The sequence below is a fragment of the Stenella coeruleoalba genome, assembly GCF_951394435.1.
Source record: "Stenella coeruleoalba genome assembly, chromosome: 6".
Lineage (NCBI taxonomy): Eukaryota > Metazoa > Chordata > Mammalia > Artiodactyla > Delphinidae > Stenella > Stenella coeruleoalba.
In genome coordinates this window covers 127,297,747-127,788,746 of record NC_137151.1, presented here as the reverse complement: position 1 = coordinate 127,788,746, position 491,000 = coordinate 127,297,747, and the positions used below count along the sequence as shown (strand labels likewise).

General features: G+C 54.3%; 11 protein-coding genes across 30 annotated transcripts; 4 read left to right on the top strand and 7 right to left on the bottom strand.

Moving 5' to 3' along the window:
- The first annotated feature begins 8,577 nt into the window (after positions 1–8,577).
- On the top strand, positions 8,578–19,524 carry STK25 (serine/threonine kinase 25). Of its 3 annotated transcripts, none has more exons than XM_079923734.1 (12): positions 8,578–8,819; positions 9,335–9,457; positions 13,500–13,730; positions 14,371–14,427; positions 14,931–15,039; positions 15,676–15,833; positions 15,923–16,108; positions 16,567–16,712; positions 16,877–16,991; positions 17,174–17,245; positions 18,703–18,839; positions 19,009–19,524. In XM_079923734.1, exons 2-12 carry the CDS (start codon positions 9,428–9,430, stop codon positions 19,046–19,048), a joined length of 1,281 nt encoding a protein of 426 aa, XP_079779860.1. In that variant the 5' UTR covers positions 8,578–8,819; positions 9,335–9,427; the 3' UTR covers positions 19,049–19,524. The 3 variants fall into 3 exon arrangements, with proteins under 3 accessions (XP_079779860.1, XP_079779859.1, XP_079779858.1); XM_079923733.1 differs by having other exon boundaries at positions 8,578–8,881; XM_079923732.1 differs by lacking the exon at positions 8,578–8,819 and adding an exon at positions 9,125–9,243.
- Positions 19,525–19,684: 160 nt separating this feature from the next.
- On the bottom strand, positions 19,685–112,650 carry FARP2 (FERM, ARH/RhoGEF and pleckstrin domain protein 2). Of its 7 annotated transcripts, none has more exons than XM_079923725.1 (27): positions 112,569–112,650; positions 101,640–101,856; positions 73,294–73,398; positions 72,406–72,448; positions 70,975–71,053; positions 68,826–68,923; positions 67,084–67,198; positions 61,599–61,746; positions 53,859–54,014; positions 51,455–51,618; positions 51,044–51,112; positions 50,458–50,515; positions 48,042–48,273; positions 37,649–37,809; positions 33,708–33,797; positions 33,218–33,351; positions 32,776–32,857; positions 31,777–32,026; positions 30,806–30,936; positions 27,342–27,410; positions 26,682–26,771; positions 23,229–23,311; positions 22,292–22,410; positions 21,906–22,066; positions 20,814–20,921; positions 20,475–20,626; positions 19,685–20,185 (listed from the first exon to the last, which is right to left on the bottom strand). In XM_079923725.1, exons 2-27 carry the CDS (start codon positions 101,826–101,828, stop codon positions 20,116–20,118), a joined length of 3,156 nt encoding a protein of 1,051 aa, XP_079779851.1. In that variant the 5' UTR covers positions 101,829–101,856; positions 112,569–112,650; the 3' UTR covers positions 19,685–20,115. The 7 variants fall into 7 exon arrangements, with proteins under 7 accessions (XP_079779851.1, XP_079779853.1, XP_079779854.1 ...); XM_079923727.1 differs by having other exon boundaries at positions 31,777–32,005; XM_079923728.1 differs by having other exon boundaries at positions 53,859–53,954.
- A 1,977-nt stretch (positions 112,651–114,627) lies between these two features.
- SEPTIN2 (septin 2) lies at positions 114,628–148,006 on the bottom strand. Of its 2 annotated transcripts, none has more exons than XM_079923927.1 (13): positions 147,677–148,006; positions 140,366–140,399; positions 138,175–138,295; positions 130,686–130,772; positions 129,816–129,939; positions 128,761–128,895; positions 128,472–128,589; positions 126,329–126,430; positions 125,780–125,925; positions 124,326–124,409; positions 123,405–123,462; positions 119,091–119,193; positions 114,628–116,633 (listed from the first exon to the last, which is right to left on the bottom strand). In XM_079923927.1, the coding sequence occupies exons 1-12, from the start codon at positions 147,898–147,900 to the stop codon at positions 119,092–119,094; spliced, it is 1,335 nt and encodes a 444-aa protein (XP_079780053.1). In that variant the 5' UTR covers positions 147,901–148,006; the 3' UTR covers positions 114,628–116,633; position 119,091. The 2 variants fall into 2 exon arrangements, with proteins under 2 accessions (XP_079780053.1, XP_079780054.1); XM_079923928.1 differs by having other exon boundaries at positions 140,366–140,395; positions 147,677–147,742.
- On the top strand, positions 147,897–215,449 carry HDLBP (high density lipoprotein binding protein). Of its 3 annotated transcripts, XM_079923925.1 has the most exons (29): positions 147,898–148,030; positions 162,892–162,964; positions 182,540–182,604; positions 183,837–183,949; positions 185,702–185,859; positions 187,089–187,304; positions 192,085–192,291; positions 192,389–192,604; positions 193,120–193,326; positions 193,486–193,593; positions 194,465–194,569; positions 194,928–195,006; positions 196,638–196,777; positions 197,705–197,809; positions 197,901–198,014; positions 199,209–199,295; positions 199,442–199,573; positions 202,598–202,816; positions 204,952–205,173; positions 205,271–205,489; positions 206,006–206,144; positions 207,842–207,996; positions 208,766–208,870; positions 209,116–209,250; positions 210,357–210,500; positions 212,091–212,276; positions 212,748–212,864; positions 212,962–213,090; positions 213,208–215,449. In XM_079923925.1, the coding sequence occupies exons 4-29, from the start codon at positions 183,874–183,876 to the stop codon at positions 213,292–213,294; spliced, it is 3,807 nt and encodes a 1,268-aa protein (XP_079780051.1). In that variant the 5' UTR covers positions 147,898–148,030; positions 162,892–162,964; positions 182,540–182,604; positions 183,837–183,873; the 3' UTR covers positions 213,295–215,449. The 3 variants fall into 3 exon arrangements, with proteins under 3 accessions (XP_079780050.1, XP_079780051.1, XP_079780052.1); XM_079923924.1 differs by lacking the exon at positions 162,892–162,964 and having other exon boundaries at positions 147,897–148,030; XM_079923926.1 differs by lacking the exons at positions 147,898–148,030; positions 162,892–162,964 and adding an exon at positions 177,775–177,902.
- Positions 215,450–217,863: 2,414 nt separating this feature from the next.
- ANO7 (anoctamin 7) lies at positions 217,864–235,663 on the bottom strand (the record flags this gene model as incomplete). Its single annotated transcript, XM_079924385.1, is given in 26 exon segments — positions 217,864–217,909; positions 217,911–217,936; positions 218,006–218,125; positions 218,474–218,556; positions 218,559–218,563; positions 220,689–220,831; positions 220,921–221,126; positions 222,428–222,560; positions 223,548–223,649; positions 225,294–225,348; positions 225,659–225,765; positions 226,509–226,682; positions 226,763–226,861; positions 227,474–227,504; positions 227,506–227,609; positions 230,610–230,723; positions 231,066–231,118; positions 231,235–231,400; positions 231,510–231,566; positions 232,281–232,391; positions 233,189–233,246; positions 234,134–234,270; positions 234,815–234,876; positions 234,879–234,937; positions 235,112–235,203; positions 235,562–235,663. Coding segments are annotated over 26 exon segments (2,445 nt in total).
- A 6,284-nt stretch (positions 235,664–241,947) lies between these two features.
- On the bottom strand, positions 241,948–242,298 carry LOC307188159 (NADH dehydrogenase [ubiquinone] 1 alpha subcomplex subunit 5-like; the record flags this gene model as incomplete). The annotated part of the gene is made up of 1 exon (XM_079924919.1): positions 241,948–242,298. One exon carries the CDS (start codon positions 242,296–242,298, stop codon positions 241,948–241,950), a length of 351 nt encoding a protein of 116 aa, XP_079781045.1.
- An 8,044-nt stretch (positions 242,299–250,342) lies between these two features.
- Positions 250,343–271,719, bottom strand: PPP1R7 (protein phosphatase 1 regulatory subunit 7). Of its 3 annotated transcripts, none has more exons than XM_079925235.1 (10): positions 271,635–271,719; positions 268,667–268,795; positions 265,376–265,431; positions 264,622–264,687; positions 263,900–264,030; positions 263,305–263,467; positions 261,735–261,851; positions 260,781–260,885; positions 257,388–257,474; positions 250,343–251,386 (listed from the first exon to the last, which is right to left on the bottom strand). In XM_079925235.1, the coding sequence occupies exons 1-10, from the start codon at positions 271,684–271,686 to the stop codon at positions 251,210–251,212; spliced, it is 1,083 nt and encodes a 360-aa protein (XP_079781361.1). In that variant the 5' UTR covers positions 271,687–271,719; the 3' UTR covers positions 250,343–251,209. The 3 variants fall into 3 exon arrangements, with proteins under 3 accessions (XP_079781361.1, XP_079781359.1, XP_079781360.1); XM_079925233.1 differs by having other exon boundaries at positions 268,655–268,795; positions 271,635–271,695; XM_079925234.1 differs by lacking the exon at positions 268,667–268,795 and having other exon boundaries at positions 271,635–271,687.
- PASK (PAS domain containing serine/threonine kinase) lies at positions 270,730–311,554 on the top strand. Of its 5 annotated transcripts, none has more exons than XM_079925230.1 (18): positions 270,730–270,990; positions 282,360–282,616; positions 284,373–284,605; positions 285,272–285,442; positions 286,159–286,299; positions 286,816–286,950; positions 288,784–289,044; positions 290,263–290,413; positions 292,467–292,590; positions 294,976–296,321; positions 297,327–297,499; positions 297,966–298,133; positions 301,931–302,056; positions 302,142–302,276; positions 305,501–305,700; positions 308,363–308,496; positions 310,085–310,231; positions 310,825–311,554. In XM_079925230.1, the coding sequence occupies exons 2-18, from the start codon at positions 282,394–282,396 to the stop codon at positions 310,932–310,934; spliced, it is 3,978 nt and encodes a 1,325-aa protein (XP_079781356.1). In that variant the 5' UTR covers positions 270,730–270,990; positions 282,360–282,393; the 3' UTR covers positions 310,935–311,554. The 5 variants fall into 5 exon arrangements, with proteins under 5 accessions (XP_079781356.1, XP_079781355.1, XP_079781357.1 ...); XM_079925229.1 differs by lacking the exon at positions 270,730–270,990 and adding an exon at positions 271,873–271,883; XM_079925231.1 differs by lacking the exon at positions 270,730–270,990 and adding an exon at positions 272,305–272,507.
- A 2,385-nt stretch (positions 311,555–313,939) lies between these two features.
- Positions 313,940–323,381, top strand: MTERF4 (mitochondrial transcription termination factor 4; the record flags this gene model as incomplete). 3 transcript variants are annotated; one of them, XR_013828664.1, is made up of 5 exons in its annotated part: positions 313,940–313,960; positions 315,115–315,598; positions 317,531–317,715; positions 318,385–320,210; positions 320,292–323,381. XR_013828664.1 is itself a non-coding variant. In XM_079923921.1 (4 exons), 4 exons carry the CDS (start codon positions 313,940–313,942, stop codon positions 318,706–318,708), a joined length of 1,014 nt encoding a protein of 337 aa, XP_079780047.1. In that variant the 3' UTR covers positions 318,709–323,381. The 3 variants fall into 3 exon arrangements, 2 of the variants coding, with proteins under 2 accessions (XP_079780047.1, XP_079780048.1); XM_079923921.1 differs by having other exon boundaries at positions 318,385–323,381; XM_079923922.1 differs by having other exon boundaries at positions 313,948–313,960; positions 315,165–315,598; positions 318,385–323,381.
- Positions 322,787–412,093, bottom strand: SNED1 (sushi, nidogen and EGF like domains 1). Its single transcript, XM_079923923.1, has 31 exons — positions 410,877–412,093; positions 377,812–378,099; positions 374,409–374,549; positions 373,602–373,764; positions 371,490–371,615; positions 371,127–371,240; positions 368,945–369,058; positions 361,536–361,661; positions 361,265–361,369; positions 360,908–361,021; positions 360,301–360,417; positions 358,911–359,027; positions 358,585–358,701; positions 358,286–358,399; positions 357,858–358,031; positions 351,782–351,895; positions 351,079–351,192; positions 350,585–350,698; positions 349,509–349,622; positions 348,842–349,138; positions 347,184–347,367; positions 345,221–345,333; positions 344,080–344,361; positions 342,789–342,933; positions 342,631–342,713; positions 342,305–342,406; positions 333,952–334,068; positions 333,180–333,270; positions 325,840–325,920; positions 324,922–324,959; positions 322,787–322,879 (listed from the first exon to the last, which is right to left on the bottom strand). The coding sequence occupies exons 1-30, from the start codon at positions 411,087–411,089 to the stop codon at positions 324,923–324,925; spliced, it is 4,131 nt and encodes a 1,376-aa protein (XP_079780049.1). The 5' UTR covers positions 411,090–412,093; the 3' UTR covers positions 322,787–322,879; position 324,922.
- Positions 412,094–415,440: 3,347 nt separating this feature from the next.
- On the bottom strand, positions 415,441–485,326 carry CROCC2 (ciliary rootlet coiled-coil, rootletin family member 2; the record flags this gene model as incomplete). Its single annotated transcript, XM_079924383.1, is given in 34 exon segments — positions 415,441–415,612; positions 415,911–415,993; positions 416,932–417,075; positions 417,121–417,211; positions 417,749–417,918; positions 421,714–421,956; positions 431,272–431,340; positions 431,559–432,227; positions 433,002–433,126; positions 433,415–433,841; positions 433,985–434,422; positions 435,300–435,459; positions 436,060–436,277; positions 439,324–439,467; positions 442,485–442,598; positions 445,307–445,483; positions 446,090–446,259; positions 446,756–446,883; positions 450,416–450,609; positions 456,750–456,767; positions 456,973–457,209; positions 457,246–457,669; positions 459,802–460,032; positions 460,034–460,050; positions 460,092–460,385; positions 460,539–460,628; positions 460,706–460,802; positions 461,958–462,155; positions 462,713–462,816; positions 466,716–466,881; positions 470,454–470,560; positions 472,644–472,771; positions 473,679–473,829; positions 485,249–485,326. Coding segments are annotated over 34 exon segments (6,276 nt in total).
- Positions 485,327–491,000: the final 5,674 nt, after the last annotated feature.

Below are 491,000 nucleotides of genomic sequence, written 5' to 3'. Positions count from 1 at the left end.
TCTGAAACCTGGTCTTGCATTTAATGCTCTATCCTGTGTGCCCCGGCGTCCCTTCACATTCCTGGTGGCCGTGGGGCATCCCGTCCATAACCAGAGGCTCCTACCCGCCCCTCCAGCAGCCTGTCCTCACCCACAAGGCATGCCTGCCTGGGAGACCCCTACCCTTCACAGACACTCCCCCCGGCTTTGGGAGTGGGGGGCTGCATTGCACGTGGCAAGTCCGAGGTCTGCCTGGGGTTTGGACTTGAACCTGACGGAGGGACGGGGTACTTCAGCTCAGAAGAGAAAGCCGGTGCCCTCTGACCTTCCCAGTCCCAGGGACCCCCAGGGTGCATGTGGTTTAGGGACCATTCGCACTCAGCTGGGGGTCCACTCACGGTCCCCATTGGACAGAGGGGAAGCTGAGGCTCAGAGAGGGTGCGTGTGGACAGCAGGGGTCAAAGTCTGCGGGTCAGGCAGAGAGACCCCAGGGGCCCGAGGCGCCAGCAGGGTGCTGGCTGGCGGGGGGGGACCCGGCAGGTCCTCTGCCCTGAAGTGCTCACCACCTGGGTTCCGCGCCGCACCCGAGCCCAGGGGCCGCTTGACCCCGTCCTCCCTGTTCCCCAGGACACCCTGAGATGGGACAGCCCTGGGAGCCCCGTGACACCTGCCATGTCTTTGGAAGAGGGGCCGTTACGCCCAAGGAGAGGCGGCCAGGCAGGCCCCACCTACCACCCACCCAGCACGGCCTCAGCACCCTTGCCACCCACTCTCCACGAGGGCACCGCTGCCAGCTTCAGCCCACGGGGCCTGGCGGTTTCCCTCAGCGACCCACTCCCAGGGGCAGGCAGCTCCAGCCCCACCTACGCCTGCCACCCACCGTACCTGCGCGGAATGTGCTCCTCCGACACCCCGGACGTGAGTCAGTTCGACACCAGTGTGGCTGCAAGAGGGCGCACCGTGGAGCAGAGGCCTGGGTGCCTCACCCCAGCGCCAGGCCCCGGACCCGGGGTCCCGGCACAGTCTGACACCAGCACCAGGGCCACCTTGCGACTGGGATCCTCAGGCCGTGGGGAGCTCGGTCAGGCCAGGAAAGGGTGGCAGGGACAGAAAGCACTGTTCCTCACTGGGACCCTGGGCCCGGCATCGCAAAGGAGAACCCAAGCTCTGGTGGCAGAAAAGCCCCCTCCAAGCGTCCGCCCCCCGCGGGAGCCCCGGCCTGATGAGCATGGCCTCGAGTGGAAGCCTGGGTGGTATCCTTCTGTGCAGTTCAGGAAGGCCCACCGGCAACCTGCCCCGCCCGCCCGTGCACCTGCCCCCGCACTGAGCCGGCCCCGTCCTGTGCAGCCACCCTGAGCCCTGCCTGGCCTGCCGCCCGTGTCCTCCGACCCCAGCACCTGGGCCAGGCGAGGGCCAGCCGCCAACACTGCAGCTGCCCGTGTCCTTCTGTTGCAGGAAGGGGGGCCCCTTCCAGGGCCGGGGATGGCTCTTGTCTAACGCTCGGAAATGAAATGTCCGAGGAGACAGACGTGCTGACACAGCAAGAGACGTTATTGGGAAGGGGCGCCCGGGGGGAGAGCAGCAGGGTGAGGGGACCCAGGAGGACTGCTCTCCACGTGGCTCGTGGTCTCGGGTTTTACGGTGATGGGGTTAGTTTCCGGGTTGCCTCTGGTCGGTCATCTTGCTTGGCCCACAGTCTGACTCAGGGTCCTTCCTGGTGGCGCGCGCATCTCTCACTCAGGATGGACTCCAGTGAGAAGGACTCTGGGAGGTCGGGTGTCTCCCTCTTCCAGCCCCTCCCGAATCCTCCCGGGGAGTTTTGGCGGCAGCGGCAGCACCGTGTCCCTTATGGGGACCTCCTGTTGTGAGAGAACTCAGGCAAGCGGCCTGGTCAGCGGTTCCCTACCGCTGCCTCATCGGGCGTGCAGCCTCTAGGTGGCAGCCCTGCCGAGCCCTTGGAAGGCAGAGGGGAGACTTCCTGGCTCACAGCATCTTCCCTGCGGAGGGGTTTCCCTCAGGCTCAGCCCCTCCCTGCAGGAGGCTCAGCTGCGCCTCCCCCCTCCAAACCTGCTGCCCACCGTTCGCTGGATCTACTTTCCTTTTCCTTTGCTTTGTGTTTCTAGCATATTCCTCTAGAACATTACGGACCGAGTGGTGTCCCCGCAGATTCATATGTTGAGCCCCAATGTGGCGGTGTTAGGAGATGGGCCTTTGGAGGGTAATTCGGGTTAGATGAGGCCCCACGATGGCATCATCACCCTTGCAAGAGACACCGGAGGGCTCCAGCTCTCTGTCTGTCTGTCCGTCACGCGAGGACATGGCAAAAAGGTAGCCGCCCGCCTGTAAGCCGAGAAGAGGGTTCTCCCAGGAAACAACCCTGCTGGCTTTGGCCTTGACTCGGACCCCCAGCCTCCAGATGTGAGAAATAGATGTCTGTCCTCTAAGCCTCCGGGGCTGTGGGTCTCTCCTGGCAGTCGGAGCGGACTGGTGTGAGTCTGGTGCCCAGATGTCGTCTTGACTCCTTGTTTCTGCCTCTGCCACGCGCTTCCGTCACCCAAGCGAGCTGTGCGCCCCCTTCCAGGCGGCTGAACTCCTACCGCCCAGGAGGGGCCAGCTGGGCTCTGAGCTGTAGGTCTGCCCCCTCCCGTGGTGCAATCACCACCACCACCACCACCACCACCCCCCCCCCCCCCGCGCCCGTGCCCGGGGTGACATCGCTGACGTGCAGCACAGCCCTGGAGGGCTGCCCTGTGCTGATGCGCTCAGGCACAGACGGAAAAGTGGAGCAAAATGGTTAGGAAGAGCTGCGTTTCTAACATAACTCATTCTAAGTATTTATAATTACTTTTTTGCTAATGACGGTAACATCCCGCTCACAAAATTCCTGAAAATTTAAGGGCAGGCTCTTGGGAGCCGCTTGGTGTTTCTGTTTCCGGCGGATGCTGAATCCCCAGCCCCCCTCCGTCACCATCGCCCAAGCTTTAGCCCTGGGAGTCTTCCAGCACCTTCCCAGCCTCCCTTGGCGCGGTGGCTCCCAGTGTCGCGGGGTGGGGGTAGGGGGTCCCAGCTGGGGGCACAGGTATCCGCAGGGCCCTCTGGCCCCAGCGGCCTCGCCCTGTTGTGCCCCGGCAGCTTTCCTGGGTGAAAACAAGCACAGGCTGCTCTCCTGCTCTTCCGGGGTCCCGGGGGCGGCCTGGCTCTGGGCTCTCCCGCAGCTGTTCCTGGGCCAGGCTTCTCCGAGCCAGTTTCCCAGCACTGATGACTCGGCTTCGGGATCAGTGTTCCCACCGTGGCCACCTCCCGAGCAGAGGGAGGGAGGTGGGGAAGCTCGGCCTTTCCTGCCCCGAGGTGGTGGCCCTCCAGGGGGGGAAGAGCACAGGGCTGGGATACGGAAAGTCCAGGCTGACACAGTTGACCGGCCAAAGGTGACTTGAGACCACTCTCTGGGGGGAGGGCATGGTGACCCAGGGTCCAGCCAGGGCTGCACCCAGGCCACAGCAGCACCTGGTGGTGGGAGAGCTGCCGGCTCTCCCGGGTCCCTGCCTGGGGTCCCCTGTCCAGGAGACACCGACTCAGGCCCCTCGGGCTCCCGATGCCTCCCCCTGGGCCCTGCATCTCAGCTTCTCCTGCAGACCCCAGCAGGGAGTGCCCACCGGTTCCTCCCAGCCCCACCCAGGCAGCAAACCCAAGGGTGCAGGAGCCCCGACCTCATACCCCTGTGCACTGTTGGGGGTTTCAGCCTTGTCTCTGCGGCGTGGCTCTCCTTCCCTGGGACCCTGCCCCACCCTGCCCAGGCTGGGCTGCTGGGGCACTGCCTGCTTCCAGGCCCAACACAGACATCCCAGGACTGAGACCCAGGCCACCGCTTTCAGATTCCAATCCATTTCTGGACTACAGAAATTCCTATCATATCTTCGAGTCCAGCCGTTTCTCCTCCCTCTGTATCTGTCTCTCTCTGTCTTGCCGCCTCTGTCTCTCTCCCCCAGGTGTTCAGAAATACTCCAGCGGGGGCCGCATCCTGGACCAACTGCCTGAGGACTGAAGATGCTCCAGGAGGCCCTGCCATGAACACGGGGGCTGCTGTCAGGGGAGCAGCATCAGGACAGTGAGGTGTGGGGTGGCTGCAAGGAGGGCGCGAGGGCCCTGGACTGACTGAGGGGGCAGCCCCCAGTGGGCCGGCCCCTCCCCAGTTCCCAGGCCTGCATCGCTGTGTGGATCTGCTTCCTGGGCAGAAGAGGAGGCTGGACAAAGGGGAGGAGCGCGGCCCCAGGATCAGGCCTGGCCTTCCCAGGCCGTGGGGCCCTGATCCCTGAGTCCCAGCTGGGGTTCCCTCGAGGGACAGAACCCTGTGAGCACCCCCTTCCCAGAGCATGGGGTGGTCACACCCCTGAGGTCTGGCACTGGACAAGGGCCCGTCGTGAGGCTGGTTATCCCACAGCCAAGTGCACAGGCCCAGGGAGGCCGCTGGTCCGTCCCTGAAGGTGTGGTTTTTCCCACCTGAGGTCCGCACTCGGGAGGGGCAGGGGCTGGTTCTGTTGGCCGGGTCATCTCAGGTCCTGGGCCCCCGGCCTCCCTGGCTTTGAGGCAGCCTCGCTCCCTCTGTCTCCAAACCTTCCCCTTCTCTCAGTTTCTCAGGGCCCCTCATGAGGAGGTTCCTGGGGGGCTGCACCCTCCCCCAGCCCCACTTCTGCACAGCCTCAGGGCAGTGCCACTCAGCTGTGGGCGGGGCTCGCCTGGGTGGTGAGAATGGGCTGGGCACCCGCTGGGGTGTCCTCAGCCCCCCGGGCCCCAGGACTTTCCAAGGGGACATGCTCTGTCCTCCCCCTTTGGGGTGTGTGTGGTGTCTGATAAAGGTGACCTGCACCTCCTCACAAGAAGCCATGGGGCCTGGAGTCCACCTGTGAAGTCCCAGGAGGAGACAGGAGCAGGTGAGATGGGGGGGCGATCAGCAAAGTGCAGCCTGGGCCCCTCCACAGAACAAGTGGCCAGATTTCTTCAGCACCTAAATGGCGAAGGGAAAAAGAGACAAGACGGATCATAACGTGTGGGCCTTACTGGATCTTGATTTGAACAAACTGTGTGTAGTCACACATCTGAAACCACATATATACACATGCACATATATATGAAATTTGAACACTGGCTCTACATTTGATATTAAGGAATTATTGTCAATGTAAAAAAATTATTTGTAAAAAAAAATACAGTAACATGGCTTTTTTTTTTTTTTTTTTTTTTTTTGTGGTACGCGGGCCTCTCACTGTTGTGGCCTCTCCTGTTGCGGAGCACAGGCTCCGGACGCACAGGCTCAGCGGCCATGGCTCACGGGCCTAGCCGCTCCGTGGCATGTGGGATCTTCCCGGACCTGGGCACGAACCCGTGTCCCCTGCATTGGCAGGCAGACTCTCAACCACTGCGCCACCAGGGAAGCCCAACATGGCCTTTTTTAGTGTATAGTTCTATGAGTTTTACTGCCTGTATGGATTTGCGTAATCTCCAACACAGTCCCATGGCCCGGAAGCCCCCTCCCGCTGCTCCACTGTAGGCGAGGCTGCACCCCAGGCCCTGGAAGCCACCGCTCGGTTCTCCTTCCCTGGTGTTGCGTCCTTGTGCCCATGTCACTTAAACGGAGCCCTGTACCACGTACGCAGCCTTTGGCGACTGGCTTCCTTCTCTCACATGATACATTTATGGCCCCTCAAGTTGCAGAAGTATCAGTGCTTTGTTCCTTTTTATTGCTCAGTGGTGCTCCGTGGTGGGGATGGACCACGGTCTATGCACTCACCCCGTTGAAAGCCATCTGGGTTGTTTCCAGTTTGGGGCGATTATGAATAGACACGCTGTAGACATTTATGTACGGGTTTTTTGGGTTTTTTTTAATTTAATTTTTAACATCTTTATTGGGGTATAACTGCTTTACAATGGTGTGTTAGTTTCTGCTTTATAACAAAGTGAATCAGTTATACATATACATATGTTCCCATATCTCTTCCCTCTTGCGTCTCCCTCCCTCCCACCCTCCCTATCCCACCCCTCCAGGCGGTCACAAAGCACCGAGCTGATCTCCCTTTGCTATGCGGCTGCTTCCCACTAGCCATCTATTTTACGTTTGGTAGTGTATATATGTCCATGCCACTCTCTCACTTTGTCACAGCTTACCCTTCCCCCTCCCCATATCCTCAGGTCCATTCTCTAGTAGGTCTGTGTCTTTATTCCCATCCTGCTCCTAGGTTCTTCATAACCTTTTTTTTTTTTTTGCCTTTGATTCCATATATATGTGTTAGCATATGGTATTTGGTTTTCTCTTTCTGACTTACTTCACTCTGTATGACAGACTCTAGGTCCATCCACCTCACTATGTACAGGTTTTTGTGTAACGGTAGGTTTTCATTTCCCCAGGGTAAGTACCCAGGAACGGCAATGCTGGGTCATTATGTAAAGTGTCTGGTCGACTTTTTTTTTTTTTAAGTAATAAACTTTTTTATTTTTGGCTGCATTTGGTCTTTGTTGCTGGGCGTGGGCTTTTCTCTAGTTGCGGTGAGCGGGGGCTACTCTTCGTTGCGGTGTGCAGGCTTCTCATTGCGGTGGCTTCTCTTGTTGCGGAGCACGGGCTCTAGGTGCATGGGCTTCAGTAGTGGTGGCGCGTGGGTTCAGTAGTTGTGGCTCCCGGGCTCCAGAGCTCAGGCTCAGTAGTTGTGGCGCACGGGCTTAGTTGCTGTGCGGCATGTGGGATCTTCCCAGACCAGGGCTGGAACCCGCGTCCCCTGCACTGGCAGGCGGATTCTTAACCACTGTGCCACCAGGGAAGCCCCAGGTTGACTTTCTAAGAAGCTGCCAAGCTGTTGTCAGAGTGGCTGCACCATTCTGCCTTCTCAGCAGCGACGGCCTATGTCCCAGCTTGCATCTTCACCCTGAGTGACCGACCATCCTGCTTTGCCAGGACCTAGGGGTTTCCTGGGACAGGGGACTTTCAGTGCTGGAACCAGGAAACCCCTAGGAAACCAGGATAGTTCATCACCCTATCTTTGTCAGCACTTGGTATTGTCAGTGTTTTTTATTTTAGCCATTGTAATATGTGAGTAGTTAGTATCTCATTATGGGCTTAATTTGTATTTCCCTGAGAGCTAATGATGTTGAGCATCTGTTCACGTGCTATTTGCCATCCATGTGTCCTCTGTGGGGAAGTGTCTGTTGAAGTCTATTCTCGATTTTTTCTTATTGGGTTGTTTGTTTTTTAACTGTTGATTTTTGAGAGCTCTTTGTATATTCTCAGTACATACAGTTGGATATGTGATTTGCAAGTTTTTCTTCCAGTCTATGGCTTGTCTTTTCATTCTCTTAATAATGTCTTTCTGAAAGCAAAATTCAAAAATTTTGATGAAATCCAATTTATCATTGCTCTTTTAAAATTTGTACTAAAATATGAAGAACATAAAATGTATCATTTTAACCTTTTTTTTCATTTTAACCATTTTTAACTGTACAATTCACTGACATTCGTAAATTCACCATGTTGTGTAACTATGATCACTGTCTATTTCCGGAACTTTGTCATCACTCCAAACAGAAACTCTGTACCCATTAGGTAATATCTCCCTGTTTTTCCCCTCCCCCAGCCCCTGGAAATCTCTATTCTACTTTCTGTCTCTTGAATTGGCCCATTCTTTTTTGTTGTTATTGTTGCGGTACGCGGGCCTCTCAGTGCTGCGGCTTCTCCCGTTGCGGAGCACAGGCTCCGGACGCGCAGGCTCAGCGGCCATGGCTCATGGGCCCAGCCGCTCCGCCGCATGTGGGATCTTCCCGGACCGGGGCACGAACCCGTGTCCCCTGCATCGGCAGGCGGACTCTCAACCACTGCGCCCCCAGGGAAGCCTGAAGTGGCCTATTCTTGACCCCTCATCTAAGTGAAGTCATACAGTGTTTGTCCCTTTGTGATAGGTCTATTTCATTTTATTTTATTTATTTTTAATTGTGGTAAAATACAGGTCGCATAAAACGTACCATCTTAACTGTACAGTTCAGCAGCGTTAAATACATTCACACAGGTGTGCAGCCAACCTCCAGCCCTCTCTTCATCTTCCCAAACTGAAACTCTGCCCGCATTGAACAATACGCCCACCCTGGCAGTTACCCTTCACCTTTCTGTCTCTACGAATCTGGCTACTCTCGGGACCTCACATACGTGGAATCAAACAGTATTTGTCCTTCCGTGACTGGCTTATGTCACTTAGCGCCACGTCGTCAAGGTTCATCCAGGCAGTGGCTTGTGTCAGAACCGCCTCCCTTTTTCAGGCTGAATAGTGTTCCCGGGCACGTCCAGACCCAGTCATCCCTCCCCGACCGGAGATGCTGGAAGGGGCGGGGCCTGCAGGACAGGATGGGAGCCTAGGGCCAGGTGCTCCCAGGTGCGGGAAGGAGTAGGGGCAGCGCGAGGGCGGAGGGCGGAGGGCGGGGCGGGGGGGAGGGCGGGGCGGAGGGGCGGCCCCACCCCACGGCCGCCCCGGCCCGGCCCCGGCCCGCGGCCTGCCGGGAGACGTAGGCCCGAGCCTCTCAGGAAGCAGGACTCGGAGTCCCAGAGAGCTCCGCGGCGCGCCTGCGGGCCGCGACACTGCTCGCCGCGTGGCCTGCCGGGACTTGTAGTCCAGCGCCTGCGGGCGCCCCGGCGCAGGGCGAGAGAGGGACTCGGTGTCCCAGAGAGCCCCGCGCTGGGCCACGACGCCGCGCGCCCTCGCCGTCGCCGCCGTCGCCGCCGCCGCCGGGCTTTCTCCGGCCGCCGCCGACACTGTCGCTGCTTCGCGGACTGGAGGGCCCAGGCATCTCCGGGCGAGCGGAGGCTGCGGGTGGGAGCCTTCGTGGGCACTGCGGAGCGGGCCGGGGGAGGCCGGGATGGAGCCCCCCGGAGGTGGGCGCGCTGCCGGGCGGGCCCGCGCCTGGGGCGGTTGGGGAGGGGGCCGGGCGGCGGGGGGAGTGGGGCGGGGGGAGGGCTCCGGGGGCGGGGTCGGCGGTGGGGGTGGGGCGCGGAGAGGGCACTGGGGGAGGGGTTAGGGGCGGGGGTCCAGGCGGGGGTCCGGGGTCTGAAGGAAGGGCGGGGGCCGGGGGCGGAGGTGTGAGGGGCTTCGAGGAGTGCCCGGTGTTGGGTGGCTCCTCCGGGGAGGCATTGGGCTGGACCGGGCGAAGAGGAGAACGCGGCACTGGGGATCCTTCGGAGGAATGGCCCTTCCTTCTGACTCCAGCCCGCCCTCAACCCCAGCTGGTCCCCAGATGGTTGGAGGAGGGGGCGGCCGCCGGGTCCCAGGGGAGCGGGGAGCCCCGTGTACCCGGAACAGGGCACCGAGCAGGCCTGCTCTCCCTGCAGTTGACTGAAGCGGGTGAGCCGAGTTCCAGAGCCTCCAGGCAGGATTTCGGGGCCTCCCGGCGGTGCAGCGGATGGTCTGAGAGCCGCGCAGACATGGCTCACCTCAGGGGATTTGCCAACCAGGTAAGGGGGGCGTCTGGACCGCGGGCGTGTGTGTCGGTGCACGTGCGCCTGACACGGACCGCTGGCTGCAGGGTCTGAGAAAGGGCGCTTCACCAAGGACTGTCTGTTGAAAGTCGTCCTGGCGTTTCCGAAGAGCAGCCCCTGCTAAGGCGTGTGTGGGTTGAAGGGAGGAGCTCGTGGGGAGCCCTGTGATGCACAGCCGTGCGCAAAGCGGGGAGCAGTCTTGCGGTGCTCAGGCTTGGTGGGTGCAGGGCCGACTCCGGTTGGCTGGTTTGCAGCGTTCTGTGGGGCAGGAGTCTCCAAGTCTGTCAGCGTAGAGCCACAGTGCAGGGTCAGCGGAGGGCGTGCAGAGACGTATCTTGGGAACCGGGCCGGCCCGCAGGAACCTGGGTCTGCGCATCTGGAGGCATGTGGAAGGTCGGGGTCCACATGGAGCTTCGGCCTGGGCAGGGACGCTGGCCGTGTCCGGCTGGGGCAGGGGCTGGGGGGGGACGAGAGGGGCTGAGAATGGGATTTAGCAGCTGTTGGGAGAGTCGGTGTGCAGGGAAAGCCGAGGACATGTGTGTGCCTGTTTTTCTCAAGGGGGCTGGAAAGGGCTGCCCCTGGGCTGGAGGTGCCTGCCTGGAAAGCGCCCACTGCCTTTCTTTTTTGGTTGATTGGTTCTCATAATTCCCGACAGCCACTTTGAGGCGTCTGGCTTTGCACTGGGGACCCTCCACAGTGTGCCCTGAGGCTGGGTGGCTCTGGATAAGAGCGTCGGGGCAGCCAGCTCTGGGCTTCTGGGCCATACGTTTCCCCCTCTTTTGTTAGTTCAAATCGAGTGTGACCCGAAGCTGATGTGAGGTGAGCCACCTGGCAGTTGGGTGTCCCTGCGTCCTAGCTGTTGGGTCTTGTTCTCCTCATCTTGTCGGCTCCAGCGTGGTTTAGGCTGAGCGCTGTGAGGTGTTGGGAGCTGCTCTTAAAGAGAACTTCCGTGGGCTGAGTCTGAGGATGGGTGCTCGGGAGGAACAGGAAGCGTGTGTCTGTGTGTGGGCGGCGGGGCTGGGGTCAGGGTCAGCTCCAGGCCCAGCTGGGCTCCTTGGAGAAACCTGGAGCGCCTCACACAGTTGCTGGGCAGGGCATCCTGGACCGGCTGTGGCTGCAGACGGGCCCCAGGGCCTGCTCGCTGACGCGGACGTGAGCTGGTGGGTTTTCGTTCATCAGTGACATCTTGTGTCTTAAATTACATGACTCAGATGCTGGGAGGGAAGCCTGGCTCGAGTTTATTTTTATAAAGAGCTATGGGAGTGGCTCCCGTGGGTCCCAGAATGAGAAATGGGAGCTATGAGCCCCCCCATACCTGTGTGCTGATGGTGCTTGGAGTGTGGTCTGGGCCTCCGGATCACATGCCCGGGGAAGGGAGCGCAGGCCCAGAGGAGCTGAGGAAGAGACCCCAAAGGAAGGAAGCCCCTTTTGTCCTTTTAGGGGTGGAGAGACTTGGTCTTTGTCGGTGGCAGGAAGCCTGACAGGACGTTGTTTTCTCTTGAGACGGTTGTCACTGTGGCCCTTCGAGGCGGCCCCTGCATGGGGCCGTGGGTGTGCTCCTCCACAGGCATGGGGGAGCCCTGCATGGCAGGCCCCTGCCTAGCTGGTTCCTGCCCTGCCTACAGGCTCTGGATGGCTGCGGGCAGCGCCGCGTGCACATTGGCTGCCGCCCTTCGTGGGGTGGTGGGGGCCGTTGGGCACCCCTCATCTTGGAGGGTGACGCTCACGGCAGACGTATCGCTGAGCGGACATACATACAGACACGCCGCTGAGTGGCAGCTGCAGACCTGGCAGCCCCAGGGCTGATTCAGAGAACCAGGGTCTGGGCCCAGCGAGCAGCCTGAGCGATTGTCCAGACCACGCGTGTTGTCAGGAAGGGCGGCCTGAGACCCAGGCCCCGGAGCACTTGTCTCTCCTTCCGCTGGCAGGGCTGTGAGCAGGTTGTGTCTGTGATGTGCCTGTAGGGTTGGGGTCACGGCCAGGAGCCTTCCTGTCACGCTGTCTGCTCAGGGGACTGGCCTGTAGCGGTGGGGACCCAAAGAGTGTGAGAGTTGGGGCCGGGGCTCCCTGCTTCCCTGCCGAGCCTGGAATCTGGTTAGGGGTCTGCCCTGTCTCCCACTTTGGGGCCGTGGAGGGCTGGGCACCCTGCCTGGGGTATCCCTGGTCAGGCCGCTGCGGGGGACCAGCCCCAGCCCTGCCCCGCGTGGAGAAGGCGGGGAGCGTGTGTCGCTGGCAGAGGCCCGAGAGCTGGAGGGACAGCGGTGCCCATCAGTGCTGCCGGGCCTCGGTCCACCTCCCCTGGGTCTTCTCTGAGACCACCGCAGAAGGAGCGCTGGTGGGACCGGAGGCGTCCCCGGGGCCGTGCCAGCCCTGGCTCGGGCTGGGGCTGGGGCTGGCGTGCGGGTGAGTGGTTTGCTGGACCGGCCCCCAGAGGTGCGAGAGGCCCTCCTGGGCTGGCTGAGCCGAGGGGCACGGGCGGAGGGGCAGGCGGAAGGGGGCTGTGTCCCAGGCTCGCTGGCCCAGCCCTCCCCGAGGCCCCATCACCTGCCGCCCTCTCCCGGGAAGGCAGTTCGCTGGCCACTTGGGGTTGACACGTCATCTCAGTCTGAAGCCAGCTGGGCCGCAAACGGAGCTCTGCCTGGGCGTGAACCCCAGGGGTGCACGTGGGCTCTGTGCTCCCCAGGGCTGTCTCCTCCGGACCTGGTGAGCGCGGCTGCCCTGGGATGGGCCCGCCCTCAGCACCATCACGGACAGCGCTTAGCAGCCGAGCAAGTGGTGACGCCGCCGCTTTGGGTGGGCGCCCCCTGAGACGCCCTCTGGGTGATGGTGCTTGGGGTTTGGAGGGACGTGAGTCCTGGTGGATTTGAGGCCCGGCAGGGCTTGGAAAACCCTTTTCACCTCTGTCTGGACTAAATGCTATGCTCCCTGCCAGCCTTTCCACGGGTCCCACCCAGAGCTGCTGAACCTCACGTGGGTCCTGGGGCTGCAGCGCCTGTGCGGCCGCTCCAGGCTCTAAGAACGTGGTCGGTGGCGGGAGTGAGGTGATCTCAGAAGCCCAGGGGACCGCGGGGCGGGGGTGGGGGCGATGCCAGGGGTGCCCCACCCGCTCTCTGGTGCTGCTGCCTGCACGCAGCCCCACGTGGAGCTGTCTCGCCTTGGATGCGCTGAGGGTCAGGGACAAAAGCAGGGTTGTCACCGCGGATGCCCCTCTGCCACAGCGTCCAGGTGCTGGGACAAGGAGGTGCCGAGCGCCTCCTGCCCCAGCGGCTCAGCGCCTGTTAGGGTGGTTTTGTGCTTCTGCCTTGAGCACTGGGTGGGACGGCGTTCCGTATATTTGAACCTCCAAGATCAAGCACCCAAGAAAGTGTCAGTTTTCAGCTCTGCGCTGGTGTGAGGACTGATCTGGGGGCTCGAATGGGACTCTCTCTAAGGGGTGTGGCTTCCGGGTGTGGCTTCCAGGTGCGCAGGGAGAACTCGGTTAACGTGTGCTGGGTTTGTTTTTTGTTTTAATTAACAGGCTTTATTTTTTAGAGCAGTTTTAGGTTTACAGGAAGATCGGTGAGAGTTCCGTACATCCCTCGTCCCTTCCCCTGGGGAGTCTGTTACAGTCACTGATCCAGTGTGGACAGGCTGTTTCTCACGAAGCCGGCAGGGCGCGTGAGGCTGGCTCCTGGGTGGTTACAGCGTCGCCCAGGGTCGTCTCACGGTCCCCGCCTCCCTGTGCTCCACCGACTCGTCCCTCCTAACCCGTTACTGTGCCTTGCTGGGCCCTCCCCAGGCGTGGGGTGTGGGCAGGTCGGGGTGACCTGCGTGGCCCCTCTGCCTGCCCACGGCCCTGGTTTCTTGGCGAGAGCCGAGGTCTCGCCGCGCTTTCTGGGGGCGTTTTCCCTTGTGTGGAGGGTAACTTTATCTTCTGAACGAAAAGTGATAAAGGAAGCGAGGAAAGCATCTGGGGGCACTCCCTGGCTCTTCGCGGCTCTTGGGGTCACTGGCTGCCCGGCCCGCCCTCTGTCCCCAGCACTCTCGCGTGGACCCCGAGGAGCTCTTCACCAAGCTCGACCGCATCGGCAAGGGCTCGTTTGGGGAGGTGTACAAGGGCATCGACAACCGCACCAAGGAGGTGGTTGCCATCAAGATCATCGACCTGGAGGAGGCTGAGGACGAGATCGAGGACATCCAGCAGGAGATCACGGTGCTCAGCCAGTGCGACAGCCCCTACATCACGCGCTACTTCGGCTCCTACCTGAAGGTGCCTGCGGGCTGGGGGCTTGCTCTGCGCCAGCCACGCCCGTGCCCGCCCCTCCGGGGAGCCGTCCAGGTTCTCTGTGGCCAGCACGGGGACGGCCCCGGCAGTCCCCGTGTCTGCTTGGGAGGCCGAGGCTGGGTCTGCTCCCACGTGGGCCTGGTCTGAAGGGCAGGGGTCCCGACAGGTGAACACGGACCCAGCCGCACAGTGGAGGGGGCCCCCAAGAAGCGACAGCCCCCAGGGCCAAGCGTGCATGCAGAGAGGGGCCTGGCCTCGTCCTGAGGGGGAGCCCTTGGGAGGGCAGGGCGTGAGCAGAGTCTCTGGGGTTGGCCGGCTCTGGAGTGGCCTGGCTGCGCCCGCTGCCCGGGCAAGGGTGCATCTGCTGGGAGAGCTCTGGGACCCCCGCAGCCGGAGCCTGGAGCCCTTCCCAGGAGGGCTTTGAGGGAGGGGGCTCGGCTGCTGACCGGGCACTTGGTCTGTCTGCAGAGCGTCTGCAGCGGGGGCGTGGTGGGAGGGGAGCCAGGCTGGGCTGCCGCAGCCCGTCCCCGGTGGGCGTCCTGGCTGAGTCACCCCAGTGGGGGCATGTGTCGGGGTCCCATGCTTGTCGGCTGCCCCGTGCTGACGCGCGCTTCTCTGGTACCAGAGCACGAAGCTGTGGATCATCATGGAGTACCTGGGCGGCGGCTCCGCCTTGGACCTGGTGAGGTGTGGGCCACGCAGTGGGTGGCCCGCAGGGCGGGGGCCAGACTGAAGTTGTCTGGGGGTTGTCCTTGGGCCCTGGGTTCCCGTGACCTCCCTCCCTTTGCCGTCTTGGCACATCGGATGTTCCTTGGGACCCAGCCGGTGCTGAGGGGTCCCGGGCCTCTGCAGGCCTCTGGGGGGTAGGGTGGTTAGCTCCCCCAGGCAGACAGCTCAGGGGTGTGGCTGGGACTCCGTTCTCAGCTGTTACGTTTACAGCGAAGGTGGAGGTAGCGTGTGTCTGTCCTCAGAAAAGGGCCTCCCCCACACCCACGTGACGTGGCATCTGGAACTTCTCTCTCGAGAGTGGGTAAAGAAGTAGGAAGCCCCCGCCATCCAGAGGGTCACCCTGCGCCCGGTAGAGAGGAGGTCGAGCTCAGGCCTTGGCGCTGGCTCTGGGTGGCAGGGAAGGGAGGGTGGGCCGGCGTTGCAGGGGAGGCCCGAGTGTCTCCTCTGTGTCTGCAGCTTAAGCCGGGTCCCCTGGAGGAGACCTACATCGCCACCATCCTGCGAGAGATCCTGAAGGGCCTGGAGTACCTGCACTCGGAGCGCAAGATACACCGAGACATCAAAGGTCCCTCGGGGCTGTGAGGTGGCAGGCGGCTCTGGGGCACGGGGCTGGCGGTGCTCAGTGCGCCCAGCCTGCGCTCCCCGTGGCCTCGGAAACCCAGCGGTTCCATCTTGCTCTGTCTTCCAGAAGACACTGCCAGTGATGGACAGAGCTTTCTGAGTACCGTGTCCCTGTGCGCTGGCAGAGCAGCTCTGCACGTAGCGTAGGAGGGACCCTATTTAGGCCAAAAACATGGACTCTCGCTCAGGTCTTCGATCTGAGAGTGAGGTGTAGTTAGGGCAACCGTGCTGGTGTACACGAGTGGCCAGGCCACCAGGGAGGGACCTGGCTGAGGGGCTGACGGGAGGTGACTGGCAGAGTGAGGGGACGGTCAGGGTCACCTCCGCCTGTTGTGTGACTTGGGAGGAAGGGCCGTCGCTCTGTTTGTGGGATTTTTCGTAAGAGGCGACCACCACGAGGGCCCTGGAGCCTGGCCTGGGGGGAGCACGTGGCTGTGCCCCTCACCTGCTGGCAGTGCCCTGGGGCCCTGGTCAGGTCGTCGGGCGGACGCCGGGAGGGAGGCGCTTCCTCGGGCAGCTGCGTGCGGGCGGGAGCCCTCGTGGCGCGGAGGGTGACGCCCCGCTGTCCTGTGTCGGGCAGCTGCCAACGTGCTGCTCTCAGAGCAGGGTGACGTGAAGCTGGCAGACTTCGGGGTGGCAGGGCAGCTCACGGACACGCAGATCAAGAGGAACACGTTTGTGGGCACCCCCTTCTGGATGGCGCCCGAGGTCATCAAGCAGTCGGCCTATGACTTCAAGGTGGGCGCGGCGGGGGGGGTGGGCAGGGTCGCGGGCGGGGGCGCTCAAGGTGCCCCGGCTGCAGTGGCCCCGTGTGGCTTTCCGTCCAGGCTGACATCTGGTCGCTGGGGATCACGGCCATCGAGCTGGCCAAGGGCGAGCCCCCCAACTCCGACCTCCACCCCATGCGCGTCTTGTTCCTGATCCCCAAGAACAGCCCACCCACGCTGGAGGGCCGCCACAGCAAGCCCTTCAGGGAGTTCGTGGAGGCGTGCCTCAACAAGGACCCCCGATTCGTAAGCACCTCCAGGCCCCCCGCTCCAGCAGGTGCCAGCTTGCATGGCTGGGCGGGTTCTGGCCGCGCTGGAACCAGGCCCCAGGGTGTGTGTGTGTGTGTGTGTGTTGCGGGGGGGGGGGGGTCTGTGTTGGGAGCTGGGAAGCGATGGGGCCTGAGGCCCCTCCCCTGTGCCAGGTGCCCCCTCGCCCCAGCCTCTCTTGGTCCAGGGTGGGCTCCGCTGCAACCCCCGGCAGGTCTGGGGAAGCTCCAGAGGGCTCCCCCCTGGCAAGGACGGCGTGCAGCACCCCCCAGCCTCCCTGTTGCCCCTTCCCACCCGGAGGCCCCTCACCGAGCCCCCGGGAGCAGCAAGGCTGAGGCCCAGGGCTCGGCCCAGGCTGTTTTGCGCCTGAGCCCCCGGAGCTCGAAGGGCGGAGCTTGGCTGCCCGGCGCCAGGTAACCCGTGCCCGTGCCCGGCAGCGGCCCGCCGCCAAGGAGCTCCTGAAGCACAAGTTCATCACGCGCTACACCAAGAAGACCTCCTTCCTCACTGAGCTCATCGACCGCTACAAGCGCTGGAAGTCAGAGGGCCACGGCGAGGAGTCAAGCTCCGAGGACTCCGACATGTAGGGGCCCCGCTCGTCCTGTGGGGCTTCGGTGGGCACAGGGGCGGGGTCCCTGCTCGGGGGTAGGAATTGGGTGCTTGTTCCTGGTGTCGCGGGCCCAGCGTTCAGGGCTGTGAGGCCAGGTGCGCTTCGCGGCCCTTGTCACTCTTCCTCCTCCCCTTCAGCGACGGAGACCCTGAGGACGGAGAGCAGGGCCCCGTCTGGACGTTCCCCCCCACCATCCGGCCGAGCCCGCACGGCAAGCTGCACAAGGGGACGGCCCTGCATGGCCCCCAGAAGGTCTGGCTGTCCCCGCGCCCACGCCAGGAGGGTGGAGGCCTGTTCAGGGCTGACTGAGGGGAGGGCTGTGGGGGGGCACGTCTCCTGGGCACGTGTGCTCCCCAGGGCGGGTTTCCAGGAGACCGGAAACGGGGCGCCTGAGTTCGCTGCCCTGCTCACCCCTCCGCGCTTTGTGTTTGCAGTCAGCGGAGCCTGTCAAGAGGCAGCCGAGGTCCCAGTGCCTGTCCACGCTGGTCCGACCCGTCTTTGGAGAGGTGAGGGCCGGGCCGGGGGGCCTGGGGGGCAGGGGCTGTATTGCTGTTCTTCAGAGATGCTGCCCCCGCAGGGCCACAGCAAGGTACGCTGGCCAGCCTGCCGGTGCGCAGGCTTTCTGGGTCCCGTAAAGCCCACGAGGGTGGACCTGTGGACCCGGCCTTCTGAGTGGAAGGGCCAGGGATGGCTGGGGCAAGCTGGCCTAAGGTGACCCTTAAGTTCCCAAGCCTGCCAGGGTTCTCTGGGGTCTCAGGGCAGCTTTGATCGTGAATTACTGTCTTAGGACTTTTTGTCTTGAACCAGAAACACGGGGTGACTCTCTTGTCTAGAGAGAGGCCGGGAGATTTAGATCTTGGTGTTGGGTGTCAGGCCCTGGGCAGGGAGCCCTTAAGGACAACTCCCCAGTGGTCACGTGACCTGGTGTCTGTGTCACCTGCTCATGGGCAGTCGGTAGCATCCCCAGGAGCATAAGTCAGCCGGCAGTGGGTTGTGGTGAGGTCAGGTTCACACCCAGGGTGTCGCTGGCACCTGGAGCTCGGGGGAGGAGGAGGGGATGTTGAGCGTGGCGGCAGCAGAGCCTTTCCACGGAGGGTGGGGTGCGGGCACGGGGCAGGGGCGTCAGGATGCAGGCAGGCACGCTGCCACCTCCAGGGGCCTGGAATGCCTGGAGTGGGGGGAACGGGATTGGGGGGACGGCCCCTGGTTGTGCGGGCACCTGGGGCTGTGCGGCAGGAGCTCTTGGGGCTCAGCGTGGACAGCGGGATCAGAAGCCTGAGCAAGGCTGCCACGGGGCGGGGCCGGCAGCTCTGGGGCTGCGTGGTGTGTGCGCGTGTGTGTGTTCATTCGCGTCCCAGCTGCGAGGGGTGGGCCGTGGGCTGGGCCGTGGGCTGGTGTGTCTGGGTAGGGAGGTGGGTGGGGAGGTGGAGCCCCACCTAGGCTGGCTGGGGCCCCCTTAGGGTCCTGACGCTGTGGGCTGGGCCTGCCTGAAGTCGGCTGCTGGGGGGGTGTCCTGGAAGGTGTGCACCCCTGTTTCTGTAGTGTCGGGCGTGGTGGGGACGGGCTGACCAGTCTCCAGCCCCTCCCTGCCAGGCCAGTTGCAGGGAGGGCATCTCTCTCCTTTGGGTCCTCACAGCCCCGCGGTGCTGGTGGCGCCTGGTCCCGAAGGTCGGGCCGGCGGGTCTGGCTGTGTCCTCTCACTTGGCGGACCTGAGCTGTGGGCTTCTAGGACCCTGGTCAGGGGGAAGCCACGTGATTGGAGAGCCAAGGCCTGAGGACGCGGGTGCTGCAGGGGCAGGCGGGGGGTGGGGCGGCCACTGCCTCTCTTGGGAGCCCCGCCCGCAGGTGTTCCGGGGACCTGCTGTCCCAGCTCTGTGTGGAGGGACCACGCTGCGAGTCACAGGCGAGGGGAGCAGGCCACCAGCCTGAGCCTCTGACCAGGCGCACGGGGGTCTCTCTGCAGCTCAAAGAGAAGCACAAGCAGAGCGGCGGGGGCCTGGGGGCGCTGGAGGAGCTGGAGAACGCCTTCAGCCTGGCTGAGGAGTCCTGCCCCGGCATCTCGGACAAGCTGATGGCTCAGCTGGTGGAGCGCGTGCAGAGGTGAGGGTGCTGGGGCAGGGGGGGAGGCCCAGGACGCGCTTTGGGTGCTCGCCCTTGGGACAGGAGGCGGCAGGACGGGGCCGCACCGGCTTCGCTCGGTGTCCCGGAGACCCCACCCCGGCCGGCACTGCCGGGCGGCGGCAGCAGTGACGGGGCCTCGGGTCCGCAGGTTTTCACACAGCAGAAACCACCTGACGTCAGCCCGCTGAAGCCGCTGCGGTTCGCACACAGGGGAGAGAGGGGTCTTCGTCTTGAGCTGCCTTGTCGAGGACCGCGCTGACTGGAAACCCCGTGTGCTGTCGGGGCCGCCGGCCTCCCTGCCGGGCCACGCCCCCAGCCCCGAGCAGAGGGCCGCCCCGTTGCCACGCCCCCCTCGTGGCCAGGCCACGGCCACACTCGGCAGCAGAGCGGCGCCTGGCCGTCCCCTCTGTGGGCTCCCGGGCAGTGCGGCCACCCAGACTGAGGGGCAGATATGCCTCCTCCCCACCCGGCCCGATGGCCCTTGGAGGTTGTAGATTTGCCTTGTGGTGTTGGATCAGGTACCGTGTCTTCTCATAAGTACTTGTCAGCCAGAATGTTGTTTTTTAAGAAAAATCGAACTTCCTTGCTTTCCTAAATAGCCTGAGGGTAAGGAGTTGGTTTTCATAGAACGTTGAGAAGTTCCTGCCACTTTCAATAAAGACCTGACTTGGAGACATGGTGGTGGTGGCCGGGCGGGGTCCACAGCCTGCGCTCCAGGCCTCTGAGCTCGTCACAGCTCGCAGGGACCACGTGTGCCCACTGGAAGGAGAGGGGCAGCACGCAGGCATACAGGAGATGCCCTTTATTTTTAACCACACGCAGGTTAGCACAGCACACCTCCTGGGGGCTGATAAATTACGGGGACTTTGCTTTCCACTTTGCAGAGGTCTGTGGGGTGGGCGGCAGAGTGGTTTCTGCTGGACTTCCATGTGGCTGTGACCCAGGGGCCCTGTCCCACCCCCCGTTTCACCCAGCCTGAAGGGCAGGGTCCTGCTCTGGAGGCACAGAGAGGGCAGGTGGGCACCAGCCTCGGCAGTGCATGGAGCCGGGCCCATTTCCACGCACATGTGTGTTCGTCCCACTGCCCCACGGGGCCAAGGGAGTGACTGGGTCTTGAGGGGACTGTGCCCCTCCCAGGTGTCCCTGTGAGTGAGGCCCATCCACTGCCAGTCTGGAGGGGGCACACGGGACGTGCAGTCACGGGCACGTGCTGCTCTGCTTGCTCGGGTCTGTCCTCAGCCGGGCAGGGTGGGCTTCACGCCTCCTCCTCGGAGGTCCCGGCCCTCCCTGGTGAGGTGCTGGCGCTCTTGATCACCTCCATCCACCTGAGAAGAGGTTTCGGGACCGTCAGGACCGGGACCCGTCCCCCGCCCACAGCAGATTGGGAAGCGGGCGTGCTCTGACCATCAGACCAGTGGGCTTGCGCTCAACTGTCTTCCCAAGAGTGACCCCCAAATAAGGAGGGCATGGGACTCAGCATGGGCCAGTTAAAAGCCTGGAAGCAGTGCTCAGTCCTTCCTTTCTAGGACCCAGAAAACCCGCCTCTGGTGTCCTCAGTGGAAGAGGGAGAGCCGAGGAGATACGGGGGGCCCTGGCAGCCCCCCGCGAAATTACCTCCCTAGCGTGTATTTGCTCTCAGCCCGGAAGAAGTAGACGTGGGACTTGAACTGGAGCTTGAAGACGTGCTCCTTGTGGATGCCGTCGGCCTCCCCAGGGAGGCTCACGCTGTAGCCCAGCAGCGGGAGGCTGGCCAGGGGGCAGTCATCCTGGAAGGCAGCAGGGCACGCGCTCGCCAGGCGCCCAGCCCCCCCCCCGCCTCTCCCCACATGGCAGCAGCGGCGGGGCCAGGCTCGTTCAGAACCGAGGGGGTTCTGTGAGGGCGCAGTGGGCGGGCCTGGCGGTCCTGCAGTGCCAAGGGCAGAGCCCCCCTCGGGCTCGGTTAAGCACCCCTACCTGGTGAGTTTTGTAGAAGAACAAACAGAAATTGGTGAAGACCACCCACAGCTTCTGCCAGCCGCTGCTGTTCTTGAACTTCCTCAGCAGGTATCCCGAGAGCTGGTTCTGGAAGGAAAAGAAAAGCCTGTGGGCACGGGTGTCCAAGAACCGCCAGCCCCAAGACAGCCACTCTTGCGGGCTCTGTCCTCCCAGGGGCCTCCTGGGAGCAGGTGTCTCCCCAGGGTCACCCCCCACAGGCTTCGCTGGCTCCGCACTGACACGAACGCAGTGCCCTTCCCCGTGCTCTGACGCTCTGCTCGTTGGCAGCTAACAAAGGAGGGTGGTAAAAAGTCTGGACAACGAAGTAGAATGGCGCTCAGTTTCTTTCCCGTCATCACCAATCCCCTGTGACACGGAGCCCAGACAGGAAGGTTCTCAGGCGGTGGGGGGCAGGGGTGCCCCGTAAACAGAGGCCCACGCAGCCAGCGGCCCGGCCTGCAGCGTGGCGCTGTTAGGGAGAGGAGGGGCCGCCCCTCTCAGCCCCGAGGCCTGCGCCGCTCTGCGCTGGCCCTCCTGCCCTCCGGCCGGCGCCACCGCTTCCATCCTCGCACCTCGCGCTGGGGCGAGGCACACGGGCCCGAGTGCATCCACAGACGGTAGGGCCCTCCCCATGACGCAGGCCTCTGCCCCCGTCGGGGCTGATGCTCACGAGGGCCCCGCGCCTCTGACACGTGAGGGGGTGGCACAGACGGTGGACGCGGTGTCCAGGGCCACTCCGCCGTCTTGCAGGCCCCAGCGAGCTGGCCACAATCCCCGCTCTTCCCCGCCCCCCGCCGTGTCAGGACCCACCCACGCTCCTCACCTGCTCTGCTGGTCCCTCCCCCAGCTTCCGCGGAAGCTCAGGACAAGTGGAGGCAGAGGTGGCCCAGGCGCAAAGAGGCTGCTCCCGGTGAGGGAGGCAGCCATCCCAGGATCCCGGGGCGACAGGCCCTTCGGAGAGAGCTCCTGACGGCGCCCTCCCGGCCCCGCCCACCCGGGCTGCTCTCCCCTGCCACCGTGGACCCCGGGTGTCCCATCAGCCCACACAAGCAGGGTCTCCAGTGGCCGCACCTCGACGGCCGCGCTGCGGTCGGCTCTGGAGATGCTGGTGGTGCGGTCCCAGCACACGTGCATGGCGGTGCTGGCCCGGTGCTGGCCCGGCCCCCCTGAGGAGCAGCGGGCCCTGCGAGCGTCGTCTTCCGACTCCTCCAGAGAGACCTCGTCGGAGGGCCCTGGGGGAGAAGTCAGCCCCTGCTCAGAGGAGACGGGACCCGCCCGCGCCCCCGGCCAGCAGCAGGCAGGGTGCGAGACCACGTGCTGCTCCTGCCAGAAGAGCTCCCGCCCGCCCGAAACGTCCCTCGTGGACGGAGAGCACGTGGGCCCAGCGGGCTGCCCGTGACCTGGGTGACACCCACAGGAAAGCTTCCTTGTCTCCTGGGGGCCCGGCCAGCACTCACTGCGGGGAAGGGGGCACAGCACTCTGCCCAGCGGTGCCAGGGCCGTGTCGGCGCTGCTCTTGGCTGCATTGATGGCAGCGTTCAGGTCCCTCATCCACTTTTCCTTCTCCAGCTGGGTGCTGCGGGGCAGGGCCGAAGCTCAGCCACTGGGCAGGGCCCCCTCCCACTGGAGGGCAGAAGGCCAGGGTGCCTGCTTCCCCCTCGTGCGCCCTATCCTTCGGGTCCAGAGGGCTTGTCAGGACGCTGCTGGAGGCCCAGCCTGCACCTGTCACGCTGGAACGGGGGTGCTCTACAGGGTACTTGGTTCCTGGAACGGGTGTTTAGGTCTCTGGGGCTGTGAAGCTGAAATATGAGACTGGGTCCTGGATCATAAATTAAGCTGCCAGGGTTTCCCGGTGGGAGTCCAGTGCCCTGTGCTCTGACATCAGCCAGGACCCCGCAGGATGGGAGCTGAGAGCCAGGCGCCGCCCGCCCGGACACAGGACGACACCTTTGGAAGAAGCTGGGGACGCGGGTTCCCACAGGGGAGGGACCAGGCACAGCGTCCAGGCCGCCAGGAGCTCGGGTCGCCTTGCTGTCCACAGGGTGTGGGGAGTGGGGAAAGCGTCTGTTTGCTCCTGTGCTACGGCCCAGTCAGCCTCCTGCTGCCCAGCTCCGGGGCAGGAGGCACGTGACGCTAGGCCTCGGTGTGGCCGCCCCGCCGGGCTCCCCCCACTAGCCCGCCGGCCCCCTCCCTTGAGCAGCCAGCAGTGTCACAGCCAGTCTCTGCGGATGGTCTCAATGGTCACAAGCTCCCACGGACAGTGAAGCTGCTCCTGCGGTCGCGTAGCTTTGATGCAGTGCTCGAGGGGCTGCGTGTCCCCGCGACCGCGACACTCTCACAACTCAGAGGGGACCAGGGCCGCTGGGATGTGGAACGCGGGCGGAAGGCCCTTACCTGGCTGCCACCACGACTGTCTTCTGAGCGGCGTAGATGGTGAAACAGTGCGGGACAGACCACTCATTCTCACGTTCTTCCACCTGCGGGCGGGAGAGGAGGGAAGTGTGACCCGGAGCGGGGCTGGCGGAACCCGAGCTTGCGGCAGGACACAGGTGCCGACCAAGCCCACGCCGACTCTACGAGGGGTTACAGGAGACACAAGGGATCCCCGCGCCATGGCGCCTGCTGCCCAGGTGGGCAAGCTGAGGGCCATGGGCACCCAACTACTCACCGGTGGGTCCAGCACTATTAGCTGAAAATCAAGCACGGGAAAAAAGGTTGAGCATTTTAGTTGAAAAGGGAGTTGGACAATTCATGTTTATAAAGTGGTACCAAACGCTAACAGAGTTAGATTCAGGCTAATCTCAGTTATAAGAGATTAAGAGAAGTAACTCCAGAACAAAGTATTCCTTAATCAGACCTAACAGCCTAGAGGAGAAACTGTCCTCTGACCAAGTGAGCTTGTTCTAGGAATGAGGAAGGTGACTGATGGAACCCACCCTGTCACAAAGTCAAAGGGAGAAGAGTGACCATCCCCCTCCACATGCTGAAACACCTTTGCCAAAATCCCACACGTTATTTCTGATAGTATCTCTTATATACAAACAGAAGGAAACGGTGTCTTTCACAAGCCAGGAGTCACCATCCTTCCCTCCACAGTCAGGAGCGAGGGCTGGCTGTCTGTCCCCAGGACCAGCCAGTTACAGGTGACCCACCCCAGAACATGGGATGCCAACCACCGAGCCTCCCGCTGGACTTAAAAGGGTCTGAAACTAACAGGAGCGCAGCCAGGAGGAGAAGGTTATCAAGATGTCGGCCGCCCCCTCCAAGTCAATATGTAAATTTAATGCAATTTCCACAGAAACGCCAATGTTGTTTCTTGAAGGAATCTGTCCAAATGACTCCAAAGTTTATTTAGAAGAATTAAATAAATACTTGAGCAAAGAACTGTTTAAAAAGAAGGACAAATAAGGGAAGGAACTTACCCACACAGTGACTAACCCTTACACCACCACTAATTAGAAGAGTGTAGACTGATGTTGGGACAGACAGAAATGGAACAGAACCTTCAGAAAGAATCCAAGTGTAAGGACAAGAATTTTTTATATAATAAAGGCAGACTTTGGGATCAGTAAGAAAATGGAGGATGTAACAAATAATGGGAAAACTGACTATACGAGGAGAAAATGTTACATCCCAACCTAAAAACATCAAAACCAACAAATTTTAGGCGGATTAGGTAAAAGAGAAGAAACCGTAAGCACAGGCAGCAAAGAAAGTCCCACAGCAACGTAGTCTTGGTGTGGGAAAGACTTTCTGAGCCCGTGCCAAGGACAGAAACCCTAAATTAGGAAAAGACGGACAGACCGACCACAGAAAAACATCTAAGTTCACCCCTTCAACACATATTCGTCGGGCCTCTGTGCCCGTGGCCATTCTAGGGACAAGACAAACGCGATCCCCGTCTGGAGGGACTTTATAAACTCTGAGGTGACACTGAAGTGCAGGCAAAGTGACGGGAATTACGTACCTGGAAGGCACCTGAGACCTGGAAGGGTTTAGGAACGCTTCACAAACACTAACAGGCCAGAGCGACAGACGCACCCGGTGCCTCCTGGGGGAGAGCAGAGGGCGCAGGAAGCGGCCTTGCTGGCCATCCCTGGGGCGCGGAGGACGGGGTGGATGGCCGGCGCTGCCCAAGGCTGGGGCGGCGCAGGCGCAGACGGGCCTGGAGGGAAGGCCACCCAGTCAGCCGCTCCTACAGCCACTCAGTGGGAACAGGGAGCCCCAGGCTCACATACACGCGTGGCGGTTTATCTCAAGGCCGTAACTACGGACGCGTAGAAAGATCCAATGGTGCTGTTTCTAATTCTGAGAAACTAGACGTAGCCAAAACGTCCGGTGCAGGGAGCTGGTTAACTAAAGTGTGCTTCGGCGCCCCAATCCACTACTCATGGCTCCTGAGCCGGTGGCAGAAGCAGAGGACACAGGAGGTGTTCGAGGTGAACTGCCGAGCAAAGCCAGTGCGGATTACAATGCAGCTTGTGGAGGGTGTTCCGCAGATGATGGCGAAATGCTGGCAGCACTTACTACTGGCCAGTAGTACAACGATGAGTGCTTTTCACTGTACATCTTCAGGTTTTCTCTATGCTGAAGGTATACTTTTTAAAAGTATACTTTAAAACGGATGGGGTCTGCTTCCAGGGATGGCAGGTGAGGTCATTCAAACTGACCCCTTTTTGCTGAGAGTTGGAAAAGCTGAACAAATGTTACAGAGACACCTGCGGAGGCTCTGATGCTCTCCGGAAGGTGGTGCAGTGCCCAGGGTGCGGATGGCGGGGAGAAGGGCCAGACGCCACGAAGGAGAAAGGGGCGGAGGACGGCGCTGACGCTTTGGGAATTGGGAACTGGACAGGGGTCGGACCCCACCCATCCTACACCTGGACGGGGCCTGGCAGGGCTGCAGGGAGAGGTGCTCACTGCGTAAGATGTTCTGGACAAACAGCACATCTTTATAGCAAAAACCTGAACTTGGCCTCCTATCTCTGCTGTTCCCAAAGATGGGTTCCAGGCCGAGTCTAGGTTTACACTCAAGAGGGAGTCTCTCCATGACCTTTAAGGCCACAGAAGGCACTGACCACGGAGGAGAAGACAGACCGCATCCCATTAAGACGAAGAATTCCCGCTCATCAGAGACAATATTAACACGCCACGCGGCACTGAGACGGTGGGGATGCGGACACGCCCTGGCGGCATGTGGTGTGGACAGAGCATGAGGTGCGGGCCAGCCCCTCAAGAGCTCTGAAGACAGAGCTTGCGCCTCTTCACGGGGTGGAGGTCAAAGGACAAACGAGAGGACACAGCACGACTCAGCGGAGGTCACCGGGAGCTTCCCTGGGGCCAGTCCTGCCCTGCAGCCCACCCTCTCTTTAGCGGTGGTGGTCTCTGTTTTACCATTATAAAGCTGTGTGTGTGTGTGAAATGACTAATTATGATGCCCAAAGAAACCCAAATCGTCAGTATAAAAGAGAGAAGTATAAAATCGAGGAAGTGAACACTCTACAGTCTTAAGAATTCGGGGTCCAGCTTTCTCTTCTCAAAGCTGTGTCAGCACCCAACCCCTCCAGCAGCGCGGTGGCCCCAGCGCCCGACCCGGGCTTTTCACGGAGTCTCCCGCCAAAGGACAGGGCTCCCTGGGAGGAGTAGGTGGGTTCCTGGCGGAGCTGGGCCTTGTCCTGCAGGGGCTGGTGGCCTTGGTCAAGAGGCCCTGGAGGGGCTGCAGGTGGGGCTGTTTGAGCACCGAGAACAGAAGCCATAACAGGGTGAAAAGGCGTGAACAGCCCGGCAGGTGCTGCCACGCGGCGCGGGCCCCGACCCCCGGTCCGGACCCGCCCGGCGCCGGGCGCTCACCAGCATGCCACGCAGCGGAAGGAGTCCCCGGATCCGGAAGCGGCTGGTCCCTGAGGCACCTCTGCCTGTGTACAGCAGCATGTCTGAGAACTGAGGGACCAGAAGCTTTAGAAAAATGAATTCTAAAAACAAGTAACAAGGATTCAACATCTTAACAATCAGACCAACTTCAACTCCAAGGGCCCCGTGTGCTTACGCAGTTTGCTGGAGGTTTTTGGCAGAAAAAGGATTTTTGTTCCATTCGTACAGTCATTTTGCCCAGGGGTGACCAGCAACCACATGGGCCAGCAGACCTCTTGGCCGGCGGGAGGCGCTGGGGGGCTGGTCCTGAAAGTCACCCCCACCCAGGAAGGCTGGGGTTTGAATCCACTAGCTGGGCGCGAGGAAGGGAGCTGACAAAAGGGGACCTGCTGGCGGCAGGGACTTGCTGGGAGGACCTCTGGGCTCATGAGTAAGGCCCTGCGAACTGACGCTGGCACGAGCAGAGCGGTCCTGCAGCCGCAGGTGTGTGGATTTTTCTACCTTCGGGCTTTTGCTCATCCTGCAGACAGGTGCCCAGAACCCAGCATAAGGAAGGTGGCAGGCCCGGGAGTGTTTCTGCGACCCTCTCCGGCTCCTGACAATGAGGCCGCCCGCCTGGACCGCGCCCATCGCACCTACCAGAAAGAACATCCTCTGCTGCAGGCCCTTCCTGGTGAGCTTGTGGAGGCAGCCCTCGCGGATAAACTCCTGCAAGACACCATCGGGGTCCCTGTGTGCTGGCCGAGGGCACCTCGGGCCCTTCCGCGGCGCCCTCCTGCCCGGATGGATGCCTGAGGACCCGCCGTGCCCCTCCAGCCTCCCTCCCGTCCGCTCCCCTCGGTCACCCGCATCCCGTTTGGTGTCGGTTAACTCGGTGCCTGGTCTCTGAGCTCCCACAGGCCGGCTGTGCTGAGAGCCGGCACACAAGGCAAAGGGCATTGTTGAGGGGCAGCTTCTGGAAGGTTCCACCATGGAGATGACGTGAGTTCAGCTCTGAGAAAAGCTGGGCGGGGCAGCTTGAGAATGGGAGGGAGGAGGACAGGACACCTGGTTCCCACCAAACGTCACAGGGGACTTGTTAGCTGCCACCCTGGTGCTTGAGCAGAGGATTCCTAAGGCCACGAAGGTGCTACGGCCCAGAGTGAGACCCTCCCGTGGGCTGAGGCTCAGCGGAAGCCCCCCGTGTCCCGGGCAGCCCTCTCCCCCCGGGACTCGGGGGGCTCCCCTCACCGCCAGGCCAGGCCCCGCACCTGCCTCCGGGGCACAGATGTCTGACATCCCTAACTGCCTGCGCCCTGGCTGAAGCACTGTCCCGGGGACCCCAACAGTCCGCTTTGGACGATTTCTGGGGACTCTTCTACCGTCCGCTGTTCTATCAGACAAACAGCACGGGCTGGTGCCCCGAGAACACCCCGGCCTTAACAGCCCTCAGATGACCTGAGCAAGGGCACAGGGAGGAGAGCTCACCCAGTAATCCTCACGGACACAGCGAGATGAGAAACCAGCCCCAACCCAAGGGACAGCCCTGCAGGAGGAGGAGGGCGGCCCCCAGCCCTCTCTGGGCCGCAGCTGGCAGGCCTTCCTGCCGTCGTTGCAGGGCCAGCTCCGCCGCTCCCCAGAGACCCCAGCCCTTGGGGGTGCGCTCCCCGAGGTCCCGCCTCCTCAATGCCTGGCAGTGCTCACCCTCGGGGCCTCGTCACCCACCTTCAGTTCACAGCCCTGCTCTTCGACCCTGCGCTCAGACAGCTGGGGTGGGCTCGTCTCTGACTGATGCACGCATTTCACTTGGGGAGGCCAGGAACCCCGGGGGTTAAGGCAGGACTCGGAGACCCTGACTAATAGCAGCGGTGACGGCAGCAAGGCCGCCCCGGGGAGCCCGCCCCAGCCTCTGCTCTATGTGGCTGCTCTTGTTTATTTGCCCCTCTGGTGACAGTTTCCTGGGGCCACCATCTATAAGTCACTGCGTGGGGCACTCAGAGAAACAACAGTGTAACAAGAGCCCTCCCAGCTCCCAGCCAAGGCCCTGCTCCAGGAGGGCAAAACCTTCCTGTCTTAGTCTTGTTTCTTTGAGCTCATGGTCCCACACTCGCAGTACCTTTCTTCTAACAAGGGCTAATGCAAAACAGGATTTATACACCCACGCTCCAATACTCTTACGTTTGTGCTGAGACAGGAACATCCCACATCCCTGTGCAACCCTTTGTTTTCGGGATCTTAGTTCCCTGACCAGGGATCGAACCTGCGCCCCCTGCATTGGAAGCATGGATTCTCTTTTTTTTTTTTTTTTTTTTTTTTGCGGTACGCGGGCCTCTCACTGTTGTGGCCTCTCCCGTTGCGGAGCACGGGCTTTGGACGCGCAGGCTCAGCGGCCATGGCTCACGGGCCCAGCCGCTCCACGGCATGTGGGATCTTCCCGGACCGGGGCACGAACCCGAGTCCCCTGCATCGGCAGGCGGACTCTCAACCACTGCGCCACCAGGGAAGCCCGGAAGCATGGATTCTTAACCACTGGACTTGTGCAACCCTTAAAACAATTTTCTTTTGCTGACAGTACTGAGTCCAAAGCAAAAGGAATTAGTGACAGAAAGTAAGCAGCCTGGGAGACATACAGACCCATGGATACAACTGAAGGTTCAAAAACGAACTCACACTCCATGGCCCACTGATTTTTGACAAAGGAGTGAAGACAGTTCAGCAAAGGTGTTGGGACAACTATACATCCACTTGGAAAAGAGCAAAGTTGGACCCATATCTCACACCATACACAAAACTCAAAATGATCGGCTCTAAATGTAAGAGCTAAAACATAAACAACCTTTAGATGAAAACACAGAGGTAAACCTTCATACCTTGGATCAGGCAACAGTTTCTTAGCTATGACACCTAAAGCACAAGCAACCAAGGAAAAAACAGACAAATTAGACATCAGCTAAATTAAAACCTTTAGTGTTGTAAATGATACCATCAAGAAAGTGAAAAGATAACCCACAAAATGGGAGAACATATTGCAAGTCATGTTCTGGCAACGGTCTGGTATCCAGAGTAGATAAGGAATCTCGCAACAGTAAAAACACAACCCAATTAAAAGGTGGGCAAAAGACTTGAACAGGCATTTCTCCAAAGAAGGCACAGAAATGACCAATAAACATATGAAAAGATGCTTGATGTTAGTCACTAGGGAAATGCAAATCACAACCACAAAGGGATGCCACTATGTACCACCAGGACGGCTAGAATCAAAGACAAGATATGGAGAAGGGCTTCCCTGGTGGCGAAGTGGTTGAGAGTCCGCCTGCCGATGCGGGGGACGCGGGTTCGTGCCCCGGTCCGGGAAGATCCCACATGCCGCGGAGCGGCTGGGCCCGGGAGCCATGGCCGCTGAGCCTGCGCATCCGGAGCCTGTGCTCCACAACGGTGAGAGGCCCGCCTACCGTGCAAAAAAAAAAAGATATGGAGAAGTCGGAACCATTCTATACCCTTGGCGGGAACGTAAAGTGGTGCAGCCACTGTGGACAACTCTGGCGGTTCCTCAAAACGTTAAACACAGGCCCGGCAATTCCACTCCTAGGTATGTACGTTTGTGCCCAGGAGAAATGAAAACACATGTTCACACAAGGACTTGTACATGACATTCACAGAAGCACTATTCACAATGGCCGAAAAGTGGAAACAACCCAAGTGTCTATCAGCAGATGAACAGGTAACCAAAATACGGTGTCTCCAGAGAATGAACACTATTCAGGCACAAGAAGCAATGAAGCCCCAACACAACACACAACACGAATGAAGCTTGAAGACACTGCGCTGAGTGAAAGAAGTGAGACGCAGAAGGCCACACACCGTGAGAGTCCACGTGTATGAAATGTCCGGAGAGAAGCCCAGAGACAGAAAGCCGATGAGAAGCTGCCAGGGACCGGGGAGCGGGGCGGGGGCGGCTGCTGACAGCGATGGGGCTTCTTTTCGGGGAATGAAAATGTTCTGGAATTAGTGGTGACGGTTGCACAACCTCACGAATATACTGAGAGCCACCAAGTCACACATTTTGAATTATATCTCAATTAAAAACAGTAACCAGTTCACAGAACTTTCTCAAAGTCACTCACCCTGCCGGGAGCAATAAGGTTCTCTATGCCGACCAAGTCCCGCTGCAGCTCCATCAGCTTCTGGAGGTTCTCCAGCCGGACGAGGCTGTGCTGGAGTGTGGAGGTCACCTCCGTGATGGCCTTGAGGGCTTCTGCGTGGGGAGGTCCCTCAGTACAGGTGCCCGGGCAGGTGAGCTGGGGGTGGCATGGTCGAAACCCTCCACCCACCAGTTTGTGACAGGAACTGACAATTTAAAGGTGGTTTTAATTCCAGGAACATTGTACTCAAACTCCTCACAGGACTGCTAGGGACAGCAAGTGTGGGTCCCTGCAGATGACCTGAAACGTGGACTCGTTCAGCCCAAACTGCTGACTAGCCAACGCTCACGCTCGGTAAAGAGAAAGGGCAGAGTCTTTATAAACAACTATTTAACGTTACGGGCAAAGCAGCGTCGCCCACCCTCATTTTACCTGTGCTGCTCTTCTTTCACATTTCCCCTAAAATGCATGGAAACATTCTGGGCAATTTTGTCCCCTCCTTTTTGGCAAACACAAAACACTTGCTTTTAGGATGCAGAGGAAGGGCGCTGTCCACATCATACGGTCTGTTTTGCTCCCTGTACGTCAGAAAGTTATCTGATCTATTCTCAGGACACCGGGAGACCCGCTGGAAGGAAGGGCTACCTAGCTCTTCGTATTGTACTTTCAGAGACAGACAGCGGTGACCGGACCTGAGAGGCAGTGACTTCCTGCTCTACGTTTGTGCTGCAGCTGGAAGTCAGTCCTATCTGAGGTCACAAGGGTCAGGGTTTATTCCTTCGTCCCTCTCACCAAAGTCAGGAATGACAAAGCCCACCGACATCAGAAGCTTCCCCCAGGCCACGTGGCCCCCCAGGTGTGCGGCTCAGAAGCAGACCACCGACCCCCTGCCCTGGGCGCCGCGGGCGGAGAACGGGGTGCCCGCGGGGGCTGGGTGTTGGGCGCGCACTCACCGCGGCGGTCGGCGCGGTCCTGGTCGCCGCGCTCGGGGTCCTGGCGGTCGGAGGCGCACAGGCGGCGCAGCAGCAGCCGGTAGTGGCGCAGGCGCTGCAGCGGCTTCAGCAGGAAGGCGTTCAGCGGCAGGTAGCAGACTTTCTGCAGCTCGAAGTCCCGGCGCAGCGCCTCCAGCCTCCGCAGGCGCCTGCTTGCCGCTTCCAGCTCCGTCAGGACCTCGTGGAGCCTCTGGAAGTGGCGGGTGAGCGTCTGCGGGGCGGGGGGCAGCTGAGCGGCGGCCCCCGGGCCCCGCCCTCCCCTGTCCGGTCTCCCCCTACACCGGTCTGCCTCGGTGGGCATCACAGGGGACGCGCCGGGCTGGAGGAGCGCCGCCCGGCGGCCGCGCGTGCGTGTGGGCCCTAAGTTCACGCCGCGCGCCTCCGCCTCCGGGACGCGCTCACCACCCGCCCCCAAAACCGGGGGCCTGGAGGCACGGCGGGGCTTCGGGGGCAGGGCCTCGGGGCGGGGCCTCGGCGACGCGCTGGCGGCGCCCACCCCATCGGTCCCGGTCCCGCGAGAGCGCCGAGCGCTGGAAGCACGACCCGCGCCGCCGCCCGGAGCGCTGAGGCCGCGGGAAAGGCGGGAACGGGCGCGAGCTCAGCAGGAGCAGCTGCACCGGCCCGCGGCTCTGAGGGGAGCCCGGCCCGGCGGGACGCGGCCCTGGGGGAGCGCGCTTTATCCTGAGGAGAGCGTGTCGGGACGAGAGTGCCGGCCAGCGCTGCGCTGCGCGGAAGGCGGCTCTCAGAGGACCTGCCCTGAGGGGGCGTGTCCCGAGCGGCGATAGCGCTCGGAGCGGAGCGCGCGCTGACCCGGACGCCGTCCTCTCGGGACGCCGCGCTGCCTGAGGGGAAAGCTGCCCTGACTCGTGCACCACTCTCAGGGGAACACTGTCCTGGCGGGGAGGCGGGCGCCCACACGGCCAGCTGCTAGGCCGAGAGCCGCGCGCACGCCCGCGCTACCTTTAGCTGAAGCATGTTGCTGAGCAGGACGTCCCCGATGCGTCGGTGGTCGCCTGTGGCCTGGGCACTGGAAGACCCCTCCCTGGAGTGGAGACGGACAGACAGACACGGTCAAAACCTCGCGACGGCGTGTGAGATACGCTTAGCTTGCTGCCAGTGCCACGGGGGGTCCCAGGCTCAGCAAGCACCTCTGAGGGCGCGGCCGTACTTGACAGAGGCAGTTGTCACATCTCAGCCATCCTCCAAATGGTGGTGACCGGGCCAAAAGGGGTCTCCTTGTAACCTGCCTCTGCCCCCTCCTCTGGAACAGGGGGAATGCAAGTGACGTTCCCTATGGACTAACGCCGTCTCGTGCAACAGCGGCCCTGGTGAACTAGCTAGGACGCTGGGACGCTCCCGCGCACGGCGTGGGGACGCGGGCGGGGCAGCCCGCGGCCGTTACCAGAGCGCCAGCCTCTGCTCCACCTCGCGCAGGAAGCCGCTGTGGAACTCATAGATGGGGTCGATGTTGGAGAAGAGCAGGGTCATCAGGTCCGCAGGCATGGCGTCCGCCTTGACCACAGCGCTCCGGAACCACTGCCGGGAGAGCTCAGGGTGACCCAGGGACCTGGCCCCCGACGACACACAGCACCGGCCCCGGAGCCCCCACGAGGCCAGCTCAAATCAGCGCCGCGGCCGACCAGCCAGTTTGCACAACAGAAGAGAGCAATTCTGGGTGAAAAGCTTCGAAGGGATATATTCCCAGGTTCACAGAAAATCGGACCCACTATTCTGACCTGACGTAGACATGTTTTAAGGCAGGCGTATTTAACAGAACATGTACACACACACACACACACACGCAGGTCTCGGGGGGGGGGGATCCTGTGTCTCTGGCCCAGATTTAAGAAGTATTAAGAAAATCAAAGCAACAAGGGACTTAGGTTTCATACCACGGTAATAACTTCTAAATCCTTCAGGTATGTTCGCTCTGTAGCAAGAATCTCCTTTGCTATGAAGTAGGCCTCGTCCGCGGGCGCACACTGCAAGAAGTGCAGACAGCGTGAGCGTGTCAGCCGGCCGCGTCGCCGACGGTCCTAGCGCGCCAGCTCTTCTGCTCAAGTTAACGCTGTCGCGTGATCTTCACGCGCACTTCCTGAGAGCGTCACTTCTAAGTAAAGATATAAGCCCCGCTGTATCGCCCCCAGATGTTCTTCTCAGTTTATATTATTCTTTTTTGAGAAAAGAATTGCCGTTTAAACAGCAACATATAGTGAAGCTAATTACTCATTTTGTGATGAAATTGCTGTTCAGATGCCACTCACAGGACTGTAGCTGCTTAACACACAGATACAGGCACACCTCGGAGAGAGAGCGGCTTGGGTTCCAGACCACCGCAGTAAAGCAAACATTGCAACGAAGTGAGTCACATGAATTTTTCTGGTTTCCCAGTGCATATAAAATTACATTTCCCCCATACTGCAGTCTATTAAGGGTACAACAGCCTTGTGTCTTTCCCTTTTTTTTTGGCCATGCTGCACAGCTTGAGGGATTCTAGTTCCCTGACCAGGGACTGAACCTGGGGCCCTGGCAGTGAAAGCACCAAGTCCTAACCACTGGACCGCCAGGGAATTCCCACATTATGTCTAAAAAAACAATGTACATACCTGAATTAAAAATTACTTAATTGGGACTTCCCTGGTGGCAGAGTGGTTAAGAATCTGCCTGCCAATGCAGGAGACACGGGTTCGAGCCCTGGTCCAGGAAGATCCCACATGCCGCAGAGCAACAAAGCCCGTGCGTCACAACTACTGAGCCTGCGCTCTAGAGCCCACGAGCCACAACTACTGAAGCCTGCGTGCCTAGAATCCATGCTCCGCAACAAGAGAAGCCACCGCGATGAGAAGCCCACGCACCCAAACAAAGAGGAGCCCCTCCTCCCCACAACTAGAGAAAGCCCATGGGCAGCAACGAAGACTCAATGCAGCCAAAAAAAAGCAAAACAAACAAAAAAAACTACTTAACTGCTAAAAATACTAACCATCATCTGGGCCCTCAGTGAGTGGCAGTAGTAACATCAAAGCTCACTGACCACAGATACCACAACAATCACAATAATAATGGAAAAGTTTGAGGTATTGTGAGAATTATCAAAATGTGACACAGAGACACAAAGTGAGCAAATACTATTGGAAAAATGGTGCTGGCAGACTTGACACAGGGTCACCACAAACCTTCCATTTGTAGGAAAAAAAAAAAGCAGTACCTGCGGAGCGCAATAATACGAGGTCTGCCCATGCACGAATGTATGTGATTAGCAACAGTTAAGCCTAACTCACACAAAAGTCATTAAAATTGCCAAGCGATGTACGTTTTATCTGTGCCGGCGGTTAGAGCCGGAGGCTGGCTGACGTGGCCCAGCCCCGGGGCTCTTAAACCTGCGACAGGGCCGCTGACCATCTGCAGGGGCCACAGGCAAGTCAGCGGTGACAGGACCCTCAGGAGCGGGAAGGGCAGCACAGCGCTCCCAGCGAAGCACAGGCCTCGTGCCCACCTGGGCTGGGGGCTGTGTCTTATCCCTGCAGGGCCCCACCCAACTCTGAGCACACCTCAGAGAGCTGCCTCCGCCTCGGTCAAGGTCGGTGCATGGCCTCTCCTCCACCCTCTCCTACCTGGCGGACACCTGGTCCTGCTCCGCCCCCGCACGCTCGCCCCGCTGCTCTTCCCCCAGATGGAGGATTTAGGGCCGACCCTCCCACGTCTGCAGCCATGCCAACAGGCACCTGGGACGTGCCCAGGAACAGAGGTCCCTGCCCTCGAGCTGACAGCTTCCCAGGCAGGAAGCAACTCCAGCTACCGGGGAAGTGACCCAGCTGGGCAGCAAAGCGCACAGAAGGACCAAGGGAGCAGGTGGGGTGGAGGCTGGCAGGACAGACGGCTGCCTCCTAGAGAGGGCGGGGCCGGGAGGCTGGGCGGTGGGGGGCCAGCCCAGAGGTCAAGGATGGGGGGCTACAAGGTGAGCCAAGTGGTCACCAGCGGGGTGGGAAGGCAGGGTGTTTGGGGCCTATCTGAGCACATCGGGGTGCGCGGGGCTCAGGATGTGTCTGGGGGCCGGGGCTGGTCAGGAGGCGCAGGGAAGGGAGAGCCAGGCTGAGGGGTGGTAACCCTGATGGTCAGGGTCTGGGTGGGGGGAGGTGGCGAGTCGGCCGAGGGAAGGAGTGCGGCAGGGCGAGGGTCCGAGTCTGCAGGTGACCCGTTCGGGGAGGAAGGTGGGGCGGGGTTTGCACCGTGGGGTCTGAGACTTCTCCCCGGGGCCCTGGGGAGTTTAGGGAGGTCGCGGCAGCAGAGGCCGCTCCTCCTGTGTGTCCCGGAGGCCACTGCTACGGCAGCCGCCCCCTCAGCCGCGGGGACACCAGGAGGTTCCACCTGACCCTTCACAGCCTGTCCTGCTGTCCTCCCTCTGGGACTTGTGTGTGGCGCGTCCGTGGGCTGCTTCTCACGCCAGCTTTTCCCACAACACTGGCAGCCACACGGTACCATGGCATCTCCTGGTGTCCTGCCCCGGACACCTGCAGGCCGCCTTTCTAAACTTCATGCTCGTCAATTCTTTCTTTCTGGGCTTTGTGCTATTAAAAAATGACTGCTTCAAATCCACTGAAAAATCACTGAGCTTGTGTGCTCAGTGAGCTCTCTGGGGCCAGAGCTGCCCCAGGAGGCCCACGGTCCTGGTCTGGGAGGCTTCGGCCCTCCCTGCCTGGATCTCCCTGTGGCCAAGCGTCCTGGCTCTGCTCTGGATCGCGGACACGTCGCACGCACGCTGCCGGTGAGCATTTCCTGCCTGGGTCCCCACTGAGGCCCGAGACCAGCTCCTCTTCCCGTGGCGGGTGAAGGTGCCCAGACAGACGCTCAGAAACAACCACGGCAGTATCACTGCTGAGGTCACAGTAATACTGCAGGTGCCAAGGGGATGCCAGCAGTAGAGAGGTCAGCAGCAGCTCGTGGGTGGCCAGCCTGGGTAGCCAGGGCCAACCCCTGATTTCCAGAGCAAAGAGCACCTCTCAGGAAACTCAGTGGAGAGACAGCAAAACAGCTGCTGCTCTGCCAGCCATACCAGCAAGCAGACCTGCCCGCAGGCCCCAGGTCAGGGCAGAGCGAGAGGTCCTGCTTTGTCCCCACAGAGCCCCGAGCCTGGTGCCCACACACAGGCAGGGGAGCAACCCCACCTTCCCTTTCAGGCCTTCCCAATACTGTGCGTCCCCACCAATTTCTATTAAAAAGGAAAAACAGCACAGTAAGTGGGAGACACAGGAAGGAGGAGGGATCCCAGGAAGCTGGCACACGGGCTCCGAGGGAGGGTTGGGCAGCCCCCCCGCACCCCCCCCCCCACCAGCCGGGCAGTCAGATGCCGACGCGGGAGCCCAAGGCTTCCAGGACCTGCCAGGGGAGTCATCAGGAAACCTGGGGGTCTCCCAGCGTGCATCTGGGGGCCAGGGCCTCGCTGGCGATGCTTCAGGCTGTGGCCTCACCAGCGAGCAGGCACGTTTCTCTGCCTGGTCCGTGGCGCTCTGCCTACCGACCTCACTCTTCCCCCGCAAGTCCACACGCCCAGCCCCTGGGACGCACCTCCAGAACGCCTCAGCCCTCAGCCCCACGGCCTCGCCTGACCCCCAGGCCTCCTCCCAGCAAAGCGGGGAGGCTGAGACCCCAGGTCCCCGGGATCCACAGCCCCGCACTTGGAACCTACGGGCGCCAGGAACGTGAAAGGAATGAGGAGGCCCGTCTTGGCGCAGAGGGACCCCGAGCGCCCCAGAGGTGGTGGGAGGGTCTCAGGACTGGGGAACCCCCAGCCCCTGCTGCCCAGGCCCCCAGCAGCAAGCCCCCCGGGGGCGCCCACCTTGTGTCTCAGCTCCTCCTGGTCGTCCGTCCCGGCTCCGCCAGCGTCGCTGAGGACGGGGCTCAGCAGGGGAGAGGAGCCCTGCTCGGCTGGGCCCAGTGGGCTCAGGCTCGGTGGGGTCTTCCAGGTGGAGGGAAGCTGAGGACTCTCCACGGAAAGGCCTGGAAGTGAACGGGCGATGGAGCGAGAGATGAAGAAGGGCAGACCCGAGGGACAGCACCTGCCACCAGGCCCTTCCGGAGACACGCAGGCCTCAGTGTGACATAAAGCAACGGTGAGAACCGGTGACAAGTGAGAGCCCGCTTCCCCAGAGAACCTCCAGGGCTCTGGTTCCCGGGGAAGACGCAGGCACAATAGAGCCAACGGGGAGGAGGGAGCGCACGTAAGAGGCCAAACTGATGCTGACTTATCTGGAAAAGAACGTGTATTCTAAGGCCAAACTCATTAACCATTCTCTTAAAACACTGGATCACACTCGTCATACTGTTTTCTACTTCCCTGAATTGTTCGTTAGCAAGGATTTTATTCTGATTTCTAGAATCATACCACAAAAGTAACTAATACTTAATTTTTTCCCCTTCTGAAAATGATGTTTGCTTTTGACCAGACTGAAGCCAAAATTCTGGCCTCGTTCTATTTCATCCAACATTTTGTGATCAAGAAATTCTCTTTTCTATTTAAAAAAATCCTCAAAGGTTTATTTCTAATGTATTTCTATGAGAGATTAGTAACTATTAAATGCCACGTTTGAAAGTCACCTTAAAGCAGAGTTTCAGAGGAGACGTTTAACTGTTCAAAAGCAATTTAAGACAGACATTTACCTCGAGCTTCTAAATGTACGGCGTTTTAACACCCAAACTACCATCATCTCTAAGTATGATTATTAAGTCGGTTTACAAAACGCTAGAAGTAACACAACGGGTTTCAAAACGAGATCCTTTCACACTGTGATTGGGGACCAAATGCAGTTACCCACGGTGACCAGTTTATAGACCCAAAACTTAGTTTATTCAGCCTAAAGCATGAAGTGTGTAGGAGGCAGGCTGGTGCAGAGAGCTTCCTGCTGGCCGGGCTGCCACGCAGAAGCTCCTGCAGCCCTCCACCGTGGCCTGACGGCGGGAGGGAGCCCTTATTTTCACATTGACAAGTTCAGAGCTCTGGGAAGCCGGGACCCCAACTCAGGGCTTCTGGGGATGGGCTACCAATGCCGGATAGCAGAGCTCTCCTCTGGGATTCTCACAACCACACAGATTTAAGACACAGAGAAACGTTCACTGACATTAGAAAACCTGGACAACGTAAGGACGTGAAATTATCGGAACCAGTTTTATTAAAATCTGCTTTTATTACACATTTAAAATAAGCTAAGCCACCTTAAAAGAGCGTGCCTTGCCTACGTCCCCTCCCCCGACAGGCCTGCACTGTCACTTCTCCGGGGACCAAACCGAGCAAGGGCTCTGGGCTGTGCCCGAGGCATGGCTCCTTTGACTGCAGAAGAGGCTCGTTTCCGGCTGAGCTGTTCAGGATCACACTCCAAGGCCCGTTGTGTCCCTAAGTAGCCCGGAATTGCATAATGAGACACCTTCACACAGTGAAAATTCAGAAAAGATGTAGAAGCTACTAATAAGCTACTTATTCTTCCAGGCGTGTTGCTCAAGGTGTGAGAACCAAGACGCTCACCCTCGTTGGTTCTGAGAACAAGTCCATGGGGTGACCCTTGCGTCTTCCCGCCCCGCACAGCCCTCCCGCCCGACAGAAAGCTACTAGTGCACAGTTTACCACAGAGTTCTTGCAAAACCTGACTTTATTTTTACATAGCAGAAGGTGACAGGTGAGGAGGTGGTGTTAGCTCTGAAGCCTCCTGTGAGAAGGCCAGGGTGGGCTCGGGGGCCGACAAATGGGCCGACGAACGGGAGACCAAAGCCCAGCAAGTGACCGTCTCGGGACAAACAGCTCGTCTGGAATAAACTGCTTTGATTCTAGGAAGGTTAAAAGCCATCATTTGATATTATCATTGTAGACAAGGCTGCCCTCACATCTGCAGGTTCCACATTTGAAGACTCAATGAGGACGGAATATATCGGGGGGGGGGGAACGTTCCAGAAAGGTCCCAAAAGCAAGACTTGAATTTGCCGCTCTGGCAACTGTTTACACAGCATCTTACGTTGCATTTCCAACTAGCCACAGAGCATTTGCACTGGATTAGGTGTTGTGCCTAATGGAGAGATGATTTACAGTATCCGGGAGCACGTGGGTGGGTCGTACGCAAATACGACGCCATCTCACATAGAGACTTTGCTGTCAGGGGTTCTGCTATTTGTGGGGTCCTGGAACCAATCCCCCGTGAATACTAAGGGACAACTGTACTTACTATTTCACAAAAATTGTCAACTCACAATTTAGTGACTCGATTAAGAAGCACCACAAACAGACATTAAGCATTTGTTTTTATTAAATCTGTCAGCCGCAGCAAAACGTAATACATCGTACCTACGTCAAACTCTGTCAACACAGACGCTACGAGACGAAGCGAATAAATCTGCAAGGAGCTGTTTTCGAGCAAGTGGCAGTAAACGAGGCTGCTGGAGCGTGCGGGCCACTGCCTCTCTGTCGTGACGCCAGTGACGCGAGGGCCCCACGCCCAGAGCACGCCCGTGGGGCCGTGGTTCTGCTGGCCAGTCCCAGGAGCGGCCGGGGCGCGTGAAGGCTGCTCTGGACCGTGTGGTGGCGTGACAGGCTCTGACCTTAGAAAGCCCTGTCCACGTGGACGACCTGTATTAGAATGCACACCAACAGGCAGATTGCGTAAGCATTTTTAAGATGCTAAACGTCAAGTTTTAGGTGCCACAGAGTATGTGTAGCCTTAACTGACATGGTGAAGAATCTTAAATGTTTGTAAACCCAGACCTCTGCGTCCAAGGTCCTCTACTGTCAAACAGCCAGGAGGAGTCAATGTCGCTCTGAGTCACAGGACCCGCTCACACGTAGGTGGTGCGCTACTGCCCCACCGTGGCACGGAGAACCACCAAATCCTTGCAGACGAGACAGGTTTGGAAATGCTTCCAAAAGGAAATGCTTTGGGATGGGTGGACAGCTCTCCGTTTCTGCTGTCCACCCAGAGTTCACAGGCAGCCTCTGCTCTCAAAGGTGCAAGGTTTGACCGTCTTCAAAAAAAACACTGCAGGGCTTCCCTGGTGGCGCAGTGGTTGAGAGTCCGCCTGCCGATGCAGGGGACGCGGGTTCGTGCCCCGGTCCAGGAAGATCCCACATGCCGCGGAGCGGCTGGGCCCGTGAGCCATGGCTGCTGAGCCTGCGCTCCGCAACGGGAAAGGCCACAATGGTGAGAGGCCCGCGTACTGAAAAAAAACAACACTGCAAAGGTAAAACTTTCGTTTCAGTCAGTCAGCAGTGAGCCACCCTGGCAGATGATTTTCTTTGTGGCATTCTTTATTTCCAAACATTTCTAAATATCCATCTGATAATTTTTGACATCGTTTTGAGAAGCGCAGTACTGTGCTTTGTGTAACCTCCTTATCGTCTGACCAGGTGATGAAAGAGAAACATCACATTTAGACAGGAAGCTCAGCTACTTTTATTTCATACCTTTAAATTCTCTTCTTCAAAACTCTGTAATAAAATAAACAATTTTGAAACTTTTTGCCTTATAGCGGAGCAAGAGTCAGCTCCAGTTTGGAAAGTTCAAGGTCAAGTTTGAAGGTTAACATGATGGAGGGAGTGTAAGATCTAGAAGCTCCCTCTGTGGCTGGAACAGTGATCACTAATCGCATAAGAAAAGGGAAAAGCTGGTTTTTCCAAAGCACCCAGGTAAGCGTGACCCTGCTGAGCCGCAGGAAACCACGTCTGGCTCCACTTCTGAACTAGGACGTCACGAGTCTCTTATGGGAAACATGGTTCATAAAATAAAGTAGGAGGTAAAGAAGCGGCTACTCCGAGGGGCCCGAGGCCCAGCTCACCCCTTCCTCCTGCTGTGTGTTCGCCTGCCTCCCAGGGCTGTGACGGCTCAGTCTGCAAGTGGCTGTGGTCACCTGAGACTCAGGGGGTGACGTCTACACGCATGGCGCACCCAGGGGCATTTTCCCGAGTCTTCTCTTCTGTTTCCTTTTAAGCAAACAAGACTCTTTCCTTGTTAAGAGAAACGGGGGTGCCAACCTACAACTCACTCACACTCTGGGCCACTTGTCTGGATGACGCCCGCCAGGTGTGGGGTCTCCTCTGCTGACACGTGTAGGTAGTCCAGGGTGCACGTCCTTGTTCTAATAAATGACACATTTTGTCTAAAGTTTGAGAAGCTGTGACTTATGGATCTTCTGAACTATTGGAGCGACGGAGGCAAGGGCCCCGAAACAAACTATTCAAGTAAACTAGGAAGTGTGGAGGTGACGTGCGTTAGGAAGGAGGTGCAGCCTGTGAACGTTCTTGGAAGTAAAGGCCACACAACTTTTACCCTCCTAACTGGTCGCCCTGTGCATCCACTGGGTTCATCACGGAGGTGTTGCCACCTCATCCCCGCGGGGGTGACGGCAGTGGGGGCGTCAGTGAGGGACGGGCCGGTGTGATGGGGGAAGAAATGGAGACCCTAGTGATCCACTGTCCTCTGCTCTAAGGGGGGGTCCCCCAGGGAGTTCATGCCAACAGGAGCCTTTCTAGACGCTGCCAGCCACCTCCCGCCCCCATCACACTGGGCGCCAGGTGCCTCGAGACCCCAGAGGGAGCCCGGCCCCCGCCCCGAGGGGCCTGCGCTGCCCCGAGCACCCCGTCCTCAGCCGGCTTGCTGCAGCCGCTGCGCAGGGGTGGGGCAGCCCCGAGGCCTGAGAGGGGCTGAAGAGGCAGACAGCTCCGTGGACGCAGCAGAAGCTCGTGGCAGCCGAGAGAGGGTCCAGGAGGAAAGGCCAGTTCAGAATCTGAGCAGCTGCCACACTTCGGGCCAGGGATTTTATCAGGTGGGGTCTAGCTGACTGCGGGGAAAAGGCAATAAAACGGTCTCATTTTCAGAGTTAAGAAGCCAACAGCACGTGTTCTGTGCACTATAAGCCCAAGGACCGTGCAGTTCAACCCCAAAGCTGCCAACAGTGTTGCTCTCAGCCGGCACCTTGGAGGCTCATGCGGGCCCAGAGCCAGCAGACCACTGGCTCTCCTACATCCCCCTCTGCACACTGACCACAGGGGCCACGAGCCTGAGCGGGGCCGCTGAGAAAAGCAAGGCACTTCCCCGACTGGCCTTCCATAGGGGCGTTGCCACCCACAGCCGGCATGAGACAGCCTGTGGGCTCCATGGGGCCAACTGCCTATGAAGACAGATGTCGGTGGTGATGTGAAAAGATACAGGGCTGTTTCCGGGGTTCACCTGACACATGAGATAACCTTCCATGGGTGTAAATCAAAACTGCACGCAAGTAGAGGGAAAGGAAGCTTAAAAAGCCATCAAAATCCATAGCAAATATTCCCTTATTTTATTGAGTAAACGAAGAGTTCTGAATTAGTACATATCTGCAAATTTATAAACGGCAATTTCAACAGGAAACAAACTTTCAAGAACCACAAACCAGGCAACGTCAATGTGTCTTTAAAGGATGAACGAGTTCAGGTTTACAGGGAAATGCCACCCCCTTTTCTCCTCATTCCTGGGGACATAGATACGTTCATGCAAAAGACAGCATCCAGGGTCACGGCGGGCAGGGCGCTGCGTGGAGAGACAGTCCCACAGCGGCCCCCGCGCCCCGGCCAGCTGCGACAAGCTCTGTCACTTCAGGACAGGGGCCGGGGCGCAATCCCACGAGTGAACCCGTGGCCTTGAGAACAGACACTGAAATGCCCAACTTTAAGTGCCTGAGAGAACGTTAACATTTTCACCTACAAAGTACTGTGCCAAGAATGGATTTCTTTCTGGTGCTCCCTGAACCGGGAGGGAACAGCACACCCTGAAGACGCACAACTGGCATCCCTTGTCACACACACATAGGGGCGTGGCCCGTGTGCGCCACAGGACCGGAAGCACAGCACGCCTGGTGCTCAGCCACCCCTCCAGGGCAGCAGGTGAGAAGATGCCTGCGGTGAGAACCACACCCACAGCACCGGAGCAATTAAAGGACTTTGCAAAGTGGCGACCTTGGGGATGATCAAAGTTCTCCACGTTAAACTTCTTTGTGCGGTTTTCATTGCCCATCCCTCCATCATTACTACCATTCTAAAAACGCGTGTTAACTGGAAAAAGGAGTCCTGCTCTGACCCCGCACTGAGAGAGCCCCTGTGTGATGTGAAAAGGCACACGGGACACGCCGCTTCCTGCTTTAGTGCCGTCAACCTGCCTAACGTGAGGCTGTCGTTAGACCCTGGAAACGGAAAGACAATCATAGACTTGACAGCTAGTAAACATAAACAGTCCACGTAAGTGGAGTGCGTCACTCCAGGGGACTTGGCGGGGACGGCGGGCACCGCCTCTGGGCTGCGGTGACAGTGCCGGGCTCCCCCGTGGGCCGGCGTGAGGAGGGCTGCTCCCAAGCCTGTGGGTCCCACGCCAATCTGCACATTCATCCTGTAATCCGGGTCTGCGGGGCCACCCTTCCAAGGTGATGCCACTGCATAACGTGTTTTTCAAATAAAAGGCGATCACCACGAACGGCCTTCAGCAAACCCCGCAAAGGCCGGCTGCTGGCCTCACTCAGAACCATGCTGGATATTTTAATGTTTCCTGTAAGCCAGCTCTTACTAGACAGAACACGACAGTGCCACTGCCTGGGCTACAAGCAGAAAGACAGGACCTGTAGGAGCTATCTTTCAGGCTCATTTTCCCGGTTGCCGAAGGGTCCCCTCCGGGAGGGGGCTCCTCCCACTCGAGTGAAGGGGAAGAAGGGCTGTGGGCAGAGTCCAAAGAAGCCACAACTGATATTAAAGAAATGGTTTCAATATAAAAGGAAAGCTGTAAAGTTAAACATATCGTGAACACTCTGGAAAAGGAAAGTTGTTCAAAATTTCTCCAAATCTGACCAAAAAGCTAACCCTGAATCTGAAAATCACACCTTCACCAGCAGTGTCCACAGAGCGTCTGGGATGCTGGGCTCGTTCTAGAGCCACGCTGCCCATGCGTGGAACAGGGAGGGGGTCACGGGTCGGGGTCAGCAGTCAATGCAGCTGCAGGTCCAGCCTCCAGGGCTGCAGGGCCTGAGGGGCAGACCGACGACAGCCCAGGCCGCTCGGCTTCCCTGCAAGTCACCGGCACAAATGGGAAAGAGGAAGAGGAGACAGACGGGCTATCTCGACCTTGAGCAGCACGCGGACCGGGTCTGGATCCCAATTTGAGCAAACCAGACGTCGGCCAGCACTTCGTCCACCTTGTGGGGTGACATCTGTGTGGGGTCAGTGAGGAGGCGCCTTACGTTTCAGAGACACATGAGCGCTGAGGAAGGTCGTCAGCGCGTCAGGCCCGCTTTATAGGAGGGGGGCAACACCCGGGGGGACGTGGTGGGGGGGACACAGGACAGCCCTGCCCAACAGGCTTGGGCTTCACTCCTGATACGCCTCTTTCCGCTTCTGCATATCCTGAAAACTGTCTAAACAAAAGCTAGAAAATTATCCCCAGAAAAAGAAGTTTCTTTGAAAAAACAAGACAAAACCTTTAACAGGAAGGTCCAGTAAAAGACATCTGAGAACACGACTTATTCAGATTCTTCGACATGTGATGACGACCACACAACCCCCCCCCCCCACACCCCCCGCCCCGCATCCTGCAGCCCCGGCTGCTCTGCTGGCTCAGACTTTCTGCCCAGACACCAGGACGGGCTGCTTTAAAGACAAAAGGACACTCTTGTTAGTTCGGAGCGTCGGGGGGCACAGTCAGGAGACAACAACCGACCACGGACAGAGGCAGCCGTCGTGTCAACTAAGATTCAGGAAAAGCGTTGGATGGACAGCGTCTGTATCAGCTCCTTGCCACACACACCCACGGTGTGTCTTTTCAGTGACACAAAGTGTCCCAGACGTGCCATCCTCACCAGTGACGTCAGTCACGGTCACACAGTCTCTCCACAGACGCCGGCCAGTCAGCACCAATGCAGACGGACCCATGGCCTGGGAGGTGCGGGGGCGACGGGTGAGAACGTCCCGGGACCAGAGCCACAAGGGACCCAGAGCGGCGGTAAGGCAGCTGCGAGGATGGAAAGTACCGACCCATTAGGCTGAAGCCCCTGCTGGTACCCGACTGACACCATCGACACCATCGACGGACGGCGACCGAGCCTGCAGGGAAGCCCCGGCATCTCCACGCGGCCGCCGAGAACGGGGTCCACACACACGGCGAGGATGGGACTTTCAGGAAGAAAACTAACCTTTAAACACGGTGCTGCTCCACCAGGTGAGACCGGGAAGGAAGCACAAGACCCAGTCCATGGACTCGGTGACAAATCCAGCCCTCGAGGGGCCCGGCCACGCAGCCTGTGCTGAGCGCTGGCCCCACGTCCGCGGGGTGTGGAGCGCAGTGCCCCCAGGGCCACAGCCACCTTGGCCTGTCCACACACATGACCTTGCCCAAGGCCTCTGGACGGATGCGTGCGGATGGGGTCTATCAGAATCAGCCCGCAGCTGTGTCGGGTGCACACCTGACCGGAGGAGACACCACTGCTACAAAAGGCCAAGCCCCCTGCAGCTTGGGGAGGCCCCGGGTGCCCAGTCCCCACGGGGAACAAGCCCCCGTCGGCCCCAAGGAAACGGCTGGCCAGCTCGAGCCAACGCCATGCCCCTTGGGCCGGTTGGTGTGTCTGGTTCTGCCTTCCCTGCAACCGAGTGCGTGGCGTCCCCCAAGGAAGGTGGAAAGGACACAGTCCCGCTTACACCGCAGGTTGAACCAACGCCTCTCCAAGCACGGTCCCTGGATCCTAAGTCACGGACGCAGCCAAGCCTCGGGCGCTGAGCCGCCCTGGGCAGTCCCAGACCACAGCACACGGAGGCCGCAGCCCCTGCTGCCCTCCCCAGGAACTGGGTCCTGTGGGGCCTATTCAAGATTTCGTGCAGTCAAATCAGACAAAACCTCCATCATAATTAATCATGGGCCGCACACCTCACCTTAAGAAGCAGCAACAGGCATAAGGCACACATTCCATTAGAGGTCAACACGAATCAGAACCGTGTCACACTCAAAACACATAGCACCACTTTTGCTGTATCGAAGCCAACGGCAGAAGAATAAAGCTGCACAGGCGAGACGACCAGCCCCGAAGGGTGAGCTGGAGACACTCCCCCACTCTAAACCCGCGGCACAGCTTTTAACACCGCCCCAAGCGCAAGTTTTCACTTTTGGCATTCCAAATGGAACAATCAATCAGAGAATTAGGGTGAAAAAGGAATATCTAGCCGTGACCACAAATCACCTTCTGTATCGAAAGCCGACAGTCGGAGCCCTCACCCCCCGAGCAGGTGAGGGTCCCCAGGAGGGAAGCCGGGAACGGTCAGGACAGGTTTTCATCGACCTGCTCTCCAGGAGTCAAATTCTTTATGCTACTCTGCAGATCGAAAAGGACTCTCTCTCCCCTTGTCAGAGCAAAGGGGTTACCGAAGAAGAGGCTCACGTCTAGGGGGGCCTCGGCCTCGGAGCCCCACGAGTCTGTGTCGGAGCCACTCGGGTCCTCAGCCGTCGTGGGCGGGCAGCTGAGCTGCTCTAACTGGTCGACGATGTCCGAGAAATGGAAGGCTGAGCTGGCCTCGGAGCGGACCGAGCAGGCGGGGAAGTTGGCCATGGAGCTGGCCTCGGACTGGGCGGCAGAGCCGGGCGTGTGCGCGGACAGGCTGCCGGGCAGCGGCGCGTTGCTGAGGGAGCTGGTCTCGGACCGGTGGAGCCGGAGCGAGCTGGCGGCGGACGGGCCGAGCAGGCGCTGCATCAGGCTGGCCTGCGCCTTCACCTCCAGCAGCTCCGAGGTGTCGGCGGGGTGCGCGGCGCCGAGGCTGCCCTCCTGCTCGGACTCAAAGCCGCGCGCCCCACTCCCACGGGCCGGCTCCGGGGAGGACCCCTCCGGGCTGGACGGGGCAGACCCCAGGCGGCCACACAGCAGGGCCTGCGGGCGCAGACTGCTGAAGGGGCAAGGAAAGGCCTCAGAGCCTCCGGCAAAGAAGGAGATGTCTGCCAGGCCGCCATCTCTGAACTCCTCGAACGCCGGCAGCTGGGCGCTTGTCAATGTGAAAACAGGGCCCCCCCGGAGGCTCTGCCGGCCACACATGGGCGCCCCCCTGGAAGGGGAGGGGCCCACGGTCAAGGCACCCTCACCATGGCCACTGTGACCCGCACGCTCCCTGCCGGCCCCCCCTGCCTCTAGGCCTAGGGCGGCGCGACTCAGCCCCTCAGTACTGCTGGGGCCACAGCTCCACACGCCCCGCCCCGACCCGACACCTTGGCAAGGCTGGAATGCAGGCGGCCCGGGGGGCGGGGCCGCGGCCACGCCGCTCCTCTCTGCAGCTGGCCACCTGGCGCTGGGAGCCGGGGGCCCCGTCGAGGAGCCGCTGCCGTCCTTGGAACCGAGCAGGCCCACGGGGGCTGGAGGGGAGGCGGGGCCCGAACAGAAGGAGGCACTTGTTGAAGACGGGGACGCGGGAGTCCTCGTGCCCTCGGTGAACAAGACGCTCTGGGGATCAAATCAGGAGAAGAGAAAAAGGAACACGTGAAATGAGCAATTACTGCTGGGAAGTCGCAGAGCTAACTGGGCCCAGGTGAGTACAGCCGCACCCACACATTTCTGTCACAGCTTCTACAAAGGAGGGCAGCAGGTCAGACCTTTCCTTTTAGAACTGAAGATCTGTAAATGCAGACATGATTTCAAACGGACCCAGGATCTATTTAGGTCCCTTGTAAGTCCACTTTTTTCTCTGCATTAGGCGTGACCTGTCTACAAGAAAGGCCATTTCCACCACTAAAGGCCCTGAGTCTCCCTGGCACCCGGGTCACCCTGAAGTTGCCTGGGGCTGTCTTTGGGCATCATTGTTCCCCTGGGGCTGGGCAGCTGGAGGAGGGGTGAGCTGCCCCACTCGGCTACCCAGGCGCCCTCCCCCGCCCTGCCAGGGGTCACCGGGGGACAAAAGGCATTGGTGCATCCACACACCGCCCAGGCAGCAAGGGCCAGGTCCGCACACGGAGCTCCTCGCCCACGCCGTGCACAGGAGCCCCGGGCATCTTGGAGGCGCAGGAGCGGCCCCGCGTATGAGCAGGAAGAGGCTCATGAGGGGGGCGCAGGGTGCTGGGAGGGGCTGCTCGCCACGCCGGGCGCCTGCGCTGCGTCCTGGCTCACGGTCCCACACGCAGGGACACGGAGCAGCCCTTCCCACTCACGTGTCACCGAGACACAGCCGTGTCACACCGGCACTCACAACATCACAAGGGGGCGGTCAGACCAAAGCAGAAGCAGCAGCAGCACAGCGACCACCCCTTTAGACAAAGCGGCAGCTCGCGACCCGTAAGATTAATCCCTTTTCGTGTGTCTACCACGTGGCTTTTTCCTAATCATCGACCATATTCCATATTCTCTGTGATTTTTAAAAGACAGCATCAGAGAACTGAAAGCTTAAGTGTAACTTTTAGACTACTCACAAATTTGAACTTTGTTAAAGAAACAAAAGTAAGTTCTTTTAATTTCAGTTGATTTAACAAGGAATTCCAAAATAGAAAACATACCTAGAAGAGTTAAAGAATGTTGATATTTAAAAGACCCGATTAAAAAAAAATTTAGGACACACGAGCTTTAATATATGAGGTACAAGTGTAGCTTCTGGAAATACTATAACAGTATAAATGACAAAACTGTCAACGAAAATCAACTTTGTGCAGCAATAAAAATGTATAAATATGAAACTATACAGCCACACATAGAAAGCTACGAAATAACAGTACATGAAAAGAGCAAGATTCTCTGTAAAAATATACTTGCATGTGGCAGTCAACACGCAAATGTGAACACAGGGAGCGACAGCAGAGAAGCAGACCTGAAACACAGAGTCACCGACGTCCCGGCCTCGCAACACAGAACTGTCACGTCTGGGACACTGTGGCCAAACGTCTCCTGTGAGTGTTTGTGTGCACCTGTGTGTACCTGTTTTCATATAGCTGTGATCATGTCAAACACACAGGCATACACATTTGTTTCCTGCTTTTCACCCTTAAGATAATAGCAAAAGATGCACTCAGTGAACACGGCTTCACTAAGCAAATCATCTCCCTAAGCTGGCATTTAACCGCACTTTGCACTTTTACAGAAGGAGTATTTCTCAGTTGTTTTCCTGACAACAAAAAGCACCGTGTCCACAGCACAAAGAGAAGAAAAAAATACATAGAGAGAAGCACAAAGAGAAGATAAAAACTGCCTGGATCCAATCGCTCAGAGATCATGTTTGATGCTGTGCACACACTTCTCTTTTTAAATCAGAATGAGGACGTGACCCAGGCTGCTTTGCACCCTGCTACTTTCACGTACTGATATTCTCTGGGCGCGTCCTGCTCGCGCACTATTCTCCCGAAACGAGATTTTTAAAGGCTCTTGAGTAGCGCCTCACGTGGACACGCCCAGAACTGCCAGTGACTCACCCGGCACAGACGGTGGTCGCTAGGATTTCTCGAATGATAAACAACACTGTCACACATCTCACTGCACAGAGCTTTCTCTTCACTCAGGACTCCTTTCTGCAAACAGGGTCCCAGGATTGGAATTTCCTCACAAATGACAAAGCTAATCTTAGGACTCTTGTTACAACATTGCCAGATTATTTCCCCGAAGAGGACAGGTGATCATATCGTGTACGTTTTACGCAGAAGGACTGACCTGCCTCGGCAAGTTGGCATTTAGGGCGCGGAGAGACATCTGGGTCTTGCTGTGTTTTCTGCAAACAGAGAACAGGCTGTGAGCCCCCAGCCCTCCTCGCCTGACCCGTTTCTAAAGCAGCACATGCTGTGCCGCGCAAGGACTTGCATAAACATGTGGCCAAGCCTCTGTTAACGTGAGGCACGTAACCAGGAGTGGCGGGATGACAGAAAACAAGCACTCAAACAAAAACTACACGTCCAGAAGAGGTGAAATTGCGCCCTTCACACTGAAGGAAAAGCTCCACATGCAAAGCAACAACATGAATTTTCAGATTCAAAGTTTACCACGCTACGTAAAAACATTACATCTAAGCTAAGCGATACAGACTAGAACCAAAAAGCATTATCTGTATCTGTACACAGTAACTGTAAATAACTGTAAAATACAAATCTATTACCATTAAAATAAATAAAAGAAACAGAACTCAAGTGCCAAAATACACGTTTACATATGTGAAGTGATTTTTACTCAAATACAGGTTAAAGTATTTAAAACGTTAATTTTCAAAGCCCACACTTTTCATCATGAAGATGAGAAAATTTACCTTTCATACGGAATCCTCTTCATCCCACCGTCTTTGACATAATCCACTAGTTGCTTCTGAGTTCTTCCACTGTGAAAAAAAATCAGGTTTTAAAGAAAAGAATAAACAGTGATTCACAGCATTAATTTTTCACAAAAGCAAAGGAAAAGTAAGACTTGCCCATCCTCTCTCACAAGTTTACATATACATTTAAAAATTATACTTTGCAACAAGCATAACCAGTTTTCTAAACAGTTTTTACGAAGCCTATTTTTCCCACTATTTTATTTGATATGCTTTCTCCAGTTTTACAATAGCTGCAGTCTGCGTGTAGTTCTCTGGAACATTCACACCACCTTCTTCTTGACTGAGGCTGTTCGGGTTCTCAGTCCCACAGACAAGGCCAAGACCCGCCCGGCACTGCTGCCCCACCTGTATCTGAAGGAGGAACCTCTGCTGAAGAGGATGGCTCTAGCTCTGGGCTTCGGCTGATCAGCAAGTCTGAAAAAGGTGTGATACTCTACACACGTCTTCCAGAAGTTCTTACACGCGTCCCTACTCCCCAGCACGAATTCCAGGGTGTCCTGGTAAGGCCCCTGGGAACAAAAGACAAAGGTTCGAGTCACTATATGAAGAATAAAATTTAGGAAGGCTCCAGGGGGCTTCCCTGGTGGCACAGTGGTTGAGAGTCCGCCTGCCAATGCAGGGGACACGGGTTCGTGCCCCGGTCCGAGAAGATCCCACATACCGCGGAGCGGCTGGGCCCGTGAGCCATGGCCGCTGAGCCTGCGCGTCCGGAGCCTGTGCTCCGCAACGGGAGAGGCCACAACAGGGAGAGGCCTGCGTACCGCAAAAAAAAAAAAAAAGGCTGCTCCAAAGTTAAAGATTAGCACGTTTTCTTCCTCAAGGTTGTATACAAAGACTTCTGGTTCCATTTACATTTAAGAGAAGAAAAACACAAGGTATATATTCATTGTAGAAACATCAGGAAAATGTGGCCATCTACAATTACACAACTGCTAACATTCTGAAGTTTATCTTTGTAACCTTTTCCCACCTAGGAAACTAAGGCATCTTTCCAGGCCGGCTGACGCATTTATCTGTTATCACCCTATCATTCTCCTGGGGGTTCTTCTGGGATGTTTCAGATGCCCAGGACACACAGGGTTTTCAGGCTCACAAACATCACCATGAAGAAACTACTGCACTGTCTCTCATGGCTATTCCTTAGGATAAATTCCCAGAAATGGTATATTGAGCTCAGAAACAATGCACATTTTTGAACCTTATGATATATTATTACCAAATTACTTGCCAGAAAGAACATAATACTTTGACTCCTATGTTTAATCTTAAAAATGTAAGTGCTTAGGGATACAAAACGTAACCTTGCCAGGTGCAGAGACAGACACAGTCCGGAACTTTGAAACATCACGCTGTTCCAAAGAAGAGCTGCTTTGGGATATAAAGCCGCAATTCTCTTCTCTCCCTGTCCTTTCAGAATAACTGCCAGAAACTTCTTTTTTTTTTTTTACAGAGAAAAAAAAACGCAGCCTTTTACTTGTATTTTGTACATGTTTTTGGCATTCCTTATACTTCTCTCATCCGCAGAAGAAATATTTGAGTAAAAAACAATTAAGCTATCTGTTCATACTTGCTACCAAACACACTTACACGCCGCACATGACCCTGGGGTTTGACAAAAGCTAATCAAGTTGAGCCTTTGAAAAGCTTAGGTGAAGCCTCTCCTCCAGACTGGCCCGGAGCTCTGATCTCCCAGAGTGTGTCTAAGCTGACAGCCTCCTAAGCTTCAACGCCACAGCGGCTCAGCTAATCTACTTTTTATTTCCTAACTTCCTTTGTACAATAGACATGTAACAATGTGAACATCTCTGAATAGTCTGACGTACTGGATTTTTCCAACTATCAGACTGTACAGACATTTACTTTTCCCCCTTTTTACTAATTTCAGTAAATTTATATTTAATTATTACCTTACTGACTCACAATCTCAAAAGAAAGGAACATTTATTTTCTAAAAATCAAGTCTACTTCAATTAGAGCTATTAAAGGGTCAATTTCTGAATCAAAGACACATGAGAATATTGGAAACGCCCCTCTCTGCATTCTGGACAGAAGCTCCAACACTGATTTGCTGTGCAGCTTCTTCTGATCACAGCTAAACACTCCGTATTTCAGCTTTATTACCCAAAGAAGGACTGGCTGTAACAGACCAACAGTTCTCAGCAGCCCTGGGAGTCTGTCCCACGTGCACTCTCTCAGGCCAACCCCACAGCTGAGTCTTGGGCGGGGCCACCCCCGGGGATGCTGATATGCCCTCTAGGTGAGAAGTGCTGGGCAGGTCACCCCGAAGCCTGTCCCCAGTCCCGAATCCTGTCCTTAAATTCTTATGTGAGTTATGCTGAAACGATATATAAAGTAATTAAAGGGACTTCCCTAGTGGTGCAGTGGTTAAGAAGCCTCCTGCCAGTGCAGGGGACACGGGTTCGAGCCCTGGTCTGGGAAGATCCCACATGCCGCAGAGCAACGAAGCCCGTGCGCCACAACTACTGAGCCTGTGTGCCACAACTACTGCAGCCCACGTGCCCTAGAGCCCGTGCTCTGCAACAAGAGAAGCCACCGCAATGAGAAGCCCGTGCACCGCAACTTAGAGTAGCCCCTGCTCGCCGCAACTAGAGAAGGCCCACGTGCAGCAACAAAGACCCAACTCAGCCAAAATTAAACAAATAAATTTTAAAAAGAAGTAATTAAAAACTCAGTATTCTAGCAGAGTAAATTCTCTTACAACTTAAAAAGTTCTCAAAATAATACTTACATGGACCTCTGGGTGGAGTTTGATAAGAAACCTCTTCCTCTTAAAGCTGAGCTTCCGGAGCCTGGACCAGTTGAAAGTGTTGATCTTGGTGCTGCTCTGGAATTCAGGACACAGACGTTCGTTGAGGAACATCTGTAACCTGACGCGTGCACACGACTTCTCATGAAACAGAGAAGGTTAAGTCACATCCTTGCCAGAAAGCACAGCAAGCCCCTGCCACTTTATGTTCGGAAAGACTCTGAATTAAAATGTCAATACTAACCACACTAATCTCTCTGTTTTAGGAAGAAAACTTTATTTCTTTGATAAAGCTTTATTACAACCTCCTTTTTTCAATGTTAACAGTGAACATTTTTGAAGCCCCCCTACTGCGAGGACGGCGGCTGGGAGGGGCCTGGTGGTGGCAGGGCGGGGCTGGGTTTCCCACTGAAGGGAAGGACGGAGGGATCCCAGGGGTGCCGGATGGGACCTGGATCCAAGGCTGAACCCCCGACTCTCCAGGGTGGGCACACCGGGCAAGGACCTCAGCTTCTAAACAATTTTGTCCACTAAGGAGACCAGGGCCCTTTGCTCTTCCAGGGTGGGGCAGGCAAAGAACAAAGGAACCTGGACCATCTTATTGTGTAAGAAAGTAAACAAGTGCTCAAAAAATGACGGGGAAATGTCGAAAGGACACAGGAGGGATTTCCTTCCCTGGTGGTCCAGTGGTTAGGACTGCACCTTCCAATGCAGGGGGCGCGGGTTCGATCTCTGGTTGGGGAGCTAAGATCCCACATGCCTTGCAGCCAAAAGACCAAAGCATAAAACAGAAGCAATATTGTAACAAATTCAATAAAGACTTTAAAAATGGTCCACATCAAAAAAATCTAAAAAAAAAGAAAAGGGCACAGGAGCCACCTGAAGGGACTCCCTGATGTGGGTCAATTTAAAGATCAAAACAAATAATGACAACAGATCAAGTATCAGATTATAACCCGAATTATAACTTGAGTGATAGTACGATTATAATACAAACCCATGATCCACAGGGACGTAAAGACAATAAACAAACGAGGAGAAAACCCTTCTAGGATCATGAAGAATGGAATTTAAAAAGCTGCCTTTTGGCAACCATCCGGGAAATTTACAGTCTTAAGTATCTCTCCACAAAATGCTTACTAATTACAAAGGATAAAAAGTCACTTCGCAGCGAAGAAGCCTGTCAAACGCCTTCCAACCATGTGATGGATACTGGCGCTACCGGCAATGGGACAGACAGGCACCGTGGGCCACCTCGCGGGCTGCACCAGGCACACTCGCTTCTGTCATTCACCCGCCCAAGAAGCTTAACTAGGGTCTGATCGTCAGCAGGTGCTGGGAGGCCCATGTCACAAAATGACTGGCCTTGAACCTTCCAAAGCATCAAGGTCAGGAGAATCAAGGAGAGAAGGAAGAGAGTTCCAGACTGAAGAGGCCAGAGCGGGATCCTGACTGGGCAGAGCGCTTGGCCTCAGAAGGGATCTTCTGAAACCAACGAGACTGGGGCACCTGGTGGAAGCTGGATGCGGTCTCTGGGGAAGGAGCATGGTCTACTGTTCTCATATCCTTTCCATAACCTTGAAACATTTCCAGAATTAAAATGTTAAATGGACTGAAACACTTTTCTGGCATTTTCTTTTCTATTCTCGACTATCATGACCATTTACTCTTTTCTACAAATTCAAGATGGGGGGTGGCAAGGTGAAGAATGTTTTCCCTTCAGAGATACTAAAACAAACAAACAAACAAAACAAAACAAAAAACCCACAACAACTTAAGCAATTAAAGAGGAAGGAGGCACTGAAACATGCACGACAGGGACAAACTCTGAGACAGGGGAAAGCTGTCAGGCACAAAGGCCATTTACAGGAACGTCCAGACAAGGAAATCAGCAGAGACAGAAAGCAGCTTAGTGGCTGTCAGGGGCGGGCAGTGACTGCTACAGTGCGTGGGGTGAGGCTGCGATTTAAACGTTCTGGGGTTAGTGGTGATGGTGACACAATTCTGTGAATATACTAAAAACAACTGAATTATACTTTTGAATGGCGAACTTTACGTTACGTGTGAATTATATACAGTTTTTAAAATTCCTGAGTTAAGAAGTGTCCTTGAGGCCAAGATACAAATGACAGGGTCTAGATGAGACCCAAGTATCCCAGCTCCCAACACTGTCCAGACACGAAGTCACTTCAACTGCTACTCAAAGTAAAATATTTGAGGGTTTTCAACTGGGTTCTCAAAAAAGCAAACAAAACAACCAAACAATAAAACATCAACAAAAGAAAAGAAAAGAAAACGCCCACCGCCAGCTCTCACCTCTAGATGGTAGGTGCCTAGGGCAAAGGCTTAAGAAAGCAGGTGGCCACAGGAGGGCCAGGGAAGGGCCTGTCCTCCCCAGGAAGACACAGAAAAGAGCGAGAGACACACTGTTCCCAGCTGCAAGCTTGCCTTCCCATTTTCCCTTTGGGTCAAAATAAAAAATCACCACATCCCAGGGCTTTAACCGAGTCATAAATCGAAACAAAGAATCCACGGATGACTGCCCTCACTCTGCCCTGGGCAACCCTGACACTCACCGAGCAGCGCCACTCAGAGCCACTGCTTTCATTTTGGATTTTATCAAAAAAATCCACGGCTCAGCTGTAAATGCCAAGTAAGACCTGAAACAGAACCCGGAGACTCAGGGCTCTCTGGGCCACCCTCAGGCCTGCTCCCCCGGACAGAACCGCCTTCCGGACCTGCATCCGCATGTCCACACAGCTTGTCCAAGGCTGCTACTGTACCCTGCTCTGAGATCTCGTCTCCTGGACCTCCACACCCACCACGACCTCACGTCCACCCCTCCCCACACTCCCTCCATTTTTGGTAAATTTAAAATTCAGTATTTATATTACTGATCACGTAAGTACTGCTTGCAAGTTGAGCCAACCTGAATTATAACTATACTTCGCTCCTTTGCTTTTTAAAATTAATTAATTAATTAATTTTGGCTGCTTTGGGTCTTCGTTGCTGCACGCGGGCTTTCTCCAGATGCGGCAAGCAGGGGCTACCCTTCATTGTGGTGCGTGGGCTTCTCGTTGCGGTGGCTTCTCTTGTTGTGGAGCACGGGCTCTAGGTGCACGGGCTTCAGCAGTTGTGGCACATGGGCTCAGCAGTTGTGGCTCGCGGGCTCTAGAGCGCAGGCTCAGTAGTTGCGGTGCACGGGCTTAGCTGCTCCACGGCATGTGGGATCTTCCCGGACCAGGGCTCGAACCCATGTCCCCTGCATTGGCAGGCGGATTCTTAACCGCTGCGCCACCAGGGAAGCCCACTCCTTCGCTTTTAATTTTCCTCGAGTCACTAACTGCCTCTTTTCGTTTGCCTAATCTCTAGGTACCCGTCGCTAATTCTAATTTTGGAAGCCCAAAACTTCCCCCCAGACCTTTAGAACTCTTCGATACGGTCTAACCCATGAAGCCATCGCTCATTCTTCCCCCTGCCCCCTCAAAGGCCGCACCTCCCGGCTTGCGGGATCTCAGTTCCCCAACCAGGGACTGGACCCGGACCCTGGCAGCAAAAGCACCGAGTCCTAACCACTGGACGCCAGGGAGCTCCCCCCTCAGCCCTTTCTTGGAGGCCGCCTCTGTGCTTATGCTGACGAACGTTCTCCCCATCTGAGCACAGCCTGCACCTCTGCCTTCTCCAATCTGAGTCACCCTGTTTCCTCAGCTCCCATCCGAGTTTCTCCCTCCTCCAGTGTTGGCCTTCAAAAGGCTGTGCAGGAACTGAATTTCTGAAAACCTGCATATCTGAAAATGCTTTCATGTTCTCTGTACAGGAGTCGCGTTGCACAGGGCACAGAATCCCGGGCTGGAAATGCTCTTCTTTCACGTGTAGAACCTCCGGTCTCCAGCTGCCAGTCCTGCCGCTACTAGCCCGGCAGCTCTCCAACTGCCCCCACCTCTGGCAGCTCGCGCTGACGAGCCCCGCTGCCGTCACACTGGAACCTGCAGGCACCTTCAACCTGGAACTTTGTGCCTTGAGTTCTGGAAACTTTTTCTCGTGTAATTTCTTTAACAATTCCTCCACTGCTTTTTGGTTCCTGCCTCTAGAATTCTGGGGTGCTGGACCTCCTGGATGGCGCTGGAATTTTCTTTACTTTTCTCTCCCATCTTTCACCCTTTATTTATTTATTTATTTATTTATTAGTGGTACGCGGGCCTCTCACTGTTGTGGCCTCTCCTGTTGTGGAGCACAGGCTCCGGACGTGCAGGCTCAGCGGCCATGGCTCACGGGCCCAGCCGCTCTGTGGCATGTGGGATCTTCCCAGACCGGGGCATGAACCCGTGTCCCCTGCATCGGCAGGCGGACTCTCAACCACTGCGCCACCAGGGAAGCCCACCCTTTATCTTTTATTCTGTTCTGTGGAGATTTCCTCAACTGCATCTTCCAAACATTCTCGTTCCGCCAATGTGCATCACTCTTTTTCTCCATAACTGCCCTGCTCTTGTTTCAGAGATGCAAGCTTTTCCCTTATTTCTGTGAGGCTTTTTAGAAAACGTAAAACACACAAATTGAAGGTCTGTGGCAACCCTGCACTGAGCAAGTCTATGGGCGCTGATTTTCCCAATAGCATTTGCTCACTTCGTGTCTCTGTGTCACATTTTGGTAACTCTCACAATATTTCCAACTTTCATTATTATATTTGTTATGATATCTGTGATCAATGATCTTTGATGTTACTCTTGGGAAAAGATTATGACTCTCTGAAGGCTCAGATGATAGTTAACACTGTTAGCAATAAAGTATTTTTAAATTAAAAAAAAGAAGGAAAATGTAATACAGTGACATACTAACAAGGTTCAAATCCTTAAGGTACCAAAATTGAGTCCAGAATGAACAGGCCCCTCTCCCCACTTCCAAAAGCCTGCAGGCTATAGTAACCATCCTAGGGGCAGTCAACACCAGTTTATTTTGTAGGGAATAAATAGAGTGTGTGTGTGTGTAAGTTCCCCTCTTTTCCCCATAAGCGGTAGCAAATTCCACACACAGTTTTGAACATCTTCTCCATTTAACAATGCATCTCAAAGAATGTTTCACGTATCAGGACACAGAGAGCACATGCAACCTTTGGACAGTTGTCCAATTATCCCATAATATGGATGCCCCACCATTTATTTAACCGGCCTCCTAATAATTAATCACCAGTATTTTACTATTACAAACAAGGCCAGAATAAAAAATCACAAGAGAAACGTTTACACTCATGCTAAAGCTGTGTTCCTGTTTCCCATGAACGCGATGTGGGTAAAGCGATTTTTCTGTTTTGCCAATCTGATAGATGAAAAGCAGTAACCTCTCTGAGGAAGCGTGCTTTCCATTTCTTCCACCCCCAGCACAGTTTCTGTTTCTTCTGAGTCTCTTCTTCGCACAAATTTGGGACCTGTCCCTCAAATACCATCTTCCCTTGAAGAAAGGCTCTCCTCAAATTTCTGGCGACCCTTGGTCACTGTCTCTATTTAACAGCAAGGCTCTGGGTGTGCCTGAGTTAGTGACCATCCTGGTAAACACTGGCCAGGGAGCATCACGAGGGGATGCTAGTCTAAGGGACATCTGACAAGGGACAGAACAGCTGTGTCTTAAAGCGCCTTTCCATGGACCACTTATTAGTTAAAAGAGGAAAACCAGTAACTAGGCAGTAGAGGAACCAGAAAACACAGCGATCAAGGTTCGCATCGCCAGGGAGGCCAGGTGGCATCTCAGGTGTGACCCCCGAGGGGGACACATGTCACCTGGGCAGTGGTCCAGCTGGGAACACGTCACCTGAATCTAATCACAGGAAAACAGCCGACAAACACAGACGAGGAACTTTCTATTACAAAGGGGCTGTGTTCTTCAACACCGTCTTCATAAAAGAAAAAAGAATGTTCCAGATTAAAGGCGACTGCAGCGTGACGGCCTGGTTCTAGATGGGATCCTGTCCTGCAGGGAGACCACTGGCCAGCTGACAGGACTGAGGACGGACCCGTGTGCCAGGTGTTAAGAGCCTGCGGCCTCAGTGGTGACTGACTGTGGTCACGACAGAGCATATACTCTGCTCTTGGGAAACACACACTGAAGTTCTCGGGGTAAAGGCCCCGACGTGTGCAGCTTACTCCCCAAGGCTTCAGAAAAAACTGTGTGCGTCTGGGCGTGTGTCTGTGCGGCAGGGATGAGAACACATGTCAGCGGGAGGTGCAAATGGTGACAGCTGAACCTGGGGGACAGGTGCATGGGGTCTCTGTGTGCTATCTTCATTCTCACAGCTTTTTGCGACATTTGAATTGAAAGTGTTTCCAGATGGAAGTCTTTACAAGAGGAGGCTCTGAAGTGCTGGTTGGCAGCTCCCAGGGCTGCAGCAGGGCCCCCGATGTCAGAACCCGCTCGTGAGGCACCTCGTCCTGGAGCGGCGGGTCGTGCTGTAGCTGCCGGCCCCGCCCCATCCGGCCTCCCTGCCCCCCTGGGGATCCCAGGCTCCTCGCTGGGCCGTCAGGGCCTGCTTCCCTACTCCCCACACTCTGGCGATAGTCCTTGTTTTCTGTGGTTTCCTTTTCCATTCTTTGTTCTTACTGATGTAAGGTTAAAAAAAAATTCCTTAACGGTCATGCCGGTGGGGATTTTGAGGGAGTGGAAATGAATTCAATCTGCCGCCTTTCATTTCAAGTCTCTAACCTCATGCTTTTGCAGTTTCTTCTGGTCATAAATTATTTGTCCTTTTCTGGAGAAATGACAACAACTTGATCCTGAGGGACGTGATTTCCCCTCTGTGCCAGGTAGGAACCGCCATCAAAGGGAGCGGGTGTGGGAGGCCCTGGACACCACTCAAAGGGCCTGGATTTCAGGTGGAATGTAACAGAACTGACATTCTAAACGCAAAATTAAATTCTTTTCCTACGGGAAATTGAAATTTGCTGGCTAAGTTGAGAAAGAGAAAGGAAAAGCAGAAGAAGCAAAGTGTCCTTGATCAGGGAGGCCTGGATCAGACCAGCCGTTTCAGGCGCCGGCAGCGAAGACGGGCCACAGAGGGAAGAGCCGCAAAGCCAGCTGGGCGCCAAGAGCGCCACCGCCAACCCTGGGCACCACGTTCCACCGGAGGTGCCCGACTCCACGGGCCGGGAGCAGGCAGCTCCTGGAGGGGAGGCGGGAGCACCTGGCGAGGCGCGGGCTCCGGAGCTGCAGGCCGGCGCCCTGGCAGCTGTTTCCAGGCGCGTCACACCCCACGGCCCGGCACAAGGACATTCACCACAAACACGACTCAGTGGCCCTTTATGTAACGCTCACCCATCCGAACGCCGCTACCGCACACATCCCCGGGAACCCTAGCACTGCCCTCGGAGGGTCCCCAGGTTGTTCTGTCTTGTGCTTTGAACGGTGACTGGGACCCGTGGCGGAGACCCCACAGGGCAGCAGCCTCCCCGCGGGGGTGGACGCCGCCCTACAGGGCAGCCAGAGCCGGGCTTGAGGTTCCACGGGGGCGACCTTCTGTCAACGTTAGAAGGACAGTGGGACATGACTGTGCGCCCTGCGGGCCATGGGCCCCGTGACAGTGAGTCCAAGACAAGAAGACAACTTCTCTAACGGGTGAGAGGTTGGATCGGAGGGTCCGCAAAGCTCTTCCTCCAAGTCTAAGACGGATTCAGCAACAAAGACTTCCCAGCAAACGTAAAACAACCCCAAGAAGCCACAGCACAGCCGCCCTCCTACCTGGAAGACGAGGACGCCCATGTGGGAAACGGCCAGGTTGATCTTGGCCCCCTCCCTGTCAGAGGCCGTGTGAAACCTGATGCCGTACATTTCCAGCTTCCGGGCAATTTCCAGCACCTGGAAATCCGACTCGGCAGGCGTCTGGCCCCTGTAATAAAAGACAGCATGATCACAGCACTCCTGAAAGAGCCGAAACACAGGACAGAAGCGACCAGGAAAACAGACCACAGAAACAAACCAACAAAGGAGGCTCTGTTCTTCAGAGGGTCGGTCACCCACTGTATGTTTACGTACACATCAAACAGAACACCGCACACGGGCCACGGAAACGTCCGCTTGCTTCTATTCTGTAATCCATTTCCTAGTGGGTCAAATGTTTTCTTTGCACTCATTATATGTTCAGCCTTATAATTTTATCTTAATACAAAGTAATGTGCAAACATTACGTGCAGAGACAAATAGTAAATAAAGGAAATACCACAGATAACTCTAGTATCTCATTAAACCCATTTCAAAACTTTAAAAAACTATTTTCAAAAAGTACAATTCTAACCATTAGAATACACTTTTATAAAAATGAAATTATCGGGCTTCCCTGGTGGCGCAGTGGTTGAGAGTCCGCCTGCCGATGCAGGGGACACGGGTTCGTGCCCTGGTCCGGGAAGATCCCACATGCCACAGAGCGGCTAGGCCCGTGAGCCATGGTCGCTGAGCCTGTGCGTCCGGAGCCTGTGCTCCGCAACAGGAGAGGCCACAACAGTGAGAGGCCCGTGTACCGCAAAAAAAATAAAAATAAAAAACTAAAATTTATATAAAAATATTTTGCTAAAAAAGTGACTACTTACTCAGTTACAGCTAAATATTCTCATAAACATTAAGAATATTACATATAGGGGCTTCCCTGGTGGCGCAATGGTTGAGAGTCCGCCTGCCGATGCAGCGGACACGGGTTCGTGCCCCGGTCCGGGAGGATCCCACATGCCGTGGAGCGGCTGGGCCCATGAACCATGGCCGTTGAGCCTGCACGTCCGGAGCCTGTGCTCCACGACGGGAGAGGCCACAACAGTGAGAGGCCCGTGTACCGCAAAAAAAGAAAGAAATTATCAAAATGAATAAAAATATAATCACCACAACAATTGGTTTTATTGACGCCTCGCACGCGGCCCGCATGGCGCCGAGCAGCTCCAAGGCGTGACGCTCAGGTAAGTCCCAAACACTCCATGTGGGATGTTCTATTAACAACTCTTTTTTTCTTCTTACTTCCGAATGCCTGAGTTTTTGGATCTTTAAGGAATAACACAACTGTTTGCGTTATGCCATTCTTGTGATTTCCATTCTTTGACTAAAATGTCTGTTCTCTGAAGCTGATATAGACATCTATTAACTTGCATTTGAATAAATCATCTTCAACTAGATGATGATTCCATTGTATATCCACCACATCTTATTTGCCCATTCATCTATTGATGGGCACTGCTTCTGTATCTAGGCTATTGTAAATTATGCTGCTATGAACACTGGGGTGCATATATCTTTTTGAGTTAGTGTTTCTCTTTTCTTTGGGTAAATACCCAGGAGTGGAATTGCTGGATCATATGGTAGCTCTATTTTTAATTTTTATTTATTTATTTTAATTTTTTTAAAAAATTGGAGTAGAGCTGATTTACAATGTTGTGTTAGTTTCAGGTGTACAGCAAAGTGAATCTAATATATCTACTCTTTTTTGCGATTCTTTTCCCATGTAGGCCATTAGAGAGTATTGAGTCTATTTTTAATTTTGGGGGGAAGCTCCATACTATTTTCCATAGTGGCTGCAGCAATTTTCATTCCCACCAACAGTGCACAAGGGTTCCCTTTTCTCCACATCCTTGCCAACACTTATTTCTTGTCTTTTTTTAAAAAACATTTATTTATTTTGGCTGCTCTGGGTCTTCGTTGTGGCAACGCAGGATCTTTGCTGCGGCATGTGGGCTCTTAGTTGTGGCATGTGGATCTAGTTCCCCAACCAGGGATTGAACCTGGGCCCCCTGCATTGGGAGCACGGACCTCTGGACCCCTAGGGAAGTCCTCTCTTGTCCTTTTTTTCTATCGAAGTACAGCTGATGTACAATGTTATATAAGCTATAGGTGTGCAATATAATGACTCACAATTTTTAAGGGTTAAACTCCATTTATAGTTATTATAAAACATTGGCTATATTCCCTGTGTGTATAGTACATCCTTGTAGCTTATCTATTTTATACTTAGTAGTCTGTACCTCTTAATCCCCTACCCCTATCTCACCCCTCCCCGCTTCCCTCTCCCCATGAGTAACCAGTAGTTTGTTCTCTACATCTGAGTTTGTTTCTTTTTTGTTGTATTTACTAGTTTGCTGTGTTTTTAGATTCCACACATAAGTGAAATCGTACAGTATTTCTCATTCTCTGTCTGACTTATTTCACCTAGCACAATGCCCTCCAGGTCCATAGAGGCTGCTGCAAGTGGCAAAGTTTCTGCCTTTTTCACGGCTGAGTAGTGTTCCACTGCACAATACATACACGTCTTCTTTGCCCATTCGTCTGCTGACGCATTGCTTGTCTTTCTGGTGACAGCCGTTCTGACAGGTGTGCGGTGGTGTCCCATGGGGGTTTGGATGTGCACTCCCCTGATGGTTAGTGAGGGTGAGTGTATTCTCATGTGTCTGTTGGCCATCTGTCTGTCTTCTTTAGAAACATGTCTCTTCAGGTCCTCTGCCCAGCTTTTAATCAAGTTGTTTGCCTTTTTCATGTTGAGCTTTATGAGTTCTTTGTATATTTTTGCAGACATATAATTTGCAAATATCTTCTATTCAGTAGGTGGCCATTTGTCTTGTTGATCGTTTCCTTTGCTGTGCAGAAGTTTTTGGTTTTATTAGGTCCCATCTGTTTATTTTTGCTTTTGTTTCCCTTGCCTAAGGAGACAGATCCAAACAAAAACATAGTTGACCCTGAACAACTCGGGGGTCAGGGGCACCGAGCCTCTGCACGTAAGTTACAGCCAGCCCTCTGTATCCGAGGTTCCACATCTGAGAATTCAACCCGCCTGAGACCACGTAGTATGTAGCATCTACTACGGAAAACGGTCCGTGTATAAGGGGACTCACCCAGTTCACGCATATGTTGTTCAACGGTCAACTGTATTGCTAAGACCCACGTCAAAAAATATACTGCCTGTTTTCTTCTAGGAGTTTTATGGCTTCAGGCGTTACATGTAAGTCATCTTTTAAAAACATTTATTTATTATATTAGTTATTTGGTTGCACCGGGTCTTAGTTGTGGCAGCCAGGCCCCTTAGTTGCGGCTCGTGAACTCTTAGTGGTGTGGGATCTAGTTCCCTGACCAGGGATGGAAACTGGGCCCCCTGCATTGGGAGCGTGGAGTCTTACCCACTGTGCCACAAGGGAAGTCCCCTTACATGTAAGTTTTTAATCCATTTTATTTTTTGTATATGGTGTGAAAAAGGGGTCCAGTTTGATTCTTTCGTGTGTGGTTGTCCAGTTTCCCAATGCTGTTTATTCAAGAGGTTGTCTTCTCCCCATTGTCTAGTCTTGTCTCTTTTCACTCACCCACAAGTGTGTGGGCTCATTTCTGGGCTCTCTGTCCTGTTCCACTGATCTGTGTTGTCTGTTTTTATGCCACTTCCTTCCCGTTCTGATGGCTGTAGCTGTGTAGTTGTTTGAAATCAGGGAGTGATTCCTCCAGCTTTGTTCTTCTTTCTCAAGATTATTTTGGCTATTTGGGGTCGTTTGTGTTTCCATACAAACTTTAGAGATATCTGCAACACTTACAAACACATGCACATGTGCATACGGACACACGACGTGCAGGCGCGGAGCCACCTCTCAGGTCTGGTGCTTTACTCCCCTCAAGGCGGGTTCTCAGTGTGACTGAGCATAGACTGGTCACCGTCCCACCGGCCTCCCCATGCATGGGGGGGGTCACGTCATGAACCCCCACCCACCGGGCCTGGCAGTGAGCCTCTCCCACGGGGCTCTGGTCCCCATCCTGAAGCACTCTTCCCTGGGGTCCACGGCCCCAGGCTGTCTTCCTTCTTCTGGCTGCTCGTGGCCCTGTCCTGGGGGCCTCCTTCTCACGGCCTGTGGGGCCTCTCCCCACCCCCATCCTCCAGGGGGCGTCCTGGCCCCGCCCCGCCTCACCCCTGGCCCCGCCCGCCTCACCCCTGGCCCCGCCCCGCCTGCCTCACCCTGCACAGTGCGCTTTGGCTCCACCCCTGCCCCGTCGCCGCTGCCCAGGTGGGACGCTTCACACCGCGGCCACCCCACCCTCCACGGGCGCCCGGCTCCGGCCCTGTGTGTCCTGGAAGGAAGGGGACCCTGCCCCCAACGCTAGGAGCAAATCCCACACAGGTGACCGTCCCCTTTGGGGCAGACCGGGGACCCACTCAGGCTGGCACGGGGAGGGGGCCCTCTGCTCGTCTGGTCCTCGGGGTTTGGGTGTGACACGGGGTGCGGCGCATTCCCCCGCCACCAGCGAGAACCAAGGCAGCCTCGAAAGAGGCCACACCCCTCGGCGTGGAAGCGGGGCCAGAGCCCTAAGGGCCAGGTGCGCGCTGAGGCCGCGTCTGGGAAAGGGTGGCCCCGTGTGCACAGCTCGGACGCCCAGCGGTGCCCCAAACCACCACACCCAAGACGGAGCTCAGGCCTTGGCTCCGTGACGAAGGGGGGCCCAGGGCACGCGTGGCACCGCGGGGTCACGTGCAGCCTCCCGCCAGCAGCTGGGGCTATTACTGGCTCCTAGAACCTTGGGGGCCGTGCCCCCCACCCCCAGGCTGCTGCCTCTGCCGGCACCCTCACGGTCCTTCTGCACCCCATCCTCCCCGCAGAGTGGGCTCTGCCTGGCACTGCAGCCCACATGCCACAAGTGACACATCTGTACAGACAGTGCCACCCCGAGCCAGGCACACAAAGGTCCGCTGGTGGCTCTGAGCGGTGAAGGCATGGAAAAGCGCACGGCCCCACAGGGAAGGGCATCCTCGAGGGTTGGAGCCTGGGTCTGCGTTGCCCAACGCCCGCCCTGCACGTGACGTCAGTGCACTCACCTCTCAGCAGGCTCCCCCACGAGGGGGGCCCAGTCCTCCAGGACCCCTCCCCATCGAGCTCTCCCTCTGGTGAACTCAAGCTCACAACCCCCGGGCCCGGGGCCGCCAGCCCTTCTCACGGCCTCCCCATCTCTCTTCCCCTCTTCCTCCGGGTCGCCCTCACCTCGTCCCAGCGTCAAGCCTTAGGGAAGCCAGGCAGCAGGGCTGCAGCAGGAACCATCCCGCCCCCACCCGACACCTGAGGACTGGGCGCGGCCAGTGCGGGACCCCGTCCACTGCCCCCCACTTACGGAGGGATGCCAGCACTGCCCGGGGCCCGGGCACCCTCCCAGCCTGTCCCGAAGCGGCCTGTGGACGGAGTCCCGCCCGGCCAGCCGACTGCCCCGACGTCCGGCGGCGCCGACTCACGCGTGCCCCCGATGGAGCTCCAGGATCCGCTCCAGGGCCCGCTCCTGGCCCGGCAGGTACTCGTGGGCCCGCAGGTGCTCCCGGACCAGCGCCTCTTCGTAATCTCCTATTTCCGCTAAGACGAGAAAGTAACAGGCGGTCTTTCTCATGTTTACATGAAGAAAAATACAAGCGTCTGTGCGTGCAAGTGCGTAAATTAGAAGCAGAAGAAAATTATCCTAAATCTGTAGCAAAAAACACATCCCTTAAATAAACAAAATGTTGTATTTTATTTTTCCACATATTTTATGCCGTTCAAGGCAAACATAAAGGCAGGCGAAGAGAATTCTTTCTGAGTCGTGAAGAGGAAAGACGCTGGTGAGCGGCTCCAGGGAGGGAAACTCTGAGCTTTATACCCTGTTTGCTATGTTTTAAACGTTTTCTCTGTAAGTTGTCTCAAGACTACTGTGACCAGGATAAGGTCCTTTACTTTGTTTCAAGATAATGTATTTTAAATGGTTTCTTCCTTCAGGCCCTCTCAAATTCTTGAGCAACAGTGAATGTTTCTTTCTAATTTCATGTATTTTAAGGCCACACATATTTTCAAAATAGTAGTTAAAGCCCAATAATTTTAAGCAACATACTTTGTTCTGAGACAGTCTCAAATCACAGAAAAGCCGCATGCACAGGATCACAGCTTGGGGTGTGTTTTCTACAAAACGGGACATTCTCATGCATAACCCCGGCAGCACCACCCAGGTAAGGACAAGGCCACCAGCTGCTGCTCCATCCGAGCCTCAGACCCGTTCACGTTTCAGCAGCCGCCTAACTTTAAGGCAAAGGACCCGGTCAGAATCCCACACGGCATCTGGCTGTCGTGGCTCTTTACCGCCCTTCAATCTGAGCAGCACACGTCCAAGGTGGAACTTCCAGGCGGACGAGTTATTCTAAGATAACTCAGCTCGCACAGAGCCCTCAGCAAGAGGCACTACCGAAGGCCGTCCGCACTGCAAAGCCACCTGCTGCCTGAGAGGACCTCAGGACAAATCACAGATAACTAAGCCACTTCGACACCTGTGCTTATGGGTGTGAACGGGTCCCACTGTGCAGGACGGCAAACCTCTGGTAAAATCTGCTATTTGGAGAAGGTGAGTCAGGGGAAGGACCAAGTAAACTGCACACTAACCCATTAACTTAGAAGTTCCTAAAATCCTGGAACCTCTCTATATCATACTTCCTGAGTTCAAATTTCAGAAGTATACGTTCTATGCCAGGAAGATGCGGTCCAGCCTCTAGTCCAGAAGCCAGGCGGGGATTCCCTTCTGTCTGTCCTGCGGTGGGGGGCAGGGGGGCCGCTGGAGAGCCCGGGCGAAGCGCGCACCTGCTCTCCAGACCCTCCTCTCTTATGCTTCTCCCAGGTCATGCCTGAAGTCACCATGGCGCTCAAACCACCTCCCGCTCTGAGATACTGAAGGGCTTCCTTTGTCCTTCGGTGACTGACACCTGACTTGTCACAGGGGCTGTGACGCTCTCCCCAGAGTCGGGGTGCTGCCTGGCCCCCCCACTGGAGGTCTGAGGGCCACGTGAGACCACGGGGAGGACGCGTGGCCTGTCTCCCCTCCCAGGTGGGAAGTTAACCCTCAGCCCTTCAGAAAAACCTGCAAACTGAACCGCCCGTCCTTTGCTGGTGCCCAGCCTGGGGCAGGTGAGTCAGCCACAGGCGCAGCCATCCCGTGTGAGCGCAGGGCCAGCGGGACACTCACCCTGCAGGAGGTGGGACGCCAGGAGGGCAGCCGTGGTGTCCGTGCAGGTCAGACGCTCCTCCAGAAGGTCTCTCTTAAGTTGCAGGGCAAACAAGTATCTAGGAGGGAGTTCCAAGCACAGAGATCAGCTCCAAAGCTTCTGAACACACTTCCCACGTCTGTCTCAGGAGGACACACAGCCCCAGGTCACACCAGAGCAGAAGGCGAGCAAGGGCAGTCACAGGAGCTTAGTGCGTCCACACGGCGGGCGGTCCACACGCCGGGCACACCATAGCCCAGGGCGCCAGATCACCTGGAGCCACACCTTCAAGGGGGAAGCTCACAAATTCGTGCCACTTCTGTGAACACGCACAAAACTGCACTCGCGGTTTGTGTGAAGCAGCAGAAACAGCCAATGAGGGCGAAGCTTCAAGTGTGGCTATGGAGCTGTAAGGCAGATGGATAATGTTCGGTCTTGGCTAGAATCTGAGAAACAGGTAGTCTTGAATTAACTGGTGAGAATGTAACAGAGAGGGTGACCGAAACTATTTATATATTCATTTATTCCATGAGCAAATAATCCCCAAGCACATATATGCTCCAGGTGCTGTTCTGGGAGCTGGAAATACCATGGGGCGCAGGGCAGACGCCCCGCCCTTGTTGGGGGTCCACTCCAGCGTGAGCCGTCAGCGCTTACTGTGCTCTCTTAAACTTGGAATGTACACACCCTTGGCCTTAAGCAATCCCACCACTATGAACTTTTCTACAGAAACACTTCCAGAGTTCACAAAGATATGTGGACAAGCATGTTTATTTGCAGCATTACAGCAGAGAAAAGCTAGAAACAATCCAAATTTGCACTAACATGAGACTGGCTAAATAAATTAGGTTACAGCCATACATACTAATACGGAAAGACATCCATGGCATGCCATGGATATGTGGGGGAAAAAGAAACTCAAACTGCAGTTCTCTGTGTAGAGTTTGATACTGTTTTGTAAAATAATGACTTTAAAGCCCCACGTCTACTGGCATACCGCTGTGAATTCATCTGGAAGACTCATGTCCAAGCGTTAACACTTCTGGGAAGGGTGGGTGGGCAGGGAGTGAAGAGGAACGCTGACTTTTTACTCTACATAACTTTAAAGTTTTTCTTCTTTTACCACAAACATGCAGTTTTTTTATAAATAAAAAGATGACCTTTTGCATAAACCCGGCTTGGACCCAGGACACGGAATTAGGTTAACACTTCCTGTTACTCACCAATGTCTAGGAATAAAAAGTGATTCTCTCAAAAGGGACTTCCTGGTAAATGTGAGGTGTTTAATACACTATTAAGACAAGCTCTGTGCTCACTCGTAAGGCGCTTTCTGCCGTCCTGGGGTTCAGCTCCTAACCCGTAAAGATGAGACTAGAGCCTTGCGGTCTCTACGTGTCCTCGCAGCTGAGTCTATGACTTTGTGATTCAGAAGCGGTTGGCAAAGACCTTCTAAGCAGAGGTTCTAAGACTCTGAGGACCCAGGTATAGATCCACATTTGGTCAGGAAGCTACTCTGTTACTACTGCATCATCATCATAGCTCTCTCTTATCTAACTTCTGACTCCGGGTTTTGAGTTGATTTTTAGGTTTTTGCTTTATTCCTCATGATAAAATCAGTACATAAAATACAAGGAAAAAAACCACTTCCATAATCTTATTGCCCAGATGAAACAACTGCCAACATTTTCTTTCAAAGAATCAATCGTGAATTGAAAAGCGTAGCAGAAAAGAAATCACCTAAAGTATTTCTGCTCCATATATTCATGAGGACACTCCCAAGTAAGTGTATTTTGTTGGTTAAAAAAGTAAAGGAATGGGCGAAATTCCTACCGACTTCATGCACAGGCACAGATCTATGGAGAATATCTGTTCAGCAGTGCCCTCAAACACCATTTTTAATTCTCAAATTTGTGCCATAACCATTCTTCCAAACCCTGTTTGCATTTGTGTCTGTGCAAGAGTGAAAATGCAAAACTATGACACCTTGGTTACAGCTTTGACACAGACACTAGGCTCGTTCTTTGAATAAACAACCCTGACCAGGTGCTTAGGTAAAGCACAGGTGCTGTCGGGGACACAGGTGAAGGAGGACCCTGCCCACGGCAGCTCTGGGTCAGTCAAGCTCTTTACCGTGTATATTCTTCTTGCAACTGACCCGGATCAGGTGGGAAAAATTTCACTGCTAGGCGAAGCACTGTATTCTTTGGCCCTATAAAAAGAAAAATTTTAAAGTCCACAAATAAGGTCACACTCTGTATTTGCTATCTTTCTGCATATTCTGGTGTGACTGAGCTAGTGCTTTCAAATGGACTGTTAAAGCAAATCTTTCCAAGTAAGAGGATGTTAAGAAATTTCCTCTGCGTGAAATTGTTAGTCCTAAGTACCAGTCACATATAGCAAAGAAAAAATTGAAAACTTTTGCTTTAAGTAGAGATTACTAAAAGAACCCTAAAAACAAGCAGGAAACTGCACATTAAAATCTTAAAATGTATTCTTCTTTATATTTTAGAAGTAAAAAAGTGATTAAAAAAATAAAGGTGTTTATACTATTAGTCATAGTAATAATTTTAAAAGCCTGAGAGTTCCGTGGTGGCCTAGTAGTTAGGACTCCGGGCTTTCACTGCCAGGGTCTGGGTATGATCCCTGGTTGGGGAAATGAAATCTTGTAAGCCATGCGGCAAGGCCAAAAAAAAATTAATAATAAGGGCTTCCCTGGTGGCGCAGTGGTTGAGAGTCAGCCTGCCGATGCAGGGGACGCGGGTTTGTGCCCTGGTCCAGGAAGATCCCACATGCCGTGGAGCGGCTGCCCCTGTGAGCCATGGCCGCTGAGCCTGTGCGTCCGGAGCCTGTGCTCCACAACGGGAGAGGCCACAACAGTGAGAGGCCCGCGTACCGCAAAAAAAAAAAAAAAAAAAATTAATAAAAAGGCCATTATTTTTGAAATCCTTATATACTTTAGTGAAAGAAAAATGTTATCATTCACTATACTGAACTAGAACAACCTGATTACTGTAAAGAAAAAGTGTAGGATATTAGCTTATCTGAGTATTTTAGCTTTATTGAAATTTTATAATAACACAGCCACATGATTTCCACCACAAGAAAAGAGGAACTGTTTTGCTAAACTGCTATGGCAACCGAAATGGCCTTTGCTTATCAGTGAACAAAAGTCCCTTCCATACAACCTCTTCTCAATTTAGTCCTAGAAAACTTACAGGTGAATTCAGGACTAGAGATTTCACCCCATATGTCTTTTCATAACTTAGAAACTGCACACTTATTTTTGGCCAAAAATGAAGGCAATATCGAGCAGCATATCCTATTTCTTCCAAATTTGAGGCAAGTAACTGAGAACTGAGTTAAACGACGCCCCACCCTCCACGTCTTACAGTTTAAAGCTAAACGGCAAAGTGACCTCCAAGTTCTCCTGCTGCTGGCGTCACCATGCTGCTGCCCAGAGTGGTGACGACCATGATCGTCTGAACGTGCCTTGAATTTGGACAGTCAAGGACAAAGCATCTTAAGTGAGCAGAGCTTTAAAGAGTTAAGAAAAGGACTTACTTCGTACTTGTCTAACGATGGGTTTCATAGGTTCAAGCCAGATCTAAAGAGGATTTAAGAAAAGATATCAAATCCATTAAATTATTTCTCTATTTAGCAAGAATGTTACAAAACACAAATGTTTATAATTAAGGGAGATATTTAAGGCAGAAGTATTTTGGCCCTGCTGCTCTTGGACACACGTCGAATCCTGATATAACAGAGTACAGCAGGGCACGCTTTGGGAGGCGTGGAACAGGATGCTGCCAACCACCCCACGTTACAGAGGCTGCTGTCGCCGTGCACAGGACCGGCACCCAGAGCTCTGTGTGTGCGTGCTGGGGCTGCTATCTGTCAAGACCAAACAAGTATCGGCCACCTGCTGCCTTTGTAAACAGCGAGCTGATGAGAGGGTTACTGTGTGACAGGGGTAGAAAGGGGCTCTACAGTGCTGACATGCTTTTTGAACTAATGGGTTCATTTGGTTTCTTTAAAAAACAGTTCCACCTGTAAATATTAAAGCTCCACACTTTTATGGTTCACCTATTAAGTAAAATGAGGCATAACCAGTTTAGTAAAGCAGTTTGCTCAAAATCCACTCTTGAAATGATCATCACACACGATATACTCTAGCTGCTTTTATAACTTATGAAGAAAGGATTTCCTTGGCACATGCGCTAGTAGATTGAAAAAAATTAGGGGGGATGCCAATTCAGGCTTAGGTAGAAGGCAAATATATTCCCTACAGCTGCAAATAAAATACTTCAATAGCACAGCTTTGATAACAACACCGTGCCCTGCTTGTTATCATTCCAGGAGGTCCTCAAAGGTCTCTGGCCCGGATGCATCATCACGAGCACCTGCAGCCCACCTACCGCCTATCTCCAAAAGCAGATGAGAAGCACATACCCAGCAGGACTGGACGTTTTGAAACTCCAAGCCGAAGTAGTCACATTCTATCAGATTCAGGCGCTTCCACACCTGGGTCAGTAACACCTGGCCATAGCATTTAGGCTGTGGTGAGACAGACGAGAAGAAACACGAGGAGGGTTACACGACTTTAGACAACAAAGATTTACGAACACTGTGGCATAAAGTCCCTTCCCACACGCAGAACTTCATTATATTTAACTTCTTGCTTCACTTTCCTTTCTGACGAGGCGCACAAACTGTCACAAAGCGAACAGATGAACCTGAGGCTCTGTGCGCAGGAACTGAGGCATCAGTAAAGCTAAAAGCGCCTCCACTCTACTTTCTCAGAGCGTGTGGAGTCACATTTCTTTGTAACTTTAAGGTGGTAGGAACCATTCTTAGCCTCAGTAAACACTTTATCCAACAATTCTGATATTTACTAAAACGGTGAGTCTCATAGTTCATGTTTGCCTGAGATCCCGTGGATAACTTAGCGTCTGGCAGCCTTTCCCACAGGGAGAAGAGCATGAACTAGGCAACAAACCAGGTGGGGAGCCGGCCCTCCACTCTGCTCACAAAGATCAATTCCAGTGGACTAAAGGCAGAGGAGAATGTTTCCATAATCTCGGGCTGAGTACAGTCTCCTAAGCGGAGCACAAAGGAAAGATTGATAGATCCAGTTAAGTAGAAATGAAACATTTCTGAATAGAAAGACACTGAACAAAGTTACAAACTAGAATCATGCTGAAAAAATTATAACTTACGTCTCATGCTGCTCTTATGAAGCAATACAAATGGCCTTAGGCATACAAAAAGGTACTCAAGGGACTTCCCTGGTGGTCCAGTGGGTAAGACTCCATGCTCCCAATGCAGAGGGCCCCGGGTTTGATTCCTGGTCAGGGAACTAGATCCCGCATGCATGCCGCAAGTAAGAGCACACAGGCCACAATTAAGAGTCCGCATACTGCAACTAAGAGTCTGTAATGCCACAACTAAGACCCAGCGCAACCTAAATAAATATTTAAAAAACCAAAACCAAACAAACAAAAAACCCAAAAAGGTACTCAAGCCCTCTAGCAATAAAATAGATTAAAACAGTGAGGTGTCACTTTTCACCCATCAAAGAGGTTATGATGATGCCAAGAGTGAGTGGCGTGGCCATGGGAAGACAGCCACACACCTGCTGGGATAATGTGAAAACACTTTCCAATCTGAAGTGTGTACATGTACCTTTGCCACAGCAACTCCGCTTCTACTTCCTCCTACAGATAGCCCAAAACAACTGCACAGAGCTAAACACCAAGGACAAACTAGCAAAGAACTGGCAAAATGAGTAATGGCGTATCCCTAATTAAAAATTACGCATCCCTGGGCTTCCCTGGTGGCGCAGTGGTTGAGAGTCCGCCTGCCGATGCAGGGGACACAGGTTAGTGTCCCGGTCCGGGAAGATGCCACATGCCGCGGAGCGGCTGGGCCCGTGAGCCATGGCCGCTGAGCCTGCGCGTCCAGAGCCTGTGCTCCACAACGGGAGAGGCCGCAGCAGTGAGAGGCCCGCGTACCGCAAAAAAAAAATAATAATAAAAAAATAAAAAAGAAAAAAAAATTACGCATCCCTTAAAAGGAACACAGAAATTCTGTATGGACCATCACAGAATAAAGTCAAGACTACAGTTCAGTCAGGAAGAAAGGTTTCCATTTCTACACAGTATGATTCCCTTTCATAGAACACACCCTCTGTTAACACACAGCAGAAACAGGTCTGGAAGGCTGTGCTCTGTGTCTCTCAGGGACTGAACAGAGTGTGGGATGCAGACAAGGACTTCCACTTTCACCTCAATCATTAACTTGTCTTAGTCATTAACGTCTCAAGTTTTCATCAGTAGACATGTTATTTTCACAATTAAAATATAATACACACAAGTGGGTGGGGAGGGAAACGTCCACTATTTAACCATTAGATTTTCTCTCCGTGTGCTCAGGAAGTGCTAAGGCTCCTGAAATGAGAATTGTTATTTGAAGGGATAAAAACCCGCCCTTCTGGGCTTCCCTGGTGGCGCAGTGGTTGAGAGTCTGCCTGCCAACGCAGGGGATACAGGTTCGTGCCCTGGTCTGGGAAGATCCCACATGCCGCGGAGCGACTGGGCCCGTGAGCCACAATTACTGAGCCTGCGCGTCTGGAGCCTGTGCTCCGCAACAAGAGAGGCCGCGATAGTGAGAGGCCCGCGCATTGCGATGAAGAGTGGCCTCCGCTTGCCACAACTAGAGAAAGCCCTCGCAAAGAAACGAAGACCCAACACAGTCATAAATAAATAAATTAAAAAAAAAACAAAAAAACCCGCCCTTTGTCCTAACAGAAGCTCACAGAGAATCACAGAGCAGAACGAGCACCTCATCAGGACAGGAAGGTGAGCTACAGTGTGACCTCACGCTGAAAGTACAATTAGTAGGGAACACACACGCAGGTCTCGCTGGGTTCCGTTCCTATGACGTCCCTCAGAGCATCACAGTAGAGCTCCCTGTGACAGAGCAGGTGCTAGGGAGGCCATGCAGTGCCCTGCAGGCCCCGTGTCACCGCAGGGACCACCCACACTGGGGCCCCTACATGGTTAACCGGTCAGAAATCACAGATTCTGCTGCAACCCACCCCTGACCCCACGACCCCTGGGTGTCTGACCCCACAGAAGTCCTCTCAAAGCCACGTCACCCCTCCCCCAGGATGGGCCAGGGCACCCCAGTCCCACCCCCAGCCCCCGCCCGGGGCTGGGTGCACACCTCCCTGTCGGGTCGGCCTAAGGGGGGGGGCGTGTCCTCTGAGAACCCGCTAAGGTGCCCTTGACCTCCGCTAGCTCCCCCAACAGTCACATCACGCGGCCCCCGGACAAGGTGCTGGTGGCACTGAGACTGGTTCTCACCCGCCCTGGGCTCCCCACCCCGTCTGCGGTCGGACGGGAGGCGGCACAGCCGTACCCGAGCCGCCCACCCCACTACCCGCCGGCCAGCCCTCCACCTGCAGTGAGCGCGGCCTGAGCTCTGCTCTGGGGCCGTCCCAGTGGGACTACGGGCACCGACCACGGCACGTGTGTGACACGAGGTTGCTCACGACACAATGCTGCCTGGCACCGCCCAACACCCAGGGCAGGGGCTGTGTATCGGGGCGCAAAGCACATGAGTTACACATGTATTTGTATGCATATGCACACATGTACACACATTTATGGACACACGAAAACACATACATGTATGATGCACACAAGAATGGACACACATACACACGTGCATGGGTATACATACGGACACACATAAACACATGTGGGGATATGCGTGTATAAATGCTCATGTATGATACACACATATACACAGACCTGAATGGACAACTATATATATTTAACTTCCTGAATTGGAATAATTTTCTTTTTTTTTTTGCGGTACGCGGGCCTCTCACTGTTGTGGCCTCTCACGTTGCGGAGCACGAGCTCCGGACGCGCAGGCTCAGCGGCCATAGCTCACGGGCCCAGCTGCTCCGCGGCATGTGGGATCTTCCTGGACCGGGACACGAACCCGTGTCCCCTGCATCGGCAGGCGGACTCTCAACCACTGCGCCACCAGGGAAGCCCTGGAATAAATTTTACTAAACTAAAAAAGTTTTCCAAGTCAATTACTAGCCGATGTTCAGGTAACAAAAAGAATTTTGTATTCTCCGTGTGTCCTGAAATACATAATCAATTCCCACAAAAACCATCAGAAACAGGTGTCTTCACAAACCATGAAGGCACAGACATCTCCAAAGATATTTAAATTAATCCAAGGTGACACAGATGGCGGGGCGGGGTGGGGGGGGAGGGAATCCCTTAAATTTGCTTTATGGAAAAGAACCCCCAAACTCCAAACAAATCCACATATACACACACATTCCCCAAGAGAAAGATTCCTCCTTATGGATGTCAATGGAAACATCCCAAGTAAAGTATCAGCAAACATAACCTGGCAAAAACAGAAAGAGTGACACATCATAGCCAAGTAAACTTATTCAAGAGAGAGAGGATAATTCAACACACCATTAGGAGATCTAACATTAACCTGCAGAAAACTATCCTACGGTTATTCCCAGAACCTGAGACTCTGAGAAGGCATCTGATAAAATTCAATTCTTAATAAAATAGGAAGAGAGGCATGATTCCCTAACATCTAACAAGACGGGGTGGCCGCCCCCAACCGCACATTCCATCACTAACTCTAAATGCCAGCACCGAAACAGGAAGAAACGGGAGGCAAAAAAACTGGAAAAGAGGAAGCAAGGTGTCATTCCTTGCAGGTATGATACTTTACTTTGAAAATCCAAGAACATCAACTAGAAAACCATTATAAAAAAGATGAAATTCAGTTAGGTGATGGGGGAAAATTATTATACGGATATCACCAGGCTTTTCAGGATAGAGAGGAAGAAACAACCACATTTGTAACAGCAATGAAAAAACTGAAGTATCTTGGAATAAACTTACAATAAAAGAAAGCCTTACGGCGAAAATTTTAAAAACACTGTCAGGAGACTGAACAAGGGGCGGAAGTGGACGGCGCCACCTTCTTGGAGAGAAACACCCGCGGAGACGTCAAGCTTCCTTCCATTAATCCACAGACTCCATGCGACCCTAATAAAAGTACCAAGAGGATTCTTTAAGGAACCTGAGAGGCTGATTCTACAGTTGATGTATTTTTTAAAATGCAAGAATGGTCAGGAAAATTCTGAAAAAGAAAATTAAGAGAGGATGAGCCTTAGCAGATAGTCAAACTGTTGAAAAACTATAGTAATTAAAACATTTGGTACTGGTGCATATGTTCACACAGACAAATCAATGGAATAGAGTAGGAGGTGAAGAAATATACCCAAACACAAAACAGTGGAGTGCCTGGTAACAGTGACATTTCAAATCCATCAGTGAGAGGAAAACAGATTATTCAATAAATATTATTAGGTATCCATCTGGAAAAAACTAGGCTGTACCCTTATCTGGCATAATAATTTCAAGATGAATAAAATATCTAAACACAAAAATATCTACCCATCAAAGTACTGCAGTGAGATAAATCTGTTTTGTACTCCACATGGGGAGAGGCTGTTTTCATTTCACTCCAGAAGCTAAAAGCCATCACAGGAGGCTTGAGAGACTGAACACAAAAATAAAAACCTCTGCACAGAAAGAAGCACTGTAAAGTCAAGACTTCTTCAAAGATAAACAGGGGAAAAACTTTGATAGCTCGTATCACAAAGGGTTAATTTCTTTAAAACATGCCAAACTGCAACGGAATAGAAAAATGGGCAAAAGGACAGGCTGTTCACAAAAACAGAAACCTAAATGACGTTTAAACACATAATTAGAGATATGCAAATCAAACCTACACTGAGATCCCATTTTTCGTGTATCAGCTGGGCAGAACTCAAGAGTGTCTGAAAGCACCATGTCAGGGAGCAGAGCAAACAGGCACCCCCCGTGGGACCATGCGAGCAAACTGGGACCACCTCTGTGGAATCACGATGGAGCTACCTACCAAAATTTAAATGTCCACACCATGCTTTTAAAAACCCCACTTCTAAACAGTATTTCAGGGGATTCCTTGGCAGTCCAGTGGTTAGAACTCTGCACTCTCACTGCCGAGGGCCCAGGTTCAACCCCTGGTGGGGGAACTAAGATCCTGGAAGCCACGTGGCACGGCCAAAGGAAAAAAAAAGTATTTCACAGGTGCAAAGCTATGCATATAGAACAACATTTGTCACAATAATGCTTCTAATAGCAGACAATTAACCATACCCTAAATCTGCAGCAAACCCGGTGACCCTTGCGGCGGGTGGACGAAGCCGCTCTCCCTGCACTGAAGTGAGCAGACCGCCAAGGTAAACTGTTAGCATAAAAAACCTGGGTGCTGAACAACGCACACACCACCACTGCATGGGGGGATATAAATATAGATATAAATCTATACATACGCATGTACATACTGTAGGTAAACGCACAGACTCTCTGTGAAGGGGCAGTTAACTAGGAACAGTTGTTGGTTCCAGAGAACTGAACCACGTGATGCAGAAAGGACTTAACCACAAAAGAATGTCTGATAAATGGACCACCTGAAAATCAGAAACTTCTGTACATCAGAAGACACTGTTAAGACAGGAAAATGGCAAGTCACAAACTAGAAAATATGTGCAATACGAAAGTCCAACAAAGGTCACGAAGCCAACACATATTTAAAGATCTACAAATCGTAAGGAAAAGGTAGACAGTCCAGTTAAACAGAAGTGGGCAGAAACAGCTGAACAGGCACTTTCAAAACAGCATTATCTAAATGGCCAATAAACAGTAAGAAAAGCCGCACAGCATGATGTCAGGGAACACAGGCTCAACCAGACGCCCTCCAGGATGCTAAAGAGGAGAGGACTGGCAATACTGACACTGGCAAGAACGTGGGGAACCGCATGCAGGTCGCGTCCAGGCTGATGTGGGTGCAGGTCTGCAGGTCTCCCGGGGAAAGCGGCGGCCAGACCTGCCCTACGGCTGCGCAGTCCCAGTCCCGGGGTACGCTGAACGGAAGTGTCTGCTTACGTACAGCGAAACACACGTTTGAGAACGTTCACAGCAGCTTCACTTATAGGCAAACCCTGACAAGAGCTGAAATGTCAAACTGGATGGATAAACGATATATGGTTTGTTGACACGATGGAATATGACCCAGTGATGGAAAAAAGAGACCACTGCTTCATGCTTCATGCAGCAATACTGGTTACTGATAAATGTCAGCGCACACACCATATGACTGTCTCTGTACCAAACTGAGTATCTGGCAAAACCATTTTATAGTCCTAAAGATCAAAACAGCAGCTATTTGGGGGCTGTAAGTGGCTGGCAGGGGCACAAGGGAGCCTGGGGTCCATCTCCACCAGGGGTGGGGAGCAAGTGCACACACGTCAGCTCACCAAGCTGCACACGAAGGGCTGCACACCTCACTGTGCAAGTGACACCCTGGTACGAAAGTCACCACAAGGAAAATAAGAGGTCAAACATCCTTGGGAGTTCCTGAAAGCTGACCTTTCACCTTTTACATGAATCCTTCTAGAGTTGCTCTGAGGCGTCAGGACGCACAGGGCACAAGGCACCTGGTTCCACCGCTGGACGGCCCTGCCTGGAAAGAGTTCCCAGCCTTTGGCCAAAATGCCTTTGCCTAAATCCTCCCCTGATCCATCTCCTGCAGACATGGTCCAGTTTGTCAAGGGCCCTTTCAGAAAGGTCACCCAGAACAGAACACACCGGAAAAGCCCAAGTCCAGCGTGGCGCTCCACGCGGAATAGACTCACTGGAGCCCATGACCTGTGCAAACGCAGGGACCTGGGGTCAGAACGTGGGTCTCCGTGAGAGCCTGACGCTCATGCACACACCAGCCCGTTCCAGTTTATAAACAATCGTTTCTCAAAGTGCTCAACATGAGAGACAGAGAGACTTTTTTAGACCACAGGTTTTGGGAGAGCAGAAACCATATCTTGAATTTTGTTCAATAATTAACAATTCACCGCACGTGTAGAGACTTTCAATAGAATGAGTTCTCCTTGGGGAAAAAATACGAGGTGGTTCTTGATACTTAAATTATAAAAGAGCGTCAGGAGGTTCTTGGCGCACAAAGTAATTTACAGGACAGGCACTGAGATGTCTGTTAATGAATCAATCCCATAATAACTGGGACAACCCCTTCCATTATGACCATAGGTACTGAAGTCCAACCCAACGTCATTTGTTAAAAGACAGGGCAATCCATCCTGAGCAAAAGGATCAGGTGTGGGTGAGGTGCTCCGTGGGCTGCACGCAACTCGGGAAAGCGAAGCGGGAGGGCAGAGCTGCGAGTCTCCGGCCGCTCCCAGCTGCCCTTGGGCCCTCTGTCCCTGCAGCGACACAAGACGCACAGTTCCCGGGCATGTGAAGAATTTTAGGAAGATGCTGAACGGTTATTTTCCAAACCTAAAGAGGACAAAACTAGAAGAAACAGTTTAATCGACAATTTAGACATCAGCTAAAAATATAGAGAGGCATCGATGGTCAAGATGATGAAAGGTGAAAGAACTGGCGTGCTGCCCGATCAGCGCCAAAACGGCAGAGACAGTGACCTGACCAAGCTTGGTCACCCTCTGCCTGACGTGGATGAGGAACCAGGGATTTTCTTGAGATACCTTCCGGCGCCTTGGTTTCATCCCAAGGAACAAGTTGCATCATGCGGCCGTAGGAGCACAGACCTGGAGTTGGAATCCTGGCTTTCCGCTTGGTGGCTATGCTGGGCCTGGGTTTTCCTCATTTGAAAAATAAATAATTCTTACCCTGAAAGGGTTTTCTGGGGCTGTCACGAAACCACGTATGAACACTGCCCCACGGGACGCCTGGCACAAGCCGGGTGTGTTGTCTGCACACGCGCAACGGTGTCAGCACTGCACAAAATATCTTCTAACTGTGCACAGAGAGAGCTCCCACCCCCGAGGACCGTCCGTCCAGGTCTTGTGCTTGTTCATCAAGTGTGCACAGTCTCCTCCTGACACGTGTCTGGAAAGAGGCACTCGTTTCATCTGCCTGGAGCAGAAGAGGAAGCAGACGGGGCAGGGAGCCCCTGGACTCTGCACGGGGAGCATGCTTCTCGCAGGCAGCCAGTGGTTTCTCTCTCCTGTCAACACCTATGCAAACACATAGATGCGGACTATGTTTTGTACAGTGTAGTTTAAGAGTATTTCAACATTACTTGCCAGGATAATTTTCTACAGGTTCATTCCTCTCAATTTTTACAGGAGCGTCACAACCACGACTTGGCTGGTGCAATATGGCAGCTCTGTTCTGTGTCCCTTGTATCTGTCACACGCCCATCTCTGCCTTCTCATGTCTTCCATACTCAGAGCTTACCTTCTGTTCCTAAAAATACAGACACTGACCATCAGTCGGACTGCAGTCTGCACGGTCTGTGCCTACAGGGGCGGATGGTCAGAGGGAATGAGGCTGCCTGACCAGCATGGAGGGCGTCTGAGCACCGGCATCCCCGACAGACAACAATGGAGAGACCGACTTCACAGCCCAAACCAGGGCGGGGCTTCAAACACCAAGCCAGAGGAGACACAGCATTAATAACACAACCAAAGTACAATACAGGTTACAGACATTTTGTTCAGTGTTTCCATTTTTCCAGTTGGTCACAACGGCAGAGCTCTTCTCCAAGCTTAGACATAAAGCATATTGTTAAATATCTACATAGACAGAAGTACCATTAAAGATTTTGTCTGGATGGAAATGGGTTACAGCAGCTTCGCTAACAGTACTTCTTTCTTCTCTGTCTTAGCAGCGTGGGAAGATCCTTCTTGAAAAGCCTGACTTTGTCCTGCAGCTCGTTGCTCCATGTGCCCGTCTACAGCTCATTTGTCAAACCACAGCTCCTCCGTCTCTGCTGCTGGACTGAAACTCACATCTCCACTGCTAGCTTCAGGACTTGAGATTTTTCTTGTCTAATGATTAGATCAACCCCGAACTTCCTTTTATAATATTAGACTGTGCAATGAAGATAATCTTGCGAGCTCAGAGGAAACTGTAGCCACATTCATTCGGGACGCTCTGAAAGGTCACCGCGCTTCTGACGGGCATTTCCCTCTCACTCTGGCTCATACTCAAGTCTGAGATTCTCACATATTCCTCAAATGCTGTATCACCAGAGACCCACTCCCTCCTGCGCTGAAGGCCACAGGAGCTGTGTGAAGCTGGAGGACATGAAGACATCACTGCTACGTGTGCTTATCAGGGAGGGGACACAGTGTCCTTGGACAGAGGCACCAAATGAGCTCACACATCCGTGGATCCGCTGGTGCCCCAGCTCCTCCTACAATAGCTTCCCCGAAACTACTCGAGGAAACAGGACAGCTTAAATCCCCAAATAAGACCCTGTTAGTACGGGTGAGCTAGTTATCTCTTTATTGCCCCTCTGCTCCAAGCCCGCCCTTCTTTGTGGCTTTGTGACCCTGGGACAGGACCTGCAGACATCTCTCTCTGACCAGCTGGAGACAGCACAGGAAGAGAGGGCCTCTCTCCCTGTTTCTGGGCTCTGGGCTCACAGCTGCTGGCCTGTGCAGGAGGCCCAGAAGCGACTCTCTCTCAAGCTCCGGTCCCACCGCTGGGCAGCTCCTGCCCGCAGCCTGTTCCTCGGGCCCTTGGTCTGAGCCTTGGGCTTGGGGGCGGCGGCAGCTGACTGCACTCCCTGCTCCGCATCCTGCGGGCTCCCCTCCCCGCTTCATAGTTACTGTCTGTTACCAGTTAACAATTGTTGCATTTCCCAGTTCACAGGGCAGGTGTATTCTGTCTCCTGACCCAGACCCTGAATAACTCGGCACACAGACCCTGGACGACGCCCACGGCGTGCACAGCCTAGGCAGGAGAGAGTTCCAGAACTGGGGGGAAAGCCAAATCCACAGCAAGCCTCCTGCAGCTCGTCCAAACGCGCACAGTTAGCACAACAGCCGCGACGTGACGGCGGCAGAAGCTCGTGACCAGATGAGGCTTAAACGCCGAACAGTGCGCATTAAACAGAGGGGCACGTAGACGTCTGTCCTGCGGGGTGCTCTCACGAGCAGGGGGAGAGGGCGACAGCAGAGAAGCAGAATCCGTGATGAGCATCCTAACAAGACCCTGTGGAGGGGGGAGGGGCTGAGGTGTGAGCACAGAAGGAGAGAGACGGGAACCCCCCTCCCAGCTCCGGGAAGGACCATCTCGTCTCCTCCCACCTGAGCGAGGGCGCTGGTGACCTGGGTAAAAGAGGCCGCATGTCCCCACCACATCCTTACGTAGTTTATGTCCCATGGCGGCAGCCAAGGAAGCAACCTGATACTTCTGATGAGTTTTAGTAGCTGGGCGATCAACCCACTATTTTTTTATCCCTTGTCTTTAACTTACCATCAGGGAAAAATAAAACGGAGGGTGTATCTTAGCGGTGAATCTCCTAGAGCAGCCAGTGTCTCGGGTGATTCCTTTCTTTCCTCCTCGTCAACAGAAGGGTCTGGTTGGCTTGCCTGCCCTGACGTGTATGCCCCTGTGCAGACTGCCTGCTCCCCAGCCAGGGCCCTACAGAGGGGACCTGCCTACAGAATCAAACTGTGCCTTTAAAAAGGTCACTGGAACCAACACCAAGCAGTCTGAACCTTCATTTGCAAAAATACACGGACAACCAGGAATGAGCAGATGCTTAACACCAAACTCCTGAAACAGAGGTGTCGACCTGGAAAGCAGACAGATGAATTCCCGATGAACGGAGCGGATGTGGTAACCAAAACCAAAACAACGTCATTAAAAAGAATAACGAAGATCCTCAGAAAGGCCAATGGAACAGGTCAATGTATTCGTAAAATGAGAAGATTTCGAAGAAGAAAAACAGCAACTAAAGAATAAAAGGAGGAAATAAAAAGATAACTCCAGAAATTAAAGGTCACCAGGAGGCCTGAACTGAACGGGTAAGACGTGCACCTGCATGGGTGTGGACAATAAATGGAGGCATTTCCCTCGAGATGGAGTAATGAAGAAGCGTTCAGACTCAGGAACGTGGGAACCACAAACGTGTCTAAGAGGAATCCCAGGAGGGGGCGACACAGGAGGGGAGGGGTTGGGGGAAGGGGTGCTCAGTGACTCCTCTGAGAAGGCAGTGTAGCCTGTCACTTCCTCAATCTCTTGCTGGAATCACTGAAGATCAAGAAAGAAGATAAGAAACAAAAATGTAAAGTCCATTTTCAGCAAAACTAGGAAACTGCTAAAGCCTGAATCACAGCTTGGTGGGAGGAGTGCCAGCAGCAGAGCCAGCCCGAGGGCGTGGGAGGGCGTGGGACGCCGCCCGCCCCGACAAGACGCCAGGGCACAGGTTTCAGCAGAAAGCCTCACAGAGCACTGAGTCACGCGACCCGCACAGCTTGGGGGTGAAACCTACACCCCTTGTTTGCAAAAAGGAGGGGAAGAGGCGGCGGCGGCAGAACTCAAACCCGGCCCTTCTGGCTTGGAGAGGCACAGGAGGCGGAGCCACATGAGGCACCCGCAGGCCAGGATGAAAGACCGCGTGCAAAGACCCAGGCCAGCTGCTGCTTTCGGCTGACTGAAAATGAGGGGTGAACTGAGTTCCCCCCAAGCCTTAGGTCTTACATAAATGCCAAAGGTCCACAACTCTACAACCAGGCACTCATACAAGACCCCCTTAAAACAGCTAATCCATGAACAGCTGAACTGCTTCAAAGATGGGTGACCAAAATAGAACAATCCTGCAAATATCCAAAGACATTCAAGATAAAAGGAGGGAAAAAACAGAAAAGAAAGTCAGATGAACACTTAGCAGAAGAGCGCTGCCTCTCAGCAGATGAGACTGCGGCCAAAATTTCATCATGCAGTTAGAGAACAGCTAATAAAGCAACTGCCTCTGTACTATAGGAGCACAACGCAGAGAAACGGGCTCTGGAAAGAGAAGAGAAGAGAACAGCTGTTCAAGGAAAAGGGACCACCTGGGAGTGAGTTCCCGGGTGCCAGCTTTCTGGCCATGTGACCCTGGGCAACAGTGTAAACTGGGTTACTTGTCTTTTATTATTGAGTTGTGAGAGTTGTTTTAAAAAATATATTCTAGGGACTTCCCTGGTGGCACGGTGGTTAAGAATCCACCTGCCAATGCAGGGGACATGGGTTCGAGCCCTGGTCCGGGAAGATCCCACATGCCGCAGAGCAAGGAAGCCCATGCGCCACAGCTACTGAGCCTGCGCTCTAGGGCCCGTGAGCCACAACTACTGAGCCTGCGAGCCACAACTACTGAAGCCCGCACACCTAGAGCCCGTGTTCCGCAACAAAAGAAGCCACCGCAATGAGAAGCCCGCACACCGCAACGAAGAGTAGCCCCTGCTCGCTGCAACTAGAGAAAGCCCGCACGCAGCAACAAAGATCCAACGCAGCCAAATAAATTTGTATATAAAATATATATATATTTCTAGATGAAGTCCTTATTGATGTGTAATTGTAATTTTTTCTCTCATTCCTTTAACTTTCTCGACAGGATTATTTCTAGCACAACTTTTTTAAATGAAATCCAATTTATTTTTTTTTGTCACGTGTGATTCTGGCGTCATATCTAAGAAGCTACTGTCTAACCTGAGGGCATGAAAATGTACTCCTAGGTTTTCTCCCCAGAGTTTTATAGTTTTAACTCTGACATTTAGGTCACTGATCCATTTTGAGTTACTTTCTGTGCACGGTTTGAGGGGTCCGACTTCACGTAAGGATTTATTTCTGGACTCTCAATTCTATCCCACTGACCTATACCGTCGCCTCTCGGTATCCAGGGGCACTGCCACAGAGAGCCGGATCTGCAGATGCTCAAGTCCCCAGTGGTGCTCCATGTCTGCGGGTCACGTGTGCGTGGATGCATCCGCGCTCGGCTGAATGTGTGATGTGGGGCCTGCAGGCACGGAGGGTGGTCTGTACCTCTGTCCTGCTGGCACCACACCACGTGGATCACTGTTGCGTTCTAGTCATCCTCGGAACGGGAAAGTGTGACTCTTCCAACTTTCTTCTTTTTCATGATTGTTTTTGGCTATTCTAGGTCCCTTGAATTCCCATATACATTTTCAGATCACCTTGTCAGTTTCTGTAAAAAAGCCAGCTGGGACTTGACAGGGATCACAACAGATCTGTAGGTCAGCCGCGGAGCACCGCCATCTTAATAACAGCAAGGCTGCTGATCCATGAAGATGGGGTATCTTTCCACTGATTTATTTAGATCTTCCTTCACTTCTCTCAGTAGTTTTACAGTTTTCAGTGCACAGGGTGTTTTTTTGTTTGTTTGTTTTAAAGTTACAGTTTCACTGCTCATAATTTCACAGTTTCACTGCTCATAATATGTGTTTGGAATTGAGTTGAGCTGTCTCTGGTGATGGTTAGGTCTGGGCCATCCCAAGCAGGGGTGGGAAGTGGAGGGATGAAATGCAAAGCAAAACTCCTGGGCTTCCACAGCTGAGCTCGATGTTTCCTTTCACCGCCCTTTGCTAGAAGCACGAGGAACAGTTGCAAATAAGCAGTTATGACATTTTGGTAAACACCATCCTAAAATGCCAGTGAAAAATATATGTTCTCTAAACCAAATCTTTTCTTTTAATCTTTAGCTATTCATTGAAGGCAAAAAAAAGAAAAGTCTGTTTCTCCTGACATTTGATTCTGGCATTTAAAATTCATCTTTAAAGATCATGTTTTTCAGAAACAGAGTGGGATTTATTGAATTTGTTTTTAGTAGCATGTAGGCATTTCCCCCCCTAATTAATGGAGCTTTTCAGAGAACATGAAATCTGGTTCTATCACAAATCAGTACTTCTAGTAGACAAATGTAAAAGATTCAATTATTTTAGGACTTTACATATATTATTGTGTTTAGTTTTTAGGAAAAAATGCAATGTAAAAAATAGTTAATATTTTTGTAGCTGGATTCAACATAAACACTCTACAGTTGTGGTTTAAGTTTTAAAACAGGAAAATGGATGGACAATACAAAAGGGAGGATAATTTGACCATATAAACAAAAAAAATCAGTGAATTGTAATTTAATTAGAATTTTATTGTGCTTGAGAATTTGCAATTATTTTTATAATTATACTGCAAAGGAGAAAAGAAAAGACCTTTCTAGGCTATTCCCTTTGGAATTTTTTTTCCCATAAATAAAAAGTTTCATTCAAAATCTACAGGTGACTAACTGGCTTTTCAAAACTCTTTTTATGGGTTAAAACTACAGATTTCCCCTTCAAGAAATTAGTAGTTGACTACCAGGCAGCATATAAATTTTGAGGTTCTTTTGTTAAATTTGTTCCTAAGTATTTTATTCTTTTTCGATGCCACTGTAAATGGAATTGTTTTCTTAATTTTATTTTGGGATTGTACATTGCTAGTGTATTGAAATACAAATTGATATTTGTATATTAATGTTGTATCCTGTGGCTTTGTTGAATTTAATAGTTCCAATAGTTCTTTTTTTTTTTTTTGTAGATTCCTTAGGATTTTCCATATACATCATAATGTCATCTGTAAATAAGAGATAGTTTCACTTCTTCCTTTCCAATACGGATTCCTTTTATTTCATTTTTTCTTACTCTCTTCCTTTTTTTCCTAATTGTCCTGGCTGGAACTTCCAGTACTGGGTAAGTTTTAAAAATTCCCTGTATCTCAGTTTTCTCAATTATAAAACAAAACTAATAATAATGCTGCTAATGGTTAAGGAGGAAATTAAATAGTACAGGCAAAGTGCTTCTGAACAGCACTCAGAATGTGGTAAACACTCAGTGTTGGCCATTAGGTTGTATACAAGAAACACAGCTGAAGCAAATGATACAGAAAGGTTGAAAATAAAAGAATGACATGGTTGAATCACGAATATGGCAAACAACAACAACAAAAAGTAAGGGAACACGAACTTTATAGAATACATGGTTGAATTTAGGCCAAAAAGGCAACTGAGACCAAAAAAAAGTACATATTTTATAAGAGGAAAACAGTGCTATGCCCATCAGCATATTACAACGATTATCTTGGTACCAATTCACATGGTGTCAAGATTCATAGCACAGAAACTACAGGAGGTAAAAAGAGAAACAGGTAAACGCGCAAACGTTGGGAAGTGCTTACATGATCAAGTGGACGGGTGTGACGTGGACTGTGGGCCTGCACCCCACGTGCACACACACGGCTGACCGTCTGGAAGATTAAACGGGTAACATGACCACAGTGTCACAGGCATTATTTCTGGGTGTAGGAGAATAATACATTTAACTGTTTTCCTCTGTACTGACTGACTGAATTTTTTACTGTGAGCATGTATTAATCTTATCATTTGAAAAAAATACATAAAAAGTTTTCTACAGTGAAAAAGAAAAAAAAAATCAACACGAAATACTATAACTTTACAAAGTCAGTTGACTTGAATAATTAAAAATAACAGCATCAGTTTCTAAACTGTAGAAAATCTGCAGCAATAAAAACTTTGGGGGACTTCCCTGGTGGCGCAGTGGTTGGGAATCCACCTGCCAATGCAGGGGACACTGGTTCGAGCCCTGGTCCGGGAAGATCCCACATGCTGTGGAGCAACTAAGCCCGTGCACCACAGCTGCTGGGCCTGCACTCTAGAGCCCGCGTGCCACAACTACTGAAGCCTGCGTGCCTGGAGCCCGTGCTCCGCAACAAGAGAAGCCACCGCAATGAGAAGCCCATGCACCGCAACGAAGAGTAGCCCCCGCTCGCCGCAACTAGAGAAGGCCCGCGCGCAGCAACGAAGATCCAGTACAGCCAAAAATAAAAATAAAATAAATAAAAATTTAAAAAAACAAAAACAAACAAACTTTAGTTTTCCAGAACTTAGAGTAACAATTTTCCGAAACAAGTTTGCCCTCCTCTGGTGCTCTTAGGTGTCTCCTAATCTGATTCCCCTAAATAAGGAAAAATTGAAGACCCTTCGTAGAAGCCTGTGCTCTCAGCAAGAGTGTATCAAAGTCTCTCAAGATGTCTTTTTTTATTCTTTATGTTAATATGCTAACAAGTTAAATTTTATCTCAGTACTTATGTAAAATTTATGGTTTCATTTCATAATACAATTTGGATTCCTCGCTACATTTAGGATATGTTTCTACTATTTTATACGGTTTTAAAAGACATAGAATTGATATAAATCAGAGCCAGAAGCAAACAGCTATAAAACTGACTATCCTTGACTTAGTGTCTGATTTAAAAGAGTCCATGTTCCAACATAATTTCCAGAAGGAAAGCAACGTCTAGAGCCTTAAAGTCATTCTGAGTTGTCTTAACTGAAAATTACTTTAATAGGGGAAAAAAAGGCTTTTCTTCGGCTATAAAAATCTAACTTTATCAGATTCAAATATCAAAACATGCAAAAAAGCATAAGGCCACATATTAGTGGATAAAACAAATGCAAAAAATATAATTATGAGGAAACATAAATATCTAAAAATAGAACAGTAAGAAAGAATGTATCTTTCATAATCAGTAATGTTAAATTTATTTTAGAAAAAGATATTTTAGGCTTAACAGTGAAGTTATGGCAGAAGTCTACACGGGAACTTCTGAAGAAGGCTCAGTCCCAGGCAGGGGTTTGAGACCAGGAGCCAAGCAGGAAAACATTTCTTCCTGATTTTCACTGTCACCAGAAAAAGCCCTCAAGTAAGGGCTGGGCTCCTCTCTGCCACGGTGGCAAGTTACATAAACTACAAAATTACACACACAAAAGCGTAACACATGTGCAAAGGACATTCCAAAGCATTCCAGTAACAACAGCTGGGAAGCACCTACAGATGTTCTTCATGTTTCTTTTAAAGACTAGTCAAAATCTCGCTGAAAATAAAAGCCCATAATTACTGTGACCCAGGAGTCGAGGACAGGAGAGTTTAAAGCGGCCTCCTTGGTCAACGGCTGACATGGCTGGCACGTGTGTCTCGCTGCGAGGGGCCTGAGCGCAGGAGGGCCAGGGCCTCCCCGGGGACCCACCCCCTGCGTCCCCTCTCCTCCCACCCACACGCCCGGCTCTGGGTCCTCAGCCTCCAGGCCCCTGCACCCCCTGCACGTGCCGGTCCATCTCCACCCCTTCCTGTCTAAGGGTGCACCCACGCTCCGCCCCTGCCTGCTTTGTTTCTCTCCTGGGCACTAAGGGCTCTGCTTTCCCTAGTTTATCCTCGAGCTTCTACTGCAGCATAAGCAGCAAGAAGGCTGGGCTCACCTGGCATCCTGGCCCTGCTTCCATAGTGGTGCCCGGAGCATCCCAGGTGCTGGGACACACCTGCCCCCGAGAGCCATGGGGTCGCGGAAAGTGGCACAAACGCACACCGACGGCCTGTCCAGGTGTCCAATCCCTGACTGTGCTTGCCATAAACTTTCTGTCCTTTTCTTCACTGTAAGTTGTCACTTTCTGTGATGTCTCCAGCATCTCCTGGCTTTTTCTTTTCACTTCAAATACCATATACTTACTCTCAACTTCCCATTTTTTTTAACTTCTAATATGATGTAGAAAAATTTGCAAATTGCATATTTGATAAGCGACTAAGATCCAGGATATGTAGAGAACTTTTAAAACTTAACAAAAAAACCAAACAACTCAATTCAAAAATGGGCAAAGGACCTGGATAGATATTTCTCCAAAGAAGACATACATATACAAATAAGCCCATGAAAAGATGCTCAACATCACTGACCATCAGGAAAATGCAAATCAAAACCGCAGTGAGGTACCACCCACACCCATCAGGATAGCTGCTATCAAAAAAAAAAAGAAAGAAAAAGAAAAGAAAACAACCAGTGTTGGCTAGGATGTGGAGAAATTAGAAACCTCATGCACCGTTGGTGAGAATGCAAAATGGTACAGTCACTGTGGAAAACAGTATGGAGCTTCCTCAAAAAGTTAAAATAGAATGACCACGTGATTAAGCAATCCCACTACTGGGTATACACCCAAACGAAAAGAAAGCAGAGTCTTGAGGAGACGTCTGTACGCCCATGTTCATAGCAGCACCACTCACAAGAGCTGAACTGTGGAAGCAACCCATCTGCCCCTCAGCATTTGAAGGGCTAAGCAAAGTGTGGGCCATCCATGCAGTGGAACATCATTCACCTTGAAAAGGAAGTTGTGACACGTGCTGCAACACGAGAGAACCTCGACACCACGGGGCTGAGTGAAATAAGCCACTCGCTCAAGAACAAATACTGTGTGATTCCACTTATTTGAGGTACTCAGAGGAGAAGAATCACAGAGACAGAAGGATGGTGGGTGCCAGGGGCTGGGGGTGGGTCAGCGTTTCAGGGGGACAGAGCTTCAATTTTACAAGATGAAGAGTGACACGGATGGACGGTGGTGATGGCTGCACAACGACGAGACTGGACTTAGTGCCACTGAGCTGCGCACTGAAAAGTGTTTAACGTGGTAAATCTCTCCTGCATCTATTTTACCAAAAAAAAAAAAAAAAAAATAGAGCAAACGCACACACAAAAAACCCCTCAAAACAAAACCAAAATAGTTAAGTCTGATAAAACTGTGTCTAAAAAGCGTAACTTTTGCCTATCAAACTGGAGATTTCATTAGAAACCATAATAGGTGCTGTGGGGGGTGTAAAGCGCTTCTGCCCTCTGTGGGGCTCCCCGAGGGCCGTACAGCACCCGCTGACGCAGAACCTCCAGCTCCAGATATCCACCTACAGGGAAAAATCCAGAATGTGTACAAAGATTTATCACAAAGAAACTGAAAACTAGAAAACTACGTAGTCATTAAAAATTTAAGGAGAAAGTATACAGAAACATGTTCAACAGTATGCTAAGTTTAAAAACAGACTACAAATGTATGTGGTTTGATTCTAGGTGTGTTTAGTGAATATATGTGAACAGATAAAAGGGTGGAAGGATATTCAGAACACTGTGCTTGGCTGTTTCCTGGGTGGTGATTCTTGGCTATAGGCCTTCCCCATCTTCCATTTTCTTATAAGGGACACGTGTGATTTGTAACAATCAGCTGAACTCCCTCCCAAACAGGTGGCATCAGGAACCCTGTGTGCCATCCTGGCTGGTCTCTGAGGTACCGGCTGCGCGAGAGCCTCGCCAGCGGCACAGCGTTGCCAGGGAGCGGACCGATGAGCCCCGGTGCAAGTGCTAATCCCGGTGGACACGCTCTTCGTGAAACAGTAAGATAAACTTCGGAAAAAGCGTGTATTAAACACGGTACAAGTGAAAACACAGAACGCTCTCCTTGAAAGAAGAGAGAATTGCAATCTTCCAGCCAGCTTTCTGGAGAATCTTGGTTACTTTCTTTAACTGAAAGTGATCAGTAACACAGAATTAGGTTCTTAGGACAGAAAATGAATTGTGCGGCTGCTACGACCTAGCAAAGCTCCACTGAGAAGTGGAGCTTGGAGGAAGTCTTGTGGGACACCATACCTTCTGGGGGGGGAGAGGAGGGGAAGAAAGGGGGGAGGGGAGGGAGAGGCGGAGGGTAGGGGAGGGGGAGGGGAGGGTAGGGGGAGGCGGGAGGGGGAGGGGAGGGGGAGGTGGGAGGGGGAGGGGAGGGGGAGGCGGAGGGTAGGGGAGGGGGAGGGGAGAGGGGGAGGGGAGGGGGAGGCGGGAGGGGGAGGGGAGGGGGAGGCGGGAGGGGAGGGGAGGGGGAGGCGGGAGGGGGAGGGGAGGGGGAGGGGAGGGGAGGGGGAGGGGAGGGGAGGGGGAGGCGGAGGGGAGGGGGAGGGGAGGGGAGGGGGAGGCGGAGGGGAGGGGAGGGGGAGGCGGGAGGGGGAGGGGAGGCGGGAGGGGGAGGGGAGGGGGAGGCGGGAGGGGGAGGGGAGGGGGAGGGTGTGTTTGTTTTGTTCAGGGATTGAATGAATGGACGGAGGGAAGAAATGAGGGTCAGGAGAAATGGGTCAGCAGAGGGTGCCCGGGGTGGGGGAGGGCACACATTCCAGAACCCGTCAGCTCTTCTCGAAACCCCGGCCGCGCATCCTGCCCAGAATCACCTGAGGATTCCTCAGCAGCACGGCATGTTTTAAAGGTGGCCCTGGCGACCCGAATGTGCAGTAGGTGTGAAAGGCTCACTGGAGGCTGCAGGGGGTGGGGTGGGGGGACCAGGAGGACGGCAGCGCTCTCAGATGACCTGGCTGGGGACAGGAATCAGGACGGGATGCAGACAGCCCCGGGGCCAGGCCCACCAGCGGCCCACACTGGGCAGCAGCCCCCGTGGATGGAAGCAGCAGGAGAAAGGCCACAGGATCAGAGAATGGCTGGCAGTGGTCCTGTGTGGACGAAGGGCCCGTGAGACGGTCTAACGGGTTTCCAGAGCAATCCACGTACCTGGGCAGGGCAAAAATGGACACATCCTACAACCACAAAGTGCACGCTGGGGACACACCCTAGAGAAACCAGCGCACGCAGCAACACACACAAAAGCATCCGCAGCAGCACTGCTCCTAACATCCAGACACTGTTCACCACCGAACAGAGCGGATTCTATAAGTGCAGAAAGCCCTGGGGTGTGCCAGGCTACACAGCTCAACATGGGGGGCAGGACATGCGGTGTGTGTCGGGCAGCCGAGTGAAGGCCTACAGAGGACGACTCTGGGCCTTTCTAGCCTCCCCGCCCACGTGGCCCCCGCAGGAGCAGACAGGCGCGGACGTCACCGCCCCCCCCCCCACTCTGGCTACACGTCCGGACGGGGCCCCTGAGCAAAGCCGTTCCCAGACTTGGAGCAAGGCCCTTCCTCACGCCATCGGGTGGTGAGGCGCTGAGATTTAAAACCTGGTCCTAACGTGCCCCACGCGGCTGTAGGGAGAGGGATGAGCGTGCGAGCCCAGGAGGCCTCGGTGGTCAGGCAGCACCACTCTCAGGCGGGCCACCTCCTTGTGGGGAGTTGCGCCAAGAGTGCAGGCATCGGGAATTTCTGGGAAGGGGTGGAAGCTGAACGGGAACAGCGATTCAAGGGCCCAATCAGTGAAACAAGTACAAGGTCAGCTCTTCTAGCCTCCTATGAACACAGGACAACAGAACCAAATTCTTTCTGATCAGTAAATGAGAGCATCACGTGGATAAGAGCAAGGGTTCTGGAGACAGCCAGGGGGTGGGGTGGGGTCACAGGCCAGCTGCCTCACCCGGCAGCTCACTCTGCCTCTGCCTCCTGCTGGGGTTGCCAACGACATAAACCCGTCACGTGTCTTAAGGGCTCAGGAAACAGCTTGCAAGTCAAGACAACCCAATGGGCAAGTTTCCTTTCTATGACCCTCTGCTGGGACCCTGAGACAAGTCTGCTGTCTTCCATTACACAACGGTGGGGATGGGTCTGCCCTCGGCGACATTTCCCGATTCTTTTCCATTTGTCATCGGTCATCATCGCGGGGTCATCCAACATAGACTGTGCGTGCCAACCCTCAGGCATGTCCGTGTGCAGGCGTGTGCGTGCATGTGTGTTGGAGCTTCGATACCACAACTGGGTAAATGTCCACACCTCTGCCTCGTCCCACCCTGCCACATTCCTGGGCTTCAGGGTCAAAACGCAGATCAATTTTCCAAAACAAAATAATAGGTTTCAAAACCTAGGGCAGAATCACATAATTGCTGCATATACTAGGGACACACAGAGCTCTTATATAAAGCCTATATTATCGCCAAACTTCAGATGCTGAATTACTAACGTCTTCTTCTGAGATCAGACCAAAATAAGCTCTCAGGCGGTTTCTTTGCCATATTTAGGGCGCTCGTGTAGGAGCAGCGACAGACATCTGGCTACGGTACTCTCCGGAATTCTGGCTATTTCTTCCTGGCCAGAAAGAAAACATTAAGTTTTTACTGGAATAGCAACTTCCAAGTCCTCCAGCATGGGACTTCATGGCTGAGAATCTGTCCTCCTACTTGCCACATATTTAAGCTAAAGCTTTCGCAATTCTAAAAAAAAGAAAGAAAGCAAGCCCACTCTGAACCTTTTGAGGATGTTAAGAAAAGGGGAAACGTGAGCAACCTTCACGTTCATTAGCACTCCACCACACCTGCCAGCGAAGGCATGACATTCACTCCCGTGGGTGAGGTCTCCCTCACCCAAACCACATCCCAGACTGTTCTCTCAATCACTAAATATCACTCTTTCCGCAATACTGACTCCAGATAACAGAAAAGCTATAGGTGACGTCCATTCCTAAACCCGCCATGAATGGTCAGCGACGCAGGAACGTGCCCTGTCCCCAATGCCGCGCCCTCTGCAGTCGAGGGGAGGCCTCTCCAGGGAGGACAGGACCGCCAGCTCGGCCCCTCTGCTTCTCCCAGGGCAGCATGGACACCGCTCACACGTACAGGGCAAGGAGCTGGACACTTTCTACTCCCTGACTTGCATGCAGGACAATCGAGCCGACACACGGCCTCCAGATGGTTTCTCTTACAGCTGAGAAAAAAACTTTCCAGACCTGAGGTCAGATTTCTAATTTCAAAACCACAGAATTCATTTAATTAACTGAAAACAAATCATGATTTTACTAGATCAAAAAATTGGTCACTGACTGACCTTCAGGGAGTTAAAAATCCCATCAGTAAATGTCAAACATCACTTAAAATTAGACAGAGTTGAAGTTCCACCCTGAATCCATCAGACAGATTTCTCCCCCTTTCTTTGCGCCCTTCCGGACACAAACTAGTAATCAATATAAAGAACCACGAAGTACACCTTGCTTCATTATCATACGTAATCGCGATAAACGTAAGTTTGTTAAAGCAGATGATCCAAATGGATGAGACTAAATCGTAGACATTGGCAGCTAGTACTTACAGATGAGATAAATATTGATTTAAAAATACAATTGCAGGGGACTTCCCTGGTGGTCCAGTGGGTAAGACTCCACGCTCCCAATGCAGGGGGCCCGGGTTCGATCCCTGGTCGGGGAACTAGATCCTGCGTGCCGCAACTAAGAGTCCGCATGCCGCAACTAAGACCCGGCACAGCCCAAATAAATAAATAAATAAACAAACAAATACATCTTTTAAAAATAAATAAAAATAAATACAGTGTCAGTAAAAGTCTAAATGAAACTTTAAAATGTTTTAAAATTTTTGACACGGCAGCTCCCGCTCCTCTACCAGCTTCAGTTCCCAGGGCCTCCAGGGCCTGCCCTCAGCCTGCTTTCTCTGTGGTCCTCACAACTCTGGGATGTAGAAATGTTCACTCCACGTGTGGTAACTGGGCCACAGCTAGACGGTTAACTCCACAATTACTCATAATCTATCCAAGGAACCACCCCAAAGATAATTTTTTTTTTTTTTTTTTTTTGCGGTACGCGGGCCTCTCACTGTTGTGGCCTCTCCCGTTGCGGAGCACAGGCTCCGGACGCGCAGGCTCGGCAGCCATGGCTCACGGGCCCAGCCGCTCCGCGGCATGTGGGATCCTCCCGGACCGGGGCACGAGCCCGTGTCCCCTGCATCGGCAGGCGGACTCGCAACCACTGCGCCACCAGGGAAGCCCCAAAGATAAATTTTTAATGGTACAATTCTCATATTTTTGGGCTGAAAACCTTCCTTTCTTTAGCCATTAAAAATTTTAAAAATTTCACCTCAAACCACAACGAGATACCACTTGAAACCCACTAGGACGTTTAGAATCAAAAAGTCAAAGAATAGTAAGTGTAGTTGAGAACGTGGGGAAATTGGAAGCCTCATAAAGTGGCTGGTGGATATAAATGGTGCGGCTGCTTTGGAAAGCAGTCTGCCAGTTCCCCAAACGATCACACACAGTCGCTGTACGACTCAGCAGTCCCACCCCCAGGGGTCTGTCCGAGACAAGTGGAAACGCATGTCCCCACAAAACCTGTACCCAAATGTTTACAGCAGCGACGTTCGCAACAGCCCAAAGGTGGGACGTCCACCAGCTGACGAGTGGGGAACAAAAAGGAAAATAGTGCTGAGACGTCCAACAACGTGGATGAACCCCTAAAACACCACGCTAAGTGACAAGCCAGTCACAAAAAGCCACGTACGACTCTGCTCAGATGAAAGGGGTCTGTGGAAACAGGACCCAGGTCACGATTTGCTTAGAGCTGGGGGGGGGGCACTGAGGATGCTGGGGCTGCAAGGGCGACAGCTAAAGGGCGTGGGGTTTCCAACTGGGAGGGATGAAAACGTTCTAAAACTGACCGGCGTGATGGCTCTGCGTTTCTGTGAATACGTTAAAAACCACTGAATTGCACGCTTTACGTGGGTGACTGTACGGTTATATCTCAATAAAGTTGCTAGAAAGTTTCAGCTTATCCAGTGCTGCTCAGGAAAAAGCAGACAGACCCCAGCTTCCAGCTTCCAGCCACCCTGACTTTGGGGCAGCAGGACTGCAGACCGAGAGAGAAAGCCAGAGGAAGAAAAGGCTCCCGTGTGGCCAGCGGTTTTGGCTCTCAGAGCGCTGGCCGGTATCGTGGGGCCTGAGCTGGCAGAAGCAAAGCTCACATCACCGCCCTAGTGGGTGGGAGACAGACGGAGCCAGGGGCTCGCGGATGCGCTCACCCCTCTGAAGGAAGGGAATGAGGGCTGGGGGAGGGCAGCCTCAGCTGCTGAAGCAGCAGGAGACGATGAGCCACAGACTCTGCCTGTGAAGAGCCACAGGCACCAGCAGAAGACGCCGTTTCAAAAATAACTAAACGTCAACTTCTTCCCCTAAGAATAAACCTTCAGTATCAACCAGGGGAGTCCACACAGGCCACACCAGGCCAGGTGCCACCGGCTGCACATCAACCCTGCGAGTCTGCAGACAATACTGCAGAATACTTAGTAAAAAATAAACCAAATCAGCACACCGTAAGATAGGTGTGGACGGCCCCAAAACCCCAGACACAAAACACAACACCTGAATCCCTAGCATCAGAAGACGTTGCCATAGAGGGAAAAACTAAAAACTCCTAACGAAAGCACGTTACCCAAGCTCACCCTCGCTTCCGTTCGGTCGACCGCACTTACCGGCACTGGTCCAAACACGGAAGCAGCCTCGCCGCCCAGGAACTGCGTTCCAGGAGGAGAGCCCGGCCAGCTCCAGGGTGGGGGCGTCTTCCCCAAGACCTGCCTTTTGTGCCACCAACAGAGGCCATCCGCCCCGGGACCTCACTGCCCGGCACCTCAAGTCTATACCACCCACAGACCCACAGCGAAAGTCACCCAACCACAGTGTGTCTCTCAGTCCAACTGTACAGGGCGGGCGGGGGAACGACAGACAAGATCGGTGACCAGGGATGGTGGGGCAGGGGCGGCAGGCCCAGGGAGACCCAGCCTGGGCTCTGCATCTCGGATCTTGGCAACGGCGGCCCACGGGAGACACTGGGGAGGAGGGAGCAGGGCAGATGCACCTTCTCCAGCAGCCCCTCCCGGAGGAGGCCCCACAAAGTGCTTCATCTGGCAAACCCGCCCAGCCCGCTGACACCAGATACCAGACCTTCAGAGACTTTCCAGGGACTGTGCACCTGATCCCTGGCAGCAGCCGTGTGAGAGCCTCTGCAGAAAATGGCCACAGACTCCGGGTACTTCTTCAACCTGGGCTTGCCTGGCAGCCTGCTTGATCAGCCAAACCCGGCAGAAGGTACACGTGTGAATTACAAGCCTAGGCCTCAGGGACCTCACAGCTGCCACCCCCGAGCGCATTCCCATCACCATGCGCACAAGGTCACGCCAGCTCGCTGGAGAGTGAGGTCCCACACGGAGAGAGGTTCCAGCTGGGGCCCCAGACATGTGAGCGAGGCCATCCTAGACCACTCAGCACTCAGACCAGAAGAACCTCCAAGCCAACACTCAGACATGCAGAAAATATTAAATATTTGCTCTTTTAAGTTATCAGGTTTGGGGGTGACGTGTTACTCAGCAAAGCTAACTGATACAGTTGTAGACGACTAGGGTACTTAGAAATAGAACACAACTAACTTACAAAAAAATACATTGAGTTTTAACTTCTCCTGAAAGGTATGCATCAGTGAGTAGCACAATTTAAAAAGGACCCCATCCAACTCGGAATATACAACAGCAATCTGATTCTTTACTTTCTGGTAACTCTGCCAGGTCTATCAAAATACCAAACATGATGGTTCTATTTGGTTAAAAGAAACAACAATCTCAATTTATTAAAACTTCGACATGCTCTCTATATTCTGAACCTTTATAAAATGCTATCTCTGATTTAAAAGCAAATTTCTCAGAGAAGGATTACATCTTATTTATGACTCAACGATAAATGTGTGCTTTTTTTCCTTTTCTGGTCCTAGGTTTAGTTGATAAAGACCATTAAGCAGGCCAGAAAAAGATGCTCTAAAGGTAAACCCTAACTAATGCAATTCTTTTCTTTTCTCTTCTTCCTTCCTTTCTTTCAAAAAATCTGAACCTCTTTTAAGCCTAGACCATAGCAAATGTGTTTATCATAGGACGGCTACACGGTGGGAATTCTTCCAAACATTTGTCCGGAAAAGACGTGGGAGCCCAGCTAATTCCCAGATCTTTAACCTGTTTCTCCAGGTGACTCATCCGAGTACGGTAAGACAGGGACCGAGAGCCAGTCCCCCCCTTCAGGGCTCAAAGGTGGCCTGTTCCCAACTCCCTGCCCTGCAAAGGCTGCTTCTTGCAACACAGGAGTGACCTGGGAAGGTGGACAGACAGGCCCTACCAGTTCCAGTTACCACTGCCCTGACGAAATGACATCTGGTTTCTTCCTCAAATAAGACCTAAAAGAAGCATTCAGGGTTCCCTGAGTTCAGACACTAGGAATCTAGGCACGAGATACCTGCCATCGAACACTCAAGGTGCACCCTGGGCTCCACGCAGGAGGGCACCTCTACTCCTCAAGCCCCCCAGCTGGCCTCTCCCCTCCACTCCCCGCCCCCGACCGTGCTCACCTCCTTCCTCACCTCTGCCTTCTCACACAAGGCATCCTGCCACCAGGCTCTGCGGGAGCCTCAAGGCTTCCTCTAGGCCTCTTCACACCGGGCCCACAGCTCCTCAATCATCTTTCTATTTTCTGTGTAGCATCTGGACCTCTCCCCAAGCATAAATAAACCTCCTGCTAAAGTTTAAGTTCATTCTCTCGTCTTTACTTTGTGACATTAAGAGCAGGGGATGCTTCCAAAGGTATTACTTTAAACCAATATAAAAATATTAGAAAAAAGAATGTATTCCTGCATTACTTATGAAAATAAGTAATTTTTTAAAAGAACGTTCATTCTATTGCCATTTAGAAAATCAGAAAAGATGTTTTCAAACATTTGCTATATTCAACTGTCTTTGCCAACATTATCAGTGCAATGTATTATTAGAGAATTTTCACGATAAAAATGTTCCTACTGCTGACCTAGAAAGACAAGCCCTGTGCGAGCGCTGTGCCAGGCTCTTCGTGTGCTGAGTGCTCTGCCCTCACCCCAGCCACCCTGGGAAGCGGGGACCTGAGTGACCCTCACATTCAGACGAGGACACACTGTGAGGCTAAGGGGCGTCCCTCACCCAGCGGCTCGGCCACCAGGACCTGGGTGGAGACAAGCTGGTTCCAGTCTGCACTGCGTGGCTCTCAGCCAGCCTCTCAAAAGAGAAGAATGTCAAGACCACATTACGTCAGAATTTTAAGTCAGGAGAACACCACTCCCCAGACTACAAGGGGAAACGCAGACGGAGCTCCCAAGGATTTTATTACCAGCCCAGCCACTCATGGGCGACTTGACAAACAGGCAAAGTCTAACCAGCAAAATGGAGTTTGGTACATAATACCAAATATTACCCGACTTCTAGAAAACGCGAGGAACTAGGCCTCCAGGAATCTCGCTTCTTACCTCAACGTCAAACACCTCGACGGAGCTGTCCAGCAGCTGCACTCGGATGGGCGTCCTGGCCGCTGGCCACGCCGCTGCTGCCGAGGGGCCCTGCCCAGGCTCGAGGGTGCTGACGCCCGCGGGGGTCTGGGCGCCTAGGCGTGTCCCTGGGGTCTGCAGGACGCGGTAGGTTCCTTCCAGCTCCCCCATTCTTCACCAGCTAAGAGTGAGGAATGCACTAAAACACACAAAAACCCCCCAAATTATCCCCAGTTATTTCAATATTAAAACAACGTAAGAAAATTGTCAGGTACACAAGAATTCTCTGTACTGTTTTTGCACTTCTACGAGTCTTAACGTACATCAAAATTAAGAGTTTAGAAAGATTATCTTCTCCTCATACCTCGACTGGTGAGCATACACAGCAACACGCCCCAACACCACTATCGCTGGGGTGCACGCAAGCTGGCAGTGCGTGAACTCATTTAACCCCCAGACCCTCTGAAGGAGCCGCAGCATCTCTGCCCACCGGCAGGGGAGGGGAGGCCCACAGCCGCCTGCCTCTCTTTCCCCAGACCACCCGGAGGCCCTGCACCTCCTCCCTCCACCAGCCCAGACATTCACGTGCTGACCACACGCTCTGTGTGCCGGACAGCGCTTTTCAGCAAAGGGAAAGGGGTACACACAGCACGGTGCCAGCATGGGTCCTGGGTCCCACCTCCGCTGACACGGTGGGGAAAATGCCAAGGAAGGTGGATGAAGACAGCCAGGCTGTCTGCCCGCTTTGCACACCCTGGTTTTTCTAAGCTGTGTCACCAGGCTGCAGTGGGGGCCACCAGCGGTTCAGGAGGTAACTTCAGACTTGGCGCTGAGTGACAGCCTGGCACACGTCACGGGGAGCACACGCGTGCCACCCTTCCCAGCACCCGCCCTGTCCCGTCCTCATAATACCCTTGTGGTCACCACCACCCACGCCCTCCTCACCTATGACGACACCGAGGGTCTGCAAGGGTCAGAGAGCTGCCCCGGGAGGCGCTCGTGCCCTTTCAACCCTCCTCAACGTGCCGGGGGAAGGGTCTCCGGTTCTTAGCTGTTAAGTGGAACAGAGCCAATCACGCCATTGTTTTTTAACAACCAAAGGACAGGCTCAGTGCCTGCTAGAATCTGGTCATACTGCCTTGCTTTTAGTCGTCCTTATTAATATAATTACCTTCTATTTATGGCTAATTCCCTTCTTAAATACGTGTATTTATGTATGAAAGTCAACTTAAAGAAACATACCTAATGGTTAAACACAGTATGGCAAACACAAATGTCAGATGTTTAATCAAGAAAGAATGCAGGGGCTTCCCTGGTGGCGCAGTGGTTGAGAGTCCGCCTGCCGATGCAGGGGACACGGGTTCGTGCCCCGGTCCGGGAGGATCCCACATGCCGCGGAGCGGCTGGGCCCGTGAGCCATGGCCGCCGAGCCTGCGCGTCCGGAGCCTGTGCTCCGCAACGGGAGAGGCCACAGCAGTGAGAGGCCCGTGTACCGCAAAAAAAAAAAAAAAAAAAAAAAAGAATGCAGATGCGGTGAAAACCATTTTATTTTGCTTAATCATCTTCAAAAAGTCTTCTACTAATTTGCAGTAAATATTTTAGAGAATTAATCTCACTAAACTCCTAGTCCGTGCCCTTTCATGCCAACTTAATTGCTGAGTCCTGTGGCCTTTTCCTCTTTTTCGAGCTTATTTTGTTATCAAGATAAACCAACTCATGAACTTATTGTCTCTTCAATTAAGATGGAAAAGCTTCTCAGTGACCCACTGCCAAGCAACTCCTACTTAAACCCTACTCAGCGAAGACCTTCCCAACAATCTGCGTGAGAATTTCCATGCATGTCTGGTTTATCAAACAAGCAAACAGAAAATGAGAAAGCTAAAACCCCCGGGAAAGGTGAGATGTGCGTAGCATGAGCAAAGTGATGAGGCGACGTGTCCTTCTGCGAAATACAGCTCCCGACCCACCCCATGCACAAACGGGCTGACCCCCGGCTCGGACTGGCACGTAGATTCCCTGCACCACACGTGTGGTTCAGGTCGGCAGTTACCCACCGTCTTCAGAATTCTCTCTCCAGGCTGCATGCCCCCCGGGAGCGGTCACTAATTCTGTAAATATTTGCTAAGTATTTACTTAATTAACGTAAATATTTGCTAAGTATTTACTTAATTAACGTCGCAGGCATCAAAGAACAGGCACCGTGTATGCCGCAGTCAGGAACCACACTTCAGAAAAGCCCTGTTTTCCTGCCACTGACTGATACTCAGCGTGAGGTATTATGAAGCTCTGAGAGCCATAAACGTGAGCGTTTTCATGCCAGTCTCACAAACTTGAGTAGTTACTGCGGAAGAGAGGGGTGTTAAGGAAGTCAAGCCCACCTCTCAGGTGTCCCAGGTGCGCACGCAGGTGAGAGTAAAGCGTGGTCAGCTCACAGCACTCGCCCAACACCCGCCACCAAGAGGAGCTTCTCCTGAAACAAGCTACGGGATGGTTTACTTTGGGCACCAAAGTGATCCTTTCCCTTTTAAGTAAAGCTACAATTCTGAAAACATGTATACAACCAAGATGTACTTTTAGCAGTCACTTCTGTTGTGTATTCCACTGTAAAATTCTCATTTATATTTCTTCATGATAATTTTAGATGGAAAAAAATTTCTTCAGGTTCTTTCTCTTTTACTTATTATAAGAAAGTCATGTCTGAACGCCTACTTTAAACAAAACAAAACAAACCAAACCAAGCAAGACTAACCTGTCTTGAGGGGCACATCCGGGTGAGAAAACTGCAAGAACAGGCAAGGAGGTTATTCCTAGAACAGTCAGGGCAGTGGTCCCCTTGGTGGGAGGGGCCTGTCCCGGGGGCAGGGCACAGGGGAGGGGTCCTGGGTGTGGCCGGCACAGTTCCATTGCTTCACTGGACAGTGTCCACTTTATTCCTTAATCTGTACATTTGATTAATGCAGTTTTTCTGTATCTGTGTTTATTTTATAATAAAAAATATATTTAAACCAGCATACTTTTAATTTACCATTGTTTCATCTCTCATAAGAACAAAAGATATGTTAGATGAAAAAAACCATTTTCTTGGCTCAAGGAATTCTAAAACATGGCTCTTGAGAGGAAGCCTTTGCAGGTTCGTACACCTTGTGAGCAGCATGCTTACATCCTAGTTATTTGCACCTGGTCAGAGTAAGACACCCACACAGCTTAGGCTGAGACTCCGGACCACGAGACGGCCTGATCCCAGAGGTTCATCCCAGGGAGACAAGTTCTCTTAAGAGGAAGTGACCCCATGGGGCACCCTCCTGCTGATATTCCAAAGAAAGCTCTGTTTGCTATTACACAACGGCAATGTGGCATTAAATCACCCATTTGATAATTACTCAGCTTTAAGTTTAAGAAAGTTTAGAAAGGAAGACACTTAATGGAAAACTGAATGTAACTGCTGTGCTGTGAATGTTAGTTAATAATCATGGTGTCATTTTAGAACGAGCAGCAGAAGGACCCCTCCCTGCAGGAGCGTGAAGCTGCTCATTCAACAGTCTTGCTACATACAGCCTGATTGCTTCCTGTAGTCTGACAATGGGAAAAAAATCAAAGGGAAAAATGTATGCACTGAATGTGCTTTACATAAATTAATAAACTAACAGAAATTACTTTATTTTGCTCTGTGTGCTTATAAATAAACATTAAAAAGGCAAGAATATGCAAACTGGACTAGACACACAGAGCGCGTCCCGCAGTCCTGCAGGCTCTAAACGTCAGGCATTAGCCCCTGCTCGCTCCCCTGCTGCTGCCAGAGACCCTCTCCAGAAATCTGGAGGGAATCAGCGGTGTCAAGAGTCAGGTGCCTACGAGGGACTCCAGTTCCCTTCTCCCTCCCAGGTGAACAAAATGATTTGCAGTCTTCATTCCTAAAAATATTTCTGGTGGCTACATGCAAACTCCCACCGCTGCTATTTAGTGTTACCTACTACACACTCGGCTCCTATATATTCTCATTTAATAAAAAACTTAAAAACCGACTCGTGGAATAAAATTTCCATCTTGAAGTTGGAAAAATTCGGCTCAGAAGTCTGCCAAGGGGCTTCCCTGGTGGCGCAGTGGTTGAGAGTCCGCCTGCCGATGCAGGAGACACGGGTTCGTGCCCCGGGCTGGGAGGATCCCACATGCCGCGGGGCGGCTGGGCCCGTGAGCCATGGCCGCTGAGCCTGCGCGTCCGGAGCCTGTGCTCCGCAACGGGAGAGGCCACAACAGTGAGAGGCCCGCGTACCGCAAAAAAAAAAAAAAAAAAAGTCTGCCAAGGCTTTGGGTGATGATGTGTCAATGCAGGTTTGTAACAAAGGTACCACTCAGGGGGTTGGGGGGGACGGGGGGGAGACTGTGCACGTCTGGGGGCGGGGGGCATATGAGAAATCTGTGAAACTTCCACTCAACTTTGCTGTGAACTTAAAATTGCTCTAAAAATCAGGTCTATTAAAAAGAAAAAGAAGCCCTGCCACATAACACATAATTCAGAAGTGACAACGCCAGGACATGAGCCCAGCCCCGACGTGGCCCTCAAGTCGTCTCCCCCTCGGCTGGGACGTCAGCCTGTGGCTCCCCAGACAAGCGCAGTCCACTGTCCACAGCAGTGGAAGTTGCTAAAATTTCGGTCACGCATGGAAACGATCTCTACGTGCTTCTTTGATGAAAAGGTGAATAAAAGCAAGGTACAAAGAAGGCGCGTGGCGCACTAACTGGTTAAAAGAGGAAGACGGTAAACACATGCATTTTTCAAACAACCACCCTGGAGGGTAAACCAAAACCTAAAGGAAAGACCTTCCTCTGGGGGCAGGGGGAGGGGGAGGCGCTGGGAGGGCAGCGCTGGGCTCTGCTTCCTGAGTCTACAGTGTTCAGTCATGTCGCATAGGGAACCTTGTCGATGTGCTTTTGCCACGTAACATAACCTGTTCCCAGAAGTAACACCAGGGGGTGACGGCCATGGGGGCCAAAATTCTGCCCACCGCAAGGTCTTTGTCGGGTAATTCCGATGTCTGCATCATCTCAGCTGTAGCCTGTCTTTTCTTGTGTGAGCTGGTATTTCCCTGGTTCTGTGTAGGCCAGGTAATTTTGGATTATATCCTGGACATTTTAAACACTGTGTTATGAGCCTCTGGCCTTGTTCAAATCCCACAGGGAATGTGGCACTTCTCTTTCAGCAGCAGGGCCTTGCCGGGTTCAGGCCGCAGCCGTGGTCTCAGCATCAGCTCCACCTTCAGAGGCTCCATCCTCCCTGTGCACCATCACCCAGCTGACAGCCTGGCTCCCGGGCTGTGGTCGACCCCTTAGCTGAGTTCCCACAGCATCTGGCAAGTGGCACACGGTCGGCCCCACGCGTGTACAGCTCGGTGTCGAGCCCACAAGTTCACTGGCAACTGTGAGGGGTCACCTCCTGAGCACCGCCCTCCACGGGGGTCACCTCCTGAGCTGCCCCCCCCCATAGCTCCCTGGCTTACTTCTCAGTCTTCCAGCCAGAGGACTGTGGCTTGTTCCCCTGCTCTGCCGTGCACGTCCTGGGACTGCACCCTTGCTGGGACCAGGCTGCAGGAAAGAGAGTAAAAAGCCCTTGGAGTTTTAGGTGTCTCAGGCCTGACTGGAGAACAGGGAGAGAGAGAAGAAATGGTGGCTTTCTCCCACTCCCTCTAGAGTCCAAACTGGGTGGCTCCCCCTGCAGCCCTCCCTATCTGCCCCTGGAGCCCAGCTCCGGGTTTCGGACACCCGAAGACGCTGGGGACCGGGGGTGCTGGAGGGAGAACAGGAAGCTCAGTGCTCCTGCGGCAGGCACTTCAGGCCCTGGCCTTTGTCTGCCCGCCACCACTTCTTTGCCAGGGTCCTCAGGGCTGCTCCCGCAGCTGTCTAGCTTTGTGGCCACAGTCAGCGGGAGAGACAGGGTGGAGGAGGCTCATTCCTTCTTCCCACAAACGGAACTTGGCATCCATGCATTTAAAGCATGTTTGCAGAGGTCATCTTTGAGAGAGGGAAGAGGGCTGATTTTTATTTCCTTCATTCCTGGCGCCTGTATCTCTTGAATTGCCTGCCGTGATGAACGTGCGCTACTTCTGAAATCAGATGGCTTCCGGGCAGACGACGGCAGGGGTCACCTACAGCCGAGCCCTCTCGCCTTCAAAGAGAGAGCCGGGGTAAGCACCCACGTCTCCTCTAGGTGTTGCGCTTGTTCTTGCTTCTCAAATAGTGCAGTTAAAATAAAAACTAACATTTTAAAACACTCTCTTTAGATCAATTTAAAAAATTGATTTCTTGTTCCGACACTGAGACTTGTTCCCCCCACACTCAGCTTGTGTTAACTATTACCAAGGCAACTGGGATCTGAACGACGCAGGAGGTAAAGTGAATCACGCCCAGTCATTTAAATGGCTGTGAAACAGCCAGCGCGGCTTCCTGCTTCCAGACACATCCCGCCAGTCGCAGGAGGAGGCGCCGTGCACCCTCACGCACGTGCCTCCACGGTGTTGTGTGGCACCAGGCAACGGACCACAGGCTGCCCCTGTGCCGGCAGTGTGACTCTAAAGCCATCTGCCTCGTTTCTGGGCCCCTACCTGGCACCGGCCTGCCAAGGTCCTAAGAAAGGCCCTCAGTGAAGTGCGGCCATGATCACAGCCTTCTGGGAAATTCGAAAACATATTCAAATTGCAATCGACTAACACTGCTGCCCCTTCCACCCCAAGTCTGTTTCTGTCCCTCCTTCCCTCCACGTCAGGCAGCTCAGGAGAGGACCCAGCTACCAGCACAAGGAGCCAGGGACACCCTTAGTTTGGGCTGAAGTGGAGACGTTTCAGGTGTTCACACTGAGGTGACCACCCGCCTCACAATGCAGCTATGGCTCCCGGAACACCACTGCCAGTCCCGTGCTTGCGTGCTGGAGGGTTACGGAACAAAGGTGCAGGGCCCAGGCCCTGCAGCAACATGAACAGACCCGATGGCACCTGGTGCTGGAAGCATGTGGGCCCTGGGAAAGGAGCAAGGTTTGAAACTCGGGGAGCCAGACGCACATTTGTGGGAAAATCATCACCAGACTTGTCAAAATGCAAGCAGAGTTCAGTACTCAGTAGTCAAAACTACACTTCTCGCCTGTCAGAAAAAAAAATTTATAATGTAGCAGTATGACTATAAATACACCATTGATTTTTTAACGTTTTTGAATGGAATTGTGCAAAACAGAATTTATCAGAACTCCTGCTTCTCCGAGACATAGCCGTGCTAGAAACAGCAAGTGTGAAACCATGTTTTATGCATCCTAACAATCACTAATAAGATTTCTGATCAGCCATGCTAGAGGAATCACCAAATTCTTTCTATTCTCTGTCATACGAAGAGACAACTAAAAAGTACATAGCCAAATGAAAAGTATTACAGAAGTGTGTCAGATAATTAACAAATATGCTATCTTTCTGGATTTAGTGATGTCTGTATCAATGGTCAGCTTTTTCAAATCTGTATCTTATTTACGTTTTCTCATTCTAAATAAATATCTGCAAATTAATTTTCAAATTGATTTTTATTTGTAACACTGTATTTTCTTAAAGAGGTCTCCTCCCCCAAACTGGATAAGTCTCAGGCCCCATAAAAATTGGCATCTGCCCTTGCCCCAGATAAAATTTGATTAGTTCAAACACTGATTGAGCACCTTGCCTCGGTATCAAGCAAGTCTAAGTCCTTAAAGATACGGGAGCCTGTAAGAGGGAGGAAATCCCTCCCGTGACAGTGGGAGAAGACAAAGAAGACAGTCTGTTAAAGGGCGGTAAGAGCCATGTGGAAGTGAAGTGAGGGAGCCTCCAGGAATCTGGTAGGTGGAGAGGGAGGGAGGAGACCTCAGCAAAAAGCGGGTGTCTGCACATCTGGTCCTCACAACCCCCATCGCACACATGCTGTCCCGTCTCCGGTTTAAGGGACCCCACGTGGCAAGTACACAATGATCTAGAAGGGGAGACCACTGTGGACGTGGCCCTGACCACTGCCTGCCGCAGCAGTGGAAGGCAGGAGGCACGAGGTAACACCGAGGAAGGCAGCGCGGCTAGCCTGGCCAGGACGGCCCTCCGGGATGAAGCAGGAGCTGGGCCCTGCGGGGCGACAGGAGACCAGCTGGACAAGAGCAGCCTGTGCGCAGGCAGGGGCTGCTGGGCAAGGCTGAGAGTGGCGGGGGCCCTGAGGATGCCCACGGTGGGTCGGGCTGTGGGGGTCTCGAGGGCCCACCTAAGAGGTCTGGGTGGAATCTCATACCTCCTTCTGTGCTGCAGCTGGGAGAGAGGGGATGAAGAAAGATTCGTCACTGCACCCGACAACGTCAGAGGGCCTTTCTGCTTTTGAATTTTAAAATGACTATAAACCAGAACACCAGCTTAGCGAGAAAACAGTCCTGTGACCCTAAAATAAAACTACTTACATCACTCCACCTTCCCTTCTGATCCTTGCCCATGTCCTCGCACATTTTTACATCCGTATAATTGCTGTGTACAAACTACCTCGCCTTTTTGGTTAAGACGTGTTTTTGAACATATTTCCATGGATCAAAATGGTTCAAATTTTGCTGGGAAGGAAGGATAGGAAGGAGATTGCCAGAGCATGTCTGCTGGCTGAGGAGTACTCTACCCCTCTGACATGCAGAGTTTATGTATCAAAGTTTGTTTTCAAAAACAAACTGGGATTCCAAAATCAAAATCTTTATCACATACGGCTAGCTGCTCTCCAAAAAGATTAGACGAAATTTACAGAATCACCAGAAACCCACCAAACACCGGCCTCTATCATATTAGGCTTTGTGGAACCCCCTCACATTTCTGGCACCCTGTTGCCAAGGTAAAATCTGGAATTGACACATATGCTACCGTGCAATCATGCTCTACACACGGGATCTCAGAGAGCACCACCAGAGTGACCTCGGCGCAACATCCAGCTTTACAGGGGGGTTTCCCTGCGCCTAACGCCAAGCCGTGTGCAGGAAGCTCACGACCCCTGAGCAAATGAGGAGGTGGCAGGCTTATACGAAAGCAGGTGAAGAAAAAACAGGAACAAACCTGAAAGGGCAAAAGCAGCAGCAACAAACACCTGTTACCGTCTCAGGATAGAGGAGGTGCTGGTGTGACTAGAGGCAGGAGTGTTTGGAAAGGAGTGGAACAGAATTCCTTGGGGCCCAGGGGATTTAAAAGAGCTTGCATGGAATTACCCATGCATCCACCTTTGCTTTCTCAATCCAGTGCATATCCTTCCCTCCAAGCAGGATAATTCTGCTTAAATACTGCGTACTTCTCTCTCTACTGTCTACTCAGATCATTCTTCCACCTGGTAATACAATGGCTAACACTTGTCAAGCACTTACTGTGTCCCAGGCATCTAGCTAACAGCGTTTCCACTGATGTTTAATCCTCACAACAAGTCTATGAGGCAGGTAAACTGTAACCTCATTTGCTGATAGGGAACCTGAGGCAGAGACAGATGAATGTATCATACAAACTTCCCTTTTGGGAAAGGATGCCCATGCATGTAAATGAGCCAGTAAACTTCTGCAGCTCCTGTCAGCGTCTGGTCCAAACAGCTCAGTGTGAACTGCTCACGGAGAATCTGCAACAAAGCAGGAGCACGGGGTAAGTAGGGCCAGGGTGTGACCCTAAACCGGTCACCCCGCTCCTCTGCTTCCAGACGGGGCCTGGGCACGTCTCCTCTGCAGATTGTGAGAGAACCAAATAAAATAACGGGCGTGAAGCGCTTCACAACCCTTCCCAAAGAGCTACGTCTGTAGTGTACAGGAACTCATAAAAAACTTTCAAAAAACAGCCGATACAGACAATGAACATTAGATGTGGCCTACCAGCAAAGGTCACTCCATGCCTGCTGACCTCAAATGTCCTCTCCCATCTCTGTGGCAGGAGAAAACTGCACACTGTCCACACACACAAGCAGCCCGCTGGTCCAACGCTCCTGACACCCATCAAGCACCTCCGCAGTCCTCCGCCGGAAGCGCCCTCACAGACGTGAGCAAAGGTACAGAGAAGAGCCACCCTGAGATGTAAATCTTCCCATCCTTTCACTGTGGACTGACATTATTTCCTTCAACGCACCTTGTGTCAATTTGTTTTTCACGGCAATTACTGACCAGCACACGAAAGGCCACCAGAGGCTGCAGCCATCATAGTAAACGGAAACGGGGGCATATTCCAGCCCCAGCTTTCACCGTCTGCCTTTAGAAGTCTCCCCACTGTCTGAGGAGCCGTTCTACACTTCATGGAGTAAAAACATTAACACCTGAGCTTCCCTGGTGGCGCAGTGGTTGAGAGTCCGCCTGCCGATGCAGGAGCCAGGGCTTCGTGCCCCGGTCCGGGAAGATCCCACATGCCGCGGAGCGGCTGGGCCCGTGAGCCATGGCCGCTGAGCCTGCGCGTCCGGAGCCTGTGCTCCGCAACGGGAGAGGCCACAACAGTGAGAGGCCCGCGTACCGCAAAAAAAAACAAAAACCAAAAAACAAAACAAAAACATTAACACCTAATACCGATTCCCGGCGTTAAGATACAATCTAAGGAAAGGCCAAAAAGGGCGTGGTCTCAGGCGGCGCGAGCTTTCACCTGTGGCTCTGCCGGGGCCTCCGCGCGGGACCCTCCCCGCCCACCCCCGGCGCCTCCACGCGGGACCCTCCCGCCCACCCCGGGCCTCCAGCGGGCAGGCTCCCCACACACGGCCCTCCCCGCACGGGGCCTGCCGCCCTAAGTAAGGCCTTCTGAGCCCGGGCGTGGACTCCTCTGGCCTCCCGCCGTCCGGAGGCGCCCGCCCTGCCCTGGGCTTCGGCCCACGGCCTCCGCCGCCCACCCCTGAGGCGCCGCCCGGCCCCTGCCTGACCGGGGCCCCGCTGCCCCGCACGCTCACCAGCCGCCAAGCCCGCGCTGTCGCCTGCAGCGCCCTTCAAATCCCTCGTCTGCTCCGCCCGCTCGCGACCGCCCGTAGGCCGCCCCCGCGCCGCGCGCCCAGTCCCTACCCCCCGCCCAGGGCTCCGCCCCCGCCCCCGCGGACGCGCCGCCGATTGGCCTGCGGACTCTGGGGCGGGGCCTCCGCGGCCGCGGCCTAGAAGCGCGGCACAGAATTCTGATTGGTGAATGGACCGGAGGAGGCAGGGCGAGAGGGCAAGCGCGGAGTCCAATGCAATTCAGCAGATATTCGGCTGGCAGGGCGGCGCGGGGTCCTGGGCGGGGCGCGGTTCCGGCTCGGGGAGGGGCGGGGCGCCGGCTCAGGGGGGGCGGGGCGTCGGCTCTGAGAGCAGGGTCCGGCTCGGAGGGCGGGGCGCGGTGCCGGCACGGCCATCTGCTGGCTCCCTCCACCCCCGCCCCTGGCTGCCAGCCTTCCCGTTACCTGCTCCACCCACCAATTGCGATCCTTCTGGGGCTACTGGTGTGGCCTACGGGCACCGATAGCCCCGTGAGGATGTGCTGAGGAGGAAACGGGCCGTGCTGGCGAGGTCCGAGGCCCTTCCAGGCTTCACAGTCCTCCTCTAGCCTTGTGGCCCCCACCCGGAAATGGAAACGTGACACCACGTCCGGAGCCCCCAGGCCCGCGACTAGCAGCAGCACACGCACCTTATTCGAAGAGGTTCAGTGAACTTCTACGCATCCTTCAAGACCCGGTTCAATTTGCCCTGGTCCTGGCCCCCGCCGCAGTCCCCGCGCCTCCCGGGGCAGGCCAGGAGCGCGCCCGCGAGCCCCCGCGCGTCTGTCTAGGGAGTAAACCGAGGATGGACCCGGACCCATCTAGGAGGGACTCCTAGGTTTCTGGCCACCGGATCAAAACCCCGACCCCTTACGTTTCCCAAAGGAAGCAGGAACAGCCGCTCCCCGCGGGGCAGCTTCGGATTCGAGACTCAGAAGGGCACTCCTGTCCCCAGTCGCTCCCTCCGAGCTTTTCCTCTAACTGGCCCCCAGCGACACCACCGGCAGCCCCGATGTCAGAACCCAGGCGCTGTTCTCGCTGCTCCCAGGGTGGCACACACACCCCTCGGCACGGAACCCCGACAGGTGAGCAGCGCCAGTGGGGACCCCGCAGGGAGAAAGCCTGGTCAGAGGCTGCGGGGTGTATGCTGGAGGGCCTGAGGCAGAGGTGCAGGACCTGGGGGAGGGAGGGACCTGGAAAGAAGGAACCAGAGACAGGGTTCTAGGCAGACACTGAGAAAGAAGTAAAGGGGCCCTGGGGTGGTCAGTGGAGTGGGCAGAGGGCCGGCCAGCCACCCACATCAGGCTTACAGTCCAGGTTTTCAATATTTCTTCTAGTAAGTTAGTAGTTGTTGCTACAGTGAATGAGATCCTTCCCCACATTTTCTATTTAGTGGGCAGACATCACTGAGCTCTCACTAGTGGTCATTTTTATCATTCACTTTAAGTAGATGATCAGATTCCCCTGTAACTATTTCCTTTCCAATCTTTATGGCTTGCTCTTTTGGGCTGGGATCACCGATACAGAGTTGTTGGGTACAGATGTTGGTGCAAATAATTCCTCCTGATTTTTAAAAAAGTTTATTTACTTATTTTTGGCTGCATTGGGTCTTCGTTTGCTGTGCGCGGGCTTTCTCTAGTTGCGGCGAGTGGGGGCTACTCTTCGTTGCGGTGCCGCGGGCTTCTCATTGCGGTGGCTTCTCGTTGCGGAGCACGGGCTCTAGGACACGTGGGCTTCAGTAGTTGTGGCTTGTGGGCTCTAGAGTACAGGCTCAGGAGTTGTGGCGCACGGGATTAGTTGCTCTGTGGCATGTGGGATCTTCCTGGACCAGGGTTCGAACCTGTGTCCCCCGCACTGGCAGGCGGATTCTTAACTACTGTGCCACCAGGGAAGCCCCCTCCGGATTTTTATACACAGAAAACGCAGGGCTTTCTCTGAATCTTTCCCAGAAAACCTTACACCTTTACCTCGTTAAGAGCCAATAACGAGAACTACTCACTTAATATCTAAACAATAGTGCTTTATTGGTAAAAGGTTAGTTTCAATGGATACAAAATTGCTGTGTAAAATAAGTTTTCAAAATACATTTTTATAGGTAAAGCTTATATCTTAGTAAAAGGGCAATTATCTATTAGGAAAAGTATTTAGATTCGGGCAGCAAAACAAACGGGAATTTAAAAGTCTTACAGTGTAGGTCCACCCACACCCCCATAACCATTAGGTGGCAGCTAGCACTAAGTAGTAGTTTTACTATATAGAGCTTACACCTACTACTTTTCAAGTGCTGCCACACCCCACCCCTTTTTAAAAACAGCTTTTACTAGCATAGTTAATAAATGACATAATAACCCAAATAACTAGCCTTGCATGGAGGGGCCCTAAGGTCATGGAACACTTTTTCTTGGTAAAAACTTTGCACAATGTGCCTAAACCTATAGCTCTTGACCATTTGCAATTACCCAACAGTGAAAGGGCAAAGTCAGGAGAACACCCAGTGATTTTCTGTAGTACACCTTGGTAACTAATATATTTCAACCATCTCATTTTCTTTTCTGTCTGTTGAATACAAAACCCCTCCTCGTCCTTGGAGTAATAAGCATTTTCTCCATTTTAACCTCTCTTGTTCTAGCAAAATGAGAAAACTGAACCAGCACCTGCTCCCTCCAGATCTTCTTTCATCTGTCACTTTTTGGAGACCAATTTCCCCACGTCAGCAGCAATGCTGGAAAAAAGCCAACCCCCAAGTGCATCAGCGCCCCTTTGAGTGCACGACAGGGAGACCAGCTACAAGGACAGGAAAGGGCCAAGGCCACAGGGCACAGGAAACCAACCAGATGCGGCTTCAACTGGCGGCACCCGTCAGCCAGCCCACGGTGCAGACCTGAAATAGCCTTCATTCTCTCACGATACATGGAAGGAAATGACAGTGGCTGAAAAAGGACTAGACAGCCTGCACACACAAAAACATTACTGCTATTTGCCTGAAAACCAGTCAGGAAAGCATCAGTTAAAGGGACGCCAAATCAGGAAAACCTGGCAGGCATTTTGGGCCCCACGGGGCTGAGGCCTCGGGGCCACCCACCCGAGGACCCTTATTTTCACTGCTGAGGCACGTCTCCTATACCTGCAGTTAGAGAAAACACATTAAAGTGCAGTATAAAAATACAAAAAGGCTGGTTTCTGCACAGATCAACTGTTAATTTTCCTTAAAAAGTTATTTTTTAATTTAGTTGAATAAAAATAGTTTGACTCTCATTGTGTAGGTAAGAATCTTAGTTGCAACATGAAAACTGCAGCTCACGTATACTTTGATTTTTCACGGCAAACTCTACAGAAAGTGGCTTGTGGCGAGGTCTCTGCATAGACCCAAGAATCCAAAGACTTGTTAAAAAATTCACCCCTAAAAGCCTGTTTTTAAAAAAGCTATTTAAGTATAAACATGTATCTCACTGGGTAATTCTGTTTCGTTTGGTGAACAGATAAATGTGCAGATGGACCAACAGTATTGAGTTATAGCAGCAGAACTGGTTTCAGGTGTTGTGCTCAGACAAAGCAAGACAGCTAACCAGGTGCCATGACTTGGTGAGAAATGGCCTTGTACCAGGGCAGCTCTCATCTTTCTGTGTCACTAGGTCCATGTCTCTGCTACTCAGGAACATTCTGGGAACTCTGAATGTTCTAGAAATAAATCATGATTAGTCGGTTAGGCCAGCCAAATCAAATTCAACTATTAACTATACATGCTGACTGGTCCCTGGGAATCAATTCTAACATTAGTGGTCAGTTAAGGTGGACAAAAAATGGAAATGGAAAGTTAACCTCACAAAATGTAAAGTATAACATAATGAAATATAAATGTTAAGGTACTTCATACAAAATAACACATCAAAAGTTTTTAAAAAATTAAATTCTCAGGCACAGGTACTGTAAAATGTGGACAGGCACCCCTCCAACAGTCTTGAAAACACGCAGCTGTGTTACTTGTCAGAATGTTATCTTGCAAAGTGTTTTCTGGAAAAACAAAACACAACACATTTAAATGGGAGTGATGCAATGCCTGCTGCTTGGACCACTGGTAGCATTATTTTCCTGTGTAACAACAAACGGCACAAACTGAGCAGAAGGTGGGTTCTGAGGACCACAGAGTTGACTAAAATCAAAACGTCACTTATGAAGCTCTTGGAAATCAGGAGTACTGCAAAACTGAAAAGTATACAGAAATGCAGATTAATTTTATGTACCAAAAGTAGAATTCTCGTAATTCCATAAAGTTTTAAGAAAAGCAGCAGCAAGATCAGAGAGTGAGCTAACATCTATTGCTCCCTCCTGCCTCAAATGAGCCCCACCCCTCAGGAGTCCGTTTCTCTGCCATCATTTCCCATCAGGCAGCAAACCTGCCCAGGCAGGACTGCCCTGTGCGGCCAGGAGGTCCATCAGTTGACATGTGACGTGACCACAGGCAGGTAATTTTAAACCCTTGCACAGCGTCCATGTCCTCACTGGGCAAGTGCGAACTCAGCACGTGCCCTCAGGACCTTCCTAAGGTTTCAACGTGATGACGAAAGAAAAGCAACCAACTCTGACCCAGGTGGGCTTCTCTGGATGCTCCCTTTAAAAGCAACTGGTTACACTGTACATGTGTATCTGTGTCTTTCTGTGCATGTATTTCACAACTAAAACCTTTCCCAATAAGCCGCAAAGGGGCAGGGGCTTTGTTTTGGTGACCAATGCCCCCAGCCTGCCCGCCCCGCCCCACGTCCTTCATCACCTGTCCCTGTTGTGGAAGACTTCTGACAGGTGCCTGACCTCCGGGCCCCTTACCTCCCATCTCATTGGTCCTGCAATGTGTCAGCTCAGCCTGCAGTCACTCGGGCCATCCCATCGCCTCCTGAGGGACTGCATCGACGCTCACATGCCCTACAATCAGGTCCATATCCCAGCTCTGTGCCAGCTTGAACTCCGACTGGCCCCACTCCACTCTTCCACGGAGCAGGCTTGCCTCCGCCCCCACCCATGTAACTCTTCATTCTCTGGTCCTCATGTGACTTCACCTCTCCCTCCTTCCTCTTGGAGGTATGGAAGCAGCCACTGGACAGCTCTGAGTGTCCCCCTGTCCACAGGGTACAGGGGAGCGGACATTTGCCTTTTCCTAGTCTCCCTTCAAGCAGGGAGGCCAACATACACCCCGCCACACAGCCACACGCGCCACTGATCCCCAGCGGCTGGAGCAGAGCTGTGGTGAGGAGCAGCAAGGTCACCCTGGCCTGCCTGGCATACTTCTCCCTCCCTTGACCCCACCTCTACTTTTAGTTGGCCTAAGCTGTTCCGGTAACACTTTGAAGAGATGTTTTCAGCTTTAATAAATTTCAAACTGTACGACCAATAAAAGCTACTTTATTTCTTCTACTGCTGTGAGACAATAAAAACAGATCCTGGTCTCTGCCCCCAGCCCTGGCACACAGCCCCTAAAACCCTTTCATTTGCTAAGTGGTCAGAGCACCAGGTGCACCTCTTGTCCTGATACTTGGTCCTTGACCTCTGTTCCTGACACAGGGCTCCTGAAACCCATGTACCTTCCCTGATTTTGTGCTAATAAGGGAACTCTGTGGGTTGGTCACCAGAAAGACCAAGCCATGATGAGAAGCTTGTCATTTCCAGCCCTGTCCCCCACCCTCCAGAAAGGAGAGAGAAGCAGGAAATGGAGTTAATGACTGATCATACCTATTCGAGGAAGCCTCCTTTAAAATCCCCAAGGCAGGGGTCTGGAGAGCTTCTGGGTTGGTGAATCCATCCAAACCGGGCAGGTGATACACCCAAACTCCTCAGGGACAGAGGCTCCTGCACTAGGGACTCTCTTGGACCTCACTCGCCCTGTGGGTTTCTGCATCTGGCTATTCACCTCTGTTCTTTATTATATCCTTTAATAAATGTGACCTAGTAAGCAAAACGTTTCTCTGAGTTCTGTGAGCCGCTCTAGCAAATTACTGAACCCACGGTGGGGTGGGCACCTCTGATCTCTAGGCGGTCAGTCAGAAGCAGTGGTGACAACCTGGATTTTGGACTGGCATCTAAAGTGGGGGGCAGACTTGTGGGACTGAGCCCTCGACCTGTGGGGTCTGACAGCATCTCCAGGTAGATGGTGTCAGAACTGAGACTGCAGGACCCCCAGCTGGTGTTGTGGAGCACTGCTCGGCGCAGGGGAACCTCCACACATTTGGTCACCAGGAGTGAGGGCACTCTGCGTGGAAGGGGACATACAGGAAAGGAGCACACAGCAGGGAAGAACAGTGTTTTTCCCTACGTAGGAAGGGGAAATAGTTTTTCCATTACAATTGTTACTCACACTTATAAGCTTAGAAAACACGAAAACCCTTTACGAAACAGGAAGCGTGGAGCAGCTTCCGTTTTGAGGGGCAACCTCTATCCTTTCGGGTGGACACGCGCCTGCTCTACAGGCCTGGTCGTTACCTCACACGTGGTGCCCGTGGACCGCGCTGTCGCCATCCCCACCCTGCATCTGCATCTGCATCTGCGCCTGCATCCGGGCAATCATCTCCTGCATACGGCGGAGCTGCGGACACGAGATGAACACACCGTTGGTTCTCGGGCTCTGCTGTCCCCAAGCAGGCTTTACGGGGGTCCTGTGATTGCTAGTACTTAAACGTCTGTGCTCTCCCAAAACATGACCATGAGTTAACATACAAAAAACTCTTACAAACCAGTAAAAGGACCAATGGCTCAACAGAAAACTGAGCAAACGATATGAATAGGCAATTCAAATAAAAAATAAAAATTATCAAGAAACAGAAGAAATAAGAAAGACAACATGAGACAGTTTTTGACCTAAAAAGATAGGAAGGAGTTGCCACTACCCAGTGGGGAATGTGCACTAAAGGGGAGTGACGGGCCCAGCTACTTTGGGTGATTCAAATGGTGACTCTTCACCCTCCTGCATCCCCATCACTTTTTTTTTACATTTGTTTCATTTATTCTATTTTATTTTTTCTTGCTATTTCTTTTTTAAACATCTTTATTGGAGTGTAATTGCTTTACAATGGTATGTTAGTTTCTGCTTTACAACAAAGTGAATCAGCTATGCATATACATATATCCCCATATCCCCTCCGTCTTGCATCTCCCTCCCACCCTCCCTATCCCACCCCTCTAGGTGTTACAACAAAGCACCAAGCTGCTCTCTCTGCGCTATGCGTCTGCTTCCCACTAGCTATCGGTTTTACATTTGTTAAGGCATATATGTCCATGCCACTCCTACACTTTGTCCCAGCTTACCTTTCCCCCTCCCCATGTTCTCAAGTCCATTCTCTAGTAGGTCTGTGTCTTTATTCCTGTCCTGCCCCTAGGTTCTTCATAACCATTTTTTTTTTATAGATTCCATATATATGTGTTGGCACATGGTATTTGTTTTTCTCTTTCTGACTTCACTCTGTATGACAGACTCTAGGTCCATCCACCTCACTACAGATAACTCCATTTCGTTTTTTTTTATGGCTGAGTAATATTCCATTTTATGTATGTGCCACATCTTCTTTATCCATTCATCTGTCGATGGACACTTAGGTTGCTTCCATGTCCTGGCTATTGTAAATAGATGAGAATTGCTACTCCAGATTTCTTTTGATTTCCATTTGCGTGGAATATCTTTTTCCATCCCTTCACTTTCAGTCTGTATGTGTCCCTAGGTCTGAAGTGGGTCTCTTGTAGACAGCATATATACGGATCTTGTTTTTGTATCCATTCAGCCAGTCTATGTCTTCTGGTGGGAGCATTTCATCCATTGACATTTAAGGTAATTACCGATATGTCTGTTCCTATTACCATTTTCTTAATTGTTTTGGGTTTGTTATTGTACGTCTTTTCCTTCTCTTGTGTTTCCTGCCTAGAGAAGTTCCTTTAGCATTTGTTTTTGTTTGTTTGTTTGTTTGTTTTTAGCATTTGTTGTAAAGCTGGTTTGGTGGTGAACTCTCTTAGCTTTTGCTTGTCAGTAAAGGGTTTAATTTCTCTGTCAAATCTGAATGAGATCCTTGCTGGGTAATCTTGGTTGTAGGTTTTTCCCTTTCATCACTTTCAACACGTCTTGTCACTCCCTTCTGGCTTGCAGAGTTTCTGCTGAATGATCCGCTGTTGACCTTATGGGGATTCCCTTGTATGTTATTTGTTGTTTTTCCCTTGCTGCTTTTAATATTTTTTCTTTGTATTTAATTTTTGATAGTTTGACTAATATGTGTCTTAGCATGTTTCTCCTTGGATTTATCTTGTATGGGACTCTCTGTGCTTCCTGGACTTGACTATTTCCTTTCCCATATTTGGGAAGTTTTTCAATATCTCTTCAAATATTTTCTCAGTCCCTTTCTTTTTCTCCTCTTCTTCTGGGACCTGTATAATTCGAATGTTGGTGCGTTTAATGTCCCAGAGGTCTCTGAGACTGTCCTCAATTCTTCTCATTTTTTTTTCTTTACTCTGCAGTAGTTATTTTCACTATTTTCTCTTCCAAGTCATTTATCCATTCTTCTGCCTCAGTTATTCTGCTACTGATTCCTTGTAGAGAATTTTTAATTTCATTTCTTGTGTTGTTCATCATTGTTTGTTTGCTGTTTAGTTCTTCTAGGCCCTCATTAAACGTTTCTTGTATTTTCTCCATTCTACTTCCAAGATTTTGGATCATCTTTACCATCATTATTCTGAATTCTTTTTCAGACAGACTGCCTATTTCCTTTTCATTTGTTAGGTCGGGTGGGTTTTTACCTTGCTCCTTCATATGCTGTGTTTCTCTGTCTTCTCATTTTGCTTATCTTACTGTGTTTGGGGTCTCCGTTTGGCAGGCTGCAGGTTCGCAGTTCCCGTTGTTTTTGGTGTCTGCCCCCAGCGGGTAAGGCTGGTTCAGTGGGTTGTGTAGGCTTCCTGGTGGAGGGGACTGGTGCCTGTGTTCTGGTGGATGAGGCTGGATCTTGGCTTTCTGGTGGGCAGGACCGCGTCCGGTGGTGTGTTTTGGGGTGTCTGTGGACTTATTGTGATTTCAGGCAGCTTCTCTGCCTAATGGGTGGGGCTGTGTTCCTGTCTTGCTAGTTGTTTTGCATGGGGCGTCCCAGCACTGCAGCTTGCTGGTCGTTGAGTGGAGCTGGGTCTTAGTGTTGAGATGGAGATCTCTGGGAGAGCTTTCGCTGTCTGATATCACGTGGGGCCGGGAGGTTTCTGGTGGACCAACGTCCTGAACTCGACTCTCCCACCTCAGAGGCACAGGCCTGACACCCGGTCAGAGCACCAAGACCCTGTCAGCCTCACGGCTTTTGGGAAGTCTGAGGTCTTCTGACAGCGTTCAGTAGGTGTTCTGTAGGAGTTGTTCTTCCACATGTAGATGTATTTCTGATGTATTTGTGGGGAGGAAGGTGATCTCCACGTCTTACTCCTCTGCCATCTTGAAGGTCTCACCCCATCACTTTTTATCACTATGGTTTCTCTCCGTTTAGAAAGGCCTCTAGGCAAGTGTTGTAGAAGATTTACCTCAATTTTCTTCAGGTAACTTTTGTGATTATGTTTTTAACATTTAAATATTTGATCCACAGTGAATTAATTTGGCCAAAGAAGTGTTTTATTTTTGTTTCCAAAAGGCTGGCCTGTTTTCTTATTATTTACTCAACATGCCTCAATTCCACCACTTTAACAGGTCTCAGCACCACCTTTACCTCAGAGCACATTTCCACACTTCTGATCTATTCCCAGACCTGCATTTACTTATTATTAATTTTTAAAAATATATTTATTTTCTTTATATTTGGCTGCACAGGGGGGTCTTCGTTGTGGTGCTCGGGCTTCTCACTGTGGTGGCTTCTCTTGTTGCAGAGCACGGGCTCTAGGCGCATGGGCTTCAGTAGTTGTGGCACGCGGGCTCAGTAGTTGTGGCTCGCGAGCTCTGGAGCACAGGCTCAGCAGTTGTGGTGCATGGGCTTAGTTGCTCCGCGGCATGTGGGATCTTCCCAGACCAGGGCTCAAACCCATGTCCCCTGCACTGGCAGGCAGATTCTCAACCACTGCGCCACCAGGGAAGCCCCGACCTGCATTTAATCAGCCTAACCCGCCTGTACCAAACTCTGGACGACCACCGTTTGATGTTTCCGTAACCAGTAAAGCAAGCCTCTTTTCGTTAGTCTGCTATTTATAGAGCTTCCTGTGTTTCCCAATGCTTAGCCTTCAAGACAAATGGAATTGCTTCAAGTTCTCGCTAAAACGAAGAACTCAGCAAACACACAACTCTGTGGGAATTGAGTTAGAGAGAGCTGTGATCCTCACCCTGAGCATCCTACCTACAAAGCTTTGTGTCTATTCAAATTTTGAAAGCAGTTTTCAGTAGAGCCTTTTCTAGTTTCTTCCCCTATATAAGCCCTACTACGTATTTCTTTCGTTTTCATTAATGATGCTGAATGAGCTTCTTTCATTATATTTTCATTGTCTATATATGGGAAAACTGCTGATTTTTAAACATCTTACAAAAACCAGTCACGTTACTGAATTCTCACTATTTCCAACTTTTCCCACTAAATTGCTGTTGGGTATTAAATGAGATAATATATGTAAACCAATATATACACTTATGTATATATATACATATTATCATGTGCAGATATATATATATAACAGATTAGTTATATATAGTATGTTCCTTTTCAAAAAAAAACAAGGAAAAAAAACTATATGAACTACAAATAATATTTTTAGGTATACACTAAACAGTAGACTCAAAAACAGGAAAAGTACTTTTCTACTTACCTCAGCTTCCTTTTCCAGCAAGATCTGGTCTTTATTCATGTCCTCATTTTCCACTTTTCTAAGAGGTGAAAGAAATTACAATTATAATATTACGACAAATATAGTTGGTCATTTCTGACAACAGATGCTCAAAGTAATATTTCACTTTATATTTCTGAGAAACATATCTATTGAAAATTGCATAAATTTATCATTTTTCTGATTAACGACATGAATAAGAAAAGAAAACGATGAAAAATGGAATACGAAATGGAAAATTCAAGATCTCTTTCTTACTCTAAGCTGGGGGGTGGCACTTTCGACTTTACCCCAAAAACAGTACGTATTATCTGAAGAATACTCTTCTAAGATAAGTTATGAACAAACACTACAACAGTCGTACTTAAAAAAGGAACAGGATGTGAGTGTCCAAGTGGAGAAGCCGGCGCAGGAGGCCCTCTGAGCCCTCGAAGACGCGGCTCCACATGGGCCCACTCCCTTGGTACCACAACCTGGCTGTATTCCTCAGACTGGGATGTTCTCGCTGCCTCTAAATCCCTTCTTCACATCTGGTCCCCAAATCAGTAACACCATAAAGCAGACTCTAAAGTGTACCTCATACGTATGTACGAAGGACCTTGTGTTGAAACAGGATCCAACACAAGTCTTTGGCCTTTCCATCTAGAGCTGTTCTTGATATGCAACGGTTAAAGATACCTTTTAACAGGCACAACAAAAAAACCCCACCCCAAACAAAAACAAACCCCAACCCCACGATTTGATTAAATTAGCAACAAGTATCTCCCAATCGCTTCTGAGTAGGAAACCAAATGGTGATGCTTAGTGGTCAAGGCTGAGCTGGACACACAGAGGAGAGGGGGACAGCATGACTCAAGGTGACCAAATATGGACCGAGGGGACAGCATGACTTGGGGCAACAACCTGCCGCCTCTTTTGAGCCTCTCGGATCGGAAGTTTTCGTAGTGAAGGTCCTGGGTCACCTCTTGGAGATCCTGCATGTGAGTGCTGAAAGAGAAAAGCATGCACCAGGGCTATGCCATTCGCGTGGAAAAAACACCCAGTGAAGGACACAGAACACACACCAGGAACTAAGACCCCAGATTACTTGGTAAACAGTACACAAAGTTGCTGGAATTTCGGGATAAGGGAATGAGGCTGTGGAAACATCTACAGAGGCGCATCTCTTTGCTACCACGATAAACAACGCACAGACACACCCAGCTGGGCCACAGGGTCTCCGCCACAAGCACCACCCCTTGCGTGAGATCACCACAGTGGACAGAAGGAGAGGCACAGAGGCTTTAGGAGATTGTTTAGGTAAACAGTGTCTGAAACAGAGCACACTTTTCTGAAAGAACTTACGAAAAACAAGCAATTCAAACATTTGTGACTCCTTAAGCTTAACGTGTATGTCACAAAGAGCCTATTAGTGTCACCTGTGGAGAAAACCATAAATCAAAGTACTTATCTTCTGGATAAGACAGAAACAGCACTTTGCATCTTCTAATCATCTTGGAAAACACTCCTAGCTTCGGCCCAGCTTTTTCAGATACTTAAGCACTCAGCTCTGAGACAGGATCATGACAGCCAAGGGCCTGTCCCTGGAGGGCCTGGGTGCACTTTCACACCTGACATGGTGACTGAATTACATCTGACATAACTTGAATGCCAACTTTAATGGTATTTTTAGTGATTTTAATTCACCAAAAATTCCTAAACCAAGTGAGACCTACGTGGCCTGTAGAGCAATTTTCAGTTCTTCAAAATTTATCTGGACCAGCCGTTCTTTGATCTCAGAATTCTGATGAAAGAGGGGTTAGATTTTAGCAACACTCTTTCTGTTAGCCTCTTTATTCAAGGGCAACAGCAATGCATGTTTGTTACTAAATGTACAATTTATTTTTAGAGGAAAAAAGTCTGTTTTTGTGGTCAGGTCTGTTCTAGCTGCTAAAAACCGACTGGGGAACCCCAAGGCTAACCGGGGCCACCTCGTGTGAGAGCCCGAGGCTGATGGGCACGCTGCACTTCAGCAGTGGCTGGAGAAGGCTCCCAGGGTCCCAGGCAGCGACGCTGTCCGTTTCCTCGCCAGAGCCGAGGTGTCCCGTGCATGGTGCAGCCACACCACAGGCGAGCTCTAGTCTACTTTTAGCATCAAAAAGGTCTTTGAGATTAGGAAGGAGAGTGTATTAAGCTACAGGCCCCAGGTGGAAGAGGCTAGTCTGCTACAGTCCCAGAGAGCGGAGGGCCTTCTGCATCAAGCCGGGATAGCCCTGCTGCAGGAGCACAACGGAGCCGGTGTGGCTCGCAGGCCCCACGCACACCCCCCACTCGAAAGCTCTGCTCTCCAAGCCGGTGGGAATGCACGCGCGTCTTACATGAGCATCGTCCTCAGTTTCAGGAAGTCGTTGTGCTCTGGGTTCTCCACCTCCACGACGCCCCACGGGTAGAGGCGGCCTCTGACTTTCTTGCCTTTGGCTTCAATCAGCTGATTGGATCCAACCACAGAGAATGGGATACTGGCCTAGAAAGAGACACACGGGGTAGACTGGCTCCACACAGGGAACCCCAACTTTCACTGCGGACACAGGAACGTCAGCACAGAATGAGCACGCCGCTGCCAACTACGAGGCTCACTCGGAAAACCAACGGTACACATATTTTACTTGCAAGTGGCAGTTCTTTTCCACATGGGACAAACTGTAGGAAATCAAACTAAACCTGCAGTGAGGTTTCTAAGCCTCAGGTAACAGCTATGCCAGAATATCTTTAGAGCAGAACTACCACTGTGACCAAATCTACCTGGCAACCTCAGAGGCCAAGCCTTCTAAGACTGTGCTTTGCCAGCTCTTTCCATTTTAAATGCACTGACTACAGGAAAAAGGAGTGCGTTAGTTACACTGTGTACTTGGAGACAAAGCTCCTACCTTGAGAAGTCTAGTCTGCTCTTTAAAATCTTCATCTTCATCTGACTCTGCATCAGGTAAGTGATAGATTTTGATGTTATGTTCTTCAATCTCATCCAGAATCTGAAAGAAACACCAAACCAGGAGCAACTGTAGCAAACTGCATACTATTTCAGTCAAGTCTAACGCATCATATTAGAAGTATGTCAGAATTATCCAAATGTCAATAATCATATTGATTAAAATCATTTTCAAATGATTTTACAAACTGCTAAAAAGGTATTCATGCTTGCACCGAGGGACCCTCTGTCCAGAGTAACAACAACAACGTATCACCACCTTCACTGCCCAAAGCAGCAGACTAACGACAGTCCCAGTACAGCAGGTAAAGCAGACCACACCACAACCAGCCTCCGGAAGGAGTCCTGCAGGTAGAGAAGGGAGATGCGCCCAGAGGGAACATCTCCTCAAAGGCATGGAGGGGAGGACGCAAGGGTTGTGTCTTGGGAATTACAAGAAATCCAGAATGGCTGGAAGGTTAAGACATCCAGCTGGACAGGACAAAGAAACAACTGAGGTGGACAGTTCCCTGAATGCCACCAGGTGAGGGATCTAGGGGTCTGGATTTTATTCAACAGGAAAAAAGTGGTCAGCAGTGTAACCTCACAGTCTGAACTATCAACCAAGTAGTAGAGTAGCCTAGAGGGAAAGGGCAACTGGGCTGGAGTTGAAGTAAGCAGGCACTCACCACCAGCCAGTCCACTAAGCAGCAGCCCCAAGCCCCCAGGGTCGGTGCTCCGTCAGACGCGAGGCTGGGGCTCTGCTTCTACTCTCACGCCAGAGTCTGGACCACCCAGGGAAGGGAGAGCACAAGCAAGTAAGCAGGAAGCACCCCTACTTCAAACCTGCTCCCCAGTTTTCTCCTCCTTAATGTGACCTGAAGGGCCCTGCGTGGTCAAAGATCTTGGACGAACCCCCTGTCCGCACTAAGTTGGGGTTTAAGAGAAGGCCCTCCTCCCCGCACCCTCTCCCCCTCACAAGCTGGCCCTAGTCTGTTCCTAACTGCTTGTTCCCCAACGAGATGGAGAAGCTGAGAGGTGAGCGTGACCCCCTGCCTGCTCCCCACTCCGCAGCAAGAAAGTGATGGATCAAAAATAATCACACCTCCTCACTGTGGGCGACTGCAGAGCTACGGGGCCATTCTGAGAGACAGGGAGGTGGGCAGATGTTCTTAGACTGTGAAGGAGGAGCACACCCACAGGTACAAGGAAGAAACCGGATAAGGAGAGGGACTGCCAAGGCCCACGATTTCAATTCCTTTCAGCCTTTGAAATCGAGCCCGAAGAATTTTGGACACAGGATCAGAGATGGGTATAAAGCCTCCTAACCCCAACAGCTGCCCCTCCTACCTGTCCGGAATTTAATGTAACATCCTATGAAAGGTGAAGTTCCCTTAAGCGTGAATTGCCAAGACACTTACTGTCAAGCATAGAAATGCGTAAGCTTTCAGGGACTCTTCCAAGGGCCTGAATACTTCCTAAAACACTGGCAGACACGTGAGACAATAAAGGAAAGGGCTGACAAACACAAGTCCGTATTAGTTTAAAGCTCCGCTTACAGCAGAAGACATCAAGAGAGACATGAGGTAACACGAAAGTCCAACTAGGTGAAGTAATGTGCAGCGCGACAGTCAATGCCTAAAAATACACGAGTACCTGTGAGTCAATAGAAACGCAGGGAAGAGCGGCAAGCTCTGAAACCCCAGAGGACACGGCAACGGGCTTCAAGCACCGTGACAGAAACTCGCACCAGCAACCAGGCGGACGCAAACTGCAACGAGGTGCCGTTTCCCATCTCTCAGGAGGGACCCTACACACGCCGGGAGCACATCCAGAGCTGCTCCAGGGCCGCAGAGGAGCAAAAGCTCACACTCTGCTTTGGGGGCTGCAAACGGCTACAAACCTGTTTTGAGGGAAATGCAGCCCTCCTTCAAAAACATAAACGCACCTCAGTCCCTTTCTAAGAATTCGTCTGACTTACACAGTTGTGAGACGACAGAGGCGCACCGACGCTGACAGCACGGACATCAGCAAGGCCTGCTCTGTACCAGACAGGCAGGGACTGTCCGAACCCCCCGCCCCGGCCCGGGGAGCCCAGCACGCACCCTCTTCTTCAGGCGCTCCCGCTCCTTCAGCGTGAGCGTGTCGGCTTTCGCGATGACAGGCACAATGTTCACCTTGTTGTGTATCGCCTTCATAAACGCAACATCCAATGGCTTAAGTCTAAAAGTCATGTTTAAGGGAAGAATAAGGAGATCACACTGAACTTTTTTCTCTCAAAATTACCCCAATTCTTATAATAAAATATGCAGTTTGGAGGAAAGCTGGAAACCCACATAGTAAACACGAAATCTTAATCTACACACCAGGTTTCCATGGTAAACGCTTACTTACCCGTGTCCGAAGGGGGAAATAAAGTAAAAGCAACAGTGCACCCTGTTATCAATGATGTGCCGTCTGTTCAGACCACTCTCATCATGCAGGTACCGTTCAAACTGCTCATCGATGTAGGAGATGATTGTCTTAAAGCTGAGAGAAACACAAACACAGGTAATCACGGGATGCAAGAGGCAGCTGTCCCAAACTTCAAAGGCAAAACGAGCTGTTCTATTCCCTGCCTCTCCAGCAGGTGTGATTTAATAATTCAACTGTAAGATGGGGACAGAAAACCGACTCCTAGGTTTGGCAAGATGGAGGCTTTCGGAAACTGTGCTAAGAATCATTTCCGTAAGTGTTGAAGGTCAAAAGCCTGGATGGATAGGTTACAAAGAGGCTGAGCTGACTGACTGAAGACAGTCGGGGCAGAGTGGGAGCGGAACACGGGAGCTAAGGGCTGCCTGCGGAAGGAAGGGAGAAACCCCTGGTGAAGGAGAAAGACGCAAGACAGCCCTCTCCTTCCTTCCCTCTTCTCATCAGTGCTGGAAAGTTGGTGCTTTATGCTTATGGGGATTAGAACCAGGGGAGTGTGTACAACGAAGGCGGATTCTCTGCAAGGTACAGGGGACAGACTGCGCTTACATTCTACTTCTGGATTTCTTTACTTGTGCAAATGGTGCAACAAGCAGCCAGTTACAGACACTAGCTCTGGAGCAAGTCTCTTAAGAGGTTTCATCTTCTTGAATATGGAAAAGAGAAAGGCTGTACTACCATATCTTGTCCACTGGCCATGGTCCAAATCAAGGTGCTTTATTTATTCTAGCATTTGCTGTATGGTTGGCTTTGTGATATCAGATCTCACTAGAACGCTCTTACAGAAAAAAATACTCATTCCCTGTGAAATTCCTCATTTAAAATGCCGTAATTAAAATGATTTAAATTGTCTCATTGTTTTATTATACACAGCTACTCCAAACCCAGCAATCAGTCATCAACATTACAGACTGAAATACACAGAAACAAACGTAGGCAGGCACACAGCCTCGTCACTGGCGGGGCTCTGGGGCACGTACCAATCCCTGCAGTTGATGGCGTCCCCGTAGCCTGGTGTGTCCACCACAGTCAGCCGCAGCTTGACCCCTCGCTCTTCAATCTCAACAGTTGATGCCTCAATTTGGACAGTTCTTTCAATTTTCTCTAAGAAAAAGAAGAAGCAAACTTAATAAAGGAACGTACCTTAAAATAGAGCCAGTTTGCAAAAATGAGAAATTACCTGTTACTTTCTTTTTATTAAACAAATGACTCAGAAGTTCACTATTTCTCTTTAAGGACAGTTCTCAGAAGGTAACATGAGGACTGTGTAAAAACGACCCAGGGTCAGCGAAGGACACATCGCAGCTAAGATTAAAGGGCTGCTTGGGAGTTGAAAATTATAATTTCTGATTCCCGGGACAAAAAGAACAATTAATGAATTCATTTTAAAACCGTCCAAGGGCTGCAGTCGTGTTGTGGTGGCCCAAGTCCCAGACTGATGTATGCACGGTTCATTCACTCAACAGCCTCAAGAAGCCCAGTGTCCAGTGCTGGACGCTAACACCTAGGGGAAGAGGTCCGATGACACCTATGCCCACAGAAATCTTCTGTGTATGCCGGTTTTTTCATGAGAACACTGATCCTCCCATCAAACATACAACATAGGCAGGAACTATTACACTTTGTAGACAAAGAAAACAAGCTTGGAGAAGACGGACCATGGTACATGGTCTGAGTGTGTATAATCGAGATCCAAGGACGTCAGGTGCAGCACACCTTTCCCTACCGACTGACGCTCTCCTTGTGTCTAGAGCCAAACAAAAACAAACAAAACACAAAGCTACGGCACAAAATACTAATTATGCACTCCGCCGCAGCTCTCACGTAGTGCAGCGCGGAAACTTCCGTACCTGCGGCTCCAGGTATGACTCTTTCTGGGTAGAGGTCAGTCAGGAAGAGGCTGTTTATGAGAGTTGATTTTCCGAGACCCGATTCACCTTGAAACAAAAAGGAAAGTGATGTCATGACGTTGTGCGTGTGACACAGTCAACTCTGTTGAGCGTTTGCGTGAGGCCCGGCCCTGGACTGAGCGCCTCACGAACATCCGTCTCTGCATCCCATGTGGCGACTGTGAACACGGCACAGCCCTCCCGGCCCCACTGAGGGGGGACAGGGGCTCCAAGGTCAGTAGCCTTGTGCTCAGAGTGCTGTCCAGAGCAAGGCCTCAATTGGAATCCAGGTCTGTGAGGCTCCAGGATCCGTTAAGCTCATAAACACAATGTGACCTCTTCCCAAATACGTGGAATGGACTTGAGGTGGGTTTTTTTTTTGAGAAAAGGAATGCACAGTAGATTTTCAGGTATGGGCTCCGCTAACCCTTAAACTCATCACGTTTCAGAGAACTGAACACACACACACGTCAACAACGCCCAGCTTCCCAAGCTGTGGCAGGGCACGGAGGACGGATGGACAGCTAACCCTTGCGCACAACCAGTCTGCCATCTCCCCTGTGACACCAAGGCAAGAGCAGGCCCCTTGCCCTCTTCCTGCTTCGCTCACAGCCCCACATCCCACCGCTGGCAACCACCGCACATCAGGCAACTTCCTGCTCACTTTGCTGAGTGTAACGCGACCAATTCGGGCAGCGCATAGCCACTCAAGCATTTAACGAGTTAAAAACTCCACTTAAACCACTGTGTATCACGTATTCCGAATATTTGAAGTTTGACTTCAAAGAAGATGCAAAATACCAAAAATTAAAATTCCCATTCCAAGGAAGCATGAACAGATTCCAACACTTTACTGGAGGTCATCATCTAAGGCTTAATTTGCATGTATTGGTCCGACTGTCCCCTGGGCACCTCGGTGCGACCCCCCCTCTGCTAAGTGCCTGCTCAGCCTGTGGAAGGAGCATACATCTGATTTAAAAATTACCTCTGGGAAAATCAAGAACAGAAGACTGAATCTGAAATTTGCAGACATACACGATTAGGACCGCACTTTAACTAGACTGCCATTTTCATAGATGAAAAGGAACATTAAAAGGACAAAAACAGAATTACATTTTGAACATGTCCAAATATAAGAGAGCAAGGATATGACCTAATACACACTATCCCAGCAAGTTGTCCTTTTAATAAAGTGTCCAGCAACGCCCTTTTACACGTTCACTACACTTGCAGGGGACTTTGCCAGGACGTGCCAAGTCCTCTCCCCGAGCGCCAGGCACAGGTGTAGGTGCGGGGACACAGCAGACAACAGGATGGGTGAGTCCCTGCTCCCATGGAGTCTGGCAGTCCAGCAGGGGAAGATGCCAGGCAGAGCCACTCTGTCACCGACTGAATGGTGAGAGCTGTGACTAATACAGCTGAAAAGGGACCAAGGCCAGAAGACAGCTGAGCAAAGGTGTCTGAGTGGACATGGCTGATTCTAAATCATGAATCTTAATTTTAAAGGCATAAGTGATTTATTTCACTTGGAATAGCTTTGGGGTAACATCTACAAATAATCTGCTTATTAACTCAGAACATGATGCCACCCTTGGGCTGAATCTCTGAGCACACCTAGCTTTGCTCTGTCCTAATACTTTCACTAGTATCTCTATCCCAGCTGGGAGTGTCCCAAATAGGAGCCTTCAGATGGGGGAAACGACGCGAATGAAGGTGTGGACCAGTGCAAATCCATCACCACCCAAAAATTTAACACGAAACAGCAGCAGCCCCTCTCCGCTGCGTCCGGCAGCTTTGGCGCAGCAAACAATCGCTTAGCCTCTGAGGTTGGTCGGTGCTGCCGCCCCTACCGGTAGCCTGCTTCTCTGCACTGCCAAGCAATGTTCTGTCGTGTGGATACAACACAACCTGCTGCTGGACAGACACCCGAGCTGTGTCCAGAAAACTGGCTTTGAGAATTCACACACAGTCTGCGACGTGCTATCACTTCTCTCGGGTGCGCCTAGGAGGGGACCGCTGAGTCACAGGGTGCCCATGTAACTGTGAAGAAAGGGCACACTTTGCCTTCTCACCAGCTGCTCCACTGCTAACACTTGCACTGCCTGCCTATAGCACTTCAGCCAGTCTGGCGGGTATGCGGGGCTACCCCATCGTGGTTTTCATGTGTGTTTCCCTGATGACTGAAGAGGACGTCATCGTGTGTTTACCACCCATCTGTTTACCTCCCATGAAATGTCTCTTCAAATCTTTTGACCCTTTTTGTAATTGGGTCATTTGTCTTCTTACTAAGCCTGTGAAAACTTTTATATTCTAGATGTAAGTCCTGTGTTGCATATACTACGATATGAACACTTTCTCAGTTTATGGCCTATCTTCTTACTGGTGCCTTCTGAAGAAGGCAAATCTTGAGTGAAGCACAACGTATTATTTTATTTTGTGACTAGTGCTCTTCATGTCCTAAGCAATCTGCGTGCTCCAAGGTCATAAACATTTTTAAAGCAATTTTCTCCTAGACTTTTTATAGCTTTCCAACTAGGTCAACAATCCATCCTGAGTTTATTGTTGATGTTCAGTGTAAAGGAGGGGCTAGAGTTCACTTTTTTCTCCAACAATCAAGCAATTACTACAGCACTATTTGTAAAAAGACTAACCTTTTCCCATGCTGAATTACCTTGGCACTTTAGTCAAAAATCAGCTGACCATATACATGCGGTCTGGGCTGTTACTTTATGCAGCTGATCTCTACGCCTACCTTACGCACTGCTGTGGATTTTGTTGGAAATCAGATTGTTCTGTCATATTCTAGGCCCTCTGCATTTACATTTGCACTTTAGAATCAGATCACTAATTCCTGTTTTCAAAAGTCTGCTGTGATTTTGACAGGGATTTAATTGACTCTATGGGTCAATCTGGGGAGGCAGGACATCTGAAGAGCCCCACTCCACGAGCAGGCGAGGTCTCGCAACCCAGTCAGCTTTCCTTTGGTTTTTTCAGCTGTGTTTTGAAGTTTTCAGTGTTGGTCTTGCACACATTTTGTTAAAAAATTTTTTTTAAGTTTAATACTTTAAAAAATATATTTATATTTATTTTTATTTTTGGCTGCTCCGGGTCTTAGTTGTGGTATGTGGAATCTTTTTGTTGCGGTCCGAGTGCTCAGTAGTTGCAGCGCGCGGGCTTAGCTGCCCCGCAGCATGTGGGATCTTAGTTCCCCGACCAGGGATTGAACCCGCGTCCCCTGCATTGCAAAGCAGATTCTTAACCACTGGACTGCCAGGGAAGTCCCCACATTTTGTTTTATTATCCCTAAGCAGTATGTACCTTTTATATTACTATAAATGGTACTACTTTTAAAAAAGATTTTATCATTGTAATTATTTTTGATATTGTATTTCTAAGTTCATTTTTAAATTACTTGCTGGTAATTATAGAAATAAAGTTGATTTTTGTATACTGACCGGAACCTGCAATCTTGCTAAACTTTACCTATTCGATCTAGCAGCTTTGTATTTTCTTACGATTTTAACATACACAAATCATGTCATTTGCCACTAAGGAGATTTTACTTCTTTCTCTCAGTTTTTCATGAGTGAAAGTAATGCTAACTATAGGTATTTCCCCTTTAGGACCAAAGTGATTGATTTCCAGTGTTAAACCACACATTCCTGTGACCAACTCCATTCATTTAGGGTGCACAGTCAGTCCTGCCATGACACTTGCTTTGAAAGTGACAATTTGTTCCAACACAACTGATATATTATGTAACAATTTCAGCATAATACAAACGCTGCATTTACTTATGTGTGACTTCACTGGTGAGAAACTAGGTCTACCCAGCAGAATCAAGCCACAAAGGAACACTCCTCCCAAGGCATACACCACAGCTACCAGCTGACGTATTACAAGCCACAGCCACTTACCTCCAGTGTCCCAACTGTCCACCCATCCTCAGATAGCCCTCCTTCCACAACCTCACAATAACACACAGGCTGCAACCATCCTGATGCCCCCTTTCACAAACTTCAGTTCAGTGGCTTATTTGGTGTAGTAATTTTGATTTCTTAACCATTTAACATGTGAAACTGAGATCATTTTTACTATGTTCCTAACACGTCACTGAGGAAGGTTTTGAGTGTCGTGTCCCTATTTTCCCTGCATGATGATTTTTTAGGAACACACAAATATTGTGTTACAGTAGAACTGACTGTATTAAGGACTTGCTGCAATTTTAGTAAGGTGTCTGTCTAGGCTCATGAGGAATTAAGTCTACTTTTCTCATCATTTGCAGTAGGGCAGTGCTTGGCCTAATACTCTCATAATGCAGAGCATGTCTGGTGAATGTTCCACGTGCCTTACAAGAACAGGTGTCCTGCAGCTGTTCAGCACAGTGCTCTGCATGTCAGTTGGGCTGTACTGTTTGACAGCATAACTTAAACGTTCTACAACGTTACTGACTTTCTATCTGCTTCATACACTACTGTGAGGAGTGTTAAAAACTCCTGTCCTCACAGATTTATCTTTCTCCCATCAGACTCTGCGTCATGCATATTTTAGATAATGTTGTTTTGAACAGATCCCTTTCTCGTTATGATATAAAGTTCTTCCTCTCTGGGAATATTCAGGTAGTAGACCTAAAGTCTGCTTTGTCTGATAGTAATTCAGCCACTTCAGCTTTATGACTGGGGCTTGCATCACAATGTCCCATTCTTTTATTTTTAATGAAAAGGGTTTTTCCTGTAGACAACAGGAGGTCATTTAGTCTGATAACCCCTACCTTTCCCTTATACTTTACCTTGTCCATTTACACATAATTATCGACAAGGTTATGCTCAAGGCTGCCATCTTGCTGCCATCTTCCTTTTTTCTTTTCCTGCTTTCTTTTGGACTGAATACTTTTTTTTTTTTTTTATTTTGCGGTACGCGGGCCTCTCACTGCTGTGGCCTCTCCCGTTGCGGAGCACAGGCTCCGGACGCGCAGGCTCGGCGGCCATGGCTCACGGGCCCAGCCGCTCCGCGGCATGTGGGATCTTCCGGGACCAGGGCACGAACCCGTGTCCCCTGCATCGGCAGGCGGACTCTCAACCGCTGTGCCACCAGGGAAGCCCCTGCATACTTTTTTATACTCTATTTTATCAAAGCTATTGGCTTTTAGCCAAGTCTTTATTTCTCTAGTGGATGCTCTTACGTTCACAACGTGCACCATTAGCCCAGCATCTTCCTTTCAGTAATGTCCTACCGCCTCACACGTAACGTAAGAAGTTCACAGCCGCACGCTTCTACTCATCCTGTCCTCTGCGCTACCCTTATTCATTTTATTCCTACACGTTACACACTATCAATTATCTTTGAAAGAAATTGAAAAGCAAGAAGTCTTATTTTTACCAATACATTTGCCATTTCCAGTGCTCTCCTTTCTGTGCCAACTTGAAAACCTCATTTAATCTTCCTTACGGTATACGTCTGATACTGATAAATTCTTTCCACTTATTTATCTGAAAATGTCTTTACCTTCTTTTTAACCTTCATTTTTAAAGGTTATTTTTGACAAACACAGAATTCTAGGCTGATAGTTTTATACTTTCAGTACTTTAAACTGTCATTCCACATGGCTTACATTATTCCTGATGAGCAGTCAGTGGTCCTTCTTACCTCCGACCCTATGTAATGTTTTTCTTTTTCTTTGGCTGCTTGTAGGGTTTTCCCATTCATCAGTGGTTTTCGCCATCTGGTTACATGCCCTGGTGTGCTTGTACGATTTTCCCATTTATCAGTGGTTTTCGCCATCTGGTTACATGCCCTGGTGTGCTTGTAAGATGTTCCCATTTACCAGTGGTTTTCACCATCCGGTTGCGTGCTTTTCTTTATATGTATTCTGCTTGGTGCTTTAGTTTGGATGCTTTCTATTGCCCCCGTTCTTCTGCAGTGTACAATTTGCTGTTAGGCCCATCAGAAAATTTTTCAGGGTTTGGCAAGCTGCAGCTCTCCTGCGAATCTAGCCCTCTACCACATGAACAAAACAGAGCTTCACTGGGACAGCTGTGCCTGTTTGTTCATGTGTCGTCTATGGCTGTTTCCCACGACGACAGTGGAGTTAACAGCTGCACCAAAAGTTGTAAGGCTCACAAAGCCTTAAATATTTACTATTTGACCCTCTACAGAAAGAGCTTGTCAACCCCTGAGTTATTCTATCAGGGCCAGAAGTAACTGTCTGGTTTTAAAGCTCTAAATTAAATAACTGTGTGACAGACTGCACTGCATTTCTCTTTTCTACCAGGAACTGGAATTTGCATTATTAACATCATCATGTAATTGTGCTCCTAAAACATGTCACCATTCACTTCTCTGGGCCTAGGGTCCCACAGTTTTTTTCATCTCAGATTTGTGAACTGTTTATCCCAGGAAACAATCGTTTGTCCCACTCATGCATGAGCACCCATCAAGCTTTCCCAGCGGCTACCTCAGCATTTGGGGAGAATCTTGCGATTATCAGAAATGAAATAAAATGTGGTATGGTAAGCAGAATTAATAGTTCATCAAGTTAAGTTTGTTATGGACACGCTGAAACAGAATATATATGCTATAATCCATGATAAAATATATCTGATATAATAGACATTTCAGGTAACCACTCAATTTCAAACGACTTTAAGTACTTATTTTAAAACACGTGTGTGTAGTAAGGGTTGTTCCTTGTTTAAAATATACCCACCAGAAAAAGTTGAACAGTTCTTTTTATGAGTATTAAATAAACATGCTTCTGGTTAATTATAAGTGTTTGTTATCTTTCAAGTGTAACAAATTACTGTAAAATTCAGAGGCCTAAACCAACAACAAACATTTACCACCTCATGGACTCTGGGTCAGGAGTTCGGGAGTGTCTAAGGTGGGCGGTTATGGCTTGAGGGTCCCTCTGTGGTGACAGGGATGTTGGCCAGGATGGCGGTCACCAGCAGGCTTAACTGGGGCTGGAGGACATTTCTGAACGGTCACTTACATGGTCACTGGCAGGCCTCAGCGCCGTGCCCTGCAGGACTTCACTATGAAGTGTCCCGACAGTGATGATTCAAGAGCAGGCAAGGCACAGGCCACACCTTCATCTCCACAACGTCCTACTGGCTACACGAGTGAGCCCTGCTCGGTGGGGAAGGGGCTAGAAAGCGTCATGGACACCAGGCCGCAAGGATTTGGGGGGCGGCGGGAGGGCTTCAGAGGCCCGCTGTCACAATGAGCAAACACTTTCACTACATACAAGCAAAAAATGACATAAAAATTATAATTCTGCACTTCAGCAAAATTTTCTAAAGAAGTTTTTTTTTCAAATTCCCAAGTTATTTGACTCCGTCAACAAAGGAATCTTCCCTGTGACTTTTAGGTTACATTATTATACTCCACAGGTTGGGAAAAGGAGACACCCACATATTTAATAACTTGAGAGTACAAGTTAATTTCTTACCAACCACCATTAGCGTGAATTCAAAACCTTTTTTCACTGATTTTCGATGAACTTGATTGGGAAGATTTGCAAATCCAACATAGCCAGGAGTTTCTGGATTTATAAACTGAGTTGGTTGTTGCTAAAAAAAGAACAAATAAACACCTTATTAGTTGCTTTTAAGACATTATTAAACCTGTGACAAACACAGATATCCTTAGTTCTCACAAATCAAAGAAGTATACACATAAATCAATACTCCCAAAAAGTCACTGCTATCAGAAAACTGACGGTATTCATTTGAAGATATTTAAAAAAGAAAAACCAATCCAGTATCACTTCATGCCTACATGCTGACCTAAAATAACGTTTCTGTTAAGCAATTAAGCAATACATAAAAGATACATGCTTAGTTCATCTTAGTACAATTTCAAATCTCAACTTAAAAACTTGTCTATAGAGTTGAAGGAAAATCTGTCAGACGTACGAAGTAAGACCCCACTTACAGTGGTCTCATGCAACAAACTTCGCTAAAGAACAGCTTCCAGGGCTTCCCTGGTGACGTAGTGGCTGAGAGTCCGCCTGCCGATGCAGGGGACACGCGTTCGTGCCCCGGTCCGGGAAGATCCCACATGCCACGGAGCGGCTAGGCGTGTGAGCCATGGCCGCTGGGCCTGTGCGTCCGGAGCCTGTGCTCCGCAACAGGAGAGGCCACAGCAGTGAGAGGCCCGCATACCGCAAAAAAAAAAGAACAGCTTCCAAAGTAAAGACTTCGTGTATCAGGAGCGGTGCATTTGTGAAAAGTAGCCAGGAAACAGTCATGTCTCTTGCTGCATTCCTAGCTCAATGGAACCGAGCCCCACCGAGGGTGAGGCAGCCCACTTAGGGGTGGGATGCTGAGAATCTAGCTTCACAGACCAAGAGAAAGAAGACTGAGAGTGAGAAAGGGGTCACGGCGGAAGCCGCTGAAGCGTCAATGTTCCTTGATAGATGGATACCTGACACGAGGAGATTCAAAAAAGCAAGTATAGTAAAACAGTGAAATCTAGGCTGTGATATACTAAAAATGGGAAGAAATAAAAAAAGATACAGCAATTGATGTATTAAATGTACAAGGCAAGATTTAGAATAGTACTTCCTTTAAGGTTACCTTTTATAAATATATAGTCACACATGCAAAAAGAATATTCACAAAACGTCACAAGCAGTTATTCTGAATAATGGAATTATGGCTAATTTTTATTTTCCTTTTTGCTTATCGAAGTTCCACACTGACACTTGTATAAAAAATGAAAATCGGGGCTTCCCTGGTGGCGCAGTGGTTGAGAGTCTGCCTGCCGATGCAGGGGACACGGGTTCGTGCCCTGGTCCGGGAAGATTCCACATGCCACGGAGCGGCTGGGCCCGTGAGCCGTGGCCTCTGGGCCTGTGCGTCCGGAGCCTGTGCTCCACAACGGGAGAGGCCACAACAGTGAAAGGCCCGCGTACCGCAAAAAAAAAAAAGAAAATCACTATGACTGCGCATCACTGTAAGAAACACCCGAAGACTTAAAAATAAAAAGTAAAGAGAAATAATAATCTTGCAATTTTAACTACAAGTTCTGTGTTTCTCAGCATGTCTTTTAGAACCAATTCCTTTCCAGGCTCTGGGCTAATTTTCAAGAGCTGACGTAAGCCAATTTATCAAGTCTGAGAACCCCATAAATTTCATCATGATGAATTATCACAATTTTAAAATTATTATTTGAATGGTCTGCTGGGAATGATCTAGGGAGGCTAAATGGATTGCCATTAATGTTTTTAGAAACAAATTGAAAATCTGAAAAGAGAAAGCTCACAGCTTTTAGGATGACTGTTAAATTAGAACTCTGTCTTAATGAATCAAATAACAGTTATATTAAAAATAATGAATCAGGGCTTCCCTGGTGGCGCAGTGGTTGAGAGTCCGCCTGCCGATGCAGGGGACACGGGTTCGTGCCCCGGTCCGGGAAGATCCCACATGCCACGGAGCGGCTGGGCCCGTGAGCCATGGCTGCTGAGCCTGCGCTCCGCAGCGGCAGAGGCCACAACAGTGAGAGGCCCGCATACCGCAAAAAAACCCAAAAACAAAACAAAACAAAATAATGAATCATAAAAATCTTGACTACAAAAGGTTTCAAAACATAAAGCAGTTTCTCCTTATATTGTAGATACACAAAGTGTGATCTCTTACCTTAGACATCTTTAGTGAAGTTTTGTCAATCTGTCTAAAAAAAAGAAAAGTACATGTACATCCATACACATATACATACACATTCAATTTAACATGAATTGATATGTAAAAAGGCTCACATGAGGCATCAATAGCTTGTCTCACTCAGCTTCTCATTATGTCAAATACTTCCCCAGAAATGATGAAGTTATCACCTCATTATATAAATTAGATATAAAAAGTTAAGCTAATGAAAGCGACCATCTATACACATGTATAGACATATACATTCCATGTCTCCAACAATACCTTTCCTAGTACTGATTACACGTTAGGCACTAAGGAGCAACTGGAGAAAAAGACAAATTCCCATAACCTCTGGAATTACGTAATTTCCTTTCTCTCTTTGAAAGCTTTGTACAAGGAAGGGGTGCCTGTCGGAGCCCATCTGTCTGCTGTCTGCTGGAGACTTCCTGAGCTCCTGAGAACTGGACCTTGACACTGGGGCACACACAGCAACACAACTACACTTACAAGTAAAAGAAAAAGGACTGAAGGCACTTGAGTGCTCGAGAACTGTGACGATAGTTCGGAAACTTCGGGAGATGTGGGGTCTGCTGGCTAACCTTTGGTGACAAAGTCAAGAGATGTGAATACAGTCAAATTTGATTCCTTCTGGTGCTTAGAAACTTATGAGAAAACTTCTTTCACTTTCTTGCCTCCCTATTTCCCCCAGACTGAAACATTCCTGAATGCTGCACACACCCAAGTTTCCTTTTTGAATGGAAATGTTCCCAAACCTCTGAAAAAATGGTTAACCAAGGTCAAGATAGCAGTAGCATTCTTAACTTAACTCGAACTCTGTGGTACGATGTCATAGAAGATAAGGATACAGTCTTGGTTCTCCCTCTCATCCGTCTGGCAGGAACGAGAGGGGAAAAAGGAGAGGAGTCTGTAAACTGCTTCTTACTATGACAGATCATCACTAAAGGTGGGGAAGGAGTACTGGGTGCAGCCTAGTGTGCAAAGGAAGGAGCAATTCTGACTAAGGAGACAGGTAAAGCTCCGTCTAGGTTGTCCAAAATGCTTCAACCTAGGCAGCAGGATCAAGGCAAGCTTCCAGGACAGCAGAAACGCTAGGCAGCAGGAGAAGCAGAAGATGAAAGCTTCCTCGGAAGGAAGAACCAGAAAGGAACGAGAAGAATACAGTGAACCCTGGAAGAGCTTGGGAACAGAGACCTTGGGTGTGAGGACTCGAGGGGTAAGGTGACAGGCCCATGTGAGTGTGCCCTCGTCCCCCTGCCTCCAAGATGAGCTCAACAGCCAAGCTGCAGGAGGAGGAAGACAACACCTGAAACCAAGAAACAGTATCGCTGTGATGAAGATGAAAGCACAGTAATTCACACACAGCCTTCTGGACCTAAAATCCACGATTTTCAAACCCAAACTGCTGTAGCTGAACTAAATGAAAGGTCACAGTAGAGACTCGGAATGTGACATGGAAGACCAAATGTAAGAAATCTTGGTGCACAAGGCAAACATCAGGGAGGGAAATCATGGGTAAAAGACAGCCTCAGAGACAAAATCTAGGAAACCTACCTGTTACAGTAAGAGTCCCCATAAGTAAAAGGGGAAGATGGAGGAAAAGAAAACAGTAATAACAAAAGAAAAATGTCCCAGGAAGAGCAATCCCAGAGTTTAACTGGGGCTGTGTACTATACGACTGACTTAAGATCTCTTGAATACAAGGAACATCGTAGGGGAACACTATTCATAGTCCAGAATTTAAAATATTAAACTTCCTCAGCAAAACCTAAGAGTTGGGGGCAGGAGTGACAGCAGAGAGGTAAAACTTTCAAGAGGGAGAAGGGAGCAGTCAGCTGGAAAACAGATAGATGGTCCTGGCAGAAGAAGCAGCAGACACGTTGTTTTAAATAATAAAGAGGTAAGTGTCTGATAACGAAAAATAAAAAAGGAAGGTAGCCATTAAAAAAAACTTACTTCCAAATTAAGAGAAAAATATGGAACAGCAACTTGATCAAACCAGTAAAAATAATGGAAAAGAAACAGAAAAATTCAAGAGCATCAGTCACCAGTCTAAATGTGAAAGAAGCAAATTTTCTCCTTAAAAGAGGAGACAGGTTGGGGGCAGGGGCAGGGGCGGGGCGGAGGGAGAACCACAGAAAACCAAGGTATGTTACATGGAAGAAACATGCTTAAAACAAAGTAGCTAAAAAAAATGTTGAAAACAAAGGAACAGGCTAAGAGATACCAAGCTAGTGCAAACAGAAAAGAACAGGGAGAGACACTGTTAATACCAACCCTGTTGGGATTTAAGGAAAGTGTGGTCATGATAAAAGAAACAATTTATAAAGATAAACCATTCATAAACCCGGATCTATGAATACTTACAGCAGATAAATACATAGAGCAAAGACTAGAAAAAATACTATGTGAACTTGACAAAAATACAATTCAAGTGGGAGGCTTTAATAGCTTCTCTGGGAATTGGACAGACTCCCTACACACAGTATGAGCAAGGGCAGAGGTCTGAGACCACCGACACATCTGAATTAACTGGTATGGAGAACCTTGAGTCAATAGACAAAGAAAGGCGACTAAAGAAAAACACTTTGTCATGTAACTGCTGTGAAGAAAATTTATGCAAAGTTATTTTTACAGTCCGTGTTCTCAGATCATGATCTGTTAAAACAAAGATAAAAAGGAACTCCTAGTTATTCAGAACATTCCTTGATAACCCTTGGATCAAGGGGGGATAAAAGCAAAGCCATAAGTTATCTAGAAAGCGATGGAAAGAAGACAAAAGCAGAATCAGTGGGGCACAGTAAAGTTTCATAGACTCAAATGAGAATTTGGGTTTTACATATTTTCACTATTAAAGAACACGGAAAATAACTCAATAGAAGGATAAATAAAACCAAAAGCTGGTTCTCTAAAACAAATTCCTCACCAGTTCCTTCGAGGAAAAACAAGAAGATATAATCACAGACATAGGAGACCACATGTGTAAAGATGGCCACAAACTAGAAAATCTGGAAGAAATGGATGATTTCCTAGACACTGTAAATTAACAAAATTGAAGCAAGAACTGAAAACCTGACTATAACAAATCCCACTGAACAGGTGAACAAAGAGTTACCAATGAGGACTTCCCTGGCGGTCCGTCCAGTGGTTAAGACTCTGCGCTGCCAATGCAGGGGGCGCGGGTTCGAACCCTGCTCAGGGAACTAAGATCCCACATGCTGCATATCGTGGGCAAAAAAAAAAAAAAACAAAAAAATAATTGGAGGAAAAAAAGAAAGGGACCAGGACCAGACAGAACTAGACCTGAATTCCATCCAAAACTGAACAGATAACTCCAGCGTCACTTAAGCCACTACAGAAAAAGGGAAAGCACTCCAAGTTATTTTATGAAGACAGCACAACTCCAACAACAAACCCAGACGGAGAAGAAAGAGCGAGCAAGCTGGCTGGCTGCAGGTCAATCTCACTTATGAATAGAAATGCAAAATTTCTCAATGAAATACTTGCTAGCAATTATATCCCGGAAATGTACCAAAAGCATCTATCAATACAAGCTGTTACAACAAATTAAAGGAGAAAACCATATGTGAATAGATGCTGAACACGCATGTGATAAAATCCAACAACCAACTCTAATAAAAACACTAAGTGAGGAAACGGCTTAAATATATTTCCGGAAACCAACGGCAAACGTTATCCTCTAAACAACAGATGCTAAATTATTTAAAGTACCATCACTAATTAGGAAAGGATGCCCATTACCACCACAGTTATCTTAAAACACTTATGAAAAACTCCAAACATATTCAAAAGTAAAACAAAAGCCACAAGGACCACCCCATCCTCCAGATTCAGCAGTTATTAACTCAGATATCCCCTCAACCACTGTCCCGGATCCCTGATTATGAGTACTAGATATTTCTAAAAATAAGGACTGAAAAGCGACAAGCCATTATTATAAGGAAGATTAGCAATACTCCTTTAATATAACAAAATACCCAGGGTTCATATTTTTCTAATTGTCTCTTCTTTTTGTCGTTGTTCGTTTGAAGCAGGATCCAAATAAGACCCTGATGTTGCAGTCTAACCGTGATTATTTACTGCTACTCTGGCAGGTTTAGTGAAAATGATTTTTCTGATATGACTGAATACACACCCAAAACCCCACAAACACTTCGGTTAAAAAAGATTGCAGAATATGGTAATTTACTTAAGGTGGCTGCATACAAGACAGGTGTAACTCAAAAGTTCTATTTTGCATTAGCAATGAATACCAAGAAATGGAAATGCAGGGAAAATGCCATTTATAATAGAGCAAAATCAAAACAAATATAGGAACAAATTTAGAAAGAAAACAGGCCTAGCATGAACCAAATCATTTTTATTTCTTAAATTAGTAGATGAGTGTGGTCCAATCTCAGCTGGACTCCCTAATGGTGAGGTTTTTTTTTCTTAAAGGACTGGATAAAATGACTTTCAAGTTCACCTGGAGAATAAATGCCTGAGGATAGAAAGGGAGAGCAGGCTCTCACCTTACTAGCTCTCACACGCCTTACTAGCTACCACACGCATCTGATTTCACACCAACCTGGTGGGGCAGAGGACTGTCATCAAAGTGGCTCTGGAGCTTCCACCCACCCGCTCCTCACTCAACTCTGGGCCCCTGCCTGTACTCCCAACCAACTTCACGTGAGCACCCTGACAGTACTGCACCTTAAGCCCACGCATGCGCAGGCCCTTATTCTGCTCAGCAGGTGAGAAGGGGACCATCACTCCTATCGGTTTCCTCCTACTTAAAACCTATCTTGAGGCACACATACGGGGAAGTGGAGAATACTATTGTAATATTATTGGAACAGGATGTTAATTCTCAAAAAAACACTTATTTCAACTTTGTTTTAATTTTACCAAGTTTCTCTTACCACAACCTATTTCTTTCATACTCAGGTTTTTTTTTTTTTCTGAAACATAATTTGGATCCACTACAGTTTTCCAACAGTTTAAGTTATTAACTGACTAATGTAAAATGAAAGTTGAAAGAGAAATGTTGAACTTCTGAAGCGCCTGGTTTTCAGTGAGAAAGCCTTGATCCAGCAACACAAAATGCAAAGCACTGTGATTAGTTTAAACCTTGGATGCAGATCAATCAGATTCCCCAAACCTCAGAAATTAGGTCAAATGAAAAATTTATGCACTCATTCTAGATACTAGAAACTATTTAAAACTTTTTTTCTCTTTGACCCACGGCTTCCCTCTTCCACAGAGCAATACTTCCACCCCAGTCCACACAGAAGAAATCAACTTTTCTAAAACAAAAGGGGACAAAGAACAGATGGCTAAAACTGGATTCTCGGCAACAGAAACTTGCTTTGCTACTGGCATTTATGTGTATCAGTGGACTACTCAAAACCACCATTCACCGACATGTCATCCTTGTATTTACATTCATTATCCCCATCCACAAACGACCCTGCAAAGTAGGACCCAAAGGTCCACAGTCCCTCATCCAGAACCCTTGGAACATCTGGCATTCAGAGCCTTTGGATCGGAGGTCCATGTACAGTATACCACACTCTTAACAGCATGAGGGCAGCACCCCACAATCAAATGAGTTTTCTCTAGTGACAAGTATGACGATGAGCACAAAATGAGATAAGTAAGACTATACAAGTGGCTTCACCCCAATTCTGCAGCCAAATGAGCTTTGGTGTCCCCTTCTCTCTGGAGAAAAAACAAAGCCAACTTTTCCTTTTCCAGCAGTTTCTGTCTTTCCAGTTGAGTATAAAAAGGACCTGAATCACATTTATTAAAGTCCACAGAGGGAGGTTGCCGCCCATCCCATCCCCATTTCCCTAGGTCACCCTGCTAGTTCAAGAGCAGTCAGAATGCAAATCTGATTTGACTGAAAAGCCCTTGTTCTTTACCCTGGGCTGCAGTGCTCGCTGAGAGACCAAGACGAAAAACGGGGGGGAAAAAAAAATCAGGGTAACTTTATGGCCGAAGAGACCACTGCCATAATTCATTGCGAGTTAGGAGGCTGGGCGGTGAAAAGAAAGCCTAAGTGGGAGCTACCAAAACCAAAAATAACGAACCTTAAATTACAAACACCAGGAAAGCAGCCTGCACGACCCGTACACCATCATACATCTCTCCTTATGATGGCAAGGCTGCTTCGGCCATTAAGCTTGCCTTGAGGTATTATAATCATCTGAGTCGTTCAAGAGATACCTGAAAACCTGTTTCGTGCTGATGACCGTCCTAGGCAACAACAAGCAACAAGTAAAGCTGGGCAGGTCCACATACCGCTGCCCCTCACAGGACAACCACCGCACGGAACAGCAGAGGCTGACAGCAGACAGACACCTATTTCAGGGGGAAGAAGTCTAACCCGGCCGCAGTCCTGAATAACAGAGCAGAAACGAGGCAAGCAAACGGCGGAGGTAAGCGGGCTCCAGGCAAAGGGCAGGCTCTGAACCAAGGCCAAAGGTGAGGAAGACCACAGCAGTCGGAACTGTAAGTCAGCGCTGTTGGGTCACGCGTCCGCGTGTTGGGGACACAGACAAGGCAGCGAGGCACCGACGAAAACTGAGGCCGTAAGGGTAACAGGCGGTCCTGCGGGCCTTACTGAGCCACGGCGGCCACAGGTCGGCCCCATCTCGGGCCTTCAGGGGAACGGGCCCTCCGCCCGTCCCTCCGGATTCGGCCCTGCGCGGGGCCTCCCCTCCCCTCCCCTCCTCCTTCTCCTCCCGCTCTGTGTGAGTCCAGGCGGGGCCTGCTGAGTGGAGGGGGCGGCCAGCGCCCCGCGAGCTTCCTCTCGGCCGGGAGCCGGCGAAGCGGAAGCGCCCGTTAGCGCGACCCGCACCGTCCCTCCCGGACCACGACCGCCAGCGCACGCTCCACGTCCCAGGTCCATTATTGACCACGCCCCACGTAACTCCCACCTGGTGAGAAGGGCCACTCGGGTTCGCCCGGGACACACCCCGCCGCCTCCGCCAGCGCCAGGGCACGGGGGGACGGGGGCCGGGACCCGGTAGGGCCCAGAAGGGCGGGGGAGGGGCCGGGAGAGCGGGAAGAGCGCCGGGGGGATGGGGGAGATCTGGGGAGGGCCCAGGACGCCGGGCCGGCCGCCCCTCCCCCACACCGTGTGAGCGGCCCCGCCCGCGTCCCCCCCGGAGCGGACAGACCACCATCCCGAGCCGACCACCGCCTCGAGCCGGCCACCGCCCCTCTGCGTCGGCCCACAGCTTGCGCCCCAAAGGCGGCCGAGACCCACCGCGAGATACTCACCGCGGACGCACCGAAGAACAAGCCGACCGACCGCGCCGCGGATCCGCCCGCAGACTCGCGCCCCGCCCCGCGTGTGGGCGGATTGCGTCAACGCGTCGATCCGCCCCCTTGCCAACGCTTTCCTCCCCGCCCCCATTCGCCAGCTTCCGAGTGCGCAGGCGCAGGCTCGGCCGCGGTTTCCGCCTCTGCGCAGGCGCCGTGCCCCTCCCACGGCGGTTGGCCATATAGAGGCCGGGGGTGGGGGGGAGGTCAAGCGTAACCTCTTCTCCTTTACCAAGATGGCGGCTCGTCCCTGTTTCGCCACAGTTCCTATCTTATGAGCTTCGTTTCCTTACGCTGATAAGAGTGGAACAGGTAATGTAATTCATTGCTTTGTGAATAACTAGAATGGGGGGAAGAGCGTTTCTTTAGATGGAGCTAAATGACCGGTGAGAAGAGAGAGGGACCGGGGCAGGGCAGGTGGCGGTAAGAGTTCGGAACGACCACGGGGAGGGGACCTTTCGCCTCTGGTCCTCTCTTCCAGGAAGATGGCGGCAGCACCGAGCAGGGAGCACCGGAGCGGGACCGGGGAGGGACGGCGAGCGGCCGGCGGGGCTGCTCTAGCCCCGAGCCGCCGTCGTCTCGGTGGTCCGGGCCTCGCCTCGATTGGCTGCCGTGGGTCACGTGGGGGTCGGCGACTGGTGCGCGGACCATAGAGTTGGGCGCCCGTCCCCGGGGACGTGGTCTTCGTGCGCCAGAGCCTGGAGCCCGCGCCCGACGGGAAGGGGGGAGGGCGGGCTGCCCCTCGCTTTCGCTAGGTGAGGCCTGGGGGCGCCTCCAAGTCCACTGCGGCGGCGCGGCTCGGGGGCGGGAGGGCGACGTGCCCGGCGGGGGCGTGACCGGCCCAGGGCGTCCTTCCCCCCCTCCCGCGGCCTGCAGGCCCAGCAGCTGGCCGATGCTTGCTGGCAGGCTGGGCGCAAACGCTCTCGTACAGGAAGCCTTTCTGGGTTACCCACGACTGACAGTAAACACGGCTCTGGAGTCTCTCCTGGGCGGCCGCGTAGCGCGGGGCGCCTGAAGCTCTTTGTGACCGTAGGGCGTCCTGACAGGGTGTCTTTGGAAAGTGGCGAAGTGCTCAGGGCCAGGCGTCCTCTCCCCGCCGACTCAGGAGGTGGGGAAGTCGGCCTGTGCGTGGTGTCCGGGCACCACGTAAGACCAAAGGAAAACTGACCTCTGTGTTTTATTAAGCAACGCTATGGTCACGTCCATATGGTCAACGCTATGGAAACGTCCGAAGGAGTGTAGATGAGTCTTAGAGGAATCTTCAGGAGCAGGATGGTTTACCCTTGAGCTGCGGGGTTTCTTTGTCCTCAGCTGCAGAGCTGCCGAAAACCCTCAGGCGTTGCGTTGCCTTCACCTGCGTTTGGGTGTCTGCCGCAGAACTAAGGACGGACAGGCACTCTCTTGGCAGGTAGCTTTCTTGAGGCCCTGTTAACACGGAGTGAGTCACAATTAGGATTTTGTCTGAGGTAACTGGTAGTGCTGTTCTACAAAATGATCTCAGTGTTCTTTTATGGGAGCGAACCCGGGCTAATGAGACATTGGCTGAAGCCTAGTGCTCAGGTTGATATTCGGTCACTTTGAACACTAAGCAACCCCAGCTACCCTTATGAAGTACACTTAATATTAGGATGTTTGGAAGCAGTGTTAAAGGTTGAGAAGGTATTTGGTTCAGAGTGGCTCCCATCATTTGAACTCCCAGTTGTCTGGATCTGAGACATCAACCACCCACCTGTCATGAGAGCTTTAGGTTTGGAGAAAACTGAACATACCCCCTCAAGTCTTGAAGGACAAAATATGAAAGCCATTGAAAACAGTGAAGATTAAACTTCCCTGTAACTACTATTAATTCTGCTGTGTGTCACGTCCCGATTGGGGCTTACCTCCTCTTCTCTAATCAGGCTGAGGTCACCTGAGTAAAGGAGCAGTGCGTGTAAGGAGAGCACTCCTAAGATGCCGTTGGCCCACATTCCTCGGCACTCGAGGACCCGCTGGAACCCGGTCACAGTGCCCCCTCCAGGGGGCCAGGCTGACTTCTCAGCGTCCTGATGGGAGAATTTCTTCTTGAATCATCAAGTATTTTTTTTCCTTTGGATTTGTTGTTTGGGGTTTCTGGCGGTCTGACTTTGACTTCATGGCTTTACTTCTTCCACAGTAGAAAATATTTCAAAAATATATATATTGGAAATGGCTGTGTGCCAGACATTGTTAAGGGTTCTGGGGATGCAGCAGAGGTAAAGAGGACACAGACTTTTTTTCTTTTCCTCAAGCAGTTTATGGTCTGGTAGGGGAGATTCACTTGTAAAGGAGAGATTACGGTGTTCTGAGTGCAGTAATGGACGTATGTACAAGGGGTGGAGGTAGGACAGGGGGCAGTGATTACCTGTTGGAAAGTCTTCACAAAGAATGTGGTTCTGAAACTGGAGTTTAGAAGATGAATAAGAGTTTTTCCAGGAGGAGTTGGCAGGATGGGCTGTTCTAGACAAGAAGACTAGCTTATGCAAAGGAAACAAGTGACAGCTATCCACTTAGGGGGTGGCATATATGGGCAAGAGGTTGAGAATTTGGTACACTGCTGACATCTCAAATGGTGAAGGACTTAATGCCCTAAGACACTGACTTGGACAGCATTTCAAATGATTACACTGTCCACCAAGATGACTTGTGATCTTTAGTCACAAGTGGATCAGATAGACTCGCCATTAATGCTTGGCAGCTGAAACTTATTTACCTAAAGGGCTTGAGCAGAGAACACTTTTAAAGTACAGAGTGATACTTGTATTTGGTATGGCCCATTCAGCACACATGCATCTCACAGGGCTAGTGATCATAGGAAGGCATTTCCCTTTTCTATTAAGAAATAACCAAGCTCCTGGAAGAAACATAGCACACAGCTGAACTCTCAGTTGCTGACTTTTGGTGGCAAAAAGTCCAAGGAGCATGTTGTCAAACGTTTTGACCAAGTATAGAAAGACAGCCAAAGAACCTTAATGTGTCAGAATGCCTTTTCTCTTGACTTATGAAGGCACCACAACATTGAACATTTGAAAGCCAAGAAAAGAACTAAACTTTCTTCAGTGTGTAACATTTAAAAACTTGATTACACAAGTTACTTTGTGGTAAAGCAGGGTTTTCATTTATTTTTTTCCTTTTTGTATTTCTAACATCAGAGACATTTTAGAGGTGATATTCCTAGTCGGCTGCTGTTTACCCGGTGAGGTAAGGTTCCTCAGCTATCATTTAAGACAAGCCGGACTTGTCTGGGTGTCTGTCATGTTAGTCGTCTTGTTGATGCTTGCTGTTAATTTGATAACAATGCATTGGCCACGCATACTCTCCCTTAATACTGTTTATTGGCACTCATTTGGATTTTAACATTAAAATTTAATTTTACTTCAAATCAAGGTTATATCTTCATATACTTTTGAAAAGATCAAGTAAATCTGGAAAAGCTTGTGAGGAAGAAAAAGTGTCAGTTTCCTTCCTCCCATCATGTCTCCTCCCTTGCAGGACACCCACGTTGGTCTCCTAGCTGTTGGCTTTGGTCTTTGCCTCCATCTCTCACATCCACGCCTGACTCGCATCCACGCCTGACTCGCTCACTTCCTGCGCTTCCGTCCCCTGTCCCACACATTGTCTCTCCACTCTGACGTCTCTCACTTTCTTTCACCCCTCTGCCTTCGCCCTGCAGACAAATGCATGGCTGCCCAAAGCAGGTGCACCTTTAATTTGCTGTCAGGTATTTAGTGTTTATATTCTGGCTACTGGTACCATTCACAGTTGGGCCAAATGGTGTGATGGGATTACTTTTCCTTTCCTGGAGAAGTTTTTGTTTTTCCTGAAGTTCTTACTGGTGGTTTTTGTTGTTTTCTTAGTTTTATATGCATTTGCCGCTAAAGGTCAACCCCAAATTCACTAGTTGTCTAAACCTCCTTTCAAGCAATTCAGTTCTTTTTATCTGATCAAGTTCAGTAGGCGCAGACCTCCAACCTGCTGGAATCTCACTTCAGATCTCACTGCCCTCAGTTTCTTGGAACCCATGTCTTTCTCTTTCTTGATTTTCTTTTCTTTTCTTTTTTTTTTTTACTCTCATTTTGATGGAGCTCTTCCTCAAGGAGTTGCCTGGGAGATAAAATTTTGAGAGCCTGGATGTCTGGAGTGCGTTATTCTGCCCATATACCTGTGTTTAGAGGTTGGACATCAGTTTGCCCCTCTGTCTTCCATCCCCCAGTGTTAGCCTTGAAGTGTTAGAGCTTTCTGATTCTTGAGCCTTTATATGTGACCGTGTTTTCTTTTTTGAAGCTTGAGGGATTTTCTGTGAAATTCAGAGCACCCGGTGCAGTGATGTCCCTTGGAGTCTGTTTTGATCTAGTGTCTTGCCTGCCCTTTGGGCCCCTTTATTTTGGAAACTTCTGTTCTTCAGTGCTGGGCGTTTTTCTTGATTTATTACCTTCATAGCTTTCCATTCACTTTCTTTCTCTTTCTAGAATTCAACTATTGGACCTTCTGGATTGACAGTCTGATTTTCTTAGGTTTCCCATTTCTTTCTGGAAGACATTCTCAACTTCATCTTTGAGCGCTTCTATTGAGTTTTTCTCTGTTTCTAGGAGATTTCTCTTATTCTTTCTGTTCCTATGTTATAACCTCCTGTTTTTGTTCCATGGATATAGACTCTCCTCTTATCTCTCTGAGGACATTGGTGAGTTTCAAAGTTGACTTTTACCAAAAGTCACTGCTTGCTTCTGGCTGCTTTTTGTGTTGCGACTTTGGCTTTCGTATCCGCCTTTTCTGGGCTATCCGGTGATGTTTGCTTGCCTGCTTACATGTCAGAGGGACTGGGGCTTGCCAACTGTGACATTCGCTGTAGAGGCATCTGGCTGGGCCATTTCCTTACAGCACCCTGTCAGCTTCTTCAAGTCTCTTTGGGTTCTCCAAAGAAATACCTCCCAGCCTCTTGCCTGGGGGCCAAGTGAGGGGAGAAGGCCACAATCTTAGCAATAACTGTGGAAGAAGTTACTTCCCCTGTCTTCAGAATGGTTTGCCATCACTCCACTGTAACTGGTGTCCCCAGTCCAAAGATTCTAGTTCCCTTTCCAAAGGGGAAAAAAACCACACCCTTTGGCTAAGAGGCATGAGAGGCAAAAAAAAAAAAAGAACAGAACACAGAAAACTGTCCTTTTTGACAGTATTTTCTTACTCCTTTTGCCTGGCTGCCTTTAGCAATGTTATTTTTAGCTTACAACTTGCGTTGCACTTAAATTCATTGTTCTTCTGTTATTTACGACACCTTTTATAGCCCAGCTGTGGGTTTTACATTGTCTTAAATGTGTGCTGAAGGCCCTGGTAGGAAAGTGGACGGAGGTTGGGAAAAGGCCGGTCTTCACAGTCAAGAAGCTCACAGGGCCGGTATGCAGAGCAAGATTTTTAGTTTTCACCGATGATCAAAGACTTGACATTAAAATCATATTTCCCCTACAGACTGGGGAAAATAAACGTGACCACTTTAGTTACCAAAGGTGAGGGGGACAGGTACACCCCAATGTCGTGTAGTGTAAATAGTTTAATTCATTGGGAGGGTAAATTTTGCCTGTGCAGTGCCTATCCACGCATCTCCCATAATCATGTAATTGTATTTCTAGGAATTTAACCTGTCGAGGTACAGGCTTGAGTGAGTAGATGGTACTCTTTTCTGCAGTGCTTGTAATCGGAAAAAAACAAAACAACATCAGCAGGGGGTTTATTTTATGGTTATTCCATGCAACGTGCAGTTGTTAACATAGGTAAACTTGTGTGTAAAACTTGGAAACCGACAGCCATATGCATTTTTAAATGGAAGTAAGTGTGGCATTACATGCATGTAATGTGATCTTAGTTTTTATTTAGACCATGTATTAATATATCCAAGAAAAAATATTAGGTAAAACAATAGTTTTGGAGATATTTCTTGAGGAAGAATCAAGAAGATTGCCAATTTTTACTTCTGTTGTTGTGTTTTACAATATTTTTATGCTAAAGATCATTCTTTGGTTGACGGTATTATCATATTCATACTATCAGTTAATAAAACTGGTATGAATGTAGTCCCCATGGCCCCTGCCCATTCCATCCCAGGCTCTGCCATGGGTGCAGTATCCTCTCAGGAGGCTTATCTGTGCCCTGAGACCCCACAGCTGGAACAGCAGCCCTCATCTAGGTCAAGGAGAGGCAGGAAGTTGCTGATGCAGAAACCAGTAGTTAGGTAGCAAGTGCCGTTGAGCAATTAGGATGGATTTTTTTCTGAAAGCGCTCTCAGGTTTGCCTTTTATTTGTGTGAATTGCTATTCTTAGACGTTCCTGGCTGTGGACTTTGTCAGACATGCAGCGGTGCTTGGGTCTTAGGCATTGGTTCTTTCTACCAGACAGGGCAGAGGGTGGAGATGTTTGTTCAGGTGGGGAAGGTAGTCCTCCACTGGAGCGGGAGTCAGGAGACCTGTATGTACTTCAGTTTAAACTTGTTCTTAATCAGCCTTGTGATTTTGGGTGTTTCTTTTTTTCTTTTTTTTTTCTTTGCCATATGCGGGCTTCTCACTGTTGTGGCCTCTCCCGTTGCGGAGCACAGGCTCCGGACGCGCAGGCTCAGTGGCCATGGCTCACGGGCCCAGTCGCTCCACGGCACGTGGGATCTTCCCCGACCGGGGCACGAATCTGTGTCCCCTGCATCGGCAGGCGGACTCTCAACCACTGCGCCACCAGGGAAGCCCTTGAGTGTTTCTTGATCTGTAGGACTTCAGCTTCTTCCTCTCAAAGATAGGAAAGGAGTCTCTGAGGTGGTTTGTTTCCTTTCTTCCTTCCTTTCCTTCAGTCATTTCCTCCCTCCCTTTACCCCTCCCCTCCCAGCGTTCCCCCCCGCCCCCGCCCTTGTTCAATTCAGTTTATCAGAAACTTAGTTTTTCAACTTGGAAGGGTGACACCTGGAGCTAATAGTCACTCACACAGCATCCCGTTTTGTGATCTGTTTCAAGGATGCACGAGTGATACAGAAAGCCTGGCCTATTAAAGCTTTTTTTGTTGCTTCCTACACACCAGGCATCATGACCTTTACTTCCAGCAATGGTTCAACCAGGTGATCTTACACCCCCACCCCCACCCCAGAATATCTGGAAACATTTTTGGTTGTCATGAGTTGGGAGTGCTGCTGGCATGTCATGGTTAGAGGCCAGAGGTGCTCACCATTCTGCAGTACCCAGGACAGCCCCCACAAGGAAGAATTGTGTGGTCATAAGGAAGAACTGCCTGGTCACAAGGTCAGCAGCAGTGAGGTTGAGAAGTCCTGCTTTACCGGCTCTGTCCTTGGAGGGCTCTAGGATGTAGCACTCACAGGCCCCATTTTTCAGTCAAGGAGAGTGGAGCCCGGTAGGGTGAGGCCACTGGCAATTGCGGCTGAGGTACGGCTGTACTGCCTGCACTGCCAGAGTTCTCGTGGCTGTCACGGATACCGAGGAGGGCCATGGTCACAGAAAGTTGTCCCCAGGCTTACTCTGCCAGGCCTGGGCTAAGCGCTGCATGTAAACTCTCATAATCCTCTCAGTGACCCGATACTAACGTCAGCTCCCTTTTGCAGGACAGGAGACAGAGGCACAGAGAAGTCAGGATTTTCTTTTTTCCTTGCCTTGGTCCTCATTTTCAGTTCACACATTTAAACATTCAGCCTTGACAATTTACCTAGTGTTTCCTCTCAGCATCTCTAGAGTTTCTCTAAAATTTGGGATCCAGAGGTGATGTAATGTCCAGGAGCAGGGCCACCCAGGCCTTTGTAGCAAGGTAGATAGATATTCTACCCTGAAGGAAACACACTAAAATTGGTCTGTGTCTCTTAGAATTTTGAATATCATTGATTCCTCATCAGGCATTTATTTTTCACCAAGTACATATCTGTCAGTAGGTTTCCCGGAAGGAAGTGAACAAATCAGAGTTCCAGACCTAAAGCCATTGAGCACTCAGGGCCCATCTCTGCAGTAACCTGTAAACGGCTGCTGTCGGTCAGTCTTCAGCCACCGTCAGGGGGTCAGCTTTCACTCTTGCTGGACTGGTGTTTCCATCTTCCTATCGCAGCAACCCAGTTCCACCGCCTCTGGCTGCCTCCGTGACGTCATCATATGACTACACAGGTCTGGTGGGGTAAGTCCCTGCTTAGCTTTACCTGCCCCACCCTGCATCTGGGTTACAGGATAAGCCACTGGTAGACTTGTTCTTGTTTTGGACCCCCTGGCGCAGCAGGGTGTCCTGGCTATGGCAGGTGCCCTGTGTGTTTGGAGGGGATGAACAGACAGGACAGTGTTGATTCTGGACTCTTGTCTTTCCTGCCTCTTGGTGAATTACCATGGGCTGCTGCAAGCCAGAGCAGCTTTCTAGGCTCTGAGGGGTGTGCTGGACACAGAAATAAGGCAGTCTGCAGGCCACATCTCAACCTGTTGCTCTTGTGTTCTTCAACCACCGTTGACTCTGGCCTTCACAGATGGTTTTGTAGTGCAGCTTTCTCCAGAGGCTTGGATGTGCTTGGCCGGCACGTTGCTGAGATCCGGAAGCATGCTGAGCACGGGCCTTCTTTGTGGCAGTGCAGCTTGGTACCGTGGGGCTGACCGATGCTTGGGAAGCCAAGTGTCCTCCTGCCTGTTTTCTATGCTGTCTCACCTTTATCGGCATGATTCCTTTCTCTAAGCTTCTAGCATCTTGTTTTGGGGCGTGGGTTGAGCTGGCCTCGCTCTGCTGGCTGAGGGAGAACTCTGCGTAGCAGTCCCAGCTCTGTCCACGGGCAGGATACACTGTCTTCCCAGCTGTAAGGTCATTAACGGCACTTAAGCTTCTAGACACAGTGCAGGCTGGACCAGTGCTACTGCTGTTGGTTTCTTTCTGGAGGAAGGAAATACCTTTGGCCAGAGGCAGTTCAGTGTGCAGCGTTATCTCTGTTGCATAACCTGTTGTGCCCTTCCAGGGAAGTTCTGTGCACCACCCGTTAGGCCTGTGCATCGCTTGGCCTGGGTGACTGGAGTTAAGTGAAAGGGGACTGGGAGGGCGGGCGCTGTGAGTCAGGAATCTCTTGGACTAACGAGGGTCAGGCGCCAGGGGGCGTAGTGCCGAGCTCCCTGCCCCTGGTCATCCTACAGACCTCTGGGTGGATGGTTCCTGGGGGAGGGAAAGCAGTCTTCATGCTGGTGTCTTGGTAGCAACGGCCTGCATGGCAACTGCTCTGGCCTCTTAGGAGGTTTCCATCAGGAGGCTCTGGAGAGAGCTGCGCTCCTGAGGAGGTTACCACAGCAGACAGCCTTGGGGGAAATGGAAGCTGGCGAACACGCCCTGACCGCCGGGCCCCTCAGGACCAGCAGAGGCCAGAGGGAAAGAGAAAGCCGTGCAACTGTAGAGTTAGAAGAAATAATTTTTGAAAGGATGTCGTGTATTTGGCATGTTTTGCTGTTTTTGAAATTCTGGTTGAGGTGAGTGACTTGTTGAGAAGTGGCTCTGCCTCTCAGGGCTCCCTTCTCAGTATACAGGGTGTGGTTTCTCATTCCTTGATATACAGAGTTGAAAGTTTTCGTCCTTGTTTTAACTTTTTCTTTAGAAATTAAAAAAGAGTAATAAAAGAGGAAAGGATGGCTCTGTGTGATCATTCCTGTCTTTCTGATGTACCATTCTGACAGTTATGAACCGTGTTAACTCTAACTTGGTGGTGTCCTGTAACTTATAAATAGAAGGCTTCGAGGTGTCTGGGTGGGACTTTAAATTCACTTCTCCCTCACTTGAGATGGTGCACTGACTCCTGGACATAGGGTGTTAAGTGATGACAGGTCAGGCGCGAACAAAATCAAGGATGATGCGTTATCCTAATCGGTTTTATTTTGTATGTTACTGTTCATTTCACTTTTATGTGACATGCTTTCTAATTTTATTAATACTTAGCTCATTTATAAATACCTTTCAGATGGAATTACTGAATTATATTGACTGTTTTGACTTTTTCTCATAAGTGTAAGATTAGTTAGGTGTTCTTATAGCACTGGCTTAAATCTGTGTGTGTGAGATCCATTGGAAGAATACAGTTTTTTTCTGTAGAAACAAGGCTTCCGTTTTGATACATTTGCTTTTGCTTGGAGCTGACTCTCCTGCCCCTGAGACCAAAGTGCTGTATTGCCTTTGTCGCCAGAGCAGTGAGCTCAGCAGTGCTGTCAGGCGGCCTGTGCCCAGGGCCCCTTGGCTCCTAAGCTCAGCCTGGCGGCCTCTGGGGCGTCCAGACCAGGTGACCCATCAGGCTTGCTGCCGTTTGGAGCGATCCCTTAATTTCACAGGTGCTGGAGATGATCACTGTGTGCCCTTGAGATTGGGCTAAGTGTAGCTCTTTTCTGAAAGACTGGGCAGGGAGGAAGCGATGGTGCTACTGGGAAAGGCAACACTCTCTTTTTGATCTTTGAAAACACGGGTTGGCTTTCCTTTGACCTGTGAGACATGCCTTTGCTTTTGGAGCAGCGTCGCGTGACATCCTCATCTTCTCGTCCTTGGTTGCTTGGGGCTTCAGGTATGCCTACCTGCCAGAGATGCCGCTGAGTTGGAGGTTTACACACACCTCCAGCCCTTGATTTCTTCTGGATGGTTCCACACTGTGTGGGTAGTGTTAGGACCAAATCTTCAAGGAAGAAATGGCATGTGAAGGATTCAGTGGTGATCTGTGGGAATTTCCATAAAATCTCACAGGATTGTATAGTAATTAGGGTTTTGGTGTCAGTTGGTATATGGCTTTATTGAAGGTGTATGATTTTGGTTTTAGGCTATTTAGAACTTACTGGATATGCATTAGAAGGCTTCTTATAGGACTGTTTTAATTCACAAAGGTAGCTTTGCTTGTCTTGTTATCTCCTCACCCCAGTCCTGAAGTGGTAGGGGTATGTGAGGGTTTTTCTCTCTTTTAAGCCGTTGTGCTTTTTTTGGGTTTTTTTTGCGGTACGCGGGCCTCCCACCGCTGTGGCCTCTCCCGCCGCGGAGCAACAGGCTCCGGACGCGCAGGCCCAGCGGCCGTGGCCCACGGGTGCAGCCGCCCCGCGGCATGTGGGATCCTCCTGGACCGGGGCACGAACCCATGTCCCCTGCATCGGCAGGCGGACTCTCAACCACTGCGCCACCAGGGAAGCCCTAAGTCGTTGTTGATTGAGTGGTCAGTCTCTTTGCCCAGCCTAAATATCGCTCCCCTCTCTTTGGGCCACGGTCCCTTACGTGGCATGGCTGGCTCCAGCTGCTGGTGTCTCTGAGTTTTGCTTCTTGCCCAGAGAACAGTCTGTGATTGGTGGCTAGCTCAGATGGGCACGTCCCTTGTGCTCCTTCTGCTTGTGGTGTCTGAAAAGCTCTCGGAGCACCTCTGCTCTCCCGCAGGCCTCCTTCCTCCTCTGCAGGAGCCGGCGGGGAGTCCCGCTGTGGACCCTGACGTCATTTGGGGTGTGCTGCTCAGCATGTTGACGTGGTGCTGTCGGCAGCTTTCTTGACACTGTCTGATGGTTTAAAATTCTGCTTTTGGACTTCCCTGATGGTCCAGTGGTTAAGACTCCATGCTTCCACTGCAGGGGGCACGGGTTTGATCCTTGGTTGGGGAAGTTCCACATGCAGATAGATAGATAAGTAAACAGATAAATAGGTAAGTAAATAGATAAGTAAGTTAATAGATAAATAGACATTAATAGATAGTTAAATAGGTAGTTAAATAGATAAATCACAAATAAGAAAATTTTAAAAAATTTAAAAAAATAAAATAAAAATCTGCTTTCATGAACTTTGAAAAAATGATGTGTAACAGGCTTTAGTGTCATCACAATATTATAAAATTTAGGTAAAACTTTGTTATGCTCCATAAAATGTGAGTGAGAAGTGCCCTGATGTGAATAGGTGAACTCATAGTCAGATATACACTATTAAACTTGGGTTTGACTTGGAGTTGGATGGTCACTGTCATTTGCCACCCCCTCCTACCTCAATGTGTTTATTTCCAAGTTAAGGCATTTATTTTTTCTAATTACAAAACTAGTACTCTCCTCTATTTTAAAAAAAATGTTTTTTAACTCTCATACTTTAAGAGCAGTTTCAAGTATGGTACAAAACACTTTTTTCTGAACCACCTGCAAGTAACTTGGGGACATGAAACCTCATCACCCTTGGCTATTTCAGTGTGTTTCCTGCAAACAAGATGCTTAGTACAACCGCTCACACACATGAATACTTTGCTACCTTCAGACCAGTTCACGCCTCACCAGAAAGACCCAGTTCACAGCCCTGTGTTGACACTCCTTGTCAGGTCTCTAGTCTCTCCTACACTGGAGCATTTGCCCCATCTTACCTTGACTCTCCTCACCTTGACACTTGTTGACCACAAGCAGTTAGTTTGCAGAGTGTCCCTCAGAGTGGGTTTGTCTGTTTCCTTTTGATTCGATTCAGGTTTTGCATCTTCAGCTGGAATAGCACAGAAGGAGTGCTGGGTTCTTCTCTTGGCATTGTATCAGATGGTGCGCGATTTCGATTTGTCCTGTTACCAGTGGTGCCCGCTTGGCTCACTTGATAAAGGTGGTGTCTGCCAGGCTTCTCCACTGAAGTCTTTGTGATTAATAAGTATACTGTGGGGGGAGGTGCTTTTGAAACTAAGTATCTGTTCCTATCAGACTTTCGATTTGCTCATTTATATCAGTGCAGGCTAAGAGCTTCCCATTTTATTCAGTTGGCTGTCATCTTTTATTATCGTTATTTATTTTGATGTTCGTATTTTCCCATGTTTGGCCAGTGGGAGCCCCTAAAAGCCAGCTGCTGTGTCCTGGCTTGGATAAGTCCCCATTATTCATTTAATACTTCTTGCTTTCTGGTACAGCAAGGTACTCTGGGCTCTTCATGTACAATGCTTTCCTGCCCCAGACCTGAAATCAGCCTTTTCTTTGAGGAGGCCCGGTTCCATTTTACGACCGTTGGTACTCAGAGAAGCAGAATGTGGGCACCAGTTGGGCTGTTGTTGGGGTGTTAATGCACTCAGGCCCTCTTAGTGGACAGAGATGGAGTGTGTGTGTGTGGGTGTGTGTGCACATACATGTACACATGCACACACACAGATATACAGATGCCTGTGTATTTACAACACGTTTCTTTTTACATCTCTGTATGTTGAAAGGCACGAGTTCATTTCAGAACCTCGGTTTCTATCTAATACCACAGGGTTCATTCCAGTCTTTCCCTTTCTGAATTGGTAGCTCCCTTTTCCAACAGTGACAATCCTAGGTGCCAGTGTCCCTTATATATTTACTTATTTGATTAGTCACTGTGTGTGTTCCCAGTCTCCTGTTGCTGCCCCCTCTTCTGCACAGGTGCCCTCTGCTCTCTTCATCTCACTCAGCCTCTGATACCCTAGGTATGTGGACACCCCGTTTTGTGGAACTCATATCCCAGTTTCTAGAAATAAAGTTCTGTGCACTGTCTTTTTGCCCTTTCGAGGCTGTTACCTGAGCCATCGCTTCATTGTTGGTGATGCCTGCTGTATGGTATCGATGCGTCACTGTGTAGTTAGTTACCACTATCTCACTGGTGCACAGTTGTGTTTTTCCAGTTCTTTGCATGTCACTATGCTTCTATGAGCCTTCTTATACCTATTATGCCTATGCCTTCTGTGTTCTTGTGCAGGTACTTCTGGAGAGTAGGTTCTTTGGAGTGTTATCACTGAATTGGATTATGGGTATGTCGATTATTTGTGGGTTTTTAAAAAATTAGTTAATTTTATTTATTTTTGGCTGTGTTGGGTCTTCGTTGCTGTGCGCCGGCTTTCTCTAGTTGCAGCGAGCAGGGGCTACTCTTCGTTGCGGTGTGCAGGCTTCTCATGGCAGTGGCTTCTCTTGTTGCAGAGCACAGGCTCTAGGTGGGCGGGCTTCAGTGGTTGTGGCTCGTGGGCTCAGTAGTTGTGGCTCATGGGCTGTAGAGCACAGGCTCAGTAGTTGTGGCACACGGGCTTAGTTGCTCCACGGCATGTGGGATCTTCCCGAACCAGGGCTCAAACCTGTGTCCCTTGCGTTGGCAGGCAAATTCTTAACCACTGCACCACCAGGGAAGCCCGATTATTTGTGTTCTTAAATTGCATTCTAATGTTACCCATTCTCAACGATAGAGAAGCCAATTTTCCTCACCATTTCAAAATCTGCATCACTTCTGTTCATCTTTGTAGATCTCATAGTATAAGGGCAGAATGAAGATGAACACACCTGTTCATGGGTTTATGTGCCATATGTCTTAGTTTTCCATGAACTGTGTGTTGATAGGTCCTAGTCTATTCAGATGTTTCCCAACCAGAGAAAAACTCTGTTTGTGTCCTAACTTCTATATGGTAGCCTTTACTGTACAAAATTCTTAAGCTCTAATAGGGTCAAATGAGTCAGTATCTTCCTTGGTGATGTCTACAGTCTGTGTTATCAGTAGGCCTTTGCACCCTCAAATCATAGGTTTTTCTCCCCAGTCTTCGAGTTCCTCAAGGCTTGATTTTTTATGGCCAGATCTCTAATCCAGCTGAAATTTTATTTTGGTGTATGGTGTGAGGTAGGGATCAACCTTTATATTTTTCCCAAAATGGATTGCAAATGGGCCCAGCGCTGTTTACTGCCTAGTCTATCCTTCCTTGCTGATTTGAAATGGCACTTGTTTCAAATGCTAAACTCATAGATACACATGAGTTTTTCTTTTTCCTTAGCAAAAACCACCAAGTACTAATTACTGTTGCTTTATGGTGTGCTTTACTTAACCTCAGGTTGAATGTTTTTTCTTTTTCCCCCTTTTTTTCTTTTTTCCAAATAACCTAGAACAATTTTATTTTTAGGTGAATTTGCGAATCTTTTTTACAGTGTATATATTGAAAAACAAAACCTACGGGGACGTTGTGTTAAGTTTCCTAGGGCTGTGAAAAATTGCCACAAATTTAGTAGCTTAAAACAACACCAATTTATTCTCTCACAGTTCTGGAGCTAGAAATCTAAAATCTGGCAGGGCCACGCGCCTTCTGGGGGCTTTAGGGGAGAAACTGTCCTTTGCCCCTTCCAGCTTCTGGTGGCTGCTCCCATTTTCTTTGGCTTGTGTGTTCCAGTGTCTGCCTCCACCTTCATATAAGCTTTCTCCTCTGTGTTGTCTCTTTGCCTCTCTTTCAGAATGACACTTGTAATGGACCCATCCAGATAATCCAGGGTAATCTTTAAGCACTTCTGGAAAGACTTTTTCCAGGTAAGGTAACATTTAAATTCCAAATATCAGGACCTGATGTCTTGAGTGGCCATTGTTTAGCCTACCGCAGATGTTATTTGGCATTTCCTTGAGGGTGTAGATGAACTTGCGGGGGCGGGGGCACGGAAACAGACATCTCTGTGATGAGTGTCCTGGATGATGAAACTGCTCCATGACTGAGGCATCTAGTGTGTGTGTTGTTTTGCTAACACTGAATTTCCCTTCAGTTTTCCTAGCTTTTCATTATAGTAGAGGGGTTTTCTAGACAGATGGTCATCTGCAAATAGTGGCATTTGTGTGTTAGCTTAATTATTTCTCCTTAGATTGTGTGTTTGACAGTCTGTGACCGCAGTAGACATCTTTGCTGTTTCGTTACTTACTTTAATAGGATAATTTTGGCCTTTCACTAATTGAGATACATTTTACTTCTGGGAAATACTCTTCGTATTGCCATTTCCTTCTATTCCTGAAGTTACATTCCATGGGAAGCAAGGAATAGATGCTTGAATTTCATCAGTCAGACGGATGTGTTTAAATGGCCATCTGTCAGTTATGTATATATGTTTTTTGTCCTCCTTGGAGCTATAAATGTGAGATGTACACGTTACCTAATATTGAATCCTTACTGCATCCCTAGAACAGACCTACTTAGTCACAGTGCCTTATTCTCTAAATTTAGAGTGGATTTACTGTGCTGGTGTTTTGTTTAAAATTTTATATGTTTGTAAACTCTTTTGTAGTTGATAATCTCTTTTCTCTGCAGCACCCACTCATTGTTTTGGGGAGGCAAAGCAGTGCCCTAATTTTCCTCTGGGGAGCTCCCCTTTTTACCATGTACAAGCCATGTGTTTTGGTTGAAATGGCCCAGCTGCATGGGTGGACCCTGATTGGCTGTAGCTAATAGACATATTCTATCCCCTTGGCCCCTTGACTATAGTTATTGGTCCTCTGATGGGCTCAGAACCCAATTGATGCCGGTGAGATACAAAAATAATTCATGGGGCAAAGAAGCTCCTACTTCCTTGGGAACTACCAGAAGATATAATTACTGCCATTTATAACACTTCTTATTTCAGTACCAGGCAAGGATAATATTATATCATTGTGCACTTGTATTCTTTGTGTGCTCTTTCCTTGTCTTTATCAGACTTGAAAGAGTTAATTGCTCTTTAATTTATTTTTTCAGAGAAACTGATTCTGGTTTTGATTGACCACACCAGCCGTATTTTGTTAGTTTTTGTTTTCTATTTCACCGGTTCTTCGTTTATTTATTCCATGTACTTTCTTTGATTTTCTCTTTCCATCTTGATTTGAATGCTGATTAGCTCATTTATGTTCATTTCTTCTTATAATAAAATTTACAAGTTTGATTCATCCTCAGAGTATAGCTTTGGTAGCATCCTGTATGCCCTGATAAGTAGTGATCTTTGATCTTTTTCTTTTTTTACACCTTTTTGTTAGGAAAACCTTCAAACATATCCCAAAATAGGAGAGAATATTGATATTTCATATACCTGTCACCCAACTTTAAGAGTTGTCAGCATTTTGCCATTTTTATCTTTCCTTGCTTGTTCCGCACTTGTCATACTTTTAATTTTGAGTTTGAGTATTTTAAAGCAAATATCACATTTCATGTCACTTGTAATACTTTAGCATGTATCTTCAGTAGATGAGGACTTTAAAGAAATTTTACCTAGCAAAATTAACTATATTTTGTTAGTATCATCCAGTATCTATTCTGTGTTCACTTTTCTCCAAATGTCATAAAATACGTCTTTACACTTGGTTTGTTTGAGTCAAAGAAAACCCAAAGAAAGTGTCCACACTGCATTAAAAATCTAAACAATTTTAAAATCTGTAACAATCCCTTTTCTTGTTTATGAAAGCAGCGGGGCCATTTGTGCTGGGGGTTTTCCCACATTCTGCATTTGGTTGCTTGTATTGTTGTGGTGGCATGTGGTATATTCCTCTGATCCTCATACTTTCTGTAAACTGGTAGCTAGGTTTAGATGCTTAATTGGTTTGGGGGGTGGTTATTTGTTTTGGGTTTGGGGTTTTTTGTTTGTTTGTTTTGGCAAAGCTGGTGTAGGGAGGGTGTCAAGAACACATCATAGATTGTGCTGTGTACTTCATTTTGCATTATACCAGGAGGCGTAATGTCTGGCTGTCTTTCTCTTCGTTATGTTACAAGTGATCAATGAATGAAGTGTCTGAAGGCTGATTCTGTCCCTCATTATAAAGTTTTTTATCAACCAGTTATCTAAGGGGCTTAATAGCCATTTTGCTTATATTCACTGTTTCATTGGTGTGTTAGTTTCCTATTGCTGGTGTAACAAATTACCACACACTTGGCTGAAACCAGTCTCACTGGGGTTAAGTCAAGGTGTCAGCAGGGCTTCCTTCTGGAAGCTTTAGGGGAGAATCCATTTCTTGCCTTTCCCAGCTTCTTGAAGCCGCCTGCATTCCTTGCGGCCCTTTCCTCCATCTTTAAAGCACATGATTTTAAGGATACTTACTACATTTAGGTCCCACCTGTATAATCCAAGATAATCTTCCCATCACAATATTCTTAACTTTAACTCTTATTCATTTGTAATATTCACAGGTTCCAGGACTGAGTACCTGGCTATCTGTTTCTACATTTATTTGTTGGCATTTTTACATGAAGAAGGTTTCCCTGATCAATTCTGGTTACTCTAAAATACAATTCCTCCTGAAGAGAAAGGAGAAATGATTTCTTTGCTTTATTCATATTTAGAATATGTTTGGACTAGCAACTTCCAAAGCAACAATGCATTTTTGTTGCTTTCCCCCCCTAGTATTATAAACTTGTAGATGTGCATGTAATTGTGTTTCAACCCATTGAAGCCAATTTTTGATGCTTATATTGTTCCCCCGGTTGGCTTCTGTGTTCTTTGGACGTGACCCCGTTAGTCTGTGACTCCTTCCTTGCTCTTTGCCACAGCGAGATGTCCCATCTTGTGACCTGGACTCAGCTATTTTTCCAAGGAGCCTGGTTCCTTTTAGTGGGGAATGGTGTTGATTGCCACAGTCTGTGTGCTCAGGGTGCCCAGTGCCACTGCATTGCTTCTTGTAGCAGACAGGCCTAGGAACCGATCATGAGTATAGATATTTCCAATTCAAATAAAAATCTACATGGTTTTTGCTAATGCTGAAAATTGTTTTTTAAGGATATTAACCTTATCCTACAACATAAAATATTTTTAGCATAATAGTAACTGATGTTATTAGATTATATCCCACTTGGAATATACTGTCAAGTTACTGTGTTTTAAAGTTATGTTTTTCTCTGATGCTTGCGCCACTGTTGTGACATTGTTATTTAGGTTCATTTCAATCTTTTTTACTAAAAGTATTAAAGAAGTATAATAAACATACAGAGAACTATGCAAATCCTTAGTGAAAATTCGTTGAGCCATAAATGTTAACTGAACCCAACCATGTAAACACCATTAAGACAGAGAAGCAGGACATATTTGTTTTTAGAGTTTGTTCTTCTCTGATATATGTGGTTCTAAAGGCAGAGGGACTCAGTGGTATATTCAGATGAGTTGCGTCCATCCCTGTCCCTCCTCCCTTTTCTTCTCCCAGTGTTGCCTCCCATTGTTTCTTCTTGCAAATACGAGCAGACATAGGTAACACTGGTGTTTCCGACACTTTCTTGGAGTTAGGTAGCTTACTCTGCACCTCCTGCCTCCTTCCCCGTTTCTCACTAACCTTGTCCCTAGAGACCATGCGTAACAGTGCATGGAGATCTTGCCATGCATGCCTCTTAGGCCGCCTGTTATTTTGTTGCATGGACATAGCATGGTTTATCCAGTCAGTCTCCTCCTTAGGGAATTTGTGGTTACTTCCAGACTTCATCAGCTTTTTATTTCTCAGTTTTTCTGCTCTTGCATTTCCACAATTCTTTCTTCACACAGTAGCTAGAGTTCATCCCAAGAGGGTGCTTCGTGTCTGCTTGGAGTTGGCCTCTGTGCGTTCACCTTAGTCTGGCACCACCATGCTGATGAGGGCCCTGCTGCCCACCTGCTTCCCATCCTTGGCTCCCTGTGGAGCCAGAGCTAGGTTGTCTTTCTCTTCCTCCCCTCTTTGGTTGTTACCGGTTTTCTAGTAGGAGGGTTAACAGTTTTTTCGTGCCCTGTCCAGCGTTCTCTGTTGACAGATGAAACCTCTAAGGTCCTGCACCCCAGATGCTCTTACAGCATGGTGGTCTACCCTGAGTCCTGGATCTCAGGTGTTTGACTCAGGACAGAGATTAAATATCTCTGCTTTGGTCCGTACCTTGTATTTTGTTTCGTTTTTGTTTAATGCTTAAATTTTTAAATTTATTTATTTATTTATTTGGCTGTGCCGGGTCTTAGTTGTGGCACTCGGGGGATCTTCCTTGTCACGTGCGGAATCTTCATTGTGGTGTGTGGGATCTTCAGTTGTGGCGTGTGAACTCTTAGTTGAGGCATGCATGTAGGATCAAGTTCCCTGACCAGGGATCAAACGCGGCCCCCCTGCATTGGGGGCATGGAGACTTAACCACTGGACCACCAGGGAAGTCCCTGTACATTGTACTTTGTATTACTGTGCCTTTATGTTGAATTAGTTCTTTGAGGGGTTGGGGACAGCTGTATCATTAAGGGTTTCTAGGAAGTCTTTAAATCCCAAAGTGAGGGATTTAAAGGGATTTAAATTGGGAGACTCAGAAAGGTAATACTGGAAGAGATGATGGAATCCCATCTCCTCGTCTGACAAATGAGGAAACAGGTCAGTTGAAGATGTGTGATGTGCCCGGTGTCACCAGGCAGACGGCACTTGAGTGCCCACGGAGGCTTAACACCCTGCAGAGGAGAAAGTCCGAAGACTTGATGTTTCTGATGTTTGTTTCTTCCTTTGTAGAAAAGCATTTCATTTCTATTTGGACAGGACTTGTTCTAATTCTTAAGTATCCACCCATAGCTTTAGCTAGCTTTGTATCCATTGCAAAGTTTTTTATAAACACGAGCTAAAAGCTCATTCTAGCTCATGGAACTTTTCTGTGTAAATTGTAGGAAGAAAAAACACCTTCAAGTATATTGCCCTAGGTCAAACTTGGAATTATTTTGTTTCTTGTAGTTTAATTGTAGGACTGAGGGGGAGAGCCAGCCAGAGCCCTCCTCCGTGGCCGTTCCATCCCGTCCTTCTCTTCCCAGAAACGCCCTCCAGGTTGAGGCAGGAGGGTGGGCCTCCAAGCCTGTGTGTGGAGGCGCTGCTCTGAAGCATGGTGTTCAGAGACCTCACGATGCACTTCCCTAGAAGCAGTGGTTGGTTTCTTTAAGGACACAAAGACGTGTCGAGGCGGAGACCTAAGGAGTCATCTAATCCAGAGGGTCACCTAGTGGGGAGCACGTCACCGGGTGGGAAGTGCTCTGCCTAGGTTTCCAGGGCGCAGATCCAGCGAGGTGTGCTCCCTCGGGGACCTTTGTCTTTGTGCTGAGGTGAAAGGTGTCTGTACTCGTTCCTAGTTGTGCTGTTAGCTGCTGGCAGAGATTGGCCTTCTGTGCTGCCCTCCAGACACTTAGAGACAGCTCGAAGGTGCCTTCCGATTCCCAAGGGCTTTAATGGGTTAACGGAAAGTCTCATCCTCCACAAAGAAATTCACCACAAAAAAGCTCACTTCAGACTTCTTGCTGGTAACATGGTCTAATAAAACAGAAAAGAAAATCCTTGTGACTCAGGCTTCCACTCATTTATAGTAGCTAGTGCCACGTAATAGCACCTTTGTTTCCCTCCAAGTGGAAGTATCTTTCTTGAAAAAGTGAGGCGCGTCATACAATACAGCTTCTCCCCCCCTCACTCCCCATATACACTCTTGTGAACACTTAGCATATGTCCATCCATAATTTCTGTACCTGTTAAAACACACTTTTTTTGGTAAGTGGTATATGAAATATATGCTTTGATGTGTGCTCACCTACCAACTTAACAGTAAAATTGCTGACTTTTCGAGTCAGTAAGTGCAACCCCCGTCCTTCACCCTGTGGCCCTGACACTTCTCAGTACCCGACTCTGTGCTCCTGTTCTTTCTCCTCTTTACAGAACTCTGTGTCCTCAGTGGCCTGAGTGTCCTTCCAGAGTTATTTTTGCATAGACAAACGTGTTTCTCTAACACCACGGGTTACGTATTGGTATAACATAGAGCTGCCCCTTTATTGACACGGATACTGGGTATGTGGTGTAGTTGGGGACGTTTGCTCATTCACCAATCATTTGATGCAGGGCTGTGTGTACTTGAGTGTCTGCTGACTGTATCCTACGTAATCTCTTCTTGCATAAACCAAGCTCATATAATACGTCATCTAGGACATTCACCATCAGATCAAGAATTTAAGACACTTAATAAAGCAGTTAGAACACAGGATTCCTTGAGGGTTTTAAGATTTTTTTTCACCTGACATTTTTTTTTAAAGCAAACTGGCTTTGTTGAGAATTTCAATGTGGTAAACTTAGTGTTCACAGAAACATTTCTCTTCACTTTTATTTCCTTATTTTTAATTAATTAATTTATTTTTGGCTGTGTTGGGTCTTAGTTGCTGCGCGGGCTTTCTCTCCTTGGCATTGAGCTGGGGCTACTCTTCATTGGGGTGCGTGGGCTTCTCATTGCGGTGGCCTCTCGTTGCAGAGCACGGGCTCTAGGCGAGCGGGCTTCAGTAGCTGTGGCTCGCGGGCTTCAGTAGCTGTGGCTCGCGGGCTTCAGTAGCTGTGGCTCGCGGGCTTCAGTAGTTGTGGCTCGCGAGCTGTAGGGCACAGGCTCAGTAGTTGTGGTGCACAGGCTTAGTTGCTCCGCGGTATGTGGGATCTTCCCGGACCAGGGATCGAACCTGTGTCCCCTGCACTGGCAGGCAGATTCTTAACCACTGCGCCACCAGGGAAGCCCAAAATTTGTATTTTAAATTACAGTGTGTAATCAGATTGCTCCTCAGAAAGGTCACTCAGTTATTCTTCTTCCAGCCACACCAGTATGCTCACACCGTTTCTGTCCTCATACTTTATTTTTGCCAATTTGAGAGGTGAAAGAGTCTCATCCTACCTTCAAATCTATTTTTTTTGTACAAATTAAATGTTTCCTGCATTTGCATGGAAGATTTTTGTATCTTTTGCCGTTTTTTTTTTAATGGGTTGTTAGAGTGCTTGGAAATACTGTAAACTACACTTGGCCACTTCTTTCTCAGATCTTTGAGTCTATACCCTCTACCATGTGCCCCTGGGTGTCTGTGGTAGAGGAGATACTTTCGTGACTAAGACAAGTACCCATTTTGTATTTTTTCCCCTACTCTAAATTTATTCATTATAAACAGGAGATTTGTAAAAAATGACTTGAGGGCTTCCCTGGTGGCGCAGTGGTTGAGAGTCCGCCTGCCGATGCAGGGGACACGGGTTCATGCCCCGGTCCGGGAAGATCCCACATGCCGCGGAGCGGCTGGGCCCGTGAGCCATGGCCGCTGAGCCTGCGCGTCCGGAGCCTGTGCTCTGCAACGGGAGAGGTCACAACGGTGAGAGGCCCGCGTACCGCAAAAAAAAAAAAGGATGAAGGCATACTCTTTGCCCAAACCTGAGCACCACACAGTGTGGGAGAGCAAACTGTGCTCCACACCCCCGCCCTTAGCACCAGTCTCCCACAGGGTGGCAGGACTGCCGAGGGAGTATCAGACCTGAGCACTCCCACAGCCCCAGCGATGCCCCCTGACCCCCATCAACGTGACCCTGCTTGGAGGGGTTCCTGTCAGGTAGGTAGGTAAAGCACAGAGGGTAAGTAGCCTAGGTTACACACCTCAGTTTGTCTGTCCATGTTCATTGACAGATTGTTTACAGTTGTTGGCTGTGATGTGGTTCTTGTATATGCTCCTGTAGCATATATCTAGAAGTGAGGGGGTTCGCTCACAGTATTTGCATCTCAAGCCTTAACTGGCCTTGTGAGTGGTGTGAGGTAAGGACTTAGGTTTTTCTTATGTAAATAATCAGTTTTCCCGGAGGCATTGATTGTGTAGTCCATGCAGGAGGTCACCTCTAATGAGTCTGTCTGATATGTCCACATCTGGGCTTTCTCACCTGCTCCTGCACAAGCACACACTGCCTGAATTACTGCAGCTGAAAATCTTGGATTGGGGAGGGCACATCCTCCCCACCTTGTTTTCCTCAGCGTTGTCTGTGGCCCTTGATCTTCTGTATAAAAGTTGTTGTATACATATAAATTAAATATTTTGTATAGATGTATATAGAAATATTGTATAAATGAAAATTGTATAAAATCTGGTTATAAAATTATACACACATGTGCATGCCTCTCTTGGGATTTAAGTTGCATTTGCATTGAATTTCTAGTCTAAGAGAATTGCAGTCTGTATGATTAAGTCTTCCTATATAGGTGAACGTGGCATTTCTCCACTTATTTTGGTCTTTCCTGTATTTTGACAAAGGTTTTTACAATACTCTCCATAAATTCTACTTTCCCATTAATTTATTTCTAATAGTTGCTGGTGTTCTGGAACATAATTGATTTTGCGTTCTGGTCTTGTTTCCAAAAAACCTACGAACTCTTTAGTTAGTTCTAATAGTGCATTTATAGGTTCTCCTGGATCTTGTACTTGGACAGTTATATTGTCTGTGAACGCTGGCAGTTTGTTTGTTTGTTTGTTTGCAGTACGCGGGCCTCTCACTGCTGTGGCCTCACCCGTTGCGGAGCACACGCGCAGGCTCAGCGGCCATGGCTCACGGGCCCAGCCGCTTCGCGGCATGTGGGATCCTCCCGAACCGGGGCACGAACCCGTGTCCCCTGCATCGGCAGGCGGACTCTCAACCACTGCGCCACCAGGGAAGCCCACGCTGGCAGTTTTGTTTCCAATCCTCATACGTTCCATTTTCCTGCCTTACTGCCCTGGTTAGAATCTCTAGTGTAGGTTTGAATAGAAAATGCTCAGTGCAACCAGCCTTCCTCATGATCCCAATATGAATGCTTCTAATGAGGACTCTTGGTAGGTGCCCATCATGGAGTTAGGGAATGTGTCCTTGTATTCCTGTTTTATCAGGAATGGGTAATCTATATCATGTTCTTCATTTGAATGTTTTTGAGATGATCAGATCTTCTTGTTCCAGCGCTAATAATGTGGTGAATTACTTTATTTTTCTGATATTGTACCACCTTGCATAACTGGATTAAACTTGACTTTATCATTATATATTACGTATTTGTTTTTACATCTCTGGATCAGTTTGCTAGATTATTTTAGGCTTTTGCTTTTAAGTACCTAGATGAAATTCACATATTCTTTTCCCCTGCTACCCTTGTCTGGGAGGTATTAAATTTCCCTGGCTTTAAGTGAGTTGGGAAGACAGTCTCTTGGGGCTTCCTTACAAAACCATCTGGGCCTGCCTTTTTGTTGTGATTTTTATATTTGTTTCTTCAAATATTGGAGAGTGTTGGTTATTTAAACTTTCCATTTCTAACAGACTCAGTTTGGGTAACTTACTTTTCTAGAAATTGCCTATTTCATCTAAGTTTTTGATAATACTTTTCTCAGTAGAATTCTTGTATGATGTTTCAAAGTCTCTATTTTAGTTATAGTTTTTGACCCACTTTGAATTCTTAGTATTGCCTATTTTTACCTATTCTCTTTTTTTATTGATCATTTCTGCCAGAGATATAACTAGTCTTTTTAGATTTAGCTCAGTTTATTTTCTGTGGTATATGTCTTTTACTTCATTGATTTCTTATCTTTATTTCTATTTTCTTTAGTTTTATTCTGTGGCTTTTCTAATTTTAGAAGAGGGTGACTAGCTAATTTTTACATTTTCCTCTTCACTAATATGATGACTAAGATTATAGATTTGTCTCAAGTAACACTCTGGCTTCATTCTACAAGTTTGGATATATAACTGCTTTATTCTAAATATTTTCAGATTTCTTCTTTGACCCATGAGTTATTTAGGAGCAAGTTTTAAACTTTCCAGGATTTTTTAAATTTTAACTTGACTTCTAATTAATTGTGTTATGATCACAGAATGTTTATTAATTTTTTGTCATTTGTTGGAAAAAAATTGGAGGGGGGGCCTTAGCTCCTGACCAGTTTTTGTAAAAGTTCAATGTACACTTGAAAAGAATGTGCTTTCTAATCACTGGGCAAAGGATTATATAAGTCCAGTAAAGTAGGTTTTAATTGCTTTGCTTTAATATTCTGTGCATTTTTCATCTCCGTCATCTATGTTACCGAGAGTTGAGTCAGTCTTGCCCTGTAATCTTGGCTATAGCAATTTCTAGTAACCTTCAGTTTTTATTGATACATTTTGTAGCTACATTATTAGATACTGTACATACATGATCAGAGTTGACTGAATTTTTTATTCTTGACCTTCTTTGTTCTTAGCAATGCTTCTTATCCTGCAGTCTATTTTATCGGAAAATAATATAGATAGCCCAGCTTTAATTTGGTTAGTAGTTGTCTGGAGTACTTTTTCTATCCCTTTACTTTCAATGTCTATGTCCTCATGGTTTGGGATTCTTAAATAGCTTATAGCTGGATTTTGTAACTGGCTAGTTAGTGTATTAACATTAGATTATTGCCACATTGGGATTCATTTCTTCCATTGTATTTTGTGCTTTATTTGCCTTTTAAATTGCTTCTCTTTTACTTCTCTTGCTTCCTATTTTCTTTTTTTCTCTTTTATTTAATAATTAATAATACAGGGCTTCCCTGGTGGCGCAGTGGTTGAGAGTCCGCCTGCCGATGCAGGGGACACGGGTTCGTGCTCCGGTCCGGGAAGATCCCACATGCTGCGGAGCGGCTAGGCCTGTGAGCCATGGCTGCTGAGCCTGTGCGTCCGGAGCCTGTGCTCCACAACGGGAGAGGCCACAACAGTGAGAGGCCCACGTACCGCAAAAAAAAAAAAAAAAAAAAGTAATACAAAATAACATAATGAATAAGTAATAATGTATATTATATTAAATAAGATAAAGAATTCTAGGGCTTACCAGGTGGTGCATTGGTTAAGAATCCGCCTGCCAATGCAGGGGACATGTGTTCCAGCCCAAGTCTGGGAAGATCCCACATGCCGCGGAGCAACTAAGCCCGCGTGCCACAACTACTGAAGCCTGTGTGCCTAGAGCCTGTGCTCTGCAACAAGAGAAGCCACTGCAATGAGGAGCCTGTGCACTGTAACGAAGAGTAGCCCCTGCTCGCCGCAACTGAAGAAAGCCCGCGCACATCAACAAAGACCCGATGCAGCCAAAAATAAATAAATAAATGTATTTTTTTTTAAGATAAAGAATTCTAAGTTGACAGTTAACTTTCTTCAGTGTAATTTATAGGTGTTATTTCATTGTCCTCTGGTAGGCATTGTGCTGTGACATGGTCTGCCCTCAGTCTCGTGGTATTCCTTTATAGGTAACCTGTCTTTTCTCTCTAGTTGCTTTTAAGGTCTGCTCTTGTCTTGGTCGTTTTTGAGGTTTCACTGTTCTACACCAAAACGGAGATTAAATTATCCACCTGGCCACCTGTTCTGTCTCTTTTTAGGAGGGGAGGGAAATGTAATATCTTTACATTCTAAAATTTTCTCCATTATTTTTCCAATATTTCTTCTCTGTTCTTTTTTTTTCTTTTTAATATTTATTTGTTTGGCTGTGCTGGGTCTTAGTTGCAGTACGCGGGATCTTTTAGTTGCGGCATGCGAACTCTTAGTTGTGGCATGCGTGCGGGATCTAGTTCCCTAACCAGGGATCAAACCCAGGCCCACTGCATTGGGAGCATGGAGTCTTAGCCACTGGACCACCAGGGAAGTCCCTCTTCTCTATTCTTTGTATTTGCCTCCTGTGGACTGCCTATTAGACATGTGTTGGACTTCCTCATCCTTGTATCTGAGGTTCTTAACCTCTCTAATTTGTTCCATCTCTTGATTTTTTTTTTAATTGTAAACTTTATGTCTTATGTTTCTAGTCGCTTTAAATTTTTTTTTAATAGCCTCTGATAGTTCTGTAACCTGGAGTTCTTAAGTCTAATCATCTTTCAGTCTTAGTTTTTGAACTTTGGACTTTAAGCTTCTCTACAGTGTTGGGAGATCTGTGGGTGTCCTTTGCAGCCTGGTGTGAGGTTCATTCCCTCCCAGGTGGGGTTGCTTTCTGTTTTGTTAATTTCTAGGTTTGGGCTAGGCCTTGGACAAATGGGGCTGTAGGAATTTGAGCCCTAAACCTTTATTGAACCTTAATTAAACTAGTGCATGGTTGCTAGTACTCGAGAGGGGTTTCCATCTCCCAGCACTGGCCAGTGGGGAAACGTCCTGTAGTCTCTCTATGCTAGTGGGCCAGAACCTACCTTCTGTTGAGGGTTAGTTTTTGGGGGGATCGTGGCTTTAAGTGTGTGTGAGGGGATATATCTATTCTAACCTTTTACCTTGAGGAGCCCCAAAGCTTCTCCCCTGTCCGCTTGAACACTGAAAACCCAAATGTTACATACTGATGTTCTCCTTTTGAGGCAGCCATAAAGGGTTTGCATATTATTTTGTGTGAATATTGCTGGACCCAGATATCTCAAAATTTGCCTCTGCAGACTGTTAGTTTCAATGTAGTAAAGCTTGCTGGGAAGGAAAGCCGGTTGTAACTATCAGCACAAAAGCATCCTGAGATGGTTTGTAGCACAAATTTAACATTTGATTTTATCATATCTTTTGTTAATTATATGTTGTTGTTGTTTTACAGTTTTTTAAAAAATTTATTTTTGGCTGTGTTGGGTCTTTGTTGTGGTGCGCTGGCTTCTCATTGTGGTGGCTTCTCTTGTTGCGGAGCACAGGCTCTAGGCGCGCGGGCTTCACTAGTTGCAGTGCGTGGGCTCAGTAGTTGTGGCGCACGGGCTTAGTTGCTCCGCGGCATGTGGGATCTTCCCGGACCAGGGCTCGAACCTGTGTCCGCTGCATTGGCAGGCGGATTCTTAACCACTGTGTCACCAGGGAAGCCCTAATTATATGTTTTTAACCATCTCTTTCAAGGCATCCTGTGCACCAGGTACTCTGTGAGCTTCTCCTGTGGTGACTTCCTAGCTTCCTTGGAAGTTCCTTGACAGTGGACCTGCCTACTTTTTCTGAATCCCTCCCTTCTTCCTCCCTTCTCAGACCTCTCTGTAGTGCTGAGCCCTCAAAAACAAAAAATAACAAAACGCACTTGTCGGAGTTGCTGGTTGGTTAATCCGCATGGAAAGACTACCTCCAAACTTCAGTGATAACATAGGAAGGGATGCTTACAGAGATTCTTCCAAGTCTAAGGAGGTGCCACCTTGCCCAGGTACCATCCTGGTGATTTAAGGTACAGCTTTGATGACAGTGTCCTCAGCTCCATGGTTTCTTCCCCCAGTGATGTCATGAAGTGCTGTCATATTCTGTCAGCTGTGATGGGCTTCTCCCCAGCCTTCACCTTGTACATGCAGTTGCCTACTTGACATCCCCACTTGGCCATCCAGTGGGCATGTCAGATGGCATATCCGAGTTTTTGCATCACACTTCCCCTTACCAATCTAGGCTTCCTTCAGTCTCTCCATCTCAGTGAGGGCAGCCAGGAACCTCCCTGCCGTTCTTTTTTTTTAATGTTTATTTTTTAATTTTTTCTCATTAGTCTCCCTGCTGTTCTTGACTTCTGTCATTCCCCGTGTCCAGTTAATAAGAAACTTCTGGTGCTACTGTTGGAATCTGTCCACTTGGTGCATCTGCCATTGCCAACCACAATGGAAAGCCATTGTCACCTTTAGACTGAACAACTGCTGTGGCCCTGCCCCGCCCCCCTCTCCATGTGTACATACTTTGACAGTGTTCCACTGAAAGGAATACCCAGGTCCTGCCTTCTCCCCCTCAACTACCTCCCCACCCCCCGCCCAGCTTCCCATCATCCTGAGCAACACGTGTATCATGGCCGCAGGCGAGCTGACCTGTCCCTGGGGGTCCTCTCTACCCTGACCTCGCCTTCCCAGTCCTGCCAGCGCCCCGGCTCATGCCTTGTCCCCAGTGTGTGGTGCACTTCTGTATGTCATGTAGGATTCTACTCATGGGCTGCTTCATCAGAGGTGCAAATCCCTCCACTAGGCCTGTACCCTTATAAAAAAAAAAAAAAAGAAGGAAACCGAGGCCCTTGTCACATATTACACAAGGAATGCAGACCTGGCTTGTCTGCAAGCCATTCTCACCCTCCAGGGTGGACGCCCCTTGAGGGCAGGGGCTCTGTTCTGCTCCTCTTGTTTGTTTAGGCTGTGAGGCTGGAGGCACAGCTGTAGGAGTGGAGTCCTTAAAAAAGGGGTCTACAATTTTTAAGGGAATTAAACTGGTAGCCAAGGAGTAGAGTAGGGATATTTTATAGACGGGAAGGACACAAGGTGCAGAACCGCAGGCGAGTGCGCCAGTGGAAATCTGTGCTCCGAACTTTGGGGGCATGGGGTATGTTTCCACGCGAGTTTATTAGGCCAGCTTGTCCAGCTATTGGAAGTTGTAGATGGTTGGGGCCAGCAGTTAATTTCCTTTGTGTTGTACCTCGAGGTGTCTTGTTTCTTTTTGGGGTGGGGAGGCGGTATTGGGGACCTCAATGCTAGAGCTGCAGTCCCTCCCACCTTCGCTTTATGAAGGTGGAGACTGATTTCCCAACTCCCCGACACCCCCCACCCCCCAGTAAAAGGCTCCCGAGCCCCCGGGGAGTTAGGTGCTGTAGGAGCAGCGGGCGGGCGGGGGCGCGGCGTTGGCCGGCGGGCGGGGCGGCCGTGGTCTGACGTGTCCGGGCGGGATTGGAGCCGCCGCCCTATATAGCCGCGGGGGCCCGGGCGCCGGCCTGGAGGGAGCCAGCCTAGAGGGAGCGAGCGAGCGAAGGTCCCGGCTTCTTCCGCGGCGAGCGGACGGACGACGGACGGACGGACGGGTGCACCGCGGGGTGAGCAGGCCGGGGCGGGCGGCGCGGGCCGGGGTGCCGGGCGGGGGGCGGCGCGGGGAAGTTGGGGCGCCGGGCTGCCGACGTGGAGCCCCGGGCGGGGGGAGGGGGCCGGGGCCGCCTTTTGCCCCAGCGCCCCCAAGCCGATACTCCCCCAGCCAGCACAGCCACCCTCCCCCCGCGGGCGCCCCCCTGACCGGTCGGGGGTGGGGGGGCGGCTACGTGTCACCACTGCGCATGGGCCGCGGCGCTGGCACGGGAGGAGTGAGAAACTTTCCCGAGTGCCGCGGCGCCGGCTCTGCGCTGCCCACCGCCCCGCCGAGCAGCCCCCAAACCCCAGTCCGGGTCCCGCTCCCTCCGCGCGCCCGCCGCTGAGGTGGGGGGGGCCGACCTGGGCCCAGGTCGGTGACGTTGGCGGCCGGGCCCTGCCCCCTCCCCCTCCTGCTCCGGCAGGGGCGCCCCTCCCCCCAGCTTGGCCGGCCGGAGGGGGCAGGGGCGGGGGCCTGTCCCGCAGGGCATCCTTGGCGGTGGGGCTGGACGGGACGGCGGCACGGGGCCCAGGCAGGCCGGGCCTCACCTCCACTTGCTGCCGCCTGCGTGGTCGGCCGGGCCCTGCTGCCCTCCTCGGGGCTGGAGCGCAACTTGGATGTGCCCCAGGGTCCACGGACGAAAAATGCATTACGGAAAAGTACCGAATTTGGATGAAAGGCGGGGAGGCCCAGCGCGTTGCTGCCCCTTTAAGCCTTTCCCCGCCCGCGGGCTCGCGTGGCCTGTGGGAGGGCCTTGCTGAGGTGGCATCTGCGAAAGTTCCTCCTGCAGGATGGGTGCCGACTTCCAGAACTTGGTGAAACGCACAAATGCCCAGCCGTGTAGACTTTGTGCGGGTGGCCTTATATTTATGCTTTGTGATCTGGCAGCCATCGGGATTTTATGTTCGTGTTCTCAGTTGGTTTGTGGGTCTTGAGAAGGACTTTGAAATTTTTTTTTTCCTTACAAGCTTGCTGTGGGGATAAAAGTAAATAATTTCAACTTTGGAAGAAGAGGACAGAGGTCCTGGGTTTCCTGGTGGTTTTTTGATACCCTGCATACTCAGTCCTGTCTAGTAGGTAAACAAAGCACTGAGATCTCATTAGTTGACTGAGATAAAATTCTTCCTGGACTACTACTCATGAGTTCTCTTTGCAAAAGACTTGCTCTTTTGAATATGTAATTGGCAAAACATTACAAGGGAATCAACTTATATTTCCTTGTTTATAGGCAAAAAAGTAAAATTCTTCATTTAATCTGTTGTACATTTGTTAGGACCGAGCTTCAGATGTAAGCCACGTATGCTGTGACTTCACCTGGGCACCCTGGTGCATAACCGTCCATCCTTGTGGGAGTGCCCCCCAGCCGCTGCATCCCACCCTGGGGAGGGGGCGAGTAGGAGAGAAGAGTCTTTGCTTCTGTCTAGCCTTCTTCCTTTGGTTCTAGTTCTTTCTTACATAGTTGTATTTTAAAGTGTGTTTTTTTTACTGTGGGTATTTATACTCTGAGAAACAAGACTTAAAGTCCAGGTTGAGAAGAGTTTGAGATTTGCATTGGGTGGATCTGAATGCTTGCATGGAAAGTAGTTGAGAGCAACCAAAATGATGAAGGGACTAGGGCATCTTGGGAATCACTGAAGGGGGCTGGAGAATGGGCTGAAGGAGTACCTGAAGTACTCCTTCACATACCTGAAGGAGTCTTGTAGGAAAGATGGACATGTTCTCTGTGGCAAGAAGGGGGAAGAAGGAGCAGATCTGGGCCCGACCTCAAGCCACCTGTCCTGACAGCTACACAGTGATGGAGAAGCAGCAGAGCCTGGGCCCCCAGGGAAGGCTGTGTGGCTCCTGTTCCCCGGCTTATTCAGAGAGTGGGAGAGAGTCATCGCTGAGGTCCCTTTTGGTCCTGATTTGAGCAGCTGTATTCAACTAAGGGAGGAGCTGTGATAGCAAATGTTTGGTCTCTGCTCCTCAGGAGGAGGCCTGGGTAAGGTCTCCTGGGACTGATGGCCAGTAGGGAAGCCGGGGTAGGGAGCACACACGCCTGGACGGGCGTGAGGTTGTTGAAAGATCTCCGGGGAGTGGGCGTAGCGCTGTGGGGGACGGTTTCTTAGGTGCTGCTTTGTTGAACTGGCGGCAGGTTGACAGTAGGGCTGGGGGCACGGGAGGAGGACTGGTGCTGGCCTTTTATAAGATCTACCCCAGCGCCTCAGGTAGGTCTCAGGTCTGCACTTACACATGGATCAGCAGATCGGTTTTAAAATGGATTCTTTAGAGACAGGAGTTTGAGAAGTTTATGAGAAAAGCAACACCCTAATTTGATCATATCACACCCTCGATGTTCACCTGTGGCTCGCTGTGATCCATTCATTCCAGCTGGGACAAACTGCCGTTTGAAATCTGGAAACTAGAGACTAGTGTGTCCTGTCCAACCAGCCTGGAGTTTTCTGTAGGTCCACCCTCCGTCCTTAGCTGCCTGAGGGCCTGTGCACACATGGGGGCGTTAGAGGCTCTGCCGGTTGGGCTGTGTTGAAGCCCCTTTCTTGAGCCAGTGAGGAATGCGGGGCTCAGTAGAAAGGCTCACCGGAACTGACTCGTGCTGCATGTGGGAGCTGGCTCAGAAGGGAGCCTCCGGAGCTCCTCCCCTCTTGTGTGTGACGCCAGGTGCAGGGTGGGGGCTTCTCGTCAGAAATCTGTGGCTGGAGCGGACGTGGACAGTGGCTGCACTGCGCGGGCTTACCTCGTAGCTGTCACTGGGCACTGAAGACTTGCCTGTCCAAGAAAGCAAGAGGACTGGTCAGTTAGGAGCACAGAGAAGATGGTGTGGGCGTCATGGTGGTCACGTGGGTGAATGCAGCTTCTTAGAGAGTGGGTGTCAGTGGGTTTTGATAAGGGATGTCGGCACCTGGCGTGGGAGGCTGTTCAGGTCGCAGGTCAGCAGTCAAGAGTTGCCAGGAGAGCGGGGCAGATGCCTGGGTCCTGGCTTCCCGTTGGCGCTTTGACCTGGAGCACCGCCATCCTGTTCCTAGACGGGCTAAGTGTGGGCCCCCTGGGCACTGGGAACCCCGAGGCGGGCTCACCTTTTCCACCCCGTCAGGACCCACGCGTGGATGTGCTACTCTGACAGTCTGGTTGAATGGAAAGGGTTTCTTTCTTCCTTGCCTTAGTCACTGAGACTTGCGATTAGAATGCGTTGGAGGCAAACTCTTAAATAAAATAGTCTCGGTCAGTTTGTCTCCACCTTCTCCACTTGGGTCTCAGGTGCCTTTGTGTGTTTGGTGGGACTGGGGCCCCAGAGCGGGTCTGGCCTCTGGCTCATAGTACTTCCCCCATGTGACTCAAGCCCCTACATTGAGAGATTTTTTTTTTTTTATACCACTGGTTCATGTCCCCAGCTGGGACATTTGAGACCCCACTGAGGCACCCCTGACTGCCATGAACCGTCTTCCTAGCTCCTGAACCACGCTTGTATTATGGGCAAGAACTTGGGGGTTACTCTCCAGTGAGGTAGAGTATTCTTGTTACTGATGGGAATTCTCCCATTTTAGCCCATGCCTCACCACTGTCATAATGTCTCCCTCATCAAGCGCACGTGGTGCGGCTGGTAACCTGCCTGGCAGCCTCACTGTCCTGAAGTCCCCCAAGGCAAGGTGACCCACCCCTTTTCCTTGGTCCTTCCAAGCTGGCCTTTGAAGGTCCTTTCCAGCCCTGCTATTTTATGGCCTGGTCTCTAGATCCCCAGTAGATTAGAAGGGACCGAAGAACTTTTATAGGCTAACAGCAAGAAGAACAAAGTAACTACAAAATACACAGGGAACTCTTAAAGACAGTAGCCCTCAGTCACCCTAAAAAGCTCTGGAGCCCCCAAGGTCCACAGTCTGTTCTAGATCATGACACAGTGTTGCAGACCTTTTTTCTTCTGGCTCAGCATAGATTAATAAGAGGAATACAGGAAAAATTACTCGCCACATAGCAGAACAAACATCAGTTTTGTGATAATTTTACTTCAAAATGGTTACATGTAAAAGGGATACACTTACGGGATTCCCTTGGGTCCCTGGAAAAGTTGCAAGTTGCCCTCTAGGAGTTCCAGATGGTTCAGGTTTTACCGTAATATGTTTGTTTGAAGCTAATGGCCTAGGGGCTTCCTTGGTGGCGCAGTGGTTAAGAGTCCGCCTGCCAATGCAGGGGACACGGGTTTGAGCTCTGGTCCGGGAAGATCCCACATGCTGTGGAGGAACCGAGCCCGTGCGCCACAACCAGTGAGCCTGCACTCTAGAGCCCGCGAGCCACAACTACCAAGCTCGTGCGCCTAGAGCCCGTGCTCCACAAGAGAAGCCACTGCGATGAGAAGCCCGCGCACAGCAACAGAGACCCAAAGCAACCAAAAATAAATAATAAATTAATTTTAAAAAAAAGAAGCTAATGGCCTAGTAAAAGGGTTCCTTCCATTTTTTCCCCCCAAGCAATTTGCCTAATATTGGTATTAGTAGCCAAAGTGTAAGTAATACTTTGACCTTTTCTGGTTGAGAGGTGAACAGATCTGGGTTGTAGGATGCAGATAAGTAACTTTTCTCTGGTTTTCTCCTTGCTCCCTCTCCCCTTGTCCCACACCAGAAAAAGCTGGCAGGCTGACAGAGGCGGCCTCAGGACGGACCTTCTGGCTACTGACCGTTTCGCTGGTAAGTGTGTCTTGTCTCAAGGCTTCCTGGCCCTGGGCTGTGTGCGTGCCTTCTTCCATTATGTTTTATCCTTAAGTTCCTAATGGTTCTTCAGAGAGAATCACTGTAGCTAACCTCCCAGCACGGAGCAGTGTGTATACTTCAGGTAGATGTGTCATCTGGTTTCCATCTATTTTTAATCTTTTTTCCTTAAATGTGAATTACGTTTGCTCGGGGTATCTGAATTTGTATCTTGCTTTTCTTTAGAAATACAGAGTTTAATTTTCTTGAACTTGGGGAGGGGTCTTACTGTGTTGTAAAAATGATGAAGAAACTCACTCTTAATAAATTACTTGACCCTCTTATACTTTTTTGCCACGGTGGCACAAGAAGACACTTGGTGCAGAATTGTGTGAAGAGAGTGGGTTCTTCCTCTTTGCAGTAGCATGGGGCTCACCTGGAGCTGGAGAGAGGCAGCCAGTGCTGAGTGAGCCCCTTTTCCAAATAAGGGAGCTGTGGCTTTGAGAGCCAGAGTCTCGCTGAGCACTGCGGCCATTCAGGAGTGGGGTCCGGAGGCAGACTGCGGGGTTCCTACCCTGAACTGAGGAACTGTGTGCCCTTGGGCCTGGTCCCACCTGCTGCAAGTCCCCTCCCACACCTGGGAGACCGGACGTGGGAGAACAACCAGTCACCGCACGCCAGAGGCACTTAGACTGCTACCCCTCCTACCTCTTGCTGTTACACTGTCGCCACAGAGCAAGGGAGGCTGCTCTTCAGTGGCTCTTTGCAGCTACTGTCAAATGATACATTTTATAAGCATTAGGAGGCATGAGGATAACAGAGTAACCAAATAACTGAGATAGTTGTTAGTAGAACCATCCAGATGTTGATCTGTGTCTGGGGCTGGGTCAGACATGTATTGGGTTCCATTGGGGCCCCGTGGGTGGAGAGAGGGGTGGCCCCTGGGCGTCCTGGTCCTGAACCTCTCAGCTGGAGCCTACATCTGCTCTGTTATGGGCAACGGGGGGGAGGTTTTCCAGGGTGCCCCCCCCCCCCCGCTTGAGTTTCTCCTTTTCATCACTTGGTGAGAGTTTGGGAATCACCTTATGTCAGCAGTTGTAAGTGAGGAAGATAAGGTGTTGCTTGCTGGTGAAGCAGAGTGAACCCTGGGCTTAAACTCTCAGCTGAACGGATCAGGTAGCTGCGAGCTGTCTGTGCCGGACTTGCCTCTCTGACTCACCCCCCTGCTTCAGTGGCTCACCCGGATCGTGTGGACTCCCGAGATCAACCATGAGCTCCGTCGCCGTTCTGACCCAAGAGAGCTTTGCTGAACACCGAAGTGGACTGGTTCCGCAACAAATCAAAGGTGACGGCCCCTTCCCCACTGTTCTTGTTGACCGTAAGACACGGCTCTTTCCAATCCTCATGAGAGCCTGTGGCCTCTCCAGAGGTGCCTTTCAGCCCTGTGCTTGTGCGGTGGGCCAGGACCCACCAGTGCTGTGTGCTCCGTTTTGCACTACCCTCGTGTGAGGGGTGAAATTGGCCAGGAGTGGTGGATGGATCGCCTACAGTAAGATTTAAAATGTGGACAACTTTCTGGAAAGCCAGTGAATTTGGCCTTTGTGATTATTAGGATTCTTCTCCAAAATGGCTATTGCCCAGTTGTGTTGAACTGGACTCTGGGATGGGAAGCATCCCAGAGCTCTGTCGGGAGATAGCTGTGAGGATGAAGGTGGGACTCGGGCGCTGCACTGGCCCAGGCAGCCAGCCCCAGTGGGGACCAGTGCTGCCCAGGAGGGACAGTACACGAGCTGCGGCATCTGCAGGACGGTCGCTTCGGCGTCTCTAGCTCATACTTCACAGTCTTGTCTTTCCCTTCAGAGTCTGATGTGTGTGTATGACTGCAGGACAACTTGACTTGAATGCTGTTTCCATCCAAAGCCCTTCATCTGTAGTTAGATTTTATAAAATTTGTAGCTGAAAGAGTAGCTTGTTCTACCCTTTGTCGTTCCAAACATTCTTTAAAGTTTTCCGATAACTAAATTGAATATCAGTTCTTAAGTTTAAATTAATTAAAATTACAAGTGCGTTTCATCCGTCACACTCGCCACGTTTCAGTGGCTTGTCTCTCAGCAGTGGAGACCTAGACACTGCCGTTCGCTTGGGTTCTCAGTGCCTGCTACCTGGGGCTTCCACACGACCCTACAGCCCTGTGGGGTCTGCGCCCCCGTGTTTAGGTGAGGGGAGCGGGCACTGGCAGACTGGAACAGCTCGTCACACGGAGTCTGTCTTGGCATCCAGGATAGCACGGCTGCATGGCTAGAGTCGCGACCCTGGAGTCGGAATTCCAAGGGTCATCCCTCTGCTCTGCGTGCACCTCTGTTCACAGTAGTTTTTATTGGGCCCTGCCATTGCCGAATACTGTTTTCAGCCCCGGACCCTAGGGTGACCCAAACAGTCACGCTCCTGCTTCCATGGAGCTGTGGTGAACGGTCGGGGCACTGTGGAGGGTGGAGCAGGGGGTCACCGGGACCTGATTTCCTCCTGTGCTCCCTGCGTTGGGAGTGCGGGGGGCAGAGATGGCAGGTCCTGCGATGCTTTCAACATGGTACATTACAGTGGGAAATCAGCTGCAATTTACCTCGGGGGGGTTCTCGCTGGCAGTGCTGGGCAGCAGCAGCATTTTGTTCTGCAAATTTAAGAGCTGGCTATGTGCCAGGCATTGTCGTGGTCGTGATTGTTTTTGAATACAGGATTGGAAGACTCTTCAGGGCCGAGAAGTCTGTGTCAAGGCCTTCCATCAAGGAGCTCACCCCATTAGGGGAGCAGTGGGGCATCCAGCGTCTGAGCTGAGGCTCACAGGGGAGGCTGTGCGTAGGGCAGGGGCGCCATCCGGATCAGAGTCTGGCCCTTCCAGTTGACAGGCTGAACTTGAGGGCGCTGGGCCTGCGGAGCGGCGGGGGCCCTTGCCTGTGACCGAGGGAAGAGGTGGGGGGTTGTCAGTGTCAACTGTCAGCAGTCAGTGCTCTCTCTTTTTGACGTTGAAACCCTCCTCGTGGTTTTTCCATCTAACACTGAAAGTGGTGTGCTTCCTCTTAATCTATGTTGGCCGGTCCAGTTGCCACTTTAAATTCAGAGGAGGAGAGCGACCCTCCAACCTACAAGGATGCCTTCCCCCCACTCCCTGAGAAAGCAGCTTGCTTGGAAAATGCCCAGGAACCTGCTGGCGTCTGGAATAACAAGATCCGGCCCATCAAGGCTTCCGTCATCACTCAGGTAGAGAGTCTATTCTTTTTTCACCTGTTCCTCCACGTAGGAAGCAGTGGTGTCTGATGGGAGGTTTTTGTTTTTGTTTTCTTTCGGCTGTGCCGCGCTGCTTTCTGGATCCTAGTTGCCTGACCGGGGATCAAACCCCGGGCTTCGGTGGTGAAGGTGTGGGACCCTAACCACTGGACTGCCAGGGAATTCCCGGGAGGGTTTTTGAACATGCAGATGTGAGAGTGCTTTGGACATGAGAGGAGGCCTTTGGATTAAGTCGGTCTCCCCACCCCCAGAGCTCTAGGGAAGCACAGCTGCCCTGTACCCCAGCACCCAGAATGGATGGTCCCATATGTTTTCAGTCCACTGCAGTCCAGTCTGTGCTCCAGCTGCTGGAACTGCCCTTGGCTTCCGTGTCACCAGCGTCAGCAGCTGTCCCGCTGTCTTGAATCAGTTTTCTCCCCTTGATTTTTTGGGACTCCGCTAGCCTGTCTCTGCTCCCTGGAGCTGGGGTGTTGGCGGGCTCAGTGCTCTCTCTGTGTGTCGATGTTGGGTCATGGTTGTCGACTACCACCCACGCACTGAGAAGTCCCCCTAAGCCCAGGACTCATCGCCGGCTGTAGTCTGGTTCCCCCAGCCTCCTGATGTTGTAAATGCACCAGGTTCCACATAGTGGCTCAGGCCCTGAACCACAGTCCTGTTGGTTCCCTGCTTCCACCCTTGCCTCTGCTCAGCCCGAGTCCTCAGTCAGAATGTGTCCTCCTTCACACTCTCCGTTGTCTTCTCATCTCACCACAGGGTGGGCTGAGGGACCAGCACTCCCCCTCCTACCTCGTGGGCCCCCGCTGTGCTAGATGCTCCCCGCCCGCTTTGTGAAGCTCTCCTCCCTTCCCGCTCCTCTGCTCTGGCCCCTCCCAGCATAGCCAGCCAGGTCCTTCTCCCCTCCCAGTTTGTTTCCTTCACTGACCTTGCTCATTACGGTTATGCGATGCCCCTTGCCTTCATTTGTACTTGGTTGGTGGCGGGGCAGGGGGTGTCTTCTTCACTAGGACTTCTTCACAGTCTCCTGCCCTTAGGCGCTTTCCACTTGTCTCTTAACTGCCCTCTGGGGCCTTAGAGCAGTAGGCAGGGGTGATACTTAGTGAATGGACAAACTCACGTTCTTTACTGTGTATGTTCGGTTTCTGGACACTCCTGTCTTCTCTTCTTGGTCTCTTAACCTTACCTTTTTGACCTTTTCTGAGCAGGTGTTCCATGTACCCCTGGAGGAGAGGAAATACAAGGACATGAACCAGTTTGGAGAAGGTGAACAAGCAAAAATCTGCCTTGAGATCATGCAGAGGACTGGCGCTCACCTGGAGCTGTCTCTTGCCAAAGACCAGGGCCTGTCCATCATGGTTTCAGGGAAGCTGGATGCTGTCATGAAAGCCCGGAAGGACATTGTTGCTAGACTGCAGACGCAGGTGGGTGTTCCCCGGCCGGTCCTCCCCAGAAGGGGCACTCCAGGCACTGCGGACACGGCTCAGACCCGATCCGACTCTTGCCACCAGTGGGCAGGGCCATAGAGTTTGCAGGCAGGCCAGCAATATTCAGAGCCTCCTGGCACTTTTAGTGTGAAACCACTAACTCAGTGATAGAACTAGGGCACCTCCCATTTCTGCTCTTGCGGTGAATGAACTGAAAGTTAGAGGGGCGTCCCAGAGCTTCAGACACGCAACTGAGCTTGCCCAGTTGGTGGAGTGAGGACATGCATGTGTAGATCAGCAGTTCCCACTTCAGGCTCTGAGGGTCAGTGAGTACGTGCCTTGTTAAATACACACTTCCAGGCCCCGGGCTTGGGAGATCACGAATTCCATAGTTCTTAGCAGTCTGATAGCAGTTACTTGGAATTTATTTGGGAACCATTGTAATAAATGAGTAAATCAGTGATGCATTTCTCCCGAAGTGGCATCACTTAAAGGCCAAGATAAATGCAGAGGATCATATTAAAATGTAGTATGACAGGTCTTTAGATGGGTTTAGGTGGGAATGAGGGTTCTTCCCACCTGTTGCTGAGTCTCTGAGCTTTTGGGAGAGCTGGCTCTAGATGTGGTGGTTCAAAGATGGGGAGCTGACGCAAGAGGGGCCCCAGGGGGCTTAGTGGGGAGGGGAGCACAGCCCGGTGGGCTCCCATAAATATAACCACATCCTGTTAACTCACTTATTAAAGTTAATAAAGTTAACTTCTTAATATACCCACATCAACCCAGTCTGTGTATGGTCTTCCCTCATCATCTCAAAGGCGTCCTTCCTGGTTGGATTTTTCCTCAGTGTCCGGATGAGACTTGCCCGCTCCCGCTCGTTCATTCCTCAGCAGCTCCTTCCTCTCCTCTCCTTAATGCCGTTGATTTGTTCTCGAGGGACAAGCAGGTGTTTGGCTCGTTCCACTGTCCATCGTTACTCCTGTAAATCGGAGGGTAGATCTAGGGGCTCTCGATTGCTTTCATGTTCAGCTTGTATGTTTGGCAAGAAAACGTGTGGGTAGTGCTTCTGTACTTGGTGTTGATTCCAGGATTGATCCGTAGACTCAGGTGTCTTCAGCAAATCCATCCATGGTAAAGTTCCTGACCAATCTTTTGCTTAATAGTTCTATCAACCATTGCTATCGCTGCCTGAATTCATTTGGGGTTGCAAGTGATGGCTTTCTAGTCTCTCCCTCCTCCTGAATTAGTTGGTATTCTGATGAAGAACTTCCGGGTGGAACGTGCAGGATAAATCATTGATCCTGGGCTTCCCTTGTGGCACAGTGGTTAAGAATCCGCCTGCCAATGCAGGGGATGTGGGTTCGAGCCCTGGTCTGGGAAGATCCCGCATGTCACGGAGCAACTAAGCCAGCGCGCCACAGCTACTGAGCTTGTGCTCTAGAGCCCCGGAACCACAACTCCTGAGCCCACGTGCCACAGCTACTGAAGCCCACGCGCCTAGAGCCCATGTTCCGCAACAAGAGAAGCCACCACAGTGAGAAGCCCACGCACCGCAACGAAGAGTAGCCCCCCTCGCTGCAACTAGAGAAAGCCCGCACACAGCAACGAAGACCCAGTGCAGCCAAAAATAAATTTATTAAATAAGTAGATTTATTTTTTTAAAAAATTGATCCTTTTCCCCTTAGTTTTTAGACCACATTGGCACTCTGGCATCTTGGGTCCATGGGTCTTCTCAGTGTCATCATGAACTTCTGATGTGTTGATTAGTTCTTTATGCAGAAATTGCCTTGTCTCTGGCCCACGGGAGCTCCTTCAGGGAGGCACCCTGCACCTTCTGACATAACTGTTCATCTTGAACCACTTCCTTATTTGTAACACAGACTGACCTTAGCCATCTCCTTCCACAGACCTGAAGTCAGTTGTTGGTCCAAGAGTTCTGGATGTTTATGGTGGGAAGTTGCATGAGTTCAAACACATGCTTCTAATTAAGGTGAAAGATGGTGGGGTTTTAAAATCATTGAAGTAATTCTCTCTCTATTGAGGTTATGCTATCATCTTGATATATAGTTAGGTTTGTTTGTTTTTAGTTTATTTTCAGTTTTTAAAAAGTACTTAAATATTCCATGATTGCAAAGTCAGAGCCCTGTGAGGTCCTCTTGGCCCCTTTCTCCCCTGCTGGGTGGCCATTCTTGGTCTTTGGGGTGTTCTTCCATTGTTTGGTTTGAGAATAGAAGTGAAAGGTCACCTTGCTGTGAACTCTGTTCTGCACCTTGATTCTTCCTGCACTGCATCCTGGAGCAGTCTGCATCGAGGCGCAGGTGGTGGCTTTCCTCGTTTCTTTACACAGCTGCGCAGTGCTCTGTGGGTGTGCTGTGATTTCAGGCATTCCTCTTGATGGGCACTTGGGTGGCTTCCAGACTTTTGCTCTTAACAAATCATGCACAGTTAAACACCTTGTGCACCTGCTATTTCCTGTTTTACACAGTTATCTCGGGAGAGATTTCCTAGAAGTGAGATGGCTGGGTCAGAGGTTATCTGCATCTGTAATTTTGCCATCACAGCCAGATCCCTCCCCTGAGGTGCTGTGCGTTTGTCCTCCCGTTGGCTTTCTCAGAGCCTTGCCAGGGCCGTCAGATACTGGGACTTTCTGGACTCTGAAAGATAATTGCGTATACTTTTAATCTGCGTTTCCCCTGTGCACTGGTCTCCTGCCCTTTGCTGTCCAGGTAAAGGTTTCCGTCCTGCTCGACGCAGTGGGGCTCTTCAAACCCTGCATCAGTAACACGTTACAGATACAGTTCCCAGTTTGCCACCTGGGTTTTGATCTTGGTATGTTTTGCTGTGTGAAAGTTTCATTCTTATGTAGTCAAAATTCGTTAATCTTTTGTTTTTTTGAGTTGTTGTTAGGAAAGTTTCTTCTTACTTTGGGTCGTAGGAAAGTTTATTCTTATTTTCTCTGGTGCTTGTAAAGGTGTTCTTATGTTTCAAGTCCTGATCTGTTTGGAATTTAGTGTGAATGGTGCCACAGACAGATCCAGAAACATCCTTCCCCGTATAGCTATCAAGTCATTGACACCAATTTTAGTTTCCCCGCAGTGATTTGAGTGGCAGTTCTTATCCCGTCCTAAATTTTCGTGCTAACTTGGGTCTGTTCCTAGATTTTGAGTTGGTCTGTCTCTCCGTGTGCTCATGTTCTCTGTTTTATTGGTAATGGTTTTATATTTTAATATGTAGTCCAGTTACTGCCACCACTCCTGTACTGTTCTCTTTCAGGATTTCCTGTCCGTTCTATTCCCTTTTGTTCTACCCTTCCAGCTTGATCATCAGCCTTTTGCTCGAGCGGTGTTAGATCACCCGGGGCTGTGCTCTGCCTTGTGGGACGCACGTTCCACCTGCTGTGTTCTGGGTCCAGCTGCTGAGATGCGGGGTCCGCCTTCCGCATCTTCTAACCGTGTGTTGTCAGTATGAGTTAAAGCTGCTGAGTCCGGATCCTAATTTTTTCTTCCTCTTACGGACAGTAAGAGCTGGGTAAAGTAGTGGTTTTCCCCAGGGTTCCCCTGTGTGCAGTCATGTGCTTCTTCCTCTCCAGCCTCGTGTCGACTCTGCTTTCTCGTGTCTCCTTCGTGGGAAATACCCCGGTGGAGGTTGGCAGTGGCTGTGGACAGTGCACGGCCTTAACGAGCGAAGCTTTCCTGCCAAATACAGCTCTGGGGCTGAGGGTGCATGTATATTTGGTCATGTTAAAAAAATATACATCCACTGATTGCTATTTTCTTGCAAATTTTTATCATGAAAGGATTTTGATTTTATAGAGATGATCATTTGATTTTTCTTCTTAGATCTAACAATATGATGATTTATAGAAATGGATTTCCTAATATTGAACCATTTTTAGAATAAACCTCATTTGCTCATAATTTATAAGCCACTGGTCTTACTTTCTGTGCTAGTTGGGAAGTGAGGGCCTTTTTCATTGCCTCCGTGATACAATTTAACATTTCTGTTGTGAGTGTTGAAAAGTTGGCTGTGAAGCTGTGTCCTTTGGGGAAGGAGGGAAGCTGGCTGGTCTGTGACTTCCTGCTGCACTAGTGGTGGGAACCTTAACACTTGGCCCTTTTCTTTTTTTTGACATCCTCTTGGTTGATGACTGTTTATAGATCTAGGAAGACTGGAAACCTCTGTCTTCCTCCCAGATTTTCCTGTGACTTCAGAAAGTTACTTAATTTCTGGCAGTTTGAGGATTTGGATGATTGTCGTTTTCTTTCCTCAAATGGGTTGTCTATTTTAACTGGTCGTAAAAGAGATAGCAAGAAGAGTTTGTTCCTACCTATAGGGCTTATGTCTGAAGACAAGAGCATATAGTGCTCCAGAGACAACAATTCATCTGGTTAGTCAGTCTGTGCCTGCATTCCTGCTGTGTCCTAGTGTGGTGTGAGGAGTCACTGAGCTAGGAAGCAAGCACGTACCATTCTTGAGTATTCCTGTCCTCGTGATGGCTTAGAGCTGGGCTGAGAAGACACTGAAGGAATAATCGTGATGGCTGAAGGGGTGACGCAGGACCATGGGTCTGTGTCACGTTTGAACTCATTCAAGCCTGGGGCTTGGTCCTGCTTCCCCATGCAGGTCATGTTTAACCCGAGACTGTTCTGAAGGACGGGTTGGGGCTGGCAAGGTGAGAGTAGGCAGAGGTGGCGTTCCAACCAGGGAGAATGTCGTGGGAAAACGTGCTTTTGCGGAACCTGCAAATGTTTTTGTTTTTTTGGTTCTTTTCCTGCCACAGGCCTCAGCAACTGTTGCCATTCCCAAAGAACACCATCGCTTTGTTATTGGCAAAAATGGAGAGAAACTGCAAGACTTGGAGCTAAAAACTGCAACCAAAATCCAGATCCCACGCCCAGATGACGCCAGCAATCAGATCAGGATCACCGGCACCAAAGAGGGCATCGAGAAAGCTCGCCACGAGGTCCTGCTCATCTCCGCCGAGCAGGTGTGGCCAGCCACGGGCCTGGTGTGCGTGGTGGCCTTGCCCCAACCACCAGGAGGCCCAGATCTGTGCCCTCATGGTTTCCGTCCTTCCCTCTCAGGACAAACGTGCTGTGGAGAGGCTGGAAGTAGAGAAGGCGTTCCACCCCTTCATCGCGGGGCCGTACAACCGGCTGGTCAGCGAGATCATGCAGGAGACGGGGACACGCATCAACATACCCCCGCCCAGCGTCAACCGGACCGAGATCGTCTTCACAGGGGAGAAGGAGCAACTGGCTCAGGCTGTGGCTCGCGTCAAGAAGGTTTACGAGGAGAAGGTAGCAGTCAGGAGGGGGGCAGAGAGCAGCCCAGCCCTGCCCTGTAGCCTTCGAGGCCTGGACAGCTCCAGTCGCCACAGTTAGAAGGGGGCGCCTGCGCCTCCCCGTAGCTGTGAGGCAGTGGGCCAGGCTCTGCTGGGCGGCTGTCCCCACGGATTCCCACCCGAGCTCCCCCTGCCCTGTGTGCCCCTGGGCACGTGTCGCTCAGAGCTGATCAGGCCTTTGGGTGAGCTGTTAGCCTGAGTCGGTGGGCTTTGAGGTCTGATGCTGGTTCCTTTATTTGGGGAGAGGACGGGGTGTTTTTGTTTCTTCCTAGCTAGTTGCAATGATTACTCTGGGCTTGACTTAAATTCTGCAGTAATTCTTTTGAGGAGAAAGCCCAGTCCTTGATTAGTGGAGTTTCTGGGGATTGGCTGGTCATCGTCTTCACTATTCGGGGCTCACTTGCTGTAGTCGGGGCCCCGTGTCCTGCTCCCGGCCCTTCCCTCTGACACCCTCACGGCGCTCTTACTTAGAAAAAGAGGACCACGACCATCGCAGTGGAGGTGAGGAAATCCCAGCACAAGTATGTCATCGGGCCCAAGGGCAATTCCCTGCAGGAGATCCTGGAAAGAACTGGAGTCTCTGTGGAGATCCCTCCTTCAGACAGCACCTCAGAGACTGTGATCCTCCGAGGCGAGCCTGAAAAGCTGGGGCAGGCGTTGACTGAAGTCTATGCCAAGGTAACTGCTCACTGTGGGGAGACTCCGATGAGCGTTTCCTGGGACCGTGTCAGGGGAGGGCAGCACTCACCTGTCTCTGAGCCCTGGTGAGCCACCTGGCTTGGTGTTCACGAAACCTGGACTCTGCAGACCCACGGGTTTGTTTCCTGGTTTTCCTAGGCCAACAGTTTTACGGTCTCCTCCGTCTCTGCTCCTTCCTGGCTTCACCGTTTCATCATTGGCAAGAAAGGGCAGAACCTGGCCAAAATCACTCAGCAGATGCCAAAGGTAAGGAATCGTCTGCTGTGTTGAGTTGATCTTCGTCATCCCGTTGCTGACATTGCTTTTGTCCTGTGGGGGTGGGGGTGCCTTTGAAGACCGGGGCACCCGTTTTAAAGATCAGTTGTTGTGGGTGACAGTCAGCTGCTCCGTGGTTAGCCAGGGGTGAGCAGAATACGTTTTTTTCAAATACCTGTGTCACGTCTTTGGGTCTTTTTAACCAGGGGAAGAGTGTATTGCTAAGTCTATTGAATATCTCAAGAAATACCTCATTTAGTTGTTACGGTGTCGTAACCTGTGAGTAGTTACATCTGAGCATTTCGTGGAGCAGAACTTGTATACGATTCGTGTGGAGGTGGAGTCTGTGGGCCTTTCTGCCCTCCGCGTCTCTGTCCTTCGGGCGGCAGTAGGTCCGGTAACCTTGGCAGAGAACGCGAGCGTCGTATTTCGTTCCTGTTCTGTTCAGAGTCCTGGTTCCCACGGTGGGGCTGGCTCCGTGGCGCCGGCCTCCCGGGTTGCCCTCCCCGTGCGTTGTTTCTCACCTGGTGTGTTGGGCCGGGTGGGGTCGGGGGGCAGTGGTGGTGACGTTTCACCCCCGTTGTCGTCTGTCTCACCCCCCCTCGCACACGGGGGGGGGGGGCGTGAGCAGTGAGGTGTTGATGTGCTCCATGCCAGTGGTTTTGGTGGCGCACAGTGGGGAGGCCTTTGCGGTTCCCACACAGTGTTTAGTACCAAAACCGTGGTCATCCCCAGACCGCCTTTCCAACTTCTCCTGGTGTCTGTGGATCGGCTGCTGCCCCGGGAGAGCAGCCCAGGCTCGCATAGGAGGTTGCTGTGGCCGTGCCATCCCGGTGGGCCGACTCTTGTTTTGGTGCGGTAGGTCCACATCGAGTTCACGGAGGGCGAGGACAGGATCACCCTGGAAGGCCCCACGGAGGATGTAAACGTGGCCCAGGAACAGATCGAAGCCATGGTCAAGGACTTGGTAAGGTGCCCCGGGTGCTGGCCGAGTGGGCATAGGGCATAATCCTGTCACTTGCCAGTCAGACCTCACGTGGGGGCCCTGGAGGCGCGGGAGGGGGGCCCAGTCGGCAAGTGGCGAGTTCTGAAACAGCTGGAATCTGGCCGAAGTCCGGGAGAGCCGTGGGTAGACGAAACCTTACTGTGGAAGAGGGTCTTGCGAGAGGCCTGTAGGACGATCCTGCCGCGGACCCTGAAGCTGAGTGGGAAGAGAGGGCGGCCGCTGCCAGCTCCCGGGCCTTGGTTCTGGCTGTGTGTCTGCGGATCTGGGCCCAGGTCCTGGACTCTGGTCTCCAGTGTCCTGCTCTGTGCTTCTCCCACAGATTAACCGGATGGACTACGTGGAGATCAACATCGACCACAAGTTCCACAGACACCTCATCGGGAAGAGCGGGGCCAACAGTGAGTGGGGGCAGCACGCGGAGGGCAGGTGGGGCGTCCTCAGCAGAGCGCCAGCGGGAGGGCGGCCTAGACTCCTAGCTGGGGCCTCCCCCAGGGCCGAGGTTGGCCTGGAGCTGATGGGCCTAGAGGTGAACGTGATGAGCCTGGTCGTGAAGGCATGCAGGGGGCCGTGTCCTCACAGTTCAGCCAGACCTGCTGGGGTGGGGTCTGCCATCCGCCATCCTCACGTGCGCCCCTGACCACGCCCCTGCTGGGCTGGCCAGCCCAGGCTCAGCCGCGGACTGAACCGGCTCAAGTTGGAACGTGCCGAGTGAGCGCTCCGCTTGAATCCGCGGATGTCGGATGTGTTTTGAAATCCACTGCTTTGCTCAGTTTAACTTCAGTGCCGTTCTAGGCATCACGGTGCTCACCAGTCCTGAGAACAGCTCTGTCCCCTGTGTGTGACCTTTGGTGGAGGTGAGGTAGCGGGCACCCCCCGCCAGTGTAGGTAGGACACCTCCGTGTGCCTGCCCTGTTGGGTTTTGCCCTGTGCAGTCCATTCTTTGTTCAGAGTAAATGTAAGCTAGTTAGTTGCTGCTGCTTTAGTTGGTGTCAGTTGTGAGTTCTGGAGCGTTTTAAACAACGGGCAGACGCCCACAGGGAGTGACACCAGTCAGTGCTGCTTGAGCCGTAAATTTGCACACACCATAAATTTGCTTTTGTTTTTTGTTTTGTTTAACTGCAGTGTTTTCTTAAACAGAAAATGTAAGGAAGTGCAGTTCTGATGTTAATTTCTGGTTTCTGCTCCCTGGGAAGTGCAGAGCCACTTTGCATTGTTCAGAGAATTGTGTCTGTTCCGTTCTCTTCTGGTTCAGTTTCTCACCTTCGTTTTCTTTCATCTAAAATCTGCCACCCAGCTTCTGTGTCCTTGGCTCTTGTCCCGTGTGGTTCTGCCCTGGAACAGCAGCCCCCGAGCGGGTCGGCGCATGACTGTGTCCGTGTTTGCTCAGATCCCTCCTTGGCGACCCTCTAAGGAGCTTGGTTCCCCTTTACTACATGGTGGGCAAAATGCCGACCCCATTTCCTGGTGATGAGGCTTCCCCAGGGTGTGGGAGCCTGGATCTCTGTCTAGAGGAGGTGACAGGGGAGGGTTGTCAACAACTCCACTGGTTTTGCAAAGACAGTGAAGTGCTCAGGCTGGAGCTGAGCTGACGATGGAGTCTCCTTAGACAGCATGGCCTCCATGGGCTCCAAGGTGGTCGATGGGGGTGCTTTTATCTTCAGGTAATGTGGGAGCTTCTGGATTTTAATGGCTTCTTATTTTTATTATATTCTTGAGAGTAATTTTTTTTTACTTGAACAGTAGTTGTCTGTCTCCACATTAGAAATGCGCTGGCCATGCCCAGACCAGCTGTATCTCAGGCACCGAGTGGCCCTCGCCGTAGGACACTGGAAGTTCTCAGGGAGGTGCCAGCCTGTGGTCCATACCTGGCTCCTTGTCGAACATGGAAGGTCTTGCTGTGGAGTTTTTGCTTATGGGATGAGTGGTTAGCTTTGGGGAGGGCTCTAGCCCTGTCCTGCCACGTTGTGAGTCATTGGTGGCGCAAGGTAGATTCTGCATCCAGTTGCGCGTGTCCTTTTGTGTTCTTCAGTAAACAGAATCAAAGACCAGTACAAGGTGTCTGTGCGCATCCCTCCCGACAGCGAGAAGAGCAACCTGATCCGCATCGAGGGGGACCCGCAGGGCGTGCAGCAGGCCAAGCGCGAGCTGCTGGAGCTCGCCTCCCGCATGGTGAGCCCGCGGCTGGGGCTGGGGCTGTGTGGCAGCACCTTCCTCCGGTGCCGTCCTAGAGGGTGGCCGGTGCGGGTGTGACTTGCTGGTACCGAGTTTCCTTCATTCCCCCCCATCCCCAGGGCCCCATGTAGTGCTAGGGAGGTGCTAGGGCTCTGGGTGCTCAGCCTTGGCCAGACCCCAGAGTCCCAGCTGCAGTGATGACTTCTCTGGAGGTGATTCTCGTGTGCAGCCAAGGTCAAGAAGCACGGCCGTGTGGTTATCTGCACAGCCAGCGTCGGGGTGGTGCCTTGTTCCCCATCCCAGAGACTAAGCCACCAGCCCTCACACACGTTTCTTGGTTTTCTGAGTCAAATGCAGACAGATATAGCCTTGCTCTGGGGTGCCTTATCCTGGTACTGGGTTGCTGAACCCTTGTTTCTCTGGCACCCTGATGCCAGTCTGATCCAGAACCTCCCAGAATTGTTTGAAGCGTCTGCTTGGCTGTCAGTGTTTGTCTCTGTGTTCCAGCTCTGCTCGTTTTCTTGTACTTCCCACGTTTTGATAGGACCTCTGGAGGAGGGTGAGAGCCACACGGGTTCAGCGCCCTGTGTCGAGCCACTCTTCCTTAATCGTCCGCACAGGGACGCGGTCCGGGCCACGCGGTGTTCAGGAGGGCTGTGCAGGGGGCGAAGCCTCGCAGCCCGCCCGTTAAGTAGAATTGCTGGGTGAGCTGCTGCCGCAGCACTTCTGGGTGAAGGGTCCTACACTCCGTTTTCTCGTCTGCTTTGTTCAGGAGAATAACACACAACCAGAGTAACGTGCAGTGTGGGCATTGCTGGAGAGGGCAGGTGCTCTGCGAGGGGTGCTCCCTGGCAGCCGCTGGTGCCTGGCAGTGCTGCAGGGGTGCACCTGGGCGCCCCTCACTGTGCTCAGTTGTATTTTTAGGAAAACGAGCGTACCAAGGATCTAATCATTGAGCAGAGATTTCATCGCACAATCATTGGGCAGAAGGGTGAACGGATCCGTGAAATTCGGGACAAATTCCCAGAGGTAAAGGTTTCCCAAAGACATTCTTGATTCAGTATTTTGGAATCCAGTCCTCGCTAATAATCAGACTTGGTCTCCTGATGATTTGTTCTAGGTCATCATCAACTTTCCAGACCCAGCACAGAAAAGCGATATTGTCCAGCTTAGAGGGCCCAAGAATGAGGTGGAGAAATGCACGAAGTACATGCAGAAGGTGGCGGCAGATCTGGTGAGGGTGCGCTTCCATGCTTTGCTGTGCGACAGTGTCGAGGGTGGTAGGGGCTGGGGGTGCTCCCCAGAACCCCTGCTTCGGGGAGCGCGCTCGGGCACTGGGGCAGCCCCCCACCTCACGGTATTTAGAGCAGCAGAAATCCTTTTCCTGTGCAGAGTTACTTTGTTTCTTTTCATAAATTTATTTATTTACTTACTTTTGGCTGTGTTGGGCCCTCGTTACTGCCCACGGGCTTTCTCTGGTTGCGGCGAGGGGGGGGCTCCTCTTTGTTGCGGTGCGCAGGCTTCTCATTGCGGTGGCCTCTCCTGTTGCACAGCACGGGCTCTAGGCACGTGGGCTTCAGTCGTTGCAGCACGTGGGCTCAGTAGCTGTGGCCTGCGGGCTCTAGAGCGTAGGCTCAGAAGTCGTGGCACAGGGGCTTAGTTGCTTCGCAGCATGTGGGATCTTCCCGGACCAGGGCTCAAACCCGTGTCCCCTGCGTTGGGAGGCGGATTCTTAGCCACTGCGCCACCAGGGAAGTCCCTGCTTTGTTTCTTGAGGGGTCTTCGGATACCTAGGCAGAGAAGTTCTCCCATCCAGTAAGGAGAAGAGAGGGTTACACACGTAGCCTGAGGAGTCACGTGTTGATTTGTTATCTTCCTCGAAACTTGGAATGCGAAGAGGCAGTTTGGAGAGTGCTGAGGGCGGTTGGTGGGAGGGCTGCAGGTGCCCCGTGCTTTCCAGGGGTTCTCGGGGGCTTGGACTTGACCTCCTCAGAGGGGGGGTGATGGGGAGGGCTTCCCAGCGCTGCCCTGGAGGGTGGGAATTGCTGCCCTCATGGGCATTTTGAGCTCTCTCCTAGGCCTGGCATCCCGGCCTCTGCCCACCCTCAGGCAGCTCTGCTCCTGGCTATGACACCAAAGAGCTGGTGTGTGTCCAGGCACTTCTGGATTGTAGAACACGTGTGTAACAGATCACAGGCGCTCTCGCGGGCCGCTCTTCCCAGGAGGGACTTTGCGGTAGCTGACTGGCACGCCCGGTTGGTCAGTTGTCGGATAAGTTGTCTCACCTTTCCTGTGACACATCTCTGGAGGTCAGGTGGGGAGAGAAGTAGGTCGCAGAATCCTGTCATTCCGTCCCACCTTCAGGCACAAGAAGGACAAGTCAATCTGTAGTACGACGGTTAATTGTACCATGTTTTGTGTTTTTTAGGTGGAAAATAGCTATTCAATTTCTGTTCCGATCTTCAAACAGTTTCATAAGAACATCATTGGGAAAGGAGGTGCAAACATTAAAAAGGTGACCGGCCGGCGTGTCTCCCGAATCTTGGCTCTGCCCCCCCTGCCCCCATAGCCCTGCGCTGTTCTGGCTTTAGAGCTGAAGAAGGGAGCCTTGCTGCCCAGCCCTGGGAAGTCAGCCCCTCACGGTCCCCTCGCTCCTTGTAGATCCGGGAGGAAAGCAACACCAAGATCGACCTTCCTGCAGAGAACAGCAACTCGGAGACCATCATCATCACAGGCAAGCGAGCCAACTGCGAGGCCGCCCGGAGCCGCATCCTGTCCATCCAGAAAGACCTGGTAACGGGACGCTGTGTGGCGGGGTGCTCTAGCCTGGGGCCTGGGGCGCAGGGCCGGGTGGGCCACCAAGAGATGCCTGCCGCTTGTCCCACTCAGGTGCTTGGAAATCGTCCCATTCTGAAGGTGTTACTTTTTTTTTTTTTTTTTCAATTTTTTGAAAAATTAACAGGCAAGAGACTGCATGTGTTTAAAGTGTGCAGTGTAAGTTTTGACCGCTGGAGTCACCTCCACGATCCAGATAGCGCACACCGTCACCCCGAAATACCCTCATCCCCCTTCACTCCCGCCTCTGCCCCACTGGGCTCCTGGCGCCACCCCATCCACCCTGGTCTCTGCGCCGCCGTGGGTTGGGGTGAGTTTCCTGCTTCACTGTGTGAGGGGAACCGTGGCGCCTCCGCCCGCACGCAGGCCTCGCTGTTCTCAGACCACAGGTCCTTCCAGATTCACCACGTTGTCACATGTGTCAGTGCTGCTTTTCACTGCCGGGTGACGCTTCATCACAGGAGATCATGTTCCTTCTTGTGTGAGCTTTGTAGTTTGTGTCTTTCAAGGGGTTTCCTCTTTTATCTAAGTTGTCAAGTTAACTAGTGTAAAAATTTTCTTCATGTTCACGTATTATCTCTTTCCTGTCTCTGGTAATGTCATCTTTCTCATTCCTAGTATACGTAATTTGCAGCATTGTAGAATGATCTCCTTTTAACCCTCGTAATATTCTTTTCTCTGAAATCTACTTTTTCTCTTATCAAAGTGAGATTCTTTTAGGCAGCTTGCTTTTTTATTCAGTCTGACAATCTCTGCCTTTTAAATAAAAGTGTTTACGTTTTAATCACATTAGTAATTATATATGTTTCTGTGGTATGTATGGCAAGTTTTATTACATACACTTAGTTAATTAAATTACATTTAATGTGAGTATAATTTTTCCATTTTTAAAATTGTGAAGTTTGAAAAACAAAATTCAGCATCCTAACCACTTTTTAATGTCCAGTCCAGTTCAGTGGCACTAAGGCCATTCATACTGTTGTGCAGCCGTCACCACCGCCACCTCCAGAACGGTTTCATCTTCCCAAACGGAGACTCTGTCCCCACCAAATAACAGCTCTTCCTTCCCTCTCCCCAGCCCCTGGCCCCCTCAGTGTGATTATTTTACGTAGAGCACTTGGATTTAAACCTACTGTCTTGCTGTTTGTTTCTCTTTGTCCCATCTACTTTGTTCTCTTTTCTGCCTTCTTTTGGGTTAGATGTTTTTATGATTCCTTTTAACCTCCTTTTTTGGTCTATTGGGTGTACCTCTGTTTTATTTTAGTGGTTGCTTTCGGGTGTTTGGTATATGCATCTTCAGCTTCCCACAGCCTGTCTTCAGGTGACTTGATGCTGCTTGAAACTCAGTGTAAGGAACTGAGAACAGTGGGCCTCCAGCCCTGCGCCCGCCACTGTGTTTTGTCGACATACCGTAAACCCTACATGCATCTTAATAAGAAAATACACCCACGTCAACATATCCTCTGCGCTCTAGCTGTTCATCCCTCCCTCCCTCCAGACGGTGACAACTACCAATCTTTTCACTGGCCCCATAGTTTGCCTTTTCCAGAATGTCAAATAGTTGGAATAGCATGTAGCCTTTTCATACTGGCTTCTTTTACTTAGTAGTAAGTAGTAAGATGGATCGTGTCATAAGAGTAACATTTGGTTTTGTAAGAAACACCAGACTGTCTTCCACAGTGGCTGCACCATCTCGCATCCCCACCAGCCCCACATCCTCAGGTTGGTGGCTTTCGTTCAGCACTCGAGGCTTTGCCTCAGTGTCTCTCACTTAACGTGGTTTCCGACGAGACACCTGATGTCATCCTTGCTCCTCTGGCCTGTTTAATGATCATATCACCAGCTTTCAGCAACTTACGATGTGTCCTGGTGTAATTTCATTCGTGTTTCTTTGGAGTTTGAAGCTCTCATCGAGCTTCTTGGATATGTGAGGTTAGAGTTGTCTTCAGATTTGGAAATATTTGGGTCGTTATTTCTCACTGTTTTTTTCTGTCGTCCGGAAACTCAGATTACCTGGTGCTAGGCAGCTTGACCTTGCCCTGCTGTCCACCAGTGCCTTTTTATTTGCTTGGGGAGGAGGAGTGCTTTTTTCCCTCCTTTCAACAGTCTCTTCAAGGTCATTAGTTTTTTGCAATGTCTGATCTGTGATTATACCAAATATATTTTCCTCTTTTCATATATTGTCTTCACCTCTACAAGTTCAGTTTCAGCCATTTGTTTTTATGCTTGACACATTCAGCTTGCCTTTGGCTTTTTGACCTGTGTAGTCTAGTGATGAAAATACCTGTTTTAGTGTCCTTGGCCCACTGGCTCTAACCTCTGTGTCATTTCTGGGTTGTTTTCCGTTGTTCATTCCTCGTGATGGGTTGTTTTTTCCTACTTCTTTGCATGTCCGGTTTTTTTGTTTGTTTTTTTTAATTGGATGCTAGATATTATGAAGTTTACTTTGGTGGGTGCTGGATATTTTTGCATTTCTATAAATATCTTTGAGCTTCGATAAGTTACTTTAAAACAGTTTGCTCCTTTTCAGACTTGCTTTTTAGATTTGTTGGGTGGGATCACAGCGGTGCTTGGTCCCGGGTCTGTGGCGGTCCTTTCCCTGGCCCGGCTGGTCTCCCTGCACATTCAGCCCGTGAGCTTGCAGTGCTGGGGGCTGCGCTCTCCCTGGGCTGTCAGGGCTGCATGCTTGATGCAGGGGCTTGACCGGGGGCAGGGACCAGGCTTGGCCTGTTTCCTGTCTCCGGCGTCTTGTCGCTGTGTCACGTGGGAGGTGATCCAGTCCCTGTGCTCCGCCTTGAGTAGAGGCAGGGTCCTTGCTTACGGGGCTCTTGGGAGGGTTGGTCCTCGGGCATCTCGGCCCTGCCTCTGCTGCAGGCGCCTGAGGGAGACATCTTGTGTGACGTCACGGCTTTCCCTCCGCGGCATGTCTGCCCTTTCCCGCCACACAAAAACCTGGCTCGCTCGTGCTGTGTGTCATTTCAGGCCAACATAGCCGAGGTGGAGGTCTCCATCCCTGCCAAGCTGCACAACTCGCTCATCGGCACCAAGGGCCGCCTCATCCGCTCCATCATGGAGGAGTGCGGTGGGGTCCACATCCACTTCCCCGTGGAGGGTTCGGGAAGTGACACCGTGATCATCAGGGGCCCTTCCTCGGACGTGGAGAAGGCCCGGAAACAGCTCCTGCACCTGGCGGAGGAGAAGGTGAGCACCGCGCAGGAGGGTCACTGTGTCTGTCCTCTTGTCACGCTGGGCGCCTCCACACACCCTCTCTGTGTGGCAGGTTAGCAAACACCTATATATACCTGTATGTCTCTGATTCTTGCCCCCACTGAAGGGCCTTTCCAACTCGGATGCCTACATATTCAGTGTAGAAAATGTGCTGCTAGGCTTGTTATTTGGGGCTTTTTCCCTCAAGTAGGATTTACATACAGTAAAGTTTAGTGTATAGCTCTGAGTTTCGACAAGCATACGTTCATGTGACCGCCACTCAAATAAAAACCTTTTGACTGTCACCTCCCAAGGTTCTCTGTTGACTCAGTCGCCTTTGCCCTTTTGTTAAAATCCCAGGTGCCGCTGTTTGTGGACTTGACTCCGTTTCAGCAGCACCGCAATGGACGGCCCGCTTTGTGGGACGTCTCGGGAGGCCTTCAGCTTCGTGCTTTTTAAACTGCTCTGTCTCTTCTAGACCCTTCGCCTTTCCATATGCATTTTGGAGCCAGCTTGTCAATTTCTAGAGCGAAATCCTGCTTGGATTTTGATTAGGGTCATGTTGGGTCTGAAGATCAAAGCAGGGAGAATTGTTGTCTCGGCAGTTTTGAATCTTCCAGTCCACATCGATTCAATTTTTAAACTCTGATTTTTCGTTGGTGTTTTGTAGTTTTTGGCGTGAAGGTCTTGTTCACGTTTTGTTAGGTTTATGTCTGTTTTGATTTTAGTTTGTTTTTATTATAAATGGTGCTTTTTATACGATTGGCACTTCAATCTCCAGCTACTGTTGCATGTAGAAGCGTATTTGATTTTTGCATATTGGCCTTATTTTATGCATCTGGTCTACAGCTCACTTATCAGTGACAGTACCTTTTTTTGTGGATTCTTGTGAGTTTTACAGGTGAAACACACCATCTGTGAACGTGCAGTTCTTTTTCTTTCTGCCCTGTACCGCCTGTGTGTCTTGTTTATTTACTACGTTGCTTGGACCTCCCGTGCGCTGTTCAGTAGCCGTGGTGAGCGGACAGCCTCGCCTGGCGTGGGCTCGGGGCAGCCCTCGGCCCTTCGCCGTGCGGGACGTGAGCTGTGCTCTGGGTCTTTGGCAGTCGCTCTTTATGCAGCTGAGGAAGTTCCCTTCTGTTCCGAGTGTGCTGAGCGTTTTTTTCAGGAATGGGTGTACTGTAGGATCTGTTGACATGATCACCTGGTTTTTCTTTTTTTAGTGCAGATATTAGATTGATTTGGTGTTTAACCAACTTTGGCGTTTCCGGGGCGAACCCCACCTGTTTTTGATGTCTCATCCTGTATCATGTTGCTGGGCTGGGCTCAGCTAACTCGTTAGCTTTTAGAATGCTGCTATTTGCGAGTGTCTGTCTGAAAAATTGAGGATTCTCAGTGGTGTTTTGCGAAACCGGCACTCAAAGATAACAGACTTAGGCTGTTCACCGTTTAGCTTGGGGGCCGGGTTTCATGACAAGAGAAAGGAGAGTGGTTGCCCGGCATGGGCTTGTCCGCCTGGGGGTGTGTCCCCCTCACATTTCTCCTGGCGCTTCTGCCAGAGGAACCGGCATCTCAGCGAGGTCGCCAGGCCAGGGCCTTTCGTGGTGTCAGATGTGGGCCTTGGTTGGCTTGGCCGTCTCCGAGTTGGAGGTTGCAGCTGGTGGTGCGTAGGTCACCTGGAGCCCTAGGGAGTGAGGACTGGACAGGGCTCCGTCCACTGGCGTCGGGAGCAGTGTGGGTGCCCGGGCTGGGAGAGGCTCCCGGCGTGCCATGGGCTTCCTGTTGTGCAGGTGCAGTCCCCCCAGCCCACGTCCCCTTTGCAGATGGAGATAGAGAGCAGCTCGCAGAAGCTTGGTCATTGCTGGTCAGTGGCAGGCCTGGGGCTCTAGGCTGAGTGCTGTCCCCACCTTGGTGTCTCTGATCGTGGAGGGGAGGAAATGCGAGTACCATGTTGTCCGGGTGTCTGTCCACGTGCTTGCTGAGGTTTGAGTAGCCCCCTTTGGAGGGACGTTGGTGACACTGTGAGGAGAACTCCCCCTCACAGCGCCAACCCCTAGGCCCTCTTCGTCACCTGCTCCAGGGCCCAGGCAGGTGGCTCAGGCCAACAAACGTGGGGTTGGTTTCTGCAGCAAACCAAGAGTTTCACTGTCGACATCCGCGCCAAGCCGGAGTATCACAAGTTCCTCATCGGCAAAGGGGGCGGCAACATCCGCAAGGTGCGTGACAGCACCGGGGCCCGCGTCATCTTCCCGGCGGCTGAGGACAGGGACCAGGACCTGATCACCATCATAGGGAAGGAGGGCGCCGTCAGGGAGGCCCAGAAGGAGCTGGAGGCCCTGATCCGGAGCCTGGTGAGGCCTGGTGGGGGCCGGGCCCTGGCTGGGGGCCCTGGGGTCCCGGCGCGCTCAGCAGGGCGGGTCACACTGCGCCCTTCTCGCAACGCCGCAGGACAACGTGGTTGAAGACTACATGCTGGTGGACCCCAAGCACCACCGTCACTTTGTCATCCGGAGAGGCCAGGTTCTGCGCGAGATCGCTGAGGAGTACGGCGGTGTGATGGTTAGCTTCCCACGCTCCGGCACGCAGAGCGACAAGGTCACCCTCAAGGGGGCCAAGGACTGCGTGGAGGCAGCCAAGAAGCGCATCCAGGAGATCATCGAGGACCTGGTGGGCGCCCGGGAGGCTCGGCAGGGTTCCAGGCCCCGAGGCGGGTGGACGCTCCCTCAGCAGTGCCAGGGGTCTGGTGTTCAGCCTCCTTCCTGATGGTGGGTGGGCATCCCACAAGGACCGGCCTCCCCCTGCTCCTCCCACGGGGAGAGGTCCCCTGAAAACGTGTGGGGTTTCTGAACCAGCCTTTAGAACCTCACCCTCCTTGTGGACCAGCCCAGCCTCCAAACGTCATCCCTTGAGGGATGGCTCCTAACAGCACCTCCTGCAGTGCGGTGGGGGAGGGGCCCTCCTTTGTCTGCAGAGCAGTGAGATGTTACGTTCTAGTTCTGGGCGGTACGCTTTTTGGGAAGCGCTTCAGAAAGAGGCCTCCCCTTTGGCCCTGCCCTGCACCGCAGGCTGTCCATATGCTGGGAAGAGGCTATAGGGGGACGGAAACGAAAGCGATGGATGTGAATTTGACCCTAAGCAACTAACCTTTGCCGGTTATTTTCTTTTTGCTCTGTCTCCCCACAGGAAGCCCAGGTGACCATAGAATGCGCCATACCCCAGAAATTCCATCGATCGGTCATGGGCCCCAAAGGTTCCAAAATCCAACAGATTACTCGGGACTATAACGTTCAGATTAAATTCCCAGACAGAGAAGAGAACCCAGGTGAGTCCTTGCGGTGAGCCCTGTGCTTGCGAAGCGGAGGGTGTGGGTGTGTGTGTGGGTGTGTGTGTGTGTGTGTGTGTGGTCCCAGCCTAGGGTAGGTGGTGGCGGCTGTTGGCTGTCCTGGTGAAGCTCCTCCCTTCCTGGGGCTCCTGCGCGGGTGCACTGCCAGTACGGTCGGCTGTCCTGGGGGCTTCCAGAGGTTCAGGGTCACTCCCTGGTTTCTCAGAGGTGGGCTGTGTTAGTTGCTCCAGGGTGGTGAGGTGCCCTTCAGATCTCCCAGAGGTTCACAGCTGCTGGTGACCAAGCCAGGGGAGAGCAAAGCACCTGCGGCCTCCTGTGCAGTGGGGAGCCCTGAGTGCAGGCCTGCCGCTTTTTCCGGGCCCTCTGTGTGCCACGTGTGCTGGGCCCCGTCCCGGCAGCACCTCCTCCCCGTTGCCAGCACCCCTCTCATGAGGCAGCCACTGACCGGCCAGAGGGCACCGTCTGAATGGCTGGCTGCCCTTATGGGACGGCCCTTCAGCTCCAGGTGTCCTGCCTGTCACCTGGTTGTGCTTGTGCCCCCGGGGACGGGACAGGGCAGGGCAGGGCGATCGGTGGTCAGGGAGGTGACCTGCGGGATACAGATCTAGCTGGTGTCTCAGACCCAACTTTGTAAATCCCGTGTCCTCCTTGCTTGCCCATCTCCTTCCTGTTGACCCATTGGGTCTGGTGGCAGCCTTGTGGCCTGCAGGGTGCACTCCCATTGCTCTGTCCTCTGTCCTCTACGGAGCTTGTCATGGCTGTTGAAGCTCCTGGTTTCCTGAGAAGATGGGCTGTTTTGAGTAGAAACGAGTTAAATCGTATTTGTCACATTTATGTTTCACACTTGAACGTTTACTTCCTCATTTTGAAACTTCACATTAAAGAAAGATTACACAGGATGGTGTAAAGATACATCCAGATTCACCCCCGTCCCTTACACACAGGCACGCTTGTTTTTTCTGAGTTATTTAAATGTAATCTTGAGACGCACCCTTTACCTGTAGTGGCTTCTTCGTAAGGATGAGAGCATTCTCTTCTGTCACTCACCAGACTCAGAAGATCCAGTGTTACGTGATACTGCGGCCTAGTTCGTCGTCCACATGCAGGTTCTGCTGATCTTAAAAGTGTCCTGCCGAGCCCACACCTTTCCCCAGCTCAGTCCAGGGTCGTGATTGCTTTAGGCCGTTGTGTCTGTGTGCTCATTCGCTCCTGGGTTCTGTCTCGCTCCACGAATGTCGTGTTGTTTATTTCGGCCACGCCCAGATCCTAGAGGGGCCAGGGGAGCCACGCCGCCGGCTCCCGTGCCCCCCAGTGCTCTGGGATTTGCTGGCTTCCTGGCACAAGAAGCTGGCCCCTCCCCAGCCGTCTTCTCCAGCCCCTCCTGGCTGCCTCCGCCCAGCACGGGTCACTTGGGTTGTCATGACCATCCGGGCACTGGTCTCCTTCCCTCTCGGGCGCAGTGGGCCCTGCTCCGTGCCCCTCCCGCAGGTCTGTCTCCTCCCCCAGCGAGCCAGCGTCCTCCCGGAGTCAGGCAGGACTCTTCCCTCCCCACCAGCACCCCCCGTAGGCGCTGGACCAGTGTATGGGTCTGGACAGGGACGAGCGTCGTGCGGTGGCCCGTAGGATGGCCTGGGCCTGGGCGCTCAGCAGCTTGAGTTTCCCTTCCCTGTCCCTAGTGCACAGTGTGGAGCCTGCTGTCCAGGAGAATGGTGACGACGCGGGGGAGGGGAGGGATGGCAAGGAGGCCGAGCCCGGCTCCCCCAGGAGGTGCGACATCATCGTCATCTCCGGCCGGAAGGAGAAGTGTGAGGCCGCCAAGGAAGCCCTCGAGGTGCGTTCAGAACCCCACCACCACTCCCACGTCCCTGGGGGCCCATCAGCAGGCACCGGGGTGGGGGCGGGGAGGGAGAGCGGCTCTAGTCACTTGAGCCCAAGCACCTCGGCTCGCACTGCGGAAGGTGCTGGACTGGGTCACAGCCCAGGAGCAGGGCTGCAGGCCCGGGCCAAGGACGGGCGCGGAGCTGGCGGGGCTCGGACTCACCCTCCGTGGTGTGCAGCTGCCGGGGCTCACAAGGATGAGTAATTGCTGAGCGCCACCTCAGTGGACAGAACGGGTTCTGTCGTATCACGGGTCAAGTGGGGCAAGCAGCTTGCCGAGGTAAAGGGCACGGTCGGGGCTGCAGTCGGGATAGTGGAGTCTGTGGTCCCGGGTGGTGTCCCATTGCTCTGACCCACTCTAGGGTCTCAGCGAGGCTGGGATCAGGGCGAGCCTCTTTGTGAGCCCCACTCCCCTCCTCTGTGGGCCCCTGATGCCTCTCCCTGGAGTTGTGCTGCTTTGCTTCTGCAAGGGGCTGCCGCGTTGAGCACAGGCCCGGGTCTGTTTGCTCTGCCAGCATTGACCTGAAGACTGCATTCCACATCCTTTTTCCATGTCCTCTGTTGAGTCAAAGGTCTAGGCAGCATTCTCAGTCCGAGTGGAATGGCACAGAAGGTTCGATTGTCACAGGCTCGTCCCCTGTGCTCCATGAAGACCTGTTGCTGAGCCCACAGGGTCCCTCTGCTCTTCGCTCTCAGGCCTAACCTCACCCCCTGCCCTGCAGGCGCTGGTTCCCGTCACCATTGAAGTGGAGGTGCCTTTTGACCTTCACCGGTACATCATCGGGCAGAAGGGAAGCGGGATCCGCAAGATGATGGACGAGTTTGAGGTACAGCTGTTGGCGGGTCCTTTCCCTGGAGACCAGGTGTCGGGGGGGTGCCCCCCAGGTCAGGAGGTCAGCCCTCGGAGTGGGGCTTCATGTCCCACCCGCGTTGTCCTGAGCCTGCAGTTCTGTCCCTGGCCAAAGGGACAGGTGGACAGCTGATCACGGCTCCCAGGCTCCCCGCTGTTGGGGACCAGATAGACACGTGTCTGTCCTGCACGTGCATCAGGCCTGTCCCCGTCTCCGCACAGGTGAATATTCACGTCCCGGCACCTGAACTGCAGTCTGACATCATCGCCATCACAGGCCTGGCTGCGAATTTGGACCGGGCCAAGGCTGGGCTGCTGGAGCGGGTGAAGGAGCTGCAGGCAGAGCAAGAAGACCGGGTGAGGGCCGGGCGGGGCTGCGTGGGCCAGGGAGGATCACCCGGGGGGCCCCGACCTCCAGCTCCCGGGCTGCCCCTCAGCCAATGAAGTCAGGTGGCAGCGGGAGAGCCAGTTGACCCACCGTGCAGCGAGCTTTCATCAGAGGCAATGTTGGGGCCGTGGCCCTTTCTTCTTGACGTAACGGTGGCAAAGGTGGGCTTCCACGTTAATTAGCTGTTTCTTAAGTAAATCTGAAGACATTTGCCAACCTTACAGGGAAGGTTCAGCTGGGGAGGCCTGGGAGCCATTGCTAGGAAAGACCCCCTCTCCCCCCAACATGTGACTGTGGTCCCACACGGCTCCCACTGACGCCCTCGGTGCTGTTTCCCTGCCGTTGGGTGGACATGAGAAGCCGCTTTGCCTCTCTGTGGGGCTGGCGTTTGGAGGATTCCACGAGTGATGCACGCGGGGGCGGGTGTTCGGGAAACTTGAAGCACCGTTACATTTTATGTGGGGGTAACGGACTCCTTGCTGAGGGGAACCTTCCTGGCGTCTGGTGATGGGGCAGGGCCCGTGAACCTCACGAGTCTGTGGTCCCTGCTGTCTCAGCCTCGGCACAGGCCATGGGGGCCCTCCTCTGCCCAGGGCTTTGCCTGAGCCTCTGCCTGTGGACATCCCTTAGCGCTTTTGTTCCCTTTTGTGGGTTTTTTGTTGGTTTGGTTTGGTTTTGGGGTGTTTTTTTTTGCCTGCTTTCGTACCCCTACCCCAAAAGACCCAGAACTTTTTTATACTTACTCATCAGGTCTCTGTTTCACAAGTTAGGGTAGTAGAGCCCAGGGCTTGCTGTGTGCTGTGCCAGGCCTGTCGGTTACCAGCACGCAGCTTTCCCTCTTTTCTGAAGGATCTGTGCTCGTGGTTGTGGAATGGTCAGGTCCTCGGGTTCTCATTACTAGCTGATGGCGGAAGGGGCGCAGCGGCTAGCGGGAAGGCCGTGTCTCGTTCTTGTTGCAGAGGTGACGACGGATCCCTTCCAGGTTGAGGATGGAAGGGGCGCGTGGGCGCGCGATGCTGAGGGCCGAGGCGGACGTGCCCCCCCTCCCCCTCACTCTCTCTTGTCTCATCTGCAGGCTTTAAGGAGTTTTAAGCTGAGTGTCACTGTAGACCCCAAATATCACCCCAAAATCATTGGGAGGAAGGGGGCAGTGATCACCCAAATCCGCTTGGAGCATGACGTGAACATCCAGTTTCCTGATAAGGATGATGGGAACCAGGTAAGGAGGACCCCACTTGAGTCAGACGCCACGGTGGAGCGCTTCAGGGGCAGAGGGGCTCTCGGTGGTCTTCGTCCTGACCTGGGGACAGTGACCACGCAAACTTAGGGCGTATCCAGAGGGGTGATGAGAGTAGCAGGTCTCTGGGGAGCTGATTGTGGCTTGGGGTCTGGGCCCATGTTGGCCCAGGCCAGCGCACGAGGCTTCTCTGTCATGGGCTTGGAGCACTTTTCCCATGCCCACCTGGCCCTCCACCTGCTGCACTCAGAGGGCGGTGGAAGGCAGCCCCTCCCCCCAGACATGGCCCCCAGGCCGTCGCACACCCCTGCCTGCCCCCTCCCTCGCACTTTCTGCCCCTCAGGCTCAACCTCTGGGAGGTGACCTGGGCCCTCCTGTCCCCCGCCCTGCCTCCTCTCCTCCCAGCCTCTTACTGCTCTGGACTCAGCCCCTGGCATCCTCACTGACCCTGCTGACCCTCCCCGGTGCATCTTGGGCAGTGCCGTTTCTTCACCTCTGTATTTCTAAGCAGTGTTCATAAAACTACTGTTCTTCTTCATTCGAGACTTTTTAAAATTATCTTGATCTTGAGAATTTAGTTCAAACTCTTCGCCTTCACTACCTTTTATTTCCCCCAACTTTTCCACGTAATCATCAGTTTTTAGTCACTGTTTATAGTGTTGAGATTACTTTGGTTAGCGTTCCATGAGCCAGGTGGGGCTGAGTGGTCCTGGGTCGCATTCGTGGCTTTTTCCTGTGAGGCTTATGCTGCGTTTGCAGTCTGTTCTGTGCTGTTGTGTGCTTGGCGGACGATGGGACCGCCGGCTGGTGGGAGTCTGGGCTCTGCTGGGCTGGGTTCTGGGTGGAGCCCGCCGCCCACCGTCTGCATTTGCTTCTTCGGGACCGGAGGCACCTGGCCACAGCCCTGGTGTGTCCTGGCGTTTCTCTTGTCTCTCTCCTGGCGTGGGTCACCGAGTTCCTGCTCTTCTGTTTTGTGTCCAGGTGTTCGTTTGTGTCCTGTGGTCCTTCTGCGTCGTGTTGTGTTCTTCGGTGTGGGCGTAGTGCTCTTCCCTGTCCTGAGGAGCATGGCTTTAGGTTGTCGCTTCTAGTTTCCTTCTCTCTGCCTTGAGTTACCCATTTGCTCTGCTCATCTTTACGGCCCTGGCGTCTCACCTGCTGGTTTGAGGGGCAGGGGTGCCGGCCACGGTTGTCTGCACCTTGTCTCCAGGTCGTTGTGTCTGTCCAGCGGAGACGCCTCCAATGGAGGCCACCCACCCCCGTGCCCTCAGCTGCCAGCGTCCCCTCGGCTTTGGGGCCCGGTGCCCTTCCTCCTGCTCGTCCGCGACTGTCTTTCTGGTGGAGTGTGTGCGGGGGGCGGGAGAACACAGGTACTGGTAACCTGCTGTTTTAGGCGCTCTCCCTTCTGAGCTGGTTGGGTTTCCCCTCACCCTTAAGGTGAGGCCTTCCTCACCCAGGCCCGCTGAGCGCCTACCCCTCTTCTCACCTCCCCACAGAGCTGCGCCCCGCTGGGTCGGTGCTCGCAGTCAGGCATCCCTGGGTGCCCCCTCTTCTGACTGGATTCTCCTTTCTCAGCCCCAGGACCAAATTACCATCACAGGGTACGAGAAGAATACAGAAGCTGCCCGGGATGCCATATTGAAAATTGTGGGTGAACTTGAACAGATGGTTTCTGAGGACGTCCCGCTAGACCACCGTGTTCACGCCCGCATCATCGGTGCCCGTGGCAAAGCCATCCGCAAAATCATGGATGAATTCAAGGTGAGTCCCCGACCTGATCGTGAAGGGCGTTGAGCCCGAAAAGCACAGCAGGGGGGAGCGGCTGGGTGCTCCGTGCACCATCGAGCCACTTATTTCCCCACGAGCCGGTTGAGGGGGCAGCGGGGACCACCTGGGGCTTCACCTCTTCCTGCCTGGGTCGCTGACCACACTCGGGAACCGGATCGGGAGACTTCCGAGGCTCAGGTCTCTGTCCCTCAGGTAGAGGTCGCGTGGGGTCACAGCTGTGTGTAGTTGACCCTGTCGGCAGCGCCCTGCATGGCCTGCGGAAGGCGGCAGCCCTGTGGTGGCCGATGGCTCTGCATCTGTGAGGGCACATGCGGCTCTGAACACCAGGTGCCCCGCAGGGCCCCGGTCCTCCCGAGGGGGGATCTTCACTAGAAACAGACCGTTCCCAGCCGCACACGACGGGGCCCTCAGAGCCGTCTTAGCTGCTGTGTGTGCTCCTTCCAGGTGGACATTCGCTTCCCACAGAGTGGGGCCCCAGACCCCAACTGCGTGACCGTGACAGGGCTCCCGGAGAACGTGGAGGAGGCCATCGACCACATCCTCAACCTGGAGGAGGAATACGTGAGTCCGGGCTGGGCGGCAGGCACCTGGGGCCGGGTGCAGGGGTGCCCGTCGGGCATCGCTGCTGCAAACTGACACCCCCCCCCTGCACCCACAGCTGGCCGACGTGGTGGACAGCGAGGCGCTGCAGCTGTACGTGAAGCCCGCCCCCCACGAGGAGTCTAAGGCGCCGTCCAGGGGCTTTGTGGTGCGTGACGCGCCCTGGACCGCCAGCAGCAACGAGAAGGTGAGGCTCAGCCGTCCAGCCCCTGCGCGTGCGCCTCGGCGGCCGTTCCAGAAGCTGCTAGGGGGCGGGGGCGGGGGCGGCCTCGTCACTGAAGCCCAGCCCTCTCTCCCCCCACAGGCTCCCGATATGAGCAGCTCCGAGGAGTTTCCCAGCTTTGGGGCTCAGGTGGCCCCCAAGACCCTCCCATGGGGCCCCAAACGATAATGATCAAAGAGCAGAACCCTCTCCAGCCTGCTGACCTGAACCCACCACATGATGGTTTGTCTCAATCTGACCCAGCGGCTGGACCCTCCGTAAATTGTTGATGCTCCCCTTCCCCGAGGTCTCACAGCGAAGCCGGCACCCCGCGCTGTGTGTGGCCCGGTCCCGGGCCTGGTGGCACCCAGCGTAGCGCGGGGCCTGCTCCCAGCCTTCGCTCTGGGCGGCTCTCCACTCTTGTGAACACTAAGGAGGTCACAGGACGGTGTCACCCAGCACGTCAGCGAGGCTCTGGCCTCCACCAGGAGAGCACCGCAGGTGCAGCCGAGTCTACTTCCTGTGTCATGACCTCAGGAAATAAATTTCCTTGACTTTATAAAAGCCAAAACGTTTGCCCTCTTCCTTTCCCACCCCCCTCTCTCTCTCATGCCTGCCTGCCATCCAGATGCTCCTCCCTGTAGAATGTGCTCCGCCTTCTTCCAGCTGCCAAAAAGCCCAGTTACCCAGACCAGGGCAGGGCAGGTCGGGAGGCCCGGTGTGCACACTGGGCGCCCGCAGACCCAAAGGAGAGCCATGGTGGAGCCAGAGGGATCAGGGAGGCAGGAGGGAAACGCGGTTCTTGGGGGGCCCTGGCTTGCCCTGTGTCCCGTCGGGGTCTCTGCCCCGGACCGCACAGGCGCAGGCCCCGCGTCTGGTGAGCCTGGTGAGTGCGGGGCCTGAGGAACGCCAGGTGGAGAGGAGGGGGCTGGCCGGGGAGGTGGAGACCACCCACTCCTGCTGGGCGGAGGCCCCACCCTTTGCACGCTGGCTGACTTGGTTTTACACCACCTTCCGCTCCCTCGCACCCACCCCTTCCCAGATGCCTCCTGTTGAGTTAGTTGCCTCTTTCTACCTCAGAGCTGGTATGGGGTGTCCCGAGCTTCAGGGTGTGTTTGCTGCGGCCTTGGGGGCTGGAAGCCGAGTGCCCGGCTCAAGACTGTGCTGTCCCTCACCCACTGGGTCGGTGGCCAGTGGGCCCGTCCAACGGGGAGCACACGGGCCACCCCCCCAGGTGGCCGCTGATGCATGCTCGAAGGGCAGGCCTCTTGGCCCTGGGGTAGAGAGAGGCTGCCGCTCGGCCAGGACCAGAGGCCCCGGTGCTGCTGGCGGCCTCTTTGTCAGGTGTGTGGTAGGTCAGTCCCGCGGTTGGACCCCAGGCCTTGGCGGGTCAGGGTGCCCCGGCCCCAGCCGGCTTGGTCAAGGTCCACCCTGAAGAGGGAAAGGTGGGGCCCCATGTCCACGGAGGCGACGGGCCACTCTGAGTTGTCTTGCCAGATGTTGGGCCTCGTAGAGGAGCTGCCCTGTGCCCTGGGGACAGTCGTCTCTGCTCTGACCACCTTCTCCCCACTCCCAGAGTTTTTCTCTCAATTTATTAACTGGAGCTCGGACCCCTTCTGACTCTTCAGTTCCTGAGTAGACCCCGAGTCTAACTGCGGTCGCCTCTGCAAGTCCCCACTAGCTCCGGCGGCCTTAAGTGTGCCCATTCAGAGGCGTGGCCACCTGGGAGAGGAAAGGAGGGGCGTTTGCTCCTGCTGGGTGGGCTGCGTGACCCCGAAGGAGGTGGGGTTGATTGCAACAGGGAGACAGGAGGAAAGGCCCCCCCGCCTCTGGGAGCCTCGCAGGGGAAGGACCATCCCCTCTTCTCCTTCGGCATGAGTTTCAGAGCCTTTCCCACTGGCCCCCCGGGAGTCTGCCCACACCTCCCCCTCCCTCTGTCTTTCCTACAGCATCCAGCCCTGTCCTCCCCAGAGTTAAATTTTTAATTCTCACAACAGATTTTTGCACACGTGCATTTACTGCTAAACGTCATAGATGCAAACTCCCCTTTCCTAAACTGTGTTTGGGGTCTCGCTCGCTCTGTTTTTGGTTGTTGTTAAAGGGGATGAGATGACTGTGCCCAGGCCTGTCCCCTGCGGCCTCCGATGCTGCGGGGAGAGCCTGGCGGGAATGGGCGCGTGTGTCCGTCTCCTCCTTGTTGAACGTCTTCCATATCATATGTGTCCATGGCTACCATCCATCCCTTGGCCTTAACTTTAAAATTTGGAGATTATATGCAAACATGTGTAAAGGCTCATGAATATGGATGACACTGGAATTTTATAAATTCTAAAATAAAACCCGAAACCAGATACAGTGTGCTGGGACTCATTTTATCACGTCCCGCGTGTGCTCATTCTTTTTTTTTTAAATAGTGGAATTTTTTTTTTAATTTATTTTATTTTTGGCTGCGTTGGGTCTTCGTTGCTGCACGCAGGCTTTCTCTAGTCGCGACGAGCGGGGGCTGCTCTTTGTTGTGGTGCGTGGGCTTCTCATTGCGGTGGCTTCTCTTGTAGCGGAGCACGGGCTCTAGGCACGTGGACTTCAGTGGTTGTGGCTCGAGGGCTCTAGGTGCGTGGGCTTCAGTAGTTGTGGCACACGGGCTCAGTAAGTGTGGCACCCGGGCTTAGTTGCGCCGCGGCATGTGGGATCTTCCCAGACCAGGGCTCGAACCTGTGTCCCCTGCATTGGCAGGTGGATTCTTAACCACCATGCCACCAGGGAAGCCCTTGTGCTCAGTCTTGTGAAACCAGGGGTGTCCTCAGCATGCTCTTGAGTGGTAACTGGACACCCACAGGTATTTGGTGTAGTTCTCCCAGCTGGCATAGGGTTCTCAGCCCTGTGTTAACTGTTCCCGCAAGAGCCACAGCGCTGGGAGGCGTCATTGTTGGGGGTGGACAGTGACCCGGCACTTCCCACTCCTAAACATGCACCCTGCGGGGGCACCAGCAGGCACCAGGAGGTGTGGACGAAGTTTGAAGGCAGCGCTGTCCCCAGCAGCTGGGCAGAACGGCTCAGTGGCCGTCTTCATTCAGGGAGCTGACACAGCAGCCGGGGTGGGCTAGTCATGCACAACGCTGCAGGGAAGGCTCGTGGTTGTGCGGCCCGTGGAAAAGGTCGCACCTGTGGGTTCCATCGTTCCGTCCCTCCAACGGAGGCCATGTTGGTGGCTACTCTAGGTGGGAGGAGGAGGGTGGTGTGGGAAGGTCCTTGTCAGGACCGCGTCCTGGTGACCAGGGCTGTGTCTTCGTTCAAAAGCTGGTTACACTGGTGTGTTCACTTCATGAAAACCCGAGGTGTGACCTAGCATTTCTTATGTTTCCATAAATTTACTTTAAAATTTAACAACAACGACAAAGCAACCATCTGCAAGAAAATACTTGTGGATTTGGTGACAAGGGCATGGTGCGTGCAGCCCCACCACCCACAAGCGGAAGGACGGCTCATTTTTTAAACAGGGGGTAAGCAAATGGCAGGTTCCAAAAAAATGTCAGTGGCCACACCACAGCCTCAGCCCCACTGGTCAAGAAATGCTCAGTGCTGCCCGAGGCCCAGAGCCGTGGGTTTTTAAATAAAGGTGTCAACCGGCAGTTCTGGGGAAAAGCTGGGCGGTGGTGCGGTGCATCAAAGCGCTTTAAAAACCACGTGTCCTTTCTGACACTGCTGTGCACTTCGAGGAGCGTCCCCTAAGGAAATCGAAGATGGGCAGTGTCTCCGGGCATTTATGCCGTGTGATTTCTAACCGCAGAGCAAGAGAACGGTAAGCAGATGGCGAAGTTGGGAGGTGCTGTGTGATCCGAGCTAGGAGAAGGTAAACACAGAGAGAGGTTGTGAAGCCAGTCAGTGGACAAAGTCGAACTGCAGGTAACGTTAAGCTCCCAGCTCTGAAGAGGACCATGTGCACCCAGACAGGCAGAACTTCTTGAAGGAGATGCACCGAGCATCGCAGGAGTGTCCTTTCCTCGAGGCATTCACTGGTCAGGGGATAAAGTTCAGTCTCCTTCCAAACCTTCCCCATCTGGGCGCTCGCTGCCCGGAGAGAAGGGGTGCCCACTCCTCAGAGCGCACCGTCTGGGGGAGTCAAGTGGTACCACAGGAGGAGAGGAAAGGGCGGCTCAGAGGCTGTGGACAGGCTGGAAGGGAAAGGGGCTCGAGATGAGCAGACAGACCTGCAGGCCTTGTGGGGACGGGGCGGGGGCGGTGGGCAGACTCCCAGCAGGTTTCGCAAGACGCTGCGTGGACAGGGTGGGAAGGGGCGGGGCTGGTCTGGAGAGGGGACACCGCCATCTGAGGGAGAGCACGTGCAGGGAGCACGGGAGAGAAGACAGAGGACAGGAGATGAGCCTCACCGAAGGGCTGAGGGGGATGGAAGTGTGAATGGAGCAGCCCGTGGTAGAAGCCACCTCCTATGCCTGCCAGGCGATGGGGAAGGGGCAGGGGCTGGAAGGACCGGAGCCGTCCTGCCCCAGGGGAGTGAGGAGACAGCACTGGTCCGTGGGGCTGGGCAGGAGCTGCCTGATACCCCCGGACACAGCATGCCCAGCGCTCCAGGTACCACGCTGCAGTTGGCCGGCCGTGGGCGCCACAGCAGGCCTGAGGGGCCAGGAGACAGGCTGTGGCCTCTGAGGGTGGTGAGCCTTTGACAGCTCCGCATCTCCCCCCCGCCCTCCAGGTGGGGCTGCTCTCAGGGCGACCCCTTTGCCTCTGGCTCCTGGCAGCCTAGGCTTGTGGGCCCAGATTCATCTCTGAGCCCGAGGGCTGGTCCTTCCGCCCCGTTTGTTCCACCAAGAACCTGTTCTCAGGAAAGGGCAGAGAAGGGGGAGCAGGACAGCGGCAGAGCACCGGGGGCTGGGGCGCTCACCTCGTCCTCGGCTAGCGCCTGCTTGGCCAGGTAGTACTCCCGCTTCACCTTGATCTCCACAGATCCGGGGATGTCATGCGCCAAGAGGTCAAGGACCCGGCCGATGGAGAACACCACGTGCTGCGGGCAAAACAAGTGCCCAGGGTGGCCTTCGTGGGGCACCTGCTCCTCAGGTGTGGGTTGAGCGGACGGCAAGCATCAGTGCAGAAAAGGAAACTCCCGGAAGAGGCAGAGGCCACAGCGACAGAGACCACCCCCCGGCTTCCGTGGGACACTCCGCAGTGCCCAGGGCATTCTGACGTCCACACAACTGGAGACAGAGGCCAGGCAGGGAAGGGATGCAGAGGACTGTGATCTGAACAAGGTGACACAGCAGTGAGCGCCCTTGGTCACGCCAACCCCTGCATACCTTGTGCTGGGATTAGGCAAAGTACTGGGGGTGGGGAGCGGGGCCCACCATGCTGGTGCCTCACACACGATGATGAAGGCCAGGTGGATAGCCAGAAGATTCCAGTAGGTCCGGGCATGATGTCCATCATCCCCCCGAAAGCCCGATACCTGCAGGAGACATGGGGCTCAGTGGGGAGCCGGGCTGAGGGTGCCAAACACACTTCTCAGCTCCTCCTCCTCACCGGCTGGGCTTACCAGCGAGGGTACTGGGAGCAGGGAATGTCCCCACACAGGCTGCCCGGCCAGCTCCTTTGCTATCCTAAGCACGACACTGGGCTTTGCTGGCTAGTTCAGATTGAATGGTCATCTTGCTGTCCTTTCATGTCCTCCGTATTTCTGTGTTGTGGTAACAGCATTACCAGGGCCAACTTTGTCGGAAAAGAAAAAAGCCGAAAATCTTGAAAATAAAAATTCCCCAGAGAATGGGCTATACTTTAAGTGGCTAAACGAGACACGACAGAAGGGACATATCGTGGGAGCTGGAAGACAATTACGCAGTGCTGAGGCCCAGAAAGACAGACAAATAGGAGAGAGTGCTCAAGACACATGGGGGAATGGAGATGCTCCAACAGCAGAGAAGGTCAGGGAGCGTGGAGAATCACTGCCTGAAGGAATAGAATGCGGCTGTTCCAGAACTAAAGAAAGGCATCACTCTAGATCGGTAGCACCTGCTGAGTCTCGGTCAGAAACTTAAATAAGCCCTTCCGTGACAGGCCTGTTAGTGACACAAATGAAGGAAAAGGAAAAAGTCTTAAACGCAACGAATGCTTCTAACAAGAAAAGCCAGTGCACGAAAGAGAAATATTTAGAAAGAGCTGAGGGAAAATAATGCTTAACCTAGATTTTTATACCTGCCATTTGAAGGACAAAATGAACATACTTAAGAGTTCACCAGCGACACCGTTCCTAAAAGTGCCTATTAAAGGATAAACTTCAGGGAGAAGAAAAATGAACTCAGAGGAAAGACAATGCATAAGAAAACACTGTAGCCACAGAAGTTAATGAAATACACCAGAGTTGTGATTAACAAGTGACTAAAAGTGTTTTGTCTTCTTCTAGTAGTAAAATTAAAATCTGAACAACAAAGCTTAGAAGCCTGACCTAATGGGTATATGTAGAACCTTGCTCCAAAATTAATAAAGATTCTGTTTAGGTTCACTTGAAACGTATGCAAAAATCCATTGTGACCAGCAGATCGTAAAGGGAGACTCAACAAATGTGAGGTTTACATCAGGTCAACTCTTCAGGCTCTCTGACCTCCGTGCAGTTAAACCACAAATGATTTTTTAAAAGTAGCAAAAACAAAACTCTGTGTGTTTGGGAAATTACTTTCCTAAGTGATTCATGGATAAATAGGTAAATCACAATTGAAGTGATGAAATATTTAGAAGTGAAGGATAGAAGTATTATCAACACTAGTGGAATGAAGCTTTTAAAAAGTTTGTTCAGGGGCTTCCCTGGTGGTGCAGTGGTTAAGAATCTGCCTGCCAATGCAGGGGAGACGGGTTCGAGCCCTGGTCCGGGAAGATCCCACATGCCATGGAGCAACTAAGCCCATGCGCCACAACTACTGAGCCTGTGCTCTGGAGCCCGCGAGCCACAACTACTGAAGCCCGCACGCCTACAGCCCGTGCTCCGCAACAAGAGAAGCCACTGCAGTGAGAAGCCCGTGCACTGCAACGAAGAGTAGCCCCTGCTCGCCGCAACTAGAGAAAGCCCACGCACAGCAACAAAGACCCAAAGCAGCCAAAAATAAATAAATTTATAAAAAGTATGTTCAAATAAATTTATAGACACAATTTGTTTATTAAAACCCAAGAAGTCTGAAACGAGTTAAGGTTTCAACTCAGAAAATTGATTTTCAAGAGGAAATACATGTACTATATCTGGAAAGAAAATGGGGCCATAACTACAAAATGAGGTCTTAAGAGAATATAAGTTCATGTCGTTACATTCTAAAGCTTAACTGAAACAGTTTTCCGTAAAAACAAATACTAAATACCAAAATTGACTCAAGAAGAACTAGAAAAAGAAAAGAAGCTTGTATCCATGGAAGGAATGGGGTTGGTGATCAAGATCCCTCCCGCAGGGCAGCAACCAGACCGGCGGGGCTCCGGAGGCGGGAAGGAGGCGGGAAGCCAGGGGCGCGAGGCCCTCCCAGCCTGGCCCCTCCGGGTGGGAGCCCAGCCCAGCCCCGCCCAGCCCCGCCCAGCCCCGCCCCGCCTCGCCTCACCTGCACGTGCTGTTGTGCGCGGCGGCTAAAGCGGGCGGGGCGCGCGCCAGCGTGAAGTTGACGAAGCCGCGCAGGTTGCGGGCGCGGCTCCACTGGTAGTAGGCGCGCGGCGGGAAGTCGGACGAGAAGGCCAGTAGGAAGGCCCGGGCGACCGGCGGGGCCGCGGGCCCCGCCCCGCCCCGCCCGGCCCCGCTCTCCCCGGCGGACACCCCGGGCAGGCCCGCGCGCTCACGTTGCTGATGACCGCCGGGCGGGTGATGCCCGCCAGGTTGGGGAAGCAGATGCCGATGCCTTGCGCGCGCTCGGCCAGGGGGCGCCGGCGCTCGCGGACGAACTCGCGCGCGTGCAGGCGGATCTCCACCCGGTTGTTGAGCAGGGCGAAGAGCGGCGCGAGGAGGCAGGCGGCCACGAAGACGGTGATGAAGCCGGACTGCAGCACTGCGGGGGTCGGTGGTCGCCGCCAGGCCCTCCGGTAGCCACGGCCCGCGAACCCTGACCCCTGCCCGCCCGGTTGCAGCTGGTGGTAAGGGCCACGCGTGCCTGCGACCGATGGCCGACACCGCCCACCGTAAACCCTTCACTTGCGCCTTTCAGGGGAAGCCCCTGACTGTGCACAGCAGCCCCGGCCTCTGGCCTTTCCTGCTCCTGCTGATGGTACTCATCCCGCAGGCTCGGCTGCAGGGCTCCTTCTTTCAGGAAGCCTCCCCGGACTGCTGTCACAGAGTTGGATACGTTTCTGGCTGGTCATGGGCCACCCCATCTCCCTGAGGTCAGGGACTCTTAACAGTCCTCCCCACTGCTTGGCTCACCCTGGCAGGAGTGGCAGTAGAATCTGCCTCTGATTCTAGGGCTGATTCTAGGAAGGGGCTCCTTGAAAGGGGTTCCTGGCTCTTAGGTATAATTCCTAAGGAGAGCATGGGGTCCCATTGCCTTTTGTCCAGTGGAGCAGAGACACAAGGTCAGCCGGCTCACATTATCATGAAAAACCATGTTTCTCCCTTGTGAGCCTTCTGCTCCCTTTTACCCACAGAACGATGCCACTACTGCCACCCCTTTTGCTTTGGCTGCCGGGGAGCTCAGAGCTGCCCGGGAGCTCACAGCAATGTGTTGGCTCAGATGCAGCACTTCAGATTGTGCCATGATTCTCTCCCCTGTCATCAAAGAGAAGGGCCTGGCTGCAGGGACCAGTGCCCACATTAGATGCGGACTCTGGCCTCAAAAACTGCAGTCACCTCATGCAGGGAATGAGCCCCAGGCATAGGCCTCCACCTGGCAAGGGCACTGGAGGGTCCAGCAAAGAGTGCGGGCATTGAGAAAATGTCTGGAGAAAATCAACTCCCCAGAGGTGTAACCTTACCTCTCAGGGGGCCTTTGCCCTCACCCCCAGGGCTGACTCTCCTGCGTACCCCACTTCTCATTTCCTACGGGGGGCTCTGGCCCAGGCTTTCCAGGGCGGGTTGAGATTAAGGCCACTCCAAGGGAGCCCCATCAACTGCCCAGGTCCTCTTCCAAACCCCAGTGCCCAGGATGCTGCCACTGCTGCCCTCAGCCAGGCTTTCCTGGGCGCTCCCCACTCTGGCCGCCACAATTCCTGATCTTTGCAGTCCTGGCTCCATCAGGGACCCCTACATCATGTTTCAAGGCAGATGTAGACAGGAATGCTGAGCCTGGAAGCCCCCTCAGTAGTGCGGCTGCCCCTCCCCGCGCACGGTGGCTGTGGCCACCGCCATGGCTCCTACCCATCTCAAGGTGCCCGTCAAAGGGGCCCTGGAAGGGCAGAAGCTCGTAGTCTGCCTGCCTCCTAGGGCACCTGGCCAGCCCTGCCTTCCTCTCCTTGGAGCAGAGCCGGGACCTCTGCCACCAGCCCCATAGCTCCCTGGAGACAGAAACCCCCAGGACGATGGCCCCGTCCTCCCAAGCCGGGTCCTGGTCGCTCTGCAAGCAAAGGGCAGCAAGGGGAGGAGGGTCTGGGGCCACAGGGTGGGCAGTGCGAGGGTGAGGCCTTCCGCTCCTGCGGCAGCAGGGGTGGCGGCGAGGGCGTGCCAAGCTCCCCAGCAGAGCTCTCAGGCAAGTCAGCATCACTCGTAGGAGATCTAGGGGCATTGATTCCTCCGGGGAGCTGTGTCAGGGCTGGGAGGGAGCGGATGAGGACAGTGGGGCATGTGTGTGTGCATGTGTGTTGCTCACTAGCCCAGCTACACCTGCCTGTTGCTTGAATTCAGCTTCCCGGTACCACCTGCCCTGAGAGTCAGGGCCACGCCCACAGAGGGCACGTGGCTTGGCCAAGGTCTGAAGCCACGGTTTCGGTTGCCCGGGGGAGTTGCCAGGGAGCGGCCATCACAGGGAGATCGGGTGTGTGGGGATGCTGGAGGGCGTCCAGGTTGAGTCCAGCCTCGGGCCAGATAAGAGGCCATGCCTGGACAGGCCATTGCAAGGGCTCTGCATGGGAGGGGCGCCAGTGCTGCCAGTGGGTGGCACTGGGGAGGTGGGACCCCAGTGTCCCCGTTAAGAACGCCCCCGGCCCAGCCACAGTGGGCTGCAGACAGGATGGACTGGCATGGATGGGGCAGGGCCCGGGAACCCAGGCCTCCTCCCCTCCAAAGCTGGCCCCTGGGCAGGAGAACTCAAGCACCTGCTGCAACTACATGGGGTGGAGGTGGCAGAGAGCCTGTGGGGCAGGTGGCTGGGGCCGACCCTCCCCCTACACAGCACTGGAGTCACTGGGGTCCAGGAGGGGCCGGGCCTGCCTTCCCCCCAACCTCTTCTCCCAGCTGGGGCTGGACTGGGGGCTGTGGCCTCAGACACTTCCGGGTCCCACGGTCCCTGGGTGCTTCCCAGGGACGGGTTGGGGTGGGTGACTCGCGGGACCAGAATCTCCTGCACGTTGCAAATGATCTGCTTGCCCACCGTGATGACCAGGAGCTCCTGTGCCAACTCAGTGAGGCAGCCTCCAGCCGCACACTACAGCATCAGGGCTCCAGATTACCTTGTGGGAGGGACCAGCCTCACGGCTGCCTATCCTTCTCTATGCCTCGAAGGTGGCCCCTGCCATGCCCTCATCTCCCTTTCAGACATGCCAGGGGCACCTTGAGGACTGCAGAGACCCTCCTTCCCTCCCTCCCCCTTCCTGACCTCATTCAAGCCCCCACAGTCTTCCCCAGGTCCCGCGGGCGGACTGTCACGGGAACACCAGAAGCACGGCCATACGGCAACCCTGGGCTCTTTTGGGAACCCACATGGGGTTGACCCTAGCCTGTGGCTCCAGGGAGGACCCAGGATTCAGGCAGGCCTCACCAATCAGTGACCTGATCAAGCCAGTGAGAGGTGGGCCTGGGGCTTTTATGGGGAGCTTGTGGGACAGCATGCCTTGCACTGGCTACTAAGCTAGAGGGTGTCGTCCTGTGCTCTTGGGATATCAGCCCCACACTGCAGCATGTCTTCCCTACCAGGTGAGGAGAGCCTGCCTGAGGACACAGCCAATGCTTGGGAAAGCAGTGCAACATTGTTGAAACACCTGGATCCAGCCATACCTGAGTTCACAGAGTCCTGTATTTTCAACAGAGGAGCCAGTGAAACTCCATTTTTTGTTGAAACCATTTTGAGTTGGGAACTTTTCCCACTGATAACCGATAACAAAGCTGCCTGACTGCTGTGTGTCATGTGCAGTCATGCCCCGAGTTGTGGTCCCATCTGCCCTGTCCCCGGAAAACCCCTCCCCTCTCATGCGAAAATGGAGAGTGTCCCTTGGGGGTCAGTCACTTTGCAGGCAGCTGTCGGGTTGGGTCACGGCCCAGACCCATGGGAAGTTGCTGTTCTCCATCAGGGAGAAGAGGGTCTTTCAGGTGAGGTGCTCCACAGGAGCTGTTGGACTCCCACCCGGGTCCCCTTGGCCCAGCCTAGAGGCCACCTGTGGACTGTTCAAGACACCCATTCATGCTGCTTCGGGGTGTGCTTGGCCCTCAGCCAGTAAGGAACCACAGGCACATTTTGAGGGATTTTCTACAATGTCTCAGAGGGCGTGGGGCAGGGTTGAGCTCATAAGCCCACAGTGGTGACCCCCCCCCTCAAGTACTCGTGGGTGCACCTCCTTCTGCACAGCCCCTGCCCCTTGCATGCTTCCCAGGGTGACACCCACACCCGTTACTTGAATCCGGGTCTTTGCCTGGGCGTCCGCTCTGGGGGAACCCACCCTACAGTGATTCTTCATCCTGCACAAACCAGCTCCCACTTTCTGGAAAAACAGGTTCACCCTGGCTCTCAAAGCTGCTGGGCCATGCAGGTGAGCCTGCTTGTGCTTGGGGGGTGGGGCGAGGGGCGCCTTGGGGAGAAGCCCCGTGAGGGTCGCCAGCCTCTGCACCCACAATGTGCCAGCCGAGCTCGTGGCCGTGACAGCGGCTCACGGTCCATCCCTGTGACTGGCGCTCGGCTCAGGTGTGAATCGGGTGCCACCGGGGACACGTGGATTGTGAGTGTTCCGTGGACGGCTGTCCCGAGTGGGGTCTGGGAAGGGGCAGAGCGGTGCGCAGGGGTTGGAGGGGCGGGGGCAGAAGAGCGGCTGACGGAAGGCGAAGGGAGCACCACACGGCGGGGCCCTCGCGCGCCCACCTCCTCGCTGCGGACCCCAGGCGAGGTGTGGTAGTTGCCCGGGTAGCCCACGAACCTAGGGGCGAACCATGCCTCTGCTCCCGCGGCCGCCTGCAGCCCACCTGGCGGAAGCACGAGGGGCACCACGTGCCGGACGCCTGCGCCGCCCCCGCCTTCCCCGAGTGCCTGGAGCCCACAGTGGGCGGGGTGAGGGCGTGACCGACGGCCAGGCCGTGCGTGGCGTGGCGGGGCAGAGAGCGGTGTGGGTGTGGCCGGATGGGGGCGGGGCCTAGGGTCAAGGTGTGGGTGGGTCCAGATGGGCGTGGTCGCTGTGGGCGTGACAGGGGGCGTGGCCAGGCAGGGCGCTGCCGGTGCCGCGCGCTGACCTGCCCTTGAAGAAGGCGATGTGGATGGGTGAGGAGAAGTTGACGAACTGGAAGATGAACACGTTGAGGGTGAAGGTGTCCTCGAACGTGGCCTGGGTCCGGTGCGTCTGTGCGGCACAGCGAGCGCCTGTCGTCAGCACTTCACTGGCGCAGGGAGTGCGGAAAGGGCCGCGTCGCCCGGGTCTTTTAAAGAAATTCATTCAAGAAGGGGGCCAAGTGTGGCGTTACTGAATTTCTAACTGCAAAAGCATCTAAAGGCGTTATGTCGGTAAAGGAAGAGCTGGGGCAAGTGACAATAAAAAGTAACATGATGCGGCCCGGGAAAGCGGACTGGGGCACAGGTCTGGGGGGCTGGGCGGAGAGGGTGTCCAGCAAGCAGGTGCTGAGGTGGAGGTGGGAGCATAAACGGTGAGTTGGAGGAAAATCCTGAGGCCGGAGGGGGACACACAGCCGTACCGTTGCAGGAACGTTACCGCTGGCTCCCCCAGAGCCCTGTCCCTGGACCCCCACCTGGAGCCTCTCCCCGGGCCGCCTGCCCACCCCACATTCTCTCCGCGGCACTCTGGGCCCGCACCAGCCTACCTCGCTGTGCGCTGCTGACCTCTGTCCCTCTCCTAGACCAGGACTGCAACTTGTGCAATTTGTGGAACGGATGGATTTGTCCTTAGGAAATGGAAAGGGGTCAGAGAAAGGGGGGAGAAGCAGGCAGAGACGGGCAAGGATTCCTGCTGATGCGGGGCGAGGCCTGGGGTGCCCCCCTCTCCCCAAACAGAGGCCCTGCTCACTGCCATGTAAGGGACCCTGGGGGGAGGATGTGGCACGTCCCACCCGTGCCTCATTCAGATATGACAAAAGTCATGTTCTGATTCGGTCCAGCAGGGCTGGGTCCCTGGTCAGCACCCAGCCGGCCTCGGCACTCACCCCATTTCGTCAGGACGTGGGCCAGGGCCATGTAGATCTTGGAGAGGTTGAGGATGAAGACAAGGTTCACCATGGACCCCATGAGGCTGGAGACGCGTGACGCCTGATAGGAGATGGCAGGGTGATGGAGGGGTGGATCAGAGCCCCACCCCCACCCCACCAGCAGGAGCAGTGGAAGCTCACCCAGGCTGCGAGGAGGGTGTTGTCTGACCTGGACACCAGAATGGCCATGATGGCCCAGTACAGGACGATGGACCCCAGGCACATGACCATCACGGCCACCTGTGGGGCAGCCCAGCCCCCCCCACAGCTCCGTCCCTGCTTCCGCCCCTCAGCCAGGCTGTGCTTCCTGCCTCCTTTTAGTGGGGTTGCCGGGCAGTGGGGGGGGGGGGGGCAGGCAGGGGGGGGGCAGGCGGGGGGGGCAGGCAGGGAGAGCTAGAGGGTGGGTGACCTCTGGCTATCAAAGGGGCCTCTGTGCACTGTTGTCAGCCCCAGGTGCTCAAGAACCATCCCTCCTTCTCCCCTCCTACTTGGGAACTCCTTGACATCTAAGGGGGTCAATTAGGAAGCCCCTCTGACTGGAAGACAAGACAGGGTGAGGTGGACCCCTGTGCTGGGATTGCCCCCTCCCCCGCCATGCTTGAAAGATGCCCTGGGGGAAACTTTCCCAGAGCCCCCTGCCCGACACACACCTCTTACATCGCAGACCCCCTAACTTGGCCCCTCCCTGGAACCCAGGTACGTGGGGGCCTTTCTGAGGACGTCGGGGGTCTTGTGGGTCGCAGAGGAATCGTCAGGCCCCAGCCCCAAGGCAGGAAGGGGGACGCAGCTGCCCCATGAGGCTCAGGAGGGCAGAGGCATGACGGGGGGCGGACGGCAGCGGGGACCCGCCACCATCACCGTGACCACCGTGGAGCCGGCCAGCACGGCGCAGGCGGCTTCTCTTGGGGAGGTAGGGCTCACTCTCACTGGCGACGGGGTTCACAGCTGTTGTGGGAGCTGAGGCGGCAGACTGGGGCCTCGGCCGCTCCTGGAGGGGAGCCGGTGCTTAGCGGGAGTGCGTGCTCAGGGAGCGGCCTCTGTCGGGGGTGACCACCTCGTAGTGGGAGCAGCCCCAGGACGGTGCCGCCGTGGTCGAAGCCCCAGGACGGTGCCGCCGTGGTCGGAGAGCCGGCTAGCCTGCGGCGGGGGCATGAGGTTCACACGCGCTTGGGACTGGTGGTCCTTTACTCCCTCCTGTCCCTCCCTTTAGGAAAGGCCACACCTGTCCTACGTGTGCCCATCATTGTATTCTGGAGGCAGAGACGCGTTTCCTAGTGCACAGGGAGGGAGGAAGGTTGCCCCAGGAGGGCCCACACCCAGAGTCTCACCTGTACCCAGTTTAGATAATTTAGATGGGATTGGGGACTTTTTGCATTGTTGATATTTAGATGAGATTTGGGACTTAGAGTTGATGCTGCAGTGGGCGAGACTCCAGGGACACTGGGTTGGGGGTAAATGTATTCTGCACATGGGATGGACATAAAATTTTGGGGGCCAGAGGGTGGACTGTAGTGGATGGAACTGTGGCCCCCATAAGATATGTCCACCTGGAACCTCAGAATATAGCCTTACTTGGAAAAAAGGCCTTTGCATGTGTAGTCAGGGTAAGGCTCTCCGAATGAGAGCACCCTGGATTAGGGGGACGGCCTAAAACCAATGACAAATCCCTGTAAGAGAAGCGGAGACAGACACAGCGACGCACAGAGGGAGAGGCCACGTGAAGACAGAGGCAGAGATGGGAGAGACGCAGCCTCAGCCAGTGGACAGGAGGATTCCTGGCGGCCCCCAGAACCCAGGCCGGAGGCCCAGGGCCGGTTCTCCAGAAGGAACCAGCCCTGCCAACCCTCCATACTGGACTCTGGCCTCCAAAACTGGGAGAAAAGCAATTTGTTGTTTTAAACCCCCCGTTTGTGGTAATTTGTCCCAGCAGTCCTAGGAAACTGGTACAGATGGGTTCCCAGCAGTGTGTCAAAGGTGTCTCTGTCTGTGGGTCCATCCTGGGCACCAGGGCTCGAGGCCCAGTGAGTATGGCATGCCGGTGAGGCCGCTGTTCCCATGGAAAAGCTGACACACCCTGGAAGTGTGCGGGCTGACGGGACCCAGAGGGCTCAGGGACCCCAAGGGGCCCCTCGCCCCGGCCTCTTGAATTCTGCTCAGTCCGGCTGTGCCTGAGAGCTCGGGGGTCGCCAGTTGACCTTCTCGGCCAGCCACACATAATGACAACGATAATAGTGAAAGCCCCAGGTGGACGTCTACTGGTGCAGGCACCCTGCTGAGTGCTGCGGGGGGGCGGGGGGCGCCAGTTGCAGTCCCAGCCCAGTGGGGACCTTGCCACCCGGGTTACGTAACTCACAGAGGGCTCTGCCTTAGGTGGTGACCGAGCTGGGCTTACGGGTGGGGCGGGGCCAGGACCCAGGGGGCTGCCTTCCTCCCCTCACCTGCCCTCTTACCTGGACCAGCGCACAGGCGCGGGGGAGCAGCCAGAAGGGGCAGAGTCCAGGCGGAGCGGGCACAGCTCCTGCCTTCTGGGCGGGGAGGGCAGCTGTGGGGGCTGGGCAGGCGGCCCTCCCCCAGCCCCGCCCCCTTGCCCCCTCCTTCCCCACACTGTCTTTGCCAGGCCCAGCATTTCTTTTAAAAATGTATGCAATGATAATTTTGGAGATAACTCCTTGAAATTTCAGCTCCATAGTAGGATAAAACCCAAGCCCAGTTATTTATCTATTGTAAGAAAAGTTTACACTATTGTAAGAAACAAGGGCGAGTGCCAATAAAATTAACCTGCGATCACACCTGTCCACCTGTCAGTCTGGGAGCACACCTGTCTACCTATGTCCACCTGGGATCACCCTGCCTACCTGTGTCCACCTGGGAGCACACCTATCCACCTGTCAGGGAGCGCACCTGTCCACCTGCCAGTCTTCCAGCCAAGCTCGCGGGCAGGACCCTCCATGACATCCTTAAGGCAGGGATGTGCTCAGTGCTCACCTCTATCCCCAGCTCTGCACAGGGCCTGGCACCTGGGGGGTCCCTCTTACTGCACACCCATCTCAGGAGGCAAGGGGCAGGCCTGGGAGCTGAGGGGAGAGGACACTACGTGGGTGCGTCTGAGGACACCATGAGACAGCCCACCAGGGGCACCAGTGGGCCCACCCCACGCCGCTGGCACCAGCCAGCCTGTGTAGAGCCCTGCAGGGGGATGCCGGGTCCAGGCAGGGAAACCCTGGGAGTTGACTGTGGGTGGCCTGGGTACCCAGGGCTGAGCCCCAGGTGGGGGTCTACACAGCCGCACGTCCTCTGGGGACCACATTCAGCCAGCAGGGGTGGGGGCCTTCTAGGAAGCTGGGAGGGGACCGGTCCTCGGGGAGGACACCCCCGGCAGCTCTGGGCACAGCTCTGCCCTCCTCGCCCCACCCGGGACTGTGGACTACCCCCATGTTGACCTCGGCACCTGAGCCCCCAGGGCTCCAGCCCACTGTGCCTCCCACCTCCCGGACCTCCCTTTCCTGAGCCCCATTCACCTCCAACCAGCATGCCCAGGATGGGTGTCCCCTCCTCGAGAGGCACATCACCCACCGGACTCCAGTCCTGGGTGACCGGGGGTCACTGTGGATGCCTCCGGCTCTGCACCCCACCCCACCGTGGCCAGGTCCCTCAGTACCCCCAAGCCCTCAAGTGTGCACCCTGTCTGCCTCTCACGGGTCAAGCCCAGATCCATCCCAGCCTGGTGTCCTGTCTGCCCTGCGTGAGCCAGAGGGACCTCTGTAAAATGCAAGTCTGTCCAGGACCGAGACGAGGACCCCACCTGTCGTGCCCCCCATGACCCTGTGGTCTGGCCTTGCCCTCCTGGGGCCCCGGCCCTCCCTGCCCCAGATGGAGCCTCAGGTCCTTCACAGGTGGGCTGTGCCTTGGGCGCCAGCGCCCTGGCCACAGCCACACCCCCGCCGCAACCGGGTCCCCAGAGGCTATGGGTGGCCTCTCCTTGCGTCACCCGAGGCCGGTACACTCCACAAGGGCAGGAACCGCCGCCCTGCACAGCACCCCGGCGCTGCTCGCCATCTTGACAGACGTGCGCATGCGCGATTGAGGGCAGGCGCATCGCTATCTTTGGGGCAGGACGGGGGGTGGGGGGGGCGAGACTGTGCTGGGCGGCAGGGTGGGGAGCCCGTGAGGAAAGCGAGGACGGGGGGGCCGTCCGGGGCAGACAGCCATCCCCAGGGTGCCAGCCTGCCTGGAGGTGAGAGGGCGGCTCTCCCTGGACCCCGGGCAGGGGCGACCTCTGCCAGGTTGGGAGTTCCTGGGGTGGCCCAGGGCTTCCCGGGACATGTCTGGTGGGCCAGGGACACTGGGGGCTGGAGTCAAAAGGGGGCCCTGGCTTGCAGAAGGGGGTTCCCGGTCCATGACCAGCACATGGGGGTGCCCCAGAACGGTCCCAGTGCTGGGTTACCTTATGGGGCCAGGGGGTGGGGCAGGGGCAGGGCTCGGCCAGGGAGTGCTGGCCTAGGAGGGGTCGGCATGGCCGGTGGCTGAGCCCCCGCCACAGCTCCCTTCCTGGGGACACCTGTTAGCAGCTAGGGGCCCAGGAGGCCCCGAGGGGCGGTGGGCACGAGATTCACTGAGCCAGGCGAAGTAGAAGGCCACCTTCTCCCCGAGGTACCTGCGCACATGGTCCAGAAGCTGGTACTTGTGCCCATTGTGCCAGCGGGCCCAGGGCTGGAGCCGGACCTGCCGCTGGGTGAGGCCCAGGGCCCGTGGGCCCTCTGGGGGTGTCGTCAAGGGGCCCTGGGGATGAGAAGCGGTCGGGCAGGGAGGATCCAGGCTGGTCTGGGCACCCTACCCCAGCCAGGCACAGTCTAGGTGTGTGGGGGCCTCAGGGCAGGGCGAGACCCACAGGTGGCCGCCGGCCCAGCATGGGCACAAGGCAGACAAAGCCCAGGATGCAGGGTTGCTGCTCAAGGGCAAAAGAGTCACTTTGGGGGCTGGGGGTCCAGGAAGGCCTCTCTGAGGAGGGGACATCTGTGCTGAGCCCCTCGGCCCGGGGTCCGAGTCCAGGGCAGAGGAAGGGCCTGGAGGGGTGGCCCTGGGAGGAGCCAGTGACTGTGGTCCAGAGCGGGCTCCGCGTCTCTGGGTGAGAGTTCTGCCGACCCCGTGCCGTGCAGCCCTGGCCAGCAGGGAGGGCGAGGCCCGCGGAGCGTGATGGAGCCTGAGTGCCCAGGCACTTCCCGGTGCGCGTCCACATTCACCCCCTCGGTGGCTGCCCGGGACCGACTGTCCCCCAGTCACACAGCAGTGGGTGCGGGACTGACCTGGGCCCTGAGGCCCCGCTGCCCCTTCGTGCGGCTCTGGGGGCCTCATGGGGAGTAAACAGCCTCCTAACCGACGCAGTGGGCGTTTTGTCAAGGGTGACGGTTTGGCTGACCGAGCCCGGTACGGTGGCAGCTGGCGTGGTGAGCACATCCTCCCCGGGTCTTGTGAGGGGCTCGGTGACCTCCCCATCCCCCCGAGAGAGAGAAGCTGCTCGGGGAGACGACAGGCCACAGCGGGGCCTGGTGTGCTGCTGCCCCGCATCCCAGGGCAGGACCTGGGGTCCCCCTCATCCAGAAACTCACCCTCTGGTGGCAGCCCGACCACCCTGCCCCGCCCCTGAAGCCCCTGGAATCACGTCGTGCTGGGGGAAAGCTGCGCTGAAGACCCCCTCCCCCAGCGGCTGGTCGATCCCAAACAGGTGCTTCCTCTCGTGGCCGTATGGGGTCTTGGCCAGGACCTCGAACAGCTAGGGGTGGCAGGGATGGCACTGGTCACCTGTCATGTGACAGGGGGGCGGGGACACCCGGGCCCTCCCGTCTTGGGGCTGAGCCCACAGACAGCCTCCCGAGGCTCCTGGCGACAATGGCAAGGGTACACCCAGCTCTTCCTCATGTCACCGGCTCACACAACCCCCAAGGGTGGTGATCGTTCTCACGCTTGGTAGATGGGAGACCTTGGCTGGGACGCTCGGCTCATGGGAGTCGAGTCTGGATTTGAACCCATGCCCTAGCTAAGCGCAGCCCGCCCTGGGTCCTCACTCTGGGCAGGAGTCAGCCTCCACCTGGAGGCCTGTGTCGGGGGCGGCCCAGCCCCTGCTGGGCAGCCCGCGTGGCCGGTGCCCTTCGGTTGTCACCAGCCGGTTCTCCTGGGCAGGCCTGTCCCAGGCCCTCCCTCACCATAGGCCAGGCACTGCCCATGCTTCTCAGGGACGCTCAGCCTCTGGTCGGCTCTGCCCGTGGTTCCCGTCCTCACTGACCAACTGGACTCACACCTCCCCAGTCCCCGTGGTCTTGGCAAGTCCCACAGGTTCTTGAAGGTGATACCCATTCGGGGCCCCAGTGGTGCTCCCCTTGTGCAGTGAGGTGGGGGCAGCCTCCAAGCATCCACCCCCTCACCCCCCCGGGGCCCCCAGCCCCGGGACCTCATCCCTCTGGACAGGACAAAGGCGAACCTTCCTGTGTCCGCAGAGGCCTCTGCTGCCCGCTGGGGGCCGGGACGTCTGGGGCCGCAGGCCTCTCAGAGCTGGGTCAGGACCCCACTCGCAACCTGGTGCCTGTAGGTGATGGGGAAGAAGGTGGCCTGGTTCTCACTCCCGAGGAACCTGTGGGCTCAGAGTCAGAACTCAGGTGCCTGCACCTCGGCCAGGCCTCAGAGAGCGACCGCTGCCACCGGGCGGCATGGGCAGCTCCGTGTGGGCCTTTCCCTTTCCTGAGGGCATGGCAGGGCATCATGGAAATCCCCCCAGGGTCGGGGAGAGTGGACTGCGCTTGGGCAGAGGAGCCCACAGACATCTGCATCCCCTGAAGTTCCGAGCTCAGGACCAAAGGCCTCTGGGCGGTGTCTGGTGGTAGCCTGTGTGGACAGGTGGTTGACCAGAGGGCCCTCCCTGGGACACCAGGACCTTGGGGATTCCCTGTGTGGGGACACGTGTGGGTGAGGCTGAATCCTCCCACCAGCCCGGGAAGGAGGTGTCCTCAGCATGGGGGTTTCCGGTGCTGGCCACCCACACGGGTCCCCCCAGGCCTGGACGCTGCCCTAAACTGCCTGCTGGGTGTGTGGCTGTGTGACCTGCTTTGGGCAGTAAAATGTGAATGGGAGAAGGGATCCAGGAGCCAGTGTGGACTGACCGCTTGCATTTTCTGTGTGGGATGGAGCCTGCACTCCCACCTGGGCCCCAGAACACCGTGCCCACCCACCACGGACATGGAGCTGAGCAGGAAGTGGACCTTCACGTCCAGCCACTGAGGTTTGGGGGATGCTCGTTCCGCAGCACAACCTGCCTATCTGACTGATACAGGCGACGTGTAGATAATGCAGACATGCACGAAAGCTCACCCACCTGAGACTCCCAGGCCCTGGTTGAAAAGCTCTGGGAAGGAGAGAGTTTAGGGGAAGAGCAGCAGGTTTTGGTTCACTCATTCGTTGATTCTTTCATCCATCCCAGGGCCCTGTGTGAGGCTGTCGGGCAGAGTGGTGGGGCCATCTTACCTGGACAGATTGCTCACTTTGAACTGGCAGGAGTAAGACTTGTGGGGCACGTCGGGCACGTCCTCCAGCAGGATGTTGGGGAACTCCAGCCACTCCAGCAGGCTGGCTGCCCAGTTGGAGGCCTGGTTGGGCAACTCCTGGAAGGAATTGTCAGTTGCCCCTCCCTGTCCTGAGGGGACGCGGACACCAGGTGGTGGGGTGTGGGCGTGTGGGTTTGCAAACCGGGCACCCTGGCTCCCGCCCTCCCCGGCTCTGCTGTGGGCCCTGCAGAAACACCAGGCAAGCCCCTTTCCCTCTCCGGGCCTCTGGCTCCAGGGCTGCTCTGCTGGTCAGCTCTGAGGTCACCTGGGAGCCGCTGCCCCTCCGCCCTGTGCCCCTGCCTGGAGGGGGGCCCAGGTGGCCCGCTCAGAGCCTTGGCCTCTGTGCGCACTGCCCGCCCCTCCCCTGAGCCCACCATGGGGCACCACCCCTCATCCGACTTGGCCACAAGGCTTCCAGGAGCACCGTGGAATTGGTGGGGGTGGGGTGGGGGTGCTGGCAGGGACCCTCGGGGACACGGAGTGGGGAGCCCCCAGGATTGTCAGCACTGGTGGCTGCCCCCGGGAACTGGAGGGCCATCACGAGCGATCCTGGCTGTGGGGGGCCTCCAGGCCCTCTCTGCCCCCCACGTGCCCTGGGTACCTGCAGGGGCAGCTTCAGAGGCAGGTCCTCCGCGTGATAGCGGAGCACAGCCCAAGGGGCGTGAAGAGGTGGTAGCGCACCACGCTGTCCTCGTCCTGGACGTCACGCGGCCGGGACGGGGGGCTCCGTGAGAGCGTGGGGTGCACGCATGCGTGTACACGTGTGCGCGTGTGGCATGTGCGGTCATCTTTATGCACATGTGTGCACACGTGTGCGTGCGTGTTTTGTGGGTGCACGTGTGTGTGCATTCACACTCTAAGGAAAAGAGGCATTTCTGTAGCCATGGTAACAGCTCACCAGCGCCGTTTTAAACCTATTTGATAAAAGGCAACTTGCTTCTGCGAGCCTGCCTCTGTGGACCTGTGGAAGCCGGCAGGGGGGGGCCGCTCCTGTTTGGAAGCCAGCCAAACAGCGACAGTCCCTGCGAGGCCGCCACCTGGCTGTCCTGACGTCCATGGGCAAGAAACTCTGCAGGTAACGAACGCCCATCTGCGCCTTCGACAAGCCACTGGGCATCTGTGTGTGTTATGCACGTACAACAGAGGTGTGCACACACGGGCGGGCCCGGCCGTGTGTCTGTGTGCAGGCGCGTGCCAGGCTCTCCCGGAGCCGGAGCCGGGGACTTTCAGTTCCAGGGCCCAGCCTCTCTGCTCGGGGCCCGGCGTCTCTGTCCCAGGGACTGGCGTCTCTGCTGAGTGCACCTGCTTTCCCAAACTGTCCTCTTCAGTGGCTCTCAGCCCTCGCTACCATATCACAGCCATCGGGGTCCCCGAAAGGCCAGAAGCCCGGGGGACAGGCATGGGCGTCCCCAGCTGGCTGTGACATGTGCTGAAGGCTGAGGGCCGCCATCTGGACTGAAGGCTGAGGGCCCTTTGGGCAGCGTGTGGCTTCAGGCAGCGTGGTCCCCGCGCCCAAGGAGGATGCAGCCCAGTTCTGGAAGAAGGTTTGGCAAAGTCATGTGACCGCACCTGTGAGCCACACCGTTTCCGTCGTGCAGGGCAGCTCTGCAGCCCCTCCCCGCACCAGGCTGTCAAGTGGATCTGAACCTGGAAAGGGAGGGATCTTGGCCCCAATCCCACGGTGTGTATGTCTGCCAACTCTTAAGGCAGCTCTGGAAGGGAGCGCAGCCGGCTGTGGGCCGGGGAGGGCGGGCCGCAAGGGCGGCAGGGGCTCACTTCATGCCTGAAGGACAGGAAACAGAACACAAGGTGGAGGGAAAGCCGTGTGGTCAAAACCGACCAGGACACCGTGATGCTGGGACAGCCAGGCCGACAGCGGAAGGGGTTTGCGCGCATGGAAGCGACGAGGAAACGTCCAGGATACAAGCACCAGCACTGATGAGAAAATGCGCCCAGCATTGCTATCGGTGGACGGCCTGATAGCAAAAGGTGCAAAAGACCGTTCGCAGTACTGGAAACACAAAGAGCCCATAAACATGCAAAAAATGCTCCATCTCTTTAGGAATCAGGGAAAAGGTGAATTAAAACTGCAGCGAGACACCACTGTACACCCACCAGGTTGTAAGAACTGACACCACCAAGTGTTGAGAGGAGTTCCCGCTGTCGGCGGTGCAACGTGCCTGGGGACTGGTGTGGCCCTGCACCCCGCCAGCGACCCTACCCTTAGGAGACAGCCCCGTGAGGGCACGGCACAGGTGCACAGCAGCCCATCTTCATAATCACCCCAAACTGGGAAGAAGTCAAATGTCTGTCCACACAAGGACAGAGAGGAAGATAGTGGCTTCTCCACAGCAAGGACAGCGGCCAAGCGGCAGCTGCGCCAGCGACGCAGGCGGGCCTCGCGAACGCTACGTCAGGAGGAGTGACGCTGAGACCTTCCGTCAGGTTCAAAGAGACAAAACCAAGCTGTGTTGTTTGGTGACGTGAAATGGGGGCAAAAATGATTTTAAAAAGCCCACAACACAAGAATGCGATTAACGTAAAATTCAGGATTGGTTCCTCTGATGGCAGAGCCTGTTCCTGGGGAACAGAGGGAGCCGTGGGAAAGGAGGGTGGAGCGTGCGGGAGACCGAGGGGGTCTAAGTGATGCCAACTGTTGTAACCGCATACTGCATGCAAAAGGACTTCTTCAGCTGTTAAATTCTATAAAAACACAGTTATGATTACAAATGTCACCCCTTGACAAAAGCTTTAACGCTGGAGGTGGGACGGATGAGCAGAAGGTGGCTTCTGAGTTTTCAGGCGGCCTGAGGCTTTGGCCTCCTGCGATGGGTGGGTATTACACTGGCCTGTGGTTAGTGGTTCCATGGGGTGCTCGCTGAAGGGTGAGGCCCCCAGCAGGACTTTGGGGCTTCATTTGTTCCACGCCTCGGGACACCACGCCCTCAGGGCTCGTGGGGCAAGGTCACTGAACGAACGCTGAGCCTGGGGCTCCCCAGCTACCCGACGTACCTGGCCCACAGGTACGGGACGCCCAGGCTCCCGGTGGGCAGTAGGATCTGGGCACCGGCCGCTTGGCCTGCTCCTCTGTGTCTCCTTCCCAGGCCCTCCCTGGTCCTTGCTGGGGTGGGAGGGCTCAGGAGAGCTTTCAGGACAGCCCTGCATTGGACCACGGGGGAAGCTGAGCCCTGGAGAGGGGCTGGGGTCTGCCCTCTGGCTCCTCTGTGGCCCCCATCCCTGCAGAGTGAGCCCCAAACTCCTCAGGAGTCTATGTGGGTCTCGAAGGACTCTGAGTGTGAGTCACATCAGCCTTAGCTCCCTGCCATAGAGACTGTAGAAGCTGGGCAAAGCACAGGAAGCAGTGGATGCCGGGCTAAGGCCCTCGAGAGGAGGGAAGCATTCGTTTCATCTCTCTCCCTCATGGCGTTTCCAAACTGCAGGGCAGGGCCACAGAGCCCAGAGGGAGGTCAGAATCCGGGGCTGCTAAGGGGCCTTGGGCTTGAGGGCTGCTATGTGGAGAGGACGGAGACACAGGTCTGTGAGGAGATCCGGGGGTCCTTGGAGCTGCTGACTCGTTCACGCCCAGAGGCGGCTGCTGCAGGCTGATGGCTAACAGAGACTCAGGAAGCACAGTGCTGGAGCTCCAGCCACACAGGGAGGAGGGAGCCTGTCGGCCCCTCTGGCTTCCCAGCTGAGCCTCCTGGGCGATAGCACAGGGGTGAGGACTTTGCACCTGCGGGATGAGCGCAGAGCTGACACCTGAAACCAAGCTCAGGCCCATCCAGGTGACCTGCCAGTAACTGGACCACCTGCCAAAACAAAGCTCAACACTGTACAGGAGGGTGACAGAGTCAACAGAGACCCAGAGGTGAACCACACAGTGGAGCTATTAGCAGAAAAGGCGCAAAATAATGATGGTTATTAAGTTAAAAGAGAAAAAAAGGGTAAAGAATGGACAAAACGGTCCGATGAACAACTGGACTATTTTGAGAGAGAATTAGAATCTATGAAAAGGAATCAAATGCACGTGCTAAGGTAGCAAAGCGGAGGCTTCCCTGGCGGTCGGTGGTTAAGACTCCACGCTTCCGCTGCAGGGGGTGCTAGTTCGATCCTTGGTTGGGAATTAATAAGATCCCGCGTGGTGCAGCCCAAAATAAGAAATAAAAGAGCAAAGCACAGCACATGAAATTAAGAGCTCACTGGACGTGTTTAACAGTAGACTAGACTCAACAGAAGACAGGATGCTGAGCTTAAGGAGAGACCAGTAGAAAAAGCGAAGTTCAGAGCAAAAAGAATGGCAAGAACAGAGCAGGGTACAAGAAGGATGGGGTCATGGTCAAAGGCCCAATAGACTGTAATCTGAGAACCAGGAGAGAGTGGGAAAGAAGCAATCTTTGAACAAGAATGTTCAAGAATTTCCAAATCTGATGAAATAAATCAGTTCAAAGGTTCAAAAAGCTCAGTGAGCTCCAAACAGGATTTAAAAACTAGGAAAATCATTGTGCAGCATAGCTCTGCTGTATTAAAGATAGAGAGAAATCTTAAAAGCAGCGAGAAAGAAAACCATGTTTTTTTCAGGGGAAAATAATAAAACAGGCACATGATTTCTCAACTGAAACAACGGAGCCCAAAGACAATGGAACGACATCTTTAAAGGGTGGGGAAAACACTGCAAACTAAAATTCTTTATCCAGTAGAAATGTTCTTCAGAAATGAAGGTTAAGTGAAGATGTTCTCAGACGATCAAAATCTGAGAGATTTAGTCCCAGACACATGCTCTACAGTTAATACTAAAGGGAATTCTTCAGGCTGAAGGGAATACTCTCAGGTGGAAGTGCAGATATGCAAGAACGAATGAACAGACCAAGAGGATAAATAAACAGGTAAATGTAAAAGTAAGACTCTCTCTGTTTACAGATGGCATGATCTTGTGTATAGAAAATCCCAAAGAAGCCACTACAAACACTATTAGAACTAATAACAGGTTTGGCAAGTTTGCAGGATACAAAATTAACACACAAAACAACTGTATTTCTGTACACTAGCAACAAGCAAGCTGAAAATAAAACAAAGAGAAACAATCCATTTATAACAGCTCCCCCCAAAAACCTGAACAAATTTAACAGCAAAAAAAGTGTAAGATGTACACACTGAAAAGTACCAAATATTGTTGAAATAAGTGGAAGAAGCACTAACTAGATAAACGCAAAAATATCCCATGTGCATGAATGAGAGGACTTAACATTGTGAAGACAGCAGTACTCCCCAGATTGACCTACAGATTCAACACAGTCCCTATCAAAATCTTAGCTGACTTTTTTTTTTTTGCAGAAATTGACAAGTTTAAAATTCATATGGAAACACGTGAGATCCAGATTAGCCAAAACGATGTAGAAAAAGGAGAACAAAATTTTAGGACTCACAATTTTTTATTTCAACACTCACTACAAAGATAGGATAAGGGCTTCCCTGGTGGTGCAGTGGTTGAGAGTCCGCCTGCCGATTCAGGGGACGCGGGTTTGTGACCCGGTCTGGGAAGATCCCACATGCTGTGGAGTGGCTGGGCCCGTGAGCCATGGCCGCTGAGCCTGTGCGTCCAGAGCCTGTGCTCTGCAACGGGAGAGGCCACAACAGTGAGAGGCCCGCGTACCGCAAAAAAAAAAAAAAAAAAAAAGGATAATCAAGACAGAGTGGCACCAGCATAAGGACAGACATATACATCAACGGAATAGATTTGAGAATTTGAAAATAAACCCATATATTTTATTATCATTTTTTAAAACAAAGAGGTCAACAATTCAATGGGAAAAGAATAGTGACTTCAACAAATGTTGCTGGGACAAGTGAATTTTCACAAGCAAAAGAATGAATTTGGACCCCTACTTCACACCATTTACAAAAATTAACTCAAAGTGGAGTTAAGATGGTAAATTAATAAAATATCTATACCCCAATTTAAAAAAAAAAGAATGGGATGTGTTTATATGTACTGATGTGAAAAGCTTTCTAAAATTTTGTGAAGAACAAAACACAATAGCAGAAATCTACTTTTAAAACACCTACATAAGTGTGTGTGTGTAAAACATCTACATAAGTGTGTGTAAAACACCTACATAAGTGTGTAAAACATCTACATAAGTGTGTGTGTGTGTAAAAAAAAAAGATAACAAGTTACAGATCACAGCCCTAAGGGTTTTTTTGTTTTGTTCTCGGGTTTTTTTTGGCCACACCAAGCAGCTTGTGGGATCTCAGTTCCCCAAACAGGGATTGAACCCAGGCCCTTGGAAGTGAGCGCGCACTGTCCTAACCGCTAGACCGCCAGGGAATTCCCCAGACCTAAGTATAAGGACTAAAATGATAAAACTTTTTAGGAAAAAACATAGTTGTAAGTCTTAATGACCTGGTTTAGGCAATGATTTCTTAGATACGACACCAAAAGCAAGGCAATAAAAGAGAAGATTGGTAAGATGGTCTTCATCAAAATTAAAGACCTATCTGCTTCCAAGCACATCATTAGGAAAGTAAAAAAGGCAACCCATAGACTGGGAGAAAAAAATACGTATATGCAAATCATGTGTCTGGTAAGGGACTTGTATCAGAACATAAGAGAACTTTTACAATTCAATGATAAAAAGACAAACAACCCAATTTTTTTAAAAACATAAATTTATTTATTTATTTATTTTTGGCTGTGCTGGGTCTTCGTTGCTGCACGCGGGCTTTCTCTAGTTGCGGTGAGCGGGGGCTACTCTAAGTTGCGGTGCGTGGGCTTCTCAGTGAGGTGGCTTCTCTTGTTGCAGAGCACAGGCTTCAGTAGTTGTGGCTCGAGGGCTCAGTAGTTGTGGCTCGAGGGCTCTAGAGCGCAGGCTCAGTAGTTGTGGTGCACGGGCTTAGTTGCTCCGCGGCACGTGGGATCTTCCCGGAGCAGGGCTCGAACCCGTGTCCCTTGCATTGGCAGGCGGATTCTTAACCACTGTGCCACCAGGGAAGTCCCACAACCCAATTTTTAAATGGGCAAAGATTTTGAATAGACATTTCTCTAAAGAAGATATACAGATTGGCAATAAGCCTATGAAAACATGCTCAGTATCACCAGTCATTAGGGGAATACAAATCAAACCCACAGTGAGATGCCACCCAACAGCCACTCGGACAACTATAATACCAAGACAGACAATAAGAGGTGTTGGATAGAATGTGGAGACATTGGAACCTCATTCATTGCTGGTGGTTTGTAAAATGGGGGTCACGTTGGAAAACAGTTTGACGGCTCCTCAAAATGTTAAACATCGAGTTACCATATGACCTGGAAATTCCACTCAGTGGTATACGCCCCCGCACCCCCAATGAACACTTACATTAACACAAAATCTTGCACGTGATCTCATTGCTGCATTAATCACAATAACCCCCAACATGGAAACAACACAAATGTTTGTCATCACTTCTTTTGGGTATAAACTTAGAAGTGGGATTGCTGGATCATATGGTAATTCTTTTTTTTTTTTTTCTGTTTTAAAAAATATTTTTGAAATAATTTGAATGAATGCTCTACAAATCAAAAACCGATTCACAAGTCCCTATTACATAATCAGCAATTTCATCAAGTCTCCTATATATGGTCTGTATCAGTTTTCTTGATTATAAGATGTCAATAATATGGAAATATTTTTAATATAACAGAATATTTAATTACATCAGTTTCCCATAAACACACAAGTCATTTAATGATGTTCATATTGGCCACTTCCATTGGTTGGCAAGAGGCTCTTCCACTAAAGGCTCCCATGGTTTCCACTGCACCGTTTTTCTTGCCAGGCTTAGTTCATTTTCAGCCTGAAGAATCACCTCTTCTATTTGGCCTCCCTGAAGTTGCTCTTCTAATTTTGTAACATCTGGCTCCGCTTTAACCATACTCAGCTTCTCAGTTGTAACCTGTTCTGTATACTTCCGGTATGCTGCATTTTTAGGGATTTGTCCAAGAATCTTTGTATACAATGTTTTTAGCCTCTCGTGTGGACTCTCACATGCAGCCAGTCCCACAAGGCCAGTGGTCTTCTTCAGCAAGCCCGCCACGACGGCCATACGGTAATCCTGTGTTTAATTTTTTGAGGAACCGCTATACCGTTCTCCACCGCAGCCGCGCCGTTTCACCTTCCCGGCGGCAGTGCACGAGGGTTCCAGTTTCTCCACGTCCTCCCCGGCACTTGTTTTCTGTTTCTTTGTTGTCGTTCAACCATTCTAACGGGTGCGAGGTCAGGGCATCTCCTTTTAGCACGGGTCTTTCCGGTGCTGCGTGGAGAGCAGGGCTGGCAGGTGGGCACTGGTGCAGAACTCTGGGGAGATTACGGTGGCTCGGGGCAGACAGGACCCGTGGGGTGGGGAGTGAGGAGAAGTGGATCCGATCCACTTTGAAGGTAGAGAAAGTGTGGGGCGCAAGAGAGCAGAGTCTGAGGTGACTTGGAGTTGGTCCTGAGGCCAGAGCAGGAGGGAGACGGCCGCCCGCTCTGCCCCCGAGCCCCCTCCAGCTCCCCTCATCCGTAGGGACCCCCTTCCTGCTGTGTGCTGTTCACCCCACCCTCCAGCACAGAGGCTGGTACCACAGCTGGCTCCGGAGATGGTGCTGGGCGAGGGAGGGGAGGCCTGGTTCCTGAGGACGGCGGCCTGGGCCCCGTCCTCCCGCTGCCACCCCTGGGTGCCCCATCTGTGTCCCCAGCCCCGGTACCAACACAGGCACGGCTGGCAGATGCTGGGAGGGGCTCACCGGCCCAGGGCTTGGCGGGGCTCCCCACCCTGCCGGTGGCTGCCTGGCGTCCAGCTGGACGGAAGGAAGTGGGAGGAATGGCAGCTTCTGGCCACGTGGCCAGAGGGGCTCACAGCACACGTGCATCCGGGGGTGAGGCCAGCCCCGGGCCTCTCCGGGGGCTTCCAGGGGCCACGGAGCACCTGGGCTGTGGGCAGCACGGGCAGGACCCGGGGCGCCCACCGTGCTGTCCTCCAGAGGCTGGAGAAGAGCTGGATGGCCCCTAAGTGCCCTTCGGATAGGCCGGAGGTGGCCACGGCGCCCAGAGGGTGGAATGCTTCTGCGTTTCTAGATGTTCCGGGTGAGTGTTTCCCCCGAGGCTATGTTTTGGGGCAGCAGGAAGGGAGGCACCTGTGTCCACTCTCAGGCTGCAGCAGCTGGAGGCTCGAGGCCCCGGAGGACCAGGGAAGAGGAACCTCCCTGGCGGGGACTCCCGGGTCTGGGACCCGGAATCTTCCCCAACAGCCTCACTTGGGGTGTCTGTGGCCCCCCAGGGACAGGGGTGGGAACCCTAGAGATGGCCAAAGGAGGCCCACAACAGGCTGCCTGGAGGGAGTCTCCTGCAGGCCCCAGGAGGTGTGTTCTTCTCCAGGTTTGACCCAGGGGACAAAGCTTGAACATGAGTGAGCCTGAGGCCAGGCTGAGGCCCTCAGTGTCCTCGGGGCCTCCCAGAGTGGCTGACCTGGGCTCTCGGGGTCGGCTGGAACCTAAGGCAAGGTGGGGCCGGTGTTCCCACCCCAGCAACTTTATCAAAAGCATCTGCACTCCCCTGGGCCCAGGGTGACCTAACCTGAACCCCGTCACTAATTTTGATCCTAACTAACCCTAACCTTAACCGAAAACCTACCCTGTCAATAACGTCACCCGTGCAGAGCTCCGAGCCTCGCCCTCATCTAACCCATCGGAAGCTTACCCACGCTCTGACCCTGACCCTGATTCTAAAGCCCATCTCCGCCCTCTGGGGGTTGGGCCTTCTCTCCCCGTCACTTCTGTGTTCTGATAAACTGGCGGATGCAGAATGAAGCAGACACAGCCCAACAAGCACCCACGGTCTCTACCCAGACCCACCACTGGCCACGTCTGCTGCGCTCACGGCTCTGTTTTTAGGCAACCGCGTCACCCTCGTGCATTGCTCTGTGTCCCATTCCTTCCCCCTTCGCCGGGGGCCCCACCCGGCCCCGCCCAGCCTGTTCTGAGGGGTGTCTGCTCATCCCTCAGGGTTAAGGGCACCTCCCTCTTCCCTTCGCTGGGGCAGGTGAGGGTTTGGGTGTCGCTGGGGGACGCAGGAGGGAAGACACAGTTGGCATGCATCCGCCCCACCAAGGGCCTGGGGCCACTGTCTCCCGGGTCCCCGCGTCCACCTCCTAACCCTAGAGCAGACCGAGCCTGGACCCGGGGAGGGGAGGAGGGGAGGGGTTACCTCCGAGGCGTTGGCTGTGCTCCCGTGAGAGTCCCCCTTCTCTGCCCCGGCGGCCACGTCGATCAGGACGGCACTGTCCTCTTCCCGGGCCCGTCTGTGCTGCATCCCGCTCTTGCATCCCGCCAGGGCCAGGGCCGGGGTGGGGATGGGTGGGGTAGGAGGGGCACGTGGGGCCCGGTCCCTGTCTCACCGCACAGTCCGCACTTCAGAGGGGAGGACGGGGCTTGGAGCAGGGCTGGGTCCGGCCCGGGAGCAGAGGAAGCCGCCCTAGATTGGGCCCCTGCTCCAGACCAGGGAGACGGGGAGCACAGGGAGGCTGGCCCCGCAGCTGTCTGTCTGCCCACCTGCCCAGGGAGTGCCCGCCTCCCCCTCCGCGTGGCAGGGCCTGGGAAGGCCCGAGGGTGGGCTTGGAGTGCAGACCCCCCCGCCTCGCCTGCAGGGGGAACAGACCACCCTTTAATAGAGACAGGGCCGCGGCTCCTCCTCGGGGATCCTGGGCCAGCGGGGAGGACCCTCTGGCCATGTTGACCCTGCGTCCTTCCTGCCGGCCCCTGGATCCCTCTGCGGGGAGGACGGACACCACTGTTGCGGCTGCCGGGTCGGCAGAGCGGGGCAGAGAGCGCGGGGAGGTCTGCGGCCAGGAGGGCTGCTGGTGGCTGGGACGGTGCGGGGGCGGGGAGAGCTACAGGAGCCGGGGCAGCTGTCATTCAGTCCAGAGAGCCCGAGGCCTGGAGGAGCAGATGGGAGCCCGCACCAGGCCCCAGATGCCCCGCCGTGGCGAGCGCGAGGGCTGGGGCGGGGTGTTTGTCCGCGCTCTGCGCCGGGAGCACAGGGACCGACCGAGGCCGCCCCACCTGCGAAGGCCCGGCCCGAAGTGAGCTGCTCTGCGGCGCGTCCAGTGGGCAGGTGGGCAACCGCGGTTCCCCAGGGCTGGGGTCCCCCCACCGAAGCCACACGGAGCACCTGGCCCTTCTCACCCCCGAGGGCCTGGAGGAGATGCCGCGCCAGGCCCAGGGGCCTGCGGAGCCCTGACGGGCCAGGTGTTTGCCCAGCCTCCCTGGGTCCATCTACCCGCTTCCTCTGGCGACCCATTCACGGCAGAACGGGCTCCCACCTGGCACAGCGGCTTCCGGAAGAGGCCTCCGAGCTCATGGCCAACCTCCCAGCACCAGCCTGGTCTGGCAGCCAAGTCTGGGTCAGCCCTGAGGGCAGAGAGCTGGGAGGGACCCTGTCCTCACGGCCCTGCCCCCATGGCCGTTCCCCTCCTGCCCTTGGCTGCCTGTGGAATTCCCTGAGTCTGACCCTTATCCTGGCTGGAGCCCCTGACCTCGGCACCCATGCAGTCGAGGAGGAGGAATCCTGGCAGAGGGCAGCCTCAGGCTGAGCCTGCGGGGCTTGCGGCAGGAGGGCTTGGCCAAGCTCCCCAGCCTAGGCCGCTGGACACTGTCCTCTGGCTGCCGCTGCGAAGGACGGTCCCGGCAGAGACCGACCCGCAGGGTCCCAGGCCCTCCGCTGTCGGTGGCCCCAGCACTGTCTGCTCAGGAAGAGCAGAGTCAGCGGGTTCTGGAGGCGAGTGCGCAGCTCAGCTGGAGCCTCAGAGGGACACAGGCGCGTGCAAAGGCACACACGCCTGCGTAGAATCTTTTACTTTTCACTTTATACAATGTTTTATGGTTTGAAATTTTTTCAAGTTGCATTACTTTAGCAGTTAAAAAAAAAAATTAGGGCTTCCCTGGTGGCGCAGTGGTTAAGAATCCTCCTGCCAATGCAGGGGACACAGGTTCGAGCCCTGGTCTGGGAAGATCCCACATGCCGCGGAGCAACTAAGTCCGTGCGCCACACCTACTGAGCCTGTGCTCTGGAGCCTGCGAGCCACAACTACTGAGCCCACGTGCCACAACTACTGAGCCGGCACGACTAGAGCCCGTGCTCCACAACAAGAGAAGCCACTGCAATAAGAAGCCCGCGCACCGCAACAAAGAGTAGCCCCTGCTCGCCGCAACTAGAGAAAGCCCGCGTGCAGCAACGAAGACCCAACACAGTCAAAAATAAATAAATTTATTAAAATAAACTTCTAAAAAATAGTCTATTAATAAAAAATATATTATTAAAAAAAATTTCAGCAATCAAGCAAGCTACAATTAGCACGGCTGTACTGCTGGGTCCCAGGTGCTAGGAAGGGCCCAGGCCCAGGAGCCGCTGCTATGCTAGCTTTATTTGACCATAACTTTTAATATATGTTTATATAATATTCAGAAATACATTAGTTAAAAAAAGCTAAGCCTCCAACTACTGTGGCTTTGACACCAGACCTTTGTGTGGCTTAACCCAAAAGGTTTTCTTCCTCACCTCGTAAGTAGGGAGGTGCTGGCACCTGGGTGGGTTCAGTGGCTCAAGGGTGTCGGGGCCAGAGCCCTCGCCTGTGGCTGCAGGAGTGCTGTGGCAGGTCCAGCCACCGAGTCCACATTCGAGGTACTGTCCTAGCTGCACCTGCCCTTCTTCTCGGGAAAGCAGGTGTCGTCAGCTAAGCACGAGTCTCAGGCCACCCCCGGCCATGAGGCAATCTGGAAAGGTGGTTTGGAACAAATGCACCCCATCCTTGGCGGGTGGACACATTGCTGGTCTGGGCGAAACCACTGAGGTGAGTGCCCACTGTAGTGACTGCCAGCTGGGAAGGACTCCGTCCTCCTGACACTTGCCTGCTCTGCACAGAGCCTGAGGGGTGGACCACGGATGTTCAAGGCTTCCTGTGCCCGGACGAGCTACCTCGCCTGCACAGCGTGCTCCCTGCCCGCAGGACCCTCCCCCGCTTCCCCCAAACCTTCTTCTTGCACAAAAGGAGCACCCTCCTCCAGGCAGCCCCCCAGCCTGCTCACCAGCCATCTGCCGCCGTCCTGCCTGCTTGTCTCTGGCTGCACAGGGCACTTCCATCCCCGCAGCCTTCACCCCGGTCCAGTGCGTCTGCATGCCTATCCCCTGCCCCCCGACCCCTATCTCTCCTTCGGCCCCCCTGGGTCCCTACCCCGACTCCCCATCCCTCCTGGTTCTTCCTGCCCAGTGCTCCAAGCCCAGAGCTGGGGGTTCTCAGGGCTCCTTCGCCCTCACCCCACCTCCTTCCAGGCTGCTCTGGCTACGGCTTCACTCTCTGCCCCTCCCCACCTCTGCCGCCCCTTCTCAGGTCCCCGCCCCCTCCCCACCTCTGCTGCCCCTTCTCAGGTCCCCGCCCCCTCCCCACCTCTGCCGCCCCTTCTCGGGTCCCCGCCCCCTCCCCAGTGCTGGTCTTCTCTTCAGGGTCACCCACTCCTCCTGTTAAATGACTCCTCAGCGAGCCTGTCCAAAACGCTCTGCTTTCTTCCAAAGCACGGGTCACCTTCCAACTACGTAACTGTCTTATTACGGTTATTGTTTAATCTATAGCCACTGTATGCGAAGTTCACAAGGACAGGAATTTAAAAACCTCTGTCGCGATGTCTCCCAAGTGCCCAAGAGAGGGGCTGGCACGGAGCAGGTGCCGAGTGCCTGCTGAGGGACGAAGGTCAGATCCCCCACGGAAGCTGCCTCCTTCCCCTGGCTTACCGTCGGCGTCGTCACCCCCCCTCCCCCTGGCTTACCGTCGGCGTTGTCAACCCCCTCCCCCTGGCTTACCGTCGGCGTGGTCACGCTGCAGAGACCCTGGTGAGGCGGCTTGTGCTCACCACCCTCTGTTCACGGGGTGCTCTCAGCAGGGACTCGGGCCTCACTTTATCCCCTCGTCCACTCCGTCCCTGTTGTGGGAACCCTCCTACTCAGACGCATCCCTCTGTGATGGACGTGCAGTCCACGTGGCTGTGGCCTCCTGTGGTTTCCCAGCAAGGGCGCTGTGGGCTCCTCCCCACTGAGGAGCATTTACCGTAGCCGAAGGCCCAGCCTGGACTCAGCCGCCGCTGTGCCCGGGGCCTGCGTGCAGTGCCCTGCCGGCCAGGAGGGGACAACTCCCGACGTGGACGCCCCGGTCCGTGCCCCCTCTTCCCCCGTGGCAACCCCGCACTGTAGCAGATCAGCTCCCTGCCCTGGTTTGCACACCTCTGATGGCAGCCCTGGCTGGCTGGCCCCCAGCTTCTCTGAGCTGCCTGATTGTCCTGGGCCCATGTTTCTACCCGGATTCTCCTTCCTCTGGTTTGCAGGAGTCCTTTACATCTAAGCGTCAGGCCCTTTGCCAGTTCTAAACTCTGAGCACACGTCTCTCAGTCTGCTCTCAGTGGTCTATTCATGGTGTCCTTTGCCCACAGGAATGTTTACTTTATGTAAACTAACCCATCAAAACCTTGTCTTAAGGCTGTGCTTCGGGGATTAAGCAGCGTTTCTGCACTCCCAGCTCACAAATGTATCTTCCCACCGTTCTTTCTACTGGCTCGCGATTCTACTTTCACACGGAGACTTTTAATCCTCAGGTCGGCCTGCGTACGACGCTAGGCTGGGTCAGTGTCCCTTTTCCCACAAACTGTGCTCCTCTGGCAGCCCCGCCCAGGACACAGGCCTCTCATCCCGGGACCCACGGGCGCCCTCAGCAGCACCGAGCCCGTCCGAGGGTCTGTGCGGCCGGCAGTATTTCTACAGTGTTGGCAGTGTTTCTACGGTGGGTTTGTAGCTTTTTTGTTTTCCCCCCGATTTTTTATAATCTGGAAGGAAATCACTGCTTTTGACTCATTTTCAAAGGTGACTAAACCTTTTTAAAGTTTCAAGGTTCAATGTGGATCTTTTCTTCCATATAAATTTTAGAGTTTCAGGTTCTTAAAAAATCAAATGTCATTCTGGTTAGGACTGTGCTGGATTTAGCAGAGCTTTCCCATCCCTTCTACTTTTTTTGTATAATTTTAAAGTGTCTATTAAAGAGCAGGTGCTGGACTTGGATTTGTGACCCGAGACGGGGACGGACGGGCTCTGACCCCAACTGCACATCTACCTGCGGCGCCTCATTGAGCCTTTTTCTCCAGTGTCCTCTTTGCTTGAAGCTTTTTGGGTTTTTTTCCTACTTGTGAGTTGGATGTTGGATAACTTATGTCTACGAGCGGCTGCTCTAAACTTACATCTTCCCACAAACTCTTTAAGCTCTCGCTCCCTCTTCCACACCAAAGCGAAAGCCTGCAGTCTCTACTTGCACTTGCCACGGTCTTACCTCGATTTAAAAAAACCATAGCCATGCGGCTCGGGTCACTCATGGTTTTTCAGGGGCAAGTTTTGTGTCTTGTCAGGAACCGTCCTAGCATTTACAAAGAAAAGAGCTCACCAACCAGTCGAGTACGTACTTCTAAACCAAATTTTGCTGGTTTTGGTACTGCTGCCAAACCCTGTCTTTCCCTTCCTTCGTTCCTTATTTGGATTCACTGCTCGTGTGGGTGGACTCCTCCACATAATCCTTCCAGCAAGGGCACTCAAATCCTGAAACCCTGTGTTTCTAAAATGGCTTTCTTTTGTCCTCAGCTAGTGTCTGGCCAAGGGCAGAATTCTAGGGTCGCAATGCAAGGGCTCTCTGGGGCCAGGTCCTACATAACCCTGCTTTCCTTTCCAAGAGTTCACTCTTCAACAGGGAGATGCTCACAGATGCACGTCACACAATCGATTCTGGCGAAGATTTGACTCAGGACTTGGACGTGACCTCACCCTCAGGCCACCCCAGCAGGCGGTCACCCCCGAGCTCCTGGCCCCCCACGTGGCTGCCCAGGCTCTGTGACAGGCTCCAGAGCAGTGCTGTCCAGTAGGACTTCCTGTGACCATGGAGACGGGCTGCCCCTGGCGAGATGTGGCTATGGTGTGGCAAGTGCAGCGGAGGACATGAATTTTTAATTTCATTTTAACAAATTTAAACTTGAACTGATGCAGCCACGTGTGGCACAAGGGGGCCCACACTGGACAGCGCAGCTTGGGTCTTGGAAGAAGGAGGAACCCTGGAGACCCTGAGAGTTGGTCCTCATTCTGCAGAAGGGAAAATCCAGGGCCCCAAGAGATGACAAGGTCCTTGTAGCATTCAGGGTGAGGGTCAATGTAAGTTTTGTAAAGAATAAGGGTGAGTGTCAATGTAAGTTTCGTAAAGAACAAGCCAACACAACGGTGGGGTAAGAAGGGGAAGCAGCATTCGAGCAGCCATGAGGGCAGCTCTCTAGAAACAGTCCTTGCAGAGAGACTCAGGTGGGCTCAGACCCGCCAGCGGCACAGCACAGTGTGCGCGGGCGGCGGCCCCTCCTACCCCGAGGGCTGCGGGGGACCAACGGGCAGGCCCAGAAGGCAGCCAGCAGGGCCTGGCGGGCGGCCACTGCTCTTTAAGAGAGCGCTGGGGGTCACGGCACACAGGGCTGAGTCATCCTTTGCCTGCAGGTTTGTTTTTTAATATATAAGATAAAACTGGCATCAACTGGTCTAGGCGGCTACGAAGCTCTGGGCTGACAGGCCCGAGGGCCCCTGGATGGCCCGGACGCCCCCCCGGCACGCGCTCCCAGACCTGCTGTTTCACCCTCTCAGGCGGGCTGTGACCTCCCTCTGAGAGGAGGAAACGGAGACGGTCGCGAGCAGCACCACGGGTGGCGCGGGGCTGTGGGCCACTAACTCGGAATGCGGACTGGCCGGACGTGACAGCACTGGTGTCCAGGTGGCGAGCGGCACCGCACACGGCAGCTTTCACCAGTGCCTTTTTATTGCCATTGGGTTTGTGACCGTTGTTGATAGAGCGATGATTTAGGAGCAACGGGTGGACTAAAAACCGTGGCTGGGAGGCTCTTGGAAGAGAGGGGCCGGGAGCTTCAGAACCTGACGAAGGTGGCATCGATCTGCCGCACGGTGGGGAGGGCCAGCATGATCTTCCGCCGGTACTGGGGGTCCTTCTGCAGGGGGTTCCGCTCCAGGTACACAGTCTCCAGGCTCTTGGCGCCCTTGAGCTCGTCCAGGTCACTCCAGCAGTCCAGGAGGTTGTCGTTCATCTGGGGGAACACGCGCACATCGGAGAAGCCTTAGGGTGCTACAGCCCCGCACCGCGCCCCCCTTCAGAACACGACAGCCCTGCCCCGCCCCCTTCAGGTCACACCAACCCGGCCCCCCAGCCTCCCCACGTGGGGCACGAGGCCCCCGCTCAAAAGAGGGGTGGCCAGCACCTCACGGGGCCTTCCATCCCTCACGGCACATCCTGGCCGGGCCGCGTCCCATATGGGGTGAACCTGGACACGGTGCCACGACAGGGGCAAATCCATGCTCAGTTCAGCAGAGGGGAGACGGAGCAGCCCCGCCCCACCCCGTCTCCAGGCAAAGTGCTGCAGCCGGTTCGGCTGTAATTCCTACAAACCATCCTCGGCCATTGTCCCCAAGGCCTGACTATGCGCTCTGATGACAGCACGGACGACAGACCAGAGGTCGCTCGCCGGACACTCAGGGCACGAGGGGCCTTGATGGCTGCACCCCCGGGACACCCACCGCCCGCCTCTGTGGCGGAAATGCCGCACCACGGCTGATCCCGTCCAGGACGCGCCACGTCAGGAGGACGGGCTCAGAGCAGGTCAGGAGGCCCCGTCCCGGCTCTGCTGAGGCCCGCGGGGCTGGGGTTGGCGGGTGGGGAGACCTCTCGCTTTTCAAACCACCATCAAGGTGAGGGCACGTAGGGCCTCTGGGTTGGAGCACCCGTCACCCAGCTTGGTCCATGCCTGTCGCGTGGATGTGGTGGCCCTTCTGCTGGGGCCCCAAGAGACCAGTCTTCAGTTTCCAAAGAATACGGCAGACGGCCAAGTGAACACAAACTAGAGAACTGCCTCTGTGAACGTGAGACGTGCCCTGGATGGCCGGAGTGAAGGGCGAGGGCAGGGGGCTCAGGCGGCACCCGCGGGGACATCACCATCATGGCTCCCGGCTGTGCTGCGCCAGCAAACGCTCAGTAACCGGCTCCCAGGGAAGCTGAAGAGCCCCGACGTGTCGTGTCTGCCAGCTTCTGTGGCTGACCTCATGCTGGCCATAGCACTGGGAGGAGAGGTGCGCGGCAGAGGCTCCAGCGCGTCACCGCCCGTGAGCTGACAGGTGACAGGGCTGGGTGTGCAGGGTGGGCGGGGAAGCTGCCCTGAGTGCATGCCCCGCACCTGCTGCCCTCACCCCCTGGCTCCGGCCACACCCGGTTCTAGAAATCACGCTTCAAGAGACACCAGGCCTGGGGCCCGCCATGCACATGGTGGTGGGAAGGGCAGACCTGTTCCCTCGGCACCTGCGAGGGCAGAAGCGGGGTGGCCGAGGTCACACGGCAGCAGCCCCACTCAGAGAAGGTATGACATCTGTCCATGTGTGGGAGGTGAAGAAGCCGAGGCCCTTGACGGTCCCAGCCACTGCCACTTGGTGGGGACGCTGCAGAGGCTTCGAGCACTGACCAGGCACTGGATTAAGTCTCGAGAGAAGGGCCCAGTTTTGCCGCAGCACCAGGGTCTCCAGGGAGGGAGAGGATGACGGCCACGCTGCAGAGCGGCTGTGTGGTGGGGGTCTTCGGGGGGAAGGCGAGAGCAGCCTGGAGGTGGGAGTGAGGACCAAGACACCGCAAGCCACCTCCAGGTCCAGGGCTACGTTCACAAACGGTGACTGAAAACCTAGGCTCGGTTTCTTAGGACGACTTCCTTGAACACAGATCACATTTTCCTGTTGTACACCTAGTGATTTTGGATTGAACGCTGGACGTCGGGGCTAAGGCGGTGTAGAGACGGCCACAGGCTCGGTTCCACACTCCTTCGGGGCGGGTCTCCAGGAGGCCAGGACCCTCTCAGGGTCCCCAGGCCCTTCCTGGTGGGACGCTCCGAGCGCAGCCTCCTCTGGACACACCACTGCAGCCTGCTTCTAGGGGGCTGGAGGGCGTCGTAGCTGAGCCTGTGGCACCTACCCCTAAGGCCTGGCCCATTTGGTGTCTAGCTGGATGTCAAGGGTGCTGGTGAGACCCCCACCTGGGCAGGGCTGGAGCTCCATCGTCCCCCAGCTCTGCTCTCCTCCGGCAGAGCTAGTGGGTGAGCGGCGAGAGGGGTGGTCTCGTGCCCAGACTGCCCACCGCTCAGCCACAGCCTGGCAGGCGACCCCCACGTGGACTTCCGGGGCCCTCCTCTCTCCAACACCTTGTCCTGAAGAGTCCAGCTGCCATGAACTTTGACCGCTGCGTCTTCAGCTCCACAGAACTGCAGTGTTCCGCTCAGGAAGCTGGTCCTAGGCAGAGCAGGGCAGCCCGGGGCTCACTGTGTCATCCCCGTTCTCAGGGCCTGCGGCCTGCTGCTGCCTGCTGTGCGCTGCCCGGACGGAGCAGCCTCGGGCCTTGGGGTCGGTTCATGGTGGGAGGGCGACTCTGGCGCCAGTTCCACTGTCACAGCCAGTCTTGTCTTTAATAACTCACTGCACGTTATGAATCTCCCACAGAGCTTCTCCTCGATTCTCCCAGCGGGTATACAATGCAGGGTTTCTCAGACTCGCCTGTTTAAGGAACGCTATTTTCACAGAACTCCACGTGGGCCTAGTGTGCCCCGTGCTTTGGGAAAGCCAGATTTCCAAAACCCAGAGCCCGGCCTCGTGGAGGGCCCGAAGCCTGCTTCTGAGCACGGAGTCACACGGGGACCCGGAACTCAGAGCAGGACTCAAGGTGCCTCCACCGCAAAGGGAGAAGAGCTGTCCCAGGATAAAGCCTTAAGCAGTACTCTGTTAAGCGTTAGTCTACGACACTCCTCTCGTACAACATGAGCTGCCCATGTGGCCAACGCAAAGTGTGCAAAACCAGAACCAGAGGGAAGCAACAGCCCCCGTGGCGGTGGCCGCAGCTGCTCGGTTACCAGAAAGAGGCCGCTGCAGTGGAGAGTCACGAAAAAGACACGCATGCCTTAAGCACTTTTAACTTGCAACGTGCGAACAGCACATTCATTTAATAAAAGTAGCAATGTTACATTGCTTAGGAGAAGTAAGGTCTTTTTGCAGCAGAATCTACTTAGAAACCGTCTCCCACTCCGCTGGCGGCTGACGCTCCGGCAGGGCCGCCATCTCCTCGTCTTTCTCAACAGAGTCGTTTGTGGCTGACACACACTGTGTGCTTCCTGTGTCACACGTCACGGCATTTCCAATGCCACCGTCCTGTTAGTCCCCGCTGGTGCGCTCACTGTCTTTATAAACCCCAGGTCTTATAGTTGAGGGTATTCCACAGTACAGCCCGCCACAGGGCAGTTTTCTCTAGGATTTAGCGAATGTGGACCTGGGAGTTTTATTCACCACCAATGGCACATTGTAAAGGATGTCTTTGACACAGGTAACTTTCAGAGATTCTTTTCTTTTTTAAATACATTTATTTATTTTTGGCTGCGTTGGGTCTTCGTTGCTGTGCTGGGGCTTTCTCTAGTTGTGGCGAGCAGGCGCTACTCTTTGTTGTGGCGTGTGGGCTTCTCATTGCGGTGGCTTCTCTTGTTGTGGAGCATGGGCTCTAGGCGCATGGGCTTCAAGTAGTTGTGGCGTGTGGGCTCAGTAGTTGTGGCTCACGGGCTCTAGATCCAGCATAGGCTCAGTAGTTGTGGCGCATGGGCTTAGGTGCTCCGCGGCATGTGGCATCTTCCCGGACCAGGGCTTGAACCCGTGTCCCCTGCATCGGCTGGCGGATTCTGAACCACTGTGCCACCGGGGAAGTCCCCGGAGATTCTTATCTTTGTATTTTTCCAAAATGGAACTCAAAACCATTCACCTGTATTGTCTCCACAGGAATTCCAGCATCTCCGGAAGCCTCATTGAGGGAAAAAAAAAAAAAAAAAAGGCCTTTATGTCTCTTTTTTCAAGTTCTGCACAACTGAGATGTAAAGGAGCAAGGTGTGATGTGGAGTGTGACCTTCCAGGTACGCCCGTCTTCTTAAAGAGTCTCCCAGAAGGTGCACTTTTTAGTTTTTTCCATCTAGAATGTTTCCCACTTCCTCCTCTCATTTTTTTTCTGTTATATGAAGTCGACCTTTAAAGACACCCAGCTACTTGTCGTGTAGAAGGACCCTTGTTCTGGATTCAGCCGCCTGCTTCCCGTGGTGTCACCTAGCTCGTTCTCCCGGACCCTCTACTTCCTGACAACTGGAAGTTAGGTCTACATGCTTGGTTACATCACACTAAACATTCCTGGTGAGCACACTTCATACATGAAGCACATCGGGGGACGCAAGGCATGAGGCTGTCCCACTACCGGGGATAAGTCTGATCCTGTGGACACACTGGTGGCGCCCAGATGACTCTGGGGAACGCGTCTCCCCTTTGCAATCAGCACACTCTCGGCGGGGCGACACTTGGCACACGTGCGAACACCCTGCTCGTCCACGGTTTGAGTCTGGTGATGCGCCTGCCTGAATCCCAGGCTGGAATCCCGCGACAGAACGTCAGCCTGGCCGACAGTCCCCAGCAGACTGTCTCGTGGTTTTCAAGACCCAGCTTCACAGGATGTATGCGTTTCCCATCACAATGGTCTTTGGTGGCTAATGTTTATATAGAAAATTTACATTTCCTTCCCCTCAAATTCAATAACATTTTAAACAAAACTGAGGTGTGGGAGCATTCCCAAGATACATTTCTCACACAACAGAATCACTTCAACAGAGGGGATGCGTGCCTGGTGTGTTGCTGGCATCAAAGAAGGTGTCTGTTACTTCACACAAAGCTGGGGTTCAGGAGAGAGCAAGGGGGAGCCCCTAGGAGACGAGCCAGTCTTTTCATCACCCCGTCACGGGGGTGGAATCCTGTTTTCTGCTGCATTCTGTCGGCCGGAAGTGAGTCACTAAGGTCAACACACACTCACGGGGAGGGGTCACACACGGCGTGAATATCAGCACCTTGCGGGGGGTGGGGGCACACCTAGCGCCGTCTCCCTGCTGGGCGCCCTGGGTGCTGGCCTAGCCCCAGCCTCCATCTCTGGACCCCTCTTCTGGTTGTGCGGTTCCTCTGTGTGGTTCCCTGGCCTCTTCGGAGGCCAAATCCCTTCGCTCCAATGCAACCGGCTTACCACTAGCCACACCTGCCTCTGGGGGTGGGCTGTACCCCAGACCCCCGGCTCACGGTGGCTCGCTCGGCTCCCCCAGCCTCTTGAAGGCTGGTTCCGGTCTTCCCAGACTTGCTGTGGCATCACGTGCTGACAACGCCCAAGACTCAGTGCTGCCGCTAAGGGGCAAGGGACATGCTCACAGCAGGCCACCTGTGCTCTAGGGAAACCGGGACGATCTTTTAAGATGAGGAAAGGAAAGCACACAGGACACAAGCAGGGTCAGCAGGATGGCTAGACAAGGAAGAAGCACGCCTTAGACGCAGCATGAATCTTGGATCAGACTGAGCGCATCCGGACGACGCTCACTTTGCAGACGGCAGTCACCGGGTGGAGCGTGTGGTGGCGCCTGCAGGGGCGACCAGGCAAACAAACGTGCTTCAGGAGGACACCGTGTGGAACCCTGACACTGAGGACTTCAGCTTGGGGGTCATCCTGCCACCCCCTCAGAGGAGTCTCGAGACATCTCATGCCCTGTTTCTCCTCCTCTGGGCTCGGTGACACTGCTCCCGAGACAACACTGTCACCATGAGGCAAACACAAGGCACATTCTGGGACGACTGACAGCGGAAGCCCATGCGACACCTCCTTCCGCGGTGCCGGTACACCCCCGTGCTGGGTGCACTGGCCCCTTGGCTGGGTCTGGAAGCCCTTCAGTCACGTGGCAATCCTCGGGTCTAATCGTACACTGTGCAGGGCTCCTCACACTTTCATGTGACCGCAGTCACCCAGAATCTTCTAAAATGCCCATTTTGGTTTGGTCTACATCTGGGGCGTGGCGGGGCCCGAGATCCCGCGTGGGTGCCGAAGTCCTACAGCCCTGCCCACAGTCCCATTCCACGCCACAGCCTCCAGGGCTGGAGTAAACGGTACCTCACTCGGCAGGACCAGTGCAGCTGAAGTGTCATCAACCCCTTGTGTATTAAACTTACCCAGAATTCCTGCAGCTCTGTTAGATGGCTGACATTTTCAATCTTTTTGATTCTATTTGACGCAATGTCCAACATCGTGAGTTTGTTCTAAAATAAGGAAATAAAATTTTTCCTGGATTACCTCAGATCAACAACGAGCGCGCGACCATGCACACAGCGTTGGGCGCTGAGCTTAGCACCATGAGGCGAGCTGCCCTCCCAGGACGGGAGTGCGCTAGCAGGGGGACAGCACTGCCCACCTCCTGCAGCCTCCCCGCCCACCCCCAGACCAGGCCGAAGACACAGAATCCTCACGACTGCCTCACTGCGCTCTCACCATTGGGGTCTGGAACTAGTTCCTTCAGATTCCAAGCCCCAGGCTCCCAGATCCTGGCCCGCAAGGACCCCAGCGACACGCCTGGTCCCGGGAAGGGTAGCTAACACGAGGCCGGGGCTCTGAAGAGGGGGTAACAGTTGCAGCAGCATCTATTTAGTGCTCAACCCAAGGAAACATACAATTCCAACTGATCCTTAGAACAGTGTTTCCTCTTCTTTTAGGGCTGAGGAACCTGGGGCTTGGCGGGGGTGAAGGGGCCCTCCTTCCAGCACAGGAGGAAGGGCGGAGAGGAACGCCTGGGCACTGAGGGACAGCGGGTGGCCACTGGCCTGGAATTTACAGCTGATGGGAGAGAAGAAAGAGGGGGCTCAGCCCCACTGGGGACAGCGTCCGGGGCTCGCCCGCTGCGGGGCAGGCATCGCACTGTCTCGTGGAGACGCTGTGCTCGACCCTCTATTCCAGAAATGTCCAGCAGACGCCTACTTCCCAGCACACATCAGCTAAGCCCGAGGAATTTTTTTTTAAAGTTCACAGGGTTTCAGGATTTCACAGAATAAGATTGCAGTGAAAACGAAGCCTTTAAAAGCCTGCACTGCTTCCTGAAGTACGTTTAACCACACCAATTGGCAAGTTTTTCTAAAATCAAAAGGGAAACGTTACAAGCTGGTTGACAGCCCCCGACAATACATTCTCTTCCTCTCTGCTCGTTTCTGATTGCGGGTTGCCTTCTTACATTTTCTACTGTGTTCCTGGGATTCTGACTCCAAATACCAAGTTTTAAGGGAAAGTTAAAAAAAAACTCTCAATAAAATAAAAACAAAGCCCACAAACACACACACGAGCGGGCAGCCAGAAGCCCTGCCAACCCAGAAGCGCTCCGGCCCTGGCCTCTGACTCCTTGAGGGCCGGGCACAGTGTCCTGTGCCGTCTGGGCACAGACGCGGGTGAGGAGCCCTTCCACTGGCTTCTGTTGGGCTCCTGGTGTCTGCTCAGATAGTTGCGTGACTACAGGGGGCTAGGAGGCGCCTGCCTGCGGGGCTCGGCGACTTTCAGAGCAAACAGGGACTCGGGAGAACTCTGCAGAAGGGGGCCACCGTGGGCAGCAGGGCGGGGCCAGGGCAGGCCCGCTGCCCCCTGCTCTGCGGTGCTGGGCGGCGTGGGATGTGTCAGCGCAGGAACCGGCCAAGCTAAAGCATGTGCGGCCCGCGGCAGGATGTGACCCTTGTGCAGCCCCAGCAGAAGGGCTCAGCACCAGGGGCACCCGGCTGCCAGAACTGGCCCCAAACGTCCAGGAACAAGGATTCCGTCGTGGGCTCAATACTACCTCGTGTTTTCCTGGGGAGCGGGACAGTGTTTTGAAAGCTCATTCAAAAGCAAACCAGTAAGAATTGCTTTTATAAAAAAAAGGAAGGGGACAGGGTGGCGAGAGCACGCACAGGAGAGATTACCCCGCTAGACCCACAGGAAGATGACCCAGCACACAGAGGGGCAAACAGAGGCAGCAGTGGGGGAGGACTCAGCTGTGGTGTCAAGATGGTGGATCTGCCATTTGGGAAAAGGATACTTACTGCCTGATCTCACACCACAAAGGTAAATCCCAGATAAATTAAGAGATAAAGCTTAGAAGAAAGTACAGGTGAATATTTGATCTCTAGTTGAACAAAGGTCTCAGAGGAAAGCCTGTCTCATTTGATTACAAGAATCGTACAATGATTACCTTCAAAGCCACAACTGCTATTTTTCTGTTTTGTTGCAGAGGCCCCAGAAGGGTGCGGTGCTGACCCCAGACCGAGGCGCAGCGCTCCTACTGGGACAGTCCTAAGCTCTTGCCCCGTCCTGTGCGCCTGGGACCCCGCTGCTCTTTTGGGCCACACCGCTGCCACGCCCTCTCCTGCGTGGACCCTCCGCTGGCCGTGGGGACCGGCGGGGGAGGCCAAGGAGCAGAGGGGGCAGCGCCCGGCTCCAATCGCATGGCCTCCGCATGGCCGCACCTCTCAGCTTAGCCTCAGGGTCCCATTCTGCACCGGCCGAGTGTGCAGCCAGTTTACACACCAGCTCTGTGAACTCTCAGTTTGATTGGAAGGCAGGGAAAGGCGACCAGACTCACTGTAGGCAAATTCTAGCTTTTCTAAAATTTGGTATGTAGATGCTGGTGAAATGAAATTCAGAACGGGGATTTCCCCTGAAAACGTTCCTAACGGTGGCTAGGCCCAGGGGCTGAGGCGCGAAGCCCAAAGGAGACTTGACGAAGATTGAAACACTGTGTTTACAACAACAGAAGTGACCAATCTGGTTACACTTGCTGCCAAGTCAACAAAACAGGAAAAAAAACCCAGTAAAATTGAAAGAGTAAAAGTATTTTATTTGTCTTGAATACTGCACTGAGGAAAAGCAGGTTTGCCTGCAGGCAGCTGAGGGGCGCAGGGGCTTCCTGGGGGCTCAGGGCCAGCGCTAGCCCTCCCTGCCCAGCGCCCCTAAGGCTGTCCTGCGCTGGGCGGGCAGGGCTGCTGAGGGGCGGGCGGGAGGGAGCGAGACTGTGCAGGATCTGGGCCGGGGGGGCGCTGCTGGCCCCGCGGGCTGGGTAGTGGGGCCCAGAGCGGGAAGAGGGGGTGGCTGCTGCGCCCACTAGCCCTCCGTGGGACAGGGACACCTAGGAGCAGCCGGGGTTTACTTTTTTCTTAACTTTAATTTATTTTTGGCCGTGCCCCGCGGCACGTGGGATCTTAGCTCCCCGAGCAGGGACTGAACCTGCGTCCCTTGCACAGGAAGCACAGAGTCCTAACCACTGGACGGCCGGGGGAGTCCCTGGGGTTTACTTTTTAAAAATCTTCCCCAACGCCTATAGGGCCACGCAGTGAATCTACCCCCGCGACACACAGCTCAGCTCAGCGCCCGCTCAGGGCTGAGCAGATACCGCCTGCGCCTGTGTTTCCCAGCGTGAGGAGGGATGGAAAGGTCACTAGGACAGACCTCCAGAGGCAGCAAGTCCCCTCGAGAGCCCCCGGAGGCTGGTGTGTGCTGCCTGCCCGTCGGGCACCCCATGACCCCACTGCCCCACGGGCGGCCGGCGGGCTTACGTTGTTGTCCAGGCCCTCGATGACCTCGATGCCGTTGTGGCTGAGATAGAGCTCCCGTAGGTTCACCAGGCTCTGCAGGCCCTCGATCTTGGTCAGCCGGTTGCCCTGCAAGAGGGAGAGTCAGAGCAGCAAGGACGCGCGAAGCTGCGTGGCTTGTGGGAAGTGGGGCTGCTTACCATGGGTGCCTGACGGCGGGGCATGCGGATACAGCTGCAAGAATGGGACTCACACACACAGAAAAGGAAGACCGAAATCTGGCGTCTGCTGTACTGGGCTAAAGCTCATACGCGGGGTTAAAGGCTTTTATGCAAAGCACTCACTTTTCATCTACTTGGGGAAGGTCTACCTCAATTTAGTAATTCAAAAATGTCAGAATCACGGAATAGTTTAAAATAAAATCAGTTCTCATTTCTTTCAGCAACTACTATAACTCAAATTAAAGCCTAGCGCCCTCTTCTTAAAGGAGTCTGCGGAACATCTGCTTTCCAAAAGGCACCTGTGGTTTTAGGGGACCTGCCACGCTGAGGTCCTGTCCTCAGAGCACCCCGCCACATCCTGCCTCAAGGGCCTGGTGCCACTTGCCTGCTTCTGACAAAAAGGAACAGGAGCTGAGGCGCAGCCACGTGCTTCCCAACCCCCGAGCCAGGCCGCATGCCCTCCGCATGGACGCGGGAGGGCCGCTCCCACCGTGGAGCCCAGCACTGTAGGTTTTGGAATGAGCTCCACCTTCTGAAGAGACCCTCTGGCTAAAAGCCAGCTCGAACTTTTACTAGGAAAAGGAGCGTGATGCTTAGAGAATGAAACTGTGGTCCAGCATGCGTCACGCACGACTAAGGTCAGTGAAGTATAATGTCTCAGTCGCTCCCTGCCGGTGAAACAGAGAGCCCATCAAAGCCTGGGCCCTGGGCCTGCAGGACGGAGGCGGCAGGGGCGGGGGGGTAGGGCGGTCAGTACCTGCATGCTGAGGACTGTCAGGTTGGTGAGTGCGTCCAGGTTCTGAAGCTTAGTGATCTTGTTTTTCCCCAAAAACAAACTCTCCAGGCTGGTTAACGTGTCAATATTTTCAATTGCCTGTGAAAATCAGGACAGGGCAGCGCTTAGCTACCCGGGGAAGAGGAAGATCTCTGGGCAAGGAGAGAGAGCCGCCCGGGGCGTCGGGCAGGTGCTTCTCCACTCTGGAAAATTTCCCATGCAACCTCACGTGAAAGCACAACATGAGAACACAGAAAAGGTGGGGGTGGGAGCGAGGCGTCAAGGCCCCCCCCCTTACTTGGGCTCACTCCCGGACCTCGAGTTTCCACAGAGCCCTGGAGCTCTCGGGACTTCTCAGGTCCCTCAAGTCCTAAAATTCCGAGTTGCCACATTATTACGTGACTCTATGTAGGGTTTGTTAAAATGCATTCCACAAGAGACAGAAGCTGGGAGCTCTGGCCTTGGGATGCCCTACGGGATTCCTAGAGCAGGTGCCCCCATTCCCTGACTCTCCGCCCCTCTTCCTGTTTCTGTCACCTGCTTCCTTGCTTCTCCTTGCTCCATGCCGGTGCTCCGCCATTCAGCTGGAGATGGATCTCCCGCAGCGCCTCGGGTAGCAGCCGGTTTAATCAACGCCCACTGACCACGCCTCAGGCTGCCGCCTCCTCTGAGTTCACTGCTCTCCCAAAACAGGTTAACTACTGGCTTCTTCAGCACTAAATGACCAGACTATGTGCACGGGAACACAGTGGGGCCTCAAGCAAGTGCAGACCGAGCATCTTGTCTGGCCCTTCACAGCAAGATGTGGCTGGGGGCAGTCTACGAGGATGAGGATTCAGAGGGAAGGCATCCTTAACTGCTACGGCCTGCATCAATTTGTGACAAGCCACCTTTCTCTTGGAAGATTCCATAGAGAAATACTCGATAAAATGCTGACATCTGGGCCACTGTCTAGTTTTAAGTGTGCTGCTTTGCTATTTTCAGCCGTATCACCACCATCGTCATGAGAGGCCCTTTGCCAGAACCACTCTCTTGGGTTTGCATCCTGTCCAGCTCATGAGGGCCAACCTGGGATGACCGTGTGCTACGAGCTTCCAAAAGTTGGACAGAGGGTCACTTGCGACACGGAGGGAGGGTAAGAAGTGCTCCGAAACCCCTGCCCCCAGCTGCTCAGCAGGGGAGGACAGGCCAGCCGAGTACCAGGCTGCGTGCTCCTTCCTACGGCCCTGGTGTGGGGCGAGGCATCGGCAAGCCAGCCCTCTGCTGCCTTGGGACACTTTCACTCTGCAGTACATTCAAAAGCAAAGTGTTTGGGGCTGATCAGCTCACCTCGGGCAGAACCTAATGGAATGGTTTGGTAAGAATTATGTCATGGTTTGAATGGGGAGCAAGTGAACTCTACGTGCAGAAGAAAGGCTAGACCGCTGCACCTGGGCACACACTCTTATTAATACTGACGTCCAGTCAGCACTTTTTCTTATGAAAAATACAGCCGACCGCACACCCTGCACCCACCCCGTCCAGGCCACGCAGCCGCCACGCTCGCACCTACCCGGATGCGGTTGGACCCCAGCTCCAGCATCTGCAGTTGATGTAAGCTGCTTACGTTCTCAATTTTATTGATTTTATTGTTGACCAAGAAGAGCTTTTTCAGTCGTGTCAACTTATCAATTCCTTCAATGTTTCTCAGTAGATTAAAAGAAATATCTAGAATCCTGGGAACAGGCAAAGCATTTATTTTTTAATGAGTGCAGGTCACACAGAACTCAGAATGTAATTAACTTAACTTAGAGGCAGCATCCCGACCTGGGGGACCGTGCCTCACCCGGGGGCGGGCGCAGAATCTGTGGCTGCCCAAGAAGGCCCGGGAGAGCTGGGAGGCAGCCTACAGGTTCCCGATGCCTCTGGGCTCACAGGATGGTGTTGAGGGCAGAGACCATGTCCTCCCTGAAGAGACCAGCCAAAAGCCTCCACAGGTTTAATTTGCAGGCTGGGACTGTGGGCAAGCCAACGCACCCCTGGAGCCAGGTGCAGGGCAGGACCCTGGGGCAGAAGTGGCCTCCCTGGGCCTGAGAGCTGGGGCCCAGGGCTGGCTCTGGGGAGGCTGGACGGGCCCCTCCGTTGTCTCCCTGGGTCTCACGACTCACTCCAGCTCTGTCAGTCCCTCCAGGTTCTCAATCTTCTTGATTTGGTTGTCGTAAAGATCCAGCTCTCGAAGACTCTGTAGCTCCTCTAGATTCTCAATGCACTTAATTAAATTTTGACGGAGGCAGAGAGTCTAGGGGACAGAAAGAGGGCAGCTGACGTAGGCAACAGGGAGGCCAGGAGAAAGCGCCCGCCGTTACAGGACAGGTCTTCCGGGTGGGAGGACATGGTTTTCCTTCCCGTTTTCTAGAAAGCTGCTGACCTTGGAAAGGACGGGCAGACACCCAAGGGAGGCTGGAGGCAAGCCCCATTCTGAGCAGACCTCCTTAGTGAGGGAGGCAGCGGGCAGCGGGGGTGCTGTGTCCCAGCAGAGGGAACCCTCAGCAGCTCAATTCTGAAAAACAGATTGGGCTGAAGCGAGTTAAGGACTGCACAGGCTGGGGTGTGTGTGGCTGCAGGCGGGCTTCGACCTGAGGCACTGCAGGCGGCCGCATGCCCGAGCCACCACTTGAACCTGGGGCGAGCCACCCAGCCTGCCGTCTGCCCTAGCAACCCTGCCAGGCCCAGGAGGAAAGGTGCCCGACGGCAGCTCCTGGTGCGGCCTAGCACCTTTGCAAGGACTGTCACTTGTGCAGAATTGACTCTCTTCTGGGTTTTTCTATGTCCTTCGGGCGGGACAGACTCTGGAGTGTCACCTCCCCTGCAAGGACGGAGTTCCTCTCACCTTCACTTTCTTCAGCACCTCGAACCCTTGAATTTTTCCAATGCGATAATGATTCAAATCAACGTCCTGAAACAAGACGAGACCTGGCTCAGCTGCAGGCAAGCGCCTGAAGACATGCTTCCTGGAATCGGAGCCACGAGGAGGCCGGGCAGCGGGTGGAGGCGAGGGTGAGGGGAGAAAGGGAGAAGCGCTACACAGAGTCTGCGCAGACAGGGGGTGGGGACTCAGAGGCGAGCTGCAAAACGCTCCTCGGTTCAGCTACCACGGGTAGCGGCTTGACGTAAAACTGACCCTCCAAGCGGGTGGGATGCGAAACCTACTCTCACCCCTTTGCCCCCTTAGCACAGAGCACAAGCCCATGCTCTGAGTCCCGCGTCCCCACCGACGGCCGGCTGTGGGCTCAGGGGAGGCCCCACGGGCCGCCTAGACACAGCGGCTGGCTCTGCCCTTCCCAGATCATTAATGCGCGGTGCTTCTCAGAGGCTGGGGATGGCAGGACCCCACCACATACAAGGTAATCATCTGACCCATATAATTTGAGTCAAAGGCGTTTCATTTGGTTAAACAGAAATGGCAGGTCAATCACTGGTATTAAAAACAGTAAGAACACAGGGTCTCTGAGCCAACGGAGACAGGCTCAGACAACTCCTTCCAGGGAAATCACTCGCTAATCTGGCACGCTCGTAAAAGATACCCTGACGGTCAGAGTGCTGTCACCATGCCCCCCGAGGTTGGGTTGAGCAGGCTGCATTACCTCTGCATTTCTGTCCAGGTTAATGGTTTCCATATCCACAGGCAGCTCTTGTCCTTCTGAAACAACAAGAAGAAGAAAAGCCCATTCAGAGCCCCCCGTCTCCAGGAGGACGCAGACCCTGCGTCCGCGGAGAGCTGGGTTGGGCTGCCTGGGGCACAGAGCCAACTCGAAAGCAGAGGAGAAACCAGCAGGCAACACCCGGAGGGCATGGATGACGCAGCAGAGCTAACATCTGTCTGACAATGGTCACCCTTCAAGATCCTCAGTTTCCTGAACTCAGCAAACGCCTCCAAACTTCCATCTGTGCCGCACAATTTCCCAGGAAGGGAAATGCAGTCTGACGCTGTTGTCAGAAAAGCCGGGGGAGGGGGAACGGTGACTGAGCCTCAAGTGACCCCAGCCAGGGGCCAGGAAGCTGCCCACCGCCACCTCCTGGTGATGCCCGAAGCTGCGTAGCTGGTGGCAGCCTGCCTCCCGGTCTTTCCCTTCTTGTCTGTGACAAGAAAGCAGGTCATCTGAATATAGATCACGCTGTGGGCACATCAGATGTTCTAGGATGTGCCTTCTACGGCTTTGGAAAGTGGCCCAGCATCTACAAACATGTCTGTCTGCAAAGAGCGAAACGAAACGCTCAGCTCAACAGACACGATTGAAGAGCCTCGCTGAGCAATTTCCATGACCCTCTTGCCGGGCAGGATGAGGAGCCAGTCCACCCTGGAGAGCGGGCCTCCCGTCCGGGGGCCTGAGGAGGGCGGCCGCCGCGCCCGCACTGGGCTCTGGGCCTGCTGCAGCACATCATCTGAAAGGGTTAAATGCTCTCCCCAGCCTGCAGCATCAGGATCTGAATGAGGCCACACACTGTACCTAGAGGGCATTTCTGTGAAGTCCCCGTTTGTTCTTGCAATTCGTTGTTGAAGAAACTGGGCCGCCTGCCTTGGAGAGGCTCCTCCTGGGTGGCAGCGGCTCCTCCACGGTGACTGCTATCTGGCCTGTGCCCCCAGGGACCGCTGGTCACCACTACCGTTCGGCCTGCTTCCTTCAGCTGCCTCTCCCCGACGGCAACACTGCATATGCTCCTGCGGCTGAGCAGGCTCACAGCCCAGCCTCACGCCCCCAGCGCCCCCCAGCACGGGGCAGCTCGCAGGCTGGACTGGAGGCCTCGGAGAGGCAGGCCAGATGCAGGCCCAGCCTGACAAAGACGTCCTGGCTTCACACTGGCTGAATTCACCGCGCCGCCTTTTCCATAACCACCGACAATGGCTAGTTAAAAAAACATGTCGGGCTTCCCTGGTGGCGCAGTGGTTGGGAGTCCGCCTGCCAATGCAGGGGACACGGGTTCGTGCCCCGGTCCAGGAGGATCCCACATGCCGCGGAGCGGCTGGGCCCGTGAGCCATGGCCGCTGAGCCTGCGCGTCTGGAGCCTGTGCTCCGCAACGGGAGAGGCCACAACAGTGAGAGGCCCGCTTACCGCAAAAAAAAAACCAAAAAAAACCCCATGTCATTTACTCTATTTCAGCCATAGCTTTACAAGATGTCAACCAACCCAAAAATTAAATAAAAGGAGCTGGGCAAAACCAAGAGATATGCCCAAACGATCCCCCTACAAAAGACAGCACAGCCAACGGCCTGAATTCAGGAAGCTGCAACGAAAGACGCGCGCTACAACAAAGGCAGGGTGTCCAGGACACATGGTCACAAGGCTTAAAGGGTTCTGTTTGTAATACATCCAGCACAGGGCAGTGCTCAAAATGGCAGCTTAACCTTTGAACAAAGTTACCAGCCATCTTTCCAAACCTATCCTGTATGTTTTAAGTTTTAAAACAACTTATAGAAAATAAGTGAATGGTACCAGTTGTCACATTTGAATTTGTTTTACTTGAACTTAAGATCTAAGTTAAGTATAGGTAGGAGCAAGTCCTGGTTTCTCTAAGGACCTATAAAAATGCACCTTCCTAGAGGACTTGTAACCAGCTAGTAGCCTGGAAGAAAGAACACCGGATCTAGACAAGTCGGGGTCCAGTCCAGGGGCTCCACTTTGTAGCCATGTACCCTAGGGCGAGTCACAGTGAGCCTGTGCTCACGAGCCAGGGGAGAGCCCCTGACAGGGCTCGGTCAACATGCCAGGCATTCAGATGTGAGGGCAGGTGACACTCCCACCGCTTGGTCTTCCTGTGACTGAGTCAGCAAGAAGAGCTTTCACCCATCACTCCCGTGTACTTATTCCACCCACATCACTTCCAGAATATCGACTCTGAAGCTCCAAAGTAATGTGACTGGTACTTTTGTGGTAATCTCCTTTTGCCTTAAAATTAGGTTGCCATAGTTACCAACCATCTTCACTGGCACAGACCATGATGTTATTTTAAAAATTCGTTTTGTTTTAATTACCATAACGGTAATGCATGACTATTAAAACTTTAAATACCCATACACTGTGTATAAATCTAGAAAATGCAGAAGGTACGAGACCCTCTCAAACCTGCTGTTTAGAGAGACTGCCCCCCGGCCCCCCCGGGCCAACAACAGTTTGATGTGTTTTCTCTCTTAAGTAAAACTACATACTATTATTCTATTATTATCATTTTAAAAATAAAGATAGGATTTTAACACGCATCCCGTTTGTAAAGAATTTGCTCTTTTCACCTAATAATATATCTTGGACATCTTTATGTCTGTTTCTATGGTTTCTCTCACTCCTCTGAATGTAAACTGATTTTCTAAGCAAGCAAAGAAAACAAACAAAAAAGGCTCAGATCATAGTTTGGGAGGGTGAAAACCCACCATTACAGGCTGAGCACTTACTTTTCTCATCTCTAAATTCATTTTGTTGTTGTTAATCACTAAACCAACTTAGAAGTTGATCCTCAGGCCTATAAGTTTGGTGGACAGAACTCAGAAATGACTAAGAGAGAATCAGTTTATGTCCACGGTAGGAAAAGAGAGCACGCTCGTTAGCCGAACTGTTTATTTCAAATTGCACTTTCTGCACATGTGGTTAATAAGACAATCTTCTGGTTCTGTTTCAGATGACACATTAGTATCAATATCATTAGTATTTGCCTTCAATGGAATTAGGAAAAAGTTCATCCTGCCTGCAAGCGCCGTAAGTGTGTAGCTGGCTCGGGGAGCACCTCAGAGGGCGCCCTACTCCCAGTGCCCCTGGCCACCCACCGAGGGCCTCCAGAGTCAGCCAGACAAACACCCGGGCGCCACCCGGGGGCCCATCACATGCCACAGAGCCCCATCCTCCTCCCGCTTAGTGAGTTTAAGGTTCTTAACTCGGCCTGGTACCTTCTGGGTCCTCTTCCCCCCGCTCCTCTCCGTCCTTCAGGCTGTGCGCACTGAGCTCGGCCACCATCCCGCTGCTCTGCTTCTTCCCTTCTTCATCGCCCGACTCTTCCGATTCCACCCGCCTGTCAACTGAACCCACACACATCCATAAGAACTCACACCCATGTTAGGGGGCCCTTTGAGGAACATATAACAGATTGACATCCAGTTGGAAGTCAAAAAGACTTCATTCAAAAATGTTTGTTGAACTCAGTTCAACAAACATTTGAGTGTTTTCCATGGATGTCCCGGGTACCACCTGAGGCATCCAGTGGAGGGGGGAACTGTGGCAGATGGGAATGGGGCACAGCAGGGAGGCCACAGGGGTACAAAGGTGAGTGACATACTATTCCTGCCCTCAAGGAACCCGTGAAGAATTACCAGGTGTTCTGGAAGGCCTGGGTGGTTTGTGATTAAACGCCCTAGCGGTAACACACAGAGAAGCACCTCCTGTCTGGCTCCCTTTTGGCCTGGATGTCCACGTAGAGGGGACCATGTGACCCTCCCGCCACATACCTTCATCCATGCTCCACTATCCATTTGGCCAAGAAAACCAGCCCAGTTCACAGGCCCACGTTCTGAAAGAAATCAAGACTAACTCAAATCAGACTGTGGGCAGCGGGGAGCTCTAGAAAAAGGAGAAGACAGCCAGTAGTGCTAAATGCCCCACGAAGTCACTGATGCTGAATGTCAGGGCACCGTGACACCAGCGCAGTTCTGAAAGGCTGGTAAATAAATATTTTTTGAATTAGCAAATCAGGCAGTGATTAAATGTGGCAGACTGGTAAAAATTCTTTGGCAAGACTGTCAAATAATTTCCCTTTTTCCTAACTTTTTTTGCAACCTCTTTTGGAAATCTGTGGAAGACCTGGAGCACTAATGGATTACTTGGAATCATCAACCACACTGAAAGCATTCTCTTTTCTCCCACTACAGCTTATTTACAAAGGGGTATGCTCTTTGAGGGGAAGGCAGCTACTTCACCTTTGTATCTCCTGCTGGGCCTAGCAAAGCAGCACCCAGGCAAGGACTGCTGGATAAGTCCTGATGAAATCCACCTCTAAAACCTCCAAACGCATTCCTTCTTCCCTGCCCTGGCAACTGCCTTGGCTCAGCTACTCATTACCTGTGGCCTCGGCTCCTGCCTGGCCTCCTGACGGGTCTCTCGGTGGCTTGTCTGGCTGTTTAATCTATTCTCCATTGCTAGAGAATCTGAGCTTATTCTAAAATCCAAATCTGATCTTTGACTCCAAAAATTTCTGGAATGCCATTGACTCTTCCTGAGTTTGCATCCTGTCTCTACAGACACAGCTTTGGCATGTTATTTTCTTTTCCAAGCCTCCATCTCCTCACCTGTAGAAAGAGCTAGTATAGTACCTGCATCTCAGAGCTGCTGTCAGGCACAAAAACATGTGCATGACACGTACGCAGACATGTGATAAATCAGTTGTTACCAGGCACAGGTGGTCAAGGCTAAGGGACAGCAAGTTCTACTGGGCAATGGTCTGGTGCAGCGGAGCCCAGGGTGGGAGGGGCTTAGCTAATGAAGGGCAGCCAAAGTGAAACAGGGGCATGGGACAGCGGATCAGCACATAAGGTGACTATGCGGCAGCGGGGACTATGGACTGGCTCAGGGTATCAGCAGTGGGCACGGGAGAGGTATTAAAGATTTGGAGAGATTAAGGAAGCAGGGGCAGCAGAGCTTGTTGATTCATTGGATGGGTGGGAGCCGGAGAGAAGGAATTGCCTGGGTTTCCTACTTGCCATTTACCAAGACACAGAAACAGCTAAAGAGGAAGTGGGAATAGGTGGGAGGGTGGGAAGAAGGGGGATAAGAAGAGGCGTTTCCCTGCGTAAAAAGACCTAATGGTCTGAAAGTCCAAGACCCTTCGTGTGCTTCTCCCCCCACCAAGGCCCTCCACGACCTCCCCTGCCAGCCTCAGCGGCACTCTCCCTCGTTCAGTAGGACTGTGCCACCCCTGGCTGAACCCTCCTCCAAACAGGCCCCATTCCTCCACACCCCTCTGCCTTCGTGCGGCTCCCTTCACCTGAAGTGACCTCAGCCCACCTCCAACCCGGCTGATTTAGTTGCCTTGCACGATTCGGCTCAGAGCTGGCTTTGGCTGCGCAGCCGTCACTCACAAGCATGCCTGCTCTTCTTTCGCCGCCCCCGCTTCCCTAGCACTTGACACTGGAGGCTGTGGCTGCTCTTCCGGAGCGCTCCCGAGGCCAGCGGATCGAACAGCCCGGGAGCACTCGCAGACACGACTGGCTCTCCGACTGCGGTAAGCGTGTGTATGTAACTATATGCACACATAACACGCATATACTTTTTTCAACAAAGCGGAAGAGTTTGATTTAGTCTTTTTGGAACTATGATCGCTTTGAGAACAGGAAACCGTCGATTTTGTAACTCAGCTCTTGGCTCCTGGTCACCCCTTCCCCACGACCCATTCACTTTCGAGAGGACCCTTCTCCACCCCCGCCACGTTCACCAATGACCCGACTCGGGCGAGTCCCAGGGAGCCGCGCGCCTTGTTTCCTCGTCAGCTGCCCCGGGACTGGGGACTCGCGGGGCTGGCTGAGGAACTCGGTGCGAGGCTCCCACCAGCTGGCGGACGCCAGGGCTGTGGGACCACCGCGCCCTCAGTCCCCACCCCCGCGCCCGGCTCGCCCCGCCGCTGGCCCCGACCCTAGGTTTGGCACCTCCCGGGCCGCCCGCGCCTTCCCGGCCGCTACCGCCTCAGCACGGGGTCCCGGGTCCAGGGCCACCCCTGCCCTGCCGGCTGGCAGATGTCAGGGGGTGCGCGCGGCGGGGTCCGAGCCGCGGCCGCAGGCGGGCCGCCCCGTTTCTCCCGGGCAAGGCCGGTACGGGTCGCCGCCCCCCACCCGCTGGGCCCTTCGGTCGCCGCCCCGCGGGGCCGCTCACCCTCCATCATCTCCTGCGACTGTTGCTGTCCCGCGCCGCGCTCCGCCGCCATGTTGGCTGCTCTTCCCCTTTCCGGTATCTATCGCCTCAGGCCCCTCAGCCAATGAGGGTTCCCAGCTCAGAGCTTTGCCAGCCAATGGAATCACACACGCTTGCGCGGCGCCAGAGCCTCATGGGAGTTGTAGTCCTTCCGTGAGGCCGAGCCCGCCCTCAGCCCCCGCGCCGCCAGCCACACCACCCGGCGGACAGGTAATTAGCGCTCGGGAGGCTTTGAAGGCGAGGAGCGGGTTGAGGGCAGGGATAGTCGGGGCCGCACGCACGGAGCCGAGCCTGCAGGAGAGCGGAGAGGAGTCTGGGAGCCGCTCTGGGCTCGTGGGCTGGTAGCCAGACACGGCGGGGCGGGTCCCTGCGTGGGGCTGCAAAGTGCGGGCCAATCGAGCGCATCCCCGGCCCCTCCGGGCCTCAGCGTCTGCGTCTGCACAATGTGCCGACATTGTTCCGGCGTCGCCGCGCGGACTGAGCCCGTGTGAAGGGGCCACTTTCAGTCAACGCTTAGCGCAGGGCGCCCGCGCTCGTTTCGGGCCCGGGGCCTGTCCGCTACCGGGTCCGCCCGAAGTGCCGGGAGAGCCGCTCGGGGCCCGGGACGCCGACCCGGCCACTGAGGGCGCCGCAGCCCACGTTGGCCCCCGGCTCCGCGGGCATCGTGGGCCGTGAGGGAGCAGCCCTGCGCTCCCCGCCTTCAGGTCGAGGTCTCCGAGGGGCGAGCTCCGCGCTGCTCACCCTTCCTTAGACCAGAGGAAAAGGCGTCCGCGGTCCGTGCTGGTGGAGGCCCTGTCTCTTTTGGCTCCTCCGAGGCGCCTTAGACAGACTCCGGTGCGTCCCTAGCAACCGTTAGCGCGGGCGTGTCCTCCCGGGCTCGCTGCGTCCCCGCCCACAGGCGCTAGCGGTTGGCCCGTGAGTACTGTCAGTCGGCATCGGTCGCTCTGCCATTGGTCGGTGGGGCTAGAGGCGCGGATGGGCTCCCTCCCGGCGGGTGTTGGGAGGTCGGCGCGTGACTCTCTGCGGCCTCAGGTGAGCTACCCGCACAGGGGGAGCCGGCCCGCGACCCCGCGCCGCCCGCGTGCCCGTCCGCTTGCCGCCCTGCGGCCGTTTGCCGCCGGCCGCGCCCGCGCCCTTCTCTCTGCGCGCCTCGGGGTCTTGGGCTCGGCCTGGCCCCACCTGGCGCTCCGTCCTCGACCCTAGAGCGACTGTGTGTGCCTTGTCCCCCTACTGGAAGGGGGCCAGGAGGAGGCAGACCGCGTCTCGCTCTCGGCTCACGGTGCCCGCTCACGGTGCCCGGCACGTAGGAGCTTCTCAGTAGACGTTTGTGGGGCGAGCCATGGGCTGTAGCGCCGTGTCCATGCTTCCTGACGTCCCCACTACACACCTGGGCTTTATCTTTAACTTCCTCACCAGTGTTTCTTTTCCTAGACAAGGGCCGAGGCCTTGGGATGCGGTCTTGATGACTTTTATTCCCTTACCTTCCACGTCTCGCCCAGTAATCCTATATCAATTCTATGTCTAATTTCTCTTGTGGCTTTCCCTCTCCGTCTTTCTGGTGTTGCTTTAAGTTAAGACCTTATAATTTTTTTGCCTGGATGACTGTAACTCCCCCCTCCTCCCCCACTGGTCAGGTGACTTACAAGCATAGACCTCTAGATAAGATCCATACTGCTTGCGCCGGCATAGGAGGCCCTGGGAATCCCAACCAGCTTCTCCAGGCCCATCCCCACCGACTCCTGTGCGCTGAACTCCTCCCCAAGGGCTCTGTGGGAATCTTTCACTTACTGTGGTTCTGCCTGGGAGGCTTCTTTACTCTACCTTGCTGGGCTCAGCCCTGCTGGTGCCTCCTCCAGGATGCCTTTGAGGACCTTTCAGGTCTGAGAGGTGCCCTTTGCTTACACCCTCCCTCACAGCAGCCATCATCCTGGATACTCTGTAGGATTCCTTGATGCAAGAAACAGAGAGATAGTCTCAAAATGGGTCTGACGGTGAGTGAAGTTATTGGCCCCCAAGCCTAAAGTCCAGAGAAAGGCATGTTTTATGGTAGGTTCATCCAGTCGTTCGAAATGACATCTTGCCATTTTCAGCTCTGCTCACCACCGTGTTAGCTTCATCCTGAGGCTGGTTCTGCTCTCGGTTGTATAGCAGTGGTGGGAGCATTTGGAGCTATTTGCTTCCTAGCGTTTGTTCTAGTGGGAGAAAGTCGGTGGCCTCCAGAAGTTCACCCATAAGAGCAAGGAGTACTATTCCAGAAGCTCCCTGCAAACCTCTCCTTCTGTTTAGTGGGGGGTGGGGAGTGTCACTTAAACACCTTCTGGAATCAAAACTAGCAACGGGAGTAGGATTGCTCTGAAGCACCATCAGCTGCTCTCTGGGTCCAGCTTCCCACATCTTCTGCTCAGAGTGGCTACAAAACAAAACAAAATAATACCCCCCCCCCAAAAAAGAAAACACACACACACAGCAAAAAAACAACACCTGTTCTAAAAACCTAGTCCTGGATTAGGCCTGAGTCAAAACTGAACTTGTAAAAAAGGAAGAGATGTGAGGCTGTGTGAAGCTAGGGTCTGTGCTGTCAGGGGCCAGCCTGGGGCTGTGGCCTGAATGTGCTGTGCAATGCTGAACTAGCTCGGCAGACTGCGAGCAGCACAGGAGGCACCAAGGGAAAACGGATTGTCTTTTCTGTGTCCATTTCTTAATTTATCAACTTTAGACACTATTTACTTCCCCCCAGGAAGGACAAAACATTTTGTTCCCTCCTCCTTTCTCCGCATTTCCTTCCTTCCTCTCCCTGTTTCTTGTCAGTTTTATTATACAAAGTAAACTTTTGTAATATTTACAATGTATTCTGAAGAGTTTTATTACTTTCTTTTACAAAGTAAAGTTTTATAGCACTTACTGTGTAGTCTGAAGTCGTAATCAAGTCTTCTGGGCTTTGTCTATAGGCTGGTTATAGAAGTGGAAAACTGAAATATGATCATGTTGTTGTTAGTTATTGCAGAATAATTAGTGCATTGAGATGCTTAAAGAAGGGAATATCAACCTGTGACATTTAAATGTTGCAACTTGAAGGAGAGCAACACATTCTAATAAGTTTATTATTTCGCTTCTTTCTTGCTTCCTACTCACCATTTGGTTCATAGCCAGCTATTGCATTTTAGGGTCCCGTGCGGGATATAAACGTGTACATGTAAAACATCTCAATTTTCCAGTATATACTAGTTGATTCATTTGCAATATGAGTCACAAATCAAAACAGTAAAATGAACGTGTTTAAACTCACCACCCAAATTAGGAACTGGGAGACCCTGTGCCATTGTGCCCTCCCTCATTGCAGCTCGCTGCTGGACCCTCATAGGACATCTCCTGCCTGAAGTTTGGGTTTGTCACGTAACTGTGTACCCCTAAACAATATACTTAGATGAGGGGGGTATGATAGAAAGGGAATCCTATTGCCGATAGTCTTTCATAACTTGGTTTTTTCCACTTATATTGCTAACATTTATCCTTGTGTGTATAGAATTTGTTTTCATTGCTATAATTCATAGCATGAATATACCAGGATTTTAAATCTATTTTCTAATTGCTAAATGTTTAGGTTTTTTCTTTTCTTTTTTCTTTTGCCGTTATGAACCATACAGCCCTGAACGTTCTTGAGTGTGACTTGCTACCTATGTGTAAGAATATCTATAGAATATAAATCTAGGAGTGGAAAGTACTGTCAGAGGAGAATGTTTGACTTAAATTGTTTTCTAAAGAGATTATATTAATTTGTTAGCCTTCCCATTGATCCACATCTTTATCAACATTTGGTATTAGAATTTTTAGGTCTTAATTTTTGCTGATTTAGTAGGTGTAAAATTGTCATGATTATGCCAGTAAAGTTAAGCTTCTTATCATAGGTTTATAGGATTTTCTCTTGTGAAATTCTTGTTTCTATCTATTGCCCATTTTTCTTTTTCTTTTCCTTTTTTAAAATTGAAATATAGTTGGCATACAGTATTGGTTTCAGGTGTACAACATAGTGGTTTGACAATTATATACTTTAGGAAATGATCTCCACAATAAGTTTAGTAACCATCTGTCATCATACAAAATTATTACAATACTGTTGACTATATTCCCTACATTACATCCCTGTGACTTACTAATGGTATAACTGGGAGTTTGTACCTCTTAATCTCCCTCACCTATTTCACTAATCCCCCCAGCTACCTCCCTTCTGGCCGCCACCAGGTTTTTTCTCTGTACTTATGAGTCTTTCTGTTTTGTTTTTTTAGAGCCACATATAAGTGAAATCATCTGGTATTTGTCTTTCTCTGACTTATTTTGCTTAGCATAATAACATCTAGATCCTTCCATGTTGTTGCAAATGGCAAGATATCATTCTTTTTTTGACGGAGTAATATTCGATCATATGTGTGTATATATATATGTATGTCTATATAATTTTGTATCCTGTAAACTTACTGAATTCACTTGTTAGTTTTAATGGTTTTTTGGTGGGATCTTTAAGGTTTTTAATATATAGTGTCATGTCATCTGCAAATAGTGACAATTTTAATTCTTCCATTCCAGTTTGAATACCTTTTGTTTATTTTTCTTGTCTGATTGCTTAGGCTTGGACTTCTAATACTATGTTGAATAAAAGTGATGAGAGTAGGCATCCTTGTCTTCTTCCCAATCTTAGACGAAAAACTTTCAACTTTTCACCATTAAATATGACATTAGGTGTGGTTTTGTCATATATGACCTTTATTATGTTGAGGTATATTCCCAGTATACCCACTTTGTTAAAATTTTTTGTCATAAATGGAAATTGGATTTTGTCAAATGTTTTTTCTGCATCTATTAAGATGATTGTAGGATTTTAATCTTTTGTCTTGTTAATGTGGTGTATCATGTTGATTGATCTGCAGATACTGAACTACCCTTGCATCTCTGGGATAAATCTCACCTGCTCATGGTGTATGATCCTTTCAATGTATTGTTGAATTCAGTTTGCTGGTATTTTGTTGAGGATTTTTGCATCTGTGTTTGTCAGGGATATTGGCCTGTGGTTGTTTTTGTAGTGTCTTTGTCTGGTTTTGGTATCAGGGTAATGCTGGCCTTGTAGAATGAATTTGGGAGTGATTCTTGCTTTTCAATTTTTTGGAATAGTTTGAAGAAGATAGGTATTGACTCTTCTTGGTAGAATTCACCTGTGAAGCCATCTGGTCCTGGTGTTTTGTTTGTTGGGAGTGTTCTGATTACTGATGCAGTTTCACTACCAGTAATCAGTCTGTACAGATTTCTATTTCTTCCTGATTCAGTCACTTGGAACATTGTATGTTTCTAGGAATTTATCCCTTTCTTCTAGATTGTCCAATTTGTTGGTGTATAATTTTTTATAGTAATCTCTTATGGTCCTTTGTATTTCTGTGGTGTCAGTTGTAACTCCTGTTTCATTTCTGAGTTTATTTATCTGTACCCTCTCTTTTTTTTTTTCCTTGATGAATCTGGCTAAAGGTTTATAAGTTTTGTTTAATCTTTTGAAAGAACCAGCTCTTAGTTTCATTGATCTTGTTAATTTTTTATCTCTGTTTCCACTTTGATCTTTATTATTTCTTTCCTTCTACTAACTTTGGGCTTTGTTCTTCTTATTCTGTTTCCTTTAGGTGTAATGTTAGATTGTTTATTTAAGATTTTTCTTGTTTGTTGAGGTAAACGTGAATTACTATAATCTTCCCTCTTGGAACTGCTTTTGCTGTGTCCCATAGATTTTTGGCTCATTGTGTTTCTGTTTTCATTTGTCTTGAGGTTTTTTTTTTCTTCTTTCATTTCCTCTTTGATTCCTTTATTGATCCATTGGTTGTTAAGTAGGCTGCTTAGCCTCCACATGTTTGTGTTTTTCCATTTTTTTTCTTGTAATTCATTTTTCATTTCATGATGTTGTGGTCAGAAAAGATGCTTGATATGATTTCAGTCTTCTTAAATTTACTGAGGTGTGTTTGTGGCCTTTCATGTGATCTATCCTGGAGAATGTTCCATGTGCACTTGAAAAGAATGCGTATTGTGCTGTTTTTGGATGAAGTGTTCTCCATATGTCTATTAAGTCAGTCTGATCTAATGTGTCATTTAAGGCCAGTGTTTCCTTATTGATTTTCTGTCTGGATGATCTGTCCATTGATGTGACTGGGGGTGTTAAAGTCCTCTGCTGTTATTATGTTACCGCCTATTTATCTCCCTTTATGTCTGTTAATATTTGCTTTATGTATTTAGGTACTCCTAGATTGGGTATATATATATTTACAAGTGTTATATCTTCCTGTTGGATTGAGTCACTTTATCATTTTGTAATGCCCTTCTTTGCCTCTTGTTACAGTCTTTGTTTTAAAGTTTATCTTATCTGATATAAGTATTTCTACCCTAGCTTTTTTAAATTTCCATTTGCATGAAATACCTTTTTCTTGCTCCTTCACTTCTGTCTGTGAGTGTCTTTAGATCTGGAGTGAGTCTCTTGTAGGCAGCATATATATGGATCTTGTTTTTTCATTCATTCAGCCACTTTATGTTTTTTGATTGGAGCATTTGGTCCATTTACATTTAAAATAATTATTCATAGGTATGTACTTATTGCCATTTTGTTAATTGTTTTCTGATTGTTTTTGTAGTGCTTCTCTGTTTCTTTCCTCTTCTCTTGCTCTCTTACCTTGTGATTTTTGTGACTATCTTTAGTGTTATGTTTCAATTTCTTTCTTTTTGTTTATGTATTATAGGGTTTTTTGTTTGTGATCATCATGAGATTCATATATAACAACCTATATGTATATGTGATTATGTTAAGTTGATAGTTGCTTAAGTTCAAGTGCATTCTAAAAGCCCTCCATTTTATTCCCTCCCCGTGCCACATTTTACATTACTGATGTCGTATTTCGCATCTTGTATTTTGTGTGTCCCTTAACTACTTATTATAGGTGTAGGTGATTTTACTACTTCTGTCTTTCAACCTTTCTACCAGCTTTCTAAGTGGTTGATCCACTGCCTTTACCACTGGGATTTTTTTTCTTTCACAGTTTAAAAATGTCTAGTTGTGGCCTTTTCTCTTCTGTTTAGGGAAGTCCCTGTAACATTTCTGTAAGGCTGGTTTAGTGGTGCTGAACTTGCTTAGCTTTTGCTTGTCTGTAAAACGCCTTATCTCTCCTTCAAATCTGAATGTTAGCCTTGCCAAGTAGAGTATTCTCGGTTGTAGGTTTTTTCCTTTCATCACTTTGAATATATGGTGCTGCTCCCTTCTGGCCTGCAGAATTTCTGCTGAAAAGTCACCTGATGGTCTTCTGGGAATTCCTTTGTATGTAACCAATGGTTTTTCTCTTGCTGCTTTTAAGATTTTCTATTTATCTTTAACTTTTGACATTTTAATTACAGTGTGTCTTTTAATTACAGTGTGTACCTCTTTGTGTTCATCTTTTTTGGGGCTTTCTATGCTTCCTGGACCTGGATGTCTGTTTCCTTCCCCAGGTTGAAGAATTTTTCTGCTATTATTTTTTCAAATAAGTTCTCTGCCCTTTCTCTCTCCCTTCTCTTTCTGGAACCCCTCTAATTTGAATGTTAGTATGCTTGTAGTTGTTCCAGAGGTCCCTGAAACTATTCTCATTTTTATTAATTCTTTTTTATTTTTTCTGTTCAGCTCGGGTGATTTCTACTACTCTGTCTTCCAGATCGCTGATCTGTTCCTCTGTCATCTAATCTACTGTTGATTCCTTCTAGTGTATTTTTTCATTTATTGTATTCTTTAGTTCTGATTGGTTCTTCTGTATATTTTCTAACTCTTTGTTGAACTTCTCACTGTGCTCATCCGTTCTCCTCCTGAATCCTGTGGGCATCTTTATGATCATTACCTTGGAGTCTTTTATCAGGTGGATTACTCATATCCATTTAGTCCTTTCTCTGAGGTTTTTCATTTGGAATATATTCCTCTGTCTCTTGATTTTGCTAATCTTCATTTCTTTGTTTTAGGTAGGTTGGTTATGTCTCCCAGCCTTGGAGAAGTGGCCTTATGTGAGAGGTGTCCTGTGGGACTCAGCAGCACACTCCCCTCTGGCCACCAGAGCCAGATGCTTCAGGGGTGCTCCCTATGTGGGCTGCGTGCACCCTTCTTTTGTGGTGGGGCCCGCTGCTGTGGGTGTGCTGCTGTGTGGAACTGGGCCCCAGCCCAGCTGCTTGTGAGGCCCAGCCACGTGAAGTGGCTGTGGGCACGCTGGTGGGATGGACAGAGCACCTGGTGCTACTAGGCTAGAGGGAGGATTCCAAAATTGTACCCACCAGCCCTGGTGTCAGCACTGTGGAACACAATCACAGAAATGGCTGCAGCCAGTGTCCCAGTCCCCAGGGTGAGCCGCAGCTGCCCCTGCCTTTCCAGGAGGCTCTCTAAGATCAACAAGTGGGTTGACCCAGGCTCCTTTGAAACCACGGCCTCTGTGCTGGATTTCAGAGTGTGGGAGAGTCTGTGCACAACCTTTAAGAGCAAAATCTCTGTTTCCTACAACCTTCCAGTTCTACTGAACTTAAGCTCTACTGGTTTAAAAAAAAATTAATTTCCGGGCTTCCCTGGTGGCGCAGTGGTTGGGAGTCCGCCTGCCGATGCAGGGGACACGGGTTCCTGCCCCGGTCCGGGAAGATCCCACATGCCGCGGAGCGGCTGGGCCCGTGAGCCATGGCCGCTGGGCCTGTGCATCCGGAGCCTGTGCTCCGCGACGGGAGAGGCCACACCAGTGAGAGGCCCGCGTACCGCAAAAAAAAAAAAAAAAAAAAAAAAAAAATTAATTTCTGAAAAGCTGGTTTGATTCTTTCAATATCTTCCTAGTTATTTTGAGAAACTCTTGTTTGCTCACTTTTGTGAGCAAAGACTCCATCTTTTATAGTTTTAAACACATTTGCAGTTATTTCTACCATTTAGTCTTCTTGTGTAAATGACTTTGTTGTTTGATTTTTCTGCAGACTTTCACTCATGGTATTTTGTTTTCTTATCTGTTTAATTGAAAGAGAGCATATTTGGTTAATCTTAATCTTTGGAAAATCTCAGGCCTCTATTTAGGATGCTTTGTTTCTGAGAGGATTGCTTTTGCCAGGATCTTGGGGGTGCTACTGAATTAGGGCCACACTGCCCCTCTTCAAGGGTCCCTGGCTTCTTTTAGGAGTCTAAGGGTAACTCTCTTGTCTCTTGAGGTGACTCACTCTCCCAGTTCTGGTTTCAGCTCATGTGTATTGTTTTTACCTTTTGGAAGTTTCTCCTACTTTCAGGTAGCTCACAGATGCCATGGCCACCATATTCGTGGTGAGACCTAGTTGTTCTAAAATGCAAGGGCCACAAAGAGTTATCCAGTCCACTATATTCTTAGTCTTATTTTTTTCCTAGAACTTTTGTTCTTTAATTCATCTGGAACTAATTTTTGCACATGGAAAGTCATAGGGATGCACTTTTGCCCCAAACTAATTATTCTAATTCCATTGAGAACTAGCAGATCACAGTTATTAAGCACTTACAGTATGCCAGCCCCAACTTAGGTCTCTGAATCCTCACACGAGTATTATGGGGTGTGGATTACTGTCAATCACACCTGACACATGAGGAAACTGGAACTGGAAGGTCAGGTGCTGTCCAGGGCCTCGCCGAGCCGGGGAACATGCTGGCGGTGCCCTACTGCTCTTCACTGTGTGCCAGTGTCCCTTCGCTCTGTTTCTGAGATTGACTATGTTCTATTGGCTATTTTTGTTCCTCTACCTGCAATGACCTTTGTTTATGTAGCTCTGTGGCGTGTTTTGATGTCATGATCCTTCCACACAGGTCTTAGTGGGACCTCCAGTTTTCCCTCTGCCTAGGGGGCCCCCCATACCACCGAGGTCAGCGCGCAGCCTAGGTGGGCATTGCCAGGCCCTAATGTTAACATCTGAGGGACCTGGGGCATGAGCGTACCAGAGACCCCGCATTGCTATCACTGTATGCAAAATGATAAATCAGCCCACAGACTGTTCACTGTGAAAGGCACTGCCCTCCTACCCTGATGAATCTTTATGATGACTTTGCAGCCAGGGTGGGATGCGTGGGTTGGGCTTCCTTAGAGTTCTTTGCTGTAATGTGGTGGCATGGGAAGGGACAGCTGCCAGGTCCATCCTGTGTTGGGAGGCCTGCTGTCGAAGCTTGGTCTCCCTCTGCCTTCTTATCGTTGGAGCAGGGCTGCTCCTCGGCCTGTCCTTGGGTCGGTGGGTGCTGTAATATGGGGGGACTGATGAGGGGAAGAGGCCGGTGCAGGTCTGGAGAGTGGGCTCCAGGCCCTCTGGCCGGGAGCTCTGGGTTCCGCATGCCCAGAAGGTGATCCAGAAGTGGGGTGTAGGCTCTAGGGGCACGTCACCCTGGCCCTGGCCTCCTCCTTCATCAAGGCCCCTGGCCTGGGCTTCCTGGAGGTGGATCTGTACTGTAGTGGAAAGTGTCCTTCACGGCTCCTTCCCGCTCTGTTCTGATTTTCCCCCCTCTCCTTCTCTCTTTCTCATCCCTTCCTATGCACTTCTCTCCGTCCGACTATCCTTGCTTCGTAGGCTCTGACCCAGGATGGCTCTTGGGCGCCTGTGAGTCTTTTGGGGCTGAGCTGAGCTCAGCCTTGTGAAGAATTAGTTGGCTAAACTGCCTTTGTTCTTGCCTTGCAGACGCTGATCCGTTCACTTCATTTTCCGGTGGACGATGGTCCCGCTGGCCCACCAGCTCCCGGTGGAGGACAGCGGCTCCATGGCCTCAGAAGAGGACCGCCGGGGCCAGGGCGGGAGCCTCTCCCTGGCAGTGCCGCCAGAGAGCCCTGCTGTGCAGACCGCCTCCGAGCCCAGCAAGTCCTGGTCCTTGGCCCACAGACAGCCGAGCAGAAGGAACGGACTGTCGAAGCTCTGCCAGAGCAGGATGGCACTGTCCGGTAAGCAGCCCTTCTTATCGCCAGGGGCGTCCGCCTTGCGTGTGAAGGTGGGGGCCACGCTTGGCTCCACTCAGGGAGCCTTTTCTCCTGCAGAGAAAAGGCCTTCGTTTCAGGCAATGCCGGCAGGACCCTCTCCTGCCACGTTTGTTCTGCTGTGATTCTTGTGCAGGAAACTCCTTTTCAGGCGGCGGTTGGAATTGGCCTGCGGTCCAGGGTCGGGGTTTCTCGCTCCGGGGTGTGTGAGACAGCCGGGCTGGGCCGGGTGGGCTGCGCGAGCCAGAACTCAGTTTTATTCACTGGGTTCGGCGCATGCTGGCTGACCGCGCCCAGGCTCCTGCTTTCCTCCCGGATGCAGGATGCAGGCTAACGGGTTAGACGGGCTTGCGGGCAGCAGTGCCCGGGGTTGGCCGAGAAGTGGGAGGTGCCACTGCCCCCCCTTCCTTATTTCTCTGCATCAGCTGGTGCCTGCGGGGCCCAGACCCAGCCAGGAGGAAGGCGCTGCTCCGCCTTGGTGGCTTATCGTCGGAGGGCGTACCTGGGCACCGGCAGGTGCTTGTTGGGGGTGGGAGGCCCGGACCGCAGGGAAGCCTGTTAGGATGACGGGGAGGTGGCTGGAGCTGGGGGAAAGGGCTGCAGGGGAAGCGGGGGCGGGTCTGGTCTCCGGGAGAGGGTAGGAGGATCTGGAGGGGCCAGCTGTGCTCAGGAGACAGATGCTGTGGCGGTGGCCTCGCTGGTCTGTGAGGCGGGCAGGTGCCCCGGGAGTGAGGGCTCCAGCCGGGGGCTCTGGCCGGCGAGGGGTGGGAGGAAGAGGCAGAGCTGGCGCCTCAGTGCTTGTCCTGAGGCCCGAGGGTGGTTGGATTGAGCTTGGCACTGGCTGCCTGGGAAGAGGAGGCCCCGGGCAGGTGACCATGTGGTTTCTAGCCTCAAAGGATGGTCAGGGTGGGCCCGCTGACTGGGAAAGCCAGGCGTCCCCTCTGAGGGCCCAGAGTGGAGAGCAGGGAAGAGTCCTGTTCGCTTGTTTGCTTTCTGAGCTGCTGGAAGGATGGAGTTGACATTCACTGAGCTGGGAAAGGGGGGAGCCGGCACCTGGAGCCCAGGGGCCATCAGCACACGTCTGTGTGAAGTGTGTATAAAGCCACCAGGGATGGTTGGAGGTTCTGAGGCTGAGCCTGGGGTCCTGCAGTGTTGAGAGGTGAGAAGGTGGAGGGCAGAGGGTGCCCTGCTGAGGGCAGGCAGTTTGGGAGGAGGGGAGCGGCCCTCCCGGCCCAGCACTGCTGAGGCGTGGGGTGGGGGGGGCGAGGCCTGGGAGTTGACCGCTGGGACTTGGGAGCCGCTGGCGATGTTGCCGAGAACTGACTTTCTGGAGCCGCGGTGGGGAGTGAGCCTGTGGGTGAAGGAGGAGGGAGACCCAGCGCAGGTGGTGAGACAGCAGGGAGCTCTGGGGTCTGGGAGACTCCACAGGGACGGGTGAGGGGTAGCAGCCGGAGGGACTGTGGGTCTTGGACCGATGGACACGGGAGCATGCCCCTGGGAGGGGCGGGTGGGAAGGGACTTCAGAGGGTTGTTTGCACAGCGTTTAGGTCCTTTGTGCTTCTGTGTGGTGGTTGTCTAGGTGGCCCCTGGGGAACGTTCAGATGCACAACCCTGCAGGTCAATTTCATCCTTGGACCCTTTTGCAGGAGCTAGAGGTGGGGACTGTGTGTTTTGTGTGTTGCAGCCACGCAAGGTTTAAAGTGTCCCTTCCTTTGCTTTCCAGAAGACAGATGGAGCTCCTACTGTCTGTCGTCATTGGCTGCCCAAAATATTTGCACAAGCAAAGCGCACTGGCTGGCTGCGCCTGCGCAGGCGGACCTGGCAGGGTCCCTGGGCAGCACGTCCTGTTGCTCCCTGCTGCAGGGCTTGTCCTCAGGGTGGTCCACACCTCCGCTCCCGGCCCCTGTGTGCAACCCCAGCAAGGCCGTGTTCACCGTGGACGCCAAGACCACAGAGGTATGTGCTTCGGTTTGCGACCCAGCCGTGAGTTTGGGGTCTGTGCCTTCAACCTATAACCTCAAACAGAGGCACTTGAGTGTTTCGGGTGCCATGAGAAAAGGGGCTGGTTCTACCTACATAGTAGCAAAAGAGAGAGGACTTTGGAAACCTACCTCCGTGTTAACCAGTCGAAACATTGAATCCTCTCATCAAGGCAGAGATTCAAGGAAAGGGACGCAGCGCGTTACCTATTCATGCTTTTGCTCAAGCACTGGCTCAACTAACATAGGCCTGGATATTCAGTGTTTGAATTAAATGCATTTGCATCATGCACGTTTGTGTGCAAAGAGCTGAGACTGTCAGGCGGGCAGGCCGTGGGGCGTGCATCCCCGTCTCTCCCGCCTGGTCTTCACGACGTGGTGTGTGCATCTCGGCGGGTGAAGGGTGGGTGGTTTCAGTCTCAGTGCCGTTGCTGCACTGGCTGGTGGTCATTCTTGTTTCCACGCGGTTGAGACGCCGGATGATCTGGGGCGGCTCTGCTGGGAGCTCGACGGCCGCGGGACGTGGCGGGAAGGACAGGTCACTGGGCTGTCCCCGCACCACCTCCTCGCTGCCTTCCCCTCGGCTGTCCGGGAGCCAGAGGAGCTGCTGCTGACGCGGGTGCCCTCCTCTCTGCGACCTCAGATCCTGGTGGCCAGCGACAGAGCCTGCCGGCTCCTGGGGTACAGCAGCCACGACCTGATTGGCCAGAAGCTCACACAGTTCTTCCTGAAGCCGGATTCCAACGTGGCGCGGGCCCTCAGTGAGGAGCACGTGGAGGCCGACGGCCACGCTGCTGTCGTGTTTGGCACGGTGGTGAGTGTGGGCCTCTCGACTGCCGATGGTCACTGCCGGCGCCGTCCTGCCCTCAACCTTGGCATGGGGAGCACCTGGGGCGGCGGGGGGAGGCCGTGTGGGAACAGAGACGGTACTGCTGCTGGCCTGGCGCATCCCCGGTACTCCTGCGTCGGGAGGAGCCTTGACCGCCTTGCAAGCCTGCAGGGCCCACACCAGGTTCCCGAGGAGTCCCACAGTTCTGTTGTCTCCCATCCACATCTCCACGCCCTGCTTGTTTGGTGGTCTTGGAGGGGCTGGCACGGCTGCAGGGTTTCCCTGGAGCTTTGAGCCTTCCTGTGTGTGTCCAAGCTGGACGTTGATGGGCTGACCTGCATGTTAGATGCTGAGCCCTGAGCCTCAGGCACCAAAACGAGTTAGATAGGACCAACTACATCCAGAAAATTACCCGTCCACGAGACGACTACCTAGAAGAAAATTCAGACGTTCAGCATGTATTGGTGTCTGTTCTCTAAGAAGTTACAGACACCGCTCTTTCCCCTGCTTTGTTACCATGAGGCTGAGGATGGAAAAAACCTACTCTTCGATAGATCATTCATTCACTCAGAGACTGTAAGGTTAGGTGTCAGAAGCCTTGTTTGTACTTTAGTTTATTTCCGAAACGTGAGGCAGGTGAGCAGCGGCCAGGAACGCCCACGTGCCAGGTTCTGGCCGGGTCTGAGCCCCTCTGCCCCCAGGTGGACATCATGAGCCGCAGTGGGGAGCAGATCCCGGTCTCCGTGTGGATGCGGAAGGTGAAGCAGGAGCACGGCCTCTGCTGCGTGGTCGTGCTGGAGCCCGTGGAGAGGGTCTCGGCCTGGGTGGCTTTCCAGAGCAACGTGAGTCTGTTTCTCAGCTGCGTGTCGCCTCCCCACCGGGGCCTTCGGGCAGAAAGAGGGCATGGGGTTCTGGGGGGTTGGCCCCCGGCAGCCCCCTGACAACCTGTGTGCACTTGGGCAGGGAACCCAGTCTCCCTGTGGCCCCGTTCCCTCACCTGTAAAATTGGGATATAATCCTGACACGCACAGGATTGTTTCAACACTTCAATAAAGCGATAACACGTACATCTGTCCGAGTGGTGGCTGAGGTGCAGACGGCCCTCAGAGGCAAGCGTGGGTGTGGTTGCGGTATGGGCTTCTGCGGGTGCCTGGAGAGATGCGTGTTTCGGTCCGCCCGGCAGAAGGAGGAAGACGGCGTTCTTTGTGCCGCTGCGCTTTGTGGGGGTCGGGTTGTGGGGGAGAGGTAGCACCGATAGCCTTGCCTTCAACTTGAAGACACAGAAGTTCGGTGAGGTTTAAAGCTGACGCGCAAGAAACTTTGATTACAAGGTTTAAAATGCTGGCTTTTCCTCCAAGGGAACCGTGACGTCCTGTGACGGTCTCTTTGCCCACCTGCATGGATTCACGTCTGTGGAGGAAGTGGTCGGGCAGCGCATCACAGACCTTATCCCTTCTGTGCAGCTCCCTCCGCCCGGCGAGCACATCCCCAAGGTAGGACCCCCGACCGCCTGCACTGCCTGGCCGTGGCTGGGGCCCTGTGGCCGCTGGAGTCTCTATCTGATGAGCATCAAGTTCTTAGACCCAAACCCCTGGCCTGCAGATGGAGGCCGGGCTTCCTGAGAGTAGGAGTGGCCCGTGCATGGACATGACGGGACGGATTCCATTTAGAGGTGTCTGGGCTCTGCAGTCTTGACGTAGGCTCAGAGCCTCCGTGGCTCCCTGACTGACTGCCCCCTCGGCCCTCTCCCTGGAGCTCCTGCTGGGGTCTCTTTATTGACAGGTCTGGGGGCTGAGAGGAGCAGGGGGAATTGGCAGGTGGCAGGTCTCCCCCCCAAGGCAGGACTGCAGGTCAGACGGAGGCAGGTCTGCTGGTCAGACGGAGGCAGGTCAGTCGGCAGCTCTGGGGGCAGTGGAGCTTTGAGGCTGAAGGTTCTCTTTTCGTCTGGGTCCTCCCAGCTCCAGGTGCTCCGTTTACCAGCTAGCACGCAGCCCTCACACAAGCAATCACGTTGCTGGGAATTCACCTGATGTCACATCCCAGCGACCGGCAGGGTCAGCCGGATGGTCGATTTGGGGCTGAAGTCGGCTGTGCTGCTGCAAGAAATAGCAGATTCTTTCGGGACACCTGTAGGCGCTCCCTGGCTCTCCCACTGGCCTTAGGCTAAGAGCTGAGCCCTCTGAGGTGGTGCTTTGCTATTTTTAGGCTTTCCAGCTCAATTGGAAACCTCTCCCCCGTACCTTATTCTCTTTATGTCCTTTACTCTGTTCTAAAGCAGTGGGACCACTTGGACCCCAGAGCTCTGGAGCATCAGTTGGTTCGACCACTTTAGGGGACTATTTGGCAGCCTCTTACGCTTAACTGAACGTAAGCAAACCTCTGCCCACCCCAGGCACGTGGCCACAAGAGGTGTGTGCCAGGACGGCAAGCACCCTCCCAGCAGCCCCACGCTGGAGCCGCCTCACACCCCCAGCAGCAGGTGGAGACAGACACCCTGCCCCCTCTTTCCTCAGGGCTCCCTGGGGCCTGGGGTCTGGCCTGCACCCTTACCACGGGGAGCCTGGGGTCTTGAGTTCTGCCCCTGGTCAGAGCGCTGTGCTGATGCAGTGGGAGCTCCCCCCCGTTCAGGCCTTGGGCCTCTGCAGGTCTTGTGTCTTGCGGGTGGACCCTGAGAAGGGGGCAGGCGGTATGGAGTGAGGGGTAGACATGAGGCCTGGGCCAGCTTGCCGTCTTGGGACCAGGAAGGGAGCTGACCCAGAAAGCCTCTGGTTAGAGGCTGCACCATCCAGATTGGCTTGGGAGACCGGATACGCCCGAGTATTTGAGCAGAGAAACGTGATGCGAGGACTTGGTTGCGTGGGTGACAGAGGAGCTAAGGAGGCGGAGGGTGGGGGGGGGGCAAGCCGCCCAGAGGTCAGCAACTACGGGAAGCCACTGCCCCCCAGGCTGGAGGACAGAGGGCGGGGCTGAGGGGCTGAGGCCGCCTACAGAGGTGGGTGCTGGGGGGCACCAGTGGTCCAGGGTGGACAGCAGGGAGGAACTTGCTGGTGTTGCTCCCGCAGGGCTGGCGCCTTGCTTGATGGACCCTGTGTGCTCTGCGCTCAGGGCCCCCGGCCCGGCCGCAGCTCCCGGTCAGGGCTCTGCGTTCCCTGGGGCAGAGAGGGGTGGTGCGGGGAGATAGTGGAAGGAAGAGCAGTGTGGAGAGTTAGGTGTTTGGGGGGCATCCGCCAGTGGGCGTGGGTGGACGTACATCTAAAGCAGCAAAGGCTCAAGGCTCGGGCCACAGGAGGTGCTGTGGTTAGCTCGGTGGTGTGTCTTTCTTTCAGAATCTCAGGATTCAGAGGTCTGCTGGAAGAGCCAAGGATGGTACCACCTTCCCTCTGAGCTTAAAGCTGAACTCTGAACCCGGCAGCGAGGAGGCAGCAGACGGCGAGGCGGCCCCTGACTGGGGCTACTCGGCCTCCATCTGGGTGTTTTCCACCATCAGTGGGCTCATCACCCTCCTGCCGGACGGGACCATCTACGGCATCAACCACAGCTTTGCTCTGATGCTGTTTGGTTATGGAAAGGATGAGCTCCTGGGCAAGGTGTTTCTCCCCCGCCCCGCCTTGGGGAAGCCGGTCTTGGCCTGTCCTAGGCCTGTGCTTCTGCATCCTCGAGCCCAGCTCGCCAGCTCTCCCCGCGGGAACTCGGGCGCGGAGAGGGAGGCCTCTGCTCACGGCCCTGTTCCCCCGCCTGCGCCCATTTATCTGGACCCCACAGGGAATACTTGATGACCCCGCCTGGGCTACCCCCAAAGCCTTTGGGTGCCATGTGCCCCCCCAGGAGAGGGAAGGGGCTCTCTCACCCCAAAGCCCGTCCCAAGCAAGATCGGGTCTGAGTTATTGGATGAGGGTGTGTCACAGCTGTGCGGATTCGCTCCACACCCACGGGCCGGGGCTTGTCCACACCTCCTCTGACCATCCTGGGGTCCGTTGTGAGTCAGGGTGGGAGGAAGGTGTTTCTAGAAGCTTCTTCCTTGGATTGGGCTGGGCTCAGAGGGCAGGCGAGCATCTCAGGCTTCCTCGGAGTGGCTTTCCTTGGGTGGTCTCAGCAGTCCTCCAGGGCTTCTGAGGAGGGCACGGGCCCCCACTCGACTGCGGGGGAGTGGTTCATGCAGGAAGGAGAGGCTGCTGTGTGATGTGTTGCTCTTGACACCTGAATGACACCCCCGCCCCTGGCCACAGGCCCTGCACCTGGCTGCACTGGCTCCTAGACGTGGGTGCAGGTCTGGCGTTCCCCACAGCCTTCCACTGAGCACCTTGTTCCCCACAGGCAGCCGTCCCCTCTTGTCACTCTTTCTGGAGCCAACCCTGCACCCCATCCAGCCAGCCAGAGCTTTAACTTCTTTTGAGGCTCCCAAAACAGGTCCCTTTCTGTTCTTTAATAGAAATACTAAGAAACAAGTAAAATAAATTTTAGTTAAATTAAGTCAAACTGAGTTCAATTGAAGTTAATGAAAACGCAGTTAGAGTAACTCTTGGACAAGGGCTCCCCACAGGAACATTGGGGGCGCCAGGTCCTTCCAGGGAGTGTGTGGACGCAGTCTCGTTAGGGTGTGAAGAGAAAGGGAAGCAAGTTTTGATTTCCATGTTGAGCGTCCAGGGCTTCGGGTCTGCCAGAAGGAGTTTGACCAGGGTCTTTCCTAGCCTTGTCCAGAGACTTGCTGGCGTTGTCTTCATTCTCTGCCCAGATGGGACGGAGGGATGGTTCAGTGGGTCAGTGAGGATTCTCACCAGGTTCTGAAATGTCCTTTTGTTTTCTAGAACATCACTTTCCTGATTCCTGGTTTCTACCACTACATGGACCTTGCCTGTGACAGTTCCTTTCTGCTGCCAGACGTGGCCAACTGCCTGGACGCTGGCAGCCACAGTGGGCCTGGGGAGGCCACTAGGGATGCCCAGCACACAGCCGAGGGTGAGAGCTCGCTGCCTCCTCCCAGGTGCACCTGTGGCCGCCCAGTCCCCGCCCCTAGCCTCCATGGGTGATGGGACGGCCGTCATGGGGACCCTGATTGTGTGGGTTTGATGTTTCTCTCTGTCTCTTGTGGGCCTTCCGTGTTCCCAGGGGATGGGACACTTGTGTGCGGGTCTCACAGATGTGTTAGCGCGAGAGGTCCCCAGGTGAGTCACTGCATGCCCGTGTCCGCAACACCGGCCACTAGTTGGCGGTCTTGTGTGAGTGATAGAGCTTTACGTAAGTGGCTGAGGACCGGATTGATGCAGCATATCAGATGAATCCCTGAGTAAACAGTCCTGGCGGGATTTGTTTATTTCTAGTACTTTCAACATTTAATATGATTCCAACAAGTGGCCCGAGCCCCACCACGTGATGTTGCAGGCGCCGTGTGTGAGAGGGCGGCGCGTGGCTCCTGCTCTGGCTTTGGAGCTCCGGGAAGCAGGGGACCAGCAGCCTCCGGGGCGCCCGCCTTCCCCAAGCAGGTTCAAAGAGGAGCTGCCCCGGCGCTGCCTCGGGGGCTGTCCCAGCTCCGCACCCGTGGGGTGTTTTCACATGCGGGCGCGTCCGTGGGAGGACGTGGTGTTTGAGTAGACGTGTGAGTGGGTTTCATGTGGCCACCGAGGGGGACGCGGCTGCGTGGCATCCAACTGGGACGTGGACCTTTATTGTCAGACGGTGTCCAGGTTTTAAAAGATGCTTTGTTAGGCTACTGACTCTCTTCGACCACTTTTCTTTTATCTATTTATGTATTTATTTTTGACTGTGTTGGGTCTTCGTTGCTGCGCGTGGGCTTTCTCTAGTTGCGGCGGGCGGGGGCTACTCTTCGTTGTGGTGCGCGGGCTTCTCGTTGCGGTGGCTTCTCTTGTTGCGGAGCACGGGCTCTAGGCGTGCGGGCTTCAGTAGTTGTGGCTCACGGGCTCTAGAGCGCAGGCTCAGGAGTTGTGGCACATGGGCTTAGTGGCTCCACGGCATGTGGGATCTTCCTGGGCCAGAGATCGAACCTGCACTGGCAGGCAGATTCTTAACCACCGTGCTGCCAGGGAAGTCTGTGACCACTTTTCTTAACATGGGGTTTCCTTCATTGTATCCGGGTTTTTGTGTCTGCAAAGACTCCTTTTTTTCAAGTTTTTTTCTGTATCGCTGATGCATTCCCTTTCGTCTTTTTCCAGATTTCCAAATTCTTCCTGGTGGGTGGGTGGGGGTGTGTGTGTGTGTGTGTGTAGAAAATGGGGGGTGGGGTCACAGAAGCTCTGTCCCCGCCATCGTCTCCAGGACGCACTCGTGGGCGTGTTTCCGGGCGCGTGGGGACGCGCGCTCTTGTCTATGGTGCCAGCCGCCTGCGCCTGTCAGCCAGGGGCCGGGACTAAACTTCCTAAGAGCCTCCCCGACGCAGGCTGCTGTGTGGCAAGGACAGTCTCGCTCCTCTGACCCCAGTAACCTGTGATGTCCCGGGCCCTGGCGTAGGCAGGCAGGCGGAGGCAGGTGGCACACAAGCCGTAGGAGGTGACCAGCGCTCAAAGGAAGGGCACAGCAGGGGAGGGTGTGCCGTCTTGGGGTCTGTGAGCCGGAATGAGGCAGGGGCGGCCTTCTGGGAAAGTCAGCAGCGCCGGGCGTGGTGAGGTAGGTGGCCAGAGGGCCAGGCCCCAAGGCCCTGAGGAGGGAAGCAGGGCCTGGCTGCCAGGCCTTTGGTTTTTACCCGGCGTCAGAGCGGAGCCCTCGGGGGCTGTCGACAGATGAGGGGCAGGTTCGACTCCGGGGTCGGTAGGTGCGGGGCCCAGGGCGGAGCAGGGAGAGCCCAGGGAGGCTGTGGGCCTGGACCTGGTGCCCGTGGGGCAGTGAGGGGCGGTCAGATCCCAGACCTGCTGTGGACGTGGGGCTGGCGGTGTGTCTGAGGTGAGGTTAGGCCCCCTTGCCCCTGCTCACGAGTCACACGGGCCGAGGAGGTGGATCTCAGCAGGGTGAGCCAGCGAATGGAAAACACTCTCTTTTTTTTTTTTGCTGTTGCTGCCAGACCTAAGGGTGAACACCGAGGCCCCAAAGCCAGCGGAGAGCCAGGCTGCCTCGCCCAGGGCCCAGGTTCTTGTGGATGCCGGGGGCCGCCTCGCCTTCTCCCTCCCGGCGCTGCCCACTCTGGGGTAAGTCCTCTGGGGGAGGGGCGGGTGCGCGAGGGGCGGGGGGAGGCACCCTGGGGAAGCGTTCAGTCCTTGGGAATGTTGGAGGTGACACCTGCTGCTGCCCCTCGCCATGGCAGTGCTTCTGTGTCACCCGGCCAGGTCCCTGCAGGCTCCGTGAGACGGGCCCCAGTTTATGGACAAGAAGGCGTTCAGGGAGGTTCCGGGGAGCTGATTCCAGCGTAATTTTCTCATTCTGTAAATAATTTGAATCTGTTTGCTATGCATTTTTAAATAACAAAGTTATTCTATTTAGAGGAGACGAGGTACAATGTGGCAAATTTAGGAAAGTAGAAATAGAACATCCACTTGCTCAGTTACCACAGTCCTGTTGTGCATAGCATTTTGGTTTGTTTTCAGTAAGCTTCTCTTTTTAAAACAGTCTCTTTGAAGCGTAGCATACAGTCATGCGCCAGCCTCTCTGGACCTTCTCCTCTCACCCTGGGAGGCCCTGCTCCCACGCCACTCGGTGTCCCTCACTGCCCTGGGGTCAGGACGCAGGTCGGAGGTGCCTGTTCTTGAACTTCACCGAATGCACTCCCTTATCTCCGGCATCTTTTGTTCACCATTGTGTGAGATTTATTCACTCACACATACACGCTGTTTTCTAGTCTTCTTGAAATTATGTTTTAAATACATACTACGTGAATGTGTATGTTTTTCTAAGTACAGAAGAATAATGGTGAAGAGTAGAAGTCCCCGTGACTCTGTCCCCAGAGAGAACCTCTGCCGTCAGTGACCTTGCAGGACCCCTTTCCCCATGTGCTTAGATGGAAGTGTGTGTTACACAGGCACGGGCAGGCTGCCATGCACACGTTGTCCTAAATGTGTGCACGTGCCTGGACACGCAGTGTGTGTGTCTCGGAGACCTTTCTCTGCAGCGCGGCCTCAGAACCGCCACCTCACAGGTGGCACCATGGTTTGTGAACACGGCTCCTGTCATCTGCTTCAACTTCCTGGCCTTTTCCTATTTAACTTTTGGTGGCTGGAGCAGCGTGACTGCGGGCTCTCCTTGCTGTGTGTGTGCGTGTGCGCACGCGCGCGCACACACACACACACACACACACACACACGGTGAGGAGGGAGGATTCTGTGCTGCCTGGGGGCGCATGGTGGGGCCTGGGCTCAGGGGCACCCGCTGGTGTGGGCGCCAGGTGCCCGGCCCGCGTCAGGGCAGGTGTGTCTTAGCGATGGCTCACGTGCTGAGCGAACCTCAGTGCAGTGCGTGGGCTTGATTTTCTGGGACGTGGGTGGGCAACGAGGAGCTTCAACTAGATGGACCGTTCCTGCATTTCCTCTTCGCTGGACGTTTCTGGTCTCGCGGTTCTAAGTGTTTGATGCGTCCTTCATGGGCCAGTTACCGTCTTCCTCCTTCCTTCACTCGTCGCCTCACCTGCTGACACCGCAGAGGCCGTGTGGCTCCCCAGAGATGGGTCCAGGGCTGGCCTCTTGGCCCAGGTAGATGGTGGTGGTAGATAGAGGTGGCGTAGCGGCGACGGGTCATTCTTGCCTGGTCTCTGCAGGCCCTTGCCCCCTCAGCTGTCCCTGAGAACTCCACTCACAGCGGCCTCCTCTGTGGGGCCCATCCTTAAGTGACGTCTTTCCTCTCCCCGCCTCTTTATGAGCCCCTGGTGTAACACTTACAGATCACCGCACGCCTCCCCAGCCAGGCCGGGCACTGCCACTTTCTGTTGGCCTTGGTGCCTGCGGCCGACCTTGGGCTGACACGGGGCCGGCGCTCAGCACCGCCGGCCGAGTGGGTGCTGGCGGCGGGGCCGGCAGAGGGGAGTCTGGGTGCAGATTGCCAGGTGGGCCGTGGCGGCCTCTTCCTCAGTGGTTCGCCCGTGCTGAGTGCGCTGGGGGCTTTGTGCTCCAGCTCTCAGGACCCTGGGGGCCCGGCTCTTCCAGCCTCCTGCCCCTCGTGCCCTGCCCTCTCTGAGCTGTGAGATCCGACGGTGTTTGTAGCCATTGTGGTTTACCGCGTGCAGTGTCCAGTGCCTCTCCTTTCTTCCCACACCTCCACCTTGCGGGCAGGAAGAGGCTGGCTGCACGGCTGTCGGGGTCCCACTCACCGCAAAGTGAGGTTGCTGACCACAGCCTTGAGCAGAGGGTCCTAGGCCTCAGTGGCATTCTTGGATAAATCATTGCTAAGTGTGGATTTATCTGGAGAATATGTGAGTTGGTTCTTCATTTTTAAATTTAGTTATAAAAGCCTTTTTTTTCTGTCATAAGTTTATGGCGTTAAATGCGTGGTGCGGGTCTCTAGTCAAGGGGGAGCCCCTGTGACCTCTTTTTATTGACTCTTCTGTGGCTCCTCAGTGACTATGTCATCCGTATAACAATCCACAGGGTGGACGGCACCCCAGAAGGAAGCCCACCAGCCCATGGCCAACAGCCGTCACCCCAGGACCAGCAAAATATCCCGGAGGGAAGCCCGCCAGCCCAGGAACAGTCACTGCCCGAGGGCCAGCGAAACATGCCCGGGGGATGCCCGTCAGCCCCTGGCCGTCAGTCGTCGCCAGAGGACCAGCAGAGCACTGTCTTAGAGAAAGAGCGGCTGGCAACAGCAGAGAGCCTCAGGCAGGACCTTCTGGGAGGAAACAGGTCTGACCCAGTGGACACAAGACCATGTGCTTCCCATGAAGATTCTGAAACACCAGTGCCAAGTACAGATGGGACCAGTGGTGCTGGAAGGGGTGGCCTATATCAGGAGACACAGCTGGGACGGAGGGGCTCGAGTGGTACCAGCGATTCAAACCACGGGGCTGATGCCACCAAGGCCAGGCCGCACGCTGCGGGTCAGCTGGCAGGGCAGGGCCTCCCGGTGCGCGGCCCTGGATTCGAGGCAGAGTGGAGCACTCAGCGGGGAAGCCCGGGCTCGGCCCCCAGCCCCTCGGGGACGGTGCAGCCCTTGCTCTCGATGCTTTCTTTGGATGAGCCGTGGCTGGGGACGTGCTTGATTAAGGAGCAGCTGCCTGCACCGAGCTTTGCGGGGCCTTGGGGTGTCTCCTGCGCCGAGCTGGTCCCCGCAGAGCAGCCCCCGCCCTCCGCCCCTGCGTCCTTGTGTGACCTGGGAGGCACAGACCCGCACGGCGGCCGCTCGGGCAGCTCCTCGGCCCGCTACACCCTTGCCACTGACCTGCCCGGTACCGTGGAGGCCCGGGAGGCTGGCAAGAATTCATTTTCCTGGAACCTCAAGGAACTCGTTTTCAGCGAATGGACAGACCGAACTTCTTCGAACTGTTCCTACGCTACGTCTGAGCTCGGGGGGACCCGGTCCCCTTCGCTGCGGGTCTCTGGTGTGGACGTGAGCGGTTTACGCAGGCAGAGGTCAGAAGTCCTAGACGGCCGGGAGCTGTTACTGCTGACCGGCACTAACTTCAATCTGGGTGAAGGCCGGCGGTTCCGCGAGAGCTGTCTGGGGCTGGATGGAACAGAACCATCGCAGACTGGCTTGGTGTCCTCCGAACACTATGACCTGGGTGGCCGAGAGAGCCTGGACCGCGTCCCTCCTGTGTCGGGAGCCGGCCCCATGGATGCGTCCTTGTTAGAGGCACCCAGGCTGAGCCTCCAGGTCACCTCCACGCCTGTGAGAGCAGACGGCTCTGCGCCGCTTGGGGCCGCCGACCTGCAGCACGAGATCCAGGAGGGCGCCTACGCGGGGAGCTGTTACCACCGAGACGGCTCACAGCTGAGTACGTGCGGGTGGGGGGCAGGGAGGGCCCGGTCCCCCGTTGCCCTGCTGCCCCGAGAGCGTGGCGCAGCGGGGTCAGGGGGGCTTCCTGATCCTGGCCTCTGATGGGGCTTCATCCCCGGAATCGTTTTGGCAGGAATGAGGTGTTATTAAATAAAGAACCGAGGTTAGAGTTTACCTCTTCAAAGTGAGGCTTACAGGTGCGTGTGCCGGGGAGGGGGCAGCCCGGGGGCCCAGGCCCTCCGTGCGGTGCAGCAGGGGGTGGGCTCCCGGCTGCCACACCAGGAGGCAGGTGTGGCTGAGGGGCTGGTGGTGGTTTTCCGTGAGCTGTCGGGGTTCAGGCTGCTCTGGCCTCAGAATCTCCATTCTGGGGGTGTGGCCGTCAGACCCCTTCACTTGTCCCTTTTTCTTTTCCTAATTTCCTAATTTGCCGTATTTCAGCCAGTTGTTTCCTCGTTGCTGATTTCGTAGTGTTGGTTACCAGGGTTTTTCCCAAACTTAAGAGTTACATAAGTAATATGTGTTATTTGCAGAAATATTAGAAAATATAAACAAAAAGAAGAAAATAAAATCCCCTGTAAACCTCCCCGATAGCTACCTTTGATTTGCTGCATTCCCAGGAGGCTGTGTCCACGCACGCATGTGCCACGGCAGTGTGCACGGTGACGTGTACAGTTAGGTGGCACGTGTGTGTACGTGTGGCTCCCGAGCCAGACTCCTGTGGAGGGTGTTGGGGGCAGGTTTTCCAGGCTCGTCCGAATCGGTGGCTGGTGGCGGGTCTCTCCTGAGTCCCCTGGCCTCCGGCTGCCCCCGAAGACATGCTGGGCTGCTGACACCACGCCGGCGGGAGGTGATGCGGCCGCCAGCCTCAGCTTTGCCCTTCTCCGGGCTCGGTGCCCTCTGCCCCTGCCCCAGGTGCTGTCTGTTGGCTTTATCTCGTTCTGGGGGTCTTGACACTGCTGTGGTGACAGCAGCGGGGGTGTTTGGTCTCCCCTTCCGTCCTCAGGTGTGCAGTTTGAAGTGAAGCGGGTGGAGCTCCAGGGCTCATCCACCCTGTTCTGCTGCTGGCTGGTGAAGGACCTCCTGCACGGCCACCTGGACTCGGCCCTGCAGAACCGCCTGCTCCTGCCCGGCTCCGCCCACTCCACCTGCGAGCTGTCTGGAGCCAGCCTGGGGGAGGTTCGTGACTGAAGTCAGCTCCTGCCTTCTGCCCGCCTCTCCCAATCAGCATCTCTCTCTCTCTCTCTCTCTCTCTCTCCCCCTCCCCCTCTCTCTCCCCCTCCCCCTCTCTCTCTCTCCCTCTCTCTCTCTCTCTCTCTCTCTCTCTCTGTCCTCTGGGATGGGAAGAGGGTCTGTGTAGGGTCTGTCTTCTGACATTCTGTGTATCAAGCCACATGTGGGATTTCAAATCTGTGTGTCTCCGTGTGCACAGTGGGGTCCAGGTGTGTGCCAGTCTGGACAGACATGTCGAGGCCCCTGGCATACCCCCTGGAGAGCGGGTCTCAGGCCGGGGACCCCGTGGGCCTGGGAAGAGTGGGGAGGGGCAGCACAGGGTGTGGGTGCCGCTGTCGCCGCTCGGCCTGCCGCTGCCTGGCTCCTTCAGTGCGTTGCTTGTGGTCCCCCGGACGTGCCTTTGCGTTCGCAGGTGCTCGCAAGCAAACCCTGGATCGAGGAGCCCCCCGAGGCTGTGGAGCTGGAGGGGCTGGCGGCCTGCGAGGGCGCGTACTCCCGCAAGTACAGCACGCTCAGCCCCATCGGCAGAGGGGCCTTTGGCTTCGTGTGGACGGCGGTGGACCAGGAAGCCAATAAGGAGGTACTGGGCTCCTGCAGGGCTGGGGTCTGCGTGCTGAGGGGCCGGCTGCCCGGCCGCACACCTCATCCTGTAATGTGCCTTAGAGCCACCGCCCCTCCCTCCCAAGTCCCGTTGTGATTAGATTTGTAGTTGCCTGGGCGTTTCGTGATTCGGGGGAGCTGGCATGGTCGCCGTACTGCCTGTCCCAGCGAACCCCGCAGACTGCCCAGGTGTCCCCGGGCCCGGCCTGCCGATTCCTGGGAGGGCCAGTGTGGGACCCCTTCACCACGGCAGCTTCTAGTCACTTCTGGAATTTACCAGAGCTCCGTGCTTGGGTTGGTACCTCAAGGATCAGTATCAAAGTCTTGTTGGTTTTAGTGATCTTTCAGTGGATGCTTTGGTTTTCCTCCTCTGCCGGCAGTGGCAGTCCTGTCTCTTTCTCTATTACTTACATCTCATCGCCTCTGTTCCTTCCTGCTGTCACCTTGGCTAGGAGCCGCAGAGCCGTTGGAGTAACAGGTACACTTCCCGACCTCGGGGCGGTCCTCTGTCAATTCCAATGGCTCCTTTTATTGTTTGACGGATACCTTTTGTTTGAGAATACTTCATTTTATTTTCAGTTCACTAAATTTTTTTTTTAAAGAATGAGCGTTGAGTTCTATCAAATGTCTTTTCAGCATCTATTGCGATGATTGTATCTTTGTTTTCTTTATTAATATATAAATAACAACAGTCAACTTCCATTCGTAGACTCACTCCTCAATTGTGTTACAACATTCTTTTAATGCGTTGCTGCATTTGGCTTGCTAATATTTTTATTTGGGATTTTTTCACTTACATTCATACGTAAGTGTTTTTTCTTTTTTCTCTGTCAGTTTTGTGGGGCCTGCAGAGCTGGGAACACCAGTGGTCACCAGCACTTGTGACGTCACGTCTGCAGGGGTTTCTGTGGCGAGTCTCGTCCCCTTGGCTGTCCTTGTCTTCACTGTCTTCTCTTTGCTAGACTTGCCAAAGAATTGCCTATTTTCTAATCAAATGTTTGCTTTGTTTTCTTTAAATTTCTTTTCTTGTACTTTCTACGGGTTAATTTTGCTATTTTTCTAGCTTATTAGCTTGAATGTGTGTTTTTCAAGCTGTTACTTAATAATAAAAGCTTGTGCAGCGTTGAGTTGTCTGAGTGCACCCGGCCACCTTCTAGAGGTTTAAACACGTGCTGCTCTGGGTGTCACGTGTTTCTAAGCAGTCTCGTTCTTCAGTTTCTGTTGTCATCTTTAATTTATTTGGGGCAGATCTTCTCACTCGGTTTGGATCAGGAATCCGAAAGGCTCTGCGGGTTTCTTTAGACCTTTATACCTAAGGAAGAAGAAAGGAGCCCCAGAGTTCTTCTCTTGGTTTAAAACGAAGCCACATGAGTAATTTTGCCTTTCAGAAAACAGGGATGTCAATTTAAATGTTATTAGGCCAACACATTATTAAGTAAAAGCAGCCAATCAGAAAGTATACTTTGAAGGGTTTGGGTCCAGTTCTCAGGACAGAGTGCAGATCGATTTGCAGGGTGTTTCCATCTTAACAATATCAATTCTTCTGATCCACAGACATGGGATGTCTGTCCATTTATTCAGATCTTTAATTTCTTTCAACAATGTTTTTAAAATTTTATTTCATTTACTTTATTTAAAAAAAAGTTTTATTTTATATTGGAGTATAGTTGATTAACAATGTTGTGTTCACTTCTCAACAATGTTTTATAGTTTTCAGTGTACAAGTCTTGTCCTGCTTTTGTTAAACCTCCAGTGTTTTTATATCCAGTTTCTTCTCTTTCCTGTGTTCATGTTTCATTGGCTGGAATATATTTATTACTAATTTTTCTAGGAAGGATGTATGGCTGTTCCACTCGGAATCCTTACATGTATTAGGGTGTGTTTTTTCCCTCATATTTTAGTGGAGATGTGCCTTTTTCCCCTCAGAACGTTTTAGACACACAATGGTGTCTGTTGTCATCTACCATTACTTTGAAGTGAATTTTGCTGCCGGCAACTTGATTTTTATCCTTTCTGTTTTTGTTTTTTTTTTAATCTTCAGAATTCAGAAAGTTCACCAGGACGTATTTCTCTGTGTGTGTGTGTGTGTGTGTGTGTGTGTATGTGTGTGTATTGTGTGTGTGTGTGTGTGTGTGTATTGTGTGTGTATGTGTGTGTTTATGTGTGTGTGTGTATATTGTGTGTGTATGTATGTGTATGTGTATGTGTGTGTATTGTGTGTGTGTATGTGTGTGTGTTGTGTGTGTATTGTGTGTGTGTTGTGTGTGTATTGTGTGTGTGTATGTGTGTCTGTGTGTGTATGTGTATTGTGTGTGTATTGTGTGTGTATTGTATGTGTATGTGTGTGTGTCTGTGTGTGTTCTTTATTCTTGCTTGACTCTTGGTAAGACTTCAATCTAGATGTTCAGAGCTTTCTTTACCATAAGAGGATTCTCTTCTCTTGTTCCGTTATTCTTCCCCCTGAAGCTCACGTTAGGTGTGTGTGGAGGCCCTGGAGGCCGCCTTCCTTCTTGTCTCCCTGAACCTGCAGCTGGACGGGCAGCAGGCAGCTCCCTGCAAACACACGCACTCGAGCTCTGCCGTCTGCACCGCTCCGGCCCCGCCTGACTCCATCATCCTTCTCGTGCCCGGTAACCTGGATCCTCGGGCCGTCAGCCTTGCTTCCACCCTCATCTTCTTGCTTTCCCTTGCGTCTCTCATCTGACCTGTTAAATCGTGGTGACCCTCCCCTCGAAGCATCTTCAGAGTTTGTCCACTTGTCACCACGCACATGCTGGCACCCAAGCCACCACCTTTGTTCTGCAGATTATTGTGGGGTGGTTGGATATTGCAGAAGCTCCTAAGTGGTCTCCCTGCTTCTGCCTTGGCCCCGTGTGCCGTCACGGCCCCTCGTGCCGCCTGCTCACCACGCGCAGAACCTCCCCCGCCTTCCCTCTGCCTGCAGTGCCTTCCCCCGGCCCCTCTCAGAAGCCGCCGCCTCAGGAAGCCCGCCCCGGCCCCGCCACCCAGCACTTCCCGGCTCAGCTGCCCGCGCTTTTCCTGACCCGCGGCGCATCTTGTGTATCATCTGCTTCCCGGCAGATGCTGATCTCCGTGAGGGCGGGGCTCTCTGTCGTCTGGTTTGGGGTCTCCTGCTGAAGTGCAGAGCAGGCCCGGCCCGCGGTCACTGCTCACCACATGCCCAGCACCCACCGAGGAGCAGGTGTTTTGTTGAGGGGCAGGGATGTCATTCATTGACCTAGAGTGTTGGTTTTCTCTACTAACGGTGTCTTTTTCTTCTATTCCACACTCCAACTGACTATCATTAGTTGACTAACACCGTTTTTTCTGTATTTATCTTGTGTCCATCTGTCTTGCTGAACTCTGATTAGTTCTCAGGATCAACATGAATGACAGTTTTTGTTCATTTTTTCTAGTTCTCAGGCCTCTTGTTTCATTTTCTCAGCCAGGACATCCAATACTCGGTTGAGAAATTGGGGTGGCATGCGGTGCTCTGGGGAGCACCTGTCTTTCCGCAGCTCCGCCTGTGGCTCCACCGTCACCCCCGTCCGCCCACTTTCTAGGTCGGGCTGGTCCAGTCAGCACTTCCGGTCGGCTACTGACTTGCTTCTCTGTCTGCTCGCGCCGGAGTGTTGTTGTTCGGTTTCTTCTTTCACGTCCCTGGGGCTCAGCGGGGGTCGGGGTGGGGATAGGGTGAAGGCAGAGCAGCAGGCTCGACGGGCTGCTGGAGGCCTGGCGGGGATGGCTGCAGTCACCTCCTCTCTGCTTTCCTCGCAGGTGGTGGTGAAGTTTATTCAGAAGGAGAAGGTTTTGGAGGATTGTTGGATTGAGGATCCCAAACTTGGGAGAGTCACTTTAGAGATTGCCATCCTGTCCCGGGTGGAGCACGCCAACATCGTCAAGGTAGAGAGCTGTTGTCACATCCGTTCTCGAGTTCGTTGTCTTGAAGGTTCCCCAGCAGGGCCACACCCAGCTTGTGTCTCTCCAGGTGCTGGATGTATTTGAAAATCAAGGGTTCTTTCAGCTGGTGATGGAGAAGCACGGCTCCGGCCTGGACCTCTTTGCATTCATCGACCGCCATCCCAGCCTCGATGAGCCCCTGGCGAGCTACATCTTCCGACAGGTGAGAGCGGGCCAGAGCCGCCCGGGGCGTGTGGGCTTGGCTGCCTGGGCCCAGGGCTGCAGGGGTCAGTGATACACACTCCGTTCTCTCTGTGAGCTGGATCTGGCCTTCGGTTTTTGGATTTTATTGAGTAGGATATGTATTTTGAGAAGAGAATTCTATGGATGAAGCAGAGAGAGTAAGGTGGGGAAGGAAGAATGAGGCCAGGTACTATCATGGAATGACGGCAGACGTGGGTTGATGATTCAGGTTTACTTATATCCCTACAATATCCGAAGCAATCTCAAAAATGGACCAGCAGAGCTACCAGACTGGGTTTTGAGATTGTGCACTTGATCTGAATCCTCGTTCACCAATGGGAAATCATTGCTCGTTTGTACGTAGAGATCATTCTAGTGCCAGCACCATGAGACTGTTGGGATTAAATCAGAGAGTGCCTCTAAGGCCCTTGTGCAGCACACACACACGAGTCCTGCACACAGGAAGTGCTTAATAAACGTAGCTGTCCAGTTAATTAGTCCACAGAGGTTGCGGTTCTGGCAATCTCATTTTACAGTGAGTATTTGTCTTGATCTCCTTGTGTCTGTCTGTGTCCTGATGTTAGTCCACTCGTTAGTTTTTGGAACGGAAGCATGACCAGAGAAGTGGAAAGGTGTCCTATGACAGAGAGAAGTTGGGTGGCAGTGCGGGGAGGAGGAGACTGCAATTCTTGTTTTAGTTTTAATATCGTGGTAGTTCCATTCCAGACGATTCCTAGCTCCCTGGAAAAGATGGAGAGATACCTGGGACGGGGCTGTGACCAATTCACAGATTTGCTCTTCGCTTCCTGGAGCTGACTTGATTTCTAATGACAGCTTCCATGAATTGACATTTCTTCCTCAAAGCTAAAAGCCCCCAGAAGTTATTGGATTTGTGAAATTACATTTCTGAGGCACCTACTTGTAAGTTTCGGTCATCATCGTTCTGCCCGAATGTCACCTCTCCCCCCTTGCTACTTTGGAAGGTTATTTACGCATCTACTTTACTTCATGGCAAAGATTTGTTTCTGAAATCTTCATGGCAAACAGAGTGTCAGTATGACATAACATTAGGAGTCACTTATCAATAGCTGCTACCTAACCGTTGTTAATTTGGGGCGACTGATACAGGTAATTCTAGTGTTCAATACTTTTTAACTTTTGCAAGAGGTATCTATAGCCCCTTTGTAAGTCTATATACATAAGTGTTGTTATATGTAAACATGGATTCACAACTCTACAGAACTATATTATTACATATAAACGTGTGTATGTGCAGTGCCAGGTATTAGTGCATTGCCTCTCAGCTCCAGAGCTGTGGGTCTGCTTGGTGAACTGCTCTCCTGTGCAGCTGGGATGTTGCGGGGGGCCTGCAGGAAGAGCAGCTACTCCCATTCAGGTTCTTTACCCCTTTGTAGTTAATGAACCTTGATGAAGCCTTCCATGTTCAGATTAACGTGTGCTTTCTGTTTCCCAACTGGAGCCTGATACGTGCATGTGCATGCGTGCATGTATACGTATGTACATGTACATGTAAAAGTGTGTATATACATGTGAGCGTATAAGTGTAGACATGCGCGTGTATGCCTGCACACTTGCGTATGTGTGTACACGTGCGCACGCATGCTTCTTTACATAAATGTGTGTGCAGGTATGTATGTGTTTGCATGCGTATGTACGTGAATATACATTCATTCATTTAAAGTTAATTAATTCAGCTTAGTTTGTCTGCCGTGAACTATTGCTTCTGACTCAAGATATTCATCTGTAAATATAAAGTTGTCTCTAATGATGTAAACGACTGACTACATCCATGAAATCACTGTGTTTTTTATTTATTTATTTAAAATTTTTGGCTGCGTTGGGTCTTCGTTGCTGAGCGCAGGCTTCCTCTAGTTGCGGTGAGCGGGGGCTGCTCTTTGTTGTAGTGCGTGGACTTCTCATTGCGGTGGCTTCTCATTGCAGAGCATGGGCTCTAGGCGCGTGGGCTTCAGGAGTTGTGGCACGTGGGCTGAGTAGTTGTGGCTCACGGGCTTAGTTGCTCTGCGGCATGTGGCATCTTCCCGGACCAGGGCTCGAACCCGTGTCCCCTGCATTGGTAGGCGGATTCTTAACCATTGCACCACCAGGGAAGTCCCGAAATCACTATGTTGATTGGTACAGTTGGTGTCCAAATTATGAATCGGGTCAGAAATTGTACTAACCTTACTTAAACTTAACTGAGGTGCTACTTTTGTTGACCTCTGCCCCCAAATGTGCAGTGCAGGCAGACAGCAGTGCGTTCCAGTAACTTTACCCTTTCACGGAGGAGACTAACATGCTTGGCTTGTTGGAATGAAGCCCATTTCCTGGGGAGTTACTTTAAATTCACATGGTTGAGACTTCCACACATGTTGGGGAACGTATGGCTGACACTCAGTGCTGATCTTTGAGGAGCTGCCAGAGCCTTGAAGTAGGAGTTTGGAGACTTGGCTTCTGTCCCCAACTCTGCTTGAATTGCCATGTGAACTCTGGGCAGAACACTGTCCCTCACTGTGAACCAAAGGTGGTGGAGTCAGGCCTTCTATAGGGCCACCTCCCATGCAACCAGCCCACACTCATTAAGGTGCCCACCATGTGTCTTTGTAGCTTCTGCCGTGGTCTGTCTGTCTTTCCTCCCAAGATGGTCGTTCTGTATCTGCTGAGGAGGTTTCATTGGTAGCACACAGACAGAGAACTTAAAACTCACATATTTATCTGGGGGAGGGAGGAATGGGGGTGTCAGTGAAAGAATACAAAGTTTCAGTTTTGCAGGATGAGTAAGTCCTAGAGGTCTGCTGTACGGCATGGTCCCTATAGCTAACAATGCTGCATGGTCTACTTTAAAATCTGTCAAGGGGGTAGACCGTGTCTTAGGTGTCCTTATCACAAAATAATAATAGTAATAAATAATTAAATTAAAGAAAAGAATCCTAGATCTGCGTTGCTGCCTCGTGGGCATGACGTGTGCCAGCCACACTGAGCATGCTGCCTGGAGCTGCTTTTCCTCCACACGGCTCAGCCGTGTGCGATCTGCAGCCTCCAGAGTCTTTCCTGTCACCAGTTTGTGATGAGTTAGAGAACTCTTTTGTTCTTTTTCTCTTCTTTTTTTCTTCTTAATCCTTAATTTAAATTCATGTTCTACTTGAATTGCCTTTTAAAAAGTTCCCTGTGGCCTCCTGATTTCAGCTGGTGTCAGCAGTGGGATACCTGCGCTCCAAGAGCATCATTCATCGGGACATCAAGGACGAGAACATCGTGATCGCTGAGGATTTTACAATCAAGCTCATAGACTTTGGCTCGGCTGCCTACCTGGAGAGGGGCAAGCTGTTCTATACCTTCTGTGGGACAATTGAGTACTGCGCGCCCGAAGTCCTCATGGGAAACCCGTACGTATCATGGGAGCTGCAGCCTGTTGTCACACCTGCCATCAGACCTGTGGTTGGTAGGGTTTTAGGGGGAAAAATGGTTTCAGTTTGTGCCTCTTTGACGAGGGTGTTGAGTGATAAAGTATGTTTGGGAAATAAGTGGGCAGGCAGGCAGGAAAAGTAAGGTGGGTCAGGGAAACTGGTGGGTGGAGACAGAGATTCAGTATATTATTTCCTCAACTTTTATGTTTGGAGTTTTCATATAATTAAAAGTTAAGAGAGGGCTTCCCTGGTGGTGCAGTGGTTAGGAATACGCCTGCCAATGCAGGGGACACACGGGTTCAAGCCCTGGTCTGGGAAGATCCCACATGCCACAGAACAACTAAGCATGTGCGCCACAACTACTGAACCTGTGCTCTAGAGCCCACGAGCCACAACTACTGAAGCTTACATGCCTAGAGCCCGTGCTCCGCAAAAGTGAAGCCACCGCAATGAGAAGCCCATGCACCCCAATGAAGAGTAGCCCCAACTCAATGCAAATAGAGAAAGCCCGTGTGCAACAGTGAAGACCCAATGCAGCCAAAGATAAATAAATTTAAAAAAAAAAGAAAAGAAAAAAAAGTTAAGAGAAAGATAAAAAGAGTCCCAAAACTTGGGACTCTTCAAATTAATGAAGAGGATTTTTTTTTTAGTTGGTTTATTTATTTTGATGACAGAACTAGTAATCTAGTCCAATAATATATTGCTGGGCCGGCCATGTAGGAAATCAAGCAACAGAAAAAGTACTAATGCAGAGGGTCCAGGCTGAAGCTGGGTCCACTCCTGGCCAGAGGTGCCGTCGCTGACTGGCCCAGCATGCGTCAGCTCGGGGCGCGCCAAGCTTCCTGTGCTGGCTGAGAGGAGCAGCAGGGGTGCAGGCCGCGTTTACATCTCTGCACCCCAGAAGCCTGTGAGCTGGAGGGGCCCGGCCTGGGCAGGGCCTGGTCTCAGGGAACTCGGGAGAGGAAGGGACACCGATGTAGCTTAGGTGCTCGTGGGCTTGCATGGAAACGGTGCTCAGTGTTTCCCCTGCATATGCATGGATTTCTGTCTTGTCCACATGTAAACAAAGTGTGTCTGTACACATATGAAATGAAATCCAGTCAGATCCGGACCACAGGTATTATCCTGTACCACCTACACGTACTTTGGAGCAGTGTGGTTAGGACGTGTCTCTCCAGGAGGGCTTGTGGTTGGAGGGACAGACGCCAGAGCGTCGCGGGGTCCTTCACTGCCCGGTTCTACATCCCGTCCTCAGGGACCCTGCTTCCTCGCTCTTGTTTTCATGTCCTTCTACTCCAGGGGCGGCAGATCCGGCCCCCACCTGTTTTCATAACTACAGTCCTGTCGGCTCACGTAGTGTCTGTGGCTGCTTCTGTGCTGCCCTGGTGGACAGAGGCCCCGTGGCCCCAGCCTGAAATACTCACTGTTTGGCGCTTTGTAGCAAAAGTTTGCTGACCCCTAGTCTATTGGATTTTTCTAGTCTATTGGATTTTTCTCTTTAGCCTCCAAAATTCTTAAAATCTCTTTTTCCAAAACATAAGTGGCACAAAACAAAAACTGCCAAATCTGATTTTCTGGCTGTAGCATTGTCTCATCCCCTCACTTCCCTGAGGTCTGTCCTCGTGGCCCCTCCCCTCCTGGCCCCTCTTCTCGCCTGGGGCCCAGCCCCCCGCCCCTACTGCCCACTGGTTTCCCGACTCCTGATGTCCCCAGGCTCTCTGTGGCTCCCTGGAAGGCAGAGGGCTCCGTCCTGGGCCCTCTTCTCACCAGTTCCTCTCAGCCACCTTGTCTACATTCCTGTTCTGCTGCAAAGACGCTGCTGCCCAAGTCTCTCGGGGCCAGACTCTCCCTCCGCCTGAGCTCCAGACCCGAGGGACCAACCGCAGTGGGCAGCACGGGGGCTGGTGCGTGGGGGCCATCCGCCTGGCTCCGTGCCTGCCCAGCAGCAGCCTCACCTCTTCCACGTGGAACCAAGGTGATATGTATTTTGCTGGTTTGCTGTGAGGATGAGGGTTAGACCATGTACGTGCCTTGCAGAGCACCAGCATCTCACAAGTACCCAGGAAATGGTGGCTGGGATGAGGGTGTTTGTAACCACAGGCAATAACAAAGAGCACCCGAGGGAGCTGCCTCCCTGAAGCCGCTCCTCCAGCCGGCCGGCTGCCTGCACTCCCTCTGTCCATGCCCGTCTCACTCTCCTCTATCTACCTGCGCCGCTGCCTTACCTCACCCTTAAGGATGCTCACCCGTGCCAGTCTCGCCTGGAGCATCCTTCACATCTTTCTGAAGCTGCCTGTGGCTCCCCAGGGCCCCTAGTGAGCCGGGTTCCTGCGGGCCTGGAACTCTGCCTGCGCTCCCGGGCCTTCTCTCCACCTCCTCCAGGAAGCCCCCGGGGAGGCACTCTGCTCTGCCCCCGTGCCATCTCCTGACTGTCTCTCAGCTGCCGAGCGGGGCTTTGCTTTTCCTCTCCCTCTGCAGCATGTGGCCGGCACCCGGCTGGGGGCGGCCGGGCCGGCGCTGAGGACGTGGTCGAGGAGTGTGGCGCGTCTCCCTGGAAGCCGCTCTCGGGTGACTTGTGCGGGTGCCAGGCTCACGTGCGGGGCCGGCCCAGCGCCCCGAGTGCTTTCTCTCCTTCCTGCAGTTACAAGGGGCCAGAGCTGGAGATGTGGTCGATGGGCGTCGCACTGTACACGCTGATCTTCGAGGAGAACCCCTTCTGCGAGCTGGAGGAGGCCTTGGAGGCTGCGATAAACCCCCCGTACCTGGTGTCGGAAGGTGAGCTCGCGCGGTGGCGGGTGGACGGGCGCCGGCGTTGCACAGGCTTCCCGTCTGCGAGAGCAGCGCACCCGGGTCCCTGCCGATAGCCCAGCTCTCTCTCTAATCTCTTCTTCTCGGACTTTGATCTGGACGTAAGGACGATTTGAATATGACCTTCAAACATCACAACTTTATTTTTAGGAGAGTTTCCCTTTGGACCATAGGGCCCTCTTCTGAAGGATGCGCAAACACTAGCCGTCTCTGAGCGTGGCCGTGGCAGTGACTGTAAGGTCACCTGTCGGGGAGGGCAAAGGATGGACTTGGCCCCCCGGCCGCTCATGTGGAACCTGGGGGTTTCTGTCCCACCTCGAGCTCCCGTGAGCTGGCTCCCCCAGGGCCATGAGTGGCGGTTTGCGTCTGCAGTGAGGACCTCTGGGCGGTATGCCTGGAGTGGGACCCTCAGGGCCCATACCTGGAGGTGCTCCTGGGAGCTGGACCACGGGTTCTGAGGTCTCTCAGACATTAGTGACATAGTGACATTCTGTGATGCCAGAGTAGTCATTCATCGTTACAGGCAGTGAGGAGCTAAGTGCCCTCATGAATCTAGTCTGGCCTTGGGCTCTTTGCTTAGGTTAGAAGCCTGTGTCTCAGCCCGCTCGGGCGTCCATGACAGGACACCGCAGACTGGGGGCTTAAAGCAGACATTTATTTCTCAGTCTGGAGGCTGAGAGCCCGAGACCAAGGTGCTGGCAGATGCGGTTCCTGGTGGGAGCCCTGTTCCTGGCTTGCAGATGGCTGCCTTTTCCTGTGTCCCCACGTGGCAGAGAGAGGGAGAGAGCCGGCCCTCTCGTGTCTCTCCTGATAAGAGCACTGATGCTGTTGCGGGGGCCCCTCCTCATGACCTCGTCTAGCCCTCGTCACCTCCCAAAGGCCCCACCTCCTAATATCATCACACTGTGAATCTGGGTAGGGGAGTGCACAGTTCAGTCCAGAGCAGCCTAGAAGAAGATTTGTAGAGCTTTGCTAACGTTCTGGATTCCGTGGTACCACGGCTCTTGCAGCTCTGCCTACGGGGGCTGCTCCGCAGGCTCTCTCACTAGGCTCTCAGGATACTCACTTGGGCAGTGAGGCTTGGAGTGGCCCTGGCTGAGGTGACACTAAAAGGAAATGGGACCCAGATCCAGACTCAAGGCTGGGGGCTCTTCTCAGAGCTCGTGCTGCCTTCCTGTGGGGACTGAGCTGGGGCTCTGCTGCCGGCCACCTCCCACCTCCGTCCTGTCACGTGATCCCTGTGTCCACAGCTCTGCACCCCCAGAGTCCCTCAGATCAGGCCCAGGTTAGGAGCTGCCACACTTGGTGTGGTGAGCAAGGTGGGATCTCGAGCTCCAAGCTTTCCTTTCAGAGGCAACAAACATCTCCCACAGCCCCTCCTGAAGCATAGCTGGGACCCCACATTCCAGAACCCCCGGAGTGTTAGTTAGAAGTGGGGATCCAGAGCCACCTCCTGTCCCATCAGACCCAGGACCTGCAGTTGTGAAATGCGTTCCACCTGCCCCCAGCCTGGGTCCTCCGTCAGTCTTCTGGCCACACGCCTTTCTGTCCCCAGATCTCATGAACCTCATGTCTGGGCTGCTACAGCCTGTCCCCGAGCAGCGCACCACCTTGGAGAAGCTGGTGACAGACCCCTGGGTGACGCAGCCTGTGAACCTGGCTGACTACACCTGGGAAGAGGTGTGTCGACTAAACAAGCCAGGTGAGAGGCGAGGCCCGTGCCCCTCGGGGCTGAGGCGGTTCCCAGGCTGCTTCCCGGGTCTTGGGGGAGGGCGAGGTTCCTTCCTCTGTGCTGCCCTGGACATGAACGTCAGGGCCCAGAGCTGGCTTGTCACCTGTGAAACAGACTCCAGAGGTCCCTGAACACCACCAGGGGCTTTGGAAGGTGGGTGCGTGCCCACGGGAGCCTCTGACAAGGAGGAAACCGCAGACGGTATTGAGGGCTGCGCCAGAGAGTTTGCGAAGTGTAGCTGGCAGTGGTCTGAGCGGGCCGAAAGGGAGGATAAGGCCCAGACGAGGAGTGCGATGGTCTGGGGGACCCCGGGGGCCCACAGCTGGGAGCGGCAGCCCCGTGTGTCTGGTCCCCGCTGCTCAGAGTGGGCAGACATTGTCTGTGGCTCTGGACGTAGAATCCCCGTGGCACCACAGCAGGGTCCAGGGAGTCTAGAACATCGCCAGTTGGGTTCTGAAGGGTTCCCCTGATGTCTTTTGCTCCTAAGAATTTCTCCAAAGAGAAGCAAAGTATTTTAGAATCTTGCTGTTGGCAGTTGACACAGTATCTTTTTCTTTCTTTAGAGAGCGGAGTTCTGTCCACGGGCAGTCTGGAGCTGGAGAGCAGGAGCCCAAGTGCAGTGGCTCAGGCCCCGGAGCTGCGCAGGGCTTCATGTGCGCGGGCAGGCCCCTAACCGCCGGGGAACCCAGCTCTCTGCTGCTCTCCTTCACTCAGGAAGTCATGTTATATTCAGGCCCCGTCCATTCAGAGGAAGTAAGTTCTCAAGAATTAGGCCCAGTGCACCGTCTAAAACCTCATATGCAAGCTTGATGAATGTTAGAACAAAAGCCAGGGATACTATATTGTTTTAGGGTTATAAAATAGACTTGGAATTCATTTTTTTCATGGCCTTGAAAAAACATTCTAGTGTTCAATTGAGTTTTGTACTATTTTTTACTATTAAAAGGCTTCTAATTTGTGAAATTCCAAAAGGCACACAAAAGGTTTTTAACCCTTTTTCTACTTTTGTATATGTGCCTGTGTTTCTGCTTCCTGACTTGGTATATGCTCCTCTGATATGAGGAATGTGTAGAACCTATTCACCAAATGACCAGACTATTTCATTAATTTATTTCCTTGAACGTTTTCCAAATTAAAGCAACTTTGTTAGTAAGCAATTACCCTGACTTGGGCCATGTGAATTCTTCCACAGCGCTGGTATGGGAAGTACTTCATTTCTTTATTTTTCCGTTTGTGCATCTCCACTTGCCACAGCTGGAGAGAGGTTCAGCCTTGGTCAGTTTGGGGGTCCCTCCTATGGGTGAGCCCAGGGCTCTGCAGCTTGCTTGGTCTAAGGAGACTAGAGGGTGTGGTGTTTCAGGCATTGCCCTTCTCCTTGTGCACAAGCTCACCAGGGCCGGCCCACCATCTGTCTGTGCTCTGCTGTCCACCCACGACACCCTCCCAGCACTCCCCAGCCAGTCCAGGCTCCCTCCGTGACTATGTGGGGGGGCGTTCAGCCCCGACTGTCCCTCTCCCATCCCTGTTCAGGCCCCAGTGCAGCTCTCACACACTCAGAAGGCCCTTCCCCTCTAGGCTCCAGTCCATCCCCCTCTGAAACAGAGTCAGCTAGCTCAGGCACAGGAAATCCAGCCTCTATTTTGCATCTGTGTTAGAGGGGAGGGAGCGGTTGGTGTCAGAGAGAAACCTTTCATTTTTCCCCTGCTCAAATAGCAGGAAGAAAACAAAACCAAAACCAAGACCCCCCCCCCCCGCCGCCCCCCGCTACCCCAACCCGTGCCTTTTTCCCACGTTATCACTTTCCGCAGGTGCCAAGGCTCCTGTCCCGAGCTCTAGGGAAGATGCTCAGGGGCCAGCCTGCCTCTAGTATGCTAGTGTTCATTTAGGAAGCATGCAACTGTCGTGATATTTTCAGATGCTCCGATGACAGTTAATTTGATTCTCAACTACTGGGATGCAGGATATTGCCTTCCCCTTCCTTTAGGAAGTGCTGCCTGAGTCTCCGTGATGTCTCAAGAGACTGACGAGGGAACCTTCCTCCATCCGTCAGGGACAGTAAAGGCAGGGCTTTTAGAAGTGAATTTTTAAAGTGTGTAGTACGTTAATGACATTTACTCTTCAGAATCAAATGAGTCTCGTGATGTTCAAAGAACTCTTCAAGAGTGGGGGAAAAAACACAAATGTTTTCCTATGTAGTTTGTATGATGCTTATAACACAAAAGAAGTTACAGAATGTTTCTACAGACAGGTGTGCAATGGGCCGAGAATGCAAAGTTCTAGGTCTCCAAGAACTGTTACTTCTCTATAAGAAAAAGTAATTAAAACTCATCTGATTTGATGGCAGCAGAAAGTCTGAACACTCTGAGAGTGCTCTCTGCAGAAAGAGTCCAGATAGAAAAGTTTACAGCCTCTTGCTTCTTTGGCATAATCCTTCTGTAGAAAGATTTTTAGCATCCAGTCTGGTGCCTGGCCCAGAGCTCTATAAATTGTATCCATGCAAGAATGAAGTTCTTTTTCTCAGTTCGGAAACAAGTAGATAAAACAAGAAGAAATACTTATACACTAAGGCTTGGGCTTACAATTGGTGGAATTTAGGCAGCTGAGAAAGCACACCTTTTTTTTCTTTTTCACCACTGTCCCCTTTTGAAAGATGGTTAGTGTCTATATTTGAACTGTTACAGGCCTATGTCCGAAATTTAAGAATGAATGCAAATTAGGCTGAAACATCACTGGATTTCATCCCAAGAGGAAACCAGACCTCTAAGCTGGGAGGACCCCCCCCCCCTTTTTTTAAACTGTAAAGACTTCTGGAGTTCCATTGGATACTTTAAACCTCTAGAATATGTGTGTGTGTGTGTGGGGTTGTTTATCAAGAATTATAATTGGAGCTCACAAGAAGTAAGGGTGCTTGTCAAATAAGGATTGGTTGGGGTCTGAAATGGTTGCACGGTTATAAAGGGAGACCTTGAGACCAGAAGGTTGAGCTGGCAGGTGCTGTTCTGAATAGGCTGGGGGTGTCCCTGGGTCTGGAACAGTTCAAAGCTCACGTTCTCAGCGGTGCAGAGAGTGGCTGAGACCAGGTCCTCCGTGGCCGCCAGACTCCATTTTGCATGCCTGAACCGATCGCTCCACTACCATTTCAACTTGTCACTAATATTCATATTGAATGCAGATTCCACACCAAATAACTATATCTGGGAGCGGCTCCCTTTTACTCAGACCGCCCGGTCTCTACCTCAACGTGAACCTGCCTTGGGAGGGGCCCTGCTTTCTCCGCGGAGGTTACTGCTGGACCGCGAGGCGGTGGCCGGTTTGAGCGAGGTTATGGTTTCCTCTCACCTCCACTCTTAAGAGGAATTTTAAGGTAATGAGAAGCGAACGTATGGGGAAGGAGCTGTTCATTTGTTGCGCTAGCCGAGAGCTCTAGAAAGCGGAAACCCGGGCAGCGGAGGCACCAAGCAGAGAAGGCGCGCTCTCCGCGCCCAAGGTGGCGGCGGGCCCAGGCCCCAGAAACCGGCCCAGCACCGGACACCTGCGGACAAGGGCTGGGCGGAACTGCTTCCCGCGCCTTCGCGCTGCCGAGGGGAAGGGCGGAAGCGGCGGACCCGGAGGGCGGAAGCGGCGGACCCAGGAGACGGCTGCTTCCGGCGTCAGCGGCGCTGCCGCTGCCTTCGCGCTATGGCTGCGTTGGGTCGGCAGGTGAGGGGGAACCGCGAGCAGGGGCTCCTGGAGGGTCGTAGAGGCCGGCGCACGCCGACCTGGTTCCGCACCCTGATCTGCGGCGCTCTCCGCTCCGCCAGTGCGGCTTTATCCCACTTTCACCCCGCCGGCGCTGGGCCGACCCCGCGAGTGGACCCCAGACAGGGCGAGAGCGGGAGGCGGGAGCAGCGAGCGGGTGCACTTGACTGGCTGGCGGGGGCGCGGCGGCCGAGGGCGCTGGGGAGGCTTTGGGACGGGCCGTGAAGGGCGGTTGAGTGCCTGGGGATGTGGGCCTCGTTCGTTACGCGCCAGCCTGAACCCTGGAGAGTTCTGAAGTCAACGGGAGTAGTTTGCCTGCAGGCTACCAGGATTTCTTTTGTGGAATGAATTTAAGTACGTGAATCTGGAGACTCACGTGAGGTCCAGATTTTTCAGGTGTGGGTACCCACTTGGACCCCCAGAGTTGGCACGGAAATCACTTTAAGTTACAGACATTTGAGGTTTAGCAGATACAGAAAGAAGCCGCCTTGGGGCGGCCCTTATCGCGCTAAAAGCAGAACTTTCTGGGAGCGAGGGCGCCACAGATCCTTTCTCCTGGGGAGCTTTACGGCCAGGAAGGAAAAAAGAGAGGGAAGACGACGTGCATCTACATAAGCAAACATTATCACAGACTTCCTGGGCTCCCATTTGCTCGCCTAGGAGCCCACCCGCATTTGCTCAAGTTAGCCCCCAACTCCAGCCATTTAGGGAACCAGCGCTTGTGAGCCACCACATGCATATAAATAAACTGTTTTTTCTGCCTGCTAATCTTCCAGTTAAATCTGCAGGCCCCCCAGGCACTGAGAAGGTGGAGGAAACCCGCCCCCCCACTTTACCTGGTGGCGTTGAAATAGTTCTCCCCTTTCCCCCTTGTCTGTGTCTCCTCAGTTATAGCAGCAACAGCTCATCTCTGTGCTTCTGCAGTTCTCTGTTCTCTGTACGTGAACGTCTTTCTATGTAGGCTTTTTAAGTTCAGGTATGACTTTGCGGATTGCTTGTAAAAACTTCTGTTTGTGTAGGACCAAGGCACTAAATACCCTGCCTCAGAAATCCCGAGGTGTCCGTTATGTGGGAGTGGTGAGGAATTAATTCCCTTTGGGGGCTGTGTCTTACAGGTCTTGGATGGGCACCGCCTGATCCCCCTCACCTGGTCCCTTATTGCTAGGCAGACTACTCGGCTTGGAGGACAGAAGAGGACAACTGCTTTTTTGCTGCGTAAACTGACAATGGTCTCCAGCGGGGGGGGCCTCGGGGAGTCACCCTCTGTTGAACCCCAGAAGTACGTGCAAGAACCAGAGCACAGGACGGGGCTGACTCAGTGCCTCCTCGAGAAGCAGAGGACGGCTGTGGAGCGAGAGAAGGTCGTCAGTTCCCTCCTGGACATGGGTTTCAGTGATGTCCATGTTAACGAACTGCTCAGTATACAGCCAGGCACCCACCCTCAGCAGTTGCTGGATATCATTTCAGAATTAATACTCCTGGGTCTGAATCCAGAGCCTGTGTGTGTGGCCTTAAAGAAGAGTCCTCAGTTACTGAAACTGCCTGTCATGCACATGAAGAAGCGCTCCAGTTACCTGCGAAAGCTGGGGCTTGGAGAAGGTATGAGAAGGTGTAGATTTTATATAGGGAGCTGAGGAGTCAGAGATGGGGAACGAACAGCCTGGTGAGGTCGATTCGGGGAGGTTTCTGGGGGAAGGCCTTTGAGAGGAATGTGTGATTTGGCTTGGAGGTGAGGAAGCAGAATGAGCTCCGCAGAGGGCATTGCAGGAGGGAGGGGGACTGAGTGACCGACCCAGGCTCGTGTCTGGCGTGTTCACTGGAGGCTCGGGCATCCAGAACGGTGCTGGGCACGTGGTGTTGGTTTATGTGCAGGTATGTTGCCCTTTGATGCTCAAGCTGACTTGGTTGGGGTGGGCTTAGTGCTTTGTGTCTGTGTGATGGGAAGCCAGAGAGACAAAGTTCCCTGTAGAGGCTTGGATTCCAGTCAGGTGTCTCGATTTACTGTGGAATGTGAGATCTGCCCAGATTCCTGGGACACTGGTGGAGTGAAGGCAAAAAGAGCCACCATCCCCACCCCCACAGGATTCACGCCCCGGGAGCCCTAGAAGTTCACTGGATCTCTTTACGGGCCTTCTGGGGGCGGGGTGGCGTGAGCAACTCCTAGGACCCCTGCCTGCTTTGACCAGAGGAATGCCACTCTTTTGTTTATTCTTGCCTCTTGCTGGTAAAATATTGTCGGGTGGGGGAGGGGGAGAAAAGGTTTGGGAATTCAGATTTCAGAGGATCTTTACGGTCTCCTTCTCTAGAAAATGAGCAAAAGATAGCGGTGTGGGGCTTCCCTGGTGGCGCAGTGGTTGAGAGTCCGCCTGCCGATGCAGGGGACACGGGTTCGTGCCCCGGTCCGGGAGGATCCCACATGCCGCGAAGCGGCTGGGCCCGTGAGCCATGGCCGCTGATCCTGCGCGTCTGGAGCCTTTGCTCCGCGGGAGAGGCCACAACAGTGAGAGACCCGCTTACCGCAAAAAACAAAACAAAACAAAACAAACAAACAAAACAAACAAACAAACAAAAAGATAGTGGTGTGTGTTTCTCTTAACAGATTACCTATCGCAGTATAATCTAAAAAGCTAAACTTAGCACCTTACATGCAGCGGTTATATCAATAAATTAACAAGCTCAGCATGGCCTTAAGCTGCAAAGATGAAGACTAAATTCCTGAAATTCATTCCTGACACGTTTTATCAAGACACTGACTGGCTCACCTGTTAGGAAGATTTTAATTAACAGTTTAAATAAGTGGTTCTAAGTTTCTAGGTACTAAATTTTACTCAGTTACCTGTAGGAAGACCATATGCCTTAATTTGCCTGGGAGAGTCTCGGTTTATACCAGTTATCCTAATGCAGTTACTAATAGGGACTCTGTCACTGAGAAGCACCGTAGTGTGGATAAAATATATGGTCACCCACTAACCAGGAGATCACCAGTCTCTGTGGTTGTGTGTCATGATTCTTGTGGTTATTACATTAATTATTAGAGCGGAACGCCCTTTCATTGAGTTCAGGCTCCTCAGTCTTAAGAATGTTGGTTGTGAATATTTCAAGGGCTATTTTATCATAGAAGGAAACATGAACCCAAAGCCCTGACATGGGGGAAGCTACTATCCCATCTTACTGTCTGAGCTTTCCAGTAAATCCCTGTGAAAGTCTTTTCTAGGTGAGAAGGGCAAGAGGAGACCTAGAATATGAAGTAGGTGCCTTTCAGCTGTGAGGCCAGAAAGAGGCCTCTTGATACCAGGAGGGAGGGTTGGCGAGTCTGAGAAGTGAGAGGGAGTCAGTGGGGAGATGTCTCATTCTGGCCCATCCCATTTCCACGACGCTTCTGGGAAGACGTTATCTGAAGCTGGCACTCCTTCTGTGGAAGAGAGGATCCTTGTTTGATTTTTAAATGCTGGCTTGTATTGGGTGTGGTTGGTCACTTGGGCTTCTGGAATATCCTAAAATTATGTACTTGCCCTTTTTTACGTTCTTCAGGGAAATTAAAGCGGGTGCTTTACTCTTGCCCTGAAATTTTCACCATGCGTCAGCGGGACATTGAGAGCATCGTCGGGGTTCTCAAGGAGAAGTGCCTTTTCACGGTAAAGCAAGTCACCGAGATTTTGCACAGATGCCCCTGTGTTCTTCGGGAGGACCCTGGTGAACTGGAATACAAATTCCAGGTGAGAATTCCTGGTGGCGTGATTAGTAACAGCAAGTTTTCGAGTGTAGTCAGGGTTAGCTGACTCGCGGGGGCGAGTGGATGAGGTGAAAGGCCTAGACCCTCTTTGCTTGCACCAGCCAAAGAGAGTTCGGTTTTCGTTCTTCACTTCTTTACTACAGGTAAAAAAAACCTCTTTTGCAACTTTTCTGCCATTAATAACGGATGACCCAGGTCTATTCTTAGAATCCTAATGAGGCCTCTGCTTAAAATACTTAATTTAAAAATAGCTAGAACCTTCCTATCTTTAGAACCTATTTTGCATGTTGATCTTAGAAACATAATTGTGAAGGGTGTCCTAATTTTTTGGTAACAATTATGATGGCTTAGGTCAAATCCTAGATGTTTTCTGAATTTTTTGCCTATTTTTTCCATACTCAGAGTTTTCCTTACCCCATGAAGAAAAATAGAACTTAATTTCTCCCTCCTGCCCTTTATTTTCTGCTGCATTTTTCTCGATATGGATTTGAAAATGCTTTGAAAGCCATCACGCAGGTGTCGGGATCGTAGTGTTCTGCCGTCGCTAGTGAGGCAGGTCTCTCCCAGTGCTTTTGGACAGTTCAGTTCACTGCGCCTTAGGAGCCTCCAAAGCTTTCTGCAGCTGCACTTCCTAACCATGCTGTGTCTCCAGTATGCCTATTTCAGGATGGGGATTAAACATGTGGACGTGGTGAAGACCGACTTCCTGCAGTACTCCATGACCAAGACCAAGGAGAGGCACGTGTTCCTGGAGCGCCTGGGCCGGTACCAGACCCCCGACAAGAAGGGGCAGACGCTGGTCCCCAACCCTTTACTCAGGGACATCCTCAGGGTTTCAGAAGCTGAGTTTCTGGCCAAGACAGCCTGTTCTTCTGCTGAGGAGTTTGGGGTTTTTAAGGAACTCTTGGCCCGGGAGGAGGAGGAGTCTGAGGGCCGAATGGCTGATGCCGGAAGCCCGGAGGAGGCGGGGCCGTGACGGACGGACTGGAGTGCAGAGAAGCCCAGACGGATCGGAGGGTACTGTAGTTTCCTCAAGGCTTTTGGGAACTTCACTTGGATCTTCTCAGGTTATTTTTCATTCTCAAACTGGTCTTTTGATAAAAAATTAATTGGAAATCACCTGAGAAGTAGACTAAGAAGCAGATGCATTGGTTTGATCTGCCATCAGGTTCAGGGGGGAGGGCCCTGTTCCATCCTGAGCAAAAGGCTGACTTTGAGCCTCTAGATCGTGGGGGGGGGCTTGACACATCGACGTTCGGTCTTACTTTTTCTCTCCCATCTGTGTTGGTGACAGTCCCGTGACAGTGGGGGATGTTTCTTCTGGTTCAGGAGTCATTTTACATCCTCCTCGTGACAAAGATAGAGTTCTGAGAAGACAGCGAGCTTTTAGGTTATCACAGCACTTTATTTTATGAAAACAAGGAACAGGTTTTCCACAAAAATACTCAGGTTTTCAGTTCAAAAATAGTTTATGGTTTCGTAATTGCAGTCATTGTACAGCAGAGTAAAAGGAAGTTGATTAGTGATGTATGGTTTTGTTCTGCACAGCTTCTTAACGCCAGCAACGCGGGGAGGGCGCTTTTTGCATCTTTGTGAAGAGCAGGCCCTGACTCTGACCACCGGCGGAGTTTGCTTTCACGCCAGCTCAGGCCCAGGGGGTTGCGTCCAGGCCTGACGTCTCTGGCGTCCGTGGAGTTCTGACCTGGAGCCAGGGCCACAGGTCTGGGCTTGGTTTCATTTCAGGGAGCTCTCCGCGACACCAGAGGTGGTGGAAGGCCCCTTGGGGAGGCCAGTGGGTCTGAGGAGTGACTTGAAGAGTTGGGGTTGGGGAATGGGCTTGGATGTAAGCCAGGGGTCATCTCTGAGGTAGAGGTACAGCCCTGATGGCGTGAGCTCTGCGAGGGATGGGAAGATGGGTGATTCCTAGAAGGTTCTGGAGATTCCTTTCTTGGGGGCAGCTGGCACAGGATTGATGCTGCAGAAGACATTTTTGGTGACGTGCCCAAAACTCAGGTCTTTACAGCATTTTAACAGCTACACACGAGACTCCTGGTGCTTGGCCTCGCTTTTCTTGCAGAGACCACGTAAGTCCTGGCAGGTGGCGGTTCTCACCTGGGGGTGATCTTGACAACAGGGAACACCTAGCAACATCTGGGGACATTTCCCATCTGGTTGTTAGGACCAGGAGGGTGTGCAGTTGGGGTCTAGTGGGGTCTAGTAGGTCGAGGCCAGGGCTGCTTCTAAACATCCTACAGTCACAGGACAGGCCCACGACAGGGTGAGCCAGCCCAGAGACAGCAGCGCCAAGGCTCAGACACTGCTCTCAGGCCCCATTTAGCAAAACGCGACCGTGTTGATTCGTGAGGACTTAAGGTTTTAAATGGGCTTACATTTGTTTCTCTTTTATTTAAAAGTAAAGTAAATAGCTGATTTTTAAAGAGAGTTCCTGTCTCCTCTCTACTGGGGTTCTCTTGGTAGGTTTTAGCTGTGTTTCATTGCGGGTAGGTTTGAGCTGTGTTTCATTGCGGGTAGGTTTGAGCTGTGTTTCATTGCGGGTAGGTTTGAGCTGTGTTTCATTGCGGGTAGGTTTGAGCTGCATTTACTGAGGAGCAGATGTTTTTGCTTTCTCCAGGCTCATATTCGAGCATGACTGCAAAGAGAAAGACTTTGTTTTGCAAAAGCACAGTAGCTCAGTGAGTCCCTCCACACGTGGGTCCGACATCAGGGGCAGTTGTTGGCCAGTGGCAGGAGTTCCAGCCCAGGGAAGGTGCTGGAGGTTGGCTGACACCGGGTGGAGCCCTTGCCTGTTGGTGTGGCTGGTGGGTGAGCAGCAGGGTGCCGCATAGCTTTCCTCATTTGCACCCGTGTCAGTCCTTGTGCAAGGGGAAAAGGGAGGTTTTGTCTTTACTGTCTTTCTTAGCCATGGGCAGAATGATTTGAAAGTAAAGAGATTTCATTTTTCATTTACTCTTGTGTTTTGTGGTCTCCGGGTGGCCGGCACGATCCCTGGAACCTAGGGTGTTGCTCTTGTGCCCCCCAGTCGGGACTAACAGAATCTTAAATCTAAGCTCGATTACGTGGTTAGTTGATCCAAGTTTTGATTAGCACAAGGCTAACTCGGCAACTCAGGATCGCTCCTTTCTTTTCGACACAGAAATGTGTATGCCCCTGGCAATGTTTTGATTCCATTTTTGCTAATTTTTTGGGGTGGACCTTGAGTATCTCCAAGGAAGACGTTAGAGTTTTAAGAAGGAGCCACGTGGAAAAAAGCAGTGGCTCATTTGTAATGTTTCAAGGATGAATTATAATTCCTTTAGCATCAGGAAGTCTTTCACTAGATGTTTAACTTATAAAACATCAAAATGGGTTAATCATAAGAAAACACAGCACCAAGCTCAGGATTCAGTAGACTGTTTCTTGTAGAAACAAGGGCTTCTAAGCTACAGACTGGAACACGTTACATTTGCCTCGTGGCTGAGGGGCTTGAGGTTATTAACATGGCAGTAGAGGGTTTCGTCTTCTTTCCAGTGATATCACTTGATCTTGCTGTTTGCTCGTGACGCCGTAGCCTACACAGAAGCACAGTGACAGGTCCCAGTGCCACAGCAGAGGTCAGCAGTACGTGTTTATGTATGTGGTTTTCTCTCGATTCTCCCAGTGTCAGAGCCCCTGGACTGCACTCAGCCGTCTTCTCCAGGTGGGCCTTGGAGACTGGGGACCTTCTGGAGTACAGTAGAGACTTCTCGAAATGACTATTCCTCCTTGCTGAAAATGACAGAATGCATAATACACAGACATATGCACACAAAACTTTAATAAAAATAAAAAGCCTAAAATATAACTCTGTAAAAAAAATTTTTTTATAAAAGATGAAAGGAAGAGCCGCTTTCTGTGGCTGTGGTGCTGACTCAGGGCAGAGTCAGTGGAAGATGCACGGGGCCTGAGTTCCAGTCTGGGCCAGCGGCTAAAATGTTCAGCGCACTAGAGGTGGGGTCGGCTTCTCTGGTTTTCAGCTCATTTGCAGGGAGAAGCAAGCGCTGCTTAGAAGCGCGCTAGAGAGCAGGCGTGGCAGGATGACGCGGCGATCTGTGTGTGAAGGAGGAGCGTGTGGAACACGGTGCTTACTACCTGAGAGCCCCACACAGCGTTATTTGCGTCCTGGACTAAGAGAAACCCTAACCAGCGTCGCGTTCAGGCCTGTGGGAGGAGCCCTGGCTGGACTTGGTAGAGGTGCTGCCTTGGCTTTCCAAGTGGGGTCTGAAACCCTTGAGGTTTCCATGAAACCCTTGAGGTCTTTGGTGCCTTGGTGGGACTTGTCATCCAGGGGAGAGGCCAAAGCCTATGACCTCGAAGACCAGGGATTAACCCAGTGTGGTGCATGGGCCAACTTGGCCCTGCCTGTTTTTGTAAATAAAGTTTTATTGGAACCCAGCCACGCCTGGTCAGTCACAAGTCTGTTGGCTGCATTTGTGCTACCACTGCAGAGCTGAGTCATTGCCACAGAGACCATAGGGTCCTCAAAGCCAGGAATACTGTCTGACCTTTGCAGAAAAGGTTGTAGGTAAAAAGTGTCTAAACTCCGTCTTAGTGTTATCATTTTCTCTCTCTGAGTCAGCTGGTCCGTATGATGGAGCAGTAGCCTGCGAATGGTCAGCATAAATAATCTGCTGGCGGAGGAGAGCCGGGCGAAGTGCTTGCAGTGTGGCCTCATCTCTGCCCCTTCCTCCCAGCCCCACCATCTCTGCCTTGGAAGCTGTTGAGAGCAGTTCCTCAATTTTGTTGCTAGCTCTCAAAGGGAGAACGCTTTCTCTGACTTCGGAATCTGAGAACGGGTTTCTGAAGGTTGCAGAAGCGTTCCTGGTGGACAGCCTTGCCATCCAGGGCTAACATGTGCGCCGTGGGTGCGCATTCTCCCTAGGAGACGGCAGCCTGGGCTACGTCAGGTGTGGGTTCTGTCCCGGAGGTCTCCCTGGTCGTGGCTGGTGCTTGCCTGGCCTGGCCGTCTGTCTTCCAGAGGCCAGAGGAGAGAAGCCACTCAGGGCACCGACTCCAGCCAGGACCTTGTTCTCAATCCAATTTTAGACCTCGTCTTCCTGGGCTTTAGAAACTCGTGAGGTTGATGGAGCGTTAACAAGAGCATCCTGATCCTTAGAAGAGAAAACAGACCAGGGCGTGAGGAGGATGGTGGTGGTACCCATTCCGCTTTACAGCGGCGGCTCCCAGGTTGCTGCCCCCGGAGTACCTGAAGAGCTTGCCACGTCAGAACTGTGAAGTTTGTTCCCTGTGACATGGCAGTGGGTGCTGGGGGGCAGGCTCGTGGAGGACTGACTATACCCCCCAGTGGTGGGGACACGTGGGCAGCACTGCAGCTTCAATTTGAAATCTGCAGGCTGCAACCCCCTTCATTTGGTGCCGCCTTGGTTCTTTTCTCTGAAGGTGTATGGGCTGTCCCTGGTCTCTCTCGACTGAAATGAATTCTTGCACTTTGTTCGTGTGTGTGTGTGTGTGTGTGTGTGTGTGTGTGTGTGTGTGTGTGTGTGAATGTGAATGTTTCCTGCTTATTTGTGTTTTCTCTATTGTCTGAAGAATGGGTATCCTAAAAGCCAGTATTTGATAATTTAACAGTTGAGGGTTTCTGATGTGTTTTTATAGAAATGGATTCATTGAATGAGTTTAAAAATATATATATTGGGCTTCCCTGGTGGCGCAGTGGTTGAGAGTCCGCCTGCTGATGCAGGGGACACGGGATCGTGCCCTGGTCCGGGAGGATCCCACATGCCACGGAGCAGCTGGGCCCATGAGCCATGGCCGCTGAGCCTGTGCGTCCAGAGCCTGTGCTCCGCAACGGGAGAGGCAAGAGCGGTGAGAGGCCCGCGTACTGCAAAAAAAATATATATATATACATACATATATATATATATATAAAATCAGATGACTTATTGCAATATAAATGTTTCACACCCCAGTTATATCTGTGGGTGGTGAATTGCTTGCAAGCCTTGGAGTGCATGTTTTGGGTATGTGGTGGCGGGGGGGGGGGGGGAGTGATGCCTTTGAGTAGGTGGGACCTGAACGCAGAGACTTTTGATGGGAACTGAACGCCTGAGGTCACACGTTCTCGCTCACGTGCCGCTGCCCAGCCTGTGGGTCCCAGCCTCTGCTTTCCCTGCTTGGTTGGTGAACATTCTGCTTTAGTGTCAGCCTATACCTGCGAAGCTCTTTTGCTTCTGGTTGTTTATAAAGGTCTCTGAGTAACATTTCTTCTTCATCTTCTCAGCCATATAAAAAAATGTAGCCTGTTTGTGAAGCTGCTTGGTACCCAGGTACCCAGGAGTCTCACTCCTCTCCTACACCACCAGGAAGATGGGCTTCTAGGCTCCTTTATGGAGCTCGAGTGGTGAGCTGTCCTGGGTCAGCCAGAATCCCTCTTTCATTCCCAGTGCGTCACGTTGATAAGAAATTGTGTTGGGCTGTGGATGGGTCTCTGTGGCTTAGCCTAGTATCTTGCAGATTATCGTGAAGGTTTCCACAGAGCGTGCGTGTGAGGGGGTGGGAGTCACATGGGCTGACTGCACAGAGGTTGGGAAATGCTGGATTAAGCAGGAATAGCGCTAGAAAGCTTCTTCCGTTTCAGGGTTTCTGAATGCTCAGGAGGCCTGTGTTCGTTGGCACTCTCCCAGTGAGGGAGTCTCAGGACTTACCCAGAGTTACGTGATCAAGGCCGCACACCCTTTCTCAGTGGACTGCCATTTAGGGTCTGGAAAGCACTCCTAGAATTCCTCTGCCTTCTGGCATCCCAGGCCCCTCCCACTGTCCCCCCTCGCCTGCCCTCCCAGCAGCCCCTGTCAGTCCCACCTCCCTCTAAGAGCTCACCCGCCCCCTCCATTGCCATTGCTGATGACTGGGGAAGGGGTTTCTCTGCCCATTGAGATAGAGTGAGATAGAGTGGGACTCGATGTATCAGACCAAGTTTATGTCTATTGGGAGGCCTTCCTTAAGTATTATTTTTCTCACCCATTTTAACCCCCTTAGGAAGTTCTGAAACCTTCTGGTCTGAGTTTATGACACAGAGCACACACTGAGCTTTCTTCTCAGGGCTCCACAAGGAGACAGCAGCTCTCCTGAGGGCCGCGTGCTGGGGCGATGTCCCTCAGACTTCCCAGCAGCTCTGCTGGCTGTGGGAACGTACCTTAAGATTTCTTCAGTGTAGGACTGTTACTTTGTTTCCTGAAATAATTAGAGAAATGCGGTTTATTAAAAAGAAACCTGTGTCCCTGTAACTCTGCAGCTTCCTCGGCCCAGCCTGCCTGCTGTGATCCTGTCTTGTCTGTAGGTCACATGTGTTCCAGTTTGGGGAGTGTGGTAGTGAGACACTGACACAGGGATGAACGTTTGAGTCTGTGTGTGCCCACCTGGCTTGGGGTGGGAGTTGTGGAGTGATGAGGAAGGCTGCCTGGCTGGGTGTGAGTCATGGAGAGTGAGAGGGAGTGTGGAGGATGGGTGATGGGAGACAGGTGATGCGCTTGGGTAAGGCAGGGTGGGTTTTTCCTTGACTCAGAAACACAAGACCTGGTGCATGTGGTGACTGGTCTGTGGAGAATGTGACAGAGGTTTGGACTCTGCTGTCTGTACTCAGGCAGTGCATTATATAATAATCTGTGACTACCTTGAGCCCTTTGGGGAAAGAACCTGGGTGAGAGTGAATAAAAAGTAAATAGAGATTTACTGTATTTATATAATTGGACCTGTCAGTAACACTTCCCAATACTAGTGCCAGATACTGTGTGAACGTGCATAACCAGAGTGACCCCCCCCAGCACCACCACTCAACCTCCCTCCAGCACCTGCCCTGTGACCTTCCCAGCACCCACCATGTAACCTCCCCAGCACCCACTCTGTGACCCCTACCAGCATCCACCATGCCCAGCTGTACCCATCTGTGTGCGCTCACGTGTACACATGTGGGCACACAGTTCCTTAGCATAGCCGGGCTGCACATCTTGGCAACCTGGCTCGGCCATGGCCTGTGGCATCCCACAGCCCCAGTCACCAGGGCCACCTGTGGCCGCCTGCAGGGCACAGCACGGGCCTCCTCCCTGGGACGCACCTGTCTGGGGTCCTGGCACGCGTGCTCTCACAGCTCTCTTTGAAACAGGTGTCTGGATGCACTTTGTAGACTCTTTTATACCTGCATCACAAGAAAGCTCAGTGAAGCCGGAAACTGAGCAGAATGTTGCCCAGCCCCTTCACCTAGGCTACACAAACCTACAGGTAGCTGTACAGGTGTCTGAGGAAAGGCTATTATTCTCCTGATAAAACTTTACCTCCTGTGGATGTATTAAAATGTCCAACATAAAAATCATGTAATTGAAAAAAATGACTTTATCAAGGTATGATTTATGTAAAATAAGATACACTCATTTTAAGTGTACATTATGATGAGTGTTGACAAAGTGATATATAGTAAGAGATAAAGTGTGCTGGGACTTTCCTGGTGGTTCAGTGGTTAAGAATCCGTCTTGCAACGCAGGGGACTCCGGTTCGATCCCTGATCGGGGAACTAAGATCCCACATGCTGCAGGGCAGCTGAGCCCGCGCTCTGCAACTACAGAGCCCATGCATTTTGGAGCCCACGCGCTATGACTGGCAAGCCCGCGTGCCAGCCCATGCACAACTGGAAAAAAGCCTATGCACTGCAATGAAGAGCCTGCGCGCCACAACGAAAGATCCCGAGTGCCCCAACTAAGACCCAATGCAGCCAAAAAATAAATATTTTTTTAAAAATGTGCTATTTCAAAGACATGTCTTGCTTGAGACAGGCTACTTGGCTCCGAAGCCTTGAGACAATGTGACTGCACTCTTACGGGCAGTTGATGGAGAAGTTTGAGAAGCCTTGGAGATGCAGGCATTAGACACGGGTGGTGTGGAACAGGAGACCTGGCTCCCAGCCCTGCCTCCCACTTACTAACTAGTGTACTCTGAGCACGTCTCTGGAACTGAAGCCTCTGTTTCGTATGAGATGGGAATTGCTTATACTGCCTCTGTCACATGTTTGTAGAGAATAACGAATGAGAAAGTGTTTGACTCTTGGTAAAGCTTTTTAAACATCGGAGCTGTTTGAAAGAGATGCAGGGAGTTCAATGGGTAAAACTCATGAGCTTAGTCTAGGAGAGTCCTTAGGGTCTAAAGCCTTAGCTAAGACTTCCATTGCCAGCCATCAGGCAGTAAGAGGATCTGGAATTAACTTGCACATGTGAACAACTGGTCAAGATCCAGGAAGTAAGTCTTTTCAGATGTTAGAAAAAAGACCGTGCAACACAGTAACCCAGAGAGAAGGGGAGCAAGCTGAGCTCTGGGGTGGCCCTGGAATTCGGCCTGGAGGCACTTTTCGGACTGTGTTGTGGGTTAGGGAGAATCCAAGCAGTGGTTACACTGAGTGGGCAAAACACATTGGAGTTGGGGAGGCAGAGGGTCAGAGCACGGAGAGGAGGGAGCTGTGCAGAGGAAGAGCTCCAGACACCTGGAGGGGCGGGCCCCTTGAAGATTAAGCTGCGTGTGCATCGGCTGAGCAAAGACGGGCAGCAAGGAGCTACTGAGGAGCTGGACAGTTCCCAGAGCCAGAGTGGGGAGATCTTGGTTAATGGGCTGTTCCAGAGCAATAGAAACCCCAGAAAGGCCCTGCCTTAAAAGGGGGGCATAATTAACCCCAGAATAAAGGCTATGCCAACGCCACCCTAAAACAGGCCTCAACAGGATCCATCTAGACTGCCTTGCGAAAAACCAAAAGCCAAAAGTCAAAGGGACAGGACAAGGATGCCCACTCTCACCACTTCTATTCAACGTAGTACTGGAAATCCTAGGCACAGCAGTCAGATGAGAAGAAGCAGTAAAAGGTATCTAAGTCGGAGGGGAGGAGGTAAAACTGTCACTATTTGCAGATGGCGTGACACTAGAGAGCACTGAAGTCGCCACACGCAAACTGTCAGAACTGGTAAATACATACAGCAAGGTAGCAGGATGCAAGATTAATATACAGAAGTCCGTTGCACTTCTCTACACTAATAATGAAACATCAGAAAGTAAAAAAAAAAAAAATCCTGCTTAAAGTCACGTTTTTAGAAAGCCCTAGGAATAAACTTAACCAAGGAGGTGAAGTACCTGTATGCTGAAAACTAAAACATTGATTAAGGGAACTGAAGATGATTCAGAGACATGGAAAGATATCCCGTGCTCTTGGATCGGAAGAATTAATATTATTAAAATGGCCACACTACCCAAAGCAATCTGCAGATTCAATGCAATCCCTATCAACACAGCTATGACATTTGTCACAGAACTAGAACAAATAGTCCTGAAGTTTGTATGGAACCACAAAAGACCACAGATTGCCAAGCAATCCTGAGAAAAACGAACAAAGCTGGAGGTACAACCCTTCTAGACTTCAAACTGTACTACAAAACTATGGTAATCGAAACAGTGTAGTATTGGCAGAAAAACAGACATACAGATCAGTGGAACAGAACAGAGAGCCCAGAAATAAACCCACGCACCTATGGTCAGTTAGTCTATGAAAAAGGAGGCAAGAATATACAATGGCGAAAAGACAGTCTCTTTAACAAGTGGTGTTGGGAAAGCTGGACAGTTACATGTAAATCGGTGAAATTAGAACATTCCCTCACACCACATACAAAAATAAACTCAGAAAGGTCTAAAGACGTAAACGTAAGATGTGACACCATAAAACCCCTAGAAGAGGACACAGGCAAAGTGATCTTTCACCTAAATTGTAGCAGTATTTTCTTTTTTTTTTTTTTTTTTGCGGTACGCAGGCCTCTCACTGTTGTGGCCTCTCCCGTTGCGGAGCACAGGCTCCGGACGCGCAGGCTCAGCGGCCACGGCTCACGGGCCCAGACGCTCCGCGGCATGTGGGATCTTCCCGGACTGGGGCACGAACCCGTGTCCCCTGCATCGGCAGGCGGACCCTCAACCACTGCGCCACCAGGGAAGCCCCTGTAGCAGTATTTTCTTAGATCAGTCTCCCAAGGCAAAAGAAATAAAAGCAAAAATAAACAAATGGGACCTAGTCAAACTTAAAACCTTTTGCACAGCAAAGGAAACTTATCAACAAAACAAAAAGACAACCTACGGAATGGGAGAAAATATTTGCAAACAATGTGACCAACAAGGGCTTAATTTCCAAAACATAAAAACAGCTCATACAACTCAACAACAAAAAAACAACCCAATCTAAAAATGGGCAGAAGACATAAATAAACATTTTCCCAAAGGGGACATACGGATGGCTAACAGGCACGTGAAAGCATGCTCAACATCACTAATTATCAGAGAAATGCAAATCAGAACCACAATGAGGCATCACCTCACACCAATCAGAATTGCTATCATCAAAACGTCTACAAATAATAAATGCTGGAGAGGGTTTGGAAAAAAGGGAACCTTCATACACTGTTGGTGGGAATGTAAATTGGTGCAGCCACTTTGGAGAACAGTATGGAGGTTCCTTAAAATACTAAAAATAGAGTTACCATGTGATCTAGCAATCCCACTCCTGGGTATATATCCAGAAAAAAGGAAAACATAATTCAAAAAGATACATGCACCCCAATGTTCATAGCAGCACTATTTATAATAGCCAAGACTTGGAAACAACCCAAGTGCCCATCGACAGACGATTGGCTTAAGAGGTTGTGGTCCATATATACAATGGAATATTACTCAGCCATAAAAAAGAATGAAATATTCCCATTTGCAGCAACATGGATGGACCTAGGGAATATTATCCTTAGTGAAGTGTGAGAGAAAGACAAATACTATATGATATCATTTATATGTGGAATGTAAAAAATAATACAAATGGATCTATATACCAAATAGAAACAGACTCACAGACATAGAAAACTTACGGTTACCAAAGGGGAGAGGTGGCAGGGGCAGGGATAAATGAGGAGTATGGGATTAACAGATACAAACTACTATACATAAAATAGTTAAGCAACAGGGATTTACTGTATAGCGCAGGAAATTATACCCAATATCTTGTAATAACCTGTAGTGGAATATAATCTGCAAAACAAAAAACCAAACCAAAAAACCCAGAAAACTGAACCACTATGCTGTGCACGTGAAACTAATGCAGTTTTGTAAATCAACTTTACTTCAATAAAAAAATTAAAAATAAAAACATTCTTGAAAAGAATGCCAAAAAAAAAATTCCAACAGTCTGTACCATAAAGTTTATAATGTCTAACATCCCAACAAAAAAATTACAAGAGTATCAGTCATACAAAGAGTCAAGAAAATGTGACCCATCAACAGGAAAAAAAATTGAATAGAAAAACACCCAGAAATGAGAGCAATGACTGAAATAGCAGACATCTGTTATAAATTTGCTGTACACGTTCAGTGATGTAAAGGAAAATATAAACATAATGAGAGAAGTGGAGGCTCAAAGAAAGAACTAGATGGAACTTCTGGAGATGATAAAACACAATATCTGGGACTTCCCTGGTGGCACGTGGTTAAGAATCCGCCTGCCAATGCAGGGGACACAGGTTCAATCCCTGGTCTGGGAAGATCCCACATGCTGTGGAGTAGCTAAGCCCATGTGCCACAACTACTGAGCCTGCGCTCTAGAGCCCACGAGCCACAACTACTGAAGCCTGCACACCTAGAGCCCATGCTCCGCGACAAGAGAAGCCACCGCAGTGAGAAGCCTGTGCACCGCAACAAAGAGTAGCCCTGCTCGCCGCAACTAGAGAAAGCCTGTGTGCAACAACAAAGACCCAACACAGCCAAAGCAAAACAAAACAAACAAAAAATCACAATATCTGAAATGAAAATTTTGCTGAATGGGATTAATGGTAGGTTAGACACTGCAGAAGAAAAGATCAGTGAAATTGAAGGCATGGCAGTAGAATCTGTCCAAAACAAAGTAAAGAGAAAAAGGAGTGAAAAAAAGGAAAAGAGCCTCAGTGACCTGTGGGACAATATCAGTCTAATACATGTTTAATTGGAGTCCCAGAAGAAGGAGAGAAATGGATGCATAGAAAAAGTGTTTGAAGAAGTAATGGCTAAAATTTTCCAAATTTGATGAAAGCTAAAACCACAGAGGTGAAGCTTAACTCCAGAGAGTAAAAACACATGGACATAACCTACCAAAGCACATCATAATTAAATTTCCCAAAAAAACAGTAATAAAGAGAAAACGTAAAAGCAAGCCACAGGTGATGGGGACCGCGTTACATATAGAGGAACAAGAATAAGGGTGACTGAAGTTTTCCCATCTGAAACTGCAAGCCAGAAGACAAAGGAAGGACCTCTGAAGTGCTGAAATTTGAAAAAAACACAATTATCAACCAAAACTTCTGTGTTCAGCAAATGTGTCTTTTGAAAATGAAGGTGAAATAAAAGCCTTTTCAGACAAACAGAAGCTAAGAGAATTCACCACCAGCAGACCTGCCCTATAGGAAATGTTCCAGTGAGCTCTTCAGGCCAAAGGTAGATGGTACCAGATGGAATCTTAGACCTGCACGAAGGCATGCAGAGCGCTGGAAACGGTAGACGTGTAAGTCACTACAAAAGACTTTATGCTCTCAGCATTTTTAAAAAAGATGATTGTTGAGAGCAAAAGTAACACACTGTGTGGTTCATGGCATATGTGGAAGTAAAACGTCTGGCAGTGACAGGGGAAGTAGAAGCTTGCTGTTGCGTGTCTTCTGTGATACTGAAGTTGTGTTGTAATTCAAGGTATATTGTGATCAGTTGAAGACGCATATTTTAAATCCCAGAGCAGCCACTAAAGAAAATAAACCAAAGAAGTATATCAGTGAGCCAACAGTACAGGTAAAGCAGAATCCTAAAAAATAATCCAGAAGTAGGCAGGGAAAGAGAAAGTGACAAAGATAAGGTGGGACAGATAGAAAACAGCATGTTAGATTTCAACCCAGTCACTTCAGTCATTTTGTTAACATGTAAACGGTCTAAACACTCCAATAAAAACCAGAGATGTCAGACTGGCTGCATGGCAAGCCCCTCGCAAATGCTAAATACAAGGAAGTCCCTTTCAGATACAATAGGTTGAAAGCACTGGGTGGAAAGCTATGGGCAAGTGCAGGGCTCTCCCAGTCAGGTACTTGGTGGTCGCCCCAGGCACTGGTGTAACTAACACAGTGGGAAGACGCAGGTGCAGGGGCTCCGGGGTGCCATTCCACAAAGTCCAAATTCAGGGGCCTGTAAACCTGGGTTCCCAAGTCCCAGTGCAGCTCAGTGCCTCTGGTGTATCCCTGCTGCGTGTCACGCTGGCTTCATGTCCAGGCTCATGTCAAGCCTTCTGTCTTGCCTTCCTACATCCCATCCCAGTGATCTTTAAACACGTCAGGTGTCACTTCAGCTCAGTGTCCTTCAGTAGCTCCCCACTTCACAGAGGACACATGCAGGTCCTTCCAAGGGTCTCCAAGGCCCGCCCTCCACGCCCCCTCGCTCACTCGGCTCCAGCCCTGCTGGCCTTGCTGCTCCTTAGACGGGCAGGCAGGCTCCTGATTTCAGGGCCTTGGCAACAGGTGCACTCTGACTGGGCCATTCTTCCCTCAGATATTTCCGCCCGCCCATGTCTGGTCATGTCACCTCCATGAGGCTTCCCCGACACCCTGCCGAATGCTGCTGCCACCCCCTCCTGCCCCCCGGGCCTGGCTCTCCTGGCCCTGCGTATTCCTTTCTTCCATCCTCCTTTAGCGCTTGCCACCATTTAAAACACTGCAGGACAAACTCGTGCTTCTTGTGTACTGTGTCTCCCTCAGCTAGAACGTCAGGACTCCCAGGGCAAGACTTTGGCCCGTTCGGCTCGCTGATGTGTGCCGAGTGTTCCGAACCACGCCTGGCACACGGGAGGTGATCGTCCGTATTTGTGGACAAAGCAGGTTGTAAGTATGACCCACGGAGTCAGAGTGTTAGCAAGAAAGGTCCGAAGAGGTGGGCTCGGCAGACTCCCTCCTCAGCCCGTCTTACAGATGGGGAAACTGAGGCATGAGTGCCTTGCCCAGGGCCGTGTCAGGAACTCACGGCAGAACCACGACTCGAGGTCTCCTGCGCTGAGGAGTGGCACTTCCTGGAGTCTCCGCGTGCCCTGCCATCCAGGGAAGGGAGGCTGATGCCACTCCAGGGCGTGGGGAAGCAAGGCCCGAGGGCAGGCGCAGGGGGTCCCGCTTCTAGACCTCATGTGGCTCTGCTCCCAGCTGCACAGCCTTAGGCAAGGTTTTCAGCCCTTTTGCTTCAGTTTCCTAATTTGTCGCATGGAGGGGGTGGGTGGTCAAAGCAAGCCCTTTCTGTGCTGTGACTACTAGACCTCAGGGGCCTGTGAGGACAGGGTGGAAGCATTTCAGGGTCGGGAACACGCTACAGACATGGTGAAGGCGGAGGAGAGGGACTTACACGTGGTGACAGACGCCTCCTTCCCAGACCGGAAAGGACTTTGTCTCCGAGAACAGCCGTGTGCAGGGTTGGGGCACCTTTCTACAGGCTGCTGGCACAGAGGAAAAGGGCCGTCGCTTACCAGGAGCTCAAGGCCACGGTTCCCTCTTCCTGCAGGCACTGTAGGTCCGGGGTTCTGCCCCTGCCACTTCCTGGCCTGGGGCCCTGTCCCCGGGGCTGCTCAGCGACTGTGGGTGCTCCTCTGAGTTGGGGTCCTGGGAGCCTGCAGGCTGGTTTCCCTCAGGGCTGGTCGGAGTCTCTGGGTCTGGCAGGCCTCAGGGCTGTGTCGCTGGCGTGGGAGCTTCTGTCCATGAGCCTCTCGTCCTCAGCCCAGAAGTCTGAGGCAGGCCCGTGGCCCTTTTCCCTCGCACTGCCTTGTTTGGTCCCCAGGCGAGAAGAGCCCCCTCCTCCCTCCTCTCCCTGTGGAGCGGCTGTCGCTGTGTCCCTGTGACTGTCCCAGACCCCCCAGTTATCTGGGCAGCACCTTTCACCCTGGCGCTTTGGGGCAGTGGGAGGCCTGGCGGCTCACTGCCTGCCAGCCTCCCTACCTGGACGCTTGGAGGTCTGGGGCACCGTAGCCAGGCCCCTGTCCTGGCATCTCATGGCTGGAGGTCCTTGTGGCAAACCCACCCTGGGGCCAGTGGTCCCATCAGAGCCTGCCGTCACAAGCATCTAGAGGCCAGGCCCCAGCCCCAGTGACCCCAGCAGGCAAGGGGAGCGGCCCCAAACTTACCAAGCTCACAGTGTCTGCCTTTGAACCCCGGGGTGCAGTCACAGCTGTGGGCATCCTCACCAGGCACACAGGTGCCTCCGTTCTGACAGGGGTTTTCTGAGCAGTTCCCAGGGGCATCTGTGAACAGCCACGAGCAGTTAGTCTCAGGGCCCCACAGGAAGGCCTGATAGCATTCCCAGGTTGCCGTCCCCAACACCAGTGGGCCCTAGGGGTGGTCAGAGAGCAGAGGTGAGAAGACTGGCCTCAGTGTGCTCAGCCCTGACCCCATTACCTCGAGGGAGAGAGGGAGGGCTCTCGGTGCTGAGCCGTCACAAGGCAGAGGGGCCTTGGCTCACAGCTTAGATCATGGCTGCACTCTGGCCGTCTTTGGGAGAGACTCCCCGCTCTGCCCTGGCCTGTGCCCCCTGCCCCACGTTTCTGCTGACTTTGCCCCGCCGCACAGGGTTTCTTCTACTTGGAACACAGAGGCCAACCCTTGAGAGCCCTCCTCATCCTCCAGTGCCTGTCCCCGAGCCACCTGTGTGTCCCCAAGTCCCAGCCCTAGGCAGCCTCTGTGCAGCACTCTGTGCTGGCGTCTGTGCCCCTTGGGCCGCTGTCTGCCTTCCGCACTCTGGGAGCTAGAGGCAGGTTGGTCAGTGGTGCTGCCTGGGAGGGGCAGACCTGTCCCTCCCCCTTAGAGTCCACTGTCCTTTTTTTTTTTTTTTTTTAAGCTTTGCAAGATAGCTGTTTTCATTTTTAACTCTTAAAAAACTAAGAAACACAAAAGAATAAGAATCGTGCATACGCCACCACTTCCAGTAACCCCTCCACATCTAATCCAGCCCTTCCCTTACCCCCCTTCTCGGCAGCCGCCTCGTGGGGGGAGGTTGTTTAACATTTTGCCAATCTTGTTTAATCTATTTCCAGCTTACCATCTGCCTTTCTTTCTCTAGTTGGAGAATTTCAAAGCAGTTCACAGAAACCATTTCACCTGTAAATATGTCAGCAAGTATCTAATACGTAAAGACTTAAGCACAATACTATTATTACAAAGTTAACAGTAGTTCCTTAATATCACAAGAAACCGCAGTCTGTGTTCACATTTCCCTGATCATCTTTAAAAATGTTACTTACAGTTGGTCTCATCTAATTCAGATTCATAAAGATTCACATTGCCTTAGTTTGATGTATCTCAAGTCTCTTTTAATCTATAAATTTAACCTTCTTCCCCTCTGTATTTATTGAAGAAATGAGGTCATTTGTCCCGTGGAATTCCCATCCTCTGGGTCTGACTTACGGCATTAACTTGCCCCCTCCCCACGTTTCCTGTTAACTGGTAGTAAGAGAAAGGGGCTTAATAGGATTCAGGTTCACATGGTCTTTGCTTTGCTTTGGCTTCACAACAGGCGGTTGTGTGCCCTTTGGCTACACCAGGAGACATATGAGGTCTCCGCATTTGGTTTTCGTGATGTGAGGATCGATCACTGGTTCAGTGTTGGCAGCCTGATTAATCCAGAGTAAAGTTCTCTTAGGCTCTGCACCTCATGGCTTGAGAAGTCATACAGGTCCCTGATCTCTACTAGGGTCATGTCTAATGTGATCTGTCACTTCTCTGCCTCCACTAGCTAGGGAATACCCTCTGAAGACCTGCTTTCCTTCACCCACCCCTTGGTCACCCTAAAATACAGTCCATACAGGCAAGGCCAGGTAAGTGCTCCATTCTTTTCCTTTATTTGTACACGTGCAGAGTGAGTTGGTCCCCCAGCAAGCTCTAAAGTTGACCAATACGTTGTTCTTTCTTTCTTACCATTGTTATGACCTTGTGGACTTGTATATATTTGATGGGTTTCAGTCTGTTGCTGTCATTAGCTTTCTTCATGCTCAAATTATCCCATCTTTGGCCAGTGGGAGCCCCTTCAGGTTGGCTCCTGTGCCCTTTAGACACAATCCTAGTTGTTTTTGAAAGCCTGCTTGCTTTTTTACAAGTATGTCCTAGGATTTTTTTTTTTTTTAGGCTGTACCATGCAGCTTGTGGAATCTTAGTTCCCCAACCAGGGATTGAACCCGGGCCTTTGGCAGTGAAAGGGCGGAGTTCTAACCACTGGACTCCCAGGGAATTCCCATGTCCTGGGCTTATTTTGTCCATGTTCTGCTTCAGCCTTGGAATCAGCCATTTCTCTGAAGACCGCAGTCTATATATTTATTTATTAAAAAAATATTTATTTATTTATTTGGCTGCTCTGGGTCTTAGTTGCGGCACGCAGGATCTTCATTGCTGTGTGCAGTATCTTTAGTTGTGGCATGCAGGATCTTTTTTTAGTTGTGGCATGTGGGATCTAGTTCCCTGAACAGAGATCGAACCCGGGCCCCCTGCATTGGGAGCACAGAGTCCTAACCACTGGACCACCAGGGAACTCCCCCCCTGGTTCCTTTTAGTGGAGAATGGTATCTAGAGTCCACAGGCTGGCTGATCAAGGGGCTCACTGTTACTGTGGTGTCAGTGCTCCAGGTCTTTTCAGGAGACAGAACTAGGAAATTAGATTTAAAAAATAAAAATGAACAAATTATGAGTTCATTCCAATATTTCCAGTTCAAATGAACAGAATCAAATAAAATCAGGGGTTTTACTTCTTTGATTTTTATATTGTATCACTTCATGCTGAAAATCTTTGTGGCATTAACATAATTATTTTCTTTATCCCACAATGTACATGTAATAGTTTGGAAATGACATTAAGATCACTGAGTACAGCTTAAAATTTCTTGGCAATTCTTTTAATCCTTAGATTATATCCCACGAGATGTTAATAGTCAGAATGCTGTTTTATTTATTTATTTTGGCTGCGCCAGGTCTTAGTTGCGGCACATGGGATCTTTAGTTGCTGCACGTGGACTTCTTAGTTGCGGCATGCAGACTTCTTAGCTTCGGCATGCAGACTTCTTAGCTGCAGCATGCATGCGGGATCTAATTCCCCAACCAGGGATCAAACCTGGGCCCCCTGCATTGGGAGCGTGGAGTCTTACCCACTGGACCACCAGGGAAGTCCCAGAATGCTGTTTTAAAAATCACTTGAAGTGATCCTTTTTTTTCCTGTGTGGTTATGCCATCGGCATGGTTAATAAGTTTATTTCAGTTTGTTTTCAAATTTTAGGCATTGCTTTCTTTTTTGGTGTCATTTAAAAACACATTTTCTTATTTCTAAAGTCACATCTATAAAGGTACATTTAGAGATACCTGTCCTCCCTCTCCATTCCCTTTACTTCATTCTTGTTCTCTGCTTAATTATAGAGTTAATCATTTTTATTAGTTTTATTTATTTTTAAATATAAGAAAATAGGTATGTACATTCATATTTCCCTTCCCCACTTTCCTACACAAAGAGACACCAAAACACTGTTCTGCACATTACATTTTGGAAACAGCTTTGAGATATACTTTATATACGATTCAGCCATTTGAAGTGTATAGATTTTTAGCATAGCCACAGATATGTGCCTCCATCCCCATGGTCAATTTTAGAATGTTCTTATCACCTCAGAAAGAAACCCAGTGCCCTTTAGCTCTCACCCCATATACCTCCACCCCCCACCCCCAGTCCGAAGCAACCATTGATCTACTTTCTATCACTCTAGGTTTCCCTATTCTGGACTTTCACATGAATGGAATCAGATTATGTGTTCTTTATGACTGGCTTCTCTCACTTAGCATAATGTTTTCAAGGTTCATCTATGTTGTAGCATTTATCAGTACTTTATTCCTTTTCATGGTCCAATAATTTTGAATATAACACATTTGTTCATCCATTCATCAGCTGTTTCCACCTTTCGCCAATTGTGAATAGTGCTGCAGTGGCCATCTGTGTAAGTCCTTGTGTGGACATACGTTTTCATTTCTCTTGGGTGTGTAGCTAGGAGTGGAATTGCTGGGTCACATGGTAACTCCACATTTAATTCTTTGAGGAACTGAAGCAGCTGCACGACTCTACATTCCCACCAGCAGTGTTGGAGGGTTCCAGTTTCTTCACATCCTCATCAGTGCTTGTGGGTATCCTGACTTTTTCATTCTAGCCATCCTGGTGTATGTGAAGAGGCATCTCACTGTGGTTTTGATTAGCATTTCCCTGATGACTAGTGATACCAAACATCTTCTCATGGGCTTGTTCCCATTTGTATATCTTCCTTGGAGAAACGTCTATTCAGATCCTTTCCTTCTTTCTTTTTTTTTTTTTTTGCGGTACGCGGGCCTCTCACTGCTGTGGCCTCTCCCGTTGCGGAGCACAGGCTCCGGACGCGCAGGCTCAGCGGCCATGGGCCATGGGCCCAGCCACTCCGCGGCACGTGGGATCTTCCCGGACCGGGGCACGAACCCGCGTCCCCTGCATCGGCAGGCGGACTCCCAACCACTGTGCCACCAGGGAAGCCCTGCTTATTTCTTAATTGGGTTATTTGTCTTCCTCTTATTCAGCTTTAAGAGTTCTTTATATATTTTAGATTCAGATTCCTTTTCAAATATATGATTTGCAAATATTTTCTCCCATTTTATGTGTTGTCTTTTCACTTCCTTGATGATGTCTTTTGAAGCACAGAAAGTTTTAAATTTTGATGAAGTCCAACTTAACCTGTTTTTTCTTTTGTTGCTCTTGCTTTTGGTGCCATATCTAAAAATCCTTTGGGACTTCCTTGGTGGTCCAGTGGTTAAGAATCTGCCTTCCAGGGGACGTGGTTCGATCCCTGGTTGGGGCACTAAGATCTCACATGCTGTGGGGCAGTTAAGCCCATGCGCCACAACTACTGAGCCCATGGTCTCTCGAGCCTGCGTGCCACAACTAGAGAGAAGCCTGTGTGCCACAACGAAAGATCCTGCATGCCACAACTACGACCTGATGCAGCCAAAAATAAGTAAATAAATAAATATTAAAAAAAAATCCTTTGTCAAATCCAAGGTAATACAGATTTACCCGTGTTTTCTTCTAAGAATTTTATAGCTTTAGCTCTTACATTTAGGTCTTTGATCCATTTTTAATTAATTTTGTGTATGGCGTGAGGTAGGGGGTCCAACTTCATTCTTTTGTATGTGGATATCCAGCTGCGCCAGCACCGTTTGCTGAAAAGACTCTTCTTTCCTCCACTGAATGGTCTTGGCACCCCTGTTGAAATCAGTTGACCACAGATGTATAGGTTTATTTCTGGACTCTTAATTCTATTCCACTGATTTATACGTCTATCCTCGTGCCAGTATCTGGCAGTGACTTGATTCCCATTGCTTTGTACTAAGTTTTGACAAACGGGTATGTGAGTCTTCCTACTTTTTTAGGATGTTTTTTGCTATTCCGGGTCCCTTCCAATTCCATATGGATTTTAGACACTGTACATAACAATTGTCCAGAGACATTTTATGGTAACCTTACAGAACACGGAAGTGTGTAGGGGTGTTTAGAACCTGTGAGCCCACGTCAGCAATCCTTACTCTCTGTACTTGGGACACCAGCCTGCAGAGACTGTGACTGACATTTGTGCCACGCTCGGGCAGCTGGGACCCGAAGCCTAGAGTTATATGCAGCAGTGGGGTTTTTACTGGGGCACCACTCTGTAGCCTCATTTTACAAAGTCTCCACTGAATCCTGAGTTTATCGTGACAGACACACACACACACACACACACAAACACACTCACGAGTAAATAAAAACAAAGAGAAGGCTGTTTTGAACGAAGGTGGGGGACAAGGATGGGGCTGCACCCTGGGGCGGGGGCAATGGGCTCCTCCTATATGAAGGATAAATTACAGAGTAGAGAGGTTTAAGTTCTGCCCCCACTTGTATGGGTGTCAAGGGGATAAAGCCAGCAGAGTCCAAAAGCCCTCCTGGGGTGAGAAACTGGGGGAAACAGGAAGAATTTGACCAGCTTCTGCATTCACTCCAAGTTCCCAGGATGGCAGGAATCTTGGGAATCCTCCAGGAGCATCTCCTGGGTGCTTGAAGGAGCGGCCCTGACCTGGAGAGTTGCTTGGTGAGCAAATGCCAAATCAGGAGCATTAACTGTTGTGCTTGGGGGGTGCCTGGGGCTTTCTGGGGATCGTCCTTCCCTTAGACTTTTCTTTCCCTAGAAAGAAAAGTCTAAGAACTACCAGAGAGAAGGAGCAGATTATTCTAGAAGGAAACAAGAACAAGATTGACACCCAGTGACAGCACAGTTGATGACAGTGGACAAATGTTTGAAGAACTGAATGGGAGAGGAACTTTGAACCTCGAATTTTATACCTAGCTAAATTGTCCTTCAAATGTGAGGGCTAATAAGTGTATTTTCAGGCATATAGGGCCTCAGAAGTTTGGCCATGTAAAGTTCCAACAAGTACTTTGTGGACCTTGGCAAGCTGATTGTAAACGTTTACAGAAATACAAAGGCAAGAACAGCCAAGACATTGACGGGCAGCGAGAGGACTGGCCCCGTGGGACTGCGAACCTTGCCAAAGAGGCAGCCTCTAAGGTGGTCAGGCTCGGCCTGAGGAAGCCAGGCAGCGGCACGGAGGAGGGGGCCACGACGAGGTGCCGACCACGCCAGTTCTCGAGGGACACAGATCAGATCATTACAGTGCTCTTCACACCCGTCCTGCTGGCAGGACGGCGAAACCTGACAAGCTCAGATTCTGGAGAGACTGTGGGCCAACTCACTGCACCTCTTGACTGCTGCTGGGAGGATCCAGACTGATACCCCACTTGGAAGACAACTCGCAGTCTCTTGTCACTGGGGCATTCACACATCCCGAGCCTGCACACGAGCCGGGAGATGTGTACAGGAGCACAGAGCAGCACTGCCGACAACGGCAGACACGGCCCACGTGCCCTCGGAGCGAGTTCACCGACGGACTAGATGCTGGACAGTGAGGGTGAACGAGCACAGGATGCTGGGCGCAAACGCGGGTCTGGGGGCGGCACACAGCCAGATGCTGCCCGGTGAGGAAAGCCTGTGGCTGTCGGACACCCATGCGGGCGGTGAACTCACTGCTACCATCCAGCCTCTGATGGAGCAGAGGGATGGCAGCACGAACTCAAGCTCGTGGTTCACTGGGAGGACAACAGCAAGACACAGGTTACTGCTGTGTTCTGGTTCATGGGTGGGTTCCAGGTCGGAAGGCTGTTAGTTTAGCAAAAGCTAGCCAACCAGACTCACTAGGTAAAAGGGGGCCAGCCTGGCCTGATGGTGAGAATGTGACAGGAGCCAAAGACCGCGACTAATTCTGTGCACCTGGGGGCCATTCGAGATGTTTCGTCCTGTTATCACCTAAAATCATCGCACGCTCTCTCAAGGCTTCGTCCCTCACGTTAGCAAACGCTGCAGATGGCAGTGACATCCGGGGCCAGCCTGGTGCCACCTCGAATCTCTCCTTAAGAAGGGACCCAGGAGAGGTCACTCACATCCCTCTAATTTCTGAGTTTTGTGAAATGAAACATCTGATATTTAAAAGGGCTGACATAACGCACACCATCAGATAAAATGTTTGTTTTTTCACTTACAAAACGCCAGCAACACTCTGACCGCACCTTAGCCGGTGGCTTCGTTCTCTGACCACGTCCGACCCGCAAACTGCGCCCCCCTGGTGCTCACCAAGGCCTCGTACAGTGAGGGCTGCTGGGCTGTGGGGCCGTGGAGCCACCGCTGGCAAACACACCCTGTGGTGCAGGTGCCTGGATGTGTCCAGGTGTCCTTGGGTGCGCTGGGGGCCTGCAGGTGAGGCCGCATCCTGGGCGCTTGACTCTCCCTTTACCGAGTACTCTGCCTTCTCTGGGGACTGGCTGATGGGTGAGCCCAGTCTGAGCCTGTGGTGTAGCTCAGGAGAAAGGGCCACTGGCTCCTAGAACTGTCCCCAGAGGGACAAGGCCCCGAGGGTTAGAACGGGAGGAAAGATAGAGCAAGGGTCTGAGTTTGAGGAAGGAAGGTGGCTTCTTGGAGCTGCCCAGCTGTGGCCCTCACCGGCAGACAGTTCAGGCCCTGCTTGCCGAGCCTGGGTAGCGGCAGCCTCCTAGGCGGTCCTCCAGCTGGAGCCGCCCAGCGGCTGCCCCTCCACTCATTGCTGCCATCCTGCTCCCTGTACATCTCTGGGAGAGGCAGGGAGGGCTCTGCTGCTCGCAGAGGGAGAGGAGGGGCCGTCTGCAGGGGGCAGCGGTGGGCCAGTCTCTCCAGGGAGGACCCTGAATGTCTGGGTGGCTGCAGCCCCCAGGCCTGTTCTGGTCTGCCTGCGTGGTGTGGTTTGGTCCCCCCTTTCCAGGGCGGGGCGCTCGGCTGCCCCTCGGGCAGGCCCCGTGCCTCAGCCCTCCTCACTGGGGTCCTTCAGGCCCCTGAGGGTGGTCAGCCCTGAAATCCACTCCTGCTGACTTACTTTCCACGCCCTTGTCACCACTGCGTCCGGGGAGCTGGAGGGCCAGGCTGACCTGCTCGGGGACCTCCTCCGCGTTCTCCAGCTGCACCAGAGCCGTGGGTTCTAGGAGAGATCAGGATGCCACAGCGCGCTGACCATGAAGCCTGCTGCCTCGCGCCCAGGACTGTCCCTGGGCCGCCTTCTTGAGCGGCTTCTCTCCCTGGAGCCCAGGGCCTCCGACCCCATCGGGGTCCCCTGCTGGGGACGGTGCGGGGCACTGGAGGTGGTCTTGAAGCCCAGGTTTCAGGGACCTCGACCCTAATCCCACTGGGAGGCCTGGCACTCACGTGATCTCATGGTGACCCGTCTGCCAGGCGAGCTCCGGAAGCTGGCGCTCACTCGTCCTCTGCCGTCCACGAGCTCCGAGAACCTGTGGGAGAGTCAGCGCGGGTCAGCAGGTGGGTTCTGGGCCCGGGCTCTCAGGGGCGGCGGCTGAGGCGGGCACCTGGGGGCCTGGGTCGGCGGTGCGGGGGCGCCGGGGTCGTTGAGCAGACGCAGCTCCGGCAGGCGCGCGGGGGCCGGTCGGGTTCTGAGCGCCCGCGGGGGGAGTCCTTCCCGGTGCCAGCGTCTGTCGGCGCCGTCCCTCGCGGCTGCGGGCGGGTGGAGGATGGGGTGGCCGCGCGGGCTGGTCTGGGGCTCCCTGTGCCCCGTCCTGCCCCGCTGCTCCGAGGTGAGAGCCAAAGGGGCACGTACCCCCATCCCACCCCGAGCCCCGCTCCCCGCCCGATGGGGAGCTGCGGATGCAGCCTGGGAGTGGTCCAGGTGCCGGTCCCCGCCCCCCACCCTGGCCCAGGCTCTCCGCCTGCAGGTGGGGCCGGGCCTCGGACCCCGTCCAGACTCACCTCATCTGAGGCCCACGCCCTGCACACCCCGAGAGAGAGGGCATGGCTCCTCCGTGGGTCCTTGTCACCTAACCGTGGCCTTCAGCAGCCCCCACCCCCAGGGCTGGGTACCCGCCTCACCTGCGAGACCCCCCGCCCCCCACCAGCTCACAGAGGGGCCCCGACCTGCCCTGTCTGCCTGGCGGGCGCGCCTGGGGCTGAGCTGGGTCTGAATGTCACAGGGCAAGTGCGCCCCATGCCCTGAGGGCAGGTCGGTGGGTTGGGAGAGGAGGGAGCCCGGGCCGCCGCCCACCTCCCCGCAGCACCATCCAGACCGGCCGTCCTCTTGTGAGCTGTGACGTGTAAGCGGGGTCGGGCAGGACCCCCGCGGGACCCAGCGGGCCTCCTGTGCTCCTGGGAGCCGACCCGTGCCCTCACCGTGGCCTTGAGCCTCCGTGTTCCTCAGCTGCCCCCACCCTCCGTCCGCCCACTCTGCCCTTACTTCTTGCCTCTCCCAGCCCACCCCTTGCTGAGGCTGTCCTGCCCCTCCTTCCCATGCTGCGGTCCAGCAGCTCCTCACGGCTCAGGCCTGGCTGCCAGGCTGCCACCCAGGGCCGCCTCCACGCTGCCACTGCCCACTCTCGGCGCTTGTTTTCAGGGTGATGCCCTGTATTTACCGCTCAGCCATCTGGGGTCCACTCGGGCGGACGGCACAAGGTGAGGAGTGAGATGCTTAGTCTTCTGAACTGTCAGCTCACTGCCCCAGCACCAGCTGCCCAGGAACTCCTCCCCCAACTTCCATGCATGCAATTCTGTGTCAGCACAGCCCTGTGCTCGGCTGCCTGTCTGTCCCTGGGACAGTGTGGCCTGGGCCAGAGCAGGAGAGCTGCCTCCCGGACAAGGTGCCGCACTTACAGGTGATGATGTACAGGTGAGCGGGCTCGCTGTGCAGCTGGTCGCCCCCGGCGCTCTGCACGGCCGTCACTGACAGCTGGTACCGCCGCCCAGGCCTCAGGTCCCGCACTGTGTAGGACACCAGCCTCCCGTTGGGGACGTAGCGGCTCTTGCTGCTCTGGCTAGTGGTCACGTTGATGACGTAGGCCTCCAGTGAGGTGCCCGGAGTGGGGGCATCCCAGACTACGTGGGCGGAGGTGGCCGTGACTCGGGCGGCGGTCAGGTTGGCTGGCGGCAGAGGCCCTAGGCGAGCACGGAGCAGGGGAGGGAAGTGAAGGGGGTTGACGGGGTCTTCTGCCCAGGACACGGTTTAAAGATCTGACACGGATTGCTGAAGCTTCATTTGAAGCCAGCTTGGGTGGTTATAGACCACTTCGTGGTCCTAAAGGGTGGTGTGGAGGGACGTTTGCAGCTGCTCAGGGCCTGCAGCAGCTCCCCCTCCTGCCCCAAGAGGCACCCCCAGAATGCCACCCGCTGGCCCCCGGTGAGGCCCCCTGCCTGGTCAGTCCATCAGGGTGCCCTCCCGGTGACACTTTCCATCCCTCGAGACTGGCCATGCACGCCTTCTCCTGGGATGTAGATAGGGGAGGGGGCTAGACAGGCAGAGGGTGGGCCAGGGCCCCAGCACTGAGGGTCAGAGCAAGGACTTGAGCCTGTGCTGTCCACCTGCACCACCGGGCAAGGCCCTGCTCACCAAGCCCCTGCCCCTTTCCCCACCCCTGTCCACTGTGCCCCCTGTGCCCGGACAGCCCGCGTGTTGGGGAGAGAGGGGCAGTGAGGGCCGGGTGTCCCCGTGGCAGCGTGGCGCTCACTCGGGCAACTTGCCGCTTGTCCCTCCTGCCCTGCTTGGTGACCCTGGTCCCGCAGGAGCCCGGCAGCGTGCGAGCAGCCACGCGGAGGGCTGCCTAGGAAGGTCGTCCCCCGCGGGAGGGCCACCCAGCCCCCTGCAGCCGCCATCCCGGGCGCCTCTGGGCACGCCTGGTACACGTGGCCAGGGCCAGGTTTCTGGTGTGCGGCCACTTTGGAGAGGACTGAGGGCTCGGGGGGAGGCGAGAGCTTCCAGGAGCCCCCGTGCGAGCCGAGCCCTCGCCATCCTACTTACGGGTCCACACGTGCAGCGGCGCCGAGGCCAGGCTCTCGGTGGGGTGCTCCTGCCCCCCAGGCCCGCTGAGGGCAGTCACCCAGATGGTGTATCTCCTTCCTGGAAGCAGGGCCCTGTGGGGAGGGGAGGCCAGGGAGAGAGGAACGGGACGGCTGTGCTGCCAGGCTGAGGCTCGTCCGCGCGGGTGTGACGGGGGCCAGGGGTCGTGCCAGTGCTGGTGGCCAGGCAGCCTCCACGAAGGCCAGATTTGTGGCCTGAGACCTGAGTGCTCCGGGGGTAGGAAGCTACTCCCTGGTCTGTCTGTCTAGTATTGGAGTGGCTGGGAAGGTCACAGGCCTGCCGGGGTGGCTGGTGTTAAGACAGGAGAGGCCGGAATAGGGCAATTGGAGGAAAAGGGTTAACAGGCCCCCGCCCGCCCGCGAGGCTGGCCCTGGGCTGGGTGCGCCGGGAGGGTCCCCAGCCCCCTCGTGGAGCAGACGGCCTCGCTGCCCCTAGACGTTTGTGCCCAGTGAGCCTCCTGCGGAGTGCCGCTTCCTCCTGGGAGTCTGGAACCTTCACCAGGCACAGGTGCCCGCGACCACTCCCAGGAAAAGCCCCAGGCGCTGTGTCTCTGACGGGCTCCCTGGGGAGACAGCACCTCACGATCTCGTCACGGCTGGTGGTGCGGAGCTAAGCGTGTCATGTGAGGGGAGGGGGCTCTGGAAGCTCACGCCTGGTCCCCGACTTGTCTCTGCGCCCCTTCCTTTTACTGATGTTCTTTGTATCCTTTCTCTGTCCTGAATCCAGCTGTGAGCACGGCCTCTGCTGAGTCCTGGGGGCCCCCTAGTGAACGTGGGCGTGGTCTTGGGGACCCTGACGTAGCCACAGAATGCCCACCTTGGGCTCCATTTGTGTTTCTGTCCTGCCACTCTTGGGAAGTGGGCAGGATGTGAATCAAGGAGAGTCACAGCAATACTTAAAAGACAAAGAAAGTGGAGTGTCGTCTCCAGCACTGACAGCCGTCTGCTTAGACGGAAAGGACAGACACGCACAGAAAAAGTGGTTGTGAGAAGTCTGCAAACCAGAAACGTACCAAAATGTGGGTGGTTCAGAGGATGTGGCGGACAGAGCGCCCCGCCTGGCCTGGCCTCACCTTCCAGAGCCCCGCCCCCTGGCCGTGGCCTGTGGCTGCTCTGGGCTGGACGCTGCAGAGCTGTTCCCGCTGAGCCCGCCCAGACTGCTGCGCAGGAATTTGGTGGGCGTGTCCTGGAGTGGAGCCGACTTTACTCCCCAGCCTGGGGACCCCTTCCCGGGAGGCTGCCAGCACTCTTCCTCACCCTTGCCCTCCAGCACTGCCTGCCCTCCTGGCCAGGGGCTGGAAACCTCTCTGGTTGACGAGCAGCCCACAGGGGTCCCTGAGCCGGGGCGCCTAGGCCACAGGGGTCCCTGAGCCGGGGCGCCTAGGCCGTGGGGTCTGAGGCTTCCCTGCAGGGTTGCTAAGGGGTTTATTTCAGTCACCGGCCATTCTGAATGACTGATGTTCATTTGAATTTTATTTTTGTAGTTTTGTTTGTATGTAATTTGTAATAATTAAGCCTAAGAAGTTTATATGCCTAGTTTAAGGTTCGAACATATTACTGAACAAGATAAAAATGTCAGGCGACCCAGGGGTGCCACGGTTTCTCCCTCTCAGAGGCGTCTGTCTGCGTGACTCAGGCTGGAAGAACTCTGGGCTGGCCTCTGGGTGGCCAGTGTCTCACTGGCCTCCGTGCAGGAGGTCTGTCCTCAGATTTTTAGAGTGTCTCTGCTTTTGGGGGCGCTTTGAAACACCTGTCTGGTGGCCCCATGAGGAGGCGAGGCAGGAGTGAGACCCAGGACTGACCAAGCGCCCCTGCTCCCCCAGGGGCTGGGCAGGTGGGGAGCACAGGGTGGCGGCAAGAGCGAGGCTGGGAGCCGGGGTGGGGCAAGGCCGCCGCGCTCTCACCTGAATGTGAACTTGTCCACACCCTTGTCCACGTCGGTGGACTCGTCCTCCTGGGCCTTGGGGTGGCGGATGGACACGCGGACGCTGCTGACGGTGGCGTGGCGGATCCTGTGCAGAGCCCATCGCACCGAGATGGTGCTGGTGGTCACGTTGGTGACCTCAAGGCCCTCGACGGGGCGGGGTCCTGGGGACAATGGGGGCACAGCCGTGTGGCACCTCCTCACCCCTGGGTAGGGCGGGGCCAGGACAAGAGAGGAGGTGCGGAGAGGTGGCCTCACGGTGAGCCATCCAGCCTGGGCTAGCTGAACATGTCCCCCAGCCCAGTGCGGAGTCGGAGTGGGTGGACACGCCCCAGGCCCCTGCCTTGGGGGGGGCTCCAGAGGGGCTGCTGTGGACACTGCTCTGGGCGGTCTTGGCCCCTTCAGACCGCCAGGGGCGAGGTGGGCCCTTCCTGACCCTCTGGCTGGCTGTCTCAGTGGCACCGACAGCGACTACCTGCACTGTCTGGGTGGTCCAGGGGCCTGACGGGGAGAAGCCAGGAAGGGTCCTTGGCGACCTCAGGGAGGGGGCCGAACCCCAGTCAAGGGAGCGGAGAGGGGCGCCCGAAGCTCCCGGGGTGCAGCGCCCCATTCTGCGCGCAGTGGTACCCCTCCCACGCTGTCTTCCTTCCAGAGGCCTTTCCCCGGCAGACCCCACCTCGAGCAGCGCAAAAGCACTTCTTCCTGAAGCCAGGCTGAGGGTGGCCTACTCCTCCCCCAGGCCCCTGAGGGCTCGCTCCTCGGCCACGTGCCCGGCCCGCCCTGCTGGCCCGGTGTGTCCTCGGCACCGCTCGGGGCCTCCCCCAGGATGTGCTGTCCTGAGTCCTCGTCTCGCCCTGCACTGGCCCTCAATGTCCTCGGTGTCAGCGTCTGCTCGGGCCAGCAGCTGCTGCCAGGATGCCTGCCTCCCTCCTCCCGGGGCACCTGAGAAGGTGCTCCCCCGCCCGTCCTCCGAGGGTCCGCACCCAGCCGCCTGCCTGTGTCCACCTGCCCCGGGCCTCACTCGGAGCCCATCAGCCACCCCACGGGGCTCTCGACACGCCCAGTGGTCACATCAATTCCCAGTTCTCGCTCCACCCTCCAGCCTCCAGCCGCCCCTTCCCCAGTCTCTTGACCCCCTGGGCCAGCGCCCACCATCCCACCATCATGGGTGTGTTCTGGGATTCTCCCCCCTCCCCTGTTGATCCCAGGAGCAGACAAGCCAGCTAGGGCCCCAAGCCTCTCTGGACGCCCTTACACACAACTTCCATTCAGGGCAGCTCCCCCAGAGGGCCCTCCCTGCGGCCCCTGCTGCCCCTTCTCTTGACCTGCAGCAAGGAGGCTCCGTCCTCACCCCCGGGGTATCTGGCCGCCTCCCCTCGGCCCCGCCCCAGTGTGGGCTGGCATATCAGCCCAGGACCTTCTCAGGGGCCCCGCTGCACTTCCCCAGTCTCGCTCCCTCACCCCCATCGCCGTCTCTGTCCCGCAGCTGTTCCTCTCCTCTGTGAGAAGGTTCCCTCTCTGCCCTGCCTGGCAGCGCTGGCGCCAGTGTCGGGGATCGGCTGGCTGGCCCCCAGCCGGCTCCGGTGCGTGCGGCCCGTGGGGCCCTCGGGGGGGGCGGGCAGGTCCGCAGACACTCACGCGTGCGGGTGAGAAGCACCACGGGCCTGCTGATGTCGTTCTTGTTGTTGGCATTGCGCTTGACCGAGAAGACGGAGATGTTGTAAGCCCTGCCGGCCGCCAGGGCCCGGAGCTGGTGCGAGGAGCGGCCCCGGTCCACGAAGTCCGTGCGGCGGTAGGAGCCGTCGGAAGAGGCGTAGGTGACCGCGTAGCCGTCGAGCATCTGCCGGGCGGCTGGGCCTTCGGGTGGGCGCCAGGAGATGGAGACCCCGCTCTCCTCCACTCGCTCCACCTTGAGGGCCGTTGGTGGGAAGAGCTCTTCAGGGTTTCAGTCAAGAACAAGGGAAGGGGGGTGGTCAGCTGTCGGCCGTGGAAGCCCCGGCCCCCAGGCAGGTGTCTGGCCCATTAGCTCTCGGGCCTGGCTACCCCGGGGCGCAGGTGGGCCACTGCTGGTGGGAGCCCGCCTTGGGCTCCTGGAGGGTCTCCCGTGTGAGCGCACGCGTGACTGCGCTGATGCCGCCCGTCGGCCTGTTTGCTCCTCCCAGCTTCCCGGGCAGAGTCTGGGAGAGCAGCCGCCTGGACACTCGGCCCTGGGGGCCGTTTGGCCCTTTGGCCCGTCCCACGGGGTGTCTGCAGCCCTGGGGAGGAGGGGAGTCTGCCCCCGACGTCGGCACCCTGGCCGCCTCACCTTTGGCACAGTCCTTGCCCGTGTAGCCCGCTTTACAGGTGCAGCTGTGGGACCCGTTGCTGGCCAGGCAGTAGCCGCGGCCCCCACAGGGGCTGGAGAAGCAGGGGTCGCTCACTGCGAGGGGGGAGGCAGCCGTGAGTGCGCGCACATCGCCAGGCCCCCCTCCAGCTGGGCCTTGGTCCTGACCCCGGGCCGTTCCTGCGCTGATGCAGTTGCGGGGTGGAGGTGGGTGGTATCACGGCCGCACTCTGGGGAGGTGGATACGGGGGGGTGCGGGCACTCTCGTAGGGGGAGGGCAGGGCTTGCTGGGGCCCCGTGGAGAGGCCAGGCAGGGAAGGCCTCTGACTGTGAACCAGGCCCTGCTGCCCCGGCCTGAGCCAAGGTGACTTGGGGCGACCACCCCCGGGGGGCAGCAGGCAGCTGAGAGCACTGGGGTTGGGGTGCGGGTGTGGCCCCAAGCTCACAGGCCAGAGCCTGCAGTGCCCTCCGCCGCCCCAGGCCTGTGCAGTGGGGCTCTCTGGCCACAGGCGGTCCGCACTGTGGTGCTGGAGCCCAGAAGCCCATCCACACTATAGTAGGTCTGAGTGGAGCCAGCCACGCCCAGCTTAGGGGCTGGGGACACTCGAACAGCCCAGGTCAGGCCACGCCCCACCCTGGGGATAGGCCTGTTTTGGGAGGGGATACACAGCAGCAAGTTGAGAGAAGTACTGCCAGACAGTCCCAGAGACGGGAAAGTGCTCCAAAGGAGAAAAATGGTGCTGGGGAGACGGGTGATAGGGTGGGGGCCCCTGCAGGTCTGTGGTCAGGGAAGCCCTCGTCCAGGAGGGACATTCCAGCCGGGACCTGGTCCCCAAGGAGCCCCTGCTCAGGCTGATCAGGGAGGGTATCCCGATGTGAGGAACCGTGAGTTCCTGGCCCCCGGGGCGGCCCTGAGCTTGGCCGGTGCAGCAACAGCAGGGCCTGTGGCTGGACATGGAGCTGGGGGGGGACGTGAGATCGCCGGGGAGGGTAAGTACAGGAGGCGGGGGCAGGCAGAGGAAAGGACCCCGGAGGAGGGAAGGGCGGCTGGGCCCCACCTGTCTCGCAGTGGTAGCCGAAGAAGCCCTCTGGGCAGACACACAGGTAGGCCCCGCCACCGTTCTCGCACCGGCCTCCGTGCTGGCAGGGCCTGGAGTCGCAGGCGTCCACCTCTGGAGAACACCCAGAGAGTCGGCCAGGGCGGCAGGGGGGTGTCTGGGGGAGGGAGGAGAGGACAGCGGGAAGAAGGGAAGGGGAGGCAGGAGGGAGGCCGGGCGGGGGCGCAGGGCGGCGGGGCGAGCCCCTCGGGCGGACGGGGCTGGCGACGGGCCCCTCCCCTTGGCGGGCACCCGGCCCTCCCCTCCTCCTCCCCCCTGGGGCCCCTCCCCCAGGGGTCCTGTCCAGCAGGGCCACGGGGACTGCCCCCATCCCCCTGCTCTCTGAGCGGCCCAGGGTCTACGTTCGTTGACAAGAGGTTTTCCCGGGGTGTCAGGGGCCTAGCGAGTGTGGTTGAGGACCTGGCGCATGGGGATCCCCCAAGCGCAGCCCCTACCTGTCTCGCAGTGGACTCCAACGAAGCCTGGGGGGCACTGGCAGACAAAGGCCCCCGGGAGGTCCCTGCAGGAGCCTCCGTTTCTGCAGGGCTGCGTCAGGCACTCGTCTGTCTCTGCAGAGACGGGACATGTGACGGCATGACCCCGCGCCCCCGGGGTCTCCTGTGCACCGCGGCTTCAGCCTCGCCGCTGCCCTCCACTCTGCCCACAGAGCCTGCCCCCAGGCCGCTCCGGCCTTCACCGCCCAGACTTCGCAGGGGCCCCGACTGGACATCCTGGGCCTGCCCCGCCATGCCGGGGCGGTGTCTCTGTCTCGGGGCTCAGAGGACCCCACAGGCGTGCGGGGAGCAGGGCTTGCTCAGCGGTGCACCCGGCAGGCCTCCCCTCCCTCCTCTGGCGCAGAGCACTGGGGTGTGACCTGCCCCCCTGCCCCCAGGCCAGAGGCTGCAGGAGGCTAGCTTTTCTCAGCTGAGCTCTCAGTCCCCCTGGGGAGGCAGAAGCAGAGATATTTATAAACTGCTGTCCTTCTGGACATCAGAGCTGGCAGGGACCTGAGAGAGCAGGCAGTGCCCAACCAGAGACCAGCCCAGGGAGAGGGGCAGCTGGAGCAAGGTGACCACGGCCAGGGGACGCCAGTGCCCCAGGCCCACGGCCGGGGTGCCGGAGCTGCCGGCCCGCAGCGAGGGCCGGGACCTGTCTTACCCAGCTCGCAGCGGGCTCCTTCATGCCCTGGGCTGCAGACACACAGGTACCCAGCGACGCGGTCCTGACAGGAGCCCCCATGCAGGCACGGCTGGGATCGGCACTCGTCAATTTCTGGGAGAGGAGAGCCCGGGTGCCAGGTGCCAGGAGAGGCCCCAAGAACAAAGCAGTGTTGCTGTTGTTAGAGGGGGTGACTCGAAGCCAGGTTAAGACAGCCACAGGTCAGCTCTGGTGTGAGGGTCTGGACAGAGGTCTACGGCCTCCCCCAGGTGCTTGGAGAGGCCAGAATCTGGGCAGGGCTGCCTCGGAGCAGGGGACACTGTGGACCTGGGCACTCGGGCCGGGCCGGCGTCTGGGAAGTGCCTGGGGCTGCCCTCAGTGGCCCTCGGGGGACAGGCCCAATCTTGCCAATTCATTAGATAACAATCACGTACGGAACCAATACACTTGGGGGTGAGTCCTTCATTTTAAAATACCGCAGGCTTTTTAAAAACCGCGAGTTGTGCTCCTGAATTAAAAGTGTTCAATTTAGAAGAGTTTAGTTTTAATGCTTAACGTGTAAATAAGTAAACAAATGATAAGGACACAATGACACCTGGGGGCCGGCACCCAACCTGGGAGCTAGAACGCTGGCCGGCTCATCTGGTCACGTGCAATTCCCAACTCCTTATGACCCGAATTTCTGTGCTTATCTCTTCTGTGCCTCCTTAAATTAGTTTTAAAATTTTTATGAATACCTTAGACAATATATGGTTTTGATTTTGCTCTTTATGAACTTTATTAATAGGACATTGTGGTATATGCACTCTTTTCTCACTCAGCATTAACGTCTCCACATCGTTGTGGGTTGCCATTTTTACTGCTGTATAATATTCCTCAGTGTGATTATACCGTACTTTATCCTTTCTTGTTTAGTAGGAATTTGGGTTGGATTTAGACTTCTTGCTATTGCAAAAAATAAATAAATAAATAAAAAATAAAAACAAAAAAGCTGTGTCTTTCACATCTCCTGGTGTAGATGTGAGTTTTCCCTAGACTTATACCTAGAAGTAGAACTGCTAGGACATAGTTCATATGATGGTCAACTTGCCAGGCAGATTACTAAGCTGTCTTCAGAGTGCTTCTCCCGATCTACACCCCCTCCAGCAGTTCATAAGAAGTCCTGTTGCCCTACATCCTCACCAGTATTTGGGCTTTTTAGACTTCTGAGGTTTTGCCAACTGAAAGTATCTCAGTGTACTTTTTTTTTGCGGTACGCGGGCCTCTCACTGTTGTGGCCTCTCCCGTTGCGGAGCACAGGCTCCGGACGCGCAGGCTCAGCGGCCATGGCTCACGGGCCCAGCCGCTCCGCGGCATGTGGGATCCTCCCGGACCGGGGCACGAACCCGTGTCCCCTGCATCGGCAGGCGGACTCTCAACCACTGCGCCACCAGGGAAGCCCCTCTCAGTGTACTTTTGATTTGCATTTTGCTGATCACTAATGAAGAGAATGTTTCTTTTCATTGGCTTTATGTACCTCCTCTTCCACGAAATGTCTACGTATGTGTTTTACCTATTTTCCTACTGGGTTGATTTTATATATATATGTTATATATATAATATATATTATATATAAATAAATATATATATAATATATATAGTCTTCTCCCAGTTTGTAGCTTATATTTGATTTTCTTAAGGCCAATGAATTTAAATCCCTCAATTTTAGCTAGTCTAGTTGTCCATTTTTTCCTTTTATAGTTAGTGCTTTCTGTGGCTTAAGGAATCTTTCCCTACCCCAGGCCAAAAAGATATTACCTACATTTTCTATACAAAATCATATACTTAAAAAAAACCCATTTAAGTCCTTAATCCATCTGGAATTAATTGTTGTGTATGGTGAGAAGTAGGGAAACAGCGTAATATTTTCCCGAGTACGTAACCATTTTATTCCAGTTGTCATGAAGATTTTCTCATATGCTTTCTTTCAGAAGTTTATAGTTTTATCTTTTACATTTATGTCTATAATTCATTTCACACATATAAAAATTATCATTTTTGATGCTACTGTACATAATATTGTTTCACTTCATTTTCCAAGTCTTCACAGCTAGAATATGAAAATATAATTGGTTCTGTGTATTGACCCTGTATCCTGTGATCTAGCTGAATTCACTTATTAGTTCTATAGCTTCTTTTGTAGGATCTCTTAGAATTTTCTATGTGGACGATTGTGTCATCTTTACTCCTTCCTGCCCAGTAGAGATGGCTTTTCCCCCTTTTCTTGTCTATGGCACTGTCTAGGACCTCCAGGACAACGTTGGAAGGAACTGGTGAAAGGGACACCTTTGCCGTATTACTGACTACAGCAGGAAGTTTTCACCGTTAAGTATTTTGTTCGCTGTTGACTTTTTCATGGATGCCCTTTATCAGGTTGAAGAACTTTTTTTCCACTCAGTTTATTAACAGTTTTTAAAATAATAGTTGAATTTTGTCAAATGATTTTTCTGCATCTATTGAGATGATCATATGGTTTCCTCCTTTATCTCCTAATGTGGTGAATTACATTTATTGATTTTCAAATGTTAAACCAACCTGTGCTCTGAGGTGGTTCCCTCTTGGTCAGGCTGTATTATCCTTTGGATGAAGTACTGGGTTTGATTTTCGTCATATTTTATTAGGACTTTTGTGCTTTGCTCATGAGGAATATTAGTCTGTAATTTCATGTGTGTAATGTCTCTGGTTTTGGTGTAAAGGCAATACTGGTCTCATAAAATGAGTTGAGAAGTGTTCCTTCCTCCTACATTTTCTGAAAGAGCTCCGTATATAGTATTATTCCTTTCTTAAATGTTCGACAGAACTCGGTGAGGCAGTCTGGTCTTGCCATTTTCTTTGCAGGAGAGTTTTAAATTACAACTTAAATGTATTTCATAGCTATGGGGCTATTCACATTTTCTATTTATTCTTGTGTCAGTTGTGGTTATTTGTGTCTTTCAAGGTAGTATTCATCATTTTCTCTAAGTTGTGAGATATATTGGCTTAAAGTTGCTCACAGTATCTCCCTGTCCTTTAAATGCTGGTACGATCTTTACTGATGTCTCCTCTTTCATTCTGATATTGCTAATTTTTCTTTTCTTTGTTTTCCTTGATGAGTCTAGCTAGAGATTTAATTATTTTTATTGACCTTTACAAGGAATCAGCTTTTGGTTTCATTGGTTTTCTCTGCATGTCTTTTTTATAATTATATTTTATAATTGTTTGTTATTGATAAATAAAAATGCAATGAATTTTGTTATAATACCTATATCTACTAAACATGTTCCATTTCCTATCACTTTTAGAAGTTTTCCTGTAAAGACAACAATATCAGCTGCAAATACTGACATTTTTACTTCCTCCTTCAGCATTTTCATGACTTTAATTTCTTTTTCTTACTTTATTGCATGGCCTAGTACTGCCAGTGTAATACTGATTAGACTTGGAGATAACGGGCATCCTTGTCTTGTTCTGAATTTTCAGGGGAATGTTTGTCTACTTAGGATACTGTGTATTCTGGGTTTGAGGAGAGGTGTAGTAAACCTGCCACGGAAGCTGACTTCCTTCCTCCTGTTGGCAGCTCAGCCTGTCTGCGTCAGTTCAACAGAAGAACATCTTTTGAATTCCAGATCCTCCCCTGTATAACAAGGGTCAGGAACACATCGTTCCACAGCTCTCTTGATGTAGTCTGTACCCCTTCTTCTATAAATATGTGGAGTGTAACTGTTGTGCTTCAGGTGGTGTGTCCAGCCTGTGCCTGGCCTAAGCACACCTCTCTGTGGGGTAATGAACACGTGGGGGCTATGGGGGCTCTGCTATTTCTCTCTTCTAAGTTTTCCTTCCAATAAGATTCTATATTATTTTACACCACATGGTACTAGAAGGGTGTGTGTATCATGTTATTTTTATCTGGATGAGGAAGTACTTTTTTATTCCTTATTTGGTAAGAATTTGTTTCATGAATAGGTATGAATTCTATCAAATGATTATTATGCATTCTTTGAGATTCTTACATGATTTTTCTCCTTCAGTTGGTTTACTGTAGATTTTTCTAATATCAAACTATTTTCACAATAACCCAACTTGATAATGGTGTATATAGTCTTTATAGACTGTCAAATTCCTGCGTCTGTTTAATGGACCCCTAATTTTACTTTCTCCAACTGTCCATATCTAGTGTTGGTTTACGGTTATCCTGGCCTCACACAGTGGGTTGGGGCATACTCCTTTCTACTCCCCGGAAGAGCCTGTATCACGCTGCAACAATCTGTTTCTCGGCAGTTTGGTGGAATTCACCCATAGCATTGTTTGGGCCTGGTGTTTCCTTGTGAGAAAACTTCTTTGCATCCTCAGCTCTCTGATAGGTTAAAAGGTATGATCTTATGGGTTCTCCGGTGTTTCCTTTATGTTACAGTGAGACTGATGGTATTTTCTAACTGTCTATATCCTAACTGAATGGATCACCTCAGTATGTTACAAATACCGTTTTATTATCTCACTGCTGATGTCCGCTGCTGAGAAGCCCGGTGCCGATCTGATTCTCGTTCCTTTTTTCTCTCTGGATGTTTTAAAGATTCTTTTTTTCTGTTTTTCTCTGATTTTCTTAACTTTTATTATAATGTGTCTAATGTCTCCCTTTTCTCCTGTTTGATGTCCTGCAGGCCCTTTCAGCCTCTGGTCATTCACCAGTAATTCTGGGGATTACTCCACAGCTGCTCCCACGTTTCCTCCTCACTCTGGGATTCCTGTCACCTCAGCGTCAGCACTCCTACCCTCCTCAGCGCCTGCGTTGTCTTTTGATTTGAGTGTTGCCCTGCTTCTCTCTCGCACAGCCCCGCACGCCGATCTGTCCACGCATTAACTTAAGTCTTCGTCCGTATCCATTTGTAAGTTGTGTCTGTTACTTCAACTATTATAGTTTTTCAATCTTGTTATTTCTGCTTTCTTTTAAAAGATTATATATTGATCCATTTTTTTATGGCCAGTGCCATGTTTCCTTTTGTATGTTTGTCATGCTTATCTTATATTCTTATTTATCTTCTATACTTCTACCCCCAATAGTATATGTTGTCTGGACTTTACTGTCGTTTCGGAGGTGGCCGTACTTGTTGGGTGTCTTGATATCTTGGCTTATGGGTGCGCGTTCCCTGGTGGTACCCACTCCTCATCTGATGGCATGTTGAGGAGAAGTGGCACTGGGCCAGGGGTGGCCTCCTAGACAGTAACCACCAGCCCTGGGGGGCTTGGAAGGACAGGAGTGAAGGAAGATGCTTGAAGCCAGGTGGTCTCCACCTGTTTTCTGGAACTCTTCGCCTGATAGGGCCGCCCAGGTCCGACTGGGCCTCGCAGGGCATTTGGGAGATAGAAATGTGTTATGTGCCCCTCCCATCTCTGGGTGCTGTCACTCTCCCTAAGCTACTTTGTTTAAAAACCTTTCTGTCATGAAAAATGTGTTACCATCACACAGATTTTCTGATGAACAGAGTCTGGGATGCTTTGAATTAATGCCACATGCCTGCGGTGCTGTCCGCGGCGCCCCTGTCTCCAGGGGCGTGGGTCGGGGGGCCTCGCCTGCAGGCCGTGCACCCTGGCGCACTGTAGGGCCCTGGAGGCAACACTGTCTAGAGCAACAGCCCTCAAAGTGCTATGGGGGCTCGTGGGGACCTTGTTCAAACGCAGGGTCTGATTCCACAGGTCTGGGTGGGGCTGGGAGCGGGAGGTGAGGCCTGAACCCTGATCTGCTTCTTCGGGGCTCTGCCTTTGGGCTACCTCTTGGCCTCGGCGGCTTCCTCTGCAGGGTGGGCGTGTGGGTGCTGGACCCCATGCTCTGGGATGCTCTGAGGACAGGGAAGCCCTTAGACAGGGTACAGAGTGGAGCTGGCACTGGTCATCACCACCATCACCACACGGTTTTGGCCTCACTTTGCACAGAGGATACCAAAGGGAGGAGGCGCAGGCCAGGGTCAGAACTGCAGCCCCTGTGCTCTTCCACTCGGCCCGGGGCGGGGGAGGGCTTGGCCCTGTGCACCCACCCACCCACCCCAGAGGGCCCCCAGGTCACCGTGGCACTGGGGAGGCTCGCTCCAGACGCCCTGCGGCTGGCAGACGCGGATGTGGTTGGAGGTGCTCGGGCTATAGCCTCGGTCACACGAGTAGAGGGCCACCGAGCCCAGCCGGGTGCCATTGAAGCGCAGGGTGGCGTGTGTCACCTCCTCGGGCGGGCCGCAGTCCACCTCTGCAAGGACACAGCAGCCCTGTCCTGCCCCGCGGGGCGCCTGCCGGCCCCCCGTGCTGCTCTGCCCTTGGCTCCGCCGGGCTGCACGGCCTGGGGCCCTCGCTCCCCACACAGCCCATCCCGGGGCGAAGGCGCCGTGCCTTCCAGAATGGGCTTCTCAGAGGTCTCCTTTCCTTCTTTCCCATCCCTCCCCTCGGCCCCCTGCTGGGCCCTGCTCTGCCCTTCAGGGAGAGGAGGACCCCCAGCCCTCTCACCTGCCTGGCACCGGCGTCCGGTGTACCCTGCTTGACAGTGGCAGGAGAAGTCTGTCCCCAGGGCCTCGCAGGTGCCCCCATTCATGCACGGGCTCCGGAAGCAGGGAGAGGGGGCTGCAAGGGTGCAGGGAGTCCCTGTCACCCACCACCGAGTCCTCCCCAAAGGCCTCGGGGCTGCAGGAGAGCGTCCCGTCTCTCGCCCCAGCTCCGCCTCCCACGCCTCCGTGGTCGGGCCATCCCTGCCCACCGGGCCCGTCTTCTTGTCTGCGCCCTGGCCTGCTGGCCTCCGCCCCCCTTACCGATCTCGCAGTGCCGTCCCGAGAAGCCTGGGGGACAGTCACACTTGTATTTGCCGATGTAGTGGAAGCAGGTGCCGCCGTTGTGACAGGGGCCAGAGGCGCATGAGTCTGGCTTCCCTGGAAGCAGGAGGCACCCATCGGGCGGGGTCGGGGGTCATGCGTCCACCACCCCTGCCCCTTCCCTGATCCCTCGACATCCCAGAGCTGGGGCCTTGGCGGGGACGCTCCTGACAAGCAGACGCACGGTGGCAGGGTCGGGGGTCCTGGGTCGGGGCCTGGCTCCTCCCCACTCTCTACAGGCTGATCCCCACTGGCTGGGGCCGCACCGATCTCGCAGTGCCTTCCGGTGAAGCGGTAGGGGCAGTCGCAGCGGTACTCGCCGCCCGCTTCCTTGCACGTGCCGCCGTTCCTGCAGGGCCCCGAGCTGCACAGGCGCGGCCGGGCTGGAGGAGGGACAGACAGAGACAGAGAGGCGGGTAAAGCAGGGCCAGCTTCCCGGCCCCGCAGTGCCCACGACGCCCCGCGCGAGCCTTCTCCGTCCTCAGGCACCGCTGGGCCCCATGCGCCCAGGCCTGCCTCTCGGCGGAGCCCGAGGCCCAGCTGCAGGGGGGCCGAGCCAGCCACGTGCAGCCCCTCGGCCTCGGGGGCCCTCTGCCCGCCCGCCCGCCCGCCCTCTCTTCCCTGCCTCAGGCTCCGCTGGAGGGCCAGGAGAGCTGGCCCCGCCTTCCTGCCCGGTGGGGAGCTGGCATCCAGGACCGGGCTGGGAGCCCTGCTGTGGCTCTGATTTTCCGGTTTTCTGTACCTTTCCTGTGGGCACCTCCTTGGACGTGCGGGGCCCCGGCCGCCCGCCCGGGCTGGAGGAGCCGCACCTTCACAGCCCAGCCAGGAGTTTAGGCGCTTGGCCTCCTCGACGCCTGGGGGGGACGTGAGGCAGGAGGGGGCCTGCCCCCAGGCTCAGGGGGCCGCTTCTCGCCCCGCATCCTGTGGGGCCTCCCAGGCTGCCAGCCCAAGTTCCGGCCACCCCACCCCGTGTCCCTCCGTGTCCGCTCTCCGGGATGCCTTTGCCGAGGGTGACGGACCTCAGTGGTCCTTGCAGAGGACGAGGCCTACTCTCCGGAAAGCCCTCCTCCGGCTACAGGGGTGGGGTGGCCGCAGGGGCTCCGTGGTCAGAGTGCCGGGGAGCTGCCCTCAGGGCCACCGTGGGAGCGGCAGAGGCGTGCAGGTAAAGGTCCAGGCTTTAGCTCTCGGGACGAGTGAGGGCAGTGGGAAGGCTGCAGGGCTGGATGTGGGCTGGGTGCCGAGCCCAGGAGAATGGGCCGGGCAACACGGGGTCGGGGGCCGGCACCCTGGGCTCTGACCAAGGGGGCGCCTGGGTCACTGAAAAGAGTTCTGAGCGTTGCTTCAAACTGCGTGGAAGAGACGGCCCTGGGTGGGTGCTGTCGAGCACAGTGACGCCTGCTGTGTGTTTACAGAAGAGTGCTCACGTTCTTAACTGGCTAAATGTTGTAAAACGTTGACATTCTCCAACTGCACTCAATTTAACAAAGTCCTAATGAATTTTTAAAAAATCAGTGATTCTAAAATCCACTTGGAAGAACACTGAGCAGGAAAGGAAGCCCGTCGTGAGGAAAGCGCTGTGATGAGCGAGAGGCGCAGGGGCAGCCGGGGTGGCGGCCCCGCCAGCCCCCCGCCCCCTCGAGTGCCGCCGCGCCCCACCTTTCTCGCAGTGCCGGCCGTGGAAGCCCCGCGGGCACTCGCACGTGTAGGAGTCATCGTGGGCATCACAGGAGCCTCCGTTGAAGCAGGGGTCCGAGTCGCAGGGGGACGGCAGCGCTGCGGGGACAGAGGGCGATCACCCTGAGGTCCTGGCTGGAACCAAGGTCAAGGTCTTGATTCTTCACGCTGGGCTCTAAGGTCCGCCCTGGAATTACTTGTATTTCTGATTCTTCCAGAGTTCATCCTCACTCTTACGTGAGCTGGGACTGAGCTGTGGTCCACGAGGGTCTTGGTATCGTCACCACCAGCACCACCATCACGTGTAGTCACTCACTACCTAAGTCACTGGTCATCCGCGCACTAACAGATACGCGGGGTGAACCTGTTTCTCTGCAGGTGCTCGTCAGGTGCACGTTAACGTTCTAGCACCTAAGCCCGGGGCTCAGGCAGGTGCGGCGTGGCACGTGTGCACGGCCAGGCCGTCCACCCCCAGGTCCCCTCGAGGGCCCCCTCCTGCTGCGCCCACTGCCTTCTCCCCCACCCCCCACCCCGGCTTCTGGGCCGGACCCTGGCCTCGCAGGCTGGTGCCCGCACCCCCCCCACTCACAGTGGCTGACGTTGTGGTCGGTGTGGCAGACGCACAGGTAGCTCCCGCCGTACTCCATGCAGTGGCCGCCGTCGGGGCACTGCGTGTTCACGTTGCAGGGCATGGCCGTGACCTCTGCAGGGAAGGGGTGAGCCCGTCTCACGTCCCCGCGTGTCTCCCTGGAGACCGTGTGTCCTTGAGAAGGACCGAGCTGCCCGGGTGACCAGGTTCGGGCACCTTTGTGGCCTCCCCACCCCCGCCCCCGGGGCCCGCCCTGCGGGTCCGGGCCCAGGCCCAAGCCACCACTTACACGGTGGTTGTGGGGATTCTCAGGGTCCAGGCAGGAAGGGCGCCCCCATCCCAGCCCTGGGCACCTACCAAATTCGCAGAGGAGCCCAAAGAAGCCCGGAGGGCACTGGCAGAGGGTGGTGTTAGCCCCCAGGCACCTGCCACCATTGCGGCACTCACAGTTGTTGGGGGTTCCTGCCACGGAGGGAGGGAGGGAGGAGCCTCCAATGTCGGGGTGCCCTCTCCTGACCACCGTCCCGTAAACCCCGCCGCGTAGCCCCTCTCCCCGCTCCCCACAGCCTCTCTCATGGGGGTTTGCGTGCACACCCCACGGGGCCCCGGCAGCCCGGCCCACACGCACTCTCCCTGCAGTCAAGGCCCATGAAGCCTTCGGGGCACTCGCACACGTAGCCCTGGTCCGCATCCACACAGGTGCCCCCGTTCTGGCAGGGGGCCGAGAGGCAGGCGTCGGGCACCGGGTGGCTTCCTGCAAGAAAGACGGAGGTCACCCGAGGCCGCGCAGGGAGCACGGCGAGGATGGGGCCTCGGGCCGGAGAGGAGGTGTCTTAACCTCTGTCCTTAGTGCCGAGTGCCCGGAAACTGACCTCTAGCGGCCCCTCAGTCCCCGAGCCCCTTCTCTGGAGCAGAATGAGAAGCCAGAGAGAGGAGGGAGCCCCACGGTGTGCACCAAAGGGCCCAGCTGAGGCCAGAGCCTCCAGACATTTCCCATCCAGCATCTCTGTTAGTTAAAGATTTGGGATTTTTACCTTTAAGTTATCTTTCTGCTGCCGATTTCTAGTTTAATTTTGCTGTGGTCAGAGAACACAGTCCTTTTCAATTTATTGAGCCTTATTTTATGGCCGACAGGATGGTCTGTCATAGTGAAGGCTCCGTGAGTCCTGGAAGGAACGTGGGTGTCCGTGACTGTCAGTCGGGCCAGGTCGGCTGGCAGCGCTGCCCAGTCCCCGCGTCCTCGCTGGTCCCCATGCTTGTATGCTCTGGGCCACCGAGATAGGAGTTCCGCCGAAAGCCCCGCCTGTGACGGGGGATCTGTCTCCCCTTGTAGCTCTGCCAGCTGTTGCTTTGGGTATTTCTATTTGCGTTACTAGGTGTTGCATATTTATTGTGTCTTCCTGATGAACTGGCCCGTGGTCATTATAAAAGGTCCCCATTTCTGGCTGCTCTCCTACTCAAAAGTTTAATCTGAATGATCTGAATACAGCCACTCCAGCTTCTCCTGATTCGTGTTTGCCTTTTTAGTCTTTTTGTTTCTAAATGTTCAATTTCCTCATGTTTTTTCAGAATTTATCTTTGAAATTAATATACAGTAAAATGACTTGTGTTTGAGGGACACGCCTAAGAATTTTATCACATGTATAGCTGTGTGTATATGGATACAGGACAGGATACGGGACGTTCCGTCATCCCAAAGACCTCTTTGTTTTCTCTCTGCAGGGTCACAGACCCCCTCCGTCCTGAACCCCTAGAGCTACTGATCTGTTCATCACTGCAGTTTTGTCCTTTCAAGGATGCCAGAGAAGTGGAAGCAAACAACCTGTACTCTTCTGAGACTGGCTTCTTTCACTCAGCGTCATGCCTCCAGGACTGTCTCAGGTGTTATAAGCATCAGTAATTAGTCCTTTTTATGACCGAGTTGTGTCCCACGTCGACAGGTACCGCAGTTCATGTGTCCGTTCACCCTGGGAAGGACGTTTGGGTTCCCGGTTTCTGGTGGCTATAGACATGCTACAGGCATTCCTGTACAGAGTTCTGTGTGACATAAGTTTTCATTTGTTTAGGGTTAATACCTAGGAGTGCGATTGCTGGGTCATATTGTAAGTGTATGTTTAACTTTATAAAAAATACTATCAAACTATTTCAGAGTGGCCAAACTGTTCGGCATTCCCACCAAAAATAGGTGAGAGTTCCCGTTGTTCTGTACCCTCACCAGGTCAGTGTCTTTTATTTTAGCGATTATCATAGGCTTGCAGTGGCATCTCATTGTGGCTTTAATTTGCGTTTCACCAATAGTTAATGACAACAGTTTTGTTCATCTGTTTATTTGCCTTCTGTGTATCCTTTTTGGTTAAGCGTCCGAGTCTTTTTTTTTTTTTACTTATTTATTTATTTAGGCTGCCCCGGGTCTTAGTTGAGGCATGCAGGATCTTTAGTTGTGGCATGTGGACTTCTTAGCTGCGGCATGCATGTGGGATCTAGTTCCCTGACCAGGGATCGAACCCGGGCCCCCTGCATTGGGAGCGCTGAGTCCTAACCACTGCACAGCCTGGGAAGTCCCTCTCCCAGTCTTTAGCTTGTCTTTTCATTCTCTTAACCATGTCTTTCACAGAGGAAGAGTTTTCAGTTTTGATGAAGTCCAATTTATCTATTTCTTTTTTTGATAGAGCATGCCTTTGCGGTCTTGTCTTAGCACTCTTTGCTTAACTGTGAGTCACAAAGATTTTTCTATCTAAAAATCTTTAGTTTTCTTCTAAAAACGTTATAGTTTTCTGTTTTTGGTTCAGGTCTATGATTCATTTTGAGTTAATCTTTGTATAAGAGGTGTTTAGGTTGAAGCAGCGCTGCCCAGTCCCTGCGTCCTTGCTGGTCCCCATGCTTTTATGCATCCTTTTTCTGCTGAATCTCTCTTATACCTTTTCAAAAAATAATACCCATGTTTGTGTGGGTCTGTTTCTGGATCCTCTTTCCTGTTCTTTTGATTGGTGTGTCTGTCCCTTTGCCAATACCACATAATCTTGATCACTGTAGGTTTATAATAAGTCTTAATACCGGGTAGTGTGATTCCTTAAAATGTATTCTTCTTTTTCGAAATTGTTTTGGCTATCTTAATTCCTTTGCCTTTCCATATAAATTATAGAATCAGCTTGTGTGCAGCTACCAAAAACCCTGCTGAGATTTTGACTGGAATCATGTTAGATCTACAGGTCGGTCTGGGGAGAGCTGACATATTTGCTATGTTAAGTCTTCTAACCCATGAACAGAGTGTCTATGTACTGAGAGCTTCTTTGATTTCTTTCATCAGCATTTTGTAGTTTTCAGTATTTAAATCCTGAAAATGCTTTATTACATTTATACCTAAGTCCTTCAGTAAATGGTATCATTTTAAATTTTTTTATCCATCATTTTATGGTTTAAAAATTAACTGTAAATGTAATACATATGAACGATTGCAAAAAAAATCTCAAGGAAAATAGAATCAATACTCCCCGGGGAGAATGGGGGCACTCCTTCTGCCACAGCCTTTCCAATTCCCGATTCCATCAACTATCAAAATTCTTACCAATCTAATGGGCAAAACCTGAAATTAGATTTTTATTTAATTTGTAGTTTCTTGATTAGTGAGACTGAGCTTCTTTTCACTTGTTTATGGTGTTTGTTTCTCTCTGTGTGACTTTCCTGCTTACATTCTTTGCCATTGTTTCCGCTGAGTTGTTTGTCTTTTGCTTATCAGATTACACACGCCCAACTTGAGGGAGCCCAGGAGCTCAGAAAGAACATGATGGGGCTGCCGCCCCAGACCCCCTCCACGCCCTCCGCAGCACATCTCGTCCTCTGGCATGAAATCTGGGCTGAGTGGCCCCACTCTGCTACTTACTTCCTGTGACCGCACGCCTGTCTGGGGTCACGTGGCTGCAGGACAGAGAAAGGGAAAACCAGCAGGAGTTTGCCCACACTTGTGAAGCCCAGAATTCCCCCGGCTGGAGCAGAAGGCTCCGCCCACTGCTGCCTCTGTGGGTCCTGCTTCTCCGTCAGCGCTGATGCCGATTTCTGGTTTCGGGGTTGCTCTGAGACCAGGCGGCGGGGTCGGGGGAACACCAGAGGAAAATGATGAGGACTCGCCCCTGTGCTTCTCCCCACCCCGCCCGCTGCTACGTCAGAGTCCTCAGAGCCGCTCCCAGCACTCAGTCCAGGACTGGTCGCTGCACTCAGTCCAGGACTGGTCGCTGCACTCAGTGTGAGACCCATCCCGTTACTTTAAAATGATCTGTGTCTTCCTATTGGCAGCAGGTTTCTTGTAGAAAGTATATGGTTGGGTCTTCCTTTTCAATTCGATTTGACAATCTCTGTCTTTTGTGTTTTTAACCATTTTTACATTTAAATGTAATTGCCAATATGACTGGATTAAACCCATCACCTTGCTATTGTTTCTTATTTGTCCCACTTCTTCCTTGTTCCTTTTTCGTCTTTTTTTTTTTTTCCTGGGTGAACAAAACATTTGTTTATGTGAAATCGTAAGGTGAGAAAGCATATGTAAAATTTCATAAATGCCACTAAAAAGTTATTTAAACTTTAACTACTAGGCTTCATTTACTCTTAAAGATATAAAGTTGTGTTTTCATTTTGAGTTAGAAAAATATATTCCTTTTTCTTCTCAATGACTGTAGATTTTTCAAAGTTTCCTGCACACTTTTATTTTTATTTATTAACTAGAGGTAGCTAGTAATATAACTCATTTGCTCAGTTAACATTACATATTTATTTAAGGATTAAATCCTCTGAATCCTGAATTCCTTTCCACTGCTAAAATCTGGTAGTTTGTAATTGTACCTTTGAATATTCAGTGGTAGTTACAGCCAGCGTTCTTTATCTTCATTTTTCTTCCTTTCATACCTTCTGTATTGAGTATTTTTAGGATTCCATTTCATCTCCGTGATCGGTTTATTGGCTATAACTCATTATTATTATTTTTTACTTGCTGCTCTAGGGTTTACAATGTATACCTTTAACTTACCACAGTCGACCTTCAAACAGTATTATACCACTTCGTATATAATGTCAGGACCTTACGATATTATACTTCCATTTCTCCCTTTCCATCCCTTATGCCAGAAGTTGATAAGCAAAGGCTCAAAGACCAAATCTTGCCTGCCACCCATTTAGAACAATAAAGTATCGCTGGAACATGGCCACGCCCACTCACTTACGCACAGTCTGTGGCTCACTGCTTTTGCCTTACGTTGGTAGAGCTGAATAGCTGTGACCACATGGCTCACAACGCCAAAAAAAATATTACTATCTGGCCCTTTAAACGCTTGCACAGGCTGCTTTAAGCTATTGGTGTCATACATTTTATTTCTCTGTATATTGTAAACCCCAAATATGTTGCTATTTCTTTGTTTTAAAAATATCTTTAAAAAGATTAACAAGTAAGAAGAAAAGTCTTTTCTTTTTACCCATATATTTACCATTTCTAGAACTCCTCATTCCTTTGTGTAGATCCAGATTTTCATCAGGGACCATTTTTCTTCTGTCGAAAAGACATTTCTTGTAATGCATATATGCTGGTGGTGAATTCTCTGTTTTTGCTGTCTGAAAAAATCTTAATTTCACCTGAATTTCTGGAAGAGTTTTGCTGGGTGTATAGCACGAGGTTGACAGCTTATTTCTTCCATGCTTTAGGGGTGTCGTCCCAGTGTCTTCCGACCTGCGTTGTCTCTGATGAGGCTGTTGTCATTCTTGTTTCTCTGTGCAGTCTGCCTTTTCTCTCTGGCTACTTTTAAGGTTTTCTCTGTCACTGGTTTTCAGCAATTTGACTATGATGTGGCTTCGTGTTTTTCTTGGAGGTTTGGTTTTCATTTTCATCAGACTTAGAAAGTGTTTGGCTGTTGTTTCTTCACATACTTTCTCTGCACCCCTTCAGCCCCCTCCCTCATTTCCGGCACTCCAAGTACACACCTGCCAGACTGCATGGTGTCTGTGCACAGGCCCCTGAGGAGGTGCTGTCCTTTCATCTTATTGTCTCTGGGCTGCATGTTGAATTGCTTCCTTTTCTCTCTTCAAGGTCATTGATCTTTCCTTCTGTGATGTCTTAACCTGCTGTTAACACCATCCAGTGTATTTTTAAAATTCAGATATTACAGTTTTCATCTCTAGAAGCTTCTTTTTTTCTATCTCCTACTTCTCATTATGTCTTTTTCCCTCAACAGTCTTGAACACATGGTGCGTGTTCATGATGGACAACTGGACATTTGTACTTGCTGGTTCTGTCGCCTCTGGCCCCTGTTTCTACTGGTCTATTTGGCTCCTGGCTGGGTCGTGTGCTCTCACTCCTTTGTGCGCCTGTAGTGACTTCTGGTCGGGTATCTTGGGGTTCTGGCCTCTGTTATTATTCCTTTGAGGGGTGGAGGAGTTTATGCCGGCAGAGAGTGCAATTACTTGGGCTCAGTTTGATCCTTTCGAACTTTCCTTTAAGATTTCTTGGGGCAGGTCAGATTAGCCGTTAGCTTAGCATTTACTTATCCCCACTACTAGGGTGATACCACTGGGGACTCTACTCAGCATTGGCCCTGGCTACGAAGAGCTCACTCCACTCCAGCTGGTGGGGAGGCGGGTCTGAGTTCCAGGAATTGTCTGACTCACCACTCCCAGTGGTTCTTCCCCAGCCCAATAGATTTCACCCGACCCACACTCAAGGGGTCCCCCTGCAGATCTCCAGAGCCAATCTCGTGCTCTCTCCCCTTCCCCGCTTCCCCTCTCGGTAGCTCTGTCCTTGCTGGTATTATTCCCCCAAATTCCAGCCACTGAATTTGAATCTCTGTCTCCTTGACCCAGAGACTCAGAGGAACTGCTGGAGTCTGGACTCCTCCCCGGCCCCACCCCGGCATGGCAGCCTGGAAACGGCGCCAAGGCAGCCTTGGGGCAACTGTAGGGCTCACCCCATTTCATTCCCTTCTCTCAGGGATGACAGCCCTCTACTTTCTGCTGTCCAATGGCTGAAAACAGTTGTTTCATATATTTTGTCTGGTTTTCTCATTGCTGACAGCGAGAGGGAAGTTCCCAGGCAGTTAATCCTTGTTGGCCACAGCAGAAGGCTAGATGCTGCTCTTTATAATCTCCAGCGTTTGGCCAGCTTCCCGCCGTATGTGCAGCGTGGCTAATGAGCTTGTACCGGGGTAGACAAGTCAGTTGTTTCCTATTGTTTGCTTTCGTTTGCATTATCCTTCGTACAAAACATGGTTTCTTTGCAAAGTCTTTTGCAAGCACGTCTCTGTTTTCTGACGTGAGTTTAGTTAAATACGCTGATACTTAAATCACAATCTAGGCAATCGTGTGACACATCGCGATGATTTCAGGCAGCAGGGAAGGCTGCCACCCTCTCGCCCTCTGCACCGTGAAGCCTCGCCATCGCCTCAGGACACAGCCCGCCCTGCGTGTGGCCATCCGACCAAAGACCGACGGAGGGCACAGCGTCCATCCGCGTCTTACTCACGGGTAGAACCTAATTTCCTTCTTAGGTTTTGAGACCCGAAGCAAATCGAGTTGAATTTGTCTCGAGCGCCCCCCCGCCGGGGAGATGCAAGCACCGCTGTTGCGGGAGGTAAGGCGATGTCAGGTGCTAACGCCCCGAACTTACTGCGTGGGTCTTCTAACTGACCTACCGAGTCCTAACAGGCACTTAGAACAGTACGCAATGGAACAGGAGCTAGCAGCCTCCATCACTTGTAGGAGAGACCAGCTTTCTTTCCGACGCCCACGGCTTGTTCCCTAGCAAGGCGAGGGGTCTGGGGTAGGAAGGAGGGACGTTAAACAGCCAAGAATCTATCTCCTGAGTCGGGAGACGGGCCTCGGGAGGGCGCTCCTCCACACCTGCATTTTCCGGATGGAGCCCAGGCCCAGAGAGGGGAAGACATTCGCTCAGCCTTACCCAGCACGTGGACAGCAGAGCTCAGACCAGACCCCCCCACCCCCGAGAGGGAAAGGGGGCAGCTGACTGCTGTCACCGGTGGGGGGCTTCGGGCACGTGGCCGTTACCTGTCTCGCAGCGAGGTCCCTCGAAGGGCTCTGAACAAAGGCAGGTGAAGTTCCCCACCAGGTCAACACACGACCCTCCGTTCAGGCAGGGGTCAGAGCCGCACTCGTCCACATCTGGGGGCGGCAGAGGTGGGTGCTCGGCTCTGTGCCAGCCCTTGAGCACCTGGCCCCCCGCGCCCCTGCTCCCACCCGAGGGCACACTCGCCCATCTCGCAGGCCGCGCCCGTGTAGCCGGCTGCGCACACGCACGCCGCGGAGCCGCCCTCCGCCTGGCACCGGCCGCCGTTCCCGCACTCTTTGGCGTCGCAGGGAGGCTACAAGCACAAGGGGGGAAGGCCATGGGACCCCAGCGGGCGGCCCCACCGCCGACATCGCGGGCTGCAGCACGCGCGGCTCTGGCCGGCTCTGGAGGGCATCGGGCCCTGGGGGACCAGGGCACTGAAGGCTTGTCTGAATGGGGTTTATTTCAGCAGACCTGGGGGGGAGGGAGGGTGTGCCTGTGCCTGGCGGGGGACATGGGGGTGAATGGGACCCAGCTCCCACCCTCCTGGGCAGTGCCCCTGCTAAGATGACTGTGACAGAGCTGTCATCACAGGACAGGGCTCTGGGGCTGAGAGATTCCTCCCAGCTGGGCTGGGGGCACGGCCTGTGACGGAGCCCTGAGGGGGCGCAGGAGGGGCCTGAGTGGTCCGGGGCTGAGGGTCCAGGGTGGGCGAGGTGACACTTCTTGCTGCAAGGACAGCCCTGCAAAGGCCTCGGCCCCCAGTCAGCTGGAAGTGAGCAGGCGGGACCCGCCTTTGTTGGCGCTCTGGCCTGCCCCTCACCCAGGATGCTGGCCTCACCTGGTGGCTGCTGGCAGCAGGTGGGGGGACACTGCCTTCCCCCAGCTATGTCGCCTGTCCTGCTGACAGCTCATTCCAGAAAGGACTCAATACAGGAACCAGACGGGATCCCCAGAGCGGGCGCCCCACCCTGGAGTCAGGGTGGGGGGCAGTGGGAGGAAGGAGGCCTGAACCCTGGGACGTGTGGCGGTGCTCTGGTGGCTGACGGCACACGGTGACCCCCGTCTCTGGGACCCCGACTCCACCAGAGGGCAGGGCTGGGCACGGGTGGGGGAGGGGCGCCTCGGGCCGAGCGGTACCCATGTCCCTGCTGGGCTCTGCCCAGCATCCCTGCTGTCATGGGCTCTGGGGGCCGAGGTGGGTCCTGAGACCAGAGAGCCTCATGGGGGACTGGGGGCTGGTACCCATGGGTGTTGCCGTGGTGGCCATGAGGAGGCCAAGGCTCAGGGCTCCTGGCTCTGGCCCCAAGCCCTCCCAGGGTCCCACCCGGCCCGGACACGTGTATACACGCCAGAGTTAAGGACTTTAAAACACTCCCTGTGGCCGTAAGTCTCCATTAGAAATGGTTTTTCTAGACTGAGACATCGGTGCGGCGGTTACTCGTACACACTCGAGTTAACCAGGTGTTACATGTTTTTCTAAACGACAGTTACACATCAGGAAGCGTGTGCACGGGACAGCGTGTCTGGCTGCGCCGGGTGGGGAGCAAGGGTCATCGTGCTTTGATTTTAAGGGGCTCCGTCTGTTGGGCTCCCCTAGTGGCTTCCCACAGTGGCACGGGGGTGGGAGTGGGGCGTCCACCTTCCTTTACCAGGTGGGTGAAGGGCCCAGGGTGAGGGGCCCCAAAGAGGTGCTGCATGAAGGGCAGAGAGTGGAGGCCTGATCAGAAAGCACTGCCCTGAAGAGGCGCGCTCAGAAGTGGGGCGGCAGACGGGCGTGTGGGCTGCAGTTTGGAAGCAACAAGGGGGTCTTCAGAAAGACCCCAACCCACATCTAGGCCGTAAGACCCCCGGGATGGAGAGAAACAGCCTGCACTCCTGCCAGGAGCAGCTGGGGTTCAGGGGTTCAGGGGTGCAGGCCTACAGTGAGACGCGTCCGGAACCAGGCCCTGCCCTGTCCCAAGGCCTCACCCTTGGCTGTGTGCTGTGGTCAGCGCTCCTGTCACGCCCACGGGGCGGGGCCTCTCCTCTGGAGTCTGGGCTCCTGCGCCCCCTGCCCCCGGGCCTCCCTGGGGCCGGGCCCCCTGCGGCACGCTGACCTGATGCCCCCACCAGGCTAGCCACCACTCCCTGGTCGGGCAGGACCATCCCCGCGGCCCTGCAGCCCCTGGTTCCTCTCACCTGTCTCACAGGTGGGTCCCCCGAAGCCGGCCGGGCACTGGCAGATGAAACTGTTGACGCCGTGCGTGCAGGTCCCGCCGTTCTGACACGGGTGGGAAGCACACTCGTTCACATCTGGAAAACGGGGCAGCCGGGGACTCAGTGGAGGCGCCGCTGGGGAAGACCTGCCGTGGCCCGGGGCGGCGCGGCTGCAGAGCCCGCCCACGTGCTCGCCATCACGGAGCCGCTGTGTCTGGCTCCGCCGGCGGTGCCTCCCGGACGCCACCCACACCACGGGGTCAGAGGTCCGCGGCCTCGGGCTCTTGGGGCCGTTGGCTGTGCTGCTGGTTCCTCCAGGTGGGCGGAGTCCCAGCAGAAACTCACCCAGGTGGCACCTCCTCCCCGTGAAGCCCGAGAGGCAGGAGCAGGTGTAGGAGGGGTTGCCCGTGACGCAGTCGTCGATGCACTTGCCGCCGTTGAGGCAGGGGCGCAGGGTCAGGCACACGGAGGCTGCGGACACAGGGAGGGCAGGGCCGTCAGCCTGGCCCGGGGGCCCTTCTCGGGGGAGGCGCTGCGAGGTCCGCTGCTGCTGGGTCTCCGTTATCCTCAGGACAGGCCTCCCGCAGGGCTCAGCTCATGGGGCCCACCCTCCGCAGAAACAAGGCCACCAAAACCCGCCATGAATGAGCACACCTGGGCAGGTGCGGGGGCATCCCAGGGCTTCAGACCGCCTGTTACTAGGAGGGCCCCGGGAAGAGCTGGCTGGTGTCCAGGAGGGAGGGAGAGAGGGGCACTCCCGGAAGGGCCCTCGGGCCCCGAGCACCACCAAGGCTGTGGGTGCCTTTGAGGACCGTCCCTGCCCCCACCGGTCCACTCACCGAGCCACACCGGCACTCAGGCCGCGTAGTTCGGCTGCCCTGCAGCGGGTGGCGGCTGACTGCCTGAGCCCGTGTCAGGACCAGCCCTTCTCATAAGGTAGACTGACAGGTGTGGGCGCCCCGCCTCTCAGGTGTGAACCCACCCTCCCTCCCCGGTGCCTCCAGACCGAGGCGCACGAGCTCCATCTCCTGGGCTTGCAGCGTGGGGCGGGGACACGAGGGGGCCGGTCTCCCTGCAACCCCACGGGACTGTGCCCCTCAGGGCCTCCATGCGCGAGAGCTTTGAGGGCCAAGCAGGGCCTCCTCCGTCTGCTCCCCGCAGAGGCCTGGGGCGGGAGAGAAGCACCGCCACATGGGAACGGCGTCCCCGGGGGACTGACTGGACCCTCCTCTGAGGACCCCAGTCTGCAGCCTCACAGCCGGCAGCCTCTGTGGGGAGCGTGGACCTACCCACACCTGCACGCACACCTGCACGCACACCTGCACCCATACTCTACCCCTCAACCACAGCCCAAGCCCCTGGCCGCTGGCAAGCGCCAGACCTCTGTGCTGCCCGCGCAAAGGTGCGGTGACGGAGTAGCGTCCCCGTGCCCCGAACCACCGCGGCTCCGAGCCCGGGCGGGTGTTGCCACTCTGGGGGAGGGGGTGCAATCAGCGGCCCCTGGGCTCCTGGCCCTGTGGGCCGCCCCCTCGTTCACACTGGTGAGTGGGTGGGCTCAGGCTCCCCAGGCCTCTCTCCCCAGGGCCCATATCCAGTCCTCGGGGCGGTACACACCTGCCCTCCCCGCCCCCCCGCCCCTCCCCCCGGGGTGTGCGCCTGCTCCCCTGGCAGGTCTGGGTGGGCTTCCTTGCGCTGGGTTCATCCCTGGGATGGTGTTCAGGAGAAGCAGCCCCTCTTGGTGGCCTTGGTCCCCATGGGGGTGGGAGGCGATCTCCGGGGGAGGTCCCAGCACTGGCCTCACTGGCTCCAGGTTTGGCAGGGGGAGTGGCACGGCTGAACCCGTCACTTGACACCCTCCCCCCTCCGTTTATAAGCAGGGGTTTCAGGAGGGTCTGTGACCCAGAGCCACACAGCAGGAGAGCCGGGAGCACATCCTTCTGTGGCCAGTCCCGCTGTTTCCACAGGACTCACGCTCGCCCCCGGGGTGGACCCTGCTCCCGTCTGCTCTGTGTTCTGTGCCTGAAGGACCCCGGGCATCAGAGAGCTCCCTCCTGTCAGGTAGATGTCCAGGTTGTCACACAAGCACCAAGTCCCACCAAGAAGCAAGGCAGCAAAGTGGGTGGGAAGAGGGCCTGCCTCCCAGGTGGTCCTGAGGACGCGGGAGGCCACGCAGGGATGTCCAGGATTCCCTGGGTGGGGATGTGACCCCAGCTCCCCCCCTTTACACCCCTTCACACTTCAAACCGTGGTCTCCAGCAAACCCCTTCCCCTCAGCAGAGGCAGGAAGGCCTCCCAGGGGGAGACTGGGGCTCAGGGGTGAGCCCGGGGGAGAGGAGCCGAGGTGGGCGGGGCCGTGCGTCCCCAAGAGGCCCGGGGCTCCCCCTCCCCGCCCCCCGCCATCCCGCCTCCCTAGTCCATGCCCCTCCGCCACCCCAGCCACTCTCTCTGTCCTCTTACTTGTATGGCCGCAGCCCCCCACGCGCACCTGGGCATCATCGATTCTGAACGCCCAGCGCCCGGGCACGCCCACGTTGGTGGTGGTCTCCACCTCCGCCATGTCCGCTGTGCGTGAGCCGGGGATGCTGAAATAGCGCCGCCCATCACCCGCATTGAAGCCGGCCTGCGGGCGGGTGGGAGAGAGGGGGGCAGGTGCGGGCTGGGTCCGCAGGTCTCCCTAACGTTCCTGAGACCCACCTCCCGCGGGGCGGCCTCGTGAGCTGCGGAGTGCTGAAGACTCAGGGGCATCCTCACCGGCCCGCCCCCCACCCCGTGCGGTCCCCGCCTCCCAGCCACGCCCCACCCTAACCAGCAGCTCCTCCAGCTGCTGACCTGGTTGGGCCCTGGCAGCCCTCCCCCCACCCCTTCCCGCCCACTCCTGGGCTCCTGGGCCTCCCCTAGGACCCAGGGCCAGTGTGACCTCAGGAGAAAGCAGAGAGCCTGGAGCGGGGGGAGGGGCACTCCCAGGCCCTGGGGGCTCGCACTTGACCACCCTCCGCACCTGGGATTTTCTGCTGGCCACTGTCCCTCAGGCCACGGGCCAGGCCACCCCAGGCCACAGCGCACACAGAACTCTGTCCCAGCTGCAGCTGGCCCTATAGGGCCGGCCGTGAGGGTCAGGACAAAGGTGCTTTGGCCGGAGAGTGTTTCTGTGGTTCTGGGCCGGGAGAGGCCTCTGCACAGCACTGGGTGGAGCGGGGCGCGGGGGGCGTCCACCTGCCTCATCAGCTCGTGACAGTCCCAGCCATGGGGAGCAGGGGCCCCTACCTGGGCCGCGATGCCCCCCAGACCAGCGGCGTCGCCCCCGCTGCTGGCGTGCGTGCCCGTGGTCCACGTGATGGACTCGTAGTTGAAGATGGTGAAGGAGAGCTTGCCGTCGGTGATGAGCACGGTCTGGAACGTGTTGACCTGCCAAGGAGGGGCCTGAGCGGGGCCTGTGCCCCCGTCTCCACCCAAAGACCCCGCCCCGCCCACATTGCTGTCGCCCACTGGTCCCTCCTCTGTTTCCCCAGCGAGATGGTCAGCCACAGGGAGGCCCCGATGACCTCGGCCTCCATCCTCCGCTGTGTCCCCAACGCCTGCCCTCCCCAGTATTATCTGACGCCTGGTGAGCGAGTGAAGCCCACTGAGGGGCTGTGGAGGCCACGGACGCCAGGAGCAGACAGTTTCCTCTGTGGGTCTGGGGGCACAGAGGGTTCATGACTACCTGGCCAAATCCACAAAATCATCTCATGTGAGATGAACAGAAAAGTAAAAGGAGAAAAAGGGGAAAGATAAAAAGGGGAAAGAAGGAAAGGCAGTTTTCAATCGCTAAGTTTTTTGGTTTTCATGGAAAATCCTCCATGAAAATATTGGTGGACAGTGTACACATAAGAGGTGCTATTTCAGAATGGGCAAAGGGTGAGATTGTTTAAGAAATGATCGTGGGACAAATAGGAAGCTCTGAAAAACAATTAAATTGGAGCTTTATATCTCTTATGAAAATAAATCCCGAACCGAGTAAGGTTGTAAATGAGGCTGTCGTTGGCCTAGAGGAAAGCGTAGGCGAATATGTAGAACGTCTAGGGAAGGGCTTTTAAGCCTGACATTTGTTAAAACTGCAGAAACCACAAAGGAGGTTTATACATTTGACTACAAGAACTTCCGGATATAAAAAAGCGTCACGAGATCAAGCTGAAGGGCAACGAGTGAAGGGAAAAGTGTGTTTATAACACGCACGGCAGAGAGACTGGTGATGTCTTTAATTCAAGTAGAACTTCCACGGATCGATAAGAAAAAGGACAGAAAGATTACAGACAAATTGGCAAAGGGTGTGAACAGAAACATCACGATGGAATACAACTGGCCAAGATTCCCCGTTACTAGAAATCAGAGATGCGTAAAGCTGAAAAAACCAGGGCCATTCCTTTCGCGCCTGTGGAGCGGTGCGTTTGGCCGGGGTGCAGGGCTACAGGCGCTTCTGAATGTGGCTTATGCAACTACGAGTGGGCAGTTTTGAGGGGCAATCAGACTTGCGCAGGCAGCAATCTCCCTTCTAGCAACTCATGCCGGGATGATTTCACAAACCACTGGGGGCGATGCGGCGCCCCTCGGGGCACCCCGTGACGGAGGCAGCAGGCCCACCAGAGCGCAAGTGCCGCCACGCTGGGCTGGCACGCAGGCATCGCGCATGGGGGCGTCCACGGTGAAAGACGACAGCAGGGGAACCGAGCAGTCTCCTGCAGGAAGGCAAGCTCAGGAGCTGGGGCTCAGGACGAGGAGGGCGTGAGGGCTGGAAGGCCCGAGCAGTGGGACGGTGTGAGGAGGGCCGGACCGCGGCTGGTCAGCAAGGCCAGCGGAGGGGCTTCGCGAGCTATGAGGCCCAGACGTTTGAGGAGGATGAGGACATGCCCGAAGCTTAACCATCACTTTCTGTTGATCGACCTGCCCTGCAGGTGCCCCCAGGGGAGGGCTTCCCCAGCTCCCAGCTCCCAGCCTGGTTTCCACCCCAAACTCAGAATCCCGGTTCCCCGTCTCACAAGGTAATCATTTTGGAACTGACATCTCCGGGTTTGAAAAGAGGAGAACGTTAAGGTTTCCTCTGTCTGCTCAGGAGGGGCCCTGGGCGCCTCCTTCCTCCCAGGCGGAGAAGTAACAGGTAAAATGACTCTGCAGAGGTGAAATTATAACATAAAAAATGATGCAGAAGAACATATAAGAATGAGGAAAGTGCCCACAATACTGTTGAGTGAAAGAAACACTCACAAAACAGCACGTTCCAGGTGGTTCTATTTATTTTTTAACGTGTGGGTCGATTCACAATAGGACACGTTGAACAGGAGTTGCCTCCTGCTGGTGGGGCTGGAGATTCTTTTTCTCTACTTTTTGTTAAAAAGACATTTTTCTTACAAATTGGCGATAAGAAAAAACAAACAAAACATACAAAATGTTAGTGGGCTATGTGTGAACAAAAGTTCAGGCGTGAAATTTCTTTGTAGTAATGTTTACAGAAAAAGCCCATCTTTCCTGATTTGCTCTCAAACTCCTGCTACAGCCCCAGCAGTGACGGTTACTCTCGCAGGGTACCTGCCAACCAGCTGGCTTCTCTTTGGCCTCTTGGGGGCTGCAGGGTTCATCACCACCTGCACGTCCCTCCCCGCCCCGTCCCCACCTGAGCCGCCGCGGCTGGGGACTCCGGGCTCCGCTCAGCACATCTAGGACCGAGCCCGTCTGCCACCTGTGCCCACCCCTCCCGCCCTGTGCCTGCGATGGGAGACCGGGCACCGCCCTCGGGGCTTCCCTCTCCTCCTCAGCCCAGTGTGGTCACATCCATCCTAACTGCTGTGCTGAGCCCTCCAGTCCCTCCAGCTCCAAACCTCCCCCACGTGGCCGAGCCAGGCCCCCAGGCTTGCACAGCATCAGGGAGAGCCCACGTCCTGCTGGCGTGGCGTCCCTGTTACGTGGTCGCTGGTGTCCCCCCTGTTGGAGTGCGCCCCGCGGGAGAGTCATGTCCTGTGCTCTCTGTCTGGGGCCGCCTCCCCAGAGCCCAGAACACTGCCTGCCCCAGACGTGCCCCTAAAGGAATGTGTATTGAATGTGTGGGCACGCCGTCCTGAAAGGCCGCCCGCTCCCCAGTGCTTTTCTCTGGAGAGCCGCCCTCTGTCCCACGCGGCTGTGGCCCGGCACCCCTCGCGGGCCTGGCCGCAGGAGGTGCCGCTCACGCATCTGCTGCCGGAAGCGCTATGCCGCCCTCACTGGGGATCCGCCCGCCACACGGACCACGCTGGCTACAGTGGTCAGTTATTCTGGACTGGGCGCTGTGGCCGTTTGGCGTCATCAAGGAATAATGTATTAAACGCAATAAACTTCGCATTTAACCCTTTGAGTACTGAACCGTTCCAAACGGAAACCTTCTATCACAGACCGTCTGCGTCCCCCGAGGGAGTGAAGGACGGTGTTGGGGCACCTGGCGTTTCCCTGGACGTGGGTGGTTTCCAGGAGGCCCAGGCTCCATCCTCCCTCCAGCCTGGCCCTGTGACCGTGGGCGAGTGGCTTCCCCCCTGAGCCCAGCTGTCCCCTCTGGGCACGAAGCCCAGAGATTGCGTCTGGCCCACTCAGCAAGCAGGGGGCCCTGGAGGGAGACCCTGGGCCCCAGATGGATGTCCTCCCTTCCCCAGGACAGAACACTCACGGGGGAAGAGGAGCTGCCTCCGAAGAAGGTGACGCGGTACCAGGTGGCTATGAACACCCAGGTGGCGGAGAAGCCTGGGAGCTCGGGGAAGTAGCGCCTGACATCATCTGTGGCCCTGCGCAGCGTGGCTGCGTCGGTGGCCTCCCGGTAGTACACGTCGCCTGCACGCCGGTTGTCCACGTCCGCCCAGAAGGCCGCCACCACGCAGCGGTCCTTGGCGATGGGGAAGGCCACTGGGGTGAACTGAGAAACCTCCTTCAGGAAGGAGACGATCCCGTTGTTGTTCACCTGTCGGGGCAGAAAGCCAGAGAGGGGCCAGATGGGGGCCTCCCCAGCCTCACCCCCTGGGCACCCTCTGAGGCTGAGCCAGCCTTGGGCAGGGTATTTTCAGGATGGCCTGACAGTTGTCCCTGATTTGGGATCCCTGGGCCTGCTCCAACCCCTCCTGGACAGGCCGTGGCTCAGGGCACAGGCTCTGACCTGTTTGCTGTACACGGTGCCCTGCACAGTGCCTGGCCCGGGGCTGCCAGCGTGGGGTGGGGATCCCCCAGTGTGGGCCCTGGCTTTGGGCGGTAGGGGGCTCAGACCTGCCCAGTGGCCCCAGCTCCTTGGTCCGACTCCCATCAGGGGCCGCAGGAGGGCAGGGCAGTCCCAGCCTCTGAGCCAGGTCTGGAAGGGTGAGGAGGAGGCGTGCTTGCTGAGCAGGGGTGGGGATGGGCGAGGACCACCGTGGACAGGGGAGGCCGGGAGGGCCTCGAGGGCCAGGTGGGGCACCTGTGCTCAGGACCCCAGGTAGCGGAGCCCCAGAAGGCCCCTGAGCACAGGAGGTGGAGCGGCATCTTGTGGTCAGACACAACTGGCTCCAGCGTTGACCCTGCCGCTCTCCGGCCATGCAGCCGCCAGGCGCGCCAGGCTTTGCCTCTCTGTGCTCTGGCTTTCCACCTGCAGGATGGAGCAAACACTCATTCTGGCCTCACGGGGTGCTGGGCAGGGTGAGTGGACTAACGATCACAGAGTCGGCTCTAGACCATCACGATTTATCCTGGGAAGACTGTGGTCAGCCCGTGTTTAGAAATGACCCTTCGGGTGAGGGCAGGCTCTGTAATCTACACCAACCAGAAAGGCGGATAAATACACCTTTCTTCTTCTTTTTTTATAAGGTTATTTATCTAATTTTTGGCTGCACTGGGTCTTCGCTGCTGCGTGCGGGTTTTCTCTAGTTGCGGCGAGCAGGGGCTACTCTTTGTTGCGGTGCACGGGCTTCTCATTGCAGTTGCTTCTCTTGTTGCGGAGCACGAGCTCTAGGCATGCGGGCTTCAGTAGTTGTGACACATGGGCTTCAGTAGTTGTGGCTCACGGGCTCTAGAGTGCAGGCTCAGTAGTTGTGGCGCAAGGGCTTAGTTGCTCCGCGGCATGTGGGATCTTCCCGGACCAGGGCTCAAACCCGTGCCCCCTACATTGGCAGGTGGATTCTTAACCACTGTGCTACCAGGGAAGCCCAATAGGCCTCTCAAAGGCACCAAAGAGTGAACAAGGGAGCATATTTCAATTCCAAATCTTGGACAAGAAGAGACCGGAGGTGAGCCCAGTACTCAAAGCTCCTTTCCCCCTGAGTGAGTGCATCTGCAGATGTAAAGCAACAGCTGTACGACAGACCTATAATTTTTGTAGCCTCATGGAGGGAAAGAGATAAATGCCAAAACTCGGGGATAGCTCAAGGTGAGGAACCTGATAACCCCCACATTAAGCTGGGACCTCTAAGGCCTGCCTCATAATCAGGGTGAACCCAAAGTAAGTGGTCCTTATGCAGATGTACACTCCACCTTCCCTTCACCTGGGCCATCCAGGCACTTTGAGCCTGGAACTTAGATTAAGGTGGAACCCCTAGGTTCCAGGCAGGAGTAAAGAAAAACCCTCCCTGGAGCAAGATGTATCATCTTCGGCCTCAAGTTATTCCTGTAAACATTTGTTCAAATACAAATTCCAGGACACAGTCAAAGATGACCAGGTACACAAGGAAGTGAGACACTGCTGACAGGAATAAGCAGAAATAAGAGAAACATCAGATATTGGAACGATCAGACACAGACTATAAAATAACTAAGTTTACTATGTTCAAAGAAATAAAATGCAAGCTTTAAAATTTCATCAAGAGAATACCCAAAATAATCTTGAAAAAGAAGAACAACATTGGAGGACTTATACTTTCTGATTTCACATCTTATCCCAAAGCTACAGTAATCAAAACAGTGTGGCACTGGCACAAAGACAGACAGATAGATCAATGGAATAGAACAGAGAGCCCAGAAAGAAACCCTTGCATGTATGGTCAGATGATTTTTAACCAGGGTGCTAAGACCATTCAATGGAGAAAGGACAGTCTTTTCAACAAATGGTGTTGGGAAAACTGGGTATCCACATGTGAAAGAATAAAGTCAGACCCTTACCTAACACCATTTACAAAAATTAACTGAAATGGATCAAGGGCCTAAATATAAGAGCTAAAAACTCAAAACTCACAGGAAAACATAGGGCAAAAGCTTCACAACACTGGCTTTGGCAATGACACCAAAGGCACAGGCAACGGAAGAAAATATAGACAAACTGGAGTTCATCCAAATGAAAACCTTTTGTGCATCAAAAGACACCTTCAGCAGAGTAAAAAGGTCATCCACACATGGGAGAAAATATTTGCAAATCATATATTTAATAAGGGATTAATAGCCAGAATATATAGTAAACGCCTACAATTCAACAACAACAAAAAGCCAAACAACCTGATTAAAAAAATGGGAAAAGGGCTTGAATAAACGTTTTTCCAAAGAAGACATACAAATGACCGAGCCAATGAAAATATACTCAATGCCACTGATCATTAGAAATGCAAATCAAAGCCACAGTGAGCCACCATGTTACACCCATCAGGATGGCTACTATTTTTTTAAAAAGCCAGAAAATTACAAGCATTGGTGAGGATGTAGCAAAACTGGAACCCATGTGCACTGTTGATGGGAATGTAAAATGGTGCAGCCACCGTGGAAAACAGTAGGCAGGCAGTTTCTCAAAAAAACTACAAATAGAATTACCACATGATCCAGTAATTCTACTGCTGGGTATGTATCTGTACTAGTCTGATAGAGCTACCATAACAAAATGCCACAGACTGAGTGGCTTAAACAGCAGAAATGTATTTACCCACAGTCCTGGAGGCTGGAAGTCCTCAAGGAGCCACTAGGGTTGCTTTCTAGTGAGGCCTCTCTTCCTGGTGTGCAGATGGCTGCCTTCTTGCTCTGTCCTCACAGGGCCTTTCCTCTGTGTGCACATGAGGAAGGAGAGAGCTTTCTGGTGTCTCTTCATCTTCTTATTGGATTAGGGTCCCACCCCTGTGACCTCATTTAACCTCAATTACCTCCCTAAAGATCCTATCTCCAAATACAATCACATTTGGGGTTAGGACTTCAGCATATAAATTTTGAGGGGACACAATTTAATCCACAACAATACCAAAAAGAATTAAATGCAGGGTCTTGAAAAGATATTTGTATACCCATGTTCATAGCAGCATTATTCACAACAGCTGAAAGGCGGAAAGAACCAAAGTTCCATCAAGGCAGGAATGAATAAGCAAAATAGGATATATGTACATAATGGAATATTATTAAAAAAGGAAGGGAATTCTGACACAGGCTACAACATGGACGAACCTTGAAGATGTTATGCAAAGTGAAACAGCCAGTCACAGAGGGACACATGCTGTGTGATTTCACTTATATGAGGTACCTGGAGTAGTCAAAAATTATAAAGACAGAAAGTAGAATGGTGGTTGCCAAGGGGAAGGGGAATGGGCAAAGTAGTGTTTAATGGATATAGACTTTCAGTTTTGCAAGATGAAAAGAGTTCTGGAGATGTATGGTGGTGATGGCTACACAACATGAATGTCCTTTATGACACTGAATTTACACGTAAACATGGTTAAGATGGTCAATTTTATATTATGTATATTTTCACAATACAAAATTTTATTAAAAAATCATCAGGGGGGCTTCCCTGGTGGCGCAGTGGTTGAGAGTCTGCCTGCCGATGCCGGGGACATCGGTTCGTGCCCTGGTCTGGGAGGATCCCACATGCTGCGGAGCGGCTGGGCCCGTGAGCCATGGCCGCTGGGCCTGCGTGTCTGGAGCCTGTGCTCCGCAATGGGAGAGGCCACAGCAGTGAGAGGCCCGCGTACCACAAAAAAAAAAAAAAAAAAAAATTCATCAGGATTGGAAATTATTTTTTAAAACCCATTTAAAAGAACTAAGTAGAAATTCTAGCACTAAAACCAAATAACAGAAATTAAGAGAATTTCTGTTTAAATTAGACATTTAAGAGCAGGTCTGATGGAACTAAAGAAAGAGTGAGTTACCTGGAACTAGAAGACAGCTCAGAAGGAAAGATCTACAATTTAGAACAGAGACAAAAAGGTGGAAAATGAAGAAAAGATCAGGACTGTGGGAAGCAGTAAGACGGCCAACTGTATGACATGGAGCAACAGAAGGCAAAGAGATACAAATGCAATAGTTGGGAAATTTCCAGAACTGATGAAAGACATCGGATTGTATATTCAATAATCCCAGTGATTCCCTACCTGGAAAAAACAAAAACAAAGCTATAGAAAATAAACACTGGAAATGCAGAAAGTCAATGACAAGGAGACAATCTTAAAGGGAGAAAACAGATACATTACCATTAAAGGCATTACAGGTAAACTGACTGCTGACTTCTCATAAGCAACAATGGGAGCCAGAAAAACAGTGGAATTATATATTCAATGTGCTGACAGATACATAAACTGCCAACATAAAGTTTTATACTGAGATAGACTATCCATTACTGCTGAAGGCCAAACAGAGAAAATCCATACAAATAGTAAATAAATAACTAAATAAATAAATAGCAGACCCCTATTAAAGAAATTCTAATGGGACTGGGACTGGTGTGGTCTTATAGCTGACCCACACTAAAAGAAATTCAGTAAAAGGGAATTTAAAGTCAGAGATGCAAAAAGGAAAAAAGAACAAAGAAGTTGTTATGAGGCCACCATCACCCTGATACCAAAACCAGACAAAGGCACTACATAAAAAGAAAATTACAGACCAACATCACTGGTGAATATAGATGCAAAAATCCTCAACAAAATACTAGCAAACACAATCCAACAATACATTAAAAGGATCATACACCATGATCAAGTGGGATTTATCCCAGAGATGCAAGGATTCTTCAATATATGCAAATCAATCAATGTGAAACACCATATTAGCAAATTGAAGGATAAAAACAATATGATCATCTCAATAGAGGGATAAAAAGCTTTTGACAAAATTCAACACCCATTTATGATAAAAACTCTCCAGAAAGTGGGCATAGAGGGAACCTACTTCAACATAATAAAGGCCATATATGACAAACCCACAGCAAACATCATTCTCAATGGTGAAAAACTGAAAGCATTTCCTCTAAGATCAGGAACAAGACAAGGATGTCCACTCTCACCACTATTATTCAACATAGTTTTGGAAGTCCTAGCCACGGCAATCAGAGAAGAAAAAGAAATAAAAGGAATACAAATCAGAAAAGAAGTAAAACTGTCACTGTTTGCAGATGACATGATACTATACATAGAGAATCCTAAAGATGCTACCAGAAAACCACTAGAGCTAATCAATGAATTTGGTAAAGTTGCAGGATATGAAATTAATGCACAGAAATCTCTTGCTTTCCTATATACTAATGATGAAAAATCTGAAAGAGAAATTAAGGAAACACTCTCATTTACCACTGCAACAAAAAGAATAAAATACCTAGGAATAAACCTACCTAGGGAAACAAAAGACCTGTATGCAGAAAACTGTAAGACACTGATGAAAGAAATTAAAGATGATACCAACAGATGGAGAGATATACCATGTTCTTGGATTGGAAGAATCAATATTGTGAAAATGACCAAAGCAATCTACAGATTCAATGCAATCCCTATGAAATTACCAATGGCATTTTTTACGAAACTAGAACAAATCATCTTAAAATTTGTATGGAGACACAAAAGACCCTGAATAGCCAAAGCAGTCTTGAGGGAAAAAAACGGACCTGAAGGGATCAGACTCCCTGACTTCAGACTATACTACAAAGCTACAGTAATCAAGACAATATGGTACTGGCACAAAAACAGAAATATAGATCAATGGAACAGGATAGAAAGCCCAGAGATAAACCCACGCACCTATGGTTAACTAATCTATGACAAAGGAGGCGAGGATATACAATGGAGAAAAGACAGTCTCTTCGATAAGTGATGCTGGGAAAACTGGACAGCTACATGTAAAAGAATGAAATTAGAACACTCCCTAACACTATACACAAAAATAAACTCAAAATGGATTAGACACCTAAATGTAAGACCAGGCACTATAAAACTCTTAGAGGAAAACATAGGAAGAACACTCTTTGACATAAATCACAGCAAGATATTTTTTGATCCACCTCATAGAGTAATGGAAATAAAAACAAAAATAAACAAATGGGACCTAATGAAACTTCAAAGCTTTTGCACAGCAAAGGAAACCATAAACAAGACGAAAAGACAACTCTCAGAATGGGAGAAAATATTTGCAAATGAATCATTGGCCAAAGGATTAATCTCCAAAATATACAAACAGCTCATACAGCTCAATATTAAAAAAACAAACAGCGCAGGGCTTCCCTGGTGGCGCAGTGGTTGAGAGTCCGCCTGCCGATGCAGGGGACGCGGGTTCATGCCCCGGTCCGGGAAGATCCCACATGCCGCGGAGCAGCTAGGCCCGTGAGCCATGGCTGCTGAGCCTGCGCATCTGGAGCCTGTGGTCCGCAATGGGAGAGGCTACAACAGTGAGAGGCCCACGTACCGCAAAAAAAAAAAAAAAAAAAAAACAGCCCAATCCAAAAATGGGCAGAAGGCCTAAATAGACATTTCTCCAAAGAAGACATACAGATGGCCAAGAGGCACATGAAAAGCTGCTCAACATCACTAATCATTAGAGAAATGCAAATCAAAACTACAGTGAGGTATCACCTCACGCCAGTCAGAATGGGCATCATCAGAAAATCTACAAACAACAAATGCTGGAGAGGGCATGGAGAAAAGGGAACCCTCTTGCACTGTTGGTGGGAATGTAAATTGATACAGCCACTATGGAGAACAGTATGGAGGTTCCTTAAAAAACTAAAAATAGAACTACCATATGACCCAGCAATCCCATTACTGGGCATATACCCAGAGGAAACCATAATTCAAAAAGACACATGCACCCCAATGTTCATTGCACTACTATTTACAATAGCCAGGTCATGGAAGCAACCTAAATGCCCATCGACAGACGAATGGATAAAGAAGATGTGGTCCATATATACAATGGAATATTACTCAGCCATAAAAAGGAATGAAATTGGGTCATTTGTAGAGACATGGATGCATCTAGAGACTGTCATACAGAGTGAAGTAAGTCAGAAAGAGAAAAACAAATATCGTATGTTAAGGCATATATGTGGAACCTAGAAAATGGTACAGATGGTCCAGTTTTCAGGGCAGAAATTGAGACACAGATGTAGAGAACAAATGTATGGACACCAAGGGGGTAAGCGGCGGGGCGTGGTGGTGGTGGTGTGATGAAGTAGGAGATTGGGATTGACATGTATACACTGATGGGTATAAAATGGATGACTAATAAGAAAATAAATAAATAAACATTTTTTTAAAAAAGGAAAAAAGGACAAAGAAGTTGTTATGGGCTGAATGTTTGTGCCCCCTCCCCTCAATTCATATGTTGAAACCTACTCCTCAGTGTGATGGTATTTGGAAGTGGAGCCTTTGGGAGGTGATTAGCTCATGAGGGTGGAGCCCTCATGAATGAGTTTAGCGACCCTAAAAATGAGACTGCAGGGAGCTCCCTTGCTTCTTCTGACATGTGAGAACGCAGCGAGAAGATGGCCGTCTATGAATCAGGGAGTGGTTCTTTACCATATACTCTAGATCTGCTGACCCCTTGATCTTGGACTTCCCAGGCTTCAGAACTGTGAGAAATAAACACCTTTTTTTTGTTGTTGCTGTTAAACCACCTGGTCTATAGCATTTCTGTTACAGCAACCCAAGCAGACTAAAGCAGAAGGTTTGAGAATAAATCTACATGAACATTGACCACATAAATAACGCTTTGTGGAACTGTGCTTAAAAACAGAGAATTAAAATCCATGACAATAATAGCCTGTAAGTTGGGAGAGTATAAATCATGTTAATGTGATTCAAGGTCACTGTATTTTCCAAGAGAAGGACAATGGCATTAATAAACTTATTAGTGAACATCGATAATTAAAAGCACATATCGTACTGTCTAGGATAATCACTGAAAGAACAGAAATAGTGTAGATAGTCCTAACTGATGGGGGGATAAGATGGGATGATTACAATATTTGACATAAAAGATGGCAAGAAAGGAGAAAAAAAGGAAATATAAAGCAGTGGAACAAACAGCACAAGAAGATAGACTGAAACAGAAGTACATCAATAATTCATTAAATGGATATGATGTTCCAGTTAAAATATATACTATAAATTAATCAATAAATAAAACGTTAAAATACTATATATAATACCATTCAAATGCTAAGCAAAGGAAATCCAGTATAGTTATATTGTTTTCAGGGAAACTAGACCATAAGGTAGTAAGTATTGTTAGAGATAAATAGGGTTACTTCATAATAATAAAGAAAGATATAACAATTTTGTATTTTTATATACCTAATAAGAAAGGCTCAACATATATAGGTGAAAAACTGACAAAAGAAAATAGGTCAATTCGTGCGATGAACTGGGAGATTGGGATTGACATATATACACTAATATGTATAAAATGGATAACTAATAACCTGCTGCATAAAAATAAATACAATAAAATTCAAAAAAAAAGAAAATAGGTCAATTCATAATCATGGTGGGACATTTCAACACATCTTTGCTAGTAAAATATACACTAGGCAGACAAAAATAAGCTGTCAGAATATGGAAAATTTGAACAATGTAAATAATAATTGACCTAATATATAACACAAATATAACACTAAAATTTACCATATACTGACCACATAGCAAGTGTCAACAAATTTCAAATGACTGCAAAAAGTATAGAGTTTGTTCTCTGGCCACAGTGCAATTACACTGAAAATCATAACCCCCAAAAGGTAGAAAATTCCTATGTATATGGAAATTAAGAAATATAAATAACTTTGGACAGAAAGATAACAAAAGTGTTATTTATCAGCAATATGTGAAGGTATGGTGAAAGCAGAACTTAGAAGCAAATTTATGGCCACATTTTGCCACCACATTACTAGAGGTCTATTTATAGCAGTTCCTTTTACCCAAGAAAAAATTACAAGGCAGAATAAAAGGTAGGAGACACAGTTTGAAGAGACACAGCAAATATCAGAAGCAGACATGACGGGAGGCCGGAATTATCAGACTGGGAATTTAAAACAACTCTGAGTAATATGCTACGAGATCTAATGATAAAGTAGACGGCATGCAAGAACAGATGGGCAATGTAATCAGAGAGATGGAAATCCTATGAAACAACAAAAAGAAATGCTAGATATAAAAAGCACTGTAAAAGAAGTAAAGAAAGACTCTGATGGGCTTATTAGTAGACTGGCCACAGCTGAGGAAAGAATCTCTGACCTTGAGGATATTTCAACAGAAACCTTCAAAACTGAAAAGCAAAGAGAATAAAGACTGAAAGAAAAAGAAACACAGAATAAATTATCCAAGGACTGCTGGACAACTATAAAAGGAGAAACATACATGTAGTGAGAATTCCAGAAGGAGAAGAAAGAGAGAAAGGAAGAGAAGAAATATTTGAAACAGAAATAACTGAGAATTTCCTCAAATTAATATTAGACCACAAACCACAGATCTAGGAAGCTCAGAGAATACCAAGAAGGAGAGGTGCTCAAATCCCCTAGGCATATCATTTTCAAATCATGGAAAAATCAAAGATAAAGAAAAAATCTTGAAAGAAGCCAGAGGGAAAAAACACCTTACCTATAGAGGAGCAAAGATAAGAATTATACCTGACTATTCCTCAGAAACAGTGCAAGCAAGAAGAGAGTGGAATGAAATATTTAAAATGTTGAGAGAAAAACCCACCAACCTAGAATTCTGTACCCTGCAAAATTATCCTCAGTGAAGATAATCCTTAGTGAAGGAGAAATAAAGGCTTTCTCAGACAAACAAAAATTGAGGAAATTTCTTGCCAGTAGACATGCTTTTCAAGGTATGTTAAAAGAAGTTCTTTAGAGAGAAGGAAAATGATATAGATGAGAAATCTGGATCTTCATTAAGAAAGGAAGAGCATAAAAGAAGGAATAAAGTAATAAAGGTAAAATAAAACTTTTATTTTTCTTATTCCTAACTGATCTAACAGATAATAGTTTGTCCAAAATAATAATACCAACAATGTTTTCAATCATATTATATATGCATATGTATGTACACACACATATATATATGATATATATATATGATATATATATTATAAAACTATAAGACATTGATGAAAGAAACTGAAGGCGACACAAATGGAAAGATATACTGTGCTTATGAATTGGAAGGATTAATATTGTTAAAATGACTATACAACCTAAGGGAATCTACAGATTCAATGCAATCCCTATCAAAATACCAATGGCATTTTTCCACAGAACTAGATCACATAATTCTAAAATTTGTATGGAAACACATAAGACTGTGAATAACCAAAACAATCTTGAGAAAGAAGAACAAAGCTAGAGATATCACACTCCCTGATTTCAAATTATACTACAAAGCTACAGTAATCAAATAGTATGGCACTGGCACAAAAACAGACACATAGGTCAATGGAACAGAATGGAGACACCATAAATAAATTTGCTTACATATGGTCAGTTAATATACAACAGAGGAGGAAAGAATATACTATGGGGAGAAAGACAGCTTCTTCAAGAAATGGTGTTGGGAAAACTGGACAGATATATGCAAAAGAATCAAACTGGACTACTTTCTCACACCATATAAAATAATAAACTCAAAATGAACTACAGACTTAAATGGGGGGGGAGAGATAAACTGGGAGATTGGGATTGATATATACATGCTACTATATATAAAATAGATAACTAATAAGGACCTACTGCATAGTACAGGGAACTCTACTCAATACTCTGTAATGACCTATATGGGAAAAGAATCTAAAAAAGAATGGATATATGCATATGTATAGCTGATTCACTTTGCTGTACACCTGAAACTAACACAACATTGTAAATCAACTATACTCCAATAAAAATTATATAAAAAAGACTTAAATATAAGACCTGAGGGACTTCCCTGGTGGCAGAGTGGTTAAGAATCCGCCTGCCAGGGCTTCCCTGGTGGCGCAGTGGTTGAGAGTCCACCTGCTGATGCAGGGGACACGGGTTCGTGCCCCCGTCTGGGAAGATCCCACATGCTGCGAAGCAGCTAGGCCCGTGAACCATGGCCGCTGAGCCTGCACGTCTGGAGCCTGTGCTCTGCAACGGGAGAGGCCACAACAGTGAGAGGCCCGTGTACTGCAAAAAAAAAAAAAAGAAAAGAATCCGCCTGCCAATGCAGGGGACATGGGTCCGAGCCCTGGTCCGGGAAGATGCCACAAGCCAGGGAGCAACTAAGCCCGTGTGCCACAACTACTGAGCCTGCACTCTGGAGCTCCTGAGCCACAACTACTGAGCCTGCATGCCACAACTACTGAAGCCCGAGCTCCTAGAGTCCATGCTCCACAACAAGAGAAGCCACTGCAATGAGAAGCCCTCACACTGCAACGAAGAGTAGCCCCCGCTCGCTGCAACTAGAGAAAGCCCACGTGCAGCAACAAAGACCCAACACAGCCAAAAAAAAAAAAAAAAAAAAAGACCTGAAACCATAAAACTCCTAGAAGAAAACACAGGCGGTACACTTTTTGACATCAGTCTTAGAAATTTTTTTTTTGGATCTGACTTCTCAGGCAAGAAAACAAAAGCAAAAATAAACAAATGGGACTTAAACTAAAAAGCTTTTGCACAGCAAAAGAAACTATCGACAGAATGAAAAGGCAGCTTACTAAATGGGAGAAGATATTTGCAAATTATATATCCAACAAGGGGTTAGTATCCTAAATATACAAAGATCTCATACAACTCAACTTTAAAAAAACTCAAACAAACAAAAAAGATTAAAAATGGGCAGAGAACCTGAATAGATTTTTTTCCAAAGAAGACATACAGATGGCCAACAGACACATGAAAAGATGTTCAACTTCACATCATCAAAGAAACTCAAATTAAAACCACAATGAGGTATCACCTCACACGCATCGGAATGGCTATTGTCAAAAACACAAACAAAAAATGTTGGTGAGGGTGTGGAGAAAAGGGAACCCTTGTGCACTGTTGGTGGGAGTGTAAATTGGTGCCGTTACTATGGAGAACAGTATGGAGGTTCCTCAAAAAATTAAAAATAGAACCACCAGCAATTCCACTTCTGGATATTTTCCCAAAGAAAACAAAAACACTAATTTGAAAAGCTATATACACCCCTATGTTCACAGCTGCAGTATTTACAATAGGCAAGATATGGAAGCAAACTTAGTGTCCATTGATAGATGAATGGATAAAGAAGAAGTGGGATATATATGTATATGTATGTGTGTGTGTGTGTGTGTGTGTGTGTGTGTGTGTGTGTATACATATATATGTAATGGAATATTACTCAGCCATAAAAAAGAATGAGATCTTGCCATTTGTGACAACATGGATGGACCTAGAGGGTATTATGCTAAGTGAAGTAAGTCAGAGAAAGACAAATACTGTATGATTTTACTTATATGTGGAATCTAAAAAACAAACAAATGAACAAACATAACAAATCAGAAACAGACTCGTAGGGAACAAACAGGTGGTTGCCAGAAGGGAGGAGGGGTGGGACAGTGAGTGAAACAGGTGAGGGACACTCAGAGGAGGTACAAACTTCAGGTGCAAAATAATGCGTCACAGGGATGAAATGCACAGCATGGGGTACGTAGTCGATATACTGTAATGACTTGGTGTGGTGACAGATGGTAACTAGGTCAATCATAATTCAACTAAAAAAAACCAAAAGCCAGAAAAGAGTGGAAGACAAAAGTAGGAACAAAGAGCAAAGGTAACAAATAGAAAACAGTCACAAGTGTTGTAGATATTAATCCAACCATATCAGTAATCACTCTGAACATCAATCGTCTAAATGCGCCAATGAAAAGACAGAGATTGTCAGAGTGGATCAAAAAACAAGACCCACCTATAAGCTGCCTACAAGAGACTCACTTTAAATATAAAGACGCATATAGATGAAAGGTAGATGGATGGGGGGAGACATATCACGCTAACACTAAGCAAAAGAAAGCAAGAGTTGCTATATTAATTTCAAACAGAGCCGACTTCAAACCAAGGATACTATCCAGGGTAAAGAAGGCCATTTCGTAATGATAAAGGGATCAGTTCTCCAAGATGTCGAGACAATCCTTAGTGTGTGCACAGCTAACACAGCATTGAACTACACGAGGCAACAGCTGGCAGAACTACAAGCAGAAACGGACAAGCCCACCGTCACAGCTGGAGACTGCAGTAGTCCTCTACCAGAAATGGACAGATCCCGCAGGCAGAAAATCAGAAAGGACATAACCCAACTCAACACCACCATCAAACAGCTAGATATAATCGAAATACCACCTCGCCCAACAACAGCCGAAAACACATTCTTCTCAAGCTCACAAGGAACACTCACCAAGACAGACCACATTCTGGGCCACAGGACGCACCTTAAGAAATTAAAAAGCATAGAAATCATACGATATTTGCCCTCAGACCACACTAGAAATCAGCATGGGGTATACAGTCAATAATATCGTAATGACTTGGTGTGGCGACAGACGGTAACTAGGTGACAGATGGTAACTAGTGAAGATAACTGGAAAATCCCCAATTACGTAGTGGTTACACAACACACTTCTAAATAACACATGGGCCAAAGAGGAATGTCAAGAGAAATTTAAAAATATTTGAACTAAATGAAAATTAAAGCACAACTTATCCAAAATTGTGGATGCAGTGAAAGCACCGCCTAGAGGGAAATTGATAGCACTGAATGCATGTATTAGAAAAGAAGAAAAATCTAAAAGCAATAATCTAAGCTTCCACCACAGGAAACTAGTAAAGAAGAGCAGAGGAAATGCAAAGTAAGTGGAATAAAAGAAATAAGAAGAATTCAAGGGAAAAAATTAATGAAATTGAAAATAGGTAATCGATAAAAAAATCAACAAAACAAAAGCTGGCTCTTTGAAAAGATCAAGAAAATTGACAGCCAGGCTATCTATGACAAAAAGAGGACACAAATTACTGACATCAGAAATGTGAAAGGGAACATCAGTACAGATACCGTGGTTGTTAAAAGGATAATAAAGAGATAATATGAAAAAAATCTATGACCATAAATTTGATTACCTAGATAAAATGCACCGATTCCTTGAAACACACAATATGCCAAAACTCACACAAGAAGAAATAGACAATCTGAATAGGCCTGTATCTATTAAAGAAACTGAATCAATAATTAATAATCTTCCAAAACAGAAAGCACCAGGCCAGACAGGTTCACTGGTGAATTCTACCGCACTTAAGAAGTTATACCAATTCTCTACAATCTCTTTCAGAGGATAGAAGCAGAGGGAATACTTCCTAACTCGTTCTATGAGGCCAGCATCACCCTAATACCAAAACCAGACAAAGACATTACAAGAAAAGAAAACTACAGACCAATAGTGCTCGTGAACATAGATACAAAAATCCTCAACAAATTATTAGCAAATCAAATCCAACAACGTATAAAAAGAATTGTATACCACAACCAAGTGGGATTTATCTCAGCTACGCAAGCCCGGCTCAACATTCAACAGCCAATTGATGTAATGCATCACATCAAGAGGCTAAAGAAGAGAAATCACATGATCATGTCAACAGATGCATGAAAAGCATTTGACCAAATCCAACGCCCGTTCATGATAAAGACTTTCAGTAATCTAGGAACAGAGGGGGATATGGAATATCTACAAAAAACCTACGGGTGGTTCTGAAGAACCCAGGGGCAGGATGGGAATAAAGACGCAGACCTACTAGAGAATGGACTTAAGGACACGGGGAGGGGGAAGGGTAAGCTGGGACAAAGCGAGAGAGAGGCATGGACATATAGACACTACCAAACGTAAGGTAGATAGCTAGTGGGAAGCAGCCGCATAGCACAGGGAGATCAGCTCGGTGCTCTGTGACCACCTAGAGGGGTGGGATTAGGGAGGGTGGGAGGGAGATACAAGAGGGAAGAGATATGGGAACATATGTATATGCATAGCTGATTCACTTTGCTATAAAGCAGAAATTAACACACCATTGTAAAGCAGTTATACTCCAATAAAGATGTTAAAAAAAAACACCACCTGCAGGTAACATCATACTCAATGGTGAGAAACTAGATGCTTTCCCACTAAGATGAGGCAGAAGGCAAGGATGTCCCTCTCACCACCGTCTTCAGCATTTGTTCTAGCTAATGCAGTAAGAAAAGGAGATAAAAACCTCTGCTCTGTGAAAGATAATATCAAGAGAATGAGAAGAAAGGCCACAGACCTGGGGAAAATGTTTGCAAATATGATAAAGACTGTTATTCAAAGTATACAAAGAGCTTTTAACACTCAGCGATAAGAAAACAACCAACCTTGTCAAAAACTGGGCCAAAGGCCTTAACAGACACCTCACCAAAGAAGATACGCAGACGGCAAATAAGCACATGAAAAGACGCTCCACAGCATAGGTTATCAGGGAAAATGCAAATTTAAACAATAGTGGGATAGCACTATACACCCATTAGCACGGCCAAATCTGGAACACTGACAACACCAAATACTGGTGGAGATGTGGAGCAACAGGAACTCTCACTCACTGCTGGCGGGGCTGCATACGGTCCAGTCTTACCAGAAGATCCAGCAGTTGTGCTCCTTACTATTTAGCCAAAGGAGTTGAAAACTTAGGTCCACACAAATTCCTGCACACAGGTATTTAGAAGGGCTTCATTCATAATTGCCAAAACGCGGAAGCAACTGAGACGTCCTTTAGTAGGTGAGTGGATATGTAAACTGTGGTCCATCCAGACAGTGGAATATTACTCAGTGCTAAAAAGAAATGAGCTGTCAAGCCATGAAAAAATACACATGAAACTTACATGCATATTAAATGAAAAAAGTCCATCGAAGAAGGCCACATACTATATAATTCCAACTACATAACATTCTAGAAAAGGGAAAACTATGGAGACAGTAAAAAGATCGGTAGTTTGCTAGGGTTTGGGGGAGGGGTGAACAGGTGGAGCACGGAGATGATACCACAGTGACGGGTACACGGCACTAAACGTTTGTCCACACCCACCGACCGTACCACACCAAGAGCGAACCTCAACGTAAACTGTGGACTTCGGGGGATGATGATGTCGTGTAAATGTAGGTTCGTCAATTGTGACAAACGTACCTTCCAGTGGAGGACGATGAGTAACGGGGAGGCTGTGCGTGAGTCAGAGTGGGAAGATACGGGACCTCTCTGTACCTTCCTCTCAATTTTGCTGCGAACTTAAAACTGTTGTTAAAAAATAGTCTTTAGAAAAAGACAACCCAATAAAAAAAGCGCAAAGGACTTGAATAGGTACTTCTCCAAAGAAGATATACAAATGGCCAACAACCACATGAAAAGACGCTCAGCATCACTGTCCGGGAGATGAAAATCAAAACCACAGTGAGATAACACTTCACACCCACTAGGATGGCCATCGTGGAAAAAGGAGATAATAACAAATGTTTGTGAGGATGTGAAGAAACGGGAACGCTCCTACACCGCTGGTGGAACGCAAGATGTGTGGCCACTCCGGAAAACAGACAGTGTCAGCTCCTCACATGGTTAAATACAGAATAACTATATGCACCAGCAATTCCATGCCTAGATATATACCCATATACACCCAAGAGAACTGAAAACACGTCCACACACAAGGATGCATTGTACACAGATGTCCACAACAATATTATTCATAATAGCCAAAGGGAGTAAGCAAGCCTCATTTGCATCAACTAAGGAGTGGATACGTTATAAAAATAAATGGAATTTTTTGGCAAATAAAAGAAATGATGTACTGACACAGGCCACAACACGAGTGAGCTTTGAAAACATCATTTTAAGTGAAGGAAGCCAGTCACAAAACACTATGACTCCACTTACATGAAACACGCAGAACAGGCAAATCCAAAGAAACAAAGTAGTTTAGTGACTGCCTAGGTCAGGGGCGTGCTGGGAAAAGGCGGAGGATGGTCACTCAGGGGCGAAGGGCTTCTTCTGGGGTGAGGGAAATGTTCCCAGGGTGACTGTGGTGATGATGTACAGTTCTGTAAGTATGTGAAAAGCCATTGAATCGTAAGAGGGTGAACTGCACAGTAAGTGAATTATACCTCAGTGATGAAGACGGAAGAGAAAGAAAGAAGAGAAATGAAAAGGAAAGAAGAGGAAGGAAGGCAGGCAGGTAGGCGCTCCTGACCGTGGGCCTCTGGGAGCAGGGAGGGCCCAGGGGTGCAGGGGTGCGGGAAAGAGGGGCTAAAGCGGGAGCTGGCCTCTGCTCTGCCCGCGGCCCCTCCACTCTCCTGCGCTCCCGTAGGAAGAGAAGATGCCCAAACTCGACTCCTGGCGTTTAGACGGGTTTGCAGTGGGGACGAGAAGCTTCAGGGGCCCTGTGGGTGGATCTGGGCCACGTGGCCTCTGTGTCTGAACGAGTGATCGCTGCCTGCACGTCCGTCCGGGAAGTGGCTGGGCTCTCCTTCCTGGGGCCCTGCACGTGGAGAGGGCAGGGCAGCACAGACCCCGCCCGCAGGCCCTGCAGCAGAAAGGACTTGCCGTCCAGGAGCCAAGCGGAGCCGGAGCCGGAGGCCTGTCCTTGCTCAGCAGCGCCCCCTGCCCGAGGCAGGGCCCACTGCACCCTGTTTACAAATTGGGGCCCTGCCCGCTCCCCGGGACAGCTCGTAGGAGCTGAGTGTGATCTGCGGGACCTGTGACTCTCTGCCCAATATCCCCACTGGGGCGCGCGGACTTGAACTTGAGCACTAGCAAGGGAAGGGCCCAGCTGGGTCGGTGGCCAAAGGGAGAGGTCCCTGTGCCACGAGCCGTCTCGGTTTTACGTGAAACAGCAGCAGCGGCCCTCGGGGGGGCTCAGCTAACGCCCCGGCACCCGGAGCGCAGCCCTGGCCGAGCGGGACCTCGGGTCCCAGAGGGGCCCTAAGAGCCAGCCTGGTTCGCCGATGGCCCAGCTAAGCTGGGCCCCATGGTGTCCACTGGGGGGCAGCGGCTGTCCGGCTCCAGCGCCCACTCCGGAAGTGGCGCCGGGTCAGCCTGCGCGTGGGCAGAACTGTAAGTACCGGCTTCCCCTGCAACCCGGCCACGGAAGGAGCTCTGAGGGACGCCCAGGTTTGTACTGACCTGCGGGGGCTGCTAAGGGTCTGCTGGAGGGTCAGCGGACTGCCGGCTGAAGGGCCAGATGGTAAACACTTTTCACGCCGTGGACCATATACGGGCTCCTCGCATATGCCTCTTTGCCCCTTTTGTTTTTGTTTTCACAGCCCTTTAAAAACACAAATCACACTCGCAGCTCCCAGGTCACGCAGACGAGGCTGGGTGGGGCTCCGTGGGCCGCGCTTTGCGGGAACCCACATGCGCCCACGCCTTTGCTCCGAGCCCTCACGGCCACGATGCGCAGAGGTTCACAACCAGACCCTCTGCAGAAAAAGCCGGCGCTGCCACCGGACGGAGCCCACCCAGCCCGGCCAACGAAGGGCGCCCATCTTCGGGAACAGACTGCAGCTGATGGTTGCACGGTCTGGGTCCCTCGGGCAGGTGTCCAGGGTGGGGCTTTCTCTGATGGGACTGACGGGGATGCCCCTGTGTCCCTCCTCGTACCAGAGATGGCAATGCAGCCACCACCATGACCCAGCGAAAGAAAGGGCTCTGCGTTAGGGGCTCAAAATCCACTGCCACACTCCAGGCCTGTGTCCACAGAAGCCGGCCTCGTGAGCCACCTCTGACCCCTCCCAGGCCCTCCATGGGGGTCTCACTGCTGCTGATACTTCGCCGTCACGGTGCTGCCCTTCCAGCCTCATCAGCCCACTCTGGCCACGGCACTGCCACCGTCGACTCCCTGGACCATTTGTGTGTGGCAGCGGAGGGCTGGGGTCTCAAAGGCCCCCGCAGTGCTTAGAGTCGGGTGTGCGACGAGCGTTCTGTGTTCCCCATCCTCTGAGGGCACCTGGTGTCACGAGCCCTGGACCAGCCTCCTTGAAATCATCCCGAAAGGCTTCTGCCCCTGTGGCCTTGCCTGCCCGGGTCCTCGCACCCTGGCCGGGCTGTTTGCTCACCAAACGTGGCCCCAGGAGGGGTTCAGCTCCCCTTGGCTGGCCTCTGGGTGGTGGCCAGGACTAAGGGGGGTGTGGGTACCGGGTTACACAGCCCTCCTTTGAAGACAGGGACCTGCCCGGACCGTTCCTGGCACCGTGAGGCATCCCTCTCCCTGACAGCAGCCCTGCCTAGCCTGGTAGGTGCGCCCCCAGGGGCAGCCCCCATACAGGGGCTGCAGGATTCGAATTTCACTTTCTGTTGGATGGCGGAATTCCAGGTCCTGGAGACACGGTCACTTGGCTGAGGACCCTGCGTGCTGTCGTCAGCGGTGGTCCATGGGGGCCCCTGTGGGGGATGTAACGGTGTCTTTTGCAGCTGAGCCCTCCTGGTGAAAGGTCTGGGTGTGAGCAGAGGTGGCTGGGGGAGCAGGTGATTAACGGGGCCAGGACGGGCACACTGGCTTTGTGGCTGAGGAGTATTCAACCCACACCTGGGCAGGACCACCTCAGCCCCCGGGGGAGCCGCGGGTAGGTGACTGCTTTGCGCCCCTAGATCCAGTGCCTGGCGAAGCCCTCACGGCCCACCTGAGTCGGGCAGCAGTGCAGCTGCCCACCCGACCTGCGGGTTTGCATCCCTGTCTGCGAGCTATGAAAGTGGAAAAACCACGGGACACTCCGGTCGCAAACTGCTCTACTGTGCCTGCCGCCCGGGTGTGGGCCCCGCCCTCCCTGCAGGTAAATTCACGACGGCACAACCTTGTTTGTCTCATGACACGAATTCATACTGGGCCTCGGGTTCTGTTGTGTGTGATGACTGAGACCACAAACGGTCAGAGACACGGCCCTTAGGCCTTAACCAAACCGGCGGGACAGGCAACCCGAATCAAGTTGAACAGATCCTAACCTGAGAGGCCTGCGTCCCCTCAGGTCACACGTCTGCATGTGGGGAGAGGGGTCACAGGACGTCTCTCCACGGCGGGGCGGGGGCTCAGCCCTCGCAGTCTGCCTGTGACTGGGCGATTCCCAGCATACCAGATTTTCAGTGGAGAGCTGGGAAGGTTTGCACAAAAGCAGGGTGAGCTTGTCAGCCTAATGGGAGTTGCTTTCTGGGCCAATTTACGGCCTCTGTAGTCACTGGTGATGGCATCCAAGATCAGCAGGGCGGTCCGCAGGCGTTCGTGCGTCAGGATGGACGGTGGCCTGGCCTTGGACCACTCCTGGCCTCTCTGGGATCCTGCACAGCCGGCTGCACCTGGGACCTGGGGCTGAACCCCATCTTGCTGCCTGGAGTCCTGTGGGCAGCAAATCACCCAGATCTGGTCCTGGCCTCTGCTGGTCCGAGGAATCAGGGTGGCTGACGGAATGGCAGACTCGTGTGAAAATTGGAGCTTGGCCCAGAACAGGGGGGGCGGGGAGGTGGGCCGTGGGGGAGGCCCCGAGCGCTTTGCTCGTCCGCTCCCTGCTTGGGCCGGGTCTTGGGGTTGTATTTGCAGAGACTGCCTTCGAGAGACAAAGTGTCCTCTCCCTTGCGGGCAAAGGCAGGCTCGCCATAGGAGAGATGGCTTCCCCGAGCCCAGGGCTTCCTGGCTATGACACAAACCCCCAGTCTGGGTTCCATCTGCCTGGGCCCCTCCGTGTGGCCTCATGACACCACGAGGAGAGCCAGGGACACCAAGGCGAACCACATGGTGTGCCTCTCCCTGCACCATGAGCCCTAACGGCCTTTGTTCCTAACCCGGGAGCCTCGGGCCTCGGCCAGCTTCTGAGAAGCAGTGACAGGCTGACCGCTGGTGTGTAAGGGGGCTACCATCGAATCCCAGACCTCAACAGTTTTATGTTGATCACCTTGAAGCTGTATATAAAATGGATCTTTTCCCCTAGAAAAACACAACTTACCAAATGTGAAAAGAAATAGAAAATCTATTTTTTTATATTCATAAGGAAATTCAATTAGTGTTCACAATTTTCCCACCAAGAAAACTCTAGGTCCAGATGGCAGCACCAGTGAGTTCTACCAAACATCCAAGGAGTAAGTCCAGAGATACAGGAACTCTTCCAGACAGAAGAGCTCATCTTCCGAGGCTAGCACAACCCCGACACTAAAATGTAACAGGGATGGGCTAACAGCCCAATCTCACATATAAAACCGCCCAAATCTTAACGCAGTTAGCAAACTGAATGCAGCAATATATGAACTGGGTACATAATTCATCACTACCAACTTGGATTTCTGTTAGGAATCAAGCGTGGCCTTACATTAGAAATCCAATGAATTTAAGTGACCCATTTAACAGATTAAAGGTGAGAGTCACCTTTATAGGTATAGAGATGGTATTTACTAGAGCCAACACCCACATGTGATACAAATTCCCTGAATATGAGAATAGGAATAGGAGGGGACATTCTGATCCGGAAAAGGGCATCTTGAAAACGAACAGGAGGAAGCAGCACGTTTAGTCATGAAACACGGACACTTTCTTTCTGGGTCCTGCTAACACGCAATGTATCCAACCAGCACAGCAAGGCGAAAAATGAATCAAAATGCAAACGGACTAGAAAGGGAGAAACACAACGACCATCAGGTGCAAATGCTATGCACGTGAATGTGGGAAAATCCAGAAGAATCCCGATGATGCGGCAGAATTGGTAAGAGGCTCGGCCTGGTTGTTACATATAAAACTAGAAGCGGTAAGAACTCAGTTGTGATTCCACATTGACAGCAGTAAGTACTTAGAAAAGAAATGAAGAAAAGACACCATTTACAACAGTATAGAGAATAGCAAGTCCTTAAGAATAGATCTAACAAAAGATGTTAGATTTATTAGAGAATGTCAGAGACAATCTAAATAAACGCAGGAACGTGCTCTGTTCCCGGGCCACGCGAGTCAACCCAGGTAAAGGTATCAGTTCTCGCATCAGTCTTCATACTCCACGCAATCCCAGTAAAAATCCCGGCAGACGTGGGTCTGTGTGTGTGTGTAACCTGATAAGCCAACTGTAAATTTTATATGAAAAGGCAAAGCCAAGAAGGACCAAGACTTCCTGGAGAAGAAAAGATGGAAGGACTTGCTGGTCCAGGATGGATGCTGTAGTGGACACTGGGCTCTCACACGGAACAGTGATCGGACAGGTGGGCAGGAGGAGGGCCGGGAGATGGCCCAGGCACACACTCGGTGGGGGGTGGGGGGCGGGCTGGGGGGCCTACCTCGTGCCCAGCTCCACATGCGCAGGCACGGAGGTGTGAGCGACCAAGCTGCACAGCAGACACGCTGTTGTGGGGGGCCATGGAGAACATATTCAAGACTTGGAGGTGATTTTTAAAATAAGGCACAGGACATCCCCGGCGGTCCAGTGGTGAAGAATCCACTTTCCAACGCAGGGGATGCAGGTTCCATCCCCTGTCAGGGAACTAAGATTCCCACATGCCGTGTGCAACTGAGCCCGCGTGCCACAACTAGGGAGCCCGCACACCGCAACGGAAGATCCCACGTGCCGCAACTAAGACCCAACACGGCCAAATAAATAAATAAAATGTTTTTAAGAAAAAGGCACAGGGGCTTCCCTGGTGGCGCAGTGGTTGAGAGTCCACCTGCTGATGCAGGGGACACGGGTTCGTGCCCCGGTCCGGGAAGATCCCACATGCTGCGGAGCGGCTGGGCCCGTGAGCCATGGCCGCTGAGCCTGCGCGTCCGGAGCCTGTGCTCCACAGCGGGAGAGGCCACAACAGTGAGAGGCCCGCGTACCGCAAAAAAAAAAAAAAAAAAAAGCACAAAAAACCTCTGACCATAAAAATAAAGACGGGTACATTTACTGCATTAAACTCAAGAGTACCTATTCACCCAAAGGCGCACCAAAGAGCGTGAAGTAAGGTGCAGAGAAAAGGGAAAAGGTGTTCGCAACACTTGTGACCTGGTGTATGTACACAACTCCCATAAAGTAACAAGGAAAAAGGGAACTCAGTAGGAAAGAGGAAAGACTTAACAGCGGGCTTACAAATGAGGCAATCCAACGGCAAGCGAACAAGATGTGCTCAGCCTCATGAACAAAACAGAGCAGCAGCACCTCGTTTTCACGCCCGTCCACAACCACCGGGCTGGCAAGCGTGTCCTGCAGTGGGAACACCCGTGGCCTCTGTACTTCACGAGCTGGGAGCGGGTGCGGCCCATGCCCGACAGCCCCACCCCTAGGGCCCACCACCCTCCATGCCAGCGCCCACGTGCACCGGGATGCACGTTCCGGAATGTTCCCAGACAGCACAGTAAGAATGGTCTAAAAGTAGGAACAGCTCCAAATGTCCACCACAGTGAAACAAACAACTTGAAGACGATCTATGTAATTGAACCACAGTGATAATGGACAAAACATGGAAGAACCTGAACAACTTGGAGGGAAGGAGGCAGGTGCAGGCAGCCTTGTCAGGGCTGCACGGTGTGGGCGGCAACCACAGGCCTTAACTTGGGGCCGCCGTCCCTCGGGGCTCGCATCACATCTGCTCTTTCGCTGCACACTTACTTTGGGTCCCCTTTTCTGCCCGTGTTTAGGAAAAGAGTCAAGGGTGAGGAGTCACAGTTGGATGGGGGGGCGCCGCAGGCTGGAGTGAGGGTCCCTAGGGCCGTGGCCACCTGCCGGGTGGGACCGCCTGCCCTGCCCTCCCTGCATCCTGCACCCCCCCCCCCCCCCCCCCCCCCCCCCCCCCGTCTGTCTTCCTCGGCTGGCCTGGGCCCCATGGCTCCCCCACAGGCGCTCTGCCCAGTTTCCTTCCTGCCTTTGAAGTCCGGTGCTCAGGTGTGTGCGGTGTGTGCAGAGGCCTCCGGCCTGCCCGCCGGCGCTCCGCCGGCGGGCTCCCCTCTCCGCCCCCACCGGATGGCTGCCGCCCTCCCCACGGGGCGGGGCCAGGGCAGAGCAGGGCCGGGGCCACCTGGGCAGGGGCGTGCCCGGACTGTCTTCCTCCAGGGGAGAACGTCTGAACCTCCGGTGGGGCGGGCGGGGCTGGCGGCGCGGGGAGCGGCACGGCACCCCTCCCCCCCACCGGGGTCCCTCTCCTTCTTCAGGGCCAGCGAATGCTACTCCCACAGAATATCAATCTTACTATTATTATTTCTCTCCTTGCAACAGCACTCTGTAGAACGGGCAACACGTCGGGAAAACAGGAGAAAGGACTCGACCCCGACCCCCTGCCGGGCACCAGCGTGCTCTTCAGCCACTGACGTACCGGAAACCAGAGCCGGGCCGGCCGTCGGCTGGGTCCGGGCCCTGCAATGTGCTGCCCCGCGCCCGCTGCCCCTCAGGACGTGAGGCCAGCCAGGTGGGCCTGGGCTGGTCCCCTGGGGAGGCCCCGAGGCCACAGCAGCAGGAAGGGGGCCCGCGGGGCGTGGAGGAAGCCTGCCCTTGACCTGGGGGTGCGTGTGGCCCGCAGAGGGAAAGGCACTCAGGCCTTTCTCACAGGAGGGGCCGGCCCTCCCTCCGCTGGGCCAGGAGAAAGCGCAGAGAGATGGCCTGGTGGCATTTCCGACTTGGATAAAACTGGGAGAGAGCTGGGAGAGAACTGGGAGGGAACTGGGAGAGAGCGGGAGTGTCCTGGAGAGTCTCTCAGAGGCCACTTGCCGCTGAAAGCGTGTGATGTGTGTCTGGCTGGTCCCTGAACTGGGCAGCTTGGGGCTGGCTGGTGCCACCCTTGCTGGGCGAGGGGCTGCTCTGGGCCAGGAGGCAAGCCTGGAGGGGAGCTGGGGACCCCACGGGCACAGCACCCCAGCTCTGCAAACATCAGATCCGAAAGGGCGGGGCCTTGGTTCCTGCTTTGACGTTTCTGCCAGAAATAAAACAATAAAGTTCTGAGGCCTTTTATAAGCTTGTTTTGAAAAATGTAGGCATGTCTTTTATTTCCTGGCAGCTTTCTGGGGAACCAGGATTCCTTCCACAAGCACAGCTCGGGGCTGGGGTCCTGCTCGCAGGGCGGCCGTGGGCAGGCCCCGGGCAAGGTGGGGCCCTGGACACCCAGACCTGGCGAGGAGGGGAGGCTGGCCCTCTCTGAGCACCCGGAGTGCCAGGTGGCCTCGCCTGGCTGCAGGAGGGCCACAGAGGACCGGGTGGGGGGGGGCACTGCTGGGCAGCCAGGGTGTAGCCTGCGGGTGGGGCAGTGGGCTGGCTTCAGCGCCCAGCGGGGGAGGAGGGATTCCCCGCAGCACTGGAGCAACGGCCCTTCCCCCTCCCAGGCTGGGCCCTCGGGGCGCAGGTCCTCTGCTACCTCCCTACCGTGCCCCCTGCCGTCAGCTGTCCAGGGCCTCCCCGTGGCCACCCTCTCGTCTCCTGCTGGGCCTTGTGGTCCTGCCTATGGCCCAGAGCCCAGGCCCTTGAGCCCCACCCCACTCCAACAGGGGCTGCCTCTCCAGTGGGCGGGGGGTCCAGGCACCTGCCCCTCCCGTGTCCTGTCCCTCCAGCTGTCCTCACAGCCCTTCCCTTCCTTCCCTGTGTAGATTAGATGGCAGCTCCTGCCTCACCTCTGGCACACCTGGGCCAGGTGCCCCCCTAGGACCAGATCCCAAGTCCCCAGAGGCCCCTGGACATGCCCTGTGCTTGGGCACCCACGCCCCCCTCCCCCGGGCCCAGCACAGCCTGACCTTGCTGCCCTGAGCTCTGAGGCCACGTCGGGTCCACTGTCACCCTGCAGCCACCGCCCCTGGCTGCCACCTCCAAGTGCAGGGACAGTGTGCCTCTGCTCCCACACCTAGGCCTCTCACCCTGCCAGTCTCACTCTGGGGACGGTGGCCACTCCCCCGGGACACCAGCCCTACCCCAGGCCCCATCCACAGCAAGCCTCCAGAGCTGCCTGTGCCCGGCAGCCCCTCTGCCCAGAGCAGGTGGCGGGAAACATTCGCTGCAGGACGTGTGTGAGGGCCCGAGGGGGCTGTGTCTGGCCCTCGGCCAGCCGCCTGGACCCGCCTGGAGGACAGCCTGGTCCTGGGACCTGTACCAAGACACGGTGCCCACTCCTCCCACCCTGGACGCAGCCCCCAGCACTCAGACTTCTGCCCGAGCCGAGTCCTCGGGCTGGGAGCCAGGTAACGCTTCGCACACAGCAGGCGTTCAGTGAAGGACTCGCCCCCGGTGTGTAAACGGCCAGTTAATGGCTGCTAAGGCTCTGAGGCTGGACCCCCTGTGGGGAGGTATGGGGGGTGGGGGGAGTGGGGGGGAGGGAACGAGCCGGGCAGCCCCCTCCAGCCGCCTGGTTTCAGTGCCATGGGAGCAGTGTCCACTGGGGCCCAGGCTCCCGCAGCTTGTTTTGTCCCTGGGTCTGCCCACTGTCCCCACCCCATCGTCGACTGGACCACAGGTACCCTGTGTGGCCTGGAAGCTGCTGTGCCCTCCAGGCTGACTCAAGTCACCTGAGGAGGCCCCCTTCCCCCAGCAGAGGAGGGTGTGAATAAGGACGCCCTCTGGGCAGCAGGAGAAAGTAGGGAGACAGCCCTGAAAAGCACATTCCTTGGGACCCAGCCAGCCCCCCTGGAGGAACGGAAAAACAAAAGACCTGCCTGAACAAAGATGTGCACTGGAGCATCCCCGGAGACACTGAAGCCACCCACACAGGCCACAGGTTGTGACTGCTGAAAAGAATTACGGTATAGCCACAGGATGGAATATTATACTGCCACCAAAAAGCACACTCTTCACAGCAAATCTAAGGCACTGGAAAATGCTCACAGTATAATATTGAACGAAATATGCAAAATGGAAATTTGTATGAAATGGCAGCTCCAAACGCGCTTGAAAACACATCGGGAAGGATGTTGCCAAAATGTTCAGAGCGCTTGCTTTGGGAAGACGGAATTATGGGCGTGTTATCCCAACAGTCAGAGGATGAACGGCCGACGTTTACAGAGCTGCTTCTACAAGCTAGCTCTCTTGCAGAGGCTGGGAGAGCACCGTGAACAAGAGACAAAATTTTAGGACTAAAAGTAAAACTCTGCTGCTGGTGCGTATGTCCGCTCCTTGACTCAGAGCTAGGGCTCCACCAAGGTTTCCGGATGGATGTGTGACTAAATGAATTAGCAAATAAGTCAATGGTGAGTGAGTGGTGGGCTGTCCTGGAGGCACGCTGTGGCGAGCTGGTCACGTCTAGCTTCACACAGCCCCTGAGAGCTGAGGAGGGGAACACCTGAGTCCTTCCCAGCCGGCCAGGCTGGCTTCCCAGTGAGGGTGGCGGGGTGTGTGCCCGGGGCTCCGGGTGTTCCTGCCAGAAGGCATTCCCTAGAGGTTACGTTATGTTTTGACAGAATGTCAAACTTACAGAAAAAGTGCAAGGCACTCCTCGTACTTCTGACCCACACTCACCAAATTCTAGGATTCTGCCCCATTTGCTTCATCATGCTCTCTCTCCTTCTACACAGATGTTTCCTGAACCACTTGAGAGGACCTTGCAGAAGTGATGACCCTTTACCCACTGAGCCCCCTACTGTGTATTCCCCTGAGCAAGGACATCCTCTACCGAGAACACACGGTTGCCCGGAGCAGGACACTCAGCACCGAGGCAGTGTGGTCAGTACCACTTTCTCCCTCGTTTATACATTTAATCATGTATCTATGCTCGTATCGGCGTGAACTCACTGGCTCCCCTTTCCTTAGGGACTGAAATCTGTCACTACCATTAAAGTGATGCTTCGCTTGTCCCGAGAGCCCCTTTCGGGTGTGGCCGCTGTGTCCTTCCGCCACATCCCCATCTTTCTTTGATCACTCTATTACTTTCTGGCACAAGCTTTTCCAAGCTCATTTTCTTCTCTTCCTGCCATGGCTGTATAATCTCCAGAGAGCCCCAGTTCCTTTCAGTGGTGCCTGGTGTTCGGGAACCAGGACCTGAGGCCGAGGACTGCTCACGGCCGCTGAGGTGTCGCTGCTTGCATTTCCCTCAGCGGGCAGACGCACCTACACACCTACGTCCACATCCGCCAGCACGACGTCCAAATACAGTCAAACACACGTGGGTGCCAGGACCGTGTACTGATGTGCCTTGCGGGGCACACGCCCCGTGCAGGGTAAACAACCGAGGTGGGGTCAGAAGCGACACGCGGGGAGCGCAGGGACCAGGCTGGGGTAGTGGGGCCCGTTCAGGGGAGGAGGCCTGCCTGTCCTGGGAGGGGCTCCGAGCTGGCAGCAAGCACAGTGGCTGAGGGTGACCTGTTCTGTATTGGCTGGAGCAGAGGGAGCTGGGGGGCTGGCGGGGGACGGGGGCACAGGTACACGGGGCACAGGTACACAGGGCCAGGGGCGCTGGCGGGGGACGGGAGGCACAGGTACACGGGGCACAGGTACACGGGGCCCAGCCCCAGGGCCAGGGGCACTGGCGGGGGACGGGGGGCACAGGTACACGGGGCACAGGTACACGGGGCCCAGCCCCAGGGCCGGGGCGCTGGCGGGGGACGGGGGGCACAGGTACATGGGGCCCAGGTACACAGGGCCCAGCCCCAAGGCCAGGGGTGCTGGCGGGGGATGGGGGGCACAGGTACACAGGGCCCAGCCCCAAGGCCAGGGGTGCTGGCGGGAGATGGGGGGGCACAGGTACACGGGGCCCAGCCCCAAGGCCAGGGGTCTGGGGGGGCACAGGTACACAGGGCCCAGGGCCAGGGGGGCTGGCGGGTGACGGGGGGGCACAGGTACACGGGGCCCAGCCCCAAGGCCGGGGGGGCTGGGTAAGGGCAGGAGAGAAAGGCAAGGCTCCCTCGGCCGCCCCACGGACAGGCTGGAGGGGCAGGGCCAGGAGCCGGAGGCCCACGAGGAGGTGCCGCACGCGCCCAGGCCGGCAGGGTGGCCGCTCTGGGAAGTGGGAGCATTTCCAAGGTAGGGCTGCAGGCCCAGCTGCCTGCTCTGACCACGTGGGAACGAGGCGGGGTCTCAGGGGAGCTCCCAGGATGGCCGAGGAAGCAGGACTTCTGTCTGGGCCACACTACGGCCGGGGTGGAATAGCAAGGAGGCAGCGGGACGCAGGAGTCCTGAGGCCCCTGGGCCTGCATCTGAGGCCCACTTTCCTCTCTGGGCCGGGGAGGACTGCACTGCCCGCCCTCCGTCGGGCTGCCGGGAGGTCCAGGCCGAGGGGCCAGCCTGGATCTCGCCCCGGCGCTCTCCCCCCACGTGGGGCTGCCAGGCCACCCAGGACCCTGCCTCGACCCCTGCCCACCTCCACCTCCACCTCCGAGCCCCTTGCCTGTGCCCCGCTCCTCCCCAGGTATCAGCAGGAAGGGAGCGTGGGGAGGGGCCTGCCCAGGACCCTGTCTGCCCCCTGGGGGCTGCGGCCTCTCCTCCCAGCCAGGGGGCTCATGCGTTTCTGCGGGGGCTTCCTCAGGTCAGAAAAGTCGAGCTCCACTGCCAGGCCTGCCTCCATCTCACTGGTTTTGTCCTGTGGGTCAGGGTGGGTTTTCCAGATGGCTCGGAGCTGGTGGCCAGCCAGCGGACTGTCTTGGTTGGCAAGGTGCCACGGGCTGCACAGGTGGGGAAGCCGGGGTTCTCGGAGGAACCGACCAGCCACCGGTCTCGGGCCGCCTGCGGACCTCCCCTGGGCGGGCGGTCTGGGAGAGGCTGGGCGGGGACTGTGCCCCCGGTGGGGATGCCAGCGGATAAGCAGACACCAGGTGTGGAGCCAGCCTTGCCTGGGACACTAGAGAGAGGGGCTGCTGGCCAGGGCTCAGGTCAAATCAACTGTCAACACGTCTTCCCCCAGGCTCGGAGGTGCCACTGCCCGCCCCGGGCCCACACCCTTCCCGTTTCCCACTCGGGGCTCTCCGTGACTGGCCCCAAGGTGCTCCAAAAGACCAGAACAAGGAAGAGTCCCCAAGATTCAGAGGTCAAGGGTGTCACAGCACTGTGCGTGCGGGGCCAGCAGGGGCTGGAAGGGGCTCTGCAGGGGAAGGATGGAAGGCACGCCAAGGCGGGTACCCCCCTGTGCATCACCCCCAGCAGCCCAGCCTTGGAGACACAGCCGGCAGACCCCGCACCCATGTCTCGGCCACTGCACCCTCGTAACAGACGTGTGGACCCTCTCAGCGTGCCCAGCACCTTCGCAGACACCGCCCACCTGGCACTCCTTCCCCGATGAAGGAGCAGAAGTGCTCCCTGAGGTTGCCACTTGGGGCTCCTGATGCCAAATAAACCAAGACCTTCCTCCGCAGCCCCCAGGCCTCACCCTTCTGGGGGGACACGGGGGCTCCTCACCACCGCTGGCCACTCACGGCCTCTCAGTCCCCATGGCTGCCCCGCGCGGACGCTGCGCCTCGGCCGGGCCTGCAGGCCACAGCACAGCTGCCATCTCTACCTGTGAACTTGTCCAGCTTTTTTCCCTGCAAGAAGGTTCCCTCTCAGCTGCCGCGCTCCATGCCCACCAGCGGGGCCGGCCTGGTTTGTGTTCAGAAGGGACTCTCAACAATTTTCAGAGCCTTACAAGTCACCACATACGGCTGCTACGGCGTGAGAAAGAAGCAAAACGACGGGGCTTTCTAGAAAGGAGGCCACCGCGCACGCGGCAGGACCGAGTCCTTGCCGGGGTCGATTCTGATCAGAAAGCACTGATCTTCACGCAGGGTCACGGCGAGGCCTCCATTCACTCACCCGTGTGTCCATTCACTCCACAAGCCTGCTCTTTGCCAGGCATCGGGCCGGGGTGTCCAGCCCTGGAGGACCCTCACTCGGCCGGATGCAGGCACCTGGGCTCAGGGCTGGCTGACGCCGCGCCCGGCTGGACGAGGGTCAGAGACAGGGGCATGCAGAGAAGCATTGTCTCAGCTGCGCGAGCTGGGAGGCACCAGTCTGACCCACTTGCTTCGGAATAAATGCCTTCTCTTCTCTAACTGGCCTCATTTCTGACCCGCTGCCCTGCTCCCTCCTTGACCACAGAGCCCTGGCCATTATTTCAGGCAAGGTGTCCGGGGCCCTCACGGTTTCCACTGTCTTTCCTACCGAGCGAAGAGAGGTGAAGTGGGCTCCCTACGTCGCCACGGGCAGGTGTTTGTCAGACGACAGCTTTTTTCAGGAAAGAGCTCTCATGGAGACACAGGTTTCGCGAGGAACCACGTGCTGGTTTCAGATGAAACCGTTTGTTTTGCTAGCACAGCTCTCCACTTTAGAACCACGTCTCCCAGTTGCTTTGGCAGGGGTAGCTGGTTTTGGTGAGGCTGTTAAGAGGGTCAGCCGTTTTAATAATATTTTCACCTGTGACTTGGAGTGAGGAGGTTGCGCCTGGCCCGAAGGTTCAAGGAGCATTTGGACAGAGGCTCTGTTAAGGCGATGCCAACGTGAATTTTCCCCCTTCTAGGATGCATGGGCCTCCCTGGCTCCCAAAGACCCTGAGCACAGCTCTGCCCCCAGCCCCATACTTCCGGAAGTCAGTCCTGCCCCTCTGTCCAAGTCCTGGCCCGGAGGAACGTGCACTGGGTGGCACCTACAGAGAGAACGGCTGCTCCTCCCACCTCTGGCGATGGAAGGGCTGTGGTGGGAGGGTAGCTAGTGATGCTGGCAGCCGCGCTGGGGTCGAGTGGAGAGAGGCAGTGTTGATGGGGGAGGTGACAGGGCTGATGGGGGAGCTGGCAGTGCAGGCAGTGGTGCTGATGGGCGGTGGAGGGGGGAGGTGGAGGTGGTGCTGGAAGTGACAGAGGGCGGGGCAATGGTGTTGGAGGTACAGGGTGCCGGCACTTTTCTAGCTGGGATTCAGAGGACAGCGCACGGTGCCCCCCAGTAAATGCTCGATGCAGCAATGAGGCGTGACATTGCATTTCCTCAGTGGCCCCGGGTCCCCCCGGGGGGGTTCTGCTGTCCTTAAGCCTGAACTGTCCCCGCTCTCCTGAGCTCCCTCTGGGAGTCCTGTTTGAAGGTCTGGGCCTCAGTGGCCAGCCCCCAGGCTCAGGAGGAGAGGGAGAGGGAAAGGGCGGCTCAGAGACGACCAGCTTCCTGAGTCTCGCACAGCACCTCTGAAAGTCTGGGCGCGTCCCAGCCTCCAGCAAGTGGGCCTCAGGTGTCAACTGGGGGCGGGGCCCGTGTGGCCCTGGGAGGGGCTGAGACCTCGGCAGGCCAAGTGAGGAACTGAAGGGGCCAGGAGCCCCACTCGGGAAACTGAGGACCCAGGAAGCAGCCGCCTGCTGTTACACTGCTGTCTGTGAAGGAACCGGGACGGGGCGGGACGGGGCAGGCCTCCCCTCACCCCGCTGCGCTGGGCCCAGCAGGGGCACACGGCTCAGTGCCCGCAGCCCAAGCCCCAGGCGGTCCGACAGGGGCAGGGGCCAGGGCCGGGCGCGCCCCGCTCCACTCGCCAAGGTGGCGGGGCCGCAGCTCGGGCCCCCAACCCCGCCCGCCGCTCCCGCGGGCCGCTGTCCGGCCTTGGCCGCCGGAGGGAGGAAGCACTGTCCTCATTCCACCTCTGGCCGCCACGGTGCCAAGTTGCTGGCGGCGGCGGCGGGACTCGGGGCGGCGGGCAGCGGCTGGGGCGCAGCACCCCCCTGGCGCCCCCCGCGGGCTCGGGTTACTCACGTAGAGGCCGGAGTGCTCGGCGCCGAAGAACGGAAAGGGCACGGAGAGCGGCCGCAGCCCGGAGCCGCCGTCGTCCTGCTTGGGGGTGACGGCGTCGCCGCGCTCCGCGCCGAATGGGTAGAAGTCGGCTAGGGCCACAGCGCCGCGCACGCCGCGCGCCCCGAGCCCCAGGGCCGCGGCCAAGAGCAGCGCCCAGGTGGCGCCGCGCGGCATCGCCGGGGGTCGGCGGGCGGGGACGGAGCGAGGGACACAGCGGGACGGAACGGGGACAGAGAAGGACGGAGCGGGGGACACAGCGAAGACACAGCGGGGACGGACAGGCGACGAGGAGGGGCCGCAGGGGGGCTTGCGGTCACCGCGGGGCAGGAGCGAGGCCGCGGTCGGGAGTGGCCCGCAGGGCCGGCCGGCCGGGCGTGCGGGGAGCGCGGCCGCGCCGTTGGTGGACTTCGGAGTCCCGCTGCCGCTCGGCCGGGCCGTGCTCCGGTCGCCTCTCGCGGAGGAAGGCGCCGGGCGGGACCGCGTTCGGAGCCGGACCCGCCCCTACGGCCGCGATTTAAATATCCAACCGGGCGGTCACTCGGGCCTGGGCGGGGCCGGGCCGGGCCATGCAAATTAGGCGGCTCTTAAAGCGCCAAGCGGGGCGGGCGTCTCAGCCCACGGCCCCGAGCCCCCCGGAGGTGGCCTGGCCACGAGGAGAGGGCTCTGCGGGCGTGCCCTGCGGCTGGGGCCATCCTCCTCCTCCTCCGTGGGTCCCCAGCCGCCCGTGTGGGGCCGGCCCAGAGGAGGTGCCTTGTCCGCAAGGCAGCTCCAGGACAGACCCTCAGGCCTGCGTGAGTTGTTGGGCCTGGGGGCAGGCCTCCTGGGTGTCCTTTCAGGCCCCTGTCCCCCAGGGGACCAGGTCACCCTCCTGCCAGCGTGTCGTCGGCCGGGGGCCACCCTTCTGGAAGTGGCCAGAGGCCAGCCTCACGCTGCCCACGCAGCCCTGAGGCTTGCCATCTGGTCGTATGTGAGGAGGACTCTGGCCCGGGCTGCTTCAGGGCATTAAGCAGTTTCTGCCCTGCATGGCCACATCAGGAGAAATGCGGGGGGAGATGATGTGGGGGCCTAAGGAAACCTCACAGCAAGAGAAGTCTGGGGCCAACTCCCGGTAAATCAGCCTTCCAACGGGGAGGCTGGTCCCCGCCGGCCTGGGGGCAAGTGGACAGATGCCCCGTGGGTGGGAGCAGGCCCTCGAGTGCCCACAACTCAGATTCTGCGTCTCCAGCCTGTGGCCATCGCAGCTCTTCTCGTGCCACAGGAACTTGCTCTGAGTCAGACTCTGTTTGTCCTCCACAGGGGGCCGGCATCTGGCCACCTCTGGTCCCTAGGCCCAGAGCAGGGCCCGACCCCCGGGGGCTCTCCACCCTCTCTGCTCTCGGGTGCTGGTGGGGGCTGATTCGTGAGGACAAGCCAAGCCTGGCACCCCGCTGGCTCAGATGCTGAGTGGGGAGGTGGGGGGAAGACCTGAGCCAGGCTGCAGCACAGTGGTCAAATCATGGCCAAGGTCGGAGGAGGGGTGTGGCAGCCTCACCCTCCTTGGACAGGGAGGGTCCGTGAACCTCACTCGCAAAATCCCCGTGGGGTCAGGACACGGCCTCCAACAGTGCAGCCCGGAGGGCAGAGCTGCCAGCAGGCCGGTCACCTTGGTGGGAGCCCAGGAGGACGTGCTTTTCCATCTGTGGGTTTTCTGTGGGAAACTGGCAGCCCTCTGCCGTCTGTGCCGTGGGTTTGGGGCCCAGGGGAAGGCCCTCTCCTGTTTGTTTCCTCAGGGGGGAGGGCAGGTGGCCCCTCCCTGACAGGGAGAAGGGGCAGAACTTCCCAGCTTGCACCAAACCACGGCGGGGGGGGGGGGGGCAGGGGGGAAGGTGGGAACAGTGGGTTGTCCAGGCTGACCTCTGACCCCCCCCTAGACTGGCCCACCTCCTGCAGGGGGTGGGAGGGGGCACACGCCCCGTCCTCCCCCCAGTTGCACTTTCCTCCTCTGAGTAGGCCGCCTAGGCGGAGGAGTTCCCTCCGGGGCACTGCTGACCTTCTCCTGAGCACATGCCTCAGGGGACCCTAGTAAAGGCTCTCTTCTGGGTCCTCCTGGGAGCCTGTAGGGGCAGGGCTGCCCCAGGGGCCATGCCCGGGGCACACAGTGGTGCTCGGCAGGCAGACCCTGGGTCGCGACCCCCAGCGAGGCTGTGCATTTCCAGGCACAGGCCTGCTGACCCTCCGCGGCCCTCCCCCTGGGCCATTTGCAGTCCCATTTGGGAGACTGGGGGTTAACAGGAGGCACCGCCATGCTGGGTATTACATTCAAACACACACACACACACACACACACACACACACACACAGCTCCACAGGCGAAAAAGAGAAAAAAAAATTTTTTTCCAGGTGCTAAAAATATTATCAGGAAATACTTTTCAGCAATGTGCTGTTTCAGGTTCCCCTCCAGACTCAAGGGTGCCTTTGTCTTGGCCACAGAAAGTCCACATTTATCAAAACCAAAATCGTTTTATCAAGCAGGCTCGTGTTCCGCGGCCAGGAAACCCGAGACTCCCCAACAGGCCTGTGACATTTTAATTTAGGGCCTGAGTGTGTACGCAGTTTAGATGGGGAGCCCCGGAGCCGACCTCGGGAAGCCCCAGGACCCCGTGCCGGCCAAGGTGGGGAGCGTCTCCCCCACCGAACCTGGCCTGGCCGGCTGGTCCCTGCAGGGCTGGGACGGGGGCTCCAGCAGGGCTGCTGGTGGTGGAGGCTGCCTGGCTGCACCCCCCTCCCACTCTCTCCTTCCCACCCGCCCTGAGCACCTGGGGCTTCCACGTAGGTGAGACCTCAGGGAGACCCCTACCTGGTCCGAGAATGAGGTCAGGAGGTCACAGGGCCTGGAGGGGCAGGCGGGATCTGGCTCTTGCGGAGGCCCACCCGGCGTGGTCACTACACTGTGAGGATGGATGGGGCCTTGGTGCAGCTGCGGCAGAGATGGGGGGCCCTGGTTCAGGGTACACAGCTGTGCACACGTGGGTGCGGGCGGCCATAAGGCTCTCACACGGAAGCCACACGCTTGCCATTGGAAATGTTTAAGAAAACAGCAGTTTATCTCCATCAGAAAAATCCTTTCTCCTAAGTATACAACTTTATGTTGAACAAGTAAAAACAGCGTCTCCTACACTGATTGAACTTTCATTGAAATATAAGAAATCTTACCTCTCCCGGGAGCAGCCTGGGCAAGGAGGGTCCAGAAATCACCAGCAAGGACATTGATCAAATAGCGCGTGGCCCTCATTTCAATGCTGAGAAATCTTTCTGACCCCTTTTGCATCTGGGGTGTGTTCCTCTCTCATCTGTGCACGTTTACTAGGCACCTCCTCTGTGCTGGGAGATTCAGTCCCAAAGGCGTGACGCTGAGACGCCAGTGGCCACCAAAGGGAGGCAAGTGTTGACACTTTCCAAGTGTCAATCTCCAGATGCCGGGTCCTTCCTCCCCACCCGCCAACCCTCAGGCCCTTCCTCCACAAGGGAGCTGCCCACTGGGTCGTGGGGTCGCCGGGTCGAGGAGGAAGGGAAGGGACTTGCCTACTAAATGCCAGGCCTTGAGCATCAGAGCTGTGTGTGTCTCACGGCCCTACCCTTCCTGTCTGTACCAGGCTCTCCAATGGTGGGGGCAGCCGCTGGGTTGCTATGCGTTCCAATGGGCCGCTGCAAGCTGGTGAATACCTGGGTGCGAACACCACCACTAACGCCTCCTTCGCCCAGAGCAGCGTTGTTAATGGGTCACCATGCTCTTCCCCTCTGAGTCTGGGCTGAACTTCAGAATCCTTCTCAACACAGCCACCAATAATCAGGCAGAGCTGACAGGCAGAATGAAACCTATTTTTTGTGCAGTTCGCAACATATGGCAACTCCGTTACTAGGTTCAGTCAGAAAGGAAGGCCTGACAGGACAGCCTGTTTTAAGTGCGGGATCGTGATTGGAATGGGTGGGCTCCAGGAGCTTTGGCCCTTCTCACCCCCATGAGTCCTGGAGGGAGGAGGTGCTTCGGGGTGGCGGCTAGCACCTGCGGACGCAGGAATTTCCTGGGCTGGCTGGTGCCCCGCAGATGTTGTAAACACGTCACTTACAAAACAAAAGAGGCCATTTGGAGAGGAAACAAATCACTCTGACCAGTGTTCATGGGGGGAAAAGAGAGAAAATGCGAACAGGTGAACCAGGCATCGGCCTAAGATGGCTGCCCCGGTCTCCGTGGCAACCAGGGCTGGATTCCCGCAGGAATTTTCCCAGAGTTATAGGCTGGGAAAGTGGGTGGTTCTCTAACAACTTTAACGTTTACATCCTGATGCCTCTCACGGACAGTGAGTCACGGGGCGGGGAGCACGGGGGGGGGGGGGTGGGGGTGGGGGTGGGGGTGGGGACTGGACTCTGAGTCACTTGCAGCCACCTGCCACCGTGACGGCCCTGCAGTTCCTGGATACGGAGGTCTTGCCGCCTCTGTGCGCAGGGATGTGGTAGCTGGGCCCTGCGGGACATTATGTTTTTGGCTTCAGTTGGTGGAAATGTTTTCCACGTGTTTCCCCATGTTTACAGAGCTGAGGGCACGGAATGCAGCCCGTGGCTGCGGAAGCTGGCCTGCTGGGGCCTGGCCGCCGGGGTCTGGCCGGGTCAGCACATCCACAGCGGTGCCAGGGCCGATGCCGGCCGCGGGAGGCTCCGTGCTGCCGGGGAGGGGCGCGGCTGCCAGGGCGCGTGCTGCCGGGGAGAGCAGCGGCTCCGGAGCTCGGGCCGCGCCAGCCGGAGGCGGGGGTCCCAAGGGCTGGGGGAGCTCTGTGGTCAGGGGATCAGAGGGTGCCCACTGACTCCCGGCACGGGTGGTGGCTTCCCTGGCCCGGTGCCCCTCGAGCTCGGCCCCCCGGCCGAGCAGCACGAGGCGTTGCTTCCCCAGCAGCGGTTCTGCTGCCGGGCCGGTCAGGGCAGTGGCAGCCGGGCCACCCAGGGGTCGGGAGCCGGACTCACTCCTTGGCCTGGAAGGCCTGGCCGAGGCGGGCTCGTCGCCGCTGCTGCACTTCCTGGTCCCGCGGCTCCTTCAGGCTGGCCACCTGGGGACAGGGCAGGAGCTCGGGCGGGCGGGCGGGCCCCGTGGCTGAGCTCCGTGACCGGAAGGGCTGGGAGGCCGCGGTCCACGGCTCCCAAGGGGGCGGTGTGCGTGGAGAGAAACCCCAGCAGACAGACAGACTCACCAGAGGCCAGATGGGGCGTGCAGGGTCCCACCTCTGATCAGGGTCACCCCCCCGTGGGCTCTTAGGGACCCGGGTGACCACCACTCACAGTGGGTGGACCTCCTTCCACTCAGCCATGAACACACTCAGAGTAATGAGGAAATAATGCTCCTGGGCTTATAAATCGAGCAAACGTGGCTTGGAGGGTCAGGGGCACCACCTCAGGGAGTCAGCGGGCTGCCACTCCATGTCTCTGCGTCTCAGTTCCCTCCTTTGTTCCCCCATCGAGCAGCTCCCCGAGGCAGAGAGCTCGGAGCCCGCGCGGCAGCCCCGGCTGGCATGTCTGTGTGTGTGTGCCTGCACGTGTGTGTCTGTGCACATGCGTGCGTGTGGGGGGGTGTGGTCAGCACAGGCACACACTCAAGGCTCTGTCCTGCTTTGTTACTGCCCCGCCCCCCCGTTCGCTGCTGCCCCCGTCCCTGACTCCGCAGGACGGTGCAGCGGCCACCGCCACTAGGACTGCCACGCGCCAGGCACCATCTGGACGTTTCATACGCAGCAACCACCGGCTGAGGGACTGTCCCCGCCCTCCTTTATGGGGGGCGATGGCGGCACGGAGAGGGTGGTGACCCGCCCCAGAATCCCCCTCCGCCCCTCAGTGAGGTGTGGGAGTGACGGAGGGTAGTGTGGGGTCCCGTGGGGATGGCCTGGAGCCCACCGGGCAGTAGCGCTGCCGGAGGACCTCGGGCTGGGGCCAGGCGGGCGCAGGGACCCTCCCCTCCCTCTGCACCCCCGCCGGGCGCTGGGTCCCCGCCCACCTGCTTCTCCAGCACCTTCACCCGCTGCTGGTGGGTCCTCTCTCGGGACGCCAGGGCCTGTGCAGCCTGTACATGGGCTCCGTGCAGCCGCTCGGCCTCCACCATCAGGTCTCGCTGGTGCTGGGTGGCCAGCTCCTGGAGCCGCTGGGCATAGGGGAGACCCCAGGCACCTCACTGTGGCCTGCCCACCCAGGGCTGCGCAGAGTCCCGGGACAGGCGCATCCAGCCCTTCCCTGGGGACCCCCAGTTGGCCCGGCTGCCCTTTGCTGGAGCCCGGGGCCTGGCCAGGACCGGAAGGTGAGCGGAGGGTTTCGTAAACACATTCGGCCCCCGGGCCTTGTCTGCTCCGGAGCCCCACCCACAGGCCGGCAAGGTGAGCCTTACATCTGTTTTAATGGCATCCTAGTTTCCACTTGGCTGGACCTGGGGTCCCAGAGGCATCGCAGGCTGATTCTCGCCCCCACCTCCCTTGCCGATTTCTTGTCTGGCGATAGAGGGTCTGTCCAGTGGTGAAAGGGGAGATACCCCAGAACACACAGGAGCAGCCCCTGGACCTGCCTGTAGGCCTGCCTGGCCCTGTGTTTCCCACACTCCTCCCCCTTCTGGTCCATGCACTGGCTCACGGTCCCCTGATGGTCCCCCCACTCCCACGGGGCCCATGGAGCCCTGAGACCTGAGGTGTCGCCCTGGTGGGCCCCTTTGTTGTCTGGGGCTGCGTCTCCGCACCTGTTCTGTGTAGGAGTGGCCCAGCCCGCCCTTCCCATCTGGGCGTGTGCATGTGTGTCCAAGCACGAGACAGAAGCACTGGGACCCACACCCACCCGGGCCCCCCGCCCCAGGCCCCGGCCCACTCCCAAGACTGGGGTGCATGGAGCCCAGCTGGCTTTGCCTCAGGGCCCTGTCCGCTTCCTGGTGCAGGCAGGTGTGGTCCAGCGGCTCCTTCTCGGCCCCCGCCCTCACGTTGTCCCTTTCCCTCCTCAGCTCTGTCTACAAGAGCAGAACCTGCCACAGTCTCTGGCGGGGGTGTGAGCTCAGGCCAGCCTTTTCCCTGGAGAGCACGTGGGGTGCCCCCGGGAGGGGCTCTGGATCCCATGAGAGCTGGCTGGGTTGGGGGAGGGAGCTCCCTGGCCAGGATGCCCAGTGGCCTGGGCCGTCCAGCATGTGGGGCTGCTATGAGAGTGAGGGGGGACCACCCGTCACGTTGCTGTCCTGCTTGGGACCAGCTGCATCTCCTGGTACCTCCAGGCCCTTGCAGTGCCGCTCCCAGCCTCAGGGAGCCTCTGTGCGCTGCATCCTGGCACCCCTGCACCTCAGCGCCTGCAGCCGGCTCATAGGTCCCAACCTCTCCCTGACCAGGTCCCAGCCAGCCTGTGTCCTCTGTGTCCCTGTCCCCACAGCCCGTCTTCCTTGGAACGGCCCGCTGCTTGAGTACAGCCCCCCTCCTGGCCCCCATCCTCACCACGCAGGCACAGGACAGGGGGAAAGAACTGGGGATGAATGTTGGGTGACCAATGAAACAAACACTTTTGGTGGGAAGGTTTGGGGGCTCCTTTTTGCCCCCTTGTGGATGGTCCCTTTGGAGGAAGGAACTGACACGCAGGGCAGGCCTGGCCCATCAGCCACTGGGGCAGGATGGGAATCTGGGCCCCAGACCAGACCTGTCCACTTCCCCGGCTCTGGGCCGGGTGGGACAGTGGTCAGCCCCAGCTGCTGGAGGCCCAGGCCTGTCCTCTCGCCCTCAGGCTGGACAGGGCCTGGTCTCTCGGGGGGCCCTGGGACATGGCGGATCGGTCTCGAGTGCAACGTGACGGGGGCAGTGTCCAGCGTGTTACAGAAGGAGGGGACCCTTTCTTCTTCAGGACTGAGGAAAACAAAGGGTGCCCCTCCACTGAGAAAGGAAGTCCTGTTTCTTTAAAAATCCAGTTACACTCCTGGACGTGCATGTTAAAAAGAGAAGAGAAAAGTGAAATCCAAAGTAAATAAGCGGCTGCATCCGGGTTTCCCCTCCTGAGACACCAATAAAGGGTTTATGGGTTTTCGGGCCCCTCACAGCTGACCTCCTGGAACTCATTAGCTGTTCCTCCCCTCCCCCATCTGGGCTCCAGGGACCCGCGGTTGGCTCTGCTGCCCGGGGCAGTGCCATCTCGGCCTCCCAGCCCCCAGGCCCCCTACCCCGAGCGGCCACGGGAGCCCTTGGCTTCCCCAGCTTGGCACTGGGCCTGCCCTTCAGGAGAAGCTGCAGGATCCTGGTGACCATGCCCGGCTGGACAACCCTTCTCTGTGAGAAGGCAGGTGGCCTTGTGTGGACAAGCTGGCCGCTGGCTCTCAGTGACCTGATCTGCTGGCCTCTGTGCCTCCGTCCTGACCCCAGTTCTGTCCCCAGGGTCCCTGCCTTCCATGGCCACCCCACTGACCCGGCCACTTCCCTCTGGAAAACCGTCCTGTCCCCGAGCCCACCTGAGCTGGACAGTGTGCACATGGTGGCCAGGGCCTGCCCGGGACACGTGTCCTCATGTGCTTGGGGACACGTGACCCGGGTGGCGGCTCTCCTGGAGGCTCCAGGCCTGGCAGCTCCTCGCCGGGCGGGGCCTTGCTGTCCTCCCTCGGGGTGCGTTGGTCAGTCCTCTCTGGAGCCTGCCCTCCGCGCTGGGGTGCCGCCATCACCCCCTGTGGGGACCCCACTGTTCCTAGTTCTGCACCTTGCTCCTGACACAGTGAAACACTCTCCTTCCTGCCCCTGCCGTGGCCGGTGGCCTCTGCCTCTTCTCCGACCCTGAGCCTGTCCTTTTCACTCCTCGCTGGTGTCCACACGCCCCGCCCCCCGACATCTTTGCCCTCCAAGTCTGAGAGCCCTGGGCACTGTCACCTCACCACTCGTCCCAGCGGCCACGACTGTGTGCTGGCGAGGCCAAGCCTGGCCCCTGTGGTGCCCGGGCCCTCCTGCCCTGGGCTGCACGGCCCAGACAAACCCCGCCCCCGCACAGAGCCATTCTGCGCAGGACCTGGCAGGCAGGTGGCACAGTGACAAGCTCAGGGATCCACTGGGCCTGAGGTGGTCCCTGCAAAGTCCATGGGCTGAGCCATGAAACACGGACCCTCCACCGCCCTCTGAGAAGCCCTGGCCGGACACTGCTGCCTGGACCTACCGTGAGGGATGAACCTTCCTTCTCGGCCCAGTTCCCTTTACACAGCTGAGCCCAGGCTGGCAGGGTCCACCCACACCTCCACCCAGGGCCAGTGTTGCGGTGCAAGGGACAGCAGCTGTACCCGGTCATCCGTGCCACGTCGGGAGGGCCGTGTCCCTGTGCCTGCACATGAGCCCAGCTCCCGGCTGCAGGGGACAGGCAGCGAGACCTCTGCCCAGGTGTGCTCACACAGCCTCCAGCCACCACCTGCCAGGCCGCCCGGGCAGCAGGACCCAACCATGCCCTCGCCCCAGAGAGGCCTTGGGAAGGCTGCCCTGCTCTGGGGTCCAGGACTGAGCCCCCAGCTCTCCCCACTGCCAGGACTCCTGCTTCCCCCCCCGCTCAGGTGGGGACACGGAGCCTGAAGGGACGGGTGCCTCGGGTGCCTGGTCACCAGCCCAGCGCAGGCTTTCCACCTACTGCCCGGTGGTCTGTCTTCCCTCTGGACTCCCTGTCCTGCCCACCCCTGGGGGTGTTGAGAGGGCATCAGAATCCCAGGCCCAAAGCCCAGCCTCGCACTCCGCCGGGGTCAGCTGGATGGGTCGTGCCTGTTCCTATGGGGCAGAGGCAGGACATCGAGGTCAAGGGAGCTGCCTCTCAGGCCACGTGACCTGGGAGGTCCCTGCACACAGCAGGCCTGCCGGGTGGGTCCACAGAGCCATAGCTGGGGTTGGGGCCTGGGTGACATTCTGCCTGGTTCCAAGAACGTCATTTCCTTTCACTAGCCTCAGTTTCCCCATCAGTTAACCTGGGCCCCAGGAAGATGCTCTGGTGACCCCAACCCCTGATTTCAACCCAAATACCTCCACTTTGGCCCGTTTCATACGTGAAGATGGTCCATTCACGCCTGGGGACAGTTCAGCTGTCAGAATCGCTGGCCAGCAGGCCCCCGGGCCTCCCTGCCTTTCACATCCTTTCTGCCCGTCTGTGGGCCGGCCCGTGCCCTGTCCTGTCCTGCATTCATTCAGCCTCTTTGGTTGGTTCCCTGTCTTGCACCCCAGCCCATGTTGGGTCTGCAAGGGTGACGAGACGGCTTCCGGCGCTCTTCCTGGTCTCTGTTGTGCGGGCCTACACCTACCCTCCCATTGCCCCCATCTGCAGGGCACCCCCTGAGCCTGGGCTATCTCCACCGCGGACAGGGGAATCTGGGCTCCAGAGGCGGGCAGTGGGCCAATGCCACACAGCTCCAGGCAGGACTGGCGCTCAAACACTGGGAACAACGCCGCGCGTGTGTGTGTTTGTGCGTGGGTGTGTGCGTGTGTGTGCGCGCGTGTGTGTTTGCCATGACCTGTGGTCCTCCCCCGAGGACAGCAGAGGTAGAGTTGGGGTAACATCACCGGAGGGCTGTGGAGGTCCACAGGGTGACCTGCCAACGCCAGGCTGACCCTGAGCTTGGAGGCGGGTGGACAGGCCCAGGGCGGGCATACTCCCCACTGGCAGGTTGGGACACAGAAGCCGGTGCCTCCCCGGCGCCCCAGCCCCTGCCTGGACGCCCGCGAGGCCCTCCCCATACCCCGCCTCCCCACCCCCAACTCTCCAGGGACCACCCTTCCACCCCACCACCCTCTTCCGGGGACCATCCACCGGATCCGGGTACCTGGGCCCGGTGCACCGCGAGCTCCCCCTGCAGGCGGGCCGCCCGGGGCGCAGCGCGGCCGCTCCTCCCGCAGGACACGCCTCTCCGCGCGCTGCGCCCGCCGCCGCCGCCGCCGCCGCCAGAGCACGTGGGCCGGGCAGGGGCCGGGCAGAGGCCGCGCGTAGGCAGGTCACTCTGGCCTGAGGCTGAGCCCCCGGCTCGGCTGATTATTTTTCCCGGAGCTGTGTGTCCACAGTCCACCTTCTGTCGTAGGGGCGCCCGCAGTGGAGCAGGAAACCAGGGAGAGGCCTTGGGGCTCTGACTCCCTGCGTGCCCCTCCCGCCTCGGTTTCCCCTCTGTCAGCTGGGGATTGGACGCGTCTGGGTGACTCCAGGCCTGACACCTGCCTCCAGCGTCTCCCTGGACTTCCCTTCACACGGAGGGAGCGATTCCTAAAGGGAAGGCAGGGCCCTGCCCCCCGGGGCCCCTCACCTGCTGCAGGGCCTCCCGCGCCTGCGCTCCAGGGGGGCGACCTTCTCCTCTAGCAGCGCCCGCTCTGGGCCAGGCCCTGCCTGTGCCTTCTGCCCTCGTCCAGGGCCTGGTGCCGCGTGTCCAGTGCTTCTGGGGGAGGGAAGCACGGCCCGGGGTGTGCTGCAGGTGAGGCTGTGGCACCTGGCGTCTGCCCAGATCACGTGCAGTGGCTGGGAAGCAAAGACGCAAGAACAGGTTGCGTGCCGTGTGCAGGGATCGGGCAGTTTCCGATGTAACCACGGGCGGGGTGGGAGGGGTCCTAGAAGCAGGCCTTGCTGGCCCGGCGGCGTGGGCAAAGGCGGGTTCTCCGCTGTGGTCAGAGTGGCTCAGAAGACACATCCGTCTTCCCTGCCCTGCTTCCAGCCCTTGGAAGAAAGACCGCGACAGTCCCCCCAAGTCCTCCGAAGCTCCCGGGGCGGGTGGGGCCCAGCCCCCACGCCCTCCACCTGCAGCCTTCTTCCCCTGTGCCCACCTCGTACCCCCGTGACCCAGGCCTCCCCACCCCTGCTGCCCGAGCCCGGAGTGCTGCTGGCCGCCCCCCTCCCCCGCTGCGCCGCCCCCTCCCTGCCACCCCTCCTCTCTGAGCCTTCACGAGGACGGCGCCTGTGGTGTCCCCGGGCTGGAGCTGGTGCGCAGTGGGGCCTGGCGATTCTCGGGAGCACACGGATGCCGTCCTGCCCGCGAGTGTCTGGTGGGCAGGAGGTGGTGGTGATCTTTGGTACAGAGCACTCTGGAAAATCAGGAGCCGCGTCCAGCCCATTGCGGGGGCTGAGCGGGGGGCGGAGGAAGGCAAGTTGGGGGCCCCGGGATTGTCCATACGGAGCCTGTGGCGGCTTGGGCTCAAGGAGCCAAGAAGTGGAAGAACGCGCCACGGAATGGAGAGGTAGCCCGAGGGCCGCGTGGCGGGTGAGGGCCAGGCAGTGCCACGAGGGCTCCCAAGCTTGGACTGCGTGCGGGGTGTCCGGAGCCCACTTGCTGGCATGGGAAGGGGGGTGTGGGAGCACGTTGAGGGGTCTCCCGGGGCTCACTGCGCCGGGGGCAGCGTCACAGGACCAAGTGACTATGGAGGCCCTGGCGCGGAAGGCCAGGGAGTGGGGGGAGGAGGGGTCCAGGCCAAGAGGACTTCAGAGCAGAGAAAAGAGGAGGCTGGGCCCAGGGAGGACCAGAGAGCTGGCGGAGATCGGAGGGAGAGGTCGGGCTCCTGTGCGGAAAGCTCCAGGGGCTCGGGTAGACATGGACCCAAAAGGCACCCTTTGGAAGGGACCGAAGTTGCTGGTGATCTCTGTGTCTGTGTGGGTCCCGGGAGGTTGCGGTGCTGACGGTCTGGGGAGAGGGGGAGGGGCAGCCCTTCCAGAATCCTGGCTGGGGGAGGGGAGATGGGGCCAGCAGAGAGAGGAGGGGGTGTGGGTTGTGGCGGGCAAGAGGTGCTTGTTTAGGAAGAGGGAGACTGGGTCTAGAGCCAGAGCAGGAACGCCTGAAGGCACAGGGGCCCAGCAGTTGTGTCCCGGGAGCCGTGTGTCTAAGGGGGCTTTGCATCCACCTCCCCCTCCGTTTCCACTAAATACAAGAGGAGGACTGGCTCAGGGGGAGAGGGGGAGCCACCGGGCACCCCCGTCCCAGGCTGGGTGAAGGCGGGACAGGTGCCGTGACCCTGTAGGAACTTTTCTGGGTCTGTCAGTTTAGAAAGTTAAAGGAAAGGGAGGGCAATGCTTGTACCTCCAATTGAGGTCTCACCCTTCTTTACAATTTTGGGAATTACAGTTTTCTGTTTGTGCACATTTTCCCGTAGAAAAGCAGACGTTTCCTTCAAACATGGCTTAAAGATTTCACGGTATTTTGAGAGGCTCCAGGCCACTCGTGATGCGCTATGCTCCTCTTGTAGTGACTCAGCGTTTGTGGAATTCAGATGAACCATAATAACTGAACGGGGCACCCTTTATGGACACCTCCCTTTGCCCCACGGAGTCAGTCTCCTTGCTGGCTTGCTTTGGTTCTGAGCCCTGAGCCTGAATGGGGGGCGGCTGGCCGTGCACGCGTCACAAGCCTGCGCTCAGCGCGGGGGTTCAGCTGCAGGAGCGCACGAGGCTCGACCGCCGGCTTCTGTGGTTCCACCCCGGGCCTGGGGAAGGAGGCAGGGCTCGGCGCGTGCCCTTGGGCCAGCCCCCAGCCTTGGTTTCCCCCTCTGCGGACGGGCGTGATGCGATCTCACAGCGTTTTCGTCGGGAGCAAGAGAAGGACGGGAGAACTGTGAGGACCGCCCCCCTGTATGGGGGCTGCTGTAAAGTGGGGGTCTGTAGAGGCTAGAAATGCCTCAGGCACTAGCGCAGCAGGCGGACGCGACGTTCCGCACCCTGCCTGTTGCACAAGAGCAGAGCCTGCCGCCAACCCCAGCGCATCCTTCGGAGTTCAGGTCCTCGGCCTTTTCATCCACTGGCGACAACGGATCGATTTGTTCATCGGCTGGCAGGTGTCCAGTGTGGGTGAGCGCTGGGCAGCAGTGCACGGCCACCTGGCCCTGCCCTCTGGGAGCCTCGCGAGCCCTCTGGCCGGTCACAGGACAGAACTAGCGCTGGGAAGTGCTCCAATATAAGGGGACCCAAGCGCCTTACTTTACACGGTGGGCCTCAGTAGCCCAGACAGGAGGCTGGGATCTGGTGCTGGTTAGGGACAGCTGGAAACTTCTGGACTCTGTCCTGTCCTGCTTGCCTCTTCGTCCACCCTTGTGCCAACCCCTGCTGCTTTGACCACGCTACTGTTACAGTCAGTATTACGATACTATTTCAAAAATTTCTTAGAAAATCTCAAACATCTATTCTTCCCTGTAAACTCTGCAATCAGCTTATCCAGTTTCCCTCCAAACATACCACAAACAAATAGACAAAACCGAACCAAGAAAGCAAACAACCGACAACCAAGAAGCAACCGACAAACCGGGAACATAAGCAAAGATCCACCCAGAAGCTGATCAAAACATCATAACGGCCCCAAAGGCAGCCCCTCTCCAGTAAGACGAGACACAGCCGCAAGAAGAGGCACAGCGTCTATTCTTCTAAACAACCTTTGAATTAAAGAAGAAATAAAAGCGGAAACTCCTAGAGGATTGGTAAGAAAGGAAAAGAATTCATGATAAAAACCTTTGGGGGGCTTCCCTGATGGGGCAGTGGTTAAGAATCCACCTGCCAATGCAGGGGACACGGGTTTGAGCCCTGGTCTGGGAAGATCCCACATGCCGCGGAGCAACTAAACCCGTGCACCGCAACTACTGAGCCTGCGCACTAGAGCCCACGAGCCACAACTACTGAAGCCCACGCGCCTAGAGCCCGTGCTCTGCAACAAGAGAAGCCACCACAGTGAGAAGCCCGTGCACCGCAACGAAGAGTAGCCCCCGCTCCTCGCAACTAGAGAAAAGCCCGCGCAGCAACGAAGACCCAACGCAGCCAAAAGTAAATAAAGCAACAACAACAACAACAAAACAACAACGTATGGGGGCACATACCAAACCACAACGAAGGAAAACACAATAACACTGAATGCTTTTACTATTGAAAGAGTAAAGCCCAGAATAAACACAGCACTATGCAACTGAAGAAATCAGAAATGTTACAACAACAACAAAGAGTGTGTCCATAGGGATAAAAGCTGAAACGAATAAACCACATGAAAGGAGAAAAGAGATAAAAGTTGATTCTTTGAAAAGACCAATAAAACAGATGAACTGTTGGCAAGTTAACGAGAGACAAATAAAAATCTCCAACATCAGGGACAGAAACAGATCTAACTGTAGATATAAATAAGATCTAACTACAGGTGTAAAAATGAAAAACGGCCACCAAACATAAGAGCGAGTTCCTGGCAGCGCCTTTGAACATGAGATGGGTGACTTAGAAATGTCCAAAACTGACCCCAGAAGAGATAGAAAAACTCAGAGACCGCGAGGGAAAAGCTGGGAGAGGAAATGAAAATGTATTACGTAAGCTGACAGGAGGGGCGGGGCATTTGCAGGTGAGTTCAATGTAACCTTTCAGGAAGGCTTAACTCCGAGGCTATTTAGATGATCCCAGGTAGTAGAAAGATATGGAAAGCTCACCAATTCCTTTTATGAAGATAAAATACTCTTAACACACAAAACATCTGACAAGCATGGTGCCCTAAAGGAGCACAGACATTCTTGAACAAGTATCAGGAATGCGCTCCAGCCACAGCGCGCCCAGAAGGCCGAGCGGCTCCCCACTTCGCCTCTAGAACCTGGACTGAAGCTGGATTTGGGCCCTGGGGGTGAGCTCTCTGGAGAGGAGGGGAGGGTGTGCGAGGGACTGTGAGGTGCTGGTGGACGCCTTGAGCCCCTCTGAGCCATCGAGGCTGTGACCTGGCGCCGGTGCGAGGACAGCCTCAGGCGGTCTCTCCCAGTGGGCGGGCGCCAGGCCCCCCTCCGCGCCTCGCCTCCCGCTGGCTCAGGCCCCGCCAGCTGCCTGCAGGCCCCCCGGGGGCTGTGTTCGCGCGTGTCCTAACCTTGGGGCTCGGTTCTGCATTGTTGATCTGTTGAATTCCCAGGGTAGCCCTGGAAACAGGGAGGGATTTGCTCTCAAACAAGAATCTTACTGTTTGCATAGCACGGCCTACCATTTAATTAGAAAAATATGTTTTTAATTAACTTTCTCTTGACAAACACATTGGCTTATGTGAAACGAGGGAAAAATCCAGTCCATGAGAGTGAAAGATGTTGTCAAATGCAAGCCTTGCTCTAGCTCACGCTGGCCGCCTGGCAGCCTGGCCTGGACGTGGTGCAGGCAGTGGGCGGCAGGCGGTGTGGCCACGTATCCCGAGCCCACAGCGGGCTGGAAACGCTGCAGCCTGGGTTGGCTGTGAGTGGAGAGCGCCCGGGGCCTCCGGTGACTGAGGTGTGTCTGAACCCCCTCCCGGGCGCCCACTGCAATGACCAACAGGTTACAAACATTGGGAAAGACTTCCCTCAGCTGGAGACCAGGGACTTTGAGGGTTCCCGAAGGATGGAGAGCACATGGAGGCAAGTGGCCTAAAAATAGGATAATTGCGAATTGCCAGAATTCTTAGAAAAATTGGACAAACGACGGATGGATTCTAGCACACAGTTTGCTCAACACTCGATCAACCAGAAGGACGAACAGGGGTGGGGAATATGTGAACGACTTCCGGCAGAGCCGTCTGCGCCCCGTGTGGAGACCCCACGTGGGCACCTCAGAGGCCGGGGCTGGAGGGGGCAGTGGGGGTGTGGAGGGGAGGCCTCCAGGGACCAGGGTCACGGTGGGGGAGGCACCAGGAAGGCCCCCACTCCCCTGGCAGGCAACTGCCGGGGGGAGGAGCCGGAGGACAACCCCGCAGCTCTGCCCTGAGGCTGGGGCCGCCACCCTCCCCGTTCCTGGAACAGAAGAGTTCTGGGGGGGCCTCAGTGCTCTCTCTGCCGTTGCTCCCCACGTCTCCCCTTGGGCTCTTCCTCTCTGCCTTTCCTTGGGGTGTGAAACATCTGGCCAGAGACGCGTGAAGCCCCTGATGGGTTCCTCTGCAGCCCCAACTGGGAAGGAGACCGGACCCCCTTCTCAAAAGGAGGAAAAGAATCACCACGTGAGTCGCTCGCGGTCAGCGGTGATTCAGGAGAGCCGTCGGTCCACGGAATGTGATCGGAGGGTCTCGAATCAAAAAGAGAACAGAGTTATTGCAGGAAAGGGGAATCGTGTCAGGAAACGGTAACTGATGTTCTCGAGAAGGTGAGCCCAGCGGGGAGCCAGAGGGCGAACCATCTGCGGTGAAAACACCAGCGCCAGCCCGGGGCCGTGGGGCAGCAGGAGAGAAGGCAGAGCGGCTAAGACCACGGAGACCCTAAGTCCTCCCAGACTTGGTGGGAGACGCGATGAGAAGGTGAAGTTTGAGGTCAGCGAGGGGGGCAGGCCCAGAGTGCAGGGTGGGCGGCTGACAGTTGCAGGGAGTGGTGGGGGGGGGGAAGAGACGGTTTCGAAGTGGAAAGAACTCGTATAAACTGAAGGTAGGTTTGATCCTGCACGCGGAGCGGGCTCCCACGCGCAGGGCAAACATTTCAAAGATCAACGGGTCCTGTGGCTCCCACTCCGGAAGGAGCAGCTCCAATAACCTAAAACACCCTCACATTTCTTGACACCCTCTGACACTGAGGTCAGAGGGCAAACAAGGCGCCTGACGTCTAAGGAAAAACAGGCCCCGCTCAGAAGAGGTGGGACGTGAGCCTGACTCAGGGAACCATCTGTGCTCACGAAGAGCTCAGCTGACGCGCCTAACAGAACCCAACCGCGAAGGGCAGCGTTCTGAGATGGCCCGTGACCTTTGGCCGGTGTTGTCCCACGAGTTCGTGAGGTTATTGGCGAAGGGATTTGCAGCTGTAATTAAGGCTCTGCCCATTGGCTTCGAGTTCACCCAAGGGGAGGGCACCCAGGTGGGCGGGCCTAGTCCATTACAGGGCCATAGGCCGGTGCGGGGCGGGGGGGGGGGGGGGGGGGGGGGGTGGCGGGCGGGGGGGGGGTGGCAAGCGGCGGGCAGCCTATGGGAAGGCGTCCAGAGGACAGCTGGGAAACGGGACCTAGTCCCGCGGCTGCGAGGGGACGCTTCCCGGAGCCTCAGGAGGGTGGACCCAGCCTCCCAAGTGTGGGAGCCCGGAGGGAGCCCAGCCCCGCAGGCAGGCAGGCAGGCCAGCGGGACTTCTGGCCAAGGACAGGGGCTCACACGTGGAGTGAAGTCAGCCGTCCATGGCGACTCGCAGCTGGGCCGTCAGAGAGGAGGATGCCAGCGGGGAGTGCTGTGAGCACAAAGCCCCCGTCTCGGCAGACGCGGGCAGGGGGTGGGGTGGGGTTCAGGCTCAGGGACCAGCTCTTCAGGGACCCCACCTGGGCGCTGAGGAGAAAGAAAGGGGTGGGGCAGAGCTGGAGGAGGGGAGCCCTCAGAGCAGAGCCAGGGCACAGGTGCAGAACCCCTGCTGCTGGGGGTGGCCGTGGGAGGTCCTTAAGCTCAGGTGACACACACATTCTCTTCACACTTAACACCGAATATTAGGGGAAAACACTTCAACTGTTGTAACACCCCCCTCCCCCAAGCAGTGACCAAGAGACCGGACAACGGATGACACCAGGATGCAGACACTGGAGGGAAGGGGCGGGCAGATGACCCCACAGTGAAAGGGCAAAAAGGAAGTCGTGAGGAGTCGTTAAAGGGGCAGGTGTCTCGTCAGCGATGGAAGAAAAGCAGAGCATAAGTTATCACAAAATTGTAAGTGGGGCAAATTCTCCTGCAAAAGGGAAAGACTCTAAGGTAGGATTGTAACCAAAGCCAGGCTGATGCAACGATGGCCGAAAACCTACAGGGCAAAGTGCAGAGGCCAGGGTCAGGAGATGGTGGGGACACTGCCAGCGTTGGGCAGAGCAGAATTCAAGACAAATGGCACGGAGCAGGGCACAGAGGCCTCCAGACCAGTAAGCAAACGTTAGAGAGCGTGTCAGAGAGATCTAGAAGTTACAGACCCTTAGAGATAAAAGGAGACATTGCCCCAAAAAACTGTCTTGGGAAAATTCCACACATGATTCTTAGCTTCGATAAATCCAGGAGACAGAATCAAGGTGGAATATTTGAATGATGTGAAGTTTGGTTTAATAGGTCTATTTCAAAACGTGTAACCTGCGAACAGGAAGCACTGTTTTCAAATGCGCATGGAACAAATACATGTGGACATACGTGTAGAATGAGACAGCCTGGCCCCGCCTCCCCTGCTTCCTCACACCCCACACTTCCTGGCATCTCCCAAGCCCCCGGCCAGGCACCTGGGCGCTGGGACTGAGCCCTCCGAGCCTCTCCCCAGCAGCTTCAGCCACTGGGGCCTTTGAAACAGAAATCCCCTCTCGGCTCACAAATGTTTTCCAGGCTGAGCTCCTTCTCTGCTCTCTGCCCATCGCCTGCAGGAGGCCACTCCTCAGAGGCTCCTGGCCTAGCGGGCACCTGGGACCCAGGCCCCTGCCACCAGGCTCCAGGCCGAGCCCCGCACGGAGCGAGTCAGCGCAGGCTTGGCGTCCGCACCTGCCCTCTGAGGGGAGGCCTGCCTGCCGGCTGCCCCTGGGGCCCTACAGGCCTCGCCCGGCTCACTGCTATGCTGACATGCGAGGCCGTCTCTCCAGGTCCCTCCTCGCAGGCACTGGGAGGGGGTGGCCTGGACCCGAGCCCGTGTCCTCCTCAGCCCCTCCACTCTGCTGTCTCCGTCAGCCTCGTCTTTCCAGCATGGGGCCGGGGGACCCGATTCCCTGACACCTGGGGGTGGCCGCCTCTGGGGCCTGTACCCCCTGAGCCAGGTGCGCTGTTCTTGGAGCTCTGAGGTCCTCAAGCAGCCGCAGCGGCCCAGACCCGGCTGAGCCCTGGCCCTGGCCCTGTCCTGCCGAGGGATCTTAGCACAGCCCAGGGCTCCTTGGACTTGTGGGCCTGGGTGGGGTGCAGTGAGGGGGGTCCGGGCCAGCCCCCGTCCGCCCAGGCCTGGCCCCCACCCCAGGCCCAGATCCTCACCTGAAAACTTCACCCCGGTGGCCGCCTTCACACCCCAAAGGCCAGCACGTGGCATATTTACCCAAGTCCACCCTGTGCAACCCCCTTCCGTGTCTGAGTGTCATAGAAGAAAATGCGGTCCCGTGGCCGCATAAGTATGACCCCACGCACCTGGAGCGCTCCAGGGCTAGGCCAGCGCCGCCTATGCCTGCCGCCAAAAGCACAGACCTGGGAGGCCGGGGCTCCGCCCCCGACTTGGCCCCTCGCCGACTGTGCCACCGGGGCCAGGTGACTCCCTGCTCAGGACTCAGTGTCTGCAAATCTGTGGAATAAGGGCTGGGACCACTGCAAAGAAGGCTCTGCCAGGGTGGCCCAGACGAGCTCTGTGGGGGCCCGACGCCCAGGGGCCGCCTGCCCCAGCCCAGCACAGCCAGTGCCACTGCCTGCGGGGACCTGGAACCCGCCCTCCCCCAGAAGCCTTCCTCCCCACCCCGCCCCCTGCCCCGGGGTGTGAGGTGCGCCCACCTGGAGCCTCGCTCCTCCGCGCCTCGGGGACACCTCCTCCTGCAGGGCCCATGCAGCCTGCACGCCGGCCTGTGGGGAAAGCGGGGCAGCTCACCTGGCTCCCAGGGCCTGTGGGGCTGCCTCTCGGGGACGGCCCCTCCCATTGCACAGGCTGGGAAACTGAGGCTTGGTTTATTTAAGTGACCGGCACCTAGATGGGAGGGGCTGGAGAGGCCCCCCCTCTGAAAATTCCCTGCCCTTCCCGTCCTGCCTCAAAGTCAAGGTCCCCGGGGGCAGGTCTGGGGTGCCAGCTCCCTCTGCCTGGACTCCAGGCCCCTCCCCACCCTTCCTTCTCTCCTGCTGGCTTTGCTCCTGGACATCCCTCCCTTGGACTCCGTGCCAGGCCCGGCCTGCCTCCTGGGCAGACCCAGGAGTGGGGGAAGGGGGGAAGAAAGGAGGTGGGGTGACCAGCAGGGCAGGGGGCCTCCCTCTGAGGAGCTGACATGGGCCGAGGACCCGGTGGGGGAAGAGGGCTCCTGGCGGTAGGCACAGCCAGTGCAGATGCCCAGAGGTGGGACTGCAGGAGGCCGGCGTGGCGGAGTAGCTGGGGGCCAGGTCGGGGCGGGCCTTGGAGGTCTCTGGACTTTACTGCCTTGTGACGGGGAGGCCACGGCTGAGAAAGACCCGCCAGCTGCCAGGTGCTGGGGCGCCTCGGGGTAGGGGGCATGCTGGCTCCGGGGTCTGGCCCCGTGGCCCGGGCCCGAGCAGCTCCCGGGACGGACCCTCGAGGTGCCAGGAGGGGGGCTCTGGGGGACCTTGTAGTGGTGGCCAGGGCAGGGTGGAGAAGGGCGGCCACCTTCCTCTGCCCCGGCCGGTGCCCTCTGCAGCTGCCCCGCGTGGCTCTGGGCTCGGGCGCGCTCACTCTCGGCCTCGCTCAGCCGGCAGCTCAGGCTCCCCTCCTGGCAGCGCCAGGCATCCTGGGGGAGAACCAAGGTCGGGGGCAGCTGGTGGGCGGGGGCGGGTGGAGGGCCAAGTACTGGGCTGGAGGGTGGGGTGGGGCAGCTCAAGGCTGCTCAGGCGGGACAGGGCGGTGGGCGGCTGGGCTGGCCTGCGGGTGCGGGGAGGGGGGCACCGAGGGCTGGAGTGGCGGCTGGGGTCCCGTGTCCAGCTGTGCGGGATGGACACAGCGGGGCAGCAGGGCCTGCAGGGGCACGGGAGCTGGCCCGTGGGTGGGGTCAGGGTGACCTGCAGGGACGGCCCCCCGCCGGGGTCTGGGCCTGTGTGGGGCTGGAGCCCGTCCCCGGGGCTGGCACTGGTCGGGCGGGGCGGGGGTGGGGTGGGAGTGGAAGGGGAACAGGTGTCCGTGGAGGACCCCGTCACTGTCAGTCTGTCTCTTCCCACCCTCGCCCCTTCGAGTCTGGCGAATCTGGCGGGGGCAGCTCATGGACTGCCCTGCGGGATCCCCGGGGCAGCAGGGTGGGGTCACTGGGGCACTCTAGGGGGCCCTGGCCAGCTCCTGGGTTGGTTCTTCAGAGGACGGAGGGCAGCCCTGGGCAGTGGGGCAGCTGGCTTTCAAGGGCTGCTGGTATTTATTGGCATCTATCCCTCAGGGTCCTGCCAGGGTCTCAGTGGATCCAGGACGGACAGACAGAAGGACAGCAGACCGAGCGAGCAGCCCCTCCCCGCCCCCATTCCCGCTCCCGCCGGGCATCCCTCAGCTTCTGCGCCAAGTCCCTCAGGGCGTCCCTCACCGAGGCCACGGCCCCCTCTGTGCTGCAGTCTCCCGGGGCAGGCGAGGGCCATCGGAGCGGCGAGCGGGACCGGCCGGGGGTGCTGGCACTCTGCCGCCCAGGGGAACCCTGGGTGCCCTCTGAGCCTGCAGGACAGTGACGACTGAGAGAGCGTGGTGGGGATGCGGTGACAGACACGCAGGTGCCCCGTCCCCCTTTCTCTCTGCCATCCCCGGCCATGGGGAGCCTGGGGAGAGGCACAGGGCTCAGGCCCCCGCTTCTCTCCTGCTGGCTCTGCTCCCAGACATCCCTCCTTTGGATTCCTAACCCTAACCCTAATCCGAGGGTCATGGGCCCTGGGGGGCGGGGGTGATGCCCCAGGAGGGTGACACAGCTGGGACAGGAGCCTGCCTGAAGCCACAGACGACACTGACCTTTGGCGGGGGAGCCGGGCCGCTTGGGGGAGGCCACGGGGCTCTGCCCCCGGAGCCCCAGGCCCAGGCGGAGCGTGGACCACAGCCGGCCCAGCTGGGCCTCCGCCTCCCGCCTGGCGCCCTTGGCCTGGGCCACCTCCTGCTGCAGGCCGCCGAGCCGCTGGCAGGCCCCGTCCAGGCGAGCCTGGAGGCCATCGGCCGTGCCGCTGGCCTGCTGCAGCTCTCTGGTGACGCGGTGCAGCTCGGCCCGGAGGGCCCGCTCGGTGCCCCGGCTCTCGCAGAGGCGCTCCTCCAGCTGCTTCTCCCGGGCCGCGGCCCTGGCTTCCGCCTCCACCAGCGTCTGCTGCAGCCTCAGGACCTGGGGGAGGGACTCGGGGCTCCAGACCCACCTGCTCTCTGGACTCCCCAGCCCGCTTGGCCTTAGCCCCTGCTCGGCATGTCGCAGCTAGGGGGCCCTGGACCTGCTTCCCACCCCCTGTCTGACTATGGGGACACCGAGCCCAGGTGGGGAGGGACACCCCAGAACCATGGAGCAGGTCCTGCAGGCGGCAGAGCCCACTGGCAGCCTCACAACCCTTGCCAGACGGGGCGATGGCCCCAGGCTTGCCCTCCTTGGCCTGCGTGGGGCAAGCCCCAGGCAGACCCTGCTCGTGGCCTGACTCGTGCCCCCATCCCCTGGGATGGTCCCTCCATGGACTCGGGCAAGGTGCCCGTTGAATACTCGTGAGTAAATGGGGGGTAAACGGAGACGCCACAGCCCCTCAGGAAGTGCCCAGGCTGGGGTGGAGACAGCCAGTCCCCCAGCTTGGGGCCCTGCGCCTGCCAGACGGGAAGCCCTGGGCGCTGCTGGGCTCCTACCTCCCTCTGTGAGCCCTCTCTGGCTGCCTGTGCCTCGGCCGCCAGCCTCTGCAGCTCCGGCGTCCCCTGCTGCACACCCTGTGCGCCCCGGACCTGCATCCGGCGCAGCTCCTGGCTCTTCCTCTGGTTCTCGGCCTCCAGTGACATCACCTGGGTGTGTGGGGTCGACACTGATGGGGTCGCCTGGGCCTCTGTGCCAGGCCTCCCTGACCCCTGCCTCTGCTCACATGGCCCGGGAGAGAGCCTCCCTCCCGGGCAGCAGACTGCACTCAGGGAGGCTAAGGCCACGTCCAGTTCCAGCCTGGGGTCTGTGCCGTGTCCCCCGCAAGACCAGGCCCTTGGAGCTGACTCTCTCTGCCACTCCACACCCTCTCCTGGTGTCTCGCCTCTGGAGCCAGGACACTCTGTGGAGCCCAGAGATGTGAAAAATGCGGGTGCAGAGGCCACTCGAGTGAGGAAGGGTGCCTGTGCCCGTCCCTACAGCAGACAGTTCACCAACCAATTTGTCTGCAGAAGTCTGGCAAAACTGGGCGTGCACACTTTGAAGGCAGTCTAGGGCCCTCCTGGGTGGGCTTGAGACCAAGGTGGTCAGTGTTAAGTGGCCCTGACCTCGGACGCCAAGGCTAAAGGATGAAGCAGTACCCATCTGTTCACCCTGAGCCCTGAGGCGGCCGTGATGGGAAGAAGCCAGGCCACTCGGGGCCATGGGAGCTGCCCACCCCGTCCCCCCGACAGCCAGCATCACCACCGGGCGCCTGGGAAGACGTGCTGGGAGAGCCCCACCGTCGGTCCCTCTGTGGAGCGGAGTCCCCTCCGCGTGGCGCCCTGGCTGCACTCCTGGCCCTCAGAGTCCACGGGCGTCCGAATGGTTGTTTTAAGCCAGTAGGTTTGGGGCTTGTCCTTGTGCCCCACAGGCAGACCAAACCCAGACCCCGTGAGTCCGAGCAGGGCCCTTCTGCTGTGGCTCCAGGTCTGGGGAGTGGGGGGGCGCTCCTGGAGGGGTGTGGGCTCCAGGGCGGCCCCTCACCTGTCTGCGTAGCTCCTGCAGCTGCCGGCGGGCGTCTGCCCGTGCCTGCTGTGCCCCCCACAGAAGGGCCCGCAGCGTGCCGGCCTCCTTCTGAGCCGCTGCCCGGGCCTCCTCCAGGACCAGCACCTTCTGCGCCTTCTCCCCCTTGGAACGCTGAAAGCTGAGCAGAGGGTCACAGCCTTGGGCCGGGGAGCTCCCTGGGGGCTCCGGCATCCCCCAAGGAGACGGTCCTGGCCGCCCGGCAGGCCGCCCGCCTCACTCCAGCCAGACACTCCCCACATGCGATTCGAGTGTGCCGAAGCCCAGCCTCCTCTGTCTGGGGACGCCTCTGTCTGGGTCCGACTGCCCAGCTGGCCGGGCCCCTCGCCGTGTCTCAGCCCCTCTCCCCACTCCCCTCCCTCTAGCCACGCTCCTAGAGACCCGGTGTCCAGCATCCGCCGGCACCTCTGCTGCTCCCCGGGGAGGGCCGCAGCTCCGGCCAGGCTGTCCTGCCTCTGGTAGGCATCCCGGAGCCACTGACCAGGTCCTTGGCCTCCCTCTGCTCCCCAGCCCTGGCCACCTGGGGCCTGTCTTGCCTGCTGAACGGAACTTCCTGAGGGCGAGGACAGGCCTGGCGGCGTCCCAGCCTCCACCTCCCGGGCCAGCACCGTAGACCCTTTGGACGGGCAGCTGGCACCTGGGTCTGCTGGGTGTGTCCACTTCACCATCATCTGGCCCAGCTCAACAGGACCAGGGCTGCTCTGTGGGGCGGCCGCCCTACCTGGCCTTCTCCTGCTCGACTCTGCGGATGGTGGCCCGCAGCTCGGTGTTGGAATCCCGCAGCACGTCCTTCTCTCGGGCCTCGTCCTCCAGCAGCCGGCGGGCGTCCAGGGCCTCCCTGTGCAGCCTCTCCCGGCTCTCCTCGCTGCCCTGCAGCTCCCGGCGCAGGGCGGCCAGGCCCTCCTGGGCCTCGTCCAGCTGTGCCCGCAGCCTCTCGGCCTGGGGAGGAGTGTGTGTCTCTAGGGGCCAGCTGGGGGCCACGGGCCAGGGTCAGCTGTGGCCTCTGGCAGCGCCAGTGCCCCCCCAACACCCCGGCCCCGGGTCGTCAAGTGCTCGAAGGAGAAGCAGGCAGCCTGGCTTTGCCCACGCCGCTGAGGCTGCAGGACGGCTCACAGGGGCCCATCCCAGAGCCCTGGCAGGAGACACCCTGGCCCTTCCTGACCCTGGTGCTGCCCTGCGCTCCCTCCCTGGACCCTGGGGACGTTGGTCACCGGTCAGCAGGGCCTGTGTGGGACACAGCTTGGCCCACACGTCTGCACTGTCCCCACCTGTGTCCCTCGGGCCGGCTCCTCCCCTTCAATAAGGGTGTGGACCCCGGGCCACCGCCCACCCTGGTGTGGAGAGCAGCCTCAGCAGCCCAGGTTCCTGAGCCCTGCACGGCCGTGGGCACGTCCACTGCCTCGGGCCTGGGCTCCCTCTCCGTGAGGGAGGGAGTGGGGAAGCCAGGTCTCTGGGCGACGGCGCCCTCAGCGTCCTCTGGCCGCAGCAGGGCCGCTCGGACTGGGCTGTCGCTGTCACAGGAGCATGGTTCAAGGTGCCCGCCACAGAATCGAGGGCCTCCTAAGCCTCAGGGGTGAGGGCAGCCGAGGTCCCAGGGTGGGAAGGCTGTGGAGCCAGTGGGGACCTCAGGGCCCAGCAGCCCGGACCCTGGCCTCAGGCCACCCGCACCTCTGTGAGCTGACCCGAGGAGGAGGAGAGGCTGCAGGTGTGTCCTCGTCCCCTGCCAGACCTGCTCCGGGCCCAGAGGGGGACTCCCACCGCGCTGGAGCCGGGACCTGTGTCATCTCCTGCTCCGGGGCCCTCCTCACCCCCTGGCTTCCGGGCAGGGCCTGCGGGCTCCGTGGTTTTGTGGGGCTGAGAGCCGAGCTGAAGCGTCCGTGGCGGTCAGGGTTCCTAAGCGCCCTGGGTTCCTAAGCTGCCTCAGGGCCCCCGGGGCTCACCCTCTGGTGGGAGGCGCTGGAGGGAGCGCAGACCCCGGGAAGGGGCAGCCCGGCCCGACGTGCGGGCTCTGGGGCTCGGCCGGGATCCCTGGTCTCCCCACCGACCACTGGCGCACTCTGGAGAAGGCGTGCCCCAGAGGAGGAGGTGGGGGAAGCCACAGAAACGGAGCCTTGTCCAGGCGCTGGTTTGCCAGAGCGAGCCCCACTTTGCTGGCTGTTTCAGCGGGACACTGTCCAGGCCCCCGGCCGGCCTGGCTCCCGCGTCCGCCGGCTGTTATTGTTGTTCTGTTTTTGGGAAGGGCCCCCCTCCGCTCCCCTCCCGCCCCCCACATGTGGGAGCCACAACTGCGCGGAGCATTTTCCGCCGAGCTCAGCAGAAATCCACCCGAAGGTCAAGGACCAGCAAAAGGGCCTATCCATCATAAAAGAAGCTGTTTTCATTTCCCAGGGCCGAGGAGATGAAAACAAGCAAAACAAACGCGGGGGAGGGAGCCCCCCGCCCCCCCTGCTCCCCGCCCCCCCGCCTCATGAGAACAACCACCCCTTTTACAGGAATTTTACAGCCAAATCTCTTAATGTGATTATAATAATTATTTCTTTACTAGAAATTGTATAAACAGACTCTTTTGAAATCTCCTGCAGGGAAGTGACCCGAGGGCTCTGCACGGGGGAGGGGCTGCTGAGGGGCCCTGGCCTGTGTGTGCGTGTTCACACGTGTGCATGCACACAGCATGCGTGAGTGTGTGCGTCCGCACACACCTATGTGCAGACGTGCGTGCCCACATGTCCGTTCACACGCGTGTGGTGCTCATACGTGTGAGGACTCTCGGGGTCACGCGTGCTGCTGTTGCACAGATGTGGTGCCTGCCATATGTGTCTGCACGTGTGAGTGCCGTGTCCACGCACGAGTGCACGTGTGTGCACGCGTGTGCGTGGGGGCGTGGTCTCCACGTGCACAGGCGGTGTATGTATTGCGTGTGATGCACACACACACGCACGCACACACGCACATGCACACATGCATGCACGCACGTGTGGACCTCAGGCACGGCTGTGAGAGGCCTGGCTGTTCCTCCAGTTTAAAGGCTGTGGAAGTGTTATGGTTTCCATGGCGACTCTGGGCCAGCCTGGCGCCTGGGAGGGTCCTCTGGGCTCCCTCCCCCTGCCATTGTTCCCCTTGCCCCCCTCACCCGCCTCAGCCTCCACCCGTCCCCATTCTGGGGCCCCTCTCCTTTCTGGGGGCGGCCGATCGGGGAACCTGAACTTCCCACGAGGCATTGCTTTCTCCCTTCACCCACCAGCACAAACGTGCCCCCCCCGGCTCCTCCCCCTGCCGCCCCCAGTTTTAAAATCTCATTCTGCTTCCCCGTGTGGTCGCTGACCGGGCCTGACTTCGAAATCTGTTGAAAGGAGACCTTTCTCTTTGGGGGCCAAAGTAAACAGGCTGTCATGTTCAATCACGCTCTCGTCCTCTCCTGGCCCGGCTCGGGGGGCTGGGGGAGGGCCCGGCCCCTCTGCTCACTCTGCTGGCCGCTCCCCCGCCCGCCTGCCAGCCTTGGCGCCCGGCCCGGGGAGTGCATGAGGTCGCTGGGCCCCGGGGCCCCTCCCCCAGCCCCAATCCCTGTGCCCGCCTGCCCGCCCCCTCCCGCGTCCCCACGTCCTGTCAAATCCCCTTCAGAAACACCTCCCCAGCCTGCCTGCCGAGCTCCGCTCGCCCGGGCCCAGACTGGCCCCCACCCCGGGACACCTCACAAGGCTCCGGGGGCCCCGCACCAGCCTCTGGGCCCTGGCGGGGCCCGCGCGTGGCTGCCCCGGGACACCCCACTCGCTCTGCGTGTCTCCCCCCGTCCAGGGCGGCCTCGCCCCCCCAGGGCCTGGTCCGGCGGCATCCAGGCCTCACGCTGTGTGCGGGCTGCACCCGCTCAGCAGCGTCTCGCCCGGGGTCTCCCCACGGCTTGTTGGAAGGTGGGTCCCGGGTGCGGGTCCCCTCCTACCCCTCAGGTCACACCTGCCTCGCAGGGGCCCCCCTTCCCACCCTGCCTCACCTCTCTCCTGGCGCTGCTCCGCTGGGCCGCCATCTCCCGGAGCCTCTCGCCCAGAGCCCTGGCCTCCCTCTGATGGGCCGAGACGGCATCCTCGAAGTGGGCCTGCAGGGCCTTCAGGTCTGCGGTCGTGGCGCTGATGGTGGCCTGGGGGGAGCAGCAAGCCGGCCACAGCGTCAAGTGTGCCTGGCGGGAGGCTCAGGCCCCCACGGGCAGCCCCACGCTGTGCTGGGCCAGGCGGGCAGCCCGCTCGGACCACGTGAGGTGGGCCTGGGGCTCCGGATGACCACGGCCAGTGCCGCCAGTGCCGGTTCCTGAGGGTCCCAGTGGTGAGGGGGGCGGGGCAGAGGCCCCGGTGTCGGGGTCGGGGGGAGCTTCCTATGGGAAGGGCTGACCCTGCCCCCTGAACTTTCAAGCAGGCGGGTGGGATTGGGGGACGCTCCCCGGCTCTAAGTGTGAGAGTACCTGCGACACGCCTGGTAGGGGTCGGGGTCGTCCCTATTCGGACCCGCGGTTACGCCCCGAACTTGGATGTCCACGCGGGGGGGACCCGCGGCTACGCCCTGTACTTGGATGTCCACGCGGGCGGGACCCGCAGCTACGCTCCGAACTTGGATGTCCACGCGGGCGGGACCCGCGGCTACGCCCCGTACTTGGATGTCCACGCGGGCGGGACCCGCGGCTACGCCCCGAACTTGGATGTCCACGCGGGCGGGACTCAGCTTGGCCTGACTCTGCTTTCCGGTGGCCGCAGCGCCAAGACGCTCCTCTAGTGCTAACCGAGGGCCACAGGCTTGGCCATGACGGTGCGAGAACCCCTCCTGTCCATGAATGAGGACACCACCTGCCTACCCTGAGCCCGAGACCCAGCCTAGCTTCCTGGCCAGGACATACCCCCGCCACCGCCCGGGGTGGTCTGGGTCCCCAGGGGCAGTTTCCTCCGCAGGGCGAGGGACAGAGCTGGCTCTGTGCTCCAGGGAGGCCTGGTGCCCTGCTGCCCCCGACGGGGTCTCTGGGAGACACCCTTCCCCCGCCCCTTCCCAATTCACAGGCCACTGTCTGAGGGATCTGGCAAGCTGGGGCTCTATCAGGCCAAGCTTCCTGCCCTCGGGGAAGGAAGCTCGCTGGTGCCGCCTCTGTTCCTGGCCCCTGCTGTCCATCTCCACTGAGAAGTGTCACCTTGGCGGCCAGGTCTGGCTGTGCCCCCAGGATAGCCCCAGCGAGGCTGCAGTGAGTGAGTGCTTGGTGTGGCCAGGGTGGGGTGCGAGTGGAAGGACTGCTTCCTCGGGATCAGGAACCGCAGGGCGAAGCCGGGAGCCCCGGCACCGATGGGGGCCTTGCTTGTAGGTCACCCACATCTGCTGTTCCGTGGCCGGCATTTCTCCACACCCTCCCCTCTCAGTGGGTTTTAATTTCCGTTTTGCAAGTCAAGGTGGCAAAAGAACCCTTAATGAGCTCCCGGAAGAGCCCAGCTGGCGGGCAGGCCCCCCCCCACCATCCAGTGGGAGGCTCAGAGCCAGCTCTAGGGAGGACTCCCAGAGAGGCCCCTCTGCGAGCCGGGGCCTCTGCTCCCGGGCCTTGGGGTCTTTCCTGGCCCGAGGGAGCAGCTAGGGGGTGGTCGGGGAAAGGAGGTCCCAGTTCCATGGGGCTCCCACACCCCTCGCGGCTGTGTCCGTGGTAGGACAGAGCAGGGCGGGGGCTCCAGGGAGAGAGGCTCTTAGGCAACACCTTCCCGGGTGCCAGGAGCGGCCCGGGACTGCTCTGCTAGTGACCCAGGGGTCCAGGTCGCTGCATCAGGAGGGGGTGAAGAAACACCCTGGCAGCCAACCCCTAATTGCAACACTCCTTCCCTTGCCCAGCGCCCCTCCCGCCACGGCCCGCTAGGTCGGAGCAAACGGCCTGGGCTCCCCAGGCCTGCCATCTGGGTGTCCTGCCCTCGTCCAGGGCCCCTTGCGGTCTCTGAGCACGGCCCCGCTGGTGGGGTCAGAGGGCCGCCACCCAGCCCTGAAGCCTGCGTCCCACCCACTCACTTGTTCGTGGACTCACTGAGCCATTAACGCATCTAACCCCGCACCCTTGGGGCTGGGGACACACCGGGGACCGGGGTGAAAAATGAAGGTGGGCAGGCTGGAAGAACGAAGGCGGGGGCAGAGGAGACATGGCGCTGGCCCAGCTGAGCCGACTGGGTGCGGCTGGAGTCCTGAGGGCAGGGTCCGGCTTTGCCCTCGACCACCCCCGCTACCTGCGGGGGGACTGCGTCCCCCAACCTCACCGTGAGCCATCCCCCCGGCCCCCTCCTCCCGTGGGCGGCAGGGCCCTGGCCTCTGCGTCACCCACCCGGGGCCTGGCGCCACTCCGTAAACAGGCCGAGGCTACCCTGCCGGCGACTGCAGCGGTGCCCAGCCCCGCCCGTGGGGTGGGACACAGGGCCCCAGTGTGGCCACCCCTGCTCCCGGAGTCTTACTTGCTGTTGCCTGCCCTGTGCCCCCACACGGGGGCTACTGAAGAGAAGCCAGGGGCCCCAGGTGACCCCAGCTGGCTGCCCACAGTGGCCTCCATGCACGTGGGGGCCTCTGCCCACTGGCCCAGGGTGGGCGGCTACCTGCTGGGGTCTCTTCTGGCCCCTCGGCGGATGCCCCCCTCCAGCTCTGCTGGGATTCTCTATGGGGTCCTTCTGGTGAGCGCTTGCCTCAGTTACAACGCTGGCCTACCCGCTGGGCTTCTCCTTTGGGAGGGGCCTCTCCAGCAAGTCAGCCTCAAGAGGCCCTCGGAACCTCCTACAGCTATGCTGTACCACAGGCAGCTGAGGCCAGGCAGGGAAGGCCAGGGGCTGGGGGGCTGGCGGGCATAAGCCTGGTCTGCCCCCTCTGTTGCTGGTGCCAGGCCCTCCCCTCTCTGGCTTCTGCCCAGTGGCACAAGGGTGACTGGCCTGCTGCCCCCCACCCCTGTCCCACCCCATCGCCTTTGCTTCCCGCAGAGACACTGTCCCCTCCCAGCAGGGGATCTGGAGATCCCTGGGGGAAACGGAGGCTCGGGTGCGTTGGGTGGAGGGGATGCATCCCTGGGACCAGGCAGGGAGGGGGCGCCTCTGGGGTCTGCCGCCCCCGCTGGGCTGTGCAGGCGGCCAAGCCAGGTGTCTCGCTCCGGCTGGGGTGCGGGCTCACCTCGGCTCGCTCCTGCCGGCCCCGGGCCTCGTGCTGCACCAGCTCCAGCTCCCACGCGGCCCTGGACAGCTCCTCCCTCAGCTGGCTGGTCTCCGCTTCTCTCAGAGACAGGGCCTGGGCGACAGGGGCAGGGTGCTCGTGAGAGGGCTGGGGGGCTCTGAGGAGAGGCTCAGCAGAATTCTGGGTGCCACGGCCCTGCCAGGACGCAGGCTCTGGGAGGAGGAGCCCCTCAGAGGCAGCTGCATCCTGAGGGGGTGGGTCCAGCCTGCCAGCCTGCGCTCAGGCAGCTCCCCTACCCCACCCAGGGTGCCTTTCCCCTCCCACCTGCTTCTGCCCAATACCTGCTCTCTCCCAGCGCAGGTCAGGGGGCTTCATGGGCCACCTCCTCCCTGGAGCCCTCCACCTGCTCCAGGCACAGAGCAGGAACTGCTAATCGTTCCTAACCTCCCCACGTGCTCCGCGTCGCTGAGGGTGAGGGGTGCGCGTGAGCCCCCGGAGATGCTGCGTTTCACACACCAGCCCCGAGGTGGGAGGGACCCCTGCTCTGTCATCAGGCTGTGGGGTGGCAGGGATTTGGCAATGCCCGTCAGTCACAAATGCACATCCTCTCCCTGCCAGGCCCACTGGGGAGGGCAGCCTGGAGACACGCATGACCTACGCTCGGGGTCTCCGATGAGTATTTATAATGTTATTTATAATGACAACAAGACTCCCACCGAAGGGAGGCCAACAGAACGAAGGGGGATCCCTGCACACGTCGGGGCGTCATGCAGCTGTGGAAAAGAACCAGCGAGCTCTGAACACAGTGTGGAAGCCCCCAGGTCTGTTGATCCTGAGAAGAGAAAGGTCCAGAACATTGTGTGTCCTCTTCATCCCTGTGCTACAGAGGCGGGCGTAGGAGCGTGTATTCCCACTTGCTGGCCTGTGCACGGCAGCCTCTGGGAGGAGGTTTGTAACAGAGTGTGTCTGCTTTTTGCCCTGGGTGCTGGGGGAGCCTCTAAACCCCCGGAATTTCACAGGTGAGGTTGTCTGTTATTTGCGGACCCTGGGGCCACACCTGAGCTTGTGCTAACAAGGTGGTCGGAACCCTGGGGCAGTGAGCCACTGAGACCGGCCTGACCACCCAGCCTCTGGGAGGGGGCTGGACCCTGAGTTTAGTCCATCACACCCACACAAGGAAACACCAATAAAACCCTGGAGCTTACCGGCTGGTAAACACCCTAATGTGCCAGTGGGTGGCCGGCCCTGGCTCTGCGGAGAGAGAGCCTGTCCCCGTGTCTCTGCACTGGGCTCGTCCTGGCCTGTGTCCTTTACAATAGCACTAACGGCAAGTGCGGTGCTTCCTGGAGTTCTGTGAGTCACGCTGGTGAACAGCTGAATCCGGGGCTCTGCCCTCCCCGGACACTCGTACGATGCTGTTCCTCTACCACAGCCTCCCGACCCTCCTTCAAGCCCCACCCTCGACACGCCGTCCTCACTTTCAGGAAGCAGCAGAGCGGAGTGGCCAAGGACATGGTCCCCACTGCCCAGCAGGTGTACCGTGCCGCCCTGGGCAAGTTATTCAACGTCTGTGAATCTCTGTTTCCCTCCAGTCAAAGGGGCCGATAAGAGCGTGAACCTCTCAGCGTTGTGAGAGTCAAACTAGAGATGCAGAGTCTGACAACAACCTTGGTTATTCCTGCTACTGTAACTCTTCTCCCACGATCTGTAGCTGTACCAACCCCTGAGCGTCCTGTCACAGTGCGACAGCCCACAGGAATGTGTTTACTTGTCCGTCCCCTTCACTCAACAGTGCGCGCTTCAGGGTGGCGCGGGATACCGGAACTGTCTGCACTCACAGGGTAGCTTTTACCTGCCCAGTGTCTGAATTCCAACGGCCTGTGGGATGGGAGGCGGGTTGGGTGGGTGGCTGATGGATGGACACACTGATAGCCGGCTGGCTGGTGATCAGATGGATGGAGGGATCATCAGACACGTGGACAATCAGTGGATGTGGGTGGGCAGCTGGGTGTGTGGATGGAGGGAAGGGTCTTTAAGTGAATGGATGGATGACTGGCTGGGTGAGTGGCTGAAGAGACGGATGGTCAGGTGAGTGGAGGATAGTTGTGTGGATGGACAGCTGGGTGGATGTTTAAGCAAGTTGATGGATAGATTCATGGTCACGTGTGTGAATGGCCAATTGGGTATGTTAATAGACGGCTATGTACGTGGGTAGACAGCTGGGTGTGTGAATAAAGGATGGATATTCAAGTGAACGGATGGATGATAGACAGGGGAGTGGAGGGACAGTGAATTGCATGGATGTGTAAATGGGCAGGTAATTTAATGGGCAGATGGATGAATGGTTGGATGGGTAGATGGATGGGTGGATTGGTGGATAGATGGGTGGATGGATAGATGGATGGATGGATGGACAGGTGGATGGATGAATGGCTATGTGGCTGGATGGACAGATGGTTGGATGGGTGCGTGGTTGGATGGATGGATGGATGGACGGATGGATGGATGGATGGATGGGTGGATGGGTAGATGGATGGATGGATGGATGGACAGGTGGATGGGTGCATGGTTGGATGGGTGGATGGATGGAAGGACGGATGGATAGATGGATGGATGGATGGATGGATGGATGGGTGGATGGATGAATGGGTGGATGGGTGGATGGTAGGTGGGTGGATGTCTGTCCACCAGGACTGCTGTGGAAGATCAAAGCTGCAATGACAGTGGCGTGGAAAGGTTGCCCCGCACAGCCCTCTTGCTGGGTTGGAGAAGGCAAGTGATCAGACACGAGAGCTCCCACTGCCTCGTGGTCGGCCCATCACCTGCTGCATCTCGCGTTCCAGCTGAAGGGGACTCTCATCCCGCTCACGCTTCAGGCTCTGAATCTCCTCCTGCAGAGGCTCCCTCTTGGCTGCACTTTTTGCCACCAGCTCCTCCTCCTGTTCCAGCCTGCATGCCGCCACTTCCTTCTCCTCTGTCAGAGACAGACTCGGGGTCTCCTGGGCCGAGGAAAAGGGACAGGCCATGAAGACTCACAGGTCAGGACTCGTGAGACCAGCAGGCGCCTGTGTTCCTGAGTGAGACTGGGTTCGTGGGACGTCAGGGCAGGACAGGTGCCCAGGGACCGTCCGGTCCAGCCAGCCTCACGCCGACACCTCACATGCAGTGACACGCGCTGCGAAGGGCTCTCTGGGCCCCAGCGGCTACCACCCCCCACTCAAGTCACAGCTCAGAAACTTTTCCTGAGCCTCCACAGAGCACCAGGCACCCTGACATGCAAAGTGTGTAAGGATGTGTCACTCGAGGCCTTCTGGGACTGTGACCAGCGGGACGTCTCAGAGGGGGACAGAGCTCCGTCCAGCTATGGGTCCTCAGACTGCGGCCAGGTCAGCCGACGCCCGTGGGTGCCTCTTCCGTGAGGGACAGGGCCCTGGCCGCCCACGCGCACTGTCAAGGGTCCTCTGGCCCAGCCTCAACGTGGCCTGGGCACCCCTGCCGCCCGGCTGGTCTCCTGGGCCCCTCCCCAAGTGCCTGCCGTCCCTGGGGACATGGTAGACTCCCGGGAAGCGGCTGGGCAGCTGGGGGCTGGTCCCAGGGAGGCAGACCTTCTCCCTCTGGAGCCGGGCTAGGTCCTCGAGGTGGGCCAGCGCCTGGCTCTCCAGGGCCAGCTGCGTGTCCTGCTCCTGCTGTATCACCTGCTGCAAGAGCCGCCCCACGTCCCCCTGCAGCTTCGTCTCCTGGACCTCCCAGGTGCACTTCAGCTGCTCCATTTGCACTGTGAAGGGACAGGCGCATCTGACACCCGCCGCGGGGCCCTCCCTCACCCCTACCTCATCCCCCGGAACACCCTGCGGCCCTGTGAGCCCCTGTGGAGTGGCAGCCCCCGGCTCTGAGGATACGGCCCAAGCCAGCAGGACAGAGCCCCCCAGGTGCCACTGCAGGCACGTGTCCTGATCCCAGCCTGCGCTGGGCAGCCTGCATGCTGCAGGGTGGGCTGAGCAGGGACGGGCGCACAGGGGGTGGGGCCGGGGGCTGCCACGCTGACCCTGTGGCCACAGCCCGTTCTGAGCCTTGGGCCAGCGCCGGCAGCAGTGCCCACCCATCACAGAGAATAGTGGCACAAGTCACTCAGACACACGAGCTCTGGGCTGCGTTTGGGCCCCTTTGGGGGCTGGGGAGTGGGAGCAGAGCATCAGGGGACGAGCTCGTCTAAAGGGTCCGTCTGGGGCTGGTCTGGGGACAGGAGCCGAGGGGGCCTGTCTGCGGAGCACCTTGCAGGGCCTGCCGGGCCAGCCTTGCGCTCTGGGCCTCTCCCTCCAGCTGCTCCTGCCGTGACTGCTGCTGTGACGCCAGCTGTTGGGCCTCAAAGAGGCTGTTCTCCAGGGAGTCCCTCTCGGCCCTGCAGAGAGTCACCAAACAACAGGCGAGTCACTCACTGGCGTGACTGGCGGAGGATCCTGCCAACGAGGGACAGCGTGGAGCCCATTTGCTAGGACAGTGCCCGTCAAGGCTGGGATGGTAAATCAGAAGGCAAACGGGGGACAGCTCATTCATCGTAAATCTAAGAACAAACTGGACCCTGCATAAACAATGTTCCAGGTGGACTAAAAAGCTAAAATGCAAAAACAATACAAATAGACAACAACTAAGCGACTCAGAACTGTAAAAATAGTAGAAAAAATCCAGAAGGGTATTTTATAATCTTAAGCAAGACATAAAAGCCACAAGACAAAAATAAGGAGCCGACAGATCTGAATACACTTCAAGAGAGGGAGACGGAACCTTCTGTGCAGAAAAGATTCCACAAACCAAGTCAAAAGACAAGGGACAGGGCTTCCCTGGTGGCGCCGTGGTTGGGAGTCCGCCTGCCGATGCAGGGGACACGGGTTCGTGCCCCGGTCCGGGAAGATCCCACATGCTGCGGAGCGGCTGGGCCCGTGAGCCATGGCTGCTGAGCCTGCGCGTCCGGAGCCTGTGCTCCACAACGGGAGAGGCCACAACAGTGAGAGGCCCGCGTATCGCAAAAAAACAAAACCCAAAAAACTAAAAACAGCACAGGGCTTCCCTGGTGGCGCAGTGGTTGAGAGTCCTCCTGCCGATGCAGGGGACATGGGTTCGTGCCCCGGTCCGGGAGGATCCCACACGCCGTCGAGTGGCTGGGCCCGTGAGCCATGGCCGCTGAGCCTGCGCGTCCAGAGCCTGTGCTCCGCAGCGGGAGAGGCCACAACAGTGAGAGGCCCGCGTACCGCAAAAAACAAACAAACAAACAAAAAAGCAAGGGACAGACTTGGAGAAAATATTTGCGCTAAATATGCAAAGGGTGAATGTCCGTCACATACAAGGAGCTCCTGCCAATCAATGACAGAAGGCGCCTGATCCTACAGAGCAATGAGAACAGTGACCGTTATTCACAAAGAAAACACAAATGGGGAATAAACGTAAGAAACTCACTGGTCCTCAAGGGGGTTCTAATCCCAACTATGATGGTTAATCGATTACATGTCACATTAGCAAAAGCTTAAAATAACGATCATATCTAGTGTTGGCAGGGTGTGAGGGTGACTTTCTCTGGTTGGGGGGAGGGGGGCTGGGAAATTTCAGAACGTAAAGCGTGCATGTCTTTGGGCCACAGCAATCCCACTTCTATGCGTCGGTTCTTCAGAAAATACACATGAACCAATGGCACGGCGCAGCGACGTTCCCCGTAGCTCCACACGGGGCGTCAATCACACTCAGCTTCGATGCCATGAAATGCTGGAATGTTTCAGAAACTACGGGGCATCTCGTTAGCTGCTAAGACAATGAGGACATTCTCTTAAAGAGTCACTCTGAGAAGCAGCCTTCAGAGCGGAACTCGTGCAGCACGATTCCCCCGCGTGAAGAAGCCGCCTCTGCGTCTGGGCACAGACGCAGCCCTTCAGAAAGTGCCTGGGGTGCACGAGGTGACTCACAGCGGCACCCGCTTCGGGGGCGGGTGATGACACGGACTGCGTCTCTGACAGCAAATCCATCAGTCACCAGCCAGCCAACGAGCGTGTGCTCGGTCCAGTGCTGGGTGACGTACGGTGAAAAAACCAACCAACTAACCAACGAGGACACACCACACTCAACACAGATGCCCACATGAAGACACAGACAGCCGACGCGCAGCCCCAAACGGCTCGGTGGGTCAGGGAAGGACACGGGCCATGGGGGACCTTGCTCAGCCTGTCCCGGCCCCGCCGCAGTCTCCCTCGGGCCCCCTGCACACCTCTGCCGCCAGTGTCAGAGTGGGGTGTTGTCAGCACCTTCCGGGGGCGCCCTGGTGTCTGCAGAGCCCAGGAACCTCAGTCCTCTGATATCCCGTCCCCCCTCCAGTCCCCACCCTCTTAAGCACCTCACATGTTCCCCACTCTCCACGTCTGGACGGCTCTCCCCAGCTTTCTGTGCTCACCCGGGCCCCTCTGAGGGGAGTGACCTGTGCCGGTCCCGGACACTCTAAGGATGTGTCCAGTCTGTCCCTCCACCAGAGCCCGGGAGCATCTCACTTCCTGGAAGGAGGCCCGGCACCACCAGCAAGGGTGCGTGGGATACAGGTGGGGACCCCAGTCCATCTTGCTGGAGCCTGAGAACTAAAAGAGGTCCGCGGCACCGCAGCCTTGTCAGGGCCTGGGACGGGGGGCCGGAGGACCTTGAAACCTGGGCTCCTCGGTCATCAGGAGAAGCAAGCCATGTCCCGTGCCGCCCTGTCACCAGAAGCTCAGACTGGTCCCTGCAAAGTGCTGTTTAGTGGGTGTGGGACTCCGTCTGGGAGCTGCAGGGCCTCCATGCACAGAGGCCCTGGGCCCAGTGCTGAGGCTGGGGGAGGGTCCCCTGACCAGGGCCCATGCTCTGGGCGGCAAATGCTGGCGGGAGGAAAGAGGCCCCCTTCCCTGTCCTCTGAGCACTGGTGGGGCCTGGGACGGGGCCAGGAGTGGGGTCTTGGGACCCTCTGCTGCCAGCCACCAGGAGGAGACTTCATCGGGCTTCCTGCTCCAACTTGTGGCCATGCTTTCCTTGGGAGGAGAGGTCTTCTGTGAAGAAGTTCGAGGACCTGGGCCTCTAAGTTTCCTCGTGGCCCCCAGTACTGGAATTTCGGGAGGAACTCTTTCTACAAAAGTACTTCGATGTTCCTGAGGAGGGCACAAGGTGCAGAAAGCCACCAGCTTATGGATGTCCTTACAGGCCACAGGCCAGCTCAGCTCACCAGGCAACAGCTGGCAGGGCACCCTGTTCTCGCCTGCAGTGTCTGTTCCAGGTGTCCTGGAAGTGGCCCCGATGGTCTTCAGGGTTCACCCCCACCCCCAGCCTCGTGGTTCCCTGGGGCTGCCACCACCCGGGCTCCAGGGGTAGTCACGGGGCCCCAGCCTGCATGTCGGAGCCCTGCAACGCCCAGGATCTCCTCAAGGATGTCAAGCGGCTCAAGACGGCTGTGGGCAGTGGGGAGAAGGGCACTCTGTGTCTGCTGGAGGAGGAGCTGGGCGTGGCTGCTGGCCATCTGGCCAGCTCTCACCCCGAGCCTGCCCGGGAATGAAGTCTCCTTAGAGTTGAGCCACGCTGATGGCGGAAAGGCAGGCTGTTGAGAGCACCAGGAGCGCCTGGATCCAGCCTTGCCTGAAGCCGTGTGTACCCTGAACTGCTCAGATCCATGAGCAGGACGTTCCACACCTTTTCTTCTGCTGGTCTGAGGTGGGCCAGTGCAACCATCTCTCTCAGGAAAACTGTTCTAGGAAGGCTCTCGCTGCATTCACCTCTTCTAGGTGCTCTCTGACCCCACGGGCACTGTGTTTGCCCCTCCCTTACAGCCTCTCTCCCATGTAGACATACCTGCCCTGCCTTACAGTTGCTGAGTGACTGCCCATCCCTGCCACACCACAGGCTCCCTGAGGTCAAGGCCACATGACCCCAGGTACCTGAGGTCAGCTGCCTCCTCAGCTGTGAGCTGGCCCTGCCTCTCCAGGGCCTGCTGCTTGGCCAGCAGCTGGGCCCGCTCTTCAGACAAAGCCTCCTTCTCCTGCAGGGCCCTCTGGAGCGCGTCCATGTGGGCCTCCTGGTCTTGCAGGCTCTGGGCCAGCTGCTCCTCCAGGGCCTGTTTCTTGCATGTGACCTAGGGGAGGGGGAGGGGAAAGTCCAGCAGAGAGAGTGGAAGTGTGAGGAGGGGCCTCTCCAGGGAAAAGAAGGACTTCAGAAAAAGTGGTTTCATGCAGAACGGCATGGAGGAAAGAGTGGAGGAGGAGGGTGGCTATGAGACATATTGGACCCCTGGTGCATGTGTGTTTTCACAGCAGAGGGACCTCCACTCCTGTCACCATGATGGAGAAATTATTGAACTGAGCACCCCCAGGTGGGACCCAGCTGCCAATCTAAATGGTAACCTCTGTTGGGTCACAAGTTTCTGGGGTCAGGAGACATGGCACAGAAATGCAAAGAAGGTGACAGAGGAACAGATTGTAGCAGACTAACACCTCCACCAAGAACATCACAAAAATCTAGACAAAACCTATCACAGGAATCTGTATAAGGCCTCGGAGAGCTGTCAAGGTAGCTGGGTCTGAAGGAGCCAAGATCTTGGAGGAAAGGGAAACAGAAGAGTGAGACCACCACTCAGTATCTCTTCTCTCCTCAGAGCATGTGCTGTCCTATTATGAATAGGACCAGAAAGTGCAGTGGAGCATCCAGAATGTCAGGCAGGACGTCTGGCAATCTCAGAATTGAGACACAAACACCCAGAGTTCAGGGTGGGGGCCCTAGTTAGGAGCACAGGAGAGCCATACCATGAGGTCAACACCCCGAGGTAGCTCACTCTTCAAAAAAGACTGAAACCAGTTACAAAACAGCTAAATCCAAGACTGGATAAAGGTGATCTGCTCTGACTCTGATATCCTAAAATGAAAAGCAAATTCCCTTTGGAAGAAGTTTATATCACCCAGAGCCTCAAATTAGCTCTACAAAACCTCAAAATCTGTCATTCAATAAAAAATTATTAAGCACCAGGAGATAAGGCCAAAGGACTGAAAACGAAGAGATAAAAGACAATAGAAATAGACCCAATTTGGGGGTCCAGATGTTGGAGTTATCAGACAAAGACCTGAAAAATGTTATAATTAATGTGTTCAAGAACATATCCAAGAAGATGGAGAATTTCACTAGATAGCTGAAGTGTGTGTGTGTGTGTGTGTGTGTGTGTGTGTGTGTGTGGTTGAAGTGACCATTTGAAGCAGAAGTATTAATAATGTATTACAGAGTTTATAACAACGTATGTATAAATAAAATATATGGCAACAAGCCCTAAGGATGGGAGGGATAAATGGAATATATTGTTGTCACGATCTTACATTGTTTGTGAAATAGTATAATGTTATTTTAATATAGACTGTGCATACCATAATTTTAAAGTAATCACTAAAATAATAACAAGAAGAAGTATAGCTTTAAAAAGTTAATAGAGAACATAAAATGGAATACTAAATAAATATGCAAATAACCCAAAAGAAATCTGGAAAGGCAAAATGTAAAAATTTACAAAAAAATGAGATAAATAGAAAACAAACACCTAGATGGTGAACTTGAACCAAGCATATCAACAGCTACCTTACATGTAAACGATGTAAACACTCCAGTTGAAAGGTAGAGATTGTCAGAGTAAATACAGAAGCAAGACCCGACACACTTCACATATACAGACATAGAGAAATGAAGGTTAATGTATGGAAAGGATGTAACATGGAAACAGTAAGTAAAGAAAGTTGGTGTGGCTATATCAATATCAGGAAAATTAGATATCAAGAAAACAAATGTTACCAAAGATAAGAGGGGACATTTTATAAAGATAAAAAGTCAGTTCAGCATGAAGACATAAAATACTAATTTGTGTGCTCCTAAAAATAGGAATTCAAAGTATATGAAGCAAAAGTAGACAGAACTAAAGATAGAAATAGGCAACTCCACAATCATAGAGATTTAAATGTCATCAATAGAACAAGTAGACAAAAAAAAAATCAAACTAATAAAGCAAACAAACTAATAAACCCCATAAGGACACAGAAGACTTAAACACCAGTATCAAGCAACTTGACTTAACTGATATTTATAGGCACTACACTCAACAATGGCATAATACACATTCTTTTTACATGAACATGGAATGTTCAACAAAATAGCTAATATGCTGGGCCATACAGCATGCTTCAATACATTTAAATCTGTTCAGATAATATGGAGTATATTTTCTGACCTTATTGGAATTACATTAGATGTTGATAATAATTAGATACTTAGGAAATTCCCACATTTGGAAATTAGGTAATATATGTCTAAATAATCCATGGGTCAAAGAAGAAATCACACAGAGAATGAGAAAATAGTTTGAACTGAATGATAATAAAAACACAACAGGCAAAATTATTAGAATGCAGAAGAAACAGCCACAAGACCAAGTAGGAAATCTGAATAGCCCTATATCTAATAAATAATTAAATTTTTATCAAAACTTTTCTCACAAAGAAAACTCCAGACTTAAATGACTTCACTAGTGAATTCTACCAACATTTAAGGAAGAAACAGAAATTTTAAAACACTTTCAGGACATAGAAGAGGAGGGAACACCTCCCAACTTATTTTGTGAGGCCAGCATGACCCACATTCCAAATCTGACAAAAACATTATGAGAAAAAAAATCATAGACTAATGTTCCTCATGAATATGGATGTCAAAACCCTTAAAAAACATTATGAAATTGTTTATCTCAGGTATGCAAGGTTGTTTTAACATTAAAAAATAAACCAATATAATTAGCTGTATTAACAGAATAAGAATGATGGCATGATCATCTTAATTCATTCAGGGAACACATTTAACAGACTTCAAAACCCATTCATAATTAAAAAAAAAATCTCAGCATGCTAGGAATAAAAGAGAGCTTCCTCAATCCGATAAGAGGCACCTATGAAAAGCCTATAGATAACATCACACTTCATGGTGAAATATTGAATTCTTTCCTCGTAGTTGAGTTTGGTAGGAGGATGGCCACTCTCACTACTTCTTTTCAATTTTGTTCTGTAGGTCTTTAGCCAGTGAATTAAGAGAAGATGAGATAAAAGTCACTGAGATCAGAAAGGAAGTAAAACTGTTGTTATTCACAGATAACATGATTATGTACATGTAAAACCCTGGCGCTTATCAATGAATTTGTCAAGGTTGCATGACTGAAAGTTAATCAACGAGATTATATTTCTATATACTAGTAATGGACATAGGAAAATGAAATTAAAACAGCAAGGCACAATATCAAAACTAGGAATTAATTTAATCAAAGACGTGCAAGACCTCTACACTGAAAACTACAAAACACAGCTGAGAGGAATTAAGTAAAGAAAAAAATGGAGAGATATACCATGTTCATGGATGGACAACTAGATACAGTTAAGATGTCCAGTCTTCTCAAATTGATCTATAAATTCAACACAATCCCAATCAAGGTTCTACCAGGCTTTTTTGGGTATAGAAATTGACAATCTAATCCTAAAATGTATATGAATATGCAAAGGTTTGAGAACAGCCAAACAATCTTGAAAAGAAGGATAAGATGGGGATACTCACATTACTTAATTTCAAGACATTAAAAAGCTACAGGGGGCTTCCCTGGTGGCGCAGTGGTTGAGAGTCCGCCTGCCGATGCAGGGGACGCGGGTTCGTGCCCCGGTCCGGGAAGATCCCACGTGCCGCGGAGTGGCTGGGCCCGTGAGCCATGGTCGCTGAGCGTGCGCGTCCGGAGCCTGTGCTCCGCAACGGGAGAGGCCAAAACAGTGAGAGGCCCACGTACCACACACAAAAAAAAAAAAAAAAAAAAAAGCTACAGGAATGAAGACAGTGCAGTTTTGGTGAAAGGATGAACACATAGATCAGTTTGCACAGATCAACAATATGATCTGGGCACATATATGCACATGTATGATCGATTTATTTTCAACAAGTTGCCAAGATAATTCAAGGAGGAAAGGAAAGTCTTTTTGAAAATTGGTGCTGGGACAACTGGATATTAGTATGAAAAATAATGGACTTCAGTTCCTATTCATACCACACACCTGACTTCAGTTCCTATTTCATACCACACACCTGTGGTTCTCACACCTTAATGTGTATCAGCGTCACTGGGAGGGATAATTAAAATCCAGATTTCTGGGCCCCACCCACAGAGTTTCAGATTCAGTAGGTTTGGGGAGGGCAGCTGAGAATTTGCATTTTAAACACGTTCTCAAGAGGTACGAATGCTGCTGGTCTGAGGAACACACTTTGAGAACCACTGCTGTACAGAAAAATCAACTTGTAATGGATCATAGACCTAAGAGCTAGATGAAAACAGAGCAGGATATTGTCTCGTCCTTGGGCTAGGCAAAAATTTTTCAGACAGCCCCTAGAAAACACTAACCATAAATTTTTTTAAAACTTGGTAAACTGAATTTTGCCAAAGTTAAACTTTTCTGTCCATCAAAAATACCATTAAGAAAATGTATATTTAAAAAAAAAAAAAAAAGGGATTCCCTGGTGGCGCAGTGGTTGAGAGTCCGCCTGCCGATGCAGGGGACACAGGCTCGTGCCCCGGGCTCGGAAGATCCCACATATTGCGGAGCGGCTGGGCCCACGAGCCACGGCCGCTGAGCCTGCGCGTCCGGAGCCTGTGCTCCGCAACGGGAGAGGCCACGACAGTGAGAGGCCCGCGTACCACCCCCACCAAAAAAAAAAAGAAAATGTATAGGCGAGTCACAGAAACGTGAGTACATCTGTCTGGCAAAGTACTTTTATCCAAGATAGACGAACTCCTACATATCCATAACCGAAATATGAAAACCCAATAAAAATAGGCAATAGACTTGAATAGATACCTGACAAAATAAGGTAGATGAATATTCAGGAAGCACATGAAAATGTGCTTAATGCCATCTGTTATCAGAAAATGCCAATTAAAACCACAATGGCGTATCACTTCACACACACAGAATAGCTAAAAAGTAAAGACGGATGATGCCAAATGTTGACGAGGCAGAGGAGCGGCTGGAAGCCTCCCACGCTGCTGGTGAGTAAAATGATAGAACCACTTTGGAAGACCGCTTGCCGGTTTCTTATAAAGTTCAACACACACCTACCCAGTGACTCCACAATTGCACGCCTATGTATTTACTCGAGAGAAATGAGAACATCCACACGTGACTTGACCATGAACGCTCATCGCAGTCTTGTCCACTCCCCAAATGGAAAGAAGCCAGAAGTCCAGCAGCGGGTGAATGGATAAGCAAGCGTGGTTTATCCGAATGATGGAATATTACTATGCAGTCAAAAGGAAGGAGCTCTTGATACACCTAAGAACAGGGATGGCTCTCAAAGACGTCATGTTGAGGGAGAGAAGCCGGGCTCAAAAGAGTCTATGCCTCATGGCTCCATTTACAGCAAGGTCTAAAACAGGTCAGGGCAGAGGCCCCCTGGGTGGCCGTGACAGGAGGGAGCCTGCTGGGCTGGTGGAGACACTTTGCTTACAACTGTCAAAAACTGTGCACTGGCTTACTGAGTGTAGTCACCCTTTGACTAAAAAAAGAGGAAAAGATGACCCCAAAAAGGCTAGGACAGTCTGAGAAACAGAAAGAGGCTTGACTGAGTCCCAAAGGTGACAGACCATGAAGTCTGAATGCCACTGGGGGCCGGAGACGCTGCAGAGACAGGGTTTCCATGTGGACCGACAAGGCTGATGTCAGGAGAAAGCAAAGGTGCTGCAGTGTCTCGTCCCAGGGAGTCTGACCTCCTCCATGGAAGATCCATGTCAGCAGATTTGGGAATGAACGCAGGAATGCAAGAGCGAGTGAGTGACGGGGCAGCTCTTTTGTGTGGATGTGGTCCAGGAAGGAGAGAAACAAGACAACGGAGGAGGAGTGAAGCCTTCCCCCCGAGCGTGTGAGCATCAGTGGGCCCGAGGCCTTCGACCCTCTGACCAGGGGAGAACCCAGCCCCCGGATGTTGGGGACAGGCCTGATGTAAAGGTCCTTCTTTGTGTGTTCCTCCCCCGTTCCCCGCCTCCCAGCCCTGCGGAGACGGCTTCGAATCAGCCACGTCAGGCAGCATTGCAGTTAGAAAGCGCTGGTGCTGACATGCATCCTGAACCAGCGTGACTTCCAAAGGTGCCGTGTGCCCGGCTGCCCCAGAGGCAGCGGTGGCCCTGCTGGGTGGGCCTGGGGGCCCGGGGCCCCGCGGACCCCTCACCTGGCCCACTTGCTCCAGCTGCCGCCAGAGAGGCAGGGAGGGGTCCATGTGCAGGCCCCGCCCCCACACCCTCAGCCCCCAAGTCCAGGAGGGGAGAAGGCGGGGAGAGCACGGGTGAAGGGAGGGCCCTGAGCTCAGGGGAGCAGGGTGGGGGCAGGAACTCACAGCCACGCTGGGGAAGCGAGGCTCAGGCAGGGTCCGTCCCCCTGGGCCCTTGTCTCACCTGCAGGACCAGGTGGCTCAGGAAGCCTTTGTCCCGAGCCAGCCCCGCCATCAGGGCAGCCATGTCAGCCAGGGAGTGTCTCTGCTCCACCCCCTCCGCCTTGAGCTGGCACACGAGCAGTTCCAGGTTGGTTTTGCTGGACTCGGCCTGGGGGGTGGAGGGAGGGCAGAGGGCACCCCAGCGGGGAAGCCAGGGAGGGACTTTCAGGTTCATGGGCAGAGCTTCCCCTGGGCAGAGCTGTTAGCGCCGGGGAGGGAGTGAGCCCCGCATCACGGAGGTGTGCGAGCCGGCGCTCTGGGTGGGGCCTGGTGGAAGGGGGCCCACGGTGGTGAGGCCTCTGGGGCAGACGGTGGCCCCCGGGTACAAGACTGCAGCCAGGAGAGGTGACAGGGCGACCGAGGGAGGGGCACCCTGAGAGAAGGTGTGCCCAGCGCTCAGGGAAGGTGGGCCGGTGCCCACTGGCCAGGGACCCAGGAGGCCGCCGCTGAGTTTGGGGGCTCTGGGGATGGCCTGAGGGCCCAGGCAGCGGGGAGAGAGGAGTGGAAGTCGTACCCGGGCCAAGGCCCTGCGCAGAACCTCCGCCTCAGTCTGCAGGACGTCCCTCTGCAGCCGTGCTGTGTTCAGCACCTCCTGGGCCGACACCAGCTCCTTCTTGAGCCCCGAGACCTTCTCCTCCAGCTGCTCCAGGCGCCCTTGACTGAGACCCGGAAACCAGAGGGCGCTAGGTCACCTCAGGGCGAGACGGGGCCGGCAGGCAGGGCAGCTCCCTCCAAGCCCAGGGGCCCCAGAGGAGCGCGGCTTGCCCTGCAGGCCAGGAACCGCTGAGCCCTTTCTGACTGGGGGTGGCACTGTCAGCGGAGGCCTGGCCCACACGCCTGCGTGAGCAGCGCGGCACACACGCTGGGGCACCCATCTCGGCTGGGCCCAGGGTGGTGGATTTGCCCCGGGGTGGCGCTGGGCCGGACTTGGAGTGGGTGTCTGGGTGGCGGTGGGGGCCGGCCGCCGTGGGCGGGGCCTGCTGTCTCGCTAGGCACCCCGAGCCCTGAGACGAGGCTGGTGCAGAAGAGGTCGCATCAGCAGCTGAGGACGCGGGGCCCAGAGGGGACAGGACAGCCCGCTGGTGGCGGCGCGGCGCCTCTGCCGTCCAGCTCCCTCCGGCCCTGCAGGCCCTGCTTCACCAGCTCCGCCTTCTGCCCCGCCCCCCGCAGGAGGCTTCTCTGCAGCCCCGCGCCTGGCCTCCGGACTCCGCCGCTCCTCGTCGTCCCCTCAGCTCCTCCACCCTCCTCCCGAGCTGCCTCCTCTCTGGGAGCAGGGGAGGAGAAGCCGGGGGGTCCCGGGCCTGCAGCGGGGAGGGGAGCCCAGGGACCCAAAAGCCCTGGAGGGCCTTGCGCCCGGGGTGTGCCTGCCCTCGGCCTCTGCACCTGCAGAACCCAGCGGGGAGGAGGGGCGCCTGCCCAACGGGAGCCCCACAGCTCCAGGTCTGCTTGCGCTGCTGACCTCCCCTGACTGCCGAGCCTTGTCAAAGCTGTGCTCGCTGCTGACCCGCCCCCGTCGCCCCGGCCAGGTCCCCTCTGCCGGTCACCCACCAGCCAGGGCTGCAGTCTCAGCAGCTCTCTCCCGGCCGTGCTCTGAAGCACCGAGTCCTGAGGTCCCATTTCCCAAATGTCCCTGGGATTCAGCCCCTCCTTCCCCGGTGCTGAGGGGCCGCTCCAGCCTGCCCCCCACCCCCGTGGCCCTAGGACGCTGCAGCCAGATCAGCCCTGCCAAAGCCACGGCTGTGAGGGCGGCGCTGCTGCCAACGGCTCCCCCGCGGCCCCCGTGACCTCTGCTCCTTGGCGTGGTGAGGGGGCCCCGCCTGCCTTGCTCTGCGCCCCACACCTGCTCCTGTCTCCCCCTGGCAAAGCTCTTCCCGCCCCCCGGGGGCCCCCGCTGGCTCCTCCGCTCCCGGGCCCCTGTGCCAGGCTGAACCCGCCTGCTCTCATCTCTTTGCCCATCTCCCGTGTGTTTCTCCAGAGCGGGACCAGGATGAATTTTTTCTTTGGACCTCCTGTCTCAGAACCAAGTGCGCTGTCAGGACACCCGGAGAAGGGGCAGCCCCAAGGGACCTGCAGTCCCAGACCCCCGGGGTGAGCGAGGGGAAGCACAGGAGGTGGTCCTGTCTGCCCCTGCGTCGCTCCCTCCTGCAGGAAGCCTTCCTGGGCCGCCAGCCCACTCCCCGCCCCATCTCCCGGCTCGGGCAGTGTGTGGATTTGGGAAGGCCCACTGAGCCTCTCACTCAAGACTATAAATCCTGGGGGATTCTCGTTTCAGGTCCTTCACCCCCACCGGCCCCAGGGCAGTAAGACGTGCACAGAAGAATCCAGACAGCCTCACGGCCGACTGCACCACGGAACAGCAGAGCCGCAGGACACGCCAGGAGGGCACGCGGGGCCACCCCAGCGGATGGGGCGGGAGTTGGGGATTTATGGACCACCTGTGAAGGCTGGGTAAGACCCCGGAGGAGTCCTGGCTGCCAGCGGGGAGGTGGGAGACAGCACAGCCTGCTCCCAGGAGGGGAGTGTGGAAATGGGCCGGGCGGCCGGGAGCCTGGGATGCAGGCCAAGGGGCAGGCACGTGCTCAGCCTGGGCTTTGGGAGGGTGAGTCCTGGGGAGACAGCCCAGACGGGCCCAGACGAGGGAAGAGGGGCTGTGCTCAGTGCAGGCAGGGGCTGGGGGGTGAAGGGGCGAGGAGGCAGCCTTCGGGCCAGGAGTACTTCCTGCCCGGGAAATGGCCCTCACTTCTCCTGCGGGGGGCATCGTGGAGAAGGTGAGCCCAGCCGCCAGCCTCACCTTCCCCGGAGCTCGCTGGACTCCCGGCAGCGCTGCGCCTCCAGCTTGCCCAGGAGGTCCTGGCGCTCCCGGGCCTGCTCCTGCCTCAGCTCCTGCAGGAGCCTACGCGAGGCCCGCAGCTCCCGCTGGCTCTCGGACAGCTGCTGGTGGAGCCCGGCGGCCGCTGCCTCGGAGGACTCTAGCCGCCGGCGCAGCTCCTGCCCGCGAGTGGGAGCGTGGCGTGAGCCCCGTGGCCTGGCCAGGCCTTCGACCACAGAAGCCAGCGGGGCTCCCGACTGCCCACTTCAGACCGGAGACCCTGCCCGGGTTGTGGGGTCCAGGGGCAGGCGCCTGGTGGGCTTTGTGGCTTTGCTCTGGTGGGGACGGGGCACAGCGTTGCCTCTGTGGCCGCCCACCTGCTCCCGCTGCCGCCGCCTCTCAGTGACCACCTGCACAGCCCGCAGCGCAGGGTCCAGGGCGGCCGGGGAGCAGGCCCGTGGGGGGGATGCGGCCCGTGGGGGGCTCCTTGGTTGGCCCCGCGCCTCCTGGCCTTCGGTGCTGCCGCTCCAGGCTGGCTCCGGGCACCCCGCGTCTGCCTGCGCCACCTTCAGGGCGCAGGGAGGAAGGGGTAGAGGGGAGAGAGCGCAGGGCTGAGGTCGGACAGGTCCTTCCAGAGCATCTCCCGGGCCTGCTCGAAGCACCAGGACCCTGCAGCCCCTCTGCTGCTCCACGCGGGAAGGACCCGGGACGGGCCGCACCTTTGTGATGCTGTCCGAGGTGAGCTGCAGGGATTCCACCTCAGCCCTCAAGTCTCCCGGGGCCGGCCGGCCTCCACTGCGATGGGACTCCTGCTGGGGCGGGGGAGGCTGCTCAGCGGGGCCCGGGTTCCCCCACCGCGAGCCGCCCCTCTCCCAGCGCCACGCACCAGTTCCTGAACCTCCGTTCTGAGGGAGGAGATGGTTTCCTCCTTGTCCGCGTTCTGCTCTGTGAGCTTCCCCACCAGCAACGTCTGCTCCCAGACTCTGGAGAGAAGTTGGGGTGGGGTTGTCAGTGCAGAGAACAGAGGCTGGGGCACCGGCGGGCCCTGGAACCCCCCGGCCCCGTCGGCCACCTCCTGGGGTGCGGCCTGCCTGCTGGCTTTGGCCGCCTCTGCCTGCGTGGACCTTAGTCCCGCTCCAGTGAGACACCTCTCTTCTGCTCTAGAACCTGCAGTGGCTCCCGCTGTCTCAGGGTAGAGCGCAGAGCCCGACTGCAGCACTGAAGGCCCCCGCTCTGACCCTGACTCAGCTCTCTAGCCCCACAGCGTGGCTTCCCAAGGCCCTGCTCTGTCTTTGGGGTGTGGCAGGTGCCGTGCTCACCTCTGGGCTTTTGTCCCGGCTGGTCCCTCTGCCTGGAACTCCTCTGCCACCATAAGTCTAATGGTGTCATTGTCTTTCCTTCCCGGGACCGCCTTCTTCTCAAAGGCCCCTGGCTGCCCCCCAGCACCCGGGCCTCCCTTCCCGTGGGCCCAGAGCCCTCGGCTCCGGCCCCGGGCGCTGAACCCTCGGGCTGCGCTAGACCGCCCGTGCCCCCGGGCCCGCCGCGGCTCTCCTCCGGGCCGGCTCCAGTGTGTTGGACTCGCTGACCCCGAGGGCGTCTGTGACCCCGTGAGCCCCAGGTCCCGTGGAGCAGAGGCCCGTGGCAGTGTTAGGAGCTGCCTCCTGCTTCCTGCAGAAGCTGTCCTCACGAGACCGTCGAGCGCCACACGTGAGTTCCGTGTCCAGAACCTCCCACGATAACCGAGGGTGGACCCCGGCCCCTCTGGGGGCCCTCAAAACAGGCGCCCACCCCTGAAAGGATAGGCCTTTTAGGCCTGAAAATTCCACTTCTGGAAGCAGCCACGGGGAAACAGTGCGAGTGCACCCAGGGCAGCGTCCACAGAGACGCGCCCAGTCGCGGGGCGCTAGCCCTGCCTCCAGGGCATGGTGGGTAAGGAGGTCTGGACCCGCCTGCCTTTGCCACGAGGTGGCGATTATGAGCCGTGGGCGGCTTCAGGGCAAGTGCCCCGGTGTCAGGGTGTGGGGTGAAATCAGGAGTTACAACTGCATGTGAGCGAAGTCCCAGACCCGCGGCCGCTGGGCAGATGGGTGGGTGTGGCGACCCGCCCCCGCCCCCCACCTCTGACCTCCTGCACCCACCTGGCCTGGAGTGCCACCTTCTCGGCGTCCCAGCGACCCTGCATCTGCAGCATCTCCCGCACCTTGTCCTGCAGCTGCTGCTCCAGGGCGCTGGCTGTGCGGCTGGCCGTCAGCCGCAGGTTGGAGCCGAGGTTCAGGCAGGCCGTGTGCAGGCGCTGGGCCGTCCTGGCCGCGTCCACTCGCATGTCAGCGAGGCCCCTGGGAGACAAGGGCGGCACTCCGCTGAGCCTCGGGGCTGCCTGTGGCTCGGCCTGGAGGCTCCACGCTGGGCGGCAGGGGCAGGGTCTGGTGACAGGCCTGCGGCAGACCCCTCCCGTGCCGTCCTCAGGGGAGGCCCCGCCGGGTGGCATCTCGGAGGGGCAGGGGTGAGTGGGGGATGGGCCAGGCCGGACAGGACAGGCTGTCCACCTTGAGCAGCACTTCCACCCTCTGAGCCTCAGGGGCCCAGGGTGGACCGTTGGAGGTTCTCGGCAAGGGCCGGGGGGAAGCCAGAGTCCCTGCGGGTGGATCCGGCCCCTGGCGCTGCATCTCCCTAGCTGGCCTGCCTCTCTTCTCTCCCCTGCACCCTTGCCTGCCTCACTCTGTCCATCCGTCCATCTCCTCCACTGCCCGCCTCTGCTGCCGTCTCCACCACTCCCATCGGGCCACCCGTGGGAGGAGTGTGGTGGGCCCGATGCTGGGCATCAGGTGCCCTTCTCCCCGACCCTGATGGCACCCACGCCTGGCTCTGTGTGGGCAGGGTGGCTGGCACGCACCTCTCGGTGGCTGCACGCAGCTCAGCCAGGTGTCCACGGAGGGCTGTGACCTGTCTCTGCAGGAGGAGGACATCCTGGTGTCCCACCGCGCGAGTACGCTGGGTCTGAAAGCAAGAGGCTTGCGTCCACGGCAGGCGGAGGCCCGGGGCTGAGGGGTGAGGGGAGCCCTGCGGCCCCATTCACCCGCCCCACAATCAGGTCCTCCGGCTCCAGGCGGGCGGAGTGCAGACCCTCATCACTACCCTCCTGCATGCGGCACCTGCCCCACTGGGTGGGTAAGGTCCCCGGGGCAGTGCTTTGCTCCCCTCCCCAAAGGACCTGGGGAGGTGACCACTCCCAGGTCCAGAACCAGGACCCACTCAGCCTGGTTCCCCCAATGGGGCCGTGGGCGGCACTCAGCTCCCGCCCTCCAGCTGGGGGGTTGGGAGCACGACAGAAGGAAACAGACCTTGCCTTCTCCAGGACCTAGAGAGCAGCGCTTACTCTCGGAGGGCCCCTAGGACGTCGGGAGTGGGGCCTGGCCCTTCAAGGTGGCAGAGAGGCAGAAGCCTCTGCCAGTAGGAGCCCATGCAGTGGTAGGGGTGGGGGAGCCACCCTGAGAACAGGCGGAGTGAACAAGGTTGTAAGGTGCAGCGAGAGCCCACCGCTGGGCTGTGAACGGGGAGGGGACTGGGTGGAGAGCTGGGGGCAGGAGTGGGATGGGGTCACGTGCGGTCAGCGGCGCCAGCCTTGCAGGGAACTAAGCAGAAGCCCAGAAGGTCCTGAGTCTCCCCACCACCTTCCCAGCCCCTGCACTGGGCTGTGTCCTGAACACTGACCTCCAGGGCCCCCCGGGGGGCTCACCACCACACCCAGTGCTTTCCGGTGCTCCCAGGGCCCCTCCTGCCTGTTACAGCCCCACCCGCGGCTTTTCAATGTTGCTTCAAACAAAGCACTTTCACGTCCTGCCGGTCCTCCAGCCCAGGACCCACACGCTCACCTGCTACTTCATGAAGCCTTTGCCGATCGCCCTCCCCTGAGCCCCCATCTGAGGTGCCCCCCATCGAGCCCAGAAACACCCTGCTGTGTACCTTGTGTAGGGAACGCCCTTTGCGCCTGGTGCCAGAGCCTTGTGTATACTCGCACCCCACCCCCCAACCGTGACCATCAAAGAGCAGGGATTAGACATCCCTCCTGCTGACACGAAGAGCCGACTCCTGTCCCGCCTGCCCACTAAGACAGTGGAATACTTGAGATTCCACACTTTACGACTTCTTGAACGCAAGGCTGGGCGGCCGGTATGGTAAGGGACACGCAAGCCAGGAACCAGGAAACTCAGGGACTCTAGGGGGACTTGCCAAACAGTAACTTGAACACGTTTCCTTGACCACAGGGGCTCTGGGGACAGAGAGGAAAGCTTAAGGTCCACCCAAGGGGGAGTCTGCTCACATGTGGAAGTGATCCCCCAAGCTGCACTCCAAGTAAGGTGTGCTAGAGATGGGCGGATCAGCACACACGTGCGCACGCACACACACGCAAACGCGCACGTACACAGCTGCTTGCAGGGCGCTATAACGAGGTGCCGTGGACAGTGACAAGCGCACACACACATGCACACACACACCTGCCTGCAGGGCACTGTAAAGAGGTGCAGTGTCCCCCACAATTCACATGTTGGAACCTAATCCCCAACGTGATGGTATGTGGAGGTGGGGCTTTCCAGTTCCACCTTCAGGATTGGTGTTAGTGTCCTTATAAAAGAGGCCCCACGAGGGTCCAGTCCCTTCTGCCATGTGAGCTTACAGCCAGGAGGTATCGTCTGTGACCAGGAAGCGCTCTTCACCAGACGAAGGGCCTGGCGCTTTGATCTTGGACTTCTAGGCTCCAGAGCTGTGAGAAGTAAATGTCTGTGGACAAGCCCCCAGGCTGGGGTATTTCTGCTACAGTGGCCTGGAGGGACCAAGACAGTAAGGAAAAAATCTCCCTGTGGTTTTGGAACCACAAGTTAGCCTTGGTGCAGTTTTCAGCCTGGATTCACAAAACCTGGGTGGTTAAAAAAAAACAATAAAGCTGAAAATTTACTTCAATGTGGTCCAAAGGTCGTCAGAGCCCCTGAGAACCCGACCTAAGCAAATGACAGTCCTTTCTGGAGCACACCACGTTCATTCCAGGTTTCAAACAATTTTCAGAGTCCCAAGGATAACATGCAGGTCTTAGGTAAAAATTTTTTTAAAAAACCACCAAAGACACAAGGAAACACAGCACCATGACCACGACCTAGCAGAAACAACAGACTCACACCTTGAAGAAGTTCAGATGTTAGAACGTCAGACCCAGACTACAAAATAACTGTTTCCTAATATGCATCAGCAAACACACGAGAGGCTTGAAAGCACCAGTTAAGCGTGAGATAGCTGGGAAGTATCCAGAATAACGCCAGAATTTCTAAAGATGAGAAACACAACGTTTAGGATTCAAGCCTCATCGGCAGGTTTAAGGCCGGTTGGACACCAGAAGAGAAAACTGATGACCAGGAGGGTAGATTCTACCCTCTATCTACCACGTAGACCAGGGGGGTAGAAGGAAGGAAAGTCTGGGAGGTTAAGAAACGTGGGAGGGAGCACGGGGATGGGTAAGGTCCACGGGGCGGGAGAGGACAGGGGAGAGCGGGACGTGGGTGACACTGAAGCAGGTGACGGCTGCTTGCCAAGGACAAGGGGAGCGCGGCATCTGATGAGTCCTCAGCAGGATAAACACAAAGAAACCTGCGCGTCTGCGGCGGGAAGCTGGCAGGAAGCTGGCAGGATGCAGTCACAGAGAGCGGCCGCTCACAGCAGCCACGGCAAGAGGACGACGGCCTCCGTGGCGGGCCAGCAGACAGAGGACGGGGGTCTCTAAGGCGCTGAGAGGAAGAGCCGCCGGCCAGCGGCCAAGGGGGAATAAAGACCCTCGATAAACCAGTGCCAAACTGGACGCGAGGCCCGTCTCCAGGGCATTTGTTTCCCTAGTGGCCAAGGCGGGGGCGTGATGTGTCTCCCACGTCTCCCCAACCCCACGTGGGAGCCCGGCCATCGACGACCACCCTGTGATGACAAGCGCATATTCCCTCTTGGCGTCCCGTTCCCGTGCAGGGGTGGCTGCAGCAGGAGGGGCCGCTCCGCTTCTGACTGGAGCAGCTGTCCAGCAGGAGGAGCCCTGTCCACACAGTGGGGTTGGGCCTCCCACTCCGCCCGATCCGTGTGGGCAGTGCCGAGACGGCCCCTCTGAGATGGGCTTGTCCGAGGGACACCTGTGCAGGGTCAGCCTGAGGCCCAGGCACCCGGGGACCAGCTCGGCCTCTGCTCCTGCCACGTCTGGGGAGAAATCCTGCCCATGGGGCCCGTGGCAGACGCCGGGAGGTCCGTGGGGACATCCAGGGACAATCGGAGCAGAGGCTGCAAGCCCAGCAGGGATGTGGACAGGCAGAGGCGTGGGGTGACCCGTCTCAAATATGTCCCCTACCTCAAGCTGGACGTCCTGCCCCAGTGACCAGCCCGGGATGGTCAACACAGTATCTCCCCCCAGCAAGGCTGAGGCCTGGAGCCCCGTGCCGTGACCCCGTGCCCCAGGGCTGCGGGTTTCAGAAGAGGCTGCGTGGGCCCTGCTGGGCTGGCCAGGGAGTGGGGGGCTGTGGTGCGGCCCAGGCTCCTGTGTCTGACCCCGAGTTGGGCCTGCAGAGACTCTTCTCTCTAGAGTAGCTCGGCCACGCCAGAACCAGGGCTCGGCCCTCACTCTATTTTCCAAGCCCAGCCAGGCGTCCTTCTCTCAAAGCGGGGGTCTTCCCACGCAGTGCCCCCACCCTGCAGACTAACGTGGCCAAGCCGAGTGGGGGACATGGTGTGGCGGGAGGCCAGGGGCCTTGCCCCCAGGAGGGGCCGTGGCAGAAGCCAGCTCTCCGTTTCCCTGTTCCTGCCCCCCACCCCGACCCCGGCCACGGGAACCAGACCAGGCATGCCCCTGCCCACGGGCGAGAGCCGGGGAGCACCTCTCTCTGGGTCCAGCGCTGCCTCTCCCGCAGCTCCAGCTCAGCCCGCAGGAGGAGCACGCTGTGCGTCGTCCCCGCCAGCTCCTCGGCCAGTCTGTCGTTGGCCTTCTTCATGTGTCCTAGCTGCTCCCGCAGGAGGGTGTTCACCTGGGAGAGGCCGGTGCTCCTGTACGGGTAGGGACGGAGCGGCGTGGCCATGGGCGGGTGGCCTCTCCCTACAGACGTGCTCAGACAGCCGGGCCCCGAACCTCCTGGGCCCAGACGACCCCAGCTCGACTGTGCAGCGCCCAGACTGCCCCTAAGAGGCACTGGCCACCTGCAGCGGTCCTCAGTGGCCCCGCCAACGGGGGCCAGCCTCTGGGTGCCCCTCCCGGTGCTCCTCCTCCCCATGCCCCTCCCCGTGCTCCTCCTCGTGTTCCTCCTCCCCGTGCTCCTCCTCCCCGTGCTGCCCCTCCCCGTGCTCCTCCCCGTGCTGCCCCTCCCCGTGCTGCCCCTCCCCGTGCTGCCCCTCCTCGTGCTCCTCCCCGTGCTGCCCCTCCCCGTGCTCCTCCCCATGCTGCCCCTCCTCGTGCTCCTCCTCCCCATGCTGCCCCTCCCCGTGCTCCTCCTCCCCGTGCTCCTCCTCCCCATGCTGCCCCTCCCCGTGCTCCTCCCCGTGCTGCCCCTCCCCGTGCTCCTCCTCCCCGTGCTGCTCCTCCCCGTGCTGCTCCTCCCCATGCCGCCCCTCCCCGTGCTCCTCCTCCCCGTGCTGCCCCTCCCCATGCTGCCCCTCCCCGTGCTCCTCCTCCCCGTGCTGCCCCTCCCCGTGCTCCTCCCCGTGCTCCTCCTCCCTGTGCTCCTCCTCCCCGTGCTGCCCCTCCCCGTGCTGCCCCTCCCCATGCCCCTCCCCGTGCTCCTCCTCCCCATGCTCCTCCTCCCCGTGCTGCCCCTCCCCGTGCTCCTCCCCGTGCTGCCCCTCCCCGTGCTGCTCCCCATGCTGCCCCTCCTCGTGCTCCTCCTCCCCATGCTGCCCCTCCCCGTGCTCCTCCTCCCCGTGCTGCCCCTCCCCATGCTGCTCCTCCCCGTGCTGCCCCTCCCCATGCTGCCCCTCCCCATGCTCCTCCTCCCCGTGCTGCCCCTCCCCGTGCTGCCCCTCCCCATGCCCCTCCCCATGCTCCTCCTCCCCGTGCTCCTCCTCCCCATGCTCCTCCTCCCCGTGCTGCCCCTCCCCGTGCTCCTCCCCGTGCTGCCCCTCCCCGTGCTGCTCCCCATGCTGCCCCTCCTCGTGCTCCTCCTCCCCATGCTGCCCCTCCCCGTGCTCCTCCTCCCCGTGCTGCCCCTCCCCATGCTGCTCCTCCCCGTGCTGCCCCTCCCCATGCTGCCCCTCCCCATGCTCCTCCTCCCCGTGCTGCCCCTCCCCGTGCTCCTCCTCCCCGTGCTCCTCCTCCCCGTGCTCCTCCTCCCCATGCTGCCCCTCCTCGTGCTCCTCCTCCCCATGCTGCCCCTCCCCGTGCTCCTCCTCCCCGTGCTGCCCCTCCTCGTGCTCCTCCTCCCCATGCTGCTCCTCCCCATGCTCCTCCTCCCCGTGCTGCTCCTCCCCGTGCCCCTCCCCGTGCTCCTCCCCGTGCTGCCCCTCCCCGTGCTGCCCCTCCCCGTGCTGCCCCTCCTCGTGCTCCTCCCCGTGCTGCCCCTCCTCGTGCTCCTCCCCATGCTGCCCCTCCTCGTGCTCCTCCTCCCCATGCTGCCCCTCCCCGTGCTCCTCCTCCCCGTGCTCCTCCTCCCCGTGCTGCCCCTCCCTGTGCTCCTCCCCGTGCTGCCCCTCCCCGTGCTCCTCCTCCCCGTGCTGCTCCTCCCCGTGCTGCTCCTCCCCATGCCGCCCCTCCCCGTGCTCCTCCTCCCCGTGCTGCTCCTCCCCATGCCCCTCCCCGTGCTCCTCCTCCCCGTGCTGCCCCTCCCCATGCTGCCCCTCCCCGTGCTCCTCCTCCCCGTGCTGCCCCTCCCCGTGCTCCTCCCCGTGCTCCTCCTCCCTGTGCTCCTCCTCCCCGTGCTGCCCCTCCCCGTGCTGCCCCTCCCCATGCCCCTCCCCGTGCTCCTCCTCCCCATGCTCCTCCTCCCCGTGCTGCCCCTCCCCGTGCTCCTCCCCGTGCTGCCCCTCCCCATGCTGCCCCTCCTCGTGCTCCTCCTCCCCATGCTGCCCCTCCCCGTGCTCCTCCTCCCCGTGCTGCCCCTCCCCGTGCTGCTCCCCATGCTGCCCCTCCCCGTGCTTCTCCTCCCCGTGCTGCTCCTCCCCGTGCTGCCCCTCCCCATGCTGCTCCTCCCCGTGCTGCCCCTCCCCGTGCTGCCCCTCCCCATGCCCCTCCCCATGCTCCTCCTCCCCGTGCTGCCCCTCCCCGTGCTCCTCCTCCCCGTGCTCCTCCTCCCCGTGCTCCTCCTCCCCATGCTGCCCCTCCTCGTGCTCCTCCTCCCCATGCTGCCCCTCCCCGTGCTCCTCCCCGTGCTGCCCCTCCCCGTGCTCCTCCTCCCCGTGCTGCTCCTCCCCGTGCTGCTCCTCCCCATGCCGCCCCTCCCCGTGCTCCTCCTCCCCGTGCTGCTCCTCCCCATGCCCCTCCCCGTGCTCCTCCTCCCCGTGCTGCCCCTCCCCGTGCTGCCCCTCCCCATGCCCCTCCCCATGCTCCTCCTCCCCGTGCTGCCCCTCCCCATGCTGCCCCTCCCCGTGCTCCTCCTCCCCGTGCTGCCCCTCCCCGTGCTCCTCCCCGTGCTCCTCCTCCCTGTGCTCCTCCTCCCCGTGCTGCCCCTCCCCGTGCTGCCCCTCCCCATGCCCCTCCCCGTGCTCCTCCTCCCCATGCTCCTCCTCCCCGTGCTGCCCCTCCCCGTGCTGCTCCCCATGCTGCCCCTCCTCGTGCTCCTCCTCCCCGTGCTGCCCCTCCCCATGCTGCTCCTCCCCATGCTCCTCCTCCCCGTGCTGCTCCTCCCCATGCCCCTCCCCGTGCTCCTCCTCCCCGTGCTGCCCCTCCCCGTGCTGCCCCTCCCCATGCCCCTCCCCATGCTCCTCCTCCCCGTGCTGCCCCTCCCCGTGCTCCTCCTCCCCGTGCTCCTCCTCCCCGTGCTCCTCCTCCCCATGCTGCCCCTCCTCGTGCTCCTCCTCCCCATGCTGCCCCTCCTCGTGCTCCTCCTCCCCATGCTGCCCCTCCCCGTGCTCCTCCCCGTGCTGCCCCTCCTCGTGCTCCTCCTCGTGCTCCTCCTCCCTGTGCTGCCCCTCCCCGTGCTGCTCCTCCCCATGCTGCCCCTCCCCGTGCTCCTCCTCCCCGTGCTGCCCCTCCCCATGCCCCTCCCCGTGCTCCTCCTCCCCGTGCTGCCCCTCCCCGTGCTCCTCCCCGTGCTCCTCCTCCCTGTGCTCCTCCTCCCCGTGCTGCCCCTCCCCGTGCTGCCCCTCCCCATGCCCCTCCCCGTGCTCCTCCTCCCCATGCTCCTCCTCCCCGTGCTGCCCCTCCCCGTGCTCCTCCCCGTGCTGCCCCTCCCCGTGCTGCTCCCCATGCTGCCCCTCCTCGTGCTCCTCCTCCCCATGCTGCCCCTCCCCGTGCTCCTCCTCCCCGTGCTGCCCCTCCCCGTGCTGCCCCTCCTTGTGCTGGTCCGCCCCGTGCTGCCCCGCCCTGGAGCCACCTGGGAAGAGGTGTCAACAGCCCCACGGCACAGTGGCGTCCGCTGCGCAGTGACGGCCGAGCTCCCTGCTGCCCCACTGCCCTGCCTGCCTGGCCTCACCTCTGCTCGGCAGCCTCTAGCCGGCCGAGGGCTTCCTCCAGGTCGACGCTGTGCTTCTGCTCTGACCTCCGCAGCCGAGCCTCGGTGGCCTCCAGCCGGGCCTGCGCCTGGAGAGGGGCATTAACCCACCTGGCTGGACACTTCCAAGCCCAGCGGGCTGGGCAGCTTTGGCACAAAACCCTCCCAGGGACGGGTGAGAGGGCTCCCCTTGGGTCCCTAGTTGGGGCGGGGCCAGGCTGGGATAAGGGCTGGGGTCGAGCTGGGGTCAAGCTGGGTCTGCTAAGACGGGTCAGGCGGGCAGCCGTCCGTGCCATGGTCCTGTGCCATGTGCCCACGGCTGGCGGAGTGGGGGTCCAGGCTCTGGTCCGGCCACATAAGGGGCAGGACGGCCGAGATGCAGAGCAGGCCTGGGGTCACCCCCATGGGAGTGAGTGAGCTTAGGGTCCCGCCCCTGCAGCTGCCCTCCTGCCTGTGCTCGACCCTCCGTCTGCTCCCAGCCCCTCATCCAGCGGGTGGGTGGGTACCACACCCCCAGTAAGTGGGCCTGGCAGGGAGGGGAGCCCCCCAAATTGGGCCAGGTGGACCCCGAGCCTGCTGGAGCCTGAGCAGACGGGGACCCGGGGCTCTGAGGGGAAAAGGCAGTGCTGGGGGCCCCGACCCGAGGAGGCCGGCTGGTGGGGGGCTGAGGCAGGTAGGTCAGGAGAGCTGAAGGGCACCCTTGTGGCACGACATGGGGCCTGAGTACAGGGAGGTGAGTGGCCCCCGCAGCTACCAGTGGGACTGGAGAGGAGGGCCCGGGGGTCCAGCCGAGCCCAGGGGCCTGGGCGGGGGCTGGGAGTCTAGCCGGGATGGAGGTGCCCACGGAACCGTCATGCGGCCCCTGCTACCACCATCCGCCCGCCCATCTGCTTGGGGGAACCTGGGGAGGCTGGGCCCCTCTGCGGCCCTCACAAGGGCTGCTGAGCCGCCTGCCAGAGCTGGCACAGGCCTGTGAATCCAGAGCTCACTGACTCACGAGGTTTCCTAATCGGCCGCGGGATTTCTGCGGCTTCTATTCCCATAGGGCCTCTAGTTCCCAACATCTCCCCACCCTGTGCTAGGAAGATCCCCGCCCCGCCCCGCGCAGGGCCCAGGGTGGGCGGGAGACGTTGTCCCCTCCGGGGATGACGAGGGCCTTCCCAGTCCTGCCGGGGGGTGGGGCTGGCGATGAGAACAGGTGTGAGTTCGGGGTGGGGGCAGGGAGCCCCTCCCTCTGTGGGGCTGGTGACGCCGCCTATCCCAGGAAGCCCTCGGAACCCTCGAGGAGACGAGGCTGACCCAGGGCCCTTGGGCGTTCGGCACTGGTCACTGGTCATGCCGCAGAAAGACCTGAGTCAGGTCTCACCCAGCAATGGCAGCGTGGCCCTGGATAACTCGGACTAGCTCTGAGCCTCAGTTTTCTCATCTGGAAAGTGGAGTCATCTGCCCTGCCACGTAGACCAGGGGGACTCTGCAGACACAGGGGCTCCCAGTGTGCCACACTGTGGGCCGGGCACCCCAGCCCAGTCCTGCCTCAGAGGCCATCATGTCTTAGAGTGGCAGACATGGGACAGAGGAGGCTCTGGCCTAGCAAGTTTCGTCACCTTTCTGCCTCGGTTTCCCCATCTGTCCACCAGGAGGCCCTCCCAGCCCCACTGGTTGTGACCAAATGGCCTGTTGCCACAGCCAGTCACCCTGGAGGGCACCGCGCTGCCCAGGGCACTGAGGACAGAGGCCCAGGGGCTCCGTCCGCCCCCGGCCGTCGGGGGTGGGGACTGGGGGCGGGGCCAGTCCTCGGCGGCCGCCAGGCGGTTCCTTTTGCTCCCGCTCCTCCCCTGGGCAGTTGCTGCCACGTGCCCACGCTGGGCTGGAGGCCAGGGCCAGGGGTCAGGAATGCCCCAGCCGCCCCCAGGGCTTCTGGCAGGTGGGGCACAAGTCAGTGCTTAAGCTGGGGGGGGAGTCCTGGGGGACCCCGGGGCCGGGGAGCCCCGGGCACCTGTCCCGCTCTCACCGGTCCCCTCCAGCCTCAGCTTCTCTAGCCACCGCCCAGGGTCCAGCCGTGCCATGGCTGACCACTGTCATTCCACGTCCTGAGACGCGCTGACGGATCCACCGGTCACCCCGGGCCCGGCCGCCACCCTCTGGCTGCCACGCGTCCCTACGCACGCTCACCTGCTCGCTGACTGCGTGGTACCTGCCGGCCGGCTCGTCCCGCTCGGCCCCCGCCTGGGCCAGCAGCTCCTCCAGCCGGGACAGCTCCTCCTGCACGTGGGCCGAGGCGGCTGGCGGCTCCTGCAGCGCTGCAGGCGCAGCAGCAGGTCAGCCTGTGGCCAGGCCAGCCCCCAGCTCGGCTCCCTGTCCCGCCGCCGGTCTGCCGATCTGCCGGGACTGACCCGGGGGACCCCGATCTGGGGCCGCACCTCGGCCGCGGGCCTCCCTTCCTCTCCTGCCGTGGACATCACGTTTCACCCCGGTACAGACCCCTGCCCAGGGCGAGCCCCAACCCAGTTACAGCGTCCCCCTGGACGCTGGGGATCCCACACCCCCGTCAGGCAGTGAGAACTGCTGACTCACGGTAACCAGATCTCACCCCCAAGTAGTAAGTTGCTGTTCTAACCACACAGTGGGCTTTCTTTTTCCTTAACACACAGTGAGGTCCCCAGTTCCTCTAGGAGGCTGGAGAGCCCCTTATTTCAGAAAGGGGTCTCGGGACCCCCGCACGAGGGGGTCGGGGCACACTCTGGGGCCAGGCTGCCCTACTGGCTGGGTGGCCTCGGTGCAGGGACCCAGCTGCGCACGCAGCCGTGACAGACAGCGAGAGGCACCGCGAGGGGCCCGGGGGCCGGGGGAGCAGAGCTCTTGGGGGGGGGCTGCTTAGCCTCCACGCCTCCTGAGTGTCACCCTTTAGGATTTCATCATCTAATGAAAAATGAACATAATTAAATCAAGACTGGTGGGCACAGATGTGTGACAAACCAACGCAGGGCTAGGTGGGCATGGTCCCTGTGGCCTGGTGGTGAGCGCGCCGTGGGGATGGGCTTCTGATCCCCGGGGACGATGCCGTGGGAAGGTGTGGTTCTCGCCCTAACACAGGGGAGGATGATGGGCCGGGAGGGGCCGGCCCGGTCAGGGGACAGTGAGGGGCTTGGCTCCCTGAAGCTGGACTCTGACTGACGGCTCTGCAGCCCCCCTGGTGGCCCCCCTCACCTTGGGGCGGCTCCTCGCCCAGGCTGCCAGCCACAATCTCACGGATGCGGGCAGGCACGGGGATGGGTGAGGCCCGCCAGCCTCCCCCATGCACGGTCAGCGCCCGGTCTTCTCTGCTGGCCATGGGGCTCAGGACGGTGTCCTCCAGCCTCTGAAAAACACCGGCTCAGAGATGCCTGGGGCTGGCAGGTCCCTGGACAGCTGCCAGAGCCCCACGTGAACCCACTGGAGTTAGTGGGCGCTGCCACGGGGCTCCCATATGGTGGCAAAGTGCGCTGGAGAGGACTGGGTGAGGTCACCAAGGCCCGTGCCTTGGTTTCCCCACCTTTCAAGGTGGGAGGGCACCCTGCCTATCCTGGCGCTGCTCTGAGCACGGGTGAGGAAAGAAGAGCTGGTCCGGAGAGCTCCGAGCCTAGGGCACCACCTCGCCCCACCCTTCAGCGCTGCTCCGCCTCTGCGGGGGCTGCACTGACCGTCGTGGTGGATCTCTCCGGGGACGCTGGGAGGCAGGCTCCTGCCTCTGGCCCTCCTGGAGCAGGCAGCCTCCCAGTTCTCACAGTGGGGTTGGCAGGGAGGGGTTTGAACCCCACCCAGCAGGCCCAGAGCCCCACGGCAGGAGGGGCTGACAACAGCAGAGGGACAACTGGTAGAAGGTCCACCCACACACCCCCCTTTAGGACAAGGCCAGCCATGTGGGGCTTCCCCGTCCACTGGGAGGGGCACGCATGGGCCCTGGGCCGGGGCAGGGTGGGAGCCGAGGGAGGGACAGTGGGTGGATCGTGGGGACGGCCCTCCTTCCTAGCCGCCTAGAACAGCTGACCATCTGTGGCAGAGGTCCGAATAGCCCCGGACGCGGGTAGGAGACCCTGGGTCTTGGGTACCCAGAGACTGGTGTTGGGGTCTTGGGCTCCAGTTGGCACTTTGCCTCGGCCCTGGGCATTCTCGGCTCCACGACGATGGCACCGCCGGGGGAGGGCTTGGGCTGCCCTCCAGAGCCCAGGGCCGGGCGGGGCCTTTGTCGCCAGGTCTGTCGTGGTGCTGACCATGGGGGGAACTCGTGAACGCTGCAGGCCGAGGCAGCCACTTCTAAACCAGCATGAACACCTGGACATGAGAGGGCAGCGAGGCAGGATGGGCCTGCACTCAGGACAGTCCGTAGCCGCCCACCGGCCCTGCTGCCTTTGCGATATGAGCTGTCAGGCAGTGAGTGAAACAGCAGAGGGTAACCAGACGCTTCCCAGGGGGTCCTGGAGATGGATGTCCCCTCCAGTGACTCTCTAGGGCGACAAACCAGGGTCCTCCCATCACCCCCGAAGGTCCCAGACTTCTCAAACTTACCACCATATGCCCAGCCCCTCCCCACCCCTGGCTTCCCAAGACCCCCCATCCCGAGACTCCCCAGATCTCCCTCCCATCCCAGGGCCCTGGTGAGTGACCACCGCACAGCCTCCTACCTGCCTGTCCTCCTCTGATCCCCCCAGCTCTCCCTGAAGACCCTCTCGAGGCCTAGACCCCTCCACCTGGCTCTGACCCTCAGGCCTGGGCCGGTAGGGATGGAGGGCTTCCTGGGTGCAGCCCTGCTCCCCCCACCCCACTGCCCTGGTACAATCTCAGCCCGTCCCCTCCTCCTGAGACCCCAGCCTGGTCTCTTCCGCTCACGTCTGCCTGGACACGAGGCCTGCCCCTCCGTCAGCACCAGAGTGGCCAGGGCGACCCCGAGACCCGGGCTCTTGCATGACACCTGGTGAAGCCACGTTCCCATCCCAACAGGAGCTCGGTGCTGGGCAGACACTGAGCAAACTCGCGGGACTGAATTCCACCGCCCCCCACGGGGAGTGAGAACCCTGGCTCTGGTTCACCTGGACCCCAGTCCTCCTTCACCTGCGTGTAGGAATTTGAGTCCCCTGGGAGGTCTTGGGAGGCACCTTGACTACACTCCCCCTCGCCGACCCCCCTTCAGCATGACTTCGGGTGAGCAGCCTCCCTTGAGGGGAGGGGACGAGGTGCCTGCTGGCCCCTTTGGGCAGAGCCCGGAAGGGGGCGCCGAGACCACCAAGGCCGCAGGCAGGGGCTCAGCCATCGTCCGCCCTGAACCCCCTTTGCACTCAGGGAAACCGAGGCCCAAGGGGGAGGCGAGAGCCACCTGAGGCCCGCGGGACTGTCGAGTCCAGGAAGGCCCCTGCCCCTCCGCTCTCCACACCACCCTCCCCGCCCCAGCGTCCGCGGCGCCACCCGCTAACGGGAAGGCAGCAGCGCCATAAACTTGACTCATTCCTAACATTTACGGAGGGTCAGTTATTAGCCGAGACGTCCCAAGAGGAGCTGGGCGCGTAATGGGTTCCAGCTGCGGCCGGGTGCCTGCGATGGGCCGTGGCCCAGCTGGAGCGGAGGGAGGCAGCGGGGTCGGCACGGTGGGGGTGCGCGGAGGCCCTGGGGCTGCCCCCTCCCACCCCGCCCCACCTCCTGCCCCCCACTCCCCCCAGTAATGGGGGCAGGGAGGGGCCTTCACCCAGGGCAGGTCACTGGGCCTGCACCAACCTCTGGCCTTGGGGCTTGGTTCCCCCTGCGGCCGCCCGGGACCCCGTGATGCCACCTGCAGCCCTGTGGGCCAGGGGTGGCTCTGGGTCGGCTTTGGGGGGGTGTGCTGTCTGCCTGTGACCGGGCAGTGCACTGGGAGACTTCTAGAAGCCCCCCTCCCCCCCTCGCAGTCTCAGCTGGTCAGAGGGGACACCAGAGCTGGGCATCAGCTCCCCAAAAGACCTCAGACTCACAGTTGAGCCTGACCATGTCCCCTCCTCCTTTCTGTCCCCAGCGTCCTCCTCCCCATCAGCTCAAGCAGCTTCTAAGGACCTCAGGGAGGTCACAGCCCCTGCGTGACACCCCCAGTGAGCCCTAGAGGGGGGCCTGTGTGTGCGGCCCAGTGGGGCGGCCATCCCCTCCTTCCTCGCCGCCGCCCTCGCCGTGTGGCCCTGTGGATGGGGCGGGTCTCCGCTCCGAGGACCCTGGGCTCCCCTCTGGGAGAGGTGGGCTGGGGCCCCTGGTCTGCCACTGCTGGTGCACTGCCTGACCTCAGGCATGCCACCTGCTGTCCCGAGCCGTGTGTTCTCATCTTTGAAAATGGGGCGTCCCAGGGACCCGGGGGCTGCGGCTCTGGGGACCCCGCCCTAATCCCACAGGTGAGGACATGAGGCGGCTGGGGAGGGCGGGTGGAGCTGTAAGACAGAAACGCAACCCACACGGAACAATCTCACTCTCTCCCTCACTGGTGACCAGCATCGGACCCCCGAGTGGCCCCTCTGAATCCGCAGGCTGCCCAGGCACAGATCCCCAGGGAGAGGAGCCCAGCGACTTCTGGAAGGAAGATGAGGGTGCCCCATACCCAGAGCCCAGTGAGGGAGACCCCTGGGTGGCCCGGGTGGGTCCAGATGAGCCCAGTGGCAAGGCAGGGAGGGGCGCCAGAAGCCCCGTTGAAAGTCACCCTGCGAGAGCGGGTGTCCAGCGGGGGACCTCAACTCAGCCAGCAGCGTGAGCGAGTCAGAATCCTGGGCCCCTCGGCAGGGTCGGGGGGTGGGGGGGCCCCCGGCCAGCAGCCTGGGTCTGGGGTGGCGGAGCTCCAACAGTGCCACCGTGTGGCCGCAAGGGGCGCTGCAGGAGCTGTGACTGCCCGTCGCTCGAGGAGGGAGGCTGGGGCTCCTGGGGGCGGCGGGAAGGCAGAGGCTCCCTTGCTCATGGAGATGTGAGAAGGGCGTCACCTCTCAAGGTCTCCCAGCACCCGTTTTATATCTGTCATCTCGGCTGGAAGGGAGGCTCAGGGTCTTGCACTCACGGGCGGCAGTGTTAGGCCTGGGCCCCTGCCCGTGGGCCCCCAGCACCTTCCCAGTGGCCCGAGATCAGGACTCCGCAGGCACGCTGGCCTTGGGTCCCCTCCCCGAAGGCAGAGGAATGGGGGCCGGCCCAAGCCTGGCTTCCTCCTCCACCTCTGCCCCTCAGACCCTCCCCAGCACCCCCACAGGGCCCCAGGCACCCCAGGGCCAGGCTTTGGCCCTCGCCAGGCACGGGCCCAGCTTGAAGAACACATCCGAGGACAGGGCCTCCAGCCAAGTCCAGCCACCGGACGTCTGCTTGCCATCCTTCCGTGGCTTGGCCGGCTGCAGAGAGGGCCCTGGGCCTGGGTGGCGGCCTGCCAGGCTCCATTTCCTTAGGAAAAAGAGCTTCTCTGTGCCTGGGGTAACCCCTGGCCCCCACCGTGCTGTATCTCAGCACCGCCCAGTTTCAGATCTCTGTGCGTCCGTTGAGCCCTCTGGGGCCCTGGGCATCACCCCAGGAGCCGGGTCAGGCTTCAACTAACAATAAGGGGGCAATCTGGGCCAGGCATGAAAGCAGGCACTGGGGATGGGGGGACAATTTCTCATTGATCCCCGCTTCCCCAGCCCGGCACCGTCAGCGCTTGGCACGCAAGCAGGCTCAGACACAGGTCACTACCAGAGGGACTGAAAGCCAAGCCCAAGGTATGAATCACCAACTGAAAAATGACTCATGTCAAGGGATGACAGAAGGGCAGCATCCTGTCCGTCTTGTTTGCTACTGTGTCCTCTGTGCCCACACGGACTTCCGGGAGGAGGGGGCTGCTGAGTTGGACCTTGAAGGATAAATAAGAGTCCAGCAGCCAGAGGGGACAGAGGTCAGGCGTCCAGGTGGAGGGACCAGAGGAGGAGAGGCAGTCTGTGCGGGGCTGGGGAGCAGGGTGCACGGGAGCCACGAGGCGGGAGAGGTGACTGAAGGCCTTTAACATCCCCGTGAGGATGGTGGCGCCCCGTCTTCGCTTCTGAACGAGGAAGGGAGACATGTCCCATCTGATTGGCAGTGACCCTGGCTGCCGTCCACACAGGGCTTGGCCACACCCTGGCACTCTCAAACCATCCCGGCTCCTGTCCCGAGGGTGGGCCCTCACTCACCCAGGCTCTGGGGAGCCCCCCAGACCACCTGTCTCACCCTCGTACAGATGGGGACCCTGAGGCAGACAGTCAGTGGCAGGGCCAGTTCAGGTCCAGAACCTGAACACCACAGTGCCGTCCTTTCTGCTCAGGGGCAGCTGCGACTTCATGACTGTGCCAGCCCTCCCGGGCCTCCCGACAGCACCTCCTCCCTCTCCCTGGTGCCCCTCCCTTCCCCCCTCCCCCTCAGACCTTCCCACTTTGGAAACTTAAACCATAAACACCTCTACAAAACCCGTGAGTGGAGAAGGTGTGTGTGTGGGGAGGGGAGGACGCAGGACACAGAGGACCCAGGGAGCCAGCCCTCCCTCCACAGTTACTAGAACAGCCAGGTAGACTGTGAAACTCCTACTCCTGAAGACGTCAGAGAGCCACGGAAGCAGTGGGGGAGATGGACCGACACTCAGGGAGAGGTGAGCGGCAGGGCGTCCTGGGCTGGGTGGGTGCTCTGAGTTTGGAAGATCAGCGACAGAGCCTGGGAACGGAGCGACCCTCAAAACAGAGCCGGTTTCTCAGCTATGATCATTTTAAAAGTGGTAACAGCTTCCCAACACATCAAATACCTAGGAGCCGATGTGCTAACAAAGTATGTGCAGGGCCGCTCCGTGGAGAGCTACGTTGAGTAAAATTAGCAAAAACGTAAATGGAAGAATGGAAGACAGCATTGTAAAGCCGTCAGTCCTCCTCAAATTAATCTGCAGATTCAATGAAATCCCAATCCAAATCCCAGCAGGGTTCTTAGTTTGTAGAAATTAACAAACGGATTCTAAAATTCTTATGGAAGAGTCAAAAGTATGTAGGGAGGGCTTCCCTGGTGGCGCAGTGGTTGAGAGTCCGCCTGCCGATGCAGGGGACACGGGTTCGTGCCCCGGTCCGGGAAGATCCCACATGCCGCGGAGCGGCTGGGCCCGTGAGCCATGGCCGCTGAGCCTGCGCGTCCGGAGCCTGTGCTCCGCAACGGGAGAAGCCACAGCAGTGAGAGGCCCGCGTACCACAAAAAAAAAAAAAAAAAAAGTATGTAGGGAATCGTGAAGAAAGCTTATGCTCAGATGTAACGACACGTCACAGATCCACAGGGACGAAGACAGGGTAGCGTTGGTATAAGGACCAGCTGACCAGGGAAGAGGCCACGAACTCTGGAAGTATATATGCGCACATGCACACGCAGACACACGTGCACAGACACATGCACACACTGGTGAGTGACGAAGGTGACACAGTGCAGTGGGGAGATGATGGGATTTTCAGTCTGGGGCAAGGCCCACTGGCTTTTCATACGGAAGGAAACGCGTGGTGGTCTCCACCTCACACCGTACACAGAGGTCAATTCCCAGTGGATTGCAGATTTAACTGTGAAAGTAACACAATAAAGCTTTTAAGAGAAAACAGAGAAGAACCTCTTAGTGGCCTTGGAGTAGGCGAAGTGTGTTTCTTAAATAGCACACAAGCAGCAGTAGCCTAAGGTGGAAAATGGACAGATTGTGCCAGGTTACAGTTATGAACCGTTCCTCAAAGCACCGTTACAGGGGTGAAAAGGCCACCCACGGGAGGTACTCGCAATACACGTATTTAATAAAGGACTTGTTTCCAGATTAGGCCATCAAATCGAGATCAGTAATAAGAAGAGAAGGCACGACCCCAAGAGCAAAACGGGCACATGGTAGAGCAGACGCTTCACAAAGGAAGATGTCTGGAGGGCCAGTAGACACATGGAAATGTGCTCAGTTTCATTAGTCATCGGGTAAACGATAATTAAAACCATACAGCAATACCACTGTACATTCCCCATAATGGCTGAATAGGAAAATGACAGGAAATGCCAAGTGCTGGCGAGGATGTGTAGCGGCCAGCCCCTCACACGCTGTGAATCCATGCAGCCACTTTGAAATCCGTTGGCAGTGTTCACTGAAGCTGGATGTGTGCAACCTGTGACCCGGCACTCCTGTGGCTGGGTGTGCACCCAACAGAAACACACACATGTGGCCCCCAAAGATGTGGAGCAGAATGTTCGCGGCGGTGCCGTTCATGGAACCACGCAAATGGCCATTAGCTCTAAAATGAACGCATTTCAGAAGTGCGGCATATTCACACACTGGCGTGCACAGCAAACTAGAGCGACGTGCTGCATGCCGGTGAATTTCGCAAACGTGGTGTAGTACAAAGAGTGTGTGTGTTTACACACTCACGTATATGGCTCCATTTCTCTGAAGTCCCCAAATGGGCAAGACTAATGTATGTTGGGGGAGGGGGCTCCTGGCATTCTGAGAATGCTCTGCTGGGGCGGGCGCCAGCCACACACGGGCTCAGTTAAGCTGCACACTTAGGATGTCGGCAGGCTTTTGTATGCATGCAAGGGCCAGTTTCTAGAACGCGGGGCTCTGCTCTCATCCCCACACTCTGTGAACAATGACTTTCCATCCATTCTCCAACCTACCACGTGTCCACCACTCCCACCCACCCACTCAACCATCTGCCACCATCTGTACGACAGTCTCTTCCCCTACCCCCCCGAATGTCCCCTTATTCCTCCGTCCGCGGATCCTGAGCTCGGCAGACTCTATCTGTAGGCTAAACCCGGGCCTGCCGCTTGTTCGTAAGTAAAGCTTTCTTGGAAAATAACTACATCCATTTGCTCACACAGTGTCTGTGACCCCCTTCATGCTCCAGTGTCAGAGCTGAATAGTTGCTACAGAAACTTTATGATTTGCAAAGCCTAAAGTATCAGTCATCTGGCCCCTCCAGAAAGTTTGCCAGCCTCTGCTTTAATCCATGTATCTACTCATCCCACCCCCCCATCCCACCCCATCCCATCCTATCCCATCCCACCCACCCCACCTCATCCCATACCACCTTCTCTCTTGCACTAAGGACATTGCTCCAGCAATCCTTCCTTATTGCTTACGTATCAGTTATTTTTCTCTCTATCAGACCATTCTTGTCGACGCAAACTGTCATCATTTATCCTCGCCTTAAAAAGATGTATTGCCCCTACGTGCCCCACGAGTTACCCTTGTGGTCAATGCCACCCATGACCCCCGCGCTGTTGAATGCCGTGGCCCACCGGGCCTGTGCTCGACCTACTAGCAGCACTTTGTGCTGACGGTCGTTCCTCCTCCCTGGAGCTCTCCCCTCACGAGGTTTCCAGACATGGCCCTCTCCCAGTCACTCTCACCTCCTTGGCCTCCCCGTCTCGGCCCCCTTGGCCAGTTCCTTCTCGCCTCGCCCACCTTTGGGTGCGGGTGTGCACCCGCTCCTTTTCCTGGGTACAGTCTCCCCTTGGGATCTCACCCAGTGACCCACATGCCAACGGCCCCGGACATCTGGTTCCAGCACGGAGCTCTTCTCTGAAACCAGATCCAGGCGTCCGTTTGCCCCCCGACTGCCTCCGTGCGGACGCTAATCAGCTTTTCCACCTGACGACGCTCAAAGCAAAACCTCTGTGCACAGGGTAGTTAAACTAGATGTAAAGAAAAACTTGAAAATCTCTATATGTTTGAAAACTAAGGTATTTATACCTTTAGATAATCCAGGGCTAAAATAAGAAGCCACAGTGGAAATTAGAAAGCAGTTTGAACTGGGTAAAAATGAAACTTATTATATCAGAATTTATGGGACGCAGCTAAAGCCTTGTTTAGGAGGAAATGCATACATTAAAGAAGAAAGTGGGAATGTGAAATGATGCCACCACGGTGGAAAACGGTGTGGAGTTTTCTCAAATTAAACGTGGGATTACCGTAGGATCCAGCAATCCCACTTCCGGGTGTACACCCCAAAGAAGTGAGGGCAGGGATTTGAACAGGTATTTGCAGCACTATTAACAACAGCCAGAGGTGGAAACAACCCAAGGATCCATGAACATATGGATGGATTACAAAATGGGGCCCATCCGTACAGTGGGATATTATTCAGCCTTAGAAAGGAAGGACCTTCTGACACAGGCTACAGCATGGATGACCCCTTAGGACACAATACTAAGTGAAATAAGCCAGACACGAGAAGGCAAGTATCGTATGATTCCACTCATATGAGGTCCCTGGAGGAGCCAGATGCATAGAGATAGGAAGTAGGGTGGTGGGTGCCAGGGCTGGGGGAGGGGGGAGGGGGAGGGGGAGTTCGTGTTTAGAGGGGGCAGAGTTTCAGTTGGGGAAGATGAAGAAAGTTCTGGAGCTGGATGGTGGCTAGAGCTGCACAATGTGGATGTACTTAATGCCATTGAGCTGTGCACTTAAAACTGATGAAAATGGTACATTTTATGTATATATAATTTACCACAGTTTTTTAAGTAAAAAAAAAATTTTAAAACAAAGAAGGCTGCAAATCAACGAGCTAAGCGCGCATCTCAAAATATTAGAAGAAAAACAGCCCAAAGAACTGAAAAGCAAAGGAATAAAAAGTATATAAATCAATGAAATAGAAGGCAAAATACCGTACAGAGGATCCACAATGACCGGTATCAGCAATGAAAAAGGAGGCGTCAGTTCGGGGTGACCAGCTCATTGCAGCCTGCCAGGGACTTCCTCAGATTGGGTCCTGGGTGACCCCTGGGTCTCAAGCGCCTCAACACTCAGGGGCAGGTGGTTACCTGCTTCAGAGCCTCAGACTTCAAGAAGACAGTAAGAGGATATTGGGAACAACCTTGGGCAGTAAATTTGAAGATTTATATATAATAGACAAGTTCTTAGAAAAATACCGTTAATCAAAACCTAACCCAAAAGGAAGAGTCTGAAAATTCCTGAAGCTTCTAGAGGAACTGGGCCCAGAATTACAAATCTTCCTGCCCATCGGCCTTCTCCACCGCCTCTGCGTCCAGACCCTCAGAGAATCCAGCTCTGAGGGTGGGCCGGGGCCGGGGTTGACAGGCGCAGCAGCTCCGGCTGCAGCAAGTGGGGTGTCAGGAGCTCCTCTGGGCAGGGGAGCACATTCAGGTCTGGTCCCACAGGAGCCACGCCTTGCCCGGACTCCTCGGTTTCCCCGTCTGTAGCTGGAGGGGCTGGAGGATCCCCCCTCCTCCCCCTCCGGACGGGCCTATCCGGGCATCTTGAGGTGCCTGCTGCCTGCTCAGCCCTGGAGTAACCACCGCGATCTCCATCACCGTGGTGAAGACAACAGGTGTTGGCTGGGCGGGCAGAGCAGACCTCGGCCAGGGCTCTCCGTGGCTTTCAGATGACGGTTTCCCACGGGCAGCGGGAGCTGGGGGGCAGCCACTTTTGCCAAGCACCGATGCCCACTGCCGGATGTCGGCACCATCCTGTGTTTCTCCCTCAAACCAGCCCGTAACCATAGCAACTTGCTTCAACTCTCGAGCCTCTATTTTCCTGGAACCCAAAGGGGTGGTAGCATCCTCACAGGCTGACGGGGTGCCTGGCTTGGAAACTGGTGTGCAAGCGGCCCTCCCTCCCCTGACCCCCCACCGGCCCTCATGGTCACCGGCATCCAGGACCTCGCAGAGCTGGACCTCACGGGAACTGGACAGAGAAAGTCACCCCACCCAGGGCCATCTTGTCAGCCTTGCTGGCTGCATCACCTGATTCAAATATCCTGCCCCGGTCGTGTTCTGTCCTGCGTGGGCACCTGTGTGTGCGCGCGCGCACGTGCGGCGGCTCCGCCGTGTTGTTTAGTCACGGGGACAACTGTCGGCAATTACTCTTCTGCAGTGACCTGTCTGTCTGCACAGGGCCACGTCACCCCCATCAGGCAGCGCACTGCTGAGAGTCTAATAACTGCGTTAATAAACAACTCTGAGTCAGCTGGTTCCCAGGGGTTCGCTGGGATCCCTGAGGGGTGAATCAGGGTGGGAACTGTCTGGCTGTGATGGCCAGCGGGGGGCACTTAAGAGGGTGGGGTGGCAGGGCCAGGCACGGGCTGGGAGTAGGGAGTGAAGAGGAGGGGGCGTGGGGTAATTCCCAGTCGTTATCGTTGTCGCTGTTGTTTTTGTTATGCAGGTGGGTGCTATGAAGGAAAACCGAACCAGCACTTCTGGAGCTCACAGACTAGACACTGGGCACGGGCCACCCCCATGGGCGCACGCCTCTCCAGGGGAGCCCCCGCTGATTCCCACACTTGGCCCCAAGGCAGTAGTGAACTAGACCCCAGAAGGTCGGGGTGGGAGTGCAGGCCGCAAGCCTGAGGCCCAGAGAGGGGCGCTGATAGCCCGAGCCCACACAGCACGGAGCAGGGAGGCTGGCCCTGGGGCTCAGGCCCCCGGCCCCCAGTTCAGTCTCTCCCCAGGCTCCTGTCCCGAGCAGAGTCTGCACCTGTGTGCACCTGTGTGTGTACGTGTGCACCTGTGTGTAAGGTGCCTGTGTGTGTGTGTACGTGTGCACCTGTGTGTGTACGTGTGCACCTGTGTGTAAGGTGCCTGTGTGTGTGTGTACGTGTGCACCTGTGTGTGTACGTGTGCACCTGTGTGTAAGGTGCCTGTGTGCGCGTGCGCTCACGTGGTGCTCATGCTGACCACGTGGAAAGTGCCCCTTGGAGCCGGGGAGGTGTGGCCTCTCTGTGCAGGGTCCTTTCCCTCCCCAGGTGCCCTTGGGACCTGCTCCCAGGAGGGTGCCGGAGGGCAGCCCCACCACTGACCTGGATCACAGCGTCCAGCCCCAGCCGGGGCCGCTCGGCAGAGTCCCCGTTGCCTGGCTCGCTGGAGGCGGAACTCATCGTGGGCTGGGGCACAGGACCCAAGGGAAAGCAGGGACTCTGCTGCTGGTGAGTTTCCTCCTGGGACCCTGGCAGGGTCAGGACCTCCTTCTGTGCACCGACCCCGCACCTGGGCAGCACCTGGCTCCTCTGTCCTGGGTGCCCAGCTGCCCTCTCTGGGTTGGCGGGACAGCGTGGCTGACTGAGCCCATAGGCGTTGCTGCGGCAACCACGACGCTGAGGGCTGGTTTTCCCTGGAAACAGGAGTGCAGGCCCTGTTGCCATGGGGACCAGGGAACGCTGTTGTCCAGAAGCTGTTCCCCAGGAGACCTGGAGAGGCCCTGGGTGAAGCTCTCCGCCTGAGCGACCACACGCGGGCGACTGGCCTCTCCCCCGGGCCCCAGCCCTGCAGGGAAGGGCCCTCAGCCCCCCACTGCGCAGCTGCCCCAGGAGGAGTCGTGTGCTCGGTGGCCACACACCAGGTAGAGGAAGCGTGCAGACCACGGGTCCTTCCTGATGGAGAATCATAAACTGTGACTCTTGTCCGAGCATTTGCAAAGGAGCTTGAGTTCAGTAGTGCAATGCCGTGTAACAGGTGCGCAGAGCCTGCGGAGGGGAGGTCACCTGCCCCAGGCCCAGAGCAGAGCCCGTCTTCCTCACCTGCCCTCGGATGCGCCTCTGGAACCTGACTTCCCTCTGGAGCCCGTCAGGTGACCTGCCGCGTGGCTTGTGCACTTCCTACTTCACTTCCTCTCACCTGAACCTCCCCGGAACCACACAGACCACTGGCAGCAGCTGACCTGTTGTGGGTGGTGATGGGAAAGGTCCCTGCAGGCCCAGAGCTCTGTGCTCCCCAGCCTGGGCCTCTGCAGTGAGTGTGGCTCCCCAGTGTTCCCTCCCCTCAGGGGATCCTCCTTCAAATCTGGACCTTTCCCAGCCGGGCTAATGCCGACAGGAGTCCCTCTTGGAAACGGGCAGCCTCTGGAGGTGGGCCCAGCAGCGGGAGTGACAGCCCCTCTAATGAAAGGAGGCCAGTTTGGGGCCCTGGGGACGGGGGGTGGTCCCCAGGCTCCCAGAGACCTGGGCTCTTCTGAGGCAGCTCAGGAGATAGAGGTGGCCTGCCGGGCAAGGCCAGAAGGGGCCAGCAGTGAGGGTGGACACTTAGTGGGTCAGCGTTTCTGTCCCCAGGGCTGCCAGGGGCGAGACTGACGGGGTCCAGGCCACTTCCTCAGAGCCGAACTGTACGACGGTGCTGCCGTTGCTTAAAGGAAGCTCTCCCCGAGAAACGCGTGCCCTCTGTCTCCTCCTGGTGTCCTCAGGCTGCCCCCACCCTCCCCACGACCCGTGAGGATAGCCACGAGCGTGCCCTACGCAGGGACAGGACGGGCTCTTGGCCGGACACGGCCCCGCCGGGCATCACTGGACAGTTTGGGGGACGGGGGACAAGGCCATCCTCTGAGCACGGCCCCCCTGGATTAGTGGCGACTTCTGGCTTCCGGAGGCTCCAAGCAGAGGCCCGGATTCTGACCGCCATGGCTGGGGCGCCAGCCTGGTACCCAAGGCTGCCTCTAGCTCCTGGAGCCCTGGACCCCTGTGGGCCCCGAGGACTGAGCACCTGGGGAGCTGGGGAGGGGGCTGGGGAAGGGACAGGCTCGGCACTTCCTGCTGCCCGGAGGCTGGGCCTCATCTGCCCCCAGGGAGCTGGGCTCGGGGGCTGGGAGAGTGCGACCCTGCCCTCTGGGGAGAGCTCCTACCTGGGGGGCTCAAAGGGGGGTGCTCGGACAGTGGGGGGATGAGAGGCTGCAGAGGTCGGTGTGACCACCCGTGAAGGTGACTCAGACGAGTCCAAATAAGACTCCGCCGGCCGGACACAAGGGAAGTTGGTGCCCCTCTGGCGGGTGGGGTTGTCTAGCCTGTACCCCACCCCTCCCCACCCGGACACCCGCCTCGGCCTGTTCTGCCCCTTGAACACTCGAGGCTGAGCAGAGCAGCCCTGTGCCCTCTGGCCTTACCCTCACCCACCCCAGCAACCTCTCCTCCAAGACCCCTTCTCTGGCCCCCATGCCCCCGCCCCCCTAGGCTCACACGGGCCCCCTACGCACCACCCAGGGCTTCGCGGCCCAGCGTCCGTGCTCGCGGCTTCTCGTCCTGGGCCATCAGTGGGCCGGAGAGCCCTCAGGGAAGGGCTCAGCCCAGGGCCTGGGCACAGCCCCCGGGGAAGGCTCTGGAATGAGAGAGGGTGTGATGGAGAAGCTCACCATAAGGGGGGTCCCAGTGGGACGGGCCTGCGGGCAGGGTGGGCTCAGGGAGGACCGTGGCTGTCCTGACCCCCTCCTCATGGGCTCTGCTGGCCGGCGCCCTGGACCCAGCGCCTCCCCCTGGGGCTTGGAGAAGGCCAGGGCCCCCAGGCAGCGAGCGCCGTGCTGTGGCCTCACCCACCGGCCCCTGCCCAGCACGTGGCCACCCTCGTCTGTGCACAGGAAGGTCCCTCACCGTCAGGGCGTCACCGCGTTTTGTCACAGTTCCCTCCTTGAAGCAGGAGCCTCGCTGGGTTCTCCTCTCAGGACAGTCCGCAGTCCTGGCCGTGCCGGGCCCACGTGTGGACAGGGGGCCCCAGGGGGCTGGGTGAGGAGTGGGGAAGCTGAAACAGGGCCAGGCTGGCCTCACCTCTTTCTGCCCCTCGCCGGCCCCGGGGGCACCAGAATTTGCCGCCCCTGAGCCAGACCCTCCCCAAGAGGAAGGGACCTCGAAACTCCCAGGAGAGCGTGGACTTCCCCATGCTCAGGCCACTCCGGCCCTTGGACGGCCTGACAGACGGAGCCGGGGTGGATGCCTGCTGCGGACATGATGGGGGACCCTGACGTGTCCTCTGAAGACGGGTCACATGCAGGGCAGCCTGGGAAGAGGGTGGGAGGCCGGGAAGGGGCGGGCTCCTCTGTCCCAGCCCCGTGGCCTCTGGGCCGCAGGTCTCGCCGTAATCGGCCCTGGGACCTGGCTGGCGTTTGTGCCTGTCTGTGCTCCTCTGTGACCCTGTGCCCCGGGCCCCCCCGCCTCCCGTGCCCCCAGCAGACGTCTCTCCTGGCAGCCGGTTTGGTGGGACGGCCGGCGACAGCTCCTGAGAAGAGGGGCTCCTACTGGCCGCTGTGGCTCAGCTGACCCGGGCCCACCGCCTCTTTGGGGTGTGTCCCCTGCAGGTGCTGGACAGAAGTAGCCTGAGAATTCTGCTGTGGCACCAAAATGCAGCCCTGTTCCGCCCACTGGCTGGGGCGCAGGCTCGGGCACTGCCCAGAACCGCTGACTGGTGACAAGGCTGACTGTCCCACTGCCCGCTGGCCCCAGGCCGCTGGTTGCCATCTGTGCGTCTGTGCCTCCCGGCCATCTGTCCACGCCTGAGGCCTGGCCATGAGATAGCAGCGGAGGCCCTGTAACGCGGGGCTGGGAGGCTCACAGTTAGGGACACTGCCGGCCAGCCTCTTGGGGTCACCCCAAGTGGGCCCCTGGGCACGTGTGCTGTGGGAGTGGTATCTCACCGCCTTCCCTCTCTCTCCAGCTCTGGGGGCCTCTCTCGGCATCCAGTCCACTGCCCGGAGACCATGAGGGGGCGCATCAGCCCTGGTGTTTTGGGGTGGGGGATAAGTCTCAGGACGTATCCCAGACAGGGGATAAGTCCTGGGAGGCCACCAGGAGCAGAACCCAGCCTGTATTCATCCACTGGAAGGGCTGCCCGAGACTGCTGCCCTGGGCGGGCTCTGGGGGACGGTCCTGGGGAAGGGGTGCGGGGATGACGCATGGGCCCTGCCCCTGGCACCTGCTCTCACGGGGTGGGTACAGCGGAGCACCAAGCTCTGCATGACGGTGAAGACGGCAACCCGGGGGAGGGTGCCTCTGCCTGGGGCACCTGGGAGGTGTGGTGCTATCGGGGCATTAAAACCCTGCCACGAAAGTCCTCACCGTCAGAGCTGAGACACGGGGGATCCTCACCGTCAGAGCTGAGACACGGGGGGATCCTCATCGTCAGAGCTGAGACACAGGGGGGTCCTCATCGTCAGAGCTGAGACACGGGGGGTCCTCATCGTCAGAGCTGAGACACAGGGAGATCCTCACCGTCAGAGCTGAGACACAGGGGGATCTTCATGGCCTTGGATTTGGCAATGATTTCTTGGATATGATACCAAAAGCACAGGCAACAACAAAACCAAAAATAATAGACTGGATAAATTGAAAACTTCTGTGCATCAAAGAAGCTATCGAGAGAGTGAAAAGGCAACCCTCAGAATGGGAGAAAATATTTGCAAATCATATATCTGATATCGGAATTAATGTCCAGAATATATAAAGAACTCCTACAACTCAACAACAGCAAACTCCAAACAACTCAATTTTAAAATGGGCAAAGGCCTTGAATCAACAGCTCTCTAAAGAAGACATATAAATGCCAATAAGTCCATGAAAAGATGCTCAACATCACTAATCGTTATGGAAATGCAAATCAAAACCACAGTGAGATATCACCTCACACCCATTAGGATGGCCACTATCAAAAAACCCCGGAACGGGCTTCCCTGGCGGTCCAGTGGTTAGGACTCCGAGGGCCCAGGTTCAATCCCTGGTCGGGGAACTAAGATCCCACAGGCCGTGCTGCGCGGCCAAAAAGAAACCAACCAACCCACCAACCAAACAAACAAACAAAAAGCCCCAGAAAATCGCAAGTATTGGCAAGGATGTGGAGAAATCAAAATGCTTGTGCATTGTTGGTGGGAATAAAACATGGTGCAGCCACTATAGAAAACAGTGTGGTGCGTCCTCAAAAAATTAAACATAGAATTACCACGTGATCCAGCAATTCCACTTCCGGGTACAAACCCAAAAGAGTTGACAGCAGGGTCTCAGAGAGATATTTGTACCCTCGTGTTCATAGCAGTGTGCTTCACAACAGCCAAGTGTTCGCTGATAGATGCGTGGATAGGCAAATGTGGTCTGCGCATACAATGGAACATTACTCGGCCAGAAGGGGTGCAGCACTGACACAGGCTACAGCAAGCATGAACCTTGAAGACACTGTGCTGAGTGAAATAAGCCAGCCACAAAAACACAGACGCTCCGCTCGCACCCGTGTGCGGTCCTTAAAGAGTCAAATTCACAGAGACAGAAAGTATGGTGTTCACCAGGGGCTGGGGGGGGGAGGGGGGGAGTGTTTAAAGGGGACCGAGTGTCAGTTTGGGAAGAAGGAGAGTTCTGGAGATGGATGGTGAACTTGGTGGCACGATGTGACTTTTGTTTTTTTTTTTTTTGCGGTACGCGGGCCTCTCCCTGTTGTGGCCTCTCCCATTGCAGAGCACAGGCTCTGGACGCGCAGGCTCAGCGGCCATGACTCACGGGCCCAGCCGCTCCACGGCAAGTGGGATCTTCCTGGACCGGGACACGAACCCATGTCCCCTGCATCGGCAGGCGGACTCTCAACCACTGCGCCACCAGGGAAGCCCGTAAATATTTTTAATGTCACTGAATTTACACTTAACAATTGTTAAGATGGTAAATTTTATGTTATGTTTTTCCGTCACAATAAAAACATCTCAAAAAGAAAAACAAAAACAACTCAAATCTGCCGGCAGCACCTGGGGATCAAATTCTTCTCCCCCACCTGGCAGCTTCGATGAGCCTAGTAGCTTCTTCAGTCCGGGCTGTGAGACAGATG

Coding starts and splice junctions, on each gene's coding strand:
- SNED1 (XM_079923923.1), bottom strand. CDS start 411,089: ATGCCGCGCGGCGCCACCTGGGCGCTGCTCTTGGCCGCGGCCCTGGGG. Junction 342,934..344,079: donor TCACCTGTACATCATCACCT/GTAAGTGCGGCA, acceptor ACCCGCCCGCAG/CCGCGAGGGACGGCGCCGAC. Junction 342,407..342,630: donor ACGGGTCACCATGAGATCAC/GTGAGTGCCAGG, acceptor GATCTCTCCTAG/AACCCACGGCTCTGGTGCAG.
- STK25 (XM_079923732.1), top strand. CDS start 9,190: ATGGCCCTTCCTTCTGACTCCAGCCCGCCCTCAACCCCAGCTGGTCCC. Junction 16,713..16,876: donor AGCTCCGAGGACTCCGACAT/GTAGGGGCCCCG, acceptor CCTCCCCTTCAG/CGACGGAGACCCTGAGGACG. Junction 18,840..19,008: donor CTGGTGGAGCGCGTGCAGAG/GTGAGGGTGCTG, acceptor TCGGGTCCGCAG/GTTTTCACACAGCAGAAACC.
- PASK (XM_079925230.1), top strand. CDS start 282,394: ATGGTCCCGCTGGCCCACCAGCTCCCGGTGGAGGACAGCGGCTCCATG. Junction 286,951..288,783: donor CCGGCGAGCACATCCCCAAG/GTAGGACCCCCG, acceptor TCTTTCTTTCAG/AATCTCAGGATTCAGAGGTC. Junction 310,232..310,824: donor GTGTCGACTAAACAAGCCAG/GTGAGAGGCGAG, acceptor TTCTTTCTTTAG/AGAGCGGAGTTCTGTCCACG.
- HDLBP (XM_079923924.1), top strand. CDS start 183,874: ATGAGCTCCGTCGCCGTTCTGACCCAAGAGAGCTTTGCTGAACACCGA. Junction 194,570..194,927: donor AAGCCATGGTCAAGGACTTG/GTAAGGTGCCCC, acceptor CTTCTCCCACAG/ATTAACCGGATGGACTACGT. Junction 206,145..207,841: donor AGACAGAGAAGAGAACCCAG/GTGAGTCCTTGC, acceptor CCCTGTCCCTAG/TGCACAGTGTGGAGCCTGCT.
- SEPTIN2 (XM_079923927.1), bottom strand. CDS start 147,900: ATGGCCAACCGCCGTGGGAGGGGCACGGCGCCTGCGCAGAGGCGGAAA. Junction 128,590..128,760: donor ATTTCCCCCTTCGGACACGG/GTAAGTAAGCGT, acceptor CATGACTTTTAG/ACTTAAGCCATTGGATGTTG. Junction 123,463..124,325: donor AGGCTCAAAAGAGGCGGCAG/GTTGTTGCCCCA, acceptor TTCACCTCTTAG/AAAAGTGGAAAATGAGGACA.
- FARP2 (XM_079923725.1), bottom strand. CDS start 101,828: ATGGGGGAGCTGGAAGGAACCTACCGCGTCCTGCAGACCCCAGGGACA. Junction 32,858..33,217: donor GAGCAGAGGCTGGCGCTCTG/GTAACGGCCGCG, acceptor TCTCCACTCCAG/GGAGGGGTCTTCCAGTGCCC. Junction 26,772..27,341: donor AGCAGAGGATGTTCTTTCTG/GTAGGTGCGATG, acceptor CTGGTCCCTCAG/TTCTCAGACATGCTGCTGTA.
- PPP1R7 (XM_079925233.1), bottom strand. CDS start 271,686: ATGGCGGCGGAGCGCGGCGCGGGACAGCAACAGTCGCAGGAGATGATG. Junction 268,796..271,634: donor GTCGCAGGAGATGATGGAGG/GTGAGCGGCCCC, acceptor GTGTGGGTTCAG/TTGACAGGCGGGTGGAATCG. Junction 265,432..268,654: donor CCCAGAAGGTACCAGGCCGA/GTTAAGAACCTT, acceptor TTGTTGTTTCAG/AAGGACAAGAGCTGCCTGTG.